This window comes from Saccopteryx bilineata, chromosome 4, assembly GCF_036850765.1.
Source record: "Saccopteryx bilineata isolate mSacBil1 chromosome 4, mSacBil1_pri_phased_curated, whole genome shotgun sequence".
Taxonomy (NCBI): Eukaryota; Metazoa; Chordata; class Mammalia; order Chiroptera; family Emballonuridae; genus Saccopteryx; species Saccopteryx bilineata.
In genome coordinates this window covers 29,834,621-30,356,188 of record NC_089493.1, presented here as the reverse complement: position 1 = coordinate 30,356,188, position 521,568 = coordinate 29,834,621, and the positions used below count along the sequence as shown (strand labels likewise).

At 41.9% G+C, this 521,568-nt stretch overlaps 1 protein-coding gene, 1 long non-coding RNA gene, 1 other non-coding gene and 1 pseudogene across 12 annotated transcripts; 3 read left to right on the top strand and 1 right to left on the bottom strand.

Annotated features, from left to right (window-relative positions):
- The first annotated feature begins 22,725 nt into the window (after nt 1-22,725).
- On the top strand, nt 22,726-35,010 carry LOC136334793 (uncharacterized). Its single transcript, XR_010731217.1, has 3 exons — nt 22,726-22,908; nt 33,318-33,863; nt 34,443-35,010. It is a non-coding gene; the product is annotated as an uncharacterized lncRNA (long non-coding RNA).
- Nucleotides 35,011-135,186: 100,176 nt separating this feature from the next.
- SIPA1L1 (signal induced proliferation associated 1 like 1) lies at nt 135,187-516,976 on the top strand. Of its 10 annotated transcripts, none has more exons than XM_066275016.1 (26): nt 135,187-135,283; nt 135,914-135,973; nt 169,866-169,949; nt 210,335-210,395; nt 304,286-304,346; nt 351,840-351,985; nt 352,823-354,622; nt 375,346-375,476; nt 382,546-382,734; nt 396,579-396,753; nt 407,871-407,974; nt 419,768-419,925; nt 429,949-430,522; nt 431,211-431,485; nt 439,678-439,947; nt 464,194-464,343; nt 469,034-469,158; nt 471,907-472,025; nt 475,163-475,605; nt 491,041-491,280; nt 493,027-493,192; nt 497,956-498,202; nt 507,947-508,090; nt 509,518-509,632; nt 515,357-515,441; nt 516,031-516,976. In XM_066275016.1, the coding sequence occupies exons 7-26, from the start codon at nt 353,125-353,127 to the stop codon at nt 516,172-516,174; spliced, it is 5,352 nt and encodes a 1,783-aa protein (XP_066131113.1). In that variant the 5' UTR covers nt 135,187-135,283; nt 135,914-135,973; nt 169,866-169,949; nt 210,335-210,395; nt 304,286-304,346; nt 351,840-351,985; nt 352,823-353,124; the 3' UTR covers nt 516,175-516,976. The 10 variants fall into 10 exon arrangements, with proteins under 10 accessions (XP_066131113.1, XP_066131112.1, XP_066131109.1 ...); XM_066275015.1 differs by having other exon boundaries at nt 351,840-352,044; XM_066275012.1 differs by having other exon boundaries at nt 351,840-352,174.
- On the top strand, nt 138,773-138,848 carry TRNAA-CGC (transfer RNA alanine (anticodon CGC)). Its single transcript has one exon. It is a non-coding gene; the product is annotated as a tRNA-Ala (tRNA).
- Nucleotides 302,338-302,435, bottom strand: LOC136336679 (small nucleolar RNA SNORA51; annotated as a pseudogene).
- Nucleotides 516,977-521,568: the final 4,592 nt, after the last annotated feature.

Below are 521,568 nucleotides of genomic sequence, written 5' to 3'. Positions count from 1 at the left end.
GAACATGCAGGATGGTAAGAATGTGTATACATTCACTAGGTTACACTGAATTATGGTACACAACACGGAAGGGACATTGGGATTGTGGTCATCAGAATCACACGAAAGTTTGGGGTGTTTCCTAAACCACTGATATTGATACAGAATACTTAAAGAAAATGCAAGCTGACTTACAATGAGAATAGGTATAACTCTTGATTAAATCACTGGGTAAGCCTTCCTGGAGTCGTCATTACTGTTAGTCGCAGCCCAGACCAGCGGGTACAGATTGTGCACCTTGGCATCCCAGCCCCAGTCAGTTTGTTCTCTTCCTGCCCAGGATCACAGGCACAGCTGGGACTGGGGTGGCTCTTAGTCTGGAAGTGACAGGAGATGTGCAGGTTAAATGAAACACATCAGCAAAAGAAGGACTTAGTGTGTGTGAGCTGTGTTCATCTTAGACCGGGAAGTTCAAAGGTAGATAGACATGAAATTTGGGTTCCACAAAACCTCTTCACTACTCTTAAAAGTACAGTTTACTTAGCGATTTTTCTCCGTAAGTATCCAAAAATGTTTTGCCTATTTGTAGCTGAAGAATCTCACCATATATAGGAGGAGCCTTTTTCTCTGGGCCCCTCCCTCAGAAGAAAAGGCACCTTGGGAAGTAAGCCATGACCAAATGGCTTCTTGAGTCTTTATTTAGCAATTATGATGTAAAATATTTGTTTTATCTTTTCCCTCTTCATACATACTTACTAAAGGAAACTAAAAAACTTGATTCTCGGCCCTGGCCGATTGGCTCAGTGGTAGAGCATCGGCCTGGCGTGCAGAAGTCCCTGGTTCGATTCCCGGCCAGGACACACAGGAGAAGCGCCCATATGCTTCTCCACCCCTCCCCCTCTCCTTCCTCTCTGTCTCTCTCTTCCCCTCCCGCAGTGAGGCTCCATTGGAGCAAAGATGGCCCGGGCGCTGGGGATGGCTCCTTGGCCTCTGCCCCAGGCTCTAGAGTGGCTCTGGTCGCAACAGAGCACTGCCCCAGATGGGCAGAGCATCACCCCCTGGTGGGCGTGCCGGGTGGATCCCGGTTGGGCACATGCGGGAGTCTGACTGTCTCTCCCCGTTTCCAGCTTCAGAAAAATACAAAAAACAAAACAAAACAAAAAAAACTTGATTCTTGAGGACACGTAAGTTGGTAGAAGGTTAGATTATGTCATGTCTCAGGATGCACACCTGAACAGCGAGTGGCTAGAGATGAACCCATCTTGTCTGGAAGCCTTTGAAGAAACCATTCAGTTTCAGTGCTCGGTAAATTGTGCCAAAAGGGAAGAGTCATTTTTTAGTTCAGGGTTCTGTTTTGCTCCCCAGAAGGCTACGAATGCGTAAGTGCCCTATTAAGAACACTCCAGGCCTGACCTGTGGTGGCGCAGTGGATAAAGTGTCAACCTGGAAACACTGAGGTTGCCGGTTCAAAACCCTGGCTTGCCTGGTCAAGGCACATATGGGAGTTGATGCTTCCTGCTCCTCCCCCTTCTCTCTCTCTCTTTCTCTCTCTCCCTCCCTCCCTCCCTCCCCTTCCTCTCTAAAATGAAAAAAAAAAAAAGAACACTACAGGTCTCCAGACCCCTCCTGCAGAATCTGCTTGGAACCTGTCTTATCAGATCCAGTTAACATCCTAGGACAGCACCAACTACGCGGATTCCAAGCCTCTGTGTTTGTAATACAGTTGAGCCTTAAGCAAAACAGGTTAGAACAGCGTAGGTCCACTCATATGTGTATTTTTTCTTCAGTAACTATACAATCAGCCCCCTGTAATTGGGTTTCACATCTGCAGATTCAACCAACAGTGGATGGCAAACTATTTTTGATCGTTGGTTGGAATCTGGGTGCGGAGGGCTGACTGTATGCCTTGTTCTGTATAAAGGATTGAGCGTCCATGGATTTTGGTATCTGCAGGGGGTCCTGGAACTAGTCCCAAAGATACAGCTGGGTTTTCAGGATTGGTCTCTGTCTGCAATTTTCTCAACTCTACCTTCCTATGTTCCCTGCCTGCCTTTTCAGACTGGAGCTGGGTGTTATTTCTGGACTTTATTATAGGTACATCATTCAGAAGAAAAGAAAAACAACTTCCTGGTAACTCTCGAATGGGATAATTTTCCAGAAGCCTCAGCATATTTTTTCTCGCACCTGATTAATAAAGATTTGACATATGTGAGATTCTTAACTTGTCCCTATGTTACCATAATTGGCTTAGACAAATCAGAGCCCAGCTTGGAACCTGGAGTCCATCCCACAAGGAGTTAGTTGACCACAATGTCCAAAACAGCTGTATGTATTATAGCTTTTCAAAACTTGAGTATTGTTTTCAAGAAACAGAGACTTGGACCCGCTAAGAGATAAGGTGTTTCATTTAGAATGCATGTAGCAGCCCTAGAATAGAAAGTCGGTGCCTCACATCTCATGATGCTCTGCTTTTCTCCATGTAAATTATTGGGGGGGGGGGTGTGAAATTCACCAGTAAGATCACCTGCACCCAGAATGATCTGTAGGAGGCTTTTAAATATGGATTCAGTTTTTCAAAGACTATTCATATTTTTTATTCTTTTTTTAGTTAGTCTTGGTAAGTTGAGTTTTTCTAGGAGTGTAGTTCTCAAACTTTTTGGTCTTCAAATACGTTTACACTTTAAATTATTGAGGTCCCTCTCAATTATGTGTTTGTGTGGCTTTTATTTATAGGTATTTATTGCATTAGAAATTTAAACAGCCCTGGCTGGATGACTCAGTGGATAGAGTGTCGGCCTGGCATATGGAAATGCCAGGTTCAGTTCCCAGTCTGAGCACACATGAGAAGTGACCATCTGCTTCTCTTCCCCTCCCGCAGCCAGTGGCTCAATTGGTTCAAGCGTCGGCCTCAGGATAGCTTGGTTGATTTGAGCATCGGCCCCAGAACAGGGTTGCCAGGTGGGTCCAAGTCAGGGTGCATGCAGAAGTCTATCTTCCCTCCTCTTACGTAAAAATTGTTTTAGAAAATTAAAAGAGCATATTTTAAAGATGTTATTTCTAAGTGAATTAATAAACTCATTACATGTTACATCTTCATTTAAAAATAACGCTTCCAAATGAAAAACTATGACATTTGAACTATCTGCTTCTACATACAATATGTGGCATTATATTATTTTGCTTGAAGCATATGGAGAAAACCTAGTCTCACATAGATGCAGTTGGGAAAGAGGAGTTTTTAATAGCCTTTTCAGGTAATGGTTGATATTCTTGCTGTGATACTTCACTAAAATTTAACAACTACTGGCTTACATTAAAAATCCATTGGTTTATCTAACTTGGAATGGATCGTTTACCTGTGTGTGGTTTTATAAGATCATTTATTGATTATTTAGAAAGTAATGGTTCCTTGCATAAATTTTAAACCTAGAAGACCAGCAACCTCTGTGCTTCAGGACAACGCTACCTACCAAGCCATCCAGCCAGGGCTTAACTATCATTATTTTGAAGTTTATGTCTGATAACATCAATATCTGGATCTTCTGAATATCTGTTTTGTTTTGGTGTGTGTGTTTTTCTCTTGTTCCTGTCAGTTTTTGTCTTTTGTTTGACTACTAATTTTTTAAAATTTTTATTTATTGATTTTGCAGGATGAGAGGAGAAGTAGTTTCTTCATTCTACCCGTTCATTGGTTAATTGTTGTGTGTGCCTTGACAGGGCAAGCCCAGGGTTTCGAATCAGTGACCTCAGCGTTCCAGGTCAGAGCTCTATCCACTGCACCACCACAGGCCAGGCTGCTTGCTTATTTTTGATAGAAATAAAATAGCGTATGAAAATGTGTACATAATTGAGGCTCCAAGTGTTACCGTCTTCCTCAAATAGATTAGAAAATTAAGAACGAGATGTTTGGAAGGTTGACTTCAGGCTCCCGAGGGCCAGTCTGTTTCTAGCTCACCTTTACTCCATGGCATTGCCTGTCGGGTATCAAAACCTAAAGTCTGGGCTTCACCCTCGGTGGTTCCTAAGTTGTAGCTATTGACGCCCCAGCCTTGGGGGAGTCCAGAGCTCTGCTCAGCCCCTCGGCCCCTGCTTTCCAGCCGGCAGACCTGGCACACACAGCAGTCTTACCTCTCTGGGCTCCCTTCTCTCTGGGGTCTTGGCCCCTAAAGTAGTTACCGTGGTAGCTTTCCAGTGCTTTCACATATATTTTCATATCTCGTACAGTTTTTCTCATTGTTTTTGGTTGAAGGGTTGGTCTGTAGTCAACTAATTGGCCATTATTGGGGCAGGGGGGGACTCCCAAGTGAAACGTTAGTCCGTTTCTTACTGTCAACTGGGCATCCTCCCCTCTACCTCTGTATCATAACATGTTACTTAAGCTTCGGCTTGCCTTTACTTATGGTGTAGTCATTTCAGCCTCACGTTGTACCCACCCATGACGGAGAAGGTTGGAGGTGGTGAGTGGAGTGCCCAGGGTCTTCTGGTATAAACCAAACGCTCAGAGATAGCAGGAGCTAAAGTCAAACAGGAGCAGTGGCCTCAGAAATCGGTGTGGATATGACAACCATTCTGAAAGGTGTGTCCCATCCAGTCCAATCCAGTCCAAGATGTATCATAGAGGTAGGCCAGACACCTCAGATGAAACAAGTGAACTGATGAAAAACGCCCAGGACCTCATTGACATGCCTGCAGGCTCTGACTAAAGTACAGTAGCATTATTTGTTATTTGTTTGTTTGTTTATAATTAAGCAGGGGAGGCAGAGAAATAGACTCCCCCATGTGCCCCAACTAGCATCCACCCAGCAAGTCCTCTATGGGGTGATGTTCTGCCTATCTGGAGCATTGCTCCATTGCTCAGTAACTGAACTATTTTTAGCATCTGAGGCAGAGGCCATAGAGCCAATCTCAGCGCCTGGGGCCAACTCACTTAATTGAGCCATGGCTGTGGGAGGGGGAGAGAAAGAGAGAGAGAAGGGGGATAGGGAGAGTGGAGAAACAGATAGTCACTTCTGTGTGACCTGACCAGGAATCGAACCTGGGACATCCACATGCCAGGTCAATGTTTTGCCACTGAGCCAACTGGCCAGGGCCATTTGTCGTTTAGAAATCAGTATTTCCTCTTTAGCCCCATCACAATGGGTTTTTCCTTGTTCTCTTTTCTAGACAGATACTTTTCTGGCCTAGGGTTCCTGTTGACTGTGCTCCATCAGATGTGGCACCCCAGGATGACACAGCTGCGGTAATAGCAGAGACAAGTGTCCCATGCAGAATTTTTTTCCAGCTGTGAGGTTAGCCTTCCCATTCATTCTGTGGAACAGAAGCTCCATTGATGGCCTAAGCACTGAAATGTGTTCCAGGTAAAAGCTAAGTGAACTTTATCTGTCTTTTTTTTTTTTTTTTTTTTGCTGGGAGGGGTGAGTGTTTAGAGAAATAAAGTGATTTAATTACCGAAAACCATTCTATCCATAGGTTTATGATTCATTTTATGTGACCTTAGACTTTTTTGTTGAAAATAAGGGGCCAGAGGACAGGAGGCAAAAAATAGCTTTATTTTGGTGATGTCTTTTCCTTCCTAGAAACTAGAAAACTACCCAATTCCACAAATTTTAACATGTGTTTAGTTAGCATCTTTGTTTCTCAACTTCTTTGTCACCATCTAGAGAGCAGCTCAGAAAGAAAACCTCCAGGTCATCGGTCATGGGCAGGGGCTGAAGAAATGGTGGGGACTGGGCTGGAAAGCCCTGTGTCATCAGCAATGAGGGTATGGCATAACCAGCAGGGCCAGCACTGGCTTCCTGGCCAGTGGTCCACACACTGAGCCCAACAGATACTGAACACTGTGCCCCAAAACACCAGATTCTCGGTCCCTGCCTATCTAGGTAGCATGGAAAATAAAGTCAAATTATGGGTGTATTTTTGCTTAATGAAAATTTCATTAGCACTATTTTGTAGCTAAAGTTGCCCAAAGTGTGTCTTAGATAAAGGAGAAGGATGGCATAAGAGCTAGAATTAAAGTCAAGAGATAGGAGGTTCTAGAGAGAGGCAGATTGGCTATCCAAAAATGTCTGGCTTTTGGGTTTGTAAGTTCGTACTTAAACTTGGTTTTGTCAGAACCTAGGTTTTTTACAAATTTGATATTTTTTTCAGAGCCTGAATTAACTTCAGAACCAGTACTAAGGATTAATATCCAGAATTTGTAAAGAACTTGTACATCACAACAAACAAGCAAAGGACCTGAGGATGTGTTATAGACTATGCATAGTTTTCCATTGATGTACAAGTGTTTGGTTTTTTTTTAACCTGGTGTTCAGTAATTTACATGAGACAACACACATAGTAAGTGACACGGTGGAGGCAAGCCTGGGGGGTGCACAGGACATTTGGATTGCTGGGGGCGCCCTGAAGAAGTCAATAGAAGCTACTGCAGTAAGCCGTGAGGCAGCGTTGGCTGGAACTGAGATGTAACCGGTGGGTTGGCGTCTGTCTTAGCAGCCCGAGCCTGATACTTTTGCACAGGAAGTTGATTGGGCAGTGCTTTTAAGGGCAATGGGTGTGAGGGAGCACAAAGTGCTGGACTGAGCAGAGGAAGAAGCCGAACTGAGATGCAGTTACCACTGAGACTACTTGAAATCTTAGGTAGATCTGGAGTTGGATAGGCCCTTGCAAGAGGTCCTGGAGGGAAACACGCTGAGAACACTCCCTGGGAGGGCAGCCCTCCCGGCAGCTTGGGGAATGCTTACCTCTGTCCTGAAGTGGACTCTGGGCGGAGCACTGCGACGTCCACCTGCCTCCCTCCGCTGCACCTCGGTGGCCTCGGTGCTTCCCTGCTCCTACCTCCAGGCTTACTGCCGGGATGACCAGACTCCCTCAGCTCTGAGTCTCTGGTCACCACGCCCTGCTCAAGCAGTGACCTCTGTACTTAACTGACCATTTTCTATTACAAGTGGGCGAGGAATGACCAAGAGACACCGCAGGGTATCACCTGGGTGCCAGGCGTGTGCTCTCCTGCTCCCACTGTGTGACAGCAGCACCGCCTCCTCCTGGCGAGCTGGGTCAAGTATCTCCAACATGATGGTGACTTCTAGCCTTGCCCACTGGTCTCTTAGCGCAAAGAACCCAAAGTAACCGGGTGACAGCCAGAGCGGGTGACAGCCAGAGCCTAAGTTGAATGGGACTCAGCGTGGAAGCTGTTCTTTGGAAACGGGTTCTCAGACCTATGGAGCCTGAAACTGTGGGTGTAGGAAGCACAGTTTCTCCAAGTGGGTTATTGGTAAAGATGTTAAGCGGGACTGTTCTCATTTCTACTTGTTGGTTCCCAGGCTTGTATATTCTGCCCATTGGGGCCACGGAACCACTAAGGTGATCATTGACTTAGGATGTATCCTGTGTTCCGAAGGGTGGTGCCCCATTCTCACCGGATAGCATTGCCAAGCTGGTGCCCCAGCTATACCTTTAAAAGGCTGCTTGATTGTTCCATCAGGCCGGCAGTGTTTACAGCACATGATAGGACCTGTGGACCCATGGCCATGTGCCCACTGTCCCATCCTTTTTGCTGCAAAGTCTTTTGTTCCAATTCAGTGCTACCTGGGATCCTGTGTTGGTGGATCTGACACTGGGTAAACACTTGTATGATCACAGCGCTGCAGCCCTGCAATCCGGAAAGGCAAGGCTGACACCTAGCACATGTGTCGGCTTGGGTCAAGATAAGTGACTGCCCCATCTGGAGGAAAAGGTCCCATCTAGACAACCTGCCGTCATGTGCTCGGTTGTTCTTGAGATATGGGTATTGCATCGAGGGCTCAGCTTTGGTTTCTGGAGCACTCAGACCAAACATTTGGCAGCATCAGGAGCCAGATCAGCCTTGGTGAATGGCTGATCCTATTGTGTGGCTCTCATTGCTGCCACCAGTTTTGCCAGCACAGGAGTGGCTAATGAAGAGGGTGGCTCCTATCAGCTGGCCAGATCATTGATTGCTGAGTGCCTCTTCCATAGTGAATACTCTCTGGTGGCCATTAACATGCATTCAAAGATCTTTCTACTCATGCCCGCTGCCACAGGTCCATCCATATGTCTCTGCCCTTGTCCCTGACGTTATCTTTGTCCTTCTAGGCCCCTGACCAGCCAGTCAAGCCATCTGCTAGTCCCATGAGTTTATGTTTTTTCTGGCCTTGGGCCTAGTTTCTATCCACACAAAGTGGGTGACTAGGTAGCCTAATTTTTTCTTTGCAATGATTTCCATTCATCAATGTCTTAAAAGGCCACCTGAGAGGGATTATGTAGCAGCAGCAGCCCATTTTCAACTCATATCTACATACCAGACCAACCATCTGTGAACCAAACTTGGCTTTCCCCCCTTCTGTAAGTTGGTTACAAGGGATGCATCCCACCCCCTTGGCTATAGGTGTGAGCTGAGGAAAGGCACTTGTGCAACTGTAGTGACTGACAGGGGATGGAGTCTGGGCCACCTGTGCGTGCAGCCTACTCATGCCATCTGTCCTTGTGCATGGCCAATGTCCTGTGTACGGCTTGCAACGTAGGTTTACATAATCTCGACAGCACCTTCCCCGGTGGTGGCTGCTCTGAAGACGTGCGGCCTGGCAGGCTGTGTGGACCACATCGCAAGGCTGCCTGTGCCCCACCCTGGACTGCTGCCGGGCACTCTCGCACTCACCCAGCTTTAGATTACGTGTCTCTCGATTCATCACCCTCCAGCTCCAGTCCTCCGCACAGTCCCCTGGCTTCTGCCAGCGCATGCTGGCGGGGTCATACGGCGCCTTTGACACGTAGTCCCTGTCCTCCCTCAGCAGAACCAGCTCTCCCCTGGCCAGGTGCTGGTGTGACGTGACCGTTATTGGCCAGGAAGCCAGAGGGGAGCTGGGAGCAGATTATGAAGGGGATGAACAGCCTCTGAGTCATCTTCAAGCCGGAAGACGCGGGTCACATCTGCAGGCTCGCATTCTGGGCATCTCGGGCTTCCAGGTTCTCAAGAGCACCAGGTTACAACAAATGCATCAGCCAGTGTCACCGGGAACTCTGGAGCTGCCATGATTCCCGATTTCCACCTCAAGTCTCCACTCCTTCCCAGCGGGAGCCCACACCTTGGTGTGCCTAAGCCGAGGTCAGCCTGCTCTGGAGCTGCGGCCCCCCTGTTGAGTTCCGGCCCAGCCTTCCGGGACTCCTGCCCTCCGATGGAAAGAGGGGCGCATCCCTCTGTACGCTCCGGAGGGGGCTCCTCGGACTCTGACACTTTGTCTTGATAGGCAGGCCAGCAGCTGTCTTCAGCCCTTTGCTGTCCTTGTTCCGGGCGCAGAGAGCCCTCAGCCAGGGAGGGGCGAAGGAGGCAGGCCGGGGCAGCAGGAGGATGTGGACCGCGGTGCAGTCTCAGCAAAGGTCTCTCCCCATCCTCCGCAGCTTCGGTGGTCCTTCCAAGTCCTCTCGGTTTGCGGTGCAGGGTCTGGAGCCTCCCCTGCCAGCATTGAGCAGCTATTGGATGTGGGCTGCCCCCAGGAGGAGTCTTAACCTGGGGTAAGTGGCTTCCTTTGGAAGGAGGGCAATTCCTGGGGACGGACTGAGCTTCGAACCATCAGGGGAATTAGTGTCCGGCGGTGAAGGAGAATCTGGGTGGACCCTACGACCATCACATTGACCCTGGGGAGGAAGTGGGGGCTGTAGATGAGGGAATGACTTCTGGGAGAAGAACTGACAGGAAATGAGGGTCGAATAACCTAGAATTCTTTTGCTTGAGAACATTTAATACTTTCTTTGTGCTCAGCCCTGTGCTAGATACAGGGCATGGATAGGAAAGGCCCCTGGCCTCGAGGGGCTCATGGCTGCACACTGTATACCAGCGGAGGAGGCAGGACAGCGCCCGCACTTGAGCTTGTGGCGTCAGTGGGGGGATGTGGCTAAAAAGACAAGGCGAACCTGTGATGCAGAGGAACCTTTATTAGCTTTGGAGCTGTGTTTTTCCTTCCGCAGGAGACACCCAAATCCTGACTCAGAAGGTGACCTCCTCTTCCTGGCGGACTCTGAAGGACAGAGCGGGCCTTGTGTCCGTCTGCTGGTACCTGCTCTGTTAACAGTGACACACAGACACCCTTCCCCCAGGTGTCCGGTCTCACGGAACTGTGCTGCATGCCAGAGGGGAGATCGCAGACTGTTCGAGATTCCCGAGCGGGGCCAGTGAGACCCACATAAGTGGCGGCAGTGTGTTGAGGAGGGGCCTTTCCTTCTGTTCATGAAAGAAATGATGAGAGTGGAGTCAAGAAAGCTCCCACGTCTCTGCAAACCAAAGGGTAGGAATGAGGGACCGAGGCTCTGCGGGCCTAGTGTCCCTCACGTAAACGGCCACAAGAGGGCAGCAGGAGCTCGGCCACGATGAGAAGAGGGCCCGCGTGGGGAGCCTGATGGAGCGGAGTTGGTGCCCCTGAAACACACACACACACACACACACACACACACACACACACACACACACGTTCCAGAAGACGTGAGAGGAACAAAAAATAATAATAATACTAACAAGGTTCTGGAACCTATTTTCGCCCTTCCTTTTATTTTATAAAATTGATTCACAGAGATGTCTAGCAAGGAACATTTTAGTAGTCAAAGTAATTTTAAAATCATGTCGGCATCACTGGCTCATGAGAAAATGTCAAACCCGGTAAATACTCTGAGATGAACTCAGAAGGGCATATCAAACTGCTCTCTTTCAATTACAGTTGACTGTCAATATTATTTTATTTTACATTAGTTTCAGGCATATGTATAGTGGTTAGACAACCATGGTTTACAAAGCAATCCCCCCGATAGTTCAAGTGGAACCTATTCCAACCAGGGGTCTCCACACCATTTCTTTTCTTTTTTAAAAATATTTTTTTATTCATTTTAGAGAGAATAGAGAGAGAACGGGGTAGGAGCAGGAAGCATCAACTCCCATCTGTGCCTTGACCAGGCAAGCCCAGGGTTTCAAACCAGTGACCTCAGTGTCACTGCGCCACCACAGGTCAGAGTCCACACCATTTCTTACACCCTCCCAGTCACACGTTTGTTGCTTGACCCCTGTGGTTTGCAAAGGGAGGGGGGCATCGGAGGTCCTTCCCTAGGTTAGATGAGGCCCTGCAGTCCTAAACCCAAATCTCAGGGCTGCTCCTTCCAGCACCCAGGACGAAACCGGCACACAGCGCTCTCTCCCTGGGCTCCCGGGCCCTCTCCGGGGGCTCCCAGGTGGGCGGTGAGCGGTGCTCCTCACAATGCCCGGTGGGGGGCAGTCTGTGCGTCTCTCCCTCAGGGGAAAGCAAGTGACAGCCTATGGAGGGCAGACTGCCCTGCTCCCGCCTTGACCGTGGGGACAGGTGACAGTGACCAGTTGGAATGTGCTGCAGTGCAGGAAGCGGAGCGTCTGCTGTTCCTGTAACGACTCGCCCGGGCAGTGTCCTGGTGCCACCGCAGGGGCCGGCATCGCCGTGTGTCCGCGGGACCCGAGCGGGGGAGGGCAGTGTCCTGGTGCCACCGCAGGGGCCAGCATCGCGCGTGTCCGCGGGACCCGAGCGGGGGAGGGCAGCGTCCTGGTGCCACCGCAGGGGCCGGCATCGCGCGTGTCCGCGGGACCCGAGCGGGGGAGGGCAGCGTCCCGGTGCCACCGCAGGGGCCGGCATCGCCGTGTGTCCGCGGGACCCGAGCGGGGGAGGGCAGTGTCCTGGTGCCACCGCAGGGGCCAGCATCGCGCGTGTCCGCGGGACCCGAGCGGGGGAGGGCAGTGTCCTGGTGCCACCGCAGGGGCCGGCATCGCGCGTGTCCGCGGGACCCGAGCGGGGGAGGGCAGCGTCCCGGTGCCACCGCAGGGGCCGGCATCGCCGCGTGTCTGCGGGACCCGAGCGGCGGAGGGCAGCGTCCAGGTGCCACCGCAGGGGCCGGCATCGCCGCGTGTCTGCGGGACCCGAGCGGGGGAGGGCAGCGTCCAGGTGCCACCGCAGGGGCCGGCATCGCCGCGTGTCTGCGGGACCCGAGCGGGGGAGGGCAGTGTCCTGGTGCCACCGCAGGGGCCGGCATCGCAGTGTGTCTGCGGGACCCGAGCGGGGGAGGGCAGTGTCCTGGTGCCACCGCAGGGGCCGGCATCGCAGTGTGTCTGCGGGACCCGAGCGGGGGAGGGGCACGCGCGCCGGCACGCCGGCTTAGGACCCAGGGGGAAACCACGCCGGAATTGAACACAAGGCACCGGTTAAACAGACGAGGGAAAACAGAGCGTGGAAAGGGACCCCTGGAGGCACAGGGCTGGCCAGGACAGGAAATATAATGGGCGGGCTGGAGGGAGCTAAAGGAAGAGGCGGTTTTCAGGGCCCGGGCGGTCGGAGGAGGGGCTCTGCGGAGGGGGCTGGGCCTGGGCCCTCGGGGACCTCTGGGAGGGCGGGGAAAGCAGCTGAGACTGAAAGGGACCCGACGGCTTTGGTGGAGCGAGGCTGACGGGGAGGAGCTGTCCCTTCTCCCTCCCACCTGCCAGTCTCCCTGCGGCCCTTCTTCTCAGACCCCGCAGAGGTCTGGAGAAAGGAGAAAGAGGATGTGCAGGGTGCGGAAGGGGCTTTGGAGCTGAGCGATGACAGACCAGCCCCGGCCCCGTAGCTCCCTCGAGGCTGTCGGGTGAGGAAGGGCCGTGTTGCTGCCGCCCAGCTCGGGACAGAATTATTTTAGAAGAAAATGGAGGCACAGGGGCGAAGTCACTTGCCACAAATTCCACGGCCAGTGAGGAGCACAGCTGGGCCCTCCTCCATGCACCAGGAAAGATGCCCCCTCTGGTTGCCATCTGATACCCTTGGGCCCATTACTGCTCAGATGGGAACTGAATCTGGTGGAATATTTGGAGAGATGAGGCAGGAGGGTTGAGAACTGGAGAATGATTGATTACTTTTTTTGTTTCCTCATCAAACCTGAATTTTATTTTATCACAGGAAATCATCAGTCAAATCAAGAAGTGGAGAGATTTCTTCACTGATGGGCCCTCCCCAGGACACTCCCACCAACCCCATTCCCCCACTATCAGTAACCACACCATGTCACCCAGTTGCCTGATAGAAATGAGGTCTGGTGTTCACATACAAAAAGAACGGCTAATCTGCATTCCTATCAGGACTTCCATTTAGGAATTCTTAAACAGACTCATTAATGAATTCTTCCTTACAAGCTGACCACATAGCATGGGCGTATTATAAAATATGCATGTGGTTACTGTGGGGAGGGGAGAAAGAAGCCAGTCATTTCATTGTTTCACATAGTACTTAGGAAAGCAAATTTTAGAGGTAAAGCACTTGTGGGTTGAGCTTCTGTAAAGGCCCACCATACTCCTTGATGAGTCACCTCCTTGTCTGGATAGCACTTGTGTATCAGAACTTCATGAGAAGCCCGACTCTTCACGTCTATAGGTTTCCAAATATTAGGTTTCTAAAATGTAGACTGGCCCACGGTTTCACTTCCCTTGGTGTCAATGCATTTCAGTTTGAGTCAAGACAGGAAAAGGCCCCTATGAAGTTTCGCCACCAATGACAACAGAAAACATACCGACCTGTATTCACAATCTCCTTGTCTTTTTCCCACAACCAGGGAGATCACCTGGTAGGCTTACTTCATGCCTTCTTTCCTGGGTCCTAGAAGATGTTGCCATCATCACAATGAGAAAAGACAGACTCTTGTTTCTCCTTGTCCCTCCACTCAGCACCAGCATGGCAGTTTGCAGGGAGAAAGCAAACTCAGTTCTTCCCATGTGCAGGTGTGCAGTGCAGGAGGAGAAAGGGTAAAACCTGAACATCGCCCTGCCCTCTCTGCAGCTTTTACAAAAAGCCCGGCATCTGAGAGACCTGGTGTGTCCCCCACCACCTACATCCTGTGAAGTTTGGGGCTCACCTAACCACACAGAAGATTGTTGACACAGACACCTTGCACTGTCATGCTCTTGTCTCTCTCTCTCTCTGCTTATTTGTTTATTTGTTTGTTTGTTTAGGTGAGAGGAGGGCAGTTAGAGAGACAGACTCCCACATGCACCCCTACTGGAATCCACCCGGCAGCCCCCATCTGGGGCCGATGCTCAAATCAACTGAGCTATTTTTAGCTCCTGAGGCTGATGCTTAGACCAGTTGAGCCACTGGCTGTGAGAGGGAGAGAGAGAGAAGGGGGAGAGGGAGGGGAAGAGAAGTAAATGGTTGCTTCTCATGTGTACCCTGACTGGGGGTCGAACCTGGGACTTCTGCACACGGGCCACCACTCTATCCACTGAACAAACTGGCCAGGGTATGCTCTTGTCTTTTGACTAGAAACATTTCCTTCCTCTTCAGCCCTAGACACTCAGGGCTTGGCAGTAACCTGTTGTGGTATGATACAAAATAAATAGACTGTCTTTGTCCCCGGTTCTTGACACACAGTCTCAAAACTGTTGGAATGTGCTGTCTTGTATGTAAATGAAATGATTCATTGTGTGTGTAGTGGGAGGAGGAAAGTGGCGGGGGGGGGGGAGGAGGGGAGAGGGAAGTGGTAGATAGCTTCACAATAAGGTGTAGTCACAGAAAAATCAACCACTGGTCAAAGGTTAGAGGTCAGAGGTCAGAGGTTGCAGCTCAGTTCTCAGTCCCAACCCCAAGGAAGAGAAAATGAGTTAGAGATTAAGTTCACTTACCAATGGTCAGTGGTTTAATAGGTCATGCCTGTGTAATGAAATCTTCATTAAAAACCCTAAATGATGGGTTCTGGAGAGCTTCCAGGTTGGTGGATACCCCGATGTACTGGGTGTAGCCAGAGAAGGTGTGAGATTTCTTTGCACCCCCACACCTGGACCCTGCCCTATCCATCACTTCATTCCATGTGGCTGTTTCTGAGTTGTAGTCTTTATAATAAACGTAAATGTGGCCCTGGCCAGTTGGCTCAGTGGTAGAGCATCAGCCTGGCATGTGGGTGTCCCAGATTTGATTCTGGGTCAGGGCACACAGGAGAAGTGACCATCTGCTTCTCTGCCCCTCCGCACCCCTCTTCCCCTTCTGCAGTCATGGCTCAATTGGCTCGAGCTAGTTGGCTTCAGGCACTGAGGATGGCTCCATTGCCTCCATCTCAGTCACTAAAAAAATGCCTCGGTTGCTGAGCAATGGAGCAACGGCCCCAGATGGGCAGAGTATCGTCCTCTAGTGGGCTTGCCGGGTGGGTCCCAGTCCGGGCGTATGCGGGAGTCTGTCTCTCTGCCTCCTCGCCTCTCACTAAAAAGTAAATATAAGTTAAGTGTGGTGTTCCTGGGTTCTGTGAATTGTTCTAGTGGATTACTGAACCTGAGGAGGGGGTAATGGGAACCCTCAAACTTGCAGCCATTTGATTGGAAGTACAGGTGGCCCCGGGGACTTGTAACTGCATCTGAAGTGGAGGCAATCTTGGGGGGCTGAGCCCTTAAGCTGCGGGGTTTGTGTTAACTCCAGATGGTGTCAGAATGGAATTCAAGTGTCAGATGCCCAATTCGTGTTGGATAATTGGTTGTTGGTGTGGAAAAAATTCCACAGAGTTGGTGTCAAAGAAAAGACTACCAGTTTTCTCACCAAACAGTGGGATTGTTAAACTACAATCTGTTTGTACTGAAATTTTTCCCTTTTACAATCCCAGTTTTTCCTGAAAACTTGGGCAATTCTGGAAGCTAGGTCATTACCTGTGCCCACTGACAGCCACCAGATTGATATTTTTGTGTGGCCGTTCTTTGTTGTGGGGTTTCTTATGCCTTGTACCATGTGTAGCACATCCCTGAGCTCTGGTAGATGCCAGTAGCACCAACCTAAAAGTCCCCAAGTCCCCAAAGTGTGATAATTCCCTTGTTACAAAAGCTTGACTTTTAAAAAGTATAGTGGAGCCGGGGGAAGGAGACCTGGGTTCGGTCCTGGGTTCGTTCCTGGCTGCGTCCCAAACTCCCTTTGTGACTTTGGGCAGGGCTCCCCAGCTTCCTGGTGTCCTTGGCTGTACTGGGAGAGGATTCCAACCCGATAAAACTAAGTTCCTACGGTGACAACACTGCTGCTATGCTTGTTTTACCTCCCTGAGTGAAAATCGATTCTTTAAAGGCCTTGACATTATTCCAAATAGGCCTGAATTCATGTCCGTCTGAATGGCTTGACCCTGAGTCTTCCATTTCACAAAGGGCGGCCTGCAGGGACCTGGTGGGGGGTCCATGTTGGGGACAGATGCTGCTGACAGCCTGGAAGAGACTGGAGTTACTGTGTTCAGGATTCTCACGGGCTGAGGAAGAGCATCTACCCCGCTGGAGCCTCCCCTGAGAGCCCAGCCCAGAGTGGTGCCCTGTGCAGGGTGTGCGTGCCTGTGCGTGCATGTATGTATGAGCACATGTGCTCAGGGGGCAGTGTAGGGGTCCAGAGGGACCACCAGCTGGGATCTGAAGCCTACAGCTCAGGGTTGTGGTTATGATGATTGAGTGAGTCAGTGTAAGGGAAGGACAGAACCGTCCTGGCCCTTGTAAGCATTGTGCATGTGTTACCAATATTGTGACTGCTATCCTCATGCCCAAAGATGTCAACACTGAGCAGCAAACATTTTCTTTTTTTTTTCCCATTGAGTTTTGAGTTTTGAGAAGGCAGCAAGAGAGGGAGGGAGGGAAGGAGGGAGGGAGGGAGAGAGAAGAACCAACTTGTCGTTCCACTTAGTTGTGCCATTGATTACTTCTCATAGGTACCCTGACCGGGGCCCCAACCTGTGACCTGGGGATTGAGCGGCCACCCTGGGATCGAACTGACACCTTCGGTGCTCTGGGGCGACGCTCCAGCCACTGTGCCACCAGCCAGAATGCCACAGACGTTTTCTTTTCTTTTTTAAAAAATTTTAAAAAATTTTTAGTGAGAGAATAAGGCAGAGAGAGAGAGAGAGAGAGAGAGAGAGAGAGACGGGAACATTGATTTGTTCCTGTATGTGCCCTGACTAGGGACTGAACTGGCAACCTCCAAGCTCCTGGACGATGCTTAAACCAACTGAGCTATCCAGCCATGGTCAGACATTTTCTTAATGAATAAGTAAATGAGGCTAGAGACGTAAGGTCCACAGAATGTGTACACCTCACAGGCCATGCTGCGGGTGTGCATGGAACAAGTGGAGCCCCAATGATAAAAGTGCAGGCCCACTGAATGGAGTTTCTCCTGTATGCAAAGCACCTGACGTTCATTATCTCTCCTCCCTTCCCCTCCTCTTTCCACCTCTCTCCTCCCCTCTCTTCCTCTCTCTTCTCTTCTCTCCGTTACATGCACACACGTGCACACACACACATGCACACACGCATCGAAGATAAGAGGCTATAATTATTGTCTGTGTAAAGATGAGGGTACTGAAGTTAAAGGCCACCTCCTCTTTTGGTCAGGGTGCTGTTGTCTTTGTCTAGAATGTAGGGTACCTGATGATGATGTCACAACTTTTACTTGGAAAGGTCATTTCTCCACTGGTGTCGGACATAATAAACAAAACACAAGGAGAAATACTTTGGAAGGTGCTTATGGGATGGTCAGGCTTGGCGACCTTCCCAGTCAGCGAGAAAAGCAGAGTTCCCGCGACCCGAGTTCAGGGCAGACGTACTGCTGTGCGCTGTGAGCCTGGAGGTCCCCAGGCCCCTGTTGAGTGAGTATGTGGGTGGTGAGGGCCAGGGGAAGGCCCGGGCGAGGCTGCTGGTGGGAAGCAGAGGAAAGAGCCCAGGTTTCTGGTCTGGGCTGAGTCCCACCAGAAGCCAAAGCTGGCTCGTCACTTGCCAGCTGGTCAACTCGGCCAGGTCGCCATCCCAGAGGTGAACTAAATGGGGGTGGTAATAACATGCGGTGGGATTGTGGAACAGATTTTGTAAGAGGGCTGCCCTCCAACAAAGTGAAAGGCCAGAGGCCAAGAACTCACTGGTCAGACTAGTGAGGTAAGCTGCCAGGAAGAAGTCCACAGGTGCCCCACAGTTGGCTCAGATAGTGTAAGAAAACGCGTAATAAACGTAGGCAAAGGCTCTGACTTTCCTTCATCATTAAACTTTTTTTTTTTTTTAATTTCTGAAGCTGGAAACGGGGAGAGACAGACTCCTGCATGCACCCTACCGGGATCCACCCGGCACACCCACCAGGGGCGAAACTCTGCCCACCAGGGGGCAATGCTCTGCCCCTCCGGGGCGTTGCTCTGCCATGACCAGAGCCACTCTAGCGCCTGGGGCAGAGGCCAAGGAGCCATCCCCAGCGCCTGGGCCATCTTTGCTCCAATGGAGCCTTGGCTGCGGGAGGGGAAGAGAGAGACAGAAAGGAAGGAGGGGGGGTGGAGAAGCAAATGGGCGCTTCTCCTATGTGCCCTGGCCGGGAATCGAACCCGGGTCCCCCGCACGCCAGGCCGACGCTCTACCATCATTAAACATTTTTAAATTACGAGATATTTTTCTCTTCCTGGACAAACATTTTAAGTTTGATAATGCACACTGTTGGCAAGGGGATGTTAAAGCAGGCACCTTCATGCACTGTAGGTGGGAGTATAGGTTAGTACAACAGCTTTTGAAGGCAATTTGGCATTGAAAATTATTTTTAAGGCATATATATATTTTAATTTTTTGAGAGAGAGAGGGACAGACAGGGACAGACGGACAGGAAAGGAGAGAGATGAGAAGCATTAATTCTTTGTTGCAGCTCCTTATTCATCAACTGCTTTTTCATATGTGCCCCGACTAGGGGGCTACAGCAGAGCAAGTGACCCCCTGCTCAAGCCAGCGACCCTGAGTTTCAAGACAGCGTCCCCCAAGCTCAAGCTGGTGAGCCCGTGCTCAAGCCGGCAACCTTGGGGTTTCAAACCTGAGTCCTCCATATCCCAGTCTGACACTCCATCCACTGCACCACCACCTGGTCAGGCGGCATATATTTTTTGATGTAGCAATTCCACTGCTCTGGATTTATCTGATGAATATAGTAATTTTTATTAGGATATTGGATTGATTGTTATAATACTCCAAATAACAGTGGCTTAAACAAAATAGAAGTCTGTTTGGAACAAAACAGCCCAGCTTAATCAATCTAGGGGTGGGGTGATTCCATGACATTGGGGGCCATGGTTGCATTTTCTGTCGCTCTGCATGATGGACAGCAGCTCCTGCCACATTTCCTCTCCAGCCAGGGACAATGGGGAAAGGCATGGGGTGGGGGAAGGTGGGGATCCCCTTCCCTTTAGGGCCACATTCCAGAGTTGCAGGCATCACTTGTGCTCTACCCCTGTTGACTAGAACTTAGTCACATGTTCATAGCTAAACGTAGGGATGCTGGAAAATGCCGTCTCCCCTCTGGGCAGCCACACACCTACTGCAGTTCCGGGGCTGTATGACTAAAGAAAGTAGAGCAGGTTGGTTAACAGAGACTGTTGAGCAATCTCTGATCTAACACTCGTGTACATAGGCGCAGATGTGGGCGTACGGGTGTTCACTGCAGCCTGTTTGTAACTGGGAAAACCCTAGTAACAAGCTGAGTGGTATCTACCAGCGACAGACTGATTAAACAGAGGAGGATAGATCTGATCGGTGGAATACTACACAGCAGTTAAAACTGAATGTGGGAGATGTGGATCTGCTAATCAGGAAAGCTTCTCTCATGTGAAATGAGAGAAGGGAGTTGCAAAACTATTAAGTGGGGAAAAAAATTAAATACATCTATGCGACGGAGGTGCCCAGACACGTAAGGGAAGTACATGCTTCCGAGCAAAATGGGATGGGCAGGCAGGAAACCCGGACGCTCCGTTTCCCGTCCTTCCGACTCGGGTTCTTACCGTATGCACGCACTACTTCCTTAAAGAAGATGATTTTTAAAGGCAGCAGATTTATAAGCATGGACATAGATTTCAAAAACATATTCTATAGTAAAAAGCAAGTTAGAAAAATAGAGTGTGATCCCTTTCATGCATAAAAAAGAGTGCGCGCCTATGTGTAAACTCGGAATAGTATCTGGCTCCTTGTCAACTCTTACATGTGTGCGCGGCTGTTCCTTTCCACACAGCACCGTCTCCGAGCAGGTCTGGGCTCACACACACCACACGGCCAACCGTGGGAGGAAGACGTCTCTAACGGGAGGCAGGAGCTCCCAGGACTAGGGGGAAGGCGGCCGTGTCAAGGACAATTCTATACACATTTGTGTGAATTGTTTGAATTTTTACGAGCATATATATTTATGTATTTGTTTTAAATTTTACCAGCAATGAAAACCCCTTGCAACATATGTGAAGTTCACAAGGCTTAACACACATTGGGACCCCGGGGCATGATTATTCCAGTCTTCACTGTGTCCCTGTTCCCAGCCTGTAGGAGTCGTCATCCCTCGGAGACTCCTGTAAGGGTGATTCACACCTGTGTCCTGGGAGCTGCAGGAAGCTGTGTCCTTCAGGCACTCTGAAGCTCCCGAAGGACCATCTGCGTGCCCCTTGTCACCCCTGGACCAAGCCTGCCCATCACCTCTGGCCAGCCCACCTGCACTCCTCCAGGCTACTCCCCCCCACACCCCCCACCACCAGGTCCCATATCCAGGGCTGGGTGAGCATAGGACCGGACAGCTTTTGACTGGCTCTTGCTGAATAAAGACTTGGGTATGTGTTTAAAATGGACATAATAATCACATCGGTTTCCCGACGGCTGTGTGAGGATTAGGGCGAGTGTGCATGGAACTGCTATGCTCTGGTCTCCAGAGTGGAATACGCACGAGGGCTCAGAGGAGTATGTCCCGTTTCCAGCCCCTGTGCACTGCTCTGCACGCTCCTCGGAGCCCTTTCTGCTAGGGGCTTTTGTATATTTTAGAATGCATGAATGTCCTATCGTTTTAAGAGTGTTTGCTCTGTGTGTGTGTGACTTCCTGCAGCCCCTACACCCCTCAAAGGACCTGACACATAGACAAAGCTTAATGGGCACGATCACCTACACACACCTCTGTCTCTGCAGACGCATCGGATTCCTCCTGCAGGTGAACTCCAGGCTCCTCTGCCCAGACTGTGATCCTCTTCTCCGAGCATCTCCGCCGACCGCAGCCCTACCCAGCCTTTCAGCCTCAGTCCTCCAGGTAAGCTTCTTCTCCCTGCTCACACGGGGTCTCCTTTTCCAAGCAGTTCTTCTCTGTACCTGGGCCTCCTCTTCCCCCAATGGCGCACTACGGGTCAGCCCCACTTCACACCGGCCCGTGGTGGTGGGTTTCGGGGGGACGGGGGCAGGTCACCATCACCTCTGTTCCTCCGCAGAGCTTTGTGCCCAGTGATGCTAAACAAATGTTCTCTGACTCTGAGAAGAGCCACGTGAGTTCAGGCGTGGCTGTTTCTGCTTTGGCAGCAAGTTCTTTCTTGTTGGTTGTTGGCAGTGCTTCAGGGCCCATCCATCACCTGCAAGAGTCTGGCCTCTAAGGTGCTGAGCAGGGGACGCAGGGTGCCAGCCCATTCCCGCACCGAGGGAGCCGTGGTGAATGGCTGATCTCAGCCAAGCAGGTACCCTGCTGCCTAATCAGCAGTTTATCACTTTCTCTGTTGGGGGTTGTGTGTTTGCAGCTGCAGCCTTTGCTATTGTCCCAGCCTACAGCCACCACAGGGCATGGAGCCTGGCCCTGATGTAGAGGCAAGTGTCCCGGAGAACCCAGGGACTCCCGCTAGCTCCTGCTCAGAAAACACCTGCCCCTTCCCTGGAGGTGGGTGGAGGCTCCGGGAGAAGCAGCAGAGGCTTGCAGCTCAGGCAGAGAAGCTACCCGACACGTGGTCCATGCACCAGCGGCATGGGCATCACCTGGGGCTGATGAGAGATCCGGAGCTCTGAATCATGACCTGCATTTAGGGAGGTTCCGTGGAGTCACACCCACCTTATAGGTGAAAAGCAGCTCCAGTTAATCCCTGGGCTTGTCAGGGAGGGATCAGCCCCACTGGTGCAGGCCCAGGGTGTGAACCTGCAGCACCTGGGACGGAACGTCCGGAGGGTTCAGCCAGGGATGCGCTCAGGCATCAGCCCTGAGGCTTGGGTGGTATTTCATGGGTTTATGGCAGGAGACCAGAAATGCTCCGGTGTTGGCTTATTTTTCACACACGCAAGAATGACAAGTGCAGAATAGGAATCAATACCCACTTTATTAATAGCTGAGGCACAACCCAGTAACCTCTTTGCAGAACTAGGATGAGAGCTGGGTAGGCGTCCACAGTCGCAGTCCCTAATCCCAGTCCTGAATCTGGGTCTCAGGCTGCACGGGAGGGTGAAGTTGAGGGCAGAGCTGAATGCCAGGGCTCCCGAGGCTGACCCTCAGGCTGCAAGCCCTCGCAGCCACAAGAGGATTGGAGAGACAGGGAGGCAGGACTCAGATTCGGGGAGCCAGAGGGGAGGGGGGAGAAGCCACAGTCCGGCTTCACCATCCTCTTATGGCGGCAGATACCGTCCTGCCCACAGAATGCCGAGTCCTCAGAGAGTGCCTTGCCCTTCTCTGCTCACTCCATGACCCATTAGAATTCTCTTCTTACCTTTCCAGTTACTAAGTTAACAACTTTACACACAATAAGAGATCCTTCCCAGCAATTTCTCTCTGTTCTAGTAAGTGCTGTGGTTTCCTCTCTTGCTGGCCATGTGCCCTGAATGGGAGCAGACACCCTACTTCCTGACCCATCAGAGGGGAGCATGTCAATCCTGGCTGACCAATTAGCGTCCTTCCAGGGATGTGTTTAAACTGGAGCTTGGCTCAAGGAGAGGAAGTGGTCTCTTTCTGCTCTCTGTTGGTGAAGCGGGGTGACAGTGAGCATGGGGGCTGTCCGTGCCCGGTGGGAGGAGGGCTGAGGGGACACTGCCAGCACGCAGGTGGTGGAGGGGGTGGGGCAGATACAAGAAATCCACAGAGAGTGCCTCCTCATCTCCTTGGAGGCCTGTTTCCACGGGTGGAGCAGCCCTGATCCTGCGCCTCGAGGCCAGATTGGGTGAGCTAATCTCTGTGTCTTTCTACTAAATGTCACCTCCTCCTCTTACCCACTACCCTAGCTGAGCTGGCTCTCACTTGCAACCCCAAGTATGCAAATAACACATAGAGTGTTGGATTTCTTGCCTCCGGGTTTGTTTCTTTCTGACCTGGGTTTCTTCAGTGCCAGTCCACAGCCACTGAGACCTTCACTGATCTTGACAGTCTGGACCTGGATGATGGGGCCTCTCTGGGGTGAGAACCGAGTCAAGGCTGCAGGGCTCTTAGCTCTGGAGTGACACGGGCCTCTGGTAGGTATAGGTGGTGTCTCCTCATGGCAGGTGGCTGGCACAGGATGGTGGCTGGCATGAAGGAGCTCACTGTTGGCTGTGTTAAAGAACAAAATTCAACCCAGTGAGTCTGAAGTTAATGTGGAGATCTAATTGGCTTTACTGAGCAATTCATGAACTGGGCAGCATCCTATCTAGCAACCACAGGGTGGGACAAAAGTAGGCTTACGGTTGTGAATACGTGAAACACAGAGTTTCTTCTTGTGTTATTATCAATCATTGTATAGTTTTCCATGCCAACAACTGTAAACCTACTTTTGCCCCACCTGTACAAGGGCGCTCTGAGGGGTTCTTCAAAGTGGAAGGTTTTTATAGGGAGAAGGTAGGGCGAGGGAGCTATGAGCAATAGCAACAAAAGGGTCACTTTTAGACCCGGGCACTTCCTTTTGGAGGGAAGGGAGTGGCAAGGATTGTTACTGTGCAGGTTGCCTCTTCTTTCTGTGGAGGATGGACAGGGTCCAAGAGACAGATTAGCTCAGTGGTATCGACCGGAAAAATCCAGACTGATTGATTAGGCTGATGTTTCTGGGAGAGGCTGACACAGCAATCACGTTAGGTATTAAGTCTAGGTTTGGTAGCGTGGTCTCTAGCACAGGTAATGCCATTTTGGGCCTGTGATCTGCTCCTTAACAGCTGGTACAAGGGGTCAACTGAGCACGTGATTCAGAGCCTCTGATCAGTCTCCATCTCTAATCAGAGACGCAGCAGGGCAGCCCCGTGGAGGGAGCCAGTCCCATCCAGTGGTGAAAGCTTCGTAGGGAGACCACCTCTCCCTGGGGCTGCTGGCGTTCACACTTTCACTCTGACCAGCTCTGTGTACATCAGCGAGCTCCACTATGTGGATCCTGACTATGAATAGAGCCTCCTCAGGCACTGCTACCTCCCCCGCCCATTGAACTATCGGTCTTTACAGCTATGCAAATCAGGCAGCCCTCACAGGCTGAGCTGAAATGGTCTTTACAGCTATGCAAATCGGGCAGCCCCCGCAGGCTGAGCTGAGATGGTCTTTACAGCTATGCAAATCAGGCAACCCTCACAGGCTGAGCTGAGATGGTCTTTACAGCTCTGCAAATCGGGCAACCCTCACAGGCTGAGCTGAGACGGTCTTTACAGCTATGCAAATCGGGCAGCCCCTCGCAGGCTGAGCTGAGATGCGCAGGCCCTTTCAGCAGCTCTCCCAAGTTGTGGACGAGGTGCTGTGGGCAGAAGTGGGAATGAGCATCAGCATCCCCACGTTCCTATGCTCCCCAGGGCGGTCCAGCCCCTGGTGTCTGGACTCTCTGGCACCAGGAACAGCCCCGTTGCCATTTGCTGAGCATTTACCAGCTGCTGGGCACTCTGCGTGTATTATCATAGTTACTCTTCGCAAGCCTAGGAGGTAGATACTTTTTTTAAAAATGTGGGTTTTTTTTTAAGTTTTAGAATTACAGAAAAACTGTGAAGGTAATTCAGAGCGTTTCTGTATACACCATATCCTGTCTCCCCTATTATTAACATCTCTCATTAGTATGGTACTTCTGTCACAATGACTGATTTCCTATTGATACATTATTATTGACAAAAGTCACCACTTTATTCAGATTCCCTCCGTTTTTACATAATGTCGTTTTTCTGTTCAGGGAACCCATCTAGGATGTCACAGTGCAGTTAGGTTCCTCTTGGCTGATGACCTTGGCCGTTTTGAGGAGTACTGATCAGGTATTTTGTAGCATATCTGTTAATGGTAACGTGACTGATGTTTCGCTCGTGATTATAACAACCTTCAGGTGTTGGGGGAAGAAGACCACAGAGGTAACATGCCATTTTCATCACATCCTGTCAAGGGTGCATCCTACTATGATGACAATCACTGTTGTTAGTGTTGGTCACTTGGCTGAGGTAGTGTTTGTCTCGTTTCTTTACTATAAAGTCAGGCTCTCCACCCCCTCCCACGCTGTCCCCTTGGGAGGTGGTCACCATGCGGAGCCCACACTGCCCTGTGGGCAGAGCAGCTCTATAAATGATTTGGAATTCTTCTGCATGGAAGATTTGTCTCTTCTCGCTTATTTATTTATTTATTTTTGTAACAGAGACAGAGAGAGGGACAGATAGGGACAGACAGGAAGAGGAAGAGATGAGAAGTATCAATTCTTTGTTGTAGCACCTTAGTTGTTCATTGATTGCTTTCTCATATGTGCCTTGATGGGGGGGGGGGGAGCTACAACGGATTTACTGACCCCTTGCTCAAGCTAGCGACCTTGGGCTCAAGCTGGTGAGCTTTGCTCAAACCAGATGAGCTCATGCTCAAGCTGGTGACCTTGGGGTTTTGAACCTGGGTCCTCCGTGTCCTAGTCCAACACTCTATCCACTGTGCCACCACCTGGTCAAGCCCATTTATTTATTTTTCTAATCATTTCTTCATGTCAGTATGGACTCGTGGGTATTTACTTTGTGCTTTGCTTTGTAATCTAACGCTCCTTTATCAATTTTGTTGCTCAGATTGTTTCAGTTTTTGCTGTTGGGAGTTCTGTTCTTTCTGTCCCCTCCTGTGTCCCTTTGACAGATGGCTCCCTCCCCCCATCACTGTGGGTTGGGTGGTTTTTTGTTTTGTTTTGTTCTCAGTACTTTCTTACTTTCGGGCAGGAGCCCTGGTTCCTTTTGTATTAGAGAATAGTTTTAGAAACCAAGGTCTGGGAGCCAGGTGTCCCTATCTAACAGCGAAGGAGACTGCAGCTTGGAGAGGTTGAATACTTTGCCCAGAGTCACGTGACTGTTTTATGTCTCACTCTGTGCTCATTTCGTCAGAAGGCCTCACCTGTCTGCCTCCCTCCACCTTATTCTTAGTCTCACCCTAAGCACAGTGTGTCCGGTCGTAGGACAAGAGGGGAGGCTGTGCCTGCAGCATCAAGCACTGCACCCACGAGCTGTGGTTACTGTTAGCACTGCCTCATACTCTACAAAAGAAGGTGCATGTGCGTGCGCCCGCACAGACGCCCCCAGGCCCGTGCCATGTTCAAGGAGCGGCCGACTCCGGTGGGAGCGTTTCCAGTCTCCCTATGTTCATCTTTGTCCAGGCCCAAGGCCTGGAGCTGAGTCAGGAGGTTCTCAGAGAGCCAGGTGTCTGCAGCCCTGGAGCGAGAACGGGTCAGCACTGCCACCTGCCATCTGGCCTCCCTCTTCCACCTGGGCCGCCATCGGCAACCACCTGCTGGGGTTGGAGGTGGACCTGACGCCTGGAAATGGCTAGAAGAATTCTGAGGCCCAAAATGAAACGAGAAATAAAAGGCTGAGCCGGCCAGAGAAAGTGGGAGCGTGGCATGGCCCCAGGGAGAGCAGGGGTGTCTGCGCCCGCACTGTCTCTGGTGGCTGCCCGGTCGGGGCAGCTCGGGGAAAGCGAAGCGCAGCTCTCTGCAGCCCCTGAGCAATCCGCTCCTGAGTGCAGCCCTCACCCCTGGGCCCCCCGGCCCCCGTTCAGTCCAGGCGTGTCTTCCCCCAGTAACCTGCTCCCTTCCACCCAGTGCTCGACTGCTGGCGTCTTCAATGGGAGGGTTCCCAGGGAAGTGCTAGACCTGCCCTTGAGGAGAAAGTCAATAAAATGTTATTGAGTGAAAAAAGAATGAATCAACGAATCAATGAAAAGTTATTAGAGTAAAATACTGGCATAGGAAACAGTGCATATGCACCCACGCTGCTCCCTCCTGCAGGGCCGCCTGGACATTGAAAATCAGCGTGGCAGTCAGCCCTGCTGCAGGGCTCGCCCACCCCGCGGCCCCGGCAGGACGCTTGAAGCTTTACTAAGGTGACCAACTATTTTACAATGGAAAGGAGGACAAAAATAAATTGAAGAAAACAATATCGTAAATAAAAGAAACATTTTATTCATTGCAACAATAATGCACTGTAATATGATAAATGCATAATAAAAACATTTGTAATATTTTATATTGTAATTATGCTTACACACCTATTAATTTTTAATAATAATTGTAAGAAAACAGTACTCATTTAGATACAGATATGTCACATCACACACAATGGATCGACTCTGCATCGATCGAATACGGACATTTACAGATTAGTCTTCCAATATCAAAAAGGAGGACGTGTAGGAGGACACTTTTCGTGGGCAAACAGAACTTACAAAAGAAGGACTGTCCTCCCTAAAGGAGGACGACTGGTCACCTTAGCTTTGGAGGCTTTGGAGCCCCGGTGCCTGAGGAGCCCATGAACTGGGCTTTCCTAGAGCCAGACCCAGGTCTTGTCCTGGGCCCTGCGCGCCTGCCAGCAGGCCTCTCATTCGGCTAATGGCACCAGGTGGCTTGAAAGAGAGTGGGGAGGGCCTGAGCCAGCTGCTGCTCCCCGGCCCCAGCCGACCCCGTGGGGAACAGTAATCAGCAGTATGTGGGCGAGTCTCATCTTTCTCCTGTCTGACCAGGGCCAAGGACCTTGCATTTTACGGGCTTATTTGAGGATTGGATTCTCTATTGGAAACACCCTGGGGTTAATATATGATAAGGGCCAAGTTATGTGTATTCCACTCCCAATTTTCTTTAGAACCTCTCAGTTGCCACCTAATTGGACAGGAAGTTTGACCCCATGGAATAAAAAGACCAGCACAGGGCTGGCATTGCCTAACCTGTGTCATCACTCTGAGACCAGAACTCACCTGCACGGAACCTTGAGATGGGTCAGCCTGCCCTCCCTCCTCTGTCTCCTGCTACACTGTGGGAAAGAAGCTGTGCTCCCCTCCCCAGGGAGCTTGTGATACTTAGCTAATGGCACAGGGTGGTAAAAGCCTCTGTTCCTCCAGGTGGAACGTGGATCTGCAAGTTCCAGCAGAGACGAAATCTGCTGGTGGGCTTCCGTTTCAGGCTCATGTGCTGCTTCTGCTGTGCGAAGAACTCAGCCCGCCGGGGTCCTGAGTGGAACACAGGAGGTGACAGGCCCCCGAGAGGTATTTGGGCAACAAAAGAGCCCACATGTGTTTTTATGACATCCCACCGAGTCCATGATGGAGTTCCACTCTTGCAAAAGCCTTTCAGTGTCAACTATTTAGGTGGTTTCCAAATTTCCCTTTTTGCAAATAATGCTGGCACCGACATTCTCGTACATAAATTTTAACTATATCTCTGACTACATTTCTACAAGCCTCTTTCTAGTTGACAGGTTATGGACATTTTGGTAAATATTGTTAAGTTTCTTTCCACAGTTTGGAGGCCCATTATTAGGAGAGGACCCGTGACATGGCATGCTTCTCAACACTGTAGACCATTTTTTTCTGATCATTGATGGTTCGGTGGGTCCCAAATTCTTTTTGCCCAAGATCGGGCTGGGCCAGTGAGGTCTAGAAGATGCGTGATTGAATTGACTAATGACAGAAATCAGGAAATGGGAGATAAAGGCGGGAGTATGGATGTGAACGAAGTCAGGAAATTATATCCTAGAATAACTAGGATATTGCAAAGAACGATAATAATAATGCAATTGCTATCATTTATTGAGTATTTACTATTTGCCAGACATTTTTAGGTACAGTATTTTATTTCTCATGGTAACTCCAGGGGATGTATACTATTTATATCCCCATTTTACAGAAAATGAAGCCCAGAGAAGTGAAATAATTTTCCTGATGTCACCCAGTGAGTGAGGGGCCAAGGTGGATCCCGAGTTTACACACTGTGCCCTCCGAGGTCAGAGCTCTGGCAGACGGAAGAACGAAGCTACCGCCGGTGGCAAGCACAGAAGCCACCGTTTGGGTCTCTTTGTGACAAGTGTGTAGGGCAGAGGCATGCCACAAACTTTTTAGGATACACCGTCCAGAGTTTACAAAGACTGAGTCCTGCTCATTGATGTCTGCCATGTCAACCCATGGTTGCCCTGTGCTGGGCTGGGTGACAAGCCCAGGGTCTCCCCCTCTGAGAAGATTGCTACCTAAGATAGGCGGGAAGAGGGGCTCCACAGACCCCTCGGGTTCAAGGCACGGTGTGTAAGTGCTCTCAGTGATTGGCTAAGAAAGGGCTAAGAGGGGCTTTGCGGGGAGTCAAGGAGGGCCTGGAAGACGGTAGCATTTGAGAACACAGAGAAGACTGGGGGGGAATTTAACAGCAGAAAATGTGGCGAGCACACGCCCGTCTACTGTGCAGCGGCCTGGGAAGTGTGTGAGGAAAGCCAGAGCTCTGACTGCTCCGCTGGGGAGGCTGTGCCTAGACGCTCCGACTTCCCTCCGCAGCCTGGGTTGGACAATCAGGTGTGGGGCCTAGCAGTAGAGAGGCTGTCAGTCACTAAGCTGTGGGTACATAACTTGGACTGCAAAGGCATTCCTAGTGGAGCCCTTGTCAGCCCAGGGAGGGCTTTGCAAAATCTCTTCCACCTGTAGGTCACCAGGCTGACTCTGCTCCCATGCAAAGCATTCCTGGGAAAATGGTCCGCACCAGAGTGACAGATGGCCATTTTATCAAGGCTGATACTTCAACTGCCAGGCTGGTGTTTTTTTTAAAGATTTATTTTTATTAAAGGCTATTTTATTATCAGTCTGAGATTGCTCTATCCAATCAAACTCTCTGTGATGATGGGAATGTTCTATAATCTGCTCTGTTCAGTGGGACAGCCATTAGTCACATGCAGCCATTAAGCACCTGAAATGTGACCAGGGTGACTGAGAAACTGAAAATTTCAGTTTACTTAATTCCAATTCATTTAAATTTCAATGGCCATGAGTGGCTAGTGGCTACAGTATTGGACAGTGCAGGGCTCGGGATCTTGTATCAAAATGGAGATTCCCACAAATCTGTGGACACTAAAACCATTCCTCAAGTCCTCTGTTTGACATTTACAGGAGCCTGGTCATGTAGAGCAGGGGAATCTCATGCAGTGTTTTGGAAAAGGGCAAGCAAACAATATTAATAGCTGTGCTGTTTGTAAACCTGTTAGTTACCAGCTATAGGGGGACCAGTCAGCTTGAATGTGGCAAGTATGGAGCAGAAAACACTGAATAGTCCTGAGACTCAGAACTGAAAAATGTCAAGATATTTGCTTTTGATCATTTTATTGTCACCACCCAAAAGACTGTTTTTCCCCCCTTGATCACAGATATTAAGTCTCATCTTTTGTACTTTTATATTTTAGGAGTAAGAATTCCTTGGGTGCTCACCATGTGCCATACACCTTACACATGTTATCTTTAATCCTCACGTCAACTCCCCAGGTTGGGTATAACTGAGGCCATTTGCGTTTGAGGTAACTGAAGCTCAGAGAAGTTAAGTGATCTGATGAATGGTCAAGTTCCAAACTCCGTGTTCTTTGTATTCTGAGTCTATCTTTAAGAACACGAGAAGGCGATACCCCAGACACCAGAGAGTACTAAACATAGCTTGTCCTGGACTCCACACAGAGATCACAGGATGACAAGTTATCAGAGCTGGAGGAGGACTCAGAGATCCTCTTGTCCAAATGCCTATTTTACAGGGATTTCCCTACGTGAGCCTCTGAAGCCAGTGTGAACTCTTTGCCAGCCACTGACTGGCACTGCTGACTAGCGCGTTAGCACCAGAGGTAAGGGGATAGGATGGCACAGTTACTTGTAATGATTTATGTTGGACTCTACCATTTGCTTGAATTCCAGAGTAGAGTCACAGTCAACTGTGCAGCCCAAAATAATTCCAAAGTACTCATGGTCTTTACTCGCATTTTTCTAACCCAATGAAGAGGACTATCGTCCCAGCTGCTAGGTTCTCTCTTAAAGCCCTTGGGAAAACTCCTGACTATCTCCACTCCTAGTCTCTTCCCCCTCATTCTGTCAGACTTTCTCAGTGGACTCTTCCCTGCCTCTCTCATCTCTCTGATTCACTCTTCTTCGCCCGTGACTCCCCAGAAAACCATTTTGTCTGGACAGGTTCTCTCTTGGCAGGACTGGGGGCAGAAGAGGGGGAAGGAATAAAAATTCTGGCTGGCAGAGATAGAGTTAGCTGCACTGTGCCGGCTTTGGGCACAACCCGAGAACATTCACATCCCATCTCGTCACAAAATGCAAACGTGGCATGTGACCAGGGAAATCTGCCAAATCAGCTGCCCCTTGCTGTGGTGAACAGTTAGCGGCCAACCTAAATCCATTTCTTCATGCCCTTTCCTTGCTAATGCCACCCTGGTTTGATTTGAGATAGCAAAGGGACCAGATTCAGATGATGGAGCAGGGTTCGTCTAAGCCATTCATGACTCTCCTGCTCCCTTCCACAGGCTCGTGACTTTACCAATCTCCCTGGCTACTGGTGGTGGCCATGAGAGCTGGTTTGGCCGAGGACACTGTGGTAGGCAGAATAATAACCTCCAGAAAAGGTCTACATCCTAATCCTCAAAAACTGAGAATGTTAGGTTACATGGCAAAGGGGGAATTAAGCTGTAGTCAGAATTAAGTTTGCTCATCAGCTGACTTTTATTTATTTATTTATTTATTTATTTATTTATATATGACAGAGACAGAGGGACAGATAGGGACAGACAGGAAGGAAGCGAGATGAGAAGCATCAATTCTTCATTGCGGCATCTTAGTTGTTCATTGATTGTGTTCTCATATGTGCCTTGACTGGGGGGCTATAGCAGATCAAGTGACTGCTTGCTCAAGCCAGTGACCTTGGGCTTCAAGCCACTGACCTTTGGGCTCAAGACAGTGACCATGTGGTCATGTCTATGATCCCACACTCAAGCCAGAGACCCTGCACTCAAGCTGTAGAGCCTCACATTTCTAGCCAGGCAGGTGTCCAGACTGAGGCTGCTCGCTGCTGTCCGATGCCCCAGGGCTTGCCGGAGTCTGTGGCCCCTCCTTGCCTGTGGGCTCCTGTAGGCCGCCGCTGCCTCCGGCACATGTGGACAAGAGAAGTAGGGAGAAGAGAGCTGCTGGATACAGACTCTATGAAGCAAGATGCCCAAACTGCTCTGTGCTGACCCAGCCACAAGCACGAAGGTGGCACCTACTACATACTCAGCCTTAGGAACTCCTGTCACACTTCTCTGCTCATTCATTCGTCCAGCAGATCTGGACAGAGCCTACTGAAGTGCCAGGCCAGCCCCAAGCGCCACCCATCAGGGGACACTGCAGGGAGGAAGCAATCCCTCCCCTTGCAGAGTTTATATTGAAGTGGGGGAGACACAAGAAAAAAATAAGTTAAACAGAAAGTAAATTGCATAATTTGTTAGAAGGCATTAAGTGTTATGGGAAAGAACAGAGCAAGGTGCCCGGATGGGGATGGAAGAAGCTGAGGGGGGGGAGGGGTTTGCAACCTAAAACAGCAGCAGGGCAGGCCTGCCCACGAGCTGAGCTTTCTGCAGGGGCGGGGGTGGATAACAGCATTACTGAGATCTAATTCACATACCATGGTCCATTTAAAATATACAACTAAGTGGTTTTTAGTATATTCATAGTTTCATACAACCACAATTTCAATCAATTTTAGAACATTTTCATCATCCCCAAATGAAACACTGTCCCCATTAGCTGTCACTCCCCATTCCTCCCTCCTTCCAGCACCAGGCAACCAATCTATTTTCTGTCTCTACCAATTTCTCTGTTCTAAACATTTCCTGCAAATGAAATCGCACTATCTGTGGCCTTTGTGACTGGCTTCTTTCACGTACAGTAGTGTTTTCAAGATTCATCCGCACTGTAGCATGAATTAGTACTTCATTGCCTTTTTATGGCCAAATAATATTCCATTGTACGGATAGACCACATGTTGTTTATCTACTCATCTGTTGATGGACACTTGGGTTGTTTCCCTGTGTTGATGATTGTGAATAATGCTGCTGAAACATTTGACTACAAGTTTTTGTGTGAAAAAGGTGACTTTTAAAGAAAGATGTGAAGGAGATGAGGGAATTAGCCAGGCACGGATGTTTAAAGGCCCTGGGCTGGGAGCCGGTGAGGTGTGTTTGAGGAAGGCGCGGAGGCCTCCAGGAGGCGGTGTCGGGGTGAGGGGGAGAATGGCGGGACTGGGGGCTGAGGGGCACATGGAGCCACGGCAAGGACTGGGGCTTATCCTTGGTAATGTGCGAGCATGGGCGGGTTCTGAGCAGGGAAATGACATGTCTAATTCTCTGTTCCATCCCACAGGTTCCCTGAGGTGAGGGGGACGATGAGGAAACATTGGATAGGCTGGAAGAGAAGAGGGCAGAGGAGCGTGGAGAGCCCCTAAGAGGTCGGGAACCCCGCTGAGCAGGGTGGGGGGGGGCAGCCACGCCCAAGATCCCCCCTACCACCCAGGCACAGCGTGGCAGCCGCTGGGAGGAGCCGGAGACCTGACTGCGACTGCGCAAGAGTGGGGCGGACAGGCTTCCACGCTCCAGTCCTTCTCCCTTCTCCGATGATCACTGCCTCACACTGGTCCGGAGAAGCACACCCTCTGACATCCTGCGGGGGCAGGTGACGGCAGGTAGGCAGGTACTGTCGCATGCTCAGGAGCTCCACGCCCTCTGTCATCTGCTCTGCCTCCCTCCGACTCCCACCCGGTGCCTCAGCTCACAGTGAGTCAGCTTCCACGCCAGGAACTCCACGGAAACTGCCGCTCCATTACCAGAGAGCTGAATCGCCTAGCCTCCTCTTCAGCCTTCCAGACCTCCCTGTTCCTGCCCTGCAGAGCTTCGCTGCCCAGATACGCAGGTATCCAGGCACCCGCAGCAGGGACCTCAACCAGGAGCAGGTCGGAAATGCAGAATGCCAGGCCCGTGCCCAGCCCCACAGAGACAAGCTGCACTTTCACAAGGCGCCTGGGGACCAGTTCCTTTCTCTGCTTTAAAGGAGTGCTGTCCCTTTACATGACTTCACCTCCCAGGCTCCCCACAGACACAATCAGAGCTCCAAACCTGCTTTTATTTCTCTCTGGTCTTGGGTTTCTCGGGTCAGGTTCCAGTAGGCCAGGAAGTTGGGACGGAAGAGTCAACACAGGAAAGTGGGAGGGGGTCCCTACGGCTGGTCCAGCAGCCTGGATGGCTCAGTGGCAAGCAGCCTAGTTCTTTTTGTTCAAAGAGAATGTATTTGAAGGATATCAGATTTTTACAGAATGAATACAAGTCCGAGGAGCCAGGCTTGGAAATGGCTGGGCCACTTCAAACCCAAAGAAGCAGGATAGACAAAAAAAAAAAAAAGTGGTCTATGGTGGAGGTGGAACAGTTTGCTCAGACAGAATGCTGAAGCCATGGGAACCCGACCCTTCGGTCTTTTTCTTTTATTCTGTTCCAGATTCAAGTTCCAGGCAGGGCTTGTAGACTGGCCCAGCCGGAGGCGCAGGCCTGCTCCTTCACTGGGGATGAAGCCAGACCGTACCTATCGGGGAGGAGGAGCCTCGAAAGGAGACCTGTGTGCTGTTAGAAAGGGCAGAAATAGAAGCCACAGAACAAGGTCTCTTCAGCCAGTATCGCTACTTCCCTCTATTTTGATTATTGAACCACTCGATTATGTCGGTGTCAGAGCTGGTTTTCCGCAATCACAGTCCTGATGTAGTCACCCTCTTCCTGATGGTCCTGTCTGGGCAGCCAGCATACAACAGTTTCTGGTCTCCTAATTCGCAGACCACCGCTCTGCCTCCTACAGCCCTTCATTCTGCCTCTTTCCCTCCCTTTGAACTTATACTTGTGCATTTCTCAAGGTTCCTTTCCTGATCTCTTCTCTTTTTATCTTACACTCTCTGTTTACATATCAGCTGTTTCCCTGCCCTTTGGGGGGCTCTGGGAGACACTGTCTCCCATATACTTCTCTCCTTTGCTGGAGCCCTTCATTTCCGGATTCCTAATGGATGCTGGCACATAGATGACCCAACCCACACCTCAATGTCAGGGTCTTTACCAGAATTCATCATCATTTTCCTAAACATCTTCTATTTTTGTTACCAGAGGTAATGAAAGGAGTCCATTTGCCTGCACATATCAAAGCCCAATTAAACATGACAGGAGTTTGCAACCAAGAAAGTAACGGCTTTGTTAATTGAAGAAATGGTGCCAAGCCTGGAGTCCACAGGTAAGCTAGTGCTCAAAGACCTGGCTCCCGGATGGCTGTCAGGGGATGGATTATATAAGGACAACATCATTACTCTAAAGCAGTTGGGGTCATGGGCTTTGCAGATTGGTTGGGGCCAGGGTAGGGAGTCGCTGATCATTGTATCAGGTCCTGGTGTCAGCCATGGCGGTATTCTGTCTGGTTTCATGGAGGCGTGATCCTTAGGGTTCTGCCTTCACGGGCCTAGGGCTGAAACACAAATGAAGTCGAGACCTTGTCTTCAGCTTGACCAAAACTCTGTTTCTGTGGTCAACAGACCTGAGGCTTTGTTCTGGTCAGATTGATACTGACCAGCATCTGATGTCCTATGAGCTTAATGATTAAGTAAGGGGGATGGACAGAAAAGAGAAAGGTCATGTTAAAGGAATGAAGTTTCTATGTGGTTACGCTTTCCATATTCCTGATTTTGAGAACTGTATTCTTTCCCGTCACAAGCTTAAGAGCTCCTTGGCTCTCTTCCTCTTGCCTGGCTCCCATAGTCAACCCATCAGCTGCACAACCTCTCAAATCTGTCGTATTCTCTACTATGTACTTCTGTTCTGGCAAAGGTCTCTATGACTTCTTACTAAATGGTCATTTTGCTTTGGGTTTTCCCACATTATTGCTGGTAATCAGCAATATTGTGATAGTCTCAAAACCAGCCAGTATCTACCCCCACATACACCCACTGCCTGCAGAAAGAAATCCAGATTTCTTGGTGTGCTTGAGCCCTCAACCTACCTGGCTTTCCATCATTGCTTTGCATTTTGAATCCCACTTTTGCCACATACAACCACATCAGACTTGTCAGCATTTCCTGATGTGCCTGTGGAGTCTACCTTCCCAGCACTGGGTCTGTCATCACACTGTGACTGTTGCAGGAATGTCACCCCCTACCTTCCTGCACATCATCTATAGTCTCCACCTCCTGAAATCTTCCTGACTGTCGGCACGGAACCTGAGCCTTTAAATCAGTAGGCTCATCCCAGGTGCCCTGTGCCTTAGGGTCTGTAAAACCAAGCAAAAAATACAGGCCAGAGATCCATGAGTCACCTGGAAGCCTTACTTGTTCCTGAGCTGTTCATAGGTGGATCCCCTTCTCACTTGTCTGGGCTCTGGGTGTAGGGACACTGACCTCGGTCTCTGGCCCTGGCTCCTCCAGGGCAGGGATCTGCTTGTGCTCCTGCAGCACTGTGGTGCTGTGGGCCTCTGTCCACCTCTTTGGTCCCTAGCCTCCTCATGTCCCTGACTCCTCCTGTAATCTCAGATAGGAACTCTCTGACCTGGCCTTGGCCCAGATGAACCTGTCATCATGAATGGCATCCGTCCAAGCCACTTGCTTCCTTTTCCCTGAAGTCTTCCCTGGTTTCTTCAGAGGTAACTAATTCCAGCTCTACACTCGTTTAACCATTGGCACATGACCCTGTTATAATTCTTTATGCGTGTTGCCTTTTGGGAGTTGCTGCCTCATTCATTGCACCCCAGGGGCTTCCCTGGCAGGGCCTCTGTCTTCCAAAACCCCATCACTGAGCACCACATCAGAGTGAGTGTCTGCATGATGCCCCAGACCAGGGGTCCCCAAACTACGGCCCGCGGGCCGCATGCAGCCCCCTGAGGCCATTTATCGGGCTCCCGCCACACTTCCGGAGGGGCACCTCTTTCATTGGTGGTCAGTGAGAGGAGCATAGTTCCCATTGAAATACTGGTCAGTTTGTTGATTTAAATTTACTTGTTCTTTATTTTAAATATTGTATTTGTTCCTGTTTTGTTTTTTTACTTTAAAATAAGATATGTGCAGTGTGCATAGGGATTTGTTCATAGTTTTTTTTATAGTCCAGCCCTCCAACGGTCTGAGGGACAGTGAACTGGCCCCCTGTGTAAAAAGTTTGGGGACCCCTGCCCTGGACTCTCTGCTATGACTCTAATAGGTTCACAGGACTGTCCAGCGTGACCCTGAATGCCCAGCTAGCTATTTGTCACAAGCTTCATCCTTCCCATGAAGAGACTGCCCACTGGGGTGCTGAAGGCTCCTGTTCCTCAGCCTGCTTCAGTACAATAATAGTTAAATAAGCACATTTCCAGGAAAATAGGAGAAATTCCTCATCACATGACCTTGCCTGGTAACCTAGAACATTTCATTCAGAATAAGAATTCACTCAGAATAAGAACATTTCATTCAGAATAAGAATTCATCAATTTATATTAAATTTTCTCAAAGCACTTTTGTATATGTCAGATTTCAACCACATTCAAAGGGGGTAGAGCATATCAGATCTTATCTTCATATGAGAGATGAAATAACCGAGGTTCAGAGAGGCACAGTGATTTCCCAAGGCCACACAGCTATTTGTGGCAAAGACCGGAGGAGCGCCCAGATCATACCCTCATTTCTCACCTGTCTGGGATTCCATAGCTTACTATTAGGAATCTTCATCTCCTATGGGACAGTCTTTCACCAGACCCACCCTGGGAGCCCTGGGTTCCCACACTAGCCCTTCCACTTGGCTATCGGAGAGCTGGAACCAACTGTAGCCTTCACAGAGGTGATGGTTCTTCTTCCCACCCCCACACACGAAGAAGCTGAGTTTGGCAAGCCTTGCCTTACCTGTAAATGCTGTTTGGGTTATCAGGTCTCTGCAGGTTCTACTTCTGAGTACCTAAAGGATATCTTAGTCAGCTCGGGCTGCCATAACAAACTACCATAGACTCACCAGGTGAGCTACCAACCACACCTTTTCTTCTCACAGTCTGGAGGCTGGGAAATCCAAGGTCGAGGTGCCAGCAGGTTTGGTTCCTGGTGAGAGCTTGCTTCCTGGCTTGCAGATGGCTGCTGGCTGTGTCCTTACATGGCAGAGGGAGGAAGCTTTGGTCTCTCTTCTTCAAAGGACACTAGTTTCATTACGGGGGCTTCGCTTTCACGATGTCATCTAAGCCTAATCACACCTCAAAGGGGCCATCTCCTGATATCATTACATTGGGGATAGGGCTTCAACATACGGGTTGCGGGACACGTTCAATCCGTAACAGAAGATGTCGGCCATCTTTTGCATCCACAAGCTCCAGAGGATAGAGCCTGGTCTCTCTGTGCCTGCATGACTCGGAGTAAATGTTGCCGTCCAAGGGAGGGGAAGTGAAGCCTGGAGAACCGAGTGCTAATGAAGATGGCTGGATATTCAGCCGGGCACTGAAATTCGAGCACTGTGCCTTTAAGAAAGATAAAGACACCTCTCTGGGTGTGGAGTCTGGCCCAAAGAGCCAGGTGCTTGGAAATTGCCAGGACCTGCCTTGATTGAGGCCAGGTCTCCGAGGTTCTGGTTCGCAGTTCTGGCACCACTCTGGCCCTGCTCCCCTACTTTTCTCCGCCACATGACTCAACTTGGGCACCTGGTGGGCCTTCCTCCCACCCACACACCCACGAGCAGTCTGTGCAGGCTTTCCAAGCCCAGTGTTGGCAGCTGTCATTTTCAAACTCTTCTTCTGGTCTTTCTTCTTCCTTTCGGGTTGAGGCTCTTCTCTTCTCTGGTTGAGACAAGCTTCTCGGCGTTTTCCCTCTCCTGTATGTTGGCCTGCTCTTGGGGGAGCAGCTGCAAGTGAGGGAGAAGCCAGGCTTTTCTGGGGTGAAGATGAAGCCCAAGACCAGTGTGCTGCCCGGGCAGATGCTTTGAAGTGTGTGTGTGTGTGTGTGTGTGTGTGTGTGTGGTGTGTTTGTGTGCATATGGTATGTTTGTGTGTGCATGTGGTATGTTTGTGTGTGTGTGTGGTATGTGTGTTTGTGTGGCGTGTGTGTGTGTTCCAAGCTGCAATCACTGACACTCCAGGGAGAAGATAAAGGTGTCTTATGCCTCCAATGCCTACCCACTATTCCAGGTGCACACAGTAGGTACTCCACAACAATTGGCAAGGATTAAGAAATAGTAATGGAAGGAGGGCTGGCCTGGGAAGTTAAGACTCTTGGCTTCTATTTCCAACCCCACCTGGAGCTTTTTCACAAGCCTTTTAACCTCCCCAGGTGTTCACTTTCTAGAAAAGAGGCAAACAGTTCCATCCTCACCTCTTACAGTAGCTGAAAGACCAATTATATAATTGATGAGTCATTTTCTTCTGAGGACCAGAGAGCAGCAGGTGGGTGGAAGTTACAGGAAGACAGAGTTAAGATCAAAATCACAAAGACATTTCCATTAACCAGAGCCCCTCCAGAGGCTCCCTGCTTCCTTAAGCAGAGAGCCTTCTATTCTGGGAACTGCTCAGGCCAGACAGGTTGATCCTCTGACAGTAGTCCCTGGTGAGAGGGACTGACCCTAGGGCGAAAGGCCCTTTTGAAATACAAGACTCCGTGTTGGTGGATGCAGAAGGGCTGTGGGAAGAGCCTATGGGGGCAGTAAGTATGCTGGCCTTTCTGCACAGTTTCCAGAAGCTCCAGGGACGGAGATGAGTACTGAAAGCCAGGGCAGAGCACACTGGCGGCCTGAGCTCTGGTGTCACATGTAGCCTTGCATTCCAGCAGCCCAGTTTGGGGATGCACTGTGCGTGGGGGGAGGGCAAGGGCTGGAGCTGAAGGAGGCCCTGCAGGAAGCTGTGAGCACAAGTGTAACTTCTCTGCGGCTCAAGAGAGGACGCATGGCCTGTGGTGGGGGACCCTGCTCACAGCCCACTTGGAACACAGCTCCCTCTGGTGCCCTGAGGACTAGACATATTGGGCACAGCTGAGCCCAGGTGCTGCTATGTCTCTGGTGGACATGGCAGGGAGGGGGGCAGGGCAGAGGGGGAGGAGCTGAGATGCTGGCATCACAGAGGCTGACGCCCTTTGGGGGGCATAAAGGGGGGGGGGGAAGGCAGGCTACTCTGAGAAGCAGCTCTTCAGTTAGGGAAGAAGAGCCACCAGGCGAGAACACGTGTTTGGTTTAGCTGTTTTCCTGTGGGACAGTCAGAAATGTGTTTATAGACTGAGGGGGAGGCGCTCACAGAAAAGCAGAAGGTGAACAATTAGGAGAAGGGAGATAATTAAGGGATCAAAGACAGGGTGGGAGGGCGAAGGGATTTTCCTTAAAAAGGAGGTGGGAGGGGAAGGCAGGAAGGAGGTTGGGGCCCACCTAATAGCCTTTATCCCATCCTTGAAGTGGAAGTTCCTCACCCCCCCTCTCTGCAGGTGAGGAAGCGGAGGGAAGGGCGGAGTGGCTGCAGTGGGCAGAGGCAGGGGGGACGTGCAGGGCTTGAGGTCCTCCAGCTACAAAGATGCGCCCCTGTCACCACAGCCAGTTGTGAGCTCCAGCTTCAAACAGGAAGAGGGGACAACTGGGAAAATAGCCCGAGAATCCCCGGATGGGACTGGCGAGTTTGAACACTTACCTACCCCAGAGAGGGCGGGTGGGAAAACCCCAGGGGCCCATTCTGGCTCCGTTCCCAACCCTGTAATGACAGTGTGAGGGGGAACCTGGGAGCTCGGGATTTCCTGTCTGGTTGGTGGAGCCAGTGGGAACCCAGTCACCTGGCTCAGGGGCCAGGGAAGGTCCAGGGACCTGGCTGGAGCCGCCCTGGAGAGCAGGGTGTGCTATCAATGCCACTGCCTCGGGGGAGGGGGGGCAGACACTCAGGCAGAGCAGATTCCCAGGGCCCATCAGTCTGTCTCCGGGGGACCGGTTTCCGGGGGAAGTGAGGGATTGGTGCACGGTATACGGGAGCCCAGGCTGACTCTGCCTCAGAAGGCTGTGGGATGTTGCTTCGGTCATTGCCCTCAGTTTCCCCTTCTTCTCCAGGTCTATTTCTGGCCAGCTGAGCTGCAGGGCAGCTGGCTCCACATTGTCTGTGAGGGAGCAGTTTCATGGGAGCTGGAGCTTACAAATAGGAGAGCAGTGACAGAGCTAAGTGAGGTTTCATCTCCTCTTCCCACACCCCCAGTAAAGTACAGATATTCTAGTCAGCTTAGCGCCCCCATGCCGCCGTCCCAGCCTCCCATCTGTCCCTTGGCACATGCTCCAGTCCCTGCCTGTTTCTGTTGCTGGTGTTCTTAGCTCGCTCTGCCCCCCAGGCAGCGTGGTGGCCAGCACAGCGCAGGCTGGCCTCGCCAGTTCGGTGCCCACCCCCAGAGGAGACCCAGAGGAGCCCCGGCTCGCTGGCTACAAGCGGCTTGTTCTCTGTGCCTCCCGGGATCTGGGACTGCTTTAGCCTGTTTCCATGGCAGCGCTGGTCTCAGTGGCAGTGACTGCTTCCCCACGAGGCTGAGTGAGTGTCACAGCCGTCCAGGTTAACCTGCTGGGACCACAGATAATGAGTCAGCAGGAAGATGCGGAACCCTTTGCACTGCCTGGTGGGTTCCTGTCCTGGGTCTCAGGCCTGGAACAGGCAGTGCCCTGGGCATAGGGCCCTGGGCTGGGCTTACCCACCCAGAAGCCTGGCAGCCTCTCCCCATGAGCGCTATTAGATCTACTTCAGTGAGTGACTTCATAGTGGCTCAGCTTGGCTGCTGCCGGCAGCTTCAAGGCCTGACGGGGGAGGACTGCAGGTCTTTGGACTCCAAGTCCAGCCCTCTTTTTGCTATCCAATGATCAGCTCTCAAACTGTCTTTCCCTGGCCACCTCTGTGCCCACATCGGTCCCAGGCTTCCTCTGGCCTCCCCAGGCCCTTCCTTTGTGACACCTCTCAGCCCTCCACTCTGGGCAGCAGCCCCCCAACTGAATTTTTCCCAGACTCTCCCCTCCCTGAAACTGACCTTTCCTCCATCCTTTCTCCACTTCTGACCTGGGTAATTTAAAAACAGAGAGAGAGAGAGAGAGAGAGAGAAAGAGAGAGAAAGAGAGAGAGGGAGAGTCCATCCTGTATCCTTGATGGCTGATAGGTCATAGTGCTAGTGTCAGTGCTCTTGCATTTAACCTTGGCTTCCAAGGGGTGGTGCCTTGACGAAAGCAGTGGTTTCTCACAGTCTAGTCCCCCGAACCAGCAGCAGCAGCACCCAGGAGCTTGTCAGAGATGTGAATTCTCAGGCCCCACCCCAGACACCACTGAGTCACAGACTCGGGGGGGTGAGGGCTGGTGATCTGTGTTTGGACGTGCCCTCCAGGTTGTCTGAGAACCCCTGGGCTAAGAAGGTGGGTCTGTAGCAGTCTGTTTCCAACCCTGCGGGGCATGGAGCGTGTTGGTCCTATACCTCTGTACTCACATCCGCGCTGCAAACATCTCTGCTGTGGGTAGGCAGTGACTCCAGTTGCTCCAGCTCTGGGGACCTAGACTTTTCCTAAGCCGTCCTTTCTCTAGGATGTTTGCATCACAGGGAAAGAAGCTGGTGTGGGTTTTTATTTTTTCCAGTGTGGAAAGGGCAACATTACCTCACCACAGAGATGGCCTTGAGGGAAAAGGAAACCCACCCGTGTGAGAGGAACAATCCAGCCATTGTGGAGGAGCCCAGGGCCTACGGGAGGACATTCCCTAAGAGCTGAGGAATTTCAGCAGAGGAAAAAGGCACTGATAATGCTTATTAATCAATTATGATTCCTCATTGCTCTTTCATCTATCACTTCTTTTTTATGGATCACCTCTGTGCTGGGCTGGATTAATAACCCTATGGTCCAACCCTCAGAGAGTTTACAGGAGGGTGAGAGCTTTCATCAGACTAGACCAGGCTATGGAAAGCAAGGAACAACCCCCAAATTTCAGTGGCTTAACATAACAAAAGCTTATCTTGCAAATACTTCCTACCCAGCAAGGGTCTGCTCTGCTCCACAGAATCACTCAGGGGCTCTGGCTGATAGAGAGCCCGCATCTCCTAGTCATCTTGGTCTGTAGCAGGAGAAGAAACAGCTGGAGGTCAGGCACCGACATTCTACTGGGCAGGATTAGTCACATGGTCTGTCTAATTGCAAGAGGCCAGGACATGTATGCAGAAAGGAAAAAAACAGGACATCAAAAAACATCACTATACTGAAAAGAGATCACTTTTTTTTTTTTTTTTCTTTTCTTAGAGAGAGGGATAGAAAGGAACGGAGAGAGATGAGAAGCATCAGTCATTAGTTTTTCGTTGCGCGTTGCAACATCTTAGTTGTTCATTGATTGCTTTCTCATATGTGCCTTGACTGCGGGCCTTCAGCAGACCGAGTAACCCCTTGCTGGAGCCAGCAACCTTGGGTTCAAGCTGGTGGGCTTTTTGCTCAAACCAGATGAGCCCGCGCTCAATCTGGCGACCTCGGGGTCTCGAACCTGGGTCCTCTGCATCCCAGTCCAATGCTCTATCCACTGCGCCACCGCCTGGTCAGGCAAGATCACTTATTTATGCATCTACTTACTCCTTAATAATCTTTTCAGAATGCTTACCACATGTCAGGCTCTGGGCCAGACACTGAGGGTGTGGTGTTACCAGGGCAGCTGCCCTCGCACAATCCAGGGAGCATCATTAACACTGTATTCCGTAGAAGTAGTGCCCCCTGGAGTTGTGCAACACAGGAGTCCTGATTTTCTTTTTCTTTTTTCTTCTTTATATTTTTGTTGTTCTTCCCCCCCTCCCCTTTTATTGGGGTGATACTGGTTAACAAAATGATATAGGTTTCAGGTGTATAATTCTACAACACACCATCCATACACTATGTTGTGTGTTCACCACCCCAATTCAAGTCTCCATCCATCACCATTTATCCCCCTTTTACCCTCCTCACATCCCTCCTCCCCCAAGCAATCACAACACTGTTGTCTGTGTCTATGAGATTTTTTCTCTTCTTTTGGTCCTTTTTCTCTCAATCCTTCCACCTCCCACCCAGACACCCCACCACCACCACCGCCGCACAGCTGTCAGCCTGCTCTCTATCTATGAGTCTGTCTCTATTTTACATGTTAGCTCATTTTGGTCATTAGATTCCACATATGAGTGAAATCATATTGTGCTGTCTTTATCTGACTGGCTTATTTCACTTAACATAATAGTTCCCAGGTCCATCCATGCTGTTGCGAAGGGTAAGTGTTCCTCCTTTTTTATGGCCAAGTAGTATTCCATTGTGTAAATGTACAACACTTTTTTAAAAAATCTATTCATCTACTGATGGACATTTGGGCTGCTTCCAAATCTTGGCTATTGTAAATAATGCTGCAGTGAACATAGGGGTACATATATTCTTTCAAATTAGTGTTTTGGATTTCTTTGGATAAACTCCCACAGGTGGAATCACTGATTCATAAATATTTTTCTTGTATCTGTTAGGTTTTGTCATTGTTATCTATCTTTCATGTCAGAAAACAATTCTCAGAAAGCACTGATTTTATGAGTTGCTTACTGCTATATTCCTAGAGATTACTACAGTGCTGAGTAGACTCAGTCAATACTTGTTAAGTGAATGACTGAAAATGAATAATTATTGACTGTGCTTCCCACCAGTCCTTGCCTTAGTTGATCTATCATCTGCTGTGTCAGAGTTGTGTAAACAACTGACTGTTGTATTAAAAAAAAAAACAACCCTCACATCAGATAGAGTGAAATATGTGTCATGTAGAAATCTGGGCTATGTGAGTTGGGAGCACAGAGAAACAGCAGATCATCCTGATAACGGCTGGGGTCAGGGAAGCTGTCTTCTAAGGAGGTTAGCGGGTTTGTCTAACAGGGTGAGTCACAAAGCTGGTGGAAAGACCCTGCCATTTCTCTTGGTCTAATGCTTTTTCTTCTCCCCACACTAATAGCTAACAAGCCTTTATATTTATGTAGCTGCTTACATTTTCTCTGAAAGTTTAAAGTCCCCAACCCCCCAGCCTGGAATTTGGTTAGTGTCAGTGTTTTCTCACCTCTAGTAGGAGTTGTGGGAGGTGTTCTGCTGCGAGGCTGGGACGTCTCGTTCTCCCTGCCCCGTTCTGCTCCGCGGCAGGCACTTCCCCACACCAGCCTGATGGCGGAGGCTGCGTTCCAGGAGGGCACCTGCAGAGCCCACAGGGTGGCTGGGCTCAGCCACGCCCCCGACAGAGGCGGCAGGAGGGTGGCTGAGCCTCCCCTGCAGGCAGTAACCGGCTCCTTATTTTCAGTTGAGCTTGCAAGTGAAAACAATGACATAAGCTTCCCATCTGGCTTCCAGCGCACGTTTGAAACCATTCCATCACAAGTCCATTAATTTTACGGGGGCTCTAAAGAGAGGGCAAAGTTAGAGTTTATCATCTGGAATCTCCCTCATTCCGGCTCTGTCATCTGTGTCCTTCCTTCCCGCCAGCTGCCTCTCCTGCCTACCTCTCTGTCCTTCCTTCTCTCACTCGCCTGCCTTCCCTTCTGGGGCCCCACCCCCACCCCCGGGGCCCAGCTAGGGCTCCGTCCACTCTAACAACCATCTCCCGAGTGGCCCCTCTCTACAAGGCCTGTGCTTGGTGCTGGAGATTCCAGGATGAGCAGATTCAAGGAGTTGCTATAAAGTGGGCATAGCTCAGTCATGACACCTTCCCAAGATGCCTGCTTGCCTCCTGGGCCCCCTTCTATCCCCTCCCTTTCACAAACGCTTGTCTTCCTCAGAGTCTGCCGTGTGCCAAGCAATGGACTAAGGATTTGCACTCATTCTTTCATTCATGTTTGCACATTAGGGAGATGATTCTGTGCCTATTGTCTAGATAAATATGTTACGAGGTTATATAAGTACATACGAGGTTATGTAAATTGTCCAAGGTCACACAACTATAGGGAAGGGCCCAGCTGGGATCCCTGTGGGATTGCCTGCCTTCAAAAACCATCTTCTTCCTCCTGTGCCATGCTGCTTCCCCCAAAACTTGGCAGTTGGCTGACTACATTCAGGGGAAAAAAATGAGCAAAATGTTTAAGAAATTTCTACCACCTCCTTTCTAAAAGAGTTACTTAGAAAGAATCTAGAGATTCTTTCTGAAGTTCAGGGACTTGAAAATCATTGTCTCCTCAGATTCTTGGGGTTTTGAAAACTGGATGTTTTGTTCATTTATTTAGCCCCAGGATGGTAGGAGAGCCCTTTCCTGACACCACCATGCTAGCATTCTGGTTTGTGACCTGGGCAGGGACCTCTGTCTTGGGTCATCCCGCGAGTCCTGGAAGCCACACGGATGCTGGCCTGTCTTTGCACATCCTCACATGGGGTATCAATGGTCTAAGATGTGATTTGTGCTGCTAGTCTGCTGTTGGGCTTCACACATTGCTCTTTGCAACCTACAACCCCTAGGAAGGGCAGAAGGTGGCAGAGACCCCGTGGAGGTCGCACCCAGGAACACGGAAACCATTGGATGGCCGTCTGTTGGTTGCCCTGTGATTTGCATATTGCGTATAGTTTCCAAGCATTCTTATAAACTAGCCAAATATTATTTGCAGATGCATCCACAGTAAAACTTTGTTATTCTGTTGTTTGAAATCAAGTCTTGATTATCTTTTTTTTTCATATTTCACCTTACTCTGGCCAGCTCAAGTTCCTTATGCCAGAATTATGGACAGAAGTCAGGAAAAGTAGAGCAACTTCCCAGAACCCAGGGAGTCTTTGATGGTCACCCAGCACTCCCAGACAATTTGGGGGCTGACTGCCTCCCGGAACATTAACTCTCATCATTTCATTTGTCCATCAGTGCTCTGCCAAGCCTTCCCACTGAGCTTTGCCTGGAAGGGCGCCTCTGCGGGGTGGTAACCATGGCTCAGTTAACAGCCCCGGGAAGGGGGCAGATGTGGAGCCTAACACGTGGCAGCTGGGAATCCAGGCCAAGGCAGGAAGGGGTGTGTTAGTATCGGGGGTATCTACCAGCAGATAGCAAAGCTTGGAGCAGAGGCCAGCTGCAGGGTAAGGACCTCTGCGGCCCAGGAGTCCAGTTCTAGAAAGCCTGTATTATTGGGACAGCTTACATAAGTGGGGACTGGGGTGGTGCAGGGTGAAGAACAATGCTCTGTTTCAGCAGTCCAGGTGGGATTTGTTATTTCATCCACAGCTCATTTTTTAGGACTGAGGCTAAAAATCTGCGTCATAGAAGTAATAACAGTAAGTCAGTGCCGAGTGGCAGGAAATGAAAGCTCAGCTACTAAAATCTCTTCAGCTGAAGTTAGGCATCCTGGACACATACTTTTGTCTGTCCAGTTCCTCTCACCCCCAGCCACTATCCCCTCCACGGTGACCTTCCTCACACAGCCGTGGCTACTGCAGAGTCATCAGCTATGTTGTGTGACATAACCTCTGCCCCACGGGCTGTCCAGGGCCCTTCCCAGAGACGTTTAAACTTAGAGTCCAAGTCATTGGGGTCGCTTGTCCACGGTGATGCTATCTGGCTCTGTCAGTGCTCAGCGAGCCTCTCATCCTTGCTCTCTGTTCTGAATTAACAAGATGAATCGCTTGCCATAGAGTCTTACCCAGTGGATTGACCGACAGGTTCTCTACGTGGTTCATGTGCCATTGATAATCCGATGGCTCCTGCCGTGCTCTTGTTAAGAGCCGGAAGATCAAGAACGATGTTGTCATTTTCTTCACTAGGTTTCACACACCCTCTTCCAGAGCAGTCAAAAGATCCTGCCTTCGTGTGGAAGCAGAAGGATTCCTTCCAACCCTGCACTCCGTCCCAGCCTCCAGGATGGGTGGCCTTTTTTATACCAGACGCCTGAGCCAAACCTTAGCTAATTTCAGTTACTCCTCAAGCTTTAGAGTTAGGTGAACTTAGAGGAAGCTGATTTTTTTTTATTATTATTAAATTTAATGGGGTTTTTCTTAACAGCTTTGTTGAGGGATGATTGAGATACAAAAACTACATGTATATGATGTATACAACTTGACAAGCTTGGATATATGCAAACACCCATTATACCATCAACATGATCAAGATAATAGACACATCAGACACGTCTCTGAGTTTCCCCGTGTCTCTTTTTCTGTTTGTCTGTTTGTTCTTGTGAGATCAATCCTCAAGGAATTTGGAAATTGCACAATGACACATTGCTAACAAGTTAGTAAGCTGACTTTTTAAAGAAATAGAAATTGTGGTTCCAATATAGCGCCACATTTAACTATTTTGTATTATGCACTTATTTCATCTAGTTGATTGTAAAGTTTTGAAGAAGTGTTAAATATCTGTATCCTTTGGCTCATAACTTTGCACTTACTAAATATTCAGTAAATCCAAGTTTAATACATAAATCACATTTCTCAAGTTAAATATAAAATTAAGTACCAACAATCAATCCCACTAGGGTCCACTTTAAGGTATACTGTTATATTATAGTGGTTTTGTAACAGGCCCCACTATTATTAAAATGGGGCAAAATAACTGGCACTTTTCTTTAGCGTCCTGCATACCTGACTGCTAAGGGCCCAGTTTCCAAATGCGTGTCCTACCTAATGAAAATCTCCTGCCTTGCCAGCAAAAGTTGTTTAACCCTCTGATGGAAAAGGGAAGTCTCGCTGGCAAAACAGAAATGGAGGCTGTTGAAGGGAGTGGTGGGGACACTTTGAATGGCCAATAGGAATGTCCTTTTTCTGGCATGGGCCAGAGCTCAGAAACAACTTCTGAGGGACCTCCTTCCACCCCAATCCAGCCAGCAGGCGTCACAGCACCCCTGCCAGGTGCACAGGAGAGAACCCGTAGGAAGTGGGTACAGGAAGGTCCTGCCAGGCGGCACAGCTGATAAGATGTGAATGGGGACAGAACGACCCTCTGAGCTCATGGAGAGAAGCAATAGCTCCAGGGGCAGTGCGGGCCCCCAAAAGCCTGTGACCCAGGGTTACTCCAGCACCCCAATTTCTTGTCACACCCACACTCCCACACAGGATGGGCCAGGCCTCCAGCCTAAAGTCCTCATACGGCCCTCGGATTTTCTGTGTATAGAGGGGAAGCAGTGCACTGTTAGAGGAGCCAAGGCCAGGGTTACAGCAGTGCCTGCAACCTTGTAGCAGACAGCAGGAATCTGAGAGCCCAGGGCAGAGAAAAATGTGCTCTAAATTACCACCTGTCTCCGCTCTGGGCTGTGACCCAGGTGAAATGCACATGCCCAGATAGATGGGCTTTAGGACTCTGGGTGGCTCAGTGGAAGCACAGGGGTGGGGAGAAACCCTCTGCTTCCGATACCTTTCCAGGTCCCGAGTGGTTCCAACTACATCCCGCGTTAGAGTAGGTCAGACTGCTGCGGGCCATTGGTTGTTCTGGGCTCCAGTGTGCATCCCAACCTTTTCTGGTAACAGCACCCCCATTCTCTGGGGACCCACCCTTCCTGGGGACCCACCCTTCCTGCACTTCCAGTTCTTGTGACCTCACACTCCTGTTCTAGACGTGGCCATGTACCCGCCCGGGCCTGGCCAATTGATGAGTTCCATCTCCTTGGCCACAGTGCTGATTTAAGAGGAAGATATATGACCCAAGCCTGAGCAGTTAGCCCAAGGCAGATGGCTGGAATAGAGCAAGGGGGTACCCTCTCCCCAGGGGGCAGGTCCAGAGGTTTGGGGTATTAGGGAGGTGAGATTAGAACAAATACAGGGGAGTTTAAAGGGAACCAGTTATGCAAACCAAGAAACTCTATTCTTAAGCCAGATTGAGTGGGCTCTTAATGCAACTAAGAGTCCTCTTTATGAATACAACTGCCCGTGGTCCTGCCAACTAGGAGAGAGAACAAAGGCAGGGCCCGCTCTGCCACTGTGCCCCGTTACTGTGGTGCCAACCTGGATGGGCTCCACTTCTGTGCTGTTTCCATTTTCTCCCCTAAAAGCATTTCACACACAAGCAGTTCTCCTCGAGAGGCTGCCTGCGAATCCCAACAACCGGAGGGCACCGGCTTCCCTCGCCACTTCCGCCTCCTGGCATCATTGCCTCTGACTGGGGCGGGGGGTGGGCTTCCTGTGAATGCACTTAAACACCTTCAGAGTCGTTTTTAGACTTCTTATTCTATTGACCAGAAAACTACTGAAATTAGGAGATATTTGAAGTGACTCTTCATCAAGCCCAGAGAGATTTCTGCTGTTGCTATATTTAAAAGCCAAGCAGCGGGTTGTTTGGGCTTCTGTCTAACTGTTATGTAATAAATGTAAAGCTAAGCTTTGGAAGCCCTGAACACTAGTTGGGAGCAAAAAAAAGTAGCCTCACAAGGGTATGTGCCCTGGAGATGCTTTGGGGAGGCTGAGGAGAAGCTAATACAGTTTTCTGTGTTTAATAGTGTTAAGATAGCAATGTGTGCACAGTAGATTTGCATTACTATGTAAATTCCTAAAGGAAACTACAAAAAAGGGAAGAAGAAATGTGTAGTAATATAGAAGAAAAATGTAATCAACAGCCAGATAGAAGCTGTTTTAATAAGATAAAGGGCCCCAGGAGAGGTGGACTGGTCTATTGTAAAAAGGAGATTGTATTACTTCTCTATGCAGTGTAAAAGAAAATTGCCGTAAACTTCATGGTTTAAGATAACAGAAATTTATTTTAAAATTTTTTAAAAAGTTGATTTATTGGAGTGACATTGGTTAATACAATTGTATAGGTTTCAGGTGCACAATTCTATAATCCATCCTCTGTGTGTTGCACTGTGTGTTCACCACCCCAGGTAAGGTCTCCTTCCATCCCCCTTTTATCCTCTTCTACCTCCCCCTCCCTCTTTCCCACCTCTGATCACCTTACTGTTGTCTGTGTCTATGAATTTTGTTTCTTTGCTTAACCCTTTCACGTTTTTCACCCAGCCCCCAAGCCCCTTTTCTCTGACATTTTTCATCTCTGACCTCTATACCCTCTTTTTAGAAACTCACCTGATTGACTAGGTCAGGCCGACCCATCCCCAGGGAGGCAATTATATGGAATGTGCACGTGAAGAACCTTTGGGTCATCCTAGACCATTTGTCTACCTCAGAGATCAAATTCTTATATAAAAGCTGAGACCTGAAACATGTAATCTTAATACACATCTGTTATGGACCGAATGTTTACGTCTTACTAAAATTCCTAGGTTGAAGTCCTGACCCCCAATGTGACAGTATTTGGAGGTGTTGTTGCCTTTGAGAGGTGATTAAATTTAGATGAGATCATGAGGGTGGGGCCTTCACAATGGGATTGGTCTCCTTAAAAGAAGAAGAGAGATCAGAGCTCTCTCTACTATGTGAGGACAGTCTTCAAGCCAGTAAGAGGGTTCTCACCAGAAACTAAACTAGCTAGCTCCTTGATCTTGGATATTTCTAGACTCCACACTGTTAAAAAAAAATCTGTTGTTTAAGCTACCCAATTTGTAGTATTTTGTTATAGCAGCCTGAGCTAATACAATTCTACTATTAAATGTCCTATTAATCTATGTCAATGTGAACCTTCTGGAAAACAGGCTGTTCAACAGCTGTGAAAAATCCAGTATCTAGAGATTTCCAATGAGTGTGTCCTTCCCTGTATACCTCATTTGTTTATTCATTCAACAACTGAGCTCCTAGTGTCCTCTTGGCACTGTGCTTGACCCCAAGGCCAGGACTAGGGTGTGACCAGTGAGGCACCTAGGGGACAGAATTTAAGATGGTGCTCCTTTGCACAACCCTGAAGGTTAGCGCCACCTGACGTTTTGTACACCACACTTTATTCTGGCTCTGGTCCTTTTAGGCACAGAGAAATAAAGATCTTATTTTTAAAGATAATTTATTCCTTAAGGCACACACACAGTGTAAGGAGAGAGTAGGTTAAGAACAGGATGGTGCTGCTTTTTGGAACCCCAATTGCCAACTTTGTGTCCAATTGCCAAGGGCACAAAGTTTTTCCTAAAAAGTGCAGTTGAGTGTAATGAAAAAAGTTAAGTGACACCTTCTGACCCTTAAATATTTCATAAATAAGGGTCTAGAGGGCTTTGTAACACTATTAGATAAAATTTAAGACTAATAGGAACTTGACACTCCATGTTATTGAATCATAACTCTGATGAAAACTTCACCACCTGTTGCTCTGTCAACGTGTTGGTACTGTTTTCTCACATCTTGAGAAGAAGGCCAAGTTCCCTGGAGGTATTCTTGAGGGAGGAGAGTAAAAACCTAAGAAAATTTCTTAGCAAATAAAATGAGGAAACTGAGACAAATCGCTGAATAAACTGATCACACATTTTACAGCCAGATGCAGACTATCACCACCCTAGAGAAGACATCTAGGCCTCAGTTGTATTTTAGCTCCAGGCCCAATGATCCCCGATCATCAGGCTAACTAATATAAATATTCTATTGGAATCCTGTAATACAGGAGGTCCAGACCTGGACAATTGATCTAGTGTTGTTGTGAGATCCCAAAGAAACCACAAGAAGGATCAGATGGAACAGACATAGTCTTTATTACATACAGTGGCAGCACTGATGGTGGGTGGCAGGTTGGTAAAAGCTTTGTATCCTGTTGATTGGGGCTGTGGTTTTTATAGCTAAGTCCTGGGAAATTGCTCAAGTGAAGCTCTGTCTATGGGCAAGCAGGCAGGTGAGCAAACAAGTGGAGGTAGGGGTGAAGCATACACATCTGTACTGTTTCTCCTTGATAATATCTGGTGACTCAGTCCCTTTGTCTTTAGTAGAGCCTCAGCTGCAGTTGTATTACCCTCTCTTCTACAGCTTGAGGCCAGGATCTGTGACCATGATGCCAGGGACTGGGATGGGGGAAGGGCCAAGTCCAGCATCAACCCTATAAATCCTCCCCTAAGACTACCTCTAAATTCCTAGTCTTTAAAAACCCTCAAAACAAACAACCCAGTGCTCTGCCTCCTGGGAGTATGCCTGCATTTCTCTGTGCTGAGTGCTTAACTAGGATGAATGTTAGAGCACTGAGCTGATGGTAAATACATGACCAATTTAATCACAGAAGGGACTTGAGAGGTTGGATCTTGGCACCTACTGAAGTTACAACCTAGATTTGCTTCTTCTAGAATTCTTTGCAAAAACAACAGACATATTGTGAGGAGTTTTCTTCACCCCCACCCTCATGTCTCAAGCAAGTCATATGTTTACTTTCAGTGCTTGAAGAAGGAGGGGTTGGGGGCAAAGAATGGGAGGAATGCTAACCATAGTTAACCTAAGTCAGATTGTCTGCCTGGCCACTACCCAGGGCTCTGTTTCATGCTCCAGGGACAACATACACTAAAAGCTGGATCTTTGTACTGTGTTCTGAAGGTTAAAGTTATGATTCAAACCTTATTACTCCCCCTTCAATGCTAGTATTTATTCAACCCTTTGCAGAGAAGGTGACTTGGTTTAGACCAGAAAAAGAACTGGAGACTGACCTTCTTCTACAGGCTGTCAGAACTGAAAGAGGTTCATTAATTTCTCTCAACCTCAGTGTCCTCATAAAAAAGGGAGGGATAATTACTGTTGGCTTGCAGGATCTTTTTAGAGAATCAGAATTTATATATCTGTCCCAATTCTTATAGAAACTACTACCCTCTTAAGGAAAGAGTTGCTAAGAGTTGAAAGTTGCTACTGTGGTAACTGTTATCCCTGCCTCTAGGCTTTGAGTTTGAGAGCATATTGGGTCTGTCCTGCTGATGGCAATTACAGTACCTGACACAGAGGAGGTGCTCAATCATTGAGGAAGTGTTGAGAGTCTGGGATTTGAGCCAGAGGCATCAGCCACCAGGAAAAAAGAATCTACATGCAATTACCTGCTCTATTTCTTGTGCCAGTGGTTCTGAATGTGTGTGTGTGTGTGTGTGTGTGTGTGTGTATTCAGGACACATCTGAAGGGACTGGCATATTCAGACAATTGTGCATCAGCAAAGCAATAATTGCAACTCAATCCTTACAACTAAAAAACAATGTTACCCTTGGGCAAATAAGTTTGTAAAATGTAATTTTTACATTTGCTCACTTTTATTGTTAAAAATGGCCACTGCCCAGGTATGTGATCTGTGAAACTGCTCATTGCCTTCCTGCCTGGGAAGGGCCATTGTTATGCTAGTGTGTGCCAGAGGAGGGGTTTTTGCTCCAAAAAGTTTTAAGAAGGAGAAAGGAGAAGAAGGATGAGGCCATGTTTTTGCAGAGTTTGTGCAGAGACAAGGCAGAATACTAAAGGAGAAGGAAGAAGCAGCCAAGACGCAGGTTGCCAGAGGAGAAGCCAGTTTGTGCAGAGATGAGGAGGAAGACGTGCAGATGGAGCCAGAGGTGACTTAGACTAGTGGGGGCCTTTGATTCTAGGAAGAACCAGAAAAGATTCTCCTGGTGGTGGAACTGGAGAACATGTGAGTGGGTTTTGGTGCCTTGTGTGTTTTTACTCGCTGGCCGGTTGCAAGGCTAGAATAAAGGAATGGCCCACCAGTTTTCATTTCCGCTGTTTCTCTACCATCTGTCCAAATCTAACGGGAACCTGCAGGTGCCTGGCTGTGATGGCTGTGACTGCTGGCCTTACACCAGCGTCTTTAAAAGCAATCCCTGTGGTCCTAGCATGGATTGGGCTGCCTCCTCCAGTGGTTTGGTGGGTAGGTTTACTTCCCTGACCTCTCCCACTAATGTACATGAGGAGCATTCTCACATGTGCAAGTAGCCACCATAGTTCTTGGCTCCTGGTCTGACAACACATCTTTCACCTTACTGCAGGTTGCAGCCATGGTGTGCTTGTCTGCAGGTCCCAGGATTTGGCATTGCAGTTTCTATTTGTCAACAATCCCGAAGGTTCTCAACATGTACTTATGTGTAATTTTAAGCTGTCAATTTTATCATTTTTTTCCTGCTTTTCCAAGTAAGAGGATGGAAGATAGAGAGAGATTCCCACATATCCACTGATTGGGGTCCACCGGCAACCCCTGTCTGGGGCTGATGCTCTGCCTATCTTGGGCCATGCTTGCAATTGAGCTATTTTTAGCACCTGAGGCAGAGGCCCCAGAGGGTCATCCTCAGTGCCCAGGGACAATGCTCCCAAACCAATAGAGCCATAACTGCAGCAGAGGAAGAGAGAGAAAGGGGAGAAGGAGGGAGAGAGAAGCAGATGGGTGTTTCTCCTGTGTGCCCTAACCAGGAACTGAACTTGGGACATTCACATGCCAGGCTGACACTCTGCCAATGACATAACCAGCCAGGGCCTAAGATGTCAATTAACAAAACTAGTTTATTACATAAATAATACATGACTCTATGGTATTGCTAGATGCTCATACAATAGAGAAGTATAGAGAAGAAAACCTGTACTGTCTTTCTTTATTTGTGTTAGGGCAGGCCACTGTTACACTAGAGCAGCGATTTTCAAACTTTTTCCTTTCGTGGCACACATAAACTAATTACTAAATTCTACAGCACACCAAAAAAATGTATTTTTTTGCTAATCTGACAAAAAATACATATAATCTGATTCATTCACACCAGGTGGCTACTGTGTTGGCTAGTGTTTTTTTTTGTTGTTGTTGTTATTTTAATTATTTGATAATCTAAAGGAAAAGAGGTCAATGTTCCTGACTAAATAGTCAGGGATGGCATCTTTTTAAAATTCCTGTGGCACACTGGTTGAAAATTGCTGCTACAAACACCCCCCCTCCTTGCCCAAATCTCAGTCGCATGTAGCAACAAATGTTTATTTCTTGTTCACACTATACGCTTTTCACAAGTCAGCTACAGCCCTGCTTCTTGCCTTTTTTCACTCCAGAACCAAAGTGGATGGGAAAAGCTAACCTCTGTCTGGAGCACTGTCAGTCTCATGGGAGAAAGAAACAGATGATGTCCTGACTTCTAAAACTTTGCACAAAAGTGACCACAACATCACTTTTTTTTCCAAAAACCAGTCATGCAACCATTTCTGAGGTCAAAAGCATGGGAATGTATCCTCATGCAAAGGAGAACACTGCAAGGAAGGAACTATAACGTTTGGTGAACAAAAATTCATCCCTACTACCTCTTCCTCAGACTCCTTCTCTCTCAAGGTATAGTCTCCTTTCTTACGTATTTGCCTACATACACATGCATTCCATAATTATATGTACATACATACATACACATAAATACGGACTTGCTGTACATGTTGTTCTGCATCTTGCTCTGTTCACTTAATCTGCCTTGAAGACCTTGCTGTAATAGTACATATAAGTCTATCCCACTCTTTATAACAATTGTATGGCATTTCATGCCATAACATATTTCAGTTCTTGGTATACTTTAGGAACTTTTCAAATATTTTTGCTATTACAAATAATGGCATGGTATTTATCCTTCCGTGCCCATATCTTTGTGTCCATGTGTATTTCTGAATAATAGGTTTCTAAAAATAAGTTAAAGTAGAGCAAATGTACATGACAATTTTTAATAGATACTACCAATTTGCCTTGAAAAATGCACACAGCCTTCAGCAATGTAAAAAGTGCCTGATTTTCCAAATCCTCAAAAACAACTCTTTTTAAAATTTTTATTTTTTCTTAAGTGAGAAGCAGGGAGGCAGAGAGATAGACTCCCACATGTGCCCTGACCGGGATCTACCCTGCTAGACCCCTATGGAGTGATGCTCTGCCCATCTGGGACCGTTGCTCCATTGTTCAGTAACTGAGCTATTTTAGCACCTGAGGCAAAGCCAATGAGCCATCCTCAGACCCGGGGGCCAAGTTGCTCCAACCAAGCCATGGCTGCAGGAGGAGAAGAAAGAGCTAGAGAGAGAGAGAAGAGAGAGGGGAGAGAGGGAGGGGTGGAGAAGCAGATGGTCGCTGCTCCTGTGTGCCCTGACTGGGAATCAAACCTAGGCCATCCACACGCCAGTCCTATGCTCTACCACTGAGCCAACTGTCCAGGGCCAACAACTCTTAATATTATCAAACTTTTTATATTTTGTCTATCTGATGAACCAAAGTTTATTTTGGATATTGTTTGTGTTTATTTGCCAATTTCATAATTATCCTTATATGAATAGTCTGGTTCCATTCTTCCCTCATTCTCTAGTGGTTGTTTTATTTTCACATTTGAATGAGCTATTTTATATTTTTGCTTAATATTAATCTTTTGTCTGTACTACTGGTTGTGAATACAATCATTTCTCTTTTACCATCAGGACCCTTCCAAAAAACCAGAAACTGAATGAAAATAGGAACCAGCAGCCACTTTCCTGTCAATCCATCACGACTAAACCAGTTTCCTAAAACACAGAAAAATGTCTATGTGTGTATAACAAATTCCTTAGTATGTAAGATGCATAAAACATTGCTTCCTGATGACTGAACTGGGGATCTGATTTTTACAGTCATCTGCACGTGTGCAGCCGAATAGCCTCTCTCTGAGCATCATCAACATTCAGCTCATCTCACTTTGTTGACATTCTGTGCTTTTCAAAACATCTGCATATGATTTTGACACTCCTCCATTATATTTGGAAACTCCTAGAACAATCCTCCCACCTCATACACATACTACTTTTTAAAAAATATTACATTGAGTTTGGGGCACGTACAAGTAAGTTTTACTATATAAACTTTGGCCCCAAACATGTCGTTTTGGAGAGATATGTGTGTTTTTTTAGAGTTTGAGTGTTAAAGGTAAGAGTTTTACTGAGAAAAGATTTCCTGGGGAGGGAGCTGGTGAGATATAGCTTTATTGGCTTCCAATCTGGCCGTTTGGTTTTTATTATTTTGAGTCCCCTCACCTCAGGTTTATTAAGATGTAATCGACAATAACATTGTATAACTTTATGATGTACAATGTGATGATTTGATATATGTATATACTGCAAAATGATCATTACAGTAAGGTTAGTTAGCATATCTACCACCTCACATAATTATGTTTTGTGGGTACGTATGAGATGAGGACATTTAAGATCTACTCTCTTAGCTACTTTCAAATATGCAATACAGTACTGTTAACTATAGTCACCACGCTGTGCATTAGATCCCCAGAACTTAATCATCTTGTAACTGGAAGTTTGTATCTATTCATCAACATTTCCTCACTTCTCCTACCACTCAGCCCCTGGCAACTACCATCCCATTGTCTGTTTCTGAATTTGGCTTTTTTGAAATTCCATATAAAAAATACAATGTAAAGTATTTGTCTTTCTCTGACTTATTTCACTTACATTAATGCCTTCAATGTTTACTTGTGTTTTTGCAAATGGCAAGGTTTTCTCCGTTTTTTTATGGCCAAGTATTATAATATTCCATTGTATATATGTGCCACGTTTACCTTACCCTTTTATTTGTCAGTGGGCACTTATCTTGTTTCCATGTCCTGGCTACTGTGAATAATGCTGCAATGAATATGGGAGGGCAGATATCTCTTGGAAGCATTAATTTCATATCACTAAGATATATACACAGAAGTGGAATTTCTGGGTCACATGGTAGTTCTATTTTTAATTTTTTAAGGTACCTCCATACTTTTTTCCATAATGGCTATACTATTATTTATTTATTTATTTATTTATTTATTTATTTATTTACAGAGACAGAGAGTGAGTCAGAGAGAGGGATAGACAGGGACAGACAGACAGGAACGGAGAGAGATGAGAAACATCAATCATTAGGGTTTTTTTTTTTTTTTCCTTTCTTTCTTTTTTTTTTTTTCTTCCTTTTTTCTTTTTCTGAAGCTGGAAACAGGGAGAGACAGTCAGACAGACTCCCGCATGTGCCCGACCAGGATCCACCCGGCACGCCCACCATGGGGCGAAGCTCTGCCCACCAGGGGGCGATGTTCTGCCCATCCTGGGCGTCGCCATGTTGCGACCAGAGCCACTCCAGTGCCTGAGGCAGAGGCCACAGAGCCATCCCCAGCGCCCGGGCCATCTTTTGCTCCAATGGAGCCTTGGCTGTGGGAGGGGAAGAGAGAGACAGAGAGGAAAGCGCAGCGGAGGGGTGGAGAAGCAAATGGGCGCTTCTCCTGTGTGCCCTGGCCGGGAATCGAACCCGGGTCCTCCACACACTAGGCTGACGCTCTACCGCTGAGCCAACTGGCCAGGGCTATTAGTTTTTCATTGCGCATTGCAACACCTTAGTTGTTCATTGATTGTTTTCTCATATGTGCCTTGACCGCGGGCCTTCAGCCTTCAGCAGACCGAGTAAGCCCTTGCTGGAGCCAGCGACCTTGGGTTCAAGCTGGTGGGCTTTTTCCTCAAACCAGATGAGCCCACACTCAAGCTGGTGACCTCGGGGTCTTGAACCCAGGTCCTCTGCATCCCATTCTGACGCTCTATCCACTGCGCCATCGCCTGGTCAGGCTATACTATTGTTTTTAATTTTGTTCCTGGCATCTTTTTAGTTGCAAAATTTGCCATTTTCATGTAATCAAATCTATCAATTATTTTGTTTAAAGTTTTTTGATTTGGAATCTTGCTTTAAGAGAATTTTTCTATCTCAGGATTATTTCTAAACAAGTCTATGTAGCCATATATACATATATTTTAAAGGTGTTAGTTTTGTTTTGTGTCCAGTTCTTCAATCATAAGGAATTAATTATTGAGTAAAGTGTGAGGTGAGGTAGAGGGAGTTTAACTTATCTGTGTTCTAAACAGGTGCCATTTCAATCCAAGACTATTTATTGAATTATTTCCTCCTTTCTCTAATTGGTTTGAAATGCACCAAATATTAAATTCTCAGTGTTTTAACAAACGTGTTCTGTATCTTAAGGCACACTCTTAATGGTGGAGCTGGTGTGCAGGAGTACAAATCTCAGGGCCCATGAGATTAATGAAGCATTTGTATATCAACACAGACATTCTATAATTATTGTCACAAAGGTAAAAACTCTTCTAGGTGTGACAAACTATTCTGATAGCAAGACAACTGCTACTGCTGCATGTCAAGAGATCTAAGAGTGTGAAATACAATTATAAATAACTAGAGTCCTGCAGTAATAGCTTATTAAGGTTTTTTTGTTGTTGTTGTTTATTTTTTGTTTTTTTTTTTCATTTTTCTGAAGCTGGAAACAGGGAGAGACAGTCAGACAGACTCCCGCACGCACCCGACCGGGATCCACCCGGCACGCCCACCAGGGGCGACGCTCTGCCCACCAGGGGGCGATGCTCTGCCCATCCTGGGCGTCACCATGTTGCGACCAGAGCCACTCTAGCGCCTGAGGCAGAGGCCACAGAGCCATCCCCAGCGCCCGGGCCATCTTTGCTCCAATGGAGCCTTGGCTGCGGGAGGGGAAGAGAGAGACAGAGAGGAAAGCGCGGCGGAGGGGTGGAGAAGCAAATGGGCGCCTCTCCTGTGTGCCCTGGCCGGGAATCGAACCCGGGTCCTCCACACGCTAGGCCGACGCTCTACCGCTGAGCCAACCGGCCAGGGCCTTCTTTATTAAGGTTTTTAAGGGGTCATTTTAATTTTTCAGTTATCCTTTAGTATGTTTTACTTAGGGCCTTTTATAGGTTTAATGATGTTCAAGAATTCAAGGGTCCTAAAGTGAGTCCCTGTAAGCATTCGGGTTCTTCTGGATGGTGAGCTTTCCTGGTCCCTGAGATTCAGAGATTCTCCTGCAACTGGTGCCACTCTGGGGCTAGTGTGAGGAGGTCTTCCCAAATGCTCCCATCCCTCCTCCTTTGTGAAATTGAAGGCTGCCCTCCCTACCTCCATTCCTTCCTCTCATCATCAGTCGCTCCTCATCCCACGGCAATCTGAACGCCCCTTCTCCACACCTCCGATGCCTTGTGCAGTCTAGTCAGAGAAGGTGGAAGGCGCTGGGCTGGGGAGGGCAGTGGGTGTGGCCAATGCTACTGGTCACTGCCTTGGAGCCCACTGTGTCCCAGGGAAGGAATTCAACCAGATAATAAACAGATGACTAGACAGTCACCCAAATCGAGAGATAAAGAGAGTGCATTAGGAAAGGGGGGTGGGGCCCCCCAGCTCTCCTTCTATTGTGTGCGCACCAGCTCCTGAGTGTCCCAAGATAGATACCATATTTCCCCATGTATAAGATGCACCATTTTTTGAAAAATTTGGGGTAAAAAAACTGGGTACATCTTATATAATAGTTGTAGATTTTTTTACTTGCATTTCCCGCTTTGTTGCACAGATGAGGAGTTGTATGAATTTTATGATGAATAAAACTTGAGTTCGGCCCTGGCCAATTGGCTCAGTGCTAGAGCGTTGGCCTGGCGTGCAGGAGTGCCGGGTTCGATTCCCGGCCAGGGCACACAGGAGAAGCGCCCATCTGCTTCTCCACCCCTCCCCCTCTCCTTCCTCTCTGTCTCTTTCTTCCCCTCCCACAGCCAAGGCTCCATTGGAGCAAAGTTGGCCTGGGCGCTGAGGATGGCTCTATGGCCTCTGCTTCAGGCGCTAGAATGGCTCTGGTTGCAACAGAGCAACGCCCCAGATGGGCAGAGCATTGCCCCCTGGTGGGCGTGCTGGGTGGATCCCAGTCGGGCACATGCGGGAGTCTGTCTGACTGCCTCCCCGTTTCCAACTTCAGAAAAATACAAAAACAAAACAAAACTTGAGTTCAATAACTTTATGTAATACATTTTTTTAAATCAAATTTTGGGCCCCCAAATTAAGGTGCGTCTTATACATGGGGAATATGGTAGCTTCCTCCATACCCTGAGGGAAGATTAGATGACAACTTAAAATAATAGCAGCAGCCTGGGCTGAGCAGACAACCCTGACATTGGCAGTGGCTGACCATCTGGGCCCAGGGTCTTCAGGCCATGACTGCCCTGCAGCTGGCCAGTCAGTGCCCCTCACAACTTTTTAGAGGGCTTCACCTCAGGAGCCCATGGCCTGTCCCGGCCCCGGCTTCTCTGACTCTCCCTCCACAGTGACCCCTAGCAGCTGGAAGTCTCAGCCCTGACATCGGCAGAGGCATAGTCAGTCCTACCCCCAGCAAACGTGGTAGCGCTCTGCTGTCTCCAGCTTTATCTCTAACACCGAGGCCAAGTTTGTGTTCTGCATCATTATAGGTGTGCTTGTATGGACATTAAAAAAAAAGGTGTTTTCAATTTCATGTCTAACCCTCCCTCCTCTTCCCCAGTATAAAATCCAATACTGCTCTGTACCTCATGGGGCTCATTGTAACTGTAATTGTAATTCACTCACATTCGCCCAATTATTCACTCGCTGTCTTTCCCAATAGACTGTAAGCTTCAGGAAGGCAACAGCTGTGTCTGTCTTGCTCAGTGAATTCTCAGTGGCTCACTAGAGCCTGTCTGAGGCTATGGCTTTAATCTTCTCATAATCACGCTGATGGGAATTCCAGTCCTCATGCAGGTCAAGTGTCTGTGCCACCTTTCACAAGCAGGAAGGCTTGGGCAGTGGCCTCACAAAGGCGTTTTTGTTCAAGAGGAGTTCAGGTGAGAGGCGCAATCCATCACTGGTTGGGACCCAACCCTATCACAACTCCTGGCACCCTCCCAATGACAGCAAGACAATGACATCACCTCCAAATATGTACAAAGGACAGTCTATTCTGTAAAGCTCTCTAAGGGGAAGTGTTTTAAGCTCATTCTTGCTGTATTAGGTATATCATATCACAGTTTCCCTGATTCAGTTCAAGCACACAGATGATTTGGTAGTTATTTCATTTATCAATGTTTTCTTAAGTCAGAGAAGAAATTGAAGCATGTTTTGCTGAGGTTAGGAAGGCGAGCCAGTTTGAGAGAGGAGCTGGTTTCTCAAATAAGTACTTGTAAATTATATCAATCTCTGTCACCTTTTGTTCTAATTCTCCCATCTCTGACACAGATTTTCAGTGACAGCCCTTATTCTTATTCTTGATATCCACAGAGCACCATTCAGAAGATTTATTGGTTAAAAAAAATGCAAATTTCATAAAATGGCATAGTACTGTCTCTAAGGACCATGCAAAGACATGGTTAAACAAATTTGTCAGCATTTGAAGTTGATGCTAAAGGAAAAATAGTAAGAAATCTTAATTGTGGAATAATTATTGACATAACTGCCTATATTTATTTAATATTTGTTATATATCAGATACTAAGCTGAGTTACTTGCCTCAATGAGCTTGTTTAATCCTCACGGCAACCATTTGAGGTAAGGAAAATTAGTATTCCCATTTCATGGATGAGGAAACTGATCCTTGGAGAGCTTACATAACTTTCTCAAGATAGCGCCCAGTGGGAAGCAGAGCCAACACTCTGATGCTGACTTACCTTACTCTGTGGTCCAGTCTCTTACCACTGGCCATGAACAAGCAATGCACATTCGTATTTTAGAAAGAAGTACACTTCCATCATGCCAACCACAAGTGCTGGTGAGCTTGTGTTGTTCAATTCAGGGCCTAACAGATTGTTTCAGTGAACAAATACATACAGAGCTGTTGTAAATCACACGTTTGTTGACTTTTTTTTTAGGTGATCAAAAATTGGTTGTTCTCTCTTAAGAATGTTAAGTACAGCCTCTTCCATCCAACCCCATTACAATCTAACAAATGAAATTTTCATAAGTGAGTTTGACTCATTTCTAAGAGCCAACAAGACCCAAATTTCTGTTTGACCAACATCAATCAGGAAATTCTGACTAGTAGTGCTCTTTTGAACAGTGTGTTGACAATCACAGTCCCTGTTTAAGCTCTTTCTCTGATAGCAGCAGCCCTGGAGTTTCTTCCAGTCACTTGCATTGGTTGGAGTTCAGTGGTTGTTTCATGCTACATTTGTGAAGTATTTGTTGCAGGCTTAATAACAGTGTGACTCTCGCCTGACCAGGCAGTGGCTCAGTAGATAGAGCATTGACCTGGGACACTGAAGTGCCAGGTTCGAAACGCTGAGGTCACTAGCTTGAGTGTGGCATCTTCAACATGGTCTCATGATCGCTGGCTTGAAGCCCAAGGTCTCTCTGGCTTGAGCAAGGGGTCACTGGTTTGGCTAGACCATGCAGGCATCCCCAAACTACGGCCCGCGGGCCGCATGCAGCCCCCTGAGGCCATTTATCCGGCCCCCACCACACTTCCAGAAGGGTCACCTCTTTCATTGGTGGTCAGTGAGAGGAGCACTGTATGTGGCGGCCCTCCAACAGTCTAAGGGACAGTGAACTGGCCCCCTGTGTAAAAAGTTTGGGGACCCCTGGTAGAGCCTCCCAATTAAGGTAGAAATGAGAAGCAATCAATGAACAACTGAAGTGCTGCTGCCACTACAAGTTGATGCTTCTCATCTCTCTTCCTTTCTGTCTCTGTCTCTATCTTTCTCTGTATCTCGCTTGCTAAAAAGAAAAAAGAAAAAAAAGCCGTGTGACCCTTGCCCTGCAATTACTGGCTTTCCTGTCCCAACATGCTCCACAATGATCCTCCACTTTGAACAACATTTTCAATTTCCTTTAGTTCTGGGCAACAGGAATGGATTGAGCAGATACTATGTGTCCAATATTGTGCTACTCCAAATAGGAGGGAGAAGACTATATATTACATATTAATAATAGGTCACATTTGTTCATGCTTGCTGCTAGTCAGACATTATCTCACTGCACACATCATCTCATTTCGTTCCCACTGTCACCCTCTGCATCCCCTTTTTTCAGAGGAGGAAACAGTCTGGGAGTGGATGAGCCCAGGTCCCACAGCTATCAGCCCGAGGATCTGTGTTGCCTGCAGGTCTGATTCACAGTCTGAGCTTCTAACTCCTAGACTTCAGTTCCATTTCAGTGAGTGCCGGGAAGTCTAGAGGTAGGAGCTGGAGGAGTCCAGGAAGAGTCCATGGAGGAAGTGGAAATTGAACTGGATTTTGAGGATTGCATTGGGAAGATGAGAATTGCACTGGGGAGAATGTAGGGCAGAAAAACAAAGACAACAGGTTCTCTTGCCTCTGTTTTTATCCTGCAGAGCAGCGGAGAAGGTACATTGGGCGATTTTGTAGTTGGCATTACCAATTTCAAATTCCACACCTGCCTTGCCATGAGAGCTTAATTTTATTTTAGCAAACTTCTTCACATTTCTTTTGTTTGTGTAGATTTTACACGTAGGGGTTTTAAGTCAATCAAATAGCACCTGTGCTGAAAGGAATTATTTTTGTGTGCATAAAATAATTGGCCCAATTCTTCTTAGCACCAACAAGTAAAATCTATTTAATTCCTGTTTTAGAGATAAAGTAATGTAGTAAAGGAAGAAAGCATTCAGCTAACTACCTCTTTTTTTTTTTTTCTAGTCCATGGTATGATGTCCAGGAAAAGGAATTTATACTGTTTGGAGAAAGAGCTGAGACCAGCATAGCCCGACCTTAGCATTGGGACAATGTCCTTGACTGTAATGCTTAATGCACACAATAGGGGAGTAAGGTATTTCAACAACAGATGTGAACTTAAAAATCCTACACATGACATCTGGATACACTCTTGTCCTCTTTTTTTTTTTTTTTTAAACACTATTCTTCTTTTATTTATTTATTTATTTTTGTATTTTTTTTTTCTGAAGCTGGAAACGGGGAGAGACAGTCAGACAGACTCCCGCATGCGCCCGACCGACCGGGATCCACCCGGCACACCCACCAGGGGAGATGCTCTGCCCACCAGGGGGCGATGCTCTGCCCCTCCGGGGCGTCGCTCTGCGAGATCAGAGCCACTCTAGCGCCTGGGGTAGCGGCCAAGGAGCCATCCCCAGCGCCCAGGCCATCTTTGCTCCAATGGAGCCTTGGCTGCGGGAGGGGAAGAGAGAGACAGAGAGGAAGGAGGGGGGTGGTGGAGAAGCAAATGGACGCTTCTCCTATGTGCCCTGGCCAGGAATCGAACCCCGGTCCCCCGCATGCCAGGCCGACGCTCTACCGCTGAGCCAACCGGCCAGGGCCACTCCTGTCCTCTTTTATTTCTCCTTGTACCTCCCCCCTATGAAAGGACCTCATATAAAATATTCTTTCTAAAATATCCAGACTTTGTTTGCAAGTCATTCATTTCTCCCCAGGTCACTGGTTCTATGTCCTTGTCTTTAAATCATCTATCTCTTTCACAATTTCAATCTTCTTGGCTTTTGTGCAGAAAATAATTTTCTTAAAGCCGTATTTTAATGGATATAAGAAGGCAATGACCTGACTTTTATTTAACATCTCTAAAAGAACTTTCTGTTTCAGAGAAAGCTAGAAACAGGTGACTTTTTCTCTATATTTAGGCAATCCAGTCTCTCCATCCCCATACGGAAATAAGCATTGTTGGTAGTGTTGGGCAAACAAATGTGTTAGGCTTGCTCACTTGTACTCTGCCTGATTCGTACATGAGCACGAGCAGTACCACGTGTGTATAGTCTATGTAAGACTGCAGGTGCTTGCCCTCAGGGTGGCAATTGCAGATTGCGGATTGCCTGCTGCCATTGGGATGGTCCATTTTTGCTATTGTTTGCTGGAGAAGGCTTTTCTTTTCCTTGGGTCTGTTTCCTCGGCTCTTGTCATCCCAGGAAGTGGTTGTTCCCTGCTTCCTTGCTCATCCACCATTGAGAGACTTTAATAAATGGAATGGCCCACCATTTTCTGGCTTCACAGTTTTTCTACCATCTGCCTGAATCCAATGTGAACCTGCATGGCCAGGGCCACTGGCCTTACAGGCAGCAGCTGTGTAATGGGGGTGGGACCAAGCCTACCTTCAGCTCCAGCAGATGGCCCTGATTGGTTTAGGCTACTGGCAATCCAATTGTTATGGTCACAGGATTTGGTTCAGGGATGAGCCAATCAGCACAAAACTTTGTGTTGCTGTTGACTGATTGTGAGCGACAACCTGTCCTGTTTCCTGGGAATAAGGCAGTGTGTAGACCTGATTGCAGTCAGTCCTCCTACCATCAGGAAGTTAGCCTTAGATGGCAACCAACATTGTGTATACAAGAGAAGCAAGGTATAAAGAAATTGAGTCTCCACATCATTTTAGTAATTAATGCAGTCCAATGTACCTTTAGACTCCCAGTTAACTAATAAATGCCTTCTTGATCATGAGTTTTGATTAGGCATTTTTGTTACTTGCAACCCAAATGCACCCAAATTCTGGGCAGTTAAACTAAAATCCAATACTACATACCAAAATGCAGTTTATCCGTTCTGCCTAACAACAGCATATTGGGTAATTAAGTTGTACCCATTGACGGTGTATCAGCTAGGACAGATTAGGCTGTTACACAGAAATGTACTTTTCACTTGCACAGCAGTCTGAAGCGAGGGTTCCTAGTCAGTACTTGGCTCTCTTCCACATGGTTCAATTGGTTTTCCAGGAAGCCAGGCTTCTTCCCCTCTCTGGCCCCCCCAACCCCCCATGGCCTTGTCATCCTCCTCATCAAGCTGGCCAAAGGGGAGAGAGAATGAAGGGGCAGCCCTGCTTAAAAGCTTTGGCCCAGAAATGGCACAAACCATTTCCATCTTCCCTTGGCTAAAACTTAAGTCACATAGCCACATCTCACTGCAAAGGAGACCAGAAGTAAGAAGTGGATTTTCAGTACCTAGATGGAATACTTTAGGAGATTGTAACAATACCTGGGAAAACGCTATCAGAGCAGTGTGCATAGTATCAGCCCAACTTTCCTAAAGGTCCACGTCTAGAAGTGCAGAAGTTCTGCCTCCTTAGGCATCAGCACTATGGTGGGCCCTCACTCTTGCTCTGCCTGGGCCACGTTCTGCTTCTCCTGCACTCTTGATGATCCTGTCTGTAAACACACTCCATCATCCGCTGGGAAGCAGTACAGATTTTACTGAAGGTCTTGTATGGGGACAGATGTGTAATCAAATTCCTGTATGAACATCTGCTCTTTCCCACAAAAACTCTTCCCATGTCATCAGTCTCTCCTCACCTGTTACTCTTCTCTGGAGACAGGCTTCCCTTCCACTCCCACTGTTTCCAGTCCCTAAAATCTCTCCTTGCCTGAGCAACTCAGCTCTTGCTCTTTGTTTTTTTGTTTTGTTTTGTTTTTTTTAAAGCTGGAAACGGGGAGAGACAGTCAGACAGACTCCCGCATGCACCCGACCGGGATCCACCCGGCACGCCCACCACGGGTGATGCTCTGCCTCTCCGGGGCGTCGCTCTATTGTGACCAGAGCCACTCTAGCGCCTGGGGCAGAGGCTGAGGAGCCATCCCCAGCGCCTGGGCCATCTTTGCTCCAATGGAGCCTTGGCTGCGGGAGGGGAAGAGAGAGACAGAGAGGAAGGGGGGGGTGGAGAAGCAAATAGGCGCCTCTCCTATGTGCCCTGGCCGGGAATTGAACCTGGGTCCCCCGCACGCCAGGCCGACACTCTACCGCTGAGCCAACTGGCCAGGGCCAGCTCTTGCTCTTTGTAATATGCCCACTCAGCAAAACAAACCAAAAAAAACCCATATATATATTTTTCCAACATGCTCCTAAGGGAACTTAACAAATAGTTCACTGAATAAACAGATCTCTTCTCGGGGCCGACCTGGGTGGGGTGTCACTCAATAAAAAAATAAAAGTTTTGCCATAAAAATACATTTACATAGAAAGAAAGACTGGAAGTCTATTCCCAAAATGTCAAACAGTGTTCATCTCTAGGTAACCAAATTATAAGTGTTTTTTTTTCTCTTATATGTTTCTGGACTTTAATTTTTGTTCTCATATTTTTTTATACTACATGATTTATTTCTTTAATAATCTGGAAAAAAAACATAGTAAAGGAATTTGTTTTTTGCTCAACTTTATTGAATATCAGGGATTGTAAATTGAATTGCAATGAGATACCACCTCATACTCATTAGAATGGCTATTACAGAAAAAAAAAACCCAGCAGAAAATAAGTGTTGTCTATATCCTTGACAAATTAGAACTCTTGACCACATTGGGAATGTAAAATGATGCTGCCATAGTAGAAAACAGTATGGTGGTTCCTCAAAAAGTTAAACATCATATTTCCATATGATCTAGCAGTTACCCTCTGGGTTTATAACCAAAAGAATTAAAAGCAGGGTCTCACAGTGCTGTTCATACACACCCATGCTCATAGCAGCATTATTCACAATAACTAACAGATGAGAGATACCCAAATGTCAATCAACAGATGAACAAATAAACAAAATGTGGCATAGACATATAATGAAATATTATTCAGCCTAAAAGGGAAGAAATTCTGACATGTGCATGAATGAACCTTGAGGACATTATGCTAAGTGAAGTAAGCCAGTCACCAAAAGACAAAGATTGTACGTGTCTACTCACGTAAAGAATTTAGAGTGGTAAAATTCATGACAACAGACAGTGAAATGGTGGTTGACAGGGGCCAGGGAAGGGGGAAATGGCAAGTTAATGTCCAGTGAGAACAGAGTTTGAATTGGGAAAGATGAAAATATTCTAGAGACGGATGATGATGATAGCTGTACAACCATGTAAATTACTAACTACCACTGAACTGTATACTTAAAAATGGTTAAAATGGTAAATTCTGGTATGGATATTTTACCATAATCTTCTTTAAACTTATCCTTCCATAGGCAATTTTATAAGAAATTTTGATTGGATAGCTGTGATCTCTTTTGAATACCAGATATCTCCCTAATTTGGGCTTTCTAGCTATACAGTATTCCTTGTAAAATAAATTTACAAATGACATAAGGAAAAATACTTATTATACTCGTATTACACAAGGCTCAGGGATTAATAAGATATGGCTTCTCTTCTCCAAGGACTTGCTATCTAATGAGTGGGAAAGACGGGTAAGCAATTCGCTACAGTCCACAGAGAAATGAGGTAGCGGGCCAAGTGTAGAGATACAAGCAGTGAATCTGGGCCGGGCAGTTAGGAAGGCTTCCCAGAAAAGTAGTGTTTAAATTGGATCTTGAAGAACATGTGGGAATTTACCAATGAAGAAGGTGTAAATATGGGGACACATTAGAGAGTGGAATAGAGAGAGAGGGAGGGACAGCACTGGGACGTGAGGGAACCAGTGACCCACCAATGCCGCTCCCTGAGGCCTCTACCAAGCCAGGGCTTCATGGGACTCTGAACATGTCTGGCTGATGGCCAGGAGGAAGGCCAACTCAGGCCCGCACGTGGCAGTGTTGTTTTTTGCTGGAGAGATGACCCAGGAAGTGGGCTGACCTCAGAAAACAAAGCCAAAGCGAGCCATGTGTCTGGGCCAGGGTTGAGACCTGGGCTGGCTCTCTGGTGTGGTTCCATGGAGCATGCCAGAGCTTCCTGTGCAAACAGGGAGATGGCTACCTGCATGTTGGTGCCTGACTGTGGGCAGCTGTTGGTTTTGTAGTCTAACACTGAAAAGAATAGAAGCTTTTTTCATTAACTCCAAAAGCATTGTCATGTTTTTGTTGGCATCTGGGGTTTAGCCAATCTGCAGCCCACGTCTTCGCCCAATGCCCATATGCATGAACTTATCAGGGGTGATGGTATGCCAACAGTGCACAGCTGTACACCATCACCTTGGCCTGGGCGGAGGGGAAAGCAGGGTGTGTCTGTGAACAGGAAGTCTGTGGGTGCTGTGTCAATCACTGAGCGGTGGGATGTGGGAGGTCAGCTTGTGCAAAAGAGACAGAAGAAATGTAGCATTTATATGTCTTGCATCTGGAAGATCGTCCGAGTCAATTTATTCACATAGTTAATAGGTGTGTGTCACATTTGTCACCATGGCTACTTCTGCTCTTTGAAGCGTCTGCCATGTGCTGGTTCCCTGCCTCCTACTGAGCACTTCTATCCATGCCACCACAAAGATGGTCCTCACGGCTCCTTTCCACAGCCCCAGGGTCCCCACACAGGCTGCTTGACCCTGGCCCAAGGTCACAAGTGTCTAGTGTCCATAGCATCCACAGCCATCTCCCATCTGGCCATGGCGGGGGCACAAAATGGAGAGGACAGGCTATATGAAGAATCCCACTAACCCATCCCTTCTTGTTTGCCAAGTTCCCAGGATTCAACCATCTCCCGGGAGTCAGACCCTGACACTCTCTTACCCACAATACATAAAACCTCTACCCTCTTCCCCTCTTGGAAGGTTCTTGAGTTCCCACAGGTGGGCCTGACTCACATTGAGCTGGGAATTCCCTGCCTGGGGTCAGGGCACCCAGGTCTGGGAACACAGAGCCCTGGCTGCCTTACTTGGAAGGGAAAGGGGAAAATTATCTTTCCACTGTTTTGGCTGATAAGTCAGAGAAGCAAAAGAAGATAAGCTATAATTAATTTCTCAATACCTCACCTCATTGCACATTGATGGCTTCACTCACCTGCACAACTGGGCTCACTCATCTGCTACCATGATGGAGCCATTGGCTCTACCTGTCAGTCTGTTCATGGGTCTTCTTGGTTCCCCAGGGTGTAACTCCTGGACACTTTTGGGTGGGCTACTAATTGCTCCTTAATTTCCTTTAGTTTATATTCAGTACTGCTCCTAGGTGACACTTCCCACCTTATCCCACTCTGTCTCCCGCCTACTCCTAGTCATTCTCCTGCACCCCCAGGCCCAAAGCCCCAGAGAATCTGACCTGATTTCAGTATAAAGTCACACTGAGGCAGCAGGACCTAACCCTAGCAGGGCAACGATCGAGGGTTAGGAATCTGAGGTATGAACCTTCCCTACTTTTCCGCAAGTCTCAATTTTCCCCACTTTCATTGAGATATCATTGGCACACAGCACTGTGTAAGTTTAAGGTGTATGGCATAATGACTTCATGCGATTCTAAAAACTACTTTAGAACTAGAAATCCTGGCATGTCCAACCCAGAGGAATACTGCCGCTGGTATCAAGCCAGCTGTCCCAAGGCCCTGATCAAAAAACCCTGGGATTGCACGGCCTGAACTCAGCTCAGAGGACAAGGCCCTTCTCTTCTGGGCCTTGGCATGATTGAGTGGCTCAATGGAGGCACTTGTCTTTGTTCACCGAAAGAAGGACTTGGTTGGTTGACTTTTTCCAAAGTGTTCTTTCAGGAATCTGCCAACCTGATAGATTTCCATCTTGACCGGCTTCCTAGTGAAGCTGCAGCCAACCTTCCCTCTGATGTCCAGACTCAGGGACTTGATGAGTTCTTTCCATGGGAAGGTTTGCTGGCCCTGCGGCCTCTCCTCGGCTCCCTTTCCCAGCTTCACCTGCATCTCTGAAGCCCAGCTGCGCTTCAGTCTCACGTCTGGTATGTGGGATGTACGACAACAGCTTTAATGCCTTTTCTGCATGTCAGCTCCCTACTCCCTCGCCCACCTTTCGCAGGTCTGGTGGCTGTGTCCTTTCCCCTCCTCCTCAGTGCAGCCCTCCAAGAGTCGGAGGGTACGCCACCGTGCCAGCTGCAGCCTCTGTCGTGAACAGATACCACACCCAGCAGTCTGATTTATGTTTTCCAGATTTACTGCATCGCTCACATACCCGGGCTGGGCTGATATTTTCGGAGCGTGAGTACAGTGTCTGGCATGACTTGCTGTGCAGCAGAGCTCTGGCTGTAGGCATAATGCAGTCGGGAGGGGGAAGAGCTCGGCTTCTCGGGGAGCAAACGAGTGTCAGGAGCAAGTCTGCCTGGCAACAGTTCCAGGAAAGAGATACCAGCATCAGAGCCGGATTCTGAACATTGGTGGCTGCATCACACGACACAGCTGTCCTCCTTGACCAGCTGACCACACTCCTAAAAAATAAAAATAAAAAAAACAAAAACAACCAAAAAGAACAAAAAATAAAAACAAGGAAAGGAAAAAACGTGTGTTTATCACATGCATTCTCTAACGGTATCCCCTGGCCTGCCACCGAACAGGAAGACTGATGAGCTGAAATGTCACCAGGCTGTGGGTATGTTGCGAATGAATAATAAGAAACGAGCTTCCGCAATGGAGTGGGAGGCGGAGACGAAGAGCGAGGGGCCCCAGCTCATTGACACTCTGGCTAAATGTAGGACTCTGCTTGGGAAGCCCTGGTCTCTTAGGCATGTGCTGCTAACCACAGCTTCCCATTTCTCAAGGAATCTATTCACAATGAGGAAGAAAGTGAAACAGCCCTGGTCCAGACACCCGAGCCCCTAGTGGCTACCTTGAAAGCGGTGGCTGCTTCTCCTTGACTCAGGACTGCCGTGCCCGGGGCAGGGACGGCACAAAGCAGACGCTTCGTACAGCGCGGTTGGACAAGAGCCGGGCCCTGGCTCTGTTTGCTCATTGCGTGCCCTTGAGCGTGTCTCGTCGCCCCTCCAGCCATTCTGTTTATCATCTGGAGATTGAACCGATGATCTCTTGGAGGTCGTCCCAGGTCTGACATTATAGGATTCCAAGGTCAAAACCAGTTTTACAATCCTAAGAAAGCAGGAAATTAAAAATATTCCCATAACTGTTTATGTCTCGACTGCCTGCTCTCCGGGCCCTGCTTTATCATCACAGCGTGTGCAGGCAAGGCTTCAGGCTTGCGTGTTCCCGTGAAGCATCACTTAGTGGTATCTGGGATACATTTACATTTTTAGCATCAGTGTAATTCTATTTGGTTTTATGCCACAGGAAGTTCAAGCCTGATTCAATTAAGGGGTTTCATAAAATGAGTTTTTTAAAAAGGAAAGACAATGTGTTGCATATGTTACACCATTGTTCTCTGCACGGTTATCCAAGCCAGCGTGTTGGGGTGGCTCATGCTTCAGTCCAAGAATCTGTTAGCAATCCCGAGGTTGCATTTTTACTATCTTATTTGGAACTGTGGAGTTTAGGATCGGGGAGGCACTTTCAAGGTGGGCAGGCACTCCTACTATAAAACCAGAGCAGGGGCACTCCGTGTACATTTCCCGCAAACCTCTCAGCTCTTAACGCAGCTTTCAGATTGCAGGCCTGAAAACCTGAACGGAAACGCCCTGGTTGCTAGGACTGGGAATGAGGAGTGTGTCGGGAGCGCAACACAGAATTGTGTTCAGTCTGAAAGTGTGCTCCCTTTTCCACCCAAACCAGCCACATAGCAAGGCGTCAGTTCTGTCTGTCTGGGACAGGGACACCTGCCCCGAGCTGGGCAGGGGAGAACTCTGCCCGTCGCAGCCGCAGCTGGCGTTTTCCATAAGGCGCACACTGAAGGGAAGCTCCCCTTCGTGGGAATAAGACTTGAAGACTACTCAGGACTTAACGGGTCAACTCTGAGCCAGTTCAGACAGAGACTGAAGTGTCACAGCTATTGGATCAAAAAACCTGTGGTCTGAGGAAGCAGACATGGCAGCGAGACAGCCGGGGAGAGAAACTCAAACCAAAAAGGACAAGAAGCAAACCTCCTGAGACCACCCACGTGAGGTGTGAGATTAGAGGAGAAATCGCAGGGGCACTTACCTCGGTCCTGCTGGCACCCTGCGGATGCAGGGAGACCCTGAGTCTTAACCAGTGGGAGGTCTAAACTGTAATGGACAAGGCCGTACTCAGGGTCAAACCTGAGGGGGAGTCAATATTAGTGGGTGAACAAAGAAGTCAAGAGCTGGGAGAATCGAGGGCAGGGGAGGGTACAGGCAGCAGATTCAGAACAAAGATGGTCAGTCTTAAATCTCTAGAGTTCTTTTATATGATGCTTGACCTCGTAAAACGAGGGTGATCATTTAAAGGAACAGTATCGAGGTTTGGACAAAGACAGCGGACTAAGAGGATCCACGTGGGATCAGGATGGAATTATTTCCTTTAGAAAATGTCCTTGGATGTTAGAAGTTAACACCAGAACAACAATCTGTCCGCATCTGTCTTCATTGTACTTTTGGCCACAAGAAACAGGACTCAACAAAAAGGAGTCTGAACTATAAAAAATGTTTATTATTTCACAATACAAGATGTCAGGTAAGATAGGGCAGTGCCAGCGTTCTTCCAAATCAGAGGCCCCATACCTGCTGCAAGGACCAAATTCCCCCATTTTCCCCCTTCCTCATCCTCAGACTGGTGTCCGCTTTGGATGGCTGTCCTCATGGCTTCTGCAGTTTTAGGCATCTTTGTAGGTAATAATATTCAAGACAGAAAAAGAAAAGAAAAGAAAAGAAATCCCTTCCCTTGTGTAACTTCTTAAGAGCAAGGAATCCCTTCCCCGGACTTGACTCTTACAACACTCCCCCCCCCCCCCATCTTTTCAGCCACAATTACATTACACTGCCCTGCGGTTGCCCGGAGCAATCCTTTGGAGAGGGAAACACTAGACAGACTGGCAGAGACTGATGAAGATTCATTCTGCGGGGTCTTTCCCTATAGCACAGGGCCATTCAGGCACTGAGAACAGACCTGGGATTGTTTGTGAAGGAAGACTGAGGATCCAAAGGGCACTAGAAATAAACAGCTCTGGGTAAAGGCGATGGGCTTGCTGAGTGGGTCCCCACACCAGGCCTGCTAAGAAGGCGGGGCTGTAAGAAGTTGGGTGACACATCAGGGCTTCTCAGATAGGAAGAAACAGCTCTCACACCTCACCCCCGACTCAGCCCTTCTTACCACACCACTGCTCTTTGCTGGTATCATTTTTAACTATCTTTGTTAAGGCTCAATGCAAGGCAAATTTTTTTTAAACTTTATAGAGATATAATTGACATATAACATTGTGTAACATTGAGGTGTGTAATGCAATGATTTAGTACACGTATATGTTGCAAAATGATGACTGCAATAGGTGAGTTAATGTATCCATCGCTGTGTGTGTGTAGAGAACATGTATGATCTGCTCTTAGCAAATTTCAAGTATACAATACAGTGTTATGTTAACTATAGTCACCATGCTCTACATTAGATCCCCAGAACTTACTCATCTTATAACTGAAAGTTTATGTCTGTTGACCAACATCTTCCTATTTTCTCAACCCCACTCCTTGGCAACCACAATACTACTCTGTTTCTATGAGTTTGACTTTTTTTAGATTCCGCATATAAGTGAATTCATACAGTATTTGTCTTTGTCTGATATTTATTTTATTTAGCATAATGCGCTCAAGTTTCATCCACATTTTTACAAAGGGAAGAATTTCCTTCTTTTTAAGGCTCTCTCTCTGTGTGTGTAACATTTTATCTATTCACCCATTAATGGACACATAGGTTGATTCCATATCTTGGTTATTGTAAATTATGCTATAATGAACATGGACATGCGAATATATTTTTGAGATAGTAACTTCATTTACATCAAATATGTGCCTGGAAATGGGATTGCTGGATCGTATGGTAGTTCTATTTCTGACTTTTTGAGAAACCGCCATACAGTTTTCCATAATGTCTGTACCAATTTACATTCCTATCAACAGTGCACAAGGGTTCCCTTTTCTCCCCATCCTTGCCAAAACTTGCTGTCTCTTATCTTTTTGATAACAGCCATTCTAACAGGTGTGAGGTGATAACTCGTTGCAGTTTTAATTTTTGTTTCCCTGACGATCAGCGATGTTAAGAATCTTTTAATACATGTGATATGTGTTGGCCACTTATATGTCTTCTTGGAAAAATGTCTATTCAGTTCCTCTGCCAATATTTTAATCAAATTATTTGTGGTTTTGCTATGGAGTTGTATGAGTTCCTTACATATTTTAGGCATTAACCCCTTATGTGATAGATGTATGGTTTATAAATATTTTCTCCCGTTTCATAAGTCACTTCTTCATTTTGTTGTTTGTTTCCTTTGCTGTGCAGAGGCTTTTTAGTTTGGAGTAATCTCATTTATTTATTTTTGCTTTTGTTGCTTTTGGTGTCACATCCAAAAAAAATCATTGCCAAGACCAATTGCCATTGCCAAGACCAGGAGTTTTCCCCTATGTTTTCTTCCAGAAGTTTTAGGGTTCAGGTATCACACTTAGGTCTTAACATATTTTGAGTTACATTTTATGAGTGGTGTAAGATAGGAGTCCAATTTCATTCTTTTGCATGTAAATATCTAGTTTCCCCCTCACTTTTTATTGAAAAGATTATCTTTTCCTTCATTAAGTATTCTTGGCTCCTTTGTCAAATGTTATCTGGCTGTATATGTATGGGTTAATTTCTGGGCTCTTGATTCTATTTCAGTTGTCTATATGTTTGTTTTTATGCCAGTACCATATAATTTTAATTACTATAGTTATGTAGTATATTTTAAAATCACGTCTTATGCTGCTATCAACTTTGTTTTTCTTAAGACTGCTTTGGCTAGTCAGGATCTTTTATGGTTTCATTAAACTTTTAGGATAGTTTTTCCCACTTTTGTGAAAAAAAAAATGCCACTGGAATTTTGATATTGCATTGATTCTATATAGAACCTCTGGTAGTGTGAACATTTTAACAATATTAATTCTCCCACAAATACAGGACATCTTTTCATTAATTTGTATCTTCTTAAATTTCCTTCATCAATGTCTTCGAGTTTTCAGTGTACAGATTTTTCACCTCCTTGGTATAGTTATTCTTAAGTATTTTATTGTTTTTGATGCTATTGCGGATGAGGTTGTTTTCTTTATTTCTGTTTTATCTATTTCATTGTTAATGTATAGAAATGCAACTAATTTTTGTGTGTTGATTTTTGTATCCTGCAACCCTAAGGTTTTCTTTTCCAAGTGAGAGGAAGGGAGATAGAGAGACAGACTCCTGCATGCGCCTTAACCAGGATCCACCCAGCAGCCCCCAGCTGGGACCAAAGCTCTGCCCGTCTGGGGCCATGCTCGCAAGTGAGCTATTTTTAGCACCTGAAGCAGAGGCTCCATGGAGCCATCCTCAGCACCCAGGGCCAGTGCGCTTAAACATATCAAGCCATGACTGTGGGAATGGAAGAGAGAGAGAGAGAAAGGGGAGGGGTGGAAAAGCAGATGGTTGCTTCTTCTGTGTGCATTGACTGGGAACTGAATCTGGAACATCCACATGCCAGGCCGACACTCTACTACTGAGCCAACCGGCCAGGGCCTTTAATATTTTCTATATATGTGATCTTGGTATTTGCAAACAAAGATCATTTTACTTTTTTCTTTATAATTTGAATGGCTTCTATTTTATTGTTTGTTTGTTATTTTGATTGCTGTGGCTAAAACTTCCAGTACTATGTTGAGTAGAAGTGGTGAGAGTTGTCACCCTTGTCTTGTTCCTGATTTTTTTTTTTTTTTCATTTTTTTTTTTTTCATTTTTCTGAAGTTGGAAACAGGGAGAGACAGTCAGACAGACTCCCGCATGCGCCCAACCGGGATCCACCCGGCACGCCCACCATGGGGCGATGCTCTGCCCACCAGGGGGCGATGCTCTGCCCATCCTGGGCGTCGCCATATTGCGACCAGAGCCACTCTAGCGCCTGAGGCAGAGGCCACAGAGCCATCCCCAGCGCCCGGGCCATCTTTGCTCCAATGGAGCCTTGGCTGCGGGAGGGGAAGAGAGAGACAGAGAGGAAAGCGCGGCGGAGGGGTGGAGAAGCAAATGGGCGCTTCTCCTGTGTGCCCTGGCCGGGAATCGAACCCGGTTGTTCCTGATTTTAAAGAAAAAGTTTTTAGGTTTTTACAGTTGAGTGTCATATTAGCTGTGAATTTTTCATACATGGCCTTTATTATATTGAGAGCTGTTACTTCTATACTTAATTTGTTGAGAACTTTTATTATGAAAGGAAGTTGAATTTTGTTTAATGCTTTTTCTGCATCTACTCAGAGAATCATATGATTTTTATCCTTCATTTTATTAATATGTATAACAGTTATTGATTTGCATATGTTAAGCTATCCTTGTATACCAGGCATGAATCCCACTTGATCAGGGTGTATGGTTCTTTTAATGTGTTGTCCAATTAAAAAAATTCAATTTGCTAGAATTTTGTTGAGAATTTTTACATCTATATTCATCAAAGATATTGGCCAACAATTTTCTTTTCTTTTTCTTTTTTTTGGTATTTTTCTAAAGTGAGAAGTTGGGTGCGGCAGACAGACTCCTGCATGTGCCTGACTGGGATCCACCCGGCAAGCCCGCTAGGGGGCAATGCTCTGTCCATCTGGGGCATTGCTCGGTTGCAACCATTCTATTGCCTGAAGTGGAGGTCATGGAGCCATCCTCAGCATCCCAGCCAACTTTGCTCCAATGGAGTCTTGGCTTCAGGAGAAGAGAGAGATAGAGAGAAAGGAGAGGGGGAAGGGTGGAGAAGCAGATGGGTGCTTCTCCTGTGTGCCCTGGCTGGAATCAAAATCCAGACTTCCACATGCCAGGCCGATGCTCTACCACTGAGCAACCGGCCAGGGCCTAGTTTTCTTTTCTTATAGCATCCTTATCTGGCTTGGTATTAGGGTAAGTGCTGGCCTCATAAAATAAATTTGGGAGTGTTCATTAATATTTGGAAGAGTTTGAGATATGTTGGCATTCATTCTTCTTTAAATGTTTGGTAGAATTCACCAATAAAACCATCTAGTTCTGGGCTTTTCTTTGTTGGGAGGTTTTATAACTGCTTCAGTGTGTTAGTCATTATTGGTCTGTTTGGATGTTCTATCTCTTAATGAGTCAATCTTGGTAGGTTGTATGTTTCTAGAAATTTATCCATTTTTTTCTAAGTTATCTTGTTTGTTGGTGTATTTCTAGGAGTATCCATTGTAATGTCTCCTCTTGTATTTATAATTTTGTTTGACTCCTCTTTTTTTTTTTCTTGGTTAGTCTAGCTAAAGTTTTGTCAACTTGATCTTTTCAAAGAACCAACTCTTAGTTTTTCTATTGTGTTACTACTCTTTGTTTGACTTATGTCTGCTCTAATCTTCACTATTTCTTTTTTTTTTTTTTTTCTGTATTTCTCTGAAGCTGGAAACGGGGAGAGACAGTCAGACAGACTCCCGCATGCGCCTGACCGGGATCCACCCGGCACGCCCACCAGGGGCGACGCTCGCCTCAACCAGAGCCACTCTAGCGCCTGGGACAAAGGCCAAGGAGCCATCCCCAGCGCCCGGGCCATCTTTGCTCCAATGGAGCCCTGGTTGCGGGAGGGGAAGAGAGAGACAGAGAGGAAGGAAGGGGGGTGGAGAAGCAAATGGGCGCTTCTTCTATGTGCCCTGGCCGGGAATCGAACCCGGGTCCCCTGCACGCCAGGCTGACGCTCTACCACTGAGCCAACTGGCCAGGGCCCTTCACTATTTCTTTTGTGCTAACTTTGGACTTAGTTTGTTCTTCTTTTTCTAATTCTTTGAAATGTAGAGCTATATTTATTTGAGATCTTTCTTTTTTTAATATGGGCAATTATTGCCATAACCTTACCCCTTAGAACTGCTTTTGTTGCGAGCCATAGTTTTTGTATATTGTGTTTTCATTTTCATTTGTCTCAAGACACTTTCTGGCTTCCCTTTAGATTTCTTTATTGACCTACTGGTTGTTCAGGAATGTGTTGTTTAATTCCACATGTTTATAAATTTAAAAAATTTTCCCCTTGTTATTGATTTTTAGTTTTATACCATTGTGACTGGAAAAGATAATAAACATAATTTCAACCCTAAATTTGTTAATGCTTGCTTGATGACCCAGCATACATTCTATGCTGGAGAATGTTCCACATGTACTTCAGGATGTGTATTCTGGTATTGATTGGAATGTTCTAGTATGTCTGTTAGTTTCATTCAGTCTATAATCCTATCAGGTCAGGGCAAATTTATTTTGCCATGAAATTGAAATGTATTAAAATTGAAACATATCCAACATGGTGATAATGAGATGTGATTTTGGTGGAAACAGCAAGAAGTTCAAATCACACAGACGTGGTTTTATTCTTGAATCTATTTTCTGGTTGAGAGGTGGTGGTGGGCAATTAATTACTCAATTTCTCTACACCCATCTTAATCACCACAACACCTTTGGCATGTGAGTTCTTTCAGGGGAGGCAGAGTTGTGAGAGGTACCATGGCAATGAACGAAATATTCTGTAAGTCTACAACAAAAACAACAACAACAATAAACAGTGCTGGCCTAGGGGCTACAGACAAGAAGGCAGGGGAAACAAATGTCCCTGTTCTTCTGTCTTCCCACCCTCTAATCCAGTGGTCCCCAAACTTTTTACACAGGGGGCCAGTTCACTGTCCCTCAGACCGTTGGAGGGCCGGACTATAAAAAAAACTATGGCCCTGGCTGGATGGCTCAGTGGTAGAGCGTCGGCCTGGCGTGCAGGGGTCCCGGGTTTGATTCCCGGCCAGGGCACACAGGAGAAGCGCCCATCTGCTTCTCCACCCCTCCCCCTCTCCTTCCTCTCTGTCTCTCTCTTCCCCTCCTGCAGCCAAGGCTCCATTGAAGCAAAGATGGCCCGGGCGCTGGGGATGGCTCTTTGGCCTCTGCCCCAGGCATTAGAGTGGCTCTGGTCGTGGCAGAGCGACGCCCCGGAGGGGCAGAGCATCGCCCCCTGGTGGGCAGAGCGTCGCCCCCTGGTGGGCGTGCCGGGTGGATCCCGGTCGGCGCATGCGGGAGTCTGTCTCTCCCGTTTCTAGCTTCAGAAAAATACAAACAAACAAACAAACAAACAAAAAAACTGAACAAATCCCTATGTACACTGCACATATCTTATTTTAAAGTAAAAACACAAAACAGGAACAAATACAATATTTAAAATAAAGAACAAGTACATTTAAATCAACAGACTGACCAGTATTTCAATGGGAACTATGGGCCTGCTTTTGGCTAATGAGATGGTCAATGTCCGGTTCCATATTTGTCACTGCTAGCCTAACAAGTGATATGACACACTTCTGGAGCCGTGATGCATACGTCCTGCGTCACCGGAAGTAGTACTGTACATGAGCGACGCTGCGCTTTCACTGACCACCAATGAAAGAGGTGCCCCTTCCGGAAGGTGGCAGGGGCTGGATAAATGGCCTCCGGGGGCCGCATGCGGCCCGTGGCTGTAGTTTGGGGACTCCTGCTCTAATCTCTGCTACATATCCCCCCACCTTGGCCAAATCCAATAAGGATCCAAAGGGACAAAGGAGGGTGGGGAATGGATGGGTGGGGAGCAGTATTATAAAGGAGAATAACCAGTACAGTTGTATGTGCCTGACATATACTACTGGATGTATGGATATAAATAGGTATTATTTTTATTTTCAGAATTCTGAAGTTAAGGTTTGGAAAAAAGAAAAATTAGATTTCCACAAGTTCAGCATACTAGACCACATGGTAGGGAACATGGCTCCTGGCCTTCCCACTCCTCTCTCTTCTCATCTAGAGATCAAGGCATGCTAAAGGAAAATTACTATCTACTGAAATTCAGCTTTTTGAGGAAACCTATGAGAAGTGTGTTTAGAATGATTTTGTGATCTTTCTGTCCATGTAGATGCATTATGCCTCCCCCACCCAAACTGTCTTTAGGTGCCAAATGAGTTCTTCTACTCATACTACATTGACCTGTCAGTGTAGCCAGACACTCAATAAACAAGTCTGACAGAGCTGTGGTAATGACACTATGGAAGGCCGTTTGTCTTCTGCTATGATGACAGTATCTATCGTGCGTGCATCTTGAAGTGATGTTGACTCCAGCTGACCTTTCAATGGTTTGTTCCCTGCACTCATCAATGACCAGCGAGTGATGACAGGTCACTATTCCGTTCTGAACTCAAGAGCCAAACATCTGCAGTCCACTCAAGTTTCTCCTAGCTCAGAGACAAGTCAGTGTGCCATAAGAATAAATGAATTACAAATGGGATCGGTTGAGTATGGATGTTTAAATGTACACCTTTCTCACATCGCCCGTTGTCACTCCTACTCCTACGGTGTTCTGCTCCTCACCTTTTCCCATTTATCCTCCCTGCCTCAGCTCTTTGCCCTCCTCTCCCTCTCCTTACTGAGGAGCCCTTAACTCGCAGGCCCCTATCTGTGGATTCAGATAAAATGAATCAGCACATCTAACCAGGTATCACAACCTTATAAGGGTGGAGTCCATTCCCCAACCCCACAAGAAAACCAGCTTAGTTTCTAGAGCAGATCAGTTTTCCTCACTCTAACTTACCTTGAGACAGTAACTGATATAGCCTCCAGTTTTGATTATTTAAGACCCTGAGTGTTGTTTCCTGGTTGTTTATTCTACAAATTCCACTTGAGTCATCATAGGTATGCCAGATACTGACCTATTCCGTTCCAAGGGAAGGAACGTTTAAATCCTTTCTCTGTTATCCCCTTATCAACTGCTGAATGAGCCAAAGAGAAAACATTTTCAATTAGATTCCTGTTTTGGTAAGATTTTACGTGTTGCCTTTAAAATAAACACTAAAAGACTCCCCCCCCCCCCTCCGCTCTCAACTTGTAGCAAAAACAAAAAGAAAGCATGGTGAGAGGGGGACGGGGACAGGGACAGGGACAGGGGAAGGAGGTATTCTCTCAGAAATAAGAACTGTCTCAGTAACTACAAGTTAATTTAGAAATTTATTAGATAATTCCAAAGAGAGGATGATTTAGTACAAATTTCTGTTTCTTTTATAAACAACAGTTGCCTTTATGTAATAAATATGTGGAAGAACTTTTTGTCATCTGTGCCCGGAGTTATTTGCTTCAGTTATCTTACTGGATTTCAATTCTACCTCCTCCTCTTCCCTGAAAGAGAGAACATTGCTTATTAATAAGGAGATCCAGTTCCTTTCTAACGTATCAGGTGCCTGTAATGTCACTAAAAAAAAAAAAAGTGTCTATAAACAGCCTGGTCTGCAGCAATGGTAAAGGATCCTTGCTCAGATAAGATTATTAGGTCTTACCATCACATTCGAAAAAGTACAAGCTTGAGCATCACACCTTTAGAGCAGTGCTTCTCAACCCAATTTGCACCTGAGGATCACCTGGGGGATTGTGTGTGTGTATACACACACCCACATACACTGATTTCCTGGGCTTCACCCTGGAGAGTCAGATTCAGTTGGTCTGAGGTTGGGCCAGGCATGAGTAGGTTTTAAAAGTTCACTATTGATTCTAATATGTATCCAGGTTGAGAATGACTTGGCTTAGAGCTTCAAGAAGAAGTCTGCCCATGCCTGGATTTGTTGCCCGTGAACTAGGTAAATTTCTTCTGAAATTCAAAAGATATTCTTTGGATGGTTGCCTATCTGGAGCTGATGACACCCAAAAACAGCAGAGAAAGGAAATGTAACACTGAAACCTATAAGGGCCAATGTTCTGAAAAGTCAAGTGTTCAAATCTGAACACTGCATGAATTATGATGCTCCTTTCTTCCCTCCTCCCCCTCCCCCTACCGTATGCATGCATGCTTGCCTGCACACATGTGCACACACACACACTCACAGTGACATACTACAGTTCTACACGCAAATTCCAGCTGTGGCCCACTTGGCATGAAACACTGAAGCAGCTGGGATCTATCAAAATGGTCTTCCTGCCCTTACTGGGCTGCAGGTGGCCTCAACTTAGTGATAAGTTGTATTCTATCTTAAATTGTTTATTTGGAAGTCCAACACATGTTCCCATAGAAATGGTGCGATCTTGGTGATAATGTTCCTAAGTCTGCCTTGTACAGCCTTTTAACCCACAATACAGCTCTAGGGCAATTGCTGTAGATTTCGAGCATGACCAGCATGGGTCCACTTTGCTGGATTCCTACATATTGAGGTGTTCCCTGAAAGAATGATAGTAGAGGCAGGAAAAGTAACATAACACAGGAAAAGGAGAAAGGGATGGATTAAGCTCGATGGTGAGAAATGGCTTTGGAGACCAAGGAAGGAGGGCATAGGAGCTTAATTTTAATATCTAAGGGATAGGATGGAGTAGCTATCAGAGAGGCGGTCTGACAGAGGGGCTGCCTGTTTAGTAGACCATTGACACTCACAAGGAGATATTTGGAGATCTTAAAATTCCCAAATATATAAACAGGGAGCCATTTATAGAGACTCTGGCTTTCTTCTAAATCACATGTCCATGGAGGTTTTTCTCTAATTTTTGTGAAGATCTTGGTATACACTTGCTGTATTTTCAATTTAAACAGAAATTTTAACCCTCTTTTGATTGCCATTTTTTTGTAAAGGAACAAAGTGTTGCTACTAGGAAGTGGTGAGAACTGAGAACTAGAAGCCCGTTGTCTGTCTGAATAAGCAACCACTTATTAACTCCAGGCAAAGGCTGCCTGAGTAGGCTGCCCAGCTCTCTGCTTTTTTTTTTTTTCAAGAGAAGCAAGAAATATAGGTATTTATACGTAATGTCCTGGTTTTGTCCTGGAAGTACTAGTTAATGTGATAAGACAAGAAAAGTAAATAGAAAGTATTTACTTCTATTTACTTTTCTTTAGGAAGAAAGCTTTAAAAGATTTAGGAAGGAAATAGTAACACCATGTTTGTTTGCAGATGACATGATTGTTTATGTAGAAAATCCCAAGAATTGACAAATAAAAACCTTGGAACTAATAAGCAATTAGAGCATGGATGCAGCATACAAGGTACCACAAGTCAACTTCTTATATAACAGAAATAAAAAATTGAAATTTGAAATTAGAAAATCACCACCATTTACATTAACATAAAATTTAAATACTTAGGTACAAATCTAACAAAATATGTATAAGATCTATTCAGAGAAAACAATAAAACCCCGATGAAAGAAATCAAAGCTAAATAAAGAGGTATTCTGTATTTATGGATAGGAAAACTTGGCACTATTAAGATGTACATGCTATAAAAATGAGACTAAGAGACATGAACAAGAGTGTGGTGGTTACCAGGGGTGGGGGGAGGGAGGACATGGGAGGGAGGGAGGGAGAGAGTTAGGGGAAGGGGGAGGGGCACAGAGAACTAGATAGAGGGTGGCGGAGGACAATCTGACTTTGGGCGAGGGGTACGCAACATAATTTAATGACAAAATAACCTAGACATGTTTTCTTTGAATATATGTACCCTAATTTATTAATGTCATCCCATTACCATTAATAAAAATTTATTTAAAAAAAAAAGATGTACATGCTTTACAAATTGATGTATAAACTCAACACAAACCAATAAAGATTTCAGTAATTATTTTTTTGGATATCAGTAAACTGATTCTAAAGTTAATATGGGATAGCCAAAGACCCAGAACAGCCAACACGATAGTAAAGAAGAGCGTTAGAGAACTTACACAACCCAACTTCATGACTCACTACAAAGTTACAGTAATCATGACAATGTAGCGTTGATAAAAGAATAGAAAAGTAGATTAGGAACAAAATAGAGAGCCCAGCAATAAACCCACACAAACATAGTCAACTGATCGCTGACAAAGGAACACAACTAATCCAATGGAGAAAAGATTGTCTTTCCAATAAATGATTATAGGACAACTGCATATCCACATACAAAAAAATAAACCTAGACCCAAACCTCACCCTTTTACAAAATTAACTCAAAATGGATCATACCTCTAAATATAAAATATAAAACTTCTAGAAGATACCATAAGAGAAAATACAGGCAAGCTTGGGTTCAGCAATGACATTTTTTTTTATACCAAAAACACAATCCATGAAGAAAAAAAACAGATTAAGTTGGATTTCATTAAAATGAAAATTTTTTGCTCTTTGAAATACATTTTAAGAGAATAGAAAAATGAGACACAGACTTGGAGAATATCTTTGTAAAACACATATCCTGTGGGACTTGTAGACAAAATATACAAAGAACTCAAAACTCAAGAATAAGAAAACAATCCAATTAAAAATGGACAAAATATCTGAACAGACACTTCACCAAAGAGATAAACAGATGGCAAATAAGCATATGAAAAGATGCTCACCATGATGTGGCACTAGGGAACTGCAAATTAAAATAACAATGAAATACCGATACACACCCATCAGAAAAATTTTAAAAATTCAAATAAACAATATTAACTAAAAAGAGATAATAGATACTGTGGGTGTACTAAAAATCATGAATATAATAATACAAATGAATGTTGCTATTAAGTTTTAAAAACATATTTTATACAAATAAAATATGTATTTTAAGAAACAATTACCAAAATTAACCTAAGAAGTAGAATATTTGTATAAATCAATACCCACCAGAAAAGGGGGTAATCAGTAATTTCAACTACAAGCATCAAATGTGTTTCAGGCAAGTTTTAAAGAGACTTTCAAGAAGCAGATAATCTTTTTTTCTCTCTCAGAATAAAAATAGAAGAAAAGCTTTAACTTCAATTTGTCAATTTGCTCATGTACAAATGTATGGATAAAGTCCCAGCAATAAAATAGTTGGATCAAGGGTATTGTGCACTTGATCCCTGTTAACATAAAGATCACACCAATTTATACTTCCATCCACAGTGTATGAATGGAATGTTTGTTTTTACATATTCTTATCAGCAATGTTTTCAAATTTTTTAATCTTTGCTAACTAAGCAATAAAAACTGATATTCCATGGTAGTTTTAATTGCATTTCTCTTATGAATAATAAAATTTATCTTTTCATTTTTAAAAAGCCATATGTAGTTCTTTTATACATATTACTTGTATTCTTTGCCATTTTAATGTGTTTGTTTTCTTATTTATGTGTAGAGACTCACTGATGTGTGAAATACATCAAATTTTCATTGATATGTGAAATACATTTCAAGTTTTTGCTGTTTACTATTTATATTTATATTTTGTTAACGTTTTTTAAAATTTATTGATTTTTATTTAGACAATTAATTTTAACAAGGTGACATTGGTCAACTAGAGCAGTGGTCCCCAACCATTTTTGGGCCATGGACCGGTTTAATGTCAGAAAATATTTTCACTGACCGGCCTTTAGGGTGGGACGGATAAATGTATCACGTGACCAAAAGCAAGCGTCAAGAGTGAGTCTTAGACAGATGTAACAGAGGGAATCCGGTCATTTTTTAAAAATAAAACATCATTCAGACTTAAATATAAATAAAATGGAAATAATGTAAATTATTTATTCATTCTCTGTGGACCAGTACCAAATGGCTCACAGACCGGTACCAGTCTGCGGCCTGGGAATTGAGACCACTGAACATAAATTTAGAGAAAACCTCTCCTGATCACTTGGACAGTTGATTATGTTGTATACCCATCATCCAAAGTCAAATCATCCTCCATCACCTTATATTTGTTTCTCTTTATGCCCCCCTCCTCCTTCTTCTCCCTTCCCCTCCCCCTGGTAACCACTGCACTCTTATCTATGTCCATGAGTCTCAATTTTGTGTCCCACCTATGTGTGGAATCATACAGTTCTTAGCTTTTTCTGATTTATTTATTTCACTCAGTATAATGTTCTCAAGGTCCATTCATGTTGTTGTAAATGATACTATGTCATCATTTCTTATGGCTGAGTAGTGTTCCATATATATGTACCACATCTTCTTTATCCAATCCTCTATTGAAAGGCATTTCAGTTGTTCCCATGTCTTGGCCACTGTGAACAATGCTGTGATGAACATGGGGCTGCATGTGTCTTTACGTACCAATGTTTTCAAGTTTTGGGGGTATATACCCAGTAGAGGGATTGCTGGGTCATAGAGTAGTTCTATTCTTAATTTTTTGAGGAACCACTATACTTTCTTCCATAATGGTTGTACTAATTTACATTCCCACCAACAGTGAATGAGGGTTCCTTTTTCTCCACAGCCTCTCCAGCACTTGTTATTACCTGTCTTGTTGATAATAGCTAATCTAACAGGTGTGAGGTGGTATCTCATTGTAGTTTTGATTTGTATTTCTCTAATAGTTAGTGAAGATGAGCATCTTTTCATATATCTATTGGCCATTTGTATTTCTTCTTGGGAGAAGTGTCTGTTTATGTCTTCTTCCCATTTTTTTATTGTATTGTTTGCTTGTTTGTTGCTGAGTTTTGTGAGTTCTTTATATATTTTGGATATTAGCCCCTTATCTGAGCTGTTGTTTGAAAATATCATCTCTCATTTAGTTGGCTATTTGTTTTCAGTTTCTTTTGTTAATGGTTTTGACATGGAGAATTTAATTTTTTATATAATCATATTCAATAGTCTTTTTTCTTTATATATATTTCTTTTTTTGATGTGAAATTCATAGTTTTTCTAAAGTGGTTTTTATGTTTTATGTCATATATTTAAAGACTTTCCCCACTCCAAGATTATTTTAATCCTCCTATCTTTTGGCCCACTGGGCAATTACTATGATGTATGGAATGAGGTAGGGATCCAATTTTATCTTTTTCTCCATAAAGCTGAAAAGTTCACCAAAGGTGTTTTTTCTATGATACTCATGGTTATGGTCACAAAGGATGAGGGTGTTGTAATGAGCTCTGGCTAAGGTGTAAAGAAAAACAGGGACATTTTCTTGTAAAAGACCATACTTGATCTGAGTCTTGAAGAATATGTAAAAATTAGCCAGATGAATAAGGACTGGAGAATTGAAATAATAAATTCCAGCTAAAGACTAACACATTAGAGAGGGAATGATAGGAGGCAAGTCTCGAGGGGTCAACAAGGTGGTCTTGGTTGCCATGATTAGACATGTGAACTTTATTTTGAAAATAAAGGGGTACCATTGAAGATTTTTTTTAAGTGGGAGAAGGAAATATGCTCGGATTTACATCTTAGAAAGATTATTCTGACAGTGCTGTGGAAAGGGATTAGAATGGGGTAAATCTGAAGGCAGCAGAGCCCATTTAAGTGAAAACTGGCTTTTTGTGAAGGTCACCTGCCCCACATCCTTGGTTAATAAGTGGTTGGACCCAGCCTAACACTTAAATCTCCTACTTTTAATTATTTTTTCATAGTTTAGACAAAACCAGCAGCCAACTTGCCAGGAAAGGATAAAACCTACCAATAAGTGGTTTTAAGTGGGACTAACTTTTATTGATTGATCCATTGATTGATTAATTGATTTTATAGAAAAAGAAAGGGAGACAGAAAGGGAAATAGGACATTGATCTGTTCTTGTATGTAACCTGACCAGAGATCAAGCCCACAACCGTTGCATACAGAGACAATGCTCTTACCAACTGAGCTATTCAGCCAGGGCAAAGTGGGACTGTCTCAAACCCAAGTCTAGTATACTTGAACTCCAATAAGCTCATCTGAAACCTGAGTATGTAGCAATTTCTAAGTCAGTTCAACTGTAGGATCTCATAGTTGGACGGAAGCCCAGAGGTCCCTATCCCTCCCAGGACTGGAAGTCTCTTGCAAAACACACCCAACAGATGGCCTAGGGCTCCTGTGTGAATACTCTTCACCTTCAAAGGGAGCTCCCAGGCCTCTAGATCCTCTGCTGCTCAGATCTAAATATAGCAAGTTCTTTCTAATGTTCAGCCAATTTCTTCCTTCCCGATACTTTTACCCATTATCCAGCAATGTCTTCTCCTTGAGTCCTCTCTTCTCCAAGTAAAACCATTGGCCTTAGAGAGAGAGTAGGCATTAAGAAATGCTATCACAGGGTTATCATAACAATTATTATTTTTCAATCATACCAATGGTTGCACAATAATGTGAATGTACTTAAATCCCAATGGATTGAGCACTTAAAAATAGTGAACATGCCTGACCTGTGGTGGCGCAGTGGATAAAATGTCGACCTGGAAATGCTGAGGTCGCCGGTTCGAAACCCTGGGCTTGCCTGGTCAAGGCACATATGGGAGTTGATGCTTCCAGCTCCTCCCCCCTTCTCTCTCTCTCTCTCTCTGTCCTCTCTAAAAAGGAATAAATAAAAAATTAAAAAAAAAAAAAATAGTGAACATGGCCTGACCTGTGGTGGCGCAGTGGATAAAGCATTGACCTGGAAATGCTAAGGTCGCTGGTTCAAAACCCTGGGCTTGCCTGATCAAGGCACATATGGGAGTTGATGCTTCCAGCTCCTCCCCCATCTCTCTCTCCTCTCTCCCTCTCTCTCTCCTCTCTAAAATGAATAAATAAAAAAAATAAAAAATAAAAAAAATAGTGAACATGACATATTTTATATGTTTTGCCATAATTTAAATATTTTTTTTAGTTTTTTAAAATACCAGCAACACTGACCACTTAACATGGCATGACACTTTGAACTTTAAATGTTGGTGGATCTTTAAAATGACACTGAGTTTTAATTTTGCCTTCTTCGAATTCACTCTTGTTCCCATCTCATGATGTTTTCCTAATTTACTCCCATCCCTCCTGGCTTTCAGCCGGGGTCTCAACTTATCTCTGCAAACTAGGTTTTTCTCTCTTTGGCTGCCTCTGACTGTTGAGGGCTCATTGAATCATGTGAACTTGCTTTTTTTAAAAAAAAACTAAATTAGGACCATTTTGATCAGTTTTATCAGGACAAAAATTATGGTACTTCAAACACAATAGTCCCATGTTCCTCTAACACAGTTCTAAAGAAGGCAAGATTTTTCAAATATTACTCCAAAAAGTTAAGACATTTTATCCTGTGCAAGAGGAGCTTCATTTTCAAAAGAGATATCTGAGAGAACACTCGTAGCCCTTAAAGACTCAATGATAATACTGGAGTTTTTAACTGGCTCATTTTACTAATCCATGAACCAGGAACCTGGTTGGAAGATTAGCTTCAATTATGTGATGTTAAAATTTTCGATTTGCATAAGATATCTACTATAACATTTTCTTGCCAAAGAGTGAACCTGAGGTTTTCTGTGGGGACAAAATCTGTTGTGACCTCTGCTCATGAAACAGGCCAACCTTCATGTGCAAACTGTCCTCCCCGACGCCCCGGCAGGGGTCGTCAAACTTTTTATAAAAACCGCCCACTTTTGCAGTGCTGGTCGACCTGGTCCCTACTGCCCACTAGTGGGCGGTCCAGCTTTCATGATGGGCCAATCGTGGCGCTGTTTGGTTGCACGGTAGGGACCAGGTTGACCAGCACTGCAAAAGTGGGCGGTTTTTATAAAAAGTTTGACGACCCCTGATTGGGTCTTTGGGATCCTCAGTGCCCCACCACCCTCAGCCTTGTTCGCTGTGTGGCACTCGCTTCAGTCACCGCCTCTGGGATGCCTGTTGTTTGTCATTTATAGCTACTGATAATCTGAATGAGGTGGGATCAAACTAGAAGCCATCTAACATATCAGTCTATCTCAATTTGTTTATACTTTGGGATTTTGATTTAAATGCAGCAATGTACCTATCTCTTCGATGTTAAACAGAGTCTTCTATGAAAAATACCTATTTTAAAACTTGATATAATAGTCTATTACCTTTTCACTTTTCTCTCCCTTTTAAAAACTAATGAATGCACCTGAGAGAGATGGATGTGATTTTTCCATAAAGATTTCTATTTCCCTAATTTTTATACTATTCTTAATAAATTGTTTTTTTTTTCCAAAACCACATTCTTAGGAGATGTCATACTTAGAGCTCTTCCCCTTAAGATACTTGTAAATGTTGTGATTTTTAAGAATTGTTTAAAAACAAATTGTGACTTCTGATAATGGCAGAGCAGCTTGTTTGAAACCAAATGGAAATTTTAGAGCTAACAAGTATAATAATGAAATGAAAAACTTTATTGGGATGTTTCTAACAAAATTTTGGAGGCATCTGAAAAAAAATACAGTAAACTTGGAGATAGATCAATAGAGATCATTTAATCCGTGGGATATAGATAAAAGTCTCAAGCATTTGGAAGTTAATCAATACATTTATAAAAATATATGATTTGTTTCAAAAATGAAATTTGGAAATATTTAAATAAGATTATAATGAAAATACAAAATATCAAAGTCTCTGTGATGCATCAAAGGAGTGCTCAGTGTGAATTTTAAATCTTTAAATGCTTATACTAGGAATGAACAAAACTTAAAATCAATCATCTATTCATCAGTTGATGACTGGATGCATAAAATGTGGTATATCCATACAATGGAATATTATTTGGCAATAAAAAGAATTAAGTATGACACATGGTATGACATGGATGAATCTTGAAAACATTATGTTAAGTAGAAGAAGTGAGTCATTAAAGACCACATTTTGTGTGATTCCGGTTACAGGAAATGTTCAGACAGGGAAAACTATAGAGACAGAAATTAGATTAGTGGCGATTTAGAGCTGGGGGAAGGGGCTAGCAAGGGGTAGGGTGACTGATACAGAATTCCTTTTAGGGGGGTGATGAAAATGATCTGAAATTTATTTGATATTGGTTGTACAACTCTGGGAATATACTTAAAACCATTGAATTGTGTGTTATAAATGGGTAAATTTAATAGTATTTGAATTATATCTCAACAAAGCTCTTACTCCCCCCCAAATATATAAATTTTAAACATAAGAAACTAGAATGAAAGTGAGCATATTAAACCCAAAGTAAATAAAAATTAGGAAACAATAAAGAGCACAAGTTAATGAACCAGAACACAGATGAACAATTGAAAAAATACAGCCAAAAGTTGGTTCTTTGAAATGATTATTAAGAGTGGTATATACCTGGCAAGAGTGATAAAAAAGAGAAAATATAAATGACTTATATTAGGAATAAAAGAGTAAAGTCCTACAGACACTGGGGCGGTTGCATGACTGTATGACCTGTGCCCAAACTCATTAAACTAGATGCTTAATATGGGTGGATTTGACTATAAGCAAGTTATACCTCAATTAAGCTTTAAAAGAAGCAATCAATGTAATCTACCTGATTAATAGATTTTTTTTTAAAGTATGATTATATCAGTCAATGCCATTTCTCCGGGCTTTGAGCTAGAAGAGTCTTAAATTAGTTTTATTCAAACTGATCTAAACATGTTTCCTTCTAGTTGGTAACAGTGATGCCTGCCCTGCCCCCATATGTCCGCTGTGTGAGTGTCCACCTTTCAAAGGCTATTATTACCTCTCATCGGGGTACTCCATGATTTATAATAAACCATTTCAACCCTGCCTCTACCCCTTTTTATTATGCACTTTAAAAAGTCCCAGGTGAAACTCTGAAGATTTACTTGTGCTGGCCATTTCTGTCTTGGCAGGATTCTGAGAACCAGTCAATGACTAATAGCTTCTACAGCGTGTTCACATTGTTACAACAAAATCCATACTCTGAGACCTGTTCAGTCCATTCAGTGGTTTCTTTTCCCTCCTGTGGTGGTTATGTGTTACAACAAAACAAAGTTCAGCACCTAGATGTGTGAGTGAGCACATATCCAGGGAGGATCAAATAGGCATAGACCAGGACCTGTGGGGACTTCACCTCAGGTCTACAACAAAGAACATGAAGAGCTTGGGATTTTCTTTAAAAATGTAACCAGAAGATACAGTTGGTTTCTCCTGAGTAAAGGTAAGAAAAGGTGAAAATAAACTGCCTTTTCTCCTATGCTATTCACACTGCTGAAAACCATCAAAGGGAGACCTTTTATGATTCCTGAAGCTTTTGTCAGTGAATATTACCATTCTGTGGCTTTGTGGTGTCTTGGGCTTATTCTAAGCAACACTGTTCTTTACCGAATTCTAGCCTTTGCAGTATTAGGGCTTCTGGGAAGAATCTTTAAGCAAAATAGAGAGGTCTTTCTGTGTTTCTCCATGTAGACTATAGACCCAGTAGGAAGAAATTGTGAAGCAGTAGAGTTGGGGGTTTAAGAGAATGGGTTTGGTGTCAGACAAACCTACAATCTAGTCTTCATTTCCCAATCATTAAGTGTATGGCCTTGGGCAAGCTGTTTAACCTTTCTGAACCTCAGTTTCTTCATCTCTAGTATGGGCATAATAATGCCACCTACTTCACAGGGTAGCCAGAAGAGTTAGAGAAAAATAACAATTGTAAAGGTCATATGTCAGTATCTGACAAAGAATAAAAGAATTCATAATACTATATTTATTTTTTTTATGTTTACATATATATTTTCTGCTAAGGCAACTGGCATTCTGGTAGGAACATAAATTGGTACAGTCTTTTTGGAGGGCAATTCAATCTTTTCTGTTAAATTTTTTAAAGCCCATGGGCTTCAACCCTGAAATTGCACTTTTTGCTGTCTATATTGGAGAACTATTCGTAGATGAATATTTAACTCTGAAAAACTAGAATTTGATGTACTCATTAGCCTTATCAAACATATTTATGGACAGTATTTTTTCTATATACTACACTGGGTCATTCTGAAGGGTGCTAGCTTTATTGAAGAAGTTTTTACAAACTTCGAAGAAAGTCAGTTTTAGAAATTGATATCATAGAAACCCTTAAAATTATGTATGGTAATTTATTTATTTATTATTCAGTGAGAGGAGGGGAGGCAGAGACAGACTTCTGTATGAGCTCTGACCGGGATCTCTGCAGCAAGCTCACTAAAGGGTGTCTGACCGGGATCTATGCAGCAAGCCCACTAAAGGGTGTCTGACCGGGATCTATGCAGCAAGCCCACTAAAGGGTGTCTGACCGGGATCTATGCAGCAAGCCCACTAAAGGGTGTCTGACCGGGATCTCTGCAGCAAGCTCACTAAAGGGTGTCTGACCGGGATCTATGCAGCAAGCCCACTAAAGGGTGTCTGACCGGGATCTATGCAGCAAGCCCACTAAAGGGTGTCTGACCGGGATCTATGCAGCAAGCCCACTAAAGGGTGATGCAGCCCCGTCATGCCCTTTCCACTATAATGCCTTGTCCTACCCCCACAGTCAGGGGCTGGGGGACTGCCACACCTGCGATTGTGTCACTGAGCAAACATCAGTCAGTGAGGGCTTCTGTTATTTGATCAAGCTGTGATTCCTGGTCCCTGAGCCGTTTGTAAAATGGGGTAAGTATAGCCTTCTACTCGGGTTGTTGTGGGGATTAAAGCAGGGAGTCTAGGCTATCTAGAGAGTCCTAATGGTCTCTAGCATACAACAGGCATTTAATATGTGATTCTTTTCCTTCCCTTTCCTAGTTCTTATCATTATTTAAATCTGTTTTATATATTTTAAATATGATGTTAAAATATTAAAACTACTGGCCCTGGCCAGTTGGCTTAGTGGTAGAGCATCGGCCCAGCACGTGGATGTCCCAGGTTCAATTCCTAGTCAGGACACACGGGAGAAATGACCATCTGCTTCTCTGCCCTCTCCCTTCTCTCTCTCTCTCTCTCTCTCTCTCTCTTTCTTCCCCTCCTGTAGCCATGGCTTATTCAAGCAAGTCAGCCCTGAGCACTAAGGACAGCACTACAGCCTTGCCTTAGGCACTAAAATAGCTCAGTTACTGTGCATCAGAGCAACAGCCCCAGACGGGCAGAGCATTGCCCCATAGGGGGCTTGCTGGGTGGATCCCAGTCAGGGCACATGTGGGAGTCTGTCTGTCTGCCTCCCTGCCTCTCACATGATAAAATATATATATTAAAAACTACTCGTAGTAAGTCTATACTTCCTGTAGGATTAAGCCAACTCCTTCAAGAATGGCTGACAAGACCCTCTCAGTCTGGATCTGGCACAACTTTCAACCTCATATTCTAGCCCAGGTCCTAAGTCACCTCCTTTTTGAAACCTTCCCAACTGTTTCCTCCATTCCTTCATCCAGAGAAAAAGACTTTGTCCCTTCCTCTGAACTCCCACCATGCAATGCACTTACACCTCTGATACTGCATCTCCGTATCCTGTTAGTGGACACTCTCAGCTAGCTGCCAAACACCCAGAGCCCCCACCCCATTCTCCTTTACTAAGAGAACTAGTTTTGTTTAGGTATCCACTCCTCCCCCATGAAACTCAGGGACGGTGGCCTCATTCTCAGCATCCGTCTGTGCCCATCAAGTCTATCTCATTCCCTTTGCCAGTGATGAAGTTTGGAATGGGCACATGATCCAATTCTGAGAACTAAGGCATAAAGAAGCATCTCCCCTAAAATTTGTGAAAAAAGTCCCTCCATAGGGTTGATACTGGACATGGCCCTTTCCCCTTCCCAGTCCCCGGCACCATGATCACGATACTGGACACGAGCTATGGAAGAGAGGGTCATAAAACTGCAGCTGAGGTTTTACTGAGGACAAAGGAACTGAGCCACCAGATATTATCAAGGAGAGACAGCACAGAATGACATGTGTGCTCTCCCCCTATACCTCTGCTGGCCTGCTTGTTTGCTTGCAGACAAAGAGTTTTGCTTGAGCAATTGCCAAGGGCTTAGCTACAAAAACCATGGCCCCTCAATGGGGCGAGAAGCTTTCACTGACCTTTTGCCATTGGGGCTGCTCCCGTCTGTAAGTAATAAAGGCTATGGATACTCTATCTGGTCCTCCTTGTAGTTTCTTTGGGATCCCACAACACCACCAGACTGATTTTCCAGGTCTGGACCTCCTGCGTTACACCCTTTCTTCTAAAAAAAAAAAAAAAGAGAGAGAGACACACACAGGAAGAAGTTGTTTTTCGTCTTCCTTTGGATATTAGGATATGATGGCTGGAACTACTGCAGCCATATTACTTCTAGCCTGGTTTAGATACCAATAGACACAGAGCAGGGCAAATCCAAGAGTATTGCAGAGAAGAGGAAATGGAACTTTATGTAATGCACATGGCACCTGCCCTACTTCTGGACTATTTGATATTTGAGACACTTAATGCTTTTGTTGTTCAAGCCATTCTGAGTTAGGTCTTCTGTATTTGTAGCGGAATACATCTTGATAAAAACTGGCATTAGAGTTATTTATGAATCTCTCTTCCCATTGACACTGATAGCCCCAAAGGACTTCTTCTATTTTATATCTCCAGCACTGGGGAGCATATGCCACATACTTGATGCTCAGCAAATATTTGTTGGATGAGTGGATGGATGGATGGATGAATGAAACCCCTGGCATCCCGCCTATTGTGCTTTCCAATATCTGCCTCCTTCTCAAATATCTTGCTAATCATGGAATCTTGGCATCAGATAAAATGTCAAAGGGAGGTAAAGTTTCCGGGCAGTAAGTCCAGAAAGTCATAAAACAGAAAAGCAGCTAAGACTGGTTTCCTGGGAGTGCCTCAAAGTTACCCGGAGTTCTTTCCAGTGTCCCACCGGTGCTTCCATTCTCAGCTCTGGCAAGAGCCTGAAGAAGATCATCTGTACATAAGGCGGTACCTGTGCCTTAAATCCAGTAGGAAGGTTGACATTTTATAATGAAATTGGAGAATGATGACACGTATTCCCAAATTATTGAAGTACCAACAACTAGTCATTGAAAAGTCTGAAACCAGGGCCAAATTTTCCTGCTGACAGTGGTGTGCTCTCTGGAAGGAACACTGTGATTTGTAGTGTTTTCCCCTATTGTGTGAATTCTACCCCCACAGACGATTTCAACCACCAGCTGAACAACTGGCCAGCAGGTGCAAGCTGGCTCCAGCACTCTCTGGCTGCAGGGCAGCACTGGCTCTGCTCCTGAGAAGAAGCCAGCATGTGCAAAGGCCCTAGAATTCCAACCAGGAGAATGACTGCTCCTGGTTACCCTTCTCATGAATGGCATCTTTATCTGTCCAGGTGCCCATGGACAAAAGTCATCCAGTCTTCCTCTGAAAATGCAAATCTCATCATGTAGCTCCTTTAAAGAAAACCCTTCGTTGGTTCCCTGTAACTTTAGGATCATGATCAATCCTCACCATTCTGGACATAGCCCTGCAGGAACAGGCCATCCCTTCCTTAGCATGAAGCTACCACCTTGCTCCCAGCTTACTGTGCTTCAGCCTCATTGGTCTTGTTTCAGCTCCCCCAGTGAGCCTGCACTCTCATGTCTAGGGTCTTACATGTGTGTTTTTTATCCCCGGAAAGCTCTTCCCCTCCTTTCTGTATCACCTCTACTTCTACTCATCCCTTAAATCTCAGGTTAAAATCACTTCCTTCAAGAAGCCTTCCCTTGGATCCTCAGACTAGATCTAGTACTATAGTTTTGCAAAACATTCTGCTCTTCCCTTTCCAGTTATCCTTACTTGTCTTCCCCATTAAGGCATCGGCTTTCTCACCGCTGATGGTGAGAAATGCTAGACTCTGGAGATAGCACTCCCTACACAGCAGCCAGAGGTCCTTCTAAAGCAGGTCCTTCTAAAAGAGAAGTCAATTCTGATCACTCTTCCATTCCAAACTTTAAATGGCTTCATTACTTTCTCAATAAACTTGAAAAGTCTCTTCAGTCTATTGAGCCCTCCAATGTCTGACATCTCTCTCTGCCCCTTTCTTACTCTGCTCTACCTTGACTATGGCAAACAGAGTTCTGCCCCAGGACATTTGTATGTGCTGTTTCTTCAGCAGGAAAACCACATTTACTCTCTCATTTTCTTCAGACCTCTGCTTAAATGTCACCTTATCAGGGAAGTCTTCATGGCCCACCTTATCTAACCCCAATGTGTGTGTTTTTTTTAACACCATCAAGCCATTCACTAATTCTCAGTAGACACTAATGGGGTGTCCCACAGATGTGATTAAATTCTTACACTATCTACAGAGAGATAGTGTCAGGTCCCACAAGTTAAGGGGCTCCATCCCACATGACTGCCCTCAACTCATATACACATCATAAGTCCAAATTGTTCCTGTGCGTCAGATCTTCTGGCTATAAATGGGAGGCTTCCCCACTCCCTCCTCAGTTTGACTCGTTTGCTGGAGTGGCTCATAGGAGGGAGACAGAGAAATGTTTCCTTACATTGACTACTTCATTACAAAGGATATGATAGAGAATACAGCTGAACAGCCAGATGAAGAGATACATAGGGTGAGGTCTGGGAGGGTCCCAAGGGTCCCGAGCACAGGAGCCTCTGTTCCCTTGGAACTGAAGGGCAAACTGAAGGGCACAATGCTCCTGGCACGTGGATGCATGCACCAACCCTTAAGATCATCCAATCACATTGTTCAAGAGTTTTTATAGACCTGAATATTCAGCCCCCGACTTCCCCTTCTCTGGGGTCAGTGAGTAGGGCTGAAAGCTCCGACCTTCCAGTCACTTGATCCTTCCCCTGACCAGCCCCACCCTGAGGCTATCTGGGGGGCTCCGTATGAGTCACAAAAAATACTCCCATCACTCAAGAAATTCTAAAGGTTTTAGGAGCTTTGTGCCAGGAACCAGGGACAAAGACCAAATACGTTTCTTACTGCACCACCCCGACCAAATGCCCCTCTTGTCAGTATCTTTCTCCCATATCCTGCTTTATTTTTCTTCGCAGCGCTATCGCCGCATGACAAATGGTGTGCTTCTCGTTCATTTGTTTATGGCCTGTCTCTCCCCCTCTAGAAGATGAGCTCCCCGAGAGCAGGGATGTCATCTATTTTGAGCACCGTTGTGCCCCTGACATCCAGAGCGGCACCTGGCTTAATAGCATTCCCTTCACCGTGATGTACTCAATTACTGAACGCCAGGGAGGGCCGGGGAGGAGGCTCGGCATGGCTCCTGGGCATGGCTTCTTATTTTTAGTAACAGTGCCCCCGGGTGATGCAGTTACTTGTATTTTCTGGTAATATCCTTGTAACCCTGTCCACTCAACTTTTTCACTAATTCATCTTCTTGTGGAGAACAGTGACCCCTGGGCCATCGTTCCAGCGCTCAAAACGGACAATTAGGAGCAGCTTTTGACAAGAGGAAATGGAAGGGTTCGAGGAGACTGCGCAGTCGGCCCGGGCTGCGCCTTCTCTCCGGAGATGTAAAGAGGCTTTAATACCGATGGTCAGCGGTGCTGTTGCTTTCATCCTCTTTCTTCCCGGAGAAATTACTTTTGCTTCAAATAACATGCCCAGGTAATTTCTATTGGTAAACAAAGGGAATGTGAAAGTAAATGAGCATAGCCATATTTGCTCAGTAGAAGCCAATAAAAAGAGTTTCCTTTCTTCCTTCTTGTTTGGAGTAAAGGATAGCACCCGAGGGTCAGGGTAGCTTCCTGGAACTCCTGTACTTGGAAATGACAAGTGGTAGATCAGGCGTGAACTGGGAAGGAGAGAGGTTTCACATCCATTTAGACCCCCGGGGAATGGAGAGACAGATAAGAAGCGGAATCTGATTCGTAGCATTTCCATGGGAACTGTTAGGACAGAGCTGAACCCATTTCGGCCAACAGAAGCTGACTGCATTCCTCTTGGTTTTGCCCTGACTTGCTGCTTCAGCTGGAGAAGTTCTTTGACTTCCTCCGGGCTTTGCTTCCTCCTGTGTAAAGTGAAGCCCAGACCCTGGAGAGCATGGTGGTCAAGGGCATGGACTCTAGAGCTGGACTACTTGCATTCTGATCCTGGCTCTGTCCTGCGCCAGATTTCAGATCTGGGGCAAGTTACTCGTCTCTCTTGGCCTCAGCTCTCTCACTTGTAAAATGAGGAAGTGATCATACCCACCACTTAAATTTGTTGCGAAGATTAAGCGATAGCTTAAAACAGTATCTGGCACATAGTAAACATTCAGTGTTAGTATAAGGAAAAACTCTGTTCTCCTCATCTCTACTACTCATACTGAAATGTTCCGTGGCCAGATGTTATGGGTGCTTTTCCCACACCAATTCTCTGACACCAACTGGGGATCTTACAGTTTAACTCAATTCTGACACTGTCTACTTGAGGGTAGCATCGGATCCCACAGGTTAAGGGCTCAGTCCGCAAGATTGTCCTCCCCTCTTCGGATGATGCCAATTGTACCTTCAGGTTGTCACCGTGCCTCTGACCATCAGCTATAAATCAGATATTCCGATGACCCCCCTCCCTTCTCAGGTTTGGTTAATTTGCTCAAGTGGCTCACAGGACTCAGGGAAACAGTTTTTTGTTTTTTTTGTATTTTTCTGAAGCTGGAAACGGGGAGAGACAGTCAGACAGACTCCCGCATGCGCCTGACCGGGATCCACCCGGCACGCCCACCAGGGGCGACGCTCTGCCCACCAGGGGGCGATGCTCTGCCCCTCCGGGGCATCGCTCTGCCACGACCAGACCAGAGCCACTCTAGCGCCTGGGGCAGAGGCCAAGGAGCCATCCCCAGCGCCCGGGCCATCTTTGCTCCAATGGAGCCTCGGCTGCGGGAGGGGAAGAGAGAGACAGAGAGGAAGGAGTGGGGGTGTGGAGAAGCAAATGGGCGCTTCTCCTATGTGCCCTGGCCGGGAATCGAACCCGGGTCCCCCGCATGCCAGGCCGACGCTCTACCACTGAGCCAACTGGCCAGGGCCAGGAAACAGTTTATTTACTAGATTTCTTTATTTATAGTTTATTACAAAGGATACCATATTTCCCTGTGTATAAGATGCACCTTTTTTCTGAAAAATATTGGAGTCTAAAAACTGGGTGCATCTTATACAGTGATTGTAGATTTTTTTACTTGCATTTCCCACTTTTTCATGTGGATGAGAAGTTGTATGAATTTTATGATGAATAAAACTTGAGTTCAATAACTTTATGTAATACATTTTTTTTTTCAAATTTCGAGCCCCCAAATTAAGGTGCATCTTATACATGGGGAAATATGGTATATCTCAGGAACAGCTGGACAAAAGAGGTGCACAAGGCAAGGTCTGGGGAGGAAACACCGAGCTTCCCAGCCCTCTCCAGCATTCCACCATCCCAGCACCTCCGCATGTTCACCAACCCAGAAGGTCTCTGAATTCCATCCTTTGGGGGTCTTTTTGTTTTGTTTTGTTTTGTTTTTATGGAGGCTCCATTGTGTAGCACTGGCCTTGTCCCTGCTTGTACCCTTGTGGTCCCCAGATGCTACAGCAGCTTCAGCATTGACATCTACCTGCTCACAGCAGGAAGGGACAGCTTCTTCTTGTGTGACTTTTGGCAAGAGCATGGGAACCTCTGATAACCTCAAGTCACTTCCATGTCCACTTCTTACCCAATCAGGCTGGGAGTTAGACCCACCATGACTTACCAACCGTAACCGAGACACCTGTTCCTTTCCTCCCTCCCTCCCTCCCTCCCTCCCTCCCTCCCTCCCTCCCTCCCTCCTTTCTTTCTTTCTTTCTTTCTTTCTTTCTTTCTTTCTTTCTTTCTTTCTTTCTTTCTTTCTTTCTTTCAGATGTAAGTTATATATTGAAAAGGTGGGCCCTAGCCAGTTGGCTCAGTGGTAGAGCATCAGCCCGGCATGGATGTCCCAGTTTGATTCCTGGTCAGATCACACAGAAGCACCCATCTGCTTCTTCACCTCTCTCTCTCTTCCTCTCCTGCAGCCATGGCTCAATTGGAGTGCATGTGCCCCAGGCACTGAGGATGGCTCCATGCCCTCCACCTCAGGTGCTAAGAAGAACTCAGTTGCTGAGCAACAGAGCAACACCCCAGATAGACAGAGCATCACCCCCTAGTGGGTTTGCCAGGTGGATCCTGGGCAGGGCGCATGCGGGAGTCTCTCTGCCTTCCCTCCTCTCATTGAATTTAAAAAAAGAAAAAAAGAAAGAAAAGGTGTACCACATACCTGAGAATATTGCCCTAGAATGGTAAAAGTAGTAAAGTTTATCTAGGGGATGGGGTTTACAGTGAAGAAGGAAACTTTATTCAGTGCCAAACAGCTCCCTTGTGGTGCAGCAGGGCTGCGAAGCAGTGCTGTGTGGGATGCTGGAGTCCCTGCTCCTTGAAGCGCATGCCTTTCCAGGGAGTGGCTGAGAGGGAGCTCTGAGAGAGGGGGAGGAGAGAATGGTTTTCTGGGTAAACAGCAGGGCTGGCTACAGATCCCATGTCACTTCCTCTGAGAGACATGTTAACTCGGAGAACAGAATATCCACTTGCAGATGGCTACTATAGACTCTGAAGTCAGACTGCCAGGGTTCAAGTTTCAGCTCTGCGACTGATTCCTGTGTGGCTCTGGGCAAATTACTTAGCATCTTTGTGCCTTAGTTCCTCATATACCAAATAGGGATAATAATAGACCCTATTCTTGGCTTTTATAAAAGTTAAAAGGTTAATACAGCCTGTGTGGTGGTGATGCAGTGGATAGACTGTCAACCCGGGATGCTGAGGTCCCAGGTTCGAAACCCTGAGGTCAACGGCCTGAGTGCATGCTGATCCAGCTTGAGTGCTGGCTCACCAGCTAGAGTGCAGGCTCACCAGCTTGAGTGCTGGCTCACCAGCTAGAGTGCAGGCTCACCAGCTTGAGTGCTGGCTCACCGGCTTGAGTGCAGGCTCACCAGCTAGAGTGCAGGCTCACCGGCTAGAGTGCTGGCTCACCGGCTAGAGTGCAGGCTCACCGGCTAGAGTGCAGGCTCACCAGCTTGAGTGCAGGCTCACCAGCTAGAGTGCAGGCTCACCAGCTAGAGTGCTGGCTCACCAGCTAGAGTGCAGGCTCACCAGCTAGAGTGCAGGCTCACCAGCTTGAGTGCAGGCTCACCAGCTAGAGTGCAGGCTCACCAGCTTAAGCATGAGGTCACTGACTTGAGCACAAGACCATCAATATGATCCCATGGTCGCTGGCTTGAGCCCAAAGGTCACTGGCTTGAGCCCAAAGGTTGCTGACTTGAGCACAAAAGTTGTTGACTTGAAACCCAAGGTCACTGGCTTGAGTCCAAGGTCACTGGCTTGAGCAAGGGCTCTGCTGGAGACCCCTGGTCAAGGCACACATGAGAAGCAATCAATGAACAACTAAGGTGCTACAACTATGAGTTGATGATTCTTATCTCTCTCTCCACCCCCTTTCTATCTGCTCCTTTGCTTCTCTCTCTCTCTCTCTCTCTCTCTCAAAAAAAAAAAAAAAAAAAAAAAGGTTAAACTCATGTAAAGCTCTTAGAACAGTGTCCAACACATAGGAAGTGCTCGGTGAATGATTCCCGAGTTCTGTCTGAGTGCAGGGTGGGCCCTGCACTTCCGGATGCCTAGGGTAGAGTTGGGACAGGCAACATAGGGCAGGCAGAGTTTAGGCCCCAGAAACCATTTGTGTGTCACTAATTCATGTGTCCCTGAACAAGTTTCTTATCCAGAGTCTTTACTTTCTTTGTTTACAGAATGATGGGCAACAATTGCCAACACACCTGCTCAGAGGGTTGTCAGTGTGGGATTGCATGCATGAGAGTGGGAAGGGACTTCATTCGTAGATTCAGGGACTGACCGAGAAGCCTGGCGCTGGTGTGAATGCTATCCCTTTGCCCTGCATTGACTATCTGTTTAGTCCAGCTCGGTGACAATGGCAGTGGTGCCACACAATGATGTCAGGGGTGAGGAACACATTTCCAAGACGAATGATTCACAGACTGCAGTGAGGATATGAGAGAGAAAAAAAAACATAGCAAACTCCCAGTATGTTGTATCATATGGCACCAATACCTGTTATCTCACCCTCTGAAGAATTTGCCTGCAGGGACGGTGATGAAAACTGTGGCCTTACTCGTTGGACAAGGTCTGGAAAATGTTTGTGAATGGATAAAAAAGAGAGTGGTGGGATAAAGCTTACGGGCTGCATAAGATAATGCAGTAGGTCTCAGGAATTAAGCAGCAGTTCTGGCTGTTATGAAAAGTAGGGGTAATCACAGAGGAGAGAGGAGAGCTCCGAGTTCATCCGAGTGCTAGCTGTGGCTTTGCAGGGTATCAAGGGGACCGAGCGACACCGGGCTGTGCTCAGGAAGGCCACAGCTCTACAGAAGGAGGGAAACAAGCACTCTGGCCTCTGGCCTTCCTCATGGCTTCTTCCTGCTGGGAGGTTAAGACCGCTTACTATCCCCAATACGGGTAGAGCGTACAAAGAGAACTTCTGAAGCCATCTTGCTATGTACTTGGAATAGAGACCCAGAAGGTTTAAAGGACACATAAATAAATGAGAGGATAAGGACAGAGAAGTCCAGTGAAGGAGGAGAGGAGGGAAAGGATAAAGACTGAGTCTGTAGGAGATCACAAGCCACACCTTGAACACCTTGCGCTAGTCACCAAACTGAGATCAGCCCTCTGGGAATTAGTAATCCGCTTAGGAAAGCCAAGTGCACAAGCATGAAATAGTGCCAAAACAGCTATAAAGCAAATGTCAACTAGTATACCACACTGAAAAGCCCCAAAGAAGGGTTGCATAGAACTAAAGAGTGTGTTCTGGGGCAGTTAGGGAAGGCTACTGGAAGGAGTGAGTTTGGGCTGAGTTTCTAGGGGATGAGAAATGGAGACTGAGTGAAAGGGAGACAGGGAAGGTCAAGGGCACCATTTCAAAGGAAGCTAACTTTTGCGAGATATTGCAAAGACACTGGAAAGACAAACTTGGATATGAATCCCAATGTTTTCATTTTATAGCTGTGTAAGCTTAGGGTTCTCTAAACTTGAATTTCCTCACTTTCAAAATGAGGATGTATCTCCTTTTTGAGTAATTGTGGAGAATAAATAAGATAGATATGTATGTTAGAGGGCCCAGCCTAGCACTTAGAATGCAGTGGGCACTTAATACATTCTAGTTCTTTCTCTTTCCAGTCTTTAATGGGAACTCATTGCTTAAGCTTCTATCAGTGTAAAGTCAACATTCTTTCACAACTCATAGAAGTCATTACTTGCCTCTGATTTATCTATGTCCTCAAGTTCTACTAAGGAAGTGGCTCAAAAGAGAGAAAATAGATCAAAAATGGAATTGTGACAAAGCAAACACACTCCATTGTAACTGCCTGTCATGTTTCTATATTGCTCAGCTTCTTGAGAATGGGAGTAATGAGTTGTATCTCCAGTGCTCTGCCAGCGTTGGGCACACAGTTCAACCTTGGTCAATATTTCCTCAATGAATGAAGGAGACTAGTGAGGAAAATGTGGGATAACCAAAAAATTAGATGTGATTATACAGGGGACAACTGTGAGAAGCTTAGCATAAGAACAACAAACAGAAGCCCACACACAAGGGAGGAAAGAAAATCTTAGAAACCCAAAGAAGATGAGAAAGACCAGCCATCTATACCTGATTTAGTAACAAAAGAGGAGAGAAAGAATGGAAATGAGAGAGATTGCTTGGTTGGGTGGGGAAAGATGGAGGAGTCATCCTCAACTCAGAAAAGCCACAGGGATTCTTCAACCAGAACAGCCAGCTGGGTCCAGCGTAACATGTTAAGACAATGAAAAGGACTTTTTCAATTAAAGGAGGAAGAAGTACAGGGAAGACACAGTCTCTGCTTAGGGCAAGATATGTAATGATAACAGAGGACAGAGAAAATAGAGCTACTGGGTCCTGACCTGCCACCTCCAGGGAGAGAGGAAGCTCTCCACCCTGCAAGGGGAGCTGTAGGAGGTGGTGAGCCAAGGAGAGCCAGGAGCCAAGGGCCCCCGCATCTCAGGTGGATTTGAGTCTCTCAGCCCGAGTGAGTTACATCCCAGAGATCAGAAAGAACTTGTTGCAGATAAAATTGCTGTCTATTTTCAGTGATATTTGATAAACTACTGAAGAACTGAAACATTGTTCTTAAACTCAAGGGGAGCAAAGATTGAAAAGGCCAGGTCTTGAAATAGCTAAGACAAGTTGTTTCCAAATATTGGCTCTCAGATCCCTCCTGATGCCCTTTTAAAAAAATGCAATCTAAATCTTTGGGGCTCAGATATAAAAAAAAAGTGTAAAAGTAGAGATGTTCTGGGTGTCATAGGGAGAGGAAGGCTAGGGACACTCCCAGGCAGCCTCCCCCTTCTTTCCCTGGAAAGGGGAGCATACCCTCAGGCACTCTGTTGAGCCCTAGGGTGAAAACCAGATCTCTGCGTCAGTCAAGTGAACATTTGCTGAATAAGTCAGTCATTGCTCCCTCAGAAGGGAAGCAGTGAACTCTGGAGACCAGCAGGCAAGGGTTCCCCGGTACAGCCAGACCAACCTCAGTTCCACAGGCTATGGGGTGAGATGTCACAATAGTGTTCATCTGGACTTGACAACATCTCTCATTATAACCTTACAAACAAAATTAAGTTTCTATTTTATCTATTAATGATGGTGCCGTTAGGTCGATGTAACACTTTGAAGACCATCCCCAAAGGTCGTTGGTTAAAGAGTTTATGCAAACCTTGGTGGGATTTCTAATGGCCATGGAATTCTTTCATCATCAGTTCCTTTGTGGCACTTTAATCAATAATGCTAACAATGCTACCTTTTATTTGATACTTAATATTTGCCAGGCAAAGTGCTAAGCACTACATTTAATCCTAAAGGCAGATACTATTTTTATCACCATTTCATAGATAAGAAAACTGAGGCTCAAAGGGACAAATAGCTTGTTCAATATCACGTAACTAGTATGTAGGGAAGCCAAGACTTAAACCTGTGCCTAATGGATTCTGATAATTTTGCTATAGCCAGATCAAAACATTGATGGCATTCTTATGACATGTAGCTTTCAGGAATGGCTAATGTATAAGATAATAAATTATTATTATTATTTTAAAATTTATTTATTCATTTTAGAGAGGACAGAGAGAGAGAGAGAAAGTGGGGAGGAGCAGGAAGCATCAACTCCCATATGTGCCTTGACCAGGCAAGCCTAGGGTTTTGAACCGGCAACCTCAGCATTCCAGGTCGATGCTTTATCCACTGCGCCACCACAGGTCAGGCTCAGATAATAAATTATTATCCAAAAGATCAACAGTTCAAAATGATATACCAAATGATGAATGCTCACAGAATGAGTAAACTGAAGGTCCACAACCAAAACAAACCAGCAAAAACAACAGCAAAAGAACAACTGCACAAATAAGAGATAGGAGAGAGATGGGTTAACAGCAGTGTGTGTAGAAAAGCCTGCTGCACTATTATTGCCTACTGCTCTTTTGGAGGTGGCGGTGTGCACGGCTGCCCTAGGAGCTGGTGGCCTCCTTGTAGAGTGGGCGGAGAAGCCCGTGAGTTCCTGGACTCCTCTTAGCTATCCAGATCGTTTTCTGTGCATACATGTTTGGTTCTGAGGCAGGTGAAAAACCAGAACCTTGTGTCTGACCTTCTCAATCCCTGTCTGACCTTCCTTTTTCTACAATTCTTGGGGTCAGAGTTGGGCAGGTTTGAGAGCTTCCGTTTCATCTGTAGCACATCCTCCTTCTAACGTACTCTTCCTAGAGTAGCCAGCCTCGTGGTGTGACCATCCCAGGAAGGAGAGAGGGCCCCTCTGTGCCGAGGAAGAAGCTCTATGATCTAGTGTTGATGGTAAAGGGGGAGATGGCATGGCTTAAACATCCTTTTCTCTCTTGATAATGTCTGGTGTTCATGAATATTTTCTTGTTTGAAACTGAGAGGTCAAGGAAGTCAGCTGTGATCCATCTCCCTGTTCCAGGAAATATCTGTGATCTCCTTGGGACAATAAGCCTTGTAACTCAACAACTCAACCCCAAAGATGGAAGGCTGCAGGGGAGCCAGTAAAGGAGAGCATTAGGATGGATCAGTTTAATATTTTAAAACATTATCCATAAACCTATGTGCTAAGAGATGTCTGGAATAATAGCAACCAGATCTTAATCATGGTTACTTTGGGACTCAGGCGGTTTGGGTGAGGTGATTACTTTATCCTTTGTACTTTTGGTTTTAGCTTGGATTTAAAAAATAAGAAGTGGTAGTCTAATAAAAAATGCCCTTAACAAATTGTTTTTCTTTAAAACACACATTTATCATTGTCATTTAAGCTTGAGTTGAACAATTTGGTTTGAACCCTTCCCTTCTGGAACTATCCCCTTCTGTCCCCCATCTCACTGTCCATAATCCAGCAGTCACTCACTCATTAATTGATTGGGCATCTACTGAGCTCCAGGCCATATGCCAGTTGTTAGGATACAGAAATGAATAAACGTCATATTTGCCTTTTAGGAAACCACAATTTAGTAGAGAATACTAGGCACACAGCTGTAGCCCATTCTGATAAGTATGGTTACAGGATTTTATGACTTTACATGACTCAATTTTACAGTACATCTTTATTAAGCATCCACATGTGAGCTAGACCCCAGGCTAGGCGCTAGGGACAAAAACACGTCATTTTCTCTGAAGATTTATTTTTCACCAAGAGGCTCTCAGGGTCAGCAAGACACCTCCCCTTCCCCTACCCCCCACCCGCAGAATGTCTGCAGGACAGAGTCCATAGGCCCCAACTTCACCCTCCACCTCCAGCCAGTCTGTCTACCTGCAGGAAACAGGAAAAGTTCTAAGAAGTCAGAAGTGACAAGTTCTGTGTCATAGATCAAAGAAAACACAGGTGGCAGGATGGGCAGCGCGGTCAGGTCTCTTCAGCCCCCAGGGAGGGAGGAAGTGACTCAGGCAAGGAGTCAGCATTCTGCCCTGTTCCCCAGGACATCTCCTCAGATTCCTGCTCCCGGCTCAGCAGACCGGCTGGCTTCCTCCTCCAGGGTCAGCACTGCCTCCCGCCCACTGCGGTGCTGAGTTAACCACGAGAGGGCTTGTTTCAAGGTAGATTGTTGAAAACTTGTTTCATTTCTCGTTTCCATTTCCAGGCATGTCATTGACTGCTGAGTCATATTTGGCAGGCTCAGAATCTTTCTCCCCTGTTTTTCCATCTGGAAATATGGTTTATAAAGAGCTCTAAGGCATATTCGAAAAAGGTATAAGCCTATAAAAAAATAGTGTCGTTTACCGAAAAGCTTTTACCTGTACATAGCTCAATTAAAACATGACCTTACTGCAATGAAAATATTTTGCCTGTTTTGTTCCGTGCGGGGGTAAAAGCTCTTTGAAAACAGGGACCCTTTTGTTTACTTCTTTTTCTTCCCAGCACTCAGCGGAGTACAGCAGAATGAGGACAGATACACTCTGCTCAGTCCTCGAACCCAGTGGGAAGTCCATGCATGTTGATAAATGCCTGGAAGTCCACTTAATACCAAATTCAAAGGGTGAAAATAGAAAGGACTTGAACACTATGGCAACATCTTGTTGAACATCTTATTGACACTGACATAGCAAGAGATAGGAAGATGATCACTTAATATTAATATTATGCTCTAGCCATAGCTATATGGCAATATGCCCAGTTCATCTATTTTAACATAACAATAATCAAGCTATTGTAAAACCCTTAATGTGGGCCTAACAAAGAGAAGATAATAAATAGTTGATGGTGATATAAGAAGGAATTAGGATAAAATGAAAATAGGTGCTATAAAGATAATCACCATAAAAGTTTTGCTTGAACTTAATTTTGTCATAAATATTTCAGGAATAGTTTTGGGCTTGGGTTATAAATATGACTTCTAAATTTATACTCTTGTAAATTTTTTTAAAAAAACAAAATATATTGAAGGAAACCAATGAAAAGTATAGTCAATGTTTCTAACTTTATATAGCTTTATTTGTAGCTTAAAAAAAATCCATAGAAGACCAAAAGTGCCTTGAGAATTCATGTTTCCATTTGGAAGGCAGTTGTGCTCACCACTCCACCACTCCACCAATGCACATTATGCTTTGCTTTGTTCTTTTTTTTTTTTTTTTTTCTGAAGCTGGAAACGGGGAGAGACAGTCAGACAGACTCCCGCATGCGCCCGACAGGGATCCACCCGGCGCGCCCACCAGGGGGCGATGCTCTGCCCCTCCGGGGCGTCGCTCTGCGGGGACCAGAGCCACTCTAGCGCCTGGGGCAGAGGCCAAGGAGCCACCCCCAGCGCCCGGGCCATCTTTGCTCCAATGGAGCCTTGGCTGCGGGAGGGGAAGAGAGAGACAGAGAGGAAGGAGGGGGGGGTGTGTGGAGAAGCAAATGGGCGCTTCTCCTATGTGCCCTGGCCAGGAATCGAACCCGGGTCCCCTGCATGCCAGGCCGATGCTCTACTGCTGAGCCAACCGGCCAGGGCCTCTTTGCTTTGTTCTTAACTCCAATTTTTTTTTTTAAGTGAGAGGAGGGGAAATAATAAGACAGACTTCTGCATGCACTTAGGCTGGGGTCCACCCCACAATCCCATCTTGGGATGATGCTTGAATCAACTGAGCTATTTTTAGCACCTGAGGCTGATGTGCTGGAACCAACCAAGCTATCTTCAGTGCCCAGGGCCAACACTTGAACCAATTGGGCCACTGGCTTGGGAGAGGAAGAGGGAGAGAAGGGGGAGAAGAAGGGGGAGAGAAGCAGGTGTGCCCTGACTGGGAATCAAACCTGGGACATGTGCTCCCAGGACGTGTACACTGTCTCAGTGCTCTGTCCACTGAGTCAAACAACCAGGGCCTCCAAACATTTTATATAGAGTACAGGGCTTTATTTTTACTGCTGCTTCAGAAATATCACTGGTAAAGATAAATGAGAAGTGCCTCGTTATAAATAGGTTGTTAAATGTCTCTCCTATGTGAGATGGTTCCATTTCTCAGTGATTTATCTAATTTTTGTAGGAAGGACCGTGACAGCCTACTCTGAGTCGAGAGCTAAATTATAGACTGTGTGTGCAATATATGAGACAGATGTGCCATACCTAGACTCTAGTTTTAGAACCTAAAGAAATCACTTAACTGGACTGTAAAAATTCAAAGTCTATATATTTGTTTAATTTGCAGAGTTTTATACTCTGGTTTCCCTTCAGATTGTATAAATCTTTTGCCTTTTAATTTATAAAATTTTAATTTTTTAACCTCATTATTATCAAATAAAACTCAGATTTTAAAAAAACCATGCAAAAAAAACCCCATACAAAACAAATGTATAGCTAGATGATGCCTGATGGTGATGGTGCAGTGGATAGAGTGTCAACCTGGGATGCTGAGATCCCAGGTTCAAAACCCAAGGTCACCAGCTTGAGTACAGGCTCATCTGGCTTGAGCATACAGTTGCTGTCTTGTGTGTGGGATCAGCAATATGATCCCCTGGTCACTGGCTTAAAGCCACAGGTTACTGGCTTGAGCTGAAAGGTCGCTGGCTTGAAGCCCAAGGTTGCTGGCTTGAGCAAGGGGTCACTGGCTGGACTGGAGCCCCCTCGTCAAGGCACACATGAGAAGCAATCAATGAACAACTTAAGTGACACATCTATGAGTTGATGATTCTCATCTCTCTCCCTTGCTGTCTGTCTCTCTCCCTCCTCCTCCCTCTCCCTCTCTCTCTCTTGCTTAAAAAAAAAAAAGTATAGCTAAATGAATTACAATAAAGCTAACATTCTTAAAACCAACACCAAATAAATAGAACTTGGTCAGGCTCATTTTTTTATTTTTATTTTTTTGTCATCTTCCCATCCCAAGTAACCACTATCCTGATTTGTAGCAATGTGGTCTCCGGACCAGACATTTCATCACTACCTGAGAACTTAACTGTCAAGTAAATTCTTGGTCCCTAATCACAGACCTGCTACATCAGAAACTCTAAGGGAAGGGCCTAGTGATCAATGTTTTGAAAAATCCTCCAGGTGATTCCGGTTTGTGTTTAAAGTTTGAGGACCATTGTTTTATGGTAATCACTTCCTTATATTGCTTTATAGTTTTATCACCAAATTACGCATCTCTAAATACTGTAGTATATTCTCATCTATTTTTTTTTAGATTTAATGTGTCTTTTAAGTTCTTTCAATCTGAAGTTTTCCCATCCAGCTGTATCTTTTCCTTACAGTTTATCTGTTCTGTTAAAGAACCCAGGCTGGGCCTGACCTGTGGTGGCGCAGTGGATAAAGCATCGACCTGGAATGCTGAGGTTGCCGGTTCAAAACCCTGGGCTTGCCTGGTCAAGGCACATATGGGAGTTGATGCTTCCTGCTCCTCCCTCCCCCTTCTCCCTCTTTCTCTCTCTCTCTCTCATTCTCTCTCCTCTCTAAAAGTTAATAAAAGTTAAAAAAAAAAATTAAAAAAAACAAAAACAAACAAAAAAACCCAGGCTGTGTGACCTTTGTAAAGTTTTCCACAGTTTGACTTTGATGACTAATACACAATTTAAATTTGAATATGTGAATTTGCTGATTGAATGCATGGTGCAGTTCAACATATTCTTCTGTTATCTGTATTTCCTACAAATTGGCAGCTGGATCCAGAAGCTTAATTTGGCTTCAGTTTGATCTAGTTGGCAAGACTACAGGTGCCATACTATTCTTTCTTCAGGAGGTACATAATGTATAGTTATCTCTCTTTTGTGATGGCAGAAGCTGTTAGTAATGTCTATATTCATTAATTCATTAGGGGTTGCAAAATTCTAAGTCTATCATTTCTTTGTCATTTACTAGCTGGAATACTTTTATAAAGAGATGTTTTCCTCTTCTAGTAAGCCAGTGGTACAATTTATATAAGAAGGTAATAAACGCTTGTTTTTTTGTTCCCCATTATTCTCTGAAGGTGAACAATTATTTTTAACATCATAATGATTCATGGATTTATATATTTTTAATAGGTTTCAATCCATTGCTGTTGTTATCATGATTGAAGTTCTTATCCCATCTTGGGCTTGTGGGTATCACTGAAGTTGACTCCTAAGACCTTCAGGAAGGACCCTAGACGGTTTTGGTAACTTCCTTGCTAGCTGGAATGATTAGATGTTCAGGTCCTTTTTGTACCTTTCCTATCCTGGATCCTCTTAGAGCAAAATGGTATTTCAAGGCCTGTCGGAGCATTAGCGGAGTCTGCTGGGAGAAACATTTTTTTATGCCTTTTCAATGAATGGACAAAATTATAAAGTGTGTGTGTGTGTGTGTGTGTGTGTGTGTGGTAGTTATCTAGTACTATGTAACAAATTATCCCAAAACATGGCTGTTTAAAACAATAAACATTTATTATTTCAAACAGTTACTGTGGATCAGGAATCCAAGAATGGTTTTGCTCGGTGGTTGTGACTTCAGGTCTCTCGCGGACTGTAAACAAGACCTTGGCTAGAGCTGCAGTCATCTGAAGGCTTGCTGCATGATCCGCTCCCCAGATAGTGCCCTCTAAACCTGGCAAGTTGGTTCTGGCTGTTGGCAGGAGGCCTCGGTTCCTCCCCACCAGGACCACTCCAGAGGCTGCTTAAGTGTCCTTATGATGTGATAGCTGGATTCCCCCAGAGCAAGTGATCCCAGAGAACAAGGCAGGAACTACAATGTCTTTTATGATCAACCTTGGAAGTCAGACTGTGCTATTCCTACTGGCTGCACAGGTCAGGCAAGGAGTGGAGACTACACAAGGCCATGACTCTCCAGAGAACAGAATCACTGGAGACCATCCTGGAGGTTGGTTGGTATTTAAAGATAAAATACCTCATACCTTTATACCGATACTTCCATTTTACAGGTGGAACTCAGGGTTTTTAATTCTATATTATATCTTCTTTCTTTCATACTGAGAATCCTAGCAATTAGACTATCTCATAATTACCCATTTGTTTCTAGGTTAGTTCAGGTCTTGCAAGAGGCAAACACCAAGACGGGATCAGACGTGCAAGAGATTTTGGAGGGGAACCACCTTCGAATAGTAAAGGGAAGGACACAAGGTAGCAGGGACAGTCTGCAGAACACAAGGGCAAGTCTTAACGCCTGTGAGAGGGATGGGGGAGGGAAGGAGGACTGGCAGGAAGAGCCTCAGACTGCTGCTGGGTTCTAAGGAAGTTTTGGCCAGGCAAATGGGGAGCCCTCTAGCCAAAACGGCCACTTGTAGGTGCCCCGCAGGAACAAGCCTGCACTAATGTACCCCCATCATGCTCATTCATTGTCTGGGAGCAGCCCTGGGGGACATGTCCTCAGTGCAAACACAGTGAGCTATCTAGAACAGTGGTCCCCAACCTTTTTTGGGCCACGGACCGGTTTAATGTCAGAAAATGTTTTCACTGATTGGCCTTTAGGGTGGAATGGATAAATGTATCATGTGACCGAGACAAGCATCAAGAGTGAGTCTTAGATGGATGTAACAGAGGGAATCTGGTCATTTTTTAAAAACAAAACATCGTTCAAATTTAAATATAAATAAAACGAAAGTAATGTAAGTTATTTATTCTTTCTCTGCAGACCAGTACCAAATGGCCCACGGACCAGTACCGGTCCATGGCCTGGGGGTTGGGGACCACTGATCTAGAAGACAGATGCTGGGACTCAGACAACTGTGGGACATTCTGGAAAGCTACAGCTTCGTCTGACAATATACACAGCAGACTCAGGGTAACACACCAGTTCTCTCACCACCATTATGATCACTGAAGAGAGTTACATCGCTTTTGTACATGTTCTCTCCATAACCCTTCTTATAAAAATACTATGATATATATGATTCAGAATATAGTCACACATAAATAACAACGGGGATATGTTCCGAGAAATGCATCATTAGATGATTTTGTTGTGTGAACATCATAGCATGTATTTGCACAAACCTAGATAGGAGAGCCTACTGCACACTTAGGCTATGTGGTACATCACTGTGGCGTATGCTGTCTGTTGTTGACAAACACTGTTCGGCGGCGTGTGGCTGCATAGTTATTGTACACCACATTCTCCCCTCTCAGCCCTCACTTAAGACGTTCACATTCCACGGAGCCTCTGCCAGGCTGAAGGTACACACATCATCCTCTCCCTTCCCTGTCTCCTCTGTCTTTACCATAATCAGTTCAACTTACCTTCACTTCAGTGTATTCTTTTGAATTTGAGAAAGGAACTGAAATTCTGATTGTAGCACACACAGTTTGGTGAGTTATATTACTTTAAGTAAAGTGTACAGGTCTATGACATTTGGTCCTCCACGTGACCTCCAAGCTCAGACTAGATGATTGGGTGCTGATCTAATGGCTCAGTAGGCGGACACATGACCTGTACCCTTCTTCCCATGCTGGGATAACTCATACCCCCAGGGCCAAAGCAGGGGTATAAAATCTAGGTGATTTTTTTTTTAATAGCTAAAACAGATCTCGAGGAAGATGTGCTTTTGCGCAGGCTCCTTCTATGAGCCTCAGATGTCGGAGAGTGGGTGGGGTCTGGTGCAGAGTGTGTGGCTCAGCCCTGCTGCTGTTGGAGGCCCTTCAGCTGAAAAGTTTGAGAAGCACTGATCTATATATAGCTTAGGGAGAAATTTTCACCTTCTTAAAACACAATTTAAATAACAATAAGGGAAGATTTATAAAGCAGCTGGCACAGCAAACAATTATTCCAGGAGCACAGGTTTCAGTCTGGTTTTGTGTCTCCCTCCCCTTTCAAATTCCTGGCTCCAGAGTTTTCACAATTCGAAATGGCTCTGTAAATCAGTTAAGTAAACAGAGACAAATCCAGGCAAACTCAACATGCATGGAGAGAATCCCATTAAGATTCCCAAGATGAGGGCTCTCTGTGAGAAAGTGCCATTGGACCTTTTTGAGAGTTCACCCTTGGATGAATGTGTGGAGAGGTTATGAAAGATCTCTTTGGCCTTCGTATGAGGACTGATGAATGTTTTTCTCTCCTGTCTTTGTTCTTTCCCCCAAACTGAATGATGCTGGCCTTCCAGATGCTGGTGGTCTGGTTCAGGGTGCTGACCAGGCTGCTATGGAGTCTACTTTGGGGAGTCTTGCTGGGTAGGTCACTGTCCCTTGGCATGGGGACAGTAACTACCCAGGCGGAGGAATTCATTTCCAGTGCAACCATGTCCAGTCCTGGTCTAAATCCCACTTTACCTCTTAGATTTAAGAAGAAGGATAAAAAAAGCAAATGGGTTTCTCTGGCTTTGGCTCCTGATTTCTCTCCAGGGCTAAATTCTCCCCTCTCAAAACAATCACCTCCCACCTGCCAAAAAATAAAATAAAATAAAATAAAAATAAAAATGTGGTGCTAAAAAAAAATCAAACCTGTAAAACAGAACAGGGGCTGATTATTTTTATTACAAGAAGATTTTTCCTTTTAAAGAGCATTTGCCAACAGATTTTCTTTTTTTTTAAATAACCAATTCCCGGGGCATGTTTAAAAGGAGATATGATTGACAATGTCATGATTTATGTAGAAATTTTTAGGTAACACATCCTATACATGTCCCTGGGGTGGCCTTACCAGAGAAGGACAACGGAAATCCAGGTGAACTGAGGTTGCATTAAAATAGTATTTCTAGAGTCACAGTGGAGAAATCATCTTTGAACATCCAATGCTTGACTCAAATGCTATAAAACCAGGTTGTACCCTAGTCTTTTCCCCTTCAACCAACACTTATTTAATTCAATTTGATTTACAGTTGCAGACTACTGTAGGACTTAAGGGTATCAACCCTAGATGTTGACTGCCTGGGTTTCAGTCCCATCTGTACCCCTTACTATGTCTGTGACCTAGAGAGACTTTCTGAACTGTTCTGAGTCTCTATTTTTTTCATCTGGAAAATGGTTGACATGAGGATTAAATGTGATAACATATTAAATGAGGTAATATAAGTACAACCCAATCTGCCTCACATACACTCAGTTATTAATAACTGTTAGACGAGCAGGGTGCCACTCCACAGGCCCAGCAGATAGGAGGACAGATGTCCTGCTCTACTCTAATTACACAATCCATGAACCAAGAGTAGGCTCAATGTGCAGCTTCTCCTAATATCTAATTATCACCGAGAGAACAATTCTATATTAGTTAGACCACACACCAAACTGCTGTCTTCAGCTGATATTTCTTTAGAGTTCAAATACTCATGACTGTACAACACACTCAAGCCATCAATTTCTGCAGGGCCCCAAGGGCCAACTGCACCCTCACTTCCCCTCTATCCCTGACAGATACCATAATGAAGTGAACATGTTTCCCATTGAGTCTGGATGAAATCTCAGAACCTTTTCCAGCACAGTGTCCACAGCCAGTACAAATCAATCAGAGTTGGCATGCCTGGTCAAGGGATGGTACTCTGAGGTCTCAAGTAAGCATTCATTCAATTATACTTAAACTAGAAAGCCCGGCGGTCATACAAAATGACCGCTGTTCTAGATATTATAAATTGTAATTAAAATGATTTGTGCAAAGGTGTCTGCTAATTCAAACTGAATTACCCAGGGCAGGCGGTGAGGACGCCCCTTTGCTTAGTGCCCCACGGGGTTTCCCCCTTCTACTTGCTTAATTGCTTAAAGTAGAGTGCAATGAAGGAAACCACTGGCGGTACATTTCTTAAGAACCACCGCTAGCTCAATAAATAAAGGTGATTTAAATAATAAAATGTTAATTCACATGTCAAAGATCTCTTTGTACACAACATTTCTTGTGTAGATCTTCCCATCATTTTTAAGCTCGCCTTGCAGAGGACCATCAATTATTTTTAATTTTACATTCGTTCTTTCACAAACTCTTGAACAGGCAACATAAAGTTGACCGTGTCCAATGCAAGCTCAGGTAAAAAAATGCCAACACGCTTAAGCGTTTGGCCCTGAGACTTATTGATGGTCATAGCAAAGGCAAGTTTTACAGGAAATTGTCTACGTCTCAAATGAAATGGCAACCCTGTTTGAGACGGAGCCAAATCAATTCTTTTTGCGTTTCGGTCAGCATTACTCTGTCGTTTTTTTGCATTTCTCTCCTGCTTTTGTTCAAGGGACCCATTTTGTCGAGACAGGCTTTTTTGTCTTGCATCTGAGGCAAGCCTTGTTTCTCTATGCTCATCAGTCTCATTTTGCCGAGAAAGATGCATTTGCTCTGCAACTGAAGCAAACCTTGTCTTTCTCTGCTCAGTGGTTTCTTTTTGTCAAGAAAGCCGTTTTTGTGCAGCTTTAGCTCCTTTTCTCTCCTCTTCAGTGCTGTATTTTCTAGGAGGCATTCTTAAAAGAAATTATGTTAAGACGTAGTTTTTATGTAAAACAGATGATTGCCAATGCAAACAAATGTTCACCTTCCCCCTGACACGCTCAATTTGCGTTCAGCCTTAAATTGTTTCAAAAGCAGATGATTGCCAATGCAAACAAATGTTCATCTTCCCCCTGACCCGCTCAATTTGTGTTCAGCCATGGCAACTTCACCCATTGGCTAGTACAGTTATGCAAGCAACCAATAAGCTATCGGCCACAAACAGACACTTAAGCCGCATATAATAAAGATTTCCCTGAAGGAAAGTTGTGGCTCTACCTTAAGAGGTCAGTAGACCCTCAGGACAGTAAGAAAATAGGTTGAATTTCTGAACTTTTATAATCAAGTATCATCCCTGATATAGGCATACCCAGTAACCACAGTATACAAACTTTCCCCTAGTAAGTAACATAGGCACGATGTCTGTAGTGCTTTTTGCTGGCCAACTCAACCTTGATGTCATTGCCATTCAAATCTTCATATTAAATACTCAATTGACAGAGTATGAAAGTCACATGTGATCTACCTATTTATTTTTCATTTTTCTAATAAGTTACATTTTGTAAAAAGCTAGATGACAAAAAATTTGTATACCAGGAACTGATTAACTTCCTTTGGGCAGTCCCCTTAAAAAAAATAAACCAAAAATTGTCTTTTGTAAAAAGACTTTCAGATGGCTTTCAATAGGCTATATATACAATAAACCAATTTAAAAAAAACCCAGAATATCAAACGCTTTGTAGAATTATGCAAAAGTACCAGGACTCTAGGAAAATGTGGTTATTGTAATTATTCTTAGCCCTGAGCTATGGAAAATATTGTAGGTTAAATAATTCTCATTATTTTGGTAAAAGAAAGTATTTTCACTTTTCAGATGAGATATTTCCTGGAATATAGATATCAGGATTCATATATGATGCTATCATATTTGCTCAGTTATTCTATAAGTCTTCTGACTTCATGCTTTTATTTCTTTTATCTGAAAGCTTAGTTATAAAAAATTCAGTGTAGATTGGCCGTATAGCACAAGATCAACCCATATTCAGACTTGTCCTGTTTTATCACTGTTCGATTGTTGTTATGGTTTATTATTCAATGTATGGAACTTTCAAAAGTTTTTCTTAAAAACAAAACTTCATTTATCTTTGACAATATTGTCTAATAAATTAAAGATTCCTTGCTGCAAATCTTCATGGAATGAGGTTACTTCCTTAATAGCATTTCTGACAGATGGCTATTGCTGTTAGTAACAGCAGTTGACATCCTAGGAATTTAAATATTCAAAGCAATTCAACAAGAATTTATTTAGTAATCTATTTATGTGTCATAAACAATGTGACTTGCGCGTCAAGGCATGCTGGGAGTTCCCAGCTAGGAAGAGGATTTGAGCTAAAGCCAGCCAAGACCAAAACTCAATTCAGGCCCAAGTCCAAATTTAAGAAGACTGAATTGGAAAGGTACAATGGGGCATGAAGCAGATACTCATGAGCAACAAACAGCTCTGATTCGTAAGGGTCAAGTCTAAGTCCAAGATCGGGGATATCTGTTGAGATTGCTGAAGGTTATAACTGGTTGCAGGGTTCCGAAAAAGAGATTGGCAAGAATTTGCTGAATTCATGGCTTCTGTTTGTAGCTGGATTTCAGTTCCAGCAGGAAACTGGAATAGATACCAACATGCTAGTGAGGGAGGCTGTAACTGGACTTATATATTGCTGCCCAAAGATTAATTTCATCCCCAAACAAGTTAGACATTGGCTCTAGGGCCACAGATGATTTTCATACTCTACTATGGCAGATACTGTTATATGCCTCTCTGGTATCCAAGACCTTTTCCTTCCTTCCTCCCTTCCTTCCTTCCTTCCTTCCTTCCTTCCTTCCTTCCTTCCTTCCTTCCTTCCTTCTTTCCCTCCTTCCCTCCCTCCCTCCCTCCCTCTCTCCCTCTCTCCCTTCCTTCCTTCCTTCTTTCTTTCCTTCCCTTCCCTTCCTTCCTTCCTTCCTTCCTTCCTTCCTTCCTTCCTTCCTTCCTTCCTTCCTTCCTTCCTTCCTTCCTTCCTTCCTTCCTTCCTTGTTTTTGGGCAGCAATGTGCCCAGCCCTAGGCTATGGATTATGAGAGGTCTAAACTAGTCATAGCAGCCACATCCTCCTGCTTCCTAGCAGTCATGTTAGCCCCTTGCAGCAGTAAGTACCATGTGATCCAAGTGTAGCCAATGACAGAGGGGAAGTTTGCTGAAGATATCTTTGGGAAGATTTGTTGTTCTTTTAAAAGGAACAGAATGGTCATAGACCTTCACTTTTTTTCCCTTGACTTGACTGCACTTGTAACTGGGAAGAAAAGGCTGAGGGAATCGAAGAGACACTAGCCCTGACATCATTGGGCCACTAAAATAAGGACAGCAGCCATTTTTGTCTTGTCTGCTGTTATATAAGAATTACAAGCCCCTTTGTTTAAGTGATTGATAGAAATTCCATCATTCAAAATGGAAAGCATTCCTGATACCCCAGTCATAATGGAGATGGAAATCCTAAGCACGATTACATTCAGAAACGGGCTGAGCGCACTTGTGGCAGAAGACGGGAACCAACCGACATCCCTGCTTGGGGCTGAGGGCCGTGGAAAGGAGAGTGGCAATGATCTTGGCTTAAGAGCTTAGGAATTTTGTTTGGCAGACCAGACTGATGACACAGGCTAATCAAATCCTCCCTGAACGATTTGCTTTCATTTAGAAGACCTGTTTTAAGATGATATTATTTAAAATAAGCCTAATATAGTCAAGACATTGGAAAGCATGTCATGGAAGAAAAATGGTTGAAGTAAGAGAATTTTAGCAACAAGGATGTTAGTGTACGAAAGGCGTTCCCACAGTAGGTGAAGCATTCTATGTATCAATACTTCACCTTTTCTATGTTAGGCAGAAGTTTAGTCTCTAGACCAGCGGTTCTCAACCTGTGGGTCGCGACCCCGGCGGGGGTCGAACGACCAAAACACAGGGGTCGCCTAAAGCCATCGGAAAGAAATATTTTATTTAAAAATGTATTGTATAACAAATATGTATTTTCCGATGGCTTTAGGCGACCCCTGTGTTTTGGTCGTTCGACCCCCGCCAAGGTCGCGACCCACAGGTTGAGAACCGCTGCTCTAGACTGAGTCATATACAGCTAGTCACATTCTGAGTTCCAGTCCCTATTAGCTATATGATTTTGACAAAGCTGTTAAAATGTACTGTCTCTCTGATGTAAAACATGGTGAAAAGAGTTGATAACAAAGTATTATATCATTGAAATTTGCTAAGAGAGCAGAACTTAAATGCACTCAAAAAACCAAAAAACCTCACTACCTCTCAGTTTCCTCATCCTTAAAATGATACCTACCTCATAGATACATATAAAAAATAAATAAGATAATTCATGTAATGTATTTAATTAACCCTTTGAGTAGTACAAACGTTCATGTACGTCCTCATGCCTCCTGACCATCCAGAGTATGATTAATTTATTTTAAAAATGTGTAAGGCAACATTAAAAAAAGGCAAATGTATGTTCTTCTTGTTTTCATAAATTGGTTATCAAACAAACATGATTTTAAGTTAATAAAACTGTAACTGTAACTAATTTCATAAAAAAAAAAACCCTCACTCCTAGGGGTCAGCGAGCATGAAAAAAATTCACTACTCAAAGGGTTAAATGCCTGGAACACAGTAAATATTCAATAAATGTTATCAGTATTGTTTTGAGAAGTAGTTAAGCAAATGGACTCTGGAGTCAGAATACCTGAATTCCTATCCTAAATTTATCATTTTTTGTCCATATAACATTGATTATGTCTCAGTTTCCTCATTTGTAAAGTGGGGGTAATGAAAATACCATGCTCAAAGGATGATTGTAAAAATTAAATCTAATAGTGTAATTGAAGCTCTTGGCACAGTTAAGTATGCTGGTTTTTATTATTTTTTTATTATTAGCTCAAATTTTATATTGAGCAATGTAAAATGTATAGGATTGACTTCTTATTCTCAAAATTTTTATTAGTTTCTCAAATTCTCAAAATTTTTAGTTTCTAAAAATTGATGAGAGAATTTAAAAAATTATATGTATATATGTACAAGAAAGATCAGGGAGAGAAATAATCAGCTGAGGATGAAATGTTAAAGAAAACACCATGGAGGAAGTTGTACTTAAGTGATGGGTAGAGTGAGAATATTGGTGATAATGGTGAGGGGACAGGGGATTACTATTATCTTCCCTGTTCAAAGACTAACTCATGAATATTTTTTATTCTTCCTTCTCCTAGCTTCATATTCTTGGAGTAAACTGAATATTTTAATAATGTGATTTAGAGAAACATAGCACGTGAAATAGTTTACCCCTTACTTCATCACTGCTCATCTAAGCAAATCCAGTGATGTTCGAGAATCATTGTACAATACACAGTTCAGATCACGTCTAAACCAAGAAATATATAAGAACTAGAAGTCAGTGCGTACCAAGAACCAGTAGGCTTATATTTGATCTCATATATAAGTTATGCTTAACAGTGATGACAACAGAGATAGATATATTGTGCAGGTGCTATTCTTTTTTTTTCTGTGAAATATAGGTTATGCTTGTGGAAAAGAATCTATCAAGAGCTCTTTGAGGCAAACAAAGAAATTTCTACTTCTAGTATGGGGAATACTGGCTTCAGTAGAGGACTCATATCTCTTTCAACTTGGCCATGCCTATGTTGCTAACCCTCTCTCCCAACATTCTTCAATCACCCATAGACACCGGTACTGGGCTAGACGCAAGGTCTCCCGAATGTGTCCTGGTCCCATGCTTTGCTTATTATCAGCAGCCAATGCCTGCCACCGAGTAGGCACACAAACACCACCGGCCGGAACCACATCTGTTTCTTACATGTGCTGTTTTGCCAGTCTGAAATCTTCTTCAACATCTCGGATTAACTAAAACTTATATATCCTACAAAAGGCTTTTTCCACAAGGTGGATCCTCACTGATCTCTCTCTTGTCTAAACAACAGCAGTTGTCTTCTATATCCCTTTTGGGAAAATGTGTGCCTTCCAAATACTGGATGACTGGAGCCACTTCTTTAGTCCCAGCCAACTTCTTATGTTTTCCTTTCCCTTTTCCAGTATGACCCACATGTTCCAGGTGTAAGAACAACATGGGCCTCTAAGCCCAGAGTCCCAAAAGAACATGGCATTCAGGGAACAGTTTGCAGGTCAGAGATTTGATGGTTGTGTCCTCTCAGGAAACATCCCTAAAAAGCAGAGTCTAAACCAGTTTCTCTATAGTCAAAATCTTTACCATAGTTTTGTTTTATAAATACAATATCCTATTTTGGTCTGACTGTATTATTCTACCTCTTACTAGAAATCTCAAACGTCAGCCAACTGTGACATGTCAGCCTATTAAGCTAAGTGGCTTCATGCCTAACAGCTCTGCTTGAGGGTGAAGCAGCATCCTCGATGCAAGGCTGCTGAACTGGCAACATCATCTTCTCTCTTCTTACAAGATGATGCTCTGCCTTTCCTCTATAATCCTAACGGTTTGTTACAAGAGTAAGCCTTTTCTGATTGGTGATTGACAGATTTGCCAAGGGTGATAACCGGCCTAACCACTTGCCTCACAGATGAGAACTGAAGTCCTTTGGAACTTATTCCACTATCACTGAGCTTAGACTACAATTTCTTCTTGGCATGCCCAGGATCTATTCCTCAAAGACGTTATCTCTGCCATTTTTTCCCTTTTAGTCCTTCAAGCTTCAGTTCCACATCACAGTTTATTTGTATGCCAAGTATTATTAGATAAACATTTGAATTATGGGCAACTGGAGATGATTAGACAGTGGATATTTTTTTCTCTTTTACCTTTAAAATTATCTCCTTCTAAAATTCACTCCTAATTTCACTGATTTATAATTTCAGAGAGTTCCCGAAAGATTGTGAGTAGGAACTATATACCACATCAACTTCTCCTCTAGGCTGTGGGCTTGTTAGTGACAGGGAGCAAGTTAACTTTCCTCCAGAGTCTTACACTGGGCCTGGCCTTGCTACATGTTCTACAGACGCATGGTAAAAAATCTCTGTGATGGGTTAAAGATGGCCACATGTTCTTTACTATTCCTCTCTCTCTTGTTGCACAGGAAGGGATGCAATTGCTTGATCAATAGAATATGGTAGAAGTGACATTGTGGCAATTCCGGGCCCAGGTCCTCATGAACTAGTGATTTCTACTTCCTGTGCCTTGAACCCTCCGGAAGCTCTGCTGGGTAAGATGACTACCCTGAGACCACTTTGCTGAAGAAACCAGTTGGCATTCCCGGCGAAGTTCAGCTTTCCACCCATTCCTATCAAAGTACAGACTTGTGAGTAAAGACTCTGGACTGGATATCGCTGGGAACAGAAGGATTGACTGGCTGGGCTCTGCCTGAATGCTGTGAGCCACAAAATCGTGGGATTATAATAAAATGGCTGTTGCTTTAAGCCTCTAAGTTTTAGGGTAATTTATTAGACAATGATAAAGAATCAGAACACCATGCTGGGGGAGGCTTTGTGTATATTATTCAGAATCATAGAGATCAACTTATGTACTTACAGCTATTGTATTATGTATTGTTTGCCTGGCTAGACTGGTATGGTTCACATGTAAGAAAAGTTGGGCTAATGCACTACAGATGCCGATGGCCCAATAAATGTTGTTTCTCACCTTGTGTATTCCTGGGTGATGTAGGTCAAAGAACCAGACCAACCTCACGACACAGAGATTTCAAATAGAATTATGTCTGGCCCTTGGAGCACAAGCAGATTGGGTCATCATAGTTCTTTCTTCTGATTATTGGAAGAGTTAACCAGTTAACCACTGAATAGAAGTAACATTTCCAATAGAATGGGATTAGATGGAAATTAAATAGAAGACTCAAAGACTATACATGTTGATGATAGAGTGACGACCACTGGACTAAACGAATATGACAACAGAAGGCAAATACTTTTCCATTCTCATCCTAATGATAGGTCCAGAAAAATGTGGTTGCAAAAATCACACTGGGAATGAGATGAAAAATAAGATCAGTTTGAACAAAGAAGGAGGAAGGCCTAATCATTCTGTGTGTACTTGGAATTCCTAGTTCAAGTAACTGGAAAACACCTTATGGCATTTAAAATTTTTCTGAAAACAAGTGAAAGGAATAATTCAAGAATAAAATAATGAAAAGATAATGGTTTAATAAAAAAAAAAAACCTTCGGGGGAGGGTGTTAAGAAAACTCAGTTTCAGTCCCAACACCTTGAAAGTGATCTGACTTATTCTTAACTTTGTTTCTTATTGTAAAATAATACCTTATTAGAAATTTAATAGAAATTATGTGGGTTGAATTATAGGAGAGGAGACAGAAAGTGGCTTAGAAAAAAAAAAAGACAGTGTATGATTAATAAATAGTGAGAAGTTTAGAATAGAAACTCTTCCTTTTCAAACAGCTTCTTTCATAAAATTAAGATAAACAAATCACCCTTTCACTATTACATAAATGCTGATTATTAAGTTTATATAAAAAAATTAACTCTGGGTAGATAATCAAAGGTAACTGAATGAATTAGCGAGACATATAAACAGCAACATTGTCTAAGAAGAATTTAAGCCTAGACAATTTCTGTTGCATCTTGAGCTGGGTGTCAATACCTCACAATGCACAGGCTCTGTCATAAAGATAAGATCAACTGGTGGCCAAATAGCCCCTCTGGGGATTGAGGACATGAAGAAGCCTATGAGGTGGCTATGGTGACACTGGCTGAGAGCAGCTGTCCTGGGCCATCACAAGGGACTGCATAGTTTGGTAGTTAGCTGCTGTCACCGAGGGAACACATACTCAAAAGGAGAAACCATTTCTTTGCCCAGTAGGCAGGACCAGTGCTTCTCAAGCTGTGCTCTGAGACCGCCTGAGGCACAGCCTCACTAACCATGTCCACTAAAGGGCTCACTAAGCTTGTCCAATCCTGGGACCCACTCCCGACCAACTAAATCAGAATCTCTGCACAGGGAGCCCAGGAATCTGCATTTTATAGGCACACTGGGGGTTTTCACCATGCATCCCACAGTTTAAGGACTTCTGCTCTGTGCCCCATTACATGTTTCCCTCCAACATCAGTTCCCTTGTTCACCGTATCCCCTCCAGGAATGCCCTAGTCCCCTCTGCCTTCTTCACTATTCACTCAGGCCAAGATCCGTGGGCTTCGCAGAACCAGACTTCTCCATCTCTTTTTCATAGCCTCTAATTATGCTACTCAATCCTGTCTTATTTTGTAGCCTCTTTCATGTGTATAGTAAATCCCCCCCTCATGGCTTAATTCCATTAATTCCTGCCCAGGGGAGATAGATCCCTCTTTAAATGTTTCCCCTCTCAGAGTAGGCTTGTTTCTTAGCCATCTTTTACTTTGAATAAGTGCTCTTATTTCTTCTCTTCCAAGGCAGAAGAAAGGGCAGTGCCTACACTCCACACCCAACACGGCACTGGGCTTCATTGACTGGATCTAAAAAAAGTACAGGATTTCTTCTATCACTATTGACTGTTTGGGAGGCTTTGTTTGTTTGTTTGTTTTTTAATATTAACACCCTCAGCATCAAAATCTATTTTATCTGAAGACTTAATGTTTCTTAATGTTCCTCAAATACATGATAATCTTCTTAAGGGCTAAAACCTAGTTTTGTGCCTCTTACGTAACTCCTCCACCCTACACATTTCTTGTTTTCTGCTGTTCCTCATCTCTGGGAACTGCCACCCCCACAGAATTCTCATGGGTCCTCTATGTCATTTTATGTAACACGGCCAGGACTCCTGGACATAGCTGATTGGGCTAGAGGCAGACAACCGATCCAATGCTCGGTCAGCCAGGTCCATTTCTCTCCAGGTATTTTGTAAACCTTGAAGACGTTTGAGTTCAGAATGAATCCAGGAGGTATTTTTCCTACGTGGACCAAAAAAGTCAAAGAAAGCATTCTACAGAGAGAGAGAGAGAGAGAAGGGTACTCTAGAGGCAGTTGTAGGGAGAGGGGCACGTGAGTGATGGAGAGAGTTTGAGGGGCATGATATTTCTATCTCTGGGAATCTATTGAAACTCAGAATATTCAGAATAAAGTCCTGTTTTGTGTAAGCTACTTCTGAAGGCCTCAAGGAAGTTTGGAAAGAATGAGAACAAGAGAAAGGTAGGTGTGGAAGGCTGTTAGGTAGACAATCCACAGAGTCTAACAAAACATATTATATGTTATCTCACTTAATCTTCAAAATAATCACGTGTTTTTAAAATCTATTATTATTACATCAACCCAGGCTAGGGGGATTTGAATGAACTCTACAAGCCAGTCCTGCCTCTTTGAGTTGTCCCCATCTACAGTTCTTGGCAGGGACTGTGATTTGTGCTGCCCTCTAGAGGAAGTATGAAACAAGCAACAAGTAACTACCCAGCAGCCCAGGGATCTAGTAAGCAGCTGGGAGCCAAACCTGTAGAGGTGGGAGCAACTGGGTGCAGCAGTCCTGAGACTTCCACTGCAGCCCAAGTAGCTAGTACGAGCTGGCTCTGCCACAAGCAGTGATTGAAGTCCACTCCAGCAGCGCCAGCCACAGACACCAAGAGATCAGAAGGAGGAGACCTGGAATTGTTCAGGCGTCTCCACCCCTCTCCACCGTACCAGCATGACGAATGGTTGCCCTTGATATCTGAGACTGGGTTGTGGCATGGGCATGTGGGCAGGAGGCAGAAGGGGTAAGGGGAGGATAGAAGGGCAAAACCAATAGGAATGGAGGGAGGTTCAGAAAACTTTTTCTTTTTCAGATCTTGACCAAGAGCATATATAGACCCCTGAAACATGCTACCATGTCAACACACAGATTTTTAGTTCAGAAGGATGGGCCTTTAGTCCTCTTCTTTTGCATTTAAAGAAAGAGAAGTCCAGAAAAATTAAGTAACTTTATTAGAGTTGAGCTGGTTGGGTTAGAGTCCAGAAACCCAAGCCAGAACCTCACTCAGGCAGTAGGTTTTCTTCCACTCCACTGCGTGATGTTTTGTGTATCTATAGGATCTATAAAAAGTAACACGTAATGGCCTTGGCCATTTCTCATACCTGAATAAATAAACTTATCCCTACCCCCCAACTGAAAAGAACAAATAAAATGGAAAGAGATGTTAAAAAACTTTAATTTCTGAAAACCGATTTGTAAAATTCAAGGTGAGTGTTGAGCTGTTTTAAGGTCCTAAAATATATTGGAAGTATCAGCATAGTCATTTTTTCCTCTTTTACCTTCAGCGGAGCCTCTGATGGCCTAAATGTTCCAATCGTGCTCCATGGTGTGACCATAAACCCTCATGACATGTTTCCTGCACTCAGGAACAGGCAAGGGCTGATTCCTCCTGCAGATTCTCACTGTGCTCTCCCCAGATGCCACTAGGCAGCCGCAGCTCAGGCGCCCCTGCAGCTCCCGGGTTCTTGTGAATGTCGCCTTGACTCAAGCTGGCAATGGAACTAGCCAGATGGCTCTAGGAGGCCTCAGCCCACCGCTTCCAAGTCATGAGCAAGCCTCTTCTCATTTCTAGGGATTTAAAAAAAACAAGGGAATGGGGAGAGATCATTTTCCTCTACCTTCCTTTCCTGACACTCTCTCAGCTATGAAATCTGATGAAAGGAATAAAGAGACAAGGGTTAGTTGGAAGGAAAATTCCAGCTCCTAAGAAAATATTCAAGTTATTTTAAACAGTGCCAACAACTCCCTGAGAGGAAACACTAGTGGACGGATGAATAAAAAAAATTGTGAAACGGTTCCGAGAAGAATTCTTTAAAAACTTAAAGATGGAATAGTATGTGCTGTTGTCTACAGAGAAAAAAGGATTGGTGAGCTGTGGGATTTTTATCGAGCCCATATGTTAACAAGAAAATCATGAGAAAACCAGGGATGGCATGAACCATAATTCAGTGGGATATGTTATAACAGAAGATAACTATAAGCAGGAAAGAAAATTGGTGAGGGTGCCTTTAATTAAAATGTTATCCGAATGCAAACATATGTCAGCAACTATGAGCTCCTAACTCCTACATTTATGACTCTAGCTCTGACCTCCTCTCTGATCCATGAATTTCTAAATCTTATGCTTTAAGTGTGCTATTTCTACTAAAGGCAAATTTTAATGTCTCTGCCTTGCTGAAATCCTTGAATGGCTCCCTATTGCCTACAGAATAAAGCCCAAGCTCCTTAACATATATCACACAAAGCCCCAGTGACTTGTCTTGTTTCTGTTGCTGACATTGATGGCTAAACCCTGGATTGTCTCTCTGCCCTGGGCCCCTATTATTTTCATGGCTCAAAAAGCTCAAGGAGGCTTCCTAATAGCAAGGTGTGTTGTTCTTCCCTTTCTGAGGTCAGGTAAAGCCAGGTAAGTGATTTCAGCACTCCACTAGGATGGAAGCTCTGATTTTGCTGTGTTATTGAACTTCATTCATTTATTCCACAAACATTTATTGTGTGCCTTGCTTGTGAACGGAACTGTGCTAGACATTAGGGATTTAAGAGTGAACAAGACACATATCCTGCCTACAATGAGTTTACATGCTGAGAAAACTCTGTGTATTAGTTTCTTATTACTGCTGTACCAAATTACCACAAATTTAGTGGCTTAAAACAATACCAACTTATTATCTTACAGTTCTAGGGTCAGAAGTCCAAAATGAATTTCACTGGGCTACAATCAAGATGCCAGCAAGGCTCTAATCCTTCGGAAGGCTCTAGGGGAGAATCATGTCCTTTGTCTTTTCTAGCTTCTAGAGGATATGTACATTCTTTGGCTTGTGGCCCCTTCCTCCAGTGTCAAAGCCAGCAGTGTAGCATCTTCAAATCTTTTTTTTTTAAATTATTAAGTGAGAGGCAGGAGGCAGGGAGGTAGGAAGGCAGAGACAGACACCCGCATGCGCCCAGGTAAGCTCACTACAGGGTGATGCTCTGCCCATCTGGGGCCGCTGCTCCATTGCTCTGTAACTGAGCTATTTCAGCACCTGAGGCAGGCCATGGAGCCATCCTCAGCACCTGGTACCAAATTGCTTGAACCATTGGAGTCATGGCTGTGGGAGGAGAGGATAGAAAGAGAGAGAGAGAGAGAGAGAGAGAGAGAGAGAGAGGAGGGAAAGGGAGGGGTGGAGAAGCAGATGGGTGCTTCTCCTGCATGCCCTAGCTGGTAATTGAAGCCGGGACTTCCACATGCAGGGCCAATGCTCTACTGCTAAGTCAACTGGCCAGGGCCTTCACATCTCTTTCTGACTCACTCTCCATGGTCATATCTTCTCTGACTCTAACTAACTCTCCTACTACCCTCTTATGAGAACCTTGTTCTGAATTTATGATTATAGATGAATAAATCAGATTTCAACAGCAAAACATGCAGATGTGACTTGATGTTTATATTATTAAAGAATGTATCAATTTTTCTTGCTTGGTAGGCCTGTGTCAAAGTTCTTTCCATATTTTATATGGGGTGTGTTGTTGAGTAGAAGTGAATAATCGGAGAGATTATTCAGCTGCACTTAAACTAAGAAGCAAACAGGGAGAAAGACGGTAAGTAACTGGATGCTCACCTGATCACTGAGAAAGTTTATACATCCCTTAGGTGTGTGGGCGAGGGGTTGTGCAGAGATAGAGGCGCCAAGAAGGGAGCAGACAGGAAGTGGGTTGAGATATAATCTGTGTTTGGTAAACTTTCTGTTCCTCATTTCCCGCTTCTGCTGCCTTTTGTCTACTATTTTGAAACCTCTGGAAGGTCAGGGAGGATACCCCTGACCGAGAGAATGTGCACTTGGGACCGTAACTTTGGTGTATTTTGTCTTTTATTACCTTCAGAAACACCGGTGAAAAGTTCTGCCACCCATGAGGGATAAATAGTAGCCCAGGGCCTCGAGAGAGCAGCTTTTTTTCTGGAACAGTTCCTACTAATCTAGTATGCCTGAAGGTTAGGGAAGTTATCTTTGTAATTTGAGGCCAATATCCATCTCTCAAGCCTCATAAGAAGCACTGAATAAAGTTAATAGATTTGGCTAGCACTTGGGTCAATTATTTCAAATGTATCAAATGGCTATTGGGGAGACATAAAACAGGTGGTCCTGAAATTGTACTGTCTGGTGGTTGTAGATTGGCAGCCATCCTTTAAAGACAAAACTATGTTAAAAATTGAGCCAGAGCAAATGAACAGCTGATTGTATGCTGTGCTATAAAAGATGGTTCTTTAAAACAGATCAACAGCTTGATAGAGATGCTCCATTGTGTGTAAAAATATATTAAAAATATGTCTGTGAGTTTAAGGCCCATCCTCCCTCCCCCCCTTCCTTCCTGCCTGCCTTCTTTAGTTCAATCCTTCTCCCCTTTCTTCCCTCCCTCTTTCCTTTTTAAAGTTATTTGCGTGGGGGTGTGGATGTATTTAGTTTGGGTCTTTGGTTTGAGTTAGAGTATTTATTAAGTAACAAGGAATCTGTTTTGAATTAATGTAAAAGCAAACCAGGAACAATGGATTCCCTTTGAAATTACTGTAACATGGTCAATAGTTTGTTGGTTTTATGCTTGAGACAAGAGAACTTTCAAATCAACTTGTCAACATATAGCTGAACTTTGTACAAGTGACCTACTATAAAATGAAACTCATGTTTTTTTATTGTTTGATGTAAAAGGAAAATACCTGTTATTTACTGGAACTTTTTCTAGGCCTAAGAGATACAGAATTTTAAACCTGTAAATCTCTAACATCTGGGCTACCCCTCATTTTACAGATAAAAAATCAGAAAGATTAAATAACTTCTCAAGGAGACTCAAATACTAATGACACAGAATAAAACTCAAACTCTCATTTCCTAGTGCTTTTAATTACTGTATCACTAGGTTTCTAATATAAAACTTTCACCCATATAGCATTTAAGCTTGTATGTAACCTAAAAGAGTCTTCATGTACATTTTAAAGTTCCTAGTTCTATGGGATTGAGTTAAATAATGGTTTCCCCATATTGATGTAAAAAGAAATGGAATCTATTATTTATTTATCTTTTTGAGAGAGGTAGGGAGAGAGAGAGAGACAGGAACATCGAGCCACTCAGGCACGTGCCTTGACCAAAGAACTGAACCCGGCAACCCCTGTGATCCAAGATGACGCTCCATCCAACCAAGCTACTGGCCGGGGCTTAATTTTTATTGTATTTTAGAGAGATAGAGAGCAACAGAGAGAGAGAGAGGAGAGGGGGAAGGGAAGCATTGGTTGTTCCACTCAGTTGTGCATTTTTTGGTTGCTTCCCATGTGCGTCCTGACCAGTGATGGAACTCGCAACCTTGCTGTTTCCAGATGACGCTCTTCACCAATCGAACTAACTGGCCAGGGCCTGGAATTTATTTTTAAAATTGAGATGTAATTCATATACCATGGAATTGATGTTTACTAATCCATTTAAAAATTTAAAGTTTAAACTTAACTTCTGTGTACAGTATCTATTTTATTTAGGCAGTGGGTATACAAATCCCCAAAGAAAAGTTTCTAAAATTAAAAGTGAAAACTGGGGATGAAAAGATTTCATTTTCATTTTTAAAAAAAATTTTTTATTTTTCTGAGGTTGGAAACGGGGAGGCAGCCAGACAGACTCCCGCATGCCCACCAGGGGGCGATGCTCTGCCCCTCAGGGGCGTTGCTCTGTTGCAACCAGGGCCATTCTAGCGCCTGAGGCAGAGGCCATGGAGCAATCCTCAGTGCCCAGGCCAACTTTGCTCCAATGGAGCCTTGGCTGCGGAAGGGGAAGAGGAAGGAGAGGGGGAGGGGTGGAGAAGCAGATGGGTGCTTCTCCTGTGTGCCCTGGCTGGGAATCGAACCTGGGACTCCTGCACGCCAGGCCGATGCTCTACCACTGAGCCAACCGGCCAGGGCCTCATGTTCATTTTTAATAGCATTTTGGAGTAGGTATGAAGGCATCTGAAGAAACTTAATGATTAAAATACCCCTCACCCTGGCCTGTGGTGCTGCAATGGATAGCGCCTCAATCTGCAATCCGGAGTGCTGAGATTGCCCATTGGAAAACCTGGGCTTGCCCAGTCAGAGCACTTAGGACAAGCTATCAGTGAAGCACTAACGTGAAGGAACTAAGAGTTGATACTTCTTCCTCCACCTGCCTCCTCTCTCTGTAAAACCAAGAAAGAAAATCTTGAAAAAATAAAATAAAATGCCCCCCCATGGTGATTAGGGTTTTTATGAAAAAAGGAGGGAGTATAACTATTAAAAACAGATACATTTTATGTGAACAGAATTGGGAGGTTAGTTTTGTAGTTAAAAACAACTGTGGGGCAAAAACTTATGTTTTAAGCCTAAGTATTTTTTCAGGGTAGGGCGAAAGAAAAGTAGTACTGAGGGCATGTACAGACTGTTGTGTTCATCCCCACCCCCACCCCCTGGTAGACATTAAGTAAATACCTACTGTGTACCAAGCCTGTGGAAGGGCTTAGACTACAAAGATGAATCAGGCAAGAGTGGTGGCGGCGGCTAACCTGCTGAGAGGGTGGCTGGGTTGGGAGGGGAGAAGGAGAGTATGGAGTGGGTGGGTTGAGGGATGAGATTAGATAAGGTGGTGGAAAAACAATATATATATGGTATAAATTTAAGAGCACAGATATGCGCAGGTTTTCTTCGCAGAAATCTGTCCCAGAACCTCTTAAAAAACAATTAGCCTCATATGCCAGATTTGGCCAGCTATCATGATGCTGGTCTTCTGCAGATGTCTCCTCTGAGTAGGTTTAAAAATCCTCCTCCCGCTTCTAGTCCTCGCCTTTCCCACAACATTAGGGCGTCGGGCAACGGAGACGGCCGGTTGAAAACTGCACCCACGTAAGCTGCCTCTGCTCTCTGCAGGAGACAGGAATCCAGGGCTTTGCCGTCGTCATAGCAACTACGAGTTCGCGGCCCCCCACCTTCCTCCAATTCCTTCCACTTCCCCTGTCGGATGGGTAGAACTGCCGCTTCTCTCGCGAGATTTGAGCTTAGAGCTGAGAAGCTCAGCGGTGATCTCACCCGATACCGGGGAGGGAGCTTGTGAAGGAGGGGACGGAATGGGGCGGGGGGTTGGGGAGGGGAGAGAGGCGAGGGGACGGGAAGGGCGAGTGCTGCTCCGCCACCGCTGGCAACTTTGTGAACGAGTTCAGTGCGTGGGTGAACGAGTGAGCGAAAGTCAGTGCGGCGCTGAACACCCGGGAGAAGGGTCCCTGGGGAGGGCCAGGTCTGAGCTTCAGAGGCCACCCCCGCCCCCTACTCCGGCCACTGCATCCCCTCCTGCCTTCGTGGCTCCCTCCCGGTTTCCTCCCCCTACCGATCTTCCAGGGCCTTCCTGTCCCCGTCTGCAGTTACCTGTCCCCTCCCCCACCCGACACGCACCTCTACTTTCCCTGGCGCCCACCTTGGACCTCTGGGCCCCAGATACCCCGCACTCGTTTCGCGCGCCGGCCGCCCCCTCAGCTCTTTCTCCTGAGCGCAGGCGGGCGGGATGGGGGACGCTGAGCCTCGGAGGCTGTGCGAGCGGGGATCCGAGCGCCCAGACAATAGTTGATGCCCGGGGACGGGGCACCTCTGCCCCCCACTCAGCCAAGAACGCGTCCCCCGCCGGCTGCTCTCCAGTCTACATTCCGGGTCCCCCTCAGCGCCTGGCTCGGGTGGAGGGCTGATTCGCCCCCGCCTCCCTCGGGGCCCCCTCAGCTCGGCGCCCGCCCCGGCCCGGCCCGGCCTCGCCGCCTCCCGTTCTCTGCAGAAGAGGCGGTGAGTGAGCGCGCGCCGACGGTCTACACGGTTTCTTTTTCTCCCCAGGGAGAGCGCGCGGCGGACCCGCCCGGGACGCGCGGCGGCACCGGGAGGCCGGGCCCAGCGGTAAGTGGCTCCCGCGACCCGGGTCCGGGCAGGGGAGCGGGGGTGCAGCATTGTTGACAGCCCCCCCCACTCCATTTCTGGCCAGGGTTCGGGTCCAGGGCCCGGAGTAGGATACCGGGAAGCTGGTCAAAGTTTTATTTCCTATTTGGTGGCGTGCTGATAGCGCAGCCCGGCGGGGGCGAGTCCTGGCTGCACCGCGTCCGACGCGCGCGCGCGCACCTTGGAATCCGAATCTGCACAACTATCCGCCTGGCGCCTGTGGGAGAGGCTGGGAGACCCGCGTCCCGGTTGGGGTGGCTGTGCCCTCCCCGCTGCTCTCGTCTCTACCGGGCGACCTTTTCATTTCAGTCACCTAGGTGAGCGCTTTGCAGGCTGATCTGGGAGGGCACAGGCCGAGAGGTATAATCGTGAGATAGGGAGACAAGCAGTTCGGTGGTTAATTTCTCTACCCCGGGCCTGGGGAAGGGGAAGTGAAATTTCGGGATGCCCTAACCTGCTGAGGGCTAACACCACAAGAGGGCTGGGTAGGCTTGAGGGTATTGCAAAAAGAACTTTTCCTCCCTCGCTCCGTTTCCAACTTCTCTCCTGACCTTAAAGAAATTTGCGAGTCTCGCTATCGCTGCACGACATTTCTAGGAGGACAAGTAATCATGCTGGGCAGGTTGAAATTTCATCAGGTTCACCGTTTGGAAAACATATAGACAAGGGAAGTGGCTCACTTTCAGGGAAGATGTCGTTTAATTGAGTCGTTTGGTATTCGTTTTGAAGGGGACAAATCACTCCAAGACGGCATTACCTTATAGATTTTATTTTTCATGACGGGAGGCAGCAGACACTGAAATTGTTACTACCTGCTGAACGATTATATTTCTAAACTGGGAGCCAGTGATGCGATGCAAATTTCAGAGTAAAGGTGTCGACTTTCATCAGGTTCCAGGTCTATCTGGATGAACTGGGGTTGGCGTTTCCTCTATAAAGCAAACCTTTCATGTTGAAACTCTGACTCAGACTCTTAAAGCCATTGTTTTTATACTGGTACTCTGTGGGAGTTAAGTGTCAACTTTCTCTTGTTTTCTCATATGGAATATTCGTTCTGGGCAAAGATCCTCTGATCTAATCTTTTGGGAAAGTACAAAATTAAGTCCTATGGAATCTATTCTCTGTAGCTTAGTAACGGTATTTTTTACTTTATATAATCTTGATTTAATGACTTTCACTTTTTACTTTTTCATTTTTTGAAAGCTGCAATTAAGCCACTTTTACAAGGATGGAAAAAAAAACTTATGGAAATAGTAGAGAACAGTGGTAACAGCAGTAGTTTCAAATAAAAGGTTTACATAAAGCAGTTTATGGTCACTGATGTCTCTGACTATTAGATGACATACAGTTATTAACAAGAATATTAATATTAAAGCATTTTTTTCCCATGGAATAAATTATTTATACTAAAGCATTAGCAATTAACATTGCATTTAAAATAACTTGGGGGTTGATTTGCCCATAAATCGTTAGGGAGAAAATAAGAGATTTGGGGGGGGAATGAATGGTTTCATGTGGCTATTTTTAAAATTTCATTATGTTTAAGTAAAGAACTCTTGAAGTTTACTGTATCATTAGATTTCTCTGGTTGACTGAGAGAACAAGTTTGGCAAGTGGCTCAAGACAGTCAGTAGGTGTTGCTGTTAGCTTCTCTGCAGTTCCTGGTACTGCTCCTCCAGTTCAAAATTGTAGTTCTGATACAATGAATTTAGCTCCGAAGCGTCAGGCAGTGTTCCTGTGACTTCATCATAGAATTTAATGGCAGGGTTGACTAGAACTCTTAGTAATAATTCCAGAGCACCATACTGAAATTGTCCATTGAGATTTTTTTAACTCTATCCTTTCACTGTTCTTTTCTGGCTTTTATAATTTGCTTTTGCTATGAATTAGGTGTATAATTTTGATATGTCCCCCTACCCCCCATTTTAAAACAACTCTTAAAAAACTACCTTTTAGTAACTTCATTGAAGTCATAGATTGAAGATTGCTTGAAATTAGCAATTCAGTAGACTTTGAGGGATCTTGGTTGACTGTGAGTCGAAATATGTATATTTTCAAGTTTGCAGTTTGAATTTTTTTTTAAGAAAATGGCTGTCCTGTATCTCTTTGAGCTGTGAATCAGGAACATGAGAAGAGGGGAAACATATAAGAGTTCAGATTCCCTGAATCTTTCCCATTTAGGGGGAAGTATATCGTGGGTTAATGATAATTTGGTTTTATGTTCCTGTTGGTCCTCTCTTAAGTATGAATAGTCCGAAGATTTTCTGGTGGAATCTCAGATTTGGGCCTTCTGGTTCAGTGACCAAATTGAACTCTCTCCGGGGAAGACAAATAGACTCATCTCCATTAATGTAGAGTCAGAGCTTCGGTGAAGCAGCATGCTTTTTTTCTTTCTTTTGATTCAAATCACAGAAATTCATATCTCAAATTCAGACCTCTCCCCCTGTAATATAACTATATTCTTAAACTTTTGAGATTTGTGGCTAGTCGAACAGTGTTTACTGAGTGCCTCTCTATATGGAAGGCATGCTTTTTCTTGGATTCTGTGATTCCAGTGGTATGTTAAACTGTGTTCTTGGCCTCAAGGAACTTTTGTGCAGTGGGACCATTTGTAGTAACTTTCCCCGGTTTGGTGTAATGATACTCTGATGCTCCCATGAAGGTTTTGCATAGCAGGCAATTAGTTTTGAATTTTAACTTATTTAAATTAATTTTTGAAATAATTTAATAATTAAATACTTTAAAAGTAATTTTTTGGGGGCCCTGGCCGGTTGGCTCAGTGGTAGAGCGTCGGCCTCGCGTGCAGGAGTCCCGGGTTCGATTCCCGGCCAGGGCACACAGGAGAAGCGCCTATCTGCTTCTCCACCCCTCCTCCTCTCCTTCCTCTCTGTCTCTCTCTTCCCCTCCTGCAGCCAAGGCTCCATTGGAGCAAAGTTGGCCCTGGGCGCTGAGGATGGCTCCATGGCCTCTGCCTCAGGTGCTAGAATGGCTCTGGTTGCAGCAGAGCGACGCCCCGGATGGGCAGAGCATCGCCCCCTGGTGGGCATGCCAGGTGGATTCCGGTCGGGCACATGCGGCAGTCTGTCTGACTGCCTCCCCGTTTCCAACTTCAGAAAAAAAAAAAGAGTAATTTTTTGGGCCCTGGTCTGTTGGCTCAGTGGTAGATCATCGGCCCAGCATGTGGATGTCCCGAGTTCAATTCCCAGTCAGGGCACCCATGAGAATCGCCCATCTGCTTCTTCCCTCTGTCCCCCTTCTCTCTCTCTCTCTCTCTCTTTTTTTCAGTCTCTCTTTCTCTCTTTTCCTCTTCCATAGCTATAGTTTTTGAATGGCTTGAGCACATTGGCTGGGGCACTGAGGATGGCTCCCTATAACCTCTGCCTCAGGTGCTAAAAATAGCTCTGTTGTGAGCATGGCTCCAGATAGGCAGAGCATTGGCCCCAGATGAGGGTTGCTGGGTGGATCCTGGTTCAGGTGCATGCGGGAGTCTGTCTCTCTATCTCCCCACCTCTTACTTGGAAAGGAAGAAAAATAAAAAAGAAGAAAAAATATTTTGAGAAGTGATTTTGAAATAATGAAATACTATAGTATTTGTTCTCAGAAGGCCTAGGCTTAAATTTTCCAGCTATGATAATATATATATATATATATATTAAAATTTTTAGATATTTTGATTTTAATGAATTTAGAGAGACAGGAAGGGAGAGAGAGAGACTGTATATGCCCTGACTGGGGATGAAACCAACAACCTCTGTGCTTTGGGATGATACTGTAACCAACTGAGCTATCTAGCCAGGCCCAGCCAGCTATGATAATCTTAAAATATAATTGAACCAAGCCCTGGCTGATTGGCTCAGTGGTAGAATGTCGGCCTGGTGTGCGGAAGTCCCGGGTTCGATTCCCGGCCAGGGCACACAGGAGAAACGCCCATCTGCTTCTCCACCCTTCCCCCTCTCCTTCCTCTCTATTTCTCTCTTCCCCTCCCGCAGCCAAGGCTCCATTGGAGCAAAGATGGCCCGGGCACTGGTGATGGCTCCATGGCCTGTGCCTCAGGCGCTAGAGTGGCTCTGGTTGCAACAGAGTGACGCCCCAGATGGGCAGAGCATCGCCCCCTGGTAGGCGTGCCAAGTGGATCCCGGTCGGGCGCATGCAGGAGTCTGTCTGACTGCCTCTCCGTTTCCAGCTTCAGAAAAATACAAAATATATATATATTTGAACCTTTTTCTGAACAGTCTGAAAACTTTCTGCAGAGATAGACATAATACTTGCCTCATAGCTTTGCAGCAAAAATGGCGTGAGAGTACTGTGTAAACCATAAAATCTTATTTGCAATTGCATTTTTTTCCTGATGAACAGATTCATAGAATGTTGGAGCTAGAAGGGATTTTGAGCAAAACTCATGTGGCCCATCTTCCCCATTTTACAGAGAGGTAAACTGAAGACCAGAAAGATGAAATGATTTGTTGAAGGTTATAGAACTAGTCAGTGATAGGAAGGCAGGTTTGCAGAGTTAGCTGTACTCCTGTTTCCTGTTTCTCCCCCCCCACCTTAGAGTCTATTATGTTAAAACTTGTTTACTACTTTCCCCCCCTTACATTTAAGTGTTCAGTGTTTATTAAAAATCTAAAATGAGAAGCAGCAAAACTTGAAACAAAATCTACACAAAGGTTGGAAACCTATGAAAACAGCATTGATGTTGTATTCAGTAACTAAGCTTTAGTTAGAGTTACTCAAGTTACAAAGTTATGGAAAAAGAAATTATGAGTTAAAGTGTTTAGTGGTAGAGCCTGTAGGCTTGTTTTTTTTTTTTTTTTTTTTTAAAAGGAATCTTTGTTAACTCAGAGCACAATGTACTTGTATGTTCTTTAGAGAAGCCAAACTTAATTTATTCTAGTTTACCATTTTCTTCTCTTCTTATACCCATTTTTCATTCGTAAAAGAAGTGGTTGTGTCTCCCTTATTTCTGGAGCCTTGGCAACTTTTAGACCTCTTTCTCAGCTACAAGTAGGGGTAGCGCCAGGGCAGGGGGTGGGGGTAGGGAGGATCAGTCAGGTGGAAGGATAATGGCGCAGAAAACAGGAAAATGTTGTGGAACTTCCTGTTGAGAACGTGACTGATTTATACAGCATTACCCTACCTTCCAGAGGGGTAATCTGAGCCAGGCCACAAGAAACATTCCTGCTCGTTGGATGGCTGCCCTTTAAATGAGGGGCTCTCCTTGTTCCGGGAGATGCTCACACAAAAACTTGTGTCTTGTTCCACGTACTGTGTTTTTTAAAATGTGGGTGTTTCACTATCACTTGAGCTTGAAAATCTAAACTTGTATCCACTGCACTTCTATTATTTTTGGGGTATGGGAAATAAATTGGCCTCATTGGAATATTACTTTTTGTGTGTGTGTGTGTGTGTGTTTTTTTCCTCAAAGGTTATACAGTTTACCCTTGAACAACCAGGCTTGAACTGTATGGGTCTACTCATATATGGAGATTCCCCCCCCCCCCAGTAAATTCTGTGAATGTATTTTCTCTTCCTTAAGATCTTCTTAATCATGTTTCCTTTTCTCTAGCTTACTTTACTAGAATATAATATATAGTACATATACATGATATGTGTTAATTGACTGCTTATGTTATCATGGAGGCTTCCAGTCAACAGTGGACTTCTAGTACTTAAGGTTTCAGAGACTCAAAAGTTATAATGAGATTTTTGACTGCACTTGGGGGGAGGTGGTAGTTAGGGCTTCTCACCTCTGTGTTGTTCAAGGGTCTATTGTATATAAGTCAATTATTTTTTAATGAAGCTAATTTAATTATTTTATAGGCTCTTGATGAGCCCTAGAATGAGTCAGAGAAACATGGGTAAGACTCCCTTTTGTTTGGCATTTCCCCCCCCCCCTTTTTTTTGTATTTTTCTGAAGCTGGAAACGGGGAGGCAGTCAGACAGACTCCCGCATGCGCCCGACGGGGATCCACCTGGCACGCCCACCAGGGGGCGATGCTCTGCCCATCCCGGGCATCGCTCTGTCGCGACCAGAGCCACTCTAGCACCTGGGGCAGAGGCCAAGGAGCCATCCCCAGCGCCCGGGCCATCTTTGCTCCAATGGAGCTTTGGCGGGAGGGGAGAGAGAGACAGAAAGGAAGGAGAGGGGGAGGGGTGGAGAAGCAGATGGGCGCCTCTCCTGTGTGCCCTGGCCGGGAATCGAACCGGGGACTTCCGTACGCCAGGTCGATGCTCTACCACTGAGCCAACCGGCCAGGGCTGTTTGGCATTCTTAAACACAGATGATTTGAGTGAGGGATGGACCGACATAAGTATGATCAGTCCATAAGGGTAAGCCAGTCTATCTCGTGTGTCCTTTGAGGCTAAAAAGGCCAGTCCATATCTACTTTCTCCTTTTATTTTGGCCTGGGGAGAGTAAGGTAAATCTAGCTGCAAATAGAACACGAGTGTTTTCTTGAAGATCTAGAGAGATGACACCAAAATGACACAGTGGACTGTCAGGGGTTTCCTTAGTTGGACCTTAGTGAATAGCAGTGCCTGGTGGGTGTGCCACGGACTCAGGGAAGCCATTCCTCTTTGCCTCTGGAGGTCTGTGATGAGACTGTTCAGCCTTTAGATTTCTGATTTGTTACTTGTCATGTTGCACTAAGTTTTCCCTTTAATTAGGATTGTAGTATGCCTAACTTTAAACTGTGGGAAACGGGCAATTACATAATGTTAGATTTCCATTTTTTCAGTTCAGGAGAGGCAGGAGGAGAATGCATGCTTGTTGGAGAATGTTGGCTTAGAGAGGGAGAGTTACATTTGTACAAACACAGAGGTCACTCAGAGGCAACTTGAGCAGACAGAACATCCAGCCAGAGTCGGCACTGGACTCCTTTTTTCCTGTCTCCTCCCCCAGAGCAGGTCCAGGTTAAATGAATTTCACAGACCCAGTAGTGAATTTTGGTTAATCTTTTCTTGGTCCACTTTTTCCACAACGCCTTTTACCAAAGGTACAAGTACAGTCATTGACTGGTTTTTGTGGTTCAGTGTCTTGCTTCCTTTTAGAATAAGTTCTGAACTTCTCAGAATAAAGCTGTTGAGAAATAAAAAGCAATGGACGATGTGCTCAACGATCATGTTCCCATAATCAAGGCTTGACTATGATCAGTAGTTTACTTTGGCTGTTTTACTATTTTTCTATAATTTGTTTTTTTTTATTCATATTCTCAATTATTTGCCTAGGTAGGAATTCCAGTTTGATACATTATAAGATCCTTACAGTTCCTCTAACAGTCATATTTTTAATCTTAAAAAATTTTTTTTTGTGTCTGACTGGTGGTGGCACAGTGGTTACAGTGTCTACCGGGCAGCGTTGCAGGTTTGAAACCCCAAGGTCGTCAGCTTCAGCGTGGACTTGTAGGCTTGAGCTCAGGCCTGCCAGCTTGATTGCGGGGTGATTCCAAGGTTGCTGGCTTGAGACTAAAGGTTGCTGTCTTGAAGCCTAAGGTTGCTGGCTTGAGCAAGGGCGTTACTGGCCCTACTTGAGCCCTCCCATCAAGGCACACACGAAAAGCAATCAATGAACAACTAAAGTGAAGCAACTACAATTTGATGCTTCTTACTCTCACTCTCTGTCCCTTCCTGTCTCTCTATAAAAAAATTTTTTTTTCTTAACCCTGAAACTATACTCATTAAGCAGCTCCCAATTTCCTCTTCCCTCATCCCTGGCAACTAACATTCTGATCTTTAATTCTATGAATTAGACTCTTTAGATACTTCACATAAGTGGGAACATGCAGTATTTGTTTTTTTGTGGAGTATTTCACTTAGCATTATTTCCTCAAGGTTTATACATGTTGGCATGTGACAGGATTTTCTTTCCTTTTAAGGCTAAATAATATTCCATTGTATGTATATTCCATTTTTGTTTTTTAGTTTGTTTACCCAGACATTTAGGTTGATTCCACCTCTTGACTATTGCAAATAGTGCTGCTATGAAGATGGATTTCTCTTTGAGACCTTACTTTCAATTCTTTTGGGTATATACCCAGAAGTGGAATTGCCAGAATATGTGGTAGTCCTATTTTTAATTGTTTTTTAAATTTTTTTTATATTTTTCTGAAGTTGGAAACGGGGAGGCAGTCAGACAGATTCCCGCATGCACCCGACCAGGTTCCACCCGGCATGCCCACCAGGGGCGATGCTCTGCCCATCTGGGGCATTGCTCTGCTGCAACCAGAGCCACTCTAGTGCCTGAGGCAGAGGCCACAGAGCCATCCTCAGCGCCCGGGCCATCTTTGCTCCAATGGAGCCTTGGCTGCAGGAGGGGAAGAGAGAGACAGAGAGGAAGGAGAGGGGGAGGGGTGGAGAAGCAGATGGGCGCTTCTCCTGTGTGCCCTGGCCAGGAATCAAACCCAGGACTCCCGCACGCCAGGCTGACACTCTACCACTGAACCAACTGGCCAGGGGGCCAGGGCCCCTATTTTTAATTTTTAAGTGACCTTCATACTATTTTTCATAGTGATCGTATCATTTTGCTTTCCCACCATCAATGTATAAGAATTACTCCTCATCCTTGCCAACACTTGCTTAGTTTTTTTGACAGTAGCCATCCTAATGGGTGTGAGATGGTATTTCATTGTGGTTTTGAATTGTATTTCTCTGATGATAAGTAATATTGAGCACCTTTCGTACGCTTGTTGGTCATTTATATATCATCTCTGGAGAAATGTCTATCCAAGTCTGCCCATTTTTCAGTTGGATTATTTGATTTTTTGTTGCTGAGCTGTATGAGTTCTTTATATATTCTGTATATTTTGTCTTGAAAATATATATTTTCCCCATTCTGTAAGTTGCCTTTCCACCCTTTTGATTGTGATCACTCTTTTGAGCACCAAAGTGTCTAAGTTTGATGTGGTCTCCCTTGTTTATTTTTGGTTTTGTTGCCTATGCTTTCAGTGTCACATTCAAGAAATGAATGTTATGTAAAGTGCTTGAAGCTTTCCCCCTACATTTTCTTCTAGGAGCTTTGTAGTTTTTGTTCTTATGTTAAGTCTTTAATACATTTTTTTTTAAAGAGAGGAGTGGAGATGGAGAGACAGACTTCACATGTGCCCCAGCTGGGATCCACCTGGCAACCGCCCTCTGGGACCAATGCTCAAATCAACTGAGCTATCCTCAGCTCTTATATATGGTATCAGATAAGAGTTTAAACTTCATTCTTTTGTATGGATATCCAGCTTCCCCAGTACCAGCTGTGGAAGAGACTGTCCTTTCTCCACTGAGTGGTCTTGGCACCCTTGTTGATGACCAGTTGACCACGAGTGATGTTTCATTTCTAGGCCCTCTATTTTGTTCTGCTGCTCTATTTGTCTTCATGCCAGTGTCACCAGTTTTGATTACATTAGCTTTGTAATATATATTTTGAAATCAGGAAGTGTGAATGCCATTTACTTTAATTTATGCTGTTGTAGGAGTTGAGTAATAGAGAAGTTGACAATAGAGAAAACAATTGAAATTTTTCACTTTTTTTGAGGGAACTAGCCACACCTAAAAAAAGGAGGTAATATGATTAAATGGCAGAAGTTATATGAGGCTATCAATTAGCAACTGGTGTAGTAAGAGCTGTGGGCTAGCAATTGCTAGTTTACAAAGTGTTTTCACAGATGTTTAATCCAATGGTTTGGGAAAGCTTCAAAAAGGTGGTGGACTTTGAATTGATCTTGAAGGTTAGGTGTGTATGTCAGAGGTATAAATACCCAAAACCATCTGTAGCAATTGCATCCCAGTGCTGTAGGGAAGTCTTTAATGAACCCCTCTAGTTGTAATCTCAAGATTTTCATTGGGGTAGTATATGTGCGGTGCAGGGTACAGATGATGTATTCTGGAATGGTACACCTGAACCCTATAGAATTTTATTAACCTGTGTCACTCCAATAAGTTCAATTAAAAAGAAAAGCTAAGAAGAAAACACATTAGTGGTTGCCAGGGACTTGTGAGTGGGGAGACTGGAGAGGGACTGACTTCTTAATGGATATGCATTTCCTTTTGTGTGGAGAGGGGATCAGGAACATTTTGGAAGGAGATAAAGATGATGGTTATAAAACATTGTGAATGTGCTGTCACTAAATTGTATACTGTAAAGTGCTCAGTTTAGTTTATGTGAATTTTACCTCAATAAATAAAAAACAACCCCCCTACCCCCTAGAAAAAAGATTTGCCGTGGGATCTGTTATTAATAAGAACTGTCACTTGTGACTTTTCTCCTTGACACTATGTTGCCTTTCCCGTTCCAATCCAGTAGTTTCTGATTTTTCATATCTGCTCATTGAATTGCAGCGGGCTGCACACAGAGACAGAGTACTTAGCCACCACACTGTTTTAATTTGTACAAAGTGAAGACAACAGAAAACTAACCTGGGTTGTATAGATGAACTGAAGGAGAGAGACTGGAGCCAGAGTACCAAATTGAGTGGCTGCTTTGATAAGTCATTTAGGATACTTAAAACCTACTTTCTCACTCTCTTAGTAAAGCTGTGGGGATCCTTTTGGTCAGGGGTATTACGTGAAGGGAGGTTCAGTAGACTCTCTGTGGAGGAATATTGTAGTCTGCTTACATATAGTAGGCCTGAAGTAAAGAGTGATTCGGTGATGACCAAATGAATATATGTCTACACGGGAGGTTCTTCAGCAGTAACTTACTCATTTATCCCATAAGTACTTATTGTCTCCCACCATGTGCCAGGGGCTGGTGGCTGCTTCTGGTGAAGGAAGGGCAGACATGTGGCTCTGGCTCTTGTGAGGCAGATCCTCTTCTGGGGGTTGTTGTCCTTTCCAGCGTTCTATCCTGTCGTCTGGGTGGAGATTTTCTTTTAGTTGAAGGCCACCTGTGTTGCTTATGATATGAAACAATCGTAGTTTATTATGAAAATTATCCTATATTAAATATTCTTTGTGTAGAGGAAGGAAGAAACACTAGACAGTTCTGCCTTTTGGTTTCCAAGGAGATATGCCTTGGCTAAATTTATTTTATCAAGTGCTTTTCTAAGTACAGTAACAACTAAAGGAAACTGGCTTTAATGAATCTTGGTTAAGGTTTTCCTGAGGAGCCAAATAAGGTGTTTAAATCTTGGTTTCTTCTTTCACGCCTGTGCCAAGAGAATCTAGAAACCTAGTTTTGGCTAATTCTGAGTTTTTCCATTAGTTGTCAGATCGTAAAAGAACCATATACCCTTTTTGGATCCTCTTTCATTTGTTCATTCGTGTAACAAATTTTCCATGTGCCTTTCTTATATACCAGGTACTCTTTCATTTGTAAAAGAATGAAGGTTGACGTTTGAATTCACTTTCCTTGAAGGCCAGCTGTTAAAATTCTGTGAATTTATTAGTGTGACTTAGTGAGATTTGGGGCTTTCTGCAGATAGTAGAAATGTTTTTGAAAGAACTAAAGAAATAGAAATGTAGAGTTTTTGTTTTTAACTGTAAAACATTTTAATGGGAAAATTTTATAATGCTGGATAATTTTAGCATTAGTTTCACTCTGACCTGAAAACAGTCAGCATTTGAACTTAACTTTGAGAGTCTTTCCTTGTATTTTTGGTATAAGTTAGTTCTGAATCTAACCTTTCTACTGTTACTTGTACACCCTAGAAACCTAATTCCTATTTCGGATGATTGGTGTAGTGCCAGTGTGGGGGATTTAGAAGTACTTATCACTTCTTTTTGGTGCTTAGTTCCGGATCTTTTAGAGTTCTTGTCATTTCTGTGTGTGGTAGTCTTGAGATGTGGTGACATTGTGTCACTGAATACAGAAGTCCCACTGAAGAACTTAGTAACAGCACTGTGAAAGTTAGCTGGCAATTGCCTATGCTGCTGAATACGTGATATTTGGATAACCCAGTGTGAGTTTCTGTGGCTTTATAAAGTGATATTTTCATTTTAATTTGTTGTTAGAAATTCTACAGAGTATTTCTTATGTGCTATAAGATTAAGTTATGCAAAGTAAAACAAAAGTTTTCTGTCATGTGGATTGTTGGCTGTTGAAAATCTGGTCTCATTGTCACTAAAGAACATTGGAAGATTTGTTGTATAGAGAATAGAATAAAGTGGGGGTGAGAAGAGGCAAAGGTAGAAATGGAGGTATGAAGGGGTTCTAGTGATAATCTGGGTGAGATGTGATGATAGCAGTAGTGGGAGTGATGGGAAGTGGCCGGATTCTGGATGTAACCCAAGTGGGACTGGTGTGACTCACTGAAGGGTGAGATGATAGGGAGTGAAGAAGAGTGGAGTCGGGGATAACATCAGGGTTTTTGGCCTGAGCAACTGGAGTGATGGAGGTGCCATTTATAGAAGTGGGGAAGACTGGAGGAGCAGGTTTGGGTGGGGAATGAAGAGCTGATTTGTACATGTTGGGTTTGAGATGCCAGTGGATGGGCAAGTGAAGAAGTAAAGTTGGCAGCTGGGTAGGTCTTCAGTTTTCTCATTTGTGAAATGGGGAGCCCTTCTCGGAATTCTTGAGATCCAATGAGAAAAAGAAAAAGTTAAAGCTTCTAAAGTTATGTCCTACAGTGCTGACATTATTTCTGGAAAGTAGATTTACCATCCTCTGTACTCTGTGGTCTCTCTTGAGCAACTTACCTCACAGCCCAGAATGTGTTGTACAGAGTTGGCATTTGCCCCCCAAAGGCTGACTTTCTCTCTGACTAGACGGGAAGCTTTCTTTGACCTATTCTGGGATTCCTGGGCAGCTTCTGGCAGAACTTGGCACTCTGGTTCCTTCCAGAGTGTCATGGGCTTCATTTTGGGCCTAGCCATTGGAGCACTACATGTGTGACTCCAGACTTGCCCCTTAGTAGACATAGTTTTAGGCGAAAGTAATTTTATTTAGGTGGGAGGATGTTGTAGTGGGAAAACAGAAAGGTCCTTACCTTTCTCAAAGTCTTCATTATTTTAGGCTTCCCATGAATTAGCTCAGTTAACAAGTACAGTCTCATAGATCGGATTTACTGGGGAGACGGCTCTCCATGTGTCTTGGTTTAGAACAACTGTTTGTATCCTCCTACTTTTTATGATTGCTTAAAACTTTGTTATAAGCAGATGAACAATGTTAAATACATATTTGAACCCACTGAATTAAAATTTGTTTAAGATACAAGTGAAAATGTTGAAAGCATCAGTTTTATATTTCAATCAGTGGTATTTGGAATTTATTAAATGTCTCTCTTTAGAGGTTGTAATAAATAGTTGTATCCTTAAAATGCAGTTATTTGTTGATAATTGATGTCTTCCCAACAGTGAGATGTTGCTTTAGGAACATCTGCACTCAAGAGATGTGGTGCTGGCTCTCGTTCTCATCCATGAGGCAGTTTGAATAGAAATACTGCTGCTCTTTCTCCCTGCCCTGCTAGTTTCATCATCCATTTACAACAGCGATTCCCAACTGGGGTACCGCAGCGGAGTGGGGTGCCACTAGATGTATTAAAACACACAACACCTGGCTATTTAGTTAGGTAGATGACTTTTACCTTAGATTGTGAAATAAAAAACGTGACAACAGCCAACACAACAATAACTTGTTTGGTGTGAGTCAAAATTATACACCCCCCACCTCTTTTTTTGTCAGTTCAGCCAAAAAGATAATTTTTTGGTGTGCCGCAGAATTTTAGTAATTAATCTGTACCGTGAGATGGAAAGTGTTGAAAATTGCTGGTCCACAAGATCCAGCTGGGTGTTGGCTGTATGTACCCCGTGCTGGTTACATGACTTAGAAAGTGAAGTTACGTGCCTGTGAGGGCCTGACCCATGTTGATGAGTAACTGACAGTCGTCGGGAACTCTGTCTCAATAAGTGTGCCAGGTGTCCAGTGGGAAGAGGACAGTAGTGGCTTTAATGAGGGGATGCGGCAGAGGGGCAGGAGCTCTGTCAGTAGATGATGGTAGAGGCAGAAAGCATTTGAGTTGTTCTCTGGTATCTTTCAAATGAGAACATCTCTCTATGTTAATGTTTTCATGAGGTCCTCAAATTTATAAAATAGATTTACTCATCTGCTTGGTAATTGTTATGTTATGCAATATTTTGCTTTTCACTGAATTGACTTACTATCCATCATTTTATTTCAGCTTCTAAAAAACCGAACTGTAGGTATCTGATAAACTATCACTTGACATAACTGTTGGAAGAAAACCCCATGCCACTGTCTTTCCTTCTGAAGAACATATTAGAATGTCTAGATCAGTTGTAAGAAATCATTTTAAAGAAATGTCTATGTTTAAATCTCTGTCTTTCCCATGCTTGTTTGCTTGTTTCACTCTGGAAGGAACACAACTTACCTAGACTTTCTAAAATACCTTTTTTTTTTTTTTTTCTTTTTCATTTTTCTGAAGCTGGAAACAGGGAGAGACAGTCAGACAGACTCCCGCATGCGCCCGACCGGGATCCACCCGGCTCGCCCACCAGGGGCGACGCTCTGCCCATCCTGGGCGTCGCCATGTTGCGACCAGAGCCACTCTAGCGCCTGAGGCAGAGGCCACAGAGCCATCCCCAGCGCCTGGGCCATCTTTGCTCCAATGGAGCCTAGGCTGCGGGAGGGGAAGAGAGAGACAGAGAGGAGAGCGCGGCGGAGGGGTGGAGAAGCAAATGGGCGCTTCTCCTGTGTGCCCTGGCCGGGAATCGAACCCGGGTCCTCCGCACGCTAGGCCGACGCTCTACCGCTGAGCCAACCGGCCAGGGCCTAAAATACCTTTTAATATTTTCCAGATCACCTGGTGGCTTTTGTTTGAACTGGAGTCTATTTGATAGTCATTTTTTACTGGGGAGATTCTCTAAGTTTCTGAAGTCACAGCACCTATTTATGCATGCCTAAGACTTTTTTGCTTTGTTTTAGTAACACTTATTGTGTTATACTTAGTTTACTTACTATACAATTGTCCCATTTGAAGTGCTCAAGTCAGTAGTTTTGAGTACACTTGTAGAATTGTGTAACCGTCTCCGTAAACAATTTCAGAATGCCTTTATCACCCCCAGAAGAAACTCCAATCCCATTCGCAGTCACTTCCATTTCTTGCTACCCCCTCCTAACCTCCCCACCCCCCAGTCTGAGGCCACCATTAGTTTTATTTTCATTTTTATAGATTTGCCTATTCTAGATGTTTCCTGTAAGTGGGGTCATGCAATATGGTCTTCTGTGACTTGCCTCTTTCACCTAGCTCTGTCAAAGCATATTTAATTCTTTTGGAGAATTTTAACTTTGGTGGTAATGTTACAGATTTCAGATTCCAAAACAGATACTTCCTGTCTGCTGACACAGAAACTGTGGCCTGTGCTGGTACCAGAGAAAAATAGCAAAGCCACGTTACCATGTGTGTTTGCAGAGCGGAGAGTGAACTTAGAAGCTTTCCTAAACAAAAAACCACCTGGTGCTAGTGCTCCTTGCCTGAGCATGGGCCACTCTTCCTTGAGTTTTCTAGACGCCTCTTAGAAATCATCTCTGATTCTTCTTTCTCTCTCTTTTTAAAGTTATTTATTTAATTTGTTATTAAAAGTTTTTTTAAAGATTTTATTTATTGATTTTACGGGGGGGGGGCAGGAGTAAGAAGTACCAACTCATAGTTGCTTCACTTTTGTTGTTCATTGCTTGCTTGTTGTTTGTTGTATGCGCCTTGACTGGGCAAGCCCAGGGTTTTGAACCAGTGACCTCAGCATTCCAGGTTGACGCTTATCCACTCCAGGTTGATGCTCTATCCACTGTGCACCACAGGCCAAGCTAAAGTTATTGATGAGAGAGAGAAAGAGAAAGAGAAACAGGGATCTGTTGTTCCACTTATTTATGCATTCATTGGTTGATTCTTATATGTGCCCTGACCGGGGATTGGACTTGCAATGTTGGTGTGTCAGGATGATGCTCTAACCAACTGAGCTACCCACCAGGGCTCTGATTCTTATCTTTCTTTTACCTTTGGTCTGGTCTGGGGCCAAGCCTTGCCATTGTTTTCCTTTTGAACTGACCCACATTTTCAACTTTTCCTTAGTTTTATCACTACTATCTTTGAGTGGGCCCTGGACTTTTATATCTAGGTGGCTGTAGCATTCTCCTTTCGGACCACCTTTACACTTGCTGCCTGTCTCCAGCCCGCCTTGTCTGATTATTTCTAATGGACCACTTAGGAACAGGTGCCACCGTGGAGGAACTAAAGTGGTCCCAGTACCTCGCCACATCAGACTCATACTCTGCTTCTTGCTTTTGTGACCGTTCTCCTTTCCTGTTTCTCTGAGTTCCTTGGCCTTTTCAGGACTGTCACTGCCTTCATCCGCTGAGCCCTTGCTCTCTCCTCTTCCCTACTCTTGTGACTTCCTTTGAGCCTTTGTTCATTTTCAATTTTAGTTCTATTCCATTAAAAATTTTTGTGACATCTACTAAGTTTCTCACTTATAACTTTATCTCTCTGGTCCCCTTCCCTGCATATCATGTCCCTTCCCATCACCTTGTCTCCCTGTCTCCTCTGACGCAGTGCCAGCCCCTGAAATCTGTCTGTATCGTGCCCATCCTTCAAGGCCCTCCTCCTTCACTGAGCTCTCTCTGGTTTCTGGAACTCACCTTGATTTCTCCCTTCGCTGAAATGCTGTAGCACTGTGTTGTATACTTAAAGGGCTTAGCATTTAATAATTCATGCATGATTCAGTAAGGATGTTTATCTTGGGAGAAGCCTCAGAAGGGACATCGTCCATTGTCAGGGGAGTTGAAAGTCTGTCATCTGGAAGGAGGAGAGATTACCTTTTTCTTCTCAGACTCCAAAGAGTGGAGTAATGAGTACATACAGATATTTGAACGCTGAAAGAACTTTCCTAGCAGAGCTGCATGCATGCATGACAGGTATGCACAGGCTAGATCTTTCTGGACGGGGTGTTGTAAAGGGCATTCAGATGATTCATGGGGGTGCAGTGAAATTAGTAGTTAGTAGTGCTCAGACTCCATAGAGTGTCACAACTACCTAGGGAGCATTTTAAGTACACAGTCTCGGTTTTTGGAAAGTTTAGATTAAGCACACTGTGAAGCCAGGCTTGGAAACTGCTGAGATCCTGTGAGTGTCTCATTTGTTTACCAGATTTTATTGAGTGCCTGTATGTGTGGCAATGTAAAGTTGTGGATTTTAACTTCAAAGCATCTAGAGTGGGGGACGGGGAGAGGGGGTTGGGAATGAGAATGACAGATAAAACCATGTGATTTCTTGTCAGGTAGATGTGGATTCTTTGAGGATAGGGACCATTTCTAATTGTGTCTGTTCATTCGCCTGGGAGGAATGGGCACATTGGCATTTTATTCTTGGCGGGTAAACTTGCTGTTTCCTGGCTTCCTCCTTGGCGGATGACTTGTTGCTTCTGTTTTTTTCCCGGTGGTTTTCCTACAACTGAGTTTCTTGGTTGGAAAGGAGCCACTCCATCTACAGTTGCTTCATGGCAGGTACAGCCTTTTGCTTTTGTTGCTTCCTAGTAATAAAATGGACATTGGCTACTATTTATTGAGTGCCTGGTGTGCCGGGCACTTCATGTCACATCACTGCTCATCTGTATAACAAGCTGAAAGGTGGACATTGGGACTTTGAAGTGGAGCCAGGATGTTGAGTCCCGGTTACAGAATTTCTTCTTGTATTAACATATATTGCAGCAGCTACTGAGTTGAGAAATTGTCTAGAATAGTCATCTGTTGGAAATAGGGTAGTGGCAGTCAAGTATTAGCTGTGTGTATAGAATATATCTCATTATTTGGAATGCCACAGAGCCTGTCTACTTATAATAGGGTAGCTATGAGTAGCACCCTGTTAGTTAACTGGTAATTTGTTTTAGTCCCTGTACCACCCTGATGATAGGAAGCTCTCCACCCAATTCTCCAATGAAAGCTGGATCTTACTGGTAGATTTTAAAGCTGGTTACGTAGTTTATCATTTGTCTGTGTTGAGCCACAGTGGAGAGTCAGAGACTGTTTTTTGTGTTTTCAGTGATGATCAGGATTTCTCAGAATTGGCATGTGACCCATTTGGCATATTTTTGCCTCCTGTATCTTTTGTAGGACTTAGTCTGTCAAATAAACCTCCAGAGTGCTCAGCTAATAATGGTTATAAATGTCTTTTGCTGAACTTCAGCAGTAATTAATTCTATGTTCAGTTCTTTATTTGTACCATGTCATTTTATCCTTGTGAAATAGATATCAGCATTTAACAGGCAATAAAACTGGGGCTTAGGAAGGTTAGTAAGTTGCCTGGCTTTGAGACTTCCACCTGTTTGCATTTTTCTAGGGGCTTGCAAAGGAGTGACATTCTTCTTGTAATTTCTCTCACCTCCTATGGCTGACTTTAGTAAGAAAAATTTAGTGGTAGACGAGTAAACTTTAGGAGGTGAAGAAGAGTAATGTGTACCTCAGGCTCCTAGAAAAAATTGTTGGATAATGTATGTAATTGTCACCCTTCTAAGTGGAGTTAGAGTAATGGTTGTTAGTTCTCTCTGACCAACTGAGCTTAACTGACATCTGAGCAACCACCTCACACGGTAGGCTCACGTGTGCCAGGGAAGTTCAAGGCCCAGAGTTGCAGACGTTTCTAGTACAGGTTGCTAGATGAGATGTAAATATTTGTAGTTGTGATGAAATAATTAGAAATCTTCAGAGAGTTTGTAATAAGCACATAATTTACCCTCCCCCTCTAGTAAGAACACTTTTTTTTTACTTTCTAGCTGAAGATAAGACAGGAAACAGGAGAAATTTATATTCCGGTTGAGATACTTTCTCATCTTGCAGCATGGGTTTGCCGTGAAGTTGTCATCCTGTCATTGACTTCCGTCTGTGGCCCTAAAATGATCATGCCCTCATCAAGTCACCATCTTCTTTGTTTTGAAATAAGTGTCTTAAGAGTCTGGAAGCATGTTAGAAATATATAGATTTTTAGAGAGGTTAGTGACCTGAAGTTAATTAAAAATTTAAAAATAGATGTCAGATGCCTGGATAGAGCATTGGCCTGGGATGATGAGGACCCAGGTTCAAAACCCTGAGGTTGCTGGCTTGAGCCCAAAGGTCACTGGCTTGAAGCTCAAGGTCACTGGCTTGAGCAAGGGGTCACTGGCTCAGCTGGAGTCCCCTGGTCAAGGTACATATGAGAAAGCAATTAATGAACAACTAAGATGCCGCAACAAAGAATTGATGCTTCTCATCTGTCTTCGTTCCTGTCTGTCTGTCCCTCTCTCTGGCTCTCTCACTGTTTCTCTCTGTCTCTCTCGCAAAAAAAGAAAAAAAATTAGGTGTAAGTTCAATCTTGGCAATCAAGTGTGCTTTTAGGAAACATACATTCGATTCACCAAACAGAACTGAGGTCATTAGTAAAAATTAGTGTAGATCATGGTGAAAAAGGAGAACATTTTTAATACCTTGACTTTTCTGTTGAACTGTGGCTTTGTAGGTTTATTGAATCTATTATACCCTTCTTTAAACTTTATTTACAGGTCATTTCTCCGAACTAAATATTTAAGACTTCTCTTTCCTGTCAAATAAATAGTCAAGATTTTCTGCTTTGGTTGATTAGATAAGGATTTTTGGTGACTTAATACGTGGCTGGAGTGGTTTTTATCTTAATCCCCTGTTTACTTTAGTATTTAGGCTTATTATTTAATCTTTAAAAAAGATTAATTTTATTTATTTATTTTTTCTTAAGTGAGAAGCGGGGAGGCAGAGAGACAGACTCCCACATGTGCCCGACCAGGATCCACCCCACATGCCCACCAGGGGGCGATGCTCTGCCCATTTGGGGCATTGCTGTTGTAACTGGAGCCATTCTAGCACCTGAGGTGGAGGCCATGGAGCCATCCTCAGCGCCCCGGCCAACTTTGTTCCATTGGAACCTTGGCTGCGGGAGGGTAAGAGAGAGAGAGAGAGAAAGGAGAGGGGGAAGGGTGGAGAAGCAGATGGGCGCTTCTCCTATGTTCTCTGGCCAGGAATTGAACCCAGGACTTCCACACGCTGGGCCAGTGCTCTAACACTGAACCAATCGGCCATGGCCCAAAGATTAATATTAAAGAGTATTGTTAAACTTTGACTGCTGACCCGGGTTATTATATGCTTTTTAAACAGGGCAGCAAGCTCGGAGGCTATTTAAGAAGTTCAAATCTGGGTGCCCCTGTTATAGCAGGATGCACGAGGGCCTTAGGTCTGTTCAGCATCCTGTTCTTCATTGACCACTGTAGTAACGAAGCACCTTGAGTAGTCACCTTGTCTTGAGGTTGCAGTCTTTCCTGTTTAAGTTAAATGCTTTGATTGTTCGCAACCTCCCTTTTTAATGCTGACACATAATTGTAATAAATAAGTCCATTAAGGACATGCCGCATTCTTACCTTGGTCTACCTGCTATTGGTTGGCAAAGTTCGTTTCTAAATATTACCTGGATAGTCATCATGTCCCTAACAAAGACTTCCAGAGCTGTTGTGTGTCAGGCACCTGCTGTGGATGAGGGATTGTGCTGAGTTTTGTGCAGAAAATTTAGCAGTCCTGTTCTCAAGGTGCTTCCAGCTCATTGGAACTCAGGAAGAATAGAGAAAAGCATACAGTGGGAATTGAAGGAAATAATTTAAATGTGTTGTCTACTTTATTTTTATTATCATGCATGCATTGCATAAGGTTTTATGGAAAATTTGGAAAACAAGGAAGCTGGAGAAGAAGAAAAAAGTGTCATTCATCTTCCCACCATCCAAGGAATATCATTGTGTGGGTCAAATAAGTTTGTAAATATGATGTATATGTTTGCTCACTTATAGTTTGCATTGTGTGTGGGAGACAGGCTGTAAGCTGGCAAAGTCATTATAGCCTAAGGTGTAGTTTTAAAACTAAGCTTTTCCTTACACCCTTGACTGTTGCATGGTGGGGGGTGGTACACTCTCATGAGGAATCCCATTATTCCTCAGATAAGTGGCTTTGTATCAGGGATTTCCTAGTTTGTATATTGGCTTAAAGGTTTTGATTTCTATACTATAAAAGAGGGCAGAAAAAGGCCACATGGAGGAGAGGAGAAGCAGCCAAGATGTTGGAGTGCTGAGGGAGAAGCCAAGTTTGCGCAGAGAGAAGGAAATGGGGAACAGAGGTGAATAAGTTTGGTGAGGTACAAACCTATGATTCTAGGAAAACTCGGATAAGTCAGTGGCTTTGGGAGCCCTAAATGGAAAGGGAAGTGTTTTCCCTGTGTGTATTTCTTGTCCACTAGGTGCAAGCTAGGATTAAAGGTAATGGCCCACCAGTTCTTGGCTCCGTTGTTTCATTATCGTCTGTCCAAATCAAATGCGAACATGCATGGGCCAGGCGGCTATGATGGTGGCCGTGGCTACTGGCCTTACATATTGCCATTAACATTTTCATGTTTCCTGTCTTTTAAAAATGATTTTTAAAAAATAAGCCAAACACAGAGATCTGTCCAGTAGAAGAGGACTTGAAGGTGAAATTTGATGGAGAGAAGGCAAGAGGCCGTCAGAAAACAGCAGTGTGTGCTCCTGTGATCTCAGGCAATTCCTTAATCTCTCTTCCTTTTGAGATGGGAAACAGTGGTGATGTTTAACTTGGAAGGTTATTGTCACCATAAAATGAGACAGTTTCTGTAATGCCCTTCCTACAGTTTGGATTCAGTACCAGTAGATGGGAGAGCTAATGCCATTAGTCGTATGACAGCACACACAATGCCTGACATGTAATAGATGTCCAGGAGGTAGGTACCAGCTACCCATCTTTCCTTCTTACAAGCCTCTCAGCTTTTCAGTTTTTCTCTTTCCCTTAGATTTTTTTTTTTAAGTGAGAGAGTGGGAGATAGTGATATAGACTCCCACATGTGTCTTGCCTGGGATCCACCTGGCAACCCCCATCTGGGGCCGATGCTTGAATCAACTGAGCTATTTTTAACACCTAAGGCTGATGCTTGGACCAACTGAGTTATCCTCAGTGCCTGGGGCCGATACTTGAACCAATCAAGCCACTGGCTGTGGAAGGAAAAGAGGGAGAGAAGAAGGAGAGTTAGAGGAAGAGAAGAAGATGGTTGCATCTCCTGTGTGCCCTGACTGGGAATCGAACCTGGGACATCCATATGTGGGGCCAACGCTCTAGTCACTGAGCTAACTGGCCAGGGCCCCCTCGTATTTTTAAAGACGCTGACTGGAGGTCTGGAAGTGGGTTTGTTGGCAGCAAAATGGTGTTAGACCTGACCTCAGTTCAGCAACGTTGGTACTTGGATTCTGTCTAAGAAAGAATTCAGAACCAAGACTCAGATACAAACAGAAGTTTATTTAGAAAGTCACAGAGGTAGAAGAGGTGAACAGTGGAAGAAGTGATCCAGCTGAGCTTCGTGGGCTCAGGGAACAAGTTACAGTTAGGAAGGGCCCTTGGAGCTTAGGAGAGAGGCCTAGAGAATGCGCTGGGGGAAGAGGGTAGAGAAAGGCACTGGTGGCTCCATAGAGAGAGCAGCACTGGGTCCTCCAGCTTGAGAGTATTTACCTGGAGGTCTCAGGATAGGATTCCAATGGCATATTTATCAGCTTTCCAAGTGTGTCCTTCAGGGGCATGGTCTCTACTGATTGGTTGACTCTGGGCAGGTGGTCATTAGTCAAAGCATCTGGTCCTGGTGTCAGCCATGGCATCGCTTGTCTGGTTTTGCTGCTTTTAGGGGCCTGGAGTGGAAATACAACTGAGAGCTGGACGTTATCCCTAGGGGATTGATGCTTAAGGGAGGGGTCATGCAAGGGCTTGCCTGGTAGTCACATGAGGTCACTCCTCTGCCCCTTGTTCCTCCTCCAAGGGATCTGCCACCTGACTAGTGACATGCCTGGGAAGGAAAGCTTAGGGGAGGGTCTGAACCAGTGACTGCTATCTGCTAGGGGAAGGAATGTTTCCCTGGGGCTAGGTCCTTGTTTTCCCAGTTTTGCCTGATGGTAGGCACTTGGCGTTTTCCACCCTGTGATCTTCTGGGCCTGGCTCATATCCGTCTAACTGCCTACCACAGGGTGGGGGAGGAGTCACAATGGTATTAGGTTTTATTTTATTTATTTTTACTTATTGTCTGAGCAACCAGATGGAGGGGAGTCAGGATGTGGGAGACAGGAAAGGCAAAGAAAATCTGGAGTTAATTGTACCCAAACTTTTGCATTTTATACACGTAATTTAAAATTTTCCGCATTTTTTTTTAAAAGAGTCATTTGAATACCAAAAAAAAAAAAATATATGTAAAGAACATAATCTCAAGATAAAAGGCAAGCCTTTAAATTGGATAAATTTAGCTTTATGAAATACTCAGGAACACTTTTTTTCTCATTTCTCTGAGGACCTACAGACGCTGGTGTTGTTTTGCAGACTAACTTTGGTAATCACTCATCCTGTAGCATAATGTATCTATCCTTTCATTTCAATACTGTTAATAAATGGGCATCATAGCAGTCCTGAAACTTGCAGAAAGATTGACTGAGGTTAGAGTCTAAATATGAGAAACCATAAAAAACTTGAGAGCAGGCCATGTGTCATTTCTAGCCCAGAAATACTTCCATTTCTTAAAAAAAAAAAAAACAGAGCCAGATGCCTCCAAAGAACACATATGGTACACGTGCAGTCATAGTAAAGCTGATACTCGTCTTAGTAACTCCTTTGCAACAGGCTCTGATATTTCTAAAATTTTGTTTTGAAGTAGCCAAGCTCAAAGTTTTCTTTAGCAAATTGATTTGCCTTGTCCTTAGGGACAAGTATAGTTATGTTGCCCGCCCTCCCCCCACCCTTTCCCAGAGCTAAGTGCACTACAAAGTATTTGGTAGAAGCCATTCCGGTCAGTGCGGAGGGGGGGGGGAGGGGAGTGGACCTGCAGGGACAGAGGTGGAGGTGAGAGCCAGTGACCCAGAGCTTGGTTGGCACTAACAAGCCCACTTGTCTTGAATCTCCATGGAGGCATACTTGCGCTTTCCTTTGAATCGAATACCCATCTTATATTTGGCAGAGCATTGAGACGCCTTCTCAGTGAGTATCAGTATCATTAACTGGCTTCAGAAGTGTGTAAGTGATCCCTTATGTAAAAGCATTGCCTTTGAGTATTACCTGAGAAATATTTTGTGCAGTTTGATAGTACAGAGTAATTTGATTATTCAGAGATACCAAATGCCCTTTGTAAAACTCTGTGGCCGTGTTAAAAGAACAGTATTAACAACTTTCTCATTCTTGCCAGCTGGTTTTATGGAACTTAATGTCTACCGAGAAGAGAACTTGAACATGCATAATCACCTCTCAGCATTGCCAGTCTGCTTTTGGTGATAGGTAGTAGTGTCACATTTTAGTTACCTGATGGGTCTGCGGTTTTAACTTGACTGTCTAGCCCTGAGGGATGGGAGAAAATAAGTGAAAAGTTCATTGCTGCTTTGTGAATTAAGTTGTGCCTTGGCACAGAGTGCTGATCATTTTGGCATTCAGACACTGCATTAGATCACCTTGTCTGCAGCTTGGGAATGTTCTGTGCTACCTAACGCTGCAGGACTCTCCATAAACTCGAGCTGGTTAAAAAAAAAAGTGGTGTTTATTGTATTCTGTTCTCAAATAGCTTGCCAAGTTACTGTCATCACACTTTTTATTGATAGAAAATTAGTTAGGCAAAAATCATTTTCTTCTCCTTGCATGGCAGAGGTGATGAAATTTATGAGAAAGTACGTATAAGGAAAGGTTTAGAAGTGTTGATTGTGGATGTGAGCCCTGGCTCGGAATAAAGAACTCTTGACTTATAGTGGAATGTTCTGCGTATCACTCGTTTCTTTCCGTCCCAGCTCTTGTATGTGAAGTAATGAGAGGAATATGTACGACGTGAATCTGTCGGGGTGTTTAGTTACAGATTCTAAGATCTCTTCTAGATGGTGTAAACACAGAAGGATTTATTAAGGGTGGTAGGTAGCTTAGCAGATCATCAGGAGAGCTGAAGCAAGAGACTGGAGGCTGAGTTTCTGGGAATGGTTGCCAGTCCCGCACCATGGCGCTGGCCCTAGGAGGAGCTGCTGCCCCGGCCTGGCTCAGGATGCTCCAGATCGGAAAGCAGAGCCAGAATCACTCACATCTGCCAGCAGAGCAGATGCCACACTCTGTACCACCTCGCTTCTTTCCCCAAGTACCTCCGTGCGAAAGGAGTCCCCTGTGGTGTGTCTGGTTGGCAGAATGTAGTTCATAAGTCCTGTACTGTTGGGTGGGGAGGCAGGAAACAACCCTCCCATCCCTGATGTATTTATTTGTTTTCTTTTTAAAATTCTGTGTGCAGGAGGTGGGCTTTTACATAGTAGGGAACTGTTACACTGTGGGGAGAATGGAACAAAGATTTTTGTCCCTTGAATAACAGATGTTCATTATAGCACCTATTTGAAATAATAAAACTTTCATGTGTCAAGTGAATACTTGGAAATTTATTCTTGAGATTCAAGGAAAATAATCACAGAAGTAAGAATTTTGTTCAGAACCACACTTGAGGGGAAAACGCGCAATGAGTATGCCTAATTGGAGATGTAAGTAACTTTTAAGGAATCTTACTATTAAAAACACAATTCTAAAAATTAGAGGTGGTGGTGCATAAAGAATGTTTAAAACCCTAGCAGTTTCATGCTTGTGTTACATTAGAATTTTTATATTAGTCTAATAAGAGCATATTGATAATGAGGCCAAGACAAGCTCTGACTGGACAGCTCAGTTGGTTAGAGCATCATCCTGAAGCACAGAGGTTGCCCGTTTGGTCCCTGGTCAGGGCACATACAGGAACAGATCGATGCTCCTGTCTCTCCCGCACTCTCTCCCTTCTGCTCTCTCTCTCTAAAAAAATCAATTAAAGAAAAGAAAATACAAAAAAGTTAAAAAAAAATAAACTCAAGACAAGAATACCATTCTTTGGCAGGTTTTTCCCGTGGTGAACTAGTCAAGCCCCATTCTTGTGAACCTGTGCTTTTGATCAGAATGGGAGAGTTGAGACTTTATGAATGGTCAGTATAAATTATTACTGTTATTAGAAGAACAAGGTAAAGTGTATGGGTCCGTGATAGTGGGTTAGCAAAGTTACAAAGCATACATTATTAAAAATTTTAATATGTGATTATTTAGTGAAAGTGTTTTTCTGAAATGAACTTAACCCTAGAGAAGGGACTTGGACATCACATGGTCCAGTACCCTAATTTTGTAGCTAAGGAACTGAACCCCACAAAACCCTTTAGGCCTTTTCCTACAAAACCCTTTAGGAAGACAGAAGTTTTTCCACTGTAAGAGAAAGGCTTCAATGCCTCTTGGTTTCCCATTCTGAGATTTAAGTCCTGACATACTATACTAGTTGGGTTGTCTCCGTGTGGTTGATGTTGGTTGAGTGCCACTGGTGTGCTTTTATGTGTCAACTGAATACTTGGAAATTTGTTCTTGAGTTTTAAGGAAAATGAATCACAGAAACAAAAATTTTGTTCACAACCACACTTTGGGGGAAAATGCACAATGAGCATGCCTAATTGAAGGTGTAAGTTTCACTGGGTAAACCAAGCATCAGAAATGAAGGGGTTTTACACATAGCTCTCTTCCGTTGACTCTTTCGGCCTGTTCATAAATTTGTTCATACACGACTCTGGATAAGGCGTTCATCATTATAGGCATAGTCAGTACAAGGTCAACATTACTAGGAAACTTCAGTCTGGCTCGTTTGTCACTTTCTCCAAGTCCTGCTCAGAGCTGCCTCTAGTGCATTGTACCCTGACCTATTTAAGATTGCACCCTACTTTCCCTGCATTCATTCCTGAACCCTCTTATTCTGCCATCCTGGCCTTTTCTTTTTAATAGCATGTACCCCCTAACATTATGTATGTATGTCCTCTATAATTTGTCTATATATTATGTTTATTGCTTATGGTGTGTCTCTTCCAGGCTACAAGCTCCATAAAGCAGATTTTTCTCAGTTTGCTTGTGTATCTGTAGGAAGAAGAATAAATAGTGCCGCCTGACCAGGCAGTGACGCAGTGAATAGAGCATCGGACTGGGATGCAGAGGACCCAGGTTCGAGGCCCCGAGGTTGCCAGCTTGAGCGCGGGCTCATCTGGTTTGAGCAAAGCTCACCAGCTTGGACCCAAGGTCACTGGCTCGAGCATGGGGTTACTCAGTCTGCTGTAGCCCCACGGTCAAGGCACATATGAGAAAGCAATCAATGGATAACTAAGGTGTCACAACGAAAAACTAATGATTGATGCTTCTCATCTCTCTCTGTTCCTGTCTGTCTAACCCTCTTTCTGAGTCTCTCTCTGTCTAAAAAAAAAAAAAAAAAAAAAAGAATAAATAGTGCCTGCTCTATACTCCATAAATACATGTCGAATGAATGAGCGTGGCAAAAGCAGCTACTCTTTAGGATTTCTAGTAAAAAGACAGACTCTCAACCCTAGTGATGATTTGTGAGCTTACAGGGGACGACAGAATTGTCAGTGGGAATGTAAAGAAAATAAGTGTATGTTATAGACAGTATTCTGGAACCTCCTTGCTTTTTTAGCAATAAACAAGGAACTTGGATTCAGAAGAAAAGAATCATTAAGTTTCAGATATTATCAGTAGAACACATTCTTTAGCTACTAAAATCTAGATTACTAAGTGATAAAAATACCCACAGTTTTTCAAATATAGACTTGGACAGTATCTGGTTTTAAACAAATAAGATTTTCATTTTCCTTCTATTTGTCTATCTATTTTCATTTTCAACACTGTGACAGAAACAGACAGGGTTAAGTGTTAGAGTCCTGAGGCAATGGGTAGGAGAGAGGGAGGAACCAGGGTCTCCGCAGGCTGGGAAGATGCTTCTGCAGGCATCCAGAGCTGAAAGTCCATTCCGAACCTTTTGGAAGAGTGGAGCCATGAGAGAAAAAGATACATGTCATGCAGTTAAAGTCTATAATGTTCTAAAGTTTTCACTTCGTGAAGCTGGTGGTAGTTTCCTAGTACGTTCTGGGGTATAATGTAGTTTATAAAGGCTTATTTTATTATGTAAGGATATATTTGGCTTTCAGAATTCAAGAGAAATAAAGGTGATTCTTAATGTCGTAGGAAGATGATAAGCCCAAAGCTTAAATGACTTTCCTAACATCACACAACTATTTTCATGGCAGAATTGGTACTGATTTTTGCTGCAGATTTTCTCTGAAGTATCCTTAATAGGAGAGGTGTGTATAGACCTGTCTTTGGAAATAATCCAGGGAACAATTATGAATTTGTGTAGAGATTTATGTTTTATCTTAAAAATCTCAAAAATTCATGGATATATTTCATCCTATACCGATCACTGGGGAACAATTTTTTTGTTTTCATTTTCTGTTGCATGAGGTTTTAGAACTGTTTCCATATATTTCTGCACCACTGATTCCAAATCTGAAATCCGTTTTTTGGTGCATGCTCTAATTTTTATGCAATTTTAATTTCTTTTTGTTACAGTTAATGGCATGCATTGGTTTTTAAATTGGAGTTAAAAGGCAACAACTCTTGAATTGAACATAACCACAAGGCAATTAATATTTACAAACATAACTTTTACATAATTGTAGTTGTTTTAAATGTAAAAAATTATTATCTGATAAAAATACCCTCTTATTTTGTTTTAACATTGAAGCATGGCTTCTTCGAGTAGGCGTAAATGTAAGAATAGTCCTGACACCTTCTGTTATATATGTGGCTGTTACACACTTCAACGTCAAAGGCGCAATATTTCATCATCTGACACGTGCATATATTGCCTATTTTCAAGTTCCCCTTGGTGGTCAAGACAAGAATTGGGCTCCTCATATTGTGTGTCATAATTGTGAGGAAATGCTTCGTGACTGGACAAAAGGAAAACGCAAAGGAATGCCTTTTGGTATTCCCATGGTTTGGGACTTTTATTTCTGTCTGATCGATACAGAGGGCATTGGCAAGAAAAAACGGCATATGATCGCATATCCTAATATTCCTTCAGCAATACGACCTATCCCACACTCTGAGACACTCCCGGTTCCAGTTTTCAATGGTTTTATTTCTCCTAAGGACGAAGAAAGTGAACGTGGTGATCAAGTGTATTTTGATAAGATGCATGAGGAAATGGTTGTAGATCTGAAGGGTCTTCTTCTGGTGCCAAGCAGTCATTAACCCCTCAGCAGTTTAGCCAACCTGAATTGTACGACTTAATAAGAGATTTGGGCCTATCAAAGAAAGTAGCTGAGTTATTAGCCTCCAGGCTTTAAGAAAAGAATGTATTTCATCAGTCAGCTAAAGTATCCCATTTCAGGAAGTGTGAACAAATTTTTATAGACTTTTTTCCGAAGACAAACACTTTGTTTACTGTGATGATATCAGTAGTCTTCTCAACCAGCTAGGTGTTACCACTTACAGTCCAACAGAATGGCAGCTATTTCTCGACAGCTCTAAATAGAGTCTGAAATGTGTTCTCCTACACAACGGTAATGTTTATGCAGCAGTTCCAATTGGTTATTCAACTCATCTGCGAGAAGATTATAATGACATAAAAATTTTCCTCGACTTTCTGAAGTGTGAGGAGCATAACTGGATCATTTGTGTGGATCTTAAAATGATAAATTTCCTGCTAGGACAACAGAGAGGTTTCACAAAGTATCCCTGCTTTCTGTGTTTGTGGGACAGCTGAGCTCGGGAGAAACACTGGACACAGAAGGAGTGGCCGAAACGTGAAGTTCTGGAAATAAGGAAGCAAAGTATTGTGAATGAACCTGTAGTTAATTGAGATAAGATCATTTTTCCCCCACTTCACATCAAACTTGGCTTAATGAAGCAGTTTGTTCAGGCTTTGAATAGAGAAAGTGAATGCTTTCAAAATATTATTTCTGCTTTTCCTGCCTTGTCTTTTGAGAAGATAAAATTAGGTGTATTTGATGGACCTCAAATTCGAACCCTCAAATGTGATGAAGAAATTGCCAGGAAGATGAATAAGGAGGAGAAAGCAGCATGGCAGTCTTTTGTGGCAGTTATAAAGAACTTCCTTGGCAACAAAAAAGCAGAAAACTATGAACTTCTTGTTCAAAGGATGCTGTTGGCTTTCCGCAACATTGGATGTAATATGAGTGTTAAGATTCTCTTCCTGGCCTGACCAAGCGGTGGCGCAGTGGATAGACCATCAGACTGGGATGCGTAGGATCCAGGTTCAAGACCATGAGGTCGCCAGCTTGAGCGCGGGCTCATCTGGTTTGAGCAAGGCTCACCAGCTTGGATCCAAGGTTGCTGGCTCGAGCAAGGGGTTACTCGGTCTGCTGAAGGTCCGCAGTCAAGGAACATATGAGAAAGCAATCAATGAACAACTAAGGTGTCGCAACGAAAAACTAATGATTGATGCTTCTCATCTCTCTCCATTCCCGTCTGTCTGTCCCTATCTATCCCTCTCTCTGACTCTCTCTCTGTAAAAAAAAAAAAAAAAAAAAAAAGAGGATTCATTTTCTTAACAGTCACCTTGATAAGTTTCCTGAAAATCTTGGAGATGTTAGTGATGAGCAGACTACTGCTGGAGCATCAAACGAGATTGTCTTCAACAAGTACACACACACAAGAGCTTTAAGTGCAAATTTTTGCCTGAATAGAATTTAAATAAGTTTTGCGCAAATTTTATGATTAAAATGAGTGTTTTAATGTGTTCTATTTCTAAATTGTAGACAAATTCTGATGCAATCATATCTTTTAGTGTATTAGTGTATTTACTGCATTATATAAATTATTATATTTTCACAAAGATGCTGGCCAAGAAGACATTCTACTTCATTATGTTAAACTAAATGTTGAAAATTTTACAATAAGATGAAAACCTAAAATCTTGAATTGCAAAAAGAAATGTAGCTTACAGAGGAAAACTAATGTCAGATTTGAGATCAACACACTCGATTTAGGTAAGAACAAGGGTTTTTGTGGATGCAACAAAAATTTTGTTCCCCAGTGTTATTTATGGCCTTCTCTTTTTGTGTATATAAGCATGCCTTTTTGTTTGTTGTTTTGTTTGTTTCTAAGAAATGTGCTTATTTGAGGAATTGTTATTGGGAATTTGAAGAAATGAACAGAATGAAAGATTACCTTGGGTTGTTGTCATAGAAGTGTTAAAAAAAATCAGAGTTTTAAAGAAAATTACAGCAGGGAAATAAATCTACTTGGTTTTTTTTTTAAATTTTATTTATTTATTTATTTATTTATTCATTCATTTTTAGAGAGGAGAGAGAGAGGGAGAGAGAGAGAGACAGAGAGGGAGAGAGAGAGACAGAGAGGGAGAAGGGGGAGGAGCTGGAAGCATCAACTCCCATATGTGCCTTGACCAGGCAAGCCTAGGGTTTTGAACCAGCGACCTCAGCATTTTCAGGTTGACGCTTTATCCACTGCGCCACCACAGGTCAGGCCTACTTGGTGTTTTGATGTTAAATATATTAGAGGGAATTAGGTATAGTACAGTGAAAATACCTTATGTAGAAAATATTTTAAACCTCAATTTAAGAAGAAAGGGTTACAATTTTTGTCATTTCAACATTTTGTGCAAGTGAACTAAGATACCATGTTTCATATATATATATATATATATATATTTGATAGAGATAGTGGTTTGGAAGTGATTAAGGAAAAAAAATAAGAGCAAGAGAGAGGGAGATGATTTGTGTATACAGTATGTACTGTACTTTTTCCTGACCATGAAATTAGACCATACTTGTATGGAAAAAGACAGCTAACCCCTGCCCAAGCCTTCTCCAGCAGGGAATACTCTAAAGGTTTTTACCTCTTAATCTTTTATGTAAATTGTTTCTTTTGTGATACATGGTTAAACGAGATTTATCATGCAACTGAGTAGTGACTTTATTTTAATATGCTCCAAAATATTGTTTCCACAATTGATTAGAGAGCAGGGTGTCATAGGAAGAGCTCTAAGCTGGCAGCCAGGAGATTTTGACTTAATATTGCTTGTAAAATGAGGGTTTTACAGTGGTAAATGGGATATCGAGTACTCTTTCAGCTCTAAAAACCTATAATCTGTATTTGTTCATGATCCACTTACTTCCTCAATACTGTACCCATATTTTCTAAAATTTAAACATACAGTTGTATGTACTTTAAGTTCCATTGTCTCCACACAAAATGTGAATATTTGCTTTAATCTGTGGGTTTTCCTGAGTGACTACCAGGGAAATCATGCAGGAACTTGCTGAGCAGTCACTGGTGGCTCATGAAAGGTCCTTCTCTGCTAAGCAGGGTAAGCTATACTGCTCACAAAAATTACGAAATATTTTATAGCTTCATATTTATTTTGAAATATCCTCTAAGTTTTGTGAGCAGTATATATGAACTGTATGGTCTCTTATCTTTTTTTTTTTTTTTTTTTTTTTAAGAGAGAGGAGGGGAAATAGTGAGACAAACTCCTGCTCCTGCATACATCCTGACCAGGATCCACTCGGTAATTCCCTATGGGGGCCAATGCTTGAATCAACCAAGCTATTTTTAGTGACTGAGGCTGACACGCTAGGACCAACCGAGTCATCCTTAGCGCCTGGAGCCTATGCTTGGGAGCCACTGGCTATAGGAAGGGAAGAGGAAGAGAAGTGGTAGAGGGAGGTGGAGAGAAGCAGATTGTCACTTCTCCTGTGTGCCCTGACTGGGAATTGAACCTGGGACATCCATACACCAGGTCGATGCTCTACCACTGAGCCAACCTGCCACAGCCCCTCTTAGCATTTTTGAGACAACTTCCTAAGGTGAGGAATTTTCATATTTGGCATTTGCTACCCCTGAGCAGTTTGCCACTTGGAGCCTTACTATTAATCCTGGAAGTAGCCATCTGAATTTTTATTGCCTTGTGGTTGCAGATTTTTTGTTGATTGTAGATGTAAATGTAAGGAGACCTTGGCAGTCATGTGTACAGCAGGTCCTCTAATAATGTTTCATTATAATATTAATGAGATGCCTTAGAAACTTGACTTTTATTTGTACCAATTTGCCTATGGCAAAATTGGTTTTATTAAATGTCATTTCACTTAAAGTTACAGAACCTATCGATGATGTTAAGCAAGGACTTTCTGTACATGATTGTTTTACCATGCTAGTATCATATACCTGTGGTCTTTTGCTCCTGGAAGGCATACTGTTTGTGTTTCCAGTTAAGTCTGTAGCACACCAGCTCATTTACTACTTCTAGGTGGAAATGCAGAAATACCCTACTGAATAATGGGATTCTTATCCCAGTCTGGCACAGTCATGTGTGGAAGTTTATATATGGTATGTGTTGGCAAGCACGTCCTGGCAATGGTGACTTACGGGTGGGGAACAAGTGCAGCTATGGTTAAGCTAACTGGTTTGGAAGCCCCCGTTTCACAATTACGCTGCTATTATAACTTAGTACCAAAGAGAGATTCGCTCGTCATTTTTTAAAGAAACCATAGCTCCAAAGACCCTGGATTATTTTGTGATTTTGCTTTCATTATTTTTTACATCTTCTGGATTTGAAGTTTTCAGGAACTTGGCAGTTTCCTCAAATAGAATAAGTCAAGGTACTCCATTAAAGACTTCTGAGGCTGAAGAAAACCTGTATTCCTTTTTCACTTTGCTAAGGTATGATAGTATTAGAGCAGATGGAAGGCTAGAGTTTGAGCTTCACTTCTGTGAAAACTTCCTCAGCCAATTGGCTGGCTCTTAATGGTAAGACAGGAAGAACCACCCACGTTTTCCATTTGGGATTTGAGTCACAGAGAACAGGTTTCCTGCAGAAACCGTTTGGCTTTAACAAGTGTACAGAAATTTCGTGTTTGATCAGATCGATTTTTTTAAAAAATCTTCATTGTGTCTGTATTTCAAATTAATTATTTCTCTCTTTTCAATCTGTAGGTTCAGTTTCAAATCTGAATCTCCTGTAGTGCTGACTGTAACCTAATTTCCAAGATTTTTAGATCAAAAGGACTATACTTTCAGGTAAGAATTTAATTTTCTTTATCTTAATAGTACACAGGTATTTTGGCCAAAATCTGGAATTACCTTTACCCCTTTCACATGGATAGAAGTATAGGTGAATTTTTGAAAAGGTGACAAATTGAAATTTCCAGACAGGTTTTCACCTGTTTGGGATTACGTAAGAGGTGTCAGTGGGGTTGGCTGCTTAGAACATTTAGAGAATCAGTATTTAGTGGCGGTTAACACACATACACAAATGGCCATTTAAAACTTGTAAAACTTGTAAAACTGTATTTAGTCATTTTTTTGTTGTTGTTAGGGGAAAAATCATCCTTTCCTCTAATATCCACCATTTCCCTTCTGGATTGATTAATATCTATCACTTGTCTGTCTGCCTGCCTGCCTGTTTATCTATCTCTGTATTTTCTATATATATTTAAAACTTAAGACATGGAGGGTTTTAAGGTTAAATTCTTTACCTTTGTGGAATCTCAGAGTACTTATAATAGTGTGGGCATGAGAAGGTTAGAGAAAAAGATCTGTACTTGGAATAATTTACAATTTACCAAGTTAGTGCTTAGAAATGAATTTTCCCCTGGAGGGGAGGGCTGTGCAGTCCAGAAACAAACACCTCTTCTCGCACAGCCCAAATCCAAAACGGGCACCCCGTATTGACTGCACAGGAGAAATGGTGCTGAATTGGGGTTGTCATAGTGTTTCTGGATACAGAAGAAAGCAGATTTCAGAGAAATAATGGCTTGTTAAGCAGTTACCTAATTTTCTTAATTGATTTTGAGGTACTGAATCTCTTCTAATTTAGTTTTTATGCCTTTTTAGGATGGTGACTTTTCAAGTTTAAAATATATGAAACTAAATTTTAAATGATTGGCATTGTTTGAAGAGGAGCAGTGGCAATTGAGCGAATAAACCAAAAGTCACTAGAAGATTCAGTTTCCTATATTACCAGTTAAGAAGGTTTAGTCTGCCCAACATTAGCACACCAACCAAGAGACAGCTCAGTAGAGAGAAACTGGCTTGGGATTTACTGCAGATGATGTGTGGACATAATTTCTTGCCAGTGCACCCTTGGGTCAGCCTTATCCAGAGCTTTGTGGTAACTTTTTCCACTAATTTTCCTTGCACCACTCTTTGTAAAGTTGGGTCTTGCTCCTCTCTGCTTAGAACACTTCAGGGCCTCCCCATTATCTATAGCAGTGATTCTCAAATTTTTTCATCTCAGAAACCCTTTATACTGTTAAATTATTGAAGCCCCAAGAGAGCTTACTTAGGTTGATTATATTCTTCACTATTTACTGTATTAGGAATTAAAACAGAGAAAAATTTAAAGCACGAGACTGTATAAAGCTTGCATTACCTCAGTGCAGAGTGATGACATCGTCACAGTCTCGCAGCTTCTGGAGAGCAGGCTACACTCGGGAGAAAATGAGAGTGGACAGGGCAAAGAGCATGGTATTATTTTGAAAAGTTAGATTTGTTGAGGTATGACATCAAGTGAAACCTACCCTTTTTAGTGTGTAGTTCTTCTCTGGGTTTTGACAAACACATATGGTTGTGTAAGCAAAATGAAGTTCTAGAACATTTCCATTACCCAAAATGTTCTCCTCCCCTTAGTCTCAGTACCCTCTGACCTATTTTCCAGTTCTATAGTTTTGCTTTTGCTCGAGTGTTATATAAATAGAATCACACAGTCTGTAGCCTTTTGAGTCTGGCTTCTTTCATTAAACATAATGTATTTAAGATTCATTCATGATATTCATGATGTTGTATAAACTACTGATTTGTTTCTTTTTTATTGCTGAGTCTTTTTCCAATGTATGAATATACTGCAGTTTGTCTATTTACCTGTTGGAGGGAATTTGGATTGCTTCCATTTTTCAATGGTGATATGTCTTAATATTATTGTTAAAATAGTTTTAACCTCACAGACCCCTTGAAAAGGTCTCAGGTACCTCCAAGATCCTATCACCACTCTCTGAGAACCTCTGGCCATCCTGAATATTTGCCCGGGTGTGATGTGAATGCCAGCATCTTGCCTAAAGGTCTCCTCTGTGCAGGCCTTTCTGAAGCCTCTTCTTTTTTTTTTTTTTTTTAATAAATAAATTTTTATTTTAATGGGGTGATATCAATAAATCAGGGTACATATATTCAAAGAAAACATTTCCAGGTTATCTTGTCATTCAGTTCTGCTGCATACCCATCACCAAAAGAGAGATCGTCCTCTGTCACCCTCTATCCAGTTTTTTTTTGTACCCCTCCCCCTCCCCTTCCCCCTCTCCCTCCTTCCCTCCCCCCACCCCCCGTAACCACCACACTCCTGTCCATGTCTCTTAGTCTCGCTTTTATGTCCCACCAATGTATGAAATCCTGCAGTTCTTGTTTTTTTCTGATTTGCTTATTTCACTCCGCATAATGTTATCAAGATTCCACCATTCTGCTGTAAGTGATTTGATCATCATTTCTTCTAGCTGAATAGTATACCATGGTGTATATGTGCCCCATCTTCTTTATTCAGTCTTTATTTTTTTAACAGTGATTAAAAGCCTTTAAGCAAACTCTTGGCCAATACAGCAAGAATCTATAAAAGAGTAGAGTCCTTAACATGTTCACCAAGTCCAAGTTGGCCCCATCACCATGTCAAATCCCTGAGAAATGCAACCCAACCACAGTTCAGTCTGTTAGGAGCTGTCACAGGGAGCAGGAGTCCAGGAAAAGTCCACATCCAGGAAAAGTCCGCATGGCACTGGAATTGTTGTTACCATTCTATACTTTGCAGGTCATGTCCAAGTCCCAATGACCGCTGCTTCTAGCTGGTAATGATTCAGGTAGACTGGATAAGCCATTTGCAGCATGCGTCTGAAGCCTCTTCTTACCATCACCCCATGTACCTTCTGGCCTCAAGGCTGGGCTGGTCACCCTCTCTGCGTGCTGTTGCTGTGCTTCCCCCACGGCTCGGTGGTTATTTGAGGATATGATAGCTTCCCAGTTCCTGAGGGCAGTGCCTTTCCTCTCCATCCCAGGCACATGCCTGGCATATAGCAGATGCAGTGCATGTTTGAATGAATAATTCCTTTACTTTATAAGGCATTTATTGTTTATAAGAGGCTTTCCCATCTAACATTGATTCTTCATTTCAACTTTGTGAAATACCTAGCACAAATGATTTTTTTTCAGTTAAGGATATTAAGCCTTAAAGTTGTAGTCTTAAGCTGCAACTTAGAATAACCTGGGCGTTTGTAATAATTGTGCTACTAGCTCACCAGTTAAGTCTTCATCTCTGGAGGTCAGCCCCGGGTATTCATATTTTAAAAAAATATCACTGTGGAATCTGATGTGCACCCACAGAAAATCATGGGCACAGAGTTTGATTTACCGTGAAGACTTAGTGGTGATGTAGTCAGGACTAGAACCCAGGTCTTTGACTCCTTCTCTGTTGCCTTTTTCTTCCACACTACGAACTTGCTCATGAATGGAAGTACTACTACAGGGATATAGAGCCGTGGTCTAGGTGTCAGCATTCCCGGTGCTGAAATAGTCACATAACAGAATTATGCAGAGTAAAACCAAGAAGTCACCATTGGTTGCACAGCTTCAATTCTTCGGCTATGATTTTAAGTGTATAAATTGGCATGCATGTAACATGAGTTACTTTTTGGTTGTTTTAACAAAGAGTTATACTTTTGTATGTTTTGTATTTACTTTTTTAACTGGATAATGTCTTAGATTATTCTATATTAGTATATATAAATCCCTCTCATTCTGTTTATAAGTGCTTAATTCTTTCATATATTTTCCATATTGATAGACAATAGCCCGTTTCCAACTTTTACTGTCACAAAAATACTAATGAACATTCTTAGCTCTTTCTTACTGAAATATTATTTAATTCTTATTAAAGGATCTATTCTATTTTCAGGGCATTGAGAGATGAAGTAGTAAATGTCTTATATATGAAATCTTAGACATTGTGTGCTCAAGTCAGAACAGAACTTAGACATTTTTTTAATTGTGGTAAAATATACTCAACCTTGGAGAACCTACTCATATGGTTTTTGTAAATTTTGCATGTTTTATTTTTGTGGTGGTCTCCTTTCACTCTTTGGATAGTCTTTTAAAGACTAGTGTGTGTATTGCTTAAGTTTAACTCCTTTAGGTGTGATTGATTGCTACATACTTTTTCCTTCTATAACGACGGCAGCACAATAGCAATGTCCATTATGTTTTTAGGCTGGACCCTGTGCTGAGAGCTCTTCATATACAAGAGCTTGTTTCTTCCTCTCACTAACCCGGTGCAGTTGGTGGTATTCTCCAGGTTAAGCATTTAGAAATGAAGAATCAGAGAAGTCAAGTCACTTGTCAGGGTTAGATTTAAGATTTAAAGATTCTGCTTCCACCTCTGATGTAAAGATTTTGCTGAATCCGAGATGGTACTTTGCATCTATGACATCATGGTTACTTTCTAAACTACTTATATTTGTATATTTTGCTTTGTAATACTAGTAATAACTTAGCATATGCAGAAATAGTCCATGCTGTGGAGTTCTATTTTATAGAAAGCATTTATAATAAAAGCAATATATTAATATAGTACAGTACAGACCGATTCCTACTGAGTTTAATAAAAATGGTAGTTTGGATTGCAAATTGCCATTAAATGAGAAGTTGATTTTGAATTCTGTTTATTATCTTAACAAGATGACCTTGATAAAACAATGCTATTCTTCACTGGTAAATAAAGTGGACTAAATAATTCATTTTATGCTTAAGCTGCCATCAATCCTGAGTAGTATTAGTATGAATGAGAAATACTGGCAAGAACATTGGCAGTGGTAATCTGGATGAATTGTGAAATAGAATTCTAATAGTACTTCCCCTTACCTGCAGTATTAAGGAGAACATTTCCGGAAGTGTTGTTTATTCATGAGAAATAAAGGATTAAAATGACATGTCACTATTGATGGAAATACCAGAAGGCAGCCTCAAAAGTTTTTAAACACAATGAAATGTATGTTCTCCTAATTTTATTATAGGCATAATTGAGTGTTTTAAGGAGCCATGGGTAGCTATTTCTCAATAATTTTTATAAATGGGATTTTAGCAAATATATGGTTTCACATATATCCTTCATGTACTGCTGTGTCACATTTCATTTGAATAATAAAATATAATGGAGGGTTAAGTGGCGTGGCCTGGTGTCAGCTTCATTATCCTTACTCAGTCTCCTCAGCGAACAGGACTCCTTTTTAACCTTGAAATACGGTGTCTGAATGGTTGAAACAGATCTTTGGGTGAAACCTCAGCCTTACAGACTGAACTCTGTATTTCATTAACAAGTGAGAAAATGTTTGATAAACCACAGTTCAGACATGATTATACTGTCTCATTTCCGGTTTTTAACTTATGAGTATTCTTTAAAAGAAGTATTTTGGCGAGTACATGTTTGATAATTGGCTGACAGAAAAGAGTGAGTGCATCGGCTCACCTTCCTGTGTTGACTTGTTGACTAAGAATTAGTCTGGCACCACAAAGTGGGTGTAAATCACAGAAAGCAATGGGGTGGTAGTGACTCTTAGTTAATGTTGATATGCGGTAGAGTCACATCAATACCCAGTGCAATCTACTCTAAACTATACATTAAAAAAAATGGCCTCAGATTTGTCTTTTTCTCCTATTTTTAGACTTGCTAATTTGCTTGGCTAGATCCAGAAACAACATTGTATTTTACTACCACCTACTTGGGGCTGCTTTCTGAGCTGACACAGGCCACCCTTCAGAGAAATTCATTCCTTTTTCCAGAATTTAGTATTTGTTCTTTTTATCTGTGTTCAGTACTTACATTTCCAGCTTTTAGAATTTAAATACTCCTGTGCATTCTGTCCTTGTGACTAGGGGACATTGTGTAAGGATTCCCCCTGCCCCCCCCACCCCCTTTTAATTTGTGAACATTGCATTCCTTGGCTTAGTATTTGTTTTGCATCTGTATTTCAGTGTAATCCTAACAAGTTCATTCAAGCAGTGGTTGCTTGAGGTTAAGTGGTATTACGGTTGTTTGGCAGGGCATGGCCATAAACACTTCTCTTTAAACACAGAATGGCCTGGGGTGACTGTAATATTCAGTTGCATAATCACAGATTACACTTTACAAACACTGAAATGAGGACATGGGCCGAATACATTTTCAGTGAGAAACTGCCCCATGGGATTGAGTCTTCTTTAGAAACCATCTGTAGAGTTCCCTTGAGTCTTTTCTTAGACAATTATAATTAATATTAAGCATTCAATTAGAATGCTTTTTTTTTGTTTTTTTTTTATAAATAAATTTTTATTTTAATGGGGTGACATCAATAAACAGGTTACATATATTCAAAGAAAACATTTCCAGGTTATCTTGTCATTCAGTTCTGCTGCATACCCATCACCAAAAGAGAGATCGTCCTCTGTCACCCTCTATCCAGTTTTTTTTTGTACCCCTCCCCCTCCCCTTCCCCCTCTCCCTCCTTCCCTCCGCCCACCCCCCATAACCACCACACTCCTGTCCATGTCTCTTAGTCTCGCTTTTATGTCCCACCAATGTATGGAATCCTGCAGTTCTTGTTTTTTTCTGATTCGCTTATTTCACTCCGCATAATGTTATCAAGATTCCACCATTCTGCTGTAAGTGATCTGATGTCATCATTTCTTCTAGCTGAATAGTATACCATGGTGTATATGTGCCCCATCTTCTTTATCCAGTCTTTATTTTTTTTTTACAGTGATTAAAAGCCTTTAAGCAAACTCTTGGCCAATACAGCAAGAATCCATAAAAGAGTAGTGTCCTTAACATGTTCACCAAGTCCAAGTTGGCCCCATCACCATGTCAAATCCCTGAGAAAAGCAACCCAACCACAGTTCAGTCTGTTAGGATCTGTCACAGGGAGCAGGAGTCCAGGAAAAGTCCACATCCAGGAAAAGTCCGCATGGCACTGGAATTGTTGTCACCATTCTATACTTTGCAGCTCATGTCCAAGTCCCAATGACAGCTGCTTCTAGCTGGTATTGATTCAGGTAGACTGGAAAAGCCATTTGCAGCATGCGTGGATATGGAGCTTCTGTTCTCCTCTGCCTGGAGAGTTGAGACCAGGTTGCTTTTCCCTGGGGCTCTGTGACTGTGGCATGGTAAAGAGAACCTTGGGATACACTACACTGGGTGGCAAAGATAAATTCATAATACAAGTTGGCAAAAGGGGGAAGGAGAGCTCTACATTAGGAGTAGGTCCCAGCCTGACATATGAGTGGGGCTTTGAGGTAGGAGGGATAAAGGAAACACTATATACTAAGCAAAGCAGTAGAAAATAGGACTATCAACACCCACAACAGAGATCTTTGAGGGAAGAATAAAAAACCTGACTATTCAGGCAAAACATAGTTAAGTGGCCCTTGTGCAAATGAGATCAGTTTACCTGCTTCTTGGAAGAAATACCCTAGGCTCGTCCACAGTGTCATAGATGGGGCCGACGGCCCTGGGCACCTTCAGCCTTCAGTGGCAAACCCCAGCTTTCTGGGCAAGGTTAGGTCATAGGTGGCTGGAGCAGGGCTGGAAGAGACTGAACCCTCCCTTAGAGGAGCGAGGGGGAAGCCTACCTTCTAGTGTCCCTGTTTCCTCACAGCAGAGGCATGTAAGCCTGGCAGGCTTTAGCTCAATGACCTTCCATTCCACTATTGAAGCAGGACCCAGATGGCATCCTATGAGACCCCTTTGAGGTGTTGGAGCCTTTAAGGGCGTATCCTAAAAGCTGGTAGTTCCCCTGATCTCTATTGGGCTTTTTCTGCCTCTAGGTATCTTAAAAGCCATGCTTAGAAGATCTCGCTGAGGGGTTTGAGGATCTCCATCCGCCTATATAAGTCTTTTCCATATATCTGGAGCAGTCTCGGTGTGGCTTCTTCAGTGTTCCTTGGTTGAAGAGTCCTCTTAGTTTAGTCCAAAGTTGGTTTTTCCAGATGATAGTTCATAAAATTAGTTTGTAATCCACTTTGGTTCTGGGAGGTAGATGTTGGTACATCCGCCTACTCCAGAGCCATCTTGTCTCAGAATATTTTTGTTTGCATGGATGTATGAATAACTTTTCATGTTTCCAGAAAGTCCCTCACCTGACATGTAAAGGAATAGGTTAAAATGTTACCGTTGTTTTTAATATGATTATATAGATTAAAATTTTATTATATTTTCTTCTTTCTCCTTCTTTACCAGTGCAATCTACTGTAAACTATACATTAGTGTTTTTTTAAAAAACTGATTTTCATGAGGGAGGGGGGGAGGGAGAGAGAGAGAGAAACAGGAACATCGATCTGTTCCTGTATGTGCCCTGAGCGGGGATCGAACTGACAACCTCTGTACTTCAGGACTATGCTCTAACCAACCAAGCTATCTGGCCAGGGCCCCTTCCTGGTATTTTTGTGATTTGAAAGCCATTTTGCAAAAGGTACCCTCAGAAGTAATTTACTCTCTTCTAGAGACTGTATGGAGTGGGTTTACAGTCACTGTATCGTGATGTGTGTGAGGACCTGCTCTTGGGTACTATGGACAATGCTCCGTGTTACTGTGGGCAGCCGAAGAAATGAAATAAATACCTATTACAGTGGGTAGAAAAGCCTTTTGGGCATATTGTTTAGTTTTTTTTAAACCTTATGTGAATATTTTTGAGATGGTACTTAGTGTTTCCATAGTCTTGACTTTTACTAAATTTTTTTAAACCACTTGTTCTTTAATTTACAAGTAAGAGTTTTAATTTTTTGTAACTATTAACATATGTTTCTCATGTGTTTTATTCAAATTGATACTGTCTGTAATCTTGTCTTTAGAGAAAGCAAATTCAGTTGAAATATTTCCTTGGCAGAGGCCCCAGGGTTGGGAACTATAGATTTTTTGGTGGTGTTTCTTTATTATTTTAAATTTAATTTGTATTTTTAGTAAAGTAATGAATAATGTTTAAAATAAGTTTAAATAGTGAGTACTATAGTAATACGGCCGGAAAAGAAAAACTCCCTGTGCTCCATTCTACTTACCTCTCTTCAGAGGCAACTGTTTGCAGGGTTTTTGTTTTTCTTTTTAATGTTTCTTCTGGCCTTTACTACCATTTATCTAAATAATTTATTTTTAGTTCTGCAGCTTAAGTGTTCAGTTCTAAGCATTTTTTTTTTTTTTTTTACACAGAGACAGAGAGTCAGAGGGATAGATAGGGACAGACAGACAGGAAGGGAGAGAGATGAGAAACATCAATCATCAGCTTTTCGTTGCGACACCTTAGTTGTTCATTGATTGCTTTCTCATATGTGCCTTGACCGTGGGCCTTCAGCAGACCGAGTAACCCCTTGCTCGAGCCAGTGACCTTAGGCTCAAACCAGATAAGCCCACGCTCAAATTGGCGACCTCGGGATCTCAAATCTGGGTCCTCTGCATCCCAGTCCAACGCTCTATCCACTGCGCCACCGCCTGGTCAGGCAGCATTATCTTTTGACTTCTTCCTACAGATGAAGAGGCTGAAGCTCCTTTTTCCTGTTTGGCCTCCGCAGAGCCGCCAGTTTAGAATGTTTCTTTACCAGCACCTTGGGGTTTCCTTGAGGTTGCTTACCTTTGTGGCTCCACTCTTCTATTTTCTGGAATTCGTGTTATTATTATTTTTTTTGTGTGTGTGTGGGAGACATATGTATAAGGTCTAGTGGAAAGTTCTGTCTGTTTCTATCACAAGTTTCGACACATAAGCACGTTTATTTGGCGCATGTGTGCCTCTCTATTTTTATCACTTAATGTATACATACTGACGTAGCAAATTAACTAAAACAAAGTTGATTCACGTTAGTCTTATGTGTGAAGCCATAGTGTACCCATGGCTACTGATAAAGTTCATTTACGCCACTGTAATTTTTATGAATTTCAACAAGGAAGAAATGCTACAGAAGCATGTAGAAATTTATTGGAAGTGTTTGGTGAAGGAATAATACTATCACTTGTTTTTGTCCTTACAAAATTTTTTGAAAGGCAAAAAACTCAAAAATGAAGAAGATATCAAACAAGCACTGATTCAATTTTTCGCATCAAAAGATAAAACATTTTTCAAAAATGGGATATAATACAAATTGCCCTCACGCTGGCAAGAAATCATTAATAATAATGGCAATTATATTATTTAATAAAGTTTATTGACGGTAAGAAAAATTTGTATTTTGTTTTATTCCAAAAACGGACAGAACTTTCCGCTAGACCTTATATATGTGTGTGTGTATATATATATACAAATTGCCCTCACGTGTATATATATGTATGTATATACACACACATACATACATATATATATACACACACACACACACACATCAATCCAATATGCATATATCCTAATTTAAAAAAAATCTTTGATTTATGAACCCTTTAGTGGTGTGTTGTTCAATTTTCATGTATTTGAAATTTTCATAGATATCTTATTACTGATTTCTAATTTAATTACATTATGGGCAGAGAATATACTTTGTGTGATTCTAATCCTTTTAAATTTATTGAGACTTTATAGAGTATCACATGGTCTATCTTGGTAATATCCCATGTACGTTTGAAAGGAATGCATATTCTTCAGTTGTTAGATTTTTTATGAATGTCAGTAAGGTCAATTGATGGTGCTGTTCAGATCCTCTCTGTCTCTTGATTTCTTTATTTGAGATTTTATTTATTGTTTCTAAGAGAGTGGTGAGATAGAGAGAGAAGAGAGGGGGTGGCCGGGAGGAGTGGGAAGCATCAACTCATAGTAGTTGCTTCTCGTATGTGCCTTGACTGGGCAAGCCCAGGGTTTTAAACTGGCGACCTCAGCATTCCAGGTTGATGCTCTGTCCACTGAGCCACCACAGGTCAGGCCTGATTTCTTTTTTTGGTCTAATTATTCTATTAGTTACTGAGATGAAACATATAAATCTCCTATAGTTGTGTCACTGTCCTTTTCTTAATTCTATTTTTGCTTCATGTATTTTGGGGTGTGTATATATTCATAATTGTTATGCCTTTGTGATAAATTGTCCCTTTTATAATTACAATCCCCCCCGCCCCGTAATACTCTTTGTCTGAAAAGTTGATTGGACACTGTACGCATGGTGATGCTGGTGTCTGTGGTGTTCTCCGAGTGATTAGCTTGGGTGCTGCTATTCATTGAGAGTCCTCCGAAGGCAGTTTCTATGGATCTTTTCTCTCAGATTGGTCAGTTTCTCTAGAACAGGGGTCCCCAAACTACGGCCCCACGGGCCGCATGCGGCCCCCTGAGACCATTTATCCGCCCCCACCGCACTTCCGGAAGGGGCACCGGAAGTGGTCATTGGTGGTCAGTGAGAGGAGCATAGTTCCCATTGAAATACTGGTCAGTTTGTTGATTTAAATTTACTTGTTCTTTATTTTAAAAATTGTATTTGTTCCCGTTTTGTTTTTTTACCTTAAAATAAAATATGTGCAGTGTGCATAGGGATTTGTTCATAGTTTTTTTATAGTCCGGCCTTCCAGTGGTCTGAGGGACAGTGAACTGGCCCCTTGTGTAAAAAGTTTGGGGACCCCTGCTCTAGAAAGTCTCCCAGTCTATCAATTTGAAGGGGGCTGGGTGACTACTGTTAGCTGATGCCCCATGTTTTCAGTGTGGAGATGCATGCCTCCTCTCAGGTATGCCTGGCTACATCTCGTAGTTGCATACAGGATAAATCCCAGTCTCATGCTCCTAAATCGCTCAGTTGTTGAGTTAGGGCAGTGGTGTGCACACTCATTAGTCAACAGAGCCAAATATCAACAGTACAACCATTGAAATTTCTTTTGAGAGCCAAATAGCTTTTAAACTTAAACTATATAGGTAGGTACATTGTTATGAACTTAATTAGGGTACTCCTAAACTGACCTTTGCTAAAAACGTCCTCAATCTGAGCCAGTTGCATGTGGCTCGCAAGCCGTGGTTTGCCAACCACCGAGTTAGGAAATTAAATGATTCTTTACACAGACCCTAAAACCAATCCCTTTTGTTTGCAGCCTCACACGTTTCAACAGTCTACCTCAGTTTTGTAGCCTTTCTGGAATTCTGCATCCTGAGTAGACTTTTTAAATTTTATTTTGGCTGAATTTTATTCCTGGCGACCCCCTTACCTCAACCCCAGCAGTTAGGTCTCAGCATTCTTCAGTTTGCTGAGTCAGATTCCAGTTGAGCGTTTTTTATCTATCTTTCAGAATTTTGTAGACATCTCTCATATTCTGTTGTTTCTTCTCCCATTTTTTTAAAATTTGTCATTTTTGGAGGGTTGAAGGTAAGCATATATTCAATCATCCACTTTTATCCTGTAGGAACTTTTAAATTGATTTATCTGAAGCCTTGTAATTGACATACATTATTGTTAACCTGATCTTTAGGTTGTAAAATACTAATTCAGTGTTATCTCTTGCTATATTTGGAAAAAAGAAAGTGTATGTGTGTGCATTGTGTTTTAGTGATTTGAAAACTAATGTACCATATTTCTTCATGTATAAGATGCTCCCAAGTATAAGACACACCTTAATTTTGGGGCCCGAAATTTGAAAAAAAAAAATGCATTACATAAAGTTATTGAACTCAGGTTTTATTCATCATGAAATTCATACAACTCTTCATCACTCTCAAAACTCTCATCCATTAGCTTGTCCTCATCTGTGTCTGATGACGAATCACTGTCCTCATATATTGCCTCATCCTCAGTTCCATCTATGGCATTTGAAATGCCATACTTCTACAACCACTGAATAAGACGCACCCAGTTTTTAGACCCCAAATTTTTTTTAAAAGGTGTATCTATACATGGAGAAATACGGTATTTCTTGCTGTGGATTTTATTTACATTAGAAAGTGTTAGTGGTGTTTGCTTTCTTTATGCTTGATTTGGTAGACATTGAGCAATAAATCTACACATTTTTCATTTTACAGTTTTCATAGTACTATCATTTTTTGTTGGAGGGGCTAATAATTGCATAAAATGTTATAAATGATTTATCTTTGTATTTTGAGTATGTATTATTGTTGCTATATTCTTTCAAATGCCTTCCTTTTTGGAAATAAACACATTAGACCTACTGTATGAAATAGAGATCTCCTTGACTTGAGTTGCTGTTTTAATCTGGGTAAATCCATTAAATACACTGCCAGTTTCTTTACATATAAATGGGAAATACAAATCTACAGGACTATTAAGGGTATCTTACTTATAAGATAATAGACAGGAAACTTTTAAAATTATGAAGTAGGACATCTGGACATCTGTTTAAGGTGGTGTATTGAGTACCGTATTTTTCGCTCCATAAGATGCACCTGACCATAAGACACACCTACGGTTTTAAGGAGGAAAATAAGAAAAAAAAAAATCTAAACCAAATGGTGTGTTAAAATATTTAATAAAATACTGTATTTTTCGCTTCATAAGACACATAGGCATTTTCCCCTCCACTTTTGGGGGGGGGGAAGGTGTGTCTTATGGAGCAAAAAATAACGGTAATTAATGTTTTCTTGGGCAGTCAGGAATTAAATAACTGTTTGTGTTTATGCTCTTTGATAAGTGACTGCTTCTTGCAAATAACTTTTAGTTGAATACTCTTGATGTAAAACTTGTCCTGTGCTTTGCAAAATGATGCTCATTTCATGATACCATTGTAGTCCAGGTTCGGTTCTGCGTGAAGACTGAATTAGACAACAGCCTCAGTGCTGTTACTTAAGGGAGGCTCAAGAACTCACAGACCTCTAACTTGCTCCATTTTCAGTGGAGCGTCAATGGAATTCAATGGAATTTTGGGATGCTTTCCAAAGATTCCTGTGAAGTTGCCAGTATTATCACTGGAGAAGTCACATCCTGAGATAGTGTCTGCCTATGGCATGCCCACTTGGTTTAGTTTGTCTGGAGAACAGGAAATGGGATAGAGATCTGTTTTTAGAAGGGAAGTTAGAAGAAATCTAAAATTTAGAGCAGTGTCAGGATGGTAGGCCTTGGTAGAGAACCATAGCTGTTAGCCTTGGGAAGCCAGGAAGTGACCTCAAGTAGGGTAGGGATAATATGGCTGTTTTGTGGTACTTTTAGATCCAGCCCTCTCTGATCTCTTAATCATTGTAGTACTTATATGGTTATGGTCATATTCAAGCATAAAATCCATGGCACTTGAATTCCAAAGGTCTAATAAGTACTAGCAATTTAGCAACACTTAAGATCCTCAGGTAAACCTCTTAACGCTTGTTTCTTGTCTATTTCTGCCATAGCACAGTTGGCATTTAGAAAAAAGTATAAAGCATTAATTGATATGTCACTTATTCAATGAGTATGCAATCTTCCTTTCCCCTGCCTCTTCCGCTCTTGTTTTGATTATTTGGAAGCAGCTAGATTATAGAGGAAATGATAAATTTACTGTGATTTTTGTCAGTTTTGAAATAATAGTGATCAATGCATGAGAAATATATCTTTTTTTAAAAATTTTTATTTATTTATTTATTTTTTACAGAGACAGAGAGTAAGTCAGAGAGAGGGATAGACAGGGACAGACAGACAGGAACGGAGAGAGATGAGAAGCATCAATCATTAGTTTTTCATTGCGCATTGCAACACCTTAGTTATTCATTGATTGCTCCCTCATACGTGCCTTGACCACGGGCCTTCAGCAGACCGAGTAACCCCTTGCTCGAGCCAGCGACCCTGGGTTCAAGCTGGTGGGCTTTTCCTCAAACCAGATGAGCCTGAGCTCAAGCTGGCGACCTCAGGGTCTCGAACCCATGTCCTCTGCATCCCAGTCTGACGCTCTATCCACTGCGCCACTGCCTGGTCAGGCGAGAAATATATCTTTTTAAAAATAGGAAATAAAGTTGTCTAGCTACGAACTTTTATATTTATTGACATAAGGTGTAAATACTTCAGTGCTTGAAAAATCTTGGGGGTATTGGTTTTAGAAGCCATTCATGTACATTTCATTTGCTTATGATCTTTTTGGTCCTAGAAATATTCAAATTCTTTATTATAAGATAGCATTATTATTGAATTGAACAGACTTACTTTGTGGGCAACTACAGTGTGGCACTTTCATAGATTTCTGGTGGTATACTTGGTGTATGCCGGTCAGGCAGCTCATTCTTGGTACCCTCGTCTCTGTGAATGTATTTCTGGTATGGTAACCTTACCTTTCGTCTATGTCCAATTCTTTTTTTTTTTTTTAATTCTTATGAGTTTATTTGAGCCAAACTAATTATATATGCTGGGGACCAAGGTCTCCAATGTGCTGGAGAATAACAGTTTTGCAGCTTTTTAAAAATTTATTTTTATTGAATTTATTGGAGTGACACTGGTTAACAAAATTACACAGGTTTTAGGTGCACAGTTCTATAGCACATCATCTGTACTCTGTTGTGTATAGATAGCATATATATATAATATATATACTGCTCACAAAAATTAGGGAATATTGGCCCTGGCTGGTTGGCCCAGTGGTAGAGCATCGGCCTGGCGTGCAGGGGTCCCGGGTTCGATTCCCGGCCAGGGCACACAGGAGAAGCGCCCATCTGCTTCTCCACCCCTCCTCCTCTCCTTCCTCTCTGTCTCTCTCTTCCCCTTCCGCAGCGAGGCTCCATTGGAGCAAAGATGGCCCGGGCGCTGGGGATGGCTCCTTGGCCTCTGCCCCATGTGCTAGAGTGACTCTGGTTGCGACAGAGCGATGCCCCGGAGGGGCAGAGCAACGCCCCCTGGTGGGCAGAGCGTGGCCCCTGGTGGGTGTGCCGGGTGGATCCTGGTCGGGTGCATGCGGGAATCTGTCTGACTGTCTCTCCCCATTTCCAGCTTCAGAAAAATACAAAAAAAAAAATTAGGGAATATTTTATTGCTGAAATATTTATCACTGAGCAGTTTATTAAGGATAGGGAGCCTGGCTGGTTGGATCAGCAGTGGAGTGTTAGCACGGCATGTGGATGTTTCGGATTGGATTCCTAGTCAGGGTACACAGGAGAAGCAACCATCTGCTTCTCCACCCCTTCCCCCCAATTCCTCTCCGGCAGTCATGGCTCAAAGGGTTCGAGCAAAGTTGGCCCCGGGTATTGAGGATGGCTCCATGACCTCACCTCAGGTGCTGAAATGGCTCAGTTGCCAAGCAGTGGCCCAGATGGTCAGCATCGCCTGGTAGGGAGCTTGCCAGGTGGATCCTAGTTAGGGCACATGGGAGAGTCTGTCAGTCTCCCTGCCTCTCAGTTATGTTTTTGTTGTTTTTTTTAATAAAAAAGGATAGGGAAGTACCATTTAAATTATGTTTTATTTTCTCTGTTTTGTTAATCTTAATTTTTTAAGGCTCTCCTTTTAGAAAAGTCACCAATACTGAATAGTAAATGAAGACTATCTTTAAATTGCTTGCATGTGCTTGAATGTCAAAATGTTTTATTGTAAGAGAAAGCCAATTTTAGTTAACACTTTTCTTTGCTAAAGTTTAGAATTTTAATCAAGTTATACTTAGCAATAATTATGTTATTGAGTTAGGGCAGTGCAGGAGGAGAATGATAATGCTGGTCTTCCAGTATATCTTACTAGGAACGGGCACCGAAGGTATGGGTTCTGTGCAGTGTGGTTTTGACACTCTTGTTGTATAAGCCAGATATCTGGGTTGTCCCAGGCTGGCCTCCTTTCACATGGGTGGGAGAAAGCAGTAAAATCCAGACAGAAGAAGCTTTGGAATCTGGATAAAGGATGAAATGGCATTTCTCTGGAACCTTTGTTCCATCTTTTGCAAATATGTAACAGAAAGGGAACAATAGCCTAAACAAATTTACATTAGAACTTGCTCAGAGAATTAAGAAAGATTTGTTTACCTAGCAGCAGCCCAAAGGTGACTCAGGTTTGTCAGTTGTCAGTTACTTAAGAACACCATCTTATTACTAATTTTTCTTCAGGATTCACTAACAAAGGAACGAAGGAAACTACTGAGCTTCTCTCTGGGTAAAGGTTGTTATTAGGAAGAGTAACTGAGAAGATGTTACAGCGTTTAAAAAGCTTTAGTCTATTATTGACTTAATTAAAGAGGAGAAGAGTATTTTAATTTGTTGAACAGCAAACATTCAGTGTACATATGAGACAAGGAGTGTTATAAGTTCTCTGGGGAAGACATAGATGTAGTCCCTGTTCTTAAAGGTTGTTTTCTAGCCTTGTAGGGGAAATCAGACACGGTCATAATGATAATGGAGTGATGAGTGCCCCAAGAGAGGCCAGGAGTTTGGAGGAAGGAGAGAGAAAGACACTCATTTCCGTTGGGAGTGAGGAGAGCAGGCTCCGTAAAGCTTCCTGTAGGAAGTGGTATTTAAGCAGTGTCTTGCTAGGTGGGAATTGAGCATATGAAGAGCTCTTCAGATGGAGGCATGGCCAAGTATTGGGAATAAGAATTTCAGATTTGCTACAATGTCTGCCATGGGAAGTAAAGGATGATGCCTAATTTATTCTAATTATTTGTTTTATTTCCTTATAACAATAACCTAATAACCCTTTGAGGTAGACCATCCCTATTTTACAGATGCAGAAATTGATGTACATGTAGGCTAAGAAACTTGAAAGGGTTAGGAAACATCTTCTGAGTAGAATTTACTGAATTTGACCCCAGGCTGGTTGCAGAGAGCCCAGCCTGACTTGCTCTGCTATGCTGTGGGAAGTGTAGCAGAGGTGGATGGGAGTCGGTTCATATAGAGCTGTGAATATCCACATGAATAATTTAATATATTGGAAGATACTATTTTTTTCAAAGGTTCTATGTGATAGTTTTTTTTTGTTTTGTTTTGTTTTTAATCACATTCTCTTATTATTTTCAATGTGCCATGTTTTGCTGCCCTTTAAATATCTTTTCCACTTTACCTGGCTAATCTCTACACAGTCTTCAATTCTTCGCTCATATGTTATCTTTTCTGTGAGGTTTTTCCCAATTACCATGGAAGAAGGGACTTGGACTATGTATCCTTTTTGCATCCCTGGTGTTGGGCTCATCTCTGTGTGTGAAGGAAGCTCAGATAAATCTCAGCTGATAAATTTTTGGACATCATATTGACTTCCTTTTATTACTTTCCTTAGTTATATGTGTTTGAAATACCTAGAGAAGAGGTAAAGTAATATATGACACAATGCTTTAGTTGATTGGGTTCCTGTGAGAATGAAGGAGAGAACTTACCCTGGATTTCGGGTTACTGGGACAATTTGTGTGAGGCTGGGCTATGGCTTGACGTTCAGGGAGGTCTACCATTTACATTGGCAGAGGGCACGGGGCACGCCCAGCTGAGAGAGCAGCATGATCAGAGGACCTACACGGGGTCAAGTATGAAATAATACTATCTGCCTTGAAGCGTGAGTCCCTTGGTTTCCTGCTACACCTACTAGAGCAGTGGTATTCAACCTGGTCCCTACCGCCCACTAGTGGGTGTTCCAGCTTTCATGGTAGGTGATAGCAGAGCAACCAAAGTATAAATAAAAAGATAGATTTAACTATAATAAGTTGCTTTATAAAGATTTATTCTGCCAAACTTAGTAAAAATCCGACATAAAGTACTTGGTAAGTAATTATTATTCTATGCTTTAACTTGTGTAACTCTGCTTTATAAATTTTATAAAGTAAAATTACTTCTCTACTTTATAAATCACCATTACTGTGGAACTGGTGGGTGGTTAGAAAATTTTACTAACAGAGATACGAAAGTGGGCGGTAGGTATAAAAAGGTTGACTACCCCTGCACTAGATCATTTCACAGCACAGAGACTCTCTTGAAAGCCCTGATTTTCTTTTATAGTCTGCCAGAAAGAAGTTTGGGCTAGCAAAATGTTTGCCTTCTTGTCGTTTGAATTTAAGGTAAGTTCCTAACTCATGGAATATAAAATTCAAATGCTTAAGATGCCTTTTTGGGAGGAAAAGTGTTATTGAAAAATAGGTCCAGGCCCTGGCCGGTTGGCTCAGCGGTAGAGCGTCGACCTGGCGTGCGGGGGACCCGGGTTCGATTCCCGGCCAGGGCACATAGGAGAAGCGCCCATTTGCTTCTCCACCCCCCCCCTCCTTCCTCTCTGTCTCTCTCTTCCCCTCCCGCAGCGAGGCTCCATTGGAGCAAAGATGGCCCGGGCGCTGGGGATGGCTCCTTGGCCTCTGCCCCAGGCGCTAAAGTGGCTCTGGTCGCGGCAGAGCAACGTCCCGGAGGGGCAGAGCATCGCCCCCTGGTGGGCAGAGCGTGCCCCCTGGTGGGCGTGCCGGGTGGATCCCGGTCGGGCGCATGCGCGAGTCTGTCTGACTGTCTCTCCCTGTTTCCAGCTTCAGAAAAAAAGAAAATAAAAGAAAAAAAAAGAAAAATAGGTCCATTTTGTCTAAATTATAAATTAGACTTGCCCTCCAGAAATTCCTTAAAGTCTTGACACAAGAAGCCTCCCATGTAACTGGCACGTAGTCAGCCTGACTTGCATTTCCTGACTGTCTTCTTTACCCCAGTAGGGACTTTCAGATGGCTCTCACGGTGTCTCTTGCTCGAGTTCAGCTTCGTGCTCTTTACGCAGCAGCACCCTGCCCGGGCTGCGGGGAACTAAAGGTGCTGCAGACAGGCAGTCACCTGACCCTGCAGCAGCACCCTGCCTGGGCTGCGGGGAACTAAAGGTGCTGCATGGAGGCAGTCACCTGGCCCTGCAGCAGCACCCTGCCCGGGCTGCGGGGAACTAAAGGTGCTGCATGGAGGCAGTCACCTGACCCTGCAGCAGCACCCTGCCCGGGCTGCGGGGAACTAAAGGTGCTGCATGGAGGCAGTCACCTGACCCTGCAGCAGCACCCTGCCCGGGCTGCGGGGAACTAAAGGTGCTGCATGGAGGCAGTCACCTGACCCTGCAGCAGCACCCTGCCTGGGCTGCGGGGAACTAAAGGTGCTGCAGACAGGCAGTCACCTGACCCTGCAGCAGCACCCTGCCCGGGCTGCGGGGAACTAAAGGTGCTGCATGGAGGCAGTCACCTGACCCTGCAGCAGCACCCTGCCCGGGCTGCGGGGAACTAAAGGTGCTGCATGGAGGCAGTCACCTGGCCCTGCAGCAGCACCCTGCCCGGGCTGCGGGGAACTAAAGGTGCTGCATGGAGGCAGTCACCTGACCCTGCAGCAGCACCCTGCCCGGGCTGCAGGGAACTAAAGGTGCTGCATGGAGGCAGTCACCTGGCCCTGCAGCAGCACCCTGCCCGGGCTGCGGGGAACTAAAGGTGCTGCAGAGAGGCAGTCACCTGACCCTGCAGCAGCACCCTGCCCGGGCTGCAGGGAACTAAAGGTGCTGCATGGAGGCAGTCACCTGGCCCTGTGGAGAGGAAAGCGATAAAGGACTGTCGTGATCAGGGACAGTGTTGGAATCCACCATCCACGGTGTTGGTATCTTTGCAAGGAAACATCTTCCAACAATTGGAAACCTCTTAAAGTGCTTCTGAAGCATAACCCAAAGCACTCAGAGTGATGTCTTAAAGCTACCTTTGCCCTAAATTAAAGCCTTCTCCCGTACTAAGTGTGCAGTAGAAGTGGTCACATTCTCAGAAGTGCCCAACAGGGAATGAGCCGTCTTTCCTTCAGATGCCACGGTTATAGCTCACCATTTTTTTTATTGATTTGTCTGAGATCAGGGCCCTACCTTTGGTAGAACGACAGACTAATGGGCAAATGTGTCCAGCTCTTCCATGTCCGGCCTCTATCCTAAAGTCAGTAAATTAAAAAAAAAGAATCTACTGGGTTTCCACAGAATGTTGATTTTAATGTTCCTATCACGGTTACTATATCTAGCCTCATGTAATGTTTTTTGTGTATGCGTCTAATTCTTGAGCTAGCATTTATTGAACCCTGCCTTTGAAGAGGTACTATGGTAAGACCTCACAATACGATGGCAGTGAAAAGGAAATGAAAAACAAGTTTTGTACCTGCATTCAGCATACTTACTCCACAGACTGGGGAGATGCAGATGTTATTCAGATAATCACACAAATAAAGTTGACTTACAACTGTGTTAAATGGTTTGAAGGAGAGGCAAGTGGTGCTGTGAGAACAGTGCGGACGACTAAGAACAGGGTGGTTTATTGACCACAGGTTTAATGTGACCCAGGCCTTGCGCTTCTATAAAGGTCATTGCTTCCAAGAAATACCTTGTGCACTCCAAGCACCTGATGTGCCGTCAGTACTCTGCTCTTGTCAGAGAACACTGAGGTTCTTGGTGCCCAGCTCTGACCAACTGGAGTCCATTCAGAGGAGGGGTCCACACTGAAGATTTTAGAAAGGAGTTCAAATGATGCCTGGGTAGAAGAGCTATAGCGAGTGATTCTATGGAAAAGAAGACACAGGGAGGACACTAGCTATTGTCCAATATGTAGTCATTTATCAGGGTATATAGAAGGGATTCTGACAGTTGATGGGCAGTGATACTGCTCTATTGGCACCCTTTCTGTTCTAAGATCCCACAGCTTTTAGGTTATCTGCAGCCATTCAGAATCCAATGAGTACCAAGAAGACCCTAAGGTCTTTGCAATGTGGGTAAATTTATGTGTGGAGGAAGAGTGTTCACTTGTCTTCCTGCCCAGTGACCCCTCCAACTTCTAGGCAAGAGGAAGCCTCAAAGGCTTGGGGACCTCAGAAAGAGCTGTGGCTCCCAATCACCGCTATCTCCCGAGGGCAGGTCCTACAGGTTAATGTGTCAGGAATTCCCCAAACCCGTGAAGTCCAAATGCCTTACATGGTTGCAGGCCACCTTCCTTGCTGACTCCTCTGCCTCACCAAGCCTTGTTCCTGTGATGTGGAAGGTCCTTGCATAATGTGATGCCTTGTCCTTTGGTGCCCTTGCTGTTACCTTTCCTCCCTCCCTCCCTCCCTCCCTCCCTCCCTCCCTCCCTCCCTCCCTTCTTTTCCAAGTAAGAGGAGGAAGTATTGATTCCTGCATGCAACATGACTGGGATCAACCTGGCAAACCCCGTCTGGGGCTGATGCTCTGTCCATCTGAGGCCATGCTCACACCTGAGCTGTTTTTAGCTATTTTTAGTGGAGACTCCACAGAGCCATCCTCAGTGCCCGGGGTCAGTGGTGGGATTGGGGGAAAGAACAAGAGGAAGAGGGGGAAGGGAGAGGGGTAGAGAAACAGATGGTTGTTTCTCCTGTGTGCCCTGGGAATTGAAGCCAGGGCATCCACATTTTGGGCCAATGCTCTACCACTGAGCCAGTTGGCCAGGGCTGTTTCTTTTTCTTAAGCACTTCTTTCTATTATTGAATACGTTCTTTTTTAAAATTTTTTTTCCTTTTTAGGACCAGCTTAAATGTTAGCATATGCAGTTTTTCTGTCTTCCTAGCATTAGTTCACAGTGTATGTTTCTGTTAAAAGTATTACTGAAAATTTTTATTTAATTGTTTAGCTTGCTCCTCTAGGTGGTAAAGTCCTTGAAAACAGGGACTGTGTATTCTGTGTGACTTTTCAGTATCTCAAAGGTACTCAGTAAATGGCACTTCCTAGGCATTCAGTAATTTTTGGATAAATGAATATGATTCTCATTTGCTTTATCATGTTGATTACTTATTGTGGCTTTGGCTTTGGAACTTACCATGCATGAAGTAAATAGCTGTACTTATGATTGAATGATTATAATTTTGAGAAGTGTAGGATTGCATTTTTTTAAAACTTTTTTATTAAAGATGACAGTAGGGAGAGTATCATGATATAGTGAAGTGTTCCTAGTTTCCGCTAAAAGTATTTTGGGTTTTCTTCTTTTAAAGCTCCTTAAGAGTTATCAAATTGTTGTATTCATATTTTCAAGAAGAACCATATCTTAAACAGGACTAAGAAAGGGTAAAGTGAGGCTAGGGAAAAAATAATATCACTGTTTTTTTAGATAGTTGTGATAAAGAGGTGATAAGTGTTTATAAAAAAATACGAATATTTGGACGTAAAGGAAATCTGTAGTAAGAAATGTTTCAGCCTGACCAGGCAGTAGCGCAGTGGATGGAGTGCCGGCCTCAGAGGACCCAGGTTCGAAACCCTGAGGTTGCTGGCTTGAGTGTGGGATTATAGACATGATCGCATGGTCGCTGGCTTGAGCCAGGTCACTGGCTTGCAAAGGGTCACTTCCTCTGCTGTAGTCGTCTAGTCAAGGCACATATGAAAAAGCAATCAATGAACAACTAAGGTGCCGCAATGAGGAATTGATGCTTCTCATCTCTCTCCCTTCCTGTCTGTCTGTCCCTCCCTCTGTCTCTGTCCCTCTTGCAAAAAAAAAAAAAAAGTTTCAAATAAAATTGAATGTGCATTACGGGCAGCTAAAGAACAGATAACATTCTAATGTGGTGCAGAGCTCGTAGTTTGCCAAAAGCCAATTTATAAGAAAGCTCTTACTGGACCACACTCATGCTTGCATGACTTATTGAATACTTTAAAAAAGGCTTTGTAATTCATCAATACCAGCGGTCTGGCTAGGCAGGCTGCTGAGACTTTGGAAAATCTGATGTGCTTTATAACAGACATTTCTAAACAATGATGTCTGCTAGAAAATAAATTACTGTCATGCAATGAAAAATAGATTTCCAAGCAGACAAGTATTTTATAGTGCAATAGGCGAGTCTTGTTCTCAGGTTGTAAGTGTGTGGCATCTAGACTGGCAAGGGCGGATAAAGGTTGTAAAGCCGATCAGATACTCCCACAGGTGGAGCTTAAGACTTGCTTCCCAAGTTTGGTTCTTTGTTCCCAGCCAACATATTGTCCTAGATTTTTTTTTCAGGGAGTTGTTCTACTGGCCCTAATCCTTTTTCTCATAGCTTCTGGCTGATTCTAATCAAAATAGGATGTACCTCCCCTACTTCCCTAAATAGCTTCAGTTCCCCTGTTCACTAAATCACACAGTATTCATATTCAATATTGATTTATTATCTGGAACTCTCTGTAAGGGACTATTTCTAGGTAGAGATTTTGTAAATTAGTTTAAGGTCTTAGAATATTATTGATCTCTTCTTATTCCATTGATCTACTCTCTAGACTTGATGATTGATACCCAGATTTTTATTTATAAGAAGTAACTTTTTTGCTTGAGAATCTTTCTCTGGTGTGATTGTCTCCCTCTGTTCAAATTTGTTTTATTCTTCCTCTCTCCAGCAACATATATGCATTGTAAAATGTTTACTTAGGATCAGCAGTAAGTAGAGTTACCTTCATCCAGAAGTAAACTATTTAGCTGCATATTTGAATTTAGTGATTTGGATCCATGTTTCAGTTGAATGATATGAATTCCATATTGATCTTCCTGAAGCTCATTGCTGAGCAATATGTTCAAAGCAACTTCTAAAGTTAAGATAAATTTCTTACTAACTCATTAAGAGGAAAGGTGACCTGCTGTTGACTTCAGCTGTTGGTTAAGCAGTAACTGGAAAGATAGGTAAAATAATCTGTGTGATTTATTTTGCTACTGACTCATAAGAAGAAACTATATTAGAACTTGTCAAGAATTATTTTCAGCTTTTTAATTATGGATAAGAAGTTTGGGGGTTTCAGTCATGTCTGGGCTGCATTATAGGCTATAATGCTATTGAATAGGGAAAGAGAAAACGTGTAAGGGACTGATTGTAAGCACACATACAGTTCCCTTGGTCTCTTCGAGGTGAAGCCTGGAGGACGCCCTTAGGAAATTTTTCTTAAAATGAGTCCTTGCTGATCCATAATTTCATCAATTCAGTAAACTATACTTCAAATATTATCAATAAAGTAGCTCTGACATAATAGCGAAGAAAATGTGCTTAATTTCGGCAAGTGTGAAATCGGGACGCACAGAGCACAGGCTAGTTATTTGGGGTTGCATTTGGTTGCACTGGCAGAGTCCGTCTCTTCTTTGAACTCTGTGGAGGCTTCTGCTGTGACTGTTTACTCCCCTAGAAGATATGATGAGCCGGACTTTTGGATTGATGGCTAAAAATGACTGGCGCTGTCCTGCTGTGGATTGCACTAGAATTCCTTTCGCTGTGACTGTCAGCTCCCAGGCTCATTTCCCTTGGCCAGTACATGGAGAGATTGATATTTATTAAGAACTCCTTGTGTGCCAGGTACTTGCTAGGTAGTCTATAGATGTTATTTTCAGTTAAGCCTTTTTACAACTTCAAGATTAATGAATTAGTATATGCATTTCATGCACAGAGTAGTAACTTGTCCAGGGACTTACTAAAGGCAGGTCTGAAACTTGGCTTCCCACATGCATTTTCCATTCTGCTCTAACATTCTGTGCTAGAAGAAGGAAACACAGTGGCTGGAATAACATTTTCTGTTCCCTCTTCCCTAAGGTGTCAGGATCTCTTTCTCTATTCATGGGTCAGATCAACATTGTTATTAAAAATACCCATTCAGGCCCTGGCCGGATGGCTCAGTGGTAGAGCGTCGGCCTGGCGTGCAGAGGTCCCGGGTTCGATTCCTGGCCAGGGCACACAGGAGAAGCGCCCATCTGCTTCTCCACCCCTCCCCCTCTCCTTCCTCTCTGTCTCTCTCTTCCCCTCCCGCAGCGAGGCTCCATTGGAGCAAAGATGGCCCGGGCGCTGGGGATGGCTCCTTGGCCTCTGCCCCAGGCGCTAGAGTGGCTCTGGTCGCGGCAGAGCGACGCCCCGGAGGGGCAGAGCATCACCCCCTGGTGGGCAGAGTGTCGCCCCTGGTGGGCGTGCTGGGTGGATCCCGGTCGGGCGCATGCAGGAGTCTGTCTGACTGTTTCTCCCCGTTTTCAGCTTCAGAAAAATACAAAAAAAAAAAAAAAATACCCATTCATTCATTCACCAGCCATGTAGCCATCTATCTATTCATACATGCATCTAACAAATGTTTATTGAATAGTTATTGTGTGCTAGAAGCTGTTTGAGAATCTGGAGCTATGCTGGTTTCCAAACCCTCTCTCCCTTCATAACTAGACCCAATATCCAAAGACTCATTCATTACACAGTGAGCATGAGGTGGGAGAGAGTCTGCATTTCTTAGCCCAGTGCCAGACTTACAGAAGGCTCTCAACAAGTGTTAGTCTCTTTTGCCCTCCCCTTTTAACCTAATATTTATGCCCCTGGCCAACTATTGTTCCCTGTTTGTTCATTTATGGTTGTACTTTGAATTGTTGACTGGGATTTCTGTATTTTTCACAGTTCAAGATCAATCTATTCATCTTTAGAAACCAGCATGTTCTCCAAAAAGACTTAGTCTAAGTGATCAGTTACTCTGATTTTGAATAATAACAAGGTGTATGGGATATCCATTTTTAGTTATAAGATGAGTATGATCTGAGGATCTAATATACAACATGATGACTGTAGTAGATACCATTGTATTGTATAATTAAAATGTGCTAAGAGGGTAGAACTTAAATCCCACCCCCAAAGGTAAATAAGTGGGGTGATGGATGTGGTAATCAAGTTGATGGGGGGAATCCTTTTTCAGTGTGTTACGGGGTGGGGCAGAAGTCGGTTTACAGTTGTTTGTATGGAAAATAATACAATAATAAACAATATAGAATAAACTGTTTCGTGTACTCAGAACTATAAACCAATGTCTGCCCCACCCTGTGTATCAAATCCTCAAGTTGTACGATTTAACTATTCTACAATTTTATTTGTCAAATATTCCTCAGGAAATCTGGGGGAGGGAGGAAGGAAGGTGGTATGATAAAAATGGTATATTTTTTTGTGAAAATATTATCAGTTTAACTCTTGTATTTGGCATTAACCATGATGGCATTGTGTATATAAACTTTTGTATTGTTTTAACTAGCATTGTTAATAATTTACCATATGTTATATTGCATGTGTCATTGGAAAAGGTTTATTGTATTTTAAAGTGTGATGTAATGAGCTAACGCTAAAACTCAGGACATAAAACATATTCTATTAGAAAGTAAATTCATTGAGCAAATGCTATTCATAGCTCAAGTTAGTCCCGTTTTTGGAATGTTTCTTTTGTAGAATATCTTGCATCTTTTGATAAATCTAAATTATTTACTGATGGATCTTTCATGGAAACTAAATGGACACATTTCAGAATGTGCATTTAGAGCTGAGTCTATTTCTAGTACTGGTTTCTGTGTGGATCATAATGATTTCAGATGGTGTTGAAGATAAATACTAATAATCTCAAAGATCAATTAGATGTAACCTTGATATAAATATTATTTTTGAGAATAGTGTAGCTATTATTATAGTGTAGAGAAAGGAATGCCTTTCTCTATTTCTGCTCTCCTGGGTCAGCCCAATGTCTTGGCTAGAAATTAGCAGCAGCCTTGTCGCCAGCATGTCCTCACTCAGTGCCTTTCCTCTTTCAGACTTTCTTCCACAGCACTGTTGAATTGGGGGTGGGGGTTTAGGGATAAAATGAGTGTGGGTGCAGTGCACATGTGTGCACACACGTTTGGTTCTGGTTGTGACAATCCCTAATACACCTTTGGTGGTTCCTTGTTGCCTGTAGGGTGATCTCAGCTTCTTAGCAGGTTGTTGAAAAACTCTGTGGGATGGTTCCAGCCCGCCAGCACCAGTCCCTCAGTCCTTGTCCTTCCGGTTGGTTCTGGTCAACGAACTGCTTCCTTTGCAGTCTGATTGTTAGGGATGTTTTGTTGGTATTATTTGCCAGGTATGATGTTCAGACTTTCTTTTGTCCAGGTAGCCTTATAAATGTTAAAAGCCACTATTTCATCTTGTTTAAACATCTTATTTAAGTACACGATGACACAATTCTATCATCTAAGGTAGCAGTACTTGCATTCTGCTTTACAAGATGTGAAAAATTCTCACATTGAATTTTTTTTCCTTGAAAGGCTTATGTTCTACATGGAATGAAATAACTAAAATTTAATTGCTGTTATTTAGACTGTGTTAAAAGTTATTTTTCCAATTTAGACACTATTTGAAAGTTCTAAACTATTTTTTGGTATATAAGTTAACTTTTCAAATGTCATTAGAATTGTAGCATTTTCTTTTGCAATAAGAAATACTTCTTTGGAATATATGGGGAGATGAATGTTAACTGAACTTATTGTGGTAATCATTTCCCAATATATACATATATCAAATCATTATGTTGTACACTTTGATACAATGTTATGCATCAATTATATATCAATAAAACTGGAAGGAATAAACCACACATACTGTTATTCACTTACTCTGATATCCTACCTCTCCTTATGCAGTGAACATCATCACAAAGCTTCATAAGGCATTAGCACCACCGTAGGTTTTAAAAAAATGCTCATTTATTCTTCAGCTGCCGGATTGAATTATAAATCTTCCCAGTTTCATCTGGAAGCATCTCTGTTTTTGAAAGTGATTACTTACACTACAGCAGCAACTCTGAATGTCATGCCACGTGCTGATAACTGACACTGGTAGGATGTTGAGATTTGATGGTCATCTATCTTTGTAATCGTGTGATGATTGCTTCCACACAAGTACATGGATGCCAGAAATGATACTGAAGTAGGCATTCGGCTCCCTGGCTTTATGAAGAGCAAGGCCAAAGCTAAATGACAGATGTTGAATGGAGAGTAAAGCCAACTCATCTCCTGTGGCTCTCAGAGAGAATTGCTACTGGGCCTTTAGAGTTGAAGTGTTTCTTTGTATATTTGTTATTTAAAAGGTGTTTCCATGTTGTATATTCTTTGTTTACTCAAACACTATGTGTATAGCAGCCTTTTCTGTCTTTATTCTGTTTCCTCCCCTGACATGCTTTTCTTCTGTTCTCTTCTTTGCCCATTGGAGGCTTATTCCTGTTCTTCCTTGATACTTTTCGAAAGGAGAGTCTGTGCCTTTATAATCTTTGGAACTCGGAAGCGTTTTGCTTAGAGCTTTATACTTCATCAATATTTAAGAAGACTTTGAATCAAAAGTACATACTTGTTTTTAAACACAGCAAATAATTGTACCACAATTAAGATCTGATTTTCTTGTCTGATGAGGCTACAGATGGATCTCAGTTCTAACTGAGGCCGTTAGAAGTATAATATTCATTTTTGAGACTAAGAAAACACATAGCCGAAATGTCCTTTGTTATTTAGTTCTAACCACTTTGTGATGTTTCAAACTTGTTCCTTGATGTTCCAGGTCCTGCTTCTGCTATAAACTCCTATGTTTCTAGTTTGTTTCCTTATTGACTGGGTGTTTTTTAAATTCTAGTGAAGGGAAGAGGGAGGCAGTTGATTATCTAGTTGCACTATCCACCCCATCTGTTTCCTGTACATGACAGCAGTTTCCACTTGTGCCTTTGCCCAGGGAGTCCAAAGCACTATGCAGATGCTGCTCCTGGTTCTTTCAATGAGAAGAACTCTCTTTATATAGATATCTTTACTTTTTTCAGGCCACAAGCTTGCTATTAATATATGCTCTTGTCACTTTAATACCCAAAGTGACTTTTCTGGTCTGAAGAGTAGGTGGCACACTTTGCAAGGTGTCATGAGAACCAGCGCCTTCCTGTGGGGGATTAGGACTGTCTATTCTGGAAAGGTGCCATAACAAGAGGTAAAACTTCAAAAAATCAGTCTGACTACTCTGTGGAAAATGCTAATGGGAAGAAATGAGACTAATGAGGAATCTGGGCAGTTGTCTTAGTTGAGAGAGAGACAATAGTGACTTGGACCGATGTGGGGACAGTAGAGAGATGGAGAGGAGCGAAGGATTCAGATCATCTTCAGGAGGCAGATTATAGGTCTTGACAGAATGGACACGGGGTGTGAAAGAGAGGAATGGAGACTGAATCCTAGATTTTTGGCTTAAGTAAATGGGGTGGATAGAGGTGACTAACCGAGTGGGAGAAGCCTCGAGATGAAGATAATAAGCCTGTAAAAGGACTTCTTTCTTTAGTCATCACCACTTCAGCCTTTTTCTAGACACTTTATTTGCTTGCCTCTCTCTGTCTACGTAGAATTTTAGCCTTTGAATTCTAGGGCAAGGAAGAATAAGAAGTAGTTTGTGCCACTTGGGATCAAAGAACCACTGGCATGTACTTTTCTGGGAAGAACATTTTTCTCATGTCTTCATGAGTTGTCAAACCCATTAAAGTTTAAAAAAAAATACAAGTCTTGTGGTACTTAATAAGTGGGTTGTCTCAATAACAAGTAAGTGACATTAGCTTGGAAGGATTTACTTTTCAAATAATTATAATGATTTTTACTCAAAATTTGTTATTTGGGAGTTTACCATTAAACTCTTTAATGTGTTTCAAGGTTTTCCTTTTATTTATTTTTTTATGTTAACATAATACCTTTTTATTTCTCCTTTTTTAATTTTTAGATTTTAAATTTCTTTAAAGTTGGGCTATTCTTCCTTAACTCTCAAGGATAATTACTGCTTGTCTTGTGATCGTGTAAGCTTAATACAGTAGGGTGAGAGAAACAAGTGCCTGTGGATTAATTTATTCAGTTTGTTATCTGCATTCAGAATTCCTCAGGACAACTCCTCTTGTCTTCCCAGTGCCAGATGCTGATTTCAACAGCACCTGATTTGCTTTTCATAAATAAAGAAAAGAGCTTTTAAAAAAAAAAAAAGCCCTGGCCCTGAAGAGTTCTGGAAAATGCCTTTTCCTTTTTATCTTGTGAGATTTATTTTTTGTGTGTGCTTCTTGTGTGCGTATAGCACTGACCGGATGATTTCCATTCCTAACTGCTGTGTGTTGTGGACAGTTCTAGGCTACCACATGAAGTTTGCATGAGGTGTGGATTATTTTCGCACCAACTTGCATGTGTCCTTGTATTTCTTTTGTTCTGTAGCATTCCCTTTGGTCTGCGGCCTAAGTCTAGTTTTCCTCTTTGGGAAGAAAAGGTTGACAGGAGAGGGAAGATAAAGCTTAGCAATTTTTTTTTTTTTTTTTGGGTTGGGGGGAAGGCGAGGCTTAACATTATTTCTTTTTTTTTAATTTTATTATTATTTTTTATTCATTTTAGAAAGGAGAGAGAGAGAGAGAGAGAGAAGGGGGGAGGAGCAGGAAGCATCAACTCCCATATGTGCCTTGACCAGGCAAGCCCAGGGTTTCGAACCGGCGACCTCAGCATTTCCAGGTCGATGCTTTATCCACTGCGCCACCACAGGTCAGACCTAACATTATTTCTGATTGAATTTATACACCACCCGCTGAAAATCAACAGCGGAAAAACTTATCCCATTTTAAAGCTCGACAAGAAAGCATGAACTGTGGTTGCAAACTCATTAGTGCTGATCATGAAACATTTTCAGGTGGCATTGGAGTTGTTAGTAATGACTTTTTAATAGATTCTGGGGATATTTGTACCAGAAATGCAGTTATTTCTGACTTTGTGAGAAGATACACTATTTTCTTTTCATGGAGCTCCATCTTTTTGGGTTTTATCAGTTGTAAAACACCCTCAGGTAGTAAAGGGGAATTTCAGCTTCCCAAGATGTCTTTCCTTTAGTATCCCATTATACATGTCCTTTAAAGGGGCCTCGACATTTTGTCACTAATTTCATGTTTCATGCTCTGTGCTGATTTACAGTTTTACCATCAGCTGTGTTTGGAATTTAATGAATGGGTTCCTTGTCTTCTCTCCCTTGTCCCGGATTTCAAAACAAAACAGCAATTAGTAATAAGCTTTTACTTGGGCCCTCAGAGGAGATTTATTTAGTGACTGAATTGAAGCAGTGTTTGCAGCTTCTGGACAGTGGTGGAAGCGCTATTCCTTTCACAGTGTCAGGTATGGCCCACACTGTGCCTCTGTCCCCTTCCCTTCCTTCAGCGAAGATGTTGGCCCTCCTGGTTTGGGGCTTAGACTTGCCCAGACAGCCATCCTGAAAATGATTCAGAGGCACCGAGGGAATCTTACCTCAGAATCCTAGTTCCATTTCTCCTGCCTGTCTTCTTTCTGTTTGAGCCCTTCTGAAGGGTGCAAGTCAGTCCTGTCTGGGTCTGCATCTGAGTTCTTGCGTGTTAGTTGTGTGACCGTAGGCAACATACTTAACCTTTTTAGGCCTCAACTCTCAAATGTAAAATTGAAACTGCTAATGACCGCCTTGAGGTTTGGTGAGGCCCGGTTGTACATGTATGTGTCAAGGGATTTGTGCCTAACACTTGTAGGTTCTCCCAAAGAGCTAGAATGTGGCCAGTACTTTGGAGCTACTGTGTTCCTCTATGATCTCATCTTCTCCCCGTCTGGAGGTGACCACTATCTTGAGTTCTTTGTTCAGCATTTCCTTGCTTCTTAACATAAGTGTATCTGTAAACAGCCTGTGTTTAGCTTTGCCCATTTGGGTTCTGAAATGGTATCTTACTATAAATAGGGTGGGCAAACATCGGTTTACAGTTATGAGTACATGAAACAGTATAAACTATTCTTGTATTATTATTTATTAATTATTGTATTGTTTTCTTTATGAACAACTATAAACCTACTTCTGTCCCACCCTATGTAGTCTCTAATAAGAGTGCTTCATTTCACCCAGGGGAGTGTAGCGCTCTTGGCTCTTTACTCAGCATTTGCTGATGAGGGTGAGTGTAGGGTTGCAGTTCTTTTCTGTGGGATTTGGCTGGAGTAGAGTAGAGTGACTTATCTAAAATGTTTTTGTCTTTCTAGGCTTCCCTCTCACTGACCCTTTAGTTAGAGAGAGCAGGCTTTTTTTTTTTTTTTTCTGGTACTGGATCAGAAGTAGGGATAACATTATGTGAATCCAATAAGGAAATAAATTGAGGGTAATGGAGCCAGATTTACTGCTCTTACAGGAAAGGGAGAGGTGAAAACGGGAGTGAGCCCTGTGGTGTCGTGTGGGAGGTCAGGGTTTCTGTATGAGCGCATGGTTTATGGTATACCTAGATATAGAAGGAAATAAAGAATAAAGTGTGTGTGCCTATATGTGTGTGTTTCTATTCACTCGGACGACAGAAACAGTCGGAACCCAGATGCAGTAAGCACACTCAGATCTTGGTTTCTAAATACCATTTTCTTCCTCATTAACATGGTAGAAATAATCAGACTAGAAAAATCATCACTTTGGCAACTATCATAGAATAATTAATTTGGCCAACAATTATCAATGGACACGAAAAGTGTTGAGCGGAAGGATATTGAGAAGTAGGATATTTATGTAGTCTAAAAGTATCACTTTGCAGAAAACATACTGAATTATAAAGGGAAGAAGAATAACTTGACAGTGGGGGAATATGGCAGAGATTACCTTAATCAAGGGATGTTAGATCACATTGCCAGTCAGGGAAAAAATTGAAATGGCGTACCACCTGATAGGATACAATGAGAGGAGCTCCTCTGTGCTATTCCTGCTGAAAATTCATTATTAGAGTTGTTTATAAGAAAGTATCAGCTAAGCTTTAATTAAAGAACATTCTAAAAACTTGCCTGGAATCTTCAAAATGGTCAAGGTCTGAAAGTCCAGGAAAAACTAAGGAATTCTGGATTGAAATAGACTAATGAGATATGAATACTAAGTGCAGTGTGAGATTCTGGATTGGATCCTCTTACAAAAATGGACATTATTTGTGGTTGGCTCAGTGGTAGAGCATAGGCCCGGCATGTGGATGTCCCGGGTTTGATTCCCAGTCAGGGCACATAGAAGTGCCCATCTGCATCTCCACCCTTCCCCCTCTCCTTTCTTTCTATTTCTCTGTTTCCCTTCTGCAGCCAAGGCTCCATTGGAGCAAAATTGACCCGGGTGCTGAGGATGGCTCCATGGCCTCTGCCTCAGGCACTAGAATGGCTCTGATGCAATGGAGCAGTGCCCTAAATGGGCAGAGCATCGCCCCCTGGTGGGCATGCTGGGTGAATCCCAGTCAGGTGCATGCGGGAGTCTGTCTCTCTACCTCCCCACTTCTAACTTCAGAAAAATACAAAAAATAAAAATAAAAATGAACATTATTGGGATGATTGGAGAAAGTCCATTGTGGTCTGTGGATTAGATGATGGTACTATATTAGCATTAATTTCTGGATTTTTATGGTCATAATTATTGTAGTTTGTAGGAGAGAGTCCTTGTGTATAGAAGTTACTCAGTAAACTCGCTAGGGGTGATAGAGCATGATGTTAACTACTTACTTTCAACTGATTCAGGGAAATCAACTTATTTGTGCTCATCTGGCAACTTTTTTGTTTTTATAGGTTGGTTTGAGATTATTAAACAAAACCCTTTGTCTGTTAGTTGATTTAGTAGCTGAAAGTCATTTGCTTATCAAGCAAACCATTTGTAAGGTTTAAGGGGTTTGCTTCTCTTTGCTGTCTTGACTTGCATCTGCACTGTCAATGTGGCTTCCTGTTACATCTTGATTGTCATTTCTGCTTTTAGCTATTTCTCATCACCTCATTAATACATTCTTTCCCCCTGCCCATTCTTTATATCTCATTACCCATGTTTTGCTTTTGTGACAAGCTGCTTCTTTCAATGGGAAGTATGGTTTACAAAAGTGTGGCATTTCACTGTTTCAATTCTGTGATAATGCTGCATCTCATTTTACCTTACTTTGCTATGCTAGTCTTTTCTCCTCATTTCAATGGAGCTGTTTAAGCTTTCTTTCTGTTTTTGCCACCTCAGAACTGCACCTACCTCAGAACTGAGCATGTTTCAGTAGGCTTTTATTTTTTTTCTGTTTGTTCCTTTACTTTGATTTTTAGATTCAATTATTTGTTGTTAGATATGTATTTATTGCCGTTTTATTGTTCATATCTTTTATTTTTCTCTTCTCAGAGAAGACCCTTAAACATTACATATAATGTTGGCTTCATGGTGATGAACTCTAGTATTTTCTTGTCTGGAAATCTCTTATCTGTTCTTTGATTCTATGTGATAGCTTTGCTGGGTAGAGTAATCTTGGTTGTAGGTCCTTGCTTTTCATCACTTTATTTCTTGCCAATCCCTTCTGGCTTGCAAAGTTTCTGTTGAGAAATTAGCTGACAGTTTTATTGGAGATCCCTTGTTGGTAACCAACTGCTTTTCTCTTGCTGCTTTTTTTTTTTTTTTTTTGTATTTTTCTGAAGCTGGAAACGGGGAGAGACAGTCAGACAGACTCCCACATGTGCCCGACCGGGATCCACCCAGCACGCCCACCAGGGGCGACGCTCTGCCCACCAGGGGGCGATGCTCTGCCCCTCCGGGGCGTCGCTCTGCCGCGACCAGAGCCACTCTAGCGCCTGGGGCAGAGGCCAAGGAGCCATCCCCAGTGCCCGGGCGGTCTTTGCTCCAATGGAGCCTTGGCTGCGGGAGGGGAAGAGAGAGACAGAGAGGAAGGGGGGGTGGAGAAGCAAATGGGTGCTTCTCCTATGTGCCCTGGCCGGGAATCGAACCCGGGTCCCCCGCACGCCAGGCCGACGCTCTACCGCTGAACCAACCGGCCAGGGCCTACTGCTCTTAAGAATCTCTCTTCGTCTTTAACCTTTTGTATTTTAATTGTGATGTGTCTTGGTGTGGGCCTACTTGGACTCATCTTGTTTGGGAGTCTGCGCTTTTGGGACTTATATGTCTATTTCCTTCACCAAGTTAGGGCTGTTTTCTGTATTATTTTTTCAAATAAGTGTTCAATTTCTGCTCTCTCTCCTCTCCTTCAGGCATCCGCATGATGCGGATGTTGGGATAATTGAAGTTGTTTCAGACGCTCCTTACACTGTCCTCATTTGTTTGGATTCTTTTTTCATTTTGCTATTCTGATTGGGTGCTTTTTTTCTTCCTTATATTCCAAAGCACTGCTTTGATTCTCAGTTTCATTTCCTGTACTGTAGATCCCCTGACTGGTCCTTCTTTATGCTTTTGAGGTCCTCACTAAGTTTATTGAGCATCCTTATAATTAGTGTTTTGAATTCTGAATCGAGTGGACTGCTTGTCTCCATGTTGTTTAGTTCTTTTTCTAGAGATGTGTTTTGTTCTTTCACTTGGGGTATGTTTTTTTGTCTCCTTATTTTGGCAGCCTCCCTGTGTTTGTTTCCATGCATTAGGTAGAGCTGCCTTGTCCCCCAGGCTTGACAGGGTGGCCTGATGTAGTAGGTGTTCTGTAGGGGCCGACGGCATAGTCTCCCCAGTCACCCAAGCTGGGCACTTGAGGTTCACCCCCTATGTGGGCAGTGCACACCCTCCTCTTGATTGTTGTTGGCATGTCAGTGGGAGGGAGTCACTCCCAGGCTGACCAGCTGCAGACGGGCTGCAACCTCTGGCCGCTGTGGAGATTCAGCTGCGCAGGGGCCCACCCCACAGAGCAGGAATCAGTTCAGCGGGGCTCTTGTGCCCACTGTTCTGCCCCATGAGTATTTCATTTGTGGAGGTGGTTGGTGGTGCTTGGATGTGGTCTGAAGCTGTCCACTGGGTACACTATCTCTGGGGCTTCCTGGGGGGGGGTGCAGGCCAAGGTCAGCCACCACCTGGGTTCTGCCCAGGGCCACCCAGCTTGAGCTACACAGTGAACTGCAGATGGCTGCTGCTTGCGCTGGGCTTAGAAGTGCTCAGAAGAGGCCAGGCTGCGAACCAAGGCCAGCTGCTACTAGTTCTGGGCCTGGGGACACTTAGCGAGAGGTATGGGGCACAGTGAATCCAGATGCTGTTTGTTTGAGAGATGTTAGGAAATCTCTCAAGAGGTTTTTAGTAAAAAGTGTTGGGCTGGTTGATTGCTATCTTAGAATTGAGAGTTTTCAGAAAGTATTAGCACGTCAGGGAAAAGTGGTAGACAGAGTGGTAAGTGTGAGTCTGTACTAATTCATACTCTGGTCAGCTTATGCCTGTGTTTATGCATGGTTAGCCTCCAAGGGTTTAGGATGGAGCATATCAGAACCAGGCTGATCCTAATCTAGAAACCTGTGTGATGCGGAATGGTGGAGAGAAGGTCTTCCTCAGCAGTCCTCTCTCTCAGAGTACATCAAATGTCAGTTGTCTGGTAGAATCTACCTTTACCCTTCAGTACAGAAAATCATGGTAAAGGTCTTGAACTGCCCCCACGCCCGCTCCGTACGTTCTTCTCTATGGCAGAACCATCAGAGGCTTGTTTTTCTGAAACAGTGTGAAGGACAAACTTCTCTTGAGCAGTTATACTAATTTTCATGTTTCTCGGAAGGATCAGGGAATGAAGCTTTTAAAAATCTCGAGCAGCAGTTCCATTGCACTTAGAATACACCCCCACACACCGGCTTTTCTTCAGTATTTTATTTCATTTTTTCTCACTGCTTTTACAGTGTAGGTGGCCTTCTCCGGATTGCCTTTGACAGGAAATTGAGCAACCTTTCTTTTTGGAACAGAGTATATTTTACTGGTGAGAGTGAAAAAAATATTAAGTGTTTATGTTTGAAATTTTATGATGAGTTTTGATTTAAAGACCAGTTTAAATCTAGAAAAATGGAAGTAGAGGTTAAATTTCATATTGTGCACTAATTTTTCTCAACCTTCTTAGTAATTTTTGGGCCTTCCCTTTTTTTTTTTTTTTTTTTGTAGAAAAAGGGGAAGGTCTGAAGGCCCCAATGTTACTTACTTGGGTTCGTAAAGCAAAAATGCCTTTTTTTTTTTTTTAAGCCATTGATGGATGTTAAGAAGTTGTGTTTGACCAAGTCATTGTTTTTCTGGCTTTTGTATGATGCTGCCTTCCCCAGTTGTCTTCTGTCTGTGTGGAGGTGGGGTGGCTCTACACTGCTTTAACACACATCTTGAATCATTCTAGAGTGCATGGTAGCCTGCCTTTGGAAAAGCACATCATTCAATATAATGATTGGGCCAGTATGAAGGGCCCTGAGGCTGGCCAGGAGCCCCAGACCGGAACCCTGCCTCTGCCACACATTCTTTCTGGACTGCCCAAACCTCCAGTGCTTTGGGATATGAATATCATCTTACCTACCGCCCACCATCCACCCAGGTGCTTCTCTGCCTGGCGTGCTTGTACTTGAGTTTGATTTGGGTAGTTCCTTTGTAGCACTGGGGGTTCCGAGGAAGAAATCAGTCTATAATTAGAATATAAACCCATATGCCACCTCATGAAAATGTTGCCCAGTGGAATGGAATAATTGTGATGGAATCTTTCTAAGTGTGTTTAGAAATCATACCCTTTCATTTGAGTTTAAAATTTGCATGTTTGTTCATGTACTTAAGTGGATTACTAGTGTAAATCAGCTCTTAGGTATGTTTTATGTATGTAATTAGCTAGTTATGATATAGTTGGCAGTTAGACAGACATGATCAGAGTAGGAATGATAGACTAGGTGCAGAAGGCCAACAAGAGTGGAAAGCCCTGGGTGCCTAGCAATGGGCAAAGCTGGGAAAGTAAATGTAGGGAGGGACTTCCCCAAGTATATCGCTGGTCATACAGTTCAGACCCTTCCCTGATGTTTTCTCCTCTGGCATATTGCTAGTCATGTAGTCGACCCTGTTAGAGGAGGAACAGGGGGCTGGAGAATAGCTTCGCATGACTCCTGTACAAGCCCTTGCATGACCACTCCCTTAAGCATAAGCTCTCTGGACAATGGGATTCTGGTCTGAATCAAATAATTTTGTCCACAGAGACAGACTTTTCTTCCCTGTAGAGATAACATTTAGGCCTCAGGTGTATTTCAGCTCCAGGCCCAGAAAAGCGGCAAAACCAGACAAAGTCATGCCATGGCTGACATCTGGACCAGCTGTAGTCGCTAGTGCAACCCTACCCTAACATTGACCAGTCAGTAGAGACCATGACCCTGAAAAGACACACATGGAAAGCTGATGAATATTTTGTTGAGATTCTCTTCAGAGACAATTCCCAAAATCCCCATGTTGGAAAACCAGATAAAACCCCTTAAGACAAAGGACCTAGTGTGCTTGTACACTCTATCGAGCGTGTCCTCACTTTCCTCATCCTCTTCTTCCCTCAGGCATGCCCTCTCTCTGGTGCCGGTGCCTTTCCTCCCCCATTCTTTCCTCAAGGTGTGTGCCCTTACTTCCTTTCTCCTAAGCTCCAAGGACCCTTCTTTGCCTCTGAACTTGTTTCCTGAGTCCATGCAGCCCAGCTGGCTCACTTCTTTTACCTCTGTGACTTTCTAAATAAACTTTCACTTGTATTTGCATAATTGGCTCTGAATTCTTAGCCAAACTCAAGGACTCAGGTCTAACTTTTCTGGTAACATCTGTGCTGTTCGCTGTTAACAGTTATAGCTCATTAATTTCGATTAACTAAACAAAGTATATACTTCGAGTGTTACAAGTTTCTTAATTTTTTTTTTTTTTTGTATTTTTTGGAAGTTGGAAACAGGGAGGCAGTCAGACAGACTCCCGCATGTGCCCAACCAGGATCCACCTGGCATGCCCACCAGGGGGCGATGCTCCGCCCATCTGGGGCATCGCTCTGTTGCAACCAGGGCCATTCTAACGCCTGAGGCAGAGGCCATAGAGCCATCCTCAGCCCCTCGGCCAACTTTGCTCCAATGGAGCCTTGGCTGCGAGGGAGGAAGAGAGAGACAGAGAGGAAGGAGAGGGGGAGGGGTAGAGAAGCAGATGGGTGCTTCTCCTGTGTGCCCTGGCCAGGAATCGAACCCAGGACTCCTGCACGCCAGGCCGACACTCTACCACTGAGCCAACCGGCCAGGGCTAGAAGTTTCTTGACTCATTCTATTTGTGTAACTTGTAGGCCAATTATGTAAAAAATAAAAAAATGCAAGTTTTATTATCTGGGATATTAACTCAGAATATCATTTATAGGTTCCTTTTCCCCAAAGTTTTCTTAAGCTTTGAAATACCTTTATATTTGGCTGAATAAAAGATGGGAGTCCTGATATCCAAGGTGAGAGGGTGGGAAGAGGAACTTTTCTTCTTGTCCTTAACAGGAATTGGGAATATTTGTAAGTGAGATTGAGTTCTGGTTCTTCCTACTCTTAGCTTGTGTTTTATGTTTGGGGACAGGGTTTGGGAGTTAATGAAGTTTGAAATACTGTTCTATCTTAGCAAAAATTAAAAATGGTTTCTTGAAAGCTCTTTTGGACATGTATAGTCTGATTTATTTTAAAATTTTCAGAGTAGGCACATACAAGAATACATATCTGTGTCCAATGTTAATAATTAACTATTATATGTATTTGTTTAATTAACAATAAGCTTAATAGCCACAGGAAATGGTCATGGTGGTAGTGGGACTTACAAATCTATCTGAAGTGACCCATGTGAGACTGCAGAATTTCTAAATAATCAGAATGGTAGGTTACTTTGGAACAGAGTTTCTCATCCTTGCAATTATTGACATTTTGGGTGAGATAAATCTTTGTTATGGGTGCTATGCTGTGCCTTGTAGGTTGTGGGGTGCTATGCTGTGCATTGCAGGGCTGGCAGCATTCCTGACATCTACCCATTAAGTGCCAGTAGCATATCCCCTCCCTCTGATGTGACAACCAGAAATTTCTAGATACAGTTATATGTTTTTCAAACTTTGAAAATAACCTTGTTATACTAAAGTTTATAATTATTTTAATCTAGGTTTTGAAAAAATACCTCAAGTTGGACTCAAGCAGGATTTACTACTTTGAAGTGAAAATGGGTGAGTTGGTGGATGAGTCACAAGGTCATGTTGGGGGAAGGGAATGTCACCCAAATGTTCATTCTCAGAAGACCTGCTGCTTAATCTCAAAGTTTTGATTTAGCATATGAGGATTCTATATGTTTCTCCATTGATTTTTCTTCCTTCTGAGGCAGAAATGAACACAGAGAAGGGGGTAAACTCCTGTGCAATTATTCATTGTCATCTTTATAGATAAAATATTTCAGATATTTTTCTGACTACTGAAATTAATGTTATGAAGATTTTTGTTCATTCTTATGTTTCTACTCCATTGTAAATGCATTTAAAAAAATCTTCTATGTATTCCTCAAAAATAGATGGGAGTTTATACCTCAACCCATGTGCTAAGTAAGAATCTTGTTAACCCTGATACATTAGTATATAATCTAGAATACTAAGTTTATCCTGAAAAATTGAGAGATGGTTGATCAGTTTGAGTGACATTTACATTTGATCTTGCAGTGATTGCATGTGGGTACTGCTAGGTAGAAACCCAGTTCTGTCCTAGGCCTATCCTAATGTTTCAGTCCACACTCAGATATTTAATCAGTTGTAAATGGGTATTCACACTGAGAAAAATAACAGCTTACTTTGATTGAAAGAGATTTTTTTAATAGGCTGAAAATGCTGTAATATGCTAAACTCGTAAATTCAGATAAAAACAAGTGGTTTGGAGTGAGTATATTTCTTTGGTTTTCTTCCTTTGTCCTTAACGCTCATCTTAACCAGATGCTGAAACAAAGGTCTTGGGATTCTTCTTATCTGCTGCTTCGTAGGAGCAGACGCCAGTTGCTTCAGTAGTCAGCTCTCCTGGATTGGCTGCATCATACCAAGGATGGTCAAGGTTATCCGAGCATCTTGCCTCCTTAGGCCTTTGTGCAGATCTTAGGGCTTCTTTCCTGAAGCCTGCTGGGTAATTAGAGCACTGCTTTCAAAGTGGCTTGCTATTTCTGACCTTCCCTGAATTTCAGTAAGAGAAATTGGGGAATGATTATCTCTGAAAATATTTTTAAACGACATTAAGACACTCTCCAGGGAGCGTTCATTTGATCATTCCCAGATTCATTCCTTTATTTGATAGAGGTGGATTCTAAGAAAGAATTTTAGATCTCTGTAATTTTTATCCATAAAGAACCCACATTTTTTTTATTAGCAACACAAATGAAAACTGCCTTTGAGACTGTAGCGTCTTTGAAACCATCAAGAATTCCTTGCCGATGAGCAAGCAGCCTGCAGGCATCTCCTGGAAGGCAGCTAGCTGTGTGTCATCAGCTGCTTCCTGAAGAAAGAAGTGCACGTTGTTGAGTGCCCTCTGGTTTTCACCTCAATCTTGTACGCTGTTTTCAAGGTTGCTTTTTTTTTATCTTTCTCCTCTGGAAATTTGTATTGTGTAAAGATGTACACCTTCAATGCACTCTCTGTTTCATGGTGTTTTAAACACTTTTAAATAAACAACTGCTGGTTGAATGTGACAGTTTTTGGCACAAGCCTTAAGTTTTAGCTGTATTATGAGACCAAGCTTGTTTAAGCTTCGATGTCATAGCAGCTATATACCTTGTCTTTGTCTTTTGAATTAGTTGCTTAGTTTAAAACCTGAGAGCTTAAATGACTTTTTTTTTTTAAATGGCAGTAGTATCTGCTGAGGCTAGTAGTGTGTACCTGTTAGGTATGGTGGGAGAGTCTTCTCTTAGGCACTCATACTTGCTCAGGGCTACTCAGACAGCAGGTGGGGGAAGACATGATTGAACAACTGTCCAGACCTGCTGGCGGAATGCCTCCTTCTTGGCCGCCCAGATGCATAGTGCTTCTTTACGAAGTGCTCACTACTTACGGGACACTTAAAACAACTCCTTTTCTCCAACGAAAACAAAAATCCAAAGTGACATACATACCCCCCTCCCGCTTTGTATTTTATATGCAGTTCTATGTGGATCTGATTAAGTCTATCATTCTTATACCTTTTTATTTGTTTTTTGAGTACTGTTCCAGAATTATAAAATTGAATTAAGAAAGCACATTTTCCCTTTAAAATTTTAAAAAATTTCAGTAGGCTTTGTAAATATCCAGTGAGAAACAGAGTGATGTTAATTGGTTATGATCTCTGACTAAATTATATGTTTTCAGCATTTTCTCAAGTATTACATTTTTGCTTTGGATTTTCCCTTTCTTACATAGATAATTATATACTCGTAGATAGATGAGATATTATTTAAGTTTTTCAGTTATTTCAGTTTAGTTATTGCATCCCAGTGTTCAGATTTTAGTTGAGGAAATTTTAAAAACCTCTCCACTTTTATCTGTTCTTGAAAATAAAAGAAAAGAGAATAACATTGATCACATTTACTTAGACTAATAGTTTGCTGATGTAATACATAGAAGTAAAGACATATTTATATGGTTTCATGGGAGGTTCCAACCATTTAGTAAGTGGAAAAATAAAGAAAAGAGAAAAATGCATGTTAGTGCATTCTCCTAGACTTCACTTGCATTATATGTGGTGGTAGCAAGAAAACTAATAATCATAATGTCTTTCATTGGTCGTCCAGGCAGTAGAATGACCATAGCAGATCAGAAACCTGGAAAGCACTTACTTCCTATTATCTGGGCCAGGGGTCCCCAAACTTTTTACACAGGGGGCCAGTTCACTGCCCCTCAGACCGTTGGAGGGCCACCACATATAGTGTTCCTCTCACTGACCACCAATAAAAGAGGTGCCCCTTCTGGAAGTGCGGGGGTGGGGGGTGGAAAAATGGCCTCAGGGGGCTGCATGGTTTGGGGACGCCTGATCTGGGCTGTATCTCTTTTCTCCTCATTATTCTAACAAATTTATCTTTGTTAAAACATAAACAAAGAGGTCTTCACATTCAGCATGGTGTCCAGTGACAAGAACAATAGGTTAAATAATAACAAGACTTTGAATATATTAACTCTAAGAAGACTAGAACTCAAATGTTTACCTTAGTAGAACTTGTTAGATTTTTTGGGTCAACCTGAATTGAAGTCTTATGGTCTCTAAGGGTTCAAAATGAAGACAGCTTTTTAAGATAAATACTAGATGGAATTCTATGAACTAAATGCTAAGTTGATATGAAAATATTTAAAATTTAAAATAGCAAAAGGGTGATTGCAGTTTCCTTTTATCTTTGGTCATGACTAATTTGAATTGAGTTTGGCATGCCTTGAAGTCACCCCAGAATTATTTCATTATGCTTATTTATTATGCAAAGCATTCTTTGGCCTTGCAAACATTTTTACCAGCCTGCAGAACTGTTATTATGACCCCTTCACATTTACTAGTGTCATTATATCCTTTTTCTCTTTGACAAGAACAATTTATTCTCACTGAAGTCTTATCTTGACATTCTTCAGAAATTTAGAGCGCAGCTGCCCACATCAAATAGGAGAATTGCCTCTTTTAAACTCATTCTAGCAGCAAAGAGACACATGGTGAAAGGAATGGAATTCAGTTGTCTTGGAGGAGTGCCTTATTTCTTAGCACATACCTAGTCATTTTTTTTGAGCCCAGAATTTGTATGGGTAGGAGTTTTATGATGCTTCCATGAGTCTTCAGGTTAAATAATGAATGCTTTCTGAAGAAATAATGAATTGATTTTCTTTTCAGGGAGTCTTTTTTTTTTTTTGTCTGTAACTTAATTCAATAAATGATCCTTTACTACTAACAATGTCCCCCCCTCCCCCCAGCTAGTTGGAAAATAAATGGTTTGAGAAATTGACTAGGTAACATTTGATGGGTATTGGTCTTTGTATGGGGACCTCTGGGCATATTCTAGACTTAAAGCTTTTATAGTTACAAGAAGTAAGATATTCTACTTTTGTTGCCTCTTGTTTCCTCCCTGTATTTATTAGTGGAACAGTTAATTCAATTAAGTAAATAACATCTGTTATGTAGAGAGATCTTTTAGCTTAGGATAGCAGTACAAAAAGACATTCCCTTTGTAATCAAGTTGTTTTTCTAGAGGGGGAGACAGGACATAATTACAAATTGTTATAATAAATTACCAAGTGTAATGAGCCCTGTAGTCAAAATAGAAGTAAAATGTATTGAGGTGTTTTTAGAGAGAGTTAAATCCATGGTGGTAGGCATTGAAAGAACCATCTTTCCATCCATCCACCCATCCACCCATCCATCCATCCATCCATCCATCCATCCATCCATCCATCCATCCATCCATTAAAAGAGGAACGTTTTCTTCTCCAAGTAACCAAAGTAATTCATATTTGTTGTATAAAATGTGGATGTTTCTAAAAGCACACCGATCAAAGTAAAAGTCACCCAGTTCCTATCAGATCACTCAGTTTACAGTACTGAGAGATAACTGTCCCTGCTAGCATTTTTACTTTTTATTTGCGAGATTTTTCAAACATACACAAAATTAGAGAGAATAGTACAATGAGACCTTATGTGCCCATCATCTAGTTTTATATTACAGACATTTGTCATTCTTACTCCATCTGTCTTCATTTGCTTTGATTGACTGATTGATAGGAGTTTTAAAACACAGCCCAAATATATTATACCATTATACCATGTACCTATAAATACTTCAGTTAGTATTTTTAATAGATAATGACTTAAAAAATTAGTCACAATATCAATACCTTAGTGAAATTAATGATTATTCTTTAATGTTATTTTTCTAACTAGTCCTGTAGTCAATGTTCAGTTTTCTCCATTTTGTTAAAAATGTCATTTTACAGTTAGCTTGTTGGAATCAGGATCCAAGTAGAATTAACACATTGTATTCCTCTCTTTTAAGTCTTTCTTAATCTGTAATGTATCTCCTTCTCTCCCTTCGTTTTTTATGCAACTAATTGTAGAAGAAACTGGGTCATTTGTCTTTTAAGATTGCTTACATTTTAATAGTTTTACTTTTGTTCTTTTATGTAACCTTCTATATATTTTAAACACAAAAATGGGGTTTACTTTTTAGTGATATAATGATATTTACTCTTCTATAATTTTTATTTACTGTTAAGTCTTATGGCATTATAGTTACTGAAAATGAAAAGAATGCATTTGATTGTATTTAAAGCACATCTTACATTAATGATATGTATTACAACAAATTCACCCGTCCGTCCGTCCGTCCGTCCCTCCCTCCCTCCCTCCTTCCGTCTCTTCTTTTTTCACTCCAGCATCAGTTATGGATGGATATAATATTGGTGATACAATTCTCTGGTCTGAGAGTCCATTTTTTCGCCTGAGGAATGTACCTATAGATAGATGGTTGTGTAGAGACAGCCTGGTTGATGGTTTGCTGATAGGGTTGGAAACAGAAGAGGTAAATGATGCCCATCCAGACCCTGATTTTCTGGAGAGTCCACTACATGAACGGGACCCACCTAATTATTGTTATCAGAATTTGACCTTTATTAAAGCTAAGTTTGCATTCTCACATGTGGTGACATCATCAATGTGGTGGGGAAGGATTGTTTTAGTATAGTGTTAACATTGTAATTTTAACATTCCTATATTAGGTTCTCTTTCAGTTCTTGCCAAGTTTCTTGCCTAAGCAAAAGACTGTGTGCAGGATCATGCTAGTAATAATTAATTAACCAACTGAAGCCTCATGTGGCCATTTGAGTTGACAGTCTTCTTCTGTTCTTCATCAAAAACCTCCTCACTTCATTTGTGATGTTACAGTTGCCCCTGGTGTAGTTTGTCTTGTGCATTGGATTAGCTTTTAATTTAGCAGTGGCTGCAGAGATACCTTTATTTCACCTTATTCTTTAATACTAAGTGTTGGTCAAATAAGTTTGTAAAATATGATTTTTATGTTTGCTTGCTTATATAAATAGTTTGCATTGGGGCCTAGGCAGCACCAGGTATATGTGATTTGTGAAATTGCAAATTACCTTCCTGCTTGGGAAGGGCCAATGTTTTGCTGATGTTTGCTGGAGCAGAGGTTTTTGGACAGCCCAGAAAGTTTTGAAAAGAAGAAGTGAGGAAAAAGAAGCCATGTTTTGCAGGGAGAGCAGAGCAGAGAGAATGCAGAGTGCTGAAGAAGAAGCATGTTTGCAGGGAAAGAGAAGGTGTGCAGATAGGGAACCAGAGCTGAGGGGCTTTGGGAGCCCCACTGAGACTGGTGGGGCCTTTGATTCTAGGAGGAACCGGAGAAGATTCTCCTGGTTGTGGAACCGGAGAATGTGTCAGGGTTATGGGAGCTCTGAGTGAGGGAAAGGGAAGTGTTTTCCCTACGTGATGCTTGTCGGCCTGTGCGAGACCTGAATAAAGGAATGGTCCACCATTTTTTGGCTCCACTGTTTCTTTACTGTCTGCCCGAATCTAAGGAAAACCTGCACCTGCATGGCCACGACGGCTGGGACTGCTGGCCATACACTAAGTCACTTATAACCCTATAAAGTCCTTGTGATATGTTTTCAAAGTTAGTTTTTTTAACAGAAGTAATAAATGAGTCTATAAAGTTTTCTCTCCACTCTGTATACCCCCCCTTCCTGGTTTCCCCACTAGTTCTCCAGAGCAAACACTTTGTTGACTTGCTGTTTATAATATAAAAGTGTTGTATTTTTGTGTTTTGAAACTTTACAAAATTGGTATTACATTGAATAGCAGTAACTTTTTTTTTATTTTTATTCAGTGACATGTTTTGGATCTGCCTATGTTAGTTCGTGTAAATCTAGTTCATCCTTTCAAACTGCTGTGTAGATTAGTCACAGGAATATTCTATAGTTGGTTTTTTTTTTTAAACCATTTTCTTATTGTTGAATTTCTAGGTTGTTTTTGATAGGTCTTCATTACAAATAAGACTTCAAAGAATAGTTTTGTCCTTGGTTCTATGCCCATGGCCATATATTTCTCTAAGCTGTTGTCTGGTCAGGGGATACGGTAATAGATAGTCCCAAATTGTTTTACCAGAGGGATGGACTCGCATCAGCACTGGACAGTTTCTTCAGTTCCACATGTTCATCTAAAGAAACGGGATGGGGCAGGGACTAAATTTGAAGGTCCAACTTGTTTATAAATAAGTAGACCTCATTAAATTCTAGTATTTGGTCCTGAAAATTTTCATTAAGACTGGTTTCAGTTTTTGAACTACATTTTGTTACCAAATATGAATTTATTTATACATGGAGAATTCTGCAATGAAATCATTACAAATAAATTATGATAATGTCCACTGACCTTTTGTATAAAAGTAACACCTCACTTGAAAATTTGTGCATTGATGGTAAGTTGGATGTGAGTGAGGGTTGTCTTAATTGCTTCTGAGGTTTGGAAGGCCTCCTCAGTTAACTGCTCACCTCTGTTCTAATGGCTAAGGAATGTGTTGTTTATTCAGCGCAACACCCACCTCAGTGTGGACACCACAGGTAGAGGGAATACATAATTAAGTGAAAGCAGCTACTGGGCAGGAATAGGCACGATGCCTCTTATTCTTTCCCTTAAAGGACATCATTCTTCAACACAAAGATGGCATACACCATTTTCCTTTCCTTTGAATGCTTGTCATGAGGGGGACGACTGATATAGCTCCATAGTTTTTGATCTCTTAAGAATGTAAACATTATTCTCAATTGATTATGGTCAGGAGCTCTGATTTTTGAAATAGTCTTTATATGCTATTTTTTTCTCTACAAAAGTTATGCATATTTCTTTTAATTTCTAAAACCCTGTTAGAGGCCTCTTCAGGATTCTGAGCCTCACTCTTGTCCTCTGTCTGATGGGTGTCATGCAAGGTTGCCAATGTGCTGGGTGCCAGGCGGTGCCTCATTGGAAGGAAGCACAGGGCCAGATGCATCATTTAGTGCAACCTTCTATGACAGATGAGAAAACTGAGGTTAGGAGTGTGAAGTAACATAGTTAACCCTCTTTCAGTTTGTTTAACCTACTGAGATTATCTCTGCCACACGTCAGATCACTGGTGGCTCTGCTTCCTGAGAAACCACAGGGGCGGCCTTCACACACAGCTCTTTCCCTGCCTGGAATCTCCCTTTCTTCCCACCACCTGTCAGCGCCCTTATCCTCCTTTGAAACACATTCAAGTTCATTTCCTCAGGAAGGCCTTGCTGGCTAATCCTACAGGTGAATATTATTTCATATCCCCATTTACCCAAGTCTATCTTACACTGTAGACATTTGAACTTATTTATATATGTCTTAAAAAACTCTTCTCTGCCCCATTAGGATTTAGAAAGGTCCTGTACCATAAAATGCTGATTATTTAGGGAAAAGGAACATCATTAGAAGAAACCCATATTTGTTAGCAGTGCAATGTTATCTCTGTGTTTTGAAAGAAAATGTTAGATGTCATGTAAAATTAAACTCTCAGTAAATATTGGACCATGTGTTTAGCATATTGTCTCCTATGTACAGACCTTTGTTCTGCTTTTTACAGTCACCTTTCAAGCCAGGAGGTCAGAGCTAAGGATTATGTTAAATAAATTGGAACAATACTCTCTACTGATGATTCATATCTTTACATATGGATGAGTGTGCCTGCATCTCTCCCTGTGTTCTCCTCTTTTTCCTGTGTTATGAAAAGTAGTAAACAAAATAAAAATGTCAAGATAACTTGCAGAAGTTATGTGTGAGCTGACTAGTCCATAAAAGATCATATGAAAGCCAACTTTGAAACTTTTATAATTCTAAACATGAATGCATGCACAATTGAATGAATGTTCCATTGTACAGCATACACATTTTAGTGTAATTGCAAAGTAGAATTGAATAGAGAGCTGCTTATATATGGCGTCCATGTGTAACCAGATGTTTTATGTTTTGTGTTATGTTCTTCCGGTACGGTAATAGGTTGGGTGTATCACAGGTAGCTCCTTCCCCTATCCACACAGACAGATTTGTGTGTTGGTGTGTCTGTTTGTATGAAAGGACTGCAAGATCTTAGTTTATATTTGGGGTGTGAAGAAGAAGAGATCTAATAGAATTTTAGACCGGCAAGGAGCCTTGGCTGTCATCTGTTCATTTTATAGATAAAAAATGGGTATTCACAGAGATCAAAAGGTTTGCCCAAGTTTTTATTACTTTATCACGCTGAGGCTCAGAGCTCTGAGTTTGTGTAGATGGAATGTCACTATTGATGCTTTTCTGAGAAACTGTGGTGTTTTCCTCCTCATTTGGGGACCTCAGAATATTTCCTAAGTTATTTGTCTTTGTATTTGGAATACTTAGAACATTAAGTTATCAGTTGATGGGGTTTGAGGCCAGAATTTTTTCTTTGAAAATTCTTTAGCATGGTACCCTCAAGGTTTTTATTTTTCTGAGACAACATCATAGAAAACCAAATCTGTCTAAATTGGAGTTTTATTATTTTCTTATATTGAAAAATAAGTAATTTTTTGAAAAGCATTTTAATAACTTTTGTGTAAAACATTTTTGAAAATTCAAGGCAGTTTCACAGTTTCACCTTTTCAAGTGTTGCCTTACGTTAATTATGCCTGACTTTTACTGTGAAGTCTCGGTCTTATCTTTATAGTCCCTGCAGCTCCTCGCCCAGAGCAGAATGGTTAGAAAGTTTAGTTGGACGGTAGTTTATCTGAACTGTCTCTCTCTGGTTTCCTGCCCAAATCCTCAGTAAGAATCACTTCACCCTTCTCTGCTTCTTGCTTTTTTATTTTATTTTATTTACTTTATTTTATTTTTTTCTGAAGTTGGAAACAGGGAGGCAGTCAGACAGACTCCCGCATGCGCCTGACCGGGATCCACCCGGCATGCCCACCAGGGGGCGATGCTCTGCCCACCTGGGGTGTCGCTCTGTTGCAACCAGAGCCATCCTCAGCGCCCGGGCAAACTTGGCTCCAATGGAGCCTTGGCTGAGGGAGGGGAAGAGAGACAAAGAGGAAGGAGAGGGGGAGGGGTGGAGAAGCAGATGGGCGCTTCTCCTGTGTGCCCTGGCCAGGAATCGAACCCGGGACTCCTGCATGCCAGGCCGACACTCTACCACTGAGCCAACTGGCCAGGGCCTCTGCCTCTTGCTTTTGTCTTTCATATCATTGGGAACTGAGGATTGAAGGAAACACCAAGAATTATTTGGATATTTGAAATACAAAATTTCTTACCGATTAAATAAATATTACATCACTGGGCCAGAACATATTTTCGGCTCTGGTTTGTTGAAGTCTTAACCACATAGCAAATACAGGTTGGGGCAGAAGTAGGTTTACTGTTGTTTGTGTGTAAAACAATACAATAATTAATAAATGACATAAGAGTAAATTGTGTTTCTCTTACTCACAACTGTAAACCTACTTTTGCCCAAGTATAGGAGATGGGTATATTCTTGAGTATAGAGGTGAGTCAGTATGACCCCTGCTTTATTTTATTTATTCATTTTAGAAAGGAGAGAGAGAGAGAGAGAAGAGAGAGAGAGAGACAGAGAGAGAGAAGGGGGAGGCGCAGGAAGCATCAACTCCCATATGTGCCTTGACCAGGCAAGCCCAGGGTTTCAAACCAGCGACCTCAGCATTTCCAGGTCGATGCTTTATCCACTGTGCCACCACAGGTCAGGCCTGACCCCCTGCTTTTAAAGACCTAAATCTAGTGGGTGAGGCAGATGTGTATTTGGGTGCAGTAGTGGAAGTATTAGAAGTGTTGAAGCAATAGATGTACTTTTGATGTTTCTCATTAGTGCTGTATGGAAGGATACAAATACCATGGACAGTGTAAGTTCAATCGCAAAGCAATTAGGGATTTTTCTTTTAAATTAAATTTTATGTTTTAAATAGCGAATAAATGCCCATAGGGTAAAATTCAGAGGGTTATATTGGAAACTAAACCGCATAGCTTTTCCTCAGAGTTCACTAGTTTTTCTGCTGTTCTCCTTTACTCTTCCAGGATCCAATCCAGAAATGTCATATTGTTTTTAGTATGTATGCTTTTTGAAATTTAATTTTATATAAATGGCAGCATACTGTACTATGCTTTCATTCTCGTTCATTCTAGTTTATAGTTGTACTTTTAGTATCTGGTTTTTTTTTCTTCTAATTTTAATTGATTTTTAGAGAGAGAGAGAGGACGGGGGAGATCTCGTGCTTGTGTGAGAGAGAAACATTGATTTGTTATTCTACTTATTTATGCCTTCATGATTGATTCTTATATCTGCCCTAACCAGGGATTGAACCCACAACCTTGGCATATGGGGACAGTGCTCTAACTAAATGAGCTACCCGACCTAAGTCTGAACTTTACACTTAGATTCTGAATTTCCAAAAGAATATCCTGTTAATCTTACTGGAATTGTGATAAACTTACATATTACTTTAGATTTTCTTGAAAGCATTGGTCCTCTAGGAATTTGTTTGGTATATAGCTCAAATATTTCTTATATTTTGCTTTTTTAAAAAGTTTATTAGAAAGATTCATTACTGATGATATAAATAGCAGTTATATATCATCTCACCTTCCTAGCACTGTAAACTTTACTGTTTTCATATGCTTCCTCCCATTTTCCCTACACTTTTGGTGATGCTAAGTCATGTTTTACAGTCTTTATTACTTCATGTCCTATAATTAGCATAGTGCCATGCATACAGTAGGCAAATGTTTAGAAAACAAACCCATTCAGACTACTGTGGGTTCCTCACTCGAAAGTGATTTGAGAGCACCTATTAAATGGAATGTGTGTGCACACATGCACCAGACCCTTCGGTTGTGTTACTCACCACCTACCCAAAGGAAAACGTGCATCTTATCAATCGGAGGCTCCATGGGCAGTGCCAGGTACGGCATTATTACAGCATCTACTGTCACCCTTACCTTTAGCTCCTCTCCTTTTAGCCATCAAATTCTGCTGAAGTTGTGGAATCTTGTAGAACTAGGTCATAGCCCATGCTGAGCACTTTTAATTTGATTCTCCACCTTACCTTTTAGTTTTTCCTTAAAAAAAAAGAAAAAGAACCTCTTCAGCATGATAATCCCTTAGATAAACATGTTAGAATCAGCTAAATATTTTTTTCTTTTCAAGCTTCTTAAATCATCACCCACAACCTCCCCCAGTTCTGATCATCTACCCTTCCCTGGTGAAAATCACCATCATTAGCCAGTGTTCCTGATTGCAGTATCCCTGATGAGTGTGTTGGGGACAGAAATACTCGGTCCCCTGTGGTCTTCCTCCTGTTCTCCTGCTCAGTCAGCGTAATGAACCCTCTTCTTCACAGAGATAAGCTCAGCCCCACCCATTGTAGCCCTTTCATCCGTTGTTCATTTCTTTTGGGAGTACAGCCTCTTCATTCCTAGCCTGGATCTCAGATCTATCCCCCCTATACTTGAAGTCTTTATTTCTATACCAGGGGATTCCTTCATTAAGCAAACATTTTTGTGCACTGTGGTGGGGGGACATGATTGCTTTCACATCACGGAGACTTGAACCAAGATTGCATCAGAAAACTGTTTTGTGCAGAGTCCTAGAAAAAAGTCTCCTTCATCGTCTCAACATTTTGTTGAAGGGAGAGAGGAAAGAACCGTTTGGTAACCTGGGAATAAGGGAAGCAGGGAGGTAGAACTGGACTGTTTAAACAACTAAGCAGCTATTGGATTGGTGCCTGGGGCTTGGGTCATGCTCTCCTGTGCTGCTTTCTGCAGCGTGCATGCCTCCCTTTTGGACCAGTTGGAAATCCGTGGGCTGGTTACTATGGGAATTGATGGGTGCTGCTGGCAGTGGGAGAAGGAAAGTTCCTGGAATTGATTCAGAAATCATAGAAGCACAGAGTTTTCTCCCTCCCTCTGGCTTCCCTGCCTACTGTTCTTTGCCTTGATTAATGAACTTGATATTTTAGCTTGACGAGAGCACTTCCAATCACTCATTACTGGGGTCCCAAGGAGAGGTGGAGCAGCCCCCTCCCGGGCGGACTTCACCGAGAGGAGGACAACACCAAGAATCACTAGCTTGCCCGATGCACATCTGTTGTAGCAATTGGCTCCTCAGGCTTTGGTGAATTCAGAATTAAATTAAAGCTTCTGGTTCTTTTTATACTGTCTGGGAGTGTGCTACAGACCAGGAGAGGGGGAATTGGTATTTAATACCTGAATCACAGCCGTTCTCTCTTCTTCACGGTTGCCACCCCTACACAAGGGGGGGGGGGGCGTGTTCCGTTTCTGTTAGAGGTTTGCTGATTCTGAAATATTGGAGACAGAAAACAGATGTTTTAATAAGATGATATCCACACTGGAAAATAGCAAGTTCAGAATATATTTTATAAGTCAACTTTCATTAATTTGATTAATCAAGGACTTTAAAAAGCCTTACCATAATATATGCTAGTTTATTTTTATAACTACTCATGAATATGGAATGTAAAGCACTGATTTATTTTTCTAAGAAAAATATTTGTCTTGAGGAGGGGAACATATGAAAGGATGATGGACATTACAAAGTTTGACAGGACAGAAAGTTTTCCCCTGATAGTTTCGGTTTCAGTTTACTGTTTTCTGTTGTTTCTGATTCTTTACCACTAATGAAAACCTTATTCAGGGAAAACTTTTTTTAAAAAATTTTATTTTGAGAGATTTTGTTAAGTTCCTTCTTTAGATATAAGACAGCTACTAGATCTATTCACACCCTGACTTTGGGGTCTCAGTGGTGATGAGTCACCTGGCAGAGCATCCTCCAATGGTGAAGTGTCTCATGATTTGGGTAATTCATTTCTAAAGCTGGAAAGAAAGGTCATCACCCACAGGCCTTGCCCTCCTCTAGCTTCTGATCAAGGAGGAAAGATGATGAAAAGAAAGTACAGGAAGAGTGTGTTGAGATGAACTGAGGCAGTGCGGTGATGGCGCCTCCAAAGTTTAGTGACTTGAACCTCAGAGCCATCATAAAGTAGGAAGCATTTGAGCGCCTGGAGCTGTTCTCCACCCCTAGTACTTAATAAGTCACAGCTATTATTGTTTGAACTGGATCTTAAAGATCGAGGAGCATTTCAGCCCTGGCCACATTGTTTAGTTGTTTAGAGTGTTGTCCCTGTAGGCCAAGGTTGTGGGTTTGATCCCCTGTCAGGGCACCTACAAGAATCAATGAATGAGTGAATAAATAAGTGTATCAATAGATGAATGTTTTTCTCTCTCTCTGTCTTTCTCTATCTCTCTCTCCCTTCCTCTTTCTCTAAAATCAGTAAATAAAAATTGAAAAAGAAAAAGATCTAGGAGCATTTCAACAGCTGTCTTCCTTTTTATCAGCCTTAGAATCTCTCAATGTTCGGATTTTTACTGGTGTACCTTGATTTATATCTAAGGAGCACTTTAAACCTAAAGATACATTTTTTTTTAAAGATAGAATCCCTCTGTTCTTTTTTTTTAATTTTTATTTATTCATTTTTAGAGTGGAGAGAGAGAGGGAGAGAGAGAGACAGAGAGAGAAGGGGGAGGAGCTGGAAGCATCAACTCCCATATGCGCCTTGACCAGGCAAGCCCAGGGTTTCGAACCGGTGACCTCAGCATTTCCAGGTCGATGCTTTATCTACTGCGCCACCACAGGTCAGGCAAGATACATTTTTTCCAAGTGTATTTGTTCATCAGAGGGCCTGCAGTCTGCCAGGCAGTCTAGGCTTGGTTGTAAAAGTGCTGTTATATAGAATGGGAGCATTGATGGAGGGGACAAGCCATGCCATGACAGAGGGAGGAAGGGCCACTGACCTGCGGATGGGCTAGGAGGGCCCAGGGGCCCGGGGCCCAGGCATGGGCATCAGGGTTCTTCACTGATCCCTTCCCTTTGTGACCCTGCTGTGGAATAGATGCAGCTCTTCCCAGGTCACCAGTGAGAGAGCTGAGAACCCATGGTGTTTCAGTTTCTTTCCCAAGCCAAGTCCAAGGTCAGACCATCTACAGTTGTTAGAATTGAGATTTAAACCCAGGGCAACAGATGTTGTTCAGAAGCCCTTAAATCAGGGGTAGTCAACCTTTTTATACCTACCGCCCACTTCTGTATCTCTGTTAGTAGTAAAATTTTCTAACCACCCACCGGTTCCACAGTAATGGTGATTTATAAAGTAGGGAAGTAACTTTACTTTATAAAATTTATAAAGCAGAGTTACAGCAAGTTAAAGCATAGAATAATAATTACTTACCAAGTACTTTATGTCAGATTTTCACTAAGTTTGGCAGAATCAATCTTTATAAAACAATTTACTATAGTTATATCTATCTTTTTATTTATACTTTGGTTGCTCTGCTACTGCCCACCATGAAAGCTGGAATACCCACTAGAGGGCGATAGGGACCAGGTTGACTACCACTGCCTTAAATTTTGCAGAGAAGTTATCGTTCCTGTGTTATTCAGATTGAGGTTAGCAAGTTAAGTACCTTGCTCAAGGCCTAACTGGTACATGGCAGAGTTGAGATTTGAGTGATGTTTGTGTCTACAGCACATGCTCTTTCCACATGGGGAGACTCCCCCACCCCCCTGTGGACATTCGTCAGAGGAGGCACTAACAGAGACTCAAAGAGGCAGCCCTTAAATTAGGTCTAGTAGGGTAGAGAGAATTATAGATACATGTCAGTGGGCACTTAATGCTGATGGAATCAGTGAGAAAATGCATGGAAAAAAGAAAATTAAGAATGTGTTGAGGTAAGAGAGAATAGTTCAGTTTGCCCGAAGTGGTGGCTTCTGTGGAAGAAATTAGTTGAAAATTGGGTTGAGCCCAACCTGTGATGGCGCAGTGGATAAAGTATTGACCTGGAACACTGAGGTTGCCAGTTCGAAACCCTGGGCTTGCCTGGTCAAGGCACAAATGGGAGTTGATGCTTCCTGCTCCTCCCCTTTCTCTCTCTCTCTCTCTCTCTCTCTTCTCTTCTCTTCTCTTTCTCTAAATATGAATTAATTAAAATAAAGAAGTACAAAGTATTTAAAAAAAAAAAAAAGAAAATTGGGTTGAAACTGACCCGTCTAGGACTTGGAATGCCTAATTAAAGAATTTGGATCCTTTTTACAGAGATAGTATTGGGAAGTCATTGATCCTTTTGGGATTGTAAAGATGGCTGATGAGATTTATTTTTCATAATGAATTTGAATTTTATTTCCAGCTATATCTTTGAATGAAATTGAAATTGTTCCTAAATTCTTTAAAAAATAGGACTAAGGAAAGTTAAGATTCAGTAGGGGGAAAAAGGTAGGATTTACTGTCCAGGAAAGATTGTGAAACCTAATTGTTTTATGGACTATAATTCTGATTGTATAAATTTTCAGAATTTTGACAGCTTGGTGAGTTCCTGGCTGTGAGAGGACTGGAAACATGGTATTCCCATAAATCTATTTGAAGAGTGGTAACTCTTTGACTTATTCTATTTACACAGCCACTAAGTCTGCCATAAATGGCGGTTATTTATGGGTCTGTTTCAGATCCAAAGTCTTGCATTGGAAGTCTTCCCATGGGTGGGGCGTAAGGCCGGCCAAGGGTTTAGATGGGACTCCTCCTGCATAGCCTTCTCTGGGCTGGCTTCCCTAGTCCCGGGAAAGAGTCAGCTCCAGCCAGACCTCTGGTGGCTGCTCTCCTTGTGTTATTGGCCAGGAATTCCCAGAGGGTTCTCATTGAAGCTTTAGCCATCTAGGTTATTTGTAAAAATATACCCGTCATACTGCTATTTGGAGAGGATTATACCTTTAAATAAAAATTTTCTCATTCATTAATATCAATGTAAGGAGAAAAGTTGTTCAAAACTAGTTAGGGCTTCACTATTGTGAAGCATGTATTTTCACTGAGCCTAGTGGCGGTGGCACAGAAGGAGGTGGTCTATAAGGTTCCTACAATCAGGTGCCAAGTTTGTCTTGTTTGTAATTGCCTTTTATGGCTGAGTTCAGTGTGTGGGACACAGTAAGTCCTAAATAAACGCTTGCTAAATAAATGTTAAGTGAATCTTGGTTGATTATTGCTATGGAGTAGCTATTGCCATTGATGGAAAAACTGAAGTTTTTATTTAATTTAATCTTTTCTCCTGGTTTTATAGGTTTTGATAGTGATAGAGATTTTTAAATGCTTTTTTGATATGTTGCTTCAAAATATTAATAACACTTTAAGTTTATTTTAAGATAAAATAACTAAATAGGACAGAGGAAATAAAAATATAAAATCTTGTAGGCTAATTAAAAAAATAAAGAACCCACAGTATTGCATTTTCTTCCATTCTCTTTTGAAAGGGTCGCTGATCTCCCTTCTGGCCAAGATTTCACTTACTTGACTCAAAGCCCAGAGTATAGATGGAAAGTTTGCACAAGCAAGGAAGTTTGCACAAGCATGGAACAGTAATGAGGTTTATTTTGCTCCCAGCATCTTAGAATTTACTATTGTAATTCTAGTAATTAATTATGAAAAAAGTTATCTTGTTAACATGTAATAAAACGTTAATGTGCATGAATATTAAATGATTTATTTTTCTGATAAAGTGATAGCAAAATATGAGGAAAAGGTCACCATTTGAAGATCTGATCATCCTAATAGAGCCGTATGTTATCTTCGGTATAATGTAGCATCACAATATGATATGCTGCACATGAGGTGATTATTGGAATATCCTTTGGAAGCTCTGAACACCATTCATCTGGGAGCCAGTATAGAGTAGTCGGTGGGGAGGTAAATTTTATTCTTACAGCTCTTAAGTTAAAAAGTCCTGAGGTTTTATTTTTATACTACAAGAAATTTTGCAGTGTCATTCTGTCTCTGAAAACGTTTTGTAATTTTGTAGCCCAGTGTCTAGTGTGAAGGGGGTAACTGATGCATTGTATATAAGACCTGAGTGGAATTCTGGATACTGTCTGTTGTTTTTAATGCTCTTTTAAGGAAATGATCTTTCAGACCAATCAAAATGTTAACTTTGAAAATTGGTCAAATTTAATCATTAGTAAAGAATTTTACCTTTTTAGATTTGTAGTTCCTCATAATCCTTCCGGTGGGATTTGAATGAGTTGAAACCAAAATGAAATTGGTTTCAAATGGAAGCCACTTATCAGATTGAAGCAGATGTCACTGATATTTAATGTACTCAAGATGATTTACACCACAGAACCCTTGGAAGACCAACAAGTACACTGGCAGGAGCCCTTCCATGATGCAGTCTGTCACGACTAAAGGATTTTCTTGATGTTTACATGTTGCTATACTAAGCGGGATAAACAGAATAATTTCTACTGTGTAGAATTTAGACTTTAAGACCAAACTGAACCCATAATATTGTGGCATATACATATTCTGTAGCCATAGTTACAGCAGGCCTTTTCTTAGAGAGAAAGGAAGCCAGTAGGGACTACGTCTGTCCAGTGGTGCCATACTCTCCCAGCGGAGCCCCACGCTCATCCTGCCGGTGCTGGAAAGCACTCGCATGGGAACCCCTCTGCACGAGTTCTGGGGAGTCCATCCCTTGGCGCGTGCATTGGTTGGTGGGAGAAGAAGAGCCCAGACCACCCCCAGGGGATAAATAACCTGTGAAATCCAGACAGTCTTGAACATGTTTTTCTTTGCTTATCAGTTTCTGTCCAGGCAATCCTATTATAGTCATTGAAATAAAACACAATGAGGCATTTTTAAAGGTTAGATGTCAGTAGTGTTAGAACGATCCTTGTTCTGTGTATTTAGATACTCTGAAGCTGGGGCTCTAGTTTCTGTGTGTGCTTAGCAGGTGTGTTAGGGACAGAGCCAGGCAATTCATGTCCCTGAAAGTAATATCCACCGCCACCTCTTAGGTGCCCAGAGCCTTTACAGGTAGTGTGGAGCTATAGCCCTTCCCAGTCCTCTGGGACACAAATAATGACTTTACTTACTTCAATGGGACCAGTATAAAATTCTCAATCAAATTAGCATTCATTGTGAAAAAAATAGAAGCATGCCATTCTGTACTTTTCCTAGGGGTTATAGGAGAATGTTTTGAAATCAGAGGAACTAGAGAAGACAGAAGTTAAAAAAATTCCCAGACTTTGCAGATTTGTGGTTATTAGAACAGGGGATGAAAGCACATCACTTTTCAATGCCTGAGACTGTTTTCCATCTACAGTTCCCAGGTGTATTTCTTTTGCTCATCCTGGAAGATCAGGAGCTGTGATTTATTTTTTTGCAATTAGTTCATGTACTGAGCAGGACTGTGAGAAACAAGATTGACCTCTTTTTCTTTGCTTCCTGGAGAATGATATTGACATTAGACACTGCTGAGCCTGGCCGGGGAAGTGTGTGCTGCCCACTCCTTTGTTTGCACAGAGAGACAACATAGCTGGACTCTTTAGACTTTACCCCCCACGTGTTGTGGAGTTGTAGTTTTGTATTATGTGAAGTAATTTGGGAATGACACTTGGAGCTTTGGGAGATTTTAGAGAAATCGATTATGTGGTCCTTGCTACTAAAGTCTGGAATGGGGAGCTAGCTTCTGGAGCTCCCATAGAGCCAGTTCCTAAATGTGGGGGGGAGTACTTTCACCCCAGGACCAGTGGGTGCCCAGAGTTAAAAGGCTGAGCAAAAGCTAGCAGATTTCAAGTTTAAGTATAAAATATTTGTGGTGATGAACTTTGAAATTGGGCTTACATTCTATTTGGGGAGAGAAAATTTTTGCATGTGAAATAGTTGCAATCTCATGTCTGAACAGGGAGAGAGAAGGTAAACTGGAGAAAGCTGTTCTTCAGAAAGTCTGGCCTCCTCCATACTCCCTGATATGTCGAGGATTCTCAGTTGCTTGAGGCCTTGATAAGAGTCTAGAATTAAAATCGAGATACATTGTACCCAAATTTGAAGACCAAATTTATTGATGATGTGTGTCTACCCCACGTATTAAGGAAGGTAAGCAGTGTCCCTCTATCTCTCCCGTATTGAGGTGGGAGACATTGTCAGCCAGGGCTGATGCTGAATCCTGCACAATTACAGTGGTCACTGTTTTATCCCTAGGGATTATCTTTAAAGACAAAATCTGATTTTAGCCCAGCAGAATTTCTGTTCTCAGGGAACAAGGAGAGAGTTTGGACAGTCTCCCTGATTGGCTGTAGTGGTAGTTAACTATTTAATGTGGATGTGCTACATGGAGATATGCATCTGACATTAATACTGCTTAGTATAATTATCTCCTACTTAAGTGTGTGATACGCTGATGCATATAAAAATCTTTGTTGACTTTAACAGTTGCATGACAAATATTTGCCTGAATTGCTATTGCAGAGTACTTTTTTTCCTCTCAGCTGTTGTAGTATTTGTGCTAAAAAGAAGTAAGTAATATAGATATTAGGTAATTGAACAGAATTTTCAATTAAAATCAAATACTTTTTCATGCCTTTTATTTTATTTTTATTTATTTTTATTTTTTATTTTTTTTTTGTATTTTTCTGAAGCTGGAAACGGGGAGAGACAGTCAGACAGACTCCCGCATGCGCCCGACCGGGATCCACCTGGCACGCCCACCAGGGGCTATGCTCTGCACACCAGGGGGCGATGCTCTGCCGTGACCAGAGCCACTCTAGCGCCTGGGGCAGAGGCCAAGGAGCCATCCCCAGCGCCCGGGCCATCTTTGCTCCAATGGAGCCTCGGCTGCGGGAGGGGAAGAGAGAGACAGAGAGGAAGGAGGGGGGGTGGAGAAGCAAATGGGCGCTTCTCCTATGTGCCCTGGCCGGGAATCGAACCTGGTTCCCCCGCATGCCAGGCCGACGCTCTACCACTGAGCCAACCGGCCAGGGCCTCATGCCTTTTATTTTAAAGGATTTGTTCTTGTTGACTGGGTAATAGATGCTAATTTTAGCTAATTTGGAAAAATAGAAAGGACAAAAACAATCCTCATTTATGTTTTTAAAGTTAATATTTTCTTAATTAAAATATTAAAACCATATTTGAAAGCACATTACTGGTTAATGAGTTGAGTAGGTCCTGTGGCTAAGGAGGCCTGGCATCTACTCAGAAAGTTTGACGGGACAGGCGTTCTCTGTTTGATGTCTGTGATCTTACAACACTGACCACAAGATTAAAATCGTGCCAGAAGCATTTGTGTGTATGTGTTTGAAGTTGTAGAAGCCTGAATTGGAAACTTTACATTGTATTAACATTTACTTTAGTAGTGTACTGAAAGGAAACTTTCTAAGACAAAACAAAGCATAAAGCTTGAAAATCACTTTATTCAAAAGTTCACATCTGAGCCTGACCTGTGGTGGTGCAGTGGATAAAGCGTCGACCTGGAAATGCTGAGGTCGTCGGTTCGAAACGCTGGGCTTGCCTGGTCAAGGCACATATGGGAGTTGATGCTTCCAGCTCCCCCCCCTGTCTCTCTCTCCTCTCTCTCTTTGTCTGTCTCTCTCTCTTCTCTAAAATGAATAAAGATTAAAAAGCTAAATAAAAAATAAAAAAATTAAAAAAAATTAAAAAAAAAAAAAAGTTCACATCTGAAATAAAATGAGGTTTAGATCTGCTGTACGGTATTTGTTTGTGACACCCATGTGGCATCTCGATTCAGTCATGTTTCTCAGCACGGGGTTGCCTTTAAAATGGTGTCAAATGCTTTCCCCCAAATTCTGATTGTTCTGCTAGTGAAAGGCTCCAACTTTGATATTTGGTGTCATTAGGCAGTGGAAAGTGTACCAGGCCCTTACTTTTTAAAAAAAATTTATTTGAGAGAGAGAGGGAGAAACAGGAAGGAAAGAAAAGGTGAGGAGCATCAACTCTTGGTTGCTTTTGCTTTTGTTGTTGCTTCTCATACGTGCCTTGGTCAGGGCCCTGCCAGTGTCCCCTTGCTCAAGCCAGAGACCCTGGGCTTTTTATGCTGGTGACCTTTGGGCTCAAGTTGACGAGCTTTGGGATCACTTGGACACTTCCTCCTGCTCAAGCTGGTGACCCCATGCTGATGAGCCCACGCTCAGAGCCAGTGACCTAGGCTTTTCGAAGCTGTGACCTCAGCATTCCAGGTTGACTCTTTATCTACTGTGCCATCATCGGTGAGGCACCAGGCACTTTTTATCTATTATAGCTATTGTGGGATTTTTAAAAAGCATATACTTTTGATTCTTTTGTGTGTGTGTGAGAGTGATGTCCAGAATATTCATTTAGATACCCACAGTTATTTGATTTAGGACTCACTGTAAAAGTTTATTGTTTCGCATGGTTTGTGAGGTCCTCTGGTCAAAGACAACGTAAAACATTAGCTTTGTGTTTTGTGGCTAAAGATGCTATTTTGTGGTCTCCAGGATAGCCCTGTGAGGGAGGAGGAATAGAGCAGGGGGTGTCCTCCCATTTTACAGATGAGAAAACTGAGGAGGACTGCCCTTTGGCTATTATATGGGAGCTGCCATTTTTCTTTCCCTTTATTTTATTTTTTGTGGTTGTCTTTCCAGTAGTAAAACCGCCTGCATACCAATGATTATGGTAATAACAAGAACTGAGCTTTATTGATCAATTGCCATATCCAAGGCAATGTTCTAAGTGCTTTCCATACCTTGACCCTTACCTCGAGCCTATAGAATAGTATTGTTCTCTTTTTAGAGACCAAGGCACAGAGAGGATAAGTAACTTGCCCAGTTTTTAATACTTATGCCAATGTTATTGAGAAACATATATGAAAAATTCTAAGCAGGTACTTAGCTCTCAGTAAATGATAGTAGTTGTGATGATTATAGCATGTATATATTGATAGTTATAATTTCTTCTTATATATCAGTCCTCATTAACCATTGAGCTCATTGTCCACAGTTGGTACTGTGGTATTGTTACTGCTGAGTGGTCCATTGAATGTATATGTAGCTGTATCTGGGTTTTAGGGTTTGATATCAGTTATGTTCTCTAGCAGCTGTTTAATCAGCTAGGTTAATCAAGTTGTCATATTTAATTTGTATAGATTATTGCTATCTTGAACCCATAGATGCCTACAAAGTGGCCACCACCTCCTTAGCCTCTCCTATCATGACTGGTTGTGTTCTGAGGCATGCAAATACTTAGAGCAACCTTTGTGCTAACCCTAGCCACTGGAATTGTGTATTCTGAAAATCCTCTGACAGAACGAGTATAACATGGACCTTCAAGTTGAGATAAAGAGAACGTTCTGAAATTGGCTGAAAAGGAATTTGGGAAAGCTGAAAATGTTTTTGCATTAGGATGTTCTGTTTCTCTTGAACTGGAGTCAAGAGACTCTTCATAATTGCCTGCATTTCAAATCCAATCGTACCAAAAAAAAAAAAAAAAAAAAAGTGACAGCAGTGTAAGTGTAGCTGTTTACTTTCTTAGTTTTCTTTCTTTTGAAGTTAGACTGAGAGATTAAGGTCCTTACTCTCAGTGAGATGTTTACTTTTTGAGTCAGCCTATTTATTCCAAGGTGGGAGAGTTTCTGATGTAGTTAAAACTGAGTGACCTTTGCGGCAATTGAAGCCATAGGGAAACCAAAAAAGGCCGCTGCCATTTCTGACCCTAGGGTTTTGATCTTTGATTTGTCAAGGCTCTGCTTTTAAGTGATCATTAATAAGCAAGACGCTACCTCAAAGAAAGGGATCAGGAAATTTAGATCCTAATTTTGGTTTTAATTCTGTAGTACAGTGTGGATGGCTTGATTGGCTGGGAAAGTGAACTCCACTTGGCTTTTGTTTTTCTCTCTGAACAAATGAATTGACATTAGTTATCTTGGGAAGGGTAATTGAGATAATGGGTAAAATTAATCCCGTTTTCCTAGGGTGCTGAATTAACCTTCATGGGTCTCTGGGATATAATTAGCGTGAGACCAGAGGCTATACTTCTGGCAACAGGGAAGTCTCTAGGTCGTTTTTGTTGTTGTTGTTGTTCAGACACAGAACACCTGGAAGTCATGGTGATTTTAATAGAGAACCATGAAATATTGATATGCTTAATTAAGTCTTAGGTACAGACTTACTAGCAGGAAATGACCACCTATGTGATGCGAAATCACAACCCCTGGGTGAGGATTGGAAGTGGTGCGGTGGGGGGGGGGGCGACGATTGCCTGGACTAAGTGTGATTGGGGTGGGGGGGCGTGCCAGTTTTCTGCTACTGTTCTTTCCTTATTTGTTCTGCTGCTCTGCTTTGTTGATATTTGCTAGTGGAAAGTCTGTGGCAGAAGCCAGAAAGTTGATGTTGAGATATATATATAACAGAAAAATCTCAAAATTGAGAAAATTCTTTCCTACCAATTTAATTTGTTTTGTGAATAGGAAAGAAGTCTTATTTTTTTTAAAAAAAACAAGATTTAAAACTGGTTGGTATATGTTTACTGTAAATAATGCAAGCAATAAAGAAAACTTACAGTAAAACTTACCCAGCTCCTAACACAGAGATGTAGTTAACATTTTTGTAAAATATTCTTATATAATTTTTTTTACACATATTAAAATACATATATACAACTTTTTATTTGATTTTATATTCTGTCATATTTGTTGTGAAGCTTTATTGTTTGTTTAATGACTGCTGCACTAGTGCCATAGGTTTAATTTATTTCTCCGGGTGTCCACTTGGGGCTAGAGAGTATTTTTTTCTAATACTCTGTACTCATTGCTGTAAAATGCTCTAAAGTGTTTGTAAGAAGCTGAGTCTGTTAATAAAGCAAAACTTCAGAGAAATTATTGATTCTGGATAGCCAGATTTTCCATGTAGTTAAATGTTCATCTAACTAATGAATACTAAGAATTTTTTAACAGTGTTGATGGAAAATTTTCTAGAGTTTATTGCACATATTCCAGCTGTATATATACTTTGGCCGAGGGAATTTATCCTCATGAAACAGAAACATGAACAAATATGTCGACACCATGGTGTTCATTGCCACATTGCTTTTGAAGGTAAATATTTGAAAATATTATACAGCAGTTTATGGCTATATCCAACACAGCATTCATAATGAAGCCATATCACTTTTAATTTTAAAATATCTGAGAGAAGGGGAAATAGTCATAGTATAGGAAGACAAAAAGGTGTGTTAGGAATTATACACGTGCCAATTTTATTAAGAAAAAAACCTCTACTCTTTGACATGTATTTCTGTATTTTTATCTTTAGGTAAAATATATAGATACATGCACTCATAAATAACTTGATGCCTTCTCTTATAAAAAACAATGTAACATGCACACAGAATAGCACACAGATCCTAAGTTTTCACCTTTGATAAATTTTTGCACTCAACACACATGTATAAATTAAAAGTTAAAATGTTGCCAGCGGTCCAGAAGCTCCTCTGCATGTCCTCTCCCATTTACTACTGCCGCCTCCATGACTACCCGAAGTAACCACCCTCCTGGCTTATGGCACCTCGGATTAGTTTTGTCTGATTTTGACCTTTATAAAAATGGAATAATATAGTATGTACTCCTTGCTCTGGCTTCTTTTGTTCAATATTTGTGGGTATAACAGGGTTCTCCTGAAGAACTTCCCTTCTGAGGAAATCTTCTGTTATTAACTTTTGTGCTAATTCAGCTTTATTTCAATTTTAATGAAAACTGGCCTTGAGGATGTATCGTGCATCAAGTTCTTCAGATCACCAGACCCAGCACTTTACTCTTCTGCATGATTTAAGTAGGGCATCTCAATAGATTCAGCTTGTTCTGCATCTAGATTTGCTGCTTGATAATCCAATTTAATGTGATTTCTGTTCTGTGTTTGAATCATGAAATATTTCAGGTTCCCTATCTGCTTTATATTCTGACTAAGATGTTGGTCAAAGAATTCAACTTAAGTAATCCAAAAGGAAAAACTTTCTGGCTTTTGTGCCATAATTTTCTCTAGACCAGTATGTCAGGAGTGACTCATCATCCCCATTTCTATTCAGAGTAACTTTGAAAAGAATCTTACTGTAGAACAGAAAATTACAAGTAAGTTTCATGTAGATGCAAAGTGAATTTGAGAATTAAGTCTGAGTCTAACAGCTCCATAGAATATTTGTGGCAGAATTGTAATCCTAGAGTCCAGTTCCTAGATTTTAACATTAAATTCTCTTTGATCATGAAATGAAACTAAAAGATCCTTTAATTATCAAATTGTTGGTCTTAGAACAGGGAGGCTTCATGGTAGGACTTCAGTCTGTGTCTTGATATAACATGGAGACTGAAAGTGTCCCATGTGCCCAGATTTGGTGCCAAGGCATTGTCATACATGTTTTCTGTTCACATTTAATTCTCATTAATAACATGAGACAGACATATATACCCATTTGATATATGAGTAAATTGAAGCTGAAAGATGTTAAAATAAATAACATAATTAGTAAGGGTAAGTGACAAGTCCCTAATTCTGATTTTATGATTATACTGATGGGAAACTATAGTATTTATAACCTTTGGTTTAAACCAAACAACTGTAAACTCTTTAGATGTTCTGGGGCCACCAGAAATATATAAAAATGGATTGATAGTTGTTGAATCTCAGATGAAGACTAAATAGGGTATATTTTATGGAGAGAGTTGTTCTGGGTTTATTGTTTCTCATATTATGTAAAGCTTCTCAAGCAAGCATCCTGATTAAGGGTGCATATATCAGTCAATGGAATACCAACAAGAGTGGTGATGAAATTAGAGAAATTTGTGCCTGAACTTCCCTCTTAAAAATAAAGAATGCATTTATTAATGTTTATTTTTGACTCTGTGGCTTCTGAAGGGCTCTCAGGGGACCTGAACGTTATGGAGATCTATGTTGCATAGGAAGATAACCTTAATTCTAGAGGTAGAAAGGAAAACTGGCATGAGACAGGTATAGGCAAAGTGCTATAGGAATTCATAGCAACAAGAGAGACAGTTTTCAGCTGAAGCCTATGGAAATGCTTTCTGGAAAAGGGGGTGTTGGAACTTAGAAATTCGTATCTGGTTGGGGGCAAAGCCACTACAGAGTTTATGTTTCCCTAACTGAATAAATGCTGATGAACTGAGTATGGTAAACAAAATTTAAGAAGAAACTCACCTATTAACAACATAGTGGTATGTGTTGTAAAAACAGTGTTTAGGATGAAGATCAGGTAAAGCACCTTTTAAGCTCTGGCCCTGTGTAGTAGATGCCAGCCCAGTCACCCTCTTTATCTGGTCCTTTACTCTGTACGTTACGAAGCATGAGCTATGTGAAGCAAGACACCCTATGCCATACCTTCCTCGTAACTCTTTACAGGTGCTCTTCTCCCTGCAGGAGCTGGAGTTGCCCTTGGTGTCATGTTAATTTGTACGTATTTAACAGAGCCTGGAGCAGACTGAGAATTTGATAGATCCTATGTGAGTGAATGCACAAATGAAGGATTGAATGAAAAAGATTGTGCCTTTTCACAGAGTTCATGCTTTTATTACGAACATGTACTTGTTCAGGTTAGTTTCAATCTGACCTAGAAAATTGCTGTAGTATATAGTATTTCCCCATGTATAAGACACACCCATGTATAAAACACACCTTAATTTTGGGGCCCAAAATTTGGAAAAAAATATATTGCATAGTTATTGAACTCAAGTTTTACTTAGCATAAAATCCATACAACTCCTCATCACTGTCAAAACTCCTATCCATTAGCTTGTCCTCATCTGTGTCTGATGACAAATCACACTCTTCAACAATGAGCACAAAAACAAGCGCGAAAAAGCGGGAAATGCAAGTAAAAAAAAAATACAACCACTGTATAAGACACACCCAGTTTTTAGACTCCAGATGTTTTGAAAAAAATATGTCTTATACATGACGAAATACAGTAAGTACAACAATTTGGTTTGCAAGGAAGAGGAACTGAGTGTGTAGTTTTGTAACTTTACACAGAAATTGTTAAAGAAATCTTTCACAGAAATCTTTAGCCATGATCACCCGTGTGCCATTGTTTGACCAAGGGAATGGTTGCTGATAATGGTTGATTTTGAGTGATTGTTTTTGTTTGGTCCCCCTTCATTTCTTTTCTTAAAATTTGTTGTGGACCAGGAAAAAAGAAGGGTTTATTTCTGCTCCCTGTATTGCTTGCTTAAAATTTAATATTCTATTGGTTTCCACAATGTTATTGGTTCAGACTATGTGAAAAAAGTCCTAAACTGGAAACCAATCTTGATTAGTATATATATTTTTTGTGTGATAAAATTTGGTTCTTTTATATACATTATGGCCTTTTGGTAATTGCAAGTCCTTATCGAAGAAATTTTAAGTTAACTAAAATAATAAATTAATATTTTTGAGTATTTAATTTGGACCCAAAACTTTGCTAAGACTTTTGCTTGCAGTATCTCATTTAATCTTTATTTTCATCCTGTGAGATGTTGACACATATACTCATGTTACTATTAAGGCTAAGTATTTCTATGGGTCACATAAAATGTGTCGGTGGCTGAGCTGGGATACGAACCCACATCTGTCCTCTTTCAGTGCCTGAGCCACTATGTTTAACTGTTGTTCCTTGGTTTTTCTATATATTTATGCTTATCCCCTCACATATTATGGTGGAAGGATACATTCTTGTTTTAGCTTACAATAACATACTTTTGGTTGTCACTAAATCTTTACATAGTAATATTTGTTGGTTTGACATCTTAGCTGTTCTGGTCAAAACTCTTTCATTTACTACTGTATATGATACTTAGAAATTGTGTATTTTTTTAACAGCTAAAAGGAAGAAAGTAAATTATTTTGTTTTCATGTGTCATATTTTTATGATTGGCAGTTCGTTCTAAACAGATTCTAACAGTCCTTAGACAGAACCCAGGAGTTTAGACATTTCTTACTAATTTGTGCAAAACAGCACCTCAAGGTGCGTGTGGTATAACTGTGCAAGGGCACAGTGCATGGATAGCAGCAAAGCAGCCCCTTTACACTTATGGTCAGGTAGCAAAGAGAAGGGTAAATTAAATGAGAAAGTATGGGTGCACACGAACTGATCCACCACCTACCATGCATTTAGATGTGCATCTGAAAAACAGTAAATGTCAAAAATTCTTATTGTTGTAAGTAGTTAACATCTACATGTTAAAAACATAGCTATCAATTTTGTGTTCTGTAATACTACAGTGGACAACTGTTTATTATATGTTGGGCTGCCAGTGCTTGTGGGGAAGGGTGGTATGCTTTACAAATCCAACTGAATAACATGTCTAGACAGAACTGAATGTGTAATTATGTAAAAACACAGCTCAGAAATGATGGCTGAAAAACTTTAATAATTATTGGCAAGTCTATGCCATGTTATATTACTTTGTATCCTTGTTTTCTCAGCTTCTTATTGTAGAAGAGTTCAAGTATATTTTAGGACAAAACAGAAAATGTCCAAAATGTGATATAATATGAATCTGGTCTTTAACCAAAACATATTTTCCACAAAAGTATATATCTCTTGAGCTGGCGAATTACATAAACCTAAATAAGAATTATTGCTCCGGCATTAAATTTGGGTAGAAGCCTTTTGAATCTAGCTTACTAGGACAGCAACACTGCCACTTCAAGTCCAAATTCCTTTTAAATGTAGACTTTACCGGCACTGAGCACACCGTATGTTCTGATAGTTCCAACTCTCCTGGCATCTGTCTAATTTTTATTTTCTTTGTCTCCTTCAAGTAGTTTTCTACTCTTCTCTAGCCACTGACCCTTAACGTTTCACAGGAGAGAAATTTCCGCCATCTTCTCTTCCTTTGTTGAGCTGTTCCCTTCCCAAACAGGCTGTTATAAACCAGCTGCATGAAAGTCCCATTGTTGAGTGTAGGAGTTTCTCATGTAGCCTAGATACCAGCCCTCCTTTTTAAAGATTTATATTTTGCCATGATTTTCCCTACTTTTTTTTTTAATAAGTGTCATTTGATAATCAAAAGTTTTAAATGTGATTAAATCTCTTTTTAAGTTTTTCAAGTGGTTATCACTTTATGTGTTTTAGGAAGCCTTTACCTACCCTCTGATCTTGAAAATAGTCTCATGTTTTCTTCTGAAAGCTTTATGGTTTTAGCATCTGTTTAGGCCTATGATCAGTCTTGAATTAATGTTTTTCACATGCTGTTGAATGAGCATTCAGCCTTTAAGAGGGATATTACCTCCATTTCAGATATGAGGATTTTGGCACTTACGTAAGAGTAACTTTGATTTAGAGTTTTAGAACCTTTTGAGGATGATCACAATGAAAGTCACATCTGTTAGAGTGTTTTGGTCAAAATCCTTAAAAAAATATTTTATTCACTTTAGAGAGGAGAGAGAGAGAGAGAGAGAGAGAGAGAGAGAGAGAGAGAGAGGGAGAAAAGCAGGGGGAGGAGCAGGAAGCATCTAATCCCATATGTGTCCTGACCAGACAAGCCCAGGGACCTCAGTGAACCAGTGATCTCAGTGTTCCAAGTCCATGTTTTATCCACTGCGCCACCACAGGCCAGGCCTCAAAACCTTTTTTGAGACTTAACTCCATTGTGTCACAAAATATTGTTATTAACAAATGAATATTCCTTGTTCATCCCCATAATGAAACTGGTGATACTGGGTGCAGAACCAGACTGCAGCCTCGGTGTGCATACGTTTTACCAGGTGGAGGTGTACTACTGTACACGTGTCCTATCAGGCTGACCTGGTGTGGTTTGCCTGGTAAGATACTAAATCATATTGCAGTAAGAAGTTGAACAATCAAATGTGTTGAGCCTGTTTACCCTGGCCTACTTAGTTGTTTTTACTAGATATAGGATGAGGCTCAAAATTGCTGAGAGTTTTCAGTTCTCTCAGGGTTATATCCCTTATTCCTACTATTTAAGGTATTCCCTCTGACATTGTAGAAACATCACTAAGTACCAGCATCTCAGGCTAAAGAGAATTCTCAGCAATTGCTGTGGCTTTGTTGATGGTATATATTTTGGGTTCTTCCTATGTGAAAGCTTGCTGCAAGTATTATGTTTCTTCTAATAATATTGTTTTTAAATAGGAAATTAAGAAAGATTTTCACTGCACACAGTTGGAGTAGTATAGGCGAGCATACAGTAGTTTTTTAGTAAATCCTCTGAATGGTGGCTTCTTACAAGCCCTTTCTAGTATCTGAGTCTCATTAGGTAACACTACAATATATTGATAATTCAGACAATTCTGAGATGTGTGGATACTTTGGGGGCAAGGAAAGACTCCCTGTATCGGATGTGAGTATGAGCAGGACAGGAAGGAGCTAATGCTACTCCTAAAGGGAGCTTCACTTTGTTGTTGGGATGCCATCCATTAAAATGTATGATTACACTCATTTTAAACTCACTATTTATTGGGGGAAAGGCTGTGCTTTATTTTAGCTGAGCAAATGAACATAATGGGGACTGTTGAGAGACCTCATTGGAGTAATGCTCGGATTTCATTGCAATGCTAGTGTTGCCCATGCTGCACATTGTGCTTGTGTCTGTGTTAACAGCAAAGAAAACTGGCCAGGTTCGTGGCAATACCCTTTTAAAATGGCCTTCTTACTAAGGAAACATTAGCTTCAGTTGATAACTCTCAAAGAAACTAGGACAGTTCCCAGGCTGCTCTTTATTTGTAGAGATAAACAACTGGGCATTAATAGAACCATGCTGAAAGCAACAGTAATAAAATACATTGTGTTCTAATTATATCCTCTCAGCAAGGTTATATTAATTTTGTAATCTAAAAGCTGTGCCTGAAGAAGAGATGTATATACATTATGAACTAAATCGAATGCTTTTTCTTAAATAGTATTTGTTTTGCTCAGTGTTTGCTACTTTCCTTTTATTAAAATGGCTTAAGATTGATGTTTCTAGTCTCAAGCATGTTGACCAGTTAGTTTTTATGAATTATTTTGTATTGTGCACTGGAACCAGATTTAATGGCCTTATTTATTTGTTCTTTCAGTGTGTGTGTGTATGTGGTGTATTTTTAGAGTCAGAGAGAGGGATAGACAGGGACAGACAGACAGGAATGGAGAGAGATGAAAAGCATCAATCATCAGTTTCTTGTTGCAATGCCTTAGTTGTTCATTGATTGATTTCTCATATGTGCCTTGACCGTGGGCCTTCAGCAGACCGAGTAACCCCTTGCTCGAGCCAGCGACCTTGGGTCCAAGCTGGTGAGCCTCGCTCAAACCAGATGAGCCTGTGCTCAAGCTGGTGACCTCGGGGTCTCGAACCTGGGTCCTCTGCATCCTAGTCCAACGCTCTATCCACTGCGCCACCGCCTGGTCAGGCTCTTTCAGTATATTTTGATAACAGTTTCCTCCTTCATATTTGTTCTCTCTGTTTTAACTGAAGGAAGTCATGTTTGAATGCTTTTGATCTGTCAGTCACTTGCTATATGTAGTGGTGAATCATTTTAGGAGACTGAGTTAAACCGGCTTTGTCTTATAACCCATAGATAATATTTTAGAACATTGCTACAGGAAAATGTCTGACTACTGGGAACAACACTTTTAAGTGTCATGTGAACACAGCCATCCTGTCTGTTGCCGCCTCGGTGTCCAGATTTAAGGCAGCATTAATTACTCTTGATGTGGACCCTTAGTCAACACTGTGTGTAGGTATTTACAAATATTGGATGCCGCCTTGGCCAAGTGAGTGTTAACTACTATTTATAGGTAAAGTGCTCTCTTGTCTTTGTAGATAATCGTATTATTTGAATCAAGTAATGCTTGTTTAGCTATTTATACATTAATGTATTTAAAAAGAATTTTCTCTTTGAAGAGGTATTATTTGCTATTTTGTTTGATCAGATGATGGCACTGACATTCTTATTGTGTAATCATAAAATAGCTAATTTTGTTTTGTTTGATTTCAAGAGCAGATGCACTTCCTACTATAAACAGCATGCAAGCCCAAATCTACATATATTATTTAGAAGCATATTAAAATCTTTGTCTGTTTTGTGATTTAAGAAGGTAATTGCAGTTTGCATTGTGTCAAATTTAAAAAAGAAAATGTGATTGCTGCCATAGCTTAAAAACTAAAGCAAAATTTGGGCATGTGTTTTCAAGTATGATGTGCTACTGGAGGCTTAGTGCGTTAACTCTGGAACCAGACTGCCTGGATTCAGTTCTTGCCTGTACCAGCTTTAGGAAGGTGCTCAGTTACTTAAACTCTGTGCTTCAGTTTCCTCCTTTGTAAAATGATAATAATACTGATAATACTGTGTACCTATAAGGGTTGTTAGGAGGTTCTATAAGGCGATGATGAATAAGAACCTAGAACAGTGCCAGGCACATAGCATGGACAAATGAGCAGGAGTGTAAAGGCTGAAACGGTGGATTGTGTGTGTTACAGTGGCTTCTCCTGTATCAGGATTTTTTTTCAAGTAAGTCTGTGATGTCCTGATCAGCCAATGATATATATTTGAAGAGTAACTTTGATGGTATTATTCTAGATTCTCCAGGGCATCCATAAGGAATAAAAGACATAGTCCCTTCTTTGAAAATTTGCACATTTAAATAGGTACACAAGTGAAAGTGTTAAATAGCAGTGTGCAGGTCAAAGATATGACTCTTTTGCAGTGAAAACTCAAGAGATGAAGAAGCATAAAAGGTAAATTTGGATTTTGGAGGACAAAAACATGAAATCCGATCACAGGATGTCTGGGCTTGGTTCTGTGAGGTCCACTATCCTTATGGAAGAAACTCATGCTTGTTCTCTTGCAGAGCTAGTCATTCATTTTAGATGTATTCTCAATTCTTCTATTTTTGTTCAGTCATCTCCCTCCCTTTTCATCTGAGCTGTTGTTACTCTGCAATAAAAACCCAAGTGGTCCAGCCTAGAGTTTCCTGACTTTCCAGTTTCCATTTTCAGGCCGTCATGGTTATGTGTTAATTCTGGAGTCCTCTGGAATGCTCACCTCTCTCACTCAACCTCTCTGAGACCTTCCCCCATTCTTCAAAGTCCACTAGTGTCTCAGCTCCAGGAAACCTTGTCCCACCACTGGACTTGAGTCCCAGCCTCCCAGGCTTCAGCCTTGATGCGTAGGTATTATTCTGGGGATATGCTAAATCTCTGTGAGAGCTCTTTGTAACTATGAAGTACAGTACAGATGTAGGGGCAACAATGCCTTCTCTTTCTTGCATTATTTTTTATCTCCTGTATGCTTAACCTGTCATTCCTTCCCCACCCCGCCTCCCACTCCCCAATTAACTGACAGCTCCTAGAAGTCAAAAGTTTTATGTTAACCCATCCTAGCCTAGAAGAAAATCAAGGCAGTAGGGAGCTGTACTGACTGAGTGAACTGAAGGGTGCTCTGCTCGATGTAGAAGAGGTGGGGGACATGGACACGGGACAGAGGTGCGGCTCTTACAGGTGGCTCTGTAGTCAGTGCAGGCAAGAGAGCAAGGGCTTCATTGTGACAGACTGGTGCAGGTGTGGATGTTACCACAGTGTGACATTGACCCTGGTCTTAACTTCTCTGACCATTCACATTCTCATATGAAAGGTGAGGAAGGCCATGTTGCTATAAACTTCATGGGTGGTGTTTGTGAGGCGTAGATGAAGAAATGTGGAAAAAACATTTTGTTAGTTTTAAAGGACTTATCAGTTGTTTTTGAAAAACAAACAGCAAATGTTAGGCAGAACTTCTGATCGTGTGTTGGATGAGTTCAGACATCATGCTCAGTCCTAGCCAGGAGGTTGATAAGGTTAGGTGAGTAGGGACAGGAGCTGAGGGGAGTCCTCGCTGACCTTGACGGGGTCTGATCCTAAGCTGGTGGCAGCAGCTGGTAGCTGGTGTGGGCGCTCCGGGAGCTTGTGAATGCCAAGGTGCTCAGATTGAGATGGGGAAACGATAAAATCGGGGAGGTGACATTACTTTACATCTCTGAGGAGTTTGCATTCCGAGTGAGGGCTTTTGTTACTGCATTTTGTGAAGAACCATTGAGCAGTGAATATGAAACCAGATGACAATGACCAATTTGTGGACACCTGGCCTCTCTCTTTCTCTGCACTGGAAATCAACTGTAGATTCTGGTAGGGAAGGGGTTGTGAAAGAGGGAAGTGAAGTAGCAGCAGCAGCTTTCCACAGTGACCTTGGGATTTTGAATCCGGGCAACTTGACTTAGGTTCTTTCTGCTCTGAATGGCTCTCTGGCGCTCGCTCCAGCAGCCTCGAAGCTCGTGTGGGCTTTTCAAGTGGCCGTGTAATTGGGCACATTGTGAGATACCTCCTGCTGAATGTTTTCTTCCATATCCAAAATGACAAAATACATGCCTCTGGATATTAACTGAATTCAGTTCTCCATGTACTTGCAAAAAACAGATGTGTTGTATATAAACAAAAGGAAGGGGGATTTAAGGGTGATCATTTGGTGGGGGCTGCTTGTACATCTGTTTACATTTGCATTTGAAGCTCTGTGTTTTTGTGATCTTGGGTAAATTATGTAATTTCTGGACCTTAAGATTCACATCTGTAAAATTAGAGTGTTGGGGTAGTGGCTTGTTGTTATTCCCAAGTTGGGAAAATTGCATATTTTAAACTGGGTTGGAAATTTTTCTCCTAGTCTTCTAATTATACATGGAAAAATCTCCTGGAGGAGTCTGACATTTTTAGGAGCTCTTTTCATTCAACAGTGTTTATTAAGAACCTGTGTGTCTGGGACGAGTTTGGGGGCTAGAGAGCTAGTACAGTTATGAACAAGGCAGGGTCCCCTACCTCTAGATGCTTGCATTTCAAGAAGAGACAGGAGATAAACTCACAAACACAGGGAGAGGTGACAGAAGTTGTTATCATAATGGATGTGGGGTTACAAATGGAAAAAGTCAAGGACAGCTGAGCCACTTAGCCTGAGCAGAGGGTGGTAGTGATTACATCTGGAAAATGGAAAGGCCAGGGGTGGGATGGGATGGGTTGGTGAATTCATATTCTTCTGAGTATGACCTGCTTGGGAGACAAGTTATCTAGAGTTCTAAATTTGTGAGTGTTGGTTCTCTATATGGTATTTTAAGCTTTGAGACTGGATGAGATCAGCTGATGACTGAATTTAGATAGAAAAGGAAGGACTGCTGGGGACCAATCTTGGGCTCCAACATTTGGAGGTCGGGTGGAGGAGCAGAATAGAGAGACCGTGTGGGTTGCTCCTGGCTTCCATTCAGCAGATTGGTATTAAACACTGACATACACTGCTCTTCCTTTAAGCTTAGGGGCAACCTGTGTCTGTCAGTTTATACTGTGCCTATATATTAATAAAGAACTTTTAAAATCATAATACTCAATACTTGCAAGGTGTTTAGAGATGAGAGCCCTCTACGGTGACCTCCAGCTCCTTTACCTCCTCCTCCTGTCAAACACACTGATGCCCGTGGCACCACCACCTCCATGCTGGCGGCCACTCTAGGTGCCCATGTCCTCCTGGGTCGACTGGCTGAGTTGAATGTTGAGCAGGAGTTAGTTGTGTTTATAACAAAAACCCGTTTTTGTCAGTGGTCCTTATTTTTGTAATTACATAATTAAAATCTTATGTACTCTAATTAAATATGAGTATTATTTTTTTTTACAAAAATATGCTAAATACTTTGGAAGGCCTCCAAAGGCAAGCCTCCAAGGAGAATGCTGCTCAGTTAGGTATGGTCCTGGCAGCTGGAAAGGACTGGGGGAGTAATTATACTCTGTAAGGATTCCTGGCTTGCTTCTGGGGAGCCTTTGAGTCCACTCTACTAAATAAGGGAAATGGGAAGTTGTATAGGATGCTTTTTTGGGGTATAGTTTGTATAAGAATGACTAACCTAACAGTCAATCCAGAGACTGATTATTTATGGAAAAGACATTGACTCCACATCAGGAAATTGGCAAAAGAATGTATATTATGTTAATTACAAATAAAATGGCTAAAATGTGTATGTCTGTGTGTGTGTGTGTGTGTGTTTATGGTTCTTTACTCAAAAGCAGCCTTTTAAGTTTCTAAACCAATTATCTTATTATCTTGGTTAAGTGAGGTTTTGTTCTATGAACTTCATAAAAAAACCAAACTAGTTTTATAGTATATGTCAAAAGCCTTCAAAATGGTTATATACTACTTTACCACCTCTGGGACTTTATGGAAAAACATTTTTTTAAATTCACAAAAATTTATGTTCAAGGATGTTTATTACTTTAGTGTTTGTAACATAAAAATAGAGTGCAGCCTGTATGTCAAAAATGGTTAACTTGTGACATGTGCTCCTAGAGGACTATTTATTATACAGTGAGTGAGCATCTGGTTTTTGAAGAACCCTAAATGACATACATGGAGAATTGTGCAAGGGTAATGCTCCACTGCAAAGGATACAAAGCATTTTGTATACTATGATCTCAATTTTAAAAACTATCACAGGAGTGACGTCACGGAAATGGCGCTGTGAGAAGCGAGTCCGACAGCTCTCCCCTAAATCACAACAAATTTATCAACTAGAAACAGAAAAATTTATCCTCGGAGCATTCCGGAGTTCCACACAAACTGAAAGCAAAAGGACTGTTATCACTTGAATCTGAGAGACGAGGGTGTGGAGGAAGCTACCGCAGCGACGCTCATTCAAGCCGCCAGGGAGTGCGCCTGTGTGCTATCAATAAGACCACCCTCAGATGCCGATAAGAAAGAGGAAATCGAATATTATGGATACAAAAGAAAGAGAGGTAACACAAATAGATGGGGAAAAATCTATGGAGAAAAGACTTAACATATTGGAAGCCTTGGAGCTAAATGACAGAGAATTTAAAATAGAAATCTTAAAAATACTCAGAGATATACAAGAAAACACAGAAAGGCAATATAGGGAGATCAGAAAACAACTCAATGAACACAAAGAATATATTACCAAGGAAATTGAAACTATAAAAACAAATCAAACAGAAATGAAAAACTCAATTCACGAGCTGAAAAACGAGGTAACAAGCTTAGCTAACAGAACAGCCCAGATTGAAGATAGGATTAGTGAAATAGAAGACAAACAACTTGAGGCACAACAGAGAGAAGAAGAAAGAGACTCAAAAATAATAAAAAATGAGAAAGCCCTACAGGAATTGTCTGACTCCATCAGAAAGAATAACATAAGAATAATAGGTATATCAGAGGGAGAAGAGAAAGAAAATGGAATGGAGAATATACTCAAACAAATAATAGACGAGAACTTCCCAAGCCTGTGGAAGGAACTAAAGCCTCAAATTCAAGAAGCAAACAGAACACCAAGTTTTCTTAACCCCAACAAACCCACTCCAAGGCACATCATAATAAAGATGACACAAACCAATGACAAAGAAAAAATTCTCAAGGCAGCCAGGGAAAAGAAGAGTACAACATATAAAGGAAGGCCTATTAGATTATCATCAGATTTCTCAGCAGAAACTCTACAAGCTAGAAGAGAGTGGACCCCAATATTTAAAGCCCTGAAAGAGAGGAACTTTCAGCCAAGAATACTATACCCATCAAAGCTATCCTTCAAGTATGAAGGAGATATAAAAACATTCACAAATACAGAAAAGATGAGAGAATTTATCAACAGAAAGCCCCCACTCCAGGAAATACTAAGGGGGGTTTTCCAACCAGATTCAAAGAACAAAAGAAAACAACACCACAAGTAACAGCTCCACCAAGAACACAATAAAACCAAACTTAAACTGGGACAACAAAGGAAAAAAAAGGGGGAGAGGATGGAGATTAACAGTAGCAAAGGATGATGAAGTGCAGAAATACTTATAAGATAGGGTACTACAATGAATATGGTAGGTACCCTTTTCATTACTTAATGGTAACCACCCTTAAAAAAACCACCACAAAAACACTTGACTTAAAAAAGGTAGCAACAGAGGAAAGAAGTATGGAACACAAACAAACAAAAACAAATGATAGAAAAACAAAAGAGAAGAATCAAACTAGATACAAAACTAACAGAAAGCAATTTATAAAATGGCAGTAGGGAACCCACAAGTGTCAATAATTACACTAAATGTAAATGGATTAAACTTACCAATAAAAAGACACAGAGTAGCAGAATGGATTAAAAAAGAAAATCCAACTATATGCTGCCTACAAGAAACACATCTAAGCAACAAGGATAAAAACAAATTCAAAGTGAAAGGCTGGAAAACAATACTCCAAGCAAACAACACCCAAAAAAAAGCAGGTGTAGCAATACTCATATCTAATAATGCTGACTACAAGACAGAAAAAGTACTCAGAGACAAAAATGGTCATTTCATAATGATTAAGGGGAAGTTGAATCAAGAAGACATAACAATCCTTAATATATATGCACCAAACCAAGGAGCACCAAAATATATAAGACAGCTACTTATTGACCTTAAAACAAAAACTAACAAAAATACAATCATACTTGGAGACCTCAATACACTGCTGACGGCTCTAGATCGGTCATCCAAACAGAGAATCAATAAAGATATAGTGGCCTTAAACGAAATACTAGAACACCTGGATATGATAGACATCTACAGGACACTTCATCCCAAAGCGACAGAGTATACATTTTTCTCTAGTGTACATGGAACATTCTCAAGAATTGACCATATGTTGGGCCACAAAGACAATATCAGCAAATTTAGAAAAATTGAAATTGTACCAAGCATATTTTCTGATCATAAAGCCTTGAAACTAGAATTCAACTGCAAAAAAGAGGGGGAAAAACCCACAAAAATGTGGAAACTAAACAACATACTTCTAAAAAATGAATGGGTCAAAGAAGAAATAAGTGCAGAAATCAAAAGATATATACAGACTAATGAAAATGAAAATACGACATATCAGAATCTCTGGGATGCAGCAAAAGCAGTAATAAGAGGAAAGTTCATATCACTTCAGGCCTATATGAACAAACAAGAGAGAGCCGAAGTAAACCACTTAACTTCACACCTTAAGGAACTAGAAAAAGAAGAACAAAGACAACCCAAAACCAGCCGAAGAAAGGAGATAATAAAAATCAGAGCAGAAATAAATGAAATAGAGAACAGAAAAACTATAGAAAAAATCAATAAAACAAGGAGCTGGTTCTTTGAAAAGATTAACAAAATTGACAAACCCTTGGCAAGACTCACCAAGGAAAAAAGACACAGGACTCAAATAAATAAAATCCAAAATGAAAGAGGAGAGATCACCACAGACATCATAGAAATACAAAGAATTATTGTAGAATACTATGAAAAATTATATGCCACCAAATACAACAATCTAGAAGAAATGGATAAATTCCTAGAACAATACAACCTTCCTAGACTGAGTCATGAAGAAGCAGAAAGCCTAAACAGACCAATCAGCAGGGAGGAAATAGAAAAAACTATTAAAAATCTCCCCAAAAATAAAAGTCCAGGCCCAGACGGTTATACTAGTGAATTCTATCAAACATTCAAAGAAGACTTGGTTCCTATACTACTCAAAGTCTTCCAAAAAATTGAAGAAGAAGCAATACTTCCAAACACATTTTATGAGGCCAACATAACCCTCATACCAAAACCTGGCAAGGATGGCACAAAGAAAGAAAACTACAGACCAATATCTCTAATGAATACAGATGCTAAAATACTAAACAAAATACTGGCAAACCGAATACAACAACATATTAAAAAAATAATACATCATGATCAAGTGGGATTCATCCCAGAATCTCAAGGATGGTTCAACATACGCAAAACGGTTAACGTAATACACCATATCAACAAAACAAAGAACAAAAACCACATGATCTTATCAATAGATGCAGAAAAGGCTTTTGATAAAATACAACACAATTTTATGTTTAAGACTCTCAACAAAATGGGTATAGAAGGAAAATATCTCAACATGATAAAGGCCATATATGATAAACCATCAGCCAACATCCTATTAAACGGCATAAAACTGAGGACTTTCTACCTTAAATCAGGAACAAGACAGGGTTGTCCACTCTCTCCACTCTTATTCAACGTGGTGCTAGAAGTTCTGGCCAGAGCAATCAGACAAGACAAAGAAATAAAAGGCATCCATATCGGAAAAGAAGAAGTAAAGCTATCACTTTTTGCTGATGATATGATCCTATACATCGAAAACCCGAAGGACTCCACAAAAAGATTATTAGAAACAATAAACCAATACAGTAAGGTCGCAGGATACAAAATTAACATACAAAAGTCCATAGCCTTTCTATATGCCAACAATGAAATATTAGAAAACGAACTCAAAAAAATAATCCCCTTCACGATTGCAACAAAAAAAATAAAATACCTAGGAATAAACATAACAAAGAACGTAAAGGACCTATATAATGAAAATTACAAAGCATTGTTAAGGGAAATCGAAAAAGATACAATGAGATGGAAAAATATTCCTTGTTCTTGGATAGGAAGAATAAATATAATCAAAATGGCCATATTACCCAAAGCAATATACAAATTTAATGCAATTCCCATCAAAATCCCTATGAGATTTTTTAAAGAAATGGAACAAAAAATTATCAGATTTATATGGAACTATAAAAAACCCCGAATAGCCAAAACAATCCTAAGGAAAAAGAATGAAGCTGGGGGCATTACAATACCTGACTTTAAACTATATTATAGGGCCACGATAATCAAAACAGCATGGTATTGGCAAAAAAATAGACACTCAGACCAATGGAACAGAATAGAAAGCCCAGAAATAAAACCACATATATATGGTCAAATAATCTTTGATAAAGGGGCCAACAACACACAATGGAGAAAAGAAAGCCTCTTCAACAAATGGTGTTGGGAAAACTGGAAAGCCACATGCAAAAGAATGAAACTCGACTACAGCCTGTCCCCGTGTACTAAAATTAATTCAAAATGGATCAAAGACCTAAATATAAGACCTGAAACAATAAAGTACATAGAAGAAGACATAGGTACTAAAATCATGGACCTGGGTTTTAAAGAACATTTTATGAACTTGACTCCAATGGCAAGAGAAGTGAAGGCAAAGATAAATGAATGGGACTACATCAGAATTAAAAGTTTTTGCTCAGCAAGAGAAACTGATATCAAAATAAACAGACAGCCAACTATATGGGAACTGATATTTTCAAACAACAGCTCAGATAAGGGCCTAATATCCAAAATTTACAAAGAACTCATAAAACTCAACAACAAACAAACAAACAATCCAATAAAAAAATGGGAAGAGGACATGAACAGACACTTCTCCCAGGAAGAGATACAAATGGCCAACAGATATATGAAAAGATGCTCAGCTTCATTAGTTATTAGAGAAATGCAAATCAAAACTACAATGAGATACCACCTCACTCCTGTTAGATTAGCTATTATCAACAAGACGGGTAATAGCAAATGTTGGAGAGGCTGTGGAGAAAAAGGAACCCTCATTCACTGTTGGTGGGACTGTAAAGTAGTACAACCATTATGGAGGAAAGTATGGTGGTTCCTCAAAAAACTGCAAATAGAACTACCTTATGACCCAGCAATCCCTCTACTGGGTATATACCCCAAAACCTCAGAAACATTGATACGTGAAGACACATGTAGCCCCATGTTCATTGCAGCACTGTTCACAGTGGCCAAGACATGGAAACAACCAAAAAGCCCTTCAATAGAAGACTGGATAAAGAAGATGTGGCACATATACACTATGGAATACTACTCAGCAATAAGAAATGATGACATCAGATCATTTACAGCAAAATGGTGGGATCTTGATAACATTATAAGGAGTGAAATAAGCAAATCAGAAAAAAACAAGAACTACATGATTCCATACATTGGTGGAACATAAAAATGAGACTAAGAGTCATGGACAAGAGTGTGGTGGTTACCAAGGGTGGGGGGGGAGGGAGGACATGGGAGGGAGGGAGGGAGAGAGTTAGGGGGAGGGGGAGGGGCACAGAGAACTAGATGGAGGGTGACGGAGGACAATCTGACTTTGGGCGAGGGGTTTGCAACATAATTTGATGACAAAATAACCTAGACATGTTTTCTTTGAATATATGTACCCTGATTTATTAATGTCATCCCATTACCATTAATAAAAATTTATTTAAAAAAAAAAAAAAAAATCTATCACAGTATTCATGGAGTTTATCTCAGGGTAGTAAGATGGTGGGTAACTGCCTGACCAGGCAGTGGCGCAGTGGATAGAGCATCGGACTGGGATGCCAAGGACTCAGGTTTAAGACCCCGAGGTCACTGGTTTGAGTGCGGGCTCATCTGGTTTGAGCAAAAGTTCACCAGCTTGGACCCAAGGTCGCTGGCTTGAGCAAGGGGTTCCTCGGTCTGCTGAAGGCCTATGGTCAAGGCACATATGAGAAAGCAATCAATGAACAATTAAGGTGTCGCAATGTGCAATGAAAAACTAATGATGCTTCTATCTCTCCGTTCCTGTCTATCTGTCCCTGTCTATCCCTCTCTGTCTCTATATATATATAAAAAAAAGATGGTGGGTGACTTTTGAGTTTATATTTTATACTTATTTTGAATTTTGACAAATTAAAAACAGGTGTTATTTTTGTAAGTACATACTAACCTTATTATACTAACGGATGACTTGAAATACAAAGAGGCCCTTTGAGTTTGGTTGCTCTTGAGAGTTGGTATTTCATAGAATGACTCACTAGAAAGAGAATGAATGGAAATGGTAAAAATAACTTTTAGTTTTTTAATAATTATTACTTAAAATTAAATATATAAACAAATCATATTTATTTTAGAACTTAAATATATGCATATATAAATAAAATTTCTGTTCATCTGTATAATAAAGATATAATATATGATTAATGTTTATAAGTATAGAAAGATGATTGCTTTCATTATTTATAAGTATTAGTACTCATTGATAATAGTTATTAATCTTTATAATAACCAAGACATTGAACCAAATAGAATTTTCCTTATTTTAGAAATAAAGAAACAGTCTCAGAAAGGGTTGTTTTCCTGCCCTGTCCCAAGTTACATAGTTGGTAATGGCAGATTTTGAACCCAGATTTTCCGACTTTGAACCTGTTGTCTTTCTGCTCTTGGCACTGCACTCTCAGTAGTTAGGGATGGAAAGAAGGAATTGGAATCTGGCTTACAAGTCCTGAACCAAGAAGCTGCTTGTGGCTAGAAGAAGGCTGAATAAACTGGTTGAGGCACAAGCCTCTCTGAAACAGGAGCTGGAGAGCAGGAGAGCAGGAATGCTGTCAGAAGGAGCCTAGAAACCTGGTTGGCCAGCTCCGTTGGTTAGTGCGTCGTCCCGACATGCCAAGATTACAGTTGGATCCCCTGTCAGCACACATATAAGAATCAACCAATGCTGTGGTAAACATGGGCTTGCATATCTTCTTTTGAATCAGTGTTTTAGAATTCTTAGACTATATTCCTAAAAGTAGGATAGCTGGGTCAAAAGGCAATTCCATTTTTAATTTCTTGAGGAATCTCCATACTGTTTTCCACAGTGGCTGCACAAGTCTGCATTCCCACCAGCAGTGCAGGAGGGTTCCCTTTCCTCCACATCCTCGCCAGCACTTACTCTGTGCTGTTTTGTTGATGAGTGCCATTCTTACAGGTGAGAGATGATATCTCATTGTGGTTTTAATTTGCATTTCTCTGATAACGTTGAACATTTTTTCATATGCCTATTTAGCCATCTGTATGTCCTCTTTGGAGAAGTATCTATTCAGTTCCTTTGCCCATTTTTTAATTGGATTGTTTACCTTCTTGGTGTTGAGTTTTAGAAGTTCTTATAAATGTTAGTTATTAACCCCTTATCAGGCGTATTGGCAAATATGTTATCCCATTGTGTGGGTTGTCTTTTTATTTTGTTAATAGTGTCTTTAGCTGTGCAAAAACTTTTTTAGTTTGTATTGTTACAATAGCTAAGATCTATTAAGAGCCCAAGTGTCCATCAGTGGACAAGTGTACAAAAAAGCTGTGGTACATACACACAATGGAATACTGTGTAGCTATGAAGAAGGAGAAAATCTTACCTTTTGCGATGGCATGTATGGACCTGTAGATTACTATGCTAAGTGAAATAAGCCAGGCAGAAAAAGAAAAATATCAATATCATTTAGCCGTGGAATCTAATGAACATGGTAAACTGAGGAACAGAATAGAGGCAGATGTGGGGTCACAGGGGGTCAGAGGGACAGCTGTCAGAGGGAAGGGGATGAAGGGATGGGATCAGAGAAGACAATATGGAAGATAATATTAGAGCTGTTATTAAGCTGTCTTAAGAAATAAACTAAAATTTCATTAACATTAACATTGAGATTGAAACTTAGACTCTTGTTGGGGTCCTGTGTTAGATGATAGGTGTCCCCTTTGGGACACAGGTAGCCTGGGGATTGTATGGGACTCCACTAGGCAGAGGGGTGGGGAGGGGCCCCCACTCTTTTGTTTGCTTTCAGCCTATTGTGACATGCTGCATTTACTCAGTAGACTTACAGATTATGTTAACCAGTTTTAATTAAAACAACAGCTACAAAATTGACAATTGGCTTAAAAAGATTCCTGTGGGTTAAAGGAACTGTTGATAATGCAAACACAAATGAGCTGTGGGAATTGGCAAAGTCCAGACTTCTTCCAGTATGAGCTATTACCAACTGTGAAGTTAGCTGAAAAGTAAATTTTGTCTAAGAAAATTTAGTTCTCCTTTGTGAATTCGTTATGCAGTTGCAAAAATTCTCCAAAGTGGAGGAGATGGTGTCGGTGGCCAGCACCAGGAGTGATCTGTGTGCTTCAGGGAACCAGTGATAATGTCCATCAGAAGTCATGGTTCTTTCATGTAGTGCAATTTATCAAACATTCTTTTATTCAGCAACCGTGTATTGAGTTTCTCTGAGGTAGCAGGTGCCATGCTAGAATGATGAAGAAGACAAGGTGCTCATAGTATACAGAGGTCTCAATGTTGTGCTAAAATTATAGAAAGAGACTTGAGTTGTAAGGGATATGTGGAGTATCTCATTCAAGCCCATTGTTTAGTGAGGACGTCTCTACGTGCACTGCACAGGGCGCAGACCTGCTTTCAGCACCTGGGAGCTTCAGACTTCATCATCAGGCTGTACAGAATGGCACCAGTTTTTCCTTTCTTCATTTGACTATTTGCCATTAGGTACTCAGGCCTGATTTCTAACTTAAATTTTAGCCAGTAGGCTTGGATAACATAGGCCAGTCTGAAAAAAGCCCTTAAACTTAGGGCTCTAAGTCATGTAAAATGATTGGGTTTTCTTTTTAAAAGTGTGAGTGTGTGTGTGAGTGTGTGTGTGTGTGTGTGAAATTCTGTGTATTTTACTTTGAAGGCAGGTATCTTTGCTGGCTACTCAGACCAATAGAAATAATAGCATCCTGGGCAACAGAAGGGAGAGTACTGCTGTGATGGTATCGTTTGATATCACCTTTCAATTTTGACATCGAACAAAAAGCAGCCTTCCCTATGCCTGAGTCAAGGGTCAGTCAAGTACAGACAACAGGTTACTTTTAATATATGTCTGAAAGAACCCCAAGAAGTACCACTTTCTAAAGAATCATGAAGCATATACTTTAACTTGAAACATTATAATCACAACAGGCTTATTAAGTGCTCATCTGCTCCTGTGCACTGATCTCAGCCGAGCTAAAGAGATCAAGGAGGAGTTTCCCCCAGTAAGAAATGACTTGACTCTCCTTACGTGTGTGACTGAATTACTTTTGTAATAATTGGAGAGCAATGTTATCTGAAAGTTTAGCGCATCATTCCGTCCTCCCCCACTTTCTGGGTGGTGGTGGTGGGATATTAGAGCCTTTAAAATTTCTCCAGGAGTGTTAAAAATGAAAACATAATAGTGATAGCCATAATTTATAGCGAATTATGTCAGCAGTAGAGGAGAGGAATTCTTCAACTATCGTGATGTTTCAGTTAGGGAACCTCTGAGAAGTAGAGAAAATAGAAAGAAAAAATTATCCAGAGCTTTACCATTAAAGTAAAAATTCTACTTTAAAAATATCTTTTAAAATAACACATTTGTGATTATTTTATGCATTTGAGTGGCTGGCATTGGATCATGCAGGGGCAGTTTGGAGGGGGAAAGCAGTCTTGGTGGAAATGAGATGGGGGTCACTCTCTACCCTCCTTTTAGTGGTTATTGTTTGTCTTTGAAATAGGCAAAAATAACTCCATAAAAACAATGCTCTGAGGCGATGGAAGAATAACATTTTGACAGAAGTAGTGCAGAGATGTGTCTTAGAAAGTGATTTTATCATAGCAGTTGAACCTGGGTTGGATCATTTCAGTTTAGCAGTGCAGTTGAGAGCTGCTAAGGAGCGTGGGGTGTGCAGAAGCTCGGGTCTGTTTCCAGCACACTGGAGGCACCGACGTTTACAGAGATAGTGATGACAAAGTGCAGACCTTCTCAATGAAACTGGTTTCCGTGACCTTTCCCTTTTGTATACAAGCTCTTCAAGTTCTAAAACAAACTGTATGTACATTGAGTGCTTCCTGTTGAGGAAATGTAGGAGATGTGTGAAGCCCCATGGGGTAGAGTTGGGATCGGATTGTAATGGACAAACTTTGGATGACTGGGAGTTCATGCATCTGTTTCCTGATGATTCACCTGCTTTGTAACATCAACATCTCAAAAGCCAGTGCCAAAATGACTAGAACTGTTGAGTTCTGTTGAATATTGGCTTTCTTGCTATTAAACAGTTGTATTTTTGTGGTCGAGCTGTTCCATTTGGAAAGAAACTATCTTGTGTTGCCTTTTAAAATGTTTTACAAGTAAACCTGGTTTAAATGGTACTTAATACCACCTTGTTCCATTGTCTTAAACCCCATTTCTGTGGCAATATTCAATACAATATTTACATAAATTAGTTATGCAAGATGTTACTGTAAATTTGAGGTATTTTTATGTTGGTGTAAAAAATTAACATGAAGTAAGATGCCCTTTATTCATTTGATATACAATCCTCTGAGTGTTAACACACTTTGATTTGTATAATCATCCTCTCAAGGTTCCATCCCCTCCGAAAGTTTCCTCGTACTATATAATAATCTTCCCACCCTTAAACCCTGCAAACTGTTGATCTTTTTTCCATTCCTAGAGTTTAGGCTTTGCAAAGATGTCATTTAAATGGAAGCATACAAGTATATAATCTTTTGAGGGTGACTTTTTCACTCTTATAATCCCTTCGAGATTCATACAAGTTGTGGGAATGGATAGTATGTTCCATTTATTTGCTGAGTAGGATTTGTTATGTAGCTGTACTATATTTATCCATTAACCCTCTGAAGAACATTTCAGTTGTTCTAGTTTTGGGCCATTACAAATAAAGCTAATGTGAACCTTTGTGGACAATTCTTTGTTTGGATATATGCTTTCCTTTTTCTTGGGTGGAATAGCTGGATTATATAATAAATAGGTGTGCATTTAACTTTGTAAGGAAGTTTTGAATAATTTTCCAGAGTGTCAGGTGCTTGGTGTCCTTGTTAGCACTTGGTTTTGTTAGTTTTCTTTTTTTTTAAATTTTTAGTCATTCTAGTAGATGTGTAGCAGTATCTAGTTGTGATTTTAATCTGCATTCCTCCAATGGCTAAAGATGTTGAACATTTTTTACATGTGCATACTTGAAGCTTACTTGTAGCTATTTTGATGTGCGTGCTTGTAGCCATTTAGATACATACTTTTTGGTGAATGTTCAAGTTCATTTTTTAGTTGGGTTGTTTCTTTTCTTAATTAAGTTTTCAGAGGGAATAGTATGTGTTTACATTTTCTGGATACACAAATCCTTTGTTATATTTCTGATTTGCAAAGATTTTCTCAGTGTGTCCCTTATTTTTTCATTCTCTTAATAGTGTCTCAGAGCAAGAATTTTTAATTTTGAAGAAGTGCAGTTTTTTTCTTCTTCATTATTTTAGTGGATTGTGCTTTGGGGATAATGTCCAAGAACTCTTTGCCTATCTCCAGGTCATAAATATTTTCTTGTATGTTGCTTTCTAAAAGTTTTAGAGTTTCACATTTTACATTTAGATCCACATGATCTATTTATCAATTTAGATTAATATAAATAGTTGCATAAAGTCTGAGGTTTAGATTAAGTTTCATTTTCTTTTCCCTTCTCTTCTCTTTTTTCTTTTCTTTTTTTCCTTTCTTTCTATACTTTTCTTTCTTTCTTTTTGAACATGGCTATTGAATTGTTCCAACACCATTTATTGAGAAGGCAGTCATTCCTCCATTGAACTGCCTTTGTATATTGGCCAGAAATTAACTGGCTGTATTTGCGAAGGTCAGTTTTGATGATACTTCATATTTCCCCAAGGTTCCCTTTTTTAGTCTTCCAGTCACGAAAATGGGGCTTTAGAATGGGGCAGTGCACTTCCTATGACTGCCCACAATCTGGACTGAGATTCAGAAAGACAGAGAAAAAAAGCTAGAAATGTTTGCCCTGTATGTTGAGATCATAGTTTCTCTGATTAGAGAGAAAGTTTCTGTTTCCTCAGGTTGAGGTAACTGTGGACCCATCCACTCACCACCACCTTGAGATTGCCTTGGACTGGGAAGCTAGGGAATACAGGAAAAGAGAAGAAAAATGAGGGATTTCCACCAGTGCCTCCAGGGTTAGGAATGCCCATTCTTTCTTCTCTGGCTAGAACTAAAAGGATTTATGGATTTGCTCCTTGTCTACAACCTGGTGCTTACTTCTAGGTGTCTGCCTGCCTTGAGTCCAGGCTGGGGGATTTTGGAGGGAAATATGGGGAAATCCATCATTGGTTTGGTGATACTTTGAATTTTCCTCTTCTCTCCCAATCGTTTGCTATCATGTTACTCTTCAGAGCCCTCAAGAGCCACTTCATGTATCCTGTCCAGGTACCACAGCTGCGTTCAGTGACAGACATGAGGGAGTGTGCTTCCTTCATCCTACCCAGAACCAGAATCCCCTCTTTGTTGGAATAGTGGTTTGGGTGAATTACGTAAATCTTGAAACAATAGATATTCTGTGAACAATTGTTTCTCCTAGACTTTACAACAAAAGTCATACTATCTTGACTGAATTGATTTACATTTATAAATATGAGAACAAAGTTTTGTGAAAATCCTGTGTTAAGATTACAGTGGGCTCTTTCTCTTGTTCCTCTTTCATAATAAAAAATTAACAATTAGAGATAAACATTTTAGTACCACAGTACAAATCTCCATTTAGTACCATTTGATTTTTGGTACAGAAATGCACCTGGGAAACCTGTAGTCATTTACTATACTGTTGACCTTGGAGTTCTTATCTTTCATTACATGAAATATGTCAGCTTGTAAGCCCTCGGTAGTCAGTATTGGGTTGCCTCTGAGATGGGAGTTGATGCGTCATCATTCGGAACCCCTGTGTAAGCCCCAGGAGGTTTTAGAGGATTTAAAGAAGTCCAAGGAGATATTAATTATTAACATATTCATTTTACACTGACTTTTAAAAAAATGTGAACTAAATATAATTATTCAGACAGCTGGTGAAAAAGAAATATAGCTCAGTGTATTCTCAGTGAAAACAATGACATAGTGTACAAGTTAGCAAATTTATTTAAAGTAATTATCAGTAGAAATCTATTAAAAATTAGTGAGGGGAGAATCAATTCTAGGTGATCATAAATCTCTTGAAATCAACCTCAGGAGGCCATGTTAATGGGATCACAACAGGATATAGGAGTAGACAATTAGACAATTAGAAAGGCCAAGTTGAAGATAATTAAGAATAACTCATTTGGCATTTAAATTACAGAAAGTGACAGTGATATATGAATATGAAAGGTAGTTGGATGATCCTGTTACTCCTTTATAGATACAGCACAATGATTGTTATTATTGATTTCATGCTTTTGGCATCTATTTTTCCCAAATGGTCAAGTCTTGGGGACTTGAATATTGCCTCTCCTGCTGCTTGCCATGCTTTATATTCTTTAAGACTAATAACAACGGAAATGTTAAACGGGTTCTGGGCCGGAACCCTGTGAGGCTGTCATGATTGACAGGAAAAGAAACGGCATCGAGGGCAGAGTGCTAAGGATGGATCCACATGGTCTGGCTCTAGAGCTGATTTTTGCTCTTAACCTTTCAGCTATCAGATTGGTTGCATGGGGGAAAAATTCTTAATTTTAACCACTTTTGAGACTTCGCTCTTTTAAGGAAGGGGTTGAGAAGACCAAATTTAATACTAAAAATGTCCATTGCAGTATTATTTATAATATCCAAGATACAGAAACAACCTAAGAGTCAATCAGTGGATGAACGGGTAAAGAAATGTGGTATATATGCCATGGAATATAATCCAGCCGTTAAAAAGAAGGAAGTCTTGCTATTTGCAACAATATGGATGAGCCTTGAAGGCATTAGCTAAGTAAAATAGACAGAGAAAGACAGATATTGTAATGATCTCACTTATATGCAGAACCTAGAGAAGCCAAACAAAAACAAAAACCAAGCTCATAGATGCAGAGAAGGATGGTGCTTGCCAGAGGTGGCAGGTGGGGGCCGAGGGGTGAAATGGGTGGACGAAGTCAGAAGGTACAAACCTCCGGTTATATTGTAAATAACTGTAGGGTATAATGTATAATATAGTGACTATAGTTAATACTGTGTTGTTAAGAGGATAGATCTTTAATGTTTTCAATACAAGAAGGTAATTTTTTTTATAATTGTGTATGTTGATGGATAACTTAGTGTGGTTGTTACTTTGCAATACAGGGTAGGACAAAAGTAGGTTTATATGTAGTTGTTTGTATGAGATTGTTTATATGAGTTGTTTGTATGAGAAAATAACACAATAATTAATAAATAATAATACTAGAATAAACTTTGTGTATTCACAACTGTAATCCTACTTTTGCTCTACCTTGTGTATACAAATATTGAATCATATTGTACATCTGAAACTAATGTTGTAGGTCAGTTATATCTCAATAGAATTATGCATTTTATAAAAGTAAAGGGCATTTTGACTAGGTATGCAGGAACTTCAAAAATCAACTACTGGTTTCATGATTATCCAATTTCAACCAAAGAAAGAATGGGAACAGGCTTGGTTTTATGATTGATTATGTCATCAGGACATTCCTTCTGCCAATTCTCCCCATGTCAGCTTGGTGTAAGTAACCACTTGGAATCACCACCTTTTTCTTGAGTACGTCTCACTCAGTAGAACTGTGCTTTAGTGAGCTTTGTTAATCCAGTGTCAGGGGACCAAATCCAGAGGTTTAAGGCAATAAGAATTTGGTACTTTTTTCATATGGATAATGTAGGGTCCTAATACACTTTACTCTTTTAAACTTCACAAATGATCTTGTGGAGATGAGTCCTTATTTGTGTTCAAAAGAGATGTCTTTCTCTGTGTCCTCCCTCCCGCTCACCCAAATTAATTAAAATGCTCTCAAACCTGTTGGTCGATCTTATACTTCTAAGAGAGAATAAAACTCTGAAGGAGTTGAGGAATGGTGCTAACATCCTGTCCAGATGAATATTTGTGCCTGGAAATTCATGTTTATACACATTTTTTGTGTGTGAACGTACAGGCAGTAGCCAACTCAGAGTCAGCCAGACAACTTGTGTGGTATTCTTCCTTTTCATGAGCAATGCTGGCCAAAAGCTCAACTCAGTAGGACCCACGGAGCTGTTTTGCTGTCTTTTTGAAAAGTGCCTTCATAGTTTTACTCTAAAGACATACTAAAGTCTTTGGGGTGTCAGTGGGGGGAGTCTTACAAGTGGTTAAAATTGTGGGCTGTTAGTGTCAGAATTGTATTCTTTAAATCTAAACTTACATAGGTAGTAGTTTACCCACATCACATTGACAAATGATTATTTGAGATTTAGTTTTTATTTCTATTAATAGTTGCTCATATATAGAGGCATTTGGGTGTGAAACAGAGTGGGGAATGCGCCCTGTGGTATCTCACTGTGAAGTTGTTTATTCCTCTTTATAAGAGTGTCTCTGAATTCACCTTTCATTCACATTGTTTCATACTTTGTGAGCATTTAAAACCAGATCACTTGATTCCATTCTTCTGGAGCCATTGGGAGATTACATATGTACAAAACCTCTACAGAAGCTGAGGAAGATCCAGCTTACTTATAATTCCTTACAAAATTCTGTAACAGCTTGGATTAGCTTAATATGTGAATTCTAATTCTGTGGCCTTATTCTTGCTCACCTGGTTTACTGTCTCATTCTTTCCCTGCACCCAGTTCATTTTCCACATTGTCACCATAATTTCTGTACGAAAAGCATGTCTAACCGTGTCACTCTCCTGCTTAGCACATTTCCAGTGCACCACACAGCAGGAGAAAGTCCAGGATTATTCATGTGGCCCTCCAGCCCTCTGATGGGAACCTGGGCAACCGCATCGTCCACACTTCCCGCTCTGAACTTGGTGCTTCTGACACACCACGCTTCTCTCACCTCAGGGTGCTTGTTCTGTTCCCTTTCAGCGCTTCCCACCTCCTTGTTCTGTAAGGTTTTACTCAGGGGTTCCTTCCTCTGGCGCCTCTGGGCTGGGCGGTGAGCCCCACCTCTGCACCTGTAGCATGCTGTGCCTTTCTCTTTGTTGCCTGGCACTGTACTGTATTTGCCTGTTCATGTGAGGGAGCTGTGAATTCCTGGAGCGCAGGGGACCATGCCTTAATATTCTGCTCCCTCAAGCCTGATACAGAAAGTGACACTTCCCGGTAGCAGACACCATCCTCCGTGTGTGTTCATGCCACCTTGCGTGAATAATGGCGGTGCCTTTTGAGGCCGTGAGTCCCCATCACTAGCAGTGTTTCAGGCAGGACCTGAGAGGACTCTTACAAGTTGCTCTACCTCTCATTTTGTTTTTTTAATTTTACTTGATGCTTTTAGTTAGCTTCTTTTTAATTTAAAATTTTTATCTTTGACAATCAAACAAATATAACCTTTTAGTAATTAGCATCATATTAATAGCTACAAAATGCCTAATATTCACATTAGCACTAACTTTTCCAACAATGCTAGGAGGAGAATGGTAGCATTATTTTCATTTTAGAGTGGTAAGAACTGAGGCCAGAGAGAGCTGAATTGGTCTGCCCAGGATTTTACTTACAGTTAGTAATTATTACAACCAGGATTCAAATCTAGGTTTCAATCTAGCCATTATGCACATTTTGCTATGCTGTTTTGCTTAAAAAGAAAACTGCATTTGTGTGATACCTTAACGTACAGCAGGAATGCCCCAGGTGCCAGGTAGTGGTGCCATGATGCAAGTAGGCTTGTTGTGTAGTTGGGCAAACCTATTTGAGAAATAAAGGGGTGATCTTTTTTAAGAAAGTGAAGACAGAAATGGAAATATATTATTCTGTGCTTAGTTTCTTCATTTGGATTTTGTTTCTGGCTTTAAATAAAACCTATACAGTACATCGAGTTGAAGTGGAGGAGCTGATCCTGACTTGTCTATAGTCGGTGAATTTCTGATTCTCCTCAGAGACAGAAGCCTTCTCTCCCACCCCATCCCAGCTCTGTGGAGTTGTTCTGTTTATGTAAGGCATAATCTATTGCACATAATCTTTTAGTTATTTTGATGGTGGAGGTGCAGGAAGGAGTACAATAGCATTTCCAAAGAATAAAATAAAATAATGTATCTTACCTATATTGGCAAATTGCTATAAAGCAACTATAATTTTTATTTTATTTTATTATTTATATTTTTTTTAATTAGAGGGGGGAGATAGACTCCCACATGTGCCCCAACTGGGATCTACCTGGCAACCCCGTTTAGGGCTGATGCTCAAGTACCAAGCTATTTTTAGTGCTTGAGGCTGATGTGCTCAGACCAACCGAGCTATCTTCAGCGCCCAGGGCCACACTCCAACCAGTTGAGCCACTGGCTCTGGGAGGGGAAGAGGGGAAAAAAGGGATGGAGGGGAGAAGCAGGGTAGTTGCTTTTCCTGTGTGCCCTGACCAGGAATCAAACCTGGGATGTCTATATACTGGGCTGATGCTCTACCCACTGAGCCCTCAGCCAGTGCCAACTATAACTTTTAAAAACAAGATGGGGGCATCATGGAGAATAAGAATATGATTGATTTTAAATCTCAACATGATTCTTTGGTATTAAACTGTGACAGCCAAGGAGTAGTTCAGGTCACAGAGAACGAATTGAATGTTGGCTAACAGTTCTCCTGGCTTGGAAAATACAAAGAAGCTTTTTATAAACAGCCTTCATTGTGATGTGTTATTGTTGTTTAACTTCTTAATTCCCCCTGCGCACTGCCCCACACATCTGCTCTCTGGGATCGCTCTGTAGGTCATCCCCTCCTTCTGCCCAGCTAAGCTCCTGGAGCAGGTCCTACGTGTCAAGAGCCAGATGCCTTTTATGCCCAAAGAGAAATACTGGAAAAGGTTTATTTGGATTTGAAAGGATGTTTAATAAGGATGTGGATGTGTGACTTAGATGGAAAAAGACAGTAAATCATGAAATATGTTTTAATACTGAAAATTTATTTGGAATATCTTTTGCCCAATTTTGCCATGTATACTTTAAATAGTCTCTGGCATTTGCAATGAAATTTGTGTTGACTACTAGGAAGAGGGATCTGATTAAACAGGGTTTTATTTTCTCATATAAAATGTCTGTAGGGAAACCAAGTTATCAGGAGGGACTTGGGCTCCTTCTGGCTTTCAGCATCTTATGCATAAGGCCTTCGTCCATGCAAGCACAGGTCGCTGTTGGAGCTGCAGCCACGATGTCTGCAAGCAGAGGGGGAAAGGAAAGGGCCAGAGGGACTTTCTGGAACGTCCACCCATGGACTTTTCATTGAAAACTCATTGGCCACTTCTGTCTTCAAGGGAGACTCAAATAAGATGTGTATGTGGGCACATTGCCAGCCCCAATAAAATTAGATGTCAATGACTAAGAAAGAGCAGGAGGGGAGTAGAAGTTAGGTTTGGAATAGTTGACTTTCTGCCATCAAATGCAAACTTTATTTCTTGAGCCATGCATCTGCCTAATCATCTTTTCAGAGTTTAAAGGGAAGTATATTATATAGGTAGACTTTAAAGAAATATTTCAGTCTTGGGAATTTATTTTTCCAATCCACTGCTATGCTTTTGTAAAATTCTTAATGTCCTTTAATTACTCTCTAATAAGTAATCTTTAAAAAAATTTAAATTATAAATATGAATGATCTAGTCTTAAAAATAGAACAGGCTTGATATTATGTATTAGCAGATTAAAAAAATTCTTTCATGCTACTCTTAAAGGCAACGTGATTTAGAAATATCTATGAAAAACTACCAGGTCTCTCTTTCTCACTGAGTCCATCCTTGAGCTGTAACTCACCAAAGCTCCATCTGTCAGGTGTTAAAAGCTGCTTTGGCAGCTATACTCACGATCTAGTAGCAAGTTCTGATGTACTGTGTTTCTTGCCCCTGGATTGTTCTCCTTGGTAAATTCTCTGCATGCAAAGTTCTGCCTCTACCTTTCAACCTGGGAAAATTCTATTCCTTCAGACTTTGCTTCCTTTGCTCAGCCTTTCCTGTGTTACAGGCTGTGCTGCCTTCCCTCTCCGTCCCGCTGCCTCCTGACAGGTGTAGTGACCTGGCACTCCTTCCTGCAGAGTGTTTTCTTGGTCTTGGCTGCCTGCCTCACAGAGCGGAAGTCCTGCAGTGAGGGTGTGGAATAGATAAGATAGTCCCCGTAAAGCACTCCAAATGGTGCCGAGCCTCCCCGGAGGAAACACACATTATGTATATCCACCTTTTTTGACATTGCGTTGTAACTGCTTTTTTGCTTTTCCTGCACCATAGGTTTCTTGAGGACAATTGCCATGTTTTGTTCATTAGAACCATTCCTGGCATCCTGCAGTGTGTTCTAAGTAAATGTGTAATGAATGAGCAAGTGTGAGTGGGTAAGCAAGAAGAGGGGAAAGAAAGACCAGAGTTCACGTCAGCCTGCTCAGCCTGTGGAAGCATGAGTTAGAGAGGTCTGTATACCAAAGTAAAGGGCAGGGGACCTAGCTCCACGGGGAGCAACAATATTCCCACTGCTCTTTGTCTTACTGGATGAGCTGGCCTTTCTGCAGACACCATGATATAATTTCCAACTATAGAATTATCTGTCATTGGAAGACTCAGTTTAGGAGCTCTGTATTCATTTGCTTTAAGTCATTCACTTAACACTTATTGAGTATCTGCAAAAGTAAATGAGAGTAATGGCACAATTCTTATTGTTAAGGTCTACCAGGAAAGTGGGGGAGACAGACCACACACACGCACCACAACCCGTTGTCCTTAGTGTGTAAGTGTTTAAGTGAAAGATTAAAGTTATAATCATGAAGGGGATTGGTGAGTCTTAACATCGTTTTTCTTTCTTAAGACCATAAAATTCTCATTTTGGAAGGTAAGTGCTGTTCCTTAAGCCCCGTTCTTTCAGAGATTTTATAAGCTTGTTTATATGTACGAAACACCAGACTGTTGCTAGCAATAATGAAGCAGAAATAGCATCCGAGGTGATTATACTCTGCAGTGACGATATCTTTGACCATTACTAAATGATGTGAAATACTAAAAACATACTGCTTAGACCTTCTCTTTGAGTTCTCTGCATGCATCCTTCAAGTATTTGCATGGTGTGTGGCTAATGGAAGCATCACTTTCACATTCTAAAAAGTGGAAAGTGAGAGAGGAAAGGGTTCAATCTGAACAGAGCTTCCTTTGAGCAACCTGTCTCTGCTTCTTTTCTCAAAACACACATGGTTGTTTTTCGTTGGCCAGAGCTTAGTCATATGGATTCATCTGGCTGCAGGGGAGACTATGATAGGCAGTCTTTTAGGTAGGTGCCTTGTTTCCCTGCGGTAAATTTGGGGTTCTGTTAGGAACAAGGGGAGAACAGATGCTGGGCAGCACCAAGCAGCCTCAGCTACATCGCTCAATAACTGTTCTTTTAATGAACGAAGGAAAGAAGCCTGACGGGATCAAGGCGTTGGTGCAGATGCTCTGCACGTACTTTTCATGGTATAGTTTTTGAATCTTACAATCAGATTTCTCAGATATCTAGAAAATGAAATACTTGGGTTTGCTCTGCCTTCTGAATCACTCTGTTGGCCTGGTGGACTGGGCTGGAAGTGTAAGTGACCGAGAGGGGAACGGGTTTTATACGGGACATATACATATGGGACATATACATATGGGCACCTCTGGTATTTTACGTTCATTCTTAAGTATCAGTAGCTTAATTTATTTAAGTGGTTTTTGCTGAAATACAGTTATTTGGGTTTATAGAAATAGATATAGAATTTATGTTGTTTCATATTTATAGATGTTTTTCCAGAGATTTATTTGTTTTATTTTTTTCAATAATAAAGTCCCAGCAGTGATTTTTCTAATGTGGAAACCAAAACTAATAGAACATAATTATCACAGCAGTACAGTAGACTAAAGCCAACCTTGGATTGCTGTAGTACCCTTGAAATATACTTTTTGAAAAAATTCTGGAAGTTCAAAGTGTTTGAAGCATGAAGCATCCTCAAAATTGAGGATGAGAGCAGTTTCCAAAATTATCAGTAATCACTGCTGTAATTATTTAACTGATATTTTGATAGGATATTTATAGTTTTCTTTTATCTTCCCATTTCTGAACACAGAATTAAAAAAAAGAAAGCTCTTTATTCATTGTCAGTGAGACTATTTTGGTCAGTATAGACAGCCCTGTGAACTTTACTTTCTAGTGAGATGTATACTGTGGGGAGTCTTCAAAATGGGTTTTTGTTGGCATCTTTGGGACAACAGACATGTACTCTGCACCCCATTGAAAATATGTCCTACATGGACAAGAGTGTGGTGGTTACCAAGGTGGGGGGGGAGGGAGGACATGGGAGGGAGGGAGGGAGAGAGTTAGGGGGAGGGGCACAGAGAACTAGATAGAGGGTGACGGAGGACAATCTGACTTTGGGCGAGGGGTTTGCAACATAATTTGATGACAAAATAACCTAGACATGTTTTCTTTGAATATATGTACCCTGATTTATTAATGTCATCCCATTACCATTAATAAAAATTTATTAAAAAAAAAAAAAAAAGAAAATATGTCCTATTACTTTATTCTGTGTGCAGAGCAATCGGAAACTGGTCTTCCCAAACCATCTAAATGTGAAGAATGGCCTGCTTTTATTAGTTATGTGAAGAAGTAAATTCCAGGGACCCTCAGCTGCAGGATGGCCTTTCTTCACAGCTGCTGCTCTTCCTTTGTGGAGGGTGCCAGTTGCTAAGAGAAGGCTTTGTCTGTTGCGTATAAAATGAACTTTGTTTGGACCTCCCTCAAGCAACTTCAAGTATACAAGAGTCCAGCTGGACATTCCTCACCAGATGATAATTTAAATGCAGGTCAAATTTAGAACCCAACTTATATTAGTTTAAAAATAGACACTGCCTTTAGAAAGCTGACCTCTGGTACATTTTGGGTTGGAGGTCTGATGGGCTATTATAATTCACACAGCCCTGTGTGAGACTCTGAAAGGCAGTGCACATTTAGGCTAAATGGAAGCAATGTCCTCGTAACTTGGGTCCTCAGTCTTCATGTTATGCATCACTTCCTTCAGTCCCTGCTCATCACTTCCAGGGAATTCGTGCAAGACGAGAGACTGTGCATCATAAAGGGGGATTTGATTTCTGTACATTAATTTTACTGGATGTTTTCTAGTTTGACTAGGAAGGGCTACAGAACGTACAAAGGAAACCTAACAGGTTAATTTTAAGGTAACAAGACCATCATATAGCCTGACCAGCAGGGTTGCCGGCTTGAGTGTGGGATCATAGACATGATCCCGTGGTTGCTACCTTGAGCCCAGAGGTCTCTGGCTTGAAGCCCAAGGTCACTGGCTTGAGCAAGGGGTCACTGGCTCATCTAGAGTGCCCTGGTCAATATGCACATATGGGAAACAATCAATGAACAACTAAATTGCCGCAACTATGAGTTGATGCTTCTCGTCTCTTTATTTTCTGTCTCTCTCTTGCTAAAAAAACAAAAAAGACCATCATATGATATATTCTTCAGTTTATTTAGGTGAGTTGGAAATGCTCCCCAGGGGTCAGGGTAGATGTTGGTAAAGCCAGTGATGAGAAAGATAAGGCTACTGGTTGTTCTCATCTGGGGCTCAAATTTAATTTCTCAAAGGATGTAATTATGATAATATTTATAATATGCAAGTGAATAATCACTTATCAAAATTCAGAGTAATTCTTTCATGTCTCTTTTATCACACCCAAGTCTTAAGGTTTACAGAGGATGTATTCAACAGAAAAGTTAATAGGGTAAGATTGGGTTGGGGAGAAGTTCATTATTAACTTTTTAATTGTCATAGAATCAAGCATATGTTAAGCTTGTATGGATATGTTTACCTAAAATTTTGTTCAAAGATGAAACAAAATTGTAAGTATAAAGTTATAAATACTTGAATTATTTAGACTACATTAAAACCCTTATTAAGGGCATTTTTTCTTCATGATATAAAAACTTAAAATATACATTTATTTTTATATAGCAAAATCTATTTCTGGACATCTCCTTTCTTGTAGTCTTTTTTTTTTTTTTTACACAGAGTCAGAGAGAGGGATAGACAGACAGGAATGGAGAGATGAGAAGCATCAATCATTAGTTTTTCGTTGTGTGTTGTGACTCCTTAGTTGTTCATTGATTGCTTTCTCATATGTGCCTTGACCATGGGCCTTCAGCAGACTGAGTAACCCCTTGCTGGAGCCAGCGACCCTAGGTCAAAGCTGGTGAGCTTTTTGCTCAAACCAGATGAGCCCGTGCTCAAGCTGGCGACCTCGGGGTCTCGAACCTGGGTCCTTCCACATCCCAGTCCAACGCTCTATCCATTGCGCCACCACCTGGTCAGGCTCCTTTCTTATAGTCTTAATGGTTATTATCTTCACTAGCACATTTATATGGTAGTTTCTTTGAGGCTTAAACTTTTAAACAGAGTTAGTGTTTAACATTAAGGCTTTTTGGTACATTTAGCAACACAAATTATATATTATTTGGTGACCCTCTTGTGTCTGTGATGTTATTTTTTACATTAAAACAAATATCTTTTAAGAGAAAATATGGAAATTTTGCTTCCTTTCTATTTATAAGAGGTCAGAGTATATGTACTGTGTGTGTATGTAGCCCATGTTATTACAATCGTTGATGTGTTTTCGACTCATAGCTACAGTGAATATTTTTGCATTGTACAAGTAATGTTTGGACATCTCCAGAACTACCATGCCATGCTCACAGCTAGTATAAAAATGGTGTACAGTGACACTATGTGACACATTTGTGGAAGCACTTACATATATATAAATATTTTCTTTGTTGTATACCTGTTTGGACAAAAGCAAAGCACTGCAATCGTCGTTTTTCATCATAACATAAAAGCTGAAATGAGTAGAATTTTGTTTAAAAAGGCAGCCGCAGGTTATCGAGTAGCTACCTGATAATGATGTATATACACTTGAGAGAACATACTTAAAGTTAGTGTTTTAATAGGAATGAAGATGCCTATTCCCAGTACTGGGAAGTTTGTTTAACTTAGTAACAGTAATATTTATAATATCTTAATTTTTTATGATGTTCTGTATGTTGCTGAATACTTAAGTAATTAATATCCTTTTTGATCCTAAGAGTCATCCTTTCAAATAGACAGGACCATCACATTTAAAACCACAAAGAGGCTGACCCATGGTGGTGCAGTGGATAGAATTCAACCTGGAATGCTGAGGTCACCAGTTCAAAACCTTGGGCTTGCCTGATCCAGGCACATATGCAAAGCAATCAATGAACAACTAAAGTGAAGCAACTATGAGTTGATGCTTCTCCTTTCTTCTCCTCACCATCTCTCCTCTCTCTAAAATCAATCAATAAAGTTGTTTATTAAAAAACCCCAAAAACCCACAAAAAGAAACCAATTCTACATAGTAGAATTTTTAAATTTTTTTATTTTATTGAGAGGAGGGGAGGCAGAGAGACAGACTCCCGCATGTGCCCTGAGTGGGATCCACTGAAAAGCCCACTAGGAGGCAATGCTCTGACCAGCTGGGGCTCTTGCTGTCTTGTAACCGGAGCCATTTTTTAGTGCTCAAGGTGGAGGACATGGAGTCATCCTAAGCGCCCAAGGCCAACTCACTTGAGCCAATCAAGCCAAGGCTGTGGGAGGGGAAGGGAGAGATAGGAAGGGGAGGGGTGGAGAAACAGATGGTCGCTTCTCCTGTGTGCCCTGACCAGAAATCAATCCTGGGACATCCACACGCTGGGCCGATGCTCTACAACTAAGCACTGACCAGGGTCAGTAGATACATTTCTAACTGATTGGAAAGGAACTATCAATTACTAGGTTTTTCTCAGTTTTTTAATCAGTCTGGATTCTGTTTTCTCAGTAAAGATTTCATTATAATGGAAAATTCAAGTAATATACTAACCGTGGCTTTTGGAATCTTTGAGCTATCATCTGGGCACAGTTCTCTGAAGTTTAAATTATAGTTGTTACCACTGGTCAGTAATCACCATTCACTTTTTTTTTCTTTCCTTGAGTCCCTTCTATGTGTGAGGCATCATTGTAGGCTCTGGGAATGTTGTATTTCCCCAAACTGATACTGTTCTTGTCTTCTTGGGATTTTTAGCTGACTGAAAGAGACATGAACAAATAGTATGGTCACACAAGTAACTATGTACATTTGAACTGTAGTAAGTGCTATGGAAGCAGCATAACCATGTCTTTCCAATAGTATAAAGAAGGAACCTGATGTTTTATTAAAATAAAGAAAGAAAGAAACAAACTGCAAGAGGTAGGGTTTATGGGTTACGTTTTCAGCAAAGGGTACATGAAAGCAAGTTATTTAGAAATATGAGAATGTCTTGATGTCCATCCCCATTTAGTTCAGGGGGTGTTTGGGGTGAAAGTGGGAGAGGAGGATGTGGGGGAATGGCAGAATGCACTTGTAACAAAGATAAGTAGGAATGATCCAAATTTTGATTTGGAGGTGAGAAATGGTTCAGACCCCTCATTCCCCAATACACACAGGAGAGCTGAATGTATTTGACAGGCTTAAAGGTTAATGTGGCAGGAGTGTCCTCACTAGGAAGATGGTGCTGGATTATCATGCAGGGGCTTTTAGACAATGTCAGGAATTTTAAATTTTATGCCTAGTGTGACAAGAAGTCACGGAATGGCTTTAGGCAAGGGTGTGCGCTGAATAGTGTTTTACAAAGGCTAGTCAGTTGCGTTGAGAAAATGTATTAGAAAGTAGCATGAGTAGATGCAGGGAGGCCAGTCAAGCAGTCTTTTACTGATGGCATTCTGGGGCATAAAGGGATTAACTATTTTTTTTTCTTTCCCAAAGTACAGCTGCAATTTTTAGTTTTTACATTTTGGATGAGCTTTAGTGGAGGCTCCTTGAGATCTTGTGGTTTGCTCCTATTCCCTGCGATGTGACCCTAACATTGAGAGACCTTGACCCAGAGAAAGTGCTCAATGTGTATTTCTAAACTGACTGACTGATGACCTGGGGAAAAAGCACTTCTGTTTTCTGTGCATCTGAGTCTGTCAGCACCTTCTCCTCTGCCAGCCGGTGGTCTGACTGTATTTAAGTCTGTCTGATGGTGACTGGCCAAGGCAGCCGGGACTCTTGTCCTTGACAACAAGGTCTTTGTTTGGATGCTTTGGGAAATACTGGTGATTACCAGGGCTGCAGTGCAAGTAGTATAAGTAGCTTTATGTTGTATGCTGGCAGCCTGGTGGCCCAGCACAGAAAGGACTTGGCAGACAGGAGCAAGTGTGGAGTGCTTGACCTTTCAAGGGGACAGGAGGCACTCCAGAATATGGGAACATGGTGTTGGCTTTATTAGTTAAAAAAAATTTTTTTTAATTTTTAAACTTTATTTAGAGAATTAAACTTGGAGACATTGATCAATAAGAATACATAGGTTTCAGGTAAACATTTCTATAGCATTTGAACTGTTGATTATGTTGTATAGCCATCACCCAAAGTCAAATCATTTTCCATCACCCCTAGTCCTGTACTCCCCTCCCCCACATTCCCTGCTCCCTGAACCACTTCACGTTTATCTACTTTTAAGTCTCAGTTTCATATCGCACCTATGAGTGAAATCATACAGTTCTTAGCTTTCTCTGACTTACTTATTTCATTCAGTTTAATGTTCTCAAGGTCCATCCATGTTGTTGTAAATGTTACTCTGTCATCATTTCTTATGGCTGAGTAGTATTTCATCGTATATAGGTACCACATCTTCTTTATCCAATCCTCTATTGAGGGACACTTTGGTTGTTTCCATGCCTTGGCCACTATAAATAATGCTGTGATGAACATAGGGGTGCATGTATCTTTATGTTTTTGAGTTTTGGGGGTAGATACTCAGTAGAGGGATTGCTAGGTCATATAGTAATTCTAATTTTAATTTTTTGAGGAACTGCCATACTTACTTCCATAATGGTTGTACTAATTTGCATTCCCACCAGCAGTGAATGAGGGTTCCTTTTTCTCCACAGCCTCTCCAACACTTGTTATTTCCTGTCTTATTGATAATAGCCAAACTAACAGATGTGAGGTGGTATCTCATTGTAGTTTTGATTTGCATTTCTCAAATAGCTATTGAAGATGAGCCGCTTTTTATTTATCTGTTGGTCATTTGTATGCCCTCTTGGGGGAAGTGTCTGTTCAGGTCCTCTCCCCATTTTTTAATTAGATTGTTTGCTTGTTTATTGCTGAACTTTGTGAGTTCTTTATATATTTTGGATATTAACCCCTTATTGGAACTGTTGTTTGAAAATATCTCCCATTTAGTTGACTGCCTACTGGTTTTGTTGTCAGTTTCTTTTTCTGTGAAGAAACTTTTTAGTTTGATATAGTCCCATTCATTTATTTTTGCCTTTACTTCCTTTGCTTTTGGGGTCAAATTCATAAATTGTTCTCTAGGCCAACGTCCATGAGTTTAGTACCTATGTTTTCTTCTATGTAATTTATTGTTTCAGATCTTCTATTTAGGTCTTTGATCCATTTTGAATTAAGTTTTGTACAGGGGAACAAACTGTAGTTAAGTTATTCTTTTGCATGTGGCTTTCTGATTTTCCTAGCACCATTTATTGAAGAGGCTTCCTTTTCTCTATTGTGTGTTCTTGGCTTCTTTGTCAAAGATGATTTGTCGATATATATGTTGTTTTATTTCAGGGCTCTCAATTCTGTTCCATTGGTCTTGATGTCTGCTTTTCTGCCAATACCATACTGTTTTAATTATTGTGGCTGTATAGTATAATTTGAAGTCAGGTAGTGTGATACCTCTTGCTTCATCCTTTCTTCCCAGGATTGCTTTGGCTATTTGGAGTTTTTTATGGTTCCATATGAACCTGGTAATTATTTTTGTTCTATTTCTTTAAAAAAACAACATTGGGATTTTGATTAGGATTATATAAATTTGTATATTGCTTTGGGTAATATGGTCATTTTAACTATGTTGATTCTTCCAATCCATGAACATGGAATATTTTTTCATTTCATTGTGTGTTTGTTTGTTTGTTTTTAGTGATAGAAGGGGAGGCAGAGAGACAGACTCCTGCATGTGCCCCAACTGGAATCTACCTGGCAAGCCCACTAGGGGGCAATGCTCTGTCCATCTGGGGTCCTTGCTCTGTTACAACCAGAGCCATTTTTTAGCGCTTAAGGTGGAGGCCCTGGAACTATCCTCAGCACCCGGGGGCAATTTGCTCTAATTGATCCATGGCTGCAGGAAGGGAGGAGAAGAGAGAGAGAGAAGGAGAGAAAGAGAAGTGAGAGGGGGAGGGGTGGAGAAGCAGATAGTTGCTTCTCCTGTGTGCCCTGACTGGGAATTGAACTCAGGAGTTCACACGCTGGGCTGCTGCACTCCCACTGAGCCAACCTGCCAGGGCCTCATTGTATCTTTTTCAAGAATGTTTTGTAGTTTTCAGTCTACAGGTCCGTCACATCCTTTAAGTTTATTCCTAGGTATTTTATTTTACTTTTTGTTGCAATTGTAAAAGGAATTGGTTTTTTTGAGCTCATTTTCTGATGTTTTATCATTGGCATATAGGAAAGCAGTGGACTTTTTTTTTTAATTATTTATTTTTAAGAATTTTTTACTTTTATTAATTTTTAGAGAGGAGAGAGAATGAGAGAGAGAGAGAAGGGAGAGGGAGGAGCAGGAAGCATCAACTCCCATATGTGCCTTGACCAGGCAAGTCCAGGGTTTTGAACCGGCGACTTCAGCATTCCAGGTTGACGCTTTATCCACTGCGCCACCACACGTCAGGCAGCAGTGGACTTTTTAAAATTGATTTTGTATCCTGTGACCTTACTGTATTGGTTAAGTTAAAAAATTTTAAATTTCAGTGTAATCATGTTTTTCTATCAGTAGAAAGGACCAACTTGATGTTTTATTAAAAGAAATAAAGAAGCAGCAGCATTAAGAGGAAGGTTTGAGAGGCTGCGTGCTCAGTGAATAGTCGAGGGTTCGGAGAAACTTTTGAAGAAGCTTAACAGAGGAAGCTCTTTAATCGTGTGAGCATCCGTTGAGGCAGAGAGCAGTTTTGTTCTCGGCTGTGGCTCATGTTAATATGAACTCTGAGTATAAACGATTTCTGCTCTCCCGTTCAGACACGGAGGCTGTGCGACAGGGCCCATCTTGTTCATCCTCTCTTCATGGTCTAAGGGCTGGTGTGTGAGAGCAGCCTCGGAGGGAAGCGTTTGAGGAACTGGTTCAGGCTCAGGCATCGCCCTGGAGGCTGGGAGCCGTGGGCAGTGCTGCCCGTGTGCGTCCCCTCTGCTTTCGTTTGCTCGGCCTCACAAGGTGGTTACTTGCTCCATAGATGGCTCTGAAGTAGCTTGAATTGTATCTGCAAAGCTTAAGATCAATTTCTTCCCTCTTTGTCTGAGAGAAGTAAATGGCGTTTTCATACATTGGCCTCCCCTTTTGTTTCCCTGGGAGACAGCGTCCAGGGTCTCTTTTCCTTCTGTACTGTTCTCCAGTCTCCAACACAGTTTCTGTCTGAGGAGCACATCTATATGTCTGTCCCTCCCTGCAAAATAGTTACTGAAAAACTACTTGGGTAGGTGCCAGGTATTGTTTTATAACTATGTCTTTGAATGATACAAAGTTATATTTTTGAGTATAAGACTAAGGACTAGTGAAATAATGAAATTGATGGACCCTAGTGACTGAGGAGACCTTTACTGTGTCTCTCTAAGGATACAGTAATGGCAAAGAAAAAAGGAATATTTTATCATGAGTATCACTGTGAAAGTAGGCCTCCTCAGAATATATCAATATAATTGAGTTCTTATTGAAAACTGGTATTACTGCTTTCTCTCTCACAAACAGTGGAACAGAAGAAGTTGTACATGCTATATCAGGAGTGAAGCTGATGCATATTATAAAGCCTATATAATTTTATGCAAATGTACCAAGGTAACATTAAACTATATCTACATTTGGAAAACATATCAGATATTTTAAGATGAAGATTTAAATTCAGCAAATATTTTCTTCTGTTAGTCTTCAGGTCAATGTATCCAGTTTCTTGTTTGTGTTCATTTCATCAAAGAACATTTTTGCTCCTGTTCACTGATTATGTTGACAAGCCAGGCTAAGGGAAATTGGTGGTTTAGTATTTACAACACTAAAAGTACATGGCTCTTGTTTTTAAAGGTGGTTTTCCTAGTTGGGTAGTGCCTGTGTGGGCCTATTAAAAAATCTAGAAAATTGAGGCTTTGAAAGCTATCAGTTTTAAGTCTTCCTTTCTAAATGGGATGCCTTTTTGTTTGTTTGTTGCGTTATTGCCCTAGCTAGAACCTCCAGTAGACCGTTGAGTAGAAATGCTGAGTGGACATCTTTATCTTCTTCCTCATTTTGGGGGGAAACTTTTGCCATTAAGTACGATGTTAGCTGTAGGTTTTGTACAGATATCCTTAATCAGTTGAGGATGCTCTCTTCAGTTCCTCATTTGCGGAGGATTTTTGAAAGATAATGAGCAGGTGTTGAATTTCGTCTGAATATATTGATTTAATTATGCTTTATGTCCTTTTCTATATTAACATTGTATTAATTACTTTTCAGATACTATATTAACCTGTTTTTAGAAGTTAAATTAAATTTGCATAATTAGGATGAATTTGGTAATAGTATCTAATCTTTTTATATATTGCTGGCTTTGGTTTACTAATTGAGAATTTTTGTGTACATATTCATGAGGTATATTGATCCATTTGTTTTCTTTTTCTGTGTATGATGACTGGCTTTGCAATTAGCCTAGTATTGAATTCATCGAGTGAGTTGGGAGTGTTCTTTCTATTTTCTGAAAGAGTTGATGAAGAATTATCATTATTCTTTAAATATACCATGGAATTCAGCAGTGATCCCATGTAGGCCTGCGATTTTCTTTGTGAGAAGATTTTAAATTGCTTTGAATTTCTTGTTATGTCTATTTAGATTTTCTGTTTCTTCTTAAATCAGTATTGCTAATTTATGTCTTTATGAATTTGTCCATTTCATCTAAATTCAGAGACATATAGTTTTTCATAATATTCTCTTATAATCTTTTTCTCTAGGGTCAGTAATGATGCTTCTTCTTTTATTTCTGATTTTGGCAATTGGTGCCCTTTTCTGTTTTTCTTGATCAGTCTAAAAAAGATTTGTCAATTTTATTGACCTTTTTAAAGAATCAACTTTAGTTTCAGTTTTTTCTCTATTGTTTTTCTGTTTTCAATTGCGTTGATTTTTTTCCTCTAAACTTGCTTTGGGTTTATTTTACTCTTTACCTAGTTTCTTAAAGTGGAAATGAATTGTGATCTTTTTTTTTTCTAACAGGCTTAAGTCCAATGTTATAAAACTATCTCTAATAACTGCTTTGGCTGCATCCTATGAATTTTAACATTTTTAAATTTTCATTCAGTTTAAGTATTTTAAAAATTTGCTTACATATTTTTTGACCCGTAGATTATTTAGAAATTATTGTTTAATTTCTAAGTATTTGGAGATTACTAAATTTCTTTTGGTTGTTTATTTAGTTCTTTGGAGCCCTAACTATATTTTGTATTATTTTAGTTCTTCTGAATTTATTGAGACAGGTTTTGTGACATTGCAAATGGTCTGTGTTTAGCCTTAAAAAGAATGTGTATTCTGCTGTGGTTAGATGGAGTGTTCTATTGATGCCAGTTATGTCAGGATGATTAATAGTGCTTATTAAAGTGTTTATACCTATAACCTTGCTGACTTTTTTCTAGTTCTTTTATCAATTATTTAGAATGGGTTGTTGAACTCTAATTATTGTTAATTTGTCTCTTCTTTTAGCTCTATCTTCATATCATTTGTTTTGGGACTCTGTTGTTACATTGCACACGTGTTTGTAATTGTTATACCTCCCTAATTAATTGACTGTTTTATCATTTTATTTTTTTATTTTTATTTAAAAAAAAAATTTTTTTTTTATTTTTCTGAAGCTGGAAACGGGGAGAGACAGTCAGACAGACTCCCGCATGCGCCCGACCGGGATCCACCCGGCACACCCACCAGGGGCGACGCTCTGCCCACCAGGGGGCGATGCTCTGCCCCTCTGGGGTGTCGCTCTGCCGCGACCAGAGCCACTCTAGCACCTGGGGCAGAGGCCAAGGAGCCATCCCCAGCGCCCGGGCCATCTTTGCTCCAATGGAGCCTTGGCTGCGGGAGGGGAAGAGAGAGACAGAGAGGAAGGAGGGGGCGGGGGTGGAGAAGCAAATGGGCGCTTCTCCTATGTGCCCTGGCCGGGAATCGAACCCGGGTCCCCCGCACGCCAGGCCGACACTCTACCGCTGAGCCAACCGGCCAGGGCCCTGTTTTATCATTTTAAACTGTACATCTTTTCCTCCATAATACTTTTTATTTTAAAGTTCCCTTTGCCTAATAATAGCAGCTGCTTCAGCTTTCTATGGTTGCTGGTTATGGTCTATGTGTTTCTATGTTTGAAGGCTATAGGAGTTAGTCATGTGTTAATAAGAATGTTACAATGTAAATCCTTTGTATATTTTTTAAATCTGCCACATTTTCATAGCATTTTATTTATATACATGATAATGAGTTAAAGTGAAAGGAAAATGCTCTTAGATGATTACACAGTTTTATCATACATGTGTACAATTTTATAAAATTTAATACATATTTAGATTCCTGTAACTTATACCACAATTAGGATTCAGAACAGTTTCATGACCCCAGAACACTCCCTCATGCAATCCCCTACAGTCCCTTCTCCTCCCATCCGTATCCTGCAGCAGCCCCTGGTCTGTACTCCATTCCTAGGGTTTGTCTTTTTAATAATATTATTAACTTAATGAATTCGAAGGTCTTGTGGAGTCCTCTGGTATTTAACCTTCTGAGACTAGCTTTCTTCTTAGCATGCCTTTGAAGTTCATCAGAGTTGTTGCGTACATTCACTCCTTTTACTGCTGAACATGCCATTGTGTGGACATGGCAGCCTGTTTATATGTTTGCCTATTGAAGGATACTTGGGTTGTTTCTAGCTGGGGTGATTATGAGTAGAGCTGCTATAAACACTTGTGTTCAAGTTTTTCTGTTAACATAAGTTTTCAATTCCCTTGAGTAGATACCCAGGTGTGTGGTTTCTAGGTCATAGGGTAAGTGCATGTTCAACTTTGTAAGTCATTGCCAAACCGTTTTCAAGAGCAATGTATCATTTTGCATTCCCACCAGCCATGCTGGGGAGTTCCCCTTGCTTCCCATACCACATGACATTGCCAGTATTTTTTATTTTAGCTATTTCAATAGGTGCGTGGCTGTACCTCGTCATGGCGTTAATTTGTATTTTCCTAGTGGAAAATGATTTTAGACATCTTTCATATATTTGCCATCCTTTTATCCTCTTTGGTGAAGTGTCCTCCTTAAGCTTTAAATTTTCTGCGTTAACCATTTCAGAGAAAAATGATTTTAAGTACACTGAATGTAATCTTTTCTTGAAAACGGAGGTCATTGTCATGAACTATGATTGTTACATGGGTTTGGAATTGCTGGGAAGCTTTCAGGGACTGTCGAGTGGAGTGAGGCTGCTTTTGTCTCTCCCAGGCTTCGCTTTTCTGCTGGTGGTGCGCCTGCCTCTGGCCACAGTCCCACTTCCCATTCCCTTTCTGGTCCACGGCTTTCATGAAGTGATTGTGAATAAGCCTGTTAGGATTGTGTTTGAGAAAGGACAGTGAAGGGCCACTCAGTAAATGCTGCGGGGGCTCTTCTCTAAGTAAAGTACTTAAACTCTTAGACAACTATTTTAGTGCTTCTCGAACTGGGGCCATGAAATTGATGTGCAGGGTCTGTGAATCTGTAGGCAGTAAGCATTGTTTATAGACTGAGTAAACAATAAAACTTGTAATATATAATATATTCTACTATTTTTTAGAGGTACTGTAAATGCTGCTGAACAATCCTGGATTCATTATAATAGCTTTTTTTTTTTTTTTTTGTAGTTGTCGTTTGTTTTTAGTATAATTTTTTCACTACCTCTTTTTCTTTTTTTTTCTTTTTTTGGCCATTGTGGGGTGAACAGAAGTTGTCAGATGGACTTTCCTGATAAGTTAGATATTGCTGTTCATGACTAGGCAGAACAGGGAGAAGTATTGAATATGATTTTTAGTTTGTGCTGTTTAACCATATGTAGATGGTTAACCAAATCTTCTTTACAACATGTAGTGTTGAAAATTCTTTTATGAAAGGATATGGCCTGGCCTGTGGTGGCACAGTGGATAAAGCGTCGACCTGGAACGCTGAGGTTGCCGGTTCGAAACCCAGTAGGCTTGCCTGGTCACATATGGGAGTTGGTGCTTCCTGTTTCCCCTGCCCCCTCCCCTTTCTCTCTCTTTCTTCTCTCTAAAATAAATTTAAAAAAATTTTTTTTAAAGTTAAAAAAGAAAGTTAAGATACTTGTAAACTCTTTGAATTTTTCAAACAAGAAGGCCTATGTGAATGGTTATTAATACCAACCTAAACTAAACTAGAAAGTGATAATAAAAAGTGCGTTCCTCAAATCATTGTTGCCTAAATGAAATGTTTAAATCATGGTTTGCAGGGTTGATTCTTTTCCCATATTCATCATGTCATTCGATGCATTTGCTATAAATAAAACTTGATTAGTGGCTTGTTGGTTTAACACAGAGGTTATAAAAATAGAAAAGGAAACTGTTCCCATGTATGTAATTTATATAAGCACAATGTCTGCTTGTGTATTCTTGATCAACTTCTTACTTAAGTCTCTAAAGTACTTTGCTGCTTTGCATGCCTTACATTATCAAGCAAGTTCTTCTTAAAAATATATGTAAATGTATCATAATTTGATAATTTGTTATGTATATGTCATATCTTAAATTATTAATCTAACAGCTTTATTTTCCTCAGTTATTTTTGGTTCTCATTTCAGGATATGAAGTAAGAGTAATTTCTCTTACGTTAATAGAAATGATCTAAGCAGAAATACAAGAGAAAAGTTGTTGATGTACTAAATGATCAGCATCTTAATTTTAGTTATGAGATATTCAGAGATGTAATTTACTTTTTCAGCCCTTTTTTATCATATTTATTAAATTTCCAGATTTTTTTTATGATAGTACCTTTAAGAACTATTGTTTACAATTGTTTAAATGAGAGTAGAAATTTAAAATTCCCCTGACTGGGATGGAGGTTATTAATATGGGATGTGCCCTACCAGAAACCAGGGATCCAGGATGTGAGGGCGATCTGGCTGCGACATCTGTCACCCCATTGATCGCCAGGGTTGATTCGGCTGATCTGGCTGGCTAGGCGGGTGTCCCCTTCCTCCCTCACCGCTCCATGTGCGTCCCTCCCGAAGCTGCGCGCTCGGTCGAAGAGGACGACCTTCCCCGCTAGAGGAGAGGACCGTTCTTCGGTCAAGGGTATACGAGTAGCTGCGCTCCCCTGCTAGAACCTCCAAACAAGTCTCAGAAACCAGGGATCCAGTTCCTAATTATTTCACACTAAAAGGACCGCTTAGATGTTTTTATTGAACAATTACCTATACTTACTTTGTTAGAGATTAAAATTTTGTATAAACTTGTTTACAGTAATTAATTTTAAACATGGTAGTATATTAATTGAAAGTAGTCTAAGTGTTCTTTTCACATTTGAGAGTAGCATTTGAATTCCATTGAGATTAACCAGAAGGGAAAAAATTGCTAAATTTTTCCACCTGACAAGGTGGTTTGCCATGGATAGAACATTGACCTGGGATGCGGAGGACCCAGGTTTGAAACCCAAGGTCACCGGCTTGAGCACAGGCTTATCTGGCTTGAGTGTGGACTTATCTGGCTTGAGCATTGGATCATAGACATGACCCCGTGGTCGCTGGCTTGAGCCCAAAGGTTGCTGGCTTGAGCAAGGGGTCACTGACTTGGCTGGAGCCCCTTGATCAAGACACATATGAGAAGCAATCAATGAACAACTTAAATGCTGCAACTACTAGTTGATGCTTCTCACCTTTCTCCTTTCCTGTCTGTCTCTCTTTATCTCTCTCGCAAAAAAAAAAAAAAGTTGAACCACATTGAAATTAAGAATTTCTCTTTATCAAAAGACATTGTTAAGGAAGCAAAAAGACAACCATGCAGTGGCAGAAGAGATTTGCTCTATATATCCATATATCTATATATGTAGCTTTATATGAGCTATAACCATATATATATAGAGAGAGCTACATTGATACATATCCAACAGAGGACTCATATCCAGAAGACATAAAGAATTACAAAGCACTATTAGCTAGACCCTCTGTTCCTTCCTACCCTTCCCCTGGCTAAAGATGTAAGGCTTGAATAGTTCATAAAAGAAGATGCTCAGGCTGGCCAATCAGCCTTTTATAAGTTTTTTCAGAATCATTTCTTATAAGAAAAATACAGATTAAAATTATAATGCTACAACATTATGTTCTCACCAGAGTAGAACAGACTGATAATTCCAAGTATAGAGCAGCTGGAACTTATTCACGCTACTAGTGGGAATATCAGCGGATTTTTGGATCCAGTGATTCCACTCCTAGGTGTGATCTCAACAGAAACACATACATGTGCTCCAAATAATAAGTCGAAAAATAATTCATAGCAGTATCATCTGTACTAATGCCAAACTAGAAAAAATCAAAACATTCTCAATAGCAAATGGAGAAATATATTGTAGTGTGTTTATATAATGGTACTAATGCTTCATGTTACAACATAAATGAGGTTCACAGGATTCAATTTTTATAAAAGTTTACTTTAAAAAAAATCCATTAAAATTACCTTTTTTTTTTTTTTCACCTGCATGTTACATCCTGAATGGGAACAAGTGGTTTGCATTATTTGCTGTCATTGTCATTTGTAAACCTTTTTACCTTCAAGGACTGATGCTTTTATTTGGCTATTTTGGTTTTCCTTTTTGGGTCCCAGAACCCAGTTCTACTGTGGGGGTGAGGTTCCCCACACTAAAAAGTACTCTTCTGGACACCAGCGTGGGTGTCCTACATTTCAACTTGATTCTTATGACTGCCGACCTGGAAATACTGTCAGATCCTACAGAATCAGGGTTCAATCCTACAAGACTGCCTTCTCTCCTGTGCGCCCTCCCCCCTACGCACTTCAAACACCAGCCCCAAGTTCAGGTTATTATCTGTACTTCTGACCAAATGGCTGTAAATCAAAGGTTCCCACAAACCCCTCCTTGGGTTTGATTAATTTGCTAAAATGGTTCACAGAACTTGGGAAACTCATTTACTCACTAGATTACTGATTTCTTACAGAGGATATTAAAGGATACGAATCAATAGCCAGATACAGTGAAGAGATACATAGGGTAGGGAATGAGGAAAGGGCACCGTGCTTCCAGGTCCTCTCCAGGCAAGCCACTCTCCCAGGTCTCCAAGTGTTCACCAGCCTGGAAGCTCTCCAAATCCGGAACTTGAGGATTTTTATGGACCTTTATTACATAGGCACAATTGATTAAATCATTGACCAGTCTTTTGCCCTTGCCCCCTCCCTGGATGTTGGGGGTGGGTGGGACTAATCAAATGGTTGGCTTCATTTTCAACCAGCCCCTATCTCTGATTGCTTTCCAAAAATCATCTCATTATAAATAAGAGACACCTTTGAGCTCTTATCACTTAAGAATTTCCAAGAGTTTGGGGAGTTGTGAACTGGGAAGTTGACTGAATAAAGACCATCTATGTATTTGGTCACCTGAATGACTATGTCATTCTTATATATCATAATATAGTACAACTATAATGGTACTTATTAAAAAATATTCAGACTTTACCAAAAAACATTTATAAACAAGATTTCATAGCTGTTAAGTTAGAAATAAATTACAGTGGGTTTATAAAATATGAAACCTGTCAATATTTTTAAAATGTTACAGAGAACTGTAATAAGGTATTGATAAGGTTTTATTACTAGTGATCTTGTTAGTCCAGAGAGAATATTTTTTATTTGCAATAATGTAACTCTAGTTATGGTATAATATACTTCATAGCTAATATAAATTTGTCATCTTTGTGTTTTCCTAAAACTCTAGCATTTAACATATTCTGCCATATGTTAAGGTTCTTTGAACTTCTTTCCCCTGTATGCTATAATTTTCTTGAGGGCAGGAACTATTTATTTCTCCTAACATAATGTGTTGCTTTATATTAAATAATTAAGACATGTTTTAAAAAAAGAATGGAAATCAATTAGCAACTAAAGAAAAAGAGAAAATGGCAGTTGTTTTCACATTTTATAGAAGATAGGGATAAAATCCTGAAAGTTGTGAATTTTACTCTATAGTTCCCTCTTATATAGAAAAAAATTAGTTGCAATGTCTTAGGTGGTGATCATGTAACATCTGTCCTGGTATTGAAATTTTGAAGTCATTATACCTGTGATCTCCATTAAAAAGATATGTAGATATGTATAATATATGTCAGTGTGATGAACTTTGTCCGAGGTTAGCCTCAAACAGTCTAGATAACATTATTTAAAACTGGGAACATCTGGAGGTATGTTTGATAGTGCAGCCCGTTTTATTCAAAGAATAGTACTTGGGAAAGTGCTTTGTAAATTGTGAAGTTGTACAACTAGAAGATCATGAAGGAATTTTCTGGCATGGTACCTATTTTTGCTTTGATATTGAACCCATGCTTATATTCATAATCACCTTAAAGTGTTTTATGGGTAAATCACTGGCCTAACATAAGTTGATTATGCTAAAGAAACATGTTTAGATGCTAATTTCATTGATTTGATTATCTTGTGCATTTCCAGGAGTACAGGTGGGGGTATAATAAATTTATCGGCTGGCAGGTTGGTTTCCTTAGTTGTAAAACATTAAAAAATGTGTAGTGCATTGCAGTTGGGGGTGGCTAATTGTTGTGATTATGGTGATTTCCAAAGATGTTTGATGCTGTAAATGTTTTATAAGTATTTTTCCTTTCCAGACAGCCCATTTGTTGAGGTTAAAACTCCAACGAAATTGCCAGTAAAAATTGTTAATATGCATATATACTTATTGATTTTAGTAAAAACTATTTTGGATTAACTTTAGGTTTACAAAAAACTTGGTAAGATGTGAATGTGAATTTTCAATTTCCCCAAATGATAGCTCCTTTTTTTTTTTTTTTTTTTTTTTGTATATTTCTAAAGCTGGAAAGGGGGAGGCAGTCAGACTCCCCCACATGCGCCTGACCAGGATCCACCCGGCACGCCCCCCAGGGGGTGATGCTCTGCCAATCCCCGGTGTCGCTCTGTTGCGACCATAGCCAGTCTAGCACCTGAGGCAGAGGCCATGGAGCCATCCCCAGTGCCTGGGCTATCTTTGCTCCAATGGAGCGTCAGCTGCGGGAGGGGAAGAGAGAGAGAGAGAGAGGAAGCAGAGGGGGAGGGGTGGAGAAGCAGATGGGCGCTTCTCCTGTGTGCCCTGGCTGGGAATCAAACCCGGGACTTCCGCACGCCAGGCTGACGCTCTACCACTGAGCCAACCGGCCAGGGCCCAAGTGATAGTTCCTTAATGAGTATTTCTATTAAAGTTTAATATTTTACATAGAAATGCCCTTCCTTGCTTCTGATTTCTGTTCGGTGGAAAAGTATTTTGTTTTAAAGCATATTGTTGCACTGTAAAATAGGCTAGGAATTACACTGAGAGCTGGCAAATGTAAATGTGTATACATATGATTCGTGTTCTACATTTATGAGCATCAATAAACTATTGAATCAGGACCACGGGCATTATTTAATTATAGAATTAGAAATCTGTCTGGTAAAGTGTTCACAATTTTATGTTTTTATAAAATAAAGTTGTTTAAGATAGTATGTGCCAAGTTCCTATCCTCCTCTCCTTTCTACTGTAGTTGTATAGTAACAGTGCCAGAGTAGTTTGTGAGGATAGGAAGATGCCATGCTTTATTGCATTTAAGATGCTTTCAATTGTAAGACATAATTAATTTACATATCATTAAGAGAAAAGACCACAGCCTTTTTTTTTGTTGTTGTTGTTTTTTTTTGTTTTTTTTTTTTTCTTTCATTTTTCTGAAGCTGGAAACAGGGAGAGACAGTCAGACAGACTCCCGCATGCGCCCGACCGGGATCCACCCGGCACGCCCACTAGGGGCGACGCTCTGCCCACCAGGGGGCGATGCTCTGCCCATCCTGGGCGTCGCCATGTCGCGACCAGAGCCACTCTAGCGCCTGGGGCAGAAGCCACAGAGCCATGCCCAGCGCCCGGGCCATCTTTGCTCCAATGGAGCCTTGGCTGCGGGAGGGGACGAGAGAGACAGAGAGGAAAGCGCGGCGGAGGGGTGGAGAAGCAAATGGGCGCTTCTCCTGTGTGCCCTGGCCGGGAATCGAACCCGGGTCCTCCGCACGCTAGGCCGACGCTCTACCGCTGAGCCAACCGGCCAGGGCCAGACCACAGCCTTTTAAACTGTGGTGTAATGCTAAGAAGTCACTGATGATAAGGATGATAAGGTATATCCTGATTTCAGCGAAGTTAAAATGCAGAAAAATGTGAATTTTGGATCCACGCAAAATATTCATCATGCCAATACAATTATTTTATTTGGGGTTTAATGTAGGACCTCTAGATTCTTAAGAAGTCGATATGGTAGTCATTTGCGTTGTATTCCTTGTTTTTATGCTCAAATACTGTTGGAGGTCTTTTGTTTTAAGAAGATATAAAAATTTTCATTGAAGTATCATTTCTGTAGATAAATTTGAGTGCTTTTCAAGGACAGAGAAAAACCAAATTCTGCTCCATGCAACTTGAATTTCTATGTCATGTAGCCTCCAAGAGGCATTTCATCATTTCCAAGGTTCAGTTTTTCTCTTTACTGATTGATTATTCCCTCTCCTAGGTTTTAGCCTAAACAAAACTTTTCTCCACCCTGATTCTTCCCTGAACTATTATTCCATTTCTTTTTTCCCTCTGGTCATCTATCACTCGTTTCTTCTTTCCCAGCATTGCCTGAGTCCCAGACACTGCCTCACCTCCGTTACTTTTAATCAGTTCTTTGCATAAGATTTATGCCTCTACCATTTTGCTGAAAGTGCTCTCTGAGGCCCCCAGTAGAGTTCTAATTTTAGTTCATTTGTTAAAACTCGATTGCTCTTACATTTGGCTCTCCCTGCTTTCCCCCCTCCCCTGAGCACTGTGGCTATTCGTTTTTGTCTTAGTGCCAATTTTATAATCCCATGATGACAGATATTTTTTCCTATTTATTTCATTTACTGTATTATTAAAATAATATTGGAACATGAAACGCTCCAAAAATGTATCATTCCAGTATATTATTAAAAATTTCCACTTTTTGAGTAGTATTTTTATTTTTGGCTTGACCACATATAAAAACATTTTTTTCTTTTTACCTAGTTGTAATCTTGTTAAGCATATTGTTTTATTTTCTACCTTCACATGATATTGATTGTTTTCCCATGGTCCTTACGGTCTTCATGATTATCACATTAAAGGACAATAAGTATTATAGATTACAGTGTTGATTCACTATAATTTTCTATATACTATTTCTGTTGTTAGACAGCTGATCTGTTTCCATATTCTTTATCTTTTTTTGTTTAAAATAACATTGTAGTACTGTATATTTTCATTCATATAACCTTTTGCTTCTGTTGCATCATTTACATAGAGTCCATTTCTGGGAGTGCCATTGATTATAAGGGTTTTGAACATTTTGTTAAACTTTATCTACCTGTTAAAGGTACAATGCCAATTTACAGGGCCTCAGTAGTTTTAATTCAGACTTAACAGTATCAAATGTACAAAAATTATTTAGCTAACTTAATAGCTATAACTATGAAATATTACTTTGGTAATTTAATAGTTCTAAAATGATGAGTACTTCATTTTTACTTTAATATTTATTTCTTGATTGTTAATGAAGAGTTGAGCAATTCTGTTGTGTTTAATATTGAGTTGGTATTTTCTTATGAATTCCATCTATGTTCTATGTCCCATTTACTTACCTAGTAATCTAGCACAAAGCCATTAATAGGAGAAACCTATCTTAGGTTGTAGAATTCCTAAATTGTCTTTTTTTTTTAAACCAAATGTGCAGAGGCAACCATGCTTATGCACAGACTGTTGGCTTTTGCCAGTGTGATGCTTTAAATTCTTGTAAATCATCTCATGTTAACGGACATTTTTCCTCTTCTCGTTACATAGAAATTTGGAGGAAAACCTTGTAACTTTATCCCTTTGTTAACTGGCCAGTTTTCTTATTATGGTAGTATAAGTGATTCTCTTATATGCAACAATCTGAGGAAAATGTTGTTAGATTATGCCTAATATTTCTTTCTGCCTTTGCTTTTTATTTGAAAATGCTTTTAATATGTAGGGTAAAACTTAAGTAACTAGATATCACATGATAATTCTAGTCAATGAAAAATGGCTTTCAAGTACTTGCCATAACATTTATGTTGACAATAATTAAAGAGACACATCTTTCTGAATTAACCTTAACCAGTTGGCATGGAGTACAGTTTCATGGGTAGTTCAGACTTGATTTTTTTTTTTTTTTTTTGGGTGTTTATTTAACCATGGACTGTAGTCTCTTTCTATAGCACTAGTCTTACAGCTGAGCAGATTTGGGCTGTAATCTGAGAATCATCAACTTTTAGCTCATTTTGAAATCTTGCTTGAACCTCTCACTCCTTGAACTTGTCTTTCACTTTTTGTTACTTACTGTTATCTGTCTTTTATTGATGTGATGGGTATTTCCTACAGTTCCATCCATAGTCCCATCTCCTTTTATATGTTCTTTTTTGTGAGTTGCACCTCCTTCCATTTTTGCCTATTTCCAACCCACTTTAAGCCACAACTCGAGCCCTGGCTTCTCTGACGAGCCTTATTTTTAATTCCCTTCTGACTCTGTACTTTTACAGCAGAGTCACAAGGTTACGGGCCTGGCCAACCATGTAAATGAGTAAAACCATGCCTAGGGTAAGAAAATATGTTTTTATATGCTAAGAAAAAATACAGAAAGAGTGGAGTGATAAATGGCCATTGACATAGGCTGACGGTCAGGAAGACAGTATTGGGGACATTAGTGGGAGACTGCAGGTCCTGGACAGTCTGTTTGGCTCTGGCCATTGTTGCTATTTGGGAATATGAGCCGGAAATTACCAGATCTCTCAGTTTTTCAAGAGAAGCTGTAAATCAGGACTTGCATGGTAAATATTCTGAATTTTAAGGGATGGTTTGAATTTTCGTAAAACACTGCATGGGCCAAAGAAAATATGCCTATGGTCCAAGTTCAGTTTATAGACTCTCAGTTTATAACCTCGTCCTATGAAGGCACTTTAATTGTTGTATGTTATTATGAAGACTCCTGTATCTCCCATTCTCCCCGTTTGTTTCCTTGTTCATCTACTGGGAGAACCATCCACCCAGTTATTTAAGCTAGGAACTTCCAAATCATCATTGATACCGTTCTCTCTCATTGCTTCTTAATTCCAGAGAGAGATGTGAGTTAAGATAAAGGCTCTTTATAAATTAAGGAACATCAGAACATGTTTATAGACAGGAGGGAAGAGGCCAAGGGAGAGGAAAATGGACAGAGCTCCGGAGGTGTGTCCACTGGGGATGGGATCCAGGATGTAGCATCCAGCTGCCCCCTCCATCACTTGATGCCGATCTACCTTTCGTAATTTTATTTCCCAACGATCTTGGTTTTACCCAAGATAATTACTCTCTCTTTTTTTTTTTTTGCGATAGAGAGGGACAGACAGACAAGAAGAGAGAAGGATAAGAAGTATCAAGTCTTCATTGTGGCACCTTAGTTGTTCATTGATTGCTTTCTCATATGTGCCTTATCCGGGGGGCTACAGTAGAGCGAGTGACCCCTTGCTCAAGTCAGCAACATTGTGGCTCAAGTCAGTGACCATGGGATCATGTCTATGATCTCATGCTCAAGCCAGCAACCCCGCGCTCAAGCTGGTGAGCTTGCGCTTAAGCCGGTGAGCCTGCGCTTAAACCAGCGACCTTGGGATTTTGAACCTGGGTCCTCTGCATCCCAGTCCAATGCTTTTATTCACTGCGCCACTGCCTGGTCAGGCAATTATTGCCATTTTGTGTGTGTGTGTGTGTGTGTGTGTGTGTGGATGTCATCTTTCCTTGAATTTTTCGAGGAACTTTATTATACTTTAAAACAGGTTCTTTGTTTTCCCATATCAATTATTTTTCTTAGACATTCTTGCATTTGCTACTTCTTTCCTTAACATGTTGCTGGTTCTCTAAGAATGGATGCATTGGGGAGTAAAACCTTTCCTCTGTCCCCCAGAGTCTCTGGCTGGGCCCGAGAAGTATAGTGACATAGATTAACAGCGGAATAGCCTATAATTAAAAAAAAAATGTACATGGGAGTTTTCACAGGAAAATGAAGACACAAGAAAACCAATTAGGTCTAAATGTTTATGTATTAGGTTGAACGAAGAGTAGTCATGGTGAAAAAGAAAATATCATATATGGGGATGTTAAAGAGGGAGATGGAGTTATTTTTAAAACCTGTGTTTGCACAGATTCTTCTCAGCCTCAGTTCCCTGTCACTGATGATCAGTGTATTTTCCCTCCAGGTGCAGGGAGCACATCTTTCATGTGGGAGTTTATCTTCTGGTTTCTCAAAGAAAAGGGAGGTCAGAGTGCCTTTATGCACCTGTTTTTTTCTTTTGTTTTTTTTAACCTCTTGAGTAGTGAGTGTTTTTCATGCTTTCTGATCCCCGGGAGTGAGTTTTTTTTTCAAGAAATGGAATTAGTTCCAGTTCCAGCTTCATTAACTTAAAATCATGTTTATTTGTTAACTGATTTATGGAAAGAAGAAGAACATACATTTGCCTTTTTTTAATGTTGCCTTACACATTTTTAAAATAAATCGATTGTACTCTGGATGGTCAGGAGGCACAGGGATGTACATGAACATTCATACTACTCAAAGGGTTAAGTCCCTTTAACTCAAAATAGTACTCCAGATCCACACAGTTGAGGGTGTCATGTTCTAAACCCTTTTGATTTATTTTTTATGTATTTATTTAGAGAGGGAGGAGGGAGAGAAAAAGAGACTGATAGAAGTATCAATCTATTTCTGTATGTACCCTGACCAGGGATTGAACTGGCAACCTCTTGTGTGGGGGCAATTCTCTAACCCACTGAGTTATCCAGCCACGGGTTAACTTTACATTTAAAAGTCTTTAAAACATATAATGAAATTCCCATTTTTGCCTAGTGTATCAATCCAGATTCTCTAGAGAATCAGAACCAATAAAAGTATGTAAGTTGATGCTCAAGTGTTGAGGTAGAATTTTTTTTTTCTTTCAGGGACAGAGAGAGAGTCAGAGAGAGGGATAGATAGGGACAGACAGACAGGAATGGAGAGAGATGAGAAGCATCAATCATCAGTTTTTTGTTGCAACACCTTAGTTGTTCATTGATTGCTTTCTCATATGTGCCTTGACCGCGGGCCTTCAGGGGACTGAGTAACCCCTTGCTCAAGCTGGTGAGCCTTGCTCAGACCAGACGAGTCTGCACTCAAGCTGGCGACCTTGGGGTCTCGAACCTGGGTCCTTGGGTCCTCCGCATCCCAGATCGATGCTCTATCTACTGCGCCACCGCCTGGTCAGGTGAATTTTTTCTTTAGGAAACCTTAGTCTTTGAGATTAAGGCCCTCAGCTGATTGGATGAGGCCCACCCACATTATTGAGGGTAATCTCCTTTACTTAAAAGTCACCTGATTGTAGCTGTTAGTTACATCTACAGAATACCTTCGCAGCAACACCTAGATTAGAATTTGATTAAAATAACAACACTTTAGCCTAGCCAAGTTAACATATTAAACCAATCATCATACCTGCTGTTTAGGCTTTGCCAATGTATAAAGACACTACCTGATTGGTTACGTATTACATCAGTAGACTTAGGCCATCGATACTGATGTCATCAAGCATCCGGTTGAATATTCATGTTTCAACTTCTTAACATCAGTATTGTTATTAGTGTCAGTAGAGCAGGTATTGTGATGGTGAGTTCTGTGCATATTTATCCAACTTGTCTGAGAAGAATGTTCTCCCCATTTTGAGTAAATATGACAGTTATGGTTTGAGTTTGTTTCCTTCATGCTTATTTTTAGTGAAAAGATCCGTATATTGGCTGAATGTCAAAAATTTTGTAAAGAACCTGGTTATTTAGAATGCAGGCCAAATGCACAGTTGTGACTATAGAGAGGAAAGAAAACATTGCCTTCTGATTATTCAATGTGCTCAGAGAAAAAAGGAATGGAGAATGCATGTAGCAAAATTATGGCTTAATAAATTCAATGACTGTTAAACGGATACATTTAGTATGTGCCCTTGAGAATGAAAACTAATGCTTTCCCCTAACATATCTCTAGTGTATTCCATTGCAGTTCATTTCCTCTGTTAACCTGTATAATTGCCTCTTACATAAGTAAAGATTGTCACCTCTGCTTAAAATAGAAATCTGTTCTATGGACCATAGAACTGCTCTTTTAAAACAATTTTAAAATAGTGCTGTTAGCAAACAAGATGAATTAGAGCTGAATCAGCTAGAACTGTCAGTTGACGTCTTTATGTAATTTACCATCTGTTGTAAAGATTTTGTATGTACTCCCACCCATATAAAATATAGACCATAATAGTCTAAATTCTGAACACTATTATATAACATTTAAAATCTGGAAAAATAGATTTCGTGTTTGATGCCAAATTTAAATATGTCTCTTATGCTTTTCCTCATTGTTAAAATTTGTTAACCATCTACGGTGTGAGGAACCTTTTGCTTTGAGGGTGGTTAGTAGGCTCCTGGGTGCACTTCATTCTGGGCTTGGCCAGGTCAGTTTGTTTAGCTCATGGTGTCACGACGGCTGATCACTGCCAGGGGATCATAGATACAACTGTGAGTAGTTCTGCTCATATGAGTGTTTTGTTTTTAATCCAGTTGTATTGATTTTAGAAGTTGTTTAACTTTTGTGGGAAAGGTATATATATAAATATGTGTAAAATTACATATGTAATTTTTGGTAGAAAGTACAGCATATGTATGATTTTATCTCTCTATGAAATATATTTTTTAAATGAATTCATAGTCCAATTGGTATGAGCCTAAATAAGCAAACATACCTATTGTGGTAGCTGACTAACAAAATAACAGATTTGGGGGTGGGGGGAGGTTTCTTTAAATATTTTTTTTCTTTTGAAAAGCCACGACATGGATGATGCTTTTTCAAGTGTTGTACTTAGAATTTGGGAATTTACCCTTTAAAAAACAAATAAACAAATAAAAACTACAATTGTGTTTTGTTTACCTAATGTTTGGCTCAACATTGTGTTCAAAGCTATAGGGAATTATGTTAGCATCTCTTGGAGAACTTATTTGTATGTCTTAGAAAGATCCACAATACCGAGCACAAAACCGTGGGAAGCTTTCAATGAGTATTAGGTAGTATAGACAGCCTTCAGCGAGCTTGTCACTAATTTTTAAAAATGTAGTTTATAACCAATTTCTTTCTGAAAAAGTATTTAGGAGTATTGTTCCCTTGAATTTTCCCATACTGTTGCATTTAGCATCAGAGCTCACTGGTTTTGCTGCAAGCCACGTTTTGTTTTCCTATTCTGTGGGAATTTGGGTTGTTTGCAGCTTTCTGTGGTTCTGCACAGTTGTATTTGTCTCGGGGAGACAGTTGTGACCGTAAACTTAGCAGGGAAGGTTTTGCTCACACACTGACGATTTTCAAAGTGACGGTACAACTCCCACCAGAGACTGACGCTTCCATTCCTCCACGTCTTTGCCACACACTTGACATTGTCTGACTTTTTAAACTTAGATAAGCTGAGAGGTGTGTAAAAGTGCTTTTTATTTGTATTTCTCTAATTACCAAAGAACCTAAGCATCATTTCATGTATTTAAGGACCTTTTGCATTTCCTTTTCTTTTGTCACTTATGTCCATTTTTCTCTTGGATTATCTTTCTTAAAAATTTATAAGAGATATATAGGTTTTCTAATTTGTGTTTTATTTTCTTTATGGTATCTTTTAATGAACAGAACTTTTTTATTTTAATGTTGAGTGACTTTATTTTTCTTTTTTGAATTGTTAACCTATTCTGAGGGCCATGAAATATACTTTTATTCTCTACTAAAAGTTTTGTAATCTTGCCTTTTTTTTTTTTTTGTATTTTTCTGAAGCTAGAAACGGGGAGAGACAGTCAGACAGACTCCCGCATGCGCTGACCGGGATCCACCCAGCACACCCACCAGGGGCAACGCTCTGCCCACCAGGGGCGATGCTCTGCCCCTCCGGGGCGTCACTCTGCCGCGACCAGAGCCACTCTAGCGCCTGGGGCAGAGGCCAAGGAGCCATCCCCAGCGCCCGGGCCATCTTTGCTCCAATGGAGCCTTGGCTGTGGGAGGGGAAGAGAGAGACAGAGGGGAAGGAGGGAGGAGGTGGAGAAGCAAATGGGCACTTCTCCTATGTGCCCTGGCTGGGAATCGAACCCGGGTCCCCCGCACGCCAGGCTGATGCTCTACCGCTGAGCCAACCGGCCAGGGCCTAATCTTGCCTTTTATATGCCAGTCTTAAAAATGGAATTGCGCCTGACCAGGCGGTGGCGCAGTGGATAGAGCGTCAGACTGGGATGCGGAGGACCCAGGTTCGAGACCCTGAGGTCGCCAGCTTGAGCGTGGGCTCATCAGGCTTGAGCAAAAAAAAAAAAAAAAAAAAAAAAAAAAGCTCACCAGCTTGGACCCAAGGTCACTGGCTTGAGCAAGGGGTTACTTGGTCTGCTGAAGGCCCGCGGTCAAGGCACATATGAGAAAGCAATCAATGAACAACTAAAGTGTCGCAATAAAAAACTAATGATTGATGCTTCTCATCTCTCTCTGTTCCTGTCTGTCTGTCCCTATCTATTCCTCTCTCTGACTCTCTCTCTGTCCCTGTAAAAAAAAAATGGAATTGATTTATATATAGAGCAAAATAGGGATTAAATTTCATTCCCCCCACTTATTTAAGTATTCAGGTATTTATTGTTACTAGTATGGGCTCATGAATGTTTGTCTTAGCCTATGTGTTATGATTTATTAATGTTATGTCATTTCTCAAATTGTCCCAGAATTGACCCCTTCAGGTTGGTTCCGGTGTCCTTTTGATAAGTTCCCGTCTCCTTTGAGCCCTTCCTTAGTTTCTCATATACAAGATTTCCAGGTTCATCTGATGTTTTCTCTGCTCCAGCTTTGCAGGCAGAAATTTCTTCAAGTTGACCTTATTATTTTTTTTAACCTTAAAGAGAAGTCTTTTTTCTTTAGATTTTATTTATTGATTTTTGAAAGGGGAGAGAGAGAGAAAGAGAAGGAGAGTAAGAAAGACGAGGGAGAAGCAGGAAGCATCTACTTGTAGTGGTTGTTTCCTGTATGTGCCTTGACCAGGCAAGTGCAGAGTTTTGAACTGGCTACCTCAGCATTCCAGGTTGACACTTTATTCACTGTGCCACCACAGGCCAGGTCTTTTTGTTTTGTTTTGTTTTTAACTGGAATATATAGTGTTTAGAAACCAATGTCTGGGTGGTAGGTGTGTTCATTGCTGTGGGAGATCATTGCTATAAGTTCTCTCAGAGGACGGAACTAGGGAATATATGTATACTTGTACACGTACCTACATCGATATTGATCTATGGAAATATATATATTAAAAACCATGATATCTCTGATTCAAGTTCAACACCATAGAGTTCCTTCTGGCCGTTTTCCTTTATTTGTTTTGTCTCTAGCCTCAGAATACATAGTCCAGATACTGGTTTCCAAAGTGGTTAGGTGACTTTTTTTCTTTTGTACTCCTGTAAGTGTGGTGATGTGATACATTTGTAATGCAGCTCCTTTGTTACTGATTGTTTTCATGTTGAGTTAAAACCATATACTGGCTGATTTTAATTATTTACTTTTTAAATATTGTGAAATCTTCCCATGGCTATAAATCTCAAAAATACACAAGAAGATATGTTTGGAGAACTGTCACTTCTCCTCTGTTCCTTGTGTTCCGTTCTCTTTCTCCTAGTTTCTACCCCAATGGCTCATAATGCCAGGATGATAATCAAACAGCATAACTGACAAGTCACCCCATCATCTCAGTTTTAGCTTGTCCCTGCACACCACGTTCTCGCTGTCCCAGATTTCTTGTTGATCTTCAAACTTGACTGGCTTATTCATGCCTCCAACCTGTTGGGCATTCTCTCTCTCTGCTTAGAATGATGCTCTCTTTCCTCTTACCTTGCTCATCTTTAATTATTCAAACTCATTTTAACACCTACTATATCAGTGGTTCTTAAACTTTTTGAAGTCGTGGCGCATTTAAAATCCTACAAATAATTGTAGGCATACTATATACACATTTCTGAGAAATATGTTATAATAATTAAGTCAGATATCAAAGAAAAAAATACAAAGTCCAAGCGTGCTTTTATGGTATATGAAATAAATACGACAAAATTAAATTTATTCTGACATTAAAAAACATTTTTTTTCTTTTTTTTCTTTTTTTTTAATTATTATTTTTTTTTCTGAAGTTGGAAACGGGGAGAGACAGTCAGACAGACTCCCGCATGCGCCCGACCGGGATCCACCTGGCACGCCCACCATGGGGCGACGCTCTGCCCACCAGGGGGTGATAATCTGCCCATCCTGGGCATCGCCATGTTGCGACCAGAGCCACTCTAGCGCCTGAGGCAGAGGCCACAGAGCCATCCCCAGCGCCCGGGCCATCCTTGCTCCAATGGAGCCTTGGCTGCGGGAGGGGAAGAGAGAGACAGAGAGGAAAGCGCGGCGGAGGGGTGGAGAAGCAAATGGGCGCTTCTCCTGTGTGCCCTGGCCGGGAATCGAACCCGGGTCCTCCGCACGCTAGGCCGACGCTCTACCGCTGAGCCAACCAGCCAGGGCAAAAAACATTTTTATGTTACATTTTTTGTTATGTTTTTTAGAATTTGTAAAAAACAAGGGTTAAAAAATTTTTAAAAAGACAAAAAAGTTATCTTTATATATATATATATATAGATAGATAGATAGATAGATAGATAGATACATTCCTAGTAAGATTTAGTAAATTCGGCAGGTCCCGGCACGAATGTGTTTTTTCATTCTTGTATTTATGAGAAACATGAGCCTTATGTGTCCTAGCGATTTCTTCAATGTTTGGGCATATATTTCAAAGGCAAACTCTCATTTCCTTGTCAATACATTGAATAATTCCCCTCTTTTAACATTTAATTGTGTTGAGTGTAGAAAATCCTAATTCACATAAATAGGATGTTGAAAATTGTAGTAAAATATTCAAAGCTTTTTTAAATATTGCCACATATTCTTCTTTTATAGAAATCCATAAGTCTTCAAGAGACAATTCCTTATGTTTAATCATCAATCCACGATCAGTGGGTATAGCTGCCAGTTCTTCGTCTGTTAATGTTAAACCAAAATCACTAGAAGCTTCCATGAATGGGTTTCTAATCTAATTGTATTGTTCAGTGTTAAGTGATGGAAAATGCTATAAATTAAATTCTGCCCGTCAGCGTTCAAGTCCTATTTTATTTACACTTAACTTTTGCTCACTTCCAGAATCGGATTCTTCAATATCACGGTTCTTTTTGAGAAATCTATCCATCTTATTTGGGTGTATTTATCTAAAAAGAGTATAATGATGTGTTAATAATAAATATAATAATGATGTGTTAACAAAAAGAGCAGTATTTCCGTAATGAAATGGTATAATAGAGTAACTATATTTATTTTTATATCTGGGCACATGCCGCGAACCAGTGCAGCTAGTAATTTCAGGCTCCGAGTGGGAACGGTGTGGAATTAAGAAAATATACAGAATTAAGAAAATACACGGTAGGGGGTGCCCTGTAATTGCTGCTGGCAAGAACAAAACGCACCCAAAAACCTCATCTTGCTTTATTTATAGGGTAAAGTGAGGCCATTAGCAAATCTTAACTGTACACCAAACAAAGGATAGAAGAAACTTGCCTCCAGTCTTTCCAGGAAACATGGGGGGTAGTGTAAACAATCCAGCACCACAGCTTAACAGCTTTTTGCAACCTAATCAGGCAAATGGGGGGGGTTGGGTAGACAGTCAGCTTACAGCCAATTCCCCACACCTCGGTCCCCCAAAAATCTAAACCTCAAAAACCTATTGGTTTTTTGGTCCCCAACAGGCACATATTTCTCTGGAATACCATAGAATAGTCAGTGGCCACGGACCAGTTTAATGTCAGAAAATATTTTCATAGACCGGCCTTTAGGGTGGGATGGATAAACATATCACGTGACCAAGACAAGCGTCAAGAGTGAGTCTTAGATGGATATAACAGAGGGAATCTGGTCATTTTTTAAAAAAATAAAACACTGTTCAGACTTAAATATAAATAAAACGGAAATAATGTAAGTTATTTATTCTTTCTCTGCGGACCGGTACCAAATGACCCATGGACTGGTACCGGTCCGTGGCCCGGAGGTTGGGGACCACTGCCATAGGGCACACCTGGAAATCTTCTAGGGTGCACCAGTGTACCCTGGCACACACTTTGAGAACCATTGTACTATATGAAGACTTCCTTTTCCACTCCTCTGCTCCCTACTTTCATTTCACTTGTCCTACATTGAATAATTCTCTCCTGTTAATTTATGGCTCCATAGCACTTATAATATTGTGTAATTTTTGTGACATTTAATTTTAATTTTTGATGCATAAGTATATCTGTGCCTCTAGTTCAGTTTCTCACACATGTCAGTTAGTTATACAGTAAATGCAGTATAGTGAGTGGGTTCCCGTTCTTTTCACTTATTTTTTTCTTTACTCCTTTGCTCTTTATTTCACTCATGATAAAAGCTCATACTCATAGAATGTGAATCCGTATAATGTGATACCCATGATCTTGTTGTTCTGGGAATTTTAGGTTCTTGGCCTCTCCTAATATATTTGTGCACAACTCTGGTAATTTAATGGCTTTTTATGATTCTTGGAAAGTTACAATATTCAATTAAGTTTTAGACACGGTATAGAGGGACAGATGACATCAAGGTATAGAAATGGTTTAAAATATGCAGGGCTAGAAAGCCAAGACTACTTTATCTGCCAGGGTTGCCCCCTTGCTTGAAAAGCTGAAACTTCCTGCCCACTTAATCTGTTAGATTGGAAGAAATTGTTGTAGTGGGAACAGACTTCTTTAACAGTCTTTTAAGAACTTGAGTTAGCTTTTAAATGTCGTTATTTTTGTCCAAAATGCAAGTTCAGCGACCTTCTGAATTGTGTTCCTAAGCTGTTTGTGTTACCCTCTATTCTGTGTAGATTACTCAACAGATTATGTTAAAAGGTAGGGGTTTATTTCCAGCAATCTGTCCACCCACCATCTGTTCTTCACCTTGCTCCCTCTGTATCGCATTCTCCTCCATCCAGTCACAGCTCATTCTCCTCAGTCCTACCTGGAACTCAGAACAGAAGGTTACCTGCAATGTAGACATCAGGTGAAATAAAAGGAGGCTGCATGCTTGTGCTTTGTGGGGACACAGGCTTGCTGGTGCCTCAGAGTGTTCAATGTCTGGGAGAGTGAGCTAGGAGAAAGCATTCACTTATAGAATTGACCCATATTCTCTGTTTATTAAAAAGTTAAAATAAACTACTTTTTAATTCAAATGTACCACATATAAGGATAAGTGAATCATAAGTGAACAAACACTTCGATGAGTTTTGTCAAATCGAACATAATCATGAAACTACCACTCACGCCAGGGAATCCAATACCACTAGCCCCGCAAACTCTCCCTTCCACCCTCTCCCAGTCTCTATTATCCCGCCACACTCAAAGGTAACTCCTGACTTAGTTTTACCTATCTTTGAACTTTATAAAGTGGCTTTATATAGTACATTCTATCATATGAGATTCATTTGTGTTGTTGCATTCTACATAGTTCAGTAATATTCATTACTCCTTAGCAATCAAACTACAGCCTATGCTGGCTGCCTGTTTTCGTGCATAAGGTTTTATTGGAAACCAGCCACACCCTTTCATTTAAATATTGACTGTGGCTGTTTTAGTTGCAACAGGGCACAGCAGCCTTATGGCCTGCATAGCCAAGAATACTTACTCTCTTGCCCTTTGCAAAAATAGCTGACTGACCCCTGCTGTCTAGTATTCAGCTGTATGGCTATACAGTTTTTTTGTTACTGAGTTTTGGCTTCTTCGAATATTATTGTATGTGTGTTGGGGACCGATGTGTCTGGAGATGCGTTCCTGGTAGGCATCGCCCTAGGAGTGGTGTCGCTGGGCCACTGTGCATTTGTGCTCTGCTCTATTAGACATTGCTGAACGGGTTTTCCTGTTTCAGATCCTGAGACTTCGTGTCCTCAGATTTTCACTTTTGGTCATTTGATCAGCATGCCATTGCGTGTCACTGTGGTTTTAATGTGTATTTCCTTGGTAATGAATGAGGTTGAGTACCTTTTCGGATGCTTATTGACAGTTTGGATATCCTATTTGGGAGGCCTGTTCTTTTCTTACTGTTTCATGTGACTTTTTTATGTAGTCCATGTGAGTCCTTTGGAGGATATATGTATTGAAAATATCTTCATTCAGTCTGAGACTTGTACCTTCATATTTTTTTTCTTTAATAATAATATTCCTTTACCCCAAGTCCCCCTATTCACAATACAGACCAGGCAAAGAGCCAGGGCTGAGGTATAGATGGGTGGGTTTACTCTGCCTCCTTCATATTTTTAAGGAGTTTTTATTTTTCTGAATCTGAAGGGGGTCAGGATATGCTGCCCATATTTTGAACTAGAGGAAATTGAGAAATTGAGAAGTAGCAAACACAGGAAGAACTCTGTGTTCTCCCTATCTGCCTGAAAGCGAGGCATGCATTTCCATTTTTCAAAGTGCACCTGTCTTCTAAACCAGAAAGAGGAAAATGATTCTTATCACCAGAAATTAAGTCTGCATAACAGATCTTACTAACCAGTTCTGATGAACCATACCATTTCCTACTCGTCTTTTCACAATTTATCATCCTCAGGAATCCAACCTTTTCCTTTGTCTAGCCACTTCTCTAAGACTTACTGTCCTTCGTTAAAATGGTATATAAGTCCTTGAGTCTAACTGCCTCTTTGGGTTTTTACTTTTTTTCTGTGATATTCCCACACATGTAAAAATATTAAAATCAATAAAATATATGCCCTTTTTCCTGTTAATTTCTCTTTGTCAGTTTAATTTGTATGCCCCCAGGAACTGAACCTGAAAGGGTAGAAGAAGTTTTTTCCTCCCCTACAAACCATAACTAAAGCCAACCACATGGCTGAATCTTTCATACACTGAGGAAGGTGAAACTAGGCTAGTTGTAGATGGGTGGGCAGCACCTGTCCTCAGCCCCCTCAAAGCACACTGTCCCCAGAAATCCTACAGCATCGATAGGTTTTATGTACATATTTAAGCCCTGCTTACTTAATAATGTGATTGCTATATTGTTATTTGTCTTGAGGTCTGAGTAGAGACAAAGTTTTTTATCTTTCACTTTTCAATATTAAAAGCCATTCCAGTGTCTTAGCATCCCCAGTTCTATGCTGCATTCTACATCCATGCTGAATTTTCGAAGACTTTAAGATGAAGTGTCAAATATTTGACTCACCTATGTGTAATTTTTTTTTTGAGAACTATTATTTCCTTAGGTCCCTAAGTTTAGAAATTTAGAAATTGAAGCCAGTTTATCTAACTTTTAAGTTGTATCAAGTTGAATCAGGTTGGTATGTGTTGTAGGGTTAGACAACATGATGTTTGAGGTCAATTTAATAATTCTGTTTCTGTTTAAATTTTATAAATATAATTTCAGGGCAGTATTACTTGATTAAAATGTATAAATATTTTGTTTTGTGTTTTTTATGGTCATATCTACAATACAAACAGATGATTTGAAATTGAAAATATCTAGAGATACTTTAATATTACTGATACTTTAATTTCTAATTTAAGTGCAGCTACTTACTTTAAAAGGGCTGGTTTGCTTCTTTAGAAAAAAGATAAAAGTTTTTTTTATTGATTTTAATTTATTGTGCTTATATAGATCCTAGTGTTGCCCTAATGCATCCCCCCTCCCCGTATTCCCCTCAAAAGTTTTCTTATGCAACTATTTTTTTAAAAATTTTATTTATTTATTTATTTTTACAGAGACAGAGAGTGAGTCAGAGAGAGGGATAGATAGGGACAGACAGGCAGGAACAGAGAGAGATGAGAAGCGTCAATCATTAGTTTTTCATTGCGCGTTGCAACACCTTAGTTGTTCATTGATTGCTTTCTCATATGTGCCTTGACCGTGGGCCTTCAGCAGACCGAGTAACCCCTTGCTGGAGCCAGTGACCTTGGGTCCAAGCTGGTGGGCTTTTGCTCAAACCAGATGAGCCCACGCTCAAGCTGGCGACCTCGGGGTCTCAAACCTGGGTCCTCTGCATCCCAGTCCAATGCTCTATCCACTGCGCCACCACCTGGTCAGGTTCTTATGCAACTATTTTATATATTTTAGTAAAATTTCTTGTATACTTAGCATTTTTCTATTTTTAAATTATGAACTTTTTATTTCTGTTTTTTCAGATTGTACATTATCACTGGATGCTAATTGTCTGAATTTCTGTAGCAATGGCACGAGACTACAGTAAGTACTCTACTATACTTCCTATGACTGACCCGCTTTAAAATGTGTGACTTTGTCTTTAAATTTCTCATGGGAATAGTAGAAATATAGAAACAAAGTTGTAAAATCTACTTTTCTCAAAGGGATCAGTTCATTTGGTCATCTGCTTTTTGAGTCTTTAGCCTTATATACAAATATATATTGTGATTATGGTAAGCACAGTCTTGCTCAGTCTATTCCCTAGACATATTAGCAGAATGGAATTAGGGTTGGAGCCATGTCAGGTATCCAGTTGACCCTCCATGTTATGGATTTGACTGCCTATCCAGGGTGGGCCCTTTGATTAGGGCAATCCTGTCTCTGCTCTGTCCATCAGCTGGTGTTGGGTATGACCTGGCCCAGAGGGATGGTTTCAGGAATGGTTTAGTCATCCTGTTTCCGGCCCATGAGACTCCCAAGTAGGTTTCCCAGGAGCTTCTGGCAGAAGTCTTAGAGCTGTAGGGAGAGCCTGCCTTTCTCTTCTTCGTCATCTCTTCTGGATGCTGTTTTGTGCTAGTGTGAGGTCTGGTGTGTCTGCAGCCTGAGCAAGAAGCCACACAGTGGGGAGGACAGGGAAGCCAGCCCTGGAGCCTCTCTCTTCTCCCAAGTCCAAGCTTTTGAGCCAATACATTTCCTTTTTGTTTAAGCCAGTTTGTGTTGGGAGCCAAAACATCCCAAGTGATTCATTTAATCTCCATTTTATTTTTAGTAATCCATTAGTTTCCCCCTGGGGAATGTGGGGAGTAATTGCAAAGGGAGGCAGAATAGTACCATTAAATTAAACTGGCAGGATGTGTTAGTGTTGACTGGCACCCTCTTCACACTTAACAGGTAGTAATTTTGTAATCAAAGACAGGAGAAGAAAACATGTTGCTTTTAGATTTCCCTTCTCCCCCTGAAGGTTTTACCTTTTAATCAACCGTCTTGAGCTGTGAAGGATAAAAAGGGTCTTGGACTACTACTCTGAAAATCATCCCCTTGTATAGGTGTGTTTGGCAGTGTGGACCTCTTCTTAAACAGTCTGTATCCAAACTTCTAATTCCTTGTTTGCTTTTCAAAAATTAATATGAATATTCCAATCACAAAAATTACGTAAGGAGTAATATAACAGATGTCCGTATGTGCCCTCCTATAACACACTAGAGAATTGGAATGTTTACAAGTTGTCTGAACAGTTAAAAACCCAGGGTAAGTCTCTCTAACCTCAGCACCATTTCTCTGCCTCTGAGGGACCACGGTCCTGGTTTTGGTCTTGATTCTCCTCTTGCATTTGTTTGTCTGTTTACCACGTGTGTAGTATAATTTTTGTATGCTTTTAATTTCAGGCAATGTAGGTACTATGTGCATCTGTTGTTCAACCTCTCAGTTTAGAATAAATACAGGATCATGGAAAGAGGCTATAAATTTGTTCTCAGATTCTTGCCCAAATATTGATTACTAGGCATCATAGTGATCAGCACTGAAATATGTTCAGTTTTAAGTGGTTGATGAGTTTTTTTTGTTGTTGTTGTTTTTTCTTTCTGAAGCTGGAAACGGGGAGAGACAGTCAGACAGACTCCTGCATGCGCCCGACCGGGATCCACCCGGCATGCCCACCAGGGGCTACGCTCTGCCCACCAGGGGGCGATGCTCTGCCCCTCCGGGGCGTCGCTCTGCCGTGACCAGAGCCACTCTAGCGCCTGGGGCAGAGGCCAAGGAGCCATCCCCAGCGCCCGGGCCATCTTTGCTTCAATGGAGCCTTGGCTGCGGGAGGGGAAGAGAGAGACAGAGAGGAAGGAGGGGGTGGGGGGTAGAGAAGCAAATGGGTGCTTCTCCTATGTGCCCTGGCCGGGAATCGAACCCGGGTCCCCCGCACGCCAGGCCGACGCTCTACCGCTGAGCCAACCGGCCAGGGCCAAGTGGTTGATGAGTTTAATCAACATGCTGACAGCCTTGTATCTTATCTTCTGGAATCTGGGGCTTGGTCGGCTTCTGAGCTCACTTCCAGTACGCGATTCTACATTCCTGTGCGGGTTTGGCACATGTAAGACACATTTAAGCCAACTGTGTCATCAGTGAGCTTTTCGGAATGTGTTGGTTACTTTTTGATTTAAATAGCTCTATTCGTCCCGTGGTCAATATGCTTGCTTTTGGTAAACTTAGGTAAATCTATGCATTTTTCTGTACTCTGACAGTTAGTTGTCATACCTTTCAGAAGTTGCTTCTGTGCTTTCTGAATTTGTCAGTTTGTCGGTTTGTTCTTTATACTGGTAGCAGCAGTTATAAAAGAGGCACCCACTCCTATGAATAGACAGTGAAGCATGGTACCTGGAAACATAATACTGTGGGGGAGGAAAAAATAATTTTACTGCTACCCTTCTAAGTTCTTCTCGCTACTCTAATAATGAAATCTCCCGAAGAACAGTGTCCAGCCACTCAAGCGTCCTGGCTGACACCCCAAAATTGTGGGGGGAAATACATTTCCTCCTACTCTTTTTTTTATGACTGAGACAGAGAGAGACAGAAAGAGGGACAGATAGGGACAGACAGACTGGAAGGGAGAGAGATGAGAAGCATCAATTCTTTGTTGCGGCGCCTTAGTTTCTCTTTGATTGTTTTCTCATATGTGCCTTGACTGGTAGACTACAGCAGACCAACTGACCCCTTGCTCAAGCCAGCGACCTTGGGCTCAAGCTGGTGAGCTTTGCTCAAACCAGATGAGCCCATGCTCAAGCCGGTGACCTCGGGGTTTCAAACCTGGGTCCTCCAAGTGCCAGTCCGACACTCTATCCACTGCGCCACCGCCTGGTCAGACTCCTCCTACTCATTTAAGTTCTTCTCGATGGACTAGTTAATTAACATGAGACAGAGTAAAAGGAGAAAATGACCAAATTTATCACGTATGTACATACGGGGGTACCATATGAATATGAAACCAGAGGACAGATCAGGTGCTCAAAGCTTATATGCCATCCAAGGGCAATAGGGGGGTTGAGGTTTGAGACTTCAGAGGGCAGGAAGGTAATTCACATGGAGATAAAAGCAAATATTTGATAAGTAAATGTTTGCTGGACCATCCTGATGGAACACAGAGGACTTTGATCAAAAGGGCCTTGCTATGTTCCTCCCTATCACATACTGGTTTCGATTAAACTATAGTTACCTATAATGATATCTCCCTTCCTGAAGCAAGTCCTCTATCTAAATTCTTTTAGGCAGTTAGTAGGAAGGTTAAAGGTTCTTTATGAGCCTTCAGTTTCTTAAAAAATACCAGCTTAAAATAATATTCCCAAAGGCATGTGTTGGGGTGGCAGATTCTGGTTTCTCTTGTCACTTGTGAATCTCAGAAATCTCTGCTGTATCGTATTTCCTTTTGTGCCCCAATGTGAGCCTTGGAGATCATTTTATATCGTTCTTTTCTGAAATGTATCATTTAACTTCTGCATTCAAAAACCTCTTTCTTCTTTTTTTCTTTTTTTCTGTTGGAGGAATCTTATTACGCCTTGTTCTCATTTGGAATGTTGTTGTTGGAACTGGAAACTGAAGAGTCATTTCCATTCAGAGATCATTACTTCTTTCAGTTGGGGAACATCGTTACTGAAAAAGTGCCAGAGAAAGATTGATGACAGTCGAAAGGGGGTTGCTGACTTTCTTCTTCTTTTTACAGTGTTATCTTTGCTTAAATGTTTATTAGGTGAACAAAAAATAAGCTCAAGAGGTATTTACCCCTTAATTAATATATATTGTATCCATATTTACAGGAAGGAAAATAGTAGCATCTTTTGTTGACCAAACTTAGGTTTTTTTCTCCTTGTACATGCATTTTTTGTTATTGTTTAAAAAATGGATTTTTCTTTTAATTTTATTTAAATGTAACTATCTTTAGGTTTTTTCCCTTCAATATAGACCCAGGATATTAAATTAAAGTGTTGCCAATGTTAGAAGATTATAGCCATCAAATTGAAACACAGAATCCATAAAGCCCTTATGAAAAGAGCTACTAAGTCTCTCTCATTGGGATATGACCAATATTCAAGGTATATGTCATGTTGTATGCACATCAGGCCAAATACAAGAGAAATGCAAGATATTTAAGCTGTAATCATATTTATGTAATATCCATTTTATTTTAAAAACTTGAATGTTATGGGTACTTTTAAAGGGAAAAAGCCTATTGAAAAAATTTAAAAAAAAATCAATTCAGTGAATTGATGTTTTGTGTTTCTTGTGTCATAAAAATGACATCTTCTTATTTATTTTTTAGATAAAGGTATTTGTAGACTTGGCTTGTTTTTGTGCCTCAAAATGAAATGGTGCCTCTGTGGGGGATGGCCCACTGGGCTGAGGGAACTCACAGACAGTGACTCAGCTCTGTAATTAGGTCCTGCTCTCCGCACCCTTGTTGACTTGAAAGTGCTGGCCATAGACCATTTAGTCTGGGAAAGCAGTACATGAATCATCTAAATTGGCACAAATTATCTGGAATGCTATTAAACGCTTTCTACTCTCTATTCTGATTGAGGGAATTAGAAAGGGAGACTTGTTCTTTGAGTTTAGAGTATTCCAGAGGGTAAATTTACGTCTGTGAAAGCAATGTCTTCCCCAGATAGAACGCAGAGTAGAGGAGCTGACGTTTGTGAGCAGTTCTGATTTTGCTGGTCTGTGTTGCAACATTCCTCCCCACTTTATATCCTTTCCTTTGGGAAGAAGGTGGTGTTTCTGCCTCCTAGCTCCAGGGCGACCCCTACCCCCACGGCTCTCAGAAAGGGAAGTCCAGGGGCTGTCTTGCTGCTAAAGCCTCAGCTTAACCCCCACAGCAAGCACATTGGAGGGAGAAGGGAATTCTAGGAGTTCGTATTATGTCTATTTTGTTTACTATAACTTGCTCTCCTCATCATTATCTCTCATATTTGGGAGATAATCCCTTTCCCAAAATTCATTGAAACCTTCTTAGGCACCTGGCAATGAAGTGGGTGAAAGTCATTTTCTCTCTTTACTAAATAATAACTTGACTTTCTTTTAATTTGTTTTATAACAAAACTTTAAAATCATTCATTCTGAAGGGGAGGACATATATAAGTCATTTACAAATAAGAGTAAAATAAAGACTGTTCTTAGAAAGTAAACCCTTTTTTGTGTGTCAGAGACAGAGAGAGTCAGAGAGAGGAACAGATAGGAACAGACAGGAAGGGAAAGAGATGAGAAACATCAATTCTTCGTTGCTGCTCCTTAGTTGTTCATTGATTGATTTCTCATATGTACCTTGACGGGGGGGGGGGGGGGGGGCTACAACAGACTGAGTGACCCCTTGCTCGAGCCAGTAACCTTGGGCTCAAGCTGGTGAGCCTTGCTCAAACCAGATGAGCCTGTGATCAAGCTGGCGACCTCAGGGCTCGAACCTGGGTCCTCCACATCCCCAGTCCGACACTTTATCCACTGCGCCACCGCCTGGTCAGGTGAAAATAAACCTTTTAATGAGTTTTTTTCCTTCTTCTTTTGGGTTTTCTCTGATGATACATTAAGGGTCCTGCCCAGTACTTACTATTTTACTTTGTCTGCTCTAAAGGGAAAAAGACAGGCAGATTTATTCAATATGTAGCAAAAACACCAGATTTTCAACTTGTAATGTGAGTTGACTTTTTAATATGCGGATAAATTGTTTATTTTCGTGTTAGAATATGTGTCAGTGGGCATGTCAGAGGAGTGCATCTTTTGACGGGAAGGAACACAAAGCCATAGCTTGCAGTGTAATTTTGTGTTTTGCAGGAGTAACTGCTGTTTTGTGTCTGTGGGTAGATGTGCACAAGCATGTGAATTAGGTTGTCTTTATCTGTGGCATTGCTGATTGTTAGACATTGCCATGTTCACTTTGAAGTTGTTAAAAATCTGATGTTCCGATTATAAAGTTGTTCAGCACATCTGCTGAGTGAAGTTGAAAGATTTTAGAGTGAGTTTCTAAGGAACTGACTGGAAAATCATTTCATAGCAAATAGAATTCCTTATTACATGATTAGTTAAGCACTTTTCTCTGATATAAATCCCGAAGACCTTCAGATGGCTGTGTTTGTAAAGAGTGCCCACTAAGAACTGTGATCCTGTTTGTCAGATAGACTTGTTGCTTAGTGCACAATTAACCTTTTCACTTCATCACTTTGCAAGTAGGAGCCAAAAGATCATGCTTCAGTACCAAATACAAATCTCCCAACCTTATTGTCCTTAGTTTGCATATTGTGTAAATAATGGGTCATTAGCCAACACCTAAACAGGGGTGTGTGAAAGGTTTACCTTCAGTGAGACTTTAACAACTCTGGTTTCTAGATTACTTGAGGTAAATTATATATATTTCTTTCATGGCAGTCAGTGTCTTTTGTAAATGGGTGCAGTGATTGTAAGACCTCCGGCCAATCAAGCATTCTGAATTTCTTAATGAGTGTAAAAATATCTAAATGGAGTTTCATGTTTGATTCCATCTTATCCCCTCAGTAGCAGATGCCTTCTAACTTTGTGGAAATGAAATCTTTATTTTCTGAATGAGTGCTAATCTCTGATGAAAGCTTCCCATGCTTATGTGTGTTTTTTTTTTTAATTCTTCTCAATCCAAATAAATAGCATTAGTCTGGTCATTTGGGTTAGGTGCCCTCTTTGTAATCTGAAAAGCTCTGAAAAACTGTGTGAAGATAGACCAGCTGTTTATATTTCTGTCTCAATATTCGGCCCCATCCTTAACATTTGATATCTCCATTGTATTACATAGTGGCCTCTTTTTAAAGATGGAAACATGAGTATATATCCATTCACTCTGCAAGAGTGCAGAGCTTGTTGGTTGCAAGATTCAGGCTAAGGTCCAGCATTCATTATTGCTATAATTTGATCCTTTAATAATATTTTGCTGATCTTTTAGAATAACATCCATTCAGTTGTATTTGTTTGAAGCATCAAGAAAATCGCAGTTCACACTCTGTCTCCCAGCAAAGTACTTCTATAAAAACAATACATGCGAAAATATAGAAAAGCAGATACCGTAAACATAAACATGAAAATTAAAACCATCTACAGTTTTACCATCCAGAGAGGCTGTTTCTAACATTCGCTAGCAATGGGTTCTTACAGAACACAGCGCATTTCATTAAAAAAGGGGAAACCATCTCACACTGATTATTAATAAAGGACTGACTGAGGTGATGGCAGTCAGAAATTCCTAAATACTTAGATACTACGTGTTAAAGTTAGTATCTTCTAAATTACAGGTATGTCTGTCTGTAAGCTGTGACCATTTCATCACAGGATAAGGAGAGAGCCTCCTTGAAGAGACACTGGACTCTAGCCTCTTCTGGTCAACTTTTGTTTCCAGTGATTTCTTTTTTTTAAAAAATATTTTTTATTTATTCATTTTAGAGAAGAGGGGTTGGTTAGCAGGAAGCATCAACTCCCATATGTGCCTTGACCAGGCAAGCCCAGGGTTTTTAAACTGGCGACCTCAGTATTTCCAGGTCGACGCTCCATCCGCTGTGCCACCACAGGTCAGGCTCCAGTGATTTCTAAGGACAGATTTTTCATGTATAGAGTATATTTCTCTAACTAGGCACAAGGATTTTGTTTTTAAGTGAAAGAGTCATGTAGAAATAAGCTGCTATATAGGAAGAGTAGAAGAATAATATACTTTTAAAAGAAATGTCTGCTGTTCCCCTGATAGAAAGATAGGAGAGGAAAGGTAAGTGACCAAAGGCTGCACATGGTAATTCTCAAGGGGGTTACTGTAGGACAGAGTCCCTACTGGATTTCTTTTTTGTAAATATGGTGTAGCTGTCCCCAGCCACATTCTTTTTTTTTTCCAAAGTTGGAAACAGGGAGGCAGTCAGACAGACTCCCGCATGCGCCCGACCGGGATCCACCGGCATGCCCACCGGGGGGCAATGCTCTGCCCATCTGGGGCGTTGCTCTGCCCCATTTTAGCAATCAGAGCCATTTTAGCGCCTAAGGCAGAGGCTGCAGAGCCACCCTCAGCGCCCGGGCCAACTTTGCTCCAATGGAGCCTTGGCTGCGGGAGGGGAAAGAGAGACAGAGAGGAAGGAGGGGGGTGGTGGAGAAGCAGATGGGCGCTTCTCCTGTGTGCCCTGGCCGGGAATCAAACCTGGGACTCCTGCACGCCAGGTCAATGCTCTACCACTGAGCCAACCGGCCAGGGCCATGTCCCCAGCCACATTCTAAGATCTCTCATGCTCTCTCTCTGCTTCTTCCCACATGCTGGAACAGCCCCGCGTAACGTAACTGCACCATTATAAAACTTTGGAATTCTGCAGAACTTATGGAATTCTGCCCTAACTCAGATTTCTGATTATCCCACTTCATGCTTCAATTTACAATTACTTGGTTATTGTCTGGTTGTCAAATCATCATACCACAAAGACTCAACGAAACAGACATTACCCTGGATCTGAAAGTATTTGTCCGTTGTTTTGATAGTTTCTGAGCATTTGTTTGCAGGCTTCCATCTCTGAGGCTCAAAATAACTCGATGTGTAGCAGCCCTCTGAACTTCCAGTGGGCTCCTTTTAAGTGTCTGTCTTTAAAAGCGACATTCTCTGGGAGCAGTGATGCACTTCAGCCAGCTGGCCAGTGATGACCCCCACAGATTTTTGTCCTGAAGCCACTGTGGTGTAAACAGAGCAAATGATGAGAGCTTTGTCTTTTGTCCTCTCTTTCAAGTCAGGAGTGTCAGAGTTGTTTTAAAGGAAGTCTGTATTTTGTGGTATCATTCAGTTTTGGCCCTGTGTTCAGATTTTCGCCTAAAATTCTTTGGGAAACTCCACCTCTGGAATTAAAGTGAGGATTTGTAAAAGAACGTGTTTCAGCAGCTGTTAATATAAGCAAAAGCATGGTGCTGTCTTTGAAGAATCTCTGGCTAGACAGCAGCAGCTTGCTGGATCTCACTTTTGTGACCATAGTCTCTTCCACTGAGAGACTAATTTGGAGTATAGTAGGCAAATGTTGCCAAGCTTTAGATTTATTATATAAGTTTGTATTGTTGTATATTGAGTGTTGGAAAACACTCAAACTTTTTTTCATAATATGTCTTTAGTTTTAAGCACCAAATTGAGATTTTAGTTTTTAAATGGTTAAAGAAAGCAAATTTTAATTTGTTCATAAAATTTTGTCATTACTAATAATAATCCTAACTTTCCTATTTTACTAATGGTTGCTTCATGGGACATTTAGATGTCATGTAACCATGTTCAGTAGTTCTTAACTGTTGTGTTTTTATCCACTGTTGGGTTGTGTATTAGTTGCTTTTCTTGCATAGTAAGTACTCAGATTTATTGCAGAGAACTATTCTCAGTCAGAAATAAAGAACCCTCTCTAGCCTGACCAGGTGGTGGCGCAGTGGATAGAGCATCGGCCTGGGATGCTGAGGATCCAGGTTTGAAACCCCAAGGTTGCTGGCTTGAGCGTGGGCTCATCCGGCTTGAGTGCAGGGTTGCAAACTTGAGTGTGGGATCATAGACATGACCCCATGGTCTCTGGCTTGAGCTCATAGGTTTATGGCTTGAAACTCAAGTTTGTTGGCCTTGAGAAAGGGGTCACAGGCTCAGATGGAGCCCCCTGGTCAAGGCACATATGAGAAAGCAATCAATGAGCAACTTAGGTGCTGCACTATGAGTTGATGCTTTTCATCTCTTTCCCTTCCTGTCTGTCTGTCTCTCTTGCTAAAAAAATAAAAAAGAGAAAAAGAGAACCCTCTCTGTTTATTTGCTACCCAGATTCTTAACAAATTACTATACTCTTCATCAGTGGGTTACTGATTCCTGTGAAGTTTACTACTCAGATGCAAAGACAGGCGGATTTTTAAATTTTAGATAAGAATCCATTACAATCTCTTTTTGAAAAGGATTTGGATAAGTCATTTTCAATTGGTCTCCCAATTCTCATTATTGTTCCTTGAAAGTGAGTTACTGTTTTCCCTGTCTGTCTCCATTTTCTTCTCCTTTTCTGGTAACAGAGGGAAAGGGAGAGGGAGAGGGAAAGGGAGAGAGATGTTTGACTTTGTTCTCAGTGGTGGATGGGAATACAATTAAGTTCAGGTAAAGAATGAAGAGGTGTACCTTAGCTGGGAAGAAAATTAGAGAGAAAAGAGATTGAGAAATTTGTGGTCTAAGAGGTTAAAACACCAAAGAGAAATTTCTAATTCTGTCATTAGCCCTTTAACTGTTTTATTGTTGAACTGAGTCATACCAGGTAGCTACTATTTTGTGAACAAGGTTTGAGGACAGCTCTGAGCAATACATGTACCTAAATTTTCAGTTTTCTTTCCATAGTAGATGCTCAGTTAATAGAAATTTGAGCTTGGGGCCAGATAGTAAGAAGCTAGTACAATTCCTTTTCATGTGGAAGGGGCAAACCCAGAATGCTGAACAAATTGGTCCAGCAATATAGCCAGATAATAAATCGCAAGGTCTTATTTTCCCTAACCAAGGACACTTAGGAGCAAATGGTTCCAGGTTCCAGATCATGCGGCAGGGCACACCCATCTCAGTCTTAGTGCCTCTTCAGTGACATATGTTGAAGGTGAAACTGACCAGAGAATGACCCTGACCCCGCTATACACTCATTTTGATGAATCAGCTTATTGAAGGACGCACCTGGAGAGCTGATGAATATTCTATTGGATCCTCCCAAGACCTCTCCTAAAATTCCTGTCTTTGGAAAACAGATAAAAATCTTCAGTATAAAGGAAGCCCCTTCCTCCTTTCATGGGATTGAACTTTTGCTCTGTTTTTTCTAAACTCTAAGGTTTTCTACAAGACTTGCAACCAGGGGAGCAGCAGGCAGTGGCGGCTCATCCGGGACCTGTCTCTGAGGCCCCTGTTTCTGAGGCCCCCGTCTCTGAGGCCCCGTCTCTGAGGCCCCGTCTCTGAGGCCCCGTCTCTGACTTTCCAGTGAGCTAAAAGCAGCCCCGCCTTGGCTCACTTCTGTCGCTGTAACTTTTACTTCTCAGTGAGTCCATGCAGCCCCACATGGCTCACTTCTTTCCTATAATATTTCTGGAGAGCCAAAGCAGCACTGCCTAGGCTCTCTCCTGTTGTTTCTTCTATCCTAAGCCCTTCTTAGTTTCACTGTCTCCAGCTTTAATAAGCGTACCCTCAAAATCACCTGGATTCATGTTGTGAAATCTTTCCAGCATGAAGTCAGGAGCCCTCACACTACAGGCCAGCCCAAGGCAGCCCACTCCAGGCCCAGTCCTTTTCCTGTGAGAGACTACTTCCTGACTTGTTAACTTCAGGAAAAGGAAAATAGACTCATTCTTTCCTTAAAATAGCTCTTGTGATTTTCTTTCAGATGAATCCCCCCTTTGTTAATTCTGTGAGGAGTCTATGAAATAAGTTGAATACTTTTTTAAAAAATTGAATCTTTTCTCCTATTATCATATACATATACTGGGATCTTTTTCTCTAGAGAAATAAGAAGTATGAGTTCTTTTCTCTTTGTTTCAAAACAAGAGGGTACACTGCTGTCTAGTTCCTAGAGAGGTGATTTCCAATCATTCTTATACTCAGTGTTTGTAGCACATCAGTCCTCCATAAATTGGTTGAAATAAAATTTTGTCCTAAAATTTTGCCATTCTTTGATATTCTTGGAGCCCCCCCAGAGTGGTATGAAACCACAGCTCACATCAACACTGCCTCAGGGATAATCCTTTCACGTGGGATGTGGGCTGTCTTCCCTTGTAAGGAGGCAGTTCATCTGTCTTCTCTGGCAGAATGGGATCTATCTGGACCCTTGAGCATCTATTTCTCTTCTGCCTCCTCTAGTTTGCTACTTCATATCTATCTGTCCTGGTTACCAGGTCTCTAAACTTCATTGTCAGGTTCACTTTCTTCCTATTGTTAGAAAACAGAGGCACGGTTGTGGTGCTTTTTGGAGTTTGTATCCGTAAAACAAAACAGAAAGAACAATGAAAGAAAAACAAAGTCGGGTTTCTTAAGTAGTTGCATTCTTTCTTTTTCAGACCCGCTTTTATTGGCCGTGTTTGCTGAATGTAGGGCACTACTAACTGTAGTCGCGGGGTGTTGCTTTCACGTCTGGGAGACAGCATGGTCTACAAAATAGCTTCTAGTTATTGTTTCTCAGCAAAAGAGAAGATGCAGTTCTTTTGATCTTGTTAGATATTTTCCCTCCAACGACAGAGGGGCTATTCTGTTTGTTCTGTGCCCTTTATAAGGCCACGTGGGTCTGTTTGGTGCCAGGGTGCTCCTGCAGTCCTGGCTGCGCTTGGCACATTTTCCCAAATGAGATAATGAACACAAAAATGCTCTCTAGTAAACTGTCAAGTGTCATAAATGGGAGAGGGTATTGTTGTTACTACTATGCCCTGCTTGAGTGGCTTACTGTAAATATTCTCTGCTTAGTTCATGACCTCCACTGAGAACCAGCTGCTTTTTTGACAATCCTGTTTCCAGGGAAGAGCTATTTTTTGATTAGGCCATTTTTACCTGCTTGGATGTTTTTCAAAAGGAAACATTTTGTACATGAAACGAATGTAGCTTATGTTGCATTAAAATGAGTTGGTATTTCATAACGCAGCCAGAGGAGTCATTGCCCTTTATGTACAGCAGCGAGTTTCTGTCGGCAATGACCATGAAGTTCCCTGTTGCATGGAAAAGAACTGGGTCCTGTAATTACTGTTTCAGAGTCTCAGTCTCGCTTCTCATTCCGCGAGAGCACTGCTTCTCTGAGAGCTAGACCTGTTGCCTTTGTTAAGCTTCTGTGTAGAATACTGCCTTCTTAGTGATTTAACTCTTCGCCCTCAGGCTTTTCAATTTGTACAGATGGATGTGAGAGGCTACTCTCACTGAGCGTTGTTTGCCCTGGACTATAGACAGTACAACTTGCAAGAATAATTAGAAGTGGGGAAAGACATTTCCTTCGCCTCGCTCCCAGAGGAATTAGAAAGCGGGACTGTGATTTAAGCCCCAAGACCCTGTGGGTAAAGAGATGCTGCTTCTGCTGCAGATACTATCCGAGCGGTGCCTCGTCCTGTGGGATGATGCCATGTCACCTTTGGGAGCGGGCCCCAGACTGCTCCTGCACTGACCGCAACACCTCATCACACGTGCCTTTTGTGTTTCTTACTGAACCTGTGCTGATGCGGAAGGGGAGCTCTGAAAGTCCGGCCTCGTGGAGATTTGCTAGTCCTTGGAGCTGTCCAGTAGTTTTCTAACACTAATCGGTGCCGGCAGCAGTGTGTCCTGCTCAGGGGAAGAGCTGGGCCGATGACTGCATGTTTCATAAGACTGCCTGACTAGAGGGACGTTTCCCAGCTCACGTTGTCTGTTCTCTCCTTTCCAGGATATGTTGAAATCAAGTTCTGTGAAAGACTGTAATCAAGGTGACTCATAGAGTTTGTTTTAAGGAATTTTTGTGTTTTGTAAAGGGTAGTATTGTTGTACCTAGGGCTAATGCAAAAGTTATCAGTTATCTTCCAAGAGATGTCTTTGCTGAATAAGAAAAAGGAGGATGCAAGATTCTTCTAAGAGAAAGAGAGAGCACGTATTTGAGATTTTGTTCCCTGGCACATGTCCTCAGTTTGGCTCAAAGAAACTCTTATTTAAAAGAAAAAAAGAAAAAGAAAGATACAGGAGCAATGGAAACAGCTCAACCCCGATGAAAACATTTTAATTCTTGGAACAGAATTCTTCAGAAGAGAGACTTAAACTTATCAGTTATTTAGGCATCTCAAGTTCTTTGGTCATGTCATTCTCAAAGAGGACTCAAAAGCACAGAGAAAATGAAGTTGTAGCTTCCACAGCACCCAGACCTGTTCACATTACATGGAAGATAATTTGTTATCCCTACCTCTAGTGAGTATACTCCATCTGAGATGAATTAGCTCCTTTGTTGGACCGTTTATTAAACATTAACTTCCACCTGTTGATGAGTAAATTAACTTAGAGAGCATGTTCCGTATTTAGAATGTTTGGCTAATCTAAGGATTCTCATGTTTATTAATCTGTGACATCTCCATTCTAAGAATAAGTAAATAAAGGCCCAAATGCATAGTCGTTTGTTCAAAGTAGCAAAACAGGTCATTTAAAGAGCAGGAAACAGATGGGCCCTTGCATACTTTCTGTAATCCATGTTGAGCCAATGCCTACATCATTCAAAAGAGAGATTCTAGTCTTTTGCCAGAGATTCTCTCACTACTTCAGGCAAGTATTATAGCTGCTGCTCAGTAATAAATCAAGATTCTCCTTGCAATACATTTTCCATTGGATAGCACAAAGGATTTGAAAAACACTCAAAGAATCAGTAGGTACTTGATTGACTGTTTGGTCAAGAGAGAGGAGGGAGCCAAAGACAGTTTTCTGGCAAGCTCCGGGGGTCCAACCTGCGAGAAAATAAACCTACTTCCATTACCCAAGTACCTTCATTTCCTCTGTTTTCTATCTTAACTCCGTGCTTTATGACACCCTGCTCCTGTCCACAGTTACCCTCTTCATGCTGTCTACCCTGTGCTGTCTCACCTCTCTAGGTGTTAGTCCTGTAGTCACGCCATTCCATTCTCTCCTCCCGTCATCTCTCAGGCCTTTTCTTTGCCTGTGGATATCGTCAGCTCCCTTTCTCTGTCCAGTGCAACCCCCCCACCCCCACCCCTATATACCTCTCATTTTCGTTCTTGTTTCTAATATGGGGAAATCAAAGTGTGGAGGAGGGGGAAGGATTACATTTTCACTCTTTTATATCTTTATTTTTTTTGTCTCAGAGTTGGGTTTTTTTTTTGAGATATAATGTATGTGCAAAATAAATGCATAGATCTTAAGTATTAAGATTTATGTTGCTAGTTATTGGCTGTTATGAATAAGGCGGCTATATGCATTATTATAAAGTCATATTTTGGATATATATTTTCATTTTTCTTGGATAAATACTCAATCCTTGGAATAGACTTGTTGGACCTTAGAGTAAATGTATGTTTTGCTATATCAGAAACTACCAAGCTGTTTTTCTGGAGTGGTTGTGCCATTATACCCATGTCAGCAATTTATGAGGTTCTAGTTGCTTCACATTCTTACTAGTGTTTGGTATTATCAGGGTTTTATGTTTTCTTGTTTTGTTTGTTTGTTTGTTTTTACAGAGAGAGAGTGAGTCAGAGAGAGGGATAGACAGGGATAGACAGACATGAACGGAGAGAGATGAGAAGCATCAATCATTAGTTTTTCATTGCGTGTTGCAACACCTTAGTTGTTCATTGATTGCTTTCTCATATGTGCCTTCACTGCGGGCCTTCAGCAGACCGAGTAACCCCTTGCTGGAGCCAGCGACCTTGGGTTCAAGCTGGTGGGCTTTTGCTCAAACCAGATGAGCCCACGCTCAAGCTGGTGACCATGGGGTCTCGAACCTGGGTCCTCTGCATCCCAGTCCGATGCTCTATCCACTGCGCCACCACCTGGTCAGGCTGTTTCCTTGTTTTTTAACTTTAGCCATTCTGGTGGGGTGAGTGTGAAACAGTAACTCATTGTGATTTTAATTTGCTTTTCCCTGATGGCTAATGATTTTGGGCATCGTTTTGTGTGTTTATTGGCTATTCATATATCTTTTTTTGCACAGTGTCTTTTTCAAGTCTTGACCCCTTTTCTAAATTATTATTGAATTATCCTTTTGTTGATTTATAAGATTTTGAATATGTATATTAAAATATATGTAATATTTAAATAATAAATATGCACAGTGGTATCTCTTGATGAGCAGAAATTTAATTTTAATTTTAAGTCTAAATCATCATCTTTTTATGCTCAGTGCTTTCTTGTGTATTTTTTACGAAGTCCTTGCCAATGCATTATTGTAAATGCATTTTCCTATATTTAGTTAAAGATGCTTTAGGCTTAGATTAATAACATCTTTTTTTTTGTATATGAAATGAAATAACTGTTGAGGGATCTTTTTTTCTTATGTATATCTAGTACCATGTGTTAAAACAGCCTTTCCAGTTGCTCTGAGTTGATATTGTGGTTGAAAACCAGTTGACTATGGTTGTGAGTCTGTTCCTGCTCTCATCTGTTCACAGGTCTCTGTTCTTGTGCCAATTGCACACTGTCTTGAGTGCTGTAGTTTCTAAGTTTTTAAATCAAATAATTAAGTCCTCCAACTTTGTTGTTTTTTTATGATTGTTTTGAGGATTATAGATCTTTTGCATTTTCATATGAGTTTTAGAGTCAACTTGTCTTTTTTTTTTTTTTCTTAAGAGGCTGCTAGATTTTGACTGGGATTTCATCAAACCTATTTTTAAATTTTGGAGAATAGATAGATATTTTGGTAATACTGAGTCTTCTCACTTAATTTCAGAACTATTAACTCTTCACTTAATTTCAGCAGCATTTTATAGTTTTTAATACAGATGTTTTCCACATCTTTCACTAGAGATACTAGATTTTTTTATGATCCTGTAAATAATACTGTTATAAAATTTCATTTTCAGTTGTTTACTTACTAGTATAGAAACTTACAATTGATTTTCTCCTTTTTTAATTTAAATTTTTCCTTTGATTTGGGGTGGGGGGAGATAGATAGGGAAAGAGAGAGAGAGAGAAACGTCAACTTGTGGTTTCACTTAGTTCCATTTAGTTGTGTACTCAGTGATAGCTTCTTGTATGTGCCCTGACCAGGGGTCAAACCTGCAACTTCTGACACGTCCAGACGACACTTTATCTACTGAGCCACCTGGCCAGGGCTAATTGATTTTTATATCTTGACCTCCAAAACTCCTAAATCATTCAGTAGATCTTATATTGTGTGTGTGTGTATGTTATAGGGTTATTGACATAATAATAATAATAGATACCTGTGTATAATGACAAATTTACTTCTTCCCTTCCCATAATTATACCTTTTAAAATTTCTTTTCTTGGCTTTACTGAACCAGCTAGAACTTGAAGTAGAAGGCTAACTAGAAGTGCTGAGAATGGAATCCTTGCTTTGTTCCTGATCATAGGGGAAAAGTATTGTTTCCTTGTTAAGTTTATACCTAAATGTTTTATACTGTGGCTTCTGCTCTTAGAGCCCTATAATTCTTTGATCTTCTAATTTGTAAGCATTTCTCATTCTACATATTCCTGGGCTTTTCCTTGCTTGTGACATTACTACATTATCCTCATTCTTTTCTTTGTTTTCTGCTTCATTTTCCAAGAAATTACTTTTCCCCCTTCTTTTTGTTTGTAACTTCATGAAAATAGTTGCTTCTCTTTTACTGGCTTTCCTTTTTCTTATTCATTTATTCTTATATAAAATATGTGTTGAGCAGATACAGTCTGACAGCCTGCTGGTGTCTGGGCTATACAGGTCGATGAGCCCCCAAAGAGCTCGCCAGACTGCGTGGGAAGTGCTTTGAAAGAATGGGCGGTGCCTTGGGCTTCCCTGGGCGGGATGGACACTTCACCTGGCCTGGTGGTCAGAGAGACGGCCTTCTGGGGGCTGTGATAGTACTGTACTGCCTCTTTCCTCTTCCAGTGCAGCTACCCAGCGTTAGGGATTGGCTCTCCTTGGTTCCTCTGCATGTGATCACACCTATTCTCACTTATCTCCATGACAGCTCCAATTTCCAAATCCAGCCCAAGCGTAATTGTCAGAATTATACTATGGTGCTCATTGCTTTGTGCCCTATGCAGTTTTTATGGAAAGAGCTCCCCTAATAGCTCTTTAGCATACTATGGTAGTAACTTATCTTTTATCCTTAGAGACTTTGTAGAAGTTTATTTATATCAGAAACTCAAAAAATATTTTTGAATAAGTGAACTCATTGAACTCTTTTTTGTTCATATCTCACTTTTATTTTGTTACAAAATGGAATGTTTATTATAAAAATAATTTTGAAGGATGACTTTTTGTTGAACTGTCCCTGTGGAGGGCCGCTTTCCCTCCCAGCGGCTGGCAGCAAGATGGCTCGGCTTGTTATGTAGACAGAGCTGACTCCGCCCGTCCTCTGCCAGCCAGTGTTCCTGAGCCACCTTACCTCTTCATGATTCCGACCCAGGGTTTTTCATTCCATTTCTTCACCCAAACGATCTATGTTTCTCTGTTTTTGTTCATCAGAGTGCTCCTTATTCTTGTAAAACTATAACGACATCACAGAACATATTTTTAAAAGGAGGTACAAACTAACGATTAGTGTATTTTCAAATCCTTAATTATAAAGCCATAAATAGTATTTTAATGCTAATGGAATAAATGTAGGTAGCATTGTTTAGTGATTTCACTGTGATAAAGATGGAAACAATTCAACATTTAAAAAATAGTACAAGTTGGGTTATATATTTCTTGTTTCAGGTAAATGTGTGCTACTTAGCATCCATGAAATGTGTCTGTATAGCCTTACTGCGCTTAAGCATGATGTCAGAGGCCTGTAAATCCAGCTGTGAAATGAAAGGTCTACTATCAGCATTTGATTTTCTGAATTTCTATTATTATAAAATTTAAATTATTTAGACATATAAAGAAGTTATCTTTTATCACTGATGGATTTTTAAATTTATATATCCTTACATAGAGGAATGTGGCAATTATAGGAAGTATTTATATACCAAATAAAATCCATGTATATGAGTATGTTTTATGATTATGTCTTTAAATGCTGAAAAAATGCTGTTACCAACATTCAGTCAACAGGAGAATCAGTGTTTTAAGTAAAATTTGCACTAGGATGTTTACATTTCTAATATTCTTACATTGGGGCTCAAGGCAGGCTGCCCCAAAGTATGCGGCAATGGCATATTGATTATTTTGAATTAAAGTTATTTGAAAAACAGTCAGTGTAAGAAGGACATGCTTCCCTCTGTCCCCCTGAAAGTAGGAAGTAAATATCCCATATGTTAGGTACCTTTCTTACTTACACCAGGAAGTAAGACATCCTTATCACCAAACATAGAGAATTTAGGCCCAAACAGCCTGTATACACAAACTTTGTTACTTCTCTTCTCAAAGTCTGCTTTGATTCCACATTAGTTATGCTCTCAAGCCTATGTTTCTTTGACCTGTCTGGTTTTTTTTTTACAAATTTATTGTTTCTTTGTCTAAGAAAGTATAAAATCTGATTGCTTTGGTCATTTCCTTAGGTCCTATAACTATGGGACCTCTGTATGTACAAATTAAAAACCTTTTTCTTTCGTTAATCTGTCTTGTGTCAACATAATTATTAGATTAGCCAAAAACACCAAGAAGGTATGTGTATGTGCGTGTGTGTGGAGAGGTTTCCCTCCCTGATACTTAATTAAAAAGAAAGTAAATTTGGTAGTCAGTATGGAAGTGATATGAAAGGCATGATTATATAATGAACTTTTACTTAAATTATTTGACCATTAGTAGTTAGTTGAGCCTTGCCCTTCAGAGGTTATTATTATTGTTTTTATTTTTTATTTTTATTTTTTTTCTTTTACAGGGCAGAAAGAGAGTCAGAGAGAGGGCTAGATAGGGACAAACAGACAGGAACAGAGAGAGATGAGAAGCATCAATCATCAGTTTTTTGTTGCGACACCTTAGTTGTTCATTGATTGCTTTCTCATATGTGCCTTGACCGCAGGCCTTCAGCAGACCAAGTAACCCCTTGCTTGAGCCAGTGACCTTGGGTCCAAGCTGGTGAGCTTTTTTTTTTTTTTTTTTTTTGTATTTTTCTGAAGCTGGAAACGGGGAGAGACAGTCAGACAGACTCCCGCATGCGCCCGACCGGGATCCACCCGGCACGCCCACCAGGGGCGAAGCTCTGCCCACCAGGGGGCAATGCTCTGCCCCTCCGGGGCGTCGCTCTGCCGCGACCAGAGCCACTCTAGCACCTGGGGCAGAGGCCAAGGAGCCATCCCCAGCGCCCGGGCCATCTTTGCTCCAATGGAGCCTTGGCTGCGGGAGGGGAAGAGAGAGACAGAGAGGAAGGAGGGGGTGGGGGTGGAGAAGCAGATGGGCGCTTCTCCTGTGTGCCCTGTCCGGGAATCGAACCCGGGTCCCCCGCAAGCCAGGCCGACGTGGTGAGCTTTTTGCTCAAGCCAGATGAGCCCGTGCTCAAGCTGGCGACCCCGGGGTCTTGAACCTGGGTCTTCTGCATCCCAGTCCGACACTCTATCCATTGCGCCACTGCCTGGTCAGACTATTGTTTTTATTTTTAAACTAAAGTCTGCACTTTTGTTTCTTTTTTTTCCTTACATAGGATTAAAAATGTTTCACCTTCATTAAACTTAACGAGAGTTCAAATTGATTGATTCAGCATATGAGTGTTTTTAAGTGCTAGACAAAGCTTTCGGAAGACCTTTTGAAGGGTGACCACAGTAGCTCCCTTGGCCTTATGGAGGGTCTACTCATTAGTAGATTGGGACTTATTAGGTATAATTTATTCCCATTAATTACTTCTTTCTGATATTCTACCTTTTCAATGATTATTTTTTAGACTGTCTTATTTGGTGAGATTTTTTTTTACTGCCCCGAGTCTCTTGTCCCTCAGCAGGATGCTAGCCTTCCCTGGGGAAGAACTGTCCCGTTGAGGAACAAGTAGAAATGTCCATTCCAGGCACTAGGACCCCTTTTGATTATTTCTGATGTTACAGTTATTCTCTCATATCCACATAGATTGTCCAGGCAGAGTAAGATTGGGCAAGGTCAGTGGCAAACATTTGGTATTTTCAGTCACAAGTTAACCAGTTGGGAGATTTTTTTAGTTACTTTGAACTAGGTCACCAGACACATTGTATTAATCCCATAGTTTAAATGAGCCATCTGTTGAGTCCCTCTGGTAATTGTTCCTTTTTTGAGTACCGATGTGCCCAAGTTAAGTTTCGGCCAAGGATGCTAGGAGTCTTTCCAAAGGTACGAATGCACTGAACTGTGGGTTCCTCTCAACTGAAACTTGCCCTTGGAGAGCTTTTATTGTCCACTTATTTCCCTCTGTGTTCCTTTCTCTCAATGGTGAGATTGTGATTGTGGAATTTGAGGGTCATGCTTGTTGAAGATAATTAGAAAAGGGGAGAAATGGGATTGAGAGTAAGAAAAAGAGGCCAAACAATAGTGGGATTTATTTGCAGTGAAGCTTTGGGAAAAGAAGGACGGGATGGACTATAAATCTGTTCAGTACGTTTGGGCTCTTCTGTGACTCCTAAGGGTGGGGCTCAGTAACTTAAGTCTCTCAGAGCATATGAAACGTGATTTTTACTTTGTATTTCTGATTTTCTGGGGTGCTCTGGGAAATAAGAATCAAAAACATCAAGTCTTCAGTCTGAAAGGCAATGGCCTCTTTATGTATATTATATGTGAAAAAGAGAAATACCACCTCTGTTCTGAACCCATTTCTCACTCTCTTGGGGTGATGTCTTCTTTTTCTGTGAGTTTAAATGTCATCTGTATACTTCTGTGATTCCTGGTTCTGTATCTCCAGCTCAGATTTGTATTTCTAAGTACCTCTCTTGTATCTCCAGAATGATGTCTGATAGACACGGTCAACACAGAACCCTTGATTCAACTTTTCCTGATTTCCCAGGACTTTCTCGGTTTTGACACTGAAAAGTCCCACATTCTAGGAAACCGCTCAGTTCAGGTGGGCCAGAATGCTTGGTATCTTATTAGATTTTAAAATCACTTCTTTCTGACTCTGAATTCCTCAGGACCATTTGCTCATTTGCTCCAGGTAAATATTCAGGAGTTCTCCTGATTCATCTTTTTCTAAATCCACCGTTATGTCATGTTTCTTAACCACAGCTAGTCCAGCTATCCACCTGGTTGTGTCTATGTTCAAAAATACTGAACTCGCCTCTCTTCTCCATCTCTGCTGATTTCACCTTAATGCAAGCTGTTTGTATCTCGGGCTGGGTCCTGTCATGAGTTGAGGCCATGGAGCCCTGCAGCTGCTTAACGCTGCTCTTACCAAGGCCTCCAAGCTTCCTTGCAGTCTGCTGCCAGCTGTCTTTCCTACTCCGTGTCACCCCACCCACCCCTCCAATCACATTGGCTCTCCTTGCCTTGGACATCCTGAGATGGCTCAGATTATAGGTTTTTCTCCTTGTTCTTTCATCCTCTTGGAAAGACCTTCCTTTGTATAGGGGATTCATCTTGACACTCAGATCCTCTTATCTTAAATGACTACTTCACAGACAGGCCTTCTCTGACCATCCTATTAGCAAGAATAGTCAACCAGCCATCTTGACCATATTTCTTTTTAATTTTAATGTTCTGGATGGCACTTTCTACTACCTGACCTTTCCATTATTTATTGACTTGCTTGTTCTTGCTCTCCCCTACTAAAATTAAGTTATTCAAGAAGGACAAGGATTTTTCTGCTGTGTTCACCACCCTGTTACCCTGGCTTTAGAAGAGGTCACAGAGTAGGTGCTCAGAAAATATTATTAATTAAAGTAAAAAAATAAACTTAATCATCCAAGCCATCTAATTCATACTCTGAGGGAAAGAAGATTTCTTTGAAAGGTTTTTAGTAAGCAAGGATCAATAAGTAGAAATTAACTGTCTGATATCTGTTGCTACTACTATGATATAAATGTATAGTAGCATAATACATTGTCATACTTTGTTAGCTAAAATGTTTTGAAAAATCTTTTCAGGTTTATTCACAAATGAATTTTCCTATACCCTATATTTCTTTTAAGTTGATAAGTTATTCACTGATGAATTCTTTTCCTATTATAGTTTTCAGTACTTACCTGTGAGTGAGGGTGGAACCCTCACATATACCAGCCTGTAGGGAGTGCAGAGAGCCCGGGAGCCTTCCTCACTTGCTTTGACCTAAACTACTGTGGTTTGGACCTTGGGTTTCAAATAATTGTTTGCATTTCAGTGTTAAAGATACTTTGAAACTAGATCTCAGCCTCAGATCTCTGGCATTTGGGGCCAGATAATTCTTTGCTATGGAGGCTGTTTCACTGTAGAAGGTTTTGCAGTATCTGTGGCATCTATTCCCTAGATGCCAGTAGCACCCCTCCCCTTAACCCCCCAAGTTGTGACAACCACAAATGTCTCCAGATACTGCGAAATGTCCCTTTGGGGGGTCAAAATGGAAACACATTGTTCTAAACAATAATCACAGTTTTTTCCCCTATGCTCTTTACATTGGGAAATTACTAATTTAAAAAATCAAGTAGAGGCTGTTTTGGGGCAGGAAGAGGGAATGTAGCAGATTTTTAAAAAGCTATTATAAAAGAAGATTGTTCATTTTACATGATTACTAAATTATAAGAATCTGTTTTCAGAGTATGCCTCTGGAATGCCACGGCAAGCTTTGCGTTTAAAATCCTAAAATACCCTGAGGGAATCTGTTCTTGCAATGTTTCTATATTTTTCGCCTGCTCCCATCACCATGGAGCTAAATGCTCTGGGAAACACGTGAGGTTAAAAACAGTGATGGCAGAAGAGGACGAAGTGTTTTCTGCTTCTGCTTTTTTCTCTTCACTCCTTCCTCACCCTTCAGTCAACTGAATTGGGTATTTAATGTGAATGTTTTAAAATTGGGCATCAAGGCTTGGAAAGATTGTTTTTCAGAGCAGTTTCACCCCACTCCCACACTGGAATATGTTAAGCATAATTTGAGCAGAACTATGAATTGATATTCAAAGATAAGGGAATGTGTCCCAGAACTATGTAGGGAGTGAGCCTTCTTCCACAGTCTGTACCCATTTTAAAGATTTATGTGCATCAAAGGTCATACTAAATTGCTTAGGAGTCCTCTACATCTTACAGAATTTTTTTGATAGAGAAAACAAATATCAAAATATCTGTATGCTAGTTTTTAGTGTTAGGGCTGATTGATAGTTTGAACAAATGACATTCTTATCAGCTTTTTTTTTTAAGAGTTAATTTATTGATTTTCCCAGGTGTATGGGGAATGAGAAGTAGTTGCTTCACTCTAGCTGTTCATTGGTTGCTTGTTTGTGCCGTGAACAGGCAACCTCAGGGCTTCAAACCAGCGACCGCCCTCAGCATTTCAGGTCTGCGTTCTACCCACTGCGCCACCACAGGCCAGGCTTCAGCTTTCTTAAACTGAGACCTTGGCACAGTATTGTGTGTGAAGTACTAGGTCATCACAAGGAGTCTATTGAGGAGTTTGAGTTTCTCATTTCAGTTAGTAGTGGAGATGTTGGAGATTGTTAGATGCATTATTCTTGAACCAATGACTTAATTGCCATAGAAAATTCAAAAGGTGGCTCTGGTTGTCCTTTGTATTTTTTAGGTTGGGGATTTTATTTGAAATTCATATTCTCACCCATGTATGGTTTTAAACCATGGCCTATTGCAGTGGAACATTCAAATGTACCGAGGATTAATATCAAATTGGAGGAAAATTTCTTTAATATTTATGAACAGTGGCTGCTTCTGTGGTTTGTAGGAACAGGTACTAATACATTATTTCTGTTCAGCAAAGGTAGTGTGAAAAATTATTCTGTTTAAAATATGAGAGTACTTTTTTCTAAACAAATTAATGTCTTTGATATTAATTATCAATTCAATAGTGGTTTCATTGTGCTGAAACCTTCAAACATCAATTTCAGGAAGTTTAGACACCTCACTTTTTTTAAAAAAAAAAAGTTACTCCTTCCTTTTGCATGAATAAAACATTAAATTTAAAATTGGGTGAATTTAAGAAAACTATAAATTTGAACATCAGAGTCTTAAAAATAATTGCAAAGATTAAAAAACAGAAATTTTAAAAACCTGTATTGCTTTTGAAATATGGATTACTGAGAAAAGATGCTGTTTTTCTTCTGCATTGCGCCTAGTTCCTTATCAGTGACTCCCAGTATGAAACTTGAGGAGACATTCTTTTCATTCTTGAATAAAACTCCCCAAAGGTGACCTTCTGTAGAAAGAGCTAAAATACTACTTGCTGGTAATATTCTCCCCCATCCATGAATGTGCTATTGTTACTTGTTTTTTTTTCCTTTTTACATTGTTGAGATCATATTAACGCATATAGCTTTTTAAATTTAAACTTAACATTATATTGTGTTCCCTTGTGTAATTTAAAACACTTTGAACATATTTTTAATGAGTATATAATATTGCGTTTGTGGACAGCCCATAATTTATATAGTTTGGGTGCTTTTTAGGTTGTTTATAGTTCTTTTCTTTAGTAAATAATACTATGATGAATAGCTTCTGCATACAGTTTTATCTTTTGGATTATTTCCTTAAGAGATTATCAGGAATAAAATAACTGGGTAAAAGTATGTAAGCATTTTAGGTTCTTTATACGTAATCCTAAACCGGAGACCCCTGGTTGCAGAGCTGACACACGGTCAGCTGTTTCTTACCCACCAGCAGCAGTTCTTACTGATGGGCTTCTGTAAACACAACTCTTAAAAATAGTTTATGCATTTTTTTCCTACCAAATATAAAATTTATTTTTTGAAATTTCTAAAAGCTGGTTTCCTCACTGTTGAAAAAATAAGAGTCTACTCCCTCTCATTTAAAATGGTAAAATTATGTAAGTTTATATTTTTATGTGAATATTCTCTTCATTTTCCTGAGTCATATTTGATGTGAAGTACTTTTTCTTAGTTAATCATTAAAATATAGGCTGAGAAAATGAGGCTTCTATATTAACACCCCAAATTTATGCTTCATATGTAAGATTTTTGTGTATTTTTAATGGACTCTGATTACTATGGGGACTAAATTTAGAAATACATGTTAAAGATCCTGTTGTCATCTCTCATTTACTTATACGTTTCTTTATTCTTTTATTCTGCCTGTAATCTCTTGTTTAAATATCTTTGATCAAAATATTGTCTGCTCTTGGTAAAAATGAAATGGAAAGTATTTATGAATTTACCTATTCAGGTTTATTTGCTATATCAGTTAAGAATGCGATCACCTACAAGCATTATAAAATACTCTAGTCACTTAGGCAAAATATAAGTTTATTTTCTCACATAAGAAGCAGCACCAGAAGTCAACACTCTAGGACAGGTGCATATGCGCAGGGATGCCTCAAGGCACCCTGGATCTTTGTTCTGTTTCATTGGTGTCTTTGCTCAAACTGGCCTTATGACTGTAATATGTCTGCTGCTCTTCTAGGCTCCCTATACTCCAGGAAGAATGAGGCAGAGGTAGGAGGGTTTGGGCAAAAGGCTTGCTACTTTTTTACTTTCTATCAGGAAAGCTAAAATTTTCCAGGAAGTTACATGGTGTGGATATCCGCTTATTTCTCATTGGTCAGAACTAAATTAGGTAATTACCCCAACATGAGTCACTAGCCAAGGGGCATGAGAATCCAGGACTGATCTAGAGAATTCTTTTACCTCCTGGGGCTAGGATAGGGGATCTGTGACAAGATGATCCAGAGTTGCCTGAACAAATTGAGACTATTATAGGGAAGAATTGGGAGGGATAGATATGGAGTAAGTAATAGCTAGTGTCTGCCACACCTGCTGGAATGAGGACAGTATGTACTAGTAAGTCCTGTGCATTTTTACTTCCTTGGATTCCTTGATTTCCTAGAATGAATTATACTTTTTTTTTTCTTTTTTCCAAATGAGAAGAGGGGAGATAGACTCCTGTATGTGCCCCAACTGGGATCCACTTGGCAACCTCTGTATGGGGCCGTGCTCACAACTGAGCTGTTTTTAGCACCTGAGGTAGAGGCTCCACAGAGCCATCCTCAGTGCCTGGGCCGATGCTCTTGAACCAATCCAGCCATGGCTGTGGGAGGAAAAGAGAGAGAAAAAAGGGGAGGGGAGGGGTAGAGAAGCAGATGGTCTCTTCTTCTCTGTTCCCTGAGCAGGAATCAGACCCTGGACATCCACACTCCAGGCTGACACTCTCCACTGAGCAGGGCCAAATTACACATTTAAAATTAAAAAAAAAATTTATTTCAGATATTCTCATCTAGTCATAATAGCCTGTCACATTTTTTGGCGACTCATATATTATGACAGCAAATACTGTTTTTAGTCTTCCTTAATATGATGAAAAAATGGAACTTGAGTCATAATACTCTAAAATTGAATTTTGAAACCTGTTTGAAGAATTTGTACTTTTTAAAAGTTCATTTTAGTAGCTATCTAGAAGGCTAATTTTGTTTTACTTAGGATTAGAATACCTCGAAGAAGATGATTAATTTTCAAAATGTATGGACAGTGGTCATCATCATATATGTACAAATTCAAATTCTACTTTTTAAGCTTAACATACAAAGTGTTGCCTGACCAGGTGGTGGTGCAGTGGATAGAGCGTCGGACTGGGATGCAGAGGACCCAGGTTCGAGACCCCAAGGTCACCAGCTTGAGCGTGGGCTCATCTGGTTTGAGCAAGGCTCACCAGCTTGGACCCAAGGTCACTGGCTCGAGCAAGGGGTCACTTGGTCTGCTGAAGGCCCATGGTCAAGGCATATATGAGAAAGCAATCAGTGAATGAACAACTAAGGTGCCGCAATGAAAAACTGATAATTGATGCTTCTCATCTCTCTCCATTTCTGTCTGTCTGTCCCTATCTATCCCTCTCTCTGACTCTGTCTCTGTAAAAAAAACAAAAACATATCAAGTGTTTTCCAGGTAGTAGTATGCCATTTAAAAAAATTGGCTTGGTATCATAACTTACTGAACTATTTTCCAGTTATACATTTAGTTTACTTCCATTTTGTGCTGCTAATAATAATGCTATAATTTACATTTTTATTTGTGGAGATTAATTTTTAATGTGGATTATTTTCTTTAGAATCTCCATATTTTAATGGCTTTTGAAGCATTTTGCTGATTGCATTCTGATAGCATTATACTAAACAATTAGTTTGAAAATGTATTTATTGTACTAAAGTGAAACATTTCTTTCAAATTTCCTTTTTCTTATGAATCAACTCTTCCTGTTCTTTTCAATTTGTTACTTTTCTAAGTAACAACATATTGTTTTACATTGTAGAATGATATATTCTCACTATAGAACGATTGTTAGCCATAGTTATCACCTCACCAAGAACAGCTATTAATATTTTTCTAAGCAATTTGTGTAAGCTCTTTATGTAAGTAATTATATATATATATTTTATTCATTATATGTATACTATACATTTGTCTCAATTTATGCGCCTGATTAATGTATTAGACCATGGGAATACTATAGTCAGTATAATAGCTATCATGTGGATGATCTCAGAAAAATGTTACTTTTGTCTCACTTAAAAAATATTTGGTGTTTGTCATTTCTTTTTTGGTTATAGTGAATGAAATAATCTTTAATAATAATTAATGGATTTTTTGTTACTTAAAATAGGTACTTTTATAAAAAATAGAACCCACTCCCATAGAAATTTGTACAGAATGCTATTAAATGTCTACTTTGTGTTTATTAAGTGATCTTATAATTTTGTTCTTGTTTCAGTTATTTATGTGGACTACTAACAGATTTAATAATATTGCTTAAAATTTTATTTATGTATATCAGTAATATATGTAAAGTTATTACAGTGCTTGGCAAAAAGTAATTTCTCAATAAATAAACAATAACCTCGTTTACTTTTCTCTGATGTCTTGAGTGTTGCTATTGGAATCTATTTAACTTAAAATTGATGGGATAACCTGCTAGTTTTTATTTTACTTTGTTTTTTTATTGTTTGTATTTTTCCACTGTATATAGAGCACATAATGTATGATTTTTTATTTAATTAAGAAATTAAAGTTTCTTCAAGTTGGAAAGAATTGCCTTCAATTTCTGTACCCTAAACTTGGAAAGTATTTTATTGATAATTTTTTGTTTCTTCTTTGGTTTGATTGGTCTTTTCTGTTATTCTGCTTCTTGTGCTGTTGTGTTTTAAATAGGAAACCACCCATATCCTTATCATTCCTTTTCAAAATTTAAAAAATATTTACTGTATTCTAATCTTCAATTTGCTTCTCTCTTATTTCAACTAATGTGAATTTCTAGGGATATAAAGATTTTACCGTTTTTATCAAAGAATCACCTTTATATGTATATATAAATATTTATTTTATCAGTTGATATATATTTATAGTTCATTAAATTTTACTCTTTATCCTATTTCTATTTTCTGGTACTTTTCTGGGGTTTTTAGTTGAACTTAGTTTAGCATTTATATTAAAAGTTATGAATTTATTTCAGTGTATGATTTTGGCTTAATCTAGTAGGTTAGAAATTTTGCTTGTCATTTCTGGGGATTCTAAAGAATCTTTTTTGTGTTTCAGTGTGTTCTTACACATAGTTGTTATTTTATTTCTATTGGATATTTCTAAAATTGAACTTTGATCCAAGAATAAATATAGACTTGAGTTTTAAAAATAATTATTTTTTAGATCTTTAAAATACTTAACATTTGCTCAGTTTTATATACATACCATAGACAATTAATTGACCTGAAAGTTGATCTCATTTTTTAGGGCTCCGAGATCAGTATAACATTTGTTTCATTACTTTCCCCCTTAGTTTCCTTCTGACATTACTGAGTTTGAGCAGTAATGGGTCTGTGTGATGCTGTGACTGCCTTCCTCCATCCCTCCTGCTCTTGGCAGAAATGGTCACCTTTCTGTTCTGTCTCCCAACCGATTTTAGAACTGAGATTCCTTTTCCTGCTTTGTTATTCTTTATAACACTTTGCAGCATGTCAAAATTATTTTTATTTATTTTTTGTGTGCCTTTCTCTCAAGACTGTAACTTAAAGCAGGCAGAGAATTTCATCACTTTCATTCATAGCCTGGGTGCCAAGAATAGCGCCTGGTATAGAGTAGAAACGCAGTAAATATTTGTCTAATTGACTCTTTTCAGTTGATTTTTTCCTTTATGTCCCAATTTTGCCTTGGTTTCATTTATTACTACTTGATGCATAACATTTTATTACAAATATTTTTTATCATGACACCTAGTTGATATTTTTCTTTTTATCTTGACACCCAATAATATTGCTTCCTCTGTTTCATTGTTATTTTTTTAGATACAGTTTTGTTAAATATTAACCTTAAAATTTTCTCTGGGTTTTTTGTTTTGATTTTCTTTTTTTTCTTGTTTTTTTTTTTGATTTTGTTTAAATATCTTGAAAACATGTTGGATTTTGTTTTTCTTTTTATTACAAACTGAGGTTCTTTCAATAAATTGAAGTAATTTGCTTTTGTTTTTCTTGTTTATATTTCTAAGTTGTTGTTTTTTTCCCTTAAATTCGAGAACCTGTATGATGGTTTTAGAGCGGTGAATCCTTAAGGATTATAATCAGTCCCTTCTGACATTGACCATGATTTGTTTTCCTTTATATCTTTATATGATTTGTAGTATAATCTCTGGACTAAACCATTTCTCATGACCTATTTATATATTGCTTCTACAATCTTTATTATTATTATATTATTATTATTATTATTATTATTATTTTATTAAGTGAGAGGCAGGGAAACAGGGAGGCAGAGAGACAGACACTTGCATTTGCCCCAACTGGGATCCACCTGGTGAACCCACTAGGGGGCGATGCTCTGCCCAGCTGGGCCGGTTGCTCCATTGCTCAGAACCGGAGCCTTTTTTTAGTTCCTGAGGCAGAGGCCATGGAGCCATCCTCAGCGCCTGAGGCCAACTTTGCTCGAACCAAACCAATTGAACCATGGCTGCAGGTGTGTGAGAGAGAGAGAAAGAGAGAAGAGGGAGGGGTGGATAAGTAGATGATCGCTTTTCCTGTGTGCCCTGACTGGGAATTGAACCTGGGACATCCACATACCGGCTGACACTCTACTGCTGAGCCAATTGGCCAGGGCTACTGCATCCACATTTTTATTCTTACTATTCTATTCTATAGACCTCACAATGGTGTTTTGATTCATCTCTTTCTGCTACAGTACATGCTTTTTAGTGAAATACTCTCCAAACTCTACATCCTAGCTATATCCAATTTTACTTTCAAGATTCAGCTCAACTGTTTTCTCTGTGAAGCCTTCCCTAACTGTCTAGCAAATCTTAGGTATTTATCCTGTGTGTTCTTACTGTATTATGTGTATATTTCTTGTCATTTTCTTCTGAGAGTTCAAGTGTGCTTTCTATAGTCTCTGACATAAACTACGTGCTCAGTAAATATTGCTATCTTTTTCCTTTCTTCTTCCTCAATACTATTTTTGTAACTTATAAGATAGTTGCACTTTTTTGTTCTCTATACTTTAAAGTTTAAAACCAGTTTTCTTTAGCTTGATATGAATAAATGATTTCATTCTTAGGAGGTTTTACTTTTTTTTTTTTGTAATGTGGAGGCCTCATTTGTTTCAACATGTGCTTGACTTAAACAGATGGGCAGTGTTCCTTCCCCTTCCTCATTGTCATCAGTTCTTGTTCCTGTTTCTTTCTATCCTATCCTCACCCTTTCTCCACTCAGTCTTTTCCCCTCATTCTCTGAATCATGCCTCCATTTCTCTCTATAGAAAGATGAACTGGCTTTTTATGTCATCAAATTCAGAAAAAATAAAAGTTGTTGGGAGAGAATGTAGAGCAATGGGCTGTCTCTTGAAGAACATTGATTCTTTTCTATTTGTTCATATTTTCTTTTTTGGAAATTTTTATTTTTATCCTAACATCTTTCATTTTCATATCCTAATATCTTTAATTCACTTGATTTTTCTGATACTCCCCCCCTCACATTCTATTGCTTAACTTTTGTTTTATTACCCTACACAGTTTTTCAGTTGGGTCAGAGTGTTATTTTTGTTGTTTTTGTTTTTTGTTGTTTTTAATTAACTCACTAGGCCTTAGACACCTAGTCACCTAGAGTGACTCCTTTTTAAGTCATTTCTTTTTTTTAAAGGTGCTTATTTTTATTTATTTATCCTGCTAACGTTATGGCACTGGGACTGTAAGAACACTATACTGTACTCTTTGCTATTGGATTTAGTAATATGGTGGGCTCTATGGAGTAGACTCATTTGCTTTGCTAACTGGCAGTCCCTTTGTCATTGCACCATTACCCACATATGCTAAGATTTAGTGCTTTTAAAAGTATTCTGGCCTGTTTCCATGACTTTCTCATAGTTCTCTATTACTTTTCATAAGCATTTTAGAGAACATTTTACTTTCTTGCACATTACTTTGAAAGTAATTATGTTTTTTTCAAAAACTACTTTTTAGCAAATATTTATAAAGAAATAAACCCTTCTTCCAAACAAATCAACTTTTTATTTTCTCATATTCCCCTGAAGTCCTTGTGCTTTTGCATGTATAAGTGTTTACAGATCTATTTCTAAATAATATTGTAATTTAAACCATGTTAACTACTAGCCAACTCAAAGCAACAAAAGGAAAAAATTATCATTTTGCAAGTGATTTGTTGTCTAACTAGAAAAATTAAAGAGGACTATTAAACCATTAATACTAATAAGAATCCAGTAAGACTACTGGCTGTGAACCAAATAAACAAAGAATCAATAGATTTCTGGTATACTAGCACCAATATATTAGAAAACATGGTAACATGAATAATCCTAGTCAGAACAACAAAATATTATAATGTACTTCATAATAAATGTACCAAAGATATACAATGACTATGGATTAAGAGATTTTGGAATTCTTTATTTATTTATTTATTTATTTATTTATTTATTTATTTATTTAATTTTGTATTTTTCTGAAGCTGGAAACGGGGAGAGACAGTCAGACAGACTCCCGCATGCACCCGACCGGGATCCACCCGGCACGCCCACCAGGGGGCAACGCACTGCCCACCAGGGGGCGATGCTCTGCCCCTCCGGGGTGTCGCTCTGTCACGACCAGAGCCACTCTAGCACCTGGGGCAGAGGCCAAGGAGCCATCCCCAGCGCCCGGGCCATCTTTGCTCCAATGGAGCCTCTCTGTGGGAGGGGAAGAGAGAGACAGAGAGGAAGGAGAGGGGAGGGGTGGAGAAGCAGATGGGCGCTTCTCCTGTGTGCCCTGGCCAGGAATCGAACCCGGGACTTCTGCATGCCAGGCCGACACTCTACCGCTGAGCCAACCGGCCAGGGCCCTGGATTAAGAGATTTTAAAGGAGGTCGGAATAAAGAGGAGTTATATATGATACTGAATGGGAAGACTTAATATTAAAAAGAACTTAAAGTTTCCTAAATTAATTTTTAAATTTGATGCAAAAAGAGAAACAAAGCAAGAAAACAAAGAGAGTTTACCATGAAACTTGACAGAATACTAAAATTAATTGAAGAAACAGAATTAATGGGGTCAGCAGCCAGATTTATTGTAATTCTGTGATAGTTGAATTGTGGTATTATGCCACATAGATATAAAACAGACCATCCATCCAAACAGAAGAGAGACCACACAAATGGACCTCCATGTACATGGGAACTTGATTTTGACATTGTATTACAAATCTCTATGGAAAAGCAGGCTTTTCAAAAAGTAATGATGGGACAGTGTGGTTAAAATAAAATTATATTCCTGTAACTAAATTCTAGATGACATACATTTTAAAGAGACACTTGTAAACTTTTAGAAGAAAATATAGGAGAGCCTCTTTATGATATTGGGTACTGGGAGGATTTTAAAAAACAAATTCTAAAAAGCCCAAACTATAAAGAAGAGCAATAAATTAGACTATTTGAGAAAATTTAAGTACTACCTTAAACATCAGTAAAAGACAAGCTACAGAATTATGAGAATACATTCAGATACATATGTCTAATGAAGGATTAATATCCATAGTAAATGAAAGAATGCTACAAATCAATAACAAAGAAGACAAAGACCTAGGAGAATAAGGGACAAAACATAGGTAGATTAGAGCAATAAACAAGTAAAAATTCTCCCTAGTTATCAGGGAAATGCCAGTGAAAGTAACAAGATAATATATATTTTGTACCATTTTTCTGGTGGTAATTTAAAGGCAAGATGTAGCAGCAAATGATATTTTATGTTACTGTTGGACTGTAAAATTGTTAGAACCACTTCCAAAAGCATTTTGACAGTATCTAATAATGTTGGAAGATGCTCTAACACAAGGTTGCAACAGTTGCCAATTCTAGAATCCTCTAGAGAAACTTTTACACATCTTCCCAAAAATGATCTGAGAGAAATGGCCATTCCATCATTGGAATAGCAAAAAGTTGGAAATAACCTAGATTTAATTGACAAACTCTAGTATATACACAGAATGGAAAACATACACAGGTTATTATAAAGGATCTATATCTTTTTGTGTCACCATAAATAAATCTGGAAGACAATTCTGTGTGAAAAAGAAAAATAAAGCAAAGTTGGAAAAGGATGTGTGCCAAATGATACTTCCGTAGAGATTTCATAAACATGCAAAGCACTCAAGGGAAGGGTGCACAGCATCTTCAGAAGTTTCTCTGGAGACACTGAGAGAAGAATGAAATACAGTTTAGCTGTATCTGTAACATTGTAGTTCCTTTTGATCTGAAGCAAATTTGGCAGAATATTAACATTTATTAAATTCCAGTGATGGATATTAGTATCTCTTAAGTTTTTGCATGTTTCAAATATTTCGTAATTGAAAGTTTTTAGTCCCCAAACATCAGATTGTACACATACTGGAGTTATTTACTTCTCTTCTGCAAGCCCTACCCCAGTGTTATTAAAGGATATAAAAAGATTCTAATATCCCCTGGCTGGTTGACTCATTGGAAGAGCATCAACCTGGTATGTGGAAGTCCCGGGTTCAGTTCCCGGTCAGGGCACACAGGAGAAGCGACCATCTGCTTCTCTACCCCCCCCTTGTCTCTCTCTCTTCTCCCCTCCTGCAGCCATGGCCATGGCTTGATTGATTCAAGTGTGTTGGCCCCGAGAGCTGAAGATGGCTTTGTGGAGCCTCTGCCTCAGGTGCTAACCATAGCTCATTTGTGAGCTCGGGCCCCAGATGGGCAGAGCATCGGCCCTAGATGGGGGTTGCTGGGTGGATTCTGGTCAGGGCACATGCAGGTGTCTATCTCCCCTCCTCTCACTTAAATTAAAAAAAAAGATACAAATATACAAGGATAAATTATAGCAACAGAAATAGGAGCAAATTTGAATGATGCACAGTTTTGGCCAGTGCAGAGATGGATGTATTGTAACTAAGTTAGAGATGGAGAGAGAGCTGAATGTGAATCCCTATGCAGAGAGATTCTAGAAAATGTTGACCTGTACAACCCCAGAATTGGAGGCCAGTTGGCTGGGAAGGTTGGACTGAGAGGTGGAACTGGTTATAGGTAGATAGTTGGGTCCTTTCCCTAATCCAGTGTTACTATAAAGGTTCTGGAAACAGGGAGGAATTATTTGAAACATTTTTGCTAAGATTGGTTCCCAGAATGCTGGAAGCCAGGCAGGCAGTGGGACCATTCTTCTCTAGAAAAACTGAGTGTATTTTAAAAATGACCAGTGAAGTCTGACATTTTTGGGTTGCCCAGTATAGACGGAAAACCCTCTGATGTAAGCAGGAAAGGGATGTATAGAAATAGTATTTAGTGACTTGCAGAATCACTGAGAAGGCAGTAGAACTAGGTTTGGAAATGGGCAAGAACAGGGGATGCCAAGTGGCCAGGATAACGCTCAGATCACACAAGAAGCCGCAGTGCTGCCCGAGCTCTGCCGTCAGCTCTGCATGGCCACCACCAGCACTTTACGGAGGTGCCTCTGCACACCAGAGCCACCAGTGCTGCCGCCCACCGCCACATCAATGGGTTTGCTGCCTCTTTCCCTCTCTGGACACAACTTTCCAATTCAGAGTCTAGGATGTTAAACATCCCAGAGGCTGAGGGTCAGGCTGTATGTCTGCACTCTCTCTGTGAGAATGGCTGGTTCAGTGATAATGTGGCATTTTCAGCTCCTATTTGGGAAGACAGACTCTATATAAAATATAAGGCAAGGAATTTCCCCAGATGTAGGAAAGCTCAGAGACTGCACAGACCCTAGGCAGTCATAATTATGATTCCCCCTGTGTCCAGCTTTCCCAAGTAAAACAACTGGATTCCTATACAGCTCCCTGCAGGAAAGTCTACCTAACAGTCAACAGGCCCAGCCCCCACATGGATAGTAAATATAAAAGGATAGTCAGTGATAGCAGACATATAAGCAAGGCCTTCCATGTGAAAACACAGTGATCACCACAAACAGAAGAAAAGTGGATTGCAAAAATGTTGCAGTTATCAAACATGAATAGAATTTTTTTAAGTGAAGAAACTATCAGAGGACACAGAATTTCTTCAAAATTGAGTTCTAGAAGTCAATATGAAAAGTTAAATAGTCAGAAAATTTTAAAAATTCTCCCGAGTACCCAAAAGAAAAAGAAATGAAAGGTGTTCTATATGACTGGCTATCTTTTGGGGACCAAGCATGTGTGTGGGGTGGGGGAGTAGGGACTTGAGGAGAAGGAGTGAGTACTGATAGCTTCCCAGGATGGAAATGGTGGCAGAGCCCTGGTCTCCTGCTGTAGGAGAGAAGGGCACGGAGAGCTGGCGTGAGTGTGAGGAGGAGTCCCAGGGCCCAGCGGCAGAAATTCCCTTCTGCTTCTGGACAGCCGAGTACTTCCAAATGTGGAGAGAGAGACTACAGAGCCCAACAAGATGAATATTTTCTGGTTTGCCCCCACTTTCCCCCCTGGAAGGGTTTTCCCCATTTCCGTTGCTTCTAGCAACATAAAGATGTTGGTTTTAACAGTAGCACCATTAGCATTACCGGCATTCCGAGCATTTTTCCTAGTAGCTGTAAAATGATGCAGTGTTGTTTTGATCTGTGTGTCTTTGTAGCTTATTATACCCATGATTGTTCTAACACCAGTTAGGCTTTTTCTTGTGCTTGTTTGAAATTCTTATTTCTTATTCCAACATATTCTTTTTTAAAAAACTTGCTTTAACTACAGTTTTGTCACCAAAAACCTTTCAAAATCAGTTATTTTGTCAGAAAATTTCAAACTGACAGTCCTCTTTTGTTATTGTGAGCAGAGCTGATATTAGAAGGTAATGTGACATAGTGAAATCATAATTTCTGTGAGGTAGAGAACCCCTATCTTGATTTTCAATTAGTCACCTGCAGTCCTTTCAAGGGAGGCTGTAGAAAAGGTGACATGGCAGGGGGTGGGGAAGGGTGCGGACCCCTTCCCAGAACAGACTGCACCCAAATGCAATCTCGAAGGAGAAGAGTTGGGGAAACGGAGAGGTAGGAACACGCCAAGAGAAGGAGGAAAGAGAAGTGTATGAAGTTGTGTTCCAGCAGAAGTCGCCACTTGGTTTCTCCTGACAGCACATGCGTGCATTCAAGGCGCACCAACTAGTTGCTGCTGGATCCTATTCCCTTTGATTGGAGCTAGAGTTCAGAGAGTATAAAGAGACCCGGCTCTTAATTAGGCGGATCTGTCATGCATGTGAGGAATTCCTTTATCTTGAAAGTGGAGGGAATTTCTAAGGGGGTTTTAAGCAAGAGAGTGAGAGTGTTGTGCTCGCACGCATGCACTTCGCACAGAAATAAATATTGAAGAGACAGAGTGATTGAATTTTAAAGCAAGTGGTCTGCAAACACACAAAAGTACATTTTATGATCAAACTTACCATTCCAGGTAGGGGAGTTATTTCACTTTACCACAAAGAAAGAAAGAGGGTTGCCAAGAAACAGAAGAACATTCTGTCACAAGGTTTGATCTGTGGACACATAGTTGGTTTGCCTTATACTTAACTTTATTTCTAGGTTATAAGTGAGAGTTTAAATAAGAACATTAATACATTTGTGAGTAAAATCTACTTTAGAAATCAGAGATTTCTGACTTTGGGGGAATAGGTAAAAATGTTATTTGAAGGTTACATATAATGTGTATGTATATTTGTGTATGTACATACTTAGTAAAAAATGTGCTTTGTTTAAAAGTTATTTCATTTGCTCTCGTACGTAATTTGTTCGACAAGTTGTCAGAAACATTTGTCTAGGCTTCTGTTTTCAGAACCAGGGTATATATAAAAGACTGAAAATGTGTCAGTTGTGAAATGTTTCATCAACTAATTTACTCTAGTTTGGGAGGTCTTCGCCTGTCCTGGGCTTAGTAGGCATTTTCATTCTTCTTCATCCACCTCTCGGCCTTTCTTCTCTGGCTCCATCAGTACTGGATTAAGTCTCTGCTGAAATGGGCTATTCTGTGCGCGGGTTCCTCTCTCTCCTCTGTTCTTACTCAGCGCCTGGCTTGTGTGTGTGTTCCACCCACACGCAGTGTGGGCTGTCCTGAAGGAAAAGTATCTTACTCACTTTTCTGTACTATTTAAAAAAAAATTTTTTTTTCAAATGAGGATATAATTCATTTACTTAAAAACAATTTTGAAAAAGGCAGCAATGGGGAAGACTTTTCGATGGGAGAAAAATAACTTGTGGGTAAAAGATAATAATTTTGATGATCCTTAAAATGATGGCGATGCTTTTAAAATTCTGGTTCCTGTCATCTCTACCACCAGTGCCCTGCTCACCACCCCTCCTTCCATTTTCCTGTGAGTGTGTTTGTTTACTCAGCTAGGATTTTTAATAACTGACTCAATTGTGCACTGATTTACCTTTTAGTTATCTCTTTGCAGTGGTGACTTATCCAGTTCTGACTCACTTCATGCTGCTCTTTAAAGGATTTGTTCTTCTTTTTATGGTTATGTTTCATGGCCTTTGATGGTGAGTGGCTGGGAGGAGGGAAGATCATATTGCAGTTATTTTTCATTCACTGCTGTTGAGCAGATTCTTTATGGGAGAAGGACGAAGCTGAAATCTATATTAAAGTTTTGTTATGTGGACTTTTTTTTTGACATGCTTCCCTCACACTAATGTTTATGAGATAACCACAGTTACATTTTACATTACAATATAAATTCTATTACTGTATCAGTTAATTTCTAATTCATCTTAGCTGAGACTGTATGACTTTTGTTTTTCATGATTCCATTTAAAGGACACTGAATTTAGGTGCTTTGGGGATAAGATTGGACGGATCTCTGCCCTCAAGTACCTAAAAGTTTAAATGTGGAGAAAAGGTCCAACCACGTGTAGAATGAGTCGCAGGAATTCAGAAAGTTGTAGAAGGAGAGGCACTTTTAGGAGGGTGGACCCTCTTGTGTAAGGAACACGAGGGATCAGACCTCCAGTATCTTCTGAGTAGCAGGGTGTCCCTGTGCGCACTGTAGTGGGTAGTACGCCCTGCCATTGCTGGTGGGGATAAATGAGGTGGTGGGCAGGAACAGGTGCATGATGAGTGCTCACACTGTAGTGACAGTGGTGGCAGCAGATTGTAGGAAAAGCATATTCTGGAAAGACAGCATGGTGTAGCAGACAGGATGGAAGTCATGAAAGACGAAATCTGGCTTCCTCCTCGCTGTTCAACCTTTGGTGGACTTATTTTATACTTTCTGGCCCTGAGACATCTTTTTTCTAATAACTCACAATTTTAAAAATCTGAGTGCAAAATCCGAGAGGGACACCCTCAATTTAGGCTTAGTCATCTGCTAGAGCTTTATGACAAGGTCCACAGTGTTAGTAAGGCTGACCTATTTTTTGCTGTTGCCAGAAGAAGGAAACACTTTGGGGTCAGGTGTCAAGTGGTCCTGAATTCCAGGCCTGAATCACGACAACAAATTGCAGTTGAGGAGCCACCGAAGGTTCCTGAAAGGACAGTGACATGACCACTGCAGCATTGAGACGAAGTTCACTATCAGTATTTCCCCCCACTGGATGTATTTCTGCTGGATATAGAGAGTCATGTCAGGGTTCTACTCAGAAGTGGTACCCTGCTGTAAGGGGAGGCCCTTTTTCCTTTTAGAACCTATCTTCAAAGTAGTTTTTCTGCCATGAATCCTCTGCCAGCCCAGGATCTGTCGAGAGAGAGCCCACTATGTACTGAGCACTTCGTGCTGAAAACTGTCTGCCTGCCTGACTGAAAGTGGAGACACTCAGCTCGCAGGTGCTGGTGAGGACTGAAGGAATGAACAGGTGGCAGAAGGTGAGGTGGGTGACAGGTTCTGCTTCGTCAGAGTCAATCAGAAATAGGAGTGCAATGACAGGGACAAGCCATCTGTATGTGATGCAGTTTGTATTTAAGGAAATGCTAAGGCAATGTGGAATGATTTTATTTTGTAATTTTTTTAAGTGTTTGGTCCTTGGGTGGTATTTTAAAATCTGCTAAATGAAATATGGTTACTATTGATATTAATCATGATTAACAATGGTTTGGATATTGGAGTTGTGCTTAGAAGGAACTTTGTGTTCACCCATTCTTCCTACTGATGCTACATTCTGCTCTCTTCTTAAGGTAAAGTTAAGTATTTTTTCAAGTGCCCTTAAATTTTTTTTTTTGGAATATAAATATTCAAATGGGAAAACCATGATATTTTTAATAAACTGGTTGTGACGTTCTCTTGACTGAATCCTGAATCCTCTGGTTTCCCTCATTCTAGTCTTCTTTTTCCAGTTATAATACAGGGACCTGAGGGTGGACTGTTCCCTCTCTGCCTCCTCCTTTCATTGCCTTAGAGCAAGCACTGACCAGTGCTCAGATAGCCCATATGGGCAGTTAAAAGTTGTCTTAGGGCCCTGGACAGTTTGCTCAGTGGATAGAGTGTCAGCCTGGCATGCAGATGTCCCAGGTACAATCCCCAGTCAGAGCACAGATGAGAAGCAACCATCTGCTTTTCTTCCCTTCCCTCTCCCCCTTCTATTTCTCTTCCCTTCTCACAGCCAGTGGTTCGATTGGTTCCAATGTCAGCCTAAGGTGCTGAGGATAGCTCGGTTGGTCTGAGTTGTGGCCCCAGACAGGGATTGCTGGGCAGATGCCAGTGGGGTGCATGTGGGAGTCTGTCTATCTCCCCTCCTCTCACTTAAAAAAAGTTGTCATAGTAATGCAGATTCCCAGCCAGGGGTCTACACATGTGAATCAAAGGCAATTTTCATGGCTTATCCCATTTAAATCTGACAAAACAGTTGAGGCCATCCTTGCCCTTCTGACCTCTGAGGTGAAAGTCAATACTATTAGACCCTTCCTCTCCAGGTTAAATACACGGTTTCAGTTCCTTCAGCCCCATAGTCCTTTAATAATGCTTTCCAGAGTGTTGGCCTAGAAGTCCAAATGGTGACAATCTTCAGAGTTAGCCCAAATCTCCGCAGCTGGATTGTGAAGACAAAAGGTGAGATATACACGGGATAGTAGATGTGTCCCAGGAAAGGGGAATGAGGGATGATGGCTCACCCTCTGCCCTGTCTACGCAGCCTACCTGGTTTTCCCAGGTCATCACAGCCTTATGAAATGAGACTCTTGGACATGAGGAGACTTTTATGTCAAAATTAAGTATAAAGCATCTGTAATTGAGGAAATACGATCATCTATGAAGTAGTTATTTAAATCCTAAAAGTACTGGTAATCTTATAATCTTCAGTACTCTACTCTTTATATAGTTCTCTTTGATCAGGGGACTTAGCACAAGATCATCTCATTGGAAAAAACTGACATCTGTTGAATTTTGACTTGTTTGGTGATTTGAATGGTCAAAGTTAGAGGTTTAATATAGAGCAGTATTTTATAATTAGTATTCAAATGTATGTTCATTATACCACATTCCCAGATCATATTTTATTGTTATTTTTTTAGCAACAGAAAGATGGGTTTATTTTTTTCTCCTGTTTTCTTTTTGTCTGATTATAAAAACTATATATGCTAATTTTAGGGAAGAATATAGACAGATATAAGAAAATTAGTCATAATTCAGTTATCTAAAGATGAGCATTATACATCCTTTGATGAACTTTCTTTGGCTTACTTATATATCTGTATGTAACTTTTAAAAACACATAGCTAAATTTACAATCTCTCTACAAATTTGTTTGTATTCTGAATTCTTCTAAAACTGGGCCTGTTTGTCCCCAATTATGTTCAATAGGATACACAATATAAAAATGTTCTGTTTCTTTCTTAAATGAGTTCATAGTCAGATCATTTAAGAAACCTCTTAGTTTCAGTGTTATTGGGTTATTGTTTTTGTTGTTGTTGTTGTTGTTTGTTTTAGGTGAGAGGAGGGGAGATAGTGAGGCAGGCTCCTGTATGTGCCCTAACTGGGATCCACCCAGCAACCCCATTTGGGGTTGATGCTCAACTACCAAGCTATTGGACGGACTCAGACCAACTGAGCTATCCTCAGTGTCCAAGGCCATGCTTGAACCATTCAAGCCACTGACTGTGGGAGGAAAAGAGAGAGAGAGAAGGAGGAGAGGGAAGGAGAGAGAAGCAGATGGTCAATCTCATGCGTGCCCTGACCAGAGATTGAGTCCGGGACGTGCATAGCATACACTGGGCCACCGTTCTATCCACTGAGCCACCAGCCAGGGCCTTTTTATTTTTTTTAGACTGGTGATTCCATGGAGCCTTTAAAATACTAACATGTATTATCATGTCCTAAGGGAGGTGATATATTGTGTCTTCCTGCCTTATTTAATCATAGAACCCTTTTCAGGTGAATTAATAACTTGAAGAATTTGAAGCAGTTTGGGAAAAGTTGACAGGCATGTTCGCCTGGATATGAGACATTTATTGACTGTCTGCCCTGGTGCCCGCTTCTCATATTCTCTTTTCGTTACATCATACTTGGTTATGAGTTGTTCTGTATCAGATCATATCTGATAATCAGCTGTTCAGTACTAGCTCACAGCTTATGGTATTGATAAATACGTTTTTAAATAAATACTTTTTAAATGTATTTTTTAATTTTTAGAGAGAGAAGAAGGAAGAGAGAGTAACATTGATTTGTTGTTCTACTTTATTTATGCACTCATTGGTTAATTCTCTCATGTGCCCTGACTGGGGATCAAACCCACAACCTTGGCATATTGAGATAATGCTTTAACTAACTCAGCTACCCCGCCAGGTCATAACTACATTTTTAATGTATTTTAAATGAATATTAATTTACAAATTAGTACATTAAAAAAAACACTCATTGGCTTTATTGATCTAGTCTGGTTGCTTAATATCCTGGGGCCCTGATGAGTTGGTGAGCTCTGATTCTGCTTCTTTGAAAGTATTAGTTTATTGCACCTCAAACATGCATTTTTTCCCCCTCTAATAATTCTGATTCACTGTTAACTTTCTAAGTATTGCCTTTTACTAGAGAGGGATAGATAGGGACAGACAGATAGGAATGGAGAGATGAGAAGCATCAATCATTAGTTTTTCCTTGCAACACCTAAGTTGTTCATTGATTGCTTTCTTATATGTGCCTTGACCGTGGGCCTTCAGCAGACCGAGTAACCCCTTGCTCAAGCCAGCAACCTTGGGTCCAAACTGCTGAGCTTTGCTCAAACCAGATGAGCCTGCGCTCAAGCTGGCAACATTGGGGTCTTGAACCTGGGTCCTCTGCATCCCAGTCTGACACTCTATCCACTGTGCCACTGCCTGGTCAGGCCTTTTACTCTATTTTCTACCTTTTATCTTCTTCCTGTGTTAAGCTTCTCAAACCTAGCTCTTTGGCATTAAATAATTTCAGTCATATTTAGTATGAGATAAATACTCCTATTTGTATTCTTTTTTATTTTGCCAGCTGTTGGATCATTTCACTCGTTATCAAGAATTCTACCATGTAACTTGCTCCATACCTTCTTTTTCTATCACCCCTCTTTGCCCTCAAGCATTCTGCCATTTTTTGTGTTTTCCCTCACTCTCACAAGTATAGAGTATGATCAAGCCTTAGGAGGTCTTTGAAATGCACCTTTACTTGCTGAACTTTTTTAGCTAGGGAAGTAGGTGGGAAACAAGTGTTATTCTCTCTTTTGGTTCCTACTTGGCCAAACAGGCATATTTTAAATTGCTTTCTTATGTCTAAATCTAAATGTAACTCTTATCCTGTATCCATACTGCTTTTATTCATTTGATTAATTTCAGGGCACATTATTTGAATCAGCTTTCAAATCAATGTTGTCTTTTTCAACACTTGATTTATCAACTATAATAGATTTATCAACTCCGTTTTCCCCAGTCCCTCATGCTTTTTGTTGAAGGGGGAAATTCCAGTCTAAAAAGTTAGGTGCTGCCTGACCTGTGGTGGCGCAGTGGATAAAGCGTTGACCTGGAAATGCTGAGGTCGCCAGTTCGAAACCCTGGGCTTGCCTGGTCAAGGCACATATGAGAGTTGATGCTTCCAGCTCCTCCCCTCCTCTCTCTCTATCTCTCCTCTCTCTCTCTCTCTCTCTCTCTCTCTCTGTCTCTGTCTCTCCCTCTCCTCTCTAAAAATGAATAAATAAAAAATAAATAAATAAAAAGAAAATTGTAGCAGGAATTCTTTTAAAAAAAAGTTAGGTGCTGATTCATAAAGCTTAAATTATTCATGACATTGTACTTGAGAGGTTTGTATGGGTTTCAGGCTAACTTGAAAGAGTATGACGTCCCTTTATCTGAGATGCTACTTTTACGTAATTTGAGTGAAATTCAGATAAGAAGGAACATAAAGAAAATAGTTTGCCTTACTTGGTTATCTTAACTAATGTAATGTTTAAGCACTGTGAAATTAAATTTCTGGTTTAAAATAAAGTTTCCTATAATATTCTAAAGTAAGACTACTTTTGAGTATTCTAAATCTGTATATTCAACTTCATAAACTTGTTTACAATGGTATTTTCATAAATGTTCTAAGATTGTATAGCTCTGAATATTGGAGTGTTTCAATAGTTATCGTTAAAACTCCTTTTGCCCTGAAACATTTGATGAGGAATGCCACATCATTCTGGTGAATGTATCATACTGTATTATAAAATATTTGGGAAAGAAACTGTATGTAGTTCTTAGTGTTTTTTATTTTTGTTTTGTTTTTCCTTTCCACTTTTCTTGTGTAGCCTTTAGACTGTTCTTAATGCCCTTGGCACACAGAAAGTTTCCCATGTTGTTCTTTTCATTTGGTTCCTTGAATTATTTATTGTTCTCACTTCCTTACCACCTATTCATTTCTGGGGAAAAAATGATTTTGTTTTCTTTTTCCTTCTTAATTGATTGTAGAAAATAGGTAAATAAGAAGATATCAAATGAGCACTTGCATATATTTGATCTGGTGTTCAGGGGAGAAGATCATGAGAAGAGATTTGGAAGTAACTGCATAGAGATGATATTTAAAGCTGCAGATACCTATAACATCACCAGATGGTACTGGCTACCATGCACATAGCTCCCTGTAATGCCAGTGGTTGAGCCCAAGCAGATTCACATTGGATTCAGGCAGACGGTAGAGGAACTGTGGAGCTGGAAAGCAGTGGGCCATTCCTGTTTATTAGATTCTTGTGATGGCGGATGAGCAAACAGACAGGGGAAAACCTCTTCTTGCAGTAGTGGGCAAGTGATCCACCTAACGGCCCCTCGCAGTGGCGGGCAAGCAATCCCTCAACACTGCTCTGAGAGGAAGCACCCGTAGCCTTATGTAGGCTAGACACACGTGGCTCTGCCACGTGCTCATGCACTAATGCAAAATGCAAGTGAGCGAGCCTCACAGAGCTGTTTTCCCTACATCAGAAAAGGGTGGTAGGTTATATTGTGCTAAGCTTTGAGGGACAGACTTTCAAGTAGTAGAATTTGAATGGATATTCTCGTTTTCTGGTAGTTTCCAACAACTCACTGAACTAAAAGTGGGATTGGTATTCTAGCTAAATGGGCCTGCCATTGATTCAAATAGTATCTACAGCTGTGAAATTAAACATGTAACAAGGAAATTTTTTATATAGCTTGCTCTTTCAACAGATGGGGGTGACGTGTCAAAATTAGTATTGTGCTTCTGTTTAATTCTATTGCTGTTTGCCATAGTTAGTGATGCTTAGGCAGGTTTGCTGATAATCAGTAGAATTACTAATAATTGTCAGCATATGTTTGCTAGTTCCACCAACCCTAAGGAGTAGGTTTTAGGTGTTTCTGATTTGCCATTATGCAGGCATACCTCATTTGATTGCCCTTTGCTTTACTATGCTTCAGAGATGAAGCGCTTTTTACAAATTGAGGGCAAGACCCTCCCCCAGCAAAAAGATTACAGCTCACTTATTGCGGTACTTGCTTTGTGGCGGCGGTCTGTAACCGAATCTGCAGGATCGCCAAGGTATGCCTGTGACAGCTCTAGTTTTAGTAGTTTAATAAGTCCACAGCATACATATTTCTACATATGTTAGTCAATGTCCAAAGTTTATATTGCACCAAAAGGAATATATTGATGTAAATAAGGATGGGGAAAGAAAGAGAAAAAGTAGGAAAGAAGGGTGAAAATATTTAACTTAGTTGTCTATCTTGAGCCTCCTTAGTTTTTACAAGTTATTAAACTGTGGACACAATCTAATCCAGCCTTTTCCTCATCTATATTTTGAAGTTACAAAAACAAATATTGACTTGTAGTTACAATGGGAGGTTTGGCATTTCTTTTAAATTGTGAACAGATTTTTATGTTTAAAATAAGATTTTTAAATCCATTAAAAATTTTGGAAGCATACCAGATGTTCTGAAGACTAGTACTCTGTAGTAATGGCCAAGATCAGGCTTTTCCAAGTCAGTTCAGTTTGTTATATATTAGTGCTGGCTTTTAGTTTCTTCCCACAATGGGTATATCTTCACATATCTTTAAAAAGACAGTCTTGCAACAGACTATTTTCTAAGAGAAATGAAATGTGGCAAGAAGGAGTTTTTATCCTGGTGGGACTGGTGTGTTGGCCTTTTTGAAAATGAAAGTTCTGGCAATAATAGGTGATGTCTCTTGATTTCTGAGATTGTGAGAACTGTTGAAAGCATCTGGTTTTTATAAGAATCTACTTAGAATTATTCTTTATGCTTGTGTAGTCTTTCTCTGAAAGATATTTCATTGAAATGAATAGCATTTTTTTTTTTTTTTCCTTTGGAGATGGACTGGAGGTTACCTTGCATTTTGGTTCAGTTGACTGGTTTTTCTTCCATGTTATGAGTGGCACCTCTTGATTCTTAGCTGTGTCCACATGTGCTGCGGTTGGACGCAACAGTTAGCAGTTTCTTCCACTTGAAGGCTCACCATTCGGTAGGAACCTGTAAAGTTCTGAAATGGAAAGTAAATCAGAGCGATCTGACAGCAGAACTCTAGAAAGTGCAAAAGCCAGGTTTAATTAGGTATCAGTACGAAGCCATTATCCCCTTGACAAAAGATGGGGAAGGGGCGGGGGGGGGGGTGAGAACAATTGGCGTCTCTCTGAGGCTGCCTAGCGCAGCCCGGGAGCCCAGCTGGAGCTCGGCTGGCCCTGCATTCTGCAGGCAGCGTGCAGTTTTTGAAACACCCCTCAATGTTCCAGCCCTTAAATAGCAGCGAGTCTTCCAAAGTGATGCTGCGCACTGTTAGAGAAATGAAAGCAGCTGCCGAGCGAGATGCTTAATTATCGTGGAAGTAAGTGCTTGTTACCGCTGCGTGGAGCGCGGGGAGCGCGGGCCGTCCTCGCGGTGTCAGCCGTGATTTATAAACAATGCAGCCCTGTCGGCGCAGTGCTGGTTCAGCAGCATCTTCCCAACGTGGATTTGGCAGGAATTTAAAGGCCACCTCTGGTGTCATTTGTGGAGTCTTGGAAAAGGGTCCTCTGCCTTTCTTTTCAGGATGTACGCCACCATGCAGGATTCTGTGCTCCGAATTTGTGCCTCTTGCCTCCCGACTGATGTGCCCACGAGGAAGTTGGTTTTCTTCGGCAGTCACCTGGAAGGACGTTAGCAGTTCTCTGTCGTCTCTGGGGGAGTATGCAGAGGTCTAGCTACAGCAGCATTTTGTTTCTGCTCTCTTCAGAAATTAGCGCCAAAGGGTGGGGTAGGTTGCAGTGCGTAAGGAAATGCAGGCATTTTGTTAATCAGTGAAATAGTCCGAGTAGATGAAGCAGGAGAGCATGGGAAGAGGTGGTGGTGAAGGCTGGATTCGTTCTGAACTATTCCTGGTCGGGGTAAGTAATAAAGTAGAGGAACATGCAGAGGAATGCTCAGGGATGTGATGGCTCTGGGAAAACACCGTTTATTTTCTGTTTTGTATTTGCTCTTGTCAACTATGTTTAGCCTTTGTAAAGATATGGAAGACAAGTTAGGATTTTGAAGTATAGAAGGTGTTAAAAAAGTGAGTGTTGCAACCTACTAAATAAAATAATTTTCAATTTTTAGTCTTGTTAACGAACTGTGTGTTGCTCTAATTGCTGAACTCTGTTGACTGTGTTGGCTATATCTCAAACTTTTGGTCAGCACGGTGGTTCGTGGTATTCTACATTGTTAGAGGTCATTGGAATTCTTACTTGGTATGTAGTGGGGGTTGGAGCCTTGGTGTCCTGGAACGAGATACTCCCTGCCCCCCAATTATATGAAACAGTTCAATTAAGCTCAAGTAGCAGTAGTCTTTTAAAATACATATAATTTAAAAGATAGGGTTTTATTAAACACTTTTACTTTCTTTCAAACCTGCTTTACTAAAATATTGGGTTATGAGCTGTGAACCACATTCGTTACCAAGTCTTTTGTTTTCATGAGTCTGGTTTTGGCAATTGCATCCTTATTTTTATATGTATTTATCAAATGCTAATTTCAATTGTTCTTTTCTCTTTTAGAGAAAGCATGGGATTATGGTAACCACAGAGTCCCAGTAATACAAGTTCCATTCAGTTTTTTCTGAAAGAAAGCCGTCTGTTAAAGTGAAGCAAAGGAACTATTGTGGATTATAATGTTTTGAAGATTTGGATTTTCAGAAGTTTGAAAATAAGGCATCGTTTAACCTTTTAAATGAAAAAGATTAAGATCTTATGCAACTGCTGTATTTGCTGGAAACCATTTTCCAAAAGGGAAGTGCACATTTAAAACTTAGATATAATGGTCCTTTCTGCAGGGATTTAAGTCTGATTGCTTTCCCATCATGACTAGCTTGAAACGGTCGCAGACGGAGAGGCCTATCGCCACTGAAAGGGCCTCCGTTGTCGGCACAGATGGCCCTCCCAAAGTCCACACTGACGACTTCTACATGCGACGCTTCAGGTCCCAAAATGGCAGCTTGGGATCATCGGTCATGGCTCCTGTAGGGCCTCCCCGCAGTGAAGGTCCTCACCATATAACCTTGACCCCAGGAGTCCCAAAGATGGGGGTTAGGGCAAGGATTGCAGATTGGCCCCCAAGGAAGGAAAATGTAAAAGAATCTAGTCGTTCAAGCCAGGAAATAGAAACCTCAAGTTGCCTTGAGAGCATGTCCTCCAAAAGCAGTCCTGTGAGTCAGGGAAGTTCTGTTAGCCTCAATTCCAGTGACTCAGCCATGTTAAAAAGCATACAGAACACGCTGAAAAACAAGACGAGACCGTCGGAGAACATGGACTCCAGATTTCTCATGCCCGAAGCCTACCCCAGCTCCCCTCGGAAGGCTCTGCGCAGAATACGACAGCGGAGCAACAGCGATATCACCATAAGTGAACTTGATGTGGATAGCTTTGATGAATGTATCTCGCCCACGTACAAGACTGGGCCATCATTGCACAGGGAATATGGTAGCACATCTTCAATTGATAAGCAGGGAACGTCCGGAGAGAGCTTCTTTGACTTGTTAAAGGGCTACAAAGATGACAAATCTGATCGAGGTCCAACGCCAACCAAACTCAGTGACTTCCTCATCACCAGTGGGGGCAAGGGTTCTGGTTTCTCTTTGGATGTTATAGATGGGCCCATCTCACAGAGAGAGAACCTCAGGCTCTTTAAGGAGAGGGAAAAACCACTCAAGCGACGGTCCAAGTCTGAAACTGGAGACTCATCCATTTTTCGTAAATTACGCAATGCCAAAGGGGATGAACTTGGGAAATCATCAGATCTTGAAGATAACCGATCAGAAGACTCCATCAGACCCTGGACATGTCCAAAGTGCTTTGCCCACTATGATATCCAGAGTATATTATTTGACTTAAATGAGGCAATTATGAATAGGCACAATGTTATTAAGAGGAGAAATACCACCACGGGGGCTTCAGCAGCTGCTGTCGCATCCTTGGTTTCAGGACCTTTGTCCCACTCGACCAGCTTTAGCTCCCCAATGGGCAGCACGGAGGACCTGAATTCCAAAGGAAGCCTCAGCATGGACCAGGGAGATGACAAAAGCAATGAACTTGTAATGAGCTGCCCGTATTTTCGAAATGAGATTGGGGGAGAAGGTGAAAGGAAAATCAGCCTCTCAAAATCAAATTCTGGCTCCTTTAGTGGGTGTGAAAGTGCCTCCTTTGAGTCTGCACTCAGCTCCCATTGCACGAATGCAGGAGTGGCAGTACTTGAAGTGCCCAAGGAGAACTTGGTGTTGCATCTGGATCGAGTGAAAAGATACATTGTGGAACACGTGGACCTCGGCGCTTACTATTACAGGAAATTCTTCTATCAGAAGGGTGAGTAGAGATCTTTCATTGTTTATTTTCTGTGCTATACTTTCTGAAAGAGAGTACTATATGTTTATTTTAGCATTATGTCGTAAGATTTTCCTGTATTCCTTCTTTTCTCTTGATGGTAAAATAAATAGGTATTTATTGCAATGTATTTTTTTTTTGCGTTTTTTTGAGCTACATCTTCCTTTTAGGTATTAAAATGTCTTGTATATATTAAATATTTGTTTTTTCAAGAATAAACCCTTTGATTTAGTGGATGAAATTATAGTCTTCATGTAGAAAATTAGTTTTACCTTTTGGGATAAAGGATCAGTTAATGGCAATTGTAATACATTTCTGTTCATTTCACAAGAATTGTAATGGGAATTAATTTCATTATTTGACTAAAGTCACAGAGCCAATAAGCTTCAGAGCCAGGAATCAAATTTAGGTCTTCTGTATTTGAGTAGAAAAAGCACTAAAGAGATAAGTACCCTTACGTGTTGACTTCCTTCCTAGTCCTTTTTGTTCTGTCGGGGAAAAATACATACATACATTGTTGGGTTACACTCTATATACAGTTTTATCTCATACGTACTTTTAAGAAAGGCTCTGTGATTTATTAAAAAGTACAGTAGTTTAAACGAACTCTTAAGAGCTTTTGAATAGTGCTTTTGAGCAGCATTACTAGTTGAAGAAGGAGTTTATCATACAAGCGTCCATGCCAGGATGCAGGATGCAGGATGCTGGATGCTGACCAAGGGAGGACACACACCTGTGGCCCATTGGTTGGCTCAGTAATCCCTGTATGCAAATGACTACAGCAGTGTTTTGATTTCCCATTTACTGTTTTGAAGTTTTTAAATGTTATTTGGATCCAGTCTTCCAAATGACATTTCATTTCCAGTACTCATTATAGCTTTAGAATAAAATTTACCGTAAGGTTATTGCATGATAGACCTCATTTAAGAGGGTTTATTGACTAAAAGGATCTTATCATGTTACAAGTATGTATGTCATTTAAATATCTGTGGCAGTGGTCCTGGAATCACTATAGTAGTGAAAATCCCAATTTTATTTTTAAATAATCTTTATTCTCTCAGAATAGTTTTCTGGAGTTCAGATTTTAGAGACCACTTTTTTCTTATACTGTCCTTTAAGATACAGGGTTTCTCAGTGTTGCCATCTTGGAGTTAGGGCCAGACAGTCCTCTGGAGGAGGGGTATCCTCTGCATTGTAGGATGTTTAGCAGCACCCTGGCCTCTCCACCCTAGATGTAGAGGTGTCCCCTCTCTCTGTCTCAGCTGGGACAACCTAAACTGTCTCCAGATATTGACAGATACCCTTTAGGCAGCAATATTTCACCTAGCCAAGAATGCCTGATTTCTTGTACCTGGAGCTGTTTTCCACAGGTGTTTCTGAGCTGTCTGTAGGTGGAGGTCACCTTGCTAAAAACTGATATTTTAAGTCCAACATAAGAGAGAACATATTAGCTATAATCTTATTTCTGTAGCGGTAGGCACTTTTTACCAGGAGGCAGGCCAGTATGGTAATATTAATAATGAACATTTCTGAGCACTTGTTATGTACCAGGAACTTTGCTGAACTTTTGATATGACATGCATTTTCTCATTTCAACCTCTCTCTGCCCACTGAGGTAGGTACTGTTACTGATAACATTTTCCAGATGAGAAAACTGGGCTTAGGTGATGTTAGTAATTAAGTTGTCATGGAGCTATTAATACTAGAACCAGGATTTCTTTGCTGTGTCCGACCAGAGTCACTCTGCTCTGCTCTCTACTGTATGAGTCTAAAGGGAAGTATATTTTTATGGTTAAATTTGGTAGAAATTTGTTTAAAGTATTTTTATCTCTCCAAAGTTTGGGATAAAAATTTGAATGCCTATATTCCAGAGTTATCCAACGTAGCTCAAGACACTTCATAAATTTAAAAGCCACCAATCCAAACTAGTTTCCAATTTGAAGCATGGAAACTACTCTCTTACCCAACATAATTAGAACTGGTTAATTGAAAATAAAGGTTAAATCAGGAAATCTTTAAAAAGTGTACATGTTCAAAATATTTTCTTATCATTTTATTATCATTAAAATACATAAGAATATGTTTGCCAAATTTTTGTGAGGTCGAGAGCTTTTCTTTGACAGTGATTCTACTATTTTGAATCCTAGATTGTATTAATAGTAGAAACCAAAAGTGCAAAAGCATAGACACTAGCAAGGCAATCTGAATATTATAAAATCTTAGGTTTCATATTTTCTCTCATTTTTTTGTAGCTGTCTCACCCACATCTAATCCAGCTTTCTTTTTAGTGACTTGCCTTTAAGTCTTTCCAGAGTCAACTAGTGTTTAGTAGAAACAAGATTTATCATTTGTACTCATATTCCATAAACTTTCATAGTATTTAATTAAATTGCATAATTACAGTAATGGGTCAACTGACATCAACAGGTTTGGGAAGACACAGCTGACTTTGTCAGCACGAGGTTCAGCTGGTGGGAGCAGGAATCCTACGTGTGGCACTGGAGCTTGCCTGCTAGTGCCACCAAGTGCCATCATCCTGGTTCACAGAGAGACCCAGGGCAGGCCAGGAAGCTGGTTCAATGAAATGCAGTTATATAGAGCACCTGCTGTGTTTTCTTGGGCCACACAACTAGACTGTTCATATCAAACAGGTCATTTGTCACAATATGATAATATACAACAAATTATGACTATAATGAATAACATCATTTGACGCTGATATTAAGCCCCCCAAAGTATAACTGCATATTAAAAACATAATATCTATTCTTTTATCACTGTATAAAGTAGTTAATTCTGTGCTATAATTTTTATATAGAAATGGATTCACTAAAATTAGAGCATTAACTCATTTTTCCTGATCAGAACCTTAAAGCGAATCAATCCTTTTGAAGGAGTACATCAATGCCCAGTGTGATTTACCTTCCAGTAATAGGCATATATGTGCTCCTGACCTGGTTGTCACTAACCTCTTTATCACCATATATGTTCCACTCTTCTGTGTAATGCATTCTTGACTTCATGTGACTACGTCTCTGGGGAAAACAGTCCCCTTAACCATACTCTACTGTCAACATTATATGAAGAATTTAATTGTCTTTGGCTGATGAAGTTGCAGTCATTTTTTAATATTATGTTCTTTATAAACATCATTATTTTGAAAATTTAGTCTTTAGAGGGTATTTGGCTTCAACATGTAAGCCTGGTCTGTTGCTAGAAAGATAACTGGACCAGTAAGTGCCCACTGTTTGCACTTATTAAAAGGAGCAACACAGCATCTGTGTCCTTTTTCCCGATCCTTTCTCCTGCCCACTTCTCTTTGCTGTTTTGCTAGTATATGTGATGTGTCTACTGAGACTCACTGAGGATTAAATGATAGTATGGCTAACATTTATTGTGTTACCACTGTGTGCTTTGTGCAGACCTCCTCACTTACTGCTCATAGGTCCCCAGGGTGAAGCTGTCATTGTGATAAGTCCAAGTGATGCAACCACAGACTTCCTAGAGAGGCACAAAGTTGGCAGTGGGATAGCATTAAAATTAATCTGGTCGTCTCCCTTTGAGTGAAAATATATTCTGTATTTAGCTTTTATTTACATAGTCACCATGATCAGAGTACCAAGGGAAGGTGTGAGCAGAAACTACTGAGTTATAGAAGAGTTGTTACCTATAGGTGACACAGCTTATTGAGGAAACCTTTTCCTGGCCATTATTGACCTTACTTGCTGTGCCCATACAGGGCTTTTCCAATTTTGCACTGAGTACACAATTGTCTTTAAGCATGAGCTCCCCAAGTCCCATCTAGAGAGCTGCATTAATAGAAAAGAGAGGAGCCCATGAGTTGCCTTGGCTGTGGTGTTTGTTGCTCCATTGACCAAAATGTTGATAGGCTTATCTGATGCTAGGTGGGGTATCACTGTGTCAAAGTCAAGTTATTGAAAATGCTCTGATAGGGAAGGGCCTCTTCCTGCCACCAAGTGGCCGGGAGATATTGCCATTATCTAGTCCAGAGCTCATCCAAGAATATTTTTCCCCTCCTGAAAAGAGGGAAAATTTATGCTGGTGCACCTGATTATTCTTCTGATAACTTGAAACCACTAGATCTGATTTTATTGTTCACTTTCCTCCTACACCTCCACCTCTCTCCACCCCACACCCATGTTGGGGTGCACATGTGCACACCCACACACACAAATCAGGTTCACCAGTAACATGGACCGCAATTGCTATTGTAATGCCCAGTTTTAATTATTCACCTCTCACCCTCTTATAATCCACCATCTTTAATAGCATACTCACTCACCTTCATTTGTGCTTAAAGTGACAGCTTTAGCACTCTCGTGTACTTTTAAATTTTGCTCTCAGAGGCTGTGCTTCAAGTTCCAGCTTGTTAAGTGAGCATTATTAAGTAGCTGTTGTATATTTTAGTGGAGTATTCTATGTACAATAGAACATCAAAGAACACCGCATACAGCTAAGCTTCTTTGTAAAAATGTTGCTCATTTTGTTCGTTTTCATTTTTTTAATCCTGTGAGTATAGCAGCATTCGGCTTGAAACTACTATGCTATATGTCTTATAATTCAGCATTGTTAAAAGATAATTAATTAATTATTCTATATTTAGTTTTTTGAGATAGACAGTGTTATTTCAAGGAAGTGATAAATGCAAGTCAACAAGTCTGTCCCACTGAAACCACGTTGTACTCTATGCTCTTGAACTTAATAGTTAATTTCTGCCAAAATGAATAAGGAAAGGTTTAATATATGTGTAATTTATTGTTTTAACATCTTTATCTTTAAAATTTTTTTTATCATGATCACGTAAACTGTGTATAATTTGTTTGAATAAAGCGCTCTAGTTATGGAGTCCTCAGGGAGATCTGGGGCACCAACTTCTTGAGACACTAACTTAGCATGGTCTGCTGCTGTCTTTAACCTTCCCAGGGCTTCTGGTGGCAAGGAAGCCGTTATATATACATGAAAGTTTGCACGTTTACTCCTTTGAAAACAAACATCCTCTCCCTTCGTGGCCGGGATCTCCTGAGTCCCAACACTCCATGTCTGAACTCTGACCTGTAACGCATTCAGCACACGTGTCACCTGTGCCACGTCAGTTCAGAGGCTCGGGGAAGTTGGTTGAAAGGGCATGTGCCTCGCCTCCTCCTCCTCATGTTTTATTTTTAAAATCAAGCTAGACTGTCAGAAGGCCACATTTATTTAAACACTTGACTTTAGTCAAGGACATCTTTTTTTAAGACCCAGTCATGTAAGAACGATTTGCATTAAAACCGATGAAGACATTGCCATTATGTCCTTCTTCAGCCCTTGTGGAAAGTTCCATGTGAGAAAAGCGTTTTAGAATTTGATGCCAGGAATTGTTTTCTGGTAGCTACCAAACGCCCGCCTTTCTGATGATAGGCATGTTGTATTTGCTGGCTTGTTTGGGTTTATTTTTCTGTATTTTCTGTTTGACCTCAACTCCCAGAGCCGGATTTGATGCTCAGCTAGACAACCTTCATTAATGCCCTGGTTTCCACTTGTCCTCTTTTAGTTTTTCTATTTCTTTTGTTGGCATGTTTTATATATTTCTTTTATTACTAATGACCTCAAGAATTCTCTTTGGAAAAGATAATCCGTACACATTTATACTCAAATAAAAGACTTCTATTCCCTGCTTCCTCTCAGTTCTGGCTGCATTTCTCACTGTTACCTGCTTCCACCTGGGTGGGTATCTGGTTGGCAACTCAGAAGCATCCACACAAATTTTGACTTCATTTTTCTTCCGAAACGAGCCGCCCTCGCCATTGCCCTCTTGCTGTAAATGCCACCGTTATTATCAGCTACTTGGATGTGCAGCACTGAGGCCTCTCTGTTTGTTTTTCAGTCAGCCTTAGAATTGCTGCTGACTTTGTTTTTTATGTCCCATTCCTGGTTCTAGAACTTCAGGCCCTTGTTGGCTCTTGCTCAGATTCCAGCAATAGATGTCTTAGTGTCTCCATCTCTCGCCTGCCGTACTCAAAATCCAACCTCTTGCCTTTGCCAAAGACAATCTAATCATAGAATGATTTACATTGTGCACGATTAAATTTATGATTTAATCATGTGACGAGTGTTTTGTGTTGGTTGAGCCCTCTGGGTTGCAGATGCTTACATTAGAGGCATGCAGGTAGTTTGTTAGGGGCTTGTGAAAGAAAAAAGGAGGAAGCAGAGCTTACCGGGGAAAAGCCTTTGGTCCACAGTGCAGATCTGACACCAAACAGGGAGGAAGGAAGGGAAGCACAAGTAGACAGAGGACACCTCAAACCGCAATGCAGATCTGACAAAGACCCAGCCAGTGCAGGGGAGCAAAGAGGGAGCATTAGAGAAGTCCCTTGTTGGGCAGGAATTGCCAGGCCCTGCTCTCATGGGCATGCTCAGTTTGTAGATGGAACTGCTCTGGAAGAGTGTTGTTGGGCTGGAAAACAGTAGCGGATTCAAAGACGCTACAGCCAGAGATGTCAGCTGGTTGTATTTCCCATGGTTGAATCAGTTGCAAATCCCTTCTGGAAGGGAGCTCAGTGTTGCACCTTCCAAGCTGCCACATGTGCGTGAGTGCCTATGCCTTCTTGGCGTGGTTTTGAGAAACAGACAATAAATCACACAAAAGTGTGTGTGTGTATGCTAATTATAAGAATCAGTAATACAAAAATGGAGAAAGTAATTCTCTTATTCTAATTTGGTTTGTAATCTATACTTTTTCTTATACACACAAATTTATCATCACATTTTATTTGTAATTAACAAGAGTGTCCTTCATATTTTAAGTAACTTTAAAAATGAACAGTTGCACATTTATACTCATTGATTTGATAAAAATATTTCTTAAGCATCTACTTGGTGGCAGCTGCCGGGCCTGGAGGAGAACAAAGCAGGTGCACTCCTCATGGTGCTTGTGTCTGCCATTCGTGCTGTTAAGACGCATGAGAAGATATTGAACCTTATTTTTTTCCCCCGATTTAAAAAGGTATACTTTAAAAATCTTCTAAAATTTCTTTGTTCCATCTGTCAGGAACTCCGTTTCAATGGATGGTGTAATCTCATCTTTAGTAATTCTAATTTCTTTTCATTCTTGTTTTATATTTATCAATTTTATGTTATGGATAAAAGATTGGTATGTAGCTCTCTGCATTTTATTATCTCATCCTTTCACTTTATTTCAGCAATACTGTTTTTATTCCCCAGGAACGTATTATTTTTGTTTTTCTGTAGTTATTTTTCATAGTAGCCTATCTTTATTTTATATGCTTCACATTTCTCCATTAGTATTAATTACAAATTTTTATCTAAGTTCTTTCCCTTGAATGATCTGTATCCTCTGAGTAGTATTTTCTCTTCTTTCGTGCTATTGGTTTTCCTTAGTTATCTATTGATATAATCACATTTATGGATTATATTTACTTTACAAAGCCTGAGGAGGATTGGTATAGGGAGCAGGCTTCCCACAGCGTTGTGGGTCGCGTTCCCCACCTGGCCTTGCCTTACAGGGAGGGCTGGAGGCCAACACCAGCGAAGTAGTGAGACTTCGGAACAGGCAACAGGGAACAGTGTCTTTTCAGAGTGAGAAGGCCAGTGAACCAGGTGGAATATGCAAACCCAAGTGGGTGCCAGAGTTGGGGGGCTTTCTCTGCTCTACTCCTGCATGGAGCTGCCCCTCCTGCTCTGCCCAAATGCATGCATTAGGATGGGCTGTTCTCCCTTCTTCTCTTGCCCAGGTGACAAGCTCCTGCTCCTCCTGGGCTTGTGATACCTATGTAATCCCCTTCCTCCCAAAGGTGCAGATGCTCGCCCACCACTGCTCTGAGTTGCACTGCGCCTCTTCTGCACGGTGCTTTCCATGATGCACTGGTTCTCAACCAGTCTTAAGTGCTACTTGAAGGCAGGCCCAGGATACGTTCCACAGTTGAATGAATGTTTGGTGCTGCTGTGAAGTATAAGATTTACTGAATTGAGGAGCCAGTGTATCTGATATTTGTAGCATCAGGTAGAGGCATTGAGGGCCAGCCCTCTGTGTCTATGACTTTGTGTTATGTGCCAGACATGGAATTAATGTTATAGTTCCTTTTCCTCTCTTTTCAGGAAATGAGACCACAGACAAGTCTTTGTGTGGTCACGGTGGTTTTGTGGAAATTAACCAAGACCACCAATTGATCCCCACAGGCCCAAAACATCATTATGGAGACTGATTTTTGTTATTGTAAACTTTATTAGACACAACTGATGGATGCTAAAATCAGGGGTGACAGTTTGAGCAGAAACGGGAGAAGCAGAATTTGAATAATTTCAAAGCTATCTCCTTGAAGATATTTGTAGGCTGTAAGGAGAAAGATAGTAGTGTTGTGTTGAAGACACCTGGCAGATGCCACTTTAACCAAATGTATCAAGGTCTGTCTCATGAACCCCATGAAATGATGAATTGAGAGAGTTACGTTTATTTCTATGGTTCTCTTGCCCAAAGTGTGTAACCTCAGACCAATCATGAAATCAACAAATCCAAATAGAGTAGTAAAATCTCTTCAAAGGTGTGGAAGTCATAAAAGATGTAAAGATTGGAAAGCAGGGGACTAAGAAATAACATCTGAATGCAACATGAGTGGGATTTCAAAACCAAAAAAAGGACATAGTGGAAAACTGGTGAAATTTGAGCCATATCTTTAGATAATGGGATTGTGCCAATGTTAATTTCCTGGTTCTGATTGATGATTGTACCGTTTTTAATAGTTACATAAGATGTTAACATCCCTTGGGGGAGACTGGGTTAGAGATTTATGGAAACTCCCTGTACTATTTTTGCAACTTTTCTGGAAGTCTTTTAAAAGCAGTCAAGATAAAAAGTGAAAAACAAACAAGGAAACCCTTCAGATACAGTCAATAGCAGTGACTAATATATGAACCGTATGCATGAAAATGGCTATGCTTCCTCAACTTGCTGTGTCAAAGTGCATCAGTGTGAAAGCCATGCTTACTGATTCCCATATTCCAAAGAATTCTGTGCTTTGTTTTGTAGTCTCAAGGAAATAAGGGCCCATTAGACCTGTTATTTTAGTACAGTTTACATAAAATTGAGCTTGTCACCGGTTTTCCAAATGCAAACTTCATTATAACTTCAAACATCAGTGAGCCCCTTATCCTGAGCATCAACATTTAGGTGCTCAGTAAATACATATTGGCTTTATCAATTTCTGTCCTGGTCTTCTTCTGGAGACTCCTCTTCTCATAGGAAGCTTCAGGGCAGTGAGAGGAAAGATCTTCCTAACTGAATTCAAGTCAAGTAGAAGCATTTGATGATGTCAAAACATCAGCTGAAGCAAACTCTAAATTCAGATGGACAGTGTGAATATAGACAAGTGTGTAGATTATGCATGGTGTCTGCCCTCATGGGCAGCAGTGACTTCTGCCTTGACTGAATTTCTGTCTCTGAGGGACTTCCTTCCAAATCCTTCAAAAACATGTTATATAGCAAGATATCTTGCTTCAATACCCCTGGTAAGGGGTAACAAAGTTTTAAACAGAAAGAAATTGAGTTAGGAACAGGTGCCCCATTGTAATTTCTTTCATTTGGATGTTAAATACCTTTTTCCTCCCTGAGCTGGCATTTGAATTAGTATTAGCTAACATTAAAAGTGGAGTTGCATGAATATGCAGCCTTTTAAAATACTTTTTACTCATTGACCGTTTGCAAACCAAATACATTTTTATACTTTTAAAAATCTTCCTATTATAAAGGTTATATAGTGTTCATTAGAGAAAAATGAGGAAGTCTAGAAAATAAGAAAATTAATCTTGTTTGATTACTAGTAATTTTATTTCTCATTTTTGATACATGCACATTCATTTTAAGTAAAATAAAGATCATTAAATACAGTTTTATATATTTTTTCATGATTTTTTTTGTATTTTTCCGAAGTTAAAAGCAGGGAGGCAGTCAGACAGACTCCCACATGCGCCCGACCAGGATCCACCCGGCATGCCCACCAGGGGGCGATGCTCTGCCCATCTGGGGCATTGCTTCTCTTCAACCAGAGCCATTCTAGCGCCTGAGGCAGAGGCCATGGAGCCGTCCTCAGCGCCCGGGCTAACTTTGCTCCAGGGGAGCCTCGGCTGTGGGAAGGGAAGAGAGAGACAGAGAGGAAGGAGAGGGGGAGGGGTGGAGAAGCAGATGGGCGCTTCTCCTGTGTGCCCTGGCTGGGAATCGAACCGGGACTGCCACACACCAGGCCGATGCTCTACCGCTGCAACCAGCCAGGGCCTCATGATTTCATAATTGGTTATGCTATCATTTATTTAAAGTTCCCATCTGTTGTAAATTCAGATTCTCTAGTTTCTCATTATTATAAATAATAATAATGCTTACATCAGATGTTCTTAAGTTTTTTGCTTTTCCCTTTATTGAGCCTTTTTGCTGTTAGGTGAAATCTATGGACTGTCCTTAGAATAATTTTTTAAAGTACATTAAATAAAAGTACAAAGCAACACAGAATATTAAAATACATTTGCAAAAGTTTTTAAATTTTTGTGACATCTATACTTTTTATTGCATTAACAAAAAGATCTAACTTCAGGTCTGATAACTACCATAATTTCAAAGTAGTGATAAGCATAATCAATGTTTTGGTATGTCTGTAACAAGTATAATGAGACATGAAAATATATATGATTTACATTGGTGTCAAAATCACATATATAGCTAATGTTACTTTAGTTTTTTTGCCTACATTTATAATGGACAGAAATGCTGCATTTCATTTAAAGTTAGTGAAATTATTTAATTTTTTAATTGAAGTTCATGGAATCCCTAATTTCTATCCGTAGAGAAGTTTTAAGACCTCTGGCCTTATATAAATGATTATATAAGGTTTTTTCCACATGTTCAGTTATTTCCATAATATAAAGAAAGCTCTGTAAATGAAATGGAGTTCATAAGAAAACTTAGACCAGAAAGGTCTGACTGGTATATTTAAGACTGTGTTGTTTAACATTTTCTTGCCTGCTTTGAATATTTACAGCTTTTATTTTTGAACATGTATTCTAGGCCCAAAACATTTTTACTTCTTTGACCACTAGTGAGATTGAGGTTAATAATGTACAGTAAAAAAATCTCCCATTTTGTATCCGTTACTCTTTATTTTCTCTTTGTTTCAAATAGGTGTTTTTTTTTACCTTTTTCTTTAATTACATAGATAAAATTTATTAATGCCAACATAACTTTATATTAAAGCTTACCTTTTATTGGCAAGTTAGGGGACTGTTACAGGCTGTTTAGTCACATGCAGTTTTAAGCCCCACAATTTCATGCAGTTTTGGCAAATAGACCAGCCTACTTTTCCTTTTTTAAATTTTTATGTTTTAATTATAGTAGATATTCAATATTTTATAATAGTTTCAGGTGTTTAGCATAGTGGTTTAGACATTTATATAACTTATGAAGTGATTCCCCTGATAAGTGTACTACCCACCTGGCTTTTTTGTGTGTGACAGAGATGGGGGGCAGATAGGGACAGAAAGACAGGAAGGGAGAGAGATGAGAAGCATCAACTCATAGCACCTTAGTTGTTCATTGATTGCTTTCTCATATGTGCCTTGACCAGGGGGCTCTAGTCAAGCCAGTGACCCCTTGCTCAAGCCAGAGACGTTGGGTTCAAGCTAGTGACCTTGGGCTTCAAGCCAGCAATCTTTGGGCTCAAGCCAGCGACCATGGGGTCATGTCTAAGATCCCATGCTCAAGGCAGCGACCCTGTGCTCAAGCTGGATGAGCCAGCACTCAAGCCGGCGACCTTCAGGTTTCAAACCTGGTTCCTCAGCGTCCCAGGTTGATGCTCTTTATCCACTATGCCACCACCTGGTCAGACGACCACCCTACTCTTTAAATTACTTAGGTAAAGAAGAATTGAACTTCAGAGTGTTGTACACTTTGCAAATGTGGACAATGACTCTTATGTGACAATAATTATAAGCTTAGGAGAGTGCTTTGGGACCAGTTTCTGGCATGTGGCCAATCCTGTGTATGTTTTCCCCATCCATTTCTCTGACCTGCTTTTGATTATGATGCACAGTCTTAGGCTATTTAGTTCTCAAGGAACCTCCACCCTTATAATTAGGTGAGCCCTTTGAGGGAGAGAGTCTGAGCACCTGTGAGTGGTAAACATCTCTGAAGAAATTGTTCATGAACAGTTGGACTTTTATTCCCTCCACTTTGGCAAACCCGTGTTTCATTTGAAGAGCAGAATATGCTGCTGTTTTGTTCTCTTTAACTTTTGGACCTGTCCTTGCTTTATAATCTCGTTGTTAGTTATAAATGACAAGATGCTATAAGTTGTATAAAAACAAAAACAGCTTAACAACTTGAACCCTGCAAGCAGAGATGAGCAGCTTTACAGAAGCATGGACTAGTTTCATCCCAATTCTTCCTTGTTTCATCAAATTTTTTTGTCTCATGAAAATATTGAGCTAATGAGAATATTGAGGGTCAGAATTCATGTTGTTGACTGCACTGACAATTGCCTACTTGTCACCTACAAGTAAACTATTTTAAGAAAAAATATAGGGATCAGGTAACATACAGATACTCCAGTACTTTCAGCCTTTTGAATAGTGCATTTTCACCAATGAAATAAAAGTTGGTTTTACATCTCATTTGCATAATCAAACAACTTTGTTGGACTTGTCGTTTGCTTTTCTTTCTTTTTTCTTTTTGTATTTTTCTGAAGTGAGAAGCGGGGGTGGGTAGGCAGGGGGCAGGCAGACAGACTCCTGCATGCGCCTACCAGGGGGTGATGCTCTGCCCATTTGGGGCATTGCTCCTTTGCAACTGGAGCCATTATTGTGCCTGAGATGGAGGCCATGGAGCCATCCTCAGTGATCCGGCCAACTTTGCTTCAATGGAGCCTTGGCTGCAGGAGAGGAAGAGACAGAGAGTAAGGAGTAGGGGAAGGGTGGAAAAGCAGATGGGCGTTTCTCCTGTGTGCCCTGTCCGGATATCGAACCTGGGACTTCCACACGCTGGGCTGACACTCTACCACTGAGCCAGCTGGCCAGGGCTTGTTTGCTTTCCTGATGTTCTTGTTTAATAAAAAAAAAAATCAAATACTTTTTTTTATTGCTTCATATTCATTTAGAAATATCCCCTAATTTTTGTGAGCAGTATAGTTTAAAATGGTGAAGTAATTTTAATTTCAGCTAGTAAAGTTCAGTTGTTATTGTTCCATTCTTTCCTAGTATCTTTAGTGTCCTCTCTTATATGACAACTTTAGATACCTTTCCTAGAGAAAATGAAAGTTTTTATTTTTCTTTCTGTATGGTCAATTAGGGCAACTAAGAGCAGAATATGAACCTTTTTTGTGATTTTAACATCGGTTGCTTTATTATATATAACATATGGCCATACATATACAAATACTTTCTGAAATGTTTGGTAACAATTCAGTGCCACCAGGAGTGTATGAATGAGTGCATTACACCTCTTCTGAGTACCCCTTTCCCACTTCAGAAATGTCACTGATTTTCTTAGGTGTGGGAGAGTGGCTAAGTAGTACTTGCTTTTTAGTTTTTTGTTTGTTTTAAATTTGTTTATCAGTTTATTTTTCCCATTTAAAATTTTCATTTAACAATTCTAAAGAAATATTTAAGCCATTAAGTATAACTTTACATATTTTTAGTAAAAAATAAAAATATATTTTTGTTCCTAGTTATATACAGTCCACATTATGCTGGTCTCCCTAGGGAAATGTACAATTGAACATTAACGCAAAGTCTGCAGCTATCATGGAAAAGCCAGTGTAAGCTATCAGAAATTGCTGGTGGAAGCCCTACAACTCTTGTGACTGTATATTTCTTTCCTTTATTGCAGTTAAAATGCCAGGCTTCACTTTTTTTTTTTGGCCTTGTGTGCACATGCTTACCTGTAGATCATAACCAGGTGGTAGGAGCTGTATTTGCTCTAATTATTTGGAGCTTTGAACAATTTACTGTTTCCCCTGTATAAGAATATCAAATTATTATTTATTACTATAAATGTGTCAACCAAAAATATAGCTCTTTGTGTGGAAAATTCTGGTGATGGCAGAGCTACTCATTGGCACTCTTTGTACATCCTTGTTAAAACTCAAGAACCAGAACTAAGAAAACTTCAGGCTAAACATTTGGCTAGCTGTTAAATATGAAAATAAAGCAAGGGGAAAGCACTCATATATGAAAAAAACCATTGCTACAGGTATTTCTCCCTTTACACATAGTGAAACCTTGGCCCAATAATACATCAAGAAATAAAGCTTTATGTGTGTTCTGGCTAGTTAATTCCGTTAGGTACCAAATTTCATTTAATTATTTTATTTACAATATAACTTGGGAAACTTTTGGGAAGATACTATTACATATGATGGCTAGGATTAGTAATTAAAATAATGTGTTTGAACCCTGGCACTGCTCTTGACTAGTGTGGCTGGGAAGTAACTTACTCTCTAAGTTATAGTTTCCATACCTATAAAAAAGAAGGAAATACCTGTATTTTCATGGTTGATGTGAAGGTTGGAGTGCTTGGCAGAGTGCCTCGCTGCTGTGTTATATCATTCTAATAGAGTGACTGCAGTTTTTGGTCGTGTAATACCTGCATTTCAGTGCATCCTTCAGCGTATTCGCCCATTCTACTATCCAATTCCTCTTCCCTTCCTCTGACTTTCGTCATTCTGAATTCTCTCATCAAAGGCTTCCCAGCCTTTCTGTAGCACTCATGAGCTGTAGCTTGTTCTTTTCCTTTCCTTCTGCACCCCTTCCCCAAAAAACAGCTGATAGTGGATCTGGCTCTCTGGAACTGATGGGCCACTCCATTAACAAAGTGGGGAGACAGGTTAGGAATACATGCAAAAGGCTGCAGCCCATAGCAGGAAGCGCTCTACCCAAGGCTGTGTCGGGGGCGTGGGGTGCTGCAGTCCAAGGAGAAGGAAGGACAGGTGGAGCAGAGAGCAGCCAGGAGGGCGGGACTGAGGCTAACTACAAAAGGCAGGGTATTTTTAGTTAAAAGAAAAAAAAATCTGAATCTTTTTATCTTGAGGTAAAATTTTAAGGACTCAAATTCAATTTTAGGTGACTTGCTGAACTAGTCTCTTCTGCCACTGCATTAGGATTTTGAATCAAATCAAGTTTTGTTTGTGTAGAAAAGGATTTTTCCCTACACCTCAGTAATGTTCAGGTGTAAACAGTGGACAAAGAAAAGGCTTTTTGTTGTGAGACTGATTCTTACTCAGGTTGACTTTTTGAATAAGTCGAGTTAAATCATGATAAGTAGTGAATTTAACACAGGAAACCTGACCAGAATCGTCATCCACACCAGTGAGACTGAAAAAGGTGAAGACTAAAGGGAAATGCTTTTTGGAAATTATAGCTAAGGCTCTCTTTTAGTTTAAAAAAGAAAGATTGCTGTTTCTGCACAAACACACGGAGAAGTTCTGAAGATCTCAGAGTTGTCAAACCAGAGAAGGGTTTGTTTAAAGATAGTCTGAAGCAAGTGTTAGAAGTTGGTTTACAATGATCTCATCACCATTCCCCTAACTGAAATGTACTTCATAAGCAGCTGGAGAAAATTACACAAAAATACAGTTGGATGTTGATGATGACACACACAAAACATTTAAATGATCTTTAATTTTTTTGTTTTTTTTAAATTAACATTTGTCAGTTTAGTATAGGGTTTAGTTTCATTTTAAAATAACACGTATTATTTTATCTGACAATTTATACTATAATGATTGTGTTTAATACTTATATTTTTATAAATTTACATTTTTGTGCTATAACATTTCTAAATTTTTAAATTTGAAACATAGTAAATATTTTGTTTCACTATTTGTATTTTTAAGAATTCTTAACACTGACCAGGTAGTGACATAGTGGATAGAGGATTGGCCTGGGATACAGAGGGCCCAGGTTCAAAACCCTGAAGTTACTGGCTTGAGCAAGGGCTCATCCTGCTTGAGTGAAAGATGCTGGTTTGAGCATGAGATTATAGCCATGACCCCGTGGTTGCTAGCTTGAGCCCAGAGGTCGCTGGCTTGAGCAAGGGATCACTAGCTCTGCTGTAGCCCCCCAGTTGAGGCACATATGAGAAAGCAATTAATGAACAACTAAGGAGCTACAAGGAAGAATTGATGCTTCTCATCTCCTTCCCTTCCTGTCTGTCCCTCTCTCTGACTTAAAAAAAAAGTCTTAACACTTTAAAATTATTAGTATTAATATACAAAGTAAACACTTTTATTTTGCTCAAGTGTTCAATCACTATTTTAGAGGTTTTGTAAGTAATATTTCAGATTAGAGCAGTGGTCCCCAACCCCCAGGCCACGGACCGGTACTGGTCCGTGGGCCATTTGGTACTGGTCCGCAGAGAAAGAATAAATAACTTACATTATTTCCATTTTATTTATATTTAAGTCTGAACGATGTTTTATTTTTAAAAAATGACCAGATTCCCTCTGTTACATCCATCTAAGACTCACTCTTGACGCTTGGCTCTGTCACGTGATACATTTATCCGTCCTACCCTAAAGGCCGGTCCGTGAAAATATTTTCTGACATTAAACCGGTCTGTGGCCCAAAAAAGATTGGGGACCACTGGGTTAGAGGACTTAGTCAAATAAAGAAGAGTTGTGGGAAGAGTATTCTAGGTATTTCTTTAGGTGAGAAAGGGCAGAGTGAGAGAAGTTCAGTATAGGTGGTCTTCAGAGTTCAGAAGAATGATGGAAAGGTCGAAATTGAAACTTCAGTGATTGCTGGGGACAGGTTGTGAGGGCCTTTATAAAGCCATGAAAAATATGCAAGGACCCTTGGGAAACCCCCAGGAAGGATGTTAAATTTAATAGTGGTCAGATTTGCAGGGTCATCTGGCAGTTGTATAAATGAGCTGGATAAAAGCAAAGCAGTGAGAAGACTTACATTCAGGCAAGTGATGATGAGGGAAGTCACTGGCCGTGGAATGGAGAAAAGGTAGATAGGTTCGAGAGAAATTTAGGAACTACCATTTGCAGGGGATAACAGTGGATCTGGCATGAAACTAGTGAATGTGGTAGCAGTCGGTAGAAATCAGACTGCAGGGAGAGCATCATAGGTTTGGTGGATGGAAGGTGATGGGTTCACTTTTGTGGAAGCCTTTGGGACAGACAGATAGAGTTCCACTAGACAGACATAGAAATCGATGGAATAGGCATGGAGTCAACGTCCAGACGGCAGTTGAAGTTCTGAGAGTGGACGGAATTTTGAGGATGGGAAGAGGAAGGGAAACTGAGTTATAGCCAGAGCGGTGGAAGGAAAATCGGTAGAGGGTGCTGTCACAGAAGCCAGGAAAGGTGTTTCTAGAAAAAAAAATGAAATGATCAACTGTGCCATATGTAAGGGAGAGTTTGAGCAAGGTAAGGACTAACATACCTGATTGTTTCTAACCTAAAGGCTGTCATTAGTTAGTGCAGATGGAAGTCAGATTACAGTGATTCTGAGGTGAGGAAGTAGGCTGCTCTTTGAAGAATTTTCCAATGGAAGAAAAAGAGGAGTTATCCTGAGGGAGGAAAGGACTTGAGGATGTGTTGTTATATTTAACTATGAAATGAGTCTTGAGCTTGATGAAATGATGGGAATATGTGAATAGAGAGGGAGAAGTGGAAGATCAGGAGAGAGTGGTCAAGGCAGAGTCCCTGGGCAGATGGACTGCACGGAGGCCAGAACTTAGAGTGAGATTGAGTTTTGAATTGTAAAGAAAAGGAAGCGGAAGTCTGGGTCCAGGTAAGTTTGTATATATGATGGAAAATGAAGACATTTGCTTCTGAAGTGACTTCTTTATTTTCTCCGCGGTTTAGACAGCACTATTATTTGTTGAAATTGAAGAGAAAGCTGGTGAGGGGAGGGGTTGAAGGAGGATAGAGAATGTTTGACACACCTGCTCTGGAGAAGGGGAAGCTGACCAGGGTTACCTTGGGAATGAGTTGAGGTTGTTGGAGGTAATTTGACAGTGGCCATAGTTGTAAATTTCCTCAGTGGCAGAGAATAGCAGCCTCACCTGGCCTTCCTGAGGTTTGTTGGAGTGATTGAAGAGTTTCTAGAGAGTAGGGTTTCAGTTGAGTCCCTGACACGCAGGAAGCAGATTATAATGCATGTGTTTCACACCCATCTTTGACCCCCTGCGCTGTTATTCTGTGCTGCAGTACTAAATTAGTCTCAGAAGTTCCTGAAGTGTGTGAAAGCTCTGGCTCCTTCAGTAAACGGCCCCAGACTGCTGTCTTGGATTTTTTTTAAGTTCTTGTCTGCTTTTTTATACTACATGTCTCCTCCCTTTCTGTTTTCTTCCTTGTTGTCAGTTGTTCTATCACATTGCTGTCTGCATGCAAGTCTCTATCAGCCCTACAATCTGGACTTTGTCAACATCTGGAATTATCACACCTCTGAAATAAAGCTGTGGGCTTGAAGACCAGATAACCAAGCTTATTACAATAATGTGCAAAGTTAAGAGTGAAGCACCTCTGAGTGCGATTCTTACGTGCTGTGTTTTGGGGGTGAACATGAGCATTTGTACATAAATTTTGTGAACATTTAGCAGGTTGTTCCTCAGTTGTCCATGTAGAGGTGTTTGTTGCCTGTATGTATTCCCACGTGCTTTCCTTCTTTGAATCTCCGTGGATTATGATAATCTTCCTATGGAGGTCTCAGTATTTATGATTATATCTTTTATTGTTGTTCTTTAGTACTTGCAAAGTATTTTCGTATGCACTGTTTTAAAACTACAGATGTTTTTACTGTAATTTCTTATTATTCTCATGGATGTTCAAATACTTAAATATTTTGTATGTGCATAACATATATTTTCAAATGTTTATGCATTTTGTGTGAGAATACCATGCCATGTCACAACTCATTTAGTCATATCACATTTAAATGAAATAGATCAATATAAAGTATTTTGTAAATTTGAAAAATAAGTGATCTACTCTAGCCTTTCATATATTTCTATGTTTTATGGACTTCCTCATCTCTGAACATCTCATGTGTACATCAATAATTTTCTTTTTCCTTTAGCAAGGGAGAATCAGAGGGACAGAGCCACAGACAGGAACAGAAGCCAGAAAGGGAGAACAATAAGAAGCATCATCAACTCGTAGTTGCAGCACTTTAGTTGTTCATTGATTGCTTTCTTACATGTATTCTGATTGGGGGGCAGGGGGGAGCGCCAGCCAAGCCAGTGATCCTTTGCTTCAAGCCAACAACCTTGGGCTTCAGGCCAGTGACCATGGGGTCATGTCTATGATCCCACGCTCAAGGCGGCAACCCCACACTCCAGCTGGCAACCTTGGGGTTTCCAACCTGGGTCCTCAGTGGTCCAGTTCGACACTCTATCCACTGTGTCATGTCCAGGATAGGAAATAATTTTAATTTTTTTTAATAATTTTAATTTTTTAAAGGAAGTTTTATTTACACACACATACTCAGGTGCATGGTAAATGATCATTTTTTTAAAATTTTCTGTAAACAAATTTAATTTTGATTCTGACCGTGGTTCTTGTCAGAAGGAAAGTAGACTCAGCACCAGACATAAAGAGACTTCCCCTTAACTCCCTAGGCTCTGATAGGTTTGAAGTCTTGAAGAGAGTTTTTCCCTAAATTGTAGTAAATCACCTGCCACACAGGTTACCTAGGAGAGGCCTTTGTCCCCGGCCACACATGCCCTCTGGGTTCAGTAGCTTTGTGGAAGGCTTTCCTCTGCTCACTACATGGAAACAACCATTGGTGAGGCCCAGGACTCAGGGCCGGGGTTCTGCCTCCCAGGGGCACGGAGCTCTTTTCTCTGAGCTCCTGCTCCATCTTACTTGGGCTCCCAGAGCTGACGCTGCTCGGTGACTCACAGACCTTTTCTTCTTGCTCCAATCCAGGGAAATCTCTTTTTAATCTGGGGGAAACCCCTCTCTCTTCAAACTCTATTTTCAGTAGATTTAGGGTTTTGTTTTGATTTTATAGACACAAACTTTCCTTTAGGCAAGGAAGAACACGCAATGTAGCCTATTTAAATAGTAGAATATAGGGAGAAAATAACTTAAAAAAATAAATAGTACAGCCTGACCAGGCGGTAGAACAGTGGATAGAGCGATGATCTGGGACACTGAGGACCCAGGTTCAAAACTCCGAGGTCACTGGCTTGAGCATGAGCTCATCTGGCTTGAGTGTGGGGTCCCCACCTTGAGCATGGGATCATAGACGTGACTCCCTGATTGCTAGCTTGCCAACCCCCCCCCCCCCCCACGGCCCTGGTCAAGGCACATATGAGAGATGATCAATGAACAACTAAGGTGCTATAACTACAAGTTGATGCCTTTCATCTCTCTCCCTCCCTTCCTCCCTCCCTCTCTCCCTCCCTCCCTCCCTCTCTCTCTCTCTCTTGCATGCCAGCTCGAGCACGCGCGCTCGTTTGTGTGCATGCAGTAGTAAGTTGGAGAGTAGTAAAGCCAGCTGAACAGGCCACCTCTCTTCAGTGTTACCTGCTCTGAAGCTAAACCTGTGTAGTCAAGTCCTTGTTTTTATAATGCATTGAAGAGTATCAATATTTGTTAAATGTGCTTACATTTTATTAAAAGTCAAAGTTATTTCTGAGTGCTGTAAATGTCAAGCAGAACATAACATTTTAATTTTGTCTTATTTTACCTAAGAACACTGGAACTATTTTGGGGCTGATGAGAATCTTGGTCCAGTGGCTGTGAGCATTCGAAGAGAAAAGCCAGAAGAAATGAAAGAAAATGGATCTCCTTACAACTACCGAATAATATTTAGAACTAGTGAGGTAAGTTGCAAATGAGAAAGATGAGGCTTAATGGAAGTGAGAAAAAAAGAAAGTACAGCAGTAGCAATAGCAAAGCAATTAAATTTAATATCGCACGGTTGCAAATGTCTTCTGAAGAAACAAAGTCCCCTTTCATTCATTCTGCTGGTGATAAGGGTGGACGTAATGGCTAGATCTGGATCCTTTCTTTCCACTTAGCTCTGGATAAATCCAGTAAATGAATAGGAGTTTTGATTCAGAGAAAGATATGTCCATTAAATATGACCCGAGGAAATTGGAGCCCTCAATCCCAAATGGGATATTGCCTATCCTGCTCGGTCAGCCAGAAAACACCTGAACAACCACTTGAGGTGCTAAGGTACTTACATAGAAAGAGGGTCACCCAGGACTTAACTCACTCTTCCAAACTATTGCTTAGGACATTTCTTGGCCCAAGAAGGGGGGGAAAGACTTTTCTTCTACCACTTTCATAGCATTATCTCTTTTAGATCTATTTTCTGAGGCCTAGAACATGAACTCTTGGAAACACAGGTTATCTAATGTGGATGAAACAGGCTCTTGGGGCAATTTAGGATATCTACACTGAGTATGAGTTTTTATTTTAAAATGAAATCCAGGTTAAAAAAGAAAAGGAAAAAATAGTCAACAAAGCATTTCTTAAAAACTCACAAACCAATCTAGGATTATGAAGTTCTCTTTTCGGCCTAAACATGTAGAGTTGTGCCAGTTATCCATTTATTGCCTCTGAGCACTTTAGAATTGTTATACATTAATGTCTAATACCCCTTTGGGCTATCTAGAAAATAATAGTTTTGAAACTAGTTCAAATAGGGCATTTGGCTTTATTTCCCTCATTGAGTTTCAGGGGTTGGCCTCACTTAGTCATTGTTTCTAAGCTTGAACTCTGGGGAAATTAAAAATAAGATTTTTAAAGGCATGAGTTTAATATTTAATGTGTTATATATATAACGGCCAGAGTGAAATGAAGAACTAACATGTCCCAATGTACTTTTTCTCCATGCCGGAGCTAATTGTTCAGCAGCGTAAATTCTTTTGTTGAACATGAAAAACACAGAGAACACCCTGTGTTTCTGAAGTTGGATGTGGGTAGTTGGTCGTTTCTAGCTTCTCAGATCCCACCAGATTTCGATGAGTCCCTGCTCATCATTTTTCTCCTCCCAAGGCCACTCTGATTTAAACCCCCTGTCATCTTCCTTTTTTATGTTTTCAGTCCGTTGAAATTCCACTTCTTGCCAGCTACTGTCCTATCATCCTTCATGCCAGAAGTCGACATTTGCTATTTTTTTTTTGTATTTTTTTTTTTCTGAAGCTGGAAACGGGGAGAGACAGTCAGACAGACTCCCGCATGCGCCCGACCGGGATCCACCCGGCACGCCCACCAGGGGCGATGCTCTGCCGCGACCAGAGCCACTCTAGCGCCTGGGGCAGAGGCCAAGGAGCCATCCCCAGCACCCGGGCCATCTTTGCTCCAATGGAGCCTCGGCTGCGGGAGGGGAAGAGAGAGACAGAGAGGAAGGAGTGGGGGAGGGGGTGGAGAAGCAAATGGGTGCTTCTCCTATGTGCCCTGTCCGGGAATAGAACCCGGATCCCCCGCACGCCAGGCCGACGCTCTACCGCTGAGCCAACCGGCCAGGGCCAAAAGTCGACATTTTATAAATCAGCACTGTCTCAGCGCCTGTCGCTGGTGTCCAGGGTTGTCCCTTTCAGCCGGCCTCGCAGGCATGCCATGCCTGGTCCCAGCCTCACTGTCCAAGCCCCTGTCCTACGGTGACGTGAGCCCTGTGCTGTGGTGGATGAAGCACACCGACTCTGGCCTTCCCTGCCTCTGTTCTTGCATCTCTTGCTGCCTCCGTCTGGTATGCCCCACCGGCACCACCCTGCAATTCTCTGGTCTTGTACTCAGTCCTTTTCCTGCTAACCCATTAGAGTGAATTAGGTCCCTTGGGGGCCACTTACGTAGCCTTTGATTGAAACATCCAAGTCAAATGTTGTTCATGGCTCAAAAAACCATTACCACTTGTTTTCATGTTCAAATTAAAGTTTAGCTGATGACAACTCTATTATTGTAGTTGTTCAGGCCAGAAATCTTGAAGCCATACTTAACTCTTTTCTTCCAACCTACCCTCTCCTAATATCTTCTCCTCTCTCTAACCCCCCAAAATATAAGCAAAATTTGTTGACTTTCTCTTTAAAATATGTCTTAGAATTTAACCACATCTCCCATCCCATTGCCTGGGTCTAGGCCAGGACCAAGCCAACATTGTCTTTCCCTGAGAACTGTTCTTCCTGCTTCAGCCTTAAAACTCTGCATTCTTGCAGTCCAGCAGTGATCTTTTGAAATGGAATCCAAATCTTGTCATTTCTTGATTAAAATCCTGTAATGTTTCTCATCTGCCTCTGAGTGAAACCCAGTCTCTGTGGTAGCCGGGAGACCATGCACTTCTGCTAGGGACCTCGTGACCACCGGCCCCTCCTTAGTCTTCTCCAGCCACAGCGGCCTCCTCCTCCCTGGGCAGCCTCAGGGCGCCTCTGCCTCAGGTCCTGGGTGCTCCCTGTTCCTCTGTGGGGTCGTGTTCTTCCCCAGGCATACTCTTGGCTACAGCGCTCATGTCCTTCTGGCCTATACTCATAAATCACCAGGCTCTGGCCTTTTCCTCATAAATTATCTAAAGTTTCTGCTCCCTCATACCCCACTTCATATCTAATTCCAGGCTTTACTTTTTCATGAATACTTGACACTATTTCACATATTGTACTTAGTTTTTGTTTTTCTTTTTGTATCTGTCTCTGCCACTAGACTATAAACCCAGTGAGGATGGGACTTTTCTCTGAGTTGTGTATTACTACACGTGTAATGCTCCAAATAGTTCCCTCCCTCCCTCCCTCCCTCCTCTCTCTCTGATATTTATTTAATTGCCACTAGCTTTTGTGTAATTTTTTCTTTCCAATAAAAATAATCCTTAAGCCTGACCAGGGGTTGGTGCAGTGGATAGAGCGTTGGACTGGAATGCAAAGGACCTAGGTTTGAAACCCCAAGGTCGCTGGCTTGAGCAGGCGATCACTCGCTCTGCCATAACCCTCCAGTCAAGGTGCATATGAGACAGCAATCAATGAACACCTAAAGTGCTGCAACAAAGAATTGATGCTTCTCATCTCTCTCCCTGTCTGTCTGTCCCTATCTGTACCTCTCTCTGTCTCTTTCTGTCTCTCACACACACAAAAAAATCCTTAAATGTGGATTCATTGTAATATCTTCATGAGGCTCTTCATAGAAAGAAACTAACAAAATTCCTTTGCCTAGAAATGCTCTGGATGTTGGTTTTAGTCTATAGCTCCTGGACTTTGTGGGACAGGCATATCTAATAAAATAAGACTTAGTTTTCACGGTTTTTCAGGACTTCTCATGCTATTAATTTCTAATGTTAATAAATACATTGAGAAAAAAGAACATGGTCACTACAGTGCCACTCCAGTTGCTTCAGTAAATAGCATTAAGATAGAAATACATACAGATCTCTCTCATTTCAGTAGAAGTAATCATTGCATAACAATTTTTTTTTAAAACTTGCATATATTTGTAAGCATGACAGTGTGTTTATGAATGCAGTCTTAGGGCATGAGTGTGCTTTTAAGCCTTGGTGCACAGGAACTTACAAGGATCCTGTACTTCCTGGAAGTCATTAAGGGAAATATCAGTTATACTAGTGATTCAGGTAGAAAAACTAGTCATTCTCTAAAATTTTCATCCGCTTTGTCTCTCTTGAGACGAGCAACTATCTGTGGCACCAAATTAAAAATAATTAGCATTTTTGGACTTGGTTTCTCAACTGAGAACACTTAAGCCTTTGTAGCTTCCTATCCGCAGTCACATGTGATCTCATGCAAGAAGTGTGATAACTGAGTTGTTCAGTGGTTTCCCGTGGGTTTTTTTTTGTGTGTGTGTGGGTTTTTTTTGTTTTTTTTTTTGTGTGTGTTTTTTTTTCTGAAGCTGGAAATGGGGAGAGACAGTCAGACAGACTCCCGCATGCGCCCGACTGGGATCCACCCGGCACGCCCACCAGGGGCAACGCTCTGCCCACCAGGGGGCGATGCTCTGCCCCTCCGGGGAGTCGCTCTGCCACGACCAGAGCCACTCTAGCGCCTGGGGCAGAGGTCAAGGAACCATCCCCAGCGCCCGGGCCATCTTTGCTCCAATGGAGCCTTGGCTGCAGGAGGGGAAGAGAGAGACAGAGAGGAAGGGTGGGGGGTGGAGAAGCAAATGGGTGCTTCTCCTATGTACCCTGGCCGGGAATCGAACCCAGGTCCCCCACATGCCAAGCCAACGCTCTACCGCTGAGCCAACCGGCCAGGGCCTGGTTTCCCGTGTTTTAATAAACAAAGCAAAACTATTTCTGTTATATTAGATATTAAGTCATAAGAAGTTGATGTTTTTTTGACTGACCAGGTGGTGGCGCAGTGGATAGAGCGTCGGACTGGAATGCAGAAGGACCCAGGTTCAAAACCCTGAGGTTGCCAGCTTGAGCACGGGCTCATCTGGTTTGAGCAAAGCTCACCAGCTTGGACCCAAGGTCGCTGGCTTGAGCAAGGGGTTACTCAATCTGCTGTAGCCCAATAGTCAAGGCACATATGAGAAAGCAATCAATAAACAACTAAGGAGCCGCAATGAAAAACTGATTGATGCTTTTCATCTCTTTCCCTTCCTGCTGTCTGTCCCTATCTGTCCCTCTCTCTGACTCTCTCTCTGTCTCTGTAAAAAAAAAAAAAAAAAGAAATTGATGTTTTTTACACAAGTGTTTGAAAATGTTATAAATGGAAGAAAAGATGCTAATCAGATGAGTTGACTGCATATATCTCAGGTACCCTTTTCTTGTATTAAGAATAAGGTGTTAGTGAATTCACTTTGCCTCCCCTCCTCTCTCTTCTCGGTCAGTTAGCAAATATTACAGATTTTACATCCCTGGTGATTTTTCTTGTGTTTCTATTTACCTGCTAGTCCTGTATCTTGCCCTCGGTGCTTGTTACTTGGACACTGTTACAACTTCCTCCTAACTAAATTCTCTTCCTACAGTTTCTTCCTCTTGCTGTTTATGTTATTTGACAACTTGATTTCTTTAACATGCCCTGGCCAGATAGCTCGGCTGGTTAGAGCATAGTCCTGATGGGTAAAGGTTGCTGGTTTGATCCCCAGTCAGGGCACATACAGGAACTTATCGGTGTTTCTGTTTGTGTCTCTGCCTCTCTTTCTCTCTCTATCCTTTCCTCTCCCTCTCAAAAATAAAGGGGGAAAAAAAAAGAACCAAGATCCTTTAAAAAAAAATTCCTTAACACGTGTGTCATTGTCATCATCTCAGTTCAAAGGAGTTCTGAGATTGCGCCTGGAGTCAGAGGAGGAGCACGCCCCTCAGTTGGCATCAGGGTCTCCGGTCCTGGGGCTCCTCCCACCCTCCGCCCCTCCCCTGCGCTCTGTAGGTCAGGCTGAGCTCTAGCAACCCCTCTTTCATGCTTACAGCCTGTTCTTTCTCATCTCCATACTGCTGCTCTCTGACATTCTGTTATTTTTTTTGTAGAAATATTTCTAGATTTCATGGCCCCTTTATTAGCCATCTTTCATGAGGGCCTTTTCTTATGCTTGGAACCACAACTCTCCGAGTTCTGCCTTTGGACCATTTTAGAACTTGAACTTGCTGCCCTTTTCTTAGTAAATATATCCTTCCTGAGTTGCAACTTTTTATTTGCTACCTCTCACCCAGTGGCACACCATACCCAGCAACCCACCCATCCGTCTGCATGCAGGTGCTCCTCCTCTTAGCACCAGTATAGCTCATGTTGCAGGGCAGCATCTTAGCCTGCCTGCTGGATGGGAGTTTGTTCCAAGTGCTGGTGTTTTCCATAAATCAGCGTACAGTGTTTTAATTATATTAACAACTTTTCCATGTGAACATTTTTGGAAATTAAGAGTACTTTACACTTCATGTCTGGTTAACTTTGCTCCAACCAATTGTTACATAGAGAAATTTCTTATGTTTATATTTCATCATAATGGGAGATGTTTTAAGAAATACGGGAAAACCCTAAAGTAATTTCAGTGCTGTCAGTTTTGCTGCCAAACTATATATAATCATTGTCCTCTTATCGAAGCCTTTGGGAATATGAATAGTTTATGCTTGCCAGCAGTACATTATGAAATTTAAAAATTCTTCCTCTGCTTACCTTTCATCATTCAAAAAGGGGAAACATTTTATTTGATCTTTAAGTAAAATGTCTGCAGAAGTCTTGATCCTGAGTTTCTTTGGACTTGCCTTAGTCTTCTTGAAAGTGTTGGCCTAATTTTCATATACAAAGTGTCTTATATGACTTCCTTCACCCTTTCTCCCTCACTGGCTTGACCAATCAGAAGTCATTTCCAAATATCTGATAACTAAGGAGGAGCACAGTGTAGGTTTTCAGTGCATTTGATGTTCAGTAGCCATCCTCGTATCCGTGGTTTTGCTTTCCACAGTTTTAGTTACCCCCAGTCAACTGCAGTCTGAAAATATTAAATTTCTACAACCATCAACATTGTCTGCTCCTGACATCCAGCCATCAACATCACCATGGCTCGATGATCCAGGATCACACAAAGCAGATGTGATCCTCCTTCTGACATCGTCAGATGCTCAGTGTTAACGTCACAGTGCCTATGTCATCACCTCACTTTTATCTCATCATGTACGCATTTTATCATTTCAAATTATACAAAAAGGGTGAGCACAGTAAAATATTTTGAAAGAGCCAGAGACACCATGGGCACATAACTTTTATTACAGTTTATTGTTATAATCATTCTATTTTATTATTAGTTATTGCTGTTATCTCTTACTATGCCAAATTTATAAATTAAACTCTATCATGGGTGTGTATGCATAGGAAAAAAAACAGTGCACATAGGGTTCAATGCTATCCTCAGTTTCAGGCATCCACTGGGCGGGCGTCTTGGAGTGTATCCTCACTGGATCAGGGGGACCCACTAGATTCACTTCTCTCACCAGAGCACGTTTCTCTCCTTCAGCTCATGACACTGAGAGGCTCAGTCCTGGAGGATGCCATTCCCTCAACAGCAAAGCACTCGACAGCCAGAGGGCTGCCCCTGAAGGAAGTGCTGGAGCACGTGATTCCCGAGCTCAACGTCCAGTGCCTGCGGCTGGCCTTCAACACGCCCAAAGTCACAGAGCAGCTCATGAAACTTGATGAACAAGGGGTGAGTGTGGCTTCCCGAGAACATTCTTAATGCTATTGTAAATGTTTCCCATTAGGCTTCCAGAGTATAGGCCTTAATATTTCTTTTTTGACAAAGAAAAGTGATGTCATTTATTGTGAAGGATATTCTCTTTGCATTTACTCATTTTCATTTTTCTTGGCTTTCTGAACTCTGAACATCTCTCATCTGATAAAATTTTCTATGCCAGAATTGATAGATAGGATACTTAAACTATGTTCAACACTTTTGGTAATCTTCCATAAGTGCCGTGAATTTTTCAAGGACTTTTGGAATAAGTACTAGCAATAGCAATAATAGCCATCCAGGCTCTACTTGAAGTGCCTTAAATATATTATTCCCTTTAATCTTCCAGCCCTATGAGAATGGTACTATTATTATCCATTTTAGAGACAAGGAATCTGAGGCACAGAGAGATTAAGTAGTAAATTCAAGTTCACACAATTACTAAGTTCAAAGCCTGTACTGTTAGCTGCTACAGCACACTGTCATCAAAGCTTAACATTTTGAACTCTATTAGTACCACTTACAAAGTATTTTAGATGAGACTAAGTACAAAATTTTAAAAATTTGAGATCTAATTATTAGTTTCACAAAATGAAAATAAAATTTTCTCACTTCCATATTTTCTATACTTAATGTGGGGGCCATTTGGTCACAATGCAAATGCCATTTTGTGAATAAATTTTGGTGGTCATTCCATAATTAAACATTTCAATTTTATTAAAATAAATGGGAGTTCAAAAAATCAGTTTCAAGGTATATTTCTTCTTTTAATTCATTCAATAGGATATTATGAACCAATAGTTGGACATAACTTTTCTAATCATTGTTCTATCTATTCAGTTCACTTTCATAAAGCACAGATAACATCTATTCCATATATAGATTTCAGTTAGGCTGTGAGCATTCATGAAGCAGTTTGAATGCTTTAGAAGACGACTGATGCATAAACTTAACTATTTGAGGGGTTGTTTTTTCAGTAAAGATTTTAAACCTTGATTCTAACAAAGGAGTAGGAGAAAAAGGAAGATTAAGTTCAACTTGATGGATTTAGTCTTTTTAGTTACCATGGATTTTGAGGGGAATGACAACATTTAGACATTGATAGTATAATTATATACTGAATATTCCAAATTCTACATTAGAACAAATTACATAAAGGAGTTATTGTCAGTTTCCCCTTGTTTTACCCATAGTAAGTAAAAAGTGGGTGCAGTATGTTTTATGCCATCTCTTTGTAATTGCAAATGTTGGACCACAGATGGGCTGATCTGTGATGAACATTCCATGGTCCCATCAACACAGGAAGGTTAACAACACTATGAGTTTAATATAAAGCTAAATTTAAATTAACTGTCCATTATTCTGAAATTAGGGGCTTTTTATTCCTGGGAGGTATTAAAATATACTTGCTTTCATAAAATATTGATAATATGTGTTAGTTGTTTTCTTTAATGCATTTCTTGGCAGAATTAAAATTTGGCAATCTAAGTGAGTTTCCCCAGTTTTATTTTGGAATTTTTACTAGGTATTGTAGTCTAGGAATTTAAAACCTGCCCTTTTATATGAGCAGCAATACATCTAGACTAAGAGGCACCTCCACTTAGCCCCTGTCTTTTCATTTATATCTTCATAGCATTCAAAGCCAGGATTAGACTGATAAAAAAACAGGCATATAACTTAGGCATTTAGTCTGGGGAGTTGTTTTTTTTTTTGGTACCAAATCTTATTAATGCCTTGGTATCATTTTGAGAATGATTATTTTGATGCTTTTGCAAATACAGATTTTAAAACAGAAATGCTTATAAATGCAATAGATTATACATTCGAATCATTGCAAAGCACTTTTGGTGTTCATATGTGTCATCATTTTTTAAAATTTCATGCTTTGAACATCCTTATATTTGAAGAGATTCACAGTATATGATACTCAGAAACTGGACTCACTAAAAGGTGATTCTAAATCTCCTTTTAACATTTACTTAAATGATTTTTTTTGTGTGTGTGACAGAGAGAGACAGGGACAGATAGACAGGAAGGGAGAGAGATGAAGCATCAATTCTTTGTCGCAGCACCTTAGTTGTTCATTGATTGCTTTCTCATAAGTGCCTTGTCCAGCAGCAGGGGGTGGGGGGCTACAGCAGAGTGAGTGACTCCTTACAAGCCAGCGACTTTTGAGCTCAAGCCAACGACCTTTGAGCTCAAGCCAATGACCATGGGGTGATGGTCATGTCTATCATCTCACACTCAAGCCAGCGAACCCATGCTCAAGCCGGTGACTTCGGGGTTTCAAACCTGTGTCCTCTGCATCCCAATCTGACGCTCTATCGACTGTGCCACTGCCTGGTCAGGCTAAATGATTCTTTTAATAGCTTCTCTATATGACTTACATAATTATGCTTGGAAAAAGAAAACACTATTTGCTTGCTATATTGTGACATTCTGCCTTTCTGATCTTTGGTGCCTTATTTTCTCAATTTACCATTTTTAAAAACAAGTGAACTTAAGAACAAATGAAAATTTTATTCATAAATTATGAAAGAAAGCCTTTCACAAAAATATTTTAAAAATCAATTTTTATTTGACTAGACTCTGACACGTATATGGGAACTGAAGTTTGACATTTTCATTCCTGAAATTTTAGAAAATGAATATATGACTGTGACATAAACTTTCACAGTCTCCTTTCTGAAAACTTTCTGGGCCCTTCACTGTTTATCGATGTTCACTTCCGTTATCCTAGAAAGGTCAATAAGAAGATGAAACTGACTCGTCGATGATTTCACACTGTCAAGAATTTAGAACTGGTTGTGACTCAGGAAATTTGGTTCCAGTCTGGACTTAGTTTATCCATCATGATCCTAGATCTTCCCTTATTAGATAATTGAGAGCACCTCTAGATATGCTAGAAGTCATTAACCTGTTCTAATGTTCTAAGCCCTTCACTGGCATCGGACTTCACCCTCAGAGTACACTGTGTCGTAGGTTCCTGTTATTGGCCTGTTTTATAGTTGAGAGGAGTGAGACTTGGAGAAGTTCTCAGAACATTTTTCTTTAGTAATCTTGAACACTGACTAAATTTGCATAATACTACCTTTTGTTTTTAAGATTTGCAATTCCATACACTTTTTTTTTTTTTTTCATTTTTCTGAAGCTGGAAACAGGGAGCGACAGTCAGACAGACTCCCGCATGCGCCCGACCGGGATCCACCCGGCACGCCCACCAGGGGCGACGTTCTGCCCACCAGGGGGCGATGCTCTGCCCATCCTGGGCGTCGCCATGTTGCGACCAGAGCCACTCTAGCGCCTGGGGCAGAGGCCACAGAGCCATCCCCAGCGCCCGGGCCATCTTTGCTCCAATGGAGCCTCGGCTGCGGGAGGGGAAGAGAGAGACAGAGAGGAAAGCGCGGCGGAGGGGTGGAGAAGCAAATGGGCGCTTCTCCTGTGTGCCCTGGCCGGGAATCGAACCCGGGTCCTCCGCACGCTAGGCCGACGCTCTACCGCTGAGCCAACCGGCCAGGGCCTCCATACACTTTTTTATAAAGCATCAAAACTGCACTGTGATATATCAGGAATTTCATTCATTCTCGATTCAAGCCAACTTTTTAATAATATGGCCAATTTGGTTACTTTCAAATTTGCCATTTTTCTTCATCAGTCATTTAAAAAACACTTTTAGCTCATGTATTCAGTGTGAGGGGCATGTAAGGGTGTCATGCTAGGTCCTGTTTCAAGTTCACACGTGTAAAGCACTTAGTACAATGCTGGGCACATGGTGAACATTGAAGAAATAGGAGCTGCAATCGACAGTGATAAAATGCTAACTCATTAGTCACCTTTTACAGGCATTATCTCATTTGATCTTTACAAGTATCCTGTGGGAGAGCTGCTACTATAGGTAGTCGAATGGACTAGGCTTTCCGAAATAAGTGTCACTGTTTCAAACTAATAAAGGTTTATTGAGTAACCATTCTTTGAGGATTGGTAAATACTGTAGAGAATAAATAGGCTGGTAAAACATAGTCCTTACCCATGGAGGAGACAAAGTCATAAATTACTATAATGGAAGTTAGGGTTAATGTAATGAATATAGTAAAAGAATTGCAAATGAAGAGCCAAGAAGGTGCAAACCTGTGGATCGGGGTCATGATTGGTCAGGTGGGTCAGGATGAGATGGGGCCTTGGAGGGAAAGACATATTTGTCAGGCCAGAGAAGAAGCACCACAGTGCTTCTCAGAATGATAAGAACGAAGCTTAGAGAGACAAAAGGGCGACAAGCAGTCTAGCCGATCAGGAGTGTGAGGCACTTGTAAGAGATTAGTAAAAATAGACTATTTCTTATTGAGTAGTGACTAAGGCAGATACTATGTGTACAACCTTCATGGATTATTTTAATGAATTCTCAGCAGCCTTTGATGTAGGTGCTCCTGTTGTCCTTGTTTTACAGACAGGAGCACTGAATGAGGCACAGAGAGGCTGAAAGACCCCCCAGATCACAAGTAGAACCTGGTGGAGGAAGGTCTTAAATCCAGGCCTTCCAACTGCAGAGCCCACACTTGGAACCAACACCCCCCACAACCGCTGTCCTTCCCTCCCTGTGAAAGGGAGGAGGAGCCGGAAGGATGGCTCCCTGCTGCTGGCTTCAGTGCCCAACATTCAGTAAAAGTTGTTAAACCCAAATAAAATTGGAATAGAGCTCAAAAATATTTAAAGTACAAGTGCCAGTTTGCAGTAAAGGAAATTGGTAGTCCTGTTTTCATTAGGAGATGCCAAGTTTTAGGTACAAAGTAGTGATTTTACCTAAATGAATATCTCCACTGTTTTTTTTAGATTATTATTTAAAGTACAAAGAAATGAAAACACTTATTCAATTCTTTATTCTTTAAAAAGTTAACCTTCGAGCTATTGAAGTTAAAGGGGAAAAGTCCCTAATTAGGTCTGCAATATGTATCTCAAAAATAGATGTAAGGAAAGAAGCAGTGTTTATTTTACAATGAATAGCACTCATCCTTTGATTAAGGACATGGGTAAATTCTTTGCTGACTTAGCCTATTCATTGTCCTGGTGAATTATTTTATTAAAGATAAACGAGTTTGACCAGCCACTTTCTTTTTTGATTTAGACAGCTAAATTTAAAGAATGAACCATAGGAAAAATATTTTTTTGCAAAACCCAGTTTCTGTGAATGATGTTTTGGCAGAATAATTACCATTCCTGAAATTTTAATCTTTTCTTAGATTATGATATCAGCTAATGCATGTTTAAACTTCCGAGGGTCACCAAACTGGTTCCAGACTACTCATGGACCTGTATAAACATTATCAGGAAGGAAGTGTGCCCGACAGTCATCAGGTCAGGGGAAGAGGGCAATGACATTGGTAGCTTTGTCTTGTCTGTTCAGAAGTAAAGATGACTCTGCACTGGCTCCTCCATGCTCTGTCCCCATCTGCGGTTGGGTTGGATGACTGGATGAAGTCCTTTCTAGTGATGAGATCCCATGATTATCATGATGGATAGCATAGCATTTGGGAGTCGTTTGGCTGTGGTAGGGCTGCACTGGACACTGAGGGATGGAGCTCCACATGGCTAAGACATGCAGGAAGGGTTCTTTGGTTCACAATCCAAAAAGACAGAATAACCGATTGTAGATATTTCAATCTCCTTAATTTTAAATTGTGGGTTGTGTTTTAAATTTAAAATATAAAGTTAAACTAATTTTCTTTCCTATAGGACTTAACTAGCTGTTAGCTTCAAGTCGTCCAAAAGTCAAACTAATTGTGTTTACATCAGGGGCTCCCGTTTCTATCTTGTCCTATGTCCTCTCTTCCCCCATAAATTACCACTGTTATTTTCCTTATGTATTTCTTTGTTTCTTTATACAGATCTCACCAAATAGGCCTATGTAATCTTATTTCCCCACTTTCTTATACAAAATAATAGCATGCTATAGAAATTTGCTCTTTTACTTAGTAAAATATTTTGGAAATCTTTCTGTGCCAGCACATAGATTGCTTTCCCACTGTCTTGACTGCTGCATAATATTCTATTTTATTGCTATACCATAGTTTATTTCATCAGTTTCCCTATTGGTGGGCATTTGGGTTGATTCCAGTCTTTTCCTATTACCAACAGTGCTGCAATGAAGGCATTTTTCTACATCCTTGAAATTCACCTCAATGTCAAATCAAAATGGGTGCATTTATTATCAGTTTAATACCTAATACGAAGCTTTCTTATTTTGTGAGAAATTTTGCACAGCATAGTTTTAGAGAAGATGGAGATTATTATGTATATAGAATACTTCCTATACAGTATGCCACAGATAAAAATAGATTAGAATACATCTATGCACATATATAAAAATAATTTTGACAACATTTGTCAGATTTTTTAAATAACTGTCCTACCCAGTACCCATATGTCATTTTTTAAAGCAATTTGATTTTTCTTAGTAATTTCCAATGAGGATATATTTTCTAACTAGCATTTTTTCTTCCAATACTGAATTTTTTCAGACTCTTTGACATTGTTTGTGAAGGTCAGTATAACGATGAGTATTTAGGAAGTAGTTAAGAGTTATTTTTATAGGGAACAAACCAAAATAAATGCTATCAGTGTGAATCATGAAAAATTGTTTTAAATGACCAAGATCTTCATGTTCAGTAATATCGCAGCTTGTCTCAGACTAGCTCACCTACTGAGAATAACCAGGAACACTAGATAAAATATTTAAAAATAAATAAATTTGGACTTTACTTCTGGAAATAAGGAGTAGATATATCTTTCCTGTTCTTCTTGCTTCATGCAGCTAAAAACCTTGTGCATTGTGATGTACAAAGTGAATCTGAACAGTAGAAAGAAGAAAGCCAATTAGGTAGCGACCTTAGGATTTGAGGAGTGACCCAGCAGTCATTCATGATCAAAGCTGAAAATACAGAGAAACTTTCTAAACTTGATTTAAAAAAAGAACCTACAAAAACTCTATAGCTTATATTATACTTAATGAAGAAAGGCTTAGTGATAACAAGGTAAGGATGGATCCTCACCACTGCTATTCAGCATAGTTCTGGAAGTTCTAGTCAGCACAATAAGGGAAAAAAGGAAATAAAAGACATATAGGTAAAGGAAAGGAAAGGAAAATAACAAGACTATTTCAGATAACGTAATAGTCTATGTACAAAACTCCATGGAATCTATAAAATCTTCCTAGAACTAGGAGGTATGTACAGCGAGGTTGTATATGATTCAACATCAACTCACTCAAATCAGTTAGTTTTATTTTAATGAACACATGGAAACTGCAAATAAAATATAATACTTTTATAATCCTTCAACAAAAAATGAAATACTTGGGTATATCTCTAACAAGATATGTATAGTACTTGTTTGCTGAAAACTGATGAAAGAAATCAAAGAAGACCTATGATACAGTCTTTTTTTTTTTTTTTGTATTTTTCCGAAGCCAGAAACGGGGGAGGCAGTCAGACAGACTCCCGCATGCGCCCTACCAGGATCCACCTGGCATGCCCACCAGGGGGCAACGCTCTGCCCATCCAGGGTGTCGCTCTGTTGTGACCAGAGCCACTCTAGCGCCTGAGGCAGAGGCCACAGAGCCATCCTCAGCGCCTGGGCCATCCCTGCTCCAATGGAGTCTCTGCTGCGGGAGGGGAAGAGTGAGACAGAGAGGAAGGAGAGGGGGAGGGGCAGAGAAGCAGATGGGCGCCTCTCCTGTGTGCCCCGGCCGGGACTCCTGCACGCCAGGCCAATGTTCTACCACTAAGCCAACCGGCCAGGGCCCTACGATACAGTCTTAACACAATTAGTATCAAAATTCTAGCAAGAATCTTTGTAATCATAGACAAGAGTATTCTGAACTTTATATTGAAAAGTAAAGGAACTAGAATAGCTAAAACAATTTTGAAAAAGAAGAAGAGAGATTATTCTACCAAGTTCAAAACTTACTGTATAACTACAGTAATCAAGACTTTTTTATTGGAGGGCTAGATACATGGATCAATGAAACAGCATAGAGAAACCAGAGGTAGCCCCACACAAATATATCCAACTGATTTTTGACAAAGTAGTGTGAAAACAAGGGAGAAAAGATGGACTTTTTAAACAAAGGAGATGAGATGGTTGTATATCCATAGACAAAATAATGACATTGACCTAAACCTTACACATTATATAAGAAATTACTCAAATGGATTATAGATTGAAATGTAAAACTATAAAAATTTTTGACAAAAACATAGCATCAAACTACAGATAAAAAGTTCGGTGACCAATCAACTTTCATTGATTTCATGGTGGCTGCAGAAATAAAAACTAGTTCAAGGGTCACTGGAGAACTCAGAGCTGTTAAAAAATCAAATTGAAATTCTAGAACTAAAGAAACACAAGTTAAAATCTCAGTAGATGAGTTTAAGAGCTTATTTGACACAACAGAAGAGAAAATACATGAATTGAATACAGGTTACTAAAAAAATTTAACTGAAGAATGGAGACAAGAAAACATAAGAAATACAGAAAAGAGCCCAAAAGGGCATGTGAACCACAGTGGAATATATATATAAAATACAATTCCCAAGAGGAGAAGAGAGATGAAAGCATTATTCAGGAATAGAATTAGTGTTTGAAGAATTCTTTATAATAAAGAGAAATTTCCAAAACTGATTAAATTCATGATTTAAGATAGAATCAAGGAGCGCTGCAGATAAATACAAAGAAAATCAGATCAAAGCCCATTATAGTAAAATAAAATATTGCTGAAATATAAATAGACAAATATTAAAAATAGCCAAAGGAAAATAAAATACCTTCAAAGAAGGACTGACAGTTGCCTGTTAAAATTAGCACTTGCTGGCTATACAGCGTTAAGGAAAGGTGGAAATCAGACATATGCAGAGTGCTGAAAGAGAACAACTCTCACAATGAAGTTTACCCAACAAAAACATTGGTTTTAAATGTAGGCAAAACTAATTTATAGTGGGAAAACATGGCACAGTGGTTGTTTGAGGCTTTTAGTTAGTGCAGGGGTGCATTACAAATGGAAACCAGGGAACTTCTGGGGTGATTGAAGTGTTCTGTACCTTGATTTTAGTGGAGGTTACTAGAACTCATTAAATTGTATTGCTTGAATGAATGCCGTTTCCTGTTTAGCAATTATATACCAATAAAGTTGATTGAAAAAACAACTTTTAGAAGGCAGATTTCTACTTTTGTCCATTTAAGAAAGAGGGACTAGATTTATCCTTTTATCTGAAACAGCCTAAAGACTGGACAAAACAAGGAAACTGATTTTTACAACATTGGACATCAGGCAGTGAAGAGCAGTGATCTTTGGTAGGCGGGAAATGAGTAAGTGGACCCTAAAATCACACCAGCGTTCTGCCTGAAGGGGGTCTCCAGGCTGCAGTGCAGGTGGGCCATCCAGCTGAACCCCAGGGGTGCCCAGAGGTGAGACAGATGTGAGACCCGAGGAAGCTGTGTTCACAGAGCTGAGTGCTGGTAAGTGTGTGCATTTGAGGCCAGGGTAAAAATCTCCCTAAAGGTTGAGAAGGGCAAATCCTCAGTTCTTCTGTCTGCAGGTGGAGTTCTCTAGACTGTGAAAAATCAGTCCAAACAGTCGGTTTCTGCTCTGAGTTCACATGGCACTGGGCAGAGTCCCAGAATGGTTTTGCTGCAGTTGTGGGGCAAATTAATCCTCAAACTCTGCTCTGGTGCAACCTGACAGCAAGAACTGAGAGGATCAAACTAGTTCTAAGTAACCATACCCCAGAACAAAGCTCAGGCACCCCTCCAGGGTGAGAACCGCTATACAGTGAAATACTTCATCGTGACTATTTAAGTAAATTGGACATTTTGGTGGTTTTGTAAGAACGGTAGGAACCAGGTCATTCCCATGATCTGGGCCACCTCAGTGGCCTTCCTCTGGCCAGGACACCAGGAAGAAAAGGTGACAGAGGCCGCATTTCTGGAGAGGTCTCTGAGAACTTGGTGGTTCTCATCTGTTTCCACCGGAAGGGGACACCGACTTCTCATCCGTCCTTCCAGGAACTCAGGGCTGTGGAAGTTAGATTGCACTTCCTGTTTCTTTGATTTGATGTTAAAGTGTCTCTTTTTATGAGAGGAAGAGCAATTTTACGTGTTGTTTGTTCCCAGCTGTGGGAAGCCATGCTGCTCTTGATGGGTGTTGAAAAGCACTTTGCTTTATTGAGATTCACCTTCATCTCAGATATCATCTTAGTCCTATAATCAGGTAGAATAAATTTTTTCCACATTATTTTTCAAAATTGTGTTATATAATTTCTTTGCCTTTCCATATAAATTTCAGAATAATCTTATCTATAATAACAAAAACTCATTCCTTTTTCTAATACAAGCATTTGTTGAGTGCCGAGGCCCTTCCATCGATGCCCCATGTGAACAGCTGCTGGGGCAAGCATGGGTTTGTGCAGCATCACCCCGGACTCTCCAGAGCAAAGCCCTACAGTGCAGAGAAACCCAGTCTGTTCCCCGGACAGCTTCTGGTGCCTTCACAGCTCCATATTGAGCATTGCATGAAAGTACTATATGTTCACATGCATGAACCCGTGCAGATGTGTCTCCAAAAAATGCTGTTTTATATAACTCATAATTCAGAGCCCTCCAATGATCGCTCTAACTGCATTTACATTTGCTTTTTCTCTTGAAGTGTTCCTTTGTTGCATTTACATAACTCCTCCTTAACAACTTCTTGCTCTGGCAGGGAGCATAGCTGCTAACAGAGGATTCTAAGAGCCTGAGTTCAGAGCATGCCACCTACCTTGATTTAATTGGAGTGGATCAAGTCATTTCGTCACCGAGCAGTGACATTTGGCACAGTTTCAAACCAGAGGAAACTTGACATTCTAACAAATTTCCTAATCCTCTTAAAGGAGTCTTCCTTTCACAACCAGCAAACCCAGTTTGTTCTTCTGTCTGCAGGTGGAGTTCTCTAGACTGTGAGAAATCAGTCCAAACAGCACAGCACATAGTCTCATTGTCCTTGGATTCTGCTTCTCCAGTCGTTTGGCGGAAGTTTCCTTTACTTATCTTCTCTCCTCTGAACTCTTTTCTTTTTCTTCTTCTTCTTTCTCTTTTTGTTGTTATAAATGACTTCTTTTGAATGTTGCACAGTGAAATCTTAGGCCTTTATCTAAGAAGTTAAAAAAGAAAGAAGCCATCCACAAATCCAATGCCACTGATGCTTTCTATCGAACAGGGTGACTTTTGTCCTACATTGTTGCATGAGAAGGCTGATCTGGGAGGCACAGAGCCAAACGGCAAATAACTCAAAGCCCCTTCCTTTCTCTGGATTGCTTCATTTCTGATCGTTCTCCCTGCAGGAAGAGAGTGAGGACCTGACTGTACTGAGGACTCCTTTTGTAATAGATGCAGAGCTTACCACTACTTTTTTATTTGTTGAGACCTGATAGGGTGGGTACTCAGCTTAATTCTAAAGCCAAGATGAAATCTCTACCTGTGGGAGTTCCCCTCTAAGCATCAGCCACATTCAGACATTTGAAGCAGGCTGGCTGAGATAAGGCTGAAATGTCAGTGGTGTGCAGTAGGTTTTACTGGGTCTTCTTTTGTTTGTTTTTTCCTACATGTGGTATACAAAATGATTAAGTCCTAAATCTGTTTCTCTTAGTTACAATGAAGCCACAATAATGTAAGGCTGTATGCCGCTTTAAAAATATTCCAGTATAGCCTGACCAGGCGGTGGCGCAGTAGATAGAGCGTCGGACTGGGATGTGGAGGACCCAGGTTTGAGACCCCGAGGTCGCCAGCTTGAGTGCAGGCTCATCTGGTTTGAGCAAATCTCACCAGCTTGGACCCAAGATCGCTGGCTGAGCAAGGGGTTACTCAGTCTGCTGTAGCCCCCCGGTCAAGGCACATATGAGAAAGCAATCAATGAACAACTAAGGAACTGCAACGAGAATTGATGTTTCTCATCTCTCTCCCTTCCTGTCTGTCCCTCTCTCTCTGACTGTCTTTGTCTCTGCCACACACAAAAAAAATATTCCAGTGTATCTGTATATCCAGTTATTTGCAAGTTTCAGACTGAAGTTTTATCCTCCCACTCCCTGGAGTAGGCAGACAGACCTTCTGGGGAGCCCTCATGGCCATGGCCACGGGGCATTAAAGGCCACTGAACTTCCTTGTCAACTAGGGAGCATGCAGTGGAGGGGAAGCAAGAAAGAATCCCCCCCCCCCCCCCGTGACATTTTCTGTGTTATCACTGTTCTGGAACATTTGCTCTGGAAGGTTGGAGAGAATTGTCCAGGGTCACAGCCCCTCGTATGAAACAATAAGTGCTGGGTGTGTTTCAGGATTCAGAAATGTCCAGACTTTCGCAGGGAAATAAAATGCACACACCATATAGTCATGTTCCCAGTGGGATCAGGGACAGTTCCCCACAATCAAACACATTGATATTCCTACAAGAAAAAAAAAGAATATTCACTCAAAGAGGAATAAATTAAGAGTACTAATGTCAGCTCATTTCAAGGTTTGCTGCCAAATGTATCTGCTTAAATTTGGTTTTTATCTTTCAACTTTCGACTTGCAAGTAAGGGGCTGTGGACATGTCGCAGTGACAGAAATGGAGCAGGGCAAGCCTGGTTGAGTCCCGGTAATGTTTATAGAGCTGAATCACAGGTCTGACGGTGGTGATCGGAGACTCCCTACTGGGCCAGGCACTTTCTCTCCCAATACCTGTGCTTATCTGTCAAACAGGTAATATTTGCTTTATGGGCTGTTGGAGGAATAAGCTGATGTTAAACACGGAACACAGTGATTGGCATATAATGAGTGTTTATTAAATGTTAGCTATTAAAATTTTGCCTCGTGCCTCCCCCCTTTCCTCTCTTTAGCTGAAAACTTAGGGAAGCAGAGGTTTGCAGTGCTGCTTGGGCGACAGGCCCGAGGGATACGGGTTAGCCTGCTTTCATGGCTTGTTAGAACGCTGACTCTTTATACTGAAAACTCATTTCTTGTTAAATAACTAAAACCGCCTTAAAATTCCTCTGCAAAATGATTAGGCTTTTCGGTGATGAATAAATGTTTTGATTAACATTATATTTAAATCTTCAGACTACTTTGTATTAACTGTTGTCCTAAGGAAGGAATATTTGCCACTTGCTAATTTGCCATAATGATGCCCCTTTTACAGTTTCTATTTAGGCACTCATCTTTTAGAAAATTATTTGAAAAGGACATTGTAACCCTAATTGAGGTTTATAAATTTAATATACATATTGGAAAAATGGCATTGGAAGATATCTTTTCCAATCCCCACCACCACCACCACCAAATTGCAAGGACATTAGTGGGCTTTTCGGGCAAAAGATTTTATTTTAAACTATCTTTTGTAAAGTGAGCTTTTGCTTTTAAATTTGCAAAACCTCCATTTGTAAAAGGCTGGCAGTGGTGGTGGTGGGGGGAGGTCATTGAAAAAGAATTGCCTTTCGTTGTCAAGTTGTTTTTTATAGGCTTACCTAGTATTTTGTAATCCATTAACAGAAATTCCCTAGAGTAGCAACATCTGTTCTGATGATGCCTGACCTTCACATACATGAGATTTTACTTTTCTGGCCTTTCCTCTTAATTCATAATTACAGATGCTTGCTGTATTGTATTGTTTGGGTAGGAGACAGAAGAATTAAAAAAGAAGGATCTCAAGAGAATAGGGATGTTAGCTATTTGATAGGCTTTTGCTCTACAGGACTTATTAACATTTAAGTGGGCCAAAGTACATCAGCTTCTGTTGATTTGCATTGTGTTGTCTGCCTTCACAGCTGAACTATCAGCAAAAAGTCGGCATCATGTACTGCAAAGCTGGACAGAGCACGGAAGAAGAGATGTACAACAATGAATCAGCTGGCCCAGCCTTTGAGGAGTTCCTTCAGCTGTTGGGAGAACGTGTTCGGCTCAAAGGTTTTGAGAAGTATCGCGCACAGCTTGACACCAAAAGTAAGAAATACTCGCACTTTCCTACTAGGTTTATTTTCCTCCTGCTCCTTTGATGTTCACCTGCTAAATTGCCTGTAAAACAACATTGCCACTTATTGCAGAAAACTGCTGGTGTTGGAGGAGAGAGCCAGAGAGGGCAGTCTGTAGCCCCAGAACAATGGCAGACCATAATCGGAGTAGCTAGGCTTAGACTGCACAAAAAGTGTTATCAGAGGTGTGGATGTAATCAGGCAGTGGGTACAAATTTGCTTCTGGATAGTGTGGCATAAATTTCACTATATTTAGCTGAATGTTAAAGTGACTAAAAACTCTAGCAACTTACAACCATCTGGTCGTAAGTCCTAGAATTTTCAACTTCCATTAATTCTTTAATCCTCATGCTTATCTCTGAGTCAGTCTTTGTATGGTTTTTCTTATTCATTTTTGTATCTTAATATCTCAAAGGGTTTTGCTTGCCTATTTTCTATTATTATTGCCCATAGTCTAATTTAATCTTTAAGAAAAGAAGCTTTTATCAATTTAGCTCATACAATGTGTTGATTCAAAGCACGATAGTGAAGCAGTCTGCTTACTTACAGTTCATGAAGATACAAGGTTGTCCACTTCCATTCCCCAAGTCATTAATAAAATAATTAAGTTCTCAAGTATCTGTTTTGGTTAGAGTGTGCTGATTACTGCTGTGTGTTTGTGTGGAGGCAGTTTTACATTTTATCTCCAAATCCATCCATGGACATCTGTGACCTTTTTCTTTGAAAAGGTCTTTGGATTAGCAGATCTTTATTGCAGTCTATAGTAAGCTCTCTGATTTTCTGTACAGGAAATTAAATAAGGAATTGAGTCATAAAAACAGAAAAGCATTCGTAAACTACTGTAGGGAAGAATTTCCTGTTGCCATGGTTTTGCTGTTACCAACTTGGAAACAACATGCAATAGAGACTATTAAAACCCATAAATAGCCTAGACTGTTAAATATTATTTTAACGTTCCATGCTCTGCCTGCAACTACACAAAATGTTAAATCTCAATATGCCCTTAAACTCTTTTTACCCAGATATTTTGACATTTACTCTGTATAATTCATTCATGTTGGCCCAGTTTGTTGTGTTGTATAAATTATCATCACCACAAAGAACTATTGAAAAGGTCTAGGAGAATGTAATACGCGCCCTGATTCTATAATAACAGCCAGATTGAGTGTAGATAAGATTATGTATTATTTGTGTGTTTATACATTACCCGCCACCTCTTGATGAAGGACAATGGGAGCAATGTATAGCAAGGCCCTACTTCAGCAATACGGTGCATCTCAATATCCTAGTGACTGTAAAGCCTAGAGGGAGGTGAGCCCAGATGAGCAGTCCACCTCTGACTACATCGTTGTCCAGTTGTGTAATACATTCAGGAAGGGAGGGTTCCTCTTCACTAGACTACTCTCCTTTAAGGTTCCTGGTAACCTTTCAGAGCATAGCTTCGGAGCAGAAGAATTCATAGTTTTTCTTTTCTGTTCTTTTCACAGAGCCAAGTTTCCTGAAGTGAATGAAAAGTAGGAAAGTGTTTTTATTCTGTAGCCCTGAAGAAGGCAATATGCATATTTATCTCTCTCACTCCAAGCTAATAGGGTCAAAAACTAGAGAGGACCATTAGTGTCATCATTTACACAGGTATTAAGAACAGGCTGTAGAAATAGGGTGAAACAAGTCTCAGCACTCCCAGCAGCCTCTTACTGGCTGTAGCAAGGCCAGAGATAGCATTTCCCAGAGCAAGCATTCCTAAGAGATAAGATGAGACTTTGCTCTGTGTGCTGGCAGATAATATTGATAAATATCACCACATTTTGTCTACCTTTATTTTGTGTCAAGAACCTTTTTCTTTCAATATAATCCTTAAAAAGAGAAAATGCTTTCCCAGAGCAAGCATTCCTAAGTGATTATGCCGTCTACATCTGTGGATTTGTAGTTTCATCAAATTAAAATATGATTTGTCCATCTTTATTTCTCTATTTTTTGCCCTTCCCTTCCTTCGGAATCTGATCTGGAATTACACATACGTTAGATCACTTACTAGTGTATCGATGACCAAAGAGACTGTTGATTTAATTTTTTAACCCTTTTTTTTCCCTTTCTGCTTTTGTTTGCATAATTTCTATTAATATGTATTCAGGTTCACTGCTTTTCTTTTCTTCTACGGCAGTGGTTCTCAACCTTTCTAATGTCATGACCCCGCAATACAGTTCCTCATGTTGCAGTGACCCCAAACCAAAAAATAATTGTGGTGGCTACTTCATAACTGTAATTTTGCTACAGTTATGATTCGGAATGTAAATACCTGATATGCATTATGTATTCTCATTGCTACAAAGCAAACATAATTTAAACATAGTGATTAGTCACAAAAACAATATTTAATTATATTGAGAAATATTTATTACTAATGGACCTCCTTACCTAGTGTATTGGGGCTACCATTCCGTAAATAGCTGCTTAACTATGTAGAACGGTGTGAACTACGTCATAGGATACACTGCAGTTTCTGCACAGCATGGTATCTTTCAGGGCTCTTTCACACTATAAAGCAGCGGTTTCTGCGGTGGAATCCACATCTCATTTACTTCAATGGGAGACCCGTGGATTCCGCAGAAGAGAGATCCCCTGTACGGCAGAAATGCAGTTCCGACACATTTCTTCCTCTCCTATTCAAGTCAGTGGGAGGCTGCAGCACATTCCGCTCAAATATCGAGCATGTTGCTTAATTTTTTCCACACTAGAACTTTTCCTAGAGCAGAAAAATTCCAAAGGTGGAATCCGCCACCCCCAATAGACTTCTAAAGGAGGCAGATCTTTTACACTGCAGAATCCGCACAGCAGAGGCCTCAGTGTGAGGCCTCTTTCAGTCTATTGGGGGTGGTGGATAGTGTTTTAATCTGCTGTTAATCTAATTCAATGAAATTATCATTTCAGATGTTTTCATTTTTAAGGCTGGAAGTTGAATTTGATTCTCTTATATTTTCCATTTTTTCCTTATTAGGTTCATATTGTCCTTGAAATCCTTGAACATATATAAGTAATAGTTGTTTTTAAAGTCTTCTCATGCTAATTCCATTATTCCTGTCATTTGAGGTTTTTCTCCTACTTTTAAGTTAAATTTTTCTGCTTCATGTGTCTGGGTTTTTTTTCTCAAAATTTTTATTGAATTTATTGGGGTGAAATTGGTTAATAAAATTATACAGGCTTCAGCTGTGCAATTCTATAATACATTCCTTCTCTGTTGTGTTATGTGTTTACCACTCCAAGTCAGTCAAGTTTCCCTCCATCATCATTTACCCATGCCCAGCCTTCCTCCCCCTGCTACCACCCCCTTTTCCTCCTGCAGTTCCCACACTGCTGTCTGTGTCTGTAAGCTGTTTTCCTTCGCTTAATTCCTTTACCTTTCTCACCCATCCCCCACCCCCAACCTCCACTCCCCATCCCCCATCTCCTCAGACAGCTGTCAGTTTTCATTTTCTATGAATCTTGTTTCTATTTTGTTTGTTAGTTCATTTTGTTCATTAGATTCCATATATAAGTGAAATCGTATGGTACTTGACTTTCTCTGACTGGCTTATTTTACTTAGCATAATATTCTCCATCTATGCTGCCACAAAGGGTAAGATTTCCTTTTTTACAGCTGAGTAGTATTCCATTGTGTAAATGGACCACAGCTTTTTTATCCAGTCTTTTGCTCTTGGGCACTTGGGCTGCTTCCAAGTCTTGTGGCTATTATAAATAACACTGCAGTGAACATGAGGCTGCATATGTTCTTTAAGATTAGTGTTTCAGGTTTCTTTGGATATATTTCCAGAAGTGGAATTGCTTAGTCAAAGGCTATTTCATTTTTAATTTTTTGAGGTAACTCCGCACTGCTTTTCACAGTGGCTGCTCCAATCTGCATTTCCACCAGCAGTGCAAGAAGGTTCCCTTTTCTACACATTCTCACCAGCACTTGTTTATTGATTTATTGATGAGCGCCATTCTGCCAGGTGTGAGATGATATCTCATTGTGGTTTTAATTTGCATTTCTCTGATGATTAGTGACATTGAGCATCTTTTTTTTTTTTAAGATTTTATTTATTCATTATAGAGAGGGGAGAGAGAGAGAGAGAGAGGAGAAAGAGAAAGAGAGAAGGGGGGAGGAGCAGGAAGCATCAACTCCCATATGTGCCTTGACCAGGCAAGCCCAGGGTTTTGAACCGACAACCTCAGCATTTCCAGGTTGACGCTTTATCCACTGCGCCACCACAGGTCGGGCCAGAGCATCTTTTCATATGTCTGCTAGCCTCTAATCTGGTCCTTTGCCCATTTCTTAATTGGATTGTTTGGTTTTTTGGTATTAAGTTTATAAATTCCTTGTAAATTTTGGATATTAAGCCTTTTGATTGGATGGTGGACATTATAAGTTTCACTGTTGAATGTATGGATTTTGTTGTCTTTAAAGAGTGTTGAGTTTTGTTTTGATAGTTAAACCACTTATGGAACAGCCTAATCTATATGAATCTTGTACTCTAATTTAGCCCTACTACTAGGGCAAGACTTTTCTTGCACAGGGATACCTGCATATTCAAGGAGCTATCTCTATTCTGGGTGGTCATCCCCATGTGAACTGTGAGAATTATTTTGCTTATAATTCTCTGGTAATGGTTCTTTTACTAATAGTTATTTTTTGGACTGTTTTGGACTCTCATTCTATATGCAATTTAATATTCAGCCTACATATTAGGGGGACCCTTATGCAGATTTTAAACTTCTTTCACTGGATATTTTCCTCCTTTTTGGTACTGTTCTCAGGAAATAGCCCTCAGAGGCTTCCTACACACAAGTCTATTTAGGCTCTCCTCCTCCTCAAAGCCCTGCTCTGTGCCCCTGTTCCAAAAGTGCCTCCCGGTAGAAAGCCAGGGAGAATCCTAGGACTCATCTTTGATTTTTCTTTTCTCAGGGATCACTGTCCAATGCTGCCTGTTGTAAAATGTCTGAACAGTTGCTTCAGATACATTGTCAACTTTCTACTAATTAACAATGGGAGAGCAAGTTCTGTACTAAAAGTCCTTGTATGGCCGGAAAGGGAAGTCCCAGATACTTTTTATAGATGCCATCTCCTGTAATCTCCACAAACCTAGCTAGATATTAGCGCCGTTTTACAGAATTGGCTTCTTTATATTAACATGTCCAAGGTTAGACAGCTAGTAAGCATTAGGGAAAATGAACAGATCCTGGTGGTGCAGTTAATGAAGTATTCAGAGAAAGCATAAATGTGGGATTAAGCACAGTGAAGCCCAGCGCTCTGCCTGTGGCTATGTCTTCCCCTCTCTCAGCTCTTGAGCTAAAAATACCCAAGCCATCTCAGGAGACAGCTCTACTTGTCATGTGTTATAACTATATTCAGATTTTAGTACTTTGGTAAAGGGAAAGAGAGGCTCAGGAGAGGAAGAATTGATGAAATTATTGAACCATCCCCCCCCCCAATTTTTTGTACAAAGTTTATTTTCCCATCTCAGAAATAAGAATTTCTAGCTAACAAACTACAAATGTGTCAGGGGTTGGAACAGTTCTATAATGAGGAAATTTGCAGTAGTGGATTTTTTTTTTTTTGATTCCTTGTTTCCTTATTTGGATGACATAACCTCTAGATACTTAGAATCCTCTCACACTGCAGAACAAACTTCCCACCAGGCAGTTAGTTATTTGAAAGCTGGAGACCACCCTCATTTTAAACTGCATATGGATTAATATTTAGGACATTCTTTTCTGCCTGAGGCTTGTTTATCAAGTCAGCACAGAGGAGATTTAGAAGTCCTTTGTTAACCATTCCTTCAAAGCCTTTGTTAATTTGCAACAATATTAGTGAATGCTTGTTGCTTCTCCTTTTTTTAGCAATGTTCATTGTAAAAAACCATTGAGAATTCAGGGTCTTAGAAGATAGACTAAGGTAAGACTTTTTATAAAGAAAATAAATCCTTTATTTGGAATATTTAAACTTTGATAGGGAAAAGGATAAAACTAGCATCTTTAAAGGCTTTGCACATGCAAAGAGCTATTGGAGTCCTAGAGACTGATGAAGAAAAGGATTCTTTTTCACCTCATTAACTGAATTGTGTTCTAGTGTAAGGTTTTCCTTTGAGTGTTCCGAGATGCACTTGCCAAAGAAATGAAAATGTATAAAAGACCCTATTTAAGGAAACTATACTCTTTTACCTCAACTGCAGAAAATTCTACATTCTAATTAACACATTTCATATCTTTTAAGGGCCGGCACTTTCATATACATTATTTCATTTAATCCTCAGAACAATGAGATTATAGAGGAGCAGAGAAGTGAAGTGACTAGTTTGTTTTGTGGTAATTTACCAGATGATGCTCCCAGCATTTCAGTTCAGATCTTCTTACTTCCAAGGTAGGAATCCAGGTGATTGCATGTATCTTGCAAAGTGAGCAGTAGGCAGGAAAGAGCAGTGGCTGATTCCTAAGCACCAGCCTCACAGCTTCTATTGTCCTTTCCTCTCAATATGTTAGCTATTTTGAAAAGCCTGGACTATCGTGTTTATTCACATGCACACTCACAGATCCCTTGAGGTGACACAGTATGAATTTTCCTGCCATGGGGAAGGGACTCTTCTTGACCCTATCTTCATTGAAGTAAGGTAACTTATCTCCTGATCATGGCTAAAGGCATGTTGAAAAAATATTAGTAAATATGGTAAACGCCAGAGCAGGTGGAATTCCTGGCTTTCCCAAACACTTCATTAGTGAGTAGGATAAATAGTACCATAAGGGCAGACGTGCGCCTCAACACAGATACATGCCATGTTCCAGAGGTCAGTACTGGCCCCTGACCGTGTTGCCGAGCATTAACTGATGCATCCCCAAACCCTGAGGCAACGTTGCATAGATGGGAGATCTGGGGGTCTTAAATGGACGGCCCCCAACAGCCAGCTACATATTATAATATTTCAAACTATGGGTGAGAGTCAGACCCACAGCCTGTTTTTTTTTTTGTTTGTTTTTTTGTCTTATATTTGATGTGTTCTATAGTGGTGAGGACATTAATACATTGGGCTTAAGCTTTCTTCACTCTATTGACTTTATTAGTCTACATGCATTTACTTAGAGATTACTTTTCTCCGTGTGTTCATAAATCTTTAAAACTAAGGACTTTCCAAAAATCAATTACATAGGCCTGTTTTCCTTCATTTAGCTTTTTTTAAACTCAAATATATCCATTAGTGACCATAAAATGGTTATATAAAAGTCTAATTAGCTCTTCCTGATTCAGATTCATACACGTTCACCTCTATCATCCAAGTTTTAGATTAACTAAAAGAGTTGAGTCAAAAGAGCATTATGTCAAGGATGAATATGACATTGACTTTGTCTGAACTACTCTGCAGACTTATTAACCTGTTCATACTATCTTCCAATGGAAGTGCCTAATGTAGGATATTATCACTTATCTATACTTTCCAAAGCAGCAGAGAAGAATATTCTTATCATTCCTCAATTATTCAATGTCTTTTTATCATCTAGTTTAAATATTAGAAATTTTGCTTTCTATAGTTTCGTGTAGAGTATTGACTTTACAAATGGATATAGTATGTCACTTTCTGGTAGGTTGATTTGGAGGCAAATCGCTTGATTATTAAGATGACCTATATGATGCCTGAATTTATTTTTAACTTTTAAAGCTTCATACAAATGTGAAGCATCATTATCTCCTTTTCATTCCTCTTCTACAAGCATATTTTTCCTGTAGAAATTACTCAGTATACTCCCCAACCAGAGAATAAAAGGATTTTTGTCATTTTCCTGATTTTCATTCTTTTAAATCTTTTATGATTTTAGGCTTTTTAAGGTCATTAAAAATATAACAACAACAGTGGATGCCTTATTGTTTAGTGAATATAGCAAACCTTCATTTTCCATTCTCTCTGGTCAAGTTTAGCAATTCTATTATGTATATAGCAATTTCAGGATTTGGGAATTCCTTTCTTAGAAAGGAAAATTTCATTGTTTTGGTTCTAGCTTCATCTTTAAAACTTCTGAAACTGTTTTAAATTAGTAGCAAAACTGGGGTTTTCTAAGGTCCCCAGAATAAGGCTGATCAAGGAGCACACATTATGTAAACTGAGGCACACTCGGGGAAAAAAGAAAGGCTGTAAAGTAGAAAAACAAATTATCTGCATTGCTGTCTTCAGTTTTCCTCTCGGGCAGTAATACTTTCAGAATAAAACAGATGTGTAAAACAAACTGTAATAAATGAATACTGAATGACAAATTCTTTTTCTAGTTCATTAATTTTGCTTAAAATTGACTTGAAACACATGTAAGTACACATCAAAGCTGACACATTCACTTTAAAATTTTTAAATGTACTAATTTGTTCTAGAGATATTTATAGCAAGGGACCCTTAGCAATAGGGAAGTTCTTCAGACTCAAGACCCGTCTTAAATAGTTCAGTTATTTATTGTATAATTTGTAATTCTTGTGTGGGTGTGGTGGTAGTCATTAACATTTAGAAGATATTTTTTCTTAGAGAGTTAAGAGTTACATGTTGGCACATATTTTTGCAATTTTTTGAAAAATAGTCTTTACTTTTCTTTCAGCTTGTTTTTAAAACCCTTCACATGTTATGTCAGCTTCAAAATTAAGATCCCCCAGGAAGCTCAAGGTTGAAACTCAAGGATCTCGAAGTTCTCTGCAAGTCTGTCTGCAAGTCACCCCTGTAGTCTATTCTTAGAGCAGCACCTAAGGGCAATGAAGCTACTGCATTACAGTCACCATGGGGGTGTTGATTAAAATAGATTTCTCTGCCCAGCCCACACCCAGTGAACAGTGTTTCCGGGGGTGAGGCATGGGAATGTGCCTTTTAAACCAGCTCCCCAGGAGACTGCCTACTAAGTTCCCAGACCTACTGCCTTTTGGTATTGGCCAGAGGCTTTGTCTTGGAGCATCTTCCCCTAAATTTCAGGGAAGTGTTTTGGTCCTCAAAAATATCGTTGAGAGGGGCTTGAGTTGACCCAGAATGAATGCATTCAGTTCATTTGTCAGCCTGTAAGTCCGGGTCCTTCAAATCTAAAGATATTGCCTCTCAATTGGGCAGTTAATAATTCTCTTCTCTGGTTTCCAGGTATTTAGGGGCACATTGATTTGTTAATGATTAAGGGGGTAGAGGTTCCCCTCCTTTAAGGAAGGTAAGGGCAGAACACACTTAAACAATTGTTGAGCTTTGCTATAATACCTTTGTTATTCAATGATACAGTCTTGTTAAATTTCCATCTATTTGTTAAGAACAAAATAGATCTCTTGCTTGAATGACAAATATTGGAAAAGATGTTCTTGATGTCTGTGCAAAGAATTCAGGAATTTGTGAACTTGAATGGGAAGTAATTTTACATTTATTTTCACTGACCCTGTCAAACAGTGGTTGCGGTGCCAATTCAACACCAGCAGAGATCCCCAGTTTGGGGTGTGGTAAAAAGGAAACTTGATCCAGTGCAAACAGCTCAACAGTGTTACAGATCAATATTGAAACAGTATGCTGTGGAATGATATGGCTATAAGGTAGCCCTGGGCTGAAGTAGTCCTGGGGCAAGGCCTCTTAGACAGCTCTACTCTGCCTGCTCTTCTCCACTCTGGTCCAGCAGGATGTCTTTGGTGTTTTGTCTGTAGTGTTTCAGCTCCAGCTGGGAAAACAGAGTCTTCCATAGAAAGGGAAGTGCACTCCCTGAGCCAGCTGGGAGCTGACTTATACTGAGAGAAGTCCCCACCCCTAGCTCCTGATTGGCCCATCTTCATGCAAATGAGAACTCCAAATCCTCACAGTTTGATTAGTCCAAAAAGCACTGTCCTGATTGGTCAGTGAAAATGTTAATGGAGCTATGTCTACACAGCTTTGATTGGACAGGGAAAGTCTTAGTTCTGTTGGTTGAAATGATTTCAGGAATACCTTTATAAGGGTTAGCTAGGTGACAGGAACACAGCACAAGCAGGCAGTTTAGTTCAGGCTTCTCCCTAAAGGATGGCTTACATAAGAGGCTTATGTTTAGAAACAGCTTCTAGACTCTGTTTTTAAATTTGAGCTTAGGCCTGGCCTGTGGTGGTGCTGTGGATAGAGCATTGACCTGGAGTGCTGAAGTTGCTGGTTCAAAACCCTGGGCTTGCCTGGTCAAGGCACATACAACAAGCAAGCAATGAACAACTAAAGTGAACCATCTATGAATTGATACTTCTTGTCTCCCCACCACCACCCTTACTTTTCCCTGTGAAATCAATAAATATTTTTAATAAACAGCCCTTTTAGGCATCAGGAGTCCTTCTTGGTGTAGGTATCTTCTTTCTCAGGGTCCATACCCGTATTTGAAATTTAGCATTTTCCTCAATTATGAATGTAGTCAACAAGCCACAGTAATTATAATTAGTATAAGCTCTCCCTGTGATTTTATTACCAAAAGAAAGCACAGGTCTTTTCATACCATACTGTTTGTTGTTGTAGCCATCTCAAAATATTGTATCACTACTTTAAATTTATAGTAGATATTAGACCAACTACAAAAACTTGTTATATAAATCTTAAGGTGTATCATCTTTTAGAGTTATTTTGATAACTAGATTCTCAGTATAATTGATTTCTGTTGAAAGCTATGTATTTTACTTTATGCATTTACATTCTTCTGAGAAGGCGTCCATTAGCTTCACTAAACTGTCAAAGGGAATCAGACACAAATAAAATGGATGAGAACACTTAGCTCTCGTTTAGGATCATTTTGTCCTAAACTAGTGGTCAGCAAACTGCAGCTTGTGAGCCACATGCGGCTCTTTGGCCCCTTGAGTGTAGCTCTTTGGCCAGCTTAGGAGTGCCCTAATTAAGTTAATAACAATGCACCTACCTATATAGTTTAAGTTTAAAAAATTTGGCTCTCAAAAGGAATTTCAGTCGTTGTACTGTTGATATTTGGCTCTGTTGGCTAATGAGTTTGCTGACCACTGTCCTAAACCATCATTTTTTGTTGTTGTTGAGATATTTCTCTTAACTATTTTTCCTATTCTTATAATCATCTTATCATTCTTTTTTTTTTTTTTTTTAACTGTAGCTGACTCCACTGGAACCCATTCTCTGTACACAACATACAAAGACTATGAAATCATGTTCCATGTTTCTACCATGCTGCCATACACACCTAACAACAAGCAACAGGTAAGAGAGATCCTTGTGTTATCTGTGTTTCTTCACCCTTGTTTCATTTCCCCCAGAACCCTAAGTGGCAAGTTTGTAAAATCTTAAACCAGCATTTTTTGTTGCACCTGTCACAGCAGCAGGAAACTGTACTGTTGTAGAAGTAAGGAATAGCAAATGAGCTGAAAACAAATGAGGAGACACAAATTCTAGGTGAACAGCTGATGGATGGCTTTGTGAATTAATTGTTTGCTCTTCGCCCATGGGGTTTGAGGTTTTCATGAAATCTGAAGAGAACAAGTTGAAATCTATGGTGATTAGATGACTGTTGTTAGTATTGCAAATAACGTATATGAGTGGGTGAAGTTTCAGCTTAAGAGGCCAATTTACAAAGCAGGAAAGTATTGATGTTTCATTTCCTTCTGCCAAGGAGGTTTGGTATATGAACATGGAGAAAAAGAAGAAGTGGCCATGGGCCTGACCAGACAGTGGCTCAGTGGATGGAGCAGACTGGGATGCAGAGCACCCCAGTTTGAGACCCCTGGGGTCGCTGGCTTGGGCGCAGCCTCATCTGGCTTGAGTGCGGGCTCACCAGCTGAGTGCAGTCGTTGGCTTGAATGTGGGATCATGGACATGACCCCGTGGTCACTGGCTTGAGCCCAGGATCGCTGGCTTGAGCAGGGGATCACTTGCTCTGCTGTAGTCCTGTGGTCAGGGCACATATGAGAGAGCAGTCAATGAACAACTTAAGGAGCCGCAACAAAGAATTGATGCTTATCATCTCTCTCCCTTCCTGTCTGTCTGTCTCTATCTGTACATCTCTCTGTCTCTTTCACAAAAAAGTATGTGTGCGTGTGTGGGTGTGTGTGTCCGTGGAATCTCTGAAAAATGCTCTTTCTTAACATGCTTGTCAGGAAATAGCAAGGAACGTAAATAACAATTATATTTATGTATATCATACACAGAATTTCTTTGTAAAACATCTAGAAAGCACAATGCCTATTACTAAAATGTAGCCACTGAGAAACTACAGTGCAGAAACTAAGAAGTGACAGATTGTTACAGAGCAAAATGGAGGCTGACAGCATTGTTTTAGAGTGTATGGAAATTGTTTTGAAAACATCCTTCAAAATAAAGGATTACCAAACTGAAGAACCAGAACTACTCTCCTTTCAATAGCTATTATAAACACAAGCATGCCAGCATTACTTCTGACCCTGAAATGGCTATGGATTTTGTTATTGTCAATTGTACTAACAGAACACAGGCCTGCTGCAGAATGAATCATATCCTCTTTCATAGACTTTAACCAAACACAGATATAATCTAACATTCCATCACTTTATGTTTAAGTCACAAATATAGGTAAGAAAGTTTTGCCTCTTATGATTACCAAAGTAATCAGAAATAGGAAGCAAAGCAATAAATCAGCTATAACTTGAAATAAACTGATTTTTCTGATTAATTCCCTGATCTGGAATTTGTTGACAACTTGTTTCATGCAAATTCCATGTTCCTAGATAACTCTGAGAGGAACATCATGCTAAGAAAAATATACTAATTCTGACCAGTCAGTAGACCCAGAATTTAATACCATTAATAAATGATCTTTAAAGGAGAGATAAAAGCTGATTCTACCTAATTAGTCAGTGGGGTATGGTTGTTCCGCTTATTCACTTATTTATGCACTCATTGGCTGACTCCTGTATGTGCCCTGACTGGGGATTGAACCCCCACCCCACACACACACACACACAACCTTGTCATAACTGGATGATGTTCTAACCACCTGAGCTACCTTGCCAGGGCTAATTACTTGTTTATTTATAACTAAATGAGTTGAAATTCTGAGCACAGTGAGTTGCCATTTAAATGGACAGCTAGCTAAATTATTTAATTTTGGAGTACAATCAAGGCAAAAGTATTATGTTCCTAAATCAAAATGAAAGAGTAATTGGTACAGTTACATATTAAGAAATTTTAATTTTCTAGCTGAAGAATTTATTTCATCTATATAGATTACTTTATACTTGGGGTAAAAAATACCAGAAAGAATGTATCTTCTTAAATCCTTTTAAGGAATTTGTCTATAAATACTTACTTTTGTTATATTTAATGTGAGATGGATTAGATAGATTTATTTCTACTTGAGTCCTTTCTTAGGACATTGTAAAGCCAGCAACTGTGGCCACCATCACAGCCGCCTGGCCCATGCAGGTTTAGGTTTGCATTTAATACGGACAGATAGTAAAGAAACAATTGCACCTAGAACTGGTGGGCCATTTTCCTTTATTCCTGCTCTCAACCAGCCAGCGAGAAAATACACGCAGCAGGAAGACACTTCCTTTTCCATTCAGGGCTCCCAAAGCCACTGACTTTCTCCTTTTTGGCTAGAAGCAAAGGCCCTCACCAGTCTCATTCACCTCTGTTCCCCAACTCCTTCTCCTGCACAAACTGGCTTCTCCTTCAGCATTCTACCATTTTGGCTGGCTCCTCTCCTCCATGTGACCTCTCTGCCCTGCTACAACATGGGCTCCTCCTCTCTGTACAAGAAATGGCCTCCTAGCTCCTCCTTTTAAAACTTTTTGGTGGGAAAGCCCCTCCTCAGCACATATTAGCATAACCAAGCCCCTTCCCAAGCATGAAGGTAATTAATATTATCACCTAGGCAACGGCCATCCACTTGAGCAGTACCATCTTAAATGAAGTGAGCATAAAATAACATCTTCCCAACAGACATTAATATTACTTATCAAACTGTGTTTTGCAGAAAGAATGTATCAAAAAGACAGTGACCTTATGTATGCAGGAATAACATAATACACAAATTGTATGTGTTTTTGGTATGTCTGTGATCCTGCATAGATAAATCATCTTTAATAATGGGTATATTCTATATAGCAATCAATACAGACCAGCCTTTATTTCTGTAACATTTGATAATATATCCTGTTTATAATGAAGTAAATGGACTCATTAGTAGATAATTTGGGACCCTTTAAAATTCCTAAGATTAAAAGTACATTTCCTGAGAGTAATGGCGGAGTAGGAAGCGATACCGATAAATCTCCCCCAAAACTCAACAAGATCTTCAACCAGAAACAGAAAAACCTATACTTGGAGCTTCCAGATTCTTCGCAATACACCCAAAGGTATGATTGAGTGAAAAATTGGCTAAATATATAACCAAACCCCGAAGGAAATAGGGAGTAAGAAATGCTCCGCCTTCCTCACTAACCTAAACAGGGCGGCTTTTTCTGGTAACTGTGAATATAGAAACTGAGGCGGGCAAAGGGGGTGAATAGATCCAGGCCGCCGCAGCAAAAACGGCCGAACCAGGCTGTGGCTCAGAGATCCAAGCCGAGGAAAATCTGATCCTGTGGCAACCCGGGCAATACAAGCTAACACTCGCGCCAAACCCAAACAAAGAAAGACAAGCGGAGCGGCCATTTTACCCGGTCTCCTGGTCGGTGCGCAGTTAGTGGAAGAGAGATTTCTTCCTAAGCCGCGGAAGTGGGTGCCCGTGTTGCCCCACGGAGAGGCAGGGTGAGAGGCCTTTCTGTGGGCTGAGGGCAGAGTCTCTGGGCAGCCCCAGCGCCCTGGGAAAGCCACACACGGGAGGGAGTGAGAACTAATCCCAACGGTGGAGATTTTCCGTGCTGGAGGCTGTTTCACTCAGAGGGAACCGCAGCCGGCCTCATATCCTGGTTTGCGCGCGCAGATAAGGAGTGGGCGATTCCTCCGAGTGCCTCGGCAGTGCGCGCCCGTGTTGTCGCGCAGAGGGGCAGAGTCAGGGGCCTTTGTGTGGGCCAGGGCGGAGTCTCGGGCCGCCCCAGCGCCTTGCAAAAGCCGCACACGGGGACGGAGCGAGACTCAATTCCAACGCTGCAACTTTTCCCTGCGGTTGGGGGTTTCACTCAGAGCGTGAGACTGCTGGCCGGATATCCTGGTTGCAGACAGTGAGTGAGAGTTTCCTCCAAGCGCCCCGGAAGTGGGCGCCCGCTTGTGTTACCGGATAGAGTGGCAGAGCCAGAGGTCTTCGAGTGGGCGGAAAGCCCGCCTGATTATGCTAGCAGCTCTGACTGACTGAGCCTTACCCAGAGCCCTGTGCTGAGTGGAAATAGAGTGGGGAGTTGCCAGCAATTTGAGCCTCTTACTATCCAGGCAGAGGCAGCAGCAACCCCATACCTGGACTATCAGGCTACTAATTGAGGAAGGAAAGACTAGGAGAAAGGCTCCAGGAACACGGACTCTCTCACTGTCGGAGCCTATAAATGCTAATGAGCCTCGACTCCCAACGAGAATAAAGCACAATACATGACATTGCCATAGAGACTTATCAACTGCACACCTCTACCTGAGCGTGCCAAAGGGGCAGAACCCGGGGTACAGAGTCACCGACCAGGAAGAGGGAGAGAAAAGAAAAAGCAAGAAGATAACCTCTCAAAATCAAGAATAATCTGCAGACTTTATAACCTATCCCATTTTATTATATTTGTTCGTTTGTTTCTCTTATCTTCATTCTTGAGACTTTTTTTTCCTCCTCCAATTTGGCCGATTAACTCTCTACCGGTCTTACTCTCTCCTCTCCCTGAACTACACTACCCATAAGTGTTACATCTCCCATTATCATTTCTCTTCTCTTCCTTTCTCTCTATGAGGGTTGCACTCCAAAACCCTTAACTCTCTCTCTCTCTCTCCTTTCCTTTTTCTTCTTTTAGTGGTTCCCTCTTTTTTTCTCTCTCTCTCTTTCTTTTCTCCCTCTATATTAGTTTCTTCCTTTCTCCTTTACATCTCCTCTCATTCAAACCTCAATAACAAACAAATTATCTTATCTGGGACTCAAACCTATGTTTGTGGCATTTTGGGGGGTTTTTACTTCACCTTTTTAACGCACTAGCAGTGCTCCCATCCCTGGCTCTCCATATTATCTAGTTCTTGTTCCACTAAATACAATAGTAAGTTTTTAATTTGTCCCCCCATTTTTCCATTTTCCTCTTATTCCTCTCATCATAACTCTTAGAAAACCAACACCTAAAAGCAAATCATTTTATTCTTGACCCAAATTTTTTCCTTATTTGCTTTTTGTGGGTCCATACGCTCTTTTTTTTTCTTTTTTCTTTTTTTCTTTTTTTTTTTTCCTTTTTTTTTTTTTTTTTTTCTTTCTCTCTTTTTTGCCCCTTTATTACTTTTCCCCAATTCAGGCCCTCCATCACAGGCATTATTTGTTATAACTCACAGTCCACCACAAGATTTTCTCAAGAAAGAGGGGAGAGGAGAGGAGAGGAAAAAAAGGGGGGGGGAATAATTTCCTTTTTTAAAAAAAATTTTATTTTATTTTATTTTTCTTTATTTCATTATTAATTTTTTTTAAAAAAAACAACTCTTTTTGATTTGTTATTTTTTTTATTTTTTTTAACTTTTTATTCTTTATTAAATCTCATTAATACTATCAACAAAACCACCCTCAGATGCCATTAAGGAAGAGAAAATCGAATATCATGGATACAAAAGAAAGAGAGGTAACACAGCTAGATGAGGAAAAATCTAAGGAGAAAAAATTTAATATATTGGAAACCTTGGAGCTAAATGACAGAGAATTCAAGATAGAAATCCTAAAAATCCTCCGAGATATACAAGAAAACACAGAAAGGCAATATAGGGAGCTCAGAAAACAACTCCATGAACACAAAGAATATATGTCCAAGGAAATTGAAACTATAAAAACAAATCAAACAGAGATGAAAAACTCAATTCACGAGCTGAAAAACGAAGTAACAAGCTTAGCTAATAGAACAGGTCAGATAGAAGAGAGGATTAGTGAAATAGAAGACAAGCAACTTGAGGCACAACAGAGAAGAAGAAAGAGACTCAAAAATTAAAAAAAATGAGATAGCCCTACAAGAATTATCTGACTCCATCAAAAAGAATAACATAAGAATAATAGGTATATCAGAGGGAGAAGAGAGAGAAAATGGAATGGAGAACATACTTAAATAATTGATGAGAACTTCCCAAGCCTGTGGAAAGAACTAAAGCCTCAAGTTCAAGAAGCAAACAGAACTCCAAGTTTTCTTAACCCCAACAAACCTACTCCAAGGCATATCATAATGAAATTGACACAAACCAACAGCAAAGAAAAAATTCTCAAGGCAGCCAGGGAAAAGAAGAATACAACATATAAAGGAAGGCCCATTAGATTATCATCAGATTTCTCAGCAGAAACTCTACAAGCTAGAAGAGAGTGGACCCCAATATTTAAAGTCTTGAAAGAGAGGAACTTTCAGCCACGAATACTATACCCATCAAAGCTATCCTTCAAATACGAAGGAGAAATAAAAACATTCACAGATACAGAAAAGATGAGGGAATTTATCATCAGAAAACCCCCACTCCAGGAATCACTAAAGGGGGTTCTCCAATCAGATACAAAGAACAAAAAAAAACAGAGCCACAAGTAAAGGCTCCAAGAAGAACACAATAAAACCAAATTTAAACTGTGACAACAACAAAAAGAAAGAGGGGGAGAAGACGGAGATTAACAGTAGCAAAGGACGATGGAGTGCAAAAGTACTCACAAAATAGTTCGCTACAATGAACAGGGTAGGGACCCTTTTCATTACTCAAAGGTAACCACCATTGAAAAAACCACCACAGAAGCACATGAGATAAAAAAGATAGCAACAGAGGAAAGATGTATGGAATACAACCAAATAAAAACAAAAGATAGAAAAACGAAAGAGAAGGATCAAACAAGACACGAAACTAACAGAAAGCAAGATATAAAATGGCAATAGGGAACTCACAAGTATCAATAATTACACTAAATGTAAATGGATTAAACTCACCAATAAAAAGGCACAGAGTAGCAGAATGGATTAAAAAAGAAAATCCAACTGTATGCTGCCTACAGGAAACTCATCTAAGTAACAAGGATAAAAACAAATTCAAAGTGAAAGGCTGGAAAACAATACTCCAAGCAAATAACATCCAAAAAAAAGCAGGTGTAGCAATACTCATATCGGATAATGCTGACTACAAGACAGGAAAAGTACTTAGAGACAAAAATGGCCATTTCATAATGGCTAAGGGGACACTGAATCAAGAGGACATAACAATTCTTAATATATATGCACCAAACCAAGGAGCACCAAAATATATAAGACAGCTACTTATTGATCTTAAAACAAAAACTGACAAAAATACAATCATACTTGGAGACCTCAATACACCGCTGACGGCTCTAGATCGGTCATCCAAACAGAGAATCAACAAAGACATAATGGCCTTAAACAAAACACTAGAGCACCTGGATATGATAGACATCTACAGGACATTTCATCCCAAAGTGACTGAGTATACATTTTTCTCCAGTGTACATGGATCATTCTCAAGAATTGACCATATGTTGGGCCACAAAAACAATATCAGCAAATTCAGAAAAATTGAAGTTGTACCAAGCATATTTTCTGATCATAAAGCCTTGAAACTAGAATTCAACTGCAAAAAAGAGGAAAAAAATCCCACAAAAATGTGGAAACTAAACAACATACTTTTAAAAAATGAATGGGTCAAAGAAGAAATAAGTGCAGAGATCAAAAGATATATACAGACTAATGAAAATGACAATACGACATATCAGAATCTATGGGATGCAGCAAAAGCAGTGATAAGAGGGAAGTTCATATCGCTTCAGGCATATATGAACAAACAAGAGAGAGCCCAAGTGAACCACTTAACTTCCCACCTTAAGGAACTAGAAAAAGAAGAACAAAGACAACCCAAAACCAGCCGAAGAAAGGAGATAATAAAAATCAGAGCAGAAATAAATGAATTAGAGAACAGAAAAACTATAGAAAAAATTAATAAAACAAGGAGCTGGTTCTTTGAAAAGATCAACAAAATTGACAAACCCTTGGCAAGACTTACCAAGGAAAAAAGAGAAAGAACTCATATAAACAAAATCCAAAATGAAAGAGGAGAAATCACCACGGACACCGTAGATATACAAGGAATTATTGTAGAATACTATGAAAAACTTTATGCCACTAAATTCAACAACCTAGAAGAAATGGATAAATTCCTAGAAAAATACAACCTTCCTAGACTGAGTCAAGAAGAAGCAGAAAGCCTAAACAGACCTATCAGTAGAGAAGAAATAGAAAAAACCATTAAAAACCTCCCCAAAAATAAAAGTCCAGGCCCTGACGGCTATACCAGCGAATTTTATCAAACATTCAAAGAAGACTTGGTTCCTATTCTACTCAAAGTCTTCCAAAAAATTGAAGAAGAAGCAATACTTCCAAACACATTTTATGAGGCCAACATAACCCTCATACCAAAACCAGGCAAGGATGGCACAAAAAAAGAAAACTACAGACCAATATCTCTAATGAATACAGATGCTAAAATACTAAACAAAATACTAGCAAATCGAATACAACAACATATTAAAAAAATAATACATCATGATCAAGTAGGATTCATCCCAGAATCTCAAGGATGGTTCAACATACGTAAAACGGTTAATGTAATACACCATATCAACAAAACAAAGAACAAAAACCACATGATCTTATCAATAGACGCAGAAAAGGCTTTCGATAAAATACAACACAATTTTATGTTTAAGACTCTCAACAAAATGGGTATAGAAGGAAAATATCTCAACATGATAAAGGCCATATATGATAAACCATCGGCTAACATCATATTAAATGGCACTAAACTGAAGGCTTTCCCCCTTAAATCAGGAACAAGACAGGGTTGTCCACTCTCTCCACTCTTATTTAATGTGGTACTAGAGGTTCTAGCCAGAGCAATCAGACAAGACAAAGAAATAAAAGGCATCCATATCGGAAAAGAAGAAGTAAAGGTATCACTTTTTGCAGATGATATGATCCTATACATCGAAAACCCCAAAGAATCCACAAAAAGACTACTAGAAACAATAAGCCAATACAGTAAGGTCGCAGGATACAAAATTAACATACAGAAGTCAATAGCCTTTCTATATGCCAACAATGAAACAACTGAGAAGGAACTCAAAAGAATAATCCCCTTCACGATTGCAACAAAAAAAATAAAATACTTAGGAATAAACATAACAAAGAATGTAAAGGACTTATATAATGAAAACTATAAACCATTGTTAAGGGAAATCGAAAAAGATATAATGAGATGGAAGAATATACCTTGTTCTTGGCTAGGAAGAATAAATATAATCAAGATGGCTATATTACCCAAAGCAATATACAAATTTAATGCAATTCCCATCAAAATTCCAATGACATTTTTTAAAGAAATAGAGCAAAAAATCATCAGATTTATATGGAACTATAAAAAACCCCGAATAGCCAAAGCAATCCTAAAGAAAAAGAATGAAGCTGGGGGCATAACAATACCTGACTTCAAACTCTATTATAGGGCCACGACAATCAAAACAGCATGGTATTGGCAGAAAAATAGACACTCAGACCAATGGAACAGAATAGAAAGTCCAGAAATAAAACCACATATATATAGTCAAATAATTTTTGATAAAGGGGCCAACAACACACAATGGAGAAAAGAAAGCCTCTTCAATAAATGGTGCTGGGAAAACTGGAAAGCCACATGCAAAAGAATGAAACTGGACTACAGTCTCTCCCCCTGTACAAAAATTAACTCAAAATGGATCAAAGATCTAAACATAAGACCTGAAACAATTAAGTACATAGAAGAAGACATAGGTACTCAACTCATGGACCTGGGTTTTAAAGAGCATTTTATGAATTTGACTCCAATGGCAAGAGAAGTGAAGGCAAAAATTAATGAATGGGACTACATCAGACTAAGAAGTTTTTGCTCAGCAAGGGAAACTGATAACAAAATAAACAGAAAGCCAACTAAATGGGAAATGATATTTTCAAACAACAGCTCAGATAAGGGCTTAATATCCAAAATATACAAAGAACTCATAAAACTCAACAACAAACAAACAAACAATCCAATAAAAAAATGGGAAGAGGATATGAATAGACACTTCTCCCAGGAAGAAATACAAATGGCCAACAGATATATGAAAAGATGCTCATCTTCTTTAGCTATTAGAGAAATGCAAATCAAAACGGCAATGAGATACCACCTCACACCTGTTCGATTAGCTGTTATTAGCAAGTCAGGTAATAGCAAATGTTGGAGAGGCTGTGGAGAAAAAGGAACCCTCATACACTGTTGGTGGGAATGTAAAGTAGTACAACCATTATGGAAGAAAGTATGGTGGTTCCTCAAAAAACTGCAAATAGAACTACCTTATGACCCAGCAATCCCTCTACTGGGTATATATCCCCAAAACTCAGAAACATTGATACGTAAAGACACATGCAGCCCCATGTTTATTGCAGCATTGTTCACAGTGGCCAGGACATGGAAACAACCAAAAAGCCCATCAATAGATGACTGGATAAAGAAGATGTGGCACATATACACTATGGAATACTACTCAACCATAAGAAATGATGACATCGGAACATTTACAGCAAAATGGTGGGATCTTGATAACATGATACGAAGCGAAATAAGTAAATCAGAAAAAAACAGGAACTGTATTATTCCATACGTAGGTGGGACATAATACTGAAACTAAGAGACATTGATAAGAGTGTGGTGGATACGGGGGGGAGGGGGGAATGGGAGAGGGATAGGGGGTGGGAGGGGCACAAAGAAAACAAGATAGAAGGTGACAGAGGACAATCTGACTTTGGGTGGTGGGTATGCAACATAATTGAACGACAAGATAACCTGGACTTGTTATCTTTGAATATATGTATCCTGATTTATTGATGTCACCCCATTAAAAAAATAAAATTATAAAATAAAAAAAAAAAAAAAAAAAGTACATTTCCTGAGCCTTCTAACTCCCAATTCTCAACCCTAATCTAAAAGGCTATTGTTTCCCCCAGCTGGCAGCCAATACTAGACCATTGATTTTACTGGTATGTAGTTTATGTAAGTTGAAGTCACTGGAGAATTTTTTAAAAGTCCTATAAATGCAAGTTTGTGTCTAATGGTGGGTAGAGTAGACAAAAATCATGTTGTTTTCCTTCTTTTAAAGGCCTCAATGTAATAAACAGGAGAAATACAAAATTTGTTTAATTTTTTCCCACTATTGAATTAAACTCTCTAATAAATCCCTCTTGGAAAGGCAGCAGCCTAGGATGATCCGGATGCCAGAATTTGAAAGCCACCTTTTCCAAAACAGCATATAATGTGGAACAGAAGGTGGTCTTAAGTAGCTTTCACTATAATTAAAGAAGCTCTTGAAACTTGACATTGAACCTGCTTTTAAATTGTTGCAACATTTTGAAATATTAATTTCTACATTCCCAGCTTGTGACACAAAAAATGTATCAGAAAACACCTTAGCCACATTTCTTTAAATGAAGCTACTTACACCAGACCATAAATTGTGTTGTAATTACTTTCTGCCATTCTCATCTCTAAAAAATTTTCCCTATGGCAAGTTCCTTTCTTATATGAAAATGGAACAAAACTGTTGTTATGGAAACTAAGGATTTAGAGAGGCTGGGACTTAGCATAATATGCCAGATATTGGATAGATCTGTTTGAATGGACTATATATGTTATGCAAATTTCAGAATATTCATTTCCATATTCTTCCTTGGTGAGAATGAGACAGGCTAAAATAGTGACAATAACTGTGGATTATGTACGCTAATAAGTACTGATTAATGTTTTCAATACTGTTACATAGGGAACTGAAGAGGAAAAAGCAAAGGGTTGTCATTCATGTTGTTTATTTTTTCTTTATAGCTCCTACGGAAACGGCACATTGGAAATGATATTGTTACAATTGTTTTCCAAGAACCTGGAGCACAGCCATTCAGCCCGAAAAACATCCGATCCCACTTTCAGCACGTTTTTGTCATCGTCAGGGTTCACAGCCCCTGCACGGACAGTGTCTGTTACAGGTATTGGTGCAGCCGCAGTGGCTGGGTGTGCATTGCCTGGGTCACACTGAGGGCACCATCTAGCTCTGCTTTCTTTCTTTCTTTTTTTTTTTTGTATTTCTCTGAAGCTGGAAACGGGGAGAGACAGTCAGACAGACTCCCGCATGCGCCCGACCGGGATCCACCCGGCACGCCCACCAGGTGCGACGCTCTGCCCACCAGGGGGCGATGCTCTGCCCCTCCGGGGCGTCACTCTGCCGCGACCAGAGCCACTCTAGCGCCTGGGGCAGAGGCCAAGGAGCCATCCCCAGCGCCCGGGCCATCTTTGCTCCAATGGAGCCTTGGCTGCGGGAGGGGAAGAGAGAGACAGAGAGGAAGGAGGGGGGGTGGAGAAGCAAATGGGCGCTTCTCCTATGTGCCCTGGTCGGGAATCGAACCCGGGTCCCCTGCATGCCAGGCCGACGCTCTACCGCTGAGCCAACCGGCCAGGGCCTAGCTCTGCTTTCTTAAGGGTCCATGGGAAGTCTCTTACTATTTATTTTTTTTGTCTTTAACCTGTGCCTGTGGATGGTTAAATTCACACGATGACGTAACCTGATGGCATTGACATTCCCCAGACATGTTGGTTAGACGCCTGCCGTTTCCATTTGCACCTCCTCCTTAGGTGGTATCCTTCCTCCATGCCATCTGGTCACCAGCTAATTACTCATACTGCTAATTATATTTTGCTGTTGGCATGGCAAGAACAGAGAAGAATGATCCTAGTAAGCAGGGAAGAAGGGTTTGTTTTTCCTAAATATTTAAAAAGCCCGAACTCTTGCTTAGAACTGATTCACACTAACATCTCTGATTACAGTCTTAGAGGCATTGCTGTGCTTTATTCAGCATTTGGTGGAATTGTTTCAGTGTCCCTCGTTGAGCTGGTCTCGTGAAGTCTCGGGATTCAGGCATCTAGCTGTGGAGGCCTATGCAAGAACGTGGGAGGGGTTTGTCGTTGAGGACAAGATGCTGGGTTGAGAGGGGCTTGGTGCCAAGAAGATGTGTAAGGATGTTCTAGCCTTAGCAAGATGTTTCCAACATGATTCTGTCTTTTCAAAATGTGAAATTCTATCATATCTTTCAATCCTGAAAATTTGGAAGATGAGGCTTTGTTAATATTTATTTTTGAATTAAACAGCCACCTGTGCAAAAAGTGGCCAACACAGCCTGGTAATTGGATTATTGTGAGAGCCACAACTGTCTAGTTCTAAGTGTAATGCAAGATAATTATAGGCATAGAGCAAGCAAGTTCAGGGAACAAAGTACTTTGGACTACTTCTGACGGCCACCATGCTTGCACATCCCGCAGTAACTACATGTGTCGAGCTGTTATAAGCCAGCCCCGCACTATTCTAGGCACTTTTCATGTATTCCCTCATTTAGAAAAACCTGTGAGGTAGGTACTGTTTTCACCTTCATTTTCCGATGAAGGAACTTGAGTACACAGGGAGGGGTACCTTGCCTGAGGTCAGCTGGTCCTGGGCAGAGCTGAGAGTCACATGCATTGAGTCTGATTCTAGAGCCCAGCCCCTTAATGCCTCCCTCACATGCGATGTGAAGCCGAGGTCTTTGCTGCCCCTGCTGTTGACATACCAGCTATTCCAGAAATTTTTGGATGCCAAATTTATGTGAAAATCCAAAACCAGGGAGGTCTGTGGTGCCCTCTAGGCTCAGGGGTGGAAACGCATATAGAGGGAACCTAGATCTCTTCTCAAGAATATGGCCTCTGAAAACTGCTAGGTGTGGAATAAAGGTCGGACATTTAACAATAATTGGGATGGATACTGTTTGCATTTAGAAAATATCCTAAACCCATAAAACATGCTATGTGCTGGATTCATGCACAGGATTTCATGCTACTTTGTAGACAGAAGCTGAACCCTTTTGAATGGTTACTACTAGGAAGTTTGGGAGTGGGAAACTATGTAGGTTCATTTAAGGAGGGATTCGTCTTTAAAAGCCTTTGTCTAAATAAAATGCTATGCAATAGAAATATAATGCAAGCCACATGTTAATTCTATTAATTTTTATGTATTTTAAAGTAACAATAAGTAGTTGAAATTTTAATGATATATGTTTTTGATCCAATAATATATTTTATTTACCTGCTAATACCCAACTATTATTTCAACAAGTAAATTTTTAATTTTAAAATTATTGAGACATTTTACAAGTTTTTGGACGAAGACTTTGAAATCTAGGGTGCATTTCAGACTTACTTCTAATCTCAGGATGCTCGGTTTTCATTGGAAATAATCTGTATTTAGATTTCATAAAATTTGCAATTGGAAATGTAGATTCACATACTCAGATTTTTCTAAACATACTTTTAAAAAGCTTTCAGGTAACTGAGTCCAGTGTAAGCTTTTAGAATTTAATGTAATTGAACACCCCTTGGTCACACTAGCCACATTTGGAGTACTTAGTATCCACATGTGACCAGTGCAAGTCTAAATAGACTGATAAGGAGGGAAGGTATCTTCGCTTTCTTCAGTATTTGGCTCAATGAGGAGGTGACACCTGTTTTTTTCTTTCAAGGCTGCACCTCCCACCCCTGGCCTGATAATCATGATTTTTTCTATCTTTAATTCTCTGCCTGGAGAGCCCATCTTAACCCCACCATGTGATGCTGGAGTCTACTCATGATACATAAGCTAATCTAGAACTTCCTAGTTGCCAAGCTTGTTGGAAGGCCCAATTCACTGCTTATAAACTGAATACTGCCCCTTTGTAAATCCAAAACAACATATCAGTTTGTAACATCACCAAAGGAAATCACAAGAAACTAAAGTAGTGATCTTTTCCTAGGGTAGCCTTTGAGTACAGTAATTTTTCTCAGTCTTTCACCAACTGAGGTAAGCTTGTTTCCTAGGGTATGTGGCAAGATCAGAAGAAGTTTAAAGGCCCAGAATAAATAGGGCTCCTCTCTTATAATCTTAATGCTGGAGGAAAGGGGTATAAAGTAGTTTATTTTTGCCTGGCCAAACAGTGGTGCACTGGATAGAGCACCAGCCTGGGACGCTAAGGTCCCAGGTTCAAAACCCCGAGGTCACCAGCTTGAGCCCAAAGGTCTTTGGCTTGAAGCCCAAAATTACTGGCCCCCTGGTCAATGAACAGCTAAGGTGCCACAACAAGTTGATGCTTCTCCTCTCCTTTCCTGTCCGCCTCCCTCTCTCTCTCTCTCTCTCTCTCTCTCTCTCTCTCACACACACACACACACACACACACACACACACACTTTCTCATGAAAAGTATTATGAAGTAGAATGGAAAGTTTGTATCAATTTTAAGATAAAGCATGGGTCTTTGAAAGTTTGTGTCAATTTTAAGATAAAGCATGGGTCTTTGAAAGTTTGTGTCAATTTTAAGATAAAGCATGAGTCTTTGAAAGTTTGTATCAATTTTAAGATAAAGCATGGGTCTTCAAAGAATTTTTATACCTGTGAGTTTTCCTCATGCCCTAGCCTCTCCACATACTCCTAGGGATATGAATTTACAGGCCTCTTTCACTAGGAATACTTTGGTTGAAAAGTTTAATGATACATTGATATGTACTAATTTTATTTAATTTTATATATGCTCATATATAATTTTATTAAATTTAATTATTCATTTAAGTTTTATGTATTTAAAAATCCCTAAGTGATATAAAGTAATTGAAATGCTTTTTGTCATTTAAAGCCTCTTGTTCCCAACTTTCTGCACTGTGAACACTCATTTTTTTACTGACATCTACTTGGAGCCTGCACTGAGGAAAGTACAGGAAGTTGTTTTCTCAAAGGAGCTTTTTGCTTTAATTGTGTAGAGAAGTGTGTGGTCATTATAGACCAAAATCATAAGTAATGTTTAATGAGAAAATGAGATTTAGTGTATGTTTCAAAGCACAGATGGATGGAATTCAGTGGGAAAAAGAAATAATTCTAGGAGTGGCCAGCGGTATATCCAGAAGTGTAGTTACAGGAAGGTGGAAAGGACAGTAAGAAGACTACGCTGTAGGAAAACTCACTGGCCAGTGGAGGCCCTGCGAGTCCTAGGCTATCAAATAACACTGTACAACAGGAATAGAATTTTAGGACACTTTACCCTATGTCACCATACAAGGTAATCTCAAAAAGATAAATTTGAAGCTTATTATTGTTATTCCATTATTTTTCACCAGTTCTTGACTCCTTTGTCATATACATGCTAGGTGTTATTCTGGGCCCTGGGATGCAACAGGAGAACCAGAGAGAAAAATTCAAGTAGATATGGAAATGAGGCCCTAATAGGTATTCTATCTTCTTGGAAAGTTCATGTAGGAAAAACTGACTAATTCAGACTAATTCCGGAGGCCAGTTGAGTACTAGACAGAGCTAAGAACTAAGAAAGAATCACTAAGTCTGTGTACTAAAGGTTATGCACATATCTGAGAAGAGAGCCCTCCGGTCTCTATTATTTTATTTGTATCATTACAATGAGCTTAATTGTCTGGTCCCAGTTATGGAGCAGATTAGAAGCCACAAATCAAAAAGAGAAAGGAGCCATTTAGTGGCTAGGATGTACTGAAAACATCAGTAAGTGATTGTTAAGGGAGATGCAGCAGAAAGATTCATATCAAGGCTACAAATGCAGTAAGCACTGCAGTCTGGGGGCATTTGGTTTGGAAACAAACAACCAAATATACTTCCTTCACCCCTGAGGGCCTCACTTTGCAAAAACAGTGCAAACTTTTTTTCACTATTTTTAAACAACTAACGAATTAATGAATCATTAATCATGAAAGACCATTGCAGATATCACCAAAAGAGGAAAGTGTGTCTTGAATAATGAGTGAACACAGCTCTGTGAATAAATTAGTCCTATCCCCACCCTACCCCCAACATTGAATCTGAGTCTGATCAACCCTTCAGAGAAGCCAAGACACAGGAAATACAAAAGACAGAGCGTGTTTGTCTTCAGCAAAATTCACTTTGGACAACTCTATAACAAACAGCCTAATTTCTTCAAAAAATAAGTTGCAAGGAAAAAAGGGAAAGTGAGAGAAGTAGAGGAGAATAAACAAAGTTTAAAAATTTAAGATAAAAAATTAATTGCAATGTGTGGGCTTTATTTGGATCAAATTGAGACAAAAAAAGGTTATTAATAAATCTTAGAATGTCTTTAACCAGCTATTTTTAACCTTTTTCATCTCATGGCACATATAAACTATTGCTAAAATTCTGCAGTACACCAAAATATATATTTTTGCTAATCTGAAAGAAAAAAAATAGAGTTTTGATTCACACCAGACAGCTGTTGTTGTGTTGGCTGATGTCATTTTTTTATTCTCACAATCTACAGGGGAAGAAGTCACTGCCCCTGGCTAAATAGTCAGGCATTACATGTTTTAAATATTCTCGTGGCACACTGGTGTGCCAAGACACATCAGTTGAAAATCGGTCTTAAACAGTTGAAATTTGGAACATTGACTTGTTATTTCATAAAATTAAAGAATTACTCATTTTAGAACTAGTGTCATAATAAGTTTATAATAATAACCTGTCTTTGAAATGTTAACTTATAGTCAGTTCCTATATTTGGGATGGTAGAAATATATGTTACTCTTAAGAAAGATTTCTATATCCAGTGGTCAAAATGTAGTACATGTTGAAAGGAGTTAGTATGATATATCCCCAAAAGCACTTGGACTAAGACCAGATTGTTAAACCTTTCAGATCTTAATTTTCCTTCCTGTTCAGTGGAAGGTTGTTTGACATCTACTGAAGATCCCATAACAAGTATCTCATATGTAAGCAGGGAGTATGGAATGTGCACGTTAAATGCCCATGCCCTTTTTCTTTTCTTCTCTTGAATAAAAAGTATGCAAACTTCAACTAGTGGGAAAAATCAAAGTGGGGCAAGTGTTGATATTTCTTTCAGAAAGTCTATTCCAATCTATAATTCATTCAAATTCCTATTGTCCAATATAGATTAACTTGTTAAGACAAAGATCTGAACATGTCACTCTTCATGCATACCTAAACCATTTAGGGAAAAGTTCAGACTGCCTAGCAAAGCCTACAGCATGGAATCCTTCAGGTCCGGCCTCTTCTTAACCTCTCCCAGCACTTCTACTAATCCTCTCCTCACCCCTATCTCATTCTTGAGACATGTGGAGCTACTTTCAGCTCCCAGAACATCACTGTACTCTCCCCTCCTCTTTGCCCATGCTGCTATCTGGGCACGTGCCTCTCCTCACACACAGCCCTACCCTCCTTCACTAATGAATTCCTGCTTTTCTTTTCTCTGGAGGGCTCCCTTTACCTCCCCAGGACTAGCTCAGGTGCCTTTCCTAAGTGTTTCCTGTAGCACCTCACATCTCCCCCGGGGAGCATGCATACTACTGAATGTAGCTCCCACCAGACTTTGAGCTTCTGGAGGGCTGAGCCTGTGTCATGTCATCATTGATTCTCAACATTAACATAGTGCCTAGTGTATAGTTGGTGTTCAGTGAGTGCTGGCAAATGAATGTTAGGAGAAGTTGAAAGCCCCCAGGGAGGGAATGGTGGGCACACATTTGCTCTGTCACTGATCTTTTCTGTCCTTTACCCAGCTCTGCTTTCTCAGAAAGCTCACCAAGCTGGAAATATGTTTCAGGCTCCAAGAAGGGGAAACTTCCTTATACGGGTTTGGTGCTAAATCCCCTTCCTTTTAAATTTTGAGCTAGGCATTATTTACTGCTGTTCCCATCATGTTTCAGAAGTTTAGTTGTCATCCTCATTTTTTTTTTCCATTGAGTCTTCCATTCAGAGTTCTCTGTATATTCCCATGCATCACCCTGAAATTGTCTCTGGGCATCAAGCACTGCTACTTCATCCAAAGTCTGTGATATCAGCAAATGTTACAAGGTCCAGACCCACTAACAGACAGCTTTAGGGCGTCCTTTTTGGCCATGTGACTCTTATGGATGGTCCCTTTTGCAAGTACCTCCAGAGCGAGAGGTTTAAAAATGTTCTTTCAGAGGAAATAGTGTGGTCTTGTCATAAAGCAAGCTGTCAGCTGTCTCGAAGCTCAGATTCCAGTCCTGGCTCTAACAAGCTCTGGGCAAATCATTTTACTTCTTTGAGTCTGTTTCCTGGACAAGTGAAGAATTTGTACCAGCTGTTCAAAGGCAGGTTCAAGGATATGTCAAATGACCGATTAAGATGTAGAACACCTTCCTGGTCCCTCAGTTGTTACTCCAAGATTTTGGAGACAGAACATATTTTGTGTTAGAAGGAACACAAATATTCTTCAGTAGAATGCAAAATCAAGACAAATTTCAAAATGAAACTCAAGATTTCATTGGCAGAGTTTGAGAAACACTGAGTTTTCCAAGTTTCCTTTCCTTCCGTTGCTCACTTGCCACCACTGTTTCAGCTTCTGAGCTCTGTCCTCTATAACCCTCTTCAGTAGAACACCCCAGTCCTCCACAGTTCCGAGGAAGTAAGGCATGGCTATAATTTTAAAGAATGTGGCAGTGTGGTGGATAAATCGTTGACCTAGAACGCCGAGGAGGTCTCTGGCCCAAAAACCTAGCTTGCCCGGTCAAGGCACGTATGAGAAGCAACTCTGAGTTGATGCTTCCAGCTCCTCCAGCTCTCCTCTCCTCTTCTCTCTCTTTCTCTCTTTCTCTCTCTCTCTCTCTCTCTCTCTCTCTCTCTTCAGAGGCCAGACCTGAATCAATAAATATAATCTTAAATTTTTTTTAAAAAAGAATGTATAATTTCTAAGGAGATACAATATTGCATACAAGGCAAACATAGGAGTGCCCTTTGGAAGCTGCTTTTTAAAATAGCAAGAACCATTTATAATTAATACATTGTAAGTATCTATATATAGCAAACTGAAATTCTAGAAAGGTTTCTTATAGAGGCAGAAATATTCTTTCTACTTAGCTTTAGGCAGACTTATAAATAAGAGTTCCAAATTTGTGACATATAACTTAATGAGTTTTTAACCTTGTAGAAAACCCTGAAAGTTAGATTTACTCAAAACAAATCCCTTTATTTGAAAAGAGCATTCTAGGGTTTCATCTTCTTCATCTTCTGCAGTGAGGACTCTGCTTCTAATAATGTAAAGCTGATTTTAGTGTCTGTCATTTACCTTCCTACCATGGTGAATCAGTGATAATTATAGGTTAAGGATTCAGTTATTTTCCTCATAGTTCATTCTAGAGGCTGCTAATTATTAGTGGGCTTTCAGTATATGTTTGTCTAAAGTTCTATCAGTTAATAAACAGATCTGTAGAAATCTAGTGAATTTAAGGGGCAAGTGGATGGATGGTGCTTGTGTTTATACCCCCTGCTAAGCATTTTCCTCTCCTTATTTAAATAAAATCACAGCTGCTGCTTGAGAAAAAAAAAACAATGATTTGAAGTGAAATTAGCAGGAAAAGAAATCGCCAATTTAAAAATGAAAGATGTAAAATATTTCTGGAGCCTTACAGGATTCCTCTTAGAAAAGCCAGCAAATCTCGATTTTAGTATTTTTTGCTTGACTTAAAAAAAATGTGATCAAATTTAAATTATACAGCTGTCAGTATTCAAGCCAGAGAGTTCATAATAGACAAGAAAAATTGCCTCTCTAACACTAGTATAATTAGGCTATAATACACATGGAGGTTTCTGTGAATTCTCTTCTCTAGTTGGAAAATGGAGTGTTGCTTGCTACCTTTCTTTGTTGTGATGAACTAGGTAATCTTTTAATAAATAAATTTCTGAAAAGCAACAAATAGGCCATCCATGGCACCTTCTGACAAAATATATAACTTGTACCCTGAGGTTGCTATTTTTAATTTATTGTTTTTACAAGAAGTAATCTTTTTTTTGAAAAGCAAAGCCAAATATATAAATATATAAAGATAAAAAATAAAACAGAGCTCTTCAATTTAATTTGAGAGATAAATGCTCTCTGATTATGTTCTTTCCGTTCTGGGAGTTCAGAAGAAATAGATTTTGTTGTGCTTTTCTAATACTTAGTACAATTGCATAATGGATTCACTTTTAAATAATTTAGGTAATTTGAAAAGAGATGTTTGATCTGTTAGAATCATCATTTCCTGCCTTCTCAAACTTTGCTGTGGTCCTAAAAAATATGATATAAAACACATAACTTCTTTGTTTTTGTTCAACTCTGTTGAGATAAAAAATAATAGGTGATTACAGATGCTCATATGGTCCTTTTGTTAGGTCCAATTTTAGCAATATACAGAAGTGTAGAACAAGCTTTCTTAAATCAATCTTGCTTAAAGGAATAGGAAAAAGAAAATTTGCTTCTCACAACAAATTGTCAAACACCAAAAACAGAGAATGTGGACCAAAGAATAGCTCAGTTTAAAAAATAAGATTTTAAAGTGCTGTTGCTATTACTATAAAGATCAGTCATTTTAATACCCTACTGAAATGTCAATTTTATTTTTAAATTATGCTTTTAGTTTGGTTGCATAATGCCTGACACAAAGAACAACTAATGTTTTTTTCGTTAGAAGGAATTTTTAATCCATCTCTCTTATGTCAGTTGCCTTTTGATATTTCATGATAAGCTGTCCACTTAAGGCATTATATCTAAAATGGAAGGCACATTAATATTTATAGTCTATACTTGTTCTGAAAGATCATGTGATTATACGTAGTAACCCTCCCCCCCCCCATTGGAAATCATCAGTAGGTGTTTAAAATGTTGTCTTTTATAAAGAATATGTCAGTAATTTTTTTTCATAGAGTTATGGTTAGTTTACTATCTATAAATGAAAATAATACTTTTAAGTTTTGGGGGGTTGGTTTGTTTGGCCCAGAAAAAAATTTGTTCTGTAAAACCTTAATATGGTTGATTGAAAAAAATGTGCTCATGTTAAGTGGAAATGTGCATTATTTCTTGTGGGACAATGACAGTTATTTCCTTTTGAGGGGCATCTATGTCTTAGACAAAGCATATTTTATTATCATGCTTTGAGACTGAGAAGTGGTGATCCACCTCTTTCTCTTTACTCTTTGCTCTTTCTTTTAGTGTGGCTGTCACAAGGTCCAGAGATGTACCTTCCTTTGGACCTCCCATCCCCAAAGGGGTCACTTTCCCGAAGTCAAATGTGTTCAGGGACTTCCTTTTGGCCAAAGTGATAAATGCAGAAAATGCTGCTCATAAATCGGAAAAGTTCCGGGCCATGGCCACTCGAACACGCCAGGAATACCTGAAAGATCTAGCAGAAAAGAATGTCACCAATACCCCAATTGATCCATCTGGCAAGTTCCCATTCATATCTCTGGCCTCCAAGAAGAAGGAAAAGTCTAAGCCATATCCAGGAGCCGAGCTCAGCAGCATGGGGGCCATTGTGTGGGCCGTTCGTGCCAAAGACTACAACAAGGCTATGGAAATAGACTGCCTCCTAGGGATCTCCAATGAGTTCATCGTCCTCATTGAACAGGAAACAAAAAGTGTGGTTTTCAACTGTTCCTGCAGAGATGTGATAGGATGGACCTCAACTGACACCAGCCTCAAAATCTTCTATGAGCGAGGAGAGTGTGTTTCGGTGGAGAGTTTCATTAACAATGAGGATATCAAGGAGATTGTCAAAAGGCTGCAGGTGAGTCTTTTCTTCCCACTTACCTATGTGCAGCTTCCCTTTTGCACAGCTTTCACAGTACAGACCAGAGCCAAGCAAGTTACTGACGCATGCACTCTTTTTAGCGCCTCTGAACGCTCCCCTTGACGATGTGAAGGACCAACCAAGTTTATCTTACTTTTGCTTTCTGTCACTTTTCAAAAAGAAAAGTAGTAGAACAAGCAGGGGAAGACACCCTTACTGTGCGTGCCTGTGTGTGTGTGTGTGTGTGTGTGTGTGTGTGTGTGTGTGTGTGTGTTGGAAGCCCATTTGCATGTGACCTGATCCCCCTGCCTTGATGACTAAGGATGTAACCCAGCCAATCTGCTATACTTGTTGAAAAGAATTGTTTGGGTATCTATCTGCTGCCTTGAATTTTTTAGGGACAAAATGAGGAGCAGAATACGGTTTCTCTTGGCTGCCAGCTCCCTGTAGGTCTCTGTTAGAGGTTTCCTTGTAACTTCAGTGAGACTATTGAGTTCTTTGGATGCAAGAAGTATGTTCCTTTTGCCCTAATGAATGGAGACTAGTGAAGGGGAAGTAATCAGACCACATTTCTGTGGGCTGGAGGGTATTCAGAAATGACCCTGCTTGCCATGTTTTGCCAGCTCTGTCTAGCACTTAATTCCCTGTTTTGTTAAACCATACTGCCTTTTGTTTCCTTGTCTAGTTTGTGTCAAAAGGTTGTGAATCGGTGGAGATGACCCTGCGAAGGAATGGGCTAGGACAGCTTGGATTTCATGTCAACTACGAGGGCATCGTGGCGGACGTGGAGCCCTATGGCTACGCCTGGCAGGCAGGGCTGAGGCAGGGCAGCCGGCTGGTGGAGATCTGCAAGGTGGCTGTGGCCACGCTGAGCCACGAGCAGATGATCGATCTCTTGAGAACGTCCGTCACAGTGAAGGTTGTCATTATCCCCCCCCATGATGACTGCACCCCACGGAGGTAGGTCTGAGAGTCCGGTGTGTGTTCCATGTAGAAGGTCCCCTCCTGGGTACGGGACTAGGGGGCTGTGGAGAGCACTAGATTGCCTGTGTGCTGACAGGCCCACGGAAAGTCTGATTCAGGACACAGCTCCCTTCGGCATGTGGCAGCAGCAGCTGGAAAGAATGACTAACTTGGACCATTCCCAGGATTTACATCTCTCAATTTATAAAGTTGCTGTTCCAGAGAGAAAAGTCTGCTAATAGCAGTCTTGAACATCTTGCACCAGTAGCTGGGAAGCATGCACATTTAACGTTAAAAGATGCTCAGCATCACAAACTGTCAAACTTTTTCTTTTAAGTTCCATAACACTCTCATTCTTCGGAATCTCCCATTTGTACCCAGTTCCTGTCCAACACCCAAAGTACCATTTTGACCCCAACTATCTCAGCCTGGAGGGCTGAACGTGACTGACCAAGCTTTTTCTGAGCTGCAGTCATGTGTCAGGAATTGGCTTCAAATAAGCTGATCCTGCTCTTCGTTCTTGGCAGTTGGTTCCGGTCTTTTCCCAGAGGGAAGACCAGGAGCTCCCTGCCCCTCCCAGCTCCTGCTGAGCCAGCCGCACTGTTGAAAATTTAATTTCTCTGTCTCTGGGGAGGTTTCTTGATAGAACAAATTTAATCAACTCTTTCTTTTCCTCTTTGGACACACACATGGTATTTTTGCTGCTGCTTCTTTTTTTTTAATCTGTTAATTCGCTTTGAACCTGTTATGTTCTAAGACTTTTTCTTAATTATTTGTCAATTAATTTCTAGGTCTTCTAAAGCCAAAACAATATTCTTTATTCTATTTTCCCCCCAAAACGTGACCAGTCTGCATCTGAGCTCTTACAGATTCGTGAACATCAGATGATAGAATGTATGGATGTGATGAGTCATTGTGTTCTTTAAAAAGGAAGCAGCAGTGACAGTCTATGTGTACTTCAGTTCTTCAAACCAAACATTATGGAACAGACTGTGACAGTATTTCTTTCTTTTGACAGAGACAGAGAGTCAGAGAGAGGGACAGATAGGGACAGATAGACAGGAAGGGAGAGAGATGAGAAGCATCAGTTCTTTGTTGTGGCACCTTAGCTGTTCACTCATTACTTTCTCATATGTGCCTTGACTGGGGGGCTACATTAGGGCGAGTGACCCCTTGTTCAAGCCAGCAATCTTGGGCTTCAAGCCAGTGACCTTTGGGCTCAAGCCAGCAACCATGGGGTCATGTCTGTGATCCCATACCCAAGTGAGCGACCCCACGCTCAACCTGGTAAGCCCATGCTCAAGCCGGTGACCTCAGGTCATCCTGGAGACCTGGATTCTCCACGGCCCCGTCCGACACAGTATCCACTGCACCATCGCCTGGTCAGGCTGTGATACTATATCTTAATACTGCTTCCCTTCTTGATGGACTGGAGGTTGTGTGCCTCTTTCAGAATATGGTGAAATCCCTTGTCTAACAGCTTCAATAAGAAATACTCCATTTTTGGATGAATGAATTTCTCTGGGCACCAAAATATATATCAGCAAAAAATATTTCATTTCAGCGATTGCTGAGGGTGGGGGAAACATTCTGCACTTGCCTTGCACACATGCCCTACCTGTGAGCTAACAGGGTCTTTTCTGGATTCTTCAAGCACATCATCATTTAGGGTCAGCATTTTGCTGACCTAGGATTCACGAATGGTTCTTGAGGTGCATCAGAAGGGCAGGGAGGTTCTTACCCTCCAGGCTCTGTGCTTCTCCTCTTGTCGCTCTGTCTTCTGTCCCTGATCTCTCCTACAGAATGCCTTCTCTGTTGCTTCTAAACAGGCAGCTGTAAACTGGAGAGATCAGCCAAGCTTTATAACTTGTCAACCTTAATTACACACAGTACAGAGTTATAATTACTGGTCTATAGACTAATCTACTGAAAATGAAGCCTGTGGGTCTTACAACACCATGTTGTTTGCTCAGAGATCTTTCCCCTTGTTTCTAGTCCCCAGTTAGTATTGAGGGGGTGGAGGGAAATGGATGTCTGTGAATGTGTGTGAGGAAACAGGATGGAGTGGACAACACTGCTAGCATTGAATTGGAGATAAGTTTTATTAGAAAGATGGGTCCAGAGGCCTTGATCTGGATACGAAGGTCCACGATAGGAGGCAGTTTACCACAAGATACCAGATTAGATATGTCTTCTGTGATGTGTTGGTAAGAATGAACATTTGCTGAGTATTTAATGTGACAGGTCCTGGAAAAAGCACTTTTATAAGGATTAGTGCGGTTAGTACTTAGTGCATGAGGTAATATTGTTAATGTTATTTCTACTTAAAGGAAACTAAGCCTGATCTGTGGTGGCGCAGTGGGATAAAGCATCGACCTGGAACACTGAGGTTGCCAGTTCGAAACCTTGGGCTTGCCTGGTCAAGGCACATATGGGAGTTGATGCTTCCTGCTCCTCCCCCTTCTCTCTCTCTCTCTCTCTCTCATTCCTCTCTCTCTAAAAATAAATAAATAAAATTAAAAAAAAAAAGAAATAAACTAAGACTCAGGAAGGTTAGCAACTGCCTAAGATCATCTGGCAAATTTAGGTCTAACTTGAGAATCCAAGCCCTTAACTACCACTATGTATGCTTGGGGTACAAATTCTTTCCTCATATACCAGCATGAGCAAGGACTTGTGGGTGAACTGGCTTTCTGTTGGGGAAAGAAAAAACCTTGATTTGGAACATTTGCTGATTCCAGTGGTTTAAATACTCCTTTGCAGCCAATTTCAAACTAACAACTTCATGCTACTGAACGCAGAGTTGGGGCCCAGGACAGGTGGCTCCCACCTGCTTCTGAATGAATGAGCTGTATTTATTTTCTTCTCCCAGCACCTTTTCTAAGCCACTAGTTTCCATCCTAGCCTAGGCAGCAGAGCTGGTAGCAACATGACCAAGGGTGTTAGGGTGTAGGATGGGAGGTTGGGATGAAGGATCAGTGCACTGCTCAGCCCCACGGGCTCAGAGACGCACTCTGCTCCTTTAACTCCAGTTTTCATCCGAAATGCCCCTGTTGGACCTGAGCAAGTGTCACGTGATGCCATGATGGCTCTGTAGGACTGAGAGCCAGCTATCCCTGTGCTTCCTTTGGATGACTTCAAAGGAACAGTTGAAGCAGTAACACCTTGCTACAATTTTCAGCAAAATAAGAGAACTCTCTTCTGTCGTTTTTTTTTCTTCTCCTCCGCAGTTCACACTCCCACTGCTGTTTTCCTAGCAACTAATTACTCGGCTCTTTGACGAGGCACTCTCTTCTTCTTTGTCAGTTGTTGCTGCAGCGCCAGCATGAGGCAGAACAGGTTTCCTAGAGGCACGCTGCCCCCACCCCCAGCCCCTTCTCAGGGTCATCAGGCACCTGCAGTGGAGAGTGGACATAATCGCAAACACCCATGTGTGTTCACATGGGAAAGTCACTGGTTGAGAAAAAAGGCAGGGTTTTTTGTTTTGTTTGCTTTTTCATGAAAAAGCCAGTTTAACAACAACAAAGTGGGGCTTCAATAACAAATATAAAATAGTGCTCTTTTACCCGTTCTTGGGAAATAAAGGACGCCTCAACAAATATCTTTCAAACTAAAATTTAAGGAGAAGAAGGGACAGGCTTTAAAAAAAAAATCTTCATGACAGCCTTATTTTCATTAAAACAATGAGGAGAGTAAGGTCTGGAAAGGTTCGGTAGCTGCCCAAAGAGCCAAGCCCCCAGCTGCTGGGAAACAGGTTTGGTACTTACCTGTGGACTTCAGTGGAAGGCTTGCTCCCTGGAGTGACGTCAGACTGCAGGAGGAGCCTGTCAGCCCCCTCCATCACAGACTGGAGTTCATGACCAGCGTTCATTTGTTGGTGTCTGTGACTTCTGAATCTTCAACAGCCATTCTCTTGGCAAGATGAAAAGTGCCCAGATAACAGATTACATTGTGAAATTCTGATGGTGCTGCGTGGGCATGGTAAACCTTTTGTCCTGGAGAGCTGGTAGTCTCCAGTTTTTAAAGAAAGCAATCAAGGGCCATTCAAGAGAAAGAGGGAAAAACAAACAAGTTATATAAAAGGACCAAACTGCCTTGTAAGTAAGAACGGGTCACAAAGTTTATTTCTTCCTTTTAAAAAACAAATATTTCAAAATGCAAATGCTAGAAGGTGGCTATTAAGAGATCATCTGGTCCAAATCTCCTTTTCTAATCAAGGTGAGTGTTTTTCCTTAGCCAGAATCACATGGCTTATCAGGGACCTACCTGTCCTCAAATACCTGGTTTTTCTGGGTCAAGAGTCCAGTGTTGTGATGTTTTCTTCAATATACTGTTCAATTGTTGTTGTTTTTTCTCTCTGTATTATTTAGTGTCTTAAGAAAAAAGGAGAGAGTAATGGATAATAAGAAATTAAAAGAAATAACTGAAAAAACGTAAGGAGATAGAGTGATTTTTCAGTTAACCTAGGGTTCAGCATGTCACTTTTAGCACTGAAGCTGCAATTTCTATTGACCATAAAAATTGCTGAGTTTTCCATTTTGTTATGGGCTCTGCCCTGAATGAAATGTGAGAGCCACCTCATAGAAGATGAAGAAATTAGTGACTGAACTAAGTCTAATCAAAAGTAGATGAATTCTGTAAGTTCAAATCCTGGCTCTGCTGCTTCCTGGCTTTGTGGTTGTAGGCAACTGAATCTTCCGAGCCACCATTTTCTCATCTGATATATGCACTTCAGAGAGTCGTAGTGAGCCTTGATTAGTGCCTGGTCCATGTGAGCTCTGAGTATTAGTTATTGTTGTTCAACAGCGAATTTTACTTGGGGTGATATGATAAAAATCCTTTTAGGAACTTTATACACGTCATTAAAAGACAACTTTTATTTTTGTTCATCAGTGTATTGCTCACTCCTAGATTCTATGTATTGTTCTTCCATTTTACAGAAGTCAGCAAGGGTCCGGGAGCAAGTGGGTAGCCCACCCCGCCTCGGCAAGCAGTCAGAAGTGGCGGGGTGGCTGATGTGCAGCTCTGCGGAAGCTTTGTCCTCCATTCTCTACCAGTGACTCTTCTCTTCCTACCTAGGCTTTGCCAAACTGCCATCTGCAATTACAGAATAGGCAGAAGGTTTCTAGTTACATGTTAAGAGTGGTAGAAATGAAGCATAGACTAAAAAAGACAAAAGCTTTGACTATGGGTTCTTTTAACCAGTTTTAGTATGAAATGTTACACAGCTTGAAAGATTATTTCGAAGAGCATTTGAACTAGAAGAAAGTTTAGCGGTTATCAATTTCTAAAACCAAGGTCCTGAAATTGAAAGCAGCTTGTCTATTTCATATTACATCATTACCATGTCCGTCATCATTAGTTGTTATCCTTTACCTGATGCTATGTGTGGACCTAAAGCAGCCAATGAAGGTATCTGTGGAATGTAGAGTGTCACAAAATTAAAACTCAGTGCAGGTATCTCTGTGTGTGTGGCGGGGGCAGAGGAGGATGACGGGAAAGCATGGCCTAGGGGGAAATTTTTGGAAAATTAGTGTCCAAAATACATGATAATAAAGTTCTGTATGGGTGGCAGTTCCTAACAGCCAACAGGAAGGGGCGGAGGTGGTATAATCCATGGAGTTTGCAAGTTAAAACAGACCATTGCTGAGGGGAAGCTAAGCTTGTGCTGATTTTGAGGTAGAGAGTTTCCCCATGGGCCACTGTAAATGTTTATTAGTCTTCTTTTGGCAAGCTACAGCATTCTGACATTATATTTGCAGATCCAAAGCACTAGATACAGTATAAGGTGCCATGTGTCATTAGAAATGGAAGATTTCAGGCCATACCGCAGTAATACCTCCGAAACCCCCCCCAAAAAAATGTTGCAGTGGTATATTTTTGTCAGAAATCTTAGAATCACCTGACTAGGCAGTGGCGCAGCAGATAGAGCATAGGCCTGGGACTCTGAGGACCCAGGTTTGAAACCTGAGGTCGCCGGCTTGAATGCAGGCTCATCACTGTGAGCGTGGGATCATAGACATGACCCCATGACTGCTGGCTTGAGCTCAAAGGTCGCTGGCTTGAGCCAAGTAGTCATAATAGTGTCTGGAGCCCCCTATTTAGGTACATATAAGAAAGCCATCAAGGAACGAACGAAGGTGCCACAGTTAGGAGTTGATGCTTTTCATTTTCCTCTCTTCTATCTGTCTATCCCTGTCTCTTTCTCTCTCTCTTAAAAAAATCTCAGAATCAAAGCTGGAATTTATATCAAAACCTAAGGTGATATTTTCTCATTAGAGAAAAGGGTTTATTACATAAATTATTAACTGCTAAAAGTAATGTCAAATGTTCTCTAATGTTTTACAAACTGCAGATCATAACTTTCAAGTAGATCATAAAAATACATTGGACCCAGTGTATTTTTTTAGTGAAATGTATTAATGGAATCGAGCAGAACAGAAGCTCTCACAGGAAGGATGTGTATGTGTGTGCGTTTGTGGTTGTGCTGTGTCACAGCATAAAATGTATTTCCTGTTGGGATTGTGGTCCAAAAAGTTTGAAAGCCATTGTCATTAAAGCATAAAAGAGGTACAGTAGAGCACCGGGCAGAGTTAGATGATCGTTGGCCTGGGCTTTTGGGGGGGCTGAGGAGTGGTAAGGAAACTCCGAGGAAAGGTGCCCATTGGAGATCTGGGCTATGACAGAGGCGGGCCAGGACGCCAGCAGACACACGTGCTCCAAAAGCAGCACTTTCAGAAGCCATGGTTGCTATCACAGATTTGTGGGGTACATTGGTGATACTTAGACAAGGTCACGAAAGGGTGGCACCTTCCATTGTGCTTATTCTCACACCAACATGAGCCCCTTCCCCAAATCAAGACAGGCCTTTGGCTGGAGGCCCTCCGGACCTGCTCTGTCCAGTTAGGGAGCCATGAGTCACCAGCCACAGGGCCCTGTGATGTGGTTAGTCCCAGCTGAGACCTGCTGTGAGTGTAGGATACACACCGAGTTTAAAAGAATGTCAAATACCTCATTCATTATTTGTAACAGGGATGGTAGCATTTTGGATATATTGGGTTAAATAAAAACATTAAATTAATTTCACCTGTGTTTCTTTTTAAATAACAATACTGAACATTCTTTAATTACATATGTGGCCCATGTCTGTGGCTCCCACTTTCTTCTTTTGGACCGCCCTGGTTTGGGCGCTCTTTTTGTTCTCTCTGAAGTGCCTCTCCACTGCTGTTCCAGTCTTCACTGTCCTTTCCTTTCCAGATCTTCCCACCTGCCTCCTTTGCAATTCCTTTGAGAAAAAAAGTCAATTATTTTCACTTAGTGGTGAAATTCAAATGTACGATTAGAGTTAATACTTTCGTGGAAATAGAAATAGATTTTTCCCAGTATTTTGTCAGTTATCAAGTTAATGATGACTTCCTTGGTTGTTTGGGGTAAAGGGAATGGAAAGTGGGTTCTGCATTACCTAAGATTTGGGGATTGGGATACTGGCACAAAAGGGGCGAAGGTGACAGAAGACGTTTGTGCCTGCCCTTAACGTCACCGCCTGGGGACAGCCCTGCTATGGGCGAGTTCTAACTTTGGGGGATAGAAAAGGAAGCCTGATTTCAAATTATGTCTTGTTCCCTGGTAATTTGATAATTGCAGAATTTCTATAATTGGCTTTTTTCCCTCCTTCTGAACTAAATTCAACTCTCAGTTTAGATTTCAAGATTTCTCCTCATTTAATTTTTTGACAGCCAGGATCCCAACAAATTCAAAACTACACACCCCTGTGGATCCCCGATTGTCATAGGCAATGAAGGGTGTGTGAAGCTGACTGCTTGTTTTCTCGGAGCCCCAGTTTAGGGGGTCCGCACCCCTGCCTCTCATGCTGCCCTGGTGGCCTTCCCTCCTCAAGTATCAGTACTGAAGGCCCCCCCGACCCCCACCAGGGGGACCTCGGGTCTCTGTTCTTCAAGGACTCTGTATCTCAGACTCAACAGTTAGGATTGGAGCAAGGGAAGCGTAAGACTTCCTGGGGGTCTTGTTTTTGAAAGGAAACTAATTATAGGGCCCAGTGATTAAAAGATGGTTTCAAACAGAGGGTGGAGTGTTTGATCCATTTTAACTATTAATGAGAATCCATGTGGCTGCACCAACGAGCAAACACAGTATTAATTGTTCTTCTCTCTGTGCCCTCCCCCCAATAGGAGTTGCTCTGAAACTTACCGCATGCCTGTGATGGAGTACAAAATGAACGAAGGCGTTTCCTACGAATTCAAGTTTCCCTTCCGAAATAATAACAAATGGCAGAGGAACGCCAACAAGGGGCCTCATGCTGCCCAAGTCCCGTCCCAGGTGCAGAGCCCCATGACCTCCAGGCTGAATGCCGGGAAAGGAGACGGGAAGATGCCTCCCCCGGAAAGAGCCGCCAACATTCCTCGCAGCATCTCCAGTGACGGGCGCCCCCTGGAGAGGCGGTGAGTGTGCCTCCGCAGGCTGGCTGTCTCTGCCCCCACTTTAAATAGCACTGTCTGTTAGGTCTCCCCGTACTGGACTAGAAATCAAGAATTAAAACTGAGATGCACGACCAAGCGGCCTTCGGAGCATGGGAGCCTCCCACAGCCGTATGCAAGGATGAGGCTCTCTTCCCTCAGAGCATTCAGCCTGTGAGATGGCATTGGTGCTCTGCTGTTTCATGTGGGATCGACAGAAATCTTTCTTGCACATGGAGTAGCCATGTGGATTAGAACCCAGCAGACGCTTTGAGGTGGCTTTGACCATATTATTATCCTGGGCAGTCTTCGTCTTTTGGGGATAAGTGATATAGCAACAGAACGCAGGTTTTGGCTGAGTTTTCTGTCACTGTGTTAATAATTGTGAGAAATGAAAACAGCCAGTACAATACAAGCATATTTTCCGCTGCTCTGCAAGTTGGGGGGGGGGGGGGCGGGTAGGGGATGTGTTAAAACACTCAGCCCGGAGTAAATAAGCAAAAGGAAGAGGGACCCCGGAAGGCGAGAAACCAAGGTTTGTTGTTAAATAAGTCACTGTGGATTCCCTCACAAATGATAACTTATCTTTAACAGGGATGCCTTAGCACTTTTGTCTGGAATTCACTGCTAAAATGCAGTGCTTTGAAATACAATCTAGGCCAAAAATTATACCAGATTAAGTACTTTAAAAATGTAAATAGAAATGGCTATGAAATTTTAAATTGCTCTACAAATTTGTTGCCCTCCTTACTTATGTTACTGAGGGGACAGTTTAAGTCAGTAACCTGCTAGTCACATGCTAGAAGAAGCCAAGTTCTTTCTGTTCACCCACTGCCCTTTCCCCTGCGCTCTGCTTGTCTTGATCTCACCTCAGAGTGTGTTTGTGGCTCCTGCACTAGAGAGGGATCAGATCCCTCAGCTGCGAGAAGCCCTTGTGCCAGGAGCTGTGTTGGGTAGAAGGAAGGTCCCTGTGTTTGGGAGCCAAAACGTGACTCTGGCTCTGGCTCTGGCTCGTCTCAGCAGTGGGGAGCAGGCCCCGCAAGATCAGGGAGGCAAGGAAGATGGGTCCTAGCAAGGCTTACATCGTCAGTGGTTCAGATTGGGAGCAGAAAGCTAGAGGTTTTAAAAAATCACATTATATGGTGTCTTTTCTCTTAGTTTAACTTTTGAGCTATTGCATAAAACATTGTCACTTAGCTACTATATTTCGGAAATACTAGAATATCATATATAAATAATTTAGTAAAAAAACAATAAAAAAATATGCGTTTGTCTTTCCAAAGTTTCTCATTTAATCCTAGAGATTTATTTACAGAGCCTTGCTATTTATCTCAAAAGATTCCTCTCCCAAAGTGGCTTCATTCCCATCTGGACTCCTCTCATTTTCATTATTTTTGAGGAAAAACATCCAAGAGATCTCTGAATAAATTCTTTGTTCTACACATTCCAAGTTGGCTCTCTCTGAGGTGTTAATTCCTACTTTGGCCTGCAGTTTGAAAGATGAACCTAGGGAACCATTGTTTAAAGAAGGAACTTCTTTTCCTCTCAATACTATTTTCTTTCTCTCCAGAACAATCATCGGGCTTTTACAAGTGAAATTGAATTGTTTTCTTTACACAATATTCCATATAACGCAGTAGCAGAATATGTTTCAATTCCACATTGAGTTTAATTTCTGCAATAGGAACTGAAGATTGTTGCTAAACATACTGACCTCCAAATGTGAAAATACCTTTTGTAGCTAATTGATCATCTATGATATCAGCAGCTTTTAGTGCTAGACAGGGAATCGGCTCCATCTTTTCCCGGATGGAGCACTTTGAGTTGCAGAGGTCATTTCTGCGTGTGCTTGTGTCTGCCTTTCATCTCAACTCCACCCAGAGGGAAAGCAGTTGCGGGGTGCTCCCCATAGACGACTGAGAACCTCTTAGCCTATGGATAAGTGGCAGAAGTGAGGCCACCAGTGGTTTTCAGGGAAATTCCACCTCTTCTCAGTTACTTCTCATGCGCCTTAGCTTCAGGTTTTCTTCAGGACACGACTCGGATTTTAGATTTTATGCTGGAGGATGTAGGTTACTTGGAAAACCCCAGCCCTATGTTTTCAGGCTATTCAGGTCATTTGGCTCATCTTCATTTTGAGGTATGTGACAATTTAGATGGATATTATTTTTTTTATAATTTTTTAAATTTTTATTAATTTTAATGGGGTGACATAAATAAATCAGGGTACATATGTTCAAAGAAAACATCTCTAGGTTATCTTGTCATTCAATTATGTTGCATACCCATCACCCAAACTCAGATTGTCCTCCGTCACCTTCTATCTGGTTTTCTTTGTGCCCCTCCCCCTCCCCCTCTCCCTTCCCCTCTCCTTCCTCCCCCCCCTTCCCCCCCCATAACCACCACACTCTTGTCCATGTCTCTTAGTCTCGTTTTTATGTCCCACCTATGTATGGAATCATGCAGTTATTAGTTTTTTCTGATTTACTTATTTCACTCTGTATCCAACCATTTTGTTGTAAATGATCTGATGTCATCATTTCCTATGGCTGAGTAGTATTCCACAGTGTATATGTGCCACATCTTCTTTATCCAGTCATCTATTGAAGGGCTTTTTGGTTGTTTCCATGTCTTGGCCACTGTGAACAGTGCTGCAATGAACATGGGGCTACATGTGTCTTTACATAGCAATGCTCTGAGTTTTGGGGGTATATACCCAGTAGAGGGATTGCTGGGTCATAAGGTAGTTCTATTTTCAGTTTTTTGAGGAACCACCATACTTTCTTCCATAATGGTTGTACTACTTTACATTCCCACCAACAGTAAATGAGGGTTCCTTTTTCTCCACAGCCTCTCCAACACTTGCTATTACCTGTCTTTTTGATAATAGCTAATCTAACAGGCGTGAGGTGGTATCTCATTGCAGTTTTGATTTGCATTTCTAATAACTAATGAAGATGAACATCTTTTCATATATCTGTTGGCCGTTTGTATTTCTTCCTGGGAGAAGTTTGTTTGTTGTTGAGTTTTATGAGTTCTTTGTATATTTTGGATATTAGGCCCTTATCTGAGCTGTTCTTTGAAAATATCATCTCCCATTTAGTTGGCTGTCTTGTTTATTTTGCTGTCAGTTTCTCTTGCTGAGCAAAAACTTCTTAGTCTGATGTGGTCCCATTCATTGATCTTTGCCTTCACTTCTCTTACCTTTGGAGTCAAATTCATAAAATGCTCTTTAAAACCAAGGTCCATGAGTTTAGTACCTATGTTTTCTTCTATGTACTTTATGGTTTCAGGTCTTATATTTAGGTCTTTGATCCATTCTGAATTAATTTTAGTACAAGGGGACAAACTGTAGTCGAGTTTCATTCTTTTGCATGTGGCTTTTCAGTTTTCCCAGCACCATTTGTTGAAGAGACTTTCTTTTCTCCATTGTGTGTTGTTGGCCCCTTTATCGAAAATTATTTGACCATATATATGTAGTTTTATTTCTGGGCTTTCTATTCTGTTCCATTGGTTTGAGTGTCTGTTTTTCTGCCAATACTATGCTGTTTTGATTGTTGTGGCTCTATAATATAATTTAAAGTCAGGTATTGTAATGCCCCCAGCTTCATTCTTTTTCCTTAGGATTGCTTTGGCTATTTGGAGTTTTTTATAGTTCCATATAAATCTGATGATTTTTTTGTTTCATTTCTTTAAAAAATGTCATTGGAACTTTGATGGGAATTGCATTAAATTTGTATATTGCTTTGGGTAATATAGCCATTTTGATTATATTTATTCTTCCTATCCAAGAACAAGGAATATTTTTTCATTTCATTGTATCTTTTTCGATTTTCCTTAACAATGCTTTGTAGTTTTCATTATATAGGTCCTTTACATTCTTTGTTATGTTTATTCCTGGGTGTTTTAGTTTTTTTGTTGCAATCATGAAGGGGATTATTTTTTTGAGTTCGTTTTCTAATGTTTCGTTGTTGGCATATAGAAAGGCTATGGACTTTTGTATATTAATTTTGTATCCTGCAACCTTACTGTATTGGTTTATTGTTTCTAATAATCTTTTTGTGGAGTCTTTGGGGTTATCGATGTATAGGATCATATCATCTGCAAAAAGTGACACCTTTACTTCTTCTTTTCCGATATGGAAGACCTTTATTTCTTGTCTGATTGCTTGGGCTAGAACTTCTAGCACCATGTTAAATAAGAGTGGAGAGAGTGGACAGCCCTCTCTTGTTCCTGATTTAAGGGGGAAAGTCCTCAGTTTTATGCCATTTAATATTATGTTAGCTGATGGTTTGTCATATATGGCCTTTATCATGTTGAGATATTTTCCTCTATACCCATTTTGTTGAGTGTCTTAAACATAAAGTTGTGTTGTATTTTATCGAATGCCTTTTCTGCATCTATTGACAAGATCATGTGGTTTTTGTTCTTTGTTTTGTTGATATGGTGTATTACGTTAACCGTTTTACGTATGTTGAACCATTCTTGAGATTCTGGGATGAATCCCAGTTGATCATGATGTATTTTTTAATATGTTGTTGTATTTGATTTGCTAGTATTTTGTTTAGTATTTTAGCATCTGTATTCATTAGAAATATTGGTCTGTAGTTTTCTTTTTTTGTGCTGTCCTTGCCAGGTTTCCGTATGAGGGTTATATTGGCCTCATAACATGTGTTTGGCAGTATTGCTTCTTCTTCAGTTTTTTGGAAGACTTTGAGTAGAATAGGAACCAAGTCTTCTTTGAATGTTTGATAGAATTCACTAATATAACCGTCTGGCCTGGACTTTTATTTTTGGGGAGGTTTATAATAGTTTTTTTCTATTTCCTCCCTGCTTATTGGTCTGTTTAGGTTTTCTGCTTCTTCATGACTCAGTCTAGGAAGGTTGTATTATTCTAGGAATTTATCCATTTCTTCTAGATTGTTGAATTTGGTGGCATATAGTTTTTCGTAGTATTCTACAATAATTCTTTGTATATCTATGATATCTGTGGTGATTTCTCCTCTTTCATTTTAGATTTTGTTTATATGAGTCCTTTCTCTTTTTTCCTTGGTGAGTCTTGCCAAGGGTTTGTCAATTTTGTTGATCTTTTCAAAGAACCAGCTCCTTGTTTTATTAATTTTTTCTATAGTTTTTCTGTTCTCTATTTCATTTATTTCTGCTCTGATTTTTATTATTTCCTTTCTTCTGCTGGTTTTGGGTTGTCTTTGTTCTTGTTTTTCTAGTACCTTAAGGTGTGAAGTTAAGTGGTTTACTTGGGCTCTCTCTTGTTTGTTCATATAGGCCTGAAGTGATATGAACTTTCCTCTTATTACTGCTTTTGCTGCATCCCAGAGATTCTGATATGTCGTATTGTTATTTTCATTTGTCTGTATATATCTTTTGATCTCTGTGCTTATTTCTTCTTTGACCCATTCATTTTTTAAAAGTATGTTGTTTAGTTTCCACATTTTTGTGGGGTTTTTCCCCTCTTTTTGCAGTTGAATTCTAGTTTCAAGGCTTTATGATCAGAAAATATGCTTGGTACAATTTCAATTTTTTTGAATTTGCTGATGTTATTTTTGTGGCCCAACATATGGTCAATTCTTGAGAATATTCCATGTACACTAGAGAAAAATATTGCTTTGGGATGAAATGTCCTGTAGATGTCTATCATATCCAATTGCTCTAGTGTTTCCTTTAAGGCCAATATATCTTTATTGATTTTCTGTTTGGATGAACGTTCTAGAGCCGTCAGCGGTATATTGAGGTCTCCAAGTATGATTGTATTTTTGTCAGTTTTTGTTTTTAGGTCAATAAGTAGCTGTCTTATATATTTTGGTGCTCCTTGGTTTGGTGCATATATATTAAGAATTGTTCTGTCTTCTTGATTCAGTGTCCCCTTAATCATTATGAAATGACCATTTTTGTCTCTGATTACTTTTGCTGTCTTGTAGTCAGCATTATTAGATATGAGTATTGCTACACATGCTTTTTTTTGAATATTTGCTTGGGGTATTGTTTTCCAGCCTTTCACTTTGAATTTGTTATTATCTTTGTTGCTTAGATGTGTTTCTTGTAGGCAGCATACAGTTGGATTTTCTTTTTTAATCCATTCTGCTACTCTGTGTCTTTTTATTGGTGAGTTTAATCCATTTACATTTTAGTGTAATTATTGACACTTGTGGGTTCCCTATTGCCATTTTATAAATTGCTTTCTGTTAGTTTTGTATCTTGTATGATTCTTCTCTTTTGTTTTTCTATCATTTGTTTTTGATTGATTGTAATCCATATATCTTTCCTCTGTTGCTACCTTTATTAAGTCATGTGCTTCTGTGGGATTTTTTTTCAGGAGTGGTTACCATTAAGTAATGAAAAGGGTACCTACCATGTTCATTGTAGTACACTATCTTATGAGTGCTTCTGTACTCTATCGTCCTTTGCTACTGTTAATCTCCATCCTCTCCCTTTTATATTTTTTGTTTTTGTTGTCACAGTTTAAATTTGGTTTTATTGTGTTCTTGGTGGAGCTTTTACTTGTGGTTTTGTTTTGTTTTGTTCTTTGTATCTGGCTGGAAAACTCCCTTTAATATTTCCTGGAGTGGGGGTTTTCTGATGATAAATTCCCTCATCTTTTCTGTATCTGTGAATGTTTTTATTTCTCCTTCGTATTTGAAGGATAGCTTGGATGGGTATAGTATTCTTGGCTGAAAGTTCCTCTCTTTCAGAACTTTAAATATTAGGGTCCACTCTCTTTTAGCTTATAGAGTTTCTGCTGAGAAATTTGATGATAATCTAATAGGCCTTCCTTTATAAATTGTATTCTTCTTTTCCCTGGCTGCCCTGAGAATTTTTTCTTTGTCGTTGGTTTGTGCCAATTTCATTATAATGTGCCTTGGAGTAGGTTTGTTGGAGTTAAGAAAACTCAGAGTTCTGTTTGCTTCTTGAATTTGAGGCTTTAGCTCTTTCCACAGGCTTGGGAAGTTCTCATCTATTATTTGTTTGAATATGTTCTCCATTCCGTTTTCTCTCTCTTCTTTTTCTGATATACCTATTATTCTTATGTTAGTCTTTTTGATGGAGTCAGACAATTTTTGTATGGCTTTCTCATTTTTAAAAATTTTTGAGTCTCTTCTTCTCTCTGTTGTGCCTCAGGTTGCTTGTCTTCTATGTCACTAATCCTACCTTCTATCTGGCCTGTTCTATTCGCTAAGCTTGTTACCTTGTTTTTCAGTTCATGAATTGAATTTTTCATCTCTGTTTGATTTGTTTTTATAGTTTCAATTTCCTTAGTAATATATTCTTTGTGTTCGTTGAATTGTTTTTTGAGCTCCCTAAATTGTCTTTCTGTGTTTTCTTGTATATCTCTGAGTATTTTTAGGATTTCTATTTTAAATTCTCTGTCATTTAGCTCCAGGGTTTCCAATATATTAAATTTTTTCTCCGTAGATTTTTCCTCATCTATCTGTGCTACATCTCTGTCTTTTTTATCCATGATAATTGATTTCCTTTTCCTTAATGGCATCTGAGAGTGGTTTTGTTAATAGCACTTCATGTTCAGTGTGTGGGACTTCCAGATGCTCCAAGGATAGATTTTTCTGTCACTGGTTGAAGAACTTGTTGAAATTTGGGGGAGAGGTATCGGGAGCACTGCTCACGGCGCCATTTCTCTGATGTCACTCTATTTTTTTTATTGTTAAGTGAGAGGCGGGGAGGCAAAGAGACAGACTGCCGCCTGCACCCCTACTGGGATCTACCTGGCAAGTCCCCTACCAGGCAATGCTCTGCCCATCTGGGGCCATTGCTCCATTGCTCAGCAACCAAGCTATTTTAGTGCCTGAGGTAAGGCCATGGTGCCTTACTTAGCACCTAGGGCCAGTTTGTTTGAATGAACCATGGCTTTGGAAGCGGTGAGAGAGAGAAGAGAGAGAGGTGAGAGGGGGAGAAGTGGAGAAGCAAATGGTTTCTTCTCCTGTGTGCCCTGACTGGAAATTAAACCTGGGACTTCCACATGCCAGGCTGACGCTCTATTGCTGAGCCACAGACCGGATATTCTTCCTCTCTGATAATTTAAGGGTTTAATTTCCTAGCCCATCATTCCTAAATTTTAGTAATACAATATTTCTTCTTTAAGTTTAAATTTCAAGTTGTAAGTAGAAGTAATAGTTGAGAAACTCATATGCTGCTATTTCAGGAATATTCAGGTGTAATATAGACTCGTGACATTCATTGAGAATAATTCCTGAGTCCTTTGTGAATTCACAGACTCATAAAGTTTACCTGGGAATATAATTTCTTTCATAAAATATATTAAAATATACATGAAAGTTTTAAACTTTCCTTTTATCATCTTCCTGAGCACAAAATACTTTGCTGAGATACGGAAGTGAGGACCCTGGCTGGGTGCTTGTCTGTTTGCCTCTCCCTCCACACCAGCCCTGCCCCAGGTGCCACCTGTGTGCCTGGGCAGTCTCTGTTATCTTATATCTATCTATCTATCTATCTATCTATCTATCTATCTATCTATCTATCTATCTATCAAGTGGTGGGGGAGAGAACCTGACCAGGTAGTGGTGCAGTGGTTAGTGTTGAGTGTTGAACTGGGACGCGGAGGACCCAGGTTTGAAACCCAAGGTCACCGGCTTGAGCACGGGCTTGAGTGCAGGGTTGCTGGCTTGCACATGGGATCATAGACATGCCCCCATGGTCACTGGCTGTAGCCCCGTGGTCAAGGCACATATGAGAAAGCAATCAATGAACAACTAAGGAGACTAAGGTGCTGCAATGAAGAATTGATGCTTCTCATCTCTCTCCTTTCCTGTCTGTCTGTCCCTATCTGTCTCTCTCTGTCTCTCTGTCTCTCTCTCTCTCTGTCACAAAAAAAAAAAAAGTAGGGGAGAGAGACACACATAGCTTTGCCTACTTTGTTCACCATGACTGGATCCAGCATGGTTCATGGCAGACAAAAACCTTAGTTTACTGCTTGTAAAACCATAGGTTTACTTGAATTGGATGTAAAATCCTAGACTTAAAGGTTATTAGGATTTTTAAAACATATACTAGTTAAAATTTTAAAACAATACTAGTTAAATAGGTTATCCTTTTTTCTTTAATATCAAGATCAGAGTTTTTTATAACATACTAAAATGTGTTAGTATTTGGAGTTTTGAACAAGAATTACTTTGTTGAATTGTGTTCTCTCTATACATTAAGAGAAACTGATGCAATAAGAACAGAATATTCATTTGCCATCTAAATAGAATAAAGTCTAAGTTCTTTTTGGTTTAAATATATGAGCTTTTATGCTATCCAGGTGGCCTTTTTGTTATGGAATTTTATAGTATTTGTGGGGCTGATATTTATTAACAGAATTAATATGTAGTCCACAAAAATAGGCACTACGATGCAGTCATCATTTTGGCCTCAAATGTATCTAGAGTGTAAGGGTAGGACTGAAATAAAAATAGCTGGCCGTAGCACATGGAGCTTTGCTGCTTATTCATAATGCAGGATCAGTACTAATACCCTGAGCTGTGTTAATATGCTCAGAAAAGTTAAGCTAGTTCAGGGGCTTTGCATAAACAATAGGCATCTTAGCATATAAAAGAAAGTTCCTTTCTCTTTTTTTAGATGAAGTATTACCAGCTTTTATAAATAGTTGGTGTTGGATCTTACTGAACTGTTGGTGCTTCTGAGTTTAACCTGCATGCCATACTGTTCCCCTTTCCCCCTGCATTTAGCTCTAAGCAGCTGAATGGAGAGTGCTTCCTCTTCATTTACATAGCGTCATAGACGGCTGCATCTGCGGCCCCCCACCCCTCCTCAGCAGGCTAGCAGCATACAGGGTGTGAGCAATGTGCCTGGTGAATATTGTTCAAAGAAACTTAGAGTTCTCTCAGAGAGCATTATTAGTCATGTGCTCATTTGATCTTTATTTTTAAGAAAATCTTTTCTAAATTTATTTTGTGCAGGTTCTGTGCTAGTTTCCACTGCGTCATTGTCTACTTTGAGACAAAGCAAGCAGCTGGTTAATTCTTACTCTTGGTTTATTTAGAGCATTAGCTGTGGTTAGAGGTTCCAGGACTGGTACTTTCCAATGCTGTCCACGTGAACTGTGCCTGGTGGACTTGAGGACCCTGAATTGTGGACTGTTTGAGCTTCCCTGGGCTGCTCAGCTGCTTTCCTCTGACGACCGTATCTGTGAGGCCAAAGCTGCTCTCCTTCAAACTCCTTTTGCTTGTTTTCCAAAACCTTTTTTGTTGTTGTTGTTATTTCTTTAAACCTGTCTCATCACCCCCCAAATTTTGTGTGCCCTATGATTTCTTCCTCATTTTTCTTTTAATCCCACATGGCAGAGTATCTCAGAATAGTTTATTTCAGGAACCTCAGCTATCATCTGTATGTGGTCAGTTCCTTAATAGCCTATATTTTGCCTTGATCTCTTTTTTACTTTTTATTTTATTTTTTGTGACAGAGTCAGAGAGAGGGACAGACAGACAGGAAGGGAGAGAGATGAGAAACATCAATTCTTTGTTGCGGCACCTTAATTGTTCATTGATTGCTTTTTCATATGTGCCTTGACTGGGTGCTACTAACAGACTGAGTGACCCCTTGCTCAAGCCAGAGACCTTGGGCTCAAGCTGGTCAGCCTTGCTCAAACCAGATGAGCCCACACTCAGGCTGGAGACCTCAGGGTTTTGAACCTGGGTCCTCCGCATCCCATTCCCATGCTCTATCCACTGCGCCACTGCCTGGTCAGGCTTTTTTTTTTACTCTTTACATTCGTACGCCTACCTACTGACGGAACTACCTGCACTTGACAGTCTCAGTGTCTCCTACGAGTCCAGACTGACTTCAGTTTCTTTCCTGGCCCCCACCACCTCTTCATTCTCACGTGTTCCCCACCTCGCTGAAGGACTTCGCCACCCACCTGAGTATCCAGAGCAGAACAAGGGGTCATAACTACCTTCTCCTCCACCGCATCCACATCTTCACACCATTGAGTTATCAAGTCCGTCATACCAGTTGGTATTTTTTTAAGCCTCCTCCTTGTCATTGCATTAGGGGTTCACCAGAAAGGTTTTCTGCCTAAAACAGCTCTCCATCCTTCCATGCTGCATATGCAGGGGACAGCCTAATAAACATGGACTTGCTCCTCGGACTGTGCCTTTCATTACCATCTCCCCCGACTTCCCTGCCTGCTCTTTTGCTCCCACCTGCCACCCCAGGCTCTAGGCTTGTGCATGACTCTGGCCGTGACTCTCCCTGCCGCCTCTCCACCTGCTGCTCTGCTGACCTGTCTTCCGTTCCCTCTCCCGGCAGCTGAGCCGCTGGCATCTCCACACCAAGCCCCGCCCCACCGCCTCCAAGATGTGGCTTTCATGTCTCCAAACACCCTCTCCTACCTCTCCCTTAATTGCCCCTCCTGGGACTGTCCCTATCACTAAACATCTTTCTTCACAGAACTCCTTCTTCATTATAATCTTCATGTTTCCCACTTGAGGCCATCTGTCTTAGTCAAGGTCGTATCCCAGGAACCAGCCTCAGGTGCCTGTGATTTAACAGACTCTTAATGAATTTTTTAAACACTTTATTTAGTAACTAAACCAATATGCAAAAGAGCTTATTTAAAGAAGTGGGAACAGAAGTAAATTAATTCATGAGAAAATAGTTTTTTATTTTCTATTCTGCTAAAATATACATAATGGAATTTACCATTTTGATCATTAAATGCATGTAAGTGTTGTTGTGCAACTCTCACCATCATTTGTCTGCAGAACTCCTCATCTTCCCTGATGGCAGCTCTGTATCCATTATACAGTAGTGGCCTCCTCCACCCCCAGCCCTCTCCGCCTCCGGCCCCCTCGCCCTGGCCACCACCATTCCACTTTCTGTTTAGGAGTTGACTACTCTAGGTGCCTCATGTAAGAAGAATCATATAATATTTGTCCTTTTGTGACTGGTTTGTTTCACTTAAGCATAATGTCTTTCAGGGTTCATTCATGCGGTAGCATATGTCAGATTTTCCTTCCTGTCTTAGCTCCGGCTACTATAACAACATACCATAGCCGGGATGCTTAAGCAACAGACATTCTGTTCTCACAGTTCAGAAGGCAGAGAGTCCGAGTCCAGGGCCCTAGCAGATGCAGTTCTTCACGAAGACCGTCCTCCTGAGGACTGCAGGCCAGTTGACTTCTTGCTGTGTCCTCATGTGACAGAGAGAGGACACTCTAGTGTCTCTCCCTCTTCTTCGAAGGGGACAGTTCCCATCATGGAGGCTCCACTCTCATGGCCTCATCTAAGCCTAATTAACTCCCGAAGGTACCCACCTCCTAATGCCTAATGGGGTTAAGGCTTTAACATATGAATTTGGTGTGTGTGTGGGGGCGAGGGGTACATTCAGTCCATCTTTTCTTTTTAAGGCTGAATAATACTCTTACTATTCTAGTGTATATATGTAGCACATATTGCTTGTCCATTGATGTATGGCCAGTAGTCATAGCCGTCATAGCCTTGCACATGCAGGTTCTCATTGAATTCGAACAGAGAGTAAAGAAACAGTGGAGCCAAAAAATGGTGGGCCATTCCTTTATTCAAGTCTCGCACTGGCCGATGAGCAAACACACAGGGAAAACACTTCCCTTTTTATTCATTCAGAGCTCACAAAGCCCTGACACATTCTCGGGTTCCACAACTAGGAGAATCTTCTCCCGTTCCTCCTAGAATCAAAGGCCCCATCAGTCTCAGTGGAGCTCACAAAGCCCCTCACCTCCGGTTCCCCATCTTCGCACCTCCTCTTTCTCCTTCTCTGCACAAACTGGCTCCTTCCTCAGCACTCTGCATTCTCTCTGCTCTCACTCGCAAACACGGCTTCTTTCTCTGCAAAACTTTCTGGCTCGAAAAAACCTCTCTTCCAGCAAACATAAGACAATGGCCTTTCCCAAGCAGGAAGGTAATTTGCAATTTCACAGATCACATACCTGGTGCTGCCCAGCACCATTTTTTTACACTAAAAGTGAGCAAACTCAAAAAATACAAATTTTTCAAACTCATTTCCCCAACAATTCATCTGTCAGTGGAAATGAGGGTAAATCCATTTATTATAAAAAATAAATGATAGATAAACGTGAAACACTGTAGTCAGATAAAGTTAGAATTAAAGCTAGATCTAAGTAGAATTCTTTAAACATTTTGGCTAATTTTTCAATTCTGTTTTAAAAGTTTATTGTGGGTAAAGCTGTCTAAAGTTGATTCAAAGTGAAGTGTGAGTCGTTCTGGATTCAGTTTCTTATAAAATGTTTTAATTTGGAATTGAATTATGGGCGGTGCGGGGAAGAGGGTGTTTATTTTTTCACCACCAAGATCAGAAGGAAAAGCAGAGGGTCATACTTGACTTAACCCACTGGGCTCTTAACGCTCTACAGTGTGTCCGTAAAGTCATGGTGCACTTTTGACCGGTCACAGGAAAGCAACAAAAGATGATAGAAATGTGAAATCTGCACCAAATAAAAGGAAAACCCTCCTAGTTTCTGGAGGATGATGTGGCAGTATGTGCGCATGCGCAGATGATGACGTAACACCGTGTATACAGCGCAGCAGCCCACGGCCGTGCCAGTCAAGATGTGGGTGGTACAGAGGAAAGTTCAGTGTGTTCTGTGGCTCGCTAAATTTGAATCCGTAACCAAAGTGTAATGTGAATATCGGTGCATTTATAACGAAGCGCCACCACATAGGAATAACATTACTTGGTGGGATAAGCAGTTGAAGGAAACTGGCAGTTTGGTGGAGAAACCCCGTTCTGGTAGGCCATCAGTCAGTGACGAGTCCGTAGAGGCTATACGGGACAGCTACCTAAGGAGCCGTAAAAAATCTATGCATGAGCCCACATCAAACTGCACTGAACAGGTATGAACTGGGAGAGTTTTCCTTTTATTTGGTGCAGATTTCACATTTCTATCGTCTTTTGTTGCTTTCCTGTGACTGGTCAAAAGTGCACCATGACTTTACGGACACACGGTATTTCTCCCAACTCTTCAAAGGAGCTAGGGTACTCGGCATTCATAACTGAAATTAGAATTCAGATGATTTGCAAGTTCACATTTTTGAATAATGATACAAAGGTGTTTCCTATTGAAGATTCAGGAAATGGGCACAGTGGCTTGAGCTTGGCATACCTCCCAGTTTCCTGTACAAGCTCCAGAGTGGCCCCCGGAACCAGACCAGGATTTGTCAGTGTGGCCCCAGCTTGTCTGCATCTGCTTGTGGATTGTTTGTGGCTCCCCGGGCCTCGAAAGCAGCCTAGGATAGTGTTCCCACAGGACTTCCTTCCTGCAGAGCCACCCAGAAAACCCTGCTGTCCAGGGGCCTTGATTTGCATTCTGGCCCCACCCCCTGGATGTGATGTTACAGGGAGAAGTTCTTATTCCTTCTATACTTCAGTGTCCCCAAGAGTCCCCTGGGACTCTGGCCCCACCTCTCAGAGTCCCTATGAAGGTTAAGGTGACACAGTTCCTCTCTGTCCAACCTGAGCTCTTCCTGCAGACCTGACACACAGTGAGGCTTAGAGAAGGGTAGCTGCAGTGTGTCATTGTTGTCATTTTGTGAATGCTTTTCCCAACACAGCCACAGGGAAGTCAAACAGAGCTTGTTCAGGTGGCGTACTGCAGGGCTATGGGTAGAACTGGGCTTGGGCTGGTGAGTCCGTCTTCAGCGTACTGGCTACCCGGGTGGGAGGTCAGAATTTCCACAAGCGTGTGGTATTATCTTCAGTGACAGTGTCGTGGTTAACTTTGGTAACACAGAGAAGACGAATTCAGGAGGCCTGTTGTGCTGAAAACAATCATGGTAAACTGGGCAGATGCAGAAGTTGTAGTAATTACTGCAAAAACCGTTTTTGTGAATTAGAATGGACCCTAAGAGATAATCTTTTTTTCATTTATTGATTTTAATTTATTGTGTTTATATAGATTCAAGTGTCCCACTGAATACATCCCCCTACCCCCATGTTCCCCTCAACATCCCCCTTGTTCCCCTCCCCCAATCCCCTTCCCCCTTCCCTCCAGGATTTGCTTTCCTGCTGTGTTATGTATATATAATTTCACCAATCTCCTAAGAGATAATCTTGTAAAAAACAGTTGTATGTTGTCTGAGAAGAGCAGGGAGGTGTCATGTGGTCATGTTTCTCTGTGTCGGGAAGAAACTGGACTTCTCTGTACACCCAGCAAGGGTTGTGCCCTCCTACCCAGCCCAAGGAAGTGGCCTGCCTTAGGACCACCCAGGGAGGCCTGGCCTAGTCACAGCTTACAAGAGGGTCTGGAGGCCCACAATGGCCCTGGGGCTTTCTCGAGCCTCTCCCTCCCTCAATACACGCTCGCTTGCACGCATGCATGCACACACACTCACATACATGTGCAACATGGGGAAGCCTTTCCAGAAGCCAGACCTTGCGTGTCCTGCTATAACCCTCCTGCACATGGAGAAGAGAGCGAGAGTGCTGGGCTGCTTGCCTGGTGACTGGACATCAGCTACAGGAACACTTCCATCTTTGGGAATTTAAATTACTCTCCAGGGGAAAAAGAATATTCTGCTTTACATTTGAAATCACTGATGTTTTTCTTTAAGATCTATTGATTGTACAACATATTTTTAAAATTTGTAGAAATTAGTGATAATCAAGACCGATTAGCTACCTAGACCCACCCCAACAATCGTCTGCGTGCAGTTTTCCCATGAGCCTCTTGTTCAGAGTCCTGGACACTGAACGACGGTCTGACTGAGGTCTGCTTCCACTCGTGAGGATCCCTCAGTGTGGTGACAGAGTAGCAGTCTGGGATCTGCCATCAAGTGCTTGAGGAGAAAAGGGGTTTCCGTTCCTCTAGCCTGCAGGACCAACGGCTATGAAAGAACAAGATGAGCAGAGTCGTCAGGGCTGGAGGGCAGAGTTGAGTGGCCTTGCACCCAGGTGTGTTTTTCTGTGGGCTGGGTGTGTTTGTGCTCTGACCACAGGGCTCTAGGCTGGTGGCTGGACCATAAGAAGCCTTGGCAGGCACGGCTTCAGGCCACATAAAGATGCCTTGGATCGTTCTCTGTGGGCCCACTTCTTTAGGATCTTTATGTTCATTTTAAGGGACAAGCACAAACACACAAGGAAAGACAGCCGAGGACAGAGCTTACATGTATGTCTGTGACCCTGCTTGCAGTGCCTGTAGGAGTTTATGATCTCCCTGCCAGTCTCCATACCCGGAGAGAATCCGAATCCAGCCTGTTGAAGTAGCCTGTAGTCTCCCAATGTATTGCTTTTCGTTTGACTCTTTGATTTCCCATCACAGTTAGAAAATGACAAATGACGATGGTATACCTAAATGGCACAAAATAAAAGCAGGATGTAGAGATAAAAGCATAATGTAGCCCCAAACCCTGGCCAGCACTATGTACTTGTAAGTAATTGATGGGCTAGTGTGCAAATGGCATTTATTGTAGAACTCACCATTTCTGAAAAGAGCATTGGAGCTGGTAGAAGTCTATGGGAAAGGAAGTCGCCTGTCTGGTGTTTTCTCTCCTCCCAGCTTAGGGCAGCTGTAAAGGGGTGTGGGGTGCGGGCCTCAACGACCATGGGAAGTAGGCGCATGTGAGCAGCCGCTCGGACCAGCGTGGTATGCTGTATTTCGGCTTCTGCTCCTCTTGTTTTTGTTTGCATAGGGATAGGGAGAGAATTTGTTTAGTATTTTCCAGTCTTTAAAACCCTAGCATGCCACCCTGGCCGGTTGGCTCAGCGGTAGAACATCGGCCTGGCGTGCGGGGGACCCGGGTTCGATTCCCGGCCAGGGCACATAGGAAAAGCGCCCATTTGCTTCTCCACCCCCACCCCCTCCTTCCTCTCTGTCTCTCTCTTCCCCTCCCGCAGCCAAGGCTCCATTGGAGCAAAGATGGCCCGGGCGCTGGGGATGGCTCCTTGGCCTCTGCCCCGAGGCACTAGAGTGGCTCTGGTCATGGCAGAGCGACGCCCCGGAGGGGCAGAGCATCGCCCCCTGGTGGGCAGAGTGTCGCCCCTGGTGGGCGTGCCGGGTGGATCCCGGTCGGGCGCATGCGGGAGTCTGTCTGACTGTCTCTCCCCGTTTCCAGCTTCGGAAAAATACAAAAACAAACAAACAAACAAACAAACAAAAAAACCCTAGCATGCCAAAAAAAGAAGAGAAGGAAAAGGAGAAGAAAGAAGAAGAAGAAAGAAGAAGGAGGAGGAGTAGGAGGAGAAGGAGAAGAAGAAGAAGAAGAAATAATAATAGTAATAATAATAATAATAATAATAATCACTAAAAGATTTGGTTGTTGACTTCTTTTTGTGAAATATTTATGAATATTGGTGGAGGGTAGGACTCACCAAAGAGGTTAGAATTTGTGGTGGACTTTATGGTTCTTGTCTATCTGTATCTCTCTCTCAAAGTTTAGACTTACTTCATCAGTTGTCTTGTACTTTAGCAAAAACAAACAGACAAAACCCAGGCATTATTTGGGCATCCCCTTGCTGACCCAGGTCTTTTGGGTCCGCTCTGACCCCGCCTTTCTTCTCTGCAGAACCTTCCGTGCTTCCTGCTTCCTCGTAGGTGAATGTCTTCTTCCCCAGCTCTACGGGGGCTCAGCCTGCAAGACCCACCCATCCTTTTGGTCATGGCCCCCACCATCTCCCACCCATGACTAGTGCTTCCACCAACATGACATCATGGTGGCCTCACATTCCTATGTCCTGACTCCCGACTGTTGTGAAAGTCCTTAGTTTTTTACAAGACCCATCTTAAGTGCATTTCTTTATAAGCTTCCCTCCTCCCGGTTATCCCAACAGGATTTGACCTTTAACCTGGCTGAACCCCTCTACATTCTTTCTGTACTGCCTTCATGACAGTCTCATTTTATTTGTATTTCTCTTAAAATCTAAATAGCTTTTATTGGGCTCTTGCTCTAGGTTAGGCTCTGTTCAGAATTCTTTGTGCAAGTCTTCTCAGTTAACCCACACAACAGCCCGATAAGTTGGCTGCTATTTACCTCTTTTATTGATAAGGAGCCCGGGGATTGAGAGATGAAATACTTTGTGCAAAGCCATAGCTGGTTAGTGGGGAGCTGAGATGAGCCTCAAGGCCATCAGACTCTAGAGCCCCTCTCTCAGCCACCATGCTCTATGAATTAAACCCACCGCTGCACACGGGAAACACACGGGAAATGCTTGCCTAGTGGGCGCATGCGTGCTAGCCCGCTGAGGGCCCAGTCACTGGCACTACGGCAGGGCCAGCAGCTGCACAGCTCCCATGCCTAGAAGGGTTCCTTCCAGAGTTAGTGCTCTGCTGTCACGGCCGTGAAATCTGTAATAGAGTTTGAACAAGGGGGGACCCATATTTTCATTTTACACTGAGCCCCACAGATTATGTAGCTGGTCCTACCGGCAATCCAGTTTTATACTTTGTTCTTTACAATTACCCTTAGATAACAAATCGATTGTTCTCCCGAGGCACCCGTAATGTATGCCAGGCTGCGAACTTCCAACAGCTTGCCAACAGCTGTGGAGTGTGGAGCCATTTATCTCAGCGTGATGAGTGGCTGTATTTCCCTAACCGTACAAGAGACGTATTCCTTGTTGTAAAAATCAACCTTGTCACAGGAGGCTCATCAGAACAGGATTTCCATGATCCCGTCTGAAGAGCTGTTATGAATCATATGGTCAGCAAGCCCAGGGTAGCTCTGGTTCTCAAAGTACACTTTAGGAAAAGATGAAAAGACAGAGGGAAGAGTTGTTAGGATTTGAACACGACTTCGCATATACTCTGATTATAGCATGAAATAGCATTCATTACCTTGAATCATTTCAAGATTTTTTTTATTTTATTTTATGCAGTTCTGGAAGAATCCCTGGTTGATATACATGGCTGAAGACAGACTTTAACTTGGTCCTATTTCCTAGATGAATAGTGTTTTAATTGCTAAGTTGTGGTAAAATGCTGTGCTTAATTATAGACTCAAGTGTCTAATTTGTCAGTCATTGCTGCTATTTGAAACCCTCTCGGTTGTTTTTACCGTCATCCACTGTTTGCGCTTGAATTACAGAGGGTCTTATCTCCTTGGACACATCTAAGCAGTGCTGTCACTTTGGAGCAGAAAGCCAGAAATAGAGGCGTAATTAAACCTCTACCACATAACTACTCAGGAAAATAATTTTGGCATCAGTTACACAGATCCTGAGAATTCCCTATTCGTAAATTGATAAGTTATAATCAGTCACAATCTGAAGAGATCGGTTTAATAGGAGTCTGTTCATGTTAACACTGTGTGCATAGTCCTGTGAATTGATTCATGGGAAAGGCGTGGGGGGGACAGGGGTGATTTTATTAGAAATCTGGGATGTTTTTTAGCAGCTCTCTTCTTTCCTTTATCCTGGTGTGAGAAGGCTTCTGTCAGAATGAGGAAACTGATACTGATCGTGGGCCATGTCTTCTTAAATGTCCCTCCCCTTCAACTCCTTGCTTTCATTGCAGCAGAATGCATTGCATGTAAATGAAAAGCTGGCGTGTTTCCCGCAGACTATGGGAGTATTGTCTGTAGGACTGATGAGCATGACTTTTTCCATCACTGCATTCTTTGTGCAATAGTAAAAAATAAATAAATCTGCAGAGGGAATTAATAGAAAGCATTTAAGAGAATGTTTAACATCAGTTACTTTAAAAACAGTTATTTCTTGGCTAAATTTATAAAAATGCAAGGAAGAAAATCTACTGAAATTAATGCTTAAAGGCTTAGAAATTTCCTTTCTGACACTGGCCAGAGCATTCTTTAAAAAGATTATTTCTTATATTCCACAGGGAGAAAAGAAAGATCTCACAGCAACTGAAAGATGTATTCATCTTAGTCCCCCTGACCTGTTTGACCCCTAACATCCAGCATCTCTTAGGCTTGTTAAGACTCAGAGAAAGCACAGAAGTCTGGGTTTATCTAAAAAGAGAAGGAAAGACTGGTGATCTTGTGCTAACTCTTCACTGGGCTCAGCAACCCCTTAAAATAGAGTGGGTGGGAGGATGGAGATTCAGGAGGTCGACATGCTCTTCCTGTGAGAGCCAGTGTTGGGGGGTACTCTTTATTAAAGTGGCAGGAGACAGCAACCAGCCCAACTTCCAGGAATGATCAGCCACAGGCGTCCCTCCCCCTCCCTGAACAAGGTCTGTTCTCAAATAATATTTGTGTGATGGTATCAAATTCAGAGTATTTGGAAAGAATTGTAAGGCATCAGAATAAAGGATAATTCTGATTTTCCCCCTCCACCATACATGCATCTAGAGTCATAAAAAACATTTGGGTGCCATTCCTTCCGCTGCTGTATGTGTGTTCTCTGTGAACAGTCAGAAAACAAAGGCACTATTGAGTTATGTAAATGCAGAAAAGGGATGGGAATGAATGCTGGCCTTCTGGAAATGCTATTTTTTCACTTTGGGATAACTCCAGTAACCAAGTAGAATTTTCTGGTATACTTGCCAAATAAAAGAGCTTGAGGTTGAGAACGAGCATGAGATATTTTAGCTCAGCGTACGTTTTGTAGAGCAGTGTAAGAATAGCAAGCTCTAAATACAAATATAAAAGTTACATCTTGATTTTCCCTATGGAATCATGTTGTCACTTCTTCACTGAAGCGTAAACATTTTCACATTTACCATAAATATAATTCATTGGCGTTACTTATTTACCCTGAAGAGAGTGAAATCGTCAGGCCCCAACCATGTTAACATTCTACTGCTGTCTCCTTTTCCCCATCTTTCTATAACACCTCCTCCTCTTCGCAGTGAGGAAATCAAAGCAGCTACAAACAAAATTGTATTCGAAGTTTCTCCATATTAGGTGCGTATAAAAGCCAAACTCGTAAGGCAGAAAAGAGTGTGGTCTTTTGTTACCTCTGGGTTTATGCCGTTTCTTAATCCTTACCTCATTTTCTTCTTTGTGCTTTACTCTTCTCATTTCCTCCTCCCCTCCCCCATCTCCTTCCAGTTATTCCAGATTAAATCCTGAGATCTTTGGGAGATCTTTTTTTTTTAATTAATTTATTTTTTACAGAGACAGGGAGTGAGTCAGAGAGAGGGATAGACAGGGACAGACAGACAGGAACGGAGAGATAAGAAGCATCAGTCATTAGTTTTCCATTTTGCGTTGTTCATTGATTGCTCTCTCATATGTGCCTTGACCACGGGCCGTCAGCAGACCGAGGAACCCCTTGCTGGAGCCAGCAACCTTGGGTTCAAGCTGGTGGGCTTTTCCTCAAACCAGATGAGCCTGTGCTCAAGCTGGCGACCTCAGGGTCTCGAACCTGGGTCCTCTGCATCCCAGTCCAACGCTCTATCCACTGCGCCACCGCCTGGTCAGGCTGGGAGATCTCTTAATGGACAAGAATAAAGGGATGTCCATTTTATGGTACCCAGATAAATATCTTGATCTTTTGTCAAAGCATGTTACCCCAAGTAGGGGTGAGCTAGTGTTCTAAGACCCCACTAGTCTGTGATCTCACCCTCACAGCCCCATACACATCCCTCTCTTGACCCTGGTGTCCTAGTGAGGATGCCAGCCATTCGGTTAGCCCGTTATTTCTCTGAATCTGTGCATCAGTATTGGTGATGATAGTTCACAGGGGCACCTTAGGAGCTCTTCCTCTTTTCCTAGCTTCTCATCACATTGCCCGAGGACCCAGCGCTCATGTCGCACTGTGTATGGGAGGCATTGCCAAAAAGCTCTCTTGGCCTTTATGTGTCAGATTGATGCTATAAGTACAGGGGTGCCTGGGCGTAATTCCATCATCCCCTTTTCTTGCATTTGAGAAAGCATATTAACTTTGAATCTGATATGATTGTTTTTAGCAAATTATTCACAACATCTTGGTACTTTATTATTAGCAACTCACTATGGTTGAGAACCCCTGGCTTAGGGCACCTGATGTAGCTGTGGGTCCTTATCCTGAACCACCTACAGTACTTCATTCTCCACACTGCTGATGGGAATTCTCCTCCAGACATGCAATAAGCAGCTAGAGATACACAGATATATAAGGCTCAGTCCTGCCCTTTAAAGACAGAATCTAGGTGGGGACATAGACACACATTAAAGTAATCATCCCATAGGATGTGCTATAATGGTGCAAAGAACAGATTGCTGTGGGACTTGAGGTTCTAATTAATCTATGAATTTAGGCATATGCTGTTGGAATTAGGCCTTGGATAAAAAGGACTTTATGTGAATAGAAAGGGAAGAAGGTATTTCAGGCAGAGAGAGAAGCTGAGTAAAGGTATGAATTTGGTGTGTGAGTCAGAACTGGAGCATGCTGGGTGTGACCACCATGTAGGATGCTCAGAGGCGGGTGGAGAGCATGGAGGTTAGGATGGATGTTAGGATGGGCTCAGGCGAGATGGTCCCAACCCGGAAGAGGGTGCCAGGCATTTGGTCTTCTCACTTGGAGGCAGAGGGAAGCTATGGAGAGGTGTTAGCAGTCAGGTGACCTGGGGTGGAGGGGGCGTTGGAGGTGTGGGGTGGACAGCATGGAAGTCGGAGGACCAGTTACTAAGAAGAGAAAGCACTGTTGTACTGATCCAGGGTGGAAATGGGGGAGCTTAGAGGGCAGTCAGCAGGTTGGAGACCAGTCATCTTCTTTGTCTTTATGTTTTCCAGACAAGCACCCAGGTGCCTGACCACACAGTTTGTGTTCAGTACATAGTTGAACTTAAATTAGAACAGTTGACTATGGAAGATGAGGGAAGTGGGAGAGGGATGTCAAAATATTTAGCTGGGAATAACAAATATAATAGGGACAGTTTGGGGGCATGAGGGGTGTGAATTAATCAGATTTTAAGAGGTTTGATTGGAATTGCTGGTGAGGGTGGCCCATAGAGATACCTAGAAGACAGCTGGACACAACAGGTTTGTCACAGAGAGCTGGTTCTCAAGTCAGCTCTGCCCTTCCGGGCTAGGTGGATTTGGGAGTCATACTGTAGCTATCTATCCTTATTCTTTGTTTATTAGAAAATCTCATTGTGATTCTATTATGCCTTCCATCTACTTCCTGTGTCTGAAACCCCATCCTGGCCTGCTGTAGAAAAGTCTATAGGTTCACTGTGGGAACCTGCCGTGTTGCAGTGAATCGGGTTCTGTCCCCCAGGCTTCAGAACTCTGGTTGGAGTATAAGCTACCCTTATGTGTAAAACTGTCTGACTGTGCCGACCCCTTGCCAACTGTCCAATTACTAAGAAGAGAAAGCCCAGCCTTCTCTGGAGCACAGCAGTAGTTCAGCACCGAGCACAGGGGATGTAGAAACAAGAGGCCTGGCTTATTGAACGGATGACTTCGATTCCACTTCCTCAGCTATGAAAGGGAAATGGCCTGCCTTGCGACAGGAGTCAAATGCTTTGTGCCAGCTTCCAGTTCTGGAATAAAAAATCATTGTTATTAAGGTGTAGCTCACCCTGGTCATAGGTGTTAGCATCGCATTGCTATTCCAGTGGTCACCTCATTGCCTACTCAAGTAGAGGCGGTAGAGGGAAAAATACATCAGTCCTGACTACAAAGCTCCGGTTTCTGTTGTAGGAGCCAGTCAGCAGGGTTTAGGAGCCATAGCTTTAGAGATAGATAGGTTAGGTGGCTATGTGGAACACACCAAAATTCTTTAATTCCACTTAAATGCAACAACTTCAGTTCTAGGCATTTTTTTTTCATGAAGGTTTTTATACAGTGATGCGATTATCAACCAGATTCATAAATACTAAATAACAAAATCTGGATATTCATTCCAGACTCTGAGTAATAAAATTAGAAAACAAAGAAGCGTACAATGCACCAGGCTCTCTGGGTCATACACTGGGAGGACAGTGTGAAACGTGGGATTAATGGCTGCAGGTGTCACTGGGGCTGGGGCTCGGTTATGCTCCACACTGCCGTGCGAGGGAACTGCATGTGCACTTCCGCCCACTGAATTCTGGCAGCTTTTAGAAACATACATTTATTTTCCCCACTGTTATTTTTTGACAACCCCCCCTGCCTCCACCCCCTTCAAGGCAGTCTTCCAGCTGTTCCCTGAGGGAGTAGTTTTATGGGGAAGTGTCTATTGTAGGCATCCAGCTGGCTTCATTTTTACTATCTCCGTGAAGTCGCTGCCTTTGTCACATTTATTCGATATTATCCATCATGCCTGCCTGGGGACTTTCCCCTTTGAATTGTTGACTTTATATTTTTGGTTTGTTCATGCAGCCTGTCTCCTGGTTCGGACATCTATGTGACGATCTCATCCATGGCGTTAGCAAGATCCCAGCAGTGTCGTAACTCCCCCAGCAACCTGTCTTCGTCCAGCGAGACTGGCTCTGGTGGGGGCACGTACAGGCAGAAATCCATGCCTGAAGGGTAGGTGTGCTGTTCGCCCTGTTGGAAATGGTCCCAGTTGACATTACTGTCTTTCCTCTATAGTTCAGATGTGTAAAATGATTTCCATTCAGGCAGCCTCGATCAGTTTACAAAGTAACAAAAGGGAAAATGAGGTGAATATTTCAGACAGAAAAATGTTTTAATGGCTGGTTCAAAAACACTTCTTAGGATGTACGTCATTCTCTGGTCTTAGGACTCCGAGAATCAAATTAAACCTGTTTCTCCATGATCTGTTGTCTATTTTCATAGTACAGGTTTTGTTACTTGGTAGAATGTCCTCCAAAGTGAACTCAGCAGTGTACTGCTTGCACTGGTTGGAGTTTGTTTTGCTGTCAAAGTAGGGGAAATGATCATCATATCCAAAGCTTAAAATTATTTCTTCACATTTTTAAAAAGTCTTCTGTGATTTCAGCCTTTGGGTTGGTTTTTATTTGTTTTTCATGGTTTTTTTTTAAAAACACTGAACACACAAAAAGCAACTATTTGCTTCTGACAAGACTCAAAAGTGAAAAGCTAAATGCACATGATTTTTAGGGGTTATTAAAAAGGCGAAAATTGATATGTCTGAAGATGGAAGGAAGGTAATTAGCAACAGAACATGGTGTGGCACACATAAGCTTTAGCCTTTGCCCAGAGAAAAAGTAAAGGGACCCTCAGTGACTTCCTGCTGGGGCATCTCTCTGGGAAAACTTGTCAAAGACTCTAATCCACTTGAAGATCAAATGAAAGGGATTTATAAGAACTGATGTTTCTATTCTGTGTTCTCCCCAAATACATATTTTAACAAATGCACACATGATTTATTTTCTTGAGATTTTACCATGTTATAAAATAATGGTGCTTATTACTAAGAATACCTTTGTAGAGGGTATATATTTTTTTTACCCTGTAGTGTTTTGTCAGCTATTGTTAGTGGTTTGTCAGCTATAGTGGTTTATACAGCTATTAAATTTGATTTCTTTGTTGTTGCAAAAAATTTATGTTAGCAGAAAGAAGGTAATAAAACCACTATAAAATATGCTCTCTGCCCACCACCCATCCTTGGTATCTCCCCTAGGAGTCCCTTGGTAGCATATCTAAAATGTACATGTCTTATTTTAATTACTTCAGTGACAACTAGAAAAAAAAAATTCTTATTCATGAGTTCCTATAAAAGGTTTTATGAGTTAAATATTATTATACCATACCACAAACCCAGCTAATTAGTTCTTGTTTTAATTAGCAGATTTTAAATGGCCTGGGCAGACTTCAAAAATAAGAATTCACTGCAACTTCGTTAGTACAGCAACAAAATACAATAAAATATAAATGAGCTAGCAACAATAACAAAAATAGCATTGTTTTCTTCCGGCTATGATATACTTTTAATGTATCTCAAAAATGTAAGTGGAAACATGAATGTTTTTGAATTTTATGTTAGAAACATGGTGCCGGTGCCCATGCTGCACAGTTTTTTTAATGAGGTGGTAACTCTTCTCCTTGATCGTGCGGAGGGTTTTTCTGTTGTGTGTGAGCTTCCCAGGAACTGTTTGCCACACTGCATAGCATCCTCCTTCATGCAGATGGAATTTTATAGGATGATGATCCTGAGGAGGACGAAGCAGCTTTCCTCTACCCTTCAAGGTTCTTTCGCTGGTTTAGTAATTTAATCTACACGAGGCAGGTGAACAAGAGCAAATAATCAAATTTAACTACACATGTAATTATGGGAACCCCACACACATGGGAGGTTCAGAGACCTAAGGGAGAGTGAGGTATATGTGACATTCTCAGCGAAGGTAAGGCACCTTGGCGTTTCAGAAGGAGGAAGGTCACTCACAGGACAGTAAGAGCAGATGTTCAGTATTAGCAGTTTGCCCCACCTTATACATAGGTTATAGAAAGTTGTCAGTGATCATCTCTTATGGGCAAAGGCCCTAATTTAAGTTCTTCTAGATGTTAAAGAGGGGACTGAAGTTTCTCTTGGGCCCAAAGAGTCTCAGTTGTCTTTAGCTCAAAAATAATCCACATCACAGAGTCACATCTTGGGGTGACTCACTCTGATCGCAGGCCATGTTTGCCTATGTCAGGCATACAAGAGGAATTGGTTCACTGTCTAACTCACATGTGTTGCTCATTGGCCAAGTTTAATCCTCAAGTTGCCCATACCAAGAGGAAAATGATGCATCTGCTCTACCACTCAGCCCACTAAAGATGAGTAGGTACAAGCTGATAGTTAAACAGGAGTGTACGTAGTCTGCTACCAAATCAGTGTCAAACTTTAAAGAGGTTCAAAGCATGAGGTCATAACAGTAGGTCAGTATGCAGTCACTGTCCACAAATGTAGTGTGCCCCTTTGCTGTCCTCTTTCTGATTCAGGGGGCTCAGGGCCTGCCCACTCCCTGGCGTGAGGGTACTGAAACCATCCAGGGCAGGTGAGAGGCGAAATTTAATAGGGTGGTTAATCACGCCTGCTCCACTTGATGCGGGGGGGCACCTGCACAAGGTAGGGTGGGAATGAGAGGTAGTTAAAGAACAACTCTGTTGAAAAGACAGAGGGTCTGTTCTGCCACCCTTGGAGATTTATTTTAGGGCCACACTTTGAGGACTGGTGACAGAACAGGAATGTCCTGAGGGGCGTGAGGGAGGGACTGGGTAAATGAGGAATTCGGAGACCAAGGTGTGAGAAACATAACTCAGGGTGTACACCCTGGAGAGAATTGTGGAGGCGAGGAGGCACTCTTAGAAGAAGGATTAAACTCGTCTGTGAGGGCATTTCAATAAATGAAAGTTAGAGAGTGGCCGTTTCCGGCTGCCTCTGAGGGGGCTGTTTCCGAGCCGTCAGCCTGCTCAGCTCAGCAGAGGACTGGCCCCTACGGGAGAGGCTTCCTGTCCCTGGGGGTGTTTCCAGCGTCATCCAAATGATTACTTAACGCCCGCACATCTTAACAGTGAGTGACTCTTAAACTGAAGTGTTCCTCCAGACAAAGGTACTAGGAAGCTCTTCCTGGTTCGGGCTTCGGCGAGCTCCGCAGGAACAGGGTCTCTGTGCCCCTGGTACACTGACACAGCAAGTGAGAGTGCGGGAAGACTGAAAGGAAAAGTCCTCACACGTAAAAATGGCATGAAAATACTTTTCAAGGCAAAATTTAAAGACAGCTTCTCTATATAATTCGTTTAAAATCAGACAGCTAGAAAGACATTTGAAAAATTGTCTTTAGTTTCCGCTGCTCCCCCAAAATAAAGCAAAATTAGAATCCAAGTCTAATATTATTTTCTGTGCCTTTTTGGAAGCATCTTAATTTCGTGCAAATTTAGAGTCAAGTCACAGGGCAATTTCAAGGGTATTCACTGTTCTAAAGTAAGCAAGGACCCTACTTAGGAAGGAGAGGGCAAAGATCATAATCAGTGAACCCCTCCCCCGTTCTTGTGTGTAAATGCACAGTAATGAGGTTTTAATAAATCAAGGTTTTTGTTTTTAATAATGGAGGTAACTTTGTTTAGTGAGGCTTTAGACTGAGATTGTAAATTATTGTCGTTTATGCAAAAGCAACTAGGGAGGTGGTATAGGAGGGGTTTTACAGAAACATGTTACAGCCTTCTCTACTTTGCAAATGCTCTCTTATATAGATTCTTCTCCCTGGGTTCATATAACAGAGCTGCCATTTTCCAAAAAAAGAAAAGGAGATGGAACTCCAGTGACTTGGAGTAGCGGAGCTGGAACTTGGCTCCAGGCCTTTCTCCCCATCTCTGCCCCTTCCAGCACCGCAGGGTGTTTCTCCCATGCATTCACCAGTTTGTAGTAAATAAGACATCTGTCACGTGCATTGATCAAGTCAGGCCCTGTTTATTCTTTTATTATATAGATCACTTATGAGCTCATTAGTAACCATACACAAATTTGTCAATTCCACATGAATATTTGAATTTTATACTCTGGCCCTTTTTCCTTGGCTCAGCCAGGATTTACTCTGCTGATATACTATTCAAGGCACAGGCATTAATTAAGCATATATTGTATTATTATTCTACACAGGGAAAAATAAACTGGCTCATTAAATAGCTAAATATTCTTTCCAGAAATAGACATTTGCCTTTATATATGCCAGTTTACCTACCTCTAAATTACCCTTCCCCAAGGCAGTTTAAAATGTATACATTTTGAAAGTGGTCTTCTATGTTATGTAAATAAAAGCAATTTTTGTCTTTCAGACCTTAGAGTGCTCAGAGAATACTTGTTCTGAGAATGAATGACTTAGCAGATTTAGTGATTTAGCAGATTACTGAGTTAAGAGAGACCCCTGAAATGTACCAAATTGGAAGATGCACACAGAACATTAGGATGCCAAAATTTTTCCTTTGGCTGCAAGTGGCCAGACAAGGGCTAGAAGCTTTTGGTTTCTTACTCTATTATCTTAGGTTAGCTCAGTTCTAATGGCTCCCGGCCTTGTTTACACTTACAGGCTTAGCCTACATACCTGTCTGAACAGCGTGGTGTATTTTGACGACAGCAAACATAGTTCCGGCACCCATGTTCACATGCGTAAGGATGAGTACACAAGTGTGGACCTGCAAGCAGAACTAGTACTACCTGTCCTTAGAGTGCAGTTCACTGCGCCCGGGACGGCCTTCCCTTCTGAGTGAGGCTGCTGATGTCGTTCTTGCCTTTGTTGGGGGGAAATCACCACAGGTTTGGAGTGAGCCGCAGATCCCCAGCCTCCATCGATAGGCAGAACACCCACTCAGATCTTGGTGGCAGCGGAAAATCCACACCCAGTTGGCAAAGGAGTGAGGACAGCATTGCCGACCAGATGGGTGAGTAACTGAATTTCTACCCAAAGCAAGTTGCTTTTATACCAAGGTGACTTTGGCTACCTCTTGATGATGTCATCAAAGTATTCTGTTCTATAATAAATATAGCCCTGTTTAATACATGTGAGTGAGAACTAGGTTTTGGTTAGATTATGTGTGAAGGAAAACAGCCAATAAGATCTAGAAGTCAAAGAATTCTAGGGGACCCCAATCTAAAAATAGAAATAACATAGGAATTATTTTCAGGACTGAAATTAAAATACCAGACTGCCAAACCACATGTGTCCCAAGTCTCTCCCTCTCCCCTTGTTTGTCTGTTTCTGCCTTTTACCAGTACCCTGAGAGATTTGTTATGCTTACTAAGTTTATTAAGAGAAAAAACAACTGTGTACAAAGTGGGAAAGGGATACAGTTGTTGCTTAGTCACATATCTAGCGTGGTTAGGATCTCTTTCCTCCCTATATGTCCCCCGCCCCCACTTGCTATTAAGCTGTCAGCTAAGGACAGGTCTCAGCCCGGGGACAACAGCCACCGTGTGGGAAGGATGTGCATTAGTGAGCCTTGGATTTCTGGTGCATAGCCCTTTCTGTCTTTGTATATATGTAGTTTGCTACAATGCCACCATAACACTAGTTGATGCAATAAAATTTGCCATGAAATGTGATTAAATTTCAACACTAGTAGCTTCAGAAATTTAGTGTCCACAAAGCTGCTACATCAGGGTCTTGATGTTAGATATTTTTATTTTTTCCTTTATCTTTTGTAGCATTACCATTAGTGTGGGATTAAAAAGAAGTAAATTTCAGGCCTGAAAAAATACATACTTTTTAAGACAAAGGCCCATCTTTTTGTCCTCTCGGCAAATGCATGGTCTCCTTCTGTTTTAATGATGTGCCCGTGCGAAGGTACTAGCCACGAACATAGAAGGGAGTGGAGGGGTGCTGAGCTAAGACGGGCCTGAAGGAAGAGAAATGTAATTCCCAGGTTCTGAAGACAGGCTTTGTTCCAGTAACTTCAGTGAGATGTGCCTTGTTATTGAAGCCATCTGTCATCCCCACTCTCGTCCCACCCACCCACCCACAACACAGAGAACCTGAGCGTATTCTGATCTGCTGCACTGCTCTTGACGTTTTTAATCCCATATGTTTTGATACTGTTGAGATGGTAACAACACATGTGCGAAGGATCCCTTCATCAGGACTGTAGCAGTTTTTTTGGCTTCTAGTGCAGGCTTTGAACAAAGCTGCCAGCAAGCCCTTTGTGTAGTGTTTGTTCAGTGTCACACTTCCTGCCCATGTGAAGTCATATGTGAGGGATGAAAAGGTATCTTGGGACTGGAAGGGGTAATTATAAGGTTCGTCCTAGACCGTATTCATCCTTTCACATAAACCGCCCCCTGGTTTTTTCCCCTTGCATCCCCTTTAGTTTCATGGCATCCCGCTTTTATAGCTAAGACTCTGAAATTAATATGGGAGAATCCATTTAACACATTATCTTTTTAGTAAGATATATAGAGAGAGGTGGATTTTTGGTTTTTTTTGGGTTTTTTTTTTTGCAAGATATCCCTGATGCTGGCCAGAGAAGGCTTTTCACCAACCTTTCATCCAAAATCTAAGGCTTGGGATAAAATGTTACAATAAAATAAATTTGTATAAGTCTTTAAGTTCCAGTAGAATAACCCAGCCTTTTCTAATTGGCACAGCAGAAGGAATCTCTGGGGCTTAGTTGGTATAAGACATGCTGGAGAGAAATCGATAAAAATAATTATGTTCTCATTACTCAGTACACTGTATCGAGTGTATAAAAGTCTGACCTTTGTGCACCCGGTTTGTATGAACAGAATTCTCTAACGACTCTCAGGTCACTCATTGAGAATGTTGTAGAGAGTGTTCCTTGTTAGCTAGACTCCCCTGCCTCCGTACATCAGTGTTACCAACTGGGTGCCCCTGTAGGGGTGAGGAGTTTAGTGCGTAATTGACTCACTGATCTCAGTGGATGTTCATTTTTCTGCCTCTCTGCATTTGGAGATGGTTGAGGCTCAGAGTAAAAGAGCATGTTGCCCAGTCCATTACGTGGTAGGAATGGTGTGGCAGAAGCCTAGGGTCGCTGCTGCCAGCCAGAGGTGTGTTAAAGAAATGAAGTTGCTTGCCTTTCACCTTTGGAACCCCATCATGAACACCACGTGGAAGCCAAAAGGAAGCAATTGTTTTAAGTAAACTAGTTGCTGTGTGTCTTTTCTGTTGTGCTTAGCTTACAGTTATAGAGGACCTCAGGATTTCAATTCTTTTTTCCTCGAGCAGCATGAATATACAGGTAAAATATTTCCAAAGTGTCATGGTAAGTAACACATGATCGCATCCGTGCCTGTCTAGGTAACGCAGACCAAGCTTAGGTTAGCTACACTTTGCAACGAATGAATTTCATACATTCAGTCCTTGTATTTTAGACTTTCTCCCCAAACTAAAAGTTGATTCCTAACTTAGCCGCATTGTTCATGGCCTTTGGTTTGGTGGTACTTGGCTCTGCTAATGTGTATGACATGACACATGGTCACCAGCTGCAAGCTTTACCCATCAGCCACTTAGTTTCTGACGTGCTGCCTATTGTGTAAATTCTCAACAAGCTCATTGCTGAAATTCAGAGTTTGCTGATCAGTGAACTAAGAGATGCAGTGGCAAGCTGTCTTTATTTGTCAACATGTGCTTGGATCTGCTTGGTGCCTGCACCATAATGTCCTGTGCTGTATTCCAGAGCCAACGTGCCATCTCCCCGCAGTGTCCAAGGTGCTGCCAGCTTTCCGGGAGAGCCCCAGCGGGAGGCTGATGCGGCAGGATCCGGTGGTTCATCTGTCTCCGAACAAGCAAGGCCATGTAAGTTCGCCATAAAAGGATAAGAAGCATAGCTTCCTAGTAATGACCTTCCTTACAGTGTGAGAATGGTACAGGTCTGCTCTGCTCTTTTTTCCACATGGTCAAAGAGGAAGTCGTCCTAGCAGAAGGTGGGTGTTTGCTCTCCTGGTCCTGGAGTTTCTGCTGCCAGTAGCCGTAAGGTTGCTGTGAGATAAATTGGAATTCCTCTTTGGTATGCACCTGCTTCCCCCACTGGAACACAAAGAATCCTGGAACATTAGAGACAGAAATGTGTTAGAGAACGGTATTATTTGCTTACACAGTTACAAGCATGAGATATGGTTGGAGCATCCGTCAAATGGAGAAACAACTTCCTGACAATCCACCTCCCCTCCTGCTTCTCTTATCTTCCATAGCTGCACACAGTTTTGTCCTTTTACCGTAGTTCGACACAATTCCTTCTCACTTACAGGTAGAATCAGGAATAGGAGGTTATCACTTCCTTCCCCTTTAAACGCAGTTGATTTCTTTGGTCTGTCTGTTCACTGGGATGTCCTGTTTATATTTATGTCATTCTGTCAGACAAGGAAATACTGTATTTTGTATTCACTAATTTATAAAGTGCCTAGAGAGGTTTTAACGACAGGGCTCTGATAAGTTTTGAGTGAAATGAATATTGAAGCTAAAAAGCAGGAGAGGGAGAAGGAGAACCCGTCTTGTGCTGGCACACTGCACGGGCTGTGCCAGAGCTTGGTGATGGAACGTGATGCTGTCACGCTTCTACTGCTAGTAAATGATGGATTGCCCGTCAGTCTGTCCATTTCCCACCTCCACTAATAATTTTTATATTGATAACATGATAAAATAATATTTTATATAGGTTGGATTAGAGAAAATAGATTCTTAAACTTGATTTCACCTGTTTCTTTTTACTTTTTAAAAATTGGCCACTAGAATATTTAAAATTACAAATGTGGTTCAGGTAATATTTCTGCAGAAATCTGTTATATTCTTGACGTTCTCAGCACACCTCAATTCAGACTGGTCACATTTAAGGTGCTTAGTGGCTACATAGGGTTGGTGGCTACCAAAGTCCACAGCACAGAGACAGGGCTAGGGAAATTCCAGCCTACAAGTATTAAAAATAAACAAAGGCCTATAATGCAGCAGTTGTGGAGAAAAACTAGAGTAGCACTGGTAAAGTAACTGGGATGGATTCTTGTGTAAGGAGAAGAGGTCTTTATCTTTGCACGTTGAGGGGAAACTTGAGTGTCCTCTTCCTGCCTCTATCCTCAGCTGACAGAGAGAGAGAGAGAGAGAGAGAGAGAGAGAGAGAGAGAGACCCACACACACACACACATACAAGCACATGCACATAAACACACAATTCCTTCTCTCCTCTTTTCTCTTAATCCCCACCATGTGTTGGGGCTTCTTGCCTCCATCCAATTTAAAACATTATTTCTTTGATAAACTATAAAATACTCTCTATAAAAGCCACTGTGTATAAAGGATTCTCTGCTCATTTTATTAATTGAGTTACAATTCACATATCATAATATTCACCCATTTGAAGTGTACAATTTAGTGGTTATTAATATAGTCATTGAATTCTGCAATCACCACGATCTAACTCTGGAACATTTGTATCACCCCAAAAAGAAGACCTGTATCCTTAGTCAGTCACTGTGACTCTTCTTATCCCCACCAAGCTCTCAACAACCACTGAGCTGCCTTCTGTCTCTGTTAAAGTGTCTATTCTGGACATTTCATATGAATGGAATAGAATAGGTGGCCTTTTCTGACAGGCTTCTTTCACTTATTTTCACATAATGTTTCGAGGTTTCTGTTTGTTGTAATATGTGGCAGTACTTCATTTCTTTGTATGACTGAATAGTATTCCATTGTATAGATACCACATTTCCAGAGCCATTTATCAGTTGATGGACATTTGGGTTGTTTCTAGTTTTTACCTGTTATGAACAACGCTGCTGTAAACATTCATGTGGAAGTTCTTGTGTGAATAGACGTTTTCATTTCCCTTGAATAGATACTAAGAGTAGCACTGTAACTGTCTCCCCACGGCAGCTGCCCCACTTCACGTTCCCACCAGTGGGGCCAGCTATCATGGTTGTCCACCCTTTTGATTGCAGCCATCTTAGTGTGTGAAGTCTTATCTTGTTGTGGTTTTGACTTGCATTTCTCTAGTGACTGAAGAGACTATCTTCCCATGTGCTTGTTGGCCATTTGTGTATCTTCTTTGGAGAAATGTCCATTTAAATCCTTTGCCCATTTTTAAATTACGGTATTTGGAATATAAACGTTTTTAATTTTGATGAAGTCCAGTTGATCTCTGTTTTTCTTTTTTTGTGTGTGCTTTGGCTGTCCTGTCTAAGAAATCATTGTATAATCCAAGGTCATGAAGACATATACTTATGTTTTCTTCTAAGAGTATTATGGCTCTAGCTCTTCCTTCTACGACTTTGATCCAGCTTCATTCTTTGTGGATATCCAGTTGTCCCAGCCCCATTTGTTGAAAAGACTCTTCTCCCTCCCCATTTAATTGACTTGGCACCTCTGTAGACATCAGACCTGTGAGCACTCCTCAGGAGGCTGTGAGCACTCCTCAGGAGGCTGTGAGCACTCCTCAGGAGGCTGTGAGCACTCCTCAGGAGGCTGTGAGCACTCCTCAGGAGGCTGTCTCCTAAGTAGATGCTGGTGGGGGGTGAGGGAAAGGAGCTCTCTTTAAGAGTAAGTCTTACATGCTGCCTTCTATTTCCCCTGAGCACAGTAGGTTTTTTCTAATTCTAAGCCTTTTGGAAGTATCATTTTTTTAATTTTAAGATCCAAAGGTAAAAGATTAATGATAGTTTAGATTTTTTTCTGATTGAAATGATCTCAAAACTATTCCAACTCTAGCATAAGACAAATAATGAAAAATGGATTCTGAAGAAACCATTTCTGGCACTCTGCCGTCGAAATGTCTGCGTGGGTTTTTCCAGGCGCCTCCAGCTCACTTTGGTTTGTCATCAATAGAACGTTCGTGCCTGAGAACCCGTAACTAGACACATGCCCCAGGGTCATTCTGCCATCTTTTTTTCCTGGTGTTCAAGGAGCAAAACCTGTGTGTTAATAAGTAAGTCTCGCTTCCCCTGCAGTCTGACAGCCACTACTCGAGCCACTCCAGCAGCAACACCCTCTCCAGCAACGCTTCGAGTGCCCACAGTGACGAGAAGTGGTACGATGGTGACCGCACAGAGTCCGAGCTCAACAGCTACAACTACCTGCAGGGCACCTCTGCCGACAGCGGCATCGACACCACCTCCTATGGCCCCAGCCACGGCAGCACAGCCTCCCTAGGGGCGGCCACGTCATCGCCCCGCTCCGGGCCGGGCAAGGAGAAAGTGGCACCCCTGTGGCATAGTTCCAGTGAAGTGATCTCCATGGTCGATCGGACTTTGGAGGCAGAGAGCCATGGCATGGACCGGAAAACAGAGTCCTCCCTGAGCTTGGACCTCCACAGCAAGAGCCCGGCCGGCGCCGGCCCTCTGACCAGGGAGAACAGCACCTTCAGCATGAATGACGCCTCTTCCCACACGAGGTAACTGCGCCGCCCTAGAGCCCCGCCCCCAGAGCCCCGCCCCAGAGCCCCACCCTGAAGCGGCCCCAGCCTCCTGCCACTGCGCTGGGCTCACAATGGGGAAGGGAAGGCCTTTCTCAGGCAGTGACAGCTTTATTACATACTTTGTGCGCTTGTATTTGCCACCAGAATACTTTCTTCCTCCAGTCCTCATGCATTATTTTAAACTGTGAGAAAAGTTTACAGATTTAGTTTTCATGAAGCTGTCTTTGACTTCATAAACATTTTCCTGTGTACCAGAATTAGAGGAATTTTGTCATTTGGTCTTTCAGCTTGTGATAGAGGCAGTAGAACGGAACAGTCTTTTGAAGACATTAGAAGAAAAGACTGTATTTCTTGGGCTTTTCTAAAACTAACGTGGCATTATTTATGATGCCAAGCACGCCCTTTACGCTGCCTGTCTTTCCGAGGCATCACTTACCCTGTGTTTACATGGTGATCTTTCTCATTAATTGGCTCCTGACAGTAAAGTGTTGAGCATGGGGGTATACAACAGAAAAGTTGTAGCTAAAATTAGACATCCTATATACCTTTCAAAATAATTCTTTTTCTTTTTTTTTTTTTTTTTTTTTTTTTTTGGTGGGCCATCATCTTTAATTCTAGCTTGCACCCGACAGGCAAGTAAAAACACACACTGGGCTCCAAAACCCACTCATTCCGTGCTCACAAAGCTGACTTATCCGAGTTTCCTAGAATCAAAGGTTTCTAGCTCACCAGACTTATTCACCTCTGTTCCCCATCTCCTTCCTTCTCCCTGCACAAACTCTGCGCTAACTGGCTTCTCACTCAGCACTCCACCATCTTGGCTACTTCTCCTGGCCTCCTCCACGTGGCCTTTCTCTGCTCTCCTCTCTAATGCTCATCTCAGGAACCGAGAGCAAAAATATTCTTGTATAGACAAAATAAAGACCATTTTTTACGTCTTCCTTTTGATTTGAGCCTAAAATCCAGAGTATGACTAGATTCTCCCTTTTGGCGAGGAAACACTCCATTGCTACCTTTGGGGTCTGTTGATTTTTGTGGTGGTTTCTCCTTTTACCTTTTTCTGTTGTCAGTCATTGGTCAGCTTGTGTGACAGCGTCTAACCCTGCTGTCCTCTGGGCCTCATTTCTTATGATGCCCTATAGAGAAGCCGAATTTAGTTTTACTTTTTAAATGGGAATCCAGGCACAAAATCTGTCAGCAAACTCCAGATAACCTTCATGAGAAAGGACGTCTTCCACTTAATTTGGATTTAACTTGACCAGTTAAATACTCTGTTCTCTTATTGCCTCTATATTGTTACTGATAAGATTCTTGAGCTTCCCATCTTTTAAAATTCCAGGTTGGTCTCGCATTTTATATGTTGGTTTCTGTTTGCCATGCCTACTTTCCAGTAATAAAACATTTTTGTGGTAGGTCTGGAAACTACATGGCCCCCAAACAGAAAGGACACTGGCGGAGCCGGCTCAGTATTGAGCACCAGGCCTCCACAGTGCAGCAGATAGAATGTCTGTGACTCAAGTGGGTTACGGAAGCATTTGGAAAAGTCTGAGCTGGGCATCCAGTCCCATAATAATATGATACAGAGTCACACGGCACAGAATTAGGACACTCGCTTGCCATTTATGGCACACCCCATTGTCTCAGGAACTGTAGCCCGTGCACTGACTCAGAACATCTTTGAGTTCAGAATAGTTTCTCAACTTAGACGGACTCTTGTTTCTTTGGTTTCCAATTCTTTGTGTTGAAAGGAGGATGTCTTTGTTAAGAATGATATTCCATCTGGGGAATGTATTCTGTGGTCTAATCTGGGGATAGAAGAAAATCAGTGATAGAGGGCTTGCCTGATATGGCAGTAGCATGGAGCAAGGTTGGAAAGGGCTTCAAAGCCAAAGCAAAAAACATCAGCTGCACCATCTAACCAATCTGACAAATCCCAGGAGATCCACAAAGTCCCCACTGAAAAGCAGGCACCCGAGATTGCGTTATCTGAATGTGCTGACTGGGGTAGCCTGCGCACCTTAGAGGATTATCCAAATTTTCTGCTTCAAACTGACCATGCAGAAATTATTCAAATCATCATGGAGAAGTAACTCTTCTGTTGAAAGTCAAACTACCCGGAGAAGAGAAGAATGTAGCTTTTCAGGGAGGGTGGCAGGGCTTCCCACCCACTGGTAGGTTGAGTCACATTGTTTTTTGATTCCGGTGGTCGGGATACTGCGCGACTTCAGGCTGTTTGATCGTGGCAGTGAGCTGGTAGTCAGCTCGAGCAGCCTTCCTCTCCTGGAGGAAAGGAGGACTTAGCCACCAAATGCACATTGCTGGAAGAATGAAAATCACTGCAAATTAGAGTGTTTATGTCCTCAGAAGACAGGAACAGCAATTAATGTGGAGATCTCTTGACAATGCACAAAAAAAGAGCTTGTACCTGGGAGTTGGTGACAAAATCGAAATTACAGTGATTAAGTTCCACTGTGTATTTCTGCCTGGGTGGTGTTCCTGCCCCCTGTCCTCCTGTCTCCCTGTTGATGATTGTGCAGGGGTATTTTTGTGGCACCCCATGCAAACTGCTTAATGTAGGTTGGTAATTACATAGGGTTGTTATATTTGAATGTCATTAACAGAAGCCATGCACTCTAGCTTTCTACAATTAAAAAGTCTATTAATTTCTCTAAGATGTTGCTCCCTACAAAAAAATATGTATTTTCTATAAGGCTTGGAAAGTTAGGGAGAGGTTTTAATTATTTTTGGAATGGCTGCTTCACTTTCTAGTCTTAAAATGGATCACATGATAAAATGATTTGTGGTGAGCATAGGAGAGGTGAAGATCGTTCTAATTTGAATATGCTTTCTCCAAATGGGTTCAATTTTTTTCTTAGAGTTCTTGACTTGGCCATAGGCAGTGCAAGTCTATAGGGTGACCAAAGACTTCCTTAGTTGGTTTAGCTGTAGTCCTGGTAACCTGGTGTCGCCAATGTCGGAACAAGGTTAAGGAATGCACGTGATGAAACTGAAAAGCCTACTGCATGCTTGCAGGTACACATCTAGTCTACAATGCCCTGACCGGACCTATCTGAGTGTCCACACTTCACACTCACCCTCATTAGCCAGCCACTCTGCCCGTTGCTGCCCATAGGTCCCTCAGGTAGCCAGTTACTGCCACTGTGTGATCATATGTACGTCCTTACAGCCATCCAGTTCAAAAATACTTCTCACCCGTTATCTGCATCCTGAACACCTTTGCATCGCGTGTGCCACTGTGAGCATAATAGAAGCTGCTCAGTTCGTTGTGCTGAACCAATAGGAATAACTTCTTCCTCAGTGTTCCCACTCTTCGTGTGAGGACTCAAGGCCCCTAACTGAGAAACCATTTCAAAAATAGCAGAAATCCCCAACTCCTCACTGCTAGAAAACCTCTATTATGTTTCAAAGCTTTCTGTATAGAAGAGTCAGCATTTGCAGAGAGCTGTAGTGCTTTCACGTGTAGGTATGTATAGGAGAGCATATATATGAAGTCCTTGCACAGCAAGAATTTTTAGTAAAGCTATTTCTATGTAAGATTTCTTTACAACTTGCAAAATATAATAAAGAGGTACTTTATTGCGGCTTATATGCAAATATCAATCAAATCTGGATATAAGTTGGACAGTGTCTGACTTTTCTTCACTGGAGGGAGGATTAAAGGGCAGGAGAAATGCCTGCCCACGGTTGTCAGTACAGTTCAGTCTCATGAATGAGCTTTTTCTGGCTGACCTAATAAGTTAACTATTCATGCCAGAAAGACTGCATACTTCTTGAGAGGAGAGGTAAAGAAGGGCTTCTTTCTGTCTAGTTTACACGCACACGAAAGCATGTCTTGGGCTGCTCTGTGTGCCTCTGTGTGTGTGTTACAGCTGGGGGCTTAAATTTCCTTTTTAAAGTTTTTTATTAATTTGAGAGAGAGAGGAAGAAACAGGAACATCAGTCTATTCCTATATGGGTCCTGACCAGGGATTGAACCTGCAACCTCTGTACTTCAGGGCAACTTTCTAACCAACTGAGCTCTCTGGCCAGGGCAGAGGAGTTAAATTTCATTCTCTGCCCTCTCTGGCACCCTGTGTATGCACCTGCCTTCTTCATTTAAAAACTATTCCATTGTCTTTATCTTTTAACATTTCTCTCTTAAATCTCTTCTTCCTGGAGTTTTTAGAAAATTTCTAGCAATTACTTGCCTCTCATCTATATTTTCTTAAGGTAAGAATATGATGTTTTTTTCTAAGTTTTATGGGCTAATTCAGAATTGGAAAGTGCAGCCTCGAAAATGAAGGGCCCAGGACTTCTCTCCAAAGTGTGGTGGGATCGACTTGCCTTACATTTACAGAGCCTTTTCCTTGGGAATTTCTGCTTTGTGGTTCCACATGCAGTTCGCATTCACGATTCTATTTCAGTTTGCTTTTGTACAGCAGAACTACAGGTGGTCTGTCCTAGACTCTCTGGCCCTCATTTCTTCTAGCTTACAGAAGTGGGTGGTTATTTTATCCAAAACTTTAATGATGTCCAGCTAATCTCAAAGACTAAAAAACAGACCCACTGTGATTGAAATTCCAAGTGAACAGTGAGAAAATGAGACCTTTGTGAAGCCACAAATGTCAGATTGCTTGTTGCGGAACTCACTGACCAAGTTTACCATTACTTTGTTCTGTGAAGCAACTAATTCATGTATTCAGTTGATATGGAAAGCCCAAATGCTCCAAATGCCATTAAATCATGAGACCAAGAGGATTCTGAAAGGGCCGTCTGTTCCTTGTCATATTTGAACCATCCGCGGGGATGAGGATTTATCAGACACAAAGACACAGACCATGCGGGGATAGCCAGAGGGAGAGGGAGGGGGGGCTGGGGCAGGTGGTCAGAGGGAGACTTTGCTTGGGGCGGTGGGTGCAAGATGCAGTGTGCAGATGAGGTTTTACTGAGTTGCACACCTGAAACCTGTACCCCAGTAAATGCAGTTTAAAAGGGGGTGCGGGTGGGTAATCTCAAGAAGAGAGATTTCACAACCTTTCTGAGTAATTTTAGTATTTAAGTCCTCTTCCTCTGCAAAACTTTGTCCCGTGTCTACCTCTATAAAATTCTTCTAGCTGCAGCTTTTAAATATACAACTAAGAAAGAATAAATGTTTTCTTTTTGGTCTGAATCTTTTCTAAACATGAAAAATTTTGAAGACTTAAGATTATGAAATTTGTACCAACAAGAGCCCATTTGCAAACAATTTTTAAGAAAGAAAGAAACTTTGTAACAGCCCTTCACTTCCAGGCAAGTGGAGAGAGAAGTGCAGGAAAAGTAGATTTGGATCCTGAGGCCCAGGTCCAAGTCTCAGCCTAGCTGACCAGTGCAGTTAGTTGCCTTTGGGCAGTCATACTATTCCACTCTGCTGGTCCCTGAGCTGGTACATCATAATACCTGAGCCGCTTACTAAATGGTTATTTTTATGTGTTTGTTGAGGGTAAAACTAGTTATCAAATGTATTGCAAACTGTAAATATCCTTTTAGGACATTTTCTGTCATTTCCAAGCCCTCCATCACCTACCTTAATGCAGTTAACTAGCTACTTTTTTCTTTGACAAATATGTGTCTCCCTTAACTCCTCTTTCATGTGATTGATCCTATAATCATATTTTTTTACTTCTCAGTTTTCCTTCTTTGTCTTTCTATCCTTTTGAGATGCCACATGTGGACATGATATTCTTCTCAGCTTTGCCTAATAAAATGATAATATTTATAGTTATCTTGTTAGCTTCCTATTGAGTAGCTCAGCACTGCAGATGCATTCAGCTTGGGGTCCACCATGACCCCTGAGGCCTCTTCTGCTGCATGTGTGTAGCCTCGTTTCCCTGTACTTCATGTATTAGTATGCTCTTGTACTTGCTAACTACCCCTGTTGTAGATGAACAGTTTTCTTTATAGCAGTCACTAGGCTGTCCCTTTTGCCAGCTTAATCATTCCAACCTCACTTATTTCTTTTCCCCTTAATCGTTTAGAATTAGTGTCTTCTGAAGCCCTCCTAAATTGTAGAGCCCAGTACTGGATAGGTTTGGCTAGTGCTGAACACAGGGGGAGGACAGAGACCCCCTCAGTCATTATCCTCCACATTATCTGCCACCCAAAGGCTTATTTGTTATTTGTACAAGTAATCACAGGAAACCCTACCAGCTCCCCTCCTCTTGCTATTAGGCCACCACCCAGCCTTTGCCGTAGCCGTTTGGCAGGTGACTAATTGCTGCACTCTCTTTCCTGAGAATATCACTCTTAGCAGGCCCCGCCTGTCCAAAATCCATCCCTTTGTGTCATGTCTGAATAGCAGGTGACTCCACGTGTTTCCTTCAGTGGCTGTCAGCAGCTCAAAGCATGGCTGCAGATGTGTCCCCCGGGAGGAGGTGGTGTCTGTGGCGATGCAGAGCTGTCCCCAGGACCTCATAGCTTTGGCATTTGGGGTTCAGACTTAGAATATTCAGAGTACCCCGTTATGAGTGGTTAATCCCTTTGCAAGGCCCACGAACAGATGTATGTCCTGCTTGTAAAGTGGCATTTCCGTGACTGGCACCCCTTTCTGCAGATGGGTCATCTAGCATCCTCTCCTGCAAAGTGTCCCAGTGCTAGGGCCGTGAAATGGCCAGGCTGCAGTGCACTGGGATCACAGTTTCATCAGGTCAGGATGAGCAGTTTGGACAGATTGAGACTGCCCCAGATTCTGTTACCTCGTTGCCTCCTCTTTTTTTTCTCTGTGAGGTGTCGTGTGTATGTGTGTATCTTCTCCTTCTTTTCAAAATGCATGTTGTGGAATGACCAAACAAATCAAATGTTGGTCTGTTTTTAGGAAAGGGGAAATGCCCTATTGTTAATATCATGTAAAGCTAGTAAACCTCGTAGTCTCTGCATATGGAATCCAGAAATATCCTCGTTTTTTAGTGGTTCCTCCAGTTTGGCCATTCTCATAGTTAAACTCACTTTTGATCTAATGAGAAAAGAGCAGACATTGCTATTGTCACTCGTAACGTATCTACTGCTGTTCTCTTTTTATTCTGTGTTGTTGGCTCATTCCCTTACACAACCCCTGTAGGAAGACCTCGTTTGCCATGGGTAAAACTGCGCTGTATGGAATTAACATGAAATCTCCAGGAGAATGAAACAGCCCGGCCACACAGTTCCCTTTGGAAAATATGAAGCTGACAACTTCATTTTAGTTCTGTCATTAAAGCCACTTCAGAGGGGAAGTGTGTTGGTTCACTGCCCTCCAGGTGGTGCAGAGGCAGCAGGTTGGGCAGCTTCCAGGAGCCCCACCCACAGCTGAGCCGGAGATGGAGTCACGAAGGAAGGAGGACACGACCCGTTTAAGTGGGAGGCTTGAGGGGCTTGTGCAATAGGACTTCAACTCTAGGGACAGGGGAGTCCTTTGAGAGTTTGTTAATCCAGAGATATCTAGGGCTCTAGAAGATCTGCTGTGTCCAGGGAATCTTCATTGACATCAACACCTGCAGGTGCACTGCTCCCGTGACGTCACCTTCCTGATCTTGACCGAAGGAAGTAGGATTTTGTGGTCACAGTATGAGTAATTCAGTGGATTTAAGGAATAGTTCTCAGTTGGTGTGCACACTTCGGGGAGAGGCTGACAAAATACACAGCCCGGGTGCCTCCCCAGGTTGATTAAATTAAAACCTCTGGTGCAGAGGCCCTGAATAGGAACATGGAGCAGGGACCGAGTCCAGTGCCCTGAGGCAAAAGCCACCGTGACTTTACTGACAAAAGTACTGACTCAGCACAATAGGGAATGCAGTTCTGATGAATCAATAGGTGGGGACATTTGAACTACTTTGCTTGCCCTTTAATCTGCGCTAAAGAAGTTGCCCTTCCTGACTTCCTTGTTCTTGTCCCTGCTTCTATTCTGTGTGATCAGTAAATACCCGCAAGGATTGGGGATCAGGGCCGTCCCATGAAACCTGTATGGGGATCGTGAGGCGGTCTCCCCTTGGTCCCCTGGCGCACACCACGTGGTCTCTGAGAAGTCATTGTCTCTGTGACACTCTGGGATCAGGGCCCAAGAATGTGTGTTTTGAAAGCTTCCAGGTGACCCTCATGAAGCCATTCCCTACTGAAACCAAGAATATACCAAATTGCTCACCTTCCTGCATGAGTTATAGACATTAATGAATTATTCATTTGTTTTTACCTTCGTTCCCGAGTCTAATCCATTGTTAAGTAGGGCTCTCTTAGTTATACCTGTTAGTGATCAGAAGTGTGCTGGCATTTCTCGCCTGGGAGCTGCTGTCAGCTGTCATGTTCACAGATAAACCTGATTATTAGGGCTTGTGGTCTTATTTAAGCAGTTATCCTGTTAAGAATACACTTGCAAACAGAAGTATAACAGTCACTTTCTTGCAATAAAAATGAAGCAACATCAGTTTTAAATACAGTATGAATAAAATAGGCTATCTTCATGCATAACTCTTCCTTACATTTAAAATAGGTGGCTAATTTATATATCATTTCTGTGTGTGTGTGAGAGAGAGAGAGAGAGAGACACACACACACACACACAGAGGGACAGATAGGGAGAAAGATGAAAAGCATCAATTCTTCGTTGTGCCACTTTAGTTGTTCACTGATTATTTTCTCATATATGCCTTGACAGAGGGGCTACAGCAGAGCAAGTGACCCCTTGCTCATGCTATCAACCTCAAGGTTTCAAACCTGGGTCCTCTGTGTCCCAGTCCAATTCTCTATCCATTGTGCCATCGCCTAGTCAGGCAGTTTATCATTTCTTTGAACAGTTTCTTTCATCAAATATTCTGTACCTATTCTGGCCAGGGACTAGTCTAGGCATGGAGTATAGTAGTGAGAAAGACAACAAAAATTTCAGCCCTCATGGAGCTTACATTTAAACAGGGAGACAGACTATGAACCAGATAAAGAAGTTAAATATGTAGTGGGCTACGTTAGTGCTAAAAAGATATTCTTTGTTCAACAAATACTTTACTGGGAGTCTACTGTATTCTAGCATCGTTAGATATACAAGGGTAAATTCCTGTCTTCAAAGAGTTTATAATCTAGTACAAAAACGTAACTGCCTCTCAGAGAAGTAATGTTGGTAATTAAATCCAGACAGGAAGGAAAGTGTTCCAAAAACCATGTATACTATTATGCTGCTCTCTCCTTTGCCATTTCTGCGCCTTTTCTGTAACTTTCCCTCTTATGCAACGTGTACATTTGGCTGAAACCAGCATAGCTATTCTGTAAAACATGGAGGAATGATTTGTAAATTAAGAGAGGATGCAAATATACTTTTTATTCTCATGGCTAATAATTTCTGCTCTGACCAAACATTTAAGCTTTGAAAACCTCAGAGTTTTGAATACTGACACTATCATGTCAATATATTTGTTACTGAGAAAGATAAAACATGGGCAATTCAAATGTGCCTCTAGTACAGTGGTTTCAGAGTGAGTCAGGGATCACATCTCAGCTGGGTATGCCTTGAAGTGCAGATTCTCATGGCCCTCTAACCCACCCAGCCCCCGAATCAGAATCAGAACCTCAGGTGGGGCCCTTCCTTCCTTCCTTCCTTCCTTTCTTCCTTTCTTCCTTCCTACCTACCTACCTACCTACAGGAGTAGACAGGAAGGGAGAGAGATGAGAAACATCAATTCTTCGTTGCAATTCCTAAGTTGTTCATTGATTGCTTCCTCATATGTGCCTTGACGGAGGGGGGCAGGGGAGGCTACAGCAGAGCAAATGACCCGTTGGGTTCAGCAACCCAAGCCAGCAACTTTGGGTTCAAGCCAGTGATCTTTGAGCTCAAGCCAGTGACCATGGGGTCATGTCTATGATCCTGTGCTCAAGCTGGCAACCTCGAGGTTTTGAACCTGGGTCCTCTGTGTCCCAGTCCAATGCTCTATCCACTGTACCACCACCTGGTCAGGCCTTTCCATTTCTATTTTAACATTTCTTTAAGTTGTGAGGACCAGCGCCGGCCAGTGATGCAGTGAATAGAGCATCAGGCACTGAGCATTGAGGTCACTGGTTTGATCCCGAAGACACAGGCTCGACCCCGAGGTTACCAGTTCGAGCCCTGTCAGGGCACATATGAGAAGCAATCAGTGGGTGCGCAACAAAGTGGAACAAGGAGTTGATGCTCTCTCTCTCTCCCACTTTCCCCCCATCCTTCCTCTCTCTCAAAATAATAAATAAGTAAAATAAAGTATGAGATCCAGCTCTAGTAATTCTAACACACTTGCACTTGTGGATACTAACCAAGGCAGCTAAAGCAAGCACACAGTTTTCCCAGCTGAGAGATGTGTATGTTAGCTCCTGATTCACTGCATTTCAGCTTACTGACATCTGCTTCAGACAGTAACTGCGGTTGAGGCTTGACACATCCCCATGTCTGCGTTATAAAAGTGTGTGGGGTAGATACATCGGGTGAAAAAAGTCTGCAGAGATTAGATCTTGTTGCTAAGTAACTAACAAATAGCCACAAGCTCCTCAAGTTTTAAATTATCCCCAAGGCTGCGCTGGCTTGTACCGTTTCAGAAGCTTCTCCCGGTGTTACTTCATGTGGCTGTTCATCTGTGTGTCTGCTGTTACTCTGTGAGCCTGTCTGTCTCTGTCCCTGCTTTCTCTACTTCTGGTTCACCTCTCCCCGTTCAGTCTCTTTCTGTAACAGAAACATACTCTCATTTTGTTCTTACTGATCTAACGTACAGAACTTATGCAAGAGTTTTGCATTCTCTTTTCTTAATTTTAAAGCCAAACGGGATAATTTGTTACCAAGAGGTAAGAACTCAATGAGATTGCATTGCTTTTTTATGTTAGAGATAACTGTGAGGGGTTTTTCCTTCCCCTTGAGCTCCTTCTGCTTTATCTTTGTGGGTGTGTTTTCATTAAAGTACTACATGCACACTGAGAAAGGCCCGGATCATGAGTGTACATCACGATGAGTTTGCACAATGTGAACATACCCATGTAATCACTACCCAGATCAAGAACGGGAGCATTACCAACATCCAGACACCCTCCCTCCCCCAGTCCTCCCCAGTCCCTCCCACCTGCTGCCCAGGTAAACACAGCCCTGGATCCTAAAATCTTAGACTCATGTTCTCTGTGTTGGGGCTTTATATAAATGGAATCACACCATATGTTTTATTGTGTCTAGTGTCTTTACATCAATGTTATGCTGGTGAGATTCATCCGTGCGCGGCAGGTACCATTAGTTTATTTTCATTGCTGTAGTTTCATTGCATTGTGGGAAAACACCACAACTCATTTATCCACTCAACTGTTGAACTTTTTGAGTGTTTCCAGTTTGGGGATATTACAGATTCTTGTACATGTCCTTTGGTATACAATGTATATGACTTTCTTTGGGTGTATGTGCTAAATCATAGTACACACACACACAGTCAACTTTAGCAGAGATTGTGAGCCAGTTTGCTGAAGTGGTGGTAACAGGTAACACTCCCACCAACCAGGTATAAGAATTCTAATGAAGCCCTGGCCGGCTGGCTCAGCGGTAGAGCGTCGGCCTAGCGTGCAGAGGACCCGGGTTCGATTCCCAGCCAGGGCACACAGGAGAAGCGCCCATTTGCTTCTCCACCCCTCCGCCGCACTTTCCTCTCTGTCTCTCTCTTCCCCTCCCGCAGCCAAGGCTCCATTGGAGCAAAGATGGCCCGGGCGCTGGGGATGGCTCTGTGGCCTCTGCCTCAGGCGCTAGAGTGGCTCTGGTCGCAACATGGTGATGCCCAGGGTGGGCAGAGCATCGCCCCCTGGTGGGCAGAGCGTCGCCCCTGGTGGGCGTGCCGGTGGATCCCGGTCGGGCGCATGCGGGAGTCTGTCTGACTGTCTCTCCCTGTTTCCAGCTTCAGAAAAATGAAAAAAAAAAAAAAAAAAAGAGTTCTAATGACGATTCCCGGCCAGGGCACAAAGGAGAGACGCCCATCTGCTTCTCCACCCCTCCCCCTCTCCTTCCTCTCTGTCTCTCTCTTCCCCTCCCGCAGCGAGGCTCCATTGGAGCAAAGACAGCCGGGCGCTGGGGATGACTCTGTGGCCTCTGCCTCAGGCACTAGAATGGCTCTGGACTCAACAGAGCGACGCCCCAGATGGGCAGGCATCGCCCCCTGGTGGGCATGCCAGGTGGATCCCAGTCGGGCGCATGCGGGAGTCTGTCTGACTGCCTCCCCATTTCCAGCTTCGGAAAAATGAAAAAAAAAAAAAGAGTTCTAATGATTCACATTCTTTCTAGCACTTAATATTGTAAATCTAGTTTTGGTCATGCTGGTGGGTGTGTAGTGGTTCCTCCTTGTGGTTTTAATTTGCATTTTCTTGATAAACAATGATACTGAGCACTGGTGTTTGTTTATGTATGTATTTTTTAGATACCCTCTTTTGTGAAATTTCTTTTCATCTCTGCTCATAGTTTTCCTGGGTTGTCTTAGTTAGGAGTTGTATATTCTGGATAGGAGTCCATAGTTGGATATATATTTTACATATATTCTATTCTTTATCAATAGATGAATAGAAGTTTTTTTAATGGGGTTCAATCCCATTCTCTATGATACCATTAAAGAATTTCTGATTCTGCCTGACCAGGCAGTGGCGCAGTGGATAGAGCGTCAGACTGGGATGCCGAGGACCCGGGTTCGAGACCCCGAGGTCGCCAGCTTGAACGTGGGCTCATCTGGTTTGAGCAAAAAGCTCACCAACTTGGACCCAAGGTTGCTGGCTCGAGCAAGGGGTTGCTGAAGGCCCACGGCACATATGAAAAAGCAATCAGTGAACAACTAAGGTGTCGCAATGCACAACGAAAAACTAATGATTGATGCTTCTCATCTCTCCGTTCCTGTCTGTCTGTCCCTGTCTATCCCTCTCTCTGACTCTCTCTCTGTCTCTGTTAAAAATAAATAAATTAATTAATTTAAAAAAAAAAGAATCTCTGATTCTATCATAAAAATGTTCTTCCACGTTATAGTCCAGGATCTTTAGATTTACATTTAAATACACAATCCAGCTGGAAATTTTATTTTTAGGTCTAAGGTGGGGATTTAAGATTAATTTTCACCTACATGGGTTATCTCAGGACTATTAGGGTTTGGGTTTTTTGTTTATTTTTTTCTTTCTTTTTGTTTTGGTTTTGGGTATTTTTTCTTAGTTTTTATTTTACTTTAGAATAGCTTCTGATTTACAGAAAAGTTGCACAGGTGGTACAGAGAGGTCCCATAGACAAAGTCTGGCAGAGTAAGAGTCTGCTGTCTTTGGTCTCTGCCTGCCATGGGGAACTCAGTAGGGCTCAAGCAGTGTGAACCCAGATCCTGTGAGATCACTGGAAGTGTGGAAGTCCTGCAATTAAACTCTCGCCCCTCGTATTCTGCCTCTCTGGTTTTAAAAGTGTAAAGAGTAGCCTCCTTAAGTCCTATAGACTTTTATGATCTTTAACCAAAGTGTAAAATACATTGATGCTGAGTAGTTTGGGTTTTTTTTGTTTTGTTTTGTTTTGTATTTTTCTGAAGCTGGAAACGGGGATAGACAGACAGACTCCCGCATGCGCCCGACTGGGATCCACCCAGCACGCCCACCAGGGGGCGACGCTCTGCCCCTCCGGGGGATCGCTCTGTCGGGACCAGAGCCACTCTAGCGCCTGGGGCAGAGGCCAAGGAGCCATCCCCAGCACCCAGGCCATCTTTGCTCCTATGGAGCCTCGCTGGGGGAGGGGAAGAGAGAGACAGAGAGGAAGGAGAGGGGGATGGGTGGAGAAGCAGATGGGCGCTTCTCCTGTGTGCCCTGGCTGGGAATCGAACCTGGGACTTCTGCACGTCAGGCCGACGCTCTACCACTGAGCCAACCGGCCAGGGCTATGCTGAGTAGTTTTTTATCTTTTACTCATAGTCACATGTTGGGCATTCTTTATCTTACAACTGGAGTTCATACTTTTTTCCACCGTCACCTGCTTCACCCCTAACCCCCCCCCCTCCGGCAACCCCGATCTGCTTTCTGTTTCTAAGAGAGTTTTTTGTTTTTGTTTTGTTCTGTTTATAGATTACATGTATAAGTGAAATTATACAGTATTTTTCTTTGATTTGTTTCACTTAGCATATTTTTGTTTTCTTTGGATAAAAACCCAGAAGTGGAATTGCTGGATCATGTGATAGTTCTATTTTTTATTTTTTGAGGAACCTCCTTACTGTTTTCCACAATGGTCTCACCAATTTAAAATCCCACCAACAGTGCACAAGGGTTCCCTTTTCTCTACATCCATGCCCATACTTGTTATTTCTTCTCTTTTTGATAATAGCCCTTCTAGCAGGTAGGAGATGATACCTTTCTATGGTTTTGATTTGCATTTCCCTGATGATTAGTGATTTTGAGCATTTTCATGTACCTATTGGCCATCTGTATGTCTTTGGAAAAAAAAATGTCTATTCAGATCTTCTGCCCATTTTTTAATTGATTTGTTTTTCTTTCTGTTTGAGTTGTACGAGTTCCCTATATGTTTCTATGGGGGGGATATTTACCTCTTTTCAGACATTTTCTCTCATTTCGTAGGTTGCCTTTTTATCCTGTTGATGGTTTTCTTTGCTATAAGCAGCTTTTTAAATCAATGTAGTCCCACTTGTTTATTGCTTTGTTGCCTTTGCTTTTGGTGTCAAATCCAAAAAAATTATTGCCAAGACTGAAGTCAAGGGACTTACTCCTATGTTTTCTTCTGGGAGTTTTATAGTTTCAGATCTTATACTTGTCTTTAATCCATGTTGAGTTGATTTTCGTGTGTAGTGTAAGATAACTCATTCTGAGGAAGAGCTTTTTAGAGAGTCAATATTACTGCCAGATGCCATGGGTAAAGGGGACCTCAGTGTCCCCCTTGGATGTGAATGTGTGGATGGGACGCTGTGTCCCCCTGTGACCTTGGACGTGAGTGTGTGGATGGAACGCTGGATGCCTCACCCTGTCTCCTCTCCTGTTCTTGGCTTGGACCTGGGCAGTGTCCCCATGGCCCCTAATTCTGAGGAAGGCAAGACAGACAGCCACTGAGACCGCTGGACCTTTTACTGAGGTTTCCCATCACTTGCCCCCTGTAGACGTCACTCTGACAAAGTAAGTGCTGCCAGTATGTGTCACAGTGGCCCTGACAGCCTCAACTAGTTTTACTTTTTAATGTAAAGTGCAGACTGAGCCCCTTGACCATCTTTCACTTTGACAGCAGGCATTTAAATTATAGTAAGAAAGCAAGGAAGGCTGCCAGCCATCCCCATTAGTATTTTAATTACTATTCATTGTTCTTTAACCCGGCCATAACCCCTACTCTGGGTGACACGTTTGTAAGTGACGTGATGACCCTGGACGCTGACATGCAGTCATGGGTCATTCTGTCTGTATCCTGCTTCTCCTCAGTACCATGAGCTCCCGGCACTCTGCCAGCCCCGTCGTCTTCACCAGTGCCAGAAGTTCACCTAAAGAAGAGCTGCATCCTGCCACCTCCTCTCAGCTTGCCCCTTCCTTCTCCTCGTCATCCTCCTCCTCCTCCGGTCCAAGGACTTTCTACCCTCGCCAGGGTGCTACTAGCAAGTACCTGATCGGGTGGAAAAAACCTGAAGGAACCATCAACTCCGTGGGATTTATGGACACGAGAAAGTAAGCATTCTTTTGCTTCTCTCAGTTGGTGGTTTGCTTTTTTTTTTTTTTTTTTTTCTTCCATTTTTCTGAAGCTGGAAACAGGGAGAGACAGTCAGACAGACTCCTGCATGCGCCCGACCGGGATCCACCCGGCACGCCCACCATGGGGCGACGTTCTGCCCACCAGGGGGCGATGCTCTGCCCATCCTGGGCATCGCCATGTTGCGACCAGAGCCACTCTAGTGCCTGAGGCAGAGGCCACAGAGCCATCCCCAGCACCCGGGCCATCTTTGCTCCAATGGAGCCTTGGCTGCGGGAGGGGAAGAGAGAGACAGAGAGGAAAGCGCGGCGGAGGGGTGGAGAAGCAAATGGGCGCTTCTCCTGTGTGCCCTGGCCGGGAATCGAACCCGGGTCCTCCGCACGCTAGGCCGACACTCTACCGCTGAGCCAACCGGCCAGGGCTGTGGTTTGCTTTTAACATGGCAGAGGACAGAAAAGTTTGGGGCAACTTTCTACAACTGAGGTGGCCAGGCTGGGAGGTCAGGAAGAACTGGTTTGGTAGGGGCGTGATGATTATTTTTTCTAAGTGTAACTTGTCTTAAGTTATTTCTCCACTTCATTCCTTAAATAAGATGTATTGCAATATATTCAGATTTGAGAATCTTAGATTTCTGGGAAATAATACACTTGTTCCCCCTTATCCAGAGGGGTTACGTTCCATAATCCCCAGTGGATGCCTGAAACGGCGGATAATAACTGGGCAGTGTCCCCACGACCCCTAGTTCTGAGGAAGGCAAGACAGACAGCCATTGAGACAGCTGGACCTTTTACTGCAGATTTTTTTTCCTATACATACATACCTTTGGTAGTTTGATTTTTAAATTAGGTACAGTAAGAGATTAACAATAACCTATAATAAAATAGAACGATTATAACAATATAGTGTAATCAGTTCTGTGAATGTGGTAACTGATCTGATAACCAGGACAGCTACTAAGTGGCTAGTGAGTGGGTAGTATATACACGTGTGGATGTGCTGGGCAAAGGGATGATTCACGTCCTGGGCAGGAAGGTACCAGGTTTCAGTCACGCTACTCAGAATGGCACACACTTTAAAATGTAAGAATTGTTTATTTCTGCATTCTTACATTTAATACTTTTGGATTACGGTTGACTATGGGTAAATGTAACTTATAGAAAGCAGAACCTTGGATTAGGGGGGACTGTGGTATGTCTGAAGAAGGAACTTCAGAATAATCAGCCCTCTGGTGCAGAAAGAAAGCACCCATGTCCCTTTAATGATATTAATCACAGCCTTCCTATTTAATTCTTTACTGGGCCAGGCGGCACCAGAGTGAGTATTAGAAAGTAAGTGACTGTGTATATAAAGGACTGAATAGAAAGGACTTTTTACAAAGTAGTACAGAAAGAAAAGAAAAGAATAGATGATTCATTCAATTATTTTGTTTTTGTCTGTACAAAGATTGCATTTGGGATTCATACCCTGTGGTCTTTTATTAGCAGAGCTAATTGTTTCCTGTGAAAGAGTGATTTTTTTCCATCAGACATTTTATTTTGTGCTTCAAATTCATTTTGTTTCTTTAACAAGAATTTATCTGAGTATCTCCTAATGTAATTGAAACAGAAGTAATTCCCGTTTCTCTCCTGTAACATTTCTCTACTTCTTATGTCCTTCAGAGCCCATGGTGCCCTTCAGTCAACCTTACTGACTTAGTGCCCACCCTCTCTCTCCTTTTATTCCAGGCGTCATCAGAGTGATGGTAATGAGATAGCCCACACCAGGCTGCGGGCCTCAACCAGGGACCTCCGAGCATCTCCTAAGCCAGCCGCCAAGTCCACCATTGAGGAGGATCTCAAGAAACTCATTGACCTTGAAAGCCCAACTCCAGAGTCCCAGAAGAACTTTAAGGTACAGGACAGAGCTTGGGGTAAATAGTTAGAGGGGGGTCAGATGAGACGGAGCTGCTCACCGCAGTCACACCCTCCAGGAAGTGGGGTTCGCGGCACCTCACTGGAACCCACTTCCCACCATCACCCAACATTTGCTGCGATAATTGGTTCACAGCGTTGTCCGGGTGTTCTGTGCCTGCAGCCACATCTCTTTAGTCTGGGTTTATATTCACCTGCCCCTCCCTTCCCCATGGCTCTTTCTTCTTCCAGCATACCCTACTCACAGTGCACATGTGACCCTCTTTCTTGAACATTATAACTCCAATGCCATTGCTCCTCAGAGCTCTGCAGGGTGTCTGTGGGCCCCTTGTCAGACAGAAATCTCTCCGTGAGGGCCTTTGTGCCTGCTGTCAGAGGGTTCCCCTTCTCACACAGTAGCCCCTGCCTCGTGCGCCCACAGTGCTCCGTGCCTGACCTGGCCGGGCGGACATCCAGGCCACACCATGTGTGCTCCTCGGCCCCACAAACTAAGTCTGCACACCAACCTTCAGAACTTTCCAGGCTCTTAAGCCTTCTCTCCGTCATGTCTCAGCAGTCCAGACTGCAACTGCCTCCTCTAGAACCTGGCCTCCCTCCCCGCCAGGTCCCGAGCACCTGCTCTGAGACTAGGTCTGTGTGTCAGTGGCCACAGCTTTGCATTGCCACGTGGAAGGGCGGTTCCGCTCACTTCAGCATGGAGGAGCCCTGCAGCCTACCTCAGGCTCTTCGCCCTTGTCCTCTGAGGTGTGCAGTCTCACACTCCAGGACCCGGAGCAGGTGTGTGTTGAGTGGGAGTGTAAGGCACTTCTGTCTGCAGTCGTATCAGGTGGTCCCAGGAGACAGGTGTCCACCCCCAGGAAGGTCATGGCAATAAACTTTGATGTGTTCTGTTCACTAGTTTTGTAGTTAAATGATTTACAGTCTGTTTGAAGTGACTAGCAAGCTTAATTTAGTAATATTGAGAACCGACTGAAAATGGAAGCTAGACTGTTAACTACTCACCACCCTCCAATTGTGATCAGAATGCAAGGACGTGTGCCCTCTGGGGGAGCCGTGTGGTCCTGTCCCATTCCGGCTTTCTCAGCACCATTCTGCATGCGCACACGTGAGCATTTTCCTCCAGGTGGGTCAGGTGTACCTCCTATACCTCCTAAACTTAAAATCAACACTCGCAGAACTGAAATGTTCTCCAACAACCATTCTGTAGTTTTGTGAAAGAAATGATTTATTAACACAAACATTTAAGATCATAAATCATTTTAAAGACTTGGTGTTCTTGATTTCTGTAATTTCTGTTCTATAAGCCAGTGCTTAGCAGTTCTGACTCATCACCCAGGGTACGAATGGTTTCCTTAGCAACCTCGCAAAAGATAGTACTTGAAATTTCCTTCTTTATCCATCAAAACCCAGAGAGGTGTATTACAGTGTTTCAGGACCAGCTTAAAAATAAAAATTATTCCACAGTTTTCCTTTGATTTAGAGGAAAATAAAACTTGCCGTGATAAGAATCTTTTCTCCAATCCTTGGTTCAACATTTTTGGAAAGGGGCAAGCCTAACACTTTTGTTCTCGTGCAATGGAAATAGTTGAAAGCAAATGTCTGCTTCGCCATGATTTTAGGTCTCATCTTTATTTCCAAAATGAATTACTTTAACATTCTTCTTTGAAACAGGGGTGCACATTCTTTGTGTGGTTATATTACTGTCGGACCCTCTGCAAAGAGAATGCTTCTGCTGGTGAAACTTACTGAGGAAAGACTGCAAGCAGGAGCTGGAAACGGCCTGTTTTCTCTCCAGTTTTAGCCTCTTTGGTTTGGTTTCAGATGAGTTCGGCCCCATGGCTCCGTGTGTCTTCTGAGATTTATTGTGGCAACTGTGACTTTGCCATGTCCGTAAGGCCAGCATGTCCTTGAAAAGTCTTCCAGGTCACACCTGGCTCACGGCTCCTAGCCACTGCCTCGGGCTCGGGTACCAGCTTCAGGCTGTGAGACTTGGAACCCACTCATACCACGTTGGCTTTACTGGCCAGCAAGCGCTACCTATGAGAAACCATCAAATGACAGGGTCGCGCCCAGGCCCACTTGCCAGCAAAGTGCGAGGCCGACATCTGGCAGTGTCGTGCTGGGCAGGTGGGCTCAGAGGAGGTGGCTGCAGGCCACATGCAGAGGCCGCAGAGCGCTGGCTTTCAGGAAAATGGCAGAGCTGTAACCTCCATGGCAGGCAGAGATGGGATGCCCTTATTTTCCATGAGGGATCCATAGAGTGGCAAGTGAACAGACAGTTGTGCAAGCCAGGAGTTCTGTTTTCCTGCCCACACTCTCAGGTGTAGACCAAAGGGAGAGGCTCCTGCAGCCCAGTGTTCAGGAAGGTCTGATAGCTGTTCATTGCAAGTGCGGTGACAGCCGGGAGGGCTGGGAAAGTGAGAGAAGGGGAGACTGACCTGGGTCAAGGGGCCGCCTCTCTGGGCCTTGTTCCTTGGCTTTGAAAAAGACGACCAGAGTAGATCATTGGTGCCCAATCGACTTTAAAGCTCAAAAACCCTTTTTCTGAATAAAGTTATACCTGGAAGCCCAATATGCAGAAGTGAGAAAGCAGTGTTTCTGTGGTGGGAGGGGTGGATGTCATGGGCCTCCCCCCCTGCGCAGCGATGCCATGATGAACCCTTAGGGCTCCGTGCAGTACAGTGTGAAACCCCCTGGCCTGATGGTCTCTCGGATCCCTTCCCTGTCGACCACCAGCTCTGTGTGGTTCTCTCCCAGCGTCTGGCAGCCCTGGACGGGAACATTTTGCCACCTCTGGTCTGACCTGCACGTGAAGGGAGAGGGCGCTTACAGGAACCGGAGGAGTGTGCACACCTTTAAGACTGGAACTGAGGAGGGCTGGGGTGAGGACCCCTGCTGCGAGCCAGGACAGGACTAGGTGCTGCTCCTTTTCAGTGGGCAGCGAGCGTCGAGGCAGATGGCTTCCTTCCACCTCCTACTCTGCCTCCCTCCCTTTTCTGCAGGGTTTTATAACGTTTAGTAACGCACACTGCTCAGAGGGCCTCTTGAAGGCAGCTGTTTACTGAGATGAAGTAGATTAATATTTCCCAAAGAGGCTGAAGCCAGAATTGGTGGAAAATTCCTCTCCTATAAAAACACCAGGGTGGGAATCCTCACTGCAGAAGGAAATCCCTCTGCAGAGCCCAGAGGTGCTGTGAAAGGTGGACAGCAGGGTGTGACTAGAGAGTCAGACCTGACTTGGTAGGCAGACGCCCGTGTGATGGTCCTGGGCCTGGCAGATGGAAGGCAGGGGCCTGGTTTGTTGTTCTTAATTACAATTGGCAAGGCACTTAATCTCTCTAATGCCCACTCTTCTGTAGAGTAAGAAGAGAAGCCATTATTTCCATACGACATTCCCTCCACTTAAAGACTCAGAAAGCATTTATCATAGCTTAGTTTTCTAGGCAAGCACCTGTGTACCTTGGGTTTTAGCTCATCATGAATTTTTTAAAGTGAGCACAATTTTACACAGTTGGCTACACCTGAGCCTCATTCACAATGCCTTTGATGAATACTTTTTTTTTTTAATATTTATGCAGCAACTGTGCACACCACATTGTGGGTAATGTTGGCTTGATTAACCCGCAGCACTCTGAAGGGAGCCATTGCTGTGTGATTTGTCTCTCTGCCCCTCCGGTGTCATGGAAAGTCTTACAGGGGGCTTTTGCCAGCAGTGACTCAGCCCTCCTACACACATCTTCACCTTCCTCGCACTGTTCTTCCTGCCAAGGTGAACGGGAGTCTAGGAGGAACTGAATAAATATAGCTTTATTGTTAATGAACCAAATATGCTGTTGGCTTTCCAGGATGCTGGCTATTTAAATATTGTTAAAGTGTCTGTTGTTATTTCTCAGTGAATGGGATTCTCAGGAGGTTGCTCTTGGCAGAAAAATCTCAAGTAAAATCAAATCTGGTCACAAAGGCAGAAGACATCAATAAGAGATACAGCTATCTGGAACTCGTGTCATTTTTCTATAACCGTATAAATATTTGTCATTTATAAGGATGGTTTCCCTGATTTCATTTCATGAATAGAAATCTGTCTCAAAAAATAAATTATTGCCAAAGCTCATTAAATATAATTATAGTAATGTTTATCAAGAGGCACCTATTATTTGAGTTAATACATTGTGATGATCAAATGTTCTTGTTGCCCAGCAAACACGTTGTCATTTGACAGGCATCTGAGGAATCCTTCCTGGCTCCATCGGTGGCTCTGCCCCAGGGGCTAAGACATTGTTTCGTAGTGTCACTGACATATGCATCAGGATCTAGACTAGTGTTTCTTTAACCTCCTACTAATCCGGAGGTGCTATGTGTGCTTCCATTTCACAGACAAGGAATTGGTCTCAAAGAAATTAAGATGATTTGGTTAATGACACAGGATTCAAAAACAGACCACATTTGTCTGAGCCTCGAGCTGTTCTTAACCATGACACAGTACTGATGAAAGATAATACTTAATATACAGATGAAAGATACACAGAGCACTGATAGGCAGTGTGCTGGGCTGTGAGGATATGATGACCAGGAACTCTCATCTTGGCTCTAAGGATGTGGACAGAGGTGTTGGGCACGAGGATTTGACAGAGTGTGTCCACGAGCAATGATTTTGTGGACCCACTCACTCCCCCCAGCCCGCGTCTGGATGTGTGACCCAGACAACTGACCCCCCATTCCCATTGTCCTGGCCCTGTTTTTCAGTTCCACGCGCTCTCCTCGCCTCAGTCTCCTTTCCCTACCACGCCCACCTCGAGGCGGGCCTTGCACAGGACGCTGTCTGATGAGAGCATTTACAGCAGCCAGAGGGAGCACTTCTTCACCTCCAGGGCTTCGCTCCTAGACCAGGCCCTGCCCAACGACGTCCTCTTCAGTAGCACGTACCCTTCTCTCCCCAAGTCTCTCCCACTGCGGAGGCCTTCCTACACCTTGGGCATGAAGTCGTTGCATGGTAAGTCTGTTTTTAACTACATCTGTATAGCCCTGCTCATGATGGCCAGTGTCCCCACAAACAGCAGTCACTCAGTTTGCTCAGAGAATGACAGCACGCTCAGGGTATCTCCGGTCACCGACACCTCCCTCCTTTCGCCTCCACCGGTAACCCAGACCACAGGGCCCAGCATGCAGCCTCTCCAGACCGGAAGAGCCACTTGGGATGATTGCTTTTGTTTTTAATTAAGGTATAGGTGACATATAACATTATTAATTTCAGGTGTTCAACGTAATGGTTCCATATTTGTTTATACTGTATTGCAAATTGATCACCACAGTGAATCTAGTTACCGTCTCACCACGCATAGTTACAAAGTTTTTAATTTTTTGTGATGAGAACTTTGAAAATTTACTCTCCTAGCAACTTTTTTTTTAAATTTTATTTATTCATTTTTAGAGAGGAGAGAGAGAGGGAGAAAAAGAGACAGAGAGGGAAAGAGAGGAGAGAGAGACAGAGAAAGAGGAGGGGGGAGGAACTGGAAGCATCAACTCCCATATGTGCCTTGACCAGGCAAGCCCAGGGTTTCGAACTGGCGACCTCAGCATTTCCAGGTCGACGCTTTATCCACTGCGCCACCACAGGTCAGGCTCTCCTAGCAACTTTTTAACTATGCTGTACAGTATAGGGTGGGGCAAAAGTTGGCTTACAGTTGTATGGAAAATAATACAGCACCGTATTTCCCCATGTATAAGACACACCATTTTCCCCCAAAATTTGGGGTCTAAAAACTGGGTGTGTCTTATACAGTAGTTGTAGATCCAGTACTTGCATTTCCCGCTTTTTTGTGCTTGTTTTTGCTCTCATTGTTGAAGACAGTGATTTGTCTCATCAGACACAGATGAGGACAAGGTAATGGATGGGAGTTTTGACAGTGGTGAAGAGCTGTATGAAATTTATGATGAATAAAACTTGAGTTCAATAACTTTATATAATACATTTTTTTTTTTCAAATTAAGGTGCGTCTTATACATGGGGGCATGTTATACATGGGAAAATACGGTAATTACTAAATAATAATACAAGAACCAACCCTGCATTTCGCGTACTCACACTGTTAACCTATTTTTGAACCACCCTGTATTATTTTTTTTTAAGATTTTATTTATTGATATTAGAGAGTGACGGTGGGGCACTGAGAAGCATCAACTCATAGTTGATTGTTCCTCGTATGTGCCTTGACTGGGCAAGCCCAGTTTCAAACTGGCCATCTTAGTGTTTCATGTTGACGCTGTGTCCTCTGCGCCCGCACAGGTCAGGCCTCTCACCCTGTATTATTAACTAGTATCACCATGCTGTACTGTACATCCTCATCACTTGTCTTTCTCTGTCAGACTGTTCAGTTAGCACAATGCCTCAAGATCCAGCATGTGTTTGCTAATAGCAAGATTTCTTCTTTCTTTTATGACTAAATAATATTTCTCTCTGTGTGTGTGTGTATGTGTGTGTGTGTGTGTGCATACCACATTTTCTTTATCCATTCATTCATCGATGGAAACTTAAGTTTGTTTCCATGTCTTGGCTGTTTCAAATAATGCTGCAATGAACATGGGGATGCTTCTCTCTTTTCAAGTTAGTGTTTTCATTTTCTTTGGATAAATACCCAGAAGTGGCAGTGCTAGATCATATGGTAGTTTTATCTTGAGGAACCTCTGTACTGTTTTCCATACTGGCTGGACCAATTTACATTCTTGACAACAGTGCACAAGGACTTCCTTTTCTCCACGTACTTGCCGGCACGTATACTTGGCTTTTGGATAACAGCCATTCTAACGGGTGTGAGGTGATATCTCATTGTGGTTTTGATTTGCCTTTTCCTAATGATTAGAGATACTCTGCACCTTTTTATGTACCTCTTGGCCATCTGAATGTCTGGGGGAAAGTCTCTAGAGATCCCCTGCTCATTTTGTCATCAAATTGTTTTTTGCTATTGAGTTGTGAGTTCTATATATATTTTGGATATTAACCCCTTATTGGATATATTATTTGAAAATATTTTTCTCTTTCTGATAGTTTATTAGTTTATAGAAACACAACAAATTCTGTGTATTGACTTTTGCTGGAGTCTTGAGGGTTTTCTGATAGAATGTGTTATTTGCAAATAGTGAGTTTTAGGTTTTCCTTTCCTATTTTAATGATGCCTTTTATTTCTTTCCCTTTTCTAAGTGTTGTGGCTGTGATTTCCAATACTATGTTGAGTAAAAGTAGTGAAAGTGGGTATCCTTGTTTTGTTTCTAACCTCAGAGGAAAGGCTTTCATCTTTTCACCACTCAGTATGATATTAGCTCTGGGCTGGTATATGGCCTTTATTATATTGAGGTACGTCCCCTCTATACCCACTATGTCGAGAGTTTTTATCATAAATGATGAATTTTGTCAAATGCTTTTTCTGCATCTATTGTTATGATCTTATTTTGTACTTTATTAACATAGTATTATTACATTGATTTGTACATGTTGAACCATCCTTCATCCCTGTAATGAATTCCACTTTATCATGGTATATGATCCTTTTAATGTCTTGTTGAATTAAGCCTGCTAATATTATGTTGGGGATTTTTGCATCTATGTTCATCAAGGATATTGGCCTGTAATTTTCTTTTCATGTGGCATCCATGTCTAGTTTTGGGTCAGAGCCTCATAAAATGAGTTTGGAACTGTTCCTTTCACTTCTATTTCTTTTGAAAGAGTATGTGAAATTTTTAATTTTTTCTTTCAATGTTTGGTAGATTTCACCTGTAAAGCCCTCTGGTCATGGACTTTTGTTTATTGGGAGGTTTGTGATTACTGATTCAATCTCATTACTAGTAATATGTCCAGATTTTTTATTTATGATTCAGTCTTGGTAGGTTATACGTTTCTAGATATTTATCCATTTCCTCAAGATTGTCCAGTTTGTTGGTGTATAATCATTCATAATAGTCTCAGAGGTTTCTGTGGTATAAGTTGTAATGTTTCCTCTTTCAGTTCTGATCTTGAGTCTGGTCTCTTTTTTCTTGGTGAGCCTAGCTAGCTAATGGTTTGTCTCTTTTTTTCTTATATTTTCAAACAGTCAGTTCTTAGTTTTATTGATTTTTTTAAAATCTCTGTTTTATTTATTTTCTTCCTTCTAATTTAGGGCCTCATTTGTTCTTTCTCTAGAGCAGTGGTAGTCAACCTGGTCCCTACCGCCCACTAGTGGGCGTTCCAGATTTCATGGTGGGGGGTAGTGGAGCAACCAAAGTATAAATAAAAGGATAGATTTAACTATAGTAAGTTGTTTATAAAGATTTATTCTGCCAAACTTAGTGAAAATCCGACATAAAGTACTTGGTAAGTAATTATTATTATATGCTTTAACTTGCTGTAACTCTGTTTTATAAATTTTATAAAGTAAAGTTACTTCCCTACTTTATAAATCACCATTACTGTGGAACCAGTGGGCAGTTAGAAAATTTTACTACTAACAGAGATACAAAAGTGGGCGGTAGGTATGAAAAGGGTGACTACCCCTGCTCTAGGTACTTGAGGTGTAAAATTAGGTTGTTTTAGATTGTTCTTATAACTTGATGTAAGGCATTTATTACTTTGAATTTCCCTCTTAGCACAGCTTTGGCTGCATTCCATTAGTTTTGGTATGTTGTATTTACATTTTCATTTGTCTCATGGCATTTTTTATTTCCATTTTGATTCTTCTTTGACCTGTTGGTTATTCAGTAGCATGTTGTTTAAAGTATACATATTTGTGAATTTTCATTTTCTTCTTGTAATTTCAAGTTTTATAACATGTGATGGGGAAAGATACTTGATATGATTTCAGTCTTTTTAAGTTCATTAAGACTTGTTTTGTAGCCTAATATGATCTATCTTGGATAGCGCTCTATGTACACTTGAGAAGATTGTGTATTCTGTCACCTTTGGATGAAATATTTTTAATATATTTGTTAATCCATCTGGTCTAAATGTGGCATTTAAGGACAATGTCTTCATATTGATATTCTGCCTGGCTGACATTAATGTAAGTGGGGTATTAAAGTCCCTTCTGTCATTGTATTGCTATTTCTCCTTTTAGGCCTCTTACTATTTGCTTTATATACATATTAGATTATCCTTTGTTACTGTGTAAATATTTACAAATGTTATAACTTCTTGTTGGGTTGACCCCTTTATCATTCTGTAATGCCCTCCTTTTTCTTTTCATCTGTTATCAGTATAGCTACTCCAGCTTTCTTTTAGTTTCTGTTTGCCTGGGATATCTTTTTCCATCACTTCACTTTTAGTCTGTGTATGCCTTTACATTGGAGATGAGTCTTTTATAAAAGCAGCAGATAGATGGATCTGTTTTTTCACTTATTCAGCTATTCTATGTCTTTTGATGGAGCATTTAGTGTATTTACATTTAAAATAATTATTAAAAGTTATATACTTATTGCCATTTTGTTAATTGTTTTCTGTCTTTTTGTAATTCCTGTGTTTTTTCTTTCTTGCTTTCTTCCTCTGGTTTGATGACTTTATGTACTGGTATGGTTAGATTCCTTTCTCTTTATCTTTTCTGTATCTCCTGTAGGTTTTCTTTCTTTTTTCTTTTCTTTTTTTTTATATATATTTTCCTGAAGCTGGAAACGGGGATAGACAGACAGACTCCGCATGCGCCCGACCGGCATGCCCACCAGGGGGCGATGCTCCGCCCACCAGGGGGTGATGCTCTGCCCCTCTGGGGCGTCGCTCTGTCACGACCAGAGCCACTCTAGCGCCTGGGGTAGAGGCCAAGGAGCCATCCCCAGCGCCCGGGCCATCTCTGCTCCAATGGAGCCTCGCTGCGGGGAGGGGAAGAGAGAGAGAGGAAGGAGAGGGGGAGGGGTGGAGAAGCAGATGGGCGCCTCTCCTGTGTGCCCCGGCCTGAAATCGAACCTGGGACTCCTGCATGCCAGGCCGATGCTCTACCACCGAGCCAACCGGCCAGGGCCTTCCTGTAGGTTTTCTTGCATTGTGGTTGATATAAAACGTACACAAAACAACTTATTTTTTAAGTGTATTTTTAGTTGATAACAACTTAAGTTTACATGCATTCTAAAGCTCTATACTTTACTCTCTCCCCTGATATTTTGTTTTTGGTGTCAGAATTTATCTTTTCTTCTTATGTATCTCTTACCTAATTCTTACAGTTATTTTTACTACTTTTGTCTTTCAACCTTCATCTTAATTTTATAAATGGTTGATCTACTACCTTTTCCACTGAGAGTTATATTTTCATGTTTTCTTGTTATTAATCAGCACCCATTCTTTTTAGTATAACGATATCTCTTAGATAGTTCTTGTAAGGCCAGTCTAGTTGTATTGAACTCCTTTAGCTTTGTTTGTCTGGAAAACTTTTTCTTTCCAATTCTGAGTAACAGTTAAAGTCGTATAGTCTTGGTTGGAAGTTTCTTTGTTAAGGAGTTTGAATATATTATGCCACTGCTTTCTGGCCTGCAGAGTTTCTGCTGGAAAATGAGGTCATTGCTTATGTGCACCCCTCTGTACCTAATAAATTGTTTTTCTCTTACTGCTTTTAAATTCTTAAACTTTTGTTATTTTAATTATAATGTGGTGTGGGTCCATTTGGGATGGCCAAAAGACAGACTCTCATGTATGCCCTGACTGGAATCCACCTGGTAAGCCCCCTACAGGGCAATGTTCTGCCCATCTGGGGCCACTGCTTCGTTGCTCGGCAACTGAGCTATTTTAGCACCTGAGGCGAGACCATGGAGCCATCCTCAGTGCTCTGGGCCAACTTGCTCCAACTGAGCCATGGCTGTGGGAAGAGGAGAGAGAGCGGGAAGGGGGGAGTAATGGAGAAGCAGATGGTTGCCTCTCCTGTGTGCCCTGACCAGGAATCGAACCCGGGACTTCCATACGCCACGCCAATGCTCTACCACTGAGCCAACTGACCAGGGCCATCATTATTTCTTCAAATAAGTTTTTTCCCTCTTTTTCTTTTCTCCTTTTAAGGCTCTTATCATGTCAGTGTTGGTCCACTTGATGTTGTATTTTAAGTCCCTTAAGCTGTCTTTACATTTTTTTTAATTCTGTTTCTTTTTGCTGCTCTGGTTGAGTTCTATTGCCCTGTCTTTGGGTTCACTAGTCCTCTTCCTCTAGCCTGCTGTTGAACCCCCTCCATTGTGTTTTTCAATTCGGTTATTTTATTCTTTGGCTCTGTGACTTGTGTTTGGTATTTTCTTCTGTTTTCTATCTCTTTGTTCATCCATTCTTCAAGTTCAGTGAGCTTTATGACCATTACATCTAACTCTTTTCAGGTTATATCTTATCTCCATTTTGTTAACCTTTTTTGAGGTTTCATCTTGTGTTTTTGTTTGGAACTTATTTTTCTATGTATCTTCCTTAATGCTCTGTGTTGGTTTCTGCACACTAGATGAAACAGCCACTTCTCTAAAGTCTTTTTTATTTTAGTTTATTTTATTGGGGTGATGCTAGTTAACATAAGTACACAGGTAAACCATTTTGTGTGTTCACCCACCCAAATCAAGTCTTCGTTCATCGCCATTTATCCTCCCTCCTCCAAGTCTTAAAGGAGTGCCTCGTGAGGGATGAACCTTATCGTTCCTCCCCACCCTGGCTCTTTTCTGTCATGCCTTCGTCATGTCTAAGCAGCCAGCTTGCTCTTTAGGGACTCCCTGTGGTTGAGGGTGTGCCGAGGCCTGTCAGTGTTCCAGAGGGGAGGACCCAGTCAGTACTTAGACTGATAGGAAGCCAGATTCTCTGGCAGCAGCTTTTAAAGTATGCAAATATTATAGTCCCGTGCGATTGCAAGCATAAGCCCTGGTGGCCACCAGAAGCAGGCAGTCTAGTGGTGTCACCTGGACGGCAGTTACAAAATAGAGGTAGGTGCCAGGTGAGTGTTTAACTTCTTTGGGAAGATACTGGGTGAGCTGGAGTGAGGAAAAGAAGCAAGCTGGCCTCTGTCAGTGTCTGTTGCCTGAGAGCCCTTCCCAGGCCAGCCCCTTGTCGTGTGCCAAAGTTCCAGAAGAAGCAGATACGCCTCTTTCACAGAAAGCCTGGAGCTTGTTTCAGTCTGCTGTCTGTGCAGCGCCCTGGTGGTGATGCACTGCCAAGAACTCTCTCTCTGGTTCTTCCAGTCCTAGGGACTCAGGGATACAGGCTCCCTGGCCAGCAGAGCCTGGCAATCAAGGGACCGCCTGGGTGACAGGCACAAAACCTGGGCACCAGATGCGTATAAAGGCTGCCTGTCAGATCTTTATTAAAAATACTGGTTTCCAGACCTTCCTCAAGACCTGTTCAATTTTAATTTAAATGCAAAGGTCTATTTTGAGAATTAATATTTTTAGCAAACATCCCAGCTTCAGTGATGATTGGGTAAATTTGGCTAACAGTAGTTTATTTCTTAGACACTGTATCTGCTGCCTCCCTCTAGCCACCAGGGAGTCTGGGCTTGCCTTCATCCTGTCTTCCCCAGGCTGTGAGGGTATTGGCTGTGGGGCCAACCCCTTGGGTCTTCACTCTCCATTCACTCAGTGAGCAAGCCTGTCAGGAGAAGGCATATTGCGGACGGGTTACCTCCATGTTCTTGTCTTTGCTTCATAATTGCCTTGTGTGCTCTGTGACCTAACTAGATCCCAGTTTTATGAAGGGCCCTATTCTGGGACTATGGATTTAAATTTGGTCCTTGTCTTTCTCTTCTCTGTGTCCAGCTCCATTCCTGGGTTCTGTGTGTACCCTGCTCTGACCTGGCACAGCAGATACCTGTAACAGACCCTGTGTCGCTGCTTGTTCATTATCCATAGAGCTCTAACCCCACCTCCCTGCTACCTTTGTCCCCCTGCCCCGGAATTATGTGTCCATTCATACTCACAGTTCTTTTTGCTGCTCCTCGGAGCAGTGTTTTCTTTAAATCTGCTGCTTTCCTGGTCTGCTTTCTCCTGCCTCTCTCTTGAGCTCTCGCCCACACTCACCAGGACTGATCCTCCGTGGTCTCCAAGCTGCTCACTGCCCCTCCCCTCTTCTCACCTGGCAGGCATCCCTCAGGTCCTGCCGGTTCCCCCCTCCCTCCCCCACCCAGCTGCAGGTTGGGAGGAGGTCAATCCCAGAGAACCAAAATGTCACGTGAAATGGCCACTTTTTACCATCCAGATTCTAGAACAAACCTGGTTGTGCCCTAATATGCCGGAAACCTTTTCTCCCATTCTGTCCCCACCTGCGGCCACTCTCCCCCAAATTCCATTGCCCCTACAACTCTCTGCCTACCCTGAGCACTTCTCTAACTTCCCTGCACTTTTTCAAAACATCTGTGAAAGCTTCCCTGCCTGTGTCTGCCACAGTTGGCCCTGTCTTCTAGAAGTTTGCCCTCTAGGGAGCAGCCCAGAAAACCCACACACCGTGGCTGTGCGGCCGATGAAGCCTGGGGTAAAGGCTCGGCCTTGGAGGGAGAGAACAAGCTCCCTTCTCCGCACCTGCCGTCACCTCGTCCTGCTCTCCTGAAAGTCAGGCGGCAGCGCCAGCTCTGTCCTACCGAGAGCCGTCCCAGTTGGGCTGAACCCTCAGCCCTGGCCTCATTTGGTGTACTAACGACCACCACTGAAATGTGTTGGGGCATTGCAGAGGGGTGACCCCCCCCCGCCCCATATGGAAATTTGAGCCCCGGATATAAAAGGGCAGTTATGAGTGACACGCAAAATGATCTGTTCCACCTACTTCCCCTTGGTGGAGCAAGTTTAAATAGAACTGAGCGTTTAATATCTGGCAGTATTGTTGATTTCCATTTACTCATAATTTTGCTAATTTTAAGCACATTAATAACTAGCAGCTGCACTTCAGAGCAGTTCTTTATGTAATTTGAAAGGGAAAACAAGCACTAAATATACTCTGGTTTATCGGGCTCTCATAATTGACGGAACTTTTTAACTCCTTGTGAACAGGTATTGCTGGAGCTGCTTACACGTTCCAGCTAAGAGCGTCACCTTCGGTTCTGTGTTTGTGTGGGTTTTCATGTCACGGTCTTATTCTGGGGGCGGCCCTTCTCGTGGAAGTGCCCACTCTGCCCTGTTTCCACCCCGCCTTCTGCCCTGTGGAGAGAGTTTTCAGTTCCGAGCCCCGCCAGCCCTCCCTCCGCATTCTCCGCACACATGAACTCTAGTCGTGACGTCACGGCGTGCCCTCACGTGGCAGAGCATGGCTCCTTCGCCACTCCCCTGCCCCCCGCAAAGCAGAGGTCAGTTACGATGGCTTCACATTTGTGTTTTTAAAATTGTCACCTTAGAAGGGGCTCTGGATGTTGGACTGCTATAACCCCAAACTGACCCCAATAGCAGCTTACTGCGTCCTTCCTGGGAAAGAGAACAATGTCTCTTCCTCCGGCCTGAGCCCCTTGACTCTGTGAAGAAGAGTGCGATGCTGGCACTGCCTGGGCCCCACTGTGGGCAGACTAGTCCGCCAGCAGCAGACGTGCTGCCTCGGTGGACGGCTCACTTGTCCATGGGTCACACCACTAGAAACGAGATAGTAGGAGGTTATTTTAAAAATGACTTAAGATGGAGGGAGCCAGCATATAGCTGAACTCGGCTTTGTAATGGCCACCAGTGGCCCACTAGACTAGAAGCTGACCTAGGCACCAAATGACTTCACAAACCTGTGGTGGCAGTAAAGGCATGAGCTCCTCAGTGCCTCGCCTGTAAGCAGGAGAAGTCTCTGAGCCCCCGTCTCTCCCTTCAGGAGAGTTCTCAGCCTCGGACAGCTCCCTCACCGACGTGCAGGAGACCCGGAGGCCACTTCCCGATCCCGGCCTGATGCCCCTGCCTGACGCCGCTGCGGATTTGGATTGGTCCAACTTGGTGGATGCCGCCAAGGCCTACGAGGGTGAGTCCACTGAAGGGCCGGGCAGTCCAGCTCAGGACCTGGACAGGGCCACATCGCCGTGTGAGTGCTCCGGTCCGGTCTCTGTTCACTCTGCCACTTTGGATGCAGTGAGGGCACATCACTGGCACAGCCAGAAACCAGCTGAGCTGGCAGTGACTGAGCCCTGCAGGGGCACACGCCATCTTATTCCATCCTATGGAACCTGGTTCTTCCTCTCCTTAGGAATTCATAATATGGGTGCCTTCCCTCCCTGTGCATGGGGAGGGGCCGGTGGTAGGGGAGTCCCAGCTGTCACTGGACTGAAAGAAACATGGCCCTTCACGTTGTAAAGGCATCGTTGCTAAACGCACAGTTGGATCCATCAGAATGCTCGCCCTGCTGGGCCCTGCCCCCACCCCGACAGTGCAGGCTCCCTTTGCCCTTCTCACTCACCCCGAGGTGGTAGCACATTGTGTCTGTGCTGTTCCTGGGCCCGCCCGCTGTCCGAGTGCCCGCTTCAGGCCCGTGCTTCTTATACGCAGGTCCTTAGGCTGGTGCTGACCTATGTGAAACCGACAGTCGTGTTGTCCTCTTGTACGTTGACAGAGGTCCTTGGGACCCTTCTTTGGAATAGACTGACTTTATTCTAAGGTTGTCATTCCAAACTTTTTGCTGTTAAGTAGGTGCTTCATACAATAAGGATGATAACAGATGATTTCTTTGTGGCTTTTTTTGTTTGTTTAGTTTTGTTTTGTTTTTATTGCTCTTCCTCGAAGAACTGAAAGTAGCTATTCAGACAAGCTCCAGTTTCCAGGAGGAATTGATGAGGCACAGGATGCAGAAGGCAGCCGCAAAGCAGTCAGCATTCACTGACCACAATCTGACTACTAACTTGATTTTAAATTTCAATGTGTTGCTCACTCTCATGGTAGAAGTTTTGTGTTTCTAACAGGAGGTTTTTAAAATTTTAATTTTGTTTCTTTGCACAAGTGTTAAGTTGGTACAACGTGACATACACAAGGTGTGGACTGACGTAGGTCACAGCCCACCACGGTGGCCAGTGCCTTGTGCAAAACATACTTCGAGAAGTCTCAGGAAGCTTAATTCTAGCTCTTTAATGTATCAGATGTCATCACTGAGTTGAAAGCCTTGGTCTGGAAATTTGGCACAAGGCCTGTTTCCAGGGAAACATTTAACAGAATGCAACTTTGATAAGTAAGAGAAAGGGAGGACTAAAATTGAGGCACAACAACTATTTTTTAAAGGAATATCACCATGCTACTACGCTGTTATAGCTGAAAACAGTCATTTCTCCCTTTGGGGGCCAGGAGCGCAGGTTTGCAGTGCTCCCCTGCACGCTGATTAGACGTCCGGGTGGGCAGCGGGCTGACTTTGGGGGGGCAGGATGTGCTTGCAAACGACTGAGTGGGTTCGTACCTCCTTTCTAGTCCAGAGAGCCTCCTTCTTTGCTGCTAGTGATGAAAACCATCGCCCCTTGAGTGCTGCATCCAACAGCGACCAGCTGGAGGACCAAGCTCTGGCGCAGATGAAGTCCTACAGCAGGTTGGTCACCCAGTGGTGAGGTCACCACTCTGCACCACACGCCACCCACGCTGCCACAGCTGTGGGGAAGAGGAGACTGAGGCCACGTGGATTAGCTGACTGAAGCTGGGCACCGCTGGGCTAGGCACTTCTCGTTTCAGTTAGAGCGCCGTGTAACTAAGTACTGTAACTCCACTAAACTGTCCTTGATGGCTTGAAGTGGCAATTATGGATATTCTTTTTTTATTATTGAATCTACTGGGATGACATTGGTTAATAAAATTATACGGGCTTCAGGTGAACAATTCTATAATATGATACGTCATCTGTGTATTGTAGTGTGTGTCCACCTGCCTGAGTCAGGTCTCCTTCCATCTACCCTCCTCCACCTCCCCAACCCCCTTTCCCTCCTGCCATACCCACTCTGTTGTCTGTGAGTTTTGTTTCTTTGCTTAATCCCTTCACCTTTTCTCCCAGTTCCCAACCCCCTCCCCTCTGACAGCTGTCAGTCTGTCTTCCATTTGTATGAGTCTGTCTCTGTTTTGTTTGTTAGTTTATTTTGTTCATTAGATTTCTCATATAAGTGAAATCATATGGTACTTGTCTTTCTGTAACTGGCTTATTTCACATGGCATAATACTCTCCAGGTCCATCCGTGCTGTCACAAAAGGTAAGGTTTCCTTTTTTTTTTTTTTTTTTTTTTTGCAGCCAAGTAGTATTCAGTTGTGTAAATGGACCACAGCTTTTCTATCCACTCACCCACTGATGGGCACTTGGGGTGCTTCTAATTCTTGGCTATTGTAAATAGCACTGCAGTGAACGTAGGGGTACATATAATGTTCTGAATTAGTATTTCAGGTTTCTTTGGATATATTTTCAGAAGTGAAATTGCTGAGTCAAAGGAAGTTCCATTTTTAATTTTTTGAGGGCACCCCATACTGTTTTCCACAGCGACTGCACCAATCTGCATCCCCACCAATAAATAGTGCACGAGGGTTCCCTTTTCTCCACATCCTCAGTGCTTGTTGCTTTATTTATTGATGATAGCCATTCTGACAGGAGTGAGGTGATATCTCATTATGGTTTCAATTTGTATTTCTCTGATGATTAATGATGTTGAGCATCTTTTCATATGTCTACTGGCCATCTGTATGTCCCCTTTGAGGAAGTGTCTGTTTAGATCCTTTGTCCACTTTTTAACTGCTTGTGTTTTTGAGTTTTATAAGTTCTTTATAAAGTTTGGATTTTAACCTCTTATCAGCTGTCTCCGCGGATGTGTTCTCCCGCTCAGTGGGTGGTTTTTCCATTTTGTTATGGTGTCCTTTGCTGTGCTTTTATTTAGTTATTTGTTTAGTTATTTGTTTATTTATTTTAGTTTCAGAGGTCTTTTATCTATTTTATTTTAATTGATTGGATGTACATAGATTCTAGTGTCCCTCCACATACCTCCCCCCTGGCCCCTCAGAGGTCTTTATTCAGTTTGCAATTTAACAAGTTAAAAGTAACCATTTACAGGCCCTGGCTGGTTGGCTCAGCAGTAGAGCGTCGGCCTAGCGTGCGGAGGACCCGGGTTCGATTCCCGGCCAGGGCACACAGGAGAAGCGCCCATTTGCTTCTCCACCCCTCCGCCGCGCTTTCCTCTCTGTCTCTCTCTTCCCCTCCCGCAGCTAAGGCTCCATTGGAGCAAAGATGGCCTGGGCGCTGGGGATGGCTCTGTGGCTGCTGCCTCAGGTGCTAGAGTGGCTCCGCTGCCTCAGGCGCTAGAGTGGCTCTGGTCGCAACATGGCGACGCCCAGGATGGGCAGAGCATCGCCCCCTGGTGGGCAGAGCATCGCCCCCTGGTGGGCATGCCGGGTGGATCCCGGTCGGGCGCATGCGGGAGTCTGTCTGACTGTCTCTCCCTGTTTCCAGCTTCAGAAAAATGAAAAAAAAAAAAAAAAGTAACCATTTACAGATACGGCTTAATTGCTTAGTTGGCTTAGTTTGGGGGGGGTTGTTTGTTTGTTTTGCTCATTTTTTAATTGAATTTATTAGGATGATATTGGTTTGCAGAACCATACAGGTTTCAAGTGCACCGTCTGCCACATCATGTGCCCTCTGCTCCTAGCAGCAGCTCTTTCTGTCCCCATGTCCCCGCCTCTGCCCGCCCCACCCCCTTTCCCTCTGGCCGTCACCACACTGTTGACTGTGTCTGTGTTTATGTATATATATTTTTTGGCTAATTCCTTCACCTTCTTTTAGCCAGTCTCCCCAACACCCTCTGCTCTGACAGCTGTCAGTCTGTCCCATGTGTCCGTGCCTCAGTTATTATATTATTCATTAGTTTACTGTGTTCATTAGATTTCACATCAGTGAGATCATACGGTATTTGTCTTTCTCTGTCTGGCATATTTCACTTAGCATAATACTCTACAGGTCTGTCTGGGCTGTTGCAAAGGGTAAGAGTTTCTTCTTTTTTACAGCCATGTAGTATTCCATTGTGTAAATAAACCACTGATTTTTTTAATCCACTCATCTGCTGATGGACACTTAGGCTAGTTCCAGATCTTGGCTATTATTTTGAGTTAATACTGCAATGACCACAGGTGTGCAGTGAACACGGGTATGCATATATGCTTTCAGGTAGTGGTTCAGGATATATTCCCAGGTGTGGAACAAAGGCAGTTCCATTTTTAACTTTTCAAGGTACCTCTATACTGCTTTCCACAGTGGCTGCACCAGCCTGCATTCCCACCAGCAGTGCAGGAGGGTTCCCTTTTCTCCTCATGCTCCACATACTAGCAGACACATGGTATTTGTTGATTTATTGATGATAGTCATTCTGGCAAATGTGAGGTGATCTCATTATGATTTTAATTTTCATCTCTTTGATGATTAGTGACATTTAGCATTTTTTCATGTCTATTGGCCATCTATATGTCCTCTTTAGAGAGGTGTCCATTCAGGTCCTTTGCCTTTTTTTTTTTTTTTAGATTTTATTTATTGATCTTACAGAAAGAGAAGCAGGGGTAGGGGAGTGGAGACACTTTAGTTGTTTATTGATTGCTTGTCATATGTGCCTTGACCAGGCAAGCCTAGGTTTCGAACCAGTGACCTCAGCATTCCAGGTCAGTGCTCTGTCCACTGTGCCACCACAGGTCAGGCACTTTGCTCATTTTTAAATTGGATTGTTTGTCTTCCTGGTGTTGAGTTGTATGGGTTTTTTATGAATTTTGGGCACGTATTAACTGCTTGTCAGATGTATCATTGGTGAATATGTTTGCCCCGTTCAGTGGTTGCCTTTTCATTTTGTTGATGGTTTATTTTTTTTTGTTATTTAATACCATAATGCATTTATACCATTGGGGCTTATTAGGTAAGGTAAGAAAAATCATTTGCACTAAAATATCCCCAGATTTCTCTGCAGTTAATCCTCGAGTCTCATCCACAGTGGCCTGTTGGCCACGTTTATAAATGTGTCTGTGTCTTAGTCACTCCAACATGCTGCTTCCAATCTACATTAGGCCTAGGTCACAGGATAGTTCAGATTGTATGTAAAATAAGTTATAACTGAGACCCAGAGTGTTTTCTTGTGAGTTAAGAACATGGACTTGGACTTCTGTGTCACTGTGCAGAGGCTGGCATTTCCCTCCTCAGCTTCAGGTGGCAAGGATAATGGACATGTGTGTGATATTCTTCTACACAAGGTCCTTAAATAACATCGTTTTGTTATATTGTTGATGAGATGCTGTAGGAATTTAACTCTTGGTTGTGTCAATTATCCTGCGGTAAAATTGGTTGTTGACGATGCAGAACCTTTGCATGGAACACGTAGGAAGCACTCTTTGATGCGGAATAATTTCATCAGTTTGAAACCTCATCCCTTAAAACCTTAGAGGATGGTTAAGAATCCAGGAATTATGAAACCTTGCCAGAAACAGACAGTCACAGGCAAAGCGAGGTAGGCTGCTCAGACTGTGGCTTGGGCCTGCGGACCTCCCAGAGCAAGTCTGCGAGGAAGCGCTGTTTGCCCAGAAGGCCTGCGAGTCACGGGCCACTTGTCAGGCGCACAATGGACAGAGGCTGCGTTCACCGTCACTGTGGAACAGCTGGGGAAGGAGGAGGCAGTTAGTTGGGCTGTTGACTGCTTTAAAACTGCAGGTGAGGGCCGGGAGAGTCCAGAACATACCTTCATAGGAGGGGGTCCCCAACAAAGAGAGCGTGAGGGAGCCAAGTCCATTATCAGTGCACACCCAGACACAGGATCCATTCTGAAAACCTCTAGAAGTCAAGATAGGCCACCGAGAATTGCTTCAGTCCTGACAGCCTCCAGTGGCCACGTCAGCCCTGCGGGCAGCTGGGGGTGGACTGGCGTGAAGGGCACCCCTCCTGTCCCTTCCTCGGCCCTTCCTCATCCACAGCTGGCCTGCAACCCATCTAGACTTGACCGGCTTATTGTGTCCTATTGTGTGGTTGTGATCACAGCTGAACACTTACCTTTGAAAATCCATTTGTTGTCAGCTTTTAATTGGTTGTCCTTTCTTAGAAGTTTGCAGATCACTATCCTGCCATTTATTTGCAGCCTGTAACACTCCCTGTCTCTGTGAATTGTTTACATTTTGGGCTTGGTGTAGACCTAGAAATAGCAGAAGACAGCAACACAGCTCATTTTAGGTCAGGAATTCAGACATGAACTTTGCTGTTTAAAGTAAAGAATACCTTTTAGTCCACAATTTTAAAAGATTCACTACTCTTCCCCTTTGACATCCGGAGGAGGCAGCTGTGCATTGTCCTGGGGGCGGCCGCAGATCCTCGGACGTGTAGGTCTGAGGTTGAGCCCGGCTGGACCTCACCTGAGGACTCAGCACAGCTTGACTTCACATCGAGGAGCGTGAGGGAAGAACAGTTGACAAGGGTCTTCAGCCCTCGCCCAGCACGTCACTTATCGAGCCAGTTGTGTGTCCTTCTCATCCTCTAGCCTGGCGTTATGAGCACTTAAATAAAATGGGCGAAAATAAGAAAACTGTGTGTCTAGTTCACTGATCGTAGTAGCAAAGAATGTAAGGTACTACGGTTGCACTGACAAGCTTTTGAAACGTAGTCTTTAAAAAAAGAAAAGTATTTCAAGATATTTAGGCAAGTTTTTAAGACATGAGCCCAGGAACTTACCTACAGCTGGGTAGGGGTCACAGACTGTTTCCTGGGATCCAGAGACCTGCCCTGTCCTGGGTGTCCCCAGGTGGAACTCACATGGACCCTCCCCCCACCCTCTCCTCCTCTGAAAGCCACTAAACAGATAGGAATCATTTCACTGTTTGAGGGCTGTGCCTGCCAGAAAAGTACCTCAGCCGCCTCCGAAGAGACCGTTTTCACTTACTGTCCTCTGTTCTTTTGTTACAAAAATGCGGCGTCTTGAATAAAGGGAGCTCTTGATTGGCTGTGGTTTTTACACTTTTATGACCTTTTGTCAAGATTACCGTTTTCCTTTTTTTTTTGAAATATCTAAAATATCAGTTTTATTGTTTTTTGTCAGGTATTAATACTTTTTCATTACTACTTTAAAACTCTTTCTTATAACATAATCTAGTTTTATGTCCCTCTTTTCGTTTTCCTTTTTAAAGTGAAAATGCACATTGGGTTGCCATCCTGAATATTCTGACATTGAAAACCGTTGTGCAGATACAGCTATGGCCTAATGTTAAAAAGTAGCCAACAGACCCAGCCAGGGAGGCCCTGCCGACGTGGTCTTTTGTTTCTTGTTCCCAGCAGTAAGGACTCCTCGCCCACTCTGGCCTCTAAAGTGGACCAGCTGGAAGGGATGCTGAAGATGCTTCGGGAAGATCTGAAGAAGGTAAACAGGTCCTCTCAGAGCAGGTGGCCCAGCTGTGCGTACGGCCCTTTCCAAGTAGCGGCAGTGCAGTGAGGGGCGGGTGTTGGGGGCTGCATGGAGCCCAGTTCCCCTGACAGTGTGCAGGGCCTGCAGCCGCTCCCTTTCTGTGGAAGCCTTCCGACGCGGCCAGGCCCTCGGCGCTCCCCCAGCCTCCCACCTCTGTGTAATGGGTCAGCCCAGACCCACCTGTCACCTTTTTGATCCACGCGGTCCTGCCAGGAGACCCACGTCTTGTTTTGTTTCTTGAGCCACTTTGGCTAGATTCAGACAGCAACCGCTAAAACACTAGTCTGAAATGTACGACAGTCCTTTTAACAAAACAAGAAAGTGCACATTATTTGCATTCCAAAATAAAACTAGAGCGAATCCCTGAGTAGTCCATTTCCCTGGGTTAGAGTATCTCAGCCCCCAGGACCAGGGCTCGCATACGTGGTGTTCACTAGCATGGGACATGAATGCGGGCAGAGGGTCCGCACAGAGCCTCAGCACCCTTCCCGCACGCCCGGCCAGCTGGGCCCACCCTCTCAGTCCTTTTCTGCTCTGCCTTCAGGAGAAGGAAGACAAAGCCCACCTTCAGGCAGAAGTCCAGCACTTGCGCGAGGACAACCTGAGGCTGCAGGAGGAGTCCCAGAGTGCCTCGGACAAGCTGAAGAAGTTCACGGAGTGGGTCTTCAACACCATAGACCTGAGCTAGGGCCCCAGCGCGGGGCAGCCTCCGGTGAGCCTGGGAGCCCTGTCCCGGCCTGGACTGCATTCTCAGACCTCCCCCTCAGCTCCCTCCCTGCCCTCTTTCAGGAGGAACACAATACAGTCGCAGATCAACAATCATTGTCTGCCTTTTGTAGAAAAGAAAAACAAAGTAAAAATTTTAAAAAGTAAAATAAAGTTTAAATGCTAAAATGTGAATGTCTTTATTTTTTTGCACAATATCTTTATCTGTTATGTATTTAAAAAGAAACTGGGCATAGGACAAGGTTCCCTTCCCCTGGCCCATCTGCCTCTGTTCCCATCAACTCTTCAATTATTTCAGGTAACCCAAGCTTTCCCGCCTTTTACCGACAAATGTCATTGTTCCTAGGAAAATAAAAAGTTTTTACGAATTAATTTGGGGAGGGGCGTTTCCTTCCCTTCATTCCTGAAAGGCCTGGGAGGGAGGGGCCGACCTCTCTGGAATGCCTTGTGTATGAGCTAATGCTGTCTCTACCAGTCCTGCAGAGAGAGCAGGCTGGGTTGTTTATCCTATCAGATGGGTGAGCCAGAGCAAGGCCGAGGTCGCGCCTGCAGGTGGGCCACGTCAGCCCCGCGCTGCGACATCATGCAGGCCCCCTGCCCTCCTCCAGAGAGATGGTCTCCAGTGTTGTGTGCTCCTCAGAGTTGAAGCCCTTTTGGTTTGGCGTAAGTGAATCTCACCAAATTGGCATCGTCCTTTCTAAGCTTCCTGGCTCCCAACATTAATGGGTTTCAGAATTCCTTCAACCTAAAATATTATTTGTATGTATTTTGGTCAAAAGTATAATGTCTGAGTTTTGGTTGTTTTGTTTTGTTTTTTTACAATGAAAACGCAGCAAAATTTTATTTTTAGCTCACTCAAAAAGACCATTTAAAAAACTTAACAAATCTTTGCCTCCAAAGCAAGATTTCACCAGTATTTGTCACTAGAAAAAGTGAATGTTAAATTGTGAATTTTAGTATTTGCTTGTTAGGAGCAGTGACCACGGCGGCAGAACGGGCCTGTGAAACCCGCATGTCCCAGTGTGCACGTTACGCACGGCCTCTTCCGCACCCTTTTCCGGCCAGCAGAGGGTGCTGCTGCAGACATGGCTGGTGTGCAGTTTTTCTCGTCTCGTGGTGCAGCTGCTTTGGACACCCGGCTGCAGTTCCGGGGCCCTGAGTCCTGCAGAGCACAGAGACGCTGAGCCCACCAGTGTGAAGGGACCCCAGGGGAGCCCCTGGTGGCCCTGCTTGTAGCCTTCATAACTGTCATTAAACTGACACGCGTGCCCCTTCCGAGGGAACATGCAGCAATCTAGTGTCATCTGCTTGGACGTCCCCTGCCCCAAGTCCTCCCGTTCCTCTCTCCATCCCTGCAAGAAACGGGACGGCCTTTCCTCTCTCCTCTCCCCACCCCACCACTAGACTTTTATGCTATGGTTTCAGTCATGATTGTGATTTTCCCATGGGGTTTTCTTTTCTTTTTTTTTTTTTTTCCTGGTGACATTTCTATCACGGAACTAGAAAGAGTTCAGAGTGCTTCGTAAAGATCTCAAGTGTCTCTTTCCCTCTTTGACTTGTATGAAGGAGATTGTATTTTGCCTGATATCTCTTTATCAATGAGAAATATCACTAACATTTAAGCATTCTGAAGGCTTGCTTATCCTTCCGGGTTTAGTTTTTATTTTGTTTTACATTTTGTTCGGGGACTTGGGGCAAGCTATATATTAGAGTTCTTGTTTGAAGCCTTTAAAGACTACTTGTAAAATTCAAACAATAAAATCCATTTTAAACGCTCTTCTAAAACGCATCAGTGTTATTGCTCGAGGTTTTCTTGTTTGCAAGACCACCCAGTAACTCACCCTCCTTGCCTTCTCATCTTTCATCAGGCTCCGTGTTAACTAAAGAGGATTCCAGAGAGTTTCTGCCCCTTTTTAGAATTTTAATAAGCTTTTTTACTCTCTGTTCACATGTCCATAGAGAATCCCTAATTTGCCTGCTCTGCATATGATTTAATATTTCCGGAGCACTTTATAATTAGTTCTCTCTTCATTCTCCATATGTGGGTTTTCCATAACAACACCGTCACTCCCTGAGACCAGCACATTTCTGGACTGTCTCTGCTGTGTCCCCCGGATCTCAATGTTAGATGCTGCATGCTCAGGGAATACCAATGCCAGTTAATATTAGGCAGTGCAAAATATAATTAGAAAAGTTAATCTACTGAAAAAAAAAATGCAGTCCCGAGCCAAATGGAACAAACTTCTGAAATCTGCCGCGTCATGGTTCCCCTCCAGCGGTGCAGCTAATTGGGAGCTAACGGGAGAGCCTCTTTTATTTGGTTCAGCAACTGTACAAATTCTAGAATTAACAACACACGGTAAGGCTGGACGCCACAAGGTACTCTGATTAACAAGGTAAAAGAAAGTCTATTTAGAACCCGATTCTCACCCGGTTTGGAGGATTTATACATTCTTTCTGAAGGACCTGGGCACCGATTGGCTGGGCGTTCCTGGGAGAAGGTGCCATTGGCCTACATTGCTGGAGGCACCTCTTTCAGGAGCTGACAGGAGGGGCCAGCGCGGTGCACTCCAGATTTGCCGCAGTTTATAAACTGATTGGATTGGGTTGGATTAATAACTTGTCATCTGGAGATAAAAATGATAGTCCAAGGGCAAAGGAGACAGGCCCAGCAAGCTTAAGTCATTAGCCTCTAGTGAAATGTGGAGTGATGACCTGAACAGACTGCAGTCTCACAGTAGGTCCATTCCAGCAGCGAGCTGGTGCTGCTTCCCTGAGTCCAACAAAACAGATGAATCTTGCACTTTTTTGGTCAGAAACACACATAACCAGTAAAGCCTTGCACATGGTTAAACATGAACTGTGTTTTTAAAAAAGAATGATACCACAATAATGTTGGATACCTTTCCCCCATATGAATGATGCCACCAATGACTTATACATATGGAATTATCCACTCTGATTTAAAAAAAAAAAAAAAGACACTTAGACTCAAATCTCTGCCATTCATTATGTACTCTATGTCTTTAGGTAAATTAGCCAATCTTTTTTGAGCTTGGTTTTCTCATCAGCGGGAGTAGTAACAGCCTTATAGACATAGTGTTTTCAGTACTAAACGAGATCCTGTGTGTCAAGCCAGTGACTGGAAGCTGAAGACAAACGTGTCTTCTCTTGCCCTCCCTCTCCAAGCTGGAAAGGCTCTCACATTGTTTTCCTAAGAGAGTCCCCACTACTGATGGCGGAGTTTGGATGGAAGAGCCACAGTGAGCTCGTCCACTCTGCTTACTGTGGCTCAAGGGCTCTGACCGCTTTGCTGTGTATCTTGGGATGGGGATTCTCAAACTTGAGCTTGTGTCAGCATCACGTGGAGGGTTTGTTAAACCACAGGTTTACTCAGCCACATCCCCAGGGTCTGTAATTTAGCAAGTCTGGAGTGGGAACTTAGAATTTATAGTTTTCACAATTCTCCAGGTGATTATTTAGAAGCAGGGCTTTTGGAGAATAGGGTTAGCAGAAGGACAACGATGCCCATTAATAACTACAATGAATAAGTGTCCCAGCGCAGGGCTCTGTTCAGATATGTGAGTGTTACTTTGACAGGTTAGCTGACCACAGAACACCTTGCAGGAGAAACAATTTAGTTAAAAGATTTTTTTAATTTTTATTAAGGTAATTTAGACCCCTTTGCATGGAAGTTTCTATCATTTGACTATTTTAATTCATGTTACCTGGACAGGACTGGGGGATCCTTACCACCTACCATTAACAGTGTGAGACTAGTTACCGGGTCGGCAAGGAAAGACCTTGGTGACTTTGGGGACTGCCAGTTTGTATGACTGTGCTGCTGAGGACAGAAGGGCCTGGATGGCACTGTCAGCCAGGCCCACAGTGGGTGGCCATGCAGGGGTTAAAAGACTGAGAACTGGGTTCTAGGTTCGGAGTGCTGGATTCTAATCACTGGCTTCCAAATCCAGCTCAGTCAGCTAACCCCAATTTGCAAGAGCCTATCTAACCTCAAACTTACTAGACAACCAGAATTTTCCAACTGCCCTCACCCCTGCCCCCAACTGTTAAGAAATCCTTACTTAGAGGAGGGTTCACGATAGCAGGGTAGAACTTGAACTCACCTCCGTCTCCCATAAACACACCAAATATACATGCACATATAGAGCATTTCCTCCTAAAGAACAACTGAGAGCCAACTAAACAGCTTCTGCACAAACGAGAGAGAGAGAGAAAGAATCCACATAGAAAAGGGTAGGAGACACGGAGACTAACTGTGAGGACACTACCCCAGTGGGGCAACCTACCATAAAGAGGGGTATCACTGAAGGGCCTCTGTGCAGACTCCTCTACCCTGGGGCACAGCAATCAAATGGCTCTGCCTTGCGCCTGCTTCCACTCCAGCCAGCTGGCCCACCAGCACATCCCAGAGCCACAGGCCTCAGGGAACAGCCAGCGCCAGCGCCAGCCCCAGCTCTCATTAGTTGGCCTACCACAGAACCCCTGGCACCACAAGTGATCTCTTCAATTCCAGTTAGCCTGACAAAGCCACCTGCCACACCTTCAAGACCAGAAGTAGCAGTCTCACCTAATTAACAAATGCAGAAAGTCAAACAAAATGTTCCAAAAAGAAAGAACAAGGAAAAAAACAACAGAAAAAAATGCCCTGAAATTGAGATAATTTACCTGATAGAAAATTCAAAGTAATAGTCATAATGATGCCAATGGAACTTGGAAGAATAGAGGAAACAGTGAGAACTTTAACAAAGAGAAAATATATATAATAAAAAGAACCAATCAGAGCTGAAGAATACAATAACTGACAGAAAAGTCCACTAGAGGGAATCAACAGCAGATAATACAGAAGAACAGATTAGTGACAGAATAATGGAATACACCCAATCAGAACAGCAAAAAGAAAAAAAAACTTTTTTTTTAAATGAGGATAGTTTAAAGTACCTCTGGGAAAACATCTAGTGTACTAATATTTACTTCATAGGGGTACCAGAAGGAAAGGGGGGGCAGAAAATCTAGTTGAAGAAATAATGGCTGAAAACTTGCCTAACCTGGGAAAGGAAACATCCAGGTGCAGGAAGCACAGAGAGTCCCAAACAAGATGAACCCAGTGACCCACACCAAGACATATTATCATTAAAATGGCAAAAGTTAAAAATAGACAACCTTAAAGGCAGCATGATTTTTATTTTCACCTAAAAAGGAATCCCTGAAAGCCCATCAGCTGATTTCTCAGCAGAATCATTGTGGGCCAGAAGGGGGAGGCAGGATATATTTAAAATGCTGAAGGAAAGAATTTATAATCTAAAGCAGTGGTAGAAAACCTGGTCCCTACTGC

Excerpts from the sequence above, each read along its gene's own strand:
- SIPA1L1 (XM_066275019.1), top strand. The coding sequence starts at position 353,125 with ATGACTAGCTTGAAACGGTCGCAGACGGAGAGGCCTATCGCCACTGAA. Across the intron at positions 469,159-471,405 it reads CAGCATTGCCGACCAGATGG|CTTACAGTTATAGAGGACCT; the intron begins GTGAGTAACTGA and ends TGTTGTGCTTAG. Across the intron at positions 509,633-515,356 it reads CAGATGAAGTCCTACAGCAG|CAGTAAGGACTCCTCGCCCA; the intron begins GTTGGTCACCCA and ends TCTTGTTCCCAG.